The sequence below is a fragment of the Daucus carota genome, chromosome 5, assembly GCF_001625215.2.
Source record: "Daucus carota subsp. sativus chromosome 5, DH1 v3.0, whole genome shotgun sequence".
Classification (NCBI taxonomy): domain Eukaryota; kingdom Viridiplantae; phylum Streptophyta; class Magnoliopsida; order Apiales; family Apiaceae; genus Daucus; species Daucus carota.
Genome location: NC_030385.2, coordinates 36,592,251 through 37,105,134, shown reverse-complemented (window position 1 = coordinate 37,105,134; position 512,884 = coordinate 36,592,251). Strand labels below are relative to the sequence as shown.

General features: G+C 34.4%; 60 protein-coding genes, 4 long non-coding RNA genes, 1 other non-coding gene and 1 pseudogene across 89 annotated transcripts; 39 read left to right on the top strand and 27 right to left on the bottom strand.

Moving 5' to 3' along the window:
- Window positions 1–5,704: 5,704 nt before the first annotated feature.
- On the top strand, window positions 5,705–11,175 carry LOC108220183 (FHA domain-containing protein FHA2). The gene is made up of 3 exons (XM_017393873.2): window positions 5,705–6,373; window positions 7,720–7,877; window positions 10,715–11,175. The coding sequence occupies exons 1-3, from the start codon at window positions 5,839–5,841 to the stop codon at window positions 10,922–10,924; spliced, it is 903 nt and encodes a 300-aa protein (XP_017249362.1). The 5' UTR covers window positions 5,705–5,838; the 3' UTR covers window positions 10,925–11,175.
- A 273-nt stretch (window positions 11,176–11,448) lies between these two features.
- Window positions 11,449–15,164, bottom strand: LOC108222537 (ethylene-responsive transcription factor-like protein At4g13040). 2 transcript variants are annotated; one of them, XM_017396452.2, is made up of 6 exons: window positions 14,931–15,164; window positions 14,614–14,744; window positions 13,562–13,646; window positions 12,813–13,005; window positions 12,280–12,401; window positions 11,449–12,195 (listed from the first exon to the last, which is right to left on the bottom strand). In XM_017396452.2, the coding sequence occupies exons 1-6, from the start codon at window positions 14,971–14,973 to the stop codon at window positions 12,092–12,094; spliced, it is 678 nt and encodes a 225-aa protein (XP_017251941.1). In that variant the 5' UTR covers window positions 14,974–15,164; the 3' UTR covers window positions 11,449–12,091. The 2 variants fall into 2 exon arrangements, with proteins under 2 accessions (XP_017251941.1, XP_063950510.1); XM_064094440.1 differs by having other exon boundaries at window positions 12,813–12,993; window positions 14,931–15,108.
- A 1,533-nt stretch (window positions 15,165–16,697) lies between these two features.
- LOC108222538 (wound-induced basic protein) lies at window positions 16,698–17,893 on the top strand. Its single transcript, XM_017396453.2, has 2 exons — window positions 16,698–16,853; window positions 17,592–17,893. The coding sequence occupies exons 1-2, from the start codon at window positions 16,783–16,785 to the stop codon at window positions 17,662–17,664; spliced, it is 144 nt and encodes a 47-aa protein (XP_017251942.2). The 5' UTR covers window positions 16,698–16,782; the 3' UTR covers window positions 17,665–17,893.
- A 1,178-nt stretch (window positions 17,894–19,071) lies between these two features.
- LOC108223720 (nuclear transport factor 2) lies at window positions 19,072–23,723 on the bottom strand. The gene is made up of 10 exons (XM_017398105.2): window positions 23,567–23,723; window positions 23,396–23,465; window positions 23,169–23,306; window positions 22,373–22,667; window positions 22,045–22,283; window positions 21,576–21,753; window positions 21,289–21,404; window positions 21,143–21,205; window positions 20,502–20,568; window positions 19,072–19,772 (listed from the first exon to the last, which is right to left on the bottom strand). Exons 2-10 carry the CDS (start codon window positions 23,450–23,452, stop codon window positions 19,462–19,464), a joined length of 1,464 nt encoding a protein of 487 aa, XP_017253594.1. The 5' UTR covers window positions 23,453–23,465; window positions 23,567–23,723; the 3' UTR covers window positions 19,072–19,461.
- A 12,454-nt stretch (window positions 23,724–36,177) lies between these two features.
- On the bottom strand, window positions 36,178–38,240 carry LOC108222419 (uncharacterized). The gene is made up of 6 exons (XM_017396342.2): window positions 37,732–38,240; window positions 37,154–37,353; window positions 36,852–36,992; window positions 36,674–36,754; window positions 36,460–36,587; window positions 36,178–36,369 (listed from the first exon to the last, which is right to left on the bottom strand). Exons 1-6 carry the CDS (start codon window positions 37,958–37,960, stop codon window positions 36,327–36,329), a joined length of 822 nt encoding a protein of 273 aa, XP_017251831.1. The 5' UTR covers window positions 37,961–38,240; the 3' UTR covers window positions 36,178–36,326.
- A 2,172-nt stretch (window positions 38,241–40,412) lies between these two features.
- Window positions 40,413–42,370, top strand: LOC108222179 (xanthotoxin 5-hydroxylase CYP82C4-like). Its single transcript, XM_017396083.2, has 2 exons — window positions 40,413–41,463; window positions 41,569–42,370. Exons 1-2 carry the CDS (start codon window positions 40,519–40,521, stop codon window positions 42,193–42,195), a joined length of 1,572 nt encoding a protein of 523 aa, XP_017251572.1. The 5' UTR covers window positions 40,413–40,518; the 3' UTR covers window positions 42,196–42,370.
- A 224-nt stretch (window positions 42,371–42,594) lies between these two features.
- On the bottom strand, window positions 42,595–44,999 carry LOC108222470 (chloroplast envelope quinone oxidoreductase homolog). The gene is made up of 4 exons (XM_017396391.2): window positions 44,570–44,999; window positions 44,217–44,358; window positions 43,747–43,838; window positions 42,595–43,459 (listed from the first exon to the last, which is right to left on the bottom strand). Exons 1-4 carry the CDS (start codon window positions 44,855–44,857, stop codon window positions 42,767–42,769), a joined length of 1,215 nt encoding a protein of 404 aa, XP_017251880.1. The 5' UTR covers window positions 44,858–44,999; the 3' UTR covers window positions 42,595–42,766.
- Window positions 45,000–51,911: 6,912 nt separating this feature from the next.
- Window positions 51,912–52,781, top strand: LOC108222080 (uncharacterized). Its single transcript, XM_017395969.2, has one exon. It carries the CDS (start codon window positions 51,912–51,914, stop codon window positions 52,779–52,781), a length of 870 nt encoding a protein of 289 aa, XP_017251458.1.
- A 6,109-nt stretch (window positions 52,782–58,890) lies between these two features.
- Window positions 58,891–61,069, top strand: LOC108219911 (U-box domain-containing protein 9). The gene is made up of 2 exons (XM_017393504.2): window positions 58,891–59,281; window positions 59,736–61,069. The coding sequence occupies exons 1-2, from the start codon at window positions 58,961–58,963 to the stop codon at window positions 60,819–60,821; spliced, it is 1,407 nt and encodes a 468-aa protein (XP_017248993.1). The 5' UTR covers window positions 58,891–58,960; the 3' UTR covers window positions 60,822–61,069.
- Window positions 61,070–67,574: 6,505 nt separating this feature from the next.
- On the top strand, window positions 67,575–91,991 carry LOC108223109 (uncharacterized). Of its 6 annotated transcripts, XM_064092894.1 has the most exons (8): window positions 67,575–68,708; window positions 70,481–70,674; window positions 71,550–75,076; window positions 76,849–77,042; window positions 77,918–78,085; window positions 79,372–80,533; window positions 80,622–80,879; window positions 81,228–82,312. In XM_064092894.1, the coding sequence occupies exons 6-8, from the start codon at window positions 79,555–79,557 to the stop codon at window positions 82,124–82,126; spliced, it is 2,136 nt and encodes a 711-aa protein (XP_063948964.1). In that variant the 5' UTR covers window positions 67,575–68,708; window positions 70,481–70,674; window positions 71,550–75,076; window positions 76,849–77,042; window positions 77,918–78,085; window positions 79,372–79,554; the 3' UTR covers window positions 82,127–82,312. The 6 variants fall into 6 exon arrangements, 3 of the variants coding, with proteins under 3 accessions (XP_063948964.1, XP_063948965.1, XP_063948966.1); XM_064092895.1 differs by lacking the exon at window positions 70,481–70,674; XM_064092896.1 differs by lacking the exon at window positions 76,849–77,042.
- A 5,886-nt stretch (window positions 91,992–97,877) lies between these two features.
- LOC108220743 (uncharacterized) lies at window positions 97,878–99,652 on the top strand. Its single transcript, XM_017394592.2, has 2 exons — window positions 97,878–98,117; window positions 99,189–99,652. Exons 1-2 carry the CDS (start codon window positions 97,992–97,994, stop codon window positions 99,501–99,503), a joined length of 441 nt encoding a protein of 146 aa, XP_017250081.1. The 5' UTR covers window positions 97,878–97,991; the 3' UTR covers window positions 99,504–99,652.
- Window positions 99,653–100,660: 1,008 nt separating this feature from the next.
- LOC108220528 (uncharacterized) lies at window positions 100,661–104,695 on the top strand. The gene is made up of 5 exons (XM_017394324.2): window positions 100,661–101,035; window positions 102,004–102,164; window positions 102,385–102,412; window positions 103,161–103,263; window positions 104,206–104,695. The coding sequence occupies exons 1-5, from the start codon at window positions 100,733–100,735 to the stop codon at window positions 104,316–104,318; spliced, it is 708 nt and encodes a 235-aa protein (XP_017249813.1). The 5' UTR covers window positions 100,661–100,732; the 3' UTR covers window positions 104,319–104,695.
- A 328-nt stretch (window positions 104,696–105,023) lies between these two features.
- LOC108220402 (AUGMIN subunit 3) lies at window positions 105,024–118,089 on the top strand. Of its 4 annotated transcripts, none has more exons than XM_017394158.2 (18): window positions 105,031–105,338; window positions 105,966–106,002; window positions 106,600–106,703; window positions 109,102–109,297; window positions 110,024–110,090; window positions 111,437–111,540; window positions 112,359–112,443; window positions 113,018–113,075; window positions 113,736–113,867; window positions 114,365–114,434; window positions 114,919–114,976; window positions 115,073–115,128; window positions 115,365–115,517; window positions 115,785–115,896; window positions 116,012–116,153; window positions 116,361–116,436; window positions 117,279–117,374; window positions 117,785–118,089. In XM_017394158.2, exons 1-18 carry the CDS (start codon window positions 105,163–105,165, stop codon window positions 117,914–117,916), a joined length of 1,854 nt encoding a protein of 617 aa, XP_017249647.1. In that variant the 5' UTR covers window positions 105,031–105,162; the 3' UTR covers window positions 117,917–118,089. The 4 variants fall into 4 exon arrangements, 3 of the variants coding, with proteins under 3 accessions (XP_017249647.1, XP_017249648.1, XP_017249649.1); XM_017394159.2 differs by having other exon boundaries at window positions 105,032–105,338; window positions 113,021–113,075; XM_017394160.2 differs by having other exon boundaries at window positions 105,169–105,338; window positions 105,966–106,048.
- A 2,416-nt stretch (window positions 118,090–120,505) lies between these two features.
- On the bottom strand, window positions 120,506–122,212 carry LOC108222005 (uncharacterized). The gene is made up of 4 exons (XM_017395880.2): window positions 122,069–122,212; window positions 121,776–121,976; window positions 121,177–121,377; window positions 120,506–120,794 (listed from the first exon to the last, which is right to left on the bottom strand). The coding sequence occupies exons 1-4, from the start codon at window positions 122,075–122,077 to the stop codon at window positions 120,741–120,743; spliced, it is 465 nt and encodes a 154-aa protein (XP_017251369.1). The 5' UTR covers window positions 122,078–122,212; the 3' UTR covers window positions 120,506–120,740.
- Window positions 122,213–125,708: 3,496 nt separating this feature from the next.
- LOC108220735 (uncharacterized) lies at window positions 125,709–126,817 on the top strand. The gene is made up of 2 exons (XR_010291745.1): window positions 125,709–126,155; window positions 126,632–126,817. It is a non-coding gene; the product is annotated as an uncharacterized LOC108220735 (transcript).
- A 3,291-nt stretch (window positions 126,818–130,108) lies between these two features.
- LOC108220554 (uncharacterized protein At5g48480) lies at window positions 130,109–131,474 on the bottom strand. The gene is made up of 2 exons (XM_017394355.2): window positions 131,089–131,474; window positions 130,109–130,499 (listed from the first exon to the last, which is right to left on the bottom strand). Exons 1-2 carry the CDS (start codon window positions 131,358–131,360, stop codon window positions 130,283–130,285), a joined length of 489 nt encoding a protein of 162 aa, XP_017249844.1. The 5' UTR covers window positions 131,361–131,474; the 3' UTR covers window positions 130,109–130,282.
- A 2,559-nt stretch (window positions 131,475–134,033) lies between these two features.
- Window positions 134,034–135,414, bottom strand: LOC108221696 (uncharacterized). The gene is made up of 4 exons (XM_064094517.1): window positions 134,716–135,414; window positions 134,533–134,635; window positions 134,334–134,455; window positions 134,034–134,220 (listed from the first exon to the last, which is right to left on the bottom strand). The coding sequence occupies exons 1-4, from the start codon at window positions 134,738–134,740 to the stop codon at window positions 134,135–134,137; spliced, it is 336 nt and encodes a 111-aa protein (XP_063950587.1). The 5' UTR covers window positions 134,741–135,414; the 3' UTR covers window positions 134,034–134,134.
- Window positions 135,415–135,549: 135 nt separating this feature from the next.
- LOC108221695 (uncharacterized) lies at window positions 135,550–138,197 on the bottom strand. The gene is made up of 12 exons (XM_064094516.1): window positions 138,042–138,197; window positions 137,799–137,949; window positions 137,430–137,709; window positions 137,268–137,364; window positions 137,067–137,188; window positions 136,918–136,999; window positions 136,728–136,836; window positions 136,501–136,655; window positions 136,284–136,404; window positions 135,995–136,201; window positions 135,744–135,884; window positions 135,550–135,658 (listed from the first exon to the last, which is right to left on the bottom strand). Exons 2-12 carry the CDS (start codon window positions 137,946–137,948, stop codon window positions 135,653–135,655), a joined length of 1,470 nt encoding a protein of 489 aa, XP_063950586.1. The 5' UTR covers window position 137,949; window positions 138,042–138,197; the 3' UTR covers window positions 135,550–135,652.
- Window positions 138,198–144,210: 6,013 nt separating this feature from the next.
- LOC108221694 (uncharacterized) lies at window positions 144,211–150,276 on the bottom strand. The gene is made up of 12 exons (XM_064094026.1): window positions 150,268–150,276; window positions 150,134–150,188; window positions 149,933–150,049; window positions 149,675–149,812; window positions 149,331–149,558; window positions 149,173–149,232; window positions 149,031–149,087; window positions 147,993–148,943; window positions 147,436–147,894; window positions 147,091–147,343; window positions 145,963–146,981; window positions 144,211–145,853 (listed from the first exon to the last, which is right to left on the bottom strand). The coding sequence occupies exons 1-12, from the start codon at window positions 150,274–150,276 to the stop codon at window positions 144,211–144,213; spliced, it is 4,989 nt and encodes a 1,662-aa protein (XP_063950096.1).
- An 8,729-nt stretch (window positions 150,277–159,005) lies between these two features.
- Window positions 159,006–165,449, top strand: LOC108219680 (fimbrin-2). 2 transcript variants are annotated; one of them, XM_017393177.2, is made up of 15 exons: window positions 159,006–159,143; window positions 159,218–159,364; window positions 159,581–159,751; window positions 159,980–160,221; window positions 160,435–160,606; window positions 161,669–161,707; window positions 161,867–161,935; window positions 162,024–162,140; window positions 162,481–162,692; window positions 162,865–163,020; window positions 163,291–163,490; window positions 163,595–163,752; window positions 164,210–164,306; window positions 164,770–164,861; window positions 165,034–165,449. In XM_017393177.2, exons 2-15 carry the CDS (start codon window positions 159,278–159,280, stop codon window positions 165,202–165,204), a joined length of 1,983 nt encoding a protein of 660 aa, XP_017248666.1. In that variant the 5' UTR covers window positions 159,006–159,143; window positions 159,218–159,277; the 3' UTR covers window positions 165,205–165,449. The 2 variants fall into 2 exon arrangements, with proteins under 2 accessions (XP_017248666.1, XP_017248665.1); XM_017393176.2 differs by lacking the exon at window positions 159,006–159,143 and having other exon boundaries at window positions 159,150–159,364.
- A 4,928-nt stretch (window positions 165,450–170,377) lies between these two features.
- Window positions 170,378–172,513, bottom strand: LOC108220176 (uncharacterized). Its single transcript, XM_017393866.2, has 2 exons — window positions 171,773–172,513; window positions 170,378–170,930 (listed from the first exon to the last, which is right to left on the bottom strand). Exons 1-2 carry the CDS (start codon window positions 172,277–172,279, stop codon window positions 170,868–170,870), a joined length of 570 nt encoding a protein of 189 aa, XP_017249355.1. The 5' UTR covers window positions 172,280–172,513; the 3' UTR covers window positions 170,378–170,867.
- Window positions 172,514–175,706: 3,193 nt separating this feature from the next.
- On the top strand, window positions 175,707–178,757 carry LOC108221693 (chloride conductance regulatory protein ICln-like; annotated as a pseudogene).
- A 2,509-nt stretch (window positions 178,758–181,266) lies between these two features.
- On the top strand, window positions 181,267–184,274 carry LOC108220152 (uncharacterized). The gene is made up of 2 exons (XM_017393836.2): window positions 181,267–181,327; window positions 182,141–184,274. Exon 2 carries the CDS (start codon window positions 182,161–182,163, stop codon window positions 184,096–184,098), a length of 1,938 nt encoding a protein of 645 aa, XP_017249325.1. The 5' UTR covers window positions 181,267–181,327; window positions 182,141–182,160; the 3' UTR covers window positions 184,099–184,274.
- Window positions 184,275–185,765: 1,491 nt separating this feature from the next.
- Window positions 185,766–191,040, top strand: LOC108223893 (monocopper oxidase-like protein SKU5). The gene is made up of 9 exons (XM_017398347.2): window positions 185,766–186,154; window positions 187,358–187,467; window positions 187,536–187,806; window positions 187,907–188,045; window positions 188,606–188,969; window positions 189,379–189,744; window positions 189,832–189,910; window positions 190,416–190,615; window positions 190,803–191,040. Exons 1-9 carry the CDS (start codon window positions 185,999–186,001, stop codon window positions 190,906–190,908), a joined length of 1,791 nt encoding a protein of 596 aa, XP_017253836.1. The 5' UTR covers window positions 185,766–185,998; the 3' UTR covers window positions 190,909–191,040.
- A 1,299-nt stretch (window positions 191,041–192,339) lies between these two features.
- On the top strand, window positions 192,340–196,212 carry LOC108223894 (serine carboxypeptidase-like 20). Its single transcript, XM_017398348.2, has 14 exons — window positions 192,340–192,556; window positions 192,651–192,796; window positions 193,009–193,085; window positions 193,380–193,502; window positions 193,615–193,717; window positions 193,803–193,840; window positions 193,915–194,016; window positions 194,357–194,437; window positions 194,528–194,767; window positions 195,204–195,269; window positions 195,346–195,464; window positions 195,590–195,706; window positions 195,806–195,851; window positions 195,949–196,212. The coding sequence occupies exons 1-14, from the start codon at window positions 192,411–192,413 to the stop codon at window positions 196,030–196,032; spliced, it is 1,488 nt and encodes a 495-aa protein (XP_017253837.1). The 5' UTR covers window positions 192,340–192,410; the 3' UTR covers window positions 196,033–196,212.
- A 1,538-nt stretch (window positions 196,213–197,750) lies between these two features.
- LOC108223311 (poly(A)-specific ribonuclease PARN-like) lies at window positions 197,751–203,292 on the top strand. 3 transcript variants are annotated; one of them, XM_017397493.2, is made up of 9 exons: window positions 197,751–198,165; window positions 198,627–198,757; window positions 200,678–200,863; window positions 200,935–201,047; window positions 201,143–201,259; window positions 201,342–201,456; window positions 201,563–201,778; window positions 201,970–202,627; window positions 203,220–203,292. In XM_017397493.2, exons 1-8 carry the CDS (start codon window positions 197,813–197,815, stop codon window positions 202,608–202,610), a joined length of 1,872 nt encoding a protein of 623 aa, XP_017252982.1. In that variant the 5' UTR covers window positions 197,751–197,812; the 3' UTR covers window positions 202,611–202,627; window positions 203,220–203,292. The 3 variants fall into 3 exon arrangements, with proteins under 3 accessions (XP_017252982.1, XP_017252983.1, XP_017252981.1); XM_017397494.2 differs by lacking the exon at window positions 203,220–203,292 and having other exon boundaries at window positions 201,345–201,456; window positions 201,970–202,739; XM_017397492.2 differs by lacking the exon at window positions 203,220–203,292 and having other exon boundaries at window positions 201,970–202,739.
- On the top strand, window positions 203,214–208,540 carry LOC108223312 ((DL)-glycerol-3-phosphatase 2-like). Of its 5 annotated transcripts, none has more exons than XM_064093488.1 (9): window positions 203,214–203,303; window positions 204,662–204,802; window positions 205,057–205,112; window positions 205,593–205,723; window positions 206,058–206,282; window positions 207,154–207,214; window positions 207,330–207,477; window positions 207,595–207,674; window positions 208,135–208,540. In XM_064093488.1, the coding sequence occupies exons 2-9, from the start codon at window positions 204,692–204,694 to the stop codon at window positions 208,274–208,276; spliced, it is 954 nt and encodes a 317-aa protein (XP_063949558.1). In that variant the 5' UTR covers window positions 203,214–203,303; window positions 204,662–204,691; the 3' UTR covers window positions 208,277–208,540. The 5 variants fall into 5 exon arrangements, with proteins under 5 accessions (XP_063949558.1, XP_017252985.1, XP_063949557.1 ...); XM_017397496.2 differs by having other exon boundaries at window positions 205,590–205,723; XM_064093487.1 differs by lacking the exon at window positions 203,214–203,303 and adding an exon at window positions 204,036–204,171 and having other exon boundaries at window positions 205,590–205,723.
- Window positions 208,541–208,889: 349 nt separating this feature from the next.
- Window positions 208,890–209,852, top strand: LOC108222423 (calmodulin-like protein 3). The gene has a single exon (XM_017396345.2). The coding sequence runs from the start codon at window positions 209,126–209,128 to the stop codon at window positions 209,609–209,611; it is 486 nt and encodes a 161-aa protein (XP_017251834.1). The 5' UTR covers window positions 208,890–209,125; the 3' UTR covers window positions 209,612–209,852.
- A 478-nt stretch (window positions 209,853–210,330) lies between these two features.
- On the bottom strand, window positions 210,331–212,425 carry LOC108220374 (uncharacterized). Of its 2 annotated transcripts, XM_017394123.2 has the most exons (3): window positions 212,243–212,393; window positions 211,560–212,132; window positions 210,331–210,596 (listed from the first exon to the last, which is right to left on the bottom strand). In XM_017394123.2, the coding sequence occupies exons 1-2, from the start codon at window positions 212,248–212,250 to the stop codon at window positions 211,562–211,564; spliced, it is 579 nt and encodes a 192-aa protein (XP_017249612.1). In that variant the 5' UTR covers window positions 212,251–212,393; the 3' UTR covers window positions 210,331–210,596; window positions 211,560–211,561. The 2 variants fall into 2 exon arrangements, with proteins under 2 accessions (XP_017249612.1, XP_017249611.1); XM_017394122.2 differs by lacking the exon at window positions 210,331–210,596 and having other exon boundaries at window positions 211,417–212,132; window positions 212,243–212,425.
- Window positions 212,426–218,831: 6,406 nt separating this feature from the next.
- Window positions 218,832–221,048, top strand: LOC108221096 (uncharacterized). The gene is made up of 2 exons (XR_001806876.2): window positions 218,832–219,495; window positions 220,401–221,048. It is a non-coding gene; the product is annotated as an uncharacterized LOC108221096 (long non-coding RNA).
- Window positions 221,049–221,378: 330 nt separating this feature from the next.
- On the bottom strand, window positions 221,379–222,243 carry LOC108221692 (uncharacterized). Its single transcript, XM_017395555.2, has 2 exons — window positions 222,151–222,243; window positions 221,379–222,079 (listed from the first exon to the last, which is right to left on the bottom strand). Exons 1-2 carry the CDS (start codon window positions 222,241–222,243, stop codon window positions 221,456–221,458), a joined length of 717 nt encoding a protein of 238 aa, XP_017251044.1. The 3' UTR covers window positions 221,379–221,455.
- Window positions 222,244–222,262: 19 nt separating this feature from the next.
- LOC108221691 (uncharacterized) lies at window positions 222,263–222,730 on the bottom strand. The gene is made up of 2 exons (XM_017395554.2): window positions 222,323–222,730; window positions 222,263–222,272 (listed from the first exon to the last, which is right to left on the bottom strand). The coding sequence occupies exons 1-2, from the start codon at window positions 222,451–222,453 to the stop codon at window positions 222,263–222,265; spliced, it is 141 nt and encodes a 46-aa protein (XP_017251043.1). The 5' UTR covers window positions 222,454–222,730.
- On the top strand, window positions 222,467–222,988 carry LOC108221690 (uncharacterized). The gene has a single exon (XM_017395552.1). It carries the CDS (start codon window positions 222,467–222,469, stop codon window positions 222,986–222,988), a length of 522 nt encoding a protein of 173 aa, XP_017251041.1.
- A 19,318-nt stretch (window positions 222,989–242,306) lies between these two features.
- Window positions 242,307–243,688, bottom strand: LOC108219969 (photosystem I reaction center subunit XI, chloroplastic). The gene is made up of 2 exons (XM_017393579.2): window positions 243,184–243,688; window positions 242,307–242,907 (listed from the first exon to the last, which is right to left on the bottom strand). The coding sequence occupies exons 1-2, from the start codon at window positions 243,346–243,348 to the stop codon at window positions 242,416–242,418; spliced, it is 657 nt and encodes a 218-aa protein (XP_017249068.1). The 5' UTR covers window positions 243,349–243,688; the 3' UTR covers window positions 242,307–242,415.
- Window positions 243,689–243,917: 229 nt separating this feature from the next.
- LOC108220781 (ubiquitin-like-conjugating enzyme ATG10) lies at window positions 243,918–246,972 on the bottom strand. Of its 2 annotated transcripts, none has more exons than XM_017394637.2 (7): window positions 246,853–246,972; window positions 246,183–246,367; window positions 246,027–246,077; window positions 245,860–245,949; window positions 245,587–245,686; window positions 245,193–245,290; window positions 243,918–244,332 (listed from the first exon to the last, which is right to left on the bottom strand). In XM_017394637.2, exons 2-7 carry the CDS (start codon window positions 246,354–246,356, stop codon window positions 244,141–244,143), a joined length of 705 nt encoding a protein of 234 aa, XP_017250126.1. In that variant the 5' UTR covers window positions 246,357–246,367; window positions 246,853–246,972; the 3' UTR covers window positions 243,918–244,140. The 2 variants fall into 2 exon arrangements, with proteins under 2 accessions (XP_017250126.1, XP_017250129.1); XM_017394640.2 differs by having other exon boundaries at window positions 246,188–246,367.
- A 1,345-nt stretch (window positions 246,973–248,317) lies between these two features.
- LOC108223080 (FRIGIDA-like protein 3) lies at window positions 248,318–256,126 on the bottom strand. 2 transcript variants are annotated; one of them, XM_064093327.1, is made up of 4 exons: window positions 255,929–256,126; window positions 250,531–251,589; window positions 249,714–249,886; window positions 248,318–248,931 (listed from the first exon to the last, which is right to left on the bottom strand). In XM_064093327.1, the coding sequence occupies exons 2-4, from the start codon at window positions 251,576–251,578 to the stop codon at window positions 248,515–248,517; spliced, it is 1,638 nt and encodes a 545-aa protein (XP_063949397.1). In that variant the 5' UTR covers window positions 251,579–251,589; window positions 255,929–256,126; the 3' UTR covers window positions 248,318–248,514. The 2 variants fall into 2 exon arrangements, with proteins under 2 accessions (XP_063949397.1, XP_017252636.1); XM_017397147.2 differs by having other exon boundaries at window positions 250,531–251,598; window positions 255,929–256,125.
- Window positions 256,127–263,823: 7,697 nt separating this feature from the next.
- On the bottom strand, window positions 263,824–267,147 carry LOC108221689 (ACT domain-containing protein ACR6-like). Its single transcript, XM_064094025.1, is given in 8 exon segments — window positions 263,824–264,269; window positions 264,272–264,527; window positions 264,936–265,003; window positions 265,110–265,121; window positions 265,221–265,345; window positions 266,258–266,313; window positions 266,393–266,483; window positions 267,050–267,147. Coding segments are annotated over 8 exon segments (1,068 nt in total). The 3' UTR covers window positions 263,824–263,907.
- A 3,882-nt stretch (window positions 267,148–271,029) lies between these two features.
- Window positions 271,030–274,264, top strand: LOC108223387 (probably inactive leucine-rich repeat receptor-like protein kinase At5g48380). The gene is made up of 3 exons (XM_017397619.2): window positions 271,030–271,258; window positions 271,981–272,902; window positions 273,076–274,264. Exons 2-3 carry the CDS (start codon window positions 272,066–272,068, stop codon window positions 274,090–274,092), a joined length of 1,854 nt encoding a protein of 617 aa, XP_017253108.1. The 5' UTR covers window positions 271,030–271,258; window positions 271,981–272,065; the 3' UTR covers window positions 274,093–274,264.
- Window positions 274,265–275,411: 1,147 nt separating this feature from the next.
- On the bottom strand, window positions 275,412–282,026 carry LOC108220413 (mediator of RNA polymerase II transcription subunit 19a). Its single transcript, XM_017394173.2, has 7 exons — window positions 281,807–282,026; window positions 280,255–280,349; window positions 278,495–278,784; window positions 276,785–276,976; window positions 276,451–276,510; window positions 276,085–276,216; window positions 275,412–275,866 (listed from the first exon to the last, which is right to left on the bottom strand). The coding sequence occupies exons 2-6, from the start codon at window positions 280,283–280,285 to the stop codon at window positions 276,166–276,168; spliced, it is 624 nt and encodes a 207-aa protein (XP_017249662.1). The 5' UTR covers window positions 280,286–280,349; window positions 281,807–282,026; the 3' UTR covers window positions 275,412–275,866; window positions 276,085–276,165.
- A 2,153-nt stretch (window positions 282,027–284,179) lies between these two features.
- LOC135153002 (uncharacterized) lies at window positions 284,180–285,306 on the bottom strand. The gene is made up of 2 exons (XR_010292426.1): window positions 285,176–285,306; window positions 284,180–284,431 (listed from the first exon to the last, which is right to left on the bottom strand). It is a non-coding gene; the product is annotated as an uncharacterized LOC135153002 (long non-coding RNA).
- On the top strand, window positions 285,171–289,106 carry LOC108220079 (ribonuclease 2). Its single transcript, XM_017393730.2, has 9 exons — window positions 285,171–285,468; window positions 285,637–285,665; window positions 285,984–286,057; window positions 286,329–286,430; window positions 286,551–286,554; window positions 286,972–287,063; window positions 287,856–288,017; window positions 288,387–288,492; window positions 288,811–289,106. Exons 1-9 carry the CDS (start codon window positions 285,260–285,262, stop codon window positions 288,864–288,866), a joined length of 834 nt encoding a protein of 277 aa, XP_017249219.1. The 5' UTR covers window positions 285,171–285,259; the 3' UTR covers window positions 288,867–289,106.
- Window positions 289,107–289,963: 857 nt separating this feature from the next.
- Window positions 289,964–296,252, top strand: LOC108220225 (uncharacterized). The gene is made up of 10 exons (XM_017393931.2): window positions 289,964–290,132; window positions 290,572–290,685; window positions 292,014–292,122; window positions 292,212–292,293; window positions 292,429–292,514; window positions 294,109–294,212; window positions 294,709–294,839; window positions 294,934–295,027; window positions 295,672–295,727; window positions 295,919–296,252. The coding sequence occupies exons 2-10, from the start codon at window positions 290,641–290,643 to the stop codon at window positions 296,013–296,015; spliced, it is 804 nt and encodes a 267-aa protein (XP_017249420.1). The 5' UTR covers window positions 289,964–290,132; window positions 290,572–290,640; the 3' UTR covers window positions 296,016–296,252.
- Window positions 296,253–299,308: 3,056 nt separating this feature from the next.
- On the top strand, window positions 299,309–305,632 carry LOC108219865 (uncharacterized). The gene is made up of 7 exons (XM_017393416.2): window positions 299,309–299,698; window positions 300,381–300,480; window positions 301,545–301,610; window positions 301,944–302,061; window positions 302,937–303,019; window positions 304,279–304,340; window positions 305,234–305,632. The coding sequence occupies exons 1-7, from the start codon at window positions 299,475–299,477 to the stop codon at window positions 305,343–305,345; spliced, it is 765 nt and encodes a 254-aa protein (XP_017248905.1). The 5' UTR covers window positions 299,309–299,474; the 3' UTR covers window positions 305,346–305,632.
- A 7,854-nt stretch (window positions 305,633–313,486) lies between these two features.
- Window positions 313,487–322,494, top strand: LOC108223349 (ubiquitin carboxyl-terminal hydrolase 5). Of its 2 annotated transcripts, XM_017397550.2 has the most exons (14): window positions 313,518–313,732; window positions 313,991–314,212; window positions 317,097–317,241; window positions 317,348–317,407; window positions 317,489–317,584; window positions 317,871–317,969; window positions 318,045–318,260; window positions 318,534–318,674; window positions 318,767–318,937; window positions 319,522–319,779; window positions 319,869–320,017; window positions 320,198–320,770; window positions 321,280–321,553; window positions 322,010–322,494. In XM_017397550.2, the coding sequence occupies exons 1-14, from the start codon at window positions 313,608–313,610 to the stop codon at window positions 322,190–322,192; spliced, it is 2,712 nt and encodes a 903-aa protein (XP_017253039.2). In that variant the 5' UTR covers window positions 313,518–313,607; the 3' UTR covers window positions 322,193–322,494. The 2 variants fall into 2 exon arrangements, with proteins under 2 accessions (XP_017253038.2, XP_017253039.2); XM_017397549.2 differs by having other exon boundaries at window positions 313,487–313,732; window positions 317,871–318,260.
- A 5,558-nt stretch (window positions 322,495–328,052) lies between these two features.
- Window positions 328,053–337,201, top strand: LOC108223096 (auxilin-related protein 2). The gene is made up of 8 exons (XM_017397166.2): window positions 328,053–328,870; window positions 332,529–334,179; window positions 334,295–334,436; window positions 334,529–334,626; window positions 334,780–334,845; window positions 335,686–335,775; window positions 335,893–336,069; window positions 336,658–337,201. The coding sequence occupies exons 1-8, from the start codon at window positions 328,311–328,313 to the stop codon at window positions 336,694–336,696; spliced, it is 2,823 nt and encodes a 940-aa protein (XP_017252655.1). The 5' UTR covers window positions 328,053–328,310; the 3' UTR covers window positions 336,697–337,201.
- Window positions 337,202–341,387: 4,186 nt separating this feature from the next.
- Window positions 341,388–344,801, top strand: LOC108220103 (uncharacterized). Its single transcript, XM_017393773.2, has 6 exons — window positions 341,388–341,623; window positions 341,792–341,826; window positions 342,311–342,499; window positions 343,740–343,790; window positions 344,351–344,415; window positions 344,563–344,801. Exons 1-6 carry the CDS (start codon window positions 341,562–341,564, stop codon window positions 344,623–344,625), a joined length of 465 nt encoding a protein of 154 aa, XP_017249262.1. The 5' UTR covers window positions 341,388–341,561; the 3' UTR covers window positions 344,626–344,801.
- Window positions 344,802–345,011: 210 nt separating this feature from the next.
- LOC108220102 (uncharacterized) lies at window positions 345,012–346,384 on the bottom strand. The gene is made up of 5 exons (XM_017393772.2): window positions 346,054–346,384; window positions 345,781–345,865; window positions 345,502–345,674; window positions 345,344–345,416; window positions 345,012–345,245 (listed from the first exon to the last, which is right to left on the bottom strand). Exons 1-5 carry the CDS (start codon window positions 346,150–346,152, stop codon window positions 345,091–345,093), a joined length of 585 nt encoding a protein of 194 aa, XP_017249261.1. The 5' UTR covers window positions 346,153–346,384; the 3' UTR covers window positions 345,012–345,090.
- A 442-nt stretch (window positions 346,385–346,826) lies between these two features.
- Window positions 346,827–352,151, bottom strand: LOC108224057 (MLO-like protein 1). The gene is made up of 14 exons (XM_017398606.2): window positions 351,797–352,151; window positions 351,581–351,638; window positions 351,021–351,238; window positions 350,515–350,631; window positions 350,360–350,420; window positions 350,155–350,249; window positions 349,545–349,619; window positions 349,229–349,317; window positions 349,084–349,133; window positions 348,911–348,951; window positions 348,325–348,534; window positions 348,175–348,242; window positions 347,437–347,497; window positions 346,827–347,339 (listed from the first exon to the last, which is right to left on the bottom strand). The coding sequence occupies exons 1-14, from the start codon at window positions 351,920–351,922 to the stop codon at window positions 347,067–347,069; spliced, it is 1,542 nt and encodes a 513-aa protein (XP_017254095.1). The 5' UTR covers window positions 351,923–352,151; the 3' UTR covers window positions 346,827–347,066.
- Window positions 352,152–361,503: 9,352 nt separating this feature from the next.
- LOC108220581 (oligoribonuclease) lies at window positions 361,504–367,132 on the bottom strand. The gene is made up of 9 exons (XM_017394385.2): window positions 366,992–367,132; window positions 366,550–366,702; window positions 365,761–365,892; window positions 364,479–364,555; window positions 363,743–363,824; window positions 363,470–363,525; window positions 362,742–362,828; window positions 362,037–362,127; window positions 361,504–361,881 (listed from the first exon to the last, which is right to left on the bottom strand). The coding sequence occupies exons 2-9, from the start codon at window positions 366,659–366,661 to the stop codon at window positions 361,763–361,765; spliced, it is 756 nt and encodes a 251-aa protein (XP_017249874.1). The 5' UTR covers window positions 366,662–366,702; window positions 366,992–367,132; the 3' UTR covers window positions 361,504–361,762.
- A 12,089-nt stretch (window positions 367,133–379,221) lies between these two features.
- Window positions 379,222–385,005, top strand: LOC108219751 (mitochondrial import receptor subunit TOM40-1). Its single transcript, XM_017393258.2, has 11 exons — window positions 379,222–379,465; window positions 380,512–380,593; window positions 380,704–380,806; window positions 380,900–380,995; window positions 381,083–381,133; window positions 381,285–381,350; window positions 382,362–382,463; window positions 383,062–383,130; window positions 383,202–383,285; window positions 384,040–384,135; window positions 384,675–385,005. Exons 1-11 carry the CDS (start codon window positions 379,360–379,362, stop codon window positions 384,729–384,731), a joined length of 912 nt encoding a protein of 303 aa, XP_017248747.1. The 5' UTR covers window positions 379,222–379,359; the 3' UTR covers window positions 384,732–385,005.
- Window positions 385,006–387,155: 2,150 nt separating this feature from the next.
- On the top strand, window positions 387,156–390,048 carry LOC108224121 (CBS domain-containing protein CBSX3, mitochondrial). Its single transcript, XM_017398686.2, has 6 exons — window positions 387,156–387,519; window positions 388,192–388,459; window positions 388,598–388,679; window positions 389,283–389,356; window positions 389,502–389,562; window positions 389,716–390,048. The coding sequence occupies exons 2-6, from the start codon at window positions 388,193–388,195 to the stop codon at window positions 389,856–389,858; spliced, it is 627 nt and encodes a 208-aa protein (XP_017254175.1). The 5' UTR covers window positions 387,156–387,519; window position 388,192; the 3' UTR covers window positions 389,859–390,048.
- Window positions 390,049–391,240: 1,192 nt separating this feature from the next.
- On the bottom strand, window positions 391,241–395,503 carry LOC108223944 (ubiquitin carboxyl-terminal hydrolase 2). 2 transcript variants are annotated; one of them, XM_017398422.2, is made up of 6 exons: window positions 395,364–395,503; window positions 394,991–395,037; window positions 394,064–394,110; window positions 393,130–393,176; window positions 392,935–393,037; window positions 391,241–392,180 (listed from the first exon to the last, which is right to left on the bottom strand). In XM_017398422.2, exons 2-6 carry the CDS (start codon window positions 395,019–395,021, stop codon window positions 391,404–391,406), a joined length of 1,005 nt encoding a protein of 334 aa, XP_017253911.1. In that variant the 5' UTR covers window positions 395,022–395,037; window positions 395,364–395,503; the 3' UTR covers window positions 391,241–391,403. The 2 variants fall into 2 exon arrangements, with proteins under 2 accessions (XP_017253911.1, XP_063950694.1); XM_064094624.1 differs by lacking the exon at window positions 395,364–395,503 and adding an exon at window positions 395,165–395,239.
- Window positions 395,504–397,451: 1,948 nt separating this feature from the next.
- Window positions 397,452–401,916, top strand: LOC108220694 (uncharacterized). Its single transcript, XM_017394534.2, has 9 exons — window positions 397,452–397,670; window positions 397,859–398,006; window positions 398,534–398,622; window positions 398,707–398,845; window positions 399,685–399,759; window positions 399,885–400,006; window positions 400,079–400,154; window positions 401,479–401,538; window positions 401,649–401,916. Exons 2-9 carry the CDS (start codon window positions 397,908–397,910, stop codon window positions 401,784–401,786), a joined length of 798 nt encoding a protein of 265 aa, XP_017250023.1. The 5' UTR covers window positions 397,452–397,670; window positions 397,859–397,907; the 3' UTR covers window positions 401,787–401,916.
- Window positions 401,917–404,851: 2,935 nt separating this feature from the next.
- LOC108223253 (calcium uniporter protein 6, mitochondrial) lies at window positions 404,852–407,650 on the top strand. The gene is made up of 2 exons (XM_017397410.2): window positions 404,852–405,545; window positions 406,826–407,650. The coding sequence occupies exons 1-2, from the start codon at window positions 405,078–405,080 to the stop codon at window positions 407,312–407,314; spliced, it is 957 nt and encodes a 318-aa protein (XP_017252899.1). The 5' UTR covers window positions 404,852–405,077; the 3' UTR covers window positions 407,315–407,650.
- A 359-nt stretch (window positions 407,651–408,009) lies between these two features.
- Window positions 408,010–411,458, top strand: LOC108223254 (large ribosomal subunit protein bL17c). The gene is made up of 2 exons (XM_017397411.2): window positions 408,010–408,324; window positions 410,815–411,458. Exons 1-2 carry the CDS (start codon window positions 408,120–408,122, stop codon window positions 411,222–411,224), a joined length of 615 nt encoding a protein of 204 aa, XP_017252900.1. The 5' UTR covers window positions 408,010–408,119; the 3' UTR covers window positions 411,225–411,458.
- Window positions 411,459–412,799: 1,341 nt separating this feature from the next.
- Window positions 412,800–416,769, top strand: LOC108221687 (uncharacterized). Its single transcript, XR_010292435.1, has 2 exons — window positions 412,800–412,912; window positions 415,859–416,769. It is a non-coding gene; the product is annotated as an uncharacterized LOC108221687 (long non-coding RNA).
- Window positions 416,770–421,439: 4,670 nt separating this feature from the next.
- Window positions 421,440–423,741, top strand: LOC108219918 (uncharacterized). Its single transcript, XM_017393513.2, has 3 exons — window positions 421,440–421,810; window positions 422,370–422,608; window positions 423,220–423,741. Exons 1-3 carry the CDS (start codon window positions 421,601–421,603, stop codon window positions 423,410–423,412), a joined length of 642 nt encoding a protein of 213 aa, XP_017249002.1. The 5' UTR covers window positions 421,440–421,600; the 3' UTR covers window positions 423,413–423,741.
- Window positions 423,742–423,879: 138 nt separating this feature from the next.
- LOC108219916 (reticulon-like protein B6) lies at window positions 423,880–425,467 on the bottom strand. Its single transcript, XM_017393512.2, has 5 exons — window positions 424,981–425,467; window positions 424,715–424,895; window positions 424,481–424,622; window positions 424,306–424,375; window positions 423,880–424,193 (listed from the first exon to the last, which is right to left on the bottom strand). The coding sequence occupies exons 1-5, from the start codon at window positions 425,288–425,290 to the stop codon at window positions 424,018–424,020; spliced, it is 879 nt and encodes a 292-aa protein (XP_017249001.1). The 5' UTR covers window positions 425,291–425,467; the 3' UTR covers window positions 423,880–424,017.
- A 1,948-nt stretch (window positions 425,468–427,415) lies between these two features.
- On the top strand, window positions 427,416–439,264 carry LOC108223917 (ABC transporter B family member 25, mitochondrial). Of its 2 annotated transcripts, none has more exons than XM_017398389.2 (20): window positions 427,416–427,786; window positions 427,878–428,105; window positions 428,189–428,375; window positions 428,492–428,553; window positions 428,941–428,984; window positions 429,394–429,496; window positions 429,713–429,820; window positions 430,148–430,231; window positions 430,372–430,432; window positions 431,145–431,290; window positions 431,362–431,478; window positions 431,680–431,765; window positions 434,366–434,454; window positions 434,653–434,708; window positions 436,428–436,508; window positions 436,647–436,712; window positions 436,795–436,887; window positions 437,777–437,841; window positions 438,386–438,521; window positions 438,779–439,168. In XM_017398389.2, exons 1-20 carry the CDS (start codon window positions 427,550–427,552, stop codon window positions 438,923–438,925), a joined length of 2,196 nt encoding a protein of 731 aa, XP_017253878.1. In that variant the 5' UTR covers window positions 427,416–427,549; the 3' UTR covers window positions 438,926–439,168. The 2 variants fall into 2 exon arrangements, with proteins under 2 accessions (XP_017253878.1, XP_017253879.1); XM_017398390.2 differs by having other exon boundaries at window positions 427,417–427,786; window positions 427,881–428,105; window positions 438,779–439,264.
- Window positions 439,265–446,849: 7,585 nt separating this feature from the next.
- LOC108221069 (uncharacterized) lies at window positions 446,850–450,277 on the bottom strand. Of its 3 annotated transcripts, none has more exons than XR_001806864.2 (3): window positions 448,704–450,020; window positions 447,571–448,418; window positions 446,850–447,337 (listed from the first exon to the last, which is right to left on the bottom strand). It is a non-coding gene; the product is annotated as an uncharacterized LOC108221069 (long non-coding RNA). The 3 variants fall into 3 exon arrangements; XR_001806863.2 differs by having other exon boundaries at window positions 447,571–447,922; window positions 448,362–450,016; XR_010291942.1 differs by having other exon boundaries at window positions 447,571–450,277.
- Window positions 450,278–468,838: 18,561 nt separating this feature from the next.
- Window positions 468,839–477,228, top strand: LOC108223442 (uncharacterized). The gene is made up of 6 exons (XM_017397714.2): window positions 468,839–469,288; window positions 469,515–469,670; window positions 471,852–471,974; window positions 473,609–473,812; window positions 474,842–475,006; window positions 476,455–477,228. Exons 1-6 carry the CDS (start codon window positions 469,058–469,060, stop codon window positions 476,770–476,772), a joined length of 1,197 nt encoding a protein of 398 aa, XP_017253203.1. The 5' UTR covers window positions 468,839–469,057; the 3' UTR covers window positions 476,773–477,228.
- Window positions 477,229–478,035: 807 nt separating this feature from the next.
- Window positions 478,036–479,506, top strand: LOC108222150 (uncharacterized). Its single transcript, XM_017396057.2, has one exon. It carries the CDS (start codon window positions 478,427–478,429, stop codon window positions 479,357–479,359), a length of 933 nt encoding a protein of 310 aa, XP_017251546.1. The 5' UTR covers window positions 478,036–478,426; the 3' UTR covers window positions 479,360–479,506.
- Window positions 479,507–482,053: 2,547 nt separating this feature from the next.
- Window positions 482,054–485,684, top strand: LOC108219796 (KH domain-containing protein At3g08620). The gene is made up of 7 exons (XM_017393314.2): window positions 482,054–482,394; window positions 482,529–482,623; window positions 483,356–483,522; window positions 484,358–484,474; window positions 484,598–484,714; window positions 484,828–484,971; window positions 485,103–485,684. Exons 1-7 carry the CDS (start codon window positions 482,069–482,071, stop codon window positions 485,247–485,249), a joined length of 1,113 nt encoding a protein of 370 aa, XP_017248803.2. The 5' UTR covers window positions 482,054–482,068; the 3' UTR covers window positions 485,250–485,684.
- An 842-nt stretch (window positions 485,685–486,526) lies between these two features.
- On the top strand, window positions 486,527–489,067 carry LOC108220451 (cytochrome b-c1 complex subunit 8-2, mitochondrial). The gene is made up of 2 exons (XM_017394226.2): window positions 486,527–486,827; window positions 488,791–489,067. The coding sequence occupies exons 1-2, from the start codon at window positions 486,649–486,651 to the stop codon at window positions 488,837–488,839; spliced, it is 228 nt and encodes a 75-aa protein (XP_017249715.1). The 5' UTR covers window positions 486,527–486,648; the 3' UTR covers window positions 488,840–489,067.
- Window positions 489,068–490,430: 1,363 nt separating this feature from the next.
- On the bottom strand, window positions 490,431–492,493 carry LOC108224104 (large ribosomal subunit protein uL16). The gene is made up of 4 exons (XM_017398658.2): window positions 492,356–492,493; window positions 491,471–491,972; window positions 491,249–491,330; window positions 490,431–490,742 (listed from the first exon to the last, which is right to left on the bottom strand). The coding sequence occupies exons 1-4, from the start codon at window positions 492,363–492,365 to the stop codon at window positions 490,671–490,673; spliced, it is 666 nt and encodes a 221-aa protein (XP_017254147.1). The 5' UTR covers window positions 492,366–492,493; the 3' UTR covers window positions 490,431–490,670.
- A 381-nt stretch (window positions 492,494–492,874) lies between these two features.
- LOC108223514 (probable LRR receptor-like serine/threonine-protein kinase At1g06840) lies at window positions 492,875–501,638 on the bottom strand. The gene is made up of 20 exons (XM_017397815.2): window positions 501,264–501,638; window positions 500,648–500,798; window positions 499,787–499,858; window positions 499,555–499,626; window positions 499,242–499,385; window positions 499,006–499,077; window positions 498,862–498,933; window positions 498,335–498,409; window positions 497,661–497,729; window positions 497,509–497,577; window positions 497,287–497,358; window positions 497,019–497,105; window positions 496,703–496,771; window positions 496,077–496,573; window positions 495,246–495,404; window positions 494,790–495,073; window positions 494,615–494,666; window positions 493,985–494,235; window positions 493,588–493,722; window positions 492,875–493,456 (listed from the first exon to the last, which is right to left on the bottom strand). The coding sequence occupies exons 1-20, from the start codon at window positions 501,388–501,390 to the stop codon at window positions 493,094–493,096; spliced, it is 2,892 nt and encodes a 963-aa protein (XP_017253304.1). The 5' UTR covers window positions 501,391–501,638; the 3' UTR covers window positions 492,875–493,093.
- Window positions 501,639–512,884: the final 11,246 nt, after the last annotated feature.

Genomic DNA, 512,884 nt, shown 5'->3' with positions numbered 1-512,884 from the left:
GACATCCCTGTCCAAGTTCAGAGTTGATCTATATTAGATTTTTAACACTGATATACACCAAAAGAAAGACAAGTTCTGGGAAACAATTTATAACAGTGAGAGTGGCTAACTGGCTACCTGATCTTAAAAGAGTACGTAAATAGCAATAAAGGGATGTAGGCAAATTAACAAAAGAAAGCTTCATCAAGAACTACCAGCACATTTATAAAGGGCTGTAGAGGAAACTCATTTCCTAGAATCAACATAAATACTTCATCGTTTTAAGCTTCAGGGGTCAGGACTAATCAATACTGATCTGGCTCATGTACTTGCGATAACTGTTCTGGGATTCTGATACCTTCCCTAGAAACAACATGCAGAAGGTCTGACGAGACACTTCGCTTGACCCCTGTGTTCTATGAACCTGCACTTTCTGCTTAAGTTTTATCATCTCGCCCATGCAAACATTCAACATATCTGACATTCTCAACAACCTATTGAATATTTATTCTAGTAAATATCTGTATATTTGTATACACTCTTCTGCTGTTGATAGTATTGAATAGCAAGAGGCAATATGGCTATATATAAACAGAGGGAGAGTAAATGGAAGATAATTGAAGGGAGAGAAAACCAGCATGCTTGCAAACAGGTAAGTTGACAAAACAGGGGCATTTCATGCATGAGCCCGAGGATATTTTAGTGGATATTCCAAGCATATATTTTATATGATCGAACAATATACTGTAGTATAGTATAGTTGTATTCTGTTTGCTATGTGTCCACACTTAATATGAGTGGACATTGTTAATTACAGGGGAGTATTACTTATTAGTCAATTTTAACATTTGAACAAAATGAGGATTTGAAGATTAACTCATCAGGATTCATAACTTATAAGGGCATAATAACGGCATTAGAAAGATTATAAATGCAACCAGATATTGACTTTCAGCGGATCATAGCTACATAACCAGATCCCTTAAAACCATATGGAGGACTTGTAGATCCTATCGAATAAAGAATTGCATATGCTTAGCAATTAGCTTGTAAATATTATAATTTTATACTGTTTACAATTTAACTAGAACTCACACCATATCATACACCAAAGTCAGCAAAATAAATATTCCTGAATTTAACATCTCAATCATACAGAGGTCAATTGCCCTGATGTTGGTTTTATACAAATATAACATAAATATATCTGTATATACTTTAACATTACCCAATTTCTTATAAAATTCAAATTCCACCCAAACTAAACATGAGAGAGATTAAAGTAACTATAGCAGAGATATAACAAAATTTGAACTAAATTAATATGGGGTGCATAAAAACAACTCAATAATTGGGCAATTGGCTAAAATTCTATTGATCTCTCCCTTTCCAGTATGAATCATGTCATACTCCCTTAATCTCACAACTAACGATTCAAGCCCATATAAGACCTAAAACTCTTTACCACAAAAGCTCTACAAGTGGTAATACAAGAGTTGCAAGTTTAATGAAGAAAGATATTAAAAAGAAGAAAAAAGATCAGAGTTAGTAGAAGTTCAACCTTTTTAATAGATGTAATCAGATCACTGATGAATCAGATGTAAAAATCAGATCACAATAAGCTTTCCATTCTACAATAAGCTGTTACACATAAAATCAGATGTAAAAATATTTAATAGGGAAAAATTAATTTACCTCACAATAAGCTTTCCATTCTACAAGATCTTCTATCGGTATTACTAGCATCTTCTTTTCTTCGTCCCAATTGAATTTGGTATAATTTCGAATATCAGAAATCACACCATAATGTTTCTTCCAAATCTTAATCCGGTGCTTCACATGTTCCACAGTAACTAACATACTCTTTTCAATCCGCAGCTTATCAACCACAGCCTGGTAAGCTTGACTTTTAAAATTTCCGTCACCCTTATTTCCTTCATTAATTTGATCATACAGTGTTGATGTTAATATGCTGTCCATCTCAGGGGTCCATGCTAAATATCCCCTTTTCTGAGCAGGTACGGTTGGCTGATCAGCTGGTGGAGCCATAGGCTGTTTTCCTTGTCTTCGGGACCTGGAAAAGAAAAGCAGAGACATCTGAGGGATCCAAGAATTAACAAAAATTGCCAAGTTTGTAACTAAAATCAGAGGTTCATAAAATCAGGCTTCATCCCACTAGCAGGAAAGGTATGATACCACACTATGTAGTACCAGGTTAATCAAGGACTTGTAAAGCTCAATTATATATAATCACACGTTATCAATTCTATCATACCTGGTGCGAAGAATTAGACCCTAGGCATATTTTTTGTATTAAACAGTTATTCATATAAGAATTACTCCATTACTATACTTGTATCAATACAATTTCCACCAAGCGAGCTCGTGAGTCATGATCATTGTAATCAGAACAAGAAAGCCACTCATGAGCTAATCACTAACAATAATAGTTACTTAAAAGTTAAAAAGCCTCAGGAACATCATTTTGAAACAACCCAACTGGGCAATGCCCATTGCCCACACACACAAACAAACACATACACAATGTGATTAACAAGTAACAAATTATACCTGGTGTGAAGAATTTTGCACTTGGAAACAACAGACTGGTAAAGCTCAGACCCAGAATGATAAGTAAGATTAACAACACTCCCACCAGAGAAAAGATCTTCAAAGAAATGCAACTCCAAGAAATTGTACAAAAACACAAGAAACACACAATACAATCCGATCACATAGTGACTTATAGGAATAACTGTCAGGGCCTTAAACAGAAGTCTATAGCCACTGATTTGTGACACTTCAATTGATTCAGCACAATCCTCCATTACAAAAACTAAATTCTGGGTTCTTGATGAGAAAGAAAAAGAAAAAGAACCCAGAAAAATCAGAAAAATAATCAGAAAAATAATGATCAATACATTTCTTCTAATTTTCTACCTCAAAGGAACTGTGTAAATTCAAATCGCAAGCACCTTGTAATATATAAAGTAAAGAGGAGAGGAGATGAAAGGGAAAATTTGGAACCCTATTTAGACCAAGGCTCTTGGTTTTTCTGACTTGGGAGCTCACAAATTTTCTACTTAAAAGAACTCGCGTAAAGAGCTTAATCAACTCAGAGAGCTCCTGGAGATGCTCTCAACTGCAATACTTCTAGGGGGTGATCCTTATAGAAACAGATATGGGCCATGGCCCCTCTTACATATATGAAATATTAGCAACCACAAAGTTATCAAAAATTTATTCAAAAAAGATCAGAGATTACCTCTTACATAAATATTTTAAGCAGTAATCAATGACAAGTATAACAGACTAATATTTTAAGCCGGATAATACAGATTAAGATTGAAAACATATACTTTTCGGATCCTTTGTTAAAGCAATATATCTGCTGCATAGTTTCAGAGTCTGTAACAACCTTACATCTGAGACATGCAATACGAACAACATGCATACCACAGTCCAGATGAAAGGTATGATAGAAAAGACCTCAATCACTATTTATTTTAATGTATACTACAGAACATATTGCTGATTAGATAAAACTGATAAAACATTTATATAGCTCTAGTCCGTCCAACATATTCTTCAAACATTTTCTTTGCAAGATCATCTCTAAATTCGTTCCATTCGTTTGTTGATCTAGCGGTGGATATGTAATCATCTTCGTCATCTTCCACATCAATTCCTTCCATCCTATCCAAGTCTCTTTCTACTTCTTGCATAAAGACTCTTTCTTCCATTTTTTCCTCCCTCAAAAAGTTATGGAGAATAAAACATGCATTAATGATTCTAACTTGAATTTTTTTTGGATAAAAGCTAGCATCTCTCAATATAGCCCAACGCTTCTTCAACAATCCAAAAGCCCTCTCAATGGTATTGCGAGCGGACGAGTGTCTCAAGTTGAAAAGCTCTTTGTGATTAGTAGGAGTGTTTCCTCGCCACAAATTCAAATGGTATCGAGTCCCCTTATAAGGAGATAGGAATCCTTCGCTGTTAGTAAAGCCCAAATCCACAAGAAAATACTTTTCTGCATCATGTAAGTTAAGCATTTTAATAATTAAGTGTTGAGAAGTGGTAGACCAAAATTAAAGAATGAGCAAATTCTTACTTCTAGGCACTTTCAAGCCATTAGATCTACGGAGGGCATCACGAAGAACACGAGGATCCGATGCTGATCCTTCCCAACCAGGCAAGACATATGTAAAACACAAGTCTGGATCACACGTGGCTAGAACATTAGTGCTAATATCCCCTTTTCTATCTCTATAGCGAGGCCGATCCTCAACAGGGACAGTCATTTTGATGTGTGTCCCATCAAGGGCTCCAACAGCACCCTAAATATATGTTTAGTTCTTGTTCAATAATATATTTCTTATGATTTTAACTACATAATTAGCAATTGAATTTGAATTTGCTTTTATATTACCTCAAACCATTTCCATTGGTTATCATGGACATAACTAGTGGCATGGTCTACTTTTCTTATGTAATCCTTCCCCAACTTGAGTACTGATCCAAGTACTATATGAAATTGTCGACTCACTGTCTCTCCAGAACGTGCAAACACAGCTTGTATAGTTCTATTTTTCAAATCATGTGCTAGAGTGTGAAGGAACAATGCGACAACTTCTTTCACAGTGACATGTTTCGTAGTTACTAATCCGCCTTTAGTTTCCAAAAGATGACATAACTTCTCGAACCGTCGTATATCAAGACGCAATTGTTCACGACAAATTCTATCAATCTTTAATGTATTCATCCAAGTAGCTCTAATTTGAGAGCGATCATAATTATTCCAAGTCAACCCCTTCGACCTATGATTCTTACCGTAACAAGCTGCCACTACTACGTGAATGAAACCTATAACTAACATTACAAACTCCATTTCCTCATCCTCCCTTGAACGCTTTTGTGAAACATTCGAGACATTTAAATTTCTGTGATTCAGTTGGGGGAAAAATATACAATTATCAACATAATCACTATTAAGTTACGAATTTCTAATTTATACAAAAACAAGAGCAGAATTAAACATCTGTAAATTAATAAACAGTAGTGTTCGGAATTCTTACCCATGAGATGAATGAGCTGAATTACCCCTTGAACTGCAACATAAAACCAACGAAAATGAGAAACTTGCTGATAGGATCTCATATGTGCGAAAGTTTTGAATCAATTGAGTGTTAAACATACCTCATTAGAGTAATCAGAGCGAGAATGGACGAGGAGAGCGATGGGGGATCGAGAGGGAGGAGGAGAGCGAGAGCACGCGAGAGAGACGCGAGAGTCCCAGCAGAGAGACGCGAGAGTCCCAGCGAGAGCAGAGAGACTCGCGAGAGAGAGAGATTTCGAGAGGGTTTCTATGGGCTTTCTGTTATTTCAAATGACACCAGATAAAAAGTTATTTCCAAATGCTATACTGGGCTTGTATTTTAATTAGCTGAGATTTGGGCCAAATCCAAATTCAAATATTTTATTTATCCAAACAAGGTATTTGGTTCAAATTCAGCATTTTAAATGAAATGCTCCTATCCAAACAGGCCATAAATTTATTTGATATATAATTATAAATAAAATTTTATTTTTGTAATATGATTTTCTTGAGTAATAGCGAGATACGATATACTTGATCGGGGAAGTCACGAAATAATAATTGAGAGTTAATTAGATTAGTCGAAGATTAATTGTATAATCAGATTAATTATTGTTACACGTCACACACAGTGCAAGCTCCGCTGTGTATATTGATCTATATGCCAAACAGCCCCTTAACAACCAGACCATAGCTCGTCAATCTCCACCTTCTCAATTCTTCTACAACTTAACAGAATCCCGCGGGACCCATCACCGGCGACCATGGCGAGCGGCGGCGAAGGAAACGACGTCGAAGCAGGCTTCGCAAAGCTCCAAGGCGAAGACTTCGAGTACTATATGCAAACCTACTCCATCATCCTCGGCCGTAACAGCAAGAAATCCACCGTCGACGTCGATCTCTCCTCTCTCGGCGGCGGCATGAACATTTCCCGCCACCACGCCCGCATCTTCTACGACTTCCAACGGCGTCGTTTCGCTCTCGAAGTTTTGGGGAAGAATGGGTGCTCAGTTGAGGGGGTCTTGCATCTGCCGGGGACCCCACCGGTGAAGCTCGATTCCCAAGATTTGCTGCAGATTGGGGATAAGGAGTTTTACTTTCTGTTGCCGGTGAGGAGTATTCTTGGGGGGCCCATTGTGCCACGTGGAGGGAGTGGGGGGTATTTGGGGGCCTCGAAGAAGGGGAGGGGAAGGGGGTACGAGGAGGAGTATGAAGATGATGATGAAGAGGAGGATGGGAATGGGAAGAGGTATGGAGGCTCGGGGTCAAGTGGGAAGGCTGGGATGTCAGGGCAATTCGGTATGTTGTTAGGTGCCCTTTTGTGTTAAAGATTGGAGTTTGATGATTTTTATTGTTTGAATTGTAGCGTATTGATGTCATTCTTGTCGGAACGTGCCATTTATTAGTTTTCATGTTAAAGGTTTTTATTGTTTGAATTGTATTGATTTTTATTGTTTGAATTGTAGCGTATTGATGTCATTCTTGTCGGAACGTGCCATTTATTAGTTTTCATGTTAAAGGTTGAAATTTGATGATTATTGATTTGATTTGTTGCTTGTTGTCATAGATGTCAATATGTTTATATGTATATGTGTGTGTTTGAGAGGGGGGTATGTGTTTATCGGATTTCAATTATGACTGCTATTAGCTTGGGTGTGGATATGTGCTTATGTTTTTTGTATGATTGGTAATTAGGATTCTCCTGTGTGTAGTTATGTTCCTTGCATTCCCTAATCAGTCGTATATAGACTGTATATAAACTAATATAGCAAAAATATAAAAGGGCGCATCTTGCATGATTAACATTTCCTGACAAATCTTCTTTATCTTTACGATGCGGAACTTGGGTTCGACACCTACCCTACAGTCTACAATCTCCCCTCAATCCAATAACCACCAATCTTGTGAGTTGTGACACTTATACCAACACTTATATTCTACTGGAGTTGTTGTGGCTGCTTATGTTCTAGCTTTCTACCCTTCCCACATCCAACGTGGGATAACTTCTAACAATCTCTCTCTTCACACATCGGTCTCGACTCTGCCTCCTAGTGTTTGATGCGGCTCCCTTAGGTCCATACTAGAAGTCTGCCTGGCTATCTAGCTCTACCTAGGCCATACCGGAAGTCCCACCTGCCTTGTCCTTGACTCTTCTAGGCCCATTCGAGAGCTCGTCTGAGATTGGTGGTTCTTGGATTGAGAGGAGATTGTAAAGTGGGTGTCAACCTAAGTCCCATATCATAAAGCTAAAGAAGATTTGTCTTGAATATAAGTAGTCAAACAAGTCTATTAGTATGAGGCCTTTTGGGAGGTGGTCAAACACAAACCTGTGCGGGCTTGGCCATGGTCAAGAGCGGACAATATCATACTAACATGGAGTTAATTGGTGTTGCGCGGCCAACAATCTATATGTTTTAAGATGGATATTTACACTTTTGCTTTAACAGAGCATGTCAGTTTCAGCTTTTTCTTCATATGGCTCATTATCTTTTAAATGTGCTTATGCTTTCAGTTCAATTTAAATTATTCTTTAAATTCATAGGAAAGACATATTTTATACTTTATGTTACAGTTGCTAACGTTAAGTTAGCAATATATGGATTGAGTTGAATATACTCAAGCAAAATTTTCCATTGGTTCTGCAGACAAAAAGGGCGAGGGGCGGTCAAGGATTGACCGTGATACAGACAATCAGCAGCTCATGCAATTGGAAGAAAAGGATGTCGTGTCTTCTGTAGCTACTGTGCTCTCTGATCTTTGTGGCCCTGGAGAGTGGATGCCAATGGAAAAACTTCATGCGGAGGTTTGTGCTACTTCTTAAATAATTTATATTGAATCCCTTAGTTGATTTATTAGTCTTGCTTAGGATGTGGCTTCTTGTTCACTTGTCTGTCCGCATGTATTGTACTGTAATTCTCTATTTCCCACTTCTATCATTAACTTGACTATTTTGATGCCCAGTCGTTTCGTTTATCTATGGACCATACCCGAGACTACATACAAATATATTTCTGCAGGATATAGATTTTCCCAGCACCGTTCACTTGCAAATGATAATAATTCTGTGTATGTTTAATGTTTGTACTTGATAGATGACAATATCTGAATATGGTACCCTGGTGCATAACATAAAACTTCTTCCTCCCAGATTTCATTTAAGCACAGCTGCTGATCTAGGAAGGGGAACAGAACACACCTGGCCCCTATATTTTTTCCACCACTAAATTATTCACAATAACTTGTAAGCGCCACCACAAAATTAAAAAAAATAAAGGTGCCTCTCAAATAATATTTGGTTCCCTCCCTAAAGAAATTAGACTAGGTTCACCCTTCCCCTAGCACCTAAAGGAGCACAGAGTGTCAGAAAATGCAGGTTGGAGTGATATATATAAATGTAGATATGGATGCAGAAATACAGTGAAAAGATCCAGAGAGAACCAGCATAAAAAAAAGTAGGGAGAGAATCACAGTGTATCCATATGTCTATAAAAAGAAAACAGATAGAACGAGTGGTTTGGTGGTAAATTTTACATGGGAGTACTTTCCTCTCATTATATTACTTCCTACTATTTGTGGGAGTGATTATGGTCAATGCTTCTTACCTGATGTCTTCCTCCTACTCCACCTTTGAAATTATTAGGAGGAGTTCGGATGGTTGATCGGTAATGCAGTGAGAATGGAGATAATTAGAATAATGATTTGAAATCCCTAGGGTGTATTCGTAGTGAGTTACCTCATTATTAGGAATGAGTTCCCCATCCTAACCAAGTGAACCTCTCAACAACACACTTAGACATTGGAACAAAATTACATTACGATTCTGATTAATGGGGTTAAAATTTACCATAAACTAATTGGGCTCAAAAGTACTTGAGCTATTTAAAGAAAGATAGGGCACAAGGATTAAAGTTAAAACATGGGCCTGCTTCAGTATTTCTGCCCAAGCAGTTGGTAAAATAGGTGTACAATCTCGGATGTGCGCGTGCGCGCAGAAGAATATTAGAATACTAAGGATTTAGCAACTAGACAGCAATACAAGTACAATTTCACCAATACCCTGAATGGATTCCGCAGGGCTTTGTCATGATTTGAATGAACAAATATAGATAAGGAAAATTTCAGATTAGCAAGTTCGACTGCGGCTATGCTTGTTTTAATTTGAGTGAAATTAAAGCAAGAACAGAAATTGAGTAGCACTGAAGTAGTTTGCCGAAGTTTAATAGAGATTTGAGTGAAGAAAGTCGCAATATTATCATAAAGCCACAAGGACAGAGCATAACTGTCCCCGCAACTTTCTGATGTTGTTAATCAAGTTGTTTAAGATGCCTGAAGTTGACAGGTGCTGCACTGATGTAACTGAGTATTGAACTTGATTTGGGAGGATTTAAGTTTAATATGGACTATTTGGAGTTGCCAGACCGGAGATCAGAGTACGAATCAGTGGATTGTGGATGCACAAATATTTAGAAAACAAGAGAGAGATGCGTAGGAAGTCAAGAGAGAAGTGAGAGTTGACTGATATCTAGAGAGAAGGGAAGCCGGTGTCCTGGCTCCCCTTAGCAACGTTATAAGCATTAGAGAATATATGTTTGAATATATAAATGCCAAATGCCAATATCGCCATATGGACACTGTATTGCCATGATGTCTTGGCTCCCCTTGCCAACACCATATTCCATGGTGCTGTAAGAACAATGGATAAACTTACAGTAATGTACTAATAGTAAACTACTTTCTTCAATGTTCACCCAAAGGCTTAGGCACACGTCAAAGAAAAACATCGTGTATCAGTCTATTTTTTGTTTTGATGCTACTCCACAATTCCAAAGAAACAGCAATTTATCTCTCGGACCAGGCTGTAAATTTGGGTTGTTGGGGCTGTACCAGGAGGGTGGAAATTGCTTTGTATCTTCTGGGTATCAATAATATTCTGCTTATAGTTAGGTAAAGAATAATCTTAAAATAAATTTGTTGCCCTTTGCCCCTAAAGTAGGTACTGTATCTAGGCCGAAAATTTGTGGATTTCTTTTCATCCTCTTGAGGATACCATTGGCTTGGATCGGTAAAGTTACATTTGAAAATTTTATCCAGTGCCTATATTATAAAAAGATATCCACCCACATTTTTACTCTCAAAGCATCATAGAGAGTGGAACTTTTTATTAAACCTGAAGTCTGATTTTAGATCAACAGATCTACATCTGGTATTTAGCTCAGTTCAGTTCTACCTTACAATTGAAGGTTTTTTGGGGGTTCTGTGTCTGGTATATTTGTAGTCACAATTGAAGGTTTTTCCTCCTTGGGTTTTTGTAGTTGATCTAGAGTAGTCAGTTTTCATTGTGCAGATTTTGATAACAGAAAATTAAGTCTATTTCCTCTTCAATTCTACCCTACACCTCGTATTGATGACAGAAAAGAAAGGAACTCAGTAGTTTAAACCTTTTTATCATGGTTCTAGAGCAATTAAAGATTGGTGTGTTCTACAATGCTGGTTATGTTTCCTTACTTTGGTTAATTGAAATAACTACACCATGGATCTCATTCCCGGCATTGCTGTTATTTTTGTTCCTCTCTCTTAGAGACTTTTGCTTTTAGCCCTGGTCTTCTTATGTTAAACCAATACAATAATTTGTTGTTGCAGTTACTGGAACAGTACAGCAGTGTCTGGCATCATAGCCGTGTCAGAAGATACCTGACTTCGGAGGATTATCCCAGTGCTGAAGCCAAGGGCAAACCCTGGTTTGGATTGCTTATGTTACTGAAAAAATATCCTGAACACTTTGTGATCCACACAAGGTCGAAGGGCAGGGTAACATCGGAATTTGTCTCTCTCGTGTCTCTGATCTCTTGAGCATACTTGTGTACATCAGGGAAGTATTCGAAAATATTGGACAAACAACCTCTATGCATGTGTTAGGGAAAGTAGAAGGCACTGTTTATTCTGTTGGTTTAAATTTTAAAACTTGAGTGTTTACTTCAATGGTATGGACCCCGGGTCCTATGTCACCTAAAATATCCAGGTAGTCAGATTGTAATTTGCATTTGGTCTTTACTCATGTAAGCCTGGTTCATTTACAAAAAAGATCGACGGAAATCAAGTAACATGGCTATGTTATAACTGATAATTGTGCAGGGGGGGACTGAGAAAGTTGATTACTCCCTCTGTTTGGATATATTAGCTTCTTGACTTTTTTGCACACACTTTTAAGCGTTTTGACCGCACATCTAAAATTATTATTTTGAATTTTCCTTTTTATGAATAAAAATATTAGTGATATATTTTTATTCACAAAAAAGAAATTTAAAATTAATAATTTTCTGTATGCTGTCAAAGATATTAAAAGAACGTGCAAAAAAAATCAAAGGACTATTAAATTCAAACAGAGGGAGTCGATGCTAGGATAACAATGTAAATGTTCGGCCAAACTTTTTTTTCCAAAATAAGGACTTGTTTCGGGATTTGTTTTTTTACATTTAACTAATATTTTTTGAAATTAAGTATTTTATAGGTATTTAATGTTTTTTATTTGCATTTGTTTTTTTCAAACAATTACGTAATTTTTACACAATTAAGTCAATTATTTCTGAAAATAAGATAGCTGAACATGATCAATTTTAACCTTTAAAAAAAAGAAAGAAAAACCTTCACAGATATGCTGAATTCACAGAATAGTAAGGGTGCTTCTTGTTTAGATAATTAGATGGAAATGTAAGTAGTGCAAAGCAGCCGAAAGCAGTCTTCCAATCAACGATCCAAATCCAATAAATTCAAGACATTGTCACTTCCCACGGCTCCAACCAGAGCGTGAGAACAATTTTAAAGTTTAAAATTGGATTGAGAAATTGGCTGTATATCTGATTGTGATTTAATAAAATACAAAGTCAGCTTACACTTTACTAGTCTAAGAATAGTAGAACATTAGTACTAGGCTTCCAGGGACTGCTCCTGGAGAAAATTGCTAGTCGCAAACTTTAATCTTCTGAGCGAAAACTGCTTCAACAGTTCGAGTTGTAATCTTTAATCTTCTGAGCCTGAAATGCTTCCTTCATCAACGTCACAGTAGCCGCTATCTATAGTGTCAACCTTTCTGCTCGACCGGCCCCTAGTTCTTCGCTCATGTCCTGCATTTACAGGAGCTGACTTTAGAAACAAAAACAGAACACGACACAGCTAAAAGAGATTAAACTTTAGGATTCTTTTCTTACTTTTGCTATTTATTTCAGAACGAGTCATAGCTAAGTATTCCTCCCAGCTCAGCTTCCTAAGTGCTTCTTTATCCTTCTCAGAGAGCTCGAAGTTAGGTTCCCTTCCACACATGAAAGCAGCTCTGCATACACGTATTTGTAGATAATAAATCATGCATACAAAGTGATATATCTTCACTATGGCACTGATGAAATACAGAAAAGCCCTGGATCAACTGTCAAATAATGTGTAAATAATTACACTTAATGTATCTACCTTGCTATTTAGTTATCCAGTCTTCTTATATCCAGTCAATTCTATAAGAAGACATTTTTATTAGCAAGGCAAACAGAGGGCTTATGTATGCTAGACAGTAACCGTGATTTTTTATTTGATGAAAGGTTCAAATATATCATCTATATCAAGATGGAAGTATAACTTGTGTATCAGCTTATCAAAAGCGGTTTATGATTCCGATTATAACAAATGCAGGGATCAAGGCTGATATATAGCCATAATATTAGCTAATACAACTACAAGCAAGTATTAGCACCTGTCATACAACCGAGCAGCCTCTTCTTGTGAGCCAACAGTCCCTAAGTGGATTTGCTTCTTCTCAACTTTAATAGCCGCTTGCCATCTCATATTCTTGTAATAAACACCTCGCATTATGCAAGGTTCTTGGTTTCCAATTTGTTTCCTCCTGTACCGTTTTCTGCGCTTGAATTCTACAACTGTGGAAATGCCTGTTCAAATAAGTATAAATGCACAAGGAAACAAAATCAATAAACATATATATCACTTTCTGGGGTATCAAAATTTATATACACAACATAAACTCTTTTCAAAATTTCAAGGTCAGGTGTTCGACATTCAGCCAAACCAACTAGACTTATTTTTTGCCTTCTCTAACTAAGATTATGTGAAGCTCCTCGCATTTGATATGAACTAAATTGTCATCCAAGTCAAAGCTTACACTCTTCTACATCACAAAGTTGAACAGCCTACTTGTTCTCATATTGTTTTCAGAATTGATTTACTTGATGATTTAAGCTAATAAACACATATTTCACAAACTTTCTCTGGAACTGGCTAGTGAGGCGTAGAACACCTTACCAATATTACAACTTCAGTACTAATTTGAAGAATTGTATTATAATATGTATTTTATAAAATTGGAGCCTTCTTGTACCAAAATAACTTCTTTGGTGGGTGAAAATGTCTATAATAAATATATAATTACTTTCCTACAAAGATAACCAAGTGAAAAATGTCTTTATTCACAGAAATGAAAACACGCACCTGAAAACTTTTTATGATGTTGCTCCTTTGACGAGCTAGGAATGGACACATTTGATGATCCAGAATGTACTTCTGATGCATCATTCTAAAAAACAAAGGTTTAACTAACATGAGCAAACTCATGGGAGGGTGGACAACTTACATCAGATTGTAGACAGCTAATGTAACATATTAAGCACATTAATGCAATGCATATACAGCCAGAAACTATTTGAAATACTAAGTGCTAGAGTCTATGCCTTACTCGATCAAACAAAAAAGATATCTATCAGAGTAATACTAAATGTACAAATGCTAGCATTATAATGAAACAGAAATGAACAATTTGAGTTATTACTATACAGTCACAGTGAACAGGAAAGCATTACTGGGATATTACTATAACTATTAACATGATGCTTCTATTTTACATTTAAGAAAATTTCCGACAAATAAAACTATATTGATCAAGCTACTACTTAGTACTTACTGAACGCAGAACTAGTTATTCTGGTGCAAAACTAGATAGCTCTATTTTTTGTTAGCTTTGTGCTTGGACAAGACAGATCTTAGGACACTAAGCAAAGTCCAATTTAATTCCATTTCTTTTAATTCCTAAACAGTTTGACAGTTCACTTTATGCTGCAAGAGACAAGAGCTAAACAAAAATACAGCAGCACAAGTAGCTGGAATGGACGTGGGTCTTTGTTATAGGCTGGTTGCTTATAATATCCCGACACACGGACCAGGGAATCTATTACTTGCAAAGGTACTGATCCACTGCATGTAATGTAACAAGAAACACACACACACCTCCATAACTTACAGCACCATCGCATAGTATAATCATTGATGAACCACAAGCGCAGTCCTTTCTAACATTTAGTTGACACGTATACAGTTCCAAATGAAATAGAAAGATTCATTAATATAAAATTGTAGCACCTTTATATTTTATAGAGAGTCATGAATAGTTCATCTTAATACTGATAACAGAACTGTATAGTGTTGGTTCATGTGCAAGCAGACTTGAAGCACAGTGCAGAATAACAGTCTCTAGAGTCCGTATTTACCTCCTTTACTTGGTCAATATCAATAAAAGGCACAGGATGCACACTAGACGCCCTTGAATTTTTCATAGGGGTTTCAGGATTGTGCCCATTATCAGATGTTTTAGGTAGTGGATCCTCAATCGAACTTCTCCCTACAAGATATCATGAATACTTTTAAAAGAACACAACAGAAGGACTGCTGATGGTTTTACAGTACTGAGAAGTTATGTCCAGTGACAGACGAAGAAGTGTAATATACGTCAAATTTTATACTAATTAAAAACCTTCAAGTTAAACACAAAGTACCAATGAAGCTAATTTTAGCTTGATGAGCATACCAGAGCTTAGTCCTAGAAGTCTACGTCTTCTAATGCTCACCATGGCTGCTTGCAATATTCCTGTCTATATTGAACCTGTTCGATAGAAAGCCAATAGAATTAGCAAAAGGTAAAACAGGCATATTTGAGACTATTAGTTTATCAAATATACAACAGGTTTTCTTGGCCGCCTTCTGATAAATGCAGATAAATAGCTAAAACTTTTGAACGAAGACATTATAACTGATACCTCTAGAAACCCCGAGCCTGCGAAATGGCTTTGAGAAGATTATCTAAACATTTTACTCTATAGTTATATTATACATAGATATGATATACATTGCCTTTGCCGAAAGCATGGAACCCAGAATGTCATATAAACGATAATATTAGTGGCTCTACATGAAAATATTGCAGCTGAAATTCACAATTCATACGTACATTCCCATATAAGCTCAACTCAGAGAAATAACCAATTAGAAATGATTTAGTTGATGACAAAATTCATAACAAAATACAAGTCATGGACCGCTTAAAAATGTTCAAATTATATCTGATATCAGCACCTAATGTTACAATCATCTTAACCCATCTAAACTTATCAATCAACCAGTAAAGATTGACACTTTCAATGACTAAATTAGGCACATGACCAAGGTGACAACTGTCCTTACACCTAAACGTGCAATCTTTAGTCTTTACAATCGAAAAAAGGTAAACCCCAAAATAATCATTATCAAACCAAACATACCCGATATATCAAACTACACGTAAGATGTCCACAGACTCTACCCCATAATTATAAATTACAATAAACCTACCAAGATTCTAGGAAGCCCCAATATGTGTGGAAAATAAAGTCAAGCTACCACCTTTTGTGGATAAAAGAAAGAATAACAAAACAAAACAAACCCCAGTACAAGATAATCCAAACAACACAAATTAACGAAAACCCACATATCAAAAAAGTAAATGATCAAGATTCAAGTCCATTACTGTTGAGAATCAAGAAAACAAGAACCCACACATTAAAAATAGCACAAAAACAAAAGCACTTATTTATACAACTATAAAAGTAAAATACATGCGTGAAGATACCTTAGGATGATTGAAAGGAGTGATGAAATTGGAGTGAGGGGTTTGGGAAAATGGATGGAATTGAGTTAAGGTGGCGAAGGGGTTTGAGAGATTGAAAAAGTGGTTCATGCATCTACCACCTTTTGTTGTATCACTTTCATCTTCTTGTGTGTTGTTTGGAAAATGTCGTCTTAAATCTTCTTGGCATGGTGGCGGTGCTATATTTAAGATTTAACGCAATGGTTCTCGATACCCTCGACTTCAAATCTATATATTATAACGATTTTTTTAAACATACTGTAGAGCCCTTTTTAGGTTAGAAAATGGATTTTTATAATTATTTAATCTCATTATTTATAAGATAAATATAAGAAATCTCAAGATATATGTAATTTTTTTCAAAAATAATGTGTCAAATTATTATTGTTTCTACTTTGTAATATAATGATTTTTATATGTACTTATTTGCTAATTAAAATATGTCAGGTGCATGAATCATGATGACTCTGATCCAAATAAATTATAATTATTTTGTGTCATAGGCACACAGAGAAAAATCTCTATTATTTATTTAGTACACAAAAAGATTTTAATATTTTATTTAGTTCTCACAAAATTACACTTAAAATATGATCAATTTCTGCTTCTATGTTTCCCGATGGAGAAAATTGTTGATTTAAAGCAAACGAAATTGATCAACCAAACTGACCCGGCCCTATAAAAACTTACCATACAACAAAAGCCAATAGAAATTGTAAACTGAAAAATTGAGGTTCGTCAAATTGTGATATCCAAGATGATCTACGACGTGAATTCTCCTCTCTTCCGATCCTTCCTTAGCCAGAAAGGAGGCTCTTCTGACAAAAGGTTATTCTATATATTACACGTCTTCTGTAAATGTATTAAGAAACAAACATCATTTCGATGGTTAAATTGGGAAATTTTATTCGCAAGATTTAGGTTAAATTGTTATGCACTTGTTACTTGGAAGATATGAAATTTTGTTGTACTAGTGTTGCAGTGATATGATGTGCAATATTTTAATAGATGCATTAGGATATCTTGTTCTTCAGCATCACAAACATTGAGTCAGCATATATATTAGTAATGTTTCGAGTTTAAATTTGTATAGGCTTGGTTGAAATGGTAACGATCAATATGATCATGTTTCGAGTTCGAATGCTTGGTTAAAATGGTAACAATCAATATGACTTGCGGAGCACGGACCCCTGAGTGGCGCGAAAATATAATTTCTTAATTTATTAATGTATTGCGCAAATTGATTGGGATGCGGTGATTCATATGGATTTCTTGCTTGACTGATACTTCCTCAATACTTAATCCTTAAAGTGGAATTTTGGAATATTAGAATTGTTTGATTGTTGTTAAGATTTACGTGGCTTTGATGCCTTCAATTAGAACTCGTACATGTCATGAGCGGTGACTGGTGAGCCTTTCGTCTTAAATCTCAAAATTCAGTGTTGAAACCTCACTGGATTAGACTCTCTTTTGTAGATTATTTGCTTGTTGCTAGTTGTATATTTTTCAAATATTATCTCATTGTGTTTCTTACATAAATGTTTTTTTGTTCTTCAACAACTTTAGGCGAACTGAGGAGCAGAAGCCAAAGGAACACAAGCCTAAAGCAAATGAGAATAAGCCCGTGATGTCAGAATAGGCCAGTGACTGGTGGTCACCAAAATGCTCATGGTTTTTATTACCCAAGTTTCTGTAACAAGTCTATGTTACATGGGCTTGCTTATGCAGGGGCTTTGATTTTTCTTGATGTAACAAAATAATTCTGGATTGTGGTAGGTCCTTGGAATAGATATTTTAGTATTATGAATTTGGATATTTAAAATTTGATTTTCTTATCTATATTTTAGATAAATTGCAATATCAAATCTACAGAAACTGCAAGGCTTGATGACTTTCTTGTTATTGCCTTTGTTCAATGGTGTTTGCGGCTTTACGTGTAAAGATGAGTTAATATTTGAATCAAGTTAAACAGATATCACCTAAGCCAACCAGATTCCTTTCAAGTTGTATATTATAGACTTGTGGAGCTTATAAATATCCCAGGTTTGATCCAACAGAATTTCACGGCAGAGGCGTTTGCAGAGGTAATAGGATGAACTTCTCAGTTCTCAATCTGGATGCTTAGAAGTGCACCGAACTCTACCTCCGCTGCCAGAATCTGATGAGATAAAATTATGTTTCTTCAAAAGAAAAGAGTGGTAGCGAGCAGTTCATCACTTATATCATGATGTAGCAAGTCATATAAGTGGTCTTACAAGTATATATTTTTGAGTTATGATCTTTATGACATCAACACATCATGTTTTTCAAACTTGATGGAAATTTTTATGTTGACATTTGGTGGTGTTATTGTGAAAATTTTAGATAGGTAACCAGCTAAGTTATAGAAAGAAACTGTTAGGCAAACTTTGCTCGTCTCGAGAGTCCAGACTTTGCTATAATACAGGCATAGGCGTTAACCAATTACGAATGCTATTGTAGTGCCCTGTAATTAGCAAAATGAAAAAACAGCCCGATATTTCCATGAATCAGTTTCACCCACTATGGACAAAGTTCGTTGATTATGATCACGAGTCTGTGCAGGCCTACAATTTTGTATCAAAAAATAAAAATTAAAACCCCTCAAAAGTCATGTTCCAAACTCATAATGCTGCAGAGCTTCTCTGCTTATGCCTACAATTTGGTAGTTGTCCATCGAGAATCTATCTCCAGATGACAACATCTCTAGTCTCAAATATGAAATCAAGTATAATTTGAAGTTTTGAACTTGAATCCGATCATAATAATTATTACTTAAAAGCCCATAGATTCTAAATCGCTGTCCCCGTTCCAGTCAAAGTAGACCGTCCCAGCAATTTACTAAATATTGGAGTCCAAATCCAAATCTCTCACTACATATAAGCTGCAAGCAAGTAAACATTGAAGTGCCCTCTAAATAATGAGAGCTACAAACCTCTTTTTAGTACAGTATATCAATATCAATATATCACAATGAGTAAACAACAAATAGTACAAAATAGAGGCATATAGAACTTCAAAAACTCTGTTTTCCTTCCAACAAAAACTGCTATAAATGCCCTGATATATAATATTATTCAAGTCTCAACCAATTTGCAGATACATAGAAAAATCAAGCACAAAAAACACATTTTGATTGAACTCGCACTACATTAATAAAAGCTTAATCTTTCTATCCATCTACTTGTCTATTACCACCCTTAATGGGAAAAGAATGCACCATGAGAAAAGAAATTCCAACCTAAGAACTCAATAGCACCATCTTAAAACTTATGATGAATCAGAGGGTTCTCACCAAATTGACTTCAGCCAGTCTTCTATTTCTTGTGTTTTGCTGGTTGGTCCCAACATTTTTTAGCACTACAAAACTGAAAAAAATAGCTAAATTTTCCATCAACAAATCCTATTCTAGCTTTCATTATGCAGAAGCAGGTACTCTTGGTGCCAAATTTTTGGCATTTCCGTTACCGGACACTCCATTACCACGGTTTACACGACCACCATTGGCAGACTGATTCTCAGTCCGCTGAAACCCATCCCCGCCACGATTAGATGAACCTCCTCGATTGTTGCTCCTGTTATTAAAATCTCCCCGCCCACTAAATTCCCCACGGTTGTATCCCCTGCCACCCCCATAATTACCACGTCCTCTCATACCCTCATTCCTAAATCCACCTTCATTCCTGAAACCAACCCCCCTCCCAGCTGGGAACCTTCCGCGATTGTTTCCTGCAATTAAATGAGTTCATTGAGTTATCGACTGCAATACTACAAAATATAATAACAAGCTAAATTCTATAAGGGACTTATAGTCCAATTATAATAAATCATATACATATAGATTATAGTCCCAGCACTTGCATCTTTAGGATTACTAGTCCTCGAAAAATTATATACCCCAGGTTTGCTTTTTTCATGCAAATGATGGGACTGTTTAATCTACCCCATTCTTTGGGGGGCGGGAGGAGGGGGGGTTATCTACATTAACATGTCAATTTTGTATCATTTTAATCTCTGGAATCTGGACTATAATTTCTAGTAATTGCTTGTTAAAACATTAAAGTGTATCCCGTTTTAGAGCTTTATGAAAGATTCCCGTAGAAAGTTAATCCCCAAACATATATATATATATATATATATATATATATATATATATATATATATATATATATATATATATTTATATTCGACAACAGTACTTGTCCCTACAAAGTTAAGTTGTACATCCAAACCAACTATCTATTGCAAATATATAACATGAAACCATCATCTAATTTTTCAGACACTTTACTCGGTGATATTGATACCTTCACTTTCCTTGAACCTCATAATTATATGTTTTCACTTTTCACTAACACATAAAATTTACCCCCAACTCTCTCAGTTTCGTGAATATGTATGAGACACTAGAATTGTTTTATGTTATGAAATTATTTAAAACAGAAATCAGCACCATACCTCTCGAGTTGGTCGATCGCTTTTCCTCAACAACTGCAGAACGTCCGCCCAGTAAAATTGGTGAAGCCTAAGTACATTATTACAGAAAAGGGAAGCAATTTAATTTTGGCCAACAAAAATCATATAATAAAAGGCTCTATCTAAGAGGATTGTCTAGTTGAGTTTTGTTCTTTTTCAAGTCGGAGAAAGGTCTCCGAAATTAATTGATGGGATCTACCTTAAGCAAGAATAATAAATTCAAAATTCAAGATTGATTTCCATTCATCCATTACTGACGTTATAGTTATCGACGTATTGTGACATTATATACTACTGAAAAATAACTCACACATCTATGGGATGCCAATACAGCTACTCTGTTATTTCAAACATACATACTATGTGACAAAGGGTTTCAAAAAAATATCACTCACTGCATCAGCTAGAAGACGGTAAAAAATGTACTTAAAGGTGCACAATTTTGCAAGGCAAAATAGTTCAACCAATATATTTATTTACTTTATATGTATGCTAATGCATTTAATTATAGTGAAAAACTAAAAACACCACCTTGTTATTAGCTACTTATATTAAACACTGTGAGTCTATCTTAATACATAATTCATCACATTGCTATGTTTCACAAAGACAAATAGTTGTACCTCTATTGCATTTTGCACAGCACTTGCCTCCTCGAATTCGACAAAGCCAAAGCAGAAACCTTGCTGGCATTGTAAAAGATATATGTCACATCATATAAATAATGTTGCAACTCACAAGAAAATGAATCTGGGCAAGCTGGCAATACCTTGCTCCTAACTTGGATGCCACCATTCTTAATGGTGCCAAATTTTTTGAACACATTCTCGAGAAGTGCAGGTGTTGCATCATATGGAAGACCCTTAATGTAAACTGAATAACCATCTGTGCCCAAAAACAAAAGCTTTACATAAATATATACAGTAAAGAAGCTGAGAGCAGAGTAAAGGTAAATATATACAGTAAAGAAGCTGAGAACAGAGTAAAAGTAAATTTAAGGATCTCTTAAAGGGAAAGGGGATGCGAATGCGCACCCATGAAGATTTTACTGCATACCTTCATCATCTTGGCTCTTCACAATTTCAGGGGCACCTACAGTGGAACCTGATACTTCAGTCAATGAGGCTGTGGGTGAAGAAATGTTCACCTGTGGCTCCTGACTCTTTATTGGACTTCTCCGTGTAGCAGGTGCTGGAGATGAGAAAGGAAGGGAATTTCCCTTTAAATCCTTCACCTGAAATACATCACCATATAGACAACTAGCAGCTATTGTTAAAAAATTAATTTAAACTCATCTCTCTTCTCTGAAGATAGACAATATTGATGATACAGCTGAATGGATAAGAATACAGATGGGAACTAAAATCTTTAGCTGAGATCTTCAAACAAAACCCGAGGTGTAAGTAATTATACACATATAAATACATCACAAGTATAGTCCCTGTTGGGCGTTCTCATGTTAAGATCTAAATCAGTAAAGTTAAACCATCAATGAAGCATAATACTACATGGCATGGAAGCTTACAATTGAAGCATACGACTTCTTTGGCATTTCTTCAATCTTGGCTTCAGATTCGACAACCAGCTGTGACACATCAGGCACTTCATTAACAACCTCAGCCACTGGTTCTTCCTCTTCCACAACTTCCATTTCCCCATTCATAGAGAGAATGGGGACTTCTTCCTCATTATTGTCTTCTTCTGACACCATATTGTTTTGCTCAATAACGTAATCATCATGCACAGGTTCATCATTTGGAAGGACTGGAGAAAAATGTAAAAAACACAAGATATTCAGTGAGATAGACACACAATAAAATCCAGAAAAACTCATCACTATAATAATTTGTTACCTTGCTCAGCATTGTATTGGGGTTCAACCTCCCTAGATAAAACCTGGTTTTCTCCTTCAGGTATGTTGGGCTTACCAACATAACGGAACATGTCATTGAGCACAAAATATCCCCCACTCTTTTGGGGGGCAAGGAAGAATGTCTGAGCAAAATTGCGCTCTACTTTGTCCTTTCCAGTCATGTACCCAGTTACAAAGACCTGAACTCCAGAGTCATGTGAATGTTGCGAATCAACAGACTTAATCTCAGCCTTATATTCTTCATACTTAAGAGACATGACCTTTTCGTTTATAGCCTGCACATTTCAGATCAGACAACAAAGAATCAAAGATACAAGATTCCGTACAGCTTATAACCACAAAACTAATTACACTGAAACTCGATAAAAAACGACATATATCAATGAAATAATAGAGCCTGACAAAGCAAAACGCAGATACACATTCTGATAATGCTAACTTGCTAAGACAGATCTGAATATTCAATTGGATAAACTCCATCCGAACAATCAAATATCGCACAACACAACAAATACACACCTTGCAAAAATGACATCATTAAATACAAAAAATTTCTTACAGTTATAACAATGCCAAACGAATAACTTAAATGAAACAGCATACACAAATTGACATAATGTGTACGTACTAATACAGCTACAAAAATCTCTCTTCCGTACGACTAAACCTAAAAACGAAATCTCTCACGCCAATCAAATACACGACAAAGACACAATCAGCACAACAAAAACACATCCTTGTACACACAATATTAACTCGAAAGACGATATATATACCCTCATAGTGGTAGTAACACTCATGGTTCCATCCTCCTCGGGACGACCGAACTTGCTGATATCCTGATAAAAGCGATGAACAAGCGCAGGCGTCTTGTGCTGTATCTGGTAATACTGCGTCACAAAAGCATTGCCAATCTACAAACAAATAAAAAAAAAATTACTTCATTTAAAAAAAAAAAACCCTAACAAACTAAAAGGACTCGATCTTCCATATACAATCGTACCATGTAAGCAGGAACGAGTTCAGGAGCAGGCACAGCTTCCTCCGCCGCCACCGCCATCGCTGATTGAGAACTGATTCAAACAAAACACGATGAAACACAACAATTCATATGATTTATGTGTGTGCGAGAGTGAAGTGAAAAGATCCGAGATTACGTTCGAGTGGAGCTTACCTGGGAGATAATCGGACGGTGTAGATCGATCGGAGAGATGACAAGAAAAGCTTGAGCTTTCCTGTGTGTATCTCTCAGAATATTGTATCTAGGGTTTTTGGTTTGGTGGAGAGGCCGGTAGATCTTTAAACTGGGCTCATCGGAAGGTATAAAGCCCTTTTAATTATGCTCTTCCCGATTCTTATTTTATTAAATTTGATAATTCAATTAATTATCCTTTTTTAAAATTAATGTGTGTTTCAAAAAATATTAATTTTATCATTAATTTCCACCCACGTATGATGAATATTTCGGGGAAAACTGTTTATTAAAATAATATATTTTTTTGATAGTATTAATAAAATATATTTGTCTTAACAAGGGATTCCAATAATAATGAACTAATTCCTGGATTTGGAACAATCTGATTAATTAATTTTTCATTTTTTCAAAAGGAAAATTGTAATATTTATTTTTATATCTTTTTGTTAATAATAGATTTCAATAACCATCCTATAATCAAGTTACATTTTTTATTTCATGATATGTTTATATCTTAGATCCTACAAAAATATATTTACTTCTTTTTTTAACTTTTGAGTTCTTAAATTATACAAGTTAATGTAAGGACTGTTATGAAATAAAGTGATAGATGACTTTTGGCTCTTGGAATTTCCATGACCTTTGGCTTTTAGTTTTCTCCATTAATACTTAAAACTCTTGACTTTTCATTTGTATTCCAAGTCTTATATAAAGAGACTTGTATGTATTGAGAAGAGATAGAAATAACACATTCTCTCATCTTTAGTTTTATAAAATACTTCTCTTATATCATATACACTTCTCTTCTATTATATATACATAACACGTTATCAGCACGATTTGCTTTTTCACTTTGTTCGTATGTTGTACGATCCGTTCTTTTGTTGTGTTCATATATTCATGTACTTTCATCTTCAAGAAGATCATGGTTTGAAAGTTTTGATGGGTTAATCGATGATGACTTATTTCGCAACAAAACGTGAGTTGTTCTTTGGATATTAGAGCTTCATATGAATAGTATGTTCTAAGATTTGTCTTGAGGTAAGGAATCTTTAAACTTAATAGAATTAATCGTCAAATCACAAGATTCTAAGGTACGTCTACCTTCATCATTCTTCTTTTTATATAGTATTTTCTAAATGTTTTTGAGTTACATTAGTTTTGCATCTCTCATTTTAGTTTTCATTAAAATTGAAAGATTTTAGATATTTCGAAAAAATTCCTTGATATTCTACATGCATATATTGATGGCATGATTTTGGAAATGGAAATTTTAAACTAATTTTTATCTAGTTAATTGGTAATTCCATTGCTTAATCTTAATATGCTTGTGTCTCTATGTATTTGTTATTTTTCACTGATTTGATATAAGTATATTAAATTGTATCTTCTTGATATGATTAATAATTTTCATGTGCCAATGTTATATCTTCAGTGATCATGTCTTATATATAATTTTGATACCTCTTTGCTGGTGATGAAATCATCATGCCCTTTGAAAGTTGCATATTACTGATAAACTTGTGATGTTTTGATAATTCGAAATGAAGATGAAGTTGTATTGTATAACAAATAGACGTAAGGAGACCACACAGTTGCCTGCTTTTGGCATTAATAGGGAACTACAGAAAGATAGGTTGTTACCAGTCTATTAACCCCCGTTAACTATCCCTTCTTGTGTGTGCATTTTCCCAGATAACATTATAATTGGCTTGTTATGTGCTTATTATGTGTCTAATTTTTGTAAATTTCATATCCGATTCATTATCCATCGGAATCTATTGAGCTTATACTTGTTGTAAAGGTCTTTTGATCATCTATAATTTCTCTTCTTCGTGTATTTCTAAAATATGCTTATAAGTATGTCAAAATCTACATTTTGTGTAATCTGATTATATGATTCAAGTTGATATGCTGTCACTTCTAAAATTCATTGTAAATTGAATATTTGTCCAAATATTATGAGAAATACCATTCTGAAAACCTCTTTTCGATATCTACATTTTGTCTTTACATTCCATTGCCATATTATGTGATTTCAATGTCTTAAATATCAAAATACTATCATAATCAGGAGCTGATTCTGCATCTGTAGCCCATAAATATTTGTTTTCTGAATTCGTTACTTGTTCGTTTTTAACGAGCCTTACCATTCTGGAAAGGTCTCGGAATATCCTACATTTTTCGTGTTTTATACTTTTCCAGATAAAATGATATTCATAAAGTAAATTGATATTCTTTGAAACTGATCAGATTTGACTTTCTCATAATTCTATGACTTTATCATAGAGTAAATTGATAATTCTTTGATTTATGATATTGGATTAATATGTTTTGAGATTATTTTTGATAATGTATCAAGTATGATGATTCATATTTTTGATCTCCTAATTGTTTTATGTTTGCCAAATAGGATATAAAGCAAGTTTGGATTGTATACTTGTAATCAATTTGATGCAAAATGAATCCAAATTATTAACTCATAACTTACTCTTCAATCTAAGAGTCCTACCTAGTGATCAATAGATAGTAGGTTGTCCTAATTTTCCCCGATAGTGCATAACATCATGTTTTATGATTTAAATTAGATGACTTATATGCACATACACTATTTCATTTATATCTATTTGTCTTGCTCACACATTAGAGTGTGTATTACATACACATGCTCCAAATAAGTGGCATTATAACCTTTATATGATATTATTGGTATCTGATAGAGTTTCAATATCAATATGTGCCTATCACTATGTGCCTTTATATTTGATTTAAAATTAGCGTTGGTAAAAGTGTTTTTAACCACTTAGGTTAAATAATTTTGTTATAATTGACAACTCCCGGTTGATGTTGTTTTTTGGAATAATAGTAAATGATCACAGCCAGAAGTTGTCTCTATATAATAAAATTCTTTTATTATCACTCAATGACGTTGTGTTTAATTTTTATTAAATTTCTAAATGATACTGGTCATATTTTTCATAAATATGATATTGAGCGATGTCTATAGAATAAATGTCCCGCAGATACAATATTATGAAATTGATGAAATATTTGGGTTGTTAAATGCATGAGTTGATATCGTGACTATATGTGGTTTACTAAATTTGAATTATTAATGAAAGGATTATATAGAATGCCTCATTGTAATTATTCTAAATATAAGACTTGGGAAGAGAAAGTATAAAGCTCCGGAAGAGCGTATATAAGGCTCTCGAAGAACATGTATATTTTTTTATTAACTCTCTCAGGTACATTTTACTCTAGAAGAGCATGTATAGTATTGATGCAATTATACTCTCCTAAGAAGATTGAAGAATGAAATTTGATATAATTTACCGAATTGAGATATCAAGTGCCTTTAAATATTGTGTCTATTTCATTGCACTAGAAGTAATTTGGAGAAAGCTTCGCTGTTAGTTTATGATAACCATAATTTGAAGTAAACCAGAAGTTTACTTATAAATTTATAGTTTGGTTTGACTGGCTAAGCCGTCTCAATTTGATAATGATGTGAATAGCAATTGATATTTTATATGGGCTTTTGTTGAAGAACCTGTAAATTCTTCTTTTCAGTGATATATATGTTATTTGCTTATAAGGCAAAATTGATCACCAACAAAGATATAATTGTGGGGATATGAAGATATGAAATGAGATAAAAAAAACTCCCACTATTGAACAGTGAGATATTTTATGAGATATTTGATTGTATATGAAGTTATTATTAACTTGCAGCCTGAAGTTTTCAAGATTTATTATTTAGAATTATGTTTATAATGTTGGTGCATCTCACAATAAGTATTATCTCGTCCATAAAAATTGGTGAGTATTTTGTATCACATATTTATCGATTCATATCAAATAAATCAATTTTCATAGTTTCTCCCAATCATAAACAAATCATTTGGTCATCACAGATTTTCCACCATGTTAGTAAGATGGATTCCTCAATTGAATATATATTCCATATGAGTGTATTTGGAATCATCAATTTATATTTGTTATGACTTGATTTAATGAGTTCGTTTTCCCAAAATCAGGGGGAGAAATAAATAGTCGGTGAACATAGATATATATATATAAGAATGAATTATCATTGCCTCATCTTCATCCTCGAAATAAAGAATATGAACCAGAAGTTCATAAGATAATTCATTTTGATGACCATAAATAGTGATTTCGCCACAAACACCGGCTACATATGCTCCTATGATATTAATGTCGCAGAAGGACAACCTCAAGTTACTACTATGTCTAAAGAACGCCTGAAGCGTGATAGACAAGTTGGTTCCATATCTTATACAAAAAAGGGTGTAAAGGAGCAATAATTGATGATGGCTAGATTGAGAAATCAATAAATTTTTTTATGGATCTCCAGAAGAGATTATATTGAAGGATCTCTGGAAGAGATTATAGACATGAAAGATTAGAGAAAATAAAAGTAATAAAAAATATTGAGATCTCGATATATCATGTCTTGTCTAGAATAAAGTGGAACCATAAATCGAATCGACGTCGATGATATTTATTGAACTTGAGGTTAATAATGATAATGAGGATCATGAAGAAAATTCTATTGGAGAATATAGATAAAATTGGCCAAGAAAAAAAGAAGAAGATATAATTGAGGCAATTATAAAGAAAAATTATTTGGACCAGTAGTCCTGTCACACCTGAAGTTGTGAAAGTAGTGCGCCCTATGAATCATTATCTCTTAAAAATAGAGAAATATATGAAACTGCAGTTAATACACCTAAAGGTGTCAAGTCAGTGGGACATTAATGATTTTTTGTTTGAAAACGAAATGAAGTTTCAAAAATAAAAATTATGAATGTGAAATTTAGATAATTGTATGATGACATTGTATTAGTCATGAAGAGTAATAGTATTTGTGGGGAATTGCGAAATAGTCACGCAATATGTGAAGGTTGAGTTTAAGTTTTATACGACCCACTTGACAATAATCATCCTAGAAGGATCTTAACTGCCAGAAGCAGTATAACAAACTCTCGAGAACTATACCCTCTCAAATGGAAAAGGGATTCGGACCAGCAGTCCAACCCAAAATTATTTTGACAAATACATCATTATGTATCAAATATTGGTGACAACTCATAAAGTTTCTGGCCAGAGCAGATGGAAACTAGAATGTGTTTCTAGGTAACATTGAATTGAGTTGCACCTGATTAAAATACTATATGTTATATTATGTGATAAAGTGTTTTTTGGTGTATATATTGAAAGAAGAATAACCCTTGGATGAATGATATATATATATTGTCATATGTGAATCCCAGAAGGATTATAAATACACGATAGTACACTAACTTTTTGTGAACACTCGAAAGAAATTTTCGATCCTGAAGTACCGTATCTAAGTAAACTACAACATGGTTTATCATACACGTTTTGACAATAATTATTTAAAGCAAGTCTCCACTTTCGGTTAGTGTTCATTGTTAAGGGATCGCTCGCTCTAAGGGCGTGTTAGTCCTGAAGTTACAAAATGATAATTTTATTCAATCTCCACTAACCTATTCTATAAAGTTTTAAGCTAATTTTGCAGGCATAAAGAAGTAGGGGGTCAAAAGTTGAATAAATTATGGTGGAGATTTTCTTTTTCTGTGAATTTAATTGTTGCAGGCAATTTTTATTAAGGAAGAGCAAATGCACGCTGCATTCTTTTTCCCTTATCCATGGGTTTTCCTGGTAAAATTTTTAACGAGGCAGTATCACGTGCAAGGAATGATAATCAAAGGAATCCGACAGATTTCCTCTCAAAGACACTTCTTGGTACACCGGATGAGGATGCGCAGACTTCAAGATATTAGCTGATGTCCTTTTTAATTGTCATATGGTGATGAGAGGGAGACATAAATGATATATTTTTGTTTTGTACAACTCATGTACTCTTTTTCCTTCACTAGGGTTTTTCCCAATGGGTTTTTCCTAGTAAGGTTTTAACGAGGCATGATGTTGATACAAGTCATCCAAGGGGGAGTGTTATGAAATAAAGTGATAGATGACTTTTGGCTCTTGGAATTTCCATGACCTTTGGCTTTTAGTTTTCTCCATTAATACTTAAAACTCTTGACTTTTCATTTGTATTCCAAGTCTTATATAAAGAGACTTGTATGTATTGAGAAGAGATAGAAATAACACATTCTCTCATCTTTAGTTTTATAAAATACTTCTCTTATATCATATACACTTCTCTTCTATTATATATACATAACAAGGACCTATAGTCAAGTTTTTATTATAATACTAAGCATTTATTTCAGCATAAATCGTTATATTTTAAATAATATTTATTCCAATTTACAAAAATTCAAATCTTGTTTAATTACATGTATATCTTATCTTCTATTCCTTTGTCTCTTTTATATGCTTTTTTTATATTTTGCATTTACCTTTTTTCATCACCATGGTTTTTTTTATATAAAGCGAAAAATTCAATAAATTCTGATTATGATGAATTTCTAAGATGTCAATTACAACCTGATTGTGAAAACGAAAAATAGGTGATCTTTTGATTTTAGAACGTTTAACACATAAAATATCTAAATTTCTTAATTTAAAAAGTATTGCAATCATATCTCAAACAATTCAATATGCATGAATTATCAAACATCAAGAGAATTTTCCATACACTACTTTTTAGATCTTATTTACTATATACTACTATCTCTAAATTCTTTCAAATATATTATTTTTTAAATTTTATTTTCAAAAATACCAATCTTCTGTTAAATGAGCAACAAACGAGGGCACAATCGTTATTTCCAAAACCACATTCATTTATCCCAATATGAGTTCAATTTTTTCGATTCATCTTCTCATCCTCTCCGATTCAGCTTTCTGATGAAGCGATCAATCATCTTCGACACCGATAATTTCGCCAATCGAAAAATGAAGAAGATCAAGGTGGACAACAGCGATGACGACTCAGATAAGATTGAATGTGTTTTGTTAGATGAGAATCTTTTGTACGAGGTGCTGAAACACATCGACGCGCGCACGTTAGGCTTGGCGGTGCACTGGAACAAGACCGCGAAAGATTAAATAGAATTTTGAGTTGCTTTGGAGTTGATTTCTAAGTTGTTGTTTTGGTTACTTTTAGGTTGTAATGTTTAGCCCCACAGGGGTTATTATTCTGTCTTGCAACTGGTTGCAATTTATTACTCCCTCCATTCCAAAATAATAGTCGCTTTGACTTTGTGCACGTATTTTGAGGTGTAAAAAAAACATACCTGTACACATTATTTTTGAATTTTTTTTCTGAATAAAAGTTTAACATTTCTATTTCTATTCAGAAAAAGAAAATTTCAAAAATAACATGTAGAAATATATTTTTTTTGCACCTCAAAATACGTGCATAAAGTCAAAGCGATTATTATTTTGGAATGGAGGGAGTATGTAAATAAAAAAAATTCATTTTTTTTAAAGTTGCATTTCTGATTGCACGTTGTTGCTAGCAGTTGCAGATGCGTATTTTTAGAAATATTTTCAGGAATATAGTATTTTTGCAAGAACAAAGGGCTTAATCGGTAAATTAGATGAAAGCTGGACAATAGAAAAATGACGGTTGGAACCTAATTTTGAAAATATACTCTCAAAACCAGGCACCATATATATTTTTGTAAGAAAGTGATTGTCTGCAAGTGATTCAAGCTATTCCGACCTCAGCTGCTACAGATGACCAGATGACATCCTATTTTGGTTCCTTGTGTTTCTTGTCCAGAGCTACTCATTTATGTTATGTTTGGTTGAGGAGAATGAAATAAAATGAGTAAAAATAGTTGAAACTAATAGTGATGGGAAGAAAATTTTGAAAAAAAATTGAGGGAGTGTAAAATTGCTATGATGAGATTTGAGAAGAAATTGAGGATTAGAGAGAATGGAGCATTTCATCTCAAATTGAAAATGTGATATCTAGCACACGAGATAAGGAATGGAATGGACAAAAGAATGAAATTTCTTAAAATTGTCCATAAAATAGTTCATTTTTCATTTCATTACTTCCTGAATCATTAACCCAACCAAACACAACTATTACGTCCCTTCTCAACTTGAATTTGTACTGCAAGCTGAATCGATTTAACCAAAGCTTATTTCTATTAAAAAAAACCTCATATTTTGAGATCCATACATGCCAAACCATCCTTGGTTAATTCTAGATTACTAAAGAAAGCAATGTTAAATTCACGTATGATATTTGATAACTAGGCAAGATGGATGCGCAATATGATAACCCTTAGAGCATCTCCAACCATCTAAAACCCTTAGCTAAAAGGTGAGTTGACATACTTAAAATAACTAACATAAAAGCCCGTGCGAGGCACGGGCCTCTAATTTTTCATGTGTTTTAAATAATATTCATGTGTAATTATATTGTTCTCGTACGGGTCCTGAGTTTGTATAGTGTTTTAAATAATATCCGTGTGTCATCATATTGTTTCGAGCGTAATTATTACGTTTTATTTTTTAACAAAATATGTAAATATGAAAAATGTAATATTTGCAACCTAATAGCATTAACATTAATAATAAGTACTATTCCCTCCGTCCCATTTCATATGACATTTATTCTTTTTTGGGACATCTCTAAAATAATGAACTTATTATACTTACTATTTTTAAACACTACTTTTCACTATCACACCCACCACGTCTCTATTTTATACTCCTTTATATTGAATAAACATTATTACACTCACTACTTACCACCATTATCTCAAATCTATTATTAAATTTTGATATGTTCCACCACTTTACCCACTTTCCAACTAAATTTACTCTTTTTTTGCTACCTTTTTCTTAATCTCCGTGAAAGTCAAATAAGGTCACTTAGAATAGGACGAATGGAGTATATTTCAAAAAAAAAAAAATTATGGATCAAAAACTACATTTGAACTGATATTTCTCCATTAAAATTCGTTAGGATACAGAGACCATTATCATATTATCTATGTTCAAAATTATATTCGAAATTAATACTGAAATTTTAGATTTTAAATATATTATACCTCATTAAAAGTATCTGTAATTTATTGTTGAAATTATTAAATTATTTCAACTAATATACCATGATTTTGATGAAAACTTGTTCATGATATGTGAATTACGATATCCAAAATCATGATTCAATGAAGATGTGTGGTCCGCGTTGTCTTACATTTATTTCTTCTTTTTTGAGCGTACTTTTGCATAATTGTTAAAGTGATACATGATGAAGCAGATTATCAACACATTTTTTATAGTATATGTTGCACACATTTTGTATAAATAGAAATTGAAACATATGTTGTATGTAAAAAGATACATACCTTATTTTATTATAAAAGCCTCAATTGAACTACCAACCGTATAATTGCACCCCAAAAATTTCTAACACCTTTGATGTGTCTTATCCTTCTATTTTTCATATCAATTATATAGTACTTCAACGTAATATATTTATATTGTTAATTTAAAAATATTTTGTATTAAAATTTAATTTTTTATAATTAATTTTTTGAGCTTGTCAATTAAGACTTTTAATGATTTTTCATGTAATCGTTATAAACCAGATCTCAAACAAATGATATTCTGGAATTTCAAATAGCAAAAAGAGAGTAGATATGAGTTAGGCCTCATGAAGTTCATAAAACCATGAAATATTTAGTTCAATTAGTCGTGTAGTTACTTTTTTAGCTTTGTGCAAACTCACATTTTTAAATATTTTGATACTCGTATTTATTAGGAGTGATCAATGTGGCATATCATGTTCAATTGTTAAAGATATATCCCGTTTAATCAGATATTAATTTTCACCGTATCGCCTCATATTATCCTGTTCAGAATTAATTATATTTTATTAGTTTAATTTGCAAATGATTAATTTAATTGTAGTTTGACTCATTTTATTTAGGGGAATTATCTTGTATATTGTTTTTTCAATCTTATTTTCAAAAATACTACCTTATCCAATCTTATTTTCAAATCTCTAAAATATTTTCAAAAATACTACCTTTTTGAAAATATTTTCCAAAAATACGGTGGTTGCATATGCAACCATATATGCAATTACAAATCATGATATATATATATATATCGACTCCAATGATGAGGTCGAAAATGACATTTGAAAACTGGAACTCGAAATCAGGAATTCAGTTGCATATATAGTTGCATATGGTTGTATTCAGTTGATTCTATTGCAATCTAATGGCCCCGCCAGGGGCACACCATACATCCGTTGCAACTTACAGTTTTCAGTTGCATTTAGTTGCATATGAGGTTGCATTCAGTTGACTCTATTGCAATCTAATGGCCCCGCCAGGGGCACCCATACTTCAGTTGGAACTTACAGTTTTCAGTTGCATTTAGTTGCATATGAGGTTGCATTTAGTTGCATATGAGGTTGCATTCAGTTGATTCTATTGCAATCTAATGGCCCGCCAGGGGCACCCATACTTCAGTTGGAACTTACAGTTTTCAGTTGCATTTAGTTGCATATGAGGTTGCATATGAGGTTGCGTGCAACCTCATATGCAACCTCATATGCAACGGAAAACTGTAAGTTGCAACTGATGTATGGGTGCCCCTGGCGGGGGCATTAGATTACAATAGAATCAACTGAATTCAACCTCATATGCAACCATATATGCAACTACAAATCCTGATTTCAAGTTGCAGATTTCAAATGTCATTTTCGACCTCATCGTTGGAGTCGATATATATATATATATATATATATATATATATATATATATATATATATATGGATTCCAAATATGAGGTCGAAAATGACATTTGAAAACTGGAACTTGAAATCAGGAATTCAGTTGCATATATGGTTGCATATGCAACCACAGTATTTTTGAAAATATTTTAGAGAAGGTAGTATTTTTGAAAATAAGATTGGATAAGGTAATATTTTTGGAAATAAGACTGAAAACGTAGTTATGAATAAAAAAAGCCCTTTTATTTAACTGGTATGTTATATATCGAATGATGACATATTAAAAATTATAGTTTTAAGACTTTAATATATATAACTTATTTCTCTGTGTTATTTTATTTAATCAAGTAAAATTTATAATTCAAATCTTTTTAGTAGTTCTTTTAAACGCGTTTTATTATTATATGGTTGATTTTTGATTAACAATATAGGATTTCCTTAAATTCACCTTCATATCACAAGTTATAGTATTTCAAATACATATATCATCAAAATTACATCATTTAGATATATTTTCTGACACCAAATTTGATGTATTGTCACTATTCTTAAATCTATAATTTTTTTAAAAAACGATTTAGTTACACATCAAATTCTGAATTCATAAGTTTAAAATTAAAAAATATTCTAAATAGGAATATTCTTTCCATCACCTTATTTCGTGTTCTCCAAAATATTGTAATCTCTTTATAAATCGCCTTTTATAATAAAAGAAATTAATATGACATAGTCCATGTTGAAAGCCCATCAATTTTTCCTTTCAAAGATGCTCGCTTAAACCTCAGTTTTTGTGCTTATTTCTCACATTCATGACTTAAAATTTCAATAATATTGTATCGGTGCTCGTTTAAACTATTAAGTTAGATTCGAATTCGTTCTTTTTTATTCGAATATAAATTATATCTATTTTTGGAAATCTGAATCATGGCTCGAACCCGATTATTCATATTCTTTTTCAATTTTAAATTTATTTACGTAAATAATTAATTTATAGATATTAATCTATCATGTAAACAATATATGAGACTTAACTGAAATAACAACTTATCTCAAATAAATAAGATATTGAAACGAATATAAATACAAAGTCTTAAAGTATGTGGTTAATGCTTTTGAGTAACAAACTAATTGTTTGTGCAGTTCAAGTGGTTTGAGTGATGTGTTTGTATCGGAGAGGTCCTGAGTTCGAGTCTTATGAATAACATCTTTTTTTATATATATGAGATGAGATTAGGTTCGGAGTTAGGCTCAGGTTCGGAGCTAGGTAATTTATTTGCTCAGGAGGGAGGCTTGACACGAACCTGTTGGGCTACTATATAGATAAGTAGGTAGAAAAGATTTAGCCAACAGCTCCAAAAACACAACTCCAATCATGATTAGCTGTTGTCTATAAATTTAGTCAACCTCCTATGGATGGCTAAAATCTGTTGGAAGATTGTAAATCATTTATTACCATATTGAACTGATATATTTTATTTTAACAATTTAAAATATTAATAACATACTATTTTTAAATTATAGCCAATCAATATAGCCAGTACCATTGTAGCAAAATGTCTTACAGGTTCAGCAAATTTTACATGATGTCTTAGAGATCCAATTTAGCCAACAATTATAACCAACACCGTTGGAGATGCTCTTAACATGTTTATTCCACCTTTATCCATATGATATCACAGCTAAGAAATGCCTCAACATTATCTTTATCAGCATACCAATTATTAATTTGAAGCTCATACTGCTACACGTCTACACTAATCAAACCAACCAGAATTTAATTAATTTCCATTGCCACAATTTTTTAGTTCTCAACTCAATTTGACAATAAATTTATGTCAGCGAACCAATTGTGTAAAACTATGTCAGCAAGAGATAAAAGAAAGTTTAATCATAGAACAAAACAGAAGGCAACCGGTTACTGATACCTTACAAACTTGTAAAGGATTAGTCAAAATTCTGTAATCTAACTAAAATTTGTTACACTGAAAACTGTTAGAAAGGAAAACGAATATATCAAACAGTAGGCAGGCTGACCAGAAGTTGGCCATTCACAGCGCTGACAAAAAACAGAAACCAAAACTCAATCAGTAAGCATATAATACAAAATGCAAGACTATGGTTACTCATACGAAGATTTTAGGCGAACCTTCTGACATAGTAGTAACAGAAATCTGCTAAGATGAAAGTTTGAATTATCTCAGAGAGCAATACTGTTGGCAGCCAAAGCAATCCGCTCCCGAACAAGAACAAATATGTTCCAGAAGTCTCATAAACCTATATACAACAATGTTAAAATTTACCAAGTTGCTCGGATATATCAGTTTGGCGATGTTAACTAGAATAGTATGATAGGAACTCACCGAGATTACCCAATGAGCGCATCCCAAAAATCGAGCAACACCAAGTGCAAACACATAATGGGCCGTAAATGGTTCAATGAGCTGCATCAGGAATAGATTGTTTAGTTATTAATTTGGGTATATGAAATGCACCTAAATCAAATCAGATACTTGTATATTACAAATTGGGGGCACTGACCTTTGCTTTCTGCATCATACGAAGCTGAGGCAACACTGAAATAGATTCTAGGTACACACAGAAGGCCCAAAGCATTCGGGTATATATGGAGTGATTTGTATAGGGGTGTACAAATATGCTTAGGAGAGCACAAGGCACTAGCTGCATACCGAATACATAAATTTGATGTTAAAACTGTAGTAAAATTAGCGGCTTAAAATGACATGTACATCACAAAACATGTCTCAGTACTCAAGAACTAGCAAGGTGTAAAAGATCAATAAGAGCAAGTATTGAAACAGAGCAATGAAAGAGAACTTTACCAGAATATACAAGGGAGTGGTGTCCAGCTCATCCATGTACGTGGCTCTTAGTTTGAACCTTATCATGTAAATAACCCACAACGTGAACACAAGAGTAAGTGAATCAAGCACTGTGTGTATGTCCCCTTCCATATAAAAGCTACAACCCAATCTCAGAGCAGTGAATAAAGCTGTAAGCTCCTGAGTCTTAAGAGAAAGTCCTGCAGAAGTCACAAAACATTCAACATTATCACAACTAAATCACTTAAAATCAGAATCTCATACCAATCGAAACATACTTAGTATATCCCGTTTTTAGATCAGGCCCCGGGTCTGGGATTCATTAGCCAAATTACCAAACAAAACAAACTACATGTGAAACACGATATTTGACAATTAAAACATCTCACTATGCCAACTCAAAGAATATAGATTATTTTTTTTTAATTTCCTTTTATTTAACTAGAAACCGAAAGACCTTAATTAGAATTCACTCCCAAACTCATAAGATCTCATAAAACAACATAATTATAAATCAACACCTTAAAATCGAAAGAAAATAAAATCGATGTGATGAATTGAATAAAAAGATGAATTACCGGAGCAATTTCGCTTGGTGGCGAGCTTAAAAATCAAGACAAGGATGCCAGCAGCATGAATAGCTTCAGAAGCAACAAAGAAGTGATTGTGATCCTTCACGAACATCCTAAGCCCAACCAAGGCCGAAATCACAACCATTATTCCCATCATAACCTTCACCATCATCGATTGCCTTCTCATCCATACCCACAATTTGTTCGACGCAGATGATCCCCTCCTTTTCCCCATCTTAAATCTTATATGGACTCAACAAACACAACTCCAAGACTTTTTTTGTTATGGGTCTGTGTGTCTGTAAAGAACAGATTATTCTTTAGTATTGAAGATTTTAATGTGGGCCCAGAAAGGTAATAAATGCTGTGTAATCTCCTCCTCCGATCCGCCTCTCCAAAATCTCAATAAATGCCAAAGATTTAGAGAGAGATGGGAGGAGAGATAGAGGATGGGGAGAGGATAATTTTCAAGAAAATAATAATTTCTTGCTTGCGTTTGAAACAAATCGGTGTTTAGCTATGAGGTGACGAGAGGGTCTTAAATATGCATGCAAACTCTCCTATATTTAGTACATTTTGTCAGAGCCAGTCGCTTTACGTAACTCAAGTCTCCTTTTTTATGCATGCGATTTTGTCCAATCTTTTTTAAGTCTTTACTTTTTCTACTTTCTTTTCTAATTAGACAATTCTATTTCTTGGATGGTCTATGGATCGGTATTCCAAAGCGATGTAGGTAGATTTATAGATAATAGATTTGTTTCTCTTTTTTGCATCTAAATATCATATCCCTTTCAAAAGATAATAGAGTTTTTAGTTAGAATAAACTGACAAATCATATCTTTTTTCTTTAAATTATACTACAAAATATGGTGATATTCATTAAAGATTTTAAATTATCTTTAAAAATCTAATAATATTTAATTAAGATTATGTAAAATTCATTATAATCCTCTGATATTCAAAAGTTGACGATTTTTTTTTTGAACTTTATAAAATGATGAATTTTGTTTGTGATATTGTTTACTGTATTCTAAAATTTTGAAATCTCATCAAAATCCATGAAATCCGAGGGTATTCGATTGGGATTGTTGGAAATCCATTAAAATCTTGGGATATTCAATTGGGATTTTAAATTATACTACAAAATCTGGTGATATTCAATTAGGATTTTAAATTATACTTCAAAATCCGATGATATTCAATTGAGATCGTTTAAAATCCATCAAAATCTGATTGTATTCAAATGTTGATGGGTTTTTTTGGATTTCATGAAATGATGGATTTTGTGACATTCTTCAATGTATTTTATGTTTTTTGAAATCCCACCAAAATCCATGAGATTTTGAAGCATTGTGCTTAAATCCTATTAAGTCTGCGAAATTTTATCAAGAATCCACATAAAAGCAAATCACATACAATTTATTAAAAATCTATAGATTAAAAACAATCCATCAATATCGCAATCGAAACCCCCCCCCCCCCCCCCCCCCCCGTTAATTCTTAAAAGTTGTATATCAATTTTTCGACATTTTATATAAAATCACCAAAAATTAATCTATTAAAATACATAATCTCTTAATAATCGTACAAGTCTAATAGGATAACAATCATACAAAATATGAGTATACGACAATATCTTGGTAATGAGATGGTTAGCTTTACTTTGGTGAAAAAAGAGTAAATTACAGATTATGTACCTGTAGTTTGTCACATATCTGATATGTGTACCTGTAGTTTCGATATAGCAAATTGTGTACACCGAGTTTGAAAAACTTTACATAGTGTGTACTACCGTTAAAATCTTGTTAACAGCGTTAGTTTGTTTTTGAAAAGGCTGGTGACTAAACTGCAGTTTTACTACATAACGGCTACAAAACAGCGATATAAACAAAACCCATGATCACAGTGGGTCATTTCTTCCCCAAAATTGAAAAACCCTAGACCTAAAATCATAATCCGGAGAGAAATAAATGGACGAATACTGTCGATGTGGTCGACAAGCCGTGCAACGTACAACGTGGACTGAATCGAATGCCGATGGGAGATTTGTTGGTTGTGTTCGAGGGAGGAGCATAAACAGCCGATTGATCACCATCACGCACAAGCCAAGTCATCTCACAAATAATGTCCAGCTGCCGAGTTTAAAGCATAATCAGATTTTTAAGAGTAAAGATGAGATGATGTAATGGAGATTGGCAGCAAATCTAACTGAAGAAGGGAGTAGATTGCTTTATATGGTGTGATTATAAGAAAGCTCACCCTTTACTCTGTTTATTACAAACGGCGATACCAAGGAACTGACGGTAGTACACGTCTCGTACAGAAGCTCAAACTTGGTGTATACAATTTGCTATATCGAAACTACAGGTACACAAATCGAATATATGGCAAACTTCAGGTACATAATCTGTAATTTATTCTTGAAAAAATGTCACACTGATATGACAATCTCTAAAAATGTCACACTAATATGACAATATCTTCACAAGGTGATGCTATTATAATCAAGATGGTTATAGCTTTCCTTTTATTGAAAGAAGGGAATAGACGACAAGAGCCACTTTTTGGCTTGTTAAAATACTAGTAAATCTGTGGTGGAATATCAACATCGGTCATCTTGTCCACCCATTTGGGCCACAAATTAGAACGCTAAAGTAGAAAATCTTACAACCACAATACAATATCTCCAAGTGCAGACATTTTATATTGCAGTGCTCCATTATTGACATCCTGGTGTATTACTTGTGCTATATACTGGTTTGCTAGTAAAGACATATATGCAAAACTTGTGTGATGGAGCCTGTGCTTGTACTACAAATAGTTGGTAGTTTTGTTGCATTACTCTTGTTCTATAGCTTATGGTCATCAAGAACCAAAAATTATGAGAAAATACTGGCCCCAAAACCAGAGGGAGCCTGGCCAATCTTGGGCCACTTCCCGCTACTTGCTGGAACTGATCCTGTTTTCAGGATTTTAGGAGCCATGGCCGATAAATATGGTCCCGTGTTTAGAATCCAGCTCGGCTTGCACCACGCCCTGGTTGTGAGTAGCAAGGAAGCAGTGACCGAGATTTTCACTACTAATGATCTTATTTTCATGACTCGTCCTAAAGCACTTGCTCTGAAATACATGGGTTATAATGGTGCATTGTTTGGATTAGCACCGTATGGTCCTTATTGGCTGAAGATGCGCAAAATTTCCACCTTTGAGGTTCTATCAAACAGCCGCCTGGAGCTACTCAAACCTGTGAGAGCTTCTGAAGTGACTACATGCATCAAGGAGCTCTACTCACTCTGCTGCACCAATGAGGAGGTAGGTTCCGCCACTTTTGACATGGCTAAATGGCTGCAACAGGTGATTAGCAATTTAATGACACAAATGATTGCTAGGAAGCGGTATAACAGTATTGGCCAAGGTGAGAAAGCAATGGAATCAAAGCGCTTCAAAAAAGCTTTTGAAGATTTCTTTTCTTTAGTCGGAGCTTTTGAACTTTCAAACGTGATACCATTTACTGAATGGATGGATTTGCAAGGAAATCGTAGGGCCATGAGAAGGACAGCAAAGGAGTTGGACTTCTTTATGAGTTCTTGGCTCGACGAACATATTGAGGGCAGGGCCAGAAAAGGCAAGTCAAAAGAGGATCGCGACTTCATTGATGTGATGATATCGTTGTTTGAAGAATCAGATGGTTTTATATATGGACACAAAACAGAAGATGTTATAAAGGCCACTGTCATGGTAAGTTTTATTTCATTTTATTTCTTCATTTTCTAGTGCAAAAACTTTACTGCTTAACTTGTTTTCTTATAATAGTCAAGAAAACTAAGATTATCTTTTCTGCAGACAATTATTTTTGCAGGAGCTGATGCCTCTTCAGTTACCTTGACATGGGCAGTTGCATTACTTTTAAAGCATAAGGAAGTGTTACTAAGAGCCCAACAAGAACTTGACACCCATATTGGAAAAGAACGATGGGTAGAAGAATCAGATATCAAGCATCTGGTATACCTCCAAGCCATCATAAAAGAATCATTACGACTCTACCCTGCTGGTCCCCTGTCAGTGCCTCGTGAGACCTTAGAGGATTGCACCATATCAGGTCATTATGTCCCAAAAGGGACTCAACTTTTGGTGAATATCTGGAAACTCCATCGAGACTCAGGAACATGGACTGACCCTTACAAATTTCAACCAGAGAGGTTTCTGACTAGTCACGCAGGAATTGACGTAAGAGGTCAGCAGTTTGAGTTCATTCCATTCAGCTCGGGAAGGAGATCGTGTCCTGGAATGACAGCCAGTATGCAAATGATGCAACTAACACTAGCTCGTCTACTTCAGGGCTTCAATTTGGCTACTCCCATGAATGAACCAGTTGATATGACTGAAGCAGCAGGGATAACTGTGCATAGAAAATATCCATTACAAGTTGTGCTTAGTCCACGCCTCCCAAGTAGGCTTTACCAGGAATAGGTTATACACCATCTGGACTTCATCAGTGGCCATTGTTGATGCATGTGTGTGTTAATAATTACTCTTTTGTACATGTTAAATAAGGGAATTTCCATTAATCTGTTTGATATTTCCTAGTCGTCGTGAAAAAATCAAGAAAATTTTGGTACTATGTTTGTACTGCTTTCAAACACTATGTTTGTCTTTCTTACAAAGCCATTACATATCTAAATACCGCACAATCTGCCTTCATACATAGTCAATTCGACATCCTCAAGAATTACAATTTTCTTGTTATTTGGACATCCACAAGTCTATACTGAAGTGCTCTTCAACATAGTTTTGATCAATCACCAAATATAGCAAAACTGAACTGTCAAGATTATGTGTGCATAAAAAGCATAACCATTCACTCCAGATACTAAGAATTAACATGCATTTCCGTATGAAATCAACATTTGTAACCACATTCTTCAACTTTAGCCACTATCTACAATAAATATAGAAATGGGAGTTTCCATATCAAATGATTCACTAAGTTTTGCAACTACTCTTATCACATTACTCATGAACAGTTATATTAAAACTCTTTTTATTCAAATTCAACGATTATTTTTCCAGTGGCATGACCTTCAGCACTCTTAGCCCAGGCTTCTTCTGTTTTGCTAAAGGGAAATCTTGAGTCAATCACTGTCTTAAGCTTCCCTTCCTTCATCGTCTTAACAAGAAAAGCAAAATGATCAAGTTTGGGAGCGACAAACATTGGCACCAGCTGTTTCTTAGAGAAGGTAACTTTCTTCACAGCATAAGCCCAATATGCCTTGGGTCCAGGAGTCAATTCAATTACCTTCCCGTGAGAAGTCAAATTGGATGCAAAAGTCGACCAGGGAATTGGTGGAGCACACTGGATTATGGCATTGTATTTCTTGCCTGATGGGCTCTTTAAAGCTGCCCCTTCTGGTGTTTTATAATCAAGAACCTCATCTGCGCCTAGACTCTTGACCAATTCTATGTTCCGAGCACCACAAGTAGCTGTCACGTGTATGTTTCCTAGTTTTGCTAACTGAACTGCAAAGAGACCAACACCTCCTGAAGCAGCTGTGACAAGAATATTTGTCTCTGAAGCACTTCCATCGAGCTTGATTCCAGCATGTACAGTCAGTGCCTGGTAAGCTGCAAGTCCTGCAACAGGTAAGCCAGCGGCTTCAGCTGGTGTCATTTCAGGCGGCCTCTGAACTGTCATGCTTTCCTTAGCGACAACATATTCAGCTAGTCCACCTCCAACCTGTCACGTAGTTCATAAATGCTAATAATAAGCATCAAATAGAAAAAAGGGACAGCCTAAAGGTTTTTTTGACAAATATTTATGTAATGTACAACAATTCTGCAGTCCGTTATAACCTATAATATCAGGAGCGCAGATGCTTGGTAGTAATTCTATAGAAGTCACGAATAATAATCAAGCTAAAGAGCTAGGTTCTCGGAAGATCAAGTGAATTATCAAGCCTTGAGTCACAGATTAAGTGAAATGAGATACATATTAACAAAACAAAATACTCGACTAAATCTTACAAAGGCGTTAAGCATTGCCACTACTTTGTCGCCAGCTTTAAAGTTTTTCACCTCAAATCCAACTTCAACAACCTCTCCTGCTATATCACTTGCTGTTGAAAAAAAAAAAAGAGAGTAAATACTTGAATCCCAACCTTTGATGCTTATGGAAAAACACTTTCATGCAAACAGTTCAAATTAAATGGTTACATCACACAAGTCGGGTCATTTACAGCTACAGAAGCACGTCATGAACGTGATCAAATGAAAATTCACCGGTACAGTAAGCAATCTCCAGGTCATTGTCATGACATAGTCAAGAATGTTGGACAGTGAATTAATATTTAGTGATCACTTACCCTTGACAATCACTTGCATCAACTAAAATTGACTGAATTTACACCAATTTAAAGTTCAACATGCCATCTATATATTGATTTTAAATTTTTTTACAAGAAAATGAGTAGAGAGTACAGAAGCGTCATACTTACAAGGTACACAGGGAAATGCCTTTGGGTAAAGTGGCCTAAACAAACCGCTTTGCACTTTCAAATCAACTGGATTGATTGATACTGCAAGTGTTTTTATCAAAACCTCGTCCTTCTTTGGAATAGGGACTGGAATCTCAACATGCTGGAAAGGCATGTCAGTAATCATCATGTTAGTAAATAAACCAATCATATTCAGTGTGGTGACATATACGCGAACCTTAGTAGTACTTAGTAGAGACTGACGTCTTAGAAAATTGTAATAAAATCAAATTCAAGTTATTTGAGTCTTTGAATCTTGAAAACACAATTTCTATCATTGCTACAAAATTATAAATACGCGGATGATTGATTACCTTCAATGCACTTGCACCTCCACCGTATGAACTGTATTGAATTGCTTTCATCTTCTTCTGTTCCTTTTTTGGTTCCTTAGTAGCTTCATTCTTCTTCTCTTCCTCCGCCTTCTTCTCTTCTTCCTTCTCCTTCACTTCCTTCTCTTCCGCCTTCTTCTCTTCTTTCTTTTCCTGATCTTTAGCCTCTTCGGCCACTGCAGCTGCAGTTTCTACCTTTACATGCTCATCCTTCTTAATTTCATTCACAATAGCGTTTATATGTTCTTTTTTCACCTCATCATCAGCCATGATAGTTCGATACGATGATTATGAACAACAATCAATGATAAAACAAAATGTAGGTGAATTGAAGAGAACAGAGAGTGGTACATAGACAAGTTCAGTTTTGAAGTTGAAATATATAATAAAAACCCGTTTTGTGCGGGAATATCTGTGGTGTTGCTCTTGTATCTCTCTCGCAACTCTCGCTACAAACATACACTCTTTCTTCTAAATCTACACTTTGACACTTTCCTTTACTCATTACCCAACCCCTTAACTTTAGGATTCACATAACATCACTCTGATTTTTCACAACATATTTCGCAATTTTTTTTATTTTTTTTTGACAATATTTCGCAATTTATTAAGTGCAATTTTTTTGCCATATTCATTATTTTAACAGCCAAATCTTTTTCTTTATCAGAGAAGCACATTTTTACCTTTTTAAGTGTAAAAGTATATGTACAGGAATTTCTTGTTTCAACAGACCTATTATTTTAAGTTGGAGCTTTAGTGAAAATAAGTGCTTCTTGATCAAAGTAAAAAAGTGAAATAGAAGTTAGAAGCAAATGAATACTTAAGTGATTAAAGTGTTTGGAAAAGAAGTAGAAGTTCCGAGAGAAAAGCTAGTATTTGTAATTCGTGAAAAGTGCTTCTGCTTTTTCACATAAACGAGTCAAGAAAGACAGAAACCAACTTGTTCAGAAAAGAAGTGTTTTTCCTCCGTTGCCAAACAGGCACTAAATTTCTCCTTCATGATCAGACCAAAAAGAAAAATGAGTTTTCCTCTGCTCTTGAGGACACTTATAGGGGCAATACTGAGGGCATGAACTGAGTGTTAAAAGTTTTAATGATATAGTATAAAACTCTCAACTGTCAAGAATTTCTCCTAACACTCTGGGGTTTTAGGAGAGCTAGTGATTCCGCATGGGCGTTTCCTGAACAGATTAGTGGCTGGCTCTGGCGCTGCCTGAAGCAGCTGTGACAAGAACACTATTGATAAGCTGGTTTTGTCGAGCTTCAGTCTAAGCCAACTCATTCTACAGCTTGGACTTCATTTGATTTTATAACAAAATTATTGTTCTTGAGAATCTTATGGAACTTATTTATTAAAATTATCTCCTCGAAAAAACAATTTTAGGCAGGGTTCACTACTAATACACCAAATGGACATGGTCCCATGGAGGACTATATATTTAGGGAACATGTTAAGACTCTGCCGGAGATGCTCTTAAAGGTACCAGTTTAAGCAAATGACTATTTTAATGTAAAACGTTTGTTTGCTTAGAAATAAGAATCCCCTTGATTTTGAGCATGGTTGGATAGCTCAGTGGTGAGAGTTTATCCTCTGTCGTGTCCCAGGTCCTAGGTTCGACCCTGGCTCACCCGAGAGTTTCGTAGAATAGATACTCATTTGTAAGGCTATAAGTCATGTTTGTCCAAAAAAAAATCCCCTTGATTTCAGAAAATTATAATTTGGAAACAAATTATTATTATCTTTGGTTGGTGACAACTTATTTAAAATGGCAAAATTCGGTGGCAGTCAGAATTTTCAAGGTGAAGAAAGCAAAATCTCCGTTTGAAGAAGTGAAAATCAATTTACTACTAAGAAATATGGCAAGGCTGTTACAAGGTTGTTAAATGTTGATGTTTCGGACAAGTAGGCAACGGTTAATTCTAGACTTTGGATTTGCAATAATTAAAAGCATGTTGGTCATGATTAATGAATCCTAATTTTAGGGGTGTATTCAATAGTGATTTTAATATATTTTTTTGAGTAAATAACAAAGTGGTGGCTGTAGTTTCCCAAATTTTACAAAATGTTGGCTGGAGTTCAAAAAATACAAAAGGGGTAAAAACGGATGTAACTCCCGTAACCAATCTGCCACCCACCACCTATACAAACCCACCGTGGATTTAACCTCCCACCACATGAATCTCGACAACAGCAGCACCTCAGGTGTCCTTACCACGACTCTGCACTCCAATTCAAACCTCTAGCCTACAATCTCACCTACAAACCATTAACTTCAACTGCTCAACATCATCCTGTACAATTCATCTTTGCAATTCGAACTCACCACCAGCCATTGATTCTCCCATTACAACTCCCTCCCATATCCCTCGCCGACTGTACAACACCGAACCATTTCCCATCTCGTTACGCACACCTAATCAAGCACTGCCAGACCTTCACTCACCCTCCGTTCAAGCATCATCCGACTTCCTTCAACCACAAACAATCGCAGCCACCTACTAGTCAAGCTCGCTGTTTTCCGGCGAAGCTTCGCTCCCCACCATATCCTATAATGCTGAGCCTCGTCGTGGTGGTCCTGAGCATAGAACAGAGGGATGAGACGATAGGGAGGCAAAAGGAGATTGATGGGTAGTCAAAATAACGTTTTTACCCTTCTTCTTTTTTTTTTTTTATTTAACGACCAGATTTAACGGAACTTAACGGCGGCCACCTTATTAAAAGACGGAGGTAAAGTTCAGCCACCAATCTGTAGTTTTTAAACTCTAGCCAACATTTTGTAAAATTTGAGAAACCACAGCCACCACTTTGTCATTTACTCTATTTTTTTTCATGAATATTATTTAAAATTTTAATGTGTAATAAATCAATCAATATATATATATATAAAGGAGGATGCGGGCGTTTCTAGAATTACTCGATTCAGTCTTCTGATTTTTCTTAAATTTCGGAGAAAAAATATAGTTATAATTCAAAAAATCAGGTTCTAAGAATTCTAAAAGTCATACAATTCTTTTCTTATTGATATTAAATTCTAAATGTCACTCTACAATCTAGAAGAAGGGTTCTTAAATTTTTTATTTAGGAATCATAAAGGTAATATAATTCTTTTTTTTTATACATTAATACTAAGAATTCTAAAAGTCATACAATTCTTTTTTTATTGATATTAAATTCTAAATGTCACTCTACAATCTAGAAGAAGGGTTCTTAATTTTTTTATTTAGGAATCATAAAGGTAATATAATTCTTATTTTTTTATACATTAATATACAAATTATTAAAGAAGTACAATTCCTATTTTCAAAAATCATAAATTTTATAGTTTTATTTTATTAAAGATAATACAATTCTTTTCTTATTTTTATTTTTTTATTTAGGAATCATAAAGGTGATATAATTCTTATTTTTTTATACATTAATATAAAAATTATTAAAGAAGTACAATTCTTATTTTCAAAAATTATAAATTTTATAGTTTTATTTTATTAAAGGTTACAATTCTTATTTTTTAATATATTAATATACATATTATTAAAGAATTACAGTTCTTATATTCAAAAATTATAAAATTTATAGTTTTATTTTATTAAATTTAAAAACAAAAGTTACAGTTTTATTTTATTAATTGTTCCAAATTGATCGCATAAATTTGTATTAAACGTGTATAAAAATTTAATTTTTTACGGGGCTGGCAGCGTGAACTGATCAGGAGGCATAAGTTTCTTTCAGCACCTATTCCTACTCTGCTTCTAATCTCTGGATGGCTATAAATTCTAATCTCTGGATGGCTATAACTTGCTCTGACTTGGGCACCGGAGATATGATTGTCTGCTACAGATTGCTCAACATTACACAACACGCGTAAATTTTCTACTCATTATCTTCTCTATGTTGATTGCAGTGGAGCTATCTATGACGCCTCTGCAAACACTTCGTTTAATTTTTCTATTTTCTTGAGAAAAAATTGGTAACATAACTAAAAAATAATAATCATTATAATTCTAAGAATCTAAGTAGTTAAGAAATAGGAATCTTAAAAGAAAAAAGAGATAATTCTAAACAGTTAAGAAATAAGAGTTTTAAATATCTTCACAAAAAAAAAATAGGAGTCTTAAAAAAATATAATAGCTAAAATATATAAAATTCTAAGTAGTTAAGAAAAATATGATAGCTTTAATCTATGAAATTGAATATATTTTTCCATTTATAATTATAATCTTATCATAATGTAAATGATTCTTGATTAGTATTATGCTTGAGGGGAGGCGGCCCAAATTAATTTTTATCTAAACAATAATAAATTTTCTATTAGCATTATGTTTGACGGGAAAACGGCTAAAACAATTTAAGTTAAAATATTTTTTTTTATTAAAACGGGACATCGGCTTAAAATGATTTTCATCCAATTATAATCTTTCACTTTATCATAATTATAATAATTTTTTATTAGGGTTGTGTGTTGATGCTAAGGCGACTCAAACTAATTTTTATCTATATTATAATGTTTTGTTATTTGTATTGTGTTTGACAAGACAGCGACTCAAACTAATTTTTATCTATATTATTATATTTAATTTTATCATAATTATTGATAATATTGTCTTTGATGGAAGAGCGGTTTTAATAATTTTTTTTATTAGTATTGATGTGTTTGACAGGAGGCCACTTAAACAAATTTTTATATTAATTGTAATATTTTTTTATTAGTGTATATTTTAATGGGAAGATGACTAAAAATAATTTTTATGCAATTGTAATAGTGTTTCGTATTAAAATTTATAAAAAATCCATAACGCCGCCGCGAAGCGCGGCTTTATTCACTAGTTTATTTATTAATAAAGGATTTTAAATTTAAAATTTTGATTTTTTATATATAAATTTAAATTACCAAACACAAGTAAAATTATCCAAACATTTTAATAACTTATAAGTCAAGTTATTTATAATTTAGATATTTTTATTTTAGACAATAGGGGGCCGTTTGGGTGAGTTTTAAAGAATTGACTTCTTGCTTAAAATAAAAAATTGAAGTAGAATGAGAGGAAAGTTAAGATATATAAGTGATTAAACTGTTTGAAAAATAAGTAGAAATTCTCAAATAAAGATAGTATTCTCAGTTTTTATAAATGCTCTTAACTTTTTTATGCAAACGGTACAAATAAACTGCTTCTAACTTATAGTTGAGAAGTTGAGCTTTTAAGCTCGAGTCAAACACCCATAAGCATGGTCGTATCCAGGAATTTAAATTCATGGGAGCAAAGATTAAAGCAGGGAAATTTGTTTTGTTTGTAAAAAGAGATTAAAGCGAGGAAGGCAGGAGCAATGGTTGATGCTTCTGATTCGTAATCGAATTGTGGCCATCTTCAAAATAAACAGCTGCTCTGACCATGAGGGTAAGGTTATCACTTGGAATAAACCTATAATACAATCTCATTATATTAGAAAATCTACTGGGGGCAAGTACCCTCACTGCCCCAGTGTAAATACGTTCCTGCCCATAAGTCATTTCTTTGAAATTAAGTCAAATGATCGGAATTTGTAAGGCATATAAGCCTGCATCGTAAAAAAAAAAAAAAAAAGTCAAATGATCGGAACGGAAAGTAACAAGATAATCGATGAAATGAATTTAGAAGTTGCAAATGGAAGCAGTCAACAAGATACGACTTGCGATTTGATTATGCGTGAAGTATGATGGCATGCAAGTCATGAGTAGTCTCACATGCATGTACCATACGTCTGTTTCTGTCTTAATAAAGCAGCAAGGGGGGGGGGGGGGGGGGGGGGGGGGGGGGTGTCTTTCTCCTTGAATTCTTTGTCGCTCTAGTACAAATTGCACGATTAATGCCTGCTTTTCTCGCTCTCTCTCATCATGCTCATTACCTTTTGCGCTCGCCAAGAGCCATTCCACCTAGGCTAGCTCTGCTCTCCCTTCCAGTCCAGATATCTCTCTCCCATGCTTGTCATTTATTAAAGCAAGCCCGTCCTATATTCTTTAGTTTCCGAGCACACAGTATTTGTATTGGGCATAACACTTTATTAGATATTTTTTGAATGAAAAAATCCTAGCACTCCACACCAAAATTTTACCCAGTTACATTTCCTCATTCTAAAAATTCTCATTAATTCTTTAAATTTTTTTTACTAATTTATTAATTATAATCTGATTTGACTAAAAAATTAATTACCCAGATTTTTTTTTTTATAAATTCCTGATTAATCTTAGATCAATACTCTCTATGTCCCCTCATTTCTTTGCGTTATTTTATGGCACATTTTTCCACACTCATTTAAAGTATAGTTTTATAATATAATTTTGTTAATTTTTTCCTCTGAATAATAATTTGATGGCTAAACTTTTATTTTAAAAAAAATTAAAAAAAAATTATAAAACTATATTTTATAGGAACCTGAACAACCATGAGGACGGGGGCAGGTATTTCCATTTCCGATTTAGGTTAATGTATCAAATTGATTACTGAACTCAAAATGGTATCAAGATGGTCACTGAAGTGGCCATAAATATCAAACAGGTACCTTAAAATATAAATTCAAGCAGTAAAAAAATTATTTATAAAGTTTTACACATTATTTTCGAATGTTACCAAAACCAAGTAAAAGGTTATGACTTCTAATATTTATGATAATATATTTAGATTTTATCGAGTTTATTTATTATTTATTATTAATTAAAACAAAGAAAATAACAATATAATAAATAATAAATAATAAATAAACTTGATAAAATATAAATATATTATTTTAAATACTAGAAGTCATAACCTTATAGTTGGTTGTGGTAACATTTAAAAATAATGTGTAAAATTTTATAAATAATATTTTTACTGCTTGAACTTATATTTCAAGGTACCTGTTTGATATTTATGACCACTTCAGTGACTATCTTAATACCGTTTTGAATTAAGTGACCAATTTGATACATTAAACCCACTTAGTGATCAACTTGATAATTAACCTTCCAATTTATTTATATATTCATGCCTGTTTCCGGTAAAACGTTGATGCTGAGTGGTGACTAGTCACAAAACTTAATATCAATCTCTAACAACCCGACACGTGGCATTCAGCTGTGTCCACGTCACCCCGGACAGCATAATCCGTCGGATATGCCTTGTCCCACACGCGTAAAAACCCAATTACCGTCGTCCAAATAATAATAATGCTCCATATAATGGTTCAATCCGAATATTCTTCCTATCAACTTTCCTCCAACTACTCAACCCTAACTATCAATGTCCTCTGCTGCTATTTAAACACACAATCACTCAAACTCAACAACTCACAAACACAAAACAACACTTGACAATGGCGACCATTGCGAGAACCAAGAAGGTCACTGATCCTCTCGACGATAAAGTCAAAGCCAGAATCTTCGGCTTCAGCAGCGGAAGTGAGCACAGCGCTCACAACGAGGACATCGATGATTCCCCTTGCTTATCCAATCTCCTCTGCGGATTTCTCGACGCACAAGACCACGTCACCATAAAAGACTCACAGCAAAATGAAAACGATTCTGATTCCGAAGATATCATCGATCATCATATTAGCAATGCCGATGTCGAGAATTTGAAACAGGCTAGTAGGAGCGAAAACAGTGATCATTTCAGGAATGTACTTGCGAGTCAAGTTTCGAAAGCAATCGAGATTTTTTGGTTCGTAAATTCGAACGGATCGCTTTTGAGGAGAAATGTTATGGCATTTCTACGAAGCGGCGGTTATAATGCGGGAATTTGTAAGACGAGATGGGAGAGTTGCGGAGGACTCACTGGTGGAAACTACGAGTTTATCGATGTGTTGAAATCAAATGATCCGAGGAGTGATCGGTACTTTATCGATCTTAATTTTTCGGTTGAATTCGAAATTGCGAGGCCGACTCGTGAGTATGAGCTGATGGTGCAGACATTGCCTAAGGTCTTTGTTGGAAAATGTGATCAGCTAAAAACGATTTTGAAAATAATCAGTGACGGAACTAGAAAGTCGATCAGGAGTCGAGGACTGCACCTCCCCCCGTGGCGAAAAAATCGGTTTATGCAGATGAAGTGGTTCGGACAGTACCGTCGGACTGTTAATTTGATCCCAGCGAGTGTTTCTTGTCCGGACAAACAAATGGTGAAATGTAGGTCGGTAGGCTTTGACGCCGTGAATACCCGGACGTTAATTACTCGTACAAGATAGATTATGTTAAGTTAAATTAATATTCAATCGATAAGATAATTTACAGTATTCTATTTGTGTTCATCGTATTTTCCATTTTGGTTTATGGATTAGTTTAATACGGAGTAGCATTATTTTTATCAGTACGCAGCGAATCAACATTTTGCGTGCGTCTTTGACTCTATCCTCTGCTCTAGGGATGGAATCGCCCGTAAACAGTCCTATAAAACATGGACCTTCGGATGATGCTAAATTTGATGATCAGACGGCCAGTATTTATCGATGGGACATGGCAATAACGCATTTTTGTATATTTATTGGAGATGTAAAAAAGTGATGGGGAGTGGGGGAGTGGATAATATAAAGTAAAGCGGTAGAGATAAGGGCAAAAGCAGGGCTTGTCCCTTTGGAGTTTGGAGTGCCCAAGTTTATAATCAGTGGTGGGACAGGGGGCTGTATTTTGGGAAGAGGGAGGGGTCATGTTTTTGGTGGGGTGCCCTTCAAGTAGTGGAATATGCTTTGATACTTTGGGTATTTTCGGGGAATAATGATTAATCTTTCTGATTATGTATGATCGAAAGTGTAATTCCGATATAAGAGCATCTCCAGCAGTGTCTTAGCGTCTTCCTTATAAATATTATAAAATATTGAATCTTAGTGATTTAGGACAAAATTTTGTATTTCAACTCCAACAATGATCCTAATAATTCATTCATTATTATTATTATAATAATAAATTTGGAAAGAGATTGATAAAAGATGGAAGGAAGAGAGAGAAAATAAGTTACAATAAGAGAGAGAAATGATTTTTTTATTAAAGAAATCAAATAAGGCATGGCTAGTGGTGCCTTATTAATAAGGCATGGAAGGAGGATCCTGGTGATTTAAGGAACCTCTAAGACACTGCTGGAGCACTAATTTATGTCATATTCCTTATAATTGAACTTAGGACATGACATAGGGAAGCTGCTGGAGTTGCTCTAAGGACATAAAGTAATGTTTATCCTCGCCCTCTCAGATTTATGAATCTTACATTTTTTTAATATTTGGAATTTTGAGTGTTATATATTTTTGTATTCTGAAACTTGTAATATTAATAAAGTATTTTAAAAATACATACATGTTGGGGTCATTGTTTAAACAATCACACACATAGGATATACCAGCATGTTTGACTTATTTTATTATTTATTATCTACAAATAAAATGATTATCATTTAAGCAGTCCAAGAAAAAGATATATAAATGAGTTTGTATTGTTTTTAATGTTTAGTATTTAAAGATAAAATGTCATTGAAAGTAATGTCTTAAAATAACAAAACTATATAAATAGATTTACAAATTTGAAAATAAATCAAATTTCTCTTCACTCATGCAAATTTTAATTTTATTTTTAAAATTAAAAGATCTCCGTAAAACATTACAAAACATTACAAAACATGTACAAAAATAAATTATAGAACAGGAAAAATAAATTACAGAACCGGCTAATTATAATACTCTGATTTAGAGAAGGAAACATAAAAGAAATTTATGGAAAATAATAATTTTAATAGCGTGACTGGCAGGCAGTTGTTTTGTGTAGACCCGACAATTTCGTACACGACACGATTGAACGACACGAAAAATTCGTGTTTGTGTTTACATTTTAAGTACACGACACGAAAAATACACGAACACGAAAGTACACGACTTAATTTCATGTCGGTTTTGGGTTTACCCATCGGGTACACGACACGACACGAGGTACACGACATAATTAATTAATTATAATAATAAATAATAATTAATAATTAATAATAACATGATTTATCATATATAGTTTAATTGTAATAGTAGTTTTTATAAATAACATAGATATAATATCAAATAATATATAAAATTTAATTAAATATCAATTTTTAAAATATTACAATGTAATTTAATATTCTATATTTTCCATTTCGTGTACTTTTCGTGTACATTTTGTGTCGTGTACTTTTCGTGTATATTTCATTCGTGTACATTTCATATATTTTTCGTGTTCAATTCGTGTCGTGTATTTCCAAAGCACACAAAAAATTTCGTGTACTTCGTATCGTGTCGTGTTATTTTGTTTTTTTTTTCATGTCGTGTTCGTGTTTGGATTTCAGGTACACGAATTCATTTTGTGTCGTGTTCGTGTATGTGTACTAGGTACACGACACGAAAAGTACACAACACGACACGAATTGCCGGGTGTAGTTTTGTGTTCCTGCTTTCATGCGCGCGCCGTGTTCAGTCGTGTTCAGTTCCTTAATCTTCCGTTTTGTTCTGTGTTTACGCACGCACAATTCTAATTTGCACATTCACAAATCTAACGGCCTAGATTCAGTTACTTATGTAAATTAGTTGCTCGAAGAACTTTCATGTATATACTAGAATCTCATTTAAAGCTTGAATTAAATTATATACGTATATCTTACTCTATATTGGATATTAACGAATTGGTATTAAATGATTTATGTTCATATTGGATATTAACGAAAGAAAAATGAATTTTTTTAATTAAATTCATATTTTGTAAATCTTGCAAATTTTATATGATATTTAGGACTAATTTGTCTTCCTTTAAAAAATTTATAAATTTAATCTTATTTTTGCGTCTTATTTTTAATAACATATTTATAAATTAAATTCATTATAATTAAATCAAAATTTAATATTCTAAAAATTCATTATAACAATAAATTTTACATTTGAATTTAAATAAGCACAACTAACAATCAAAATACTTAATACTATCCACATCAACTATTTTTTCTCCTTCTCTCTCTCAAAACCCTAGCCTCCCTAATCTCCGTTGAAGATTTTTGAAGGGGCTTCCATCGGTTTTCACCGGTGGAAAGCCCCAATTCCTTGTTTTCTGTGTTCTTGGTTTGAAATCTTATTTCCTATTCAATAAGTTCCCAATTTATTTGGATTTTGTTTGTCTCTGCTTCTTGTGAGAGTTGGTTTGTTTTGTTTCGGTGTGTTTTGATGTTCTTCATGACCGAGGTTATAGATCGACATGATTTTCATGGGTTTGATTCAGATTTGAAGGTTATTATGGGATCGCATCTATGGTCGATTATTCAGAACACTCAGGTGAAAACCAATCAGATGGAAACAAGTGTGTATATTCAAATCATCTTCAAATCGCTCGGTTGCCTCTCCAAGAAGGAAGGATTCAACAGCGATATTATTCAGCGTCTGTCCAATTTCGATTGTGTTTGTAGATGCCGTATGGCTTTTAATTAATGAATTGATTCTTTTTTATATAAAAAAAAAAACAATCAAAATACTTATCATTTACAAAAAACAAAAATTGCATTTTCTTTTCTTTATTAATCAAATGTAAAATTAAACAAACATAATTTTTAAAAAAAAATATTTTTATAAACTCATGCGGAGCGGACAAATATTTTTATAGGCTCATGCGGAGCGGGCAAATATTTTTTAGCCGTGAATAATGAGAATATATCTGACTGGGCCTGAAAATACCTTTTGAATGTAACCTTTTTAAACCGACGTTGTTGTTGGGCTTTCGGCCTCGAGAATTGAGCCCTGTGAAACATGGAGATGAATACAATATTGGGAGCATTGGTTTAGTGGCTAGATCATCAGAAGAAACGGCTAAACAACTAAGGTTGCGTTCATTCCATGGAATGAACGAGGGCAGAATAAAATGAAAAATTATATAAAAGTTTTAAAAAGAAAAAAAAAATACGAGATAATGGTGATAAAATATGAATATAGTTAATTTTTTTTGTGAGAAAGAATGTGAAGAAACATGATATTGAAATGGAATGAGCATTCCTTCCCAAACATGTGGTTAGAGTTATAGTTAAAATAATAAGGTTGGAATGATTGAAGGAATAAAAATTATATAAATTTTCTTTGATGAACACCATTTTAGAGTACAAAATTCCATTCTCCCTCCATTCCATTCACTCCAAGTGAACACAACCTAAGGGCATTGAGGTTGGATTTCCTCTTAATCTTTGGAGCAGGTTAAGTGAGCTTAAAATAAATGCTTTTTGTTTAAAATAAAAAAAAGTTAAGTAGAAATTAAAAGAAAGTTAAAACTTATAAATGATTAATGATTAATATGTTTGAGAAATAAATAGAAGTTCTGAAATAAAAGCAAGCATTCTCAACTTCTTTTAAGTGCTTCTAATTTTTACACAAACGAATGAAAAAATTAGCTTCTCGGGAAAAGATGTACTTAAAATCAAAAGCCTAACAGGCACTTTGTCAAACCATTTTAACCAAACAACCTCTCTAATTAAAATTAGAAAAAAAATAATATTTTTAGCCTTTTCCGAAAATAATATTTTAAAAATAATGTGTATGAATTTTTTTAATTACTCAAATTACTGTGAGAAAAAATTAAAAATAAATATTTTCCTGAGATGGTAAGAACATGATTTTCTACGTTGGGTTTTTTATTGGCGGCACTCATCTTTTTTCAACTTTTCCTGCTTTTAATCTTTGCAACTACTATCATTCATCTTTCTTTGTACCACCTATCAAGGCCGAAAGTCATAAACTTTGGCTTGGATTCGTATTTCAAAAGCCACCAATGAAGCAATTGTTTTCATCTTTTCCTTATCATCCAAAAGATAATGAATTAACTCATCAAAAATTTAACGTAAATTATTGACTACTACTATTAATATTTCCCACATTTTTAAAAATCTCAATTTCAAAATATGCGTAGTTTTTGCAATTTTTTTTTGTAACTTATCATACTTTTGGTCTAGTATAATATTTTAAATTTTGTTTTTATATTTGTAGTTTCACTATTGACTTAAATATATTATATGGTCGATGAGTTATAAAATGAATTTGGCGAATCACATGATTTTATATTATTATGATGAATTTTTCTACTAAATAAAAAGAAAGTTATTTTTATGAAAAATACGATTGTCTTGTATTTAAAAATAAAACAATCATATAACAGACAAAAAGGAAACAAAATAACTTATTTTTGCTTGATGAATATGGAAATTTGTAAAATGGGCCAACATTTTCAAATACAGGGAGTTCATCTTTTGAATTTAAAATCCAAGACAAGGATGAGATTTGCATTCCAAAATAATAAAAGATAAATGATTAGTATTTTAGCTATATATGTTATGAGAAATGAATTTTGGGAATATCATGACAAGATGTAAAATTTTCTCCATCACCGCGTTAAAACAACATAAAACTGTCATTTCGAATATGTCTCGATCGAAATGCTTAATGCAGCATGTGAACTAGTTCTCCAACATAATTTTATTATATGCCAAATAGATATTATCAATAATTTTCCGAATCGTCCGTGACAATGTAACAAATCGAGAAACTACCTCTTCCCTTGTTCCCATATTAACTTTATTTATCAATTTTTTGATCAAGTATATTGAACAAATTTATTATTATTTTAAAAAAATAAAAATTATGTACTTTATAATGATATAATATTTTTATTTTTAAAATTATAATATATGTCTAAATTTAAATCAAAATTTAGTCAATTTGATAATTTAAAAGTCAAATTGAATAATTAAAATGGGAAGGATGAAGTATTTTATTTTATTTCCCCAAGGATGTGAAAGACGGAGTTAGCAGTGGCTATATACGGCAAGTGTGTATTAATATTAGGAAAATGCTAGGGACCCCAAATATTTATCCCAAAATTTTTTCCCAAATGATGTGGCGAAATTTCATTGGTTGCATTCATTCTCATGCCCCCTGCAGATTCATCAATCACCCGATCAAATTTCGCCACTTGTTATCCACGTCATTTGCTAACAAATTTTGGGGAAAAAATTTGGGGTGTCTAGCATTGCTCTCAATATTATGACATTCAACAACGAGAGATAAAGGTAATTAGATAACAAAAATCTTACTACTCGTAATCTTGTAATAAATTGCAGATCTCACGTATGCATCCAATCTTAACTTGCTCCATAATTTTACCTTAATCTTTAAGCACAACAAATTAATTCCATACTTAAGTTTTAAACTAGTTTTTACTATATGCGCGTAGAAAGTGGCAGCTGTATAGTGTGGACCCGTGATAGCATCTGGACCCCCGCATGACCCCACACCTCTCCACATAAACACTCTCCTCTTCTCTTTCTGTACTCATAAATTTGTGTCTATATGTTTATGCATAGCCAGTTCATGAACGTATTGAACATATTGGTATGGCTAAAACAGGGGTGTTGTTAGAGGTTGATCCAGGAGTAGTAGCCAAGGCAACTGAGTTGAAAAGAGAGATACAGAGGCTTGTGAAGACAATTGTTGAAGAAACTGATGATGAGTTGCTTAGTTTAGGAGCTATTGATCAGACCCATCAGCTGCTTTCTGCATTGAAAGATTTGAAGTTGAGGAAAACATTGTCTTTTAATGTAATGCATCAGAAAGAAGGTGAAAAGATTGAGTCTTTGAGTGATTTTCCTCAGGAATTCAGGTGCCCAATTTCCAAGAAACTCATGTGTGATCCTGTTATTGTGTCTACTGGTCAGGTATGTACTCAATTTCTTGATTTGGGCTTGTTTTGTTTCTTGGGTTTTAAGTTTTTAAGTGTTTACTTTGGTGTTCAATGTTTTTGTTTGGGATTTTTAAGAGTAATTTTCATTACATTATAAGTAGTTGAGGTGTGATTGAATCTGTGTGGTGGTTGGTAGAGCTTAAGCTTTTGTGTTTGTTTTTTAGAGTTACTTTTGAATATTGGTTGTTCTTGTTTTGACTAGGGTAACTACTTTTTTGTTCCTTCCCTTTTATTTTCTGGAGTTTTCTATCTCATAATTGGATGTTCATCTGTTTAATGTTGGTGATGATTCTTAATGTTGTTCCACTTGGTTAATAATGTTATCACTTTTTAGAATTTTGATTAAGATTTGTTGTAGTATTTGGAATTTGATGAAGAGTTTTGATGATTCCGATTTCTGACTCATAGTAGTTTGTTGGATTTTGCAGACGTATGACAGACGTTTTATCCAGAAATGGCTCAACTCAGGTAACAGGACATGCCCTCAAACTCAGCAAGTTCTGAGTCACGCTTTTCTTACACCTAATAGCTTAATTCGGGATATGATATCAAAATGGTGCAAGAGCCATGGAATTCAGTTGCCAGAGTCTAACCAGGACTCCAGTGATGATGGATTAACAAAATCAGACCGGGATCATTTCATCTCTTTGCTTGAGAAGATGTCTTTATCATTGTCAGATCAAAAGAAAGCTGCTAGGGAATTACGATTGTTGACCAAGAGATCGCCTTCATTCCGTGCACTTTTTGGTGAATCTGTTGATGCCATTCCTAAATTACTCCATCCTCTCTCCCAAAACAAGTCAAAAATCGAAGCTCACTTTGATCTCCAAGAAGACTTGATTACTACAGTTTTGAATCTTTCGATCCACGACAACAACAAGAAGCTAGTTGCAGAAACACCAATGGTTATTCCTCTCCTCCTGGATGCATTGAGATCGGGAACAATTGAAACAAGGAGCAATGCAGCTGCTGCTCTTTTTACATTATCAGCTCTCGACTCTAATAAATCACTTATTGGAAAATCCGGTGCTCTAAAACCACTCATCGATCTTTTAGAAGATGGACACCCGTTAGCTATGAGGGATGTTGCATCAGCCATTTTCAACCTCTGCATTCTTCATGAAAATAAAATGAGGGCTGTGAGGGGAGGTGCAGTGAGAGTGATCCTCAATAAACTCTTGAATAGGGTACGTGTGGATGAGTTATTAGCCATTCTTGCCATGCTTTCAACCAATCAAAAGGCTGTGGAAGAATTAGGAGAACTTGAAGCTGTTTCGTGCCTGCTTGGTATTGCTAGAGAGAATTCTTGTGCTCGGAACACTGAAAATTGCGTAGCAATTCTCCATACTATATGTTTTAATGACAGGACCAAATGGAGGGAAATTCGAGAAGAAGAAAATACACATGGTACAATATCTCAGATTGCTCAAAACGGAACCTCTAGGGCCAAGAGGAAGGCTAGTGGCATTCTTGAGAGAGTTAATAGAGCCATGAATATCACACATACTGCATGATAAATTCAGCAGTGTTCTCATCACCAAAATCTGTAATTATACATAGTATGGCTGTTGTCTTCATTGCAATTCCTCCAGGGTATGTTGCAATCACTCTCAACTTAAATTTTGTAAATTATGTTTACTTGAGTTATTTCGGTTACATGTTGATAAAGTTATAGTCACTGTAAATAATTGCCATGGAGAATATAGGCTTCATCTACTGTAAGATTGATACTAATGTATTATATTATCAAATAATTCATGCACATGCCTTTTCTTAATACATTGCTTGATCAGTACTTGACATTATTAATGAATAGATTCAGAAGCAATAGTTATTTATTTAAAAGATTTTCTACTACATTCTGCACATGCATGGCTTGGTACATCACAACTTCAGTTGAAATACCAGAAGGCAATTCCTTAACTTGTTGGCAACCGAACAATCAGATCTTTTCTTACCGTGTTCATGACACCATCTGGCATATTCCCCCACATGGCTTGGATATTTCTTAGAATTTTACCTGTAGTAGAAGAGCTGGCACTGTGATTTGGGTGTTTCTTGCTTAGATATTGGTCCCAGTTGAGAATGAGCCAAAAAATTGTTGTCCACCTTGAATTATTTATTGGTGCTTGTGGGATTGAATGGCTGAGGATTTGGGTGGGAAGGGAATAGGAAAAATGTAGCCTTTTTGAATGGTAATGGTGATGTGGTCCAACCCAATATGTCACCCATCATTTTATTAATCAAGTATTCTCTAAAAACTTTTTTTAAGTAACATTATTCTGTTACCACCATCACCATGGTTCTCCATCTCCATTTTCTTTGGCATTATTTTGGCCGAAAACAATTTGAAGTTTTATGAGTCCGAGAATTAAAAAGTACAGAACACGGGTAGGAAAAGTCGCAGAAGTGCACCTAGTAATCAGGCATGAAATAATTGAGAGGCTTGAGGTGATGTTTACCTAGGAACATAGTGTGAGCGGTTTCAAATCAATGGCATTTTGTGTTTCTTGATTCTTATCCTCAATGCCTTTGGGGTTTAGGACATGGGATTGTCTAAGTCCACACACTTAGACCCCAGGATCTGTTGTTTGTTGGACAGTTGATATGGACCGTAGCAGCTTGCCAGTAAGAGTTCTTAAAATACTTTTTCAGATGTTGAAGTTTTGTCATGATATGTATGTCCAATAATTACATCTTTTCTCCATAATTTAGTATTGGTATCTTATTCTCTGTTCTGCTAGAATCAGTTCTCGATCACCAAATCACTAGTCAGAATAATTTACTCCCAACAATCGGATCACTATATGTGCGAGTGCAATCATATCGAAAAAAGAGTATGATATTGTAGTGTCAATAATTCTAGGGGAATAACAAGCTAGCTTAGTGACCTGAGTGTTTTTCATGAAAAAAGAATGCAGGACTCAGAAACGTAGTTGAGTCCATTACAAGTTTCAGTCCTAGCCAGCTTCCCGGGGTTATATTTCTGACTTTCAACTAAGCATATTTCAGAAAGAGCAAAATCATAATGCTCCAATTTGTTGGAAGGATTAAAAAGTGGCGTCAAACAGAACTGAAAAAAACTAAGCAAAGTTAAAGGTTAAAAATGATTGTAGAGCTGTAGAAGGTTGGTGGGTCGAAGTAGCATGGATGGAATAAAGGAAAGAATGAAAATGACAGCATACTACAAATCTATGTTAGACATTATATTTTTATTAATGTTCTAGGTATTAAGACTTGCTTAAAGCTACTGCTTAAATCAAAACCTGACAAGCTTATGTGGTGAATGTTGGTTCTTTGGTGGATTAGGGGAGCAAAAAGTAAGGTAATTAGTACTAGTAAAGTACTATGACAATACATGTTTACTCACAAAAGAATTTCAGAACATGATTGCAGAATATATCACAGTTGTCACTGAAAATTTCCATTTACTCTGGGGTTTCTGATGGTACTGCTAACTACTAACACTATGCCTGCCTTATAATTATTGCCTTTCTTCATATAGTTATGTCTTACTTAATCCAGCCTACTGCTTCACAGCCGTTGGATTATGTAATCAACTGTCCAGATTTAGAAGAATTTAAATTTAAGCTGTGCCTTGGTTAATAAAGAAGGTTCATGTGGTCTGAATCCATGTTCTCTTTTCTGTTTTTAAAATCCGAGTAACCTGTAGGAATTATGTATTGTGCATATGTTTCAAACTGTATGCGTACATTCTTGATGTAATTGCTTCCGATACAAACTGCATCTTTTGTGAAGCTCGTATTACAAGTGTATTTCTATTCATAACTGTATAATGTATTTCAAATTGCAGCTTGATGCAAGATACAGTTCTCTGATATTCACAAGCAAAAGCATGTACTTTGCAAACAAAAATAAAGCATGTACTTTAAGAAAGTATAGATGCAGTCTGTTGAATTTGATGCAGAATATGGTTGATTCATATGATCTTCACAAGCAAAAGCATGTACTTTAAGAAAGTATAGACACAGTCTGTTGAATCTGATGCAAAATATGGTTTATTCGTGCGAATTTTTATGCAAACCAGGTGCAAAAGTATGTTCTTAACACTCAAATTATTCAGCTTCTCGACAAGCACATACCTCTGTGTTTCACAGACTCTTATTGCTGTAGTTCTTTTTCTAAGATGACAATATAAAAGCCTCGAAGATCTTGTAGTTTCAACTCTGATTTTCTGCAAGCGCGCAGAGCTAGTTTTCTGTTTGTCTCTCAGAGTTGATCACATTATTCATATTCTTAACAGAGACTTGAAGTTTAATCATTTTACGCTTTCCATAGTACTGTTGTTCACATTGACCATATTGTTTCTTGTATGTTATTCGTCTCCACAAATATCTGGCTACAAATTTGTATGAAATCAGAAGGTTCAATTGATTACGAAAAGACTGATCAAAAAGCTTATCCAGAACCAAGTAAGTAAATATGAAAGATGAAGAAACAATAACATCCTATTTTGTTTTTAAGATAATAAATATAGGAAATAGTTTACAAGGGGCTCCTGCTAAACTAACAACTACTTGAATGGAAGATAGCAGATACTTCAAGCTTTGCAAATGACACAACTTTTCTGCAGATTCATTCTAGCATTCTACGTATAATGCCTTAGCAAGCTTGTGGCATACTGCCTTGGCTGTCAAACACGTTAGGTTTGTGCCTCCCTACTCGGATAGAATTTGGGACTTAAACCAGAGTGCCCATAAATGATCTCCAAAATAAGGAGACAATTAAGTTGATATTTTTTGACTCCCTGTGCATAATTTTTCCTCTGTAGCAATGCAGGTCCAAGTAATGAGCCTGCATAACACCACATCAGTACTGAGTTGGATCACTAATAAATTTTAGTGTTCACCAATAGTACTGAGTCAGGTCATGGTAAAGCTTGCAGCTTAAGTAATGCGGGAGTACATGCAAAAGTATAATCAACACTATACTTGTCATAAAAGTCGAGAATCGGAACTAACTCGATAAATCGATAAACTTGTTAAAAAATAATTGGGGAATTTTAGAACTAACGCTGCAGAGACTCACTTAGCAAGATATTTGGGGTTATATTTAAGGGGGAAAAATGTATCTTTCAGTTTCAGACTGATTGGATGATTTGAATCAACAAAGCCCAACAACTGTATATGTAACTCAATGCCGGTACCCACAAACCTTGTAGGCCTGTACTATATGTAACTCAGTATCTATGTTCCTCACACTGCAAGAAAGCAGTCGTTTAAGCAAAACTGAGAAAAATAAATTAGAAGCGGTGGAAATAATTTATACAAGTAGTTAAGTTGTTTATTACTCCGTACCAACTTCAAGAGGTGCATGCAGCATGCGTATACAAATACAATATCCGAGAGTCTCATAATGAGTCTTTTTCAATTGGTCCCTCCTCTTTTGCATTGCATGCTGAGTGCTAACAATAATTCATATGTTATTTTGCTACACAATTTCTGTCTGTTGGACCAATATAAGTATCATGCACTTGCTGTCCCAATCCAATCCCATTTTTGCTACTCCCTCTGTCCCATTTAATTCTATACGTTTCTTTTTCACTGCTCGACACGCACTTCAATGCTCTTATAAAATATAGTTCTATAACTTATTTTTAAAATTTTCTTTTTCTGAATAAAAATATAACATTCAAACTTTTATTCAGAAAAAAAAAATCTTAAAAATAAGTTATAAAACTATATTTTACAGGAGCATTAAAGTCCGTGCCGCGTCCCCGTCCCCCAATGTATATAACTCAGGGGACGGAGGGAGTACATGTTTCCGTATATAAGCATGTTCCAGATTCAACAACTTACAAGTCCAAGGTCAGACATTCAGTAAAACAATTTCAATTCACCTCAAAATTGATCAGATACTTGTTGATGGTAAATAACGATTATGAAGAATCTTCTCCATTTTTTTTTAAAAAAATATATAAATTTAAATTTATTAAAATTGGTTCTTGTTTCCTGAATGACTTTGTAGCCGAAGAGCACCAACACAACTAATTTAGAAGTTAATTGAGTTTCCTATCTAATTAGTGGGGGCAATTATAATTAGGAAAACATAATACATGCAATGATAACATGCATAGCGTGATCATGTCATTTTATTATTGCGTTTGTTAAATTGTCATCTCAAAAATCATATCACACAGTGATAACTCATCCAATAATTTGCTTATTATTTCTCATATATATATGAGGTGGCTTCACGGGAGGGAGCCTTTTTTGAATTATTTATTGTTGATTAAAGTCAAGCCAACGACAGTACACCACTAGTTTCGACTTAATTACTCCCGTTTGTATTTATTATATTTAGTCACTTTTTTTAAAAAATATAATTTCATAATATTTTTTATATTTTTCTAAAAAAAGATATTTAAACTTTATTCGAGATTTTTTTTAAAAAAATACATTATTAAATTATACTTACAGAATCATCGATATTCTTATAAATAATAAATGTATACATCTCAATAGATCCAGTAATAAATAATAAAGTGAGTGGTCATTCCATCGGAATTGCCCATCTCTGCCTGCTTGCCCAAAGTTTTCTTTGCCGGTTTTTGGCTTAACTAATTTGTACGTTCAATTAAAAAGATTTAGGTCAATATATGATTTATAAGTCGAAAAACTGAGAAGTTTAAAAAAATTATTTTTTTAAAATTTTTATTTTATAAAAATGTATATTAATGTTTTAAGAAATATTCTATAAATAATTTTATTATTATATTAATAATTTTTAAACCTAGCTATCAAAAAAAATTATCTATCACATAAATTAAAATTTATTTTCATTTATATATCATATCTCACTTATTAATAATAAATATTTTTCTAACTGTTTTGCCAGCATGCAGGTCGATTTGAATCACTTGGGTTTCAGTCAGTACACCTAGCCTCGGGGTACCTAAATAGCAAAACAATGGCCCATCAAATTATTCATGGCCCCACTGGTTCTTTTCCCTAATTTCTCGAACTTATTTGCTAGTTTTGTGCAAACAAGAAGAAGATAAATTACAAGAAACAACGTATGAAGTAGATTCCTAAAACAACGTAGGCGAGGAAAGTGGGGAAGATCTGCGTCGTTAACAACCGCGTGAGCGTGTCATATCAAATGTACACAGCTTATTACTACACATTATCTAACATCACATCAATTTCGTATATACAGATAGAGCATGTAGTTCCTAGTGCAATAAGGAGGTGGTGACAAATGTTTTTATTATAAGCAACCAAAACTTCTTAATGTACTTGGTTTCCTCATCGGAATCACAATAGTAGCTCAATTTATTGCATGTCGCTTCATACATTGATCTAGCTATGCTCCATGGACTGTTCATGGTACAAATACTTCATTTTGATGTCTGTTGATAGAGGAATTTGGTGAATCAACAAACGTGAGGTTCGTTGACGGACTTAGGTGTTTTTACGGTGATTATATGACGGAGATCCGCCGTGGATGGTGGTTTTAGGTGTTTGAGGGTGGCTGAGATCAAGGGAATATTTTTCTGCTCTCGTTCTCACAACTCTCGATATATCCCCTTGATGTGCCTACGTACCCCTTTATATAGGGGATCAAGCCGTACGTAGTTCTATTGAACCAAGACTCCTAGTTTGATCAGGACTAGGCCTCTTGGGGATAAGACCAACCGTGGGTCGGTGACTTATCACTTAGAATTCTACTCCAGTTAGAAGTAAGCCTTGAGGCAACTACCTTAGAATCCTAGTCCAAGTACATCACGGATACGGCATCATCTCCACTACGAGAGATGACACTAACCGCTACTCTTCGTAGCATGGAGGAGACATCGGATAGAGCCGTGACCACTCCTACGAGGCGTAGGGACGCGTCCTTATCCCCTAGTGAAGGTTCCCACTAAAAGGTAAGACAAATGAGGAGCCAAGTTACACGATCGTCCCAATCCCCCAATGAGGACTAACTCACCAGAATACAGGACCCGGACATATGATCGGCCTTCATGTTACCCCTGAGGGCCTTCTACAATCATGATCACCCCAAGCCCCCGCACGAGGACAACCCGGCAGATAGCAGGATTGGGGATTATAGATCATGCCCGGACGTAACCCGGGAACTACCAGATGAGCCTGATAACTACCAGATGAGCCCGGCACTAGTCTTCATATCCCTCGGAAGGGTTGGTCTTCATATCCCTCGGAAGGGTCGTCATCGAGACTCACTCAACCTCACACATATATCATTTACCTGTGGGCGCGACCACTGAGGGCGCGCCTGTAATGACCCGGATTTTTAAAAATATTTTTATTAGTATTAAAAGTGATTTTCTTCAAAGAAGGGAATAAGATTTAATATTTTATTCCAGTTTAATGAGTTTTCAAAGTTTTATATTTAAACCCCGGGTTATTGTGTTATGGATAAATAATTGTATTTTCAAAACTGATTTTCATATATTGTTTTTGAAAATTCTAGATGAATATTATGTGAATACATATGGTATGTGACTAAGTGTTACTTGTGGTATTGCTCGTTTAATTATTTATGGTGATTTATGATTATTATGTGATTATTATATAATTTTGTGAATTTTGTGTTATCTAGTTTATTGAGCTGAATGCTCGTATGTGTTCGTATTCGCGAGATTTCAATTTGTATATGCTCAGGAGAAAATATAGTTTATTTGGATATTTTCATATCGATTTGTGGATTGCTATGTGATTTTATAATCAATTTACCGATTAAATTGCGTATATTTATATTTATTTATTAATTATTTGATTTACGTAAAACCGTCCACTCGTAACGGTATAGCGATTTTACTTCCCGGAAGTTTCGAGAAAACTCACCTTTAGCCTAATTTGAATATTCCGGACATTTTTCGTGTTTTGACTTTTTCGATCCAGAGTACGGTTTTTCCCGGAGTCGGTCCGGCGGAGTTTTGCGGGTATTTGAATTGTTGATAATTATCCAGTTTGTCTCGATAAGCGTGAAACTAGATATTTTGATTATTATATTAATTCTTATCTTGTAATAATTGCGATAGGACCCGCATACTAATGACTGATTAAAAAGTCCCGTTTTGATGATTATCTCGAAAACCAGTACCGATTGGACCCCGCTTTATTAATATAAAGCTATTAAATACGTATTTTCATGTCATAAACGATCCAAAGGGGTACCAATTATTTGTAAATATAAATAGACTTTCCTATAGCTGATTTTCACCCGTAAAATCATTTCACCAGTTTCCTTTCACAAATACCGAGAGAAACCGAGCAGTGTTCTTCGTGTTCTTCATAATCAAACGAGGATTAGGAGGTGTTATTGGAATCCGATGGAGGTGTACGAATAGTCAAAACGAAGCTATCGACGCGTAGAATCCAGTTTAATCAATCATAACCGTGCAGATTTCACGGGTAATTTCTTATTAATTTTTGAAAATTCGAATTTATATGATTTTAATTTTGAGTTTCTGCAAACGATGTTGTTTGATTGATTTGATGATGCCATGTTGTAGAGCGTGTTTTTCTCGTCGTTTTGGTATATTATATGTTGAATTTGGGGTTCGGAATCATATAGAAACAGTGGTTTGATTTTGAATATTGAGTGTTCTTGGTGTTCTTGAGTTCTTCGCCGGAATATTTGAGTTTTTGACCGGATTTTTGATTCGTTAAGTCTGGGCAGAGGTGGTATATATGGATAGAGAGAGGAGGATGAGGGGAATATGCTGGTGGGCTCGGTTTGTTTGAAGGAGGCGAGATAAACTCGCCGGGTTCCGGAAAAAGAAGCGGTGCCGCCGCTTTCTCTTCCATTTTCCGGCCGATTGGCCATTCCTTTGCACACACTAAGCACACCATTGAGTTTGTGGGGATGTAAGCTTCAAATCTGCACTTTTGTGCAAGATTCTGAGCGACGGAACGCCGACTCCGGCGTAACAGCGGCGAAAGGGGGGTGGCCGCTGCAAAAGTGCAGTTTGGCCCCCCTACTTTTGAAGGTGTTGAAGTTATTGTACCCGGGTTTTGAATCTTACAAATTACCCCCTGTAACTTTTGAAAGTTACACTTTAAACCTTGCGACAAAAGTTTCAAAAGTTTGCAAAATAAACCTTTTGATTTAATTTTCTAAAATTGTTTTATTTAATTATTTTAAATTCCAAAAATAGTTTTTAATTATTTCTTTATTCAAAAATAAATCTAAATTAGTTTGTTAATTGATTTTAATTAGTAATTAATTATTGTAATTAGTCAATTAATTTAAATATTAATTGATTAATTATTTTAATTAATTATTAATTGATTTTAATTGATTAATTAATTGGATTTAATTATCCTTTTTGATTTAAAAATTCCGAAAAATAGTTTCGAGCTTTGAAATATTTTTCTAAATTATTTTCAAGGCTCTATTATTGTTTATGAATGATTTCAAGTCCAATTTCAAGTATTTGGGACTTGATTATTTATCCGAAAAGTGATTCTTTTATCGATTTTAATTCCGAAAAATGTTTAAAAATTCCAGAAAATTCCCGAAAAATCATTTTTAACCCAAGAGTTGATTTGATATCAATCGGGGTGGGAAACCTTATGTGTAATGTGTTGTCTGCTATCTGTTTGATGTGTTATGTGCCGATAGAGGAGTTAGAAAACGGTTTTGACCATATCTTTGGATCCGTAAGTCGGAATCAAGTGAAACGAAAGAGAGACAGAAGCTTATAACATCTATTTTAATATGATGTGATTATATGGCTGAGTCTATAAGGTGAATAATTGTTGATAAGTATGCATAATGTGATAATATGTGATCTAAGTGTTATCAGGTGATGATTATGTGAAGTACGTGTTAGTTTTGATATTGTGAAGTGATAAATGATTCGTATGATTGATATTGGATAAGAATATATGGATTATAGCTATTGGATTTTGTTGGTTGATTAACGATTGGGATAAGATAATAGGTGGATAGTCTTATATATAGACGATACGATGTCGGATTTTCGATAAGGATTTATATGATAATTGATTGGTGATATGTTATGTGAAATATGATTGATTATATGTTAGAGTCAAAGCATGCTTATGTGTTACGTGGTATGTGATAGGTTTAAAGGGGTATATAAGTGGGTATCGATATACGTGATATGTATATGCGATATATTGTTTAGTGACTATAGCATTATCTTATTCTCGTAAAGGATTTGGACGAGACGTGTATGCTCGAAGACGTCAGAAAGTCGGAATGGTATTGCAAAGCGAATAAGGGATGATTGAGTAAGCGAAGCGATGTGGCGAATAGAGTACGGCTAGAGATGGTCTAGAAATTATGATATGGATAGATTGTGAAAGTGGAAAGATGAGATAGAGATATGAGACTGGAGTCAGATTTAAGGCAAGTATCCTAAACCTTTCTCGTGGATATATTGCAAATATTCTGATCCATTCCTTTGGTCTATGTTTCAAGTATTCATACCTTTCTTTTCAATGTTCGAAAATGCGAGTATTCTGACCCATTCTTTCTAATCTTCAAGTTTCTAAAGAATTTCCGTTTTACAAATTAATTCGAAGTTCAGATTGTCATTGAAGCATGTGTTGCTCAGTGATAGTTAGAGCTTTGAATGAATTGGGATCTTCTTGATTATTCAACCCGCCATTGTCATGCTGGTTTAGCAGGCTAAATTCAGTTGCTTAGCCGATAATGGAGGATATTGAATAGTTAGGGATTTCCTGAACGATGATTTATGAAAGAATGGACTGTGACTTATGAAAAGTTTATTATCAAAGTTTGATTTGAAATTATTCAGTTGTTGATGATGATTATGATTATGTTCAGTTAATTTACATTGGTTTCATGAACTGAATTATAGAATTGGATTATTGTTTTTATAAAATTATGTGGACCAAATGAGTGGTCAGACCAGATGAGTGGTCATGTTAGGCCAATGAGTGCCTTGGATCCAGTGACAGAGCATGGCGGGGCCTGCTCGGGGTTAGGTATGACTGATCAGCATCCTAACCTTGGTTTTTAATTAAAATGTGATAGTCCAATTCAATAATTCTCTTGTGAAGGATTGAATTCCTCAGGTTTCTATTGCTGCAAGGTATTGTGATTCTTTTATACAATACCTGAATTTGTGAACTCAGGTTGAATCTTTTTATATCTTGAACTCGAGAATTTCTGTTATATCACTTCAGAACTTTCATTGTTTATTATTACTTGCTGAGCATTGTTGCTCACTCTTGCTATTCCTTTCTTAATCATTTCAGAAAGGATTAAAGATGAATGGCTAGACTATGATTGCGAGTAAGGCTAATGCTAGGCGAGGAGACAGAGTTGAGGATCCAGTGGTCGAGGAGTGTTCAGGAAAGTTGATGAGGTTGGTGCAAGCTGGAATAGTTGACAGTGATTCTTCTTATCGAAGATGATCTGATTTGGTAAGAGATGTTGTGTAATAATAGTGGTAGATTCTAATTTCAATACTGTAACCTGGATGCGATCCTGTTGCTTTTAGGGGGTTTAAATGTTCTCTGGAAATTCTCCTATTATGGCTTTCAAGTTTGAAATTCAGGTTTTGAAATCATTTGATTTATGTTCTCTTTCAAATATTTAAAATTTTATTAAATGATTTTAAGTTTTAAAATTCTTCTCTGATTTTTATTATCTTTAAAAAAAAAAAATTTACAGGTTTTTAAAGTGTTTTAAAAATGAGTTTTGTGTGGTGACGTCAGAATCCAGACCCCCGGATTCCTGGACCGTCACAGTTGGTATCAGAGCAACAGGTTATAAGTATTTGAAATTAGAATATAGATTATAGTTTTAAGTTCTATTGATGAGGAATGTTGTGTAACCTCACATAGAGGTATGGTTTGACTATTTGGAAATAGTCTAGAGATGTGATAGAGGTATAGAATCTGGTTAGACGATCAAGTTGAGTGTATAAGGTTAGAGAGATTTTGATTCTTAAGTTAGACATATGATTTCTAGTATGTTGACTCATTGAGATGTTGAATTGTGAGAAAGGTCAAGATTAGACCTAGATAGAAGAGTTTGATAGTGAATGATTGAGTTGAGAATGGTGAAAATGCAGAGTTCAGAATATTCTGACTATACTGCATAGTTGAAAATGGTCTAGTGTATTGATTTGAAAATGATAAAGATGCATGGTTCATAGTATGTTGACCATGTCAGATATTTGGAAAAGATATATTGTTTTAGTGATATATGAAGAGTTAGTGTAAGATATGAGTTATACTGAATTAGAAGAAGAAATTGGTAGATAGAGGTTGATAGATGAGAAGTGCATGATAGAGAGTATGTGGAGTTGAGTCCAGTTATTAGAGGTGATGTCTGCGAGTGAGTTAGAACGTTAGTCCTCGACAACGACGCTTTAAGTTAAGCGAGACAAGGTGGACCCATAACCCACAGGGTGACGATTCAGAAAATCGATGATATGCTACGCATTGTGCTATGGACTTCAAAGGCAACTGGATGAAACATGAGAACGTGAACTACTTGGGCTAGACTTATTATGAACAATAACGTCTACGATGACATCTTACGAGGCTATTACGAGTCAAATCGATTGATTATCAAGAACGTTGAAAAGAAGACATATATCGAACAATGATTTATTGAGGCGGAACGAAAATCTGAGAAGACCTTGGCAATACCTCTCTTCAACTAAAGGTTCTTTTAATTCTTTTCTCATCAGTGAGATATTATCATGATATCCTTTCGACCAAAGTTTCGATAAATGAGATTTTCAATTTCTCAAATTCTAAGATGATAATGATATTGATTATTGGTGTGAGTTAGTATTGAATCGGTATATGACAAAGGCGTGTTTATGAAGAGACAGTGGAATCCCTTGATATTCTTTCATATTCTTTGATATCCCTTAATATTTGTTGATATTCTTTGACACTCTTTGATATTCCTTGATATCTTTTCAATATTTCTTAATATATTCCTCGATAATCCTTAACATTCTTTGATGCTCCTTGAGATTTCTTGGATTCTTTCCATCTGATTGGGATGAACAACCCTACGTATAGGGGACACAAGGTATACCTGTCTGTGTGATAGGAGTTGGATGGGACGCCATCACTTGTGTGTGTTGTGATTACAAGAAGGTTAGCAACCTTTAGTAGTGTCTAATATAGACACGCAACATTAAGTTCATTTGATCGTATTGATCTCCCAGTCACTCTTGTATTCCAATGTGACCTACTTTGAAAGCATCTTGTTCCTCCAAATTTTCCCAAAGATTGATTCTTGGGAAATGAATTTTGTAATTGTGAAAGTTTGATTTTCCTATTTCTTTGAAGTCAAAGGTATGCCAAGATTGATCAAAAGGCGGATGACGATATGATATTACGAAGTGTGTACGTTTTAGTTTTCTTCGGGGGATTCCGAGGACGGAATCCTTATAAGGGGGGTAGAATGTAATATCCCATATTATTAAATTTAGATGTGATTTTTATAAATCTATTTGTCTAAATATTATTGTTGGCTGTAGTTGAAAAGCGAATTGATTATGTGAATAGTTTTATGTGATTATACTTGTTCTGTGGATTAATATGGATTTTACAGATTATGCGTCCTCCTTCTTTCTCTGATTCCGAGGACGGAATCCCTATAAGGAGGGTAGATTGTAATGACCCGGATTTTTAAAAATATTTTTATTAGTATTAAAAGTGATTTTCTTCAAAGAAGGGAATAAGATTTAATATTTTATTCCAGTTTAATGAGTTTTCAAAGTTTTATATTTAAACCCCGGGTTATTGTGTTATGGATAAATAATTGTATTTTCAAAACTGATTTTCATATATTGTTTTTGAAAATTCTAGATGAATATTATGTGAATACATATGGTATGTGACTAAGTGTTACTTGTGGTATTGCTCGTTTAATTATTTATGGTGATTTATGATTATTATGTGATTATTATATAATTTTGTGAATTTTGTGTTATCTAGTTTATTGAGCTGAATGCTCGTATGTGTTCGTATTCGCGAGATTTCAATTTGTATATGCTCAGGAGAAAATATAGTTTATTTGGATATTTTCATATCGATTTGTGGATTGCTATGTGATTTTATAATCAATTTACCGATTAAATTGCGTATATTTATATTTATTTATTAATTATTTGATTTACGTAAAACCGTCCACTCGTAACGGTATAGCGATTTTACTTCCCGGAAGTTTCGAGAAAACTCACCTTTAGCCTAATTTGAATATTCCGGACATTTTTCGTGTTTTGACTTTTTCGATCCAGAGTACGGTTTTTCCCGGAGTCGGTCCGGCGGAGTTTTGCGGGTATTTGAATTGTTGATAATTATCCAGTTTGTCTCGATAAGCGTGAAACTAGATATTTTGATTATTATATTAATTCTTATCTTGTAATAATTGCGATGGGACCCGCATACTAATGACTGATTAAAAAGTCCCGTTTTGATGATTATCTCGAAAACCAGTACCGATTGGACCCCGCTTTATTAATATAAAGCTATTAAATACGTATTTTCATGTCATAAACGATCCAAAGGGGTACCAATTATTTGTAAATATAAATAGACTTTCCTATAGCTGATTTTCACCCGTAAAATCATTTCACCAGTTTCCTTTCACAAATACCGAGAGAAACCGAGCAGTGTTCTTCGTGTTCTTCATAATCAAACGAGGATTAGGAGGTGTTATTGGAATCCGATGGAGGTGTACGAATAGTCAAAACGAAGCTATCGACGCGTAGAATCCAGTTTAATCAATCATAACCGTGCAGATTTCACGGGTAATTTCTTATTAATTTTTGAAAATTCGAATTTATATGATTTTAATTTTGAGTTTCTGCAAACGATGTTGTTTGATTGATTTGATGATGCCATGTTGTAGAGCGTGTTTTTCTCGTCGTTTTGGTATATTATATGTTGAATTTGGGGTTCGGAATCATATAGAAACAGTGGTTTGATTTTGAATATTGAGTGTTCTTGGTGTTCTTGAGTTCTTCGCCGGAATATTTGAGTTTTTGACCGGATTTTTGATTCGTTAAGTCTGGGCAGAGGTGGTATATATGGATAGAGAGAGGAGGATGAGGGGAATATGCTGGTGGGCTCGGTTTGTTTGAAGGAGGCGAGATAAACTCGCCGGGTTCCGGAAAAAGAAGCGGTGCCGCCGCTTTCTCTTCCATTTTCCGGCCGATTGGCCATTCCTTTGCACACACTAAGCACACCATTGAGTTTGTGGGGATGTAAGCTTCAAATCTGCACTTTTGTGCAAGATTCTGAGCGACGGAACGCCGACTCCGGCGTAACAGCGGCGAAAGGGGGGTGGCCGCTGCAAAAGTGCAGTTTGGCCCCCCTACTTTTGAAGGTGTTGAAGTTATTGTACCCGGGTTTTGAATCTTACAAATTACCCCCTGTAACTTTTGAAAGTTACACTTTAAACCTTGCGACAAAAGTTTCAAAAGTTTGCAAAATAAACCTTTTGATTTAATTTTCTAAAATTGTTTTATTTAATTATTTTAAATTCCAAAAATAGTTTTTAATTATTTCTTTATTCAAAAATAAATCTAAATTAGTTTGTTAATTGATTTTAATTAGTAATTAATTATTGTAATTAGTCAATTAATTTAAATATTAATTGATTAATTATTTTAATTAATTATTAATTGATTTTAATTGATTAATTAATTGGATTTAATTATCCTTTTTGATTTAAAAATTCCGAAAAATAGTTTCGAGCTTTGAAATATTTTTCTAAATTATTTTCAAGGCTCTATTATTGTTTATGAATGATTTCAAGTCCAATTTCAAGTATTTGGGACTTGATTATTTATCCGAAAAGTGATTCTTTTATCGATTTTAATTCCGAAAAATGTTTAAAAATTCCAGAAAATTCCCGAAAAATCATTTTTAACCCAAGAGTTGATTTGATATCAATCGGGGTGGGAAACCTTATGTGTAATGTGTTGTCTGCTATCTGTTTGATGTGTTATGTGCCGATAGAGGAGTTAGAAAACGGTTTTGACCATATCTTTGGATCCGTAAGTCGGAATCAAGTGAAACGAAAGAGAGACAGAAGCTTATAACATCTATTTTAATATGATGTGATTATATGGCTGAGTCTATAAGGTGAATAATTGTTGATAAGTATGCATAATGTGATAATATGTGATCTAAGTGTTATCAGGTGATGATTATGTGAAGTACGTGTTAGTTTTGATATTGTGAAGTGATAAATGATTCGTATGATTGATATTGGATAAGAATATATGGATTATAGCTATTGGATTTTGTTGGTTGATTAACGATTGGGATAAGATAATAGGTGGATAGTCTTATATATAGACGATACGATGTCGGATTTTCGATAAGGATTTATATGATAATTGATTGGTGATATGTTATGTGAAATATGATTGATTATATGTTAGAGTCAAAGCATGCTTATGTGTTACGTGGTATGTGATAGGTTTAAAGGGGTATATAAGTGGGTATCGATATACGTGATATGTATATGCGATATATTGTTTAGTGACTATAGCATTATCTTATTCTCGTAAAGGATTTGGACGAGACGTGTATGCTCGAAGACGTCAGAAAGTCGGAATGGTATTGCAAAGCGAATAAGGGATGATTGAGTAAGCGAAGCGATGTGGCGAATAGAGTACGGCTAGAGATGGTCTAGAAATTATGATATGGATAGATTGTGAAAGTGGAAAGATGAGATAGAGATATGAGACTGGAGTCAGATTTAAGGCAAGTATCCTAAACCTTTCTCGTGGATATATTGCAAATATTCTGATCCATTCCTTTGGTCTATGTTTCAAGTATTCATACCTTTCTTTTCAATGTTCGAAAATGCGAGTATTCTGACCCATTCTTTCTAATCTTCAAGTTTCTAAAGAATTTCCGTTTTACAAATTAATTCGAAGTTCAGATTGTCATTGAAGCATGTGTTGCTCAGTGATAGTTAGAGCTTTGAATGAATTGGGATCTTCTTGATTATTCAACCCGCCATTGTCATGCTGGTTTAGCAGGCTAAATTCAGTTGCTTAGCCGATAATGGAGGATATTGAATAGTTAGGGATTTCCTGAACGATGATTTATGAAAGAATGGACTGTGACTTATGAAAAGTTTATTATCAAAGTTTGATTTGAAATTATTCAGTTGTTGATGATGATTATGATTATGTTCAGTTAATTTACATTGGTTTCATGAACTGAATTATAGAATTGGATTATTGTTTTTATAAAATTATGTGGACCAAATGAGTGGTCAGACCAGATGAGTGGTCATGTTAGGCCAATGAGTGCCTTGGATCCAGTGACAGAGCATGGCGGGGCCTGCTCGGGGTTAGGTATGACTGATCAGCATCCTAACCTTGGTTTTTAATTAAAATGTGATAGTCCAATTCAATAATTCTCTTGTGAAGGATTGAATTCCTCAGGTTTCTATTGCTGCAAGGTATTGTGATTCTTTTATACAATACCTGAATTTGTGAACTCAGGTTGAATCTTTTTATATCTTGAACTCGAGAATTTCTGTTATATCACTTCAGAACTTTCATTGTTTATTATTACTTGCTGAGCATTGTTGCTCACTCTTGCTATTCCTTTCTTAATCATTTCAGAAAGGATTAAAGATGAATGGCTAGACTATGATTGCGAGTAAGGCTAATGCTAGGCGAGGAGACAGAGTTGAGGATCCAGTGGTCGAGGAGTGTTCAGGAAAGTTGATGAGGTTGGTGCAAGCTGGAATAGTTGACAGTGATTCTTCTTATCGAAGATGATCTGATTTGGTAAGAGATGTTGTGTAATAATAGTGGTAGATTCTAATTTCAATACTGTAACCTGGATGCGATCCTGTTGCTTTTAGGGGGTTTAAATGTTCTCTGGAAATTCTCCTATTATGGCTTTCAAGTTTGAAATTCAGGTTTTGAAATCATTTGATTTATGTTCTCTTTCAAATATTTAAAATTTTATTAAATGATTTTAAGTTTTAAAATTCTTCTCTGATTTTTATTATCTTTAAAAAAAAAAAATTTACAGGTTTTTAAAGTGTTTTAAAAATGAGTTTTGTGTGGTGACGTCAGAATCCAGACCCCCGGATTCCTGGACCGTCACAGCGCCCTTCATCTTCATTCTTCAAACATGGTACGCGCGCTTCTGAGACAAAGGGCCGCGCCCCACGGGATCGCTCCGTGGAAGGCGCGCCCTCCTTACTCTTCCATGGCTAAAATCAGCCATAACAAGTACTCCCCAGATTTTGTAGATATTATAAATGTCTATGAAATCTTCTCAGCGCAACCCTGCAACTTCCTTTCTCCAAACCTGCACTCCAAGCAAGGGCGCGCCTTTCGTGTTGGGCGCGACCTTTTCCTTCCACATGAATTCGAAAAGTCACGACCGTTACAAGAGGGACAGCTGTCTTTATTCCATACCCACTATAAATACCTCTTCTTCTTCCTCACTACACCATTTTCGCTCTTCTCTCTCCCCCGACGGCGATTTTCAAGTTTCAACCGGCGATTCACTATTTCTCGGCCACTTTTGACGATTTTCTTCAAGCAAATCAACTCCCTAGACATTAAGGTGCATTTTCATTACCTCCTTACAAGATTCCACCGTGTATTTAGTTAGATCTAACACTTTGTCTCTTCACCTCCCACTGTATTCTTTGTGTTCTTGCAGTTATATATATGTGTATGTATATGTGTATATTGATCCGTTTATGTTTGATCCAAAACCCGTAGCTAGGTCAGAACAAAACTTGTTTGTGCGACAATGCCAAAATATGTGGAAGGCGCGGCCATGACTCAGGGCGCGCCTTTCTTGCTAGTGTATTGCCTCTCCACCCCCATCCTTAATTAGACCAACCATCTTCACCATAGCCTTTACTGATGCCTTCCCACTTTTCTCATGAATACGCAAGGGCGCGCCCTCCTATTAGAGGGCGCGGCTGTACGAACAGTCTTACGGACTACCTTCAAACGATATCAACTTTCATTCTTTTTACTTCATCGCTCATTCTTTTTATTCACCTTCAAAGGCGCGCCCTTACAGCCTTTTTTCTTTTCATTTTCAGCTGGCAGACGAGGGCGCGTCTCCTCCTTTTCACCCATTCCGGGAGTTTTTGAACCGCATCGGAGTTTCTGTTTCCCCTCCTGAGGTCTTTCCCCCTTCTCCCCTACGAAGTCCGCAGAGAGTTCCCCAAGATTTCTTGGATAAGCTTAATAAACAAATTACAGAAGGCACCTTTTGCTCTGATATGGATTCATCTTCCCCTCAACCCGAGGGTACACATAATGCACAACAACCTACAGGGTGGGCGCGCCCTGATGACTATGATTCGGAAATCGAATCCTGGTTTGATGACATCCCTACACGCTCCAAACCTGACGAAACCACCAAGGCCGCGCCTTCCACGACATCAACGGCTGACAAAACACCCGAAGCCGCGCCCTCCAGGCCGGATAAAGGAAAGAGTATTGCGGTCGAAGATTCTCCCTACTCCCCTTCCAATTCTTCAGCCCACGAGGAGAGCTCTTCCGGATCTGAGGGCGCGCCCGAGGAAGGTTTTAGTGAGTTTGTCATTACCTCCCCCGACAGCTCTCCTGAACCCTACGAACATCCAGAAATCAAGTCATGGGAGGAAGACATAGATTGGGCTGCACTTCCTGACAACGAGACCCTATCTCCCAGGGCTGCAGAAGCCATCAAAAGAAGAGCAGGCAAACTGGCCTGTGTAGACCAAGATTCCTTTATCTCCTGGGATGAGCTGGAGTGGCTGCAAGCTTATTATCATATGGAGGGGAAAGCTGTTGTCCACAAGGATGGGATGCGGCCCCATAGATTTGATAAAGAAAACATTCGAATACCAAGAATGGTCACCACCCTTAGACACGTACCCTTGGGTGTGACCGCGCCCTTACCATCATACTATGTCGACCTGTGTGATTGGTTCAAGGTCGCGCCCATACAACTCTCACCCAATTCTTATATGTTGGCCGCTGGACTTTATATTCTTTTCGATAAAGTGGGCTTGGGCGCGCCCTCCATGAGGGAGGTGAGCTATTTCTTCAGGTTGGCTCAAAGTCAACCAGGATACTTTTACCTTGTGGTGCAGCACGAGCACAACAGGAAAGGTTTTTCTGAGGGAAGGGATACACACGTAAAGAAATGGAAAGACACATTCTTCTACATTTACAACACTACCCGGGTCACCACCCAGTTTAACCCAGAACCAGGTATGCTATTCCCTTTCTTGTTCTTATAAGGGCGCGGCCTCTCTTCTTTCTACTCCAAGATCCTTACTTTTCCACATTCTTCCTTCAGTTTTTCACGACAAACCGACTCTTACAAAAGAAAAAGCTGAGCGCGTGGCCAAGGTATTCAACCATCCACTTGCTGAGAGGAACCTTCCCTCTGTGGTTACAGAAAAGAACCTGATCAAGGTTAAGCTACTGCCAGAGGAAGTTGGGACGAAGGTAGGATGGAAGAAATTTATTGACGGGCGCCCTGTGGGCGAGAAATTGAAAGGAACTAAGAGAAAAAGGGCTGAGTCCAGCGACTCCGAAGGTGACAATGAAGACGGTAGGATGACGGCGCGCCCCGTCATAAGGGCGCGCCCTTTATTTTTCCCCTATTCCTTTACGTTATATTCTTATTCATACTCCCCTGATTGCTAGTATGTGCCATGCTTATTTTGCTTTATATTCAAGGTTGCGTCTGACACGCAAGGGCGCGCCCTTGCACATTGCTACTTATCTTTTATTCATCATGCATTTTTCCACTTGCATTATTCTTCCCACATGTCGTTTAAATATGCAATTGTATATTTTTACAGTGAGAGAAGGCGCGCCCTTCCTCTTGGGGTCGTGTCCTTTAATATTAATTGATTTCTCCAAATCCTAACCCTTTTTCTTGGTTTCACTTATGCAGATATGCCTCGTCCAAGCTTCATTGGCAAGAAAGGTGCCGCTGCCCATCAGCCAGACAAGGCCGCGACCTCTGGCTCTAAGCAACTTCCAGAGAAGGGCGCGGCTTCTGCCCAAACTCGGACAATTCCTGACATCCCAGAAGCTCCCTCTACTGAACAACAACCTGCCAAAAGGAAGAGGCAGTTAACTAAGGGCGCGCCCTCTATGAGCAAATCGGCGCGCCACTTTGCCGACATGGGTGATACCTATGTCGATGATAAGGAGCTCGACCAATGGAGGGCCAAACCTCAGGAGGAGAAGGACACTTTTCTGCTAAAGGGCGCGACCGAGTTCCTTGTTCATCTCCACGACAGGGAGGAACGTCGATTGGAGGACGCGGCCTCCCTGAAGAAGGCTGAGGAGAATCTCTCCAAGTTGAGGGAGGATTTTAAATCTCAGAGGGAGGATCTGAGGAAAGCTCAGGAAGGGTGGAAGAGCTGCCAGAGGCTTTTTAAGGAGGAGAGGGCGCGCCTGGATCCTCTTCAGAAGGAGGTGGAGAGCCTGAAGAAATCCAACGAGGACCTAGCTACTGCCAACCAGCAACTCAAGGATAACCGGGCCTCTCTTTCAGCCGCAGAGACCGCGAAAATCGAGGGCGCGGCCTTTGATGATGGGGTCAACAACTATGTGGCCACCTTTATTGCAGGCGCGCCCTCCTTTGACTGGGGCTCCCACTTCGGTTCTGGGATGGCCAAATGGGTGGAAGAGTTCAAGGTTGAGCAGCCAGAGCTTATCGCTGCTAAGAAGACTCTTATCGAGGAGACCTTGGCCAAGGAAGCTTCTGCCAGCCGTGAAATGGAAGAGCAGGCGCGCCCTCAGGATAACACTTCCAAGGACGCAACTGACAACCAGGCCCCCTAATTGTCGTTGTTTATTAATCTTAGACTTGAACGTACAGTGAGGAGCAGGCCCTCTTTTGATGCCTTGCAAGTTGTATTTAAAGATATTTTACTTGTTGCATACTTAACTTATCCGGGGGGCGCGCCCTCCGGTAACTTATCGTCACCCCTTACTTGTTTTATTCCGCATATGCTTTTCTTTGGATTATTACAGTTGTTACTTGTTAGTTATTACTTTAATCTCATAGGCTTGTTGTGCTTAACACATAAGGGCTCTCCAGGGCGCGGCCTCATATGGACAATTTTTTGCACCAAGGGCGCGCCCGTTTGTCATCTTGTGACTGAGCTTTAACTCGGGAATCGCCTTATGTAGATTTGAATAACTTGAACTGTGTTCGTACAGCGAATCCATAACATCTATACCATCTTTCTGGTAAGAAAATCGCCTTATGTGTATTAAGAGCGCGCCTTACCAGTAAGTTGTGGCCTTGTTATCTAGATTTAAGGTGTTAAATGCCGTATCTTTTATAACCCTCGCATGAAGGGCACGACCTTTGTTTGTCTTGAGGGCGTTTTTCAGGGCTTACACCCTTTATTGGGGCGCGGCCTCTGTTTTTCTTAACATAGGGTTTCAGGGTTTATCCCTTTTTATGGAGGGCGCGGCTCCAAAACTTTTTTAGTCATAATGTTCGAGAACAAGCATCCAACACATCTATTTTTATGAAAAATAGAGTGGCTCTAGGCCTTTATTAAGATGGTTGAAACACAATATGGCCTCGGGCCCATACCTAAATACGATAGAAATAATGCGCTCGAGTACGAAACCGCACCCGTCCCAGGGAGCTGTTAACCCCATGGGGACATAAAGAGACTAGCAAAAAACCTTAGCTAGGAGAGAGCATATATGCGCTGCCACTCCCCTAGACTAGGGGTGACATTAATGTCATGGCTAGTCTATGCAGCCTTTGGCTACTGGTAGTATTTCTTTAGGTGCTCCGCGTTCCAGGGACGCGGAACAGGCTTCCCATCTAGGTCTTCCAACCTATAAGTTCCCTTCCATAGTATCACCTTCACTCTGTAGGGGCCTTCCCAGTTAGCACCGAAGACCCCATGCAAGGGGTTCCTGTTGTTGGGCACAACTTTCCGGAGGACGAGGTCCCCTACTTGGAATGGGTGAGCCTTTACTTTGCTGTTGTAATACCTCGCTGTTCTCTGCTGGTATGCAGCTAGTCGTATCTGCGAGGTAGCTCTGATTTCTTCGATCATATCCAAGTAAAGTCTTTGGTTGACGTCGTTGTCTTGCTTTTCAAAGTAATCTCGCCTGAACGATCCAGCTCCAACCTCTATTGGAACCATGGCTTCACATCCGTAGGTCAACACAAATGGCGACTCCCCAGTCGTAGTCCTAGGAGTCGTGTTGTAAGACCATAGCACCATGGGGATTTCCTTTGGCCAGTTTCCCTTGCTATCCTCCAGCTTTGTCTTCAAGGTGTGTTTAATGATTTTGTTCACTGCCTCCGTTTGCCCGTTGCTCTGAGGATGGTACACCGCTGCAAAGTCCTTCTTTATTCCTAGGTCATCACAGAGGCCTCTCAGTTCCTTGCTGTCGAATTGCTTTCCGTTGTCCGAGATCAGCTTGTAAGGGATTCCAAACCTGCAAACAATAGAGTTAAAAACAAAATCCTTAATCTTTTTGGCTGTGATGGTGGCTAAGGGCGCGGCCTCCGCCCACTTGGTAAAGTAATCCACAGCTACTACTGCGTACTTCACACCTCCCTTGGCTTTAGGGAGTTCCCCAATCAAGTCTATCCCCCACATGGCAAAAGGCCAAGGACTGGTCATGCTGGTCAAGGATGTTGCTGGGTTATGGGTGAAGTTGGCAAACCGTTGGCACTTATCACATGCTCTGGCAAAATCGAAGGCGTCACTCCTTAGGGTAGGCCAGTAGTATCCTTGCCTTAGGACCTTCATAGCTAATGAGTTGCCTCCCGAGTGGTTTCCACATATGCCTTCATGGACCTCCCTCAGTACATAGGTGCACTCATCACCGTCTATACACTTCAACAATGGCTGGTTGAAGCCCCTCTTATATAGTTTGCCATCGTACTCGACATACCTGGCTGCCTTATATCTTAGCCTCCGTGCTTCGGCTTTATCTTCGGGTAACTTTCCTTCCTTAATGAAGTCCCATATTGGTGTCATCCATGTTTGATGCTCGACGCCGTCTCCTACCTCCATGACATCTAGTTCTGGGATGCTAGGCACCTCTTGGACCTCCAATCGAATTACCCCCAATAAGGAAGCTTCTTTCTGAGATCCCAATTTTGCCAAGGCATCGGCGTCTCCGTTGAACTCCCTAGGTACCTTGTTTACTTGCACTTCCTCAAATTGGTCTAGCAACCTCTGGACGCATTTGAGGTACATAGCTGTCTTAGGTCCCTTGGCTTGGTACCCCCCTTTTATATGTTCTACCACCAGCATTGAGTCAAGCTTTACCACGAGCCTTCTGACTTTCATCTCGAGGGCTAGCTTTAAGCCTCCCACTAACGCCTCATATTCTGCGTCGTTATTAGATAGTTGGAAGGTGAAGTGGATGGCATTTAAGAGCCTGTGTCCCTCGGGACTTACCAACACTATGCCAGCACCTGCCCCATCACTATTCACTGCTCCGTCGGTGTGCACCGTCCACCATAGTTCGGGGATGTCTTCTTTCGGGGCGTCCAGTTGTGGTGGTAGGTTTGGGTCATATTTGATTAGTAGGCCAGAGTTCTCTCCATCTTCTGGGAATTCTAAAATGAAATCCGCCAGGGCTTGACCTTTGATGGCGGTTCGCGGTCTGTAGTCAATGTCGAATTGTCCTAACTCAATCGCCCACTTCATCATCCTACCTGTTACCTCTGGTTTATGCATGATTTGACGAAGGGGGTACGCGGTCCTTACTTCCACCTTATGTGCCTGGAAGTAGGGTCGTAGCTTTCGGGATGCATGTACCAAAGCGTACACCAACTTTTCCATACTTGTGTAGCGAGTCTCCGCGTCCAACAAACTTTTACTTACATAATAGACTGGGGACTGACCCTCCGCGTCCTCCTTCACCAAAACGGCACTGATGGAGTAGTCTGAGACAGCTAGGTAGAGTACGAGCGTCTCACCTTCATCTGGTTTGGCTAAGAGGGGTGGCTCGCCCAAGTGTTTTTTGATTTTCACGAAAGCGCTTTCACATTCTACCGTCCATTCGAAATCCTTGGATGCACCCTTCACGGCTTTGAAGAACTCTTTGCATTTTTCGGAAGACTTCGACACAAACCTGTTCAAAGCGGCGATCCTCCCGGTTAAGCTTTGGACCTGTTTGATATTGGTTGGAGACTTCATTTCTAACAAAGCTTTGATTTTCGCGGGATTGGCCTCGATACCTCTGTGATTTACCATGAACCCAAGAAACTTCCCTGACTCTACTCCGAAGACACACTTTTGAGGGTTGAGCTTCATCCTATACTTCCTTAGGATTTCGAACATGTCAGATAAGTGAGACACATGATCATTGGCTTTCTTGGATTTGACCAACATGTCATCAACGTACACCTCCATGGTCTTCCCGATTTGATCCTTGAACATCATGTTTACGAGCCTTTGGTAAGTCGCGCCTGCGTTGATGAGTCCAAATGGCATGCCAATATAACAATATAGACCCCTGTCCGTAATGAATGAGGTGTGCTCCTGGTCAGGCTCGTACATGGGGATCTGGTTGTAACCCGAGTATGCATCCATGAAACTAAGAAGAGCGTGGCCGGCCGTTGAATCTACCAGCTGATCGATCCTAGGTAGTGGGAAGCTATCTTTAGGGCACGCCTTGTTGAGGTCTGTGAAGTCTATGCAGGTACGCCACTTCCCGTTGGGTTTTTTCACCAGTACAGGGTTTGCTAGCCATGTTGGGTAGAACGACTCTTTTACTAGTCCCGCTTTCATGAGACGGTCTACCTCTTCCTGGAGGGCCTCAGCTCTTTACCCACTTATTGGTCTACGCTTCTGTCTAATACCTTTTTTGGTGGGGTCGATGTTGAGATGGTGACACATAACAGCCGGATCAATCCCGATCATGTCTTCATGACTCCAAGCGAATACATCAAGGTTGGCCTTTAGGAACTCTGTCAGCTTGATCCTTACCTCAGAACTTAGTTTCGACCCTATTTTGAGGACCTTGTCGTCACTCCCCGGTGTAACCTGTATCTCGACTGTGTCCTCGGCTGGTCCCGTGTTCTGCACGAGCATAGGCAACCTAGGGTCTAGATCAAAATCAAATTGTTGGGGGGTTGCCTTGTGTTCTGGGGATGCATCCTCGGGTGTTCCTTCAACGGGTACGGGATCATCCAGTTCCATCACTACCTCTGCCTTGTCTATCTTCCGGATTTTGGTGGGGGGTGTGACCTCTACCTCCGCGACTTTTTCTCTACACTCTCCCACCTTTGGCTCATGTGCGAGGGGTAGTTTATCCTCGAAGTGGATGTGTTCTTCTGATGGTAGGGGTGAGGGCGCGCCCTCCGTATCACTTTCTGGGTATTCTATGAAGTAGATGGCGTGGACCGAATGGAGTTCTTCGTGGGGTCTCACTCCTCTTTTTTCTTGGAAATTTTTGAGTGATCGGCCATAGCAGTCGCGAGACTCGTACTGAGATCCCTTTACGCACCCAACCCCTCCGGGAGTAGGGAACTTTAAAGTGAGATGATAGATGGAGGTGACTATCCTCATGTCTTTCAACAGGGGGCGCCCCATTAGTGCATTATAAGCTGACGGGTGGTCGATGATTACGAATTCAGATATCTGTGTGGCCGCCCGTGGGGCTTCTCCCAATGTCACGGGTAGGCGGATGGTTCCTTTAGCCTTGATGGCCTCTCTTCCGAAGCCATAGATGTAGAGATTCTCTACTGTCATGTCTTTATCTGGTAGTCCCATCTTCTTGTAGGTGTCGTAGTAGAGGATGTTAACCGAACTTCCATTATCCACGAATACCCGGTGAACGTTCATAGTGGCGATGCGCATGGCGACCACCAGGGCATCGTTGTGGGGATGGTGTACCCATCTAGCGTCGTCCTCTGTGAAAGTGATGTCCATGGTCTCTCCTTTGAAGACTCTCGGGGCCCTGGCTGATAAATGGTTCACGTTGGTAAGAGGGTAGTCCCTTGCCTCCTTGGCGTACCTCTCCATTGCCTTTCGACTGCCTCCACCTATGTAGGGGCCTCCGAATATGCTCCTAATGCTACCTTCCTTCACAAACTGGGTATCGTTCTGCTTCTCATCATCTTTATTTTCGGGTGACCTTCCGCGGGCGCGCCTTTCCGGTGGGTGATCCATTCTGTATTTCTTCACCCATTCCGTTAAGTAGCCTGCCCTGAGTAACTCCTCGATCTCCTCTTTAAGGTGTCTACAGTCCGCGGTGTTGTGTCCAGCTGATTCGTGGAAGTCACAGTACTTCTTCTTGTTTTTGGCAACATTATAGGGAATAGGCTGCGGCTTCCGAAAAGGGGCCTTATCCTTGCTTACCGCATAGATGTGCTCGGCTGACGCCACGAGAGGGGTGTACGTGCCTGGTTGTCTCGGGGGGCTCCAGTTCCTTCTATCGCTAGCCATGTGTACCCTTGCTGGGGAACGTCCACGCCCTTTTGGTTCCGGGCTGGGTGTGTGTTCCTTTCTCTTACCCCGTGACTTAGCGATTTCTTTCTGATTTTCGGCGAGTGACTGCTCTACCTTCTTGAAGGACTCAGCTGCTGCGTATAGCTCTGACAGGTTAGACGGGTCTTTCCCCTGTAGGTGCTTCCAGAAATCAGTACCGACCTTTAAACCGGCGATGAGGAAATTTTTCAAGGTCTCGTCTGACGCTCCCGTAACCCCCATAGATTCCTGGTTGAACCTTTTGAAGTATGCGGTTAAGGATTCGTTATCGCGTTGCTTGACGTTGGCCAAGGTGGTGACTGGTGGGGCGTATTTGGTTGCGGCTTGAAACTGCATCATGAACATTCGCTGCATGTCTACCCAAGAAGAGATCACACCTTCCCCTAATTTCTGAAACCATTGCTGAGCGCTTTCCCTCAGACTTGCCGCGAGGAACCTACACCTGACGAGGTCTGGGATTTGATACAAGTCCATCTCAATGTTGAACCTGATTAAGAATTCCCGAGGGTCCGAATTGCCATGGTATCGAAGGTCTGCATTCACATGTCTGAATCCCGTTGGAAGTTGGGCGTCACGAACTGCAGCGGTAAATGGTGAAGGGATGTTCGGTACCGCGGTGGAGTGTCCAGCTTGTAGGAGGGCAAGCAGTTTCTTAAGGTCTTCTCCATTGATGGCTCCGAGTCCAGGGATAGTTTGCGTAGTCGTTTGGGTAGTAATGGGTGTAACCGTTGTGCCGGTATTATTAGCTAGGGTAGTGATAGGTGTGGTCACAGTATTGGTGTTGCCGCTTGGGGTTTGAATGACTGTCGTAGCAAGGGTCGTTTGCGTACCCGTGGGTGTTTGTTGTTGGGTTGCAGTGGTCTGTTGGTTGGTCGTGATGGGAGTGGTTTGCTGAGGGTTGTGATGACAGGGACAGTTTGTTGAGTATTGGCTTGGGGGTTCGCACCCGTATGACCGTGGGGAGTGGTTTGAGTAGTTACGCCCGTCTGACCATTAGGTGTAGTTTGTTGAGGATTAGTTTGATGGGTTGCGCCCGTCTGATCATTGGGGGGGCGCGACCTTCTCCGACCTAGCTGGTTTGGCGTGTGCTGGCTAGACTCGCTCTGCGAAGGGAGGTATTCAATTATGGGTGGTCCGCGACCTCTTCTTCCGACCGACGTATGGTCTCTGCCTCTACCTCTTACTCCCCGGTAGGTTCTGCCAACACCCGTGTCACGCCTTTGCTCTGAGGGCGCGCCTTGGGTCCCCTGGCGCTCTCGCTGTTCCTCTCCCGCCAAATGCACAATCATGGCTAAGCTGTCTTGTGTGATCCCAAGTCTTTCGGCCAAGGGTCGGGCGTTCGTGTTCAGATTTCCTCTTCCTTGCTCCGACCCTCCTGGCTGAGTTGGTGGTATGGAGACGGTCAAGGGCGCGCCCTGAGTGCCATGAGCCCCGTGGTTGATGGTTGTTCCTTGGGGATGATTAGCGCCGGGAGTTGCATCTCCATACTCCAACATCCGAGGTGGAGGGCGTCTGAAACGTCTGCGTCCCCTCCTGTCATGGCTCCTAGACTGGTGAGGACGTCGAGGTGCGAGTTCTTCTAGGACGGACTCCAGGGTATTCAACCTTGTGTTGTATCTTGCTTGATTTTGTTCCATTCGGTGAAGGGCACTAAGAAGCTCCGTATTACTGACCACAACCGGAGGTGGGTTATTTGGCAAGGTGCGGGGGTCTTGAATGTGCACCGGTGAGTACGGCTCTACTGGTTCGTCTTCAACGTAGTACTCTCCTTCATACAAATCATCGTCGTAATTGGCCATCTCTTCCTCTTTGAGATTTCACCTGGTTCCCCTCCTTCTAGCGCCAATTTGTTGATAGAGGAATTTGGTGAATCAACAAACGTGAGGTTCGTTGACGGACTTAGGTGTTTTTACGGTGATTATATGACGGAGATCCGCCGTGGATGGTGGTTTTAGGTGTTTGAGGGTGGCTGAGATCAAGGGAATATTTTTCTGCTCTCGTTCTCACAACTCTCGATATATCCCCTTGATGTGCCTACGTACCCCTTTATATAGGGGATCAAGCCGTACGTAGTTCTATTGAACCAAGACTCCTAGTTTGATCAGGACTAGGCCTCTTGGGGATAAGACCAACCGTGGGTCGGTGACTTATCACTTAGAATTCTACTCCAGTTAGAAGTAAGCCTTGAGGCAACTACCTTAGAATCCTAGTCCAAGTACATCACGGATACGGCATCATCTCCACTACGAGAGATGACACTAACCGCTACTCTTCGTAGCATGGAGGAGACATCGGATAGAGCCGTGACCACTCCTACGAGGCGTAGGGACGCGTCCTTACCCCCTAGTGAAGGTTCCCACTAAAAGGTAAGACAAATGAGGAGCCAAGTTACACGATCGTCCCAGTCCCCCAATGAGGACTAACTCACCAGAATACAGGACCCGGACATATGATCGGCCTTCATGTTACCCCTGAGGGCCTTCTACAATCATGATCACCCCAAGCCCCCGCACGAGGACAACCCGGCAGATAGCAGGATTGGGGATTATAGATCATGCCCGGACGTAACCCGGGAACTACCAGATGAGCCTGATAACTACCAGATGAGCCCGGCACTAGTCTTCATATCCCTCGGAAGGGTTGGTCTTCATATCCCTCGGAAGGGTCGTCATCGAGACTCACTCAACCTCACACATATATCATTTACCTGTGGGCGCGACCACTGAGGGCGCGCCCTTCATCTTCATTCTTCAGACATGGTACGCGCGCTTCTGAGACAAAGGGCCGCGCCCCACGGGATCGCTCCGTGGAAGGCGCGCCCTCCTTACTCTTCCATGTGCTGAATATTCATAAGTCTTTTATATGACTGATCTTATTGATCGCTTGGTGTTGTTGAAATATCTCGTATCGACTGTCACGGAGTAAAATGTATGGAAAAACAGTCACAGATTTGCATGGTTGAGATATACAAATGCATGTTGCGTGGTAACTTAATTATTGGCTTATATTATAGGCCAATAATTCTGATTGTTCATCTGTGTTTGAGCTGTGAATTGATATAACATGATGAAACTGAAACACTACTTTGTTCGATGAGTTATGTAGCTGAGAGGGGTGCTTCGTCTAAATTTTTTTTTATATAATATAAGTTTATAATTTAAAATTTTTAAATTTTTGATGAAAATATATTTAATTATTTATTTAGAAGGAAAAAAAATTAGAAATAAGTTATAACATTAATGTCAGATTTTTAAAATACATGTTAGATGATGGAAAAAGTTGTTTGAAAAATGAGTGGGACAGAATGAACAAATTCGGAACCAAAATATCCCAAAATAGTTCGTGCTTGACCATATAATTCTGCAGTAGGTAGATCTAAGAACACTTCAAGGTTTCCACAATATTCTAGGACTCTCTATGCCTACTGTATACATCTTTCTCCATACTGTTCGTAGCTCGGGCTGAGTGAGAATCTAGGCCAACTTGTTTGCATGCTTTCAAAATTTTCAAGCTGAAAAACCCAAAACAGCCCTGAAAAATCTCAACAACCAAACTTCATGGACAACTCTACTACAATCATCAAAGGGGCAGTTCTGTAATATGATACTTGTCTGATATGGACCTCGCTTTGGTGTGCTTGTCTCAGGATATGCTGTCTTATATATGGTCACATATACCAGAGTACCCCAAGCACTTCACTTTCTCTCCCTCTATCACTTACTATCTTTGAAACCGCTAATTCTTTTTCCTGCAGGCCAAGAATGGCCAAATTTGAAATACACAACCTGCTTTTCCTCTTCTTCATCTTAATTTGTGCACCACAAATTACACAAGGTCATACTTAATTACATAACCATTTGCAAATTTTGTATTGCTTAGTTTCTAACTGCCTTTGCATAATGTAGCTTATAAGCTGTTTCCCCCCACTTTGTAATGAAAAACACTAAAAATGAAAACTTTGTCTGCATAGATAGAACTTATCTTTCTATTTTGGGAAATGCCATTAAATTAAGCGCGCGTGTGTGTTTCAGTGCCATGGACATAAGCTTCTTAAAATTTATGGCAAAAATTATACTCACTAACATGGCAATGTATTAGCTATAGACATTCAAATCTTGAATATTTCAATTTTTTCCAACAGGTTTCAGTGCTCATGTAGTGAAACTTCATCCTCGAAATGTTCATCAAATTTCAGCTGCAGTGGAAAATGACTTGCAGGTGAGGCGCCCATATGTAACCTTTGTTAAGAAATTCAAGTCCCTTTGCAGTCTGATATTTTCTGAAACTGTAAAAATTATGTGCTTTGCCATTGCTCTCACTTCATGCACAACTTGCTGATTCCTTTTACTGACATAATTGTTCATGTAATATCTCCAACAGGTTCATGGCAAAGAGTGGATCCACAGTAACGCGAGAAGGTTGATGATAGGTTCAGTAGCTCCAACATGCACTTACAATGAGTGCAGAGGATGCAGGTCTAGGTGCAGAGCTGAACAAGTTCCGGTTGAAGGGAACGATCCCATGAACAGCGCGTACCATTACAGATGTATTTGCCATAGGTGATTGCGATGTTATGGTTGCCGAATTCATAGTGTGAGTGTTGTGAAATTAATGTAGCAAAAATTTGTTAGTACTAGTAGATGAATAATTCATCTGTGTCTAAGCTTAGCTTAGCTGAAATATATGTACTCTAAACTTGTTTAATGTGAGATTATGGATTTGTATTATTTTTATCGGCGTCCTTGTTAAATCAACATCTCCGGTCTCAGGATTGGAGGTAAGTTTTACGTACATCTTACCCGCGGAATATACCTCAGTCTCTCACCTATAAGTGTGGAATATACTTGTTATGTTTGATTTAGATTATCATTTCCATCTGCTGCAGAAATCATTGTTAACAGTTTATTCAGAGAGAAAAGTACAGCTTACCAAAAAAGCTTTAGAAAAAGAAGTTTGACTACTGTTAGTAGTAATTAGTGTAGTATTTAACTTTAGCTTGCAAAAACACCATATGAGGAATGGATGAGCATTGGAAAAGAGCAAAGCTGAATGCTGTCTGGGGGGGTTACCTCTGTGCAATTTGTTTCTTCTTTCTAATAAGCCAAAATTGAATTACTGAAAAGTTAAAAAAGAAAGAATATAGTCTGATGATCCTGGCCATTTGAAATGGCATTGCAAGCTGCACATGAGAAAATGGTCCCAAATTTTGTGTATAAGTCAGCAATGGGTCACATGGATAGTTCATTTAAATTCACCATTTGCAGAAAGTGGCAGACTAGATGCATCTTTGAACCAGGAGAGGGCCCAATTTCACATGGTCCATTCAACATAATTTCATCTTGTTTTCTTTTACACAATACACATGCTGAATGTTTTGTTTAGAAATTAAAAATTTGAAAATTATAGTGAAAATGTAGATGGAAGCTAATATTAATGTATGGACTGGAAGGTACTTCACAGGGTTTGGTTTGGGCCTGTGCAATGAATTAGTTAGGTTTTTCTGGATTCCTGGGGTGTCCTTTTAGAACCTGACTAATCCCTCCCTGTTCTGCTACTATATAAGTAACTTAACAAAAAATGGTACACTGACATTCTTTGATCCTTCATTGGAACTGGACATGGGTACATAGTAATCTTACAGGTTCATCAGGTTTTGTTTTCAGGGTTGACAAAAGCCAGTTTCTGCCTGAAAAGCCTGTTTCAGTTTAAGAAGAATGAAAATAAGTATTTAAAGAAAATCTTTTTTACTTGAAAGAGACAATTAAAAAGAAATGAAAGAATAACTCGAATTTGAATTTCATATATCTTAAGACAAATATTGTGCATAAAACTCAGTGGTGGGAGGGATTACCTTACAATTTGTACTGACACACTATTATTAATTTTGAATCCTGTAATATTTGTAACGTCAATATTAAAATGTGTGCATTCAGTTCATAATATTCGTGATCATATATAATTATTATATACTCAGACAGTTTCCCGTTTCAAATTTTTCTGACTCGCAAATATGATCATATCATCTTTTTTTTTTGAGAATATGATCATATCATCCTAATCTACGTGATTGGTTGTTGTATTGTTCTACTTAACTAGCTTCTTAACCCGTGCAAAGCACGGGCTGTTTTAAATTATTTTTTTGATATAGGTTCATCTCTTTTAAATTGAGAGATAATAATAATAATTAAGCCTGAAATACGACTAACCGCTCTAACCGTTCTCTTATTCTTCTCTCCCAATCTTCAAGATTTCGTTCATCTTTTCTTTCGACTTTGTGCGGCACATGTAATCACATGTTTTGGAAATTTGTGGAGTTTAGTCGCATTCACTATGCCATATACATTGCACACTTTTTTCTTGGTGAATGAGTCACTTGTTTTGAATCTTGCAAATTGATGTTGTTTTATGAGGGAGTTTCGAATGTTTAAACAATTCCTAATTGATTTGCTCTCCCGCTCGAGGGCGCTTTCACGGCATTGTCATTTGAGAATTGTTGTGGTGTGTCTGCTATCAAATGGTTACGGTGTAGCGGTTGTTAAAGCGACGCAATCGCCAAAGTTGTCTGAGGGAGTTTCAATGAAGTCATTCAGGTGGAATGCAGTGCGATCAAAGTAGTGAGAGTCCATGGAGTTGTTCTTGGTATATTAGTGAAAATGGGTTTAGAGAGGTCTTCATCGGTGTTAATGTGCAAATCATTGTAAGATTTCAAGATTTTGGGTTCCAATTTGGTTGGCACCCGATCTCTTCTCCCAAGCTTTCAACTTTGCAATCCGTGTAAGTAATGGTTCTTGATTTCTCCGTTTGTTTTCTTCAATGGACTTCACCACTTAAACCGAGAAATTTTTAAGTAAGTGCCATGTGAAGAAGGCTATGGGCTAAGGTATTATAGTTATATTGTATCACACACAATTTTATTTATTATGCACTAAGCCGGGGTCTCACGGAAACAACCTCTCTACTTTAAGGTAGAGGCATGGTGTGCGTATATTTTACCCTCTTCAGACCCTGCTCTAAGCGGGATATACTGAGCACGTTTGGTTTGGTTTGGTTCTTTTAAATTGAGATTATTTATATTATAAAAGTAATTCATATTGTATATTTATTTATATTTTAAGTCATATTATATTGATATCCATATGTACACATATTCTCACTATGATATTTATTAATATATAAATACAAAAAAATATACACAGTTTAAAATTTTATTAAATAATTAAATTACCACCCACCTAAAATTATTGAAAATTTGATAAAAGCAATGAGATTTTTGTTGAATCAGAGCCCTTGTCATATAGTTATATATTATATTTATACTTAGAGTTTATTGCAAAACGCAACCGTCTGGATTTCCGAAAATTCACTTTTAGACATATACTTTATATAATTGCACTTTACACCCTGTTGGTTCGTTAGGCGCGTCACTTTGCACCCCTTCCGTTAATTTTGACTGTTAAGGTTAAAAGTCTCGGGGGTAGTTTGGGGAATTTAAAAAAATTAATTTTAACCAGATTTTATTTTATATTTTTGACCCTCTAAACGATATTTTTTGAAAAATATTAAAAAACGAAAGTTGTGGAGGACAAAAAGATCCTTTTAAAACAATAAAATTCAAAATTATTGAAATATTTTTTATAATTGTTTAATAAATTACGAAAATTGGAGATCTTGTAAAAATTCGTAATAAATTCAATCAATTTCAGATTTCAATGATTTTTGGTGATTCGGAAGCCTCTTTCAGTTGCCTATAACTTTCGTTCATGTTATTTCCTCATATTATGTTTCGAAATATTTTCGAAATAATGTTTACAACTCATTTTTTAGTTTTAAATTCAATTAAAGTAGGTTTTAATTGATTCCAGCTTCGAAATAAAATTTGAAAGTTACAGGTAATTGAAAGTGTTTTCCGAATCATCGAAATCTGAAATTAATTGAATTTATCACGACTTTTTACAAGATATCAAAATTTTGTAATTTATTAAACAATTACAAAAAATATTTCAATAATTTTGAATTTCATTGTTTTAAAAGGATCTTTTCGTTCTCTACAACTTTCGTTCTTTAAGATTTTTCAAAAAATATCGTTTAGAGGGTCAAAAAAATTAAATAAAATCTGGTTAAAATTAATTTTTTTAAATTTCCCAAACTACCCCCGAGACTTTTAACCTTAACAGTCAAAATTAACGGAAGGGGTGCAAAGTGACGCGCCTAACGAACCAACAAGGTGCAAAATGCAATTATATAAAGTATATGTCTAAAAGTGAATTTTCGGAAATCCAGGGGGTTGCGTTTTGCAATAAACTCTTATACTTATTCTAATATATATATATATATATATATATATATATATATATATATATAATTTTTTTTAATCATAATAATTAAATATTCTAAAAACCGGTTGGTTGACTGATTAATCGATAATTAGAAGGATTTTTAATCCGATTTAGTAAAATTCGGTTAAATCGATGATTATTTGGTCAAAACTTGATCAATTCGATGAAAATCAGGTTGAATATTAAATTTTACAAAATTTGTGGGGTAAATTTAAAAATGATTATATATATATATTATATATAATATTAAATTATTTTCAAATAATGATCATGTTAATATTTATACTGAGTAAGGGTAGATTAGTCTCATTGAATTAAATTACTCATTATTGTTGTGTTAGATATATAATAGAATTTGACAAAATTCAGTTAAAATCGATGGCTAATTGGACAAAAATTGGATTAATTGGTTGAAAATCAGGTCGAATATTAGAATTTACAAAATTATTTATTTATTATTAAAACATAAATATAAATATATAATACATATATATATATTGGAGTTTTAAATATGAAGTAATTATTATTAAAACATAAATACAAATATATAATACATACGCCCTCCGTCCCACTAGGACTGTTTGCACGCATTTTGAGGCTCTTATAAAGTATAGTTCAATAATGTTTTTTTTAATTTTTTTTTTGAATAAAAGTTTAAACGTTAAAACTTTTTTCAGGATTTTTTTCAAAAATATATATATGATGTAAGTATACTTTATAAGAGTCTTAAAATGCGTGCCAAAAAGTAACGTAAAGAACCTGTTGGGACGGAAGGAGTATATATATTGGAGTTTTAAATGTGAAGTAATTTAATGTATATTAATGGTTAGATATTAATGTCTAATAAATACATTAGTGTTAAAAGTCAATAATGACCTTTATATAAAAAAAAATATGTATTTTGAGCAAGGGGTAGTATAGTCACTTTGAATAAAATTACTCAAGGTTGTTGTATTATATATATAATAGATTTTCTATCTCGGTGAGTTTATTCTTCTAAGTATTTGATTTTTTTTTCCAAAATTAAAAATTCAATCAAAATACATCATTTACAATCACACGATTCCAGAAACAAATTATCTGCAAAGTATTATTTAACTAATTGTGATTGGCTTCTTCTTTTGCGGATTGCTTTTTTGATCGTTAATCATCATCACTCAATATAGAATATTATTACTTTATTACATTAAAAATTAGCAAATTGCTAAACAATATTATCAGAGACTAAAGAATAAGGAAAATGCTAGAGACCCCAAAAAATTGTCCCAAATAATTTTCCCAAATGATGTGTCCAAATCTGATTGACTGAATTCACTCCCATAATAATGAGACCCCCTGTAGATTCATCAATCACCCAATCATAACTAGCCACTTGTTTGCCACATCATTTGGTAAAGATTTTTGAGAATTTTTTTTGGAATCTCTAGCATTGCCTAAAGAATAAAGATAAAGATAGTCAAATGAACACAACTTTCTTTTTCTTCCTAGTCAACTAAAATATATAAATCTAATCTAACCATAACCAGGGCTTTCTAACGATATTTTTTAAGTGCAAAAAAATCATAAATAAAATAAAATAAAATATATTCCCTAAATCACTTCCAAATCACAATAGTACTAATCAAATCGAATAAGCATCACATGTGACGAGAACAGCCTCCCTATCAAATTCCAGTTCTCCCAGATTACGGGGAATCCTCGTTGTCGACCGACACGTGTCAATTTCCATACTAGAATACATCATTCTTATCGAATGTTAAATACTACCACAAATCCACAATACGACGAGCACGCAAGTCATAACACAAAGTAGAAGAAAAGAGACATTTATTGTTTTCTGCTCTGCTCTGAGTCTCTCTGCAATTTCTTACAGTTGTGGATAATATGAGTGAAGTTGCAGAAGGTGAAGGAAGTGTGACACTTGATCTCCTCAAGAAGAAAATGGCTGACTTTGCCAAGGAGAGAGACTGGGAACCATATCACAGTCCAAGAAACCTTCTGTTAGCTATGGTAATCTTGCATCTTTCTGCTCATCTAATTTTCATTGTTTTTTAGATGCATAATTTTATAGTATGCTTTAGCCTCGTGTCTGGATCGGAATTAATCAAATATGTGACAACCCCTCTGTGCTTACAAGATCGGGTACTTTCTTTGATCAAATTCATCAAGTTTTGATTTTTATGACACTGTTAAATTAAATGATGCAGATGGTTATGAATTATGTAGGAACCAGGGTACTTATTAGCAGGGGAGGAATTAGGGCAGTAAGTTAGCTTGAATCCTCGCCTCAACTCGTAAAATAAAGTCAATATTTAATAGGAATAGTTTTTCTTTTGCGTGTCTTGTATAAAATTTAGTGTAAATTTTAGATTTGTGCGTCTCAGAGCATCTCCGATGGCAAACATGCCGTCTAGATGGCATTTCTAGCCCTCCAACACTCTATCTACTTAGCAAAACAAATAGACAACCGTCGAAGTAGATATCAAAACACTTGGCTAAACTTTTACATGAATATGATAGTCAACCATTATAGTCAAACATTTTGGATTTAGGCTCAAGTTAGGGTAAAAAAAAGATTTCTCCAATGTGATACGGTGAAGTTATGAATGATCTTCTCTGTTATTCCTAAATTTGTAGATCAATTGTCAAACTTTACTGTATGGAAAAAGAGAACTATGTTTTGTCATTGTCATACAACTGTTTTCACAAAACTTCTACCTACCGTCTTGTTTTTGCTTTTCTGTCAACTTCTACACCACGTTTATCCTCAAAAGGAGACCCAAAGGCCCCTGTATTGGTTTTTTTTTTTTTTTTTTAACATGTTAATTTTCTGACAGCCAATTGCGCTGACATACTTGCTGATATATTAAGCGCGCTTAATAACTGGGGTAAGTATGTTGCAGCAGTCTTAAGTTCTGGACCCGAACCGAACTTTATAACAGAGGATGATATCGCTAGAGCAAACCCCAGAAGAGGAATATTCAAGCTGTGAGGCCATAGCCCGCGGATAACCAAAATTTAGGCTTTTAGAATTTTGTTGAACTGTTATTAATTTTATATGGACGTTTTTTTATAATGCAGATAGGGGAAGTGGGAGAGTTGTCTGAGATATTTCAGTGGAAAGGGGAGGTTCCGAGAGGACTACCGGGTTGGGAAGAAAGGGAGAAGGAACATCTTGGTGAAGAACTTTCAGATGTATTGCTATATCTAGTCAGGTTATCTGATATCTGCGGGATTGATCTTGGGCAAGCTGCTCTTCGAAAGGTGAAGCTCAATGCCATTAAATACCCCATTAAGCTCTCCGACCAGAACGGTAAAAATGACGCTAACACCAGCAAAAATAAAGATGAAGATGCTTGTCCTGACAACTCTTCATCTGTTCAACACAGTGCTTGAACTTTTAAGTAGTTATAGCCTCTAAGAATTATTATCAGAGTGCATTAATTTGTTTGCAAGATGTTAAAGTATTAGAACTTGTGATTTATTTCACTTTTCTTTTGAGGTCTTGAAATATGTTGGTCTTGCGAAGGGTTTTTGTTGTTGCATGTGATTGTTGTTCTGAAATTTCACGTTGTTCTCATCCAAAATATGACCGAACGTCGCTAGGAATTATTCATATAAAGTTGCAGCAATGTGAATCTCATAAAATAATCTGGCGGAATGTGGGAAATAGTTTAAAGGGGAACAGCGAGTTAAAAACATCAGCATTAAAAAAGAAACATGGAGGGAGCATCCGAACATGCAACATGACTGCTTTATTGTGATGGGGATGCTCAAGCTCAAGCCAACTTGTGTCGGTGTTTATGAACCCAGGTCATATACTGGGGGCATATTATCTTCTTGTCGAAGCATTTATATTCTTTTTTGTGTGATCCACGTCCTTACTCCTTCGCTTTTGCCAGGGCCTCATTCGAGTATTCCACCCAGTTGTTTTTTTCTCAAGTACAAAACAGACAGAATAAAAGAGCGTCTGGATGGTAGGTGAGAATAAGATAACAAAATTATTAATTCAAATACTAACACATGAGTATGAGTTTGAGGTTCCATTTCTCATTAACCGGCTCGTTAGTCGTGAACTAAACGTCCCTGGGTGTCCGGCAAGCTCACGGAAAAAATGCATACAACAGGTTACCATCTGTCTCACTGGTGCTCTGAAGGTGTACAGGGAAAATCAAAGCAATTCATCATTAATCAAAGCAATTAAAATTGAATCTAATATTTTTTTTGTCACAAAAATTGAATCTATTATTAAAATGCCTGATATTCTTTTTCTTTTTAAAAGACTCTGTCATATCAAGATTATTAAGTACATAGTATATACTATCATAAAAGCTCGATTAAAATTTTATGCAAATCGATAAACAAATATCTCATCACTTCTCCAGCTCAAATACTTTTATTTGTTTTTCAGTCTTGTCTGGACAAATGTTTTTATATATATATATAACTGAAAATAATACATATCTGAATTCCACACTCCCCCAGACAAAAGAACAATTTATCTATTTTTCCCCATTTTGCAATCTATTTATCGTATTAAAAATTAAAAATTAACATCAAAATTTTAATTAATTATACATTACCGCCCCCAATTTCCAACCGTAAATTTTTCACTCAACTCTGCAATGCTTTCCATGGCGAACCGCCTCCACAAGTCTCTCTTCCAAACCGCTCGTCACTTCCGAACCGCCGCCGGTTCATCACCATCACCTCCTTCGCGACGTCGGCCGAAGCACGCGGTGGCGACGATGAAAAAGACCGAAGATAAGTCGGAATGGTGGGTAATCGACGGCGAAATGCACGAAATCGGAGAGAACGTGCCGCCGCGAGAGAGATTCGTGATTCCTAGAGATAATATTCCTAATAAGCGTCGTAAGCAGCTCCGTGAACAGTTTATGCGCCGCACTCGTCTCGTTCTAAAAGAATCGGTTCGTTCTCTCTAGGGTTTATTATTTCGGATTTTGATTAATTAGTACTCGATAAGTTAATAATCTCAATGCATATATGCACATAACACAAATGATGTTAGAAGTAGTGTTAAATGATGTGTTTCTGTGTTTGATTACTCTGTCGAAATTACATTGTGTTTTGTTTACAACTGAATGTTTATTTACGTCTTGCTTTTAGGTAATCAATTAACGGTTTTTCTAGTGTGTGCCCATGGGCACATGTTAAGCACCAACTCTCATGAAAATGGTTTAATTTGATTGGTGGAATTGGTGTGAATGCAGGGGGGCCATCGACATTTAATATCCATTCACCAATCAAAAGTTAATATTCTCAAGAGAGTCCGTGATTATTGTGTGTCTATGGGCACACCATAGAAAATTCGATTAACTAATTATGAGATTGTAAGTTTTTAGGTTAACTAGTTTTTGAAGAATAGGCTGAAGCTGAATTTGTCTGGCCATTGTTAAATGATTTTTGAGTAAACTTCAAAGTTGTGGCCAAAGTTTACACCAATTTTCAAAAAGTTGGTCAGAGTTCCAAATTCTCAGAAAGGTGGCCCAATTTTGCCTCCGCTTTTTAAAAGTGTGGCTCCTGTAAATGTCATTAATGGGAGTAACGGGCAGAGGGGTAAAAATGAGTTCCAAATTCTCAGAAAGGTGGCCAAATTTTGGCTCCGCTTTCGAAAAGTGTGACTACCGTTAAATGTCACTAACGGGAGCCACACTTCTAAAAAGTGGAGCCACAGTTTGGCCATCTTTCTGAGAATTTGGAACCCTGACCAACTTTTTGAGAATTGGTGTAAACTTTGGCCACAACTCTGAAGTTTACTCATGATTTTTTAATTGAAGTGTTTCCGGTTTGAGTTTTGGCTTTGTGTTTTATGTGAAAGTTTGTTTTGGTCTTTTTGACGATGAGTGTGTATTGTTATGAATTTGTTTTTCCATAGGAGCATGAGCCATGGTGCAGAAGGTACATGGAACTGTATCAGGAGCTTAGAGAGAATTGGGAGAGGTTGTACTGGGACGAAGGTTATTCTAAGAAACTTGGTCAGGATCATGCCAAATACGATTCTGCTGAAGATGACGATCAGGATTTTTCACCATACAGGTTCCTCTCTTTTGAGAATAACCCAGTACTTTTTTTCTTCTGAACTAAATTTACAGCATATTATTGTTAGCAATTATCAGAATTTGTCTAGAAGATTATAGTTTGCAAGTCAATGATTGGTTTACTTTAGCTAGTAAAATCAAAATCTGTTTTAATGCATGTTCTTTGTGTTTATTGCAACTATGTATTGAAAGTTTTGCTTTCTTTTATGTGCTTTCAGGAATAGAGCGCCACATGCTGAAATGAAGGTAGCTTCGGATACTCATATTGTTTTATATTTATCAATCTTTTAAAAAATGGGTTTTAGCTGGTGCTTTATAATATTCTTGCCTCTGGCCATAACTTATTTGTTTCTGTCTGATATGCTTAATCAGACCATGTTTTCCGACTGACAAGATAACGCAATGTAACCTTGGCAAACCTAATTTTGTAATCCAGGGTTTACTGTCATTTATGTTCAATGCACTTCTTGAGTTCTTGTTAATAGGGCTTGTGTAAGAGTTTACTTAATTTGTACCTACGATGTGTTAATATATGCTTTTATAAATCACTTAATTGTTTTAAACTGACATGGCAATGTATATCAAAACTTGATAAGGATAGAAGGATTGCAGATTTTGGCTAATCATTACAGTAAAATGTTATTCAGCTGTCTGGGAAATGAGAATGTAAATCTTTGTTATAATGTTATCTTATAGCGGGTGGGGAATGTTTGCTAATATTATAGTTTGTCCTGTGCAATAGAATTGGGTCATTGTAAAGGTACTTAATGGAAGAGAAATGGACTTATGCACTGAGGTTCTTATATACTCCGTCTATGCTTTGTGACTTTTTTGTTTTTCCATGTTCTCTCATCTTGTCTAAATCTGTCTTTTGTAAACCAATGAGTGGTACTAGATAAACGTGTTATTGTTTTTATCTGCATTCTATACAGTCTAAGATATTAATACACAGATGATATGATGAATACGTTTGCTGTTGATTTTTGTGATGCAGAATCAAACATTTGAGAGGAATAGGCAAGATGATGTGTGGCAAAAGGCTAGCCAAATCAGAGATAAGTTTGAATTTGATAGAGAGAGAAGAATGAGGGAAAAGGGTTGGTACATTTACCTTATATATATAGTTAAAATGTTTTATATACACCTTAATAATCTTATATTGTTATGTTCTGATGTCTTTGGCAATCAAAATGCTAGAAGAATGTTGAGGCTGAAGCCTAAAGTTTTGGATTTTGCCAACAGGAATAGATTTTTCACAGCAAAGCATGGTCATAGTTGATTAAGTTGTTATGTATCAGAATTTTGCTTTAGACTCCAGTTGCCTAGGCATTATAAGTAAATTTTGACATTGTTGAAAATTGAACATGAGTGTTCTGACATTTGGCGTATATGGAATTAGTTAAATTTGAATGGGGTTAATTATCTAATTGGTCACTGAAGTGGGCTTGATGTATCAAATTGGTCACTGAACTCAAAACGGTGTCAAGATGGTCACTGAAGTGGCCATAAATATCAAACAGGTACCTTGAAATATAAGTTTAAGCAGTAAAAATATTATTTATAAAGTTTTACACATTATTTTTGAATGTTACCAAAACCAAGTAAAAGGTTATGACTTCTAATATTTATGATAATATATTTAGATTTTATCAATTTTATTTATCATTTATTTTTAATTAAAACAAAAAAATAACTATATAATAAAATAGAAATAATAAATAAACTTGATAAAATATAAATATATTATTTTAATTATTAGAAGTCATAACTTTTTAGTTGGTTGTGGTAACATTTAAAAATAATGTGTAAAACTTCATAAATAATATTTTTACTGTTTGAACTCATATTTCAAGGTACTTGTTTGATATTTATGGTGACTTTAGTGACCATCTTGATACCGTTTTGAGTTCAGTGACCAACTTGATATATTGAGCCCACTTCAGTGACCAACTTGATAATTAACCCAATTTGAATGTCCTTATTATCAACAGTCCACTTTGTTGAGTTGTTTAATCTTGGTCGTTTACTCTATTGTGCAGCCTTTGCACCTATGAATTATGGAGGAGGTGGTTTCGTAAGAGATGATACACCATCAAGAAATCAGCCATTAGATGCACAAAGATACTTCTCGGAGCCTGACAGCAGTGACTGAGTGTACCTCAGTTTACCAAGAAAAACCTTCCTGAATATACATTTAGATGCTCGCCTTGATCTTGAAGAGAGTTGTAGCAAGAGTTCTACTGAGAAGGTGATGGTATATTAAGGCCATCAAAGTCTTAACTGGTTCAGGCCTATTAGCAGCTTGCCTCGTTCAAGTTCTCATCCTCAAACAGAGGAGATGACCGAGTCTCAGTGACTTTGAAGTTGTACTGGCTAGACATTCTGTGAACACAATTTAGACCTATTATCAGAATATATGGTTGTGTAATTTGCTGTATCCTTATTTATCTCTTTTAGATGCGAGTTGCTAAACAATGTACAGAAAAAAATCCCATCATATGCATGAGATTTTGAATTTTCCTTTGTGAAGTCAAGCAGAGCAGCAAACCCACATTAAAAATATATTCAAAATTAGAAAATGTCTGTTTAGCAATTTTTTGTCAATGCTGTTTAATATTTTGCGTGTAATTGTAATTAACTAAAAGAAAATTGCAACAGAACTACATTTTGGCAGGCAGACTCGATGTGAATAACTATTTTCTCAAAGAAAAATTCTCAAAAACATTAATCCGTAAAAAAAAATTAGTTTTAAGATAAAAAAATGTTCCAACTATCATAAAATTTTTGTTAGAAGTACGAGAATAGATCAAATATAACTGAGTATAAATTATTAATTTTAGATTTAAGAAAAAAACCTGTAATATATTAGAGGGCTCTGCAGTACTAACGAGTAACGACTAGTAGTTGTTTTACCCGGAGTAAAATCCAACGATACCCATAAATTGAAAATCGAGGAGCGGCAAACCAACCCCACTTGTGAAGGGGATTGATCTTTGATGATGAGTGGAGCGGAATTGTGTGAATTATTGACCGAATTGGGTTACGAAGAAAGCGCAGTGGACCCTGATAGTTTGGAATGGCCATTCCAGTACGAAGAATCTCGCCCCATTCTGAATTGGCTCTGTTCTACCCTCCGTCCTTCCAATGTTCTTTCCCCTTCCGAGCTTAATCAGTTAATTTTCCTATCCCCTAACTCTCGAAAACTCTATTCCGTGTTTCTATTTTTTCGATTATATGTTAATTAATTTGTTGATCATATAATGCATTCTTCTGTTATGATTTTGTGTTTTTTTAATTTAGTTTTGGTTGTTTAATTTTGGAGAATTGTAGCGTAAGTTGTAAAATTGCTATGTATTATAGACAAGCACCACGATGGATAAGGAGAATGTTATCGGAAACTAAATAGATTACTGAATTCTCATTAGTTATAGCCATAGAGGGGTAGCATTTTCGATGAATGTTTTTCTTCCTAAATGTATATGATGTCGATACATGTATGAAATGCACTTAGTATTTATTGTAATTTGTTCGTTAATCTCATCACTGGATGTGTTTGTGTAGACTAATACACTTAAATGTAAAAGATTCTGTATACCTAGAGCTCTTACATGTTGAGTACCCTTTGCAGTCAAATACAAAAATCAACCATTGAAGCATATTAAGTGCTATATTTTATTCCTTAGCATATCATTACTTTGTTTTAGTCTGCAATGCATGTCCCTTTCTTTCTCTTTGACATTTTAATTAAGCAAATTCTGTTCATCTCCTTGTTAATAGCTTTCTCTTCTTTGCTTTCCAGATATGAGCAATTTTTACAACAGGGACAACTGTTGGAGGTATTATTTACATGCGGCTTTCACACGCAAATACATAAAGCAAATTGTGAGCATTTTTGTGGGGGAGAGGGAATTACACTTTTTGCATCTTTCTTGTTTTCTTAGAAATACCTTTATAACTTTTATTTTAACCTCCGAAGCCAACATATCTGAAAGAAATTATAATAAATATTAAAATGTCCATGCATTTGTTTAAAGCCCATATTATATACAAATTACTAATGCACTGTATATAAAGCCCATGTGGCACTTAGTAGTGACCAACGTATTAACATATTATCTTTAGTTCGCATTTAATATAATAGAACATATATATTATTCTTTAACATGTAATGAAAGCATATAGAACAAGGTTTTAGTTGTCCAAAGAATCAGGTTTTTTTCTGTATTCAATTTTTCAAATTCTTGATTCATTTTGTTGGTGGAAATTGGAATCCATTATTTTAGGTTGCATCTAATAATAAAATTCAATTGCATATCCAGTTTCTTTGTTCAAAACATTTATTCCTTTCTTTAATTTGGCCATTTATATCCTCTTTCCTTTTAATTACACTTTGTGGAGATATTTACTTATTCTTGGACGTATTCAAGTAACAGGGCGAAGACTTGGACTTTGCTTATGAAAGCATTTCAGCATTTTCAACAAGGAGAGACAATCAGGAGGCGGTGTTCGGAACTGAGGAAGGTGTGAAAGACATAAGGTAATTCGTCAATCTTGACAACTTGTGTTTTTATGCTTGTCCATTATATTATTATATGCTTGGGAGGTGAAATCGATTCTTAAGTAATTGAACTAATCCAATGGCTAATTATGTTTTGTGTTCTGTCTCGCCCACGACCATTAATCTGAACTTAACAGTTAACACTAATAATGCAGGTGAGTTAAATATTAAACTGGTCACCAAAGTGTGGACTGGATATCACTTTGTATATCGATCTTAACTAATAGTCAAGCATGTACGCTCAAATAGGGTTAAGTATCAAGTTGGTCACTGAGGTGAATGCCATATATCACTTCTTTCATTGATTGTTTTAGAGGTATCATTTTGATCACTAAAGTCGTATAAAATATCAAATCGATACCTCTAAATATGTGTCGAGAAGGTAAATATTTTTTTTGTTAAGTTATACACATTTTTCTTCAATGCTACTATAACCAAATGAAAAGTGGTGAATTCTAGTATTTTAGATAATATATCTAGATTTTTAAAAACATATCTACAATATGCTTTTATTTAAATAAGATTAAATAATTGTAAAATTTAAAATAAATAATAAATATTTTTTAAAAATCTAGATATATTATCTAAAATACTAAAATTCATCACTTTTCATTTGACTATAGTAGCGTTGAATAAAAATGTGTATATCTTAACAAAAAAAATATTTACTTTCTCGACACATATTTAGAGGTATCCATTTGATATTTTATACGACTTTAGTGATCCAAATGATACCTCTAAAAGATCAATGAAGAAAATGATATATGGTCACTTCAGTGACCAGCTTGATACTTAACCCCGCTCAAATATGTGTTTAAGAAGTGGTAGTCCTTATGAGTTTTCCATATCTTTTTAGTATGCTATTAGCCTACCACAAACAATGAAAATTGTGAAATCTAGTATTTAAAATAATATATTCAGATTCAAAACAAAATTATTTACTAAATGTTTTTAATTTTATAGCTAATTTTGTTTGATTTAATCTCAAAAAATATCAAAACTGACAAAAATTTGTTTGACTATTTATTATTTTCCTACTCCCTCCGTCTCAACAGATAGTTTACGTTCACTGTTTGCACGCATTTTGAGGCTTCTATAAAGTATAGTTCCATAACTTTTTTTAATTATTATTTTTTTGAATAAAAGTTTAAACGTCAAACTTTTATTCAAGGAAAAAATAAAATAAAAAATATTATGGAACTATACTTTATAGGAGCCTCAAAATGCTTGCCAAAAAGTAACGTAAAGAACTTGCTAGGACAGAGGGAGTAGATTTTAAAATTTTAGGTGCAATTGTACTAATTTTTTGAACTTTAAACTTGCTAGAGTGATATTAATATCAACTTATGTAATTGAATTGACACACCGTTGAGATTGATGAACAAAGGGATAACTGGTCTCCCTATAGCGACCATTTCGATATTTATTCCTAATGCAGGTCATCAGAATAAAGGATATTTAGATAACAATTTTTTTATAATTTTTGTGTCTAGCAATAATTATTAATTATTGATCAAAGTTCGCTTAGTTTGACTTTCAAATTTTAAGAACGCCCGTTTTTGTTGGACAGAGGGAATATAATATATAAATATATACAATTTCTGTTTAAATTGTAATGTTTTTTACTATTATAAAAGAAAATAGATTAGTGTACTAGTACACTAGTAGAATTGTAATGAATCTATACTATAGTGGGAAAATATACAAAATAATTTAGATGAATGAAACAATTATAATAACATACAATAGTTTAAAATCAAATCTAGCAAAAACATAAGTGATAATTAAAATTTGGTACTAGTGTGCCGGTGAAAAGAGCTTTTGAAATGAATAAATACTATAATATATTAATATTTAATATATACATAATTTCTGTTAAATTTGTAATGTTTTTAGCTATTGTAAAGAGCTTAGATTAGTGTAGTAGTAAAATCCTAATGGATATGAACTTATAGGGTAAATATAAATATTAAGTTTAGATGGATGCAATAACTATAGTACCATAGTATATTTCAAATTAAAAATTATTAAGAAAATAAGTAATTACCAATTATTGGTACTACTGCATTCCAATGAAAAAGGGTTTCGACTTTTACGAGATTCGCTTATATACACTTATCCTTTCGTTTTGATTTACCTTTTTAAAAGAGTTGACCACTCAGTTAAAAAAAACTTCTTAACTCTATGCAGTTCTTACTAAGCATTTCATAACATAGCATTCTGTCTGGCATATCCAATCCCTTTACCGTGTCTAAGAATCTAAATTAGGCTTATATTATACAAAAATGTTCAGCATTTCTCTTTATGTATAGATAATGCATCTAAGTCATAATCAGACACAACCGATGTGATTATTAATAATATATGCACGGTTCAGGGATGCTACATCTGCACTCAAAGCTGAAGCATTGGGATTGCAGAGACAACTGAAGCATCTGCAGTCTCATTATGATATGCTCACTGGGCAGACCTCAGCTATTATACAAGGAAGAAGATCACGGGTTGCAGCTACATCCACTGTGAATGGACAACTAACTAGCATTGATGATAGCCTTTCAGCAAGAAATTTAGAGGTAGCATGTTGCTAGAATATACTCTGTAATTGTAAGTCATCTTATTTATAACTTTTGTGCTACATGTACCTCTACTATTGCTGTTCTTCAAACTGGTAAAGGGACATCAGAGGTTTAATATATCATATATGAGGACTATATATCATATATGAGGACTATCTCTGCTTCTTAGCTATATTATGTTAGGCAAAAACTGATGGTGATACTACACAAAACTTCACGTTGCCACTGATAGAAATGCGCAAACTTCACTTGCATGATCTATTCATTGAATGATGTAATATGCAATTCGTAATACCATAGTTTGGAAGGTAACATATCTTGTTAATTTAAAAACTGCAATCATATACAATACATCAAAAATAAAATAAAATTATGTTGCTCAGGTGATCTATTGCATGCATTCTTTGAATTTATTTTACCCCTTTATATATTGATAACTTCGTATCCCTATTTTCTGTATCATTCCCAGTTTCCACAAATCTTTACTAATATCTCATTACTATTTACTATTTCATCTCCTTTCCTTTATTCACTCAAATTAAATAAGCTGGTAGTTACCAAAAAAATTGTGTTATTTTTCAAACATATCAACATAATTAATACTTAACTTACCATATTTATTAAATGTGGACAATGGTTTTGGGACAAGCGAAATAAGAATTGAGAACAAGATGATTAGGACGGAGGGAACAAAATACCAACATTTATAATGCATTTCGACAGATGAATGCAGTCCTTGAAAGTATTGCTTCCACAGCTGAAGAGTTGACTCACTATCATTCAGGAGAAGGTATATAATTCCTTCATTAGTCTAGATATGCTTTTAGTTTCGTACATATTCCTTAAGAAAGTATGATGTATTTGAACTTTTAATAGGTGTAGATACTCAACATATATCGTCTGACTTTCTGCGAGTGATATGAATTACCAATTCAGTGTTCTAAATCGGCGATTAATCGTTGTTTGGATGGGTTCCTTCTCGATTAAGCGTTAATCGGGTCAAATGAAAAAAACTGGACAAACTGGTATAAATCGGTCAATTATAAAAAAACATTTAAAAATATTAAAAAAAAAAGAGCATTAAAAAAAATTCTTAGAAAAACGAAAGTTACAAAAGGTTTAGTGTTTTAGAATGAAGAATTGACCATCAAGTAACAGATATAATATAACTATGCATGATATATAGTTTTTCTAGATTAACACTATTTTGTTAGTGATATTTGCCATATATATAACTATAAGGGATACTTTTTTTGGGGTATATAAGCCTTTGATATTTTAGTTCTATAATACTAAAATCTATACTATATCATATAATTTATAAAAAATAATATCAAATTGATTCTGATTAATTTGATCGTTCTGATTAATCCCTTATTATTTTATTAATCTGGATGGTGCCTTCACCGACTAAGTCTGATTCCCGCTTTTTATAACACATAAATTATTACATTATATGTTTTCTATTCAGAAGCTCTGTTCCATATACAACCATTGAGTCACATTGACAGTATTTTCGGGTAAAACGTATTGTGTATCACAAATTAAATCAGTGGCGGGTGACTGTTCAAGTCTTAGGATAAAAATAACATAACGTACTACATTTTATTTTCTGAAGATTCAAACTGATGCATCCGAATGGAATCTCAATTTCAGGAGGAAGATTGCTTTATAATGAACTTTGGTGAAGCATGGTTGTTGAATATCAAATTCAGTATAAACTTTAAAATTTATGCAGCAATACATGTTAATGTTATAACTATTGTTAATTGAAGGGCTAATTGCTAATGCTAACTGCCTAGTTATAGGCTTCAGTATACATTAAAGACTACCTGTAGTCTGTACATGAACAAAAATATAGTTGAAGTAGGCACTTGGATCCCATTAAGATTAATACAAAAAATAAAGTGTTAAAGAAGCATTAGTAAGTCATAAGTAACTTGCTTCCATAATCAATTGGGCCCGAAGCCAGATGTCATATGTGGGATTGGTTGTTCTGGACATGGAATAGTAGATCCAAAGCTTTATAAATAAACTCCTTTAAGAATTTTTCTGATTCATTTTTTAACTTGAATTGGGTTTTTTAGTTATGCTATAATTGTGTCCGTATAATAGGTGTTTGCATCTTTTGTGCAGAAAATGGTGTATACTTATCTTATTCTGACTTTCATCCGTACTTGCTTGTGGATGCATCATATATGGGAGATCTGAATGAGTGGTTTTCTAAGAAACTAGACACGGTAAATGGCTGCTGTACCCTTGTTTTCTTCTACTGAAAACGTTGATTGTTGTGCAATCATGTCTGAACTTCTTAGTTTTTAAAAGGTAAGTGGTGTAGGATTTGCATATTTGCTCAACAATAACCTTTGCTTCCTCATTTTTCATTTATTAAGAAATTGAAGTTGTGAATGTTAATTGTGACACTTGAAGTTTCTCAGGAACGAGATGCAACTTTCTGTACTGAAAAATGGCAAGTTCTTTGCTGTCAATAACTCAAACTCTTCTAATGATTAATCCACCATCGAGCTATTTGGTGTTTCAATTTTTTTTTTTTACTTCTCACTTGTAAGTCCTTGGAGAATTAGAGGACAACTTTTCTTCGGTCTTCCTTTTTCATAAACTCTCTCTTATTTGAAAGAAAGTTCTATTCTTCTTTTGGCATTCTCCGCCCACCCAGAAGTGTGCATGTGTAGTTTGTATTTGAATTTAAAAGGTCTCATGGGTGATAGTTCCAGCCTTCCGAGTTCTAAGTTGTGTTTGACTTTGGACTTCTTTCAGTTTTGTGACGTTTCTGCGTTTAGTAAAGGCAAAATAAACTTTTGAATTCTTAAAACTCGTTGAACACAACTCACATATTACTTAGCATGAAGCCTCCTACAGTGAGCTACTGCTTTCATGTAATTATATGCATGTGCACTTGTTAAATTACTTTCTTTATACCCAAGCTTACATGTATTTTCCTTGCAATCAGTAGTAGTTTTCTATATATGTATATGTGTGTGAGTGTCTATGTGTGTTTCTGTGCATGTATTTCTGAGTTTGGTCCAATATGATTCAGGGCCCTTTTCGGTTAGTGGCGGAAGAGGGTAAATCTGAATGTTCTTGGGTGAGTCTTGATGACATATCAGATACTTTAATACAAGGTATCTTTTCTGGCAATGCCATAATATATTTCTTGTACTCTTCTATAGCTACTTCATGTTTCTATCAGTTTTTATAAATATAAAGCAATTTAAATATGGGATGACAAACACGTTTCATTTTTATGCGAACTTTTGCTGAGAAGATGAATTTCCTGTAATAGAATGCAGCAGTTTCCGATAGCTACTCTGTTTTTCGTTATTTCGGTGCCGTAGTTTGAATAATAATTTACGCAATATTCTCCCAAATTACTTGATGAAAAAAATTATTCTCCCAAATTCATTCTGGTCAGGGGAGTAGCAACCTTTATGACTGGGAGCTATTGACCCCACAGACTTGCAGTTCTGCCTTGTAGCTAGTTTTTTCATTACATAGTGTCTTAGGTTCAAAATCTGTTCTTGAAATATTCATTCGGGTCAGGAGCCTAGCAACCCTTGCGACAGTGACCTATTGACCCCAGTCTTAAATATCTATTTTAAAATGGAGGTTCGAAATTCAAAACGAGCTATTAAGTTTATATATGTATATTGAATGAGAATAACTATGTGACTTGCATTATTGTGCTAATTGATGCAGCAGATAAGGAAAAATCACATCATCAGCGTGTATCTGAATTGCAAAGGCTTCGGTCCATGTACGTGAAATTTTCATCTATAATGGACTTCATCTTATAGTCATTAACATCCATATTATGTCGACATCCAACAAATTTCTTTGCTACTGACTGGGAATATTATAAAGTATGTTCTTTCAAGAAAATGACACAATATCATTATTCAGCTGGATACCTTATTATAATACAAAGGTAGATAAGCTTATATGTGTTACATGGTTGTTTCTAGAACTTGGGATGCGCATTGGTAGAATTCCTTGCTAAAGAAACATCTTTTGTTTGCGCTCATGTTATGGAACCAGCTTCCATTCCATTCCACCTACATATGTAAAGTAAAGCTCAAATCCCGCCATGTTAGAAATTAATTGTCATGCCTTCTTCCTACATTTCCTTCAATTATCTTAGCATTAAAAATTTACACCTATTGTCTTCTCTCTTACATCCATCTCTTCCATGGTTCCACCTCTTGTTTCTACACATGTTTCATTTATGGCTCCATCCCGTTCAGAAAATAAAATTGTTATTGAAATATAAGGGGACTCGGTCATATAAGCTTAGGTTAAAGAACTGCTGGAGAACTTCTTGGTTTCACTGAAGTTGCCTATGGATGGCACATGTTACTGAATATTCTTATTTGTGGTTTGATTTGTTATTGGCTTTTTTTAATTATCTATATAACAGTTTTGGAACGAGTGAAAGACAATGGGTGGAAGCTCAAGTTTATAATGCCAAGCAGCAAGCTATCCTGTTGGCTCTTAAAGCTCAAGTAACATCGGATGAGGCCCACGTTCATCATGATATACATTCTCTTAGGTATCCAATATTCTTTCTATTATGATTACTTTTCTAAGCATTTATTAATTGATTGTTTACTAATACTGCTGTATGTGTATGCTGAAGATGGCATTCTATGTGTAAAGCATATACATGAAGGCATGTCACGCTGACTGTTGGAAAGTATAGGAGATTGGTGTATCTTAAATACATTGGTGTCACGATACTATTATTATGTTACCATCATCAATGATTTGAATACCTCATATAGTATTTTAGAAGACAGTGACCTCTAAGTTAAGGCAAATGAGCCAACAAGGTGTTGGTGCGGTGGTTGAGCTCTTTTACCCCCTCGCGGGAGGTCAGGAGTTCGACACCCGGGTGTGCGTGCGTATCAATTCGCAAAAAAAAAAAGGCAAATGCATGCAACTCTCTACCATGTCTGAGCTATATAATATTGAGTTCTTATTTGTTCTTTCTACTTTGTAGGAGAGCTATATAATATTGAAGTCTTATTTATTCTTTCTACTTTGTAGGAGAAGGCATGTAGAATTGTCCGGAGAACTTACAAACCTTTATCATAAAGAAGAGAAGTTGTTGTCCGAGGTTCGTACCTGCAGCTAGTGATGACTTTACTCCCTCCATATCTCTCGGGCCTATTTATTTATTGATATTTTGATGGGATTAATTATTAAAAACTTATTTAACATGCCCACTAAAGATATATCAACCTAAACAGTCTATTTATCATTTAAGACCTATTTTAATTAAAAGATGCATATTATTCTAACATAAACGTATCTTTGAAACAAAATTTTGATGTTAAAACATATATACAATTAAAGAACAAATATTATAAGTCACCCGTGCATCGTAGGGCTATAAGCTAGTATTTATAGTAGCCATTAGTTCATTTAATGTAATGGAATTGAACATGATTTTTTGGCCATGCACAATATAAATTGGTCGGAGGGAGTATGTTTCAGCACTGTGATAGGTCTTTTAAGTTGCATCTTTCTTGTTTTGGTCATAGTTTGTGCTCCATATCAGTTTGCTTAATCTAATAGTCTCTGATACTTCCTTTTCCCAGACAATCCCTGATCTTTGTTGGGAACTAGCTCAGCTGCAAGATACATATATTCTGCAAGGTAGAAAATTGTTTCTTATGGTTTAAACTTTAAAGTAGATGACCATGACATGTATAATAGTCAATGGTAATATCATTTCACTTTTTGAGCATTCAGGGGATTACGATTTGAAGGTCATGCGCCAGGAACACTACATTTATTGGCAAAAAGTGGTATGTATTGCTCCCATATTGGTACATATACGCTGACAGAATCCGAAAAAATTTCAGTTCAGAACTGACATTAAGCTAAATGCTCAATAGCGAATGTAATATGCATATAATATATGTTGTATATTAAGTGCAATGATGAGCAAAAGTTTGTCCCTATAAGTTAACTGCGTGCAAACAATCTACCCTCTTTGGCTCTTTTAGGTCATTGCATCTAATTTCTTAATGTAACTGTGCAGTTCATCGGGCATCTAATTAATCAGCTTGCCAGACATCAGTTTCTAAAGATAGCATGTCAGATGGAGAAGAAGAACATGCTTGAGGCGTATTCACTCCTTAAAGTTATTGAGTTGGAGATGCAAGGATATCTATCAGCAACAGCAGGCAGAGTGGTAAAGAAATACTTAATAACTTTTACCAAATAGAAATAATGCTGCCTCTTCCTTACTCCAATATTACAGTGCTTTTTTCCTTGTCCATTTTTACTGTTTTGTTATTAAACTATTATTTCATTTACCAAGCCATTGTCTTGTTAGACAGGAACTGATAGATTCTCTTTCACCACAAATTGAAATTTAAATTTCTTAAGTTATTTAATAGTAGGAAGATGGCTTCTGCATTTTTTCTTTCCTTTATACATGCCAACAAGAATCATACAGGATCGTTGCATGGCATTAATTCAAGCAGCCTCTGATGTACAAGAACAAGGGGCTGTGGATGATCGAGATACGTTTTTGCATTCTGTGAGAGATCTTCTCAGTATGCATTCAAGTAATGACCATTTGTACTTGAGCTAGTACATATGCTTCTTTGGTTTATTAAAACTAATTTTTACAATTATCAAAAAAAAAAAACAACTAATTTTTACAAGTCACTGTATCCTCAGATACGCAAGCAAATCTATCAACATATGTATCGGCTCCCGGCATTGCTCAACAGATCTCTGGCCTTCATTCAGACCAGATGATTTTGCAGTCTGACCTAGAACAAGCTCTTCCTGAAGACAGAAATAGATGTATAAATGAGCTGTAAGTCATCCTTTTGAGCAGGACATTTTTGCTAGAGTTTCTCTTCCGCAGACCAGGATGAACCATCTTTTATAGATGTATGATTTCAGTAGATATTTTCTTTCAGTTGCCCACAATTGTAATTGTTATCTTCGCCAAGACTGTTCTGACTGAATTTATGCTGCTATCTTATGTAAAATTTTCATTTTTCTTTGGTTGAATTTGTAGATGCACCCTTATTCAAAGTTTGCAGCAATTACTGTTTGCATCGTCAACAACTGCGCAACCAAATTTATCGCCTCGGGTAAATTCCTTTGTTATTCCAGTAGTTCATCCCTGTACATAATGTACTGTAAGTATTCCTTTTGATAAACATTGTTCTCTTGTTTATACATATTTTATATCTTTTGGCTTTTCTTAGTTTCTGCATCTGTTTACTTCTTTATTTTTCTTTCTTTTTTTTATCAATCTAGTTTCATACTATGGCAGCCATAGTCTCCTCTTCATTAGTATCAATGTCATCTTTGCTGAAAAATTTAAACTTTCTCCCCGTTATGGGTTTTTAAAATAGCATATATTTCTTTGGTGTGGGCAATTATTAAAGTTTAAATATGCATACGTCCGTGCCTCCCGCGAAGCTTTAATTCTCAATCTCTTGTTACTAAAAGTTATAAGATGTGTGTGTGTGTGTGTGTGCGCGCGCGCACTGTGTGGGGGGGAGTTCCAATACAAACCTTTTGAACCTTATTTATTTCAATTGCTATTTATGTAAATAATTTAAAAATGATTACTACACTATTAGAAAACATATTTGTGACATTTTTTATGAATAATTGATTTTTTTTTGTAATGAGTGTTCATATATAATAATATAACTCGAGTTCAATATCATTTGTTAAACAACAGTTAAACTTATGTTGAACCAAACATGAACTATTTATACAGTGGTAGGCAGCTATATTCTTCTCTTCATTAGTATCAAGCCATCTTTGCTGAAAATTTTGAGTTTTCTCCCCGTTTTGGGTTTTTTAAAATTATGCATAGCCCCATGCCTTGGGGGAGTCATGAATCCTCAACCTCCAATGCTAAGGATTTCCAGAATAGCACTATCTAATCACTGATCCTGTAACAATGATTTTTATTTAGATACTAATGAAGGAGATGGATGAGATGGAAAAGGCAAACGCGGAACTAGCTGCTGCAATAGAGACAGTGTCATTTGAGCATCGCAAAAAGAATGAGGTACAAATCATAGTGATTTCAGTATTCAACCTTTCATATTAATTATTCTGGTGTTGGTATATTGACAGTATAGAATGTTAATTATGTTACTCCATGTCTCATGTTATATAACCTGATAAAGTATTGACAATGTGATTTTTTTTATCTGGCTTAGTATAATTTTATATATCGTAAGCAGATTAGGGTGAATGTAGTTATGTCTGGCAACCTAAATGCATCAATGATGCTGTGACCACTAAATAAGATTGATGGAATCTATAGCATATTGTCATCTGTTTAGAATTTAAAACAAATCACACTAAACTATTACTGTTTCCTTTGAGCCTGTGGTAGTGAAGATGGTAGTCTTATTACTTTTGTTATTGAATGTTCATTTGTTTTTACATGTTTTCTATGTTCTATATATCTAGATTGTGAAGCATCATTCTCAAGAAATAGCACTTCAGAGGCAGGTTTTTGTTGATTTCTTCTGCAATCCTGACCGTCTGAGGGACCAAGTACGAGATCTTACTGCACGAGTCAGAGCATTGCAAGGATCTTAATTATCCACTCCATTAGTTTTTAAGTGCAGGTTTTTCTAGGGTCGAAAAAGAATAAAACTTGGATCTTGCACTTATTCAGTATATAAACAGCAAAGGAATGAAATTATTCTGTTGTTAGTGTAAAATACAGTTTAAAATATCTTACAGAAATGGAAAGTCCAATCTCTTGTCTATATGAAGCATGTAAGGGAGAAGTGTACAGATATATCTACAATTCCCCCTTTTGTTGTCATGCTTAATATGTGTAGTTTATTCAACAGGCTTTTATCGTCTTTAGATTGCCCGAGTCTTGAAAATGCATGAACTCCAGAATGTGGCACATTCAACACTCATATTGTATGAACACGCAGAAAGGCACTGCTGTCTTAATTAGACACAAAGATGTGTGTATGTGAGCAATGCCCATTTTAGATTTTAAGAACACAGGACTTATAGTTATTACATGTCTAAGCCTCTTTCGTCGAAATATCTTAGATGTCCACCATACGGCGGAACCAAGGGGTTCCTTCCCGGCTTAACCGTCCCTTGCCTGATCACATATTATGCAGATTAGGATTTGTACATTAGTTGGAGCTGTAAATCTACCCCATTTCTCTGGTATCTTTTGAGCAGACTACAAGGGCCTTCTTAGATTAAATTTTCATTACACCTTTCGAGTTAAAATGTAGGTGCTATAATTCCTAGAGTATTTTCCAGTCTGTTTAATTGTATCCAACATACTGTAATTACTGTCATCTGGTACTGAAAATAAAGAACACCAGTTAGATGCTGTTTCGTGCCTTTCCCATGCAGCACCAGTAGTATTTCTTGAGAATACACAACCATGGCCTATGCATCAACTACCCACAATAAAGGAGACGTCAACATGCATGCATAAAGCCTGTAGAATGTTAATATGCGGTTGAGACTTGCAGAGGAAAGAAAGTTAAAGTAACATGAACAGTATCGGATCCGATAACAGCGTCTGGTATCAGAAAATCGAAATTGACCAAGCACCCGATTTTTTTGATTTTTTTTTTTATAATACGGTGTCTAGACCAGCTTTCACGCATCTTAACTAATCTAGAAAACTGCTAGCACACTCACACTCGTACCCACAAGCACCTGATTTCTCTTGTTGTTTACTAGTACCAGTTCTCTACAAATAATTTCATAGAAAGCTGGATTATCATAATAAATTAACTCTGCAAATTTATCCTACACTCTACAGTGTAATGCATCTGAATGCAAGATGTAGATTGCTCACTGCTCAGGACACAAGTTAATGTAAAACTGTATATACGAGTCTGACCATTTGTTGACAGGCATACATGTAAGCTTTGTTGATTGAAATGCTACATGCAAAAAAGTTAAAGGGAGAATGGAGTATTCTAAAATCTAAAATGATGACTGCCATTGCTGGAAAAACTTTTGAATTTTGTTGTCTTCTGCTTTCTATCGTTCTCTTATCTTTTACTCTTTCTGGATGTGATTAATGGAAAAATTAAAGATGTCTCAGGCTCTGCTATACAATCTTTACCAAAGCAATCTCTATATTTCCCAAACCAAGTTACTACTATTAGACAGTAGTATCTCTATAGGATATGGTGGCTTGAGGAAGGAGTGAATAAGCTAAGCTAAATTTTGAAGCTCAAAACTTGGTTCCACAAATTCTTGAAATGTAAAGTCTGAGTATATGAAATTTAAAGTAATCTGATGTGGCTACAAAATGAAGCAAGCTCTCATATTGAAGGGGAGAGCAGTTGGATTCTGAAAGAAATGCATGCGCAGCAAGCTACATTGACCCAACTCACCTCAAATTCCACTCTTCCTTCCTTTTCTTTCTTTTATTTTTCTTTTTCCACCACCTTTTCTGCTGTAATTTTATAGTCATCCTTGTCCCCCTAGCCTTTTCGTGAAAACTACACATTATAATTAAGTATTTATAAAGAAAACATAAATTTATAAAAGCTCCATGCTCTATTTCTTTATCATCATCGTGCTCTATGCATCATAATTAGTGGAAACAACTTTATAGAAGAAAATTAATAAAAATGGAGGAGGCTGCCTGCTGCTTTATCGCGTTTTCTACCCGTGGGTGGGGCTGCTATTATTATTTTCTTTAATTTTATATAATTCTCAATTAATTTATATTATTTTGATTAACCTTCACATCTGCCATGATTATAACATAAGAAAAACTGGGCCTCTTCTTTGATGAGACTTTTGCAACTACACTGCTCCATTTGTGGATCTCAATTCTCAATTCCCAACACAACTGATCCCACTCTGCTTTGGAAATTTACACAATAATACTCCCTCCATCCTATTTTAAGTGTCCTGTTTTGACTTTAAGAACAAATTTATTATTATTTTAAAAAACTAATAATTACATTTTACAATATATTATATGTACTTTATAATGACATAATTTTTTATATTTTTAAAATTTATATTATATGTGTAAATCTCAGTCAAAATTTGGTCAGTTTGAACATTCAAAAGCCAAACAGGACACTTAAAATGGGATGGAGGGAGTAGTACCATCTGAATCAAGATAAATAAATTAATAGAAATAAAAATTTCAAAAACCCTACCAAAAGATTGACATGATAACAATAATAATATTTCACTAAATAAAAAAATACCACTACAAGATTATGTTTTGATGTCAAACAGTTCACTACTAGGTAGCCACACAAAAGTAGACCAACATTTTCCACTGCATATATGTACTACTAATATAATATATTATATTATATATCAGCTCTGTCATCATTCTTCTCCATGTTGGCATATAATGCATCTCAGCAAGTCTTGTGAGTTCTCACTGGTTTCTCACAAGTCACAAGTCACAGGATGGCCTCAAGCAGCAAGAGAACAACCCAAATCCCCTCTTCTGCAAACAAACAATTATAATTTAATAATTAGGGAATTATCAACATGTTGGTTTTTGTTATTTATGACACAAGTGACAAAAAGTCTACTTTGCTCAATTTAAAAAACAGCTTTTCTGGGTTTTGCTACACTATGCTCCAAGGAAAATCTTGAAGAAATCAGTGAAATGTAAGCCTCAAAAGTCTGAATTTTGTTTAGTTATGACCTCAAAACACTCAATTTACATAAACAAAAGAAATAATACATGGATAACAGTGACCAACTATATATAATTATTGCTGAAGCCTCACTCTTTTCTAAATAACTAAAATAAATATTTTAAAGATTTCATCTTTGAAAGCAAAGAGTTGATGAGAAGAGTGGAGATGAGAATGTAGACATACCCTTTTGGAACTGGCATAGAGAAGGTCTGGAGAGATTTTGTAGAGATCTTCATCCACAGCCTTGGGTGCCTTTCTTGGTGGAGGAGCATTAGGCACAGGGCTTGGTGGCTCTTTCACATCATGCTCATACTCATATTCACACTCACAAACCACCCACCCTTCCTTTTTGCCTTCTTTCACATGTGGGTAGCCTCCTTTTGCCTGTTCCCCATGTTATTTTTTAACATTATGTCAAGATAGTTTAACCAAAATTTTGAAAGCAAAAAAAATGGCATTTATCAAGAAGATCCATGATTCACTCTTCTTGACAAGTACCCACATGCAACCAGTCGAAAAATGGGCATACCAAAAATTTGGAGGTGCAACTTATTGGCTCTTAAACAAAAAGCATTTTCAGCCGTTTCTTGAAAAATATGACAATACTCACATGCTATATGAATTTTAGTTTACTTGCAAACTGGACATGACTAATCGATAAAAGAGTCTAAAATTGCAAAACAAGAAAGTGACTTTCTTGATAATTCACACTTTTAAGTATTGCGAGGTTTTAGAAGAACCGGTAACTTTGCGGAAATGAATTAAGAGTTTGGAAGACTTACCCTGCGGCGGGGAACAACAATCATGGCCGGAGTGACCACATCATTTTGGTACAAGTCACCAGTGACATAGAGATCACGATCTTGAGAGTAGCTGTACCGCAGGAGCCCAGCTTGTCTTGCAGACTCAAAGCACTGTGTGAACGGAAGATCATCATTGCAATCCCAGCTCCCAAATGCTGGAACATGGCTTTTCTTGAATTCCTGCAATTTTTTCTCAATCAAAATCTACACTAACTACAACAAAATTTATTAAAAAATAAGATATATGTAAATACAAGGAAAAAGAAACTTACAAGATCCATGTTTGAGTATGAGAACTGAGAAGTGTGTTCTTGGAGAGTGATTTATGGGGGCTGGGGAGTGTTGTAGTTGTAGACTTTCTTTTCTTGCTTTCTTCTTTTGCTTGTTTATGGGCGTGGGTGCCTTTTTATAAGGGAATTGCATTGCATGGCGGAGTTGGAGGGTTTTATTTTTTATTTATTTTTTGTTGGTTTATTGTGGATAAATAGAGTGGCTTTAATTCTTTGTTAATCTCTTTTTATTGGTGGGGTTTAAAAGGAATTTAAAGGAGGTGTAGGGTTAAAGAAAAAGCCTAAGAATCTTAAAAATTAAAAGATGCAAATTCCAAAGAGGCTCATTATTTCAGAACAGTTTTTTTAAAGTTGAATATACAGTGAATCTTAATTTGCCTGGTGCTGTGTAAAGTCATGACACCAATAAATTACAAAAAATTGTTATTGTGATTAATAAAACTTCATTCTTAGCCTAACCAATCTTGAGATTTGTTTGCAAGATGCAAATTTCTTGTAATTGAAATGTAAAAAAATAAACGTACATATTTTATAAATTTTAAATTTGTAAACAGATTAAAAGGGTTCGATTTGGTTTATCTTGAAATCAAGTATAAGAGCAAGCCCAATGCAATTCCCTATTTTCAACCCCTAAAATATTATATATTAATGGATATCTAAAATATTGGGGATCAAAAAGCTATTTTGCTCCAATGTGTTCCCTATTTGATTCCCTATATTTTAAATCTATATATTTGATTCCCTATATTTTAAATCTATATATACAACTCAAGAAGAGAGAAAGATTGCACTAATAAATAACATAAAAATAAGAGAAGATATGAGCTGGTGATGACATGGAGCATATAGGGTGTTGCTTTTTTATCCCTCAAATAAGGGTTTGAACTTTCTCTCACCTAAAATTAATAGGGGATAGGGAGTTGCGTTGGAGGAGCTCTTTTTGTTCTCAATCCTCAAATCATGTCCATGTAGATCAAATATAGTTAAGGAATGGGTGCATTGGAGTTGCTCTAATCCGAACTTTAACCAATATTTCAACTTGATTATATTCTAAATTATAACATTTTTAATTTAAGTAATGCTACCTGCTTCAAATCTTGTTCAAATATTTTTTCATAAATAACGTGACAAGTAAATTAATTTTAAATTGGGATGAATTATGATCTATAAAATGTTAATGAAATCAATCAAACATCATCAAGTATTTGTCAAAAGAATTTACCAAATCATAAAACATTGATCAGGTAATATCCCGGATTGTTTGACTGATTGCTTTTACTTCTCACGATATTCATGTATGAGTGTAACTTACCAAATCAAATGTGGTTGTGGACTAGAGTTATGGACTTGTACATGCATATGAATTGATTCACCTGCATGCAGGCAGAAATAAGAAGGGAGGAGCCGTATATCCAAGGCTTTACAGAAGCAAACAGAGAGGAGAAGAATGACTTTTACTTTATTTGGGGGATTTCTTTATGACTTTTATCAGGGGCTCTATTTATCTATACCCCTTTTCCTTGTTTGTCTCTGACCCTCCTCTGTCTTTGTATATTCCAATGTTAAATTAATCAGAATCTCCTTTATTTTTCTCTTTTTTACCTCTGCTGTTTCTGCACTTACCTTCCCGTTTGTACACTGCCATTGTTTATATTTAAATGTGATGGGGAAAAGTTGGAAAGGTAAATTTGGCTTTTTAACCCTACATCAGGACCTGGTGCTTTGTGCTGCTGCTAACACAACTACTCACTCTATTTACTCCCTGCAATAGTTCTGGCATTGGATCTGGCCAACACAAATTTGGTCCAGCTCCATAAATAATTTGGTTTTTTTTGCTGCAGTAGAATGTTGGGTTTCAAGTTTCAACTCATGGATACATAATTTTATCATAATTTACTGCATTATTGTAATTATTTTTGTGGTGGAGAAATCATATGAAAACGTGACTGTAGCAGATGTCAAACAGTTGTGTTGTGTTCAATCATATTTCACTTATTAGTAACAATAACGTACGTTTGTCGAAAACCGAAACTGCTGAGAGACATACGTTTGTCGAGAACCGGAACAACTTAAGAAAGATCATGCATGTGCGAGGGCAGGTGGAGGGGTGCAGATTCATGTAGATAAAGGAAGATGATGGAGTAGAATATTGATCTACATGGCATTTGGCAAGCAAGAGATTGAAGCAATTCAACTCAACGGAGTTTGTCCCCCCAACCCAACCACCTGTCTCAGTAGCTAGCTACTCCTTTCCATGACATACAGAGATTTACGTAGACTCATAGTCTTCGTACACAAGATTTGACTATGGGTAACATATGTTGCCAGCGTTTCAGATTTGACTCGCCTTATTTTATCATATCGTATCGTCTTGTTCATGTTACTACAACTCTTGCCACCGATACTTGAGATTTATATTGCCCGTTCAATAATTCCAACACCAGCATCACTGGCCTCCATATTTCCATGATATACTCTGATTTTTCATGATATATAAGAAGCAATAATTTTATTATTATCAACAAATTGTCAAAGGTGTCAGAGGATTCCTCTGAGAATTCACTTATCTTATGTGGGTTTGAATGTCTGATACGATTCGGTTCAAACAAGGTCACAACTGTGGGACACTAGAATCCAATCTTCTTCTAAATGCATTTGTTTAAAGTCGGAAATTCGCACAGGAGAAACATTAAATAAGCTGGCACATGCAGTTTGCGTAGCGTCAAATGCGCCACAAGTCGACATGAAGAGTAAAAAACAAGGTTGACTGATGTGGACAATGGCCTATATGGAAAAAGATACCTACACCACACTACACACCACTTTATATTCAAACACCAAGCCTACTGCCGGTTAGTCAAATTCATCGGAAATCGTGCTTCTGCTATTTCCTCTCTTGCATCAAGTCTTTGGGTCTAGTTGCTTTTCGTAGGAACCAGGATTCTCTATCATCTACCCTTAAGGCTCAGGCCCAATTAGGCTCTAAATTTGGGCCATGTTATTGGGCTCATTCAGGTCAAGAGTTTACTGGAATCACAAAATGAGGTGATCATTAAAGCCCAATCTCTGGGTCCCGCCTACTTTATTAAAAAAACCTATTGGCTGGCATATATTTTAAAATCTATGTAATTTATTTTTTAAAAGTTTTGTTTTAATAAAAAATAAAATAATAAATTTTTAAAATTAAAATAATTTATGAAACTATATTTTATAAAAATATTAAAATAATGTCCCAGCGTTTCTTCTCATATACAAAATCTCGGAGCAGCATACATGCATAATGCATAATGGATAAGAACATGAAGCAATCAATTTGTAAACTACAGTGATGGAACCCACAATCTGTGGCACAACAAAACATGTACTCTACTAAATTTCATGGAGCAGAAATATTCCTTGACCAAATTTCTTTGATTGTGGCTCTCGAACAAAACCGAAAATTTAAATTAAAGAACACCACAAGGGCCCCAGGCCTCCAGACCAAACTAATGGCTGGTAAAATGTCTACCATAGATATATGAGTTTAACACCACCCGTGACCTGAATATTTCGATATTTCCAATTCCAACTCACGGGATTCCAATATGCTTTTCTTAGTTTTGTCATCTTTCACTCAATCATTAACCTTCAATCAAATTATATAAACAAGTATAATCGTATAAAAATGCTCACATTTTTCTATATATAAGTGAACTTCACTTCAATCTACTTATTGCATTAACATTTAGCTAGCTAGCAACATTGTAAACACACTCATAAATTTAGATGAAGATGGGGAACTTGATCAAGGTGGTTTGGTTGGTGATGGTGGTGGCGATGGTCGTAAAAATGGAGGCTATTGACTTGTGTAACATGAGTGAGGACGGTTTAATGGCGTGCAAACCGGCAGTGACAGCACCAGAACCGGCTGATCCCACAGCAGAATGTTGCCAGGCTCTTTCTGGAGCAGACTTGTCATGTTTGTGTTCTTACAGGAACTCTTTTGTGCTGCCTTCTCTTGGTATAGATCCTGATCTTGCTTTGGCACTTCCATCCAAGTGCAATCTCACCCCTCCTGCTAATTGTTAAGGTCTTACTTCTCTTCCTGTCTCATGCAAGCCATGTTATATTTTCTATTTATTCTGCTACATTTTCTTACAAGTTCGACAAATGTATTATCAGTTTACATATTACATATAAGGGTCGCGGTGATTGCTCGTGAGGGACGTGTTATACAGCCTACTAATTTTATGGTTGTTGGATAAATACCTGGCGAATATGAATATAACAAAATTTTAACACGTTAAGCGATTTTTAATTGCGGGACGAAAAAATTGACCTCGTTCAACGCTAAAAGCGCAGGTCCACTTCTTGTCTAACGATTAAAAAACACTAGACATATTAAAAAAATATTATAATCATGATCACTGAATATTCATTCAACGACCCAAAATATATATAAGTGTTCAACACGTCCCTGGCTATCACATGCCAAGAACGACTGAGCACCCTACATATAATACCGTTGATCACATATATGTGTGTAAAATGCTCAAATTCTTGCAGATCTGAAGGCGTTGAGCCACCAGAACGTGAAGCATCCAATGATCTGCTGAAGGCCCTTTCCAATATCTAAACCATACTGTGAAATTTGTGTAATATATTATCAGTTTATTGAGCTTAAGGAAACCTAAACTTTGTTGTATCTTTTTGGCAAATAAAAATATGTGGTGTGATCGAATGTGAATTAAATTGATTGCCTCAACCTAAACACGGGACTTAAACTGTCATCACATTTTTCATAGACTAATTTACACTAATTAAACGATACTCCATCTCCTTTTTCCCCTCTTCTGTAGCTAAAAGGTCTTTTATATTACAATATGTGTGAATTATTTTCCCGTGATCCTTTGGATTTCAATCTCTCAATAAGCCTTGTAGCATAATTCTAAACAATATTTCTACGGCCTATTTGAGTTTAAAATTGTGATTGAAAGCTAGTTTTGTGTGAGTATATGATAAGTGGGAAATTTAAAATGACTTTTTGAATAATTTGACTTATTAATTATTTATGAATTATTAAAAATGAATGTGATTTATGGATAATTTATTATATTTTTTATTAAAAAAAGAAGTTTACAAAAATTAAGTCACTTCAAATAATTATGCCAACTTCAGGTCTTAAAATCGAAGATGGCTCAAAATCCAGTTCTAAACCGAGACAAACGGGCTCCTAACTAACATACATAAAATACATATATTTTAAAAAAAATTCTTATGTTGTGTTTCGTTGGAGTGAATGAATATGGAAGGAATGAAATGAAATTTATACTATATTATCGACAAATGTTTATAAATTTCATTTTTTCTTCCATTCCATTCCTTAGGTAGAGATCACACTTCCAATTTGAAAAGAAATGCTCAATTTCTTTCTATTCTCATTTTCTTTTCAAATTTCATCATAAAAATTTTGCACTTACTCAATTTTTTTTTCAAAATTTTCCTCTTACCTCTACTATTTTCATTTATTTTAATCATTTCATTCTATTTTATTTTATTCTCCCCGACCAAATACAACATTATACCTAAACATGGAAGCCCATTTTAAAGAGAACATTCTTTCTTTTATTATCATTTTTATCGACAGAAACACTTACGAGGGTGTATTCGATTGGGATTTTAATGCATTGTTTTTAGTTTATGGATTTTAATGGATTGTATGAGATTTTGATTTTGTGCGGATTCTTGATGAAATGTCGTAGAGTTGATAGGATTTAGGTACAATGCTTCAAAATCCCATTGAATTTGGTGGGATTTCAAAAAACTTAAAATACACTGAAGAATGCCACAAAATCCATCATTTTATGAAATGAAAAAAAATCCATCAGCATTTGAATACCATCAGATTTTAATGGATTTTAAACAATCCCAATTGAATACCATCGGATTTTAAAGCATAATTTAAAATCTCAATTGAATACCACCAGATTTTGTGGCATAATTTAAAATCCCAATTGAATACGTCAAGATTTTAATGGATTTCAAACAATCCCAATCGAATACCCTCGGATTTCATGAATGCAAAAAAATCCTTTAAAATCTCAATCCAATACACCCCTCTTATTTTCACTCCGAATATATCATATTTAAGTCCAAGTATCTATGACTGAGAGGATGGCCCGGCCCCAAAGGTTTGGTGTACTGGCCCGAATCTTTAAAATAGAACCCTGGTTGTAGGAAATTACACGTTTTCACATCAAAATCAAAATAAACAATTTCATTCCTAATTATTTGAACCAGAAATATAACTCACCAAGGAAGGCTCGTTTCAATTTTTGGTGATGTTACATAAATGATTTAGACTCACTCTTATGTAGTTACTAATTTCTCGTACATTCTTTTTTCTCCACAAATTTTATTTATAATTTTTCATTTCATTGTCTCCTTATCTCATTTTTTTATAGTGGACAAAACCTAATATCTTTTTTTCAAGTGAACACAGTCTAATATCATTTCTCATTGACATGTTATCTTTTTCATAGAAGAAAAGTACGTATGAAATATATCAATCGAGAATGAAATAAAAAGTACTTTTCAAATGCTTCATTAGCCTGACTTGTTACTTCTAGCTTTAGAGAAGTACACAATATTTTGAACCAACTAATTAAATAATAATAGTTAAAACAATTTTATGGATCTTACACTGGCACGTAACCTTTTAAGAATGAAACATGAGATTGTGAGAACACGGATCCAAAAATGAATTGAATAAAATATTTTAAGAATTCTGCGTTATCCAGGATTTTTGTTCCCTTCTAATCATTGCAAGAATTAATCATAATCTTAAGGGAATCCAAAATTAATAAACATAGATTATGCTTCCAATTTTACCAATTATAACCTCCCTTCATCACAAGTGACAAGACCATACATCCATTCGTAAACCATCAGCATATTTGCTTTTGAGCCTAATGTTTATACTTCATAGAAACATCACATTATATTGGCTCACCTCTCATTATTTTTTTAGTAATAATAATGATCATCATACATGAACAAAAATGTTCATCATTAAAAATCTTCTGCCTAAGAAACTGTCAAGTTGAACCATTAAAATATTCATCATTAAAAATCTTCTGCCTGAAAAACTCTCAAGTTGAACCATACAAAAGTTGAGATAGCTTTTCATGCATCCTGTAAAACGCCAGTCGAAAAGATAGAAAGGGTACTATATGAAAACCCCCATGCCCAAGCCACAGCCCGCAGAGCAACCCTGTCCGGCTGTCCATTGCCTGAAAATTTAGTGGGTTTTTGGCTAACTAACTTCAAGGCTTTTTCTATGTAAAAGTGAGCTTCTGTTTAATTGGAACAGTTTGGCACATCAACAGAAGTGCTTATATTGAGGCTCAAGAAGCCTAAAAAAATGAGAAAAGCAAGTAATAAATCATTTCTTTTAAATTTAACCAGCCACACAGGCTTAAAACAACTTGATGAGGTAGGAACAAACTCTACTTACACTTTAACGCTCTGCCCCACCAGTTTTAGTTGCATCCTCCCTTCCTTTACTGTCTTGTTAAATCCAACATCAAATCACAACTTCCAATAAGTATTTTAAAGTACAACAAAATCGACTGCACTATCTTCTGACAGCGACAGCATATACAAAACATTTGATTATAATAATCATGCTAGCTATTCATTATTCCCTTTCAGAGAGAAAAAAAAATCTAATCAAGCAAAACACAGAATAATCCCAGTAAAACACTCAAGCAACATAACAAAGCAATATACAAATATATCCACAAAATTACCCCTACTCCCACACACATTAGCATACTTGCACGAGCAACGCTAGTTCTAAACAAAAGCCAGTAAAGAAGGCGAGTATTGTGGACAAACGTGAAAGGAGATTCAAACCACCACCTGCACATAAGACAATCAAAATCCTTCCAGGCGTACCATTTCACAAGCCCAATAAGTTTCAAGCAATTGCATGGAACAATAAAGCAAATACAGCAGTAGTATAAGACTGACGGTAAGAAATTAAGAATAAAGATCAAAGTACTTAAAATTTATGGCAAAAGCATAAACCACCAGCTGTCTACCAAGTTCAACTTCAACCATCCATTTAAACACCAAAATACTTAACTTTACCACTAGCCTACGCCTGCATACTAGAACAGTAAAAGCTAGCCAACAGAACACATCCGACGATGCTCACGCCTCCACATCAGCCTTTGCGGCAGCAGGAGAGCTCAACACCCAGAGATTGCCGTAGGGATCCTTCACCTTCCCCACGCGCCCACCGTCGAACGCGCCATCAGCTTCAGCTACTTCACCTTCTTTCACCGCACCGGCCTTGACAGCTTTCTCCAACGCAGCCTCAAGGTCCTGGGTCTCCAAAATGAACACGCTTCCAGTACCACCCTTTACTCTACACATACAACAAACAGAAGCATTAAACCTTAATTGCATACAACAATGAGAACATAACAATTAATCTCAAAGTGTATGTGCGTTCATAAGCAACAATAAAACAACACAGTAAAAACTGGAGACAAAAAAACAAATATTTATATACACAAACATAAGCACGTGTGAGTACCAAATGCATCCACAATAAACAGTTAATAGCTAAACGAGGGTTTTACAGGACTGATAAAATATTCAAACGGTGACGTTTAAGGAAACACAATAAAATAGGTCCAAAATAGATACAGAGCGGTCAATTTTTCCGTTAAATAAATGCGAAAAAACCGAAACGCCCGCAAAAACAACTTAAAAAACGCAACAATCAAACCGATATACAGATCCACAACAAAATTTACACTAAATCATCATTAAAAAACATTAATACACAAATTGACGGACACAGGAGACGACTATAACAGCGATTCAACAAAAAATCTACCATATATACACACAAACATATACAGAAAAGCATAAAATCAACATCACACACGCAGATCTAGAGAAAAAACAACGCGAAAAAACAAAAAAAACAAAGAGATGAGTGAGCTCACGGAGCGGGGGTGTCATCGGAGAGGTCCTTGACGATGAAAGTACTTCCAGCCACCTTAATCTCCGCGGACACAACAACAGGGAGCTCCTGATCGGCCTTCCTCTTTGGCTGCGACACTCGATTGACCTCTTCTGCCCCAAACGCCGTCTTGTAAAAAAGAACGGCGTCGTTCGCCTTCTGTGCCTCGACGTAGACCATCGGTTTCAGCGACGAAAATGCCACCTGAGTGTTTGCTTTTGTTGTGGTTCCATTCTTCACATCCTCTGCAGCCATTGAAGGGATTTGAGGAGAGAATTTTTAAAACCCTAGAGAGAGATGAAAGGAGAGAAATGAAAATAAAAATGAGAATGCAGAGATGTGATGAGTGGGGGAAGATAGTGTGGGGGTATTAATAGAAATCGAGAATCGTAACCGTCCGGGGGTTTCTGGGATATAACTGATATTTCAGGGGTATAACTGGTATTTGCTCAGGCGTACTGGACAAGCTAGCCCTTTTGTTTGTGTTTTATTCCAGAGATGCCACGGGATGGGGATAAAATGGTAATTTTGATTAATGATAAATTAACAAAACCATCACCACGGCACCACCCACAGGATCTGTGTTTTGGAATAGTTAATCAAATTGTATTTGAATATTTACATATTTATTTTAAAATTTTATTTGATATTCAAATATCATTTACCAATTCATAATAACGTGTTGAAGATAACAATTAACATTACAAATCAAGATTATTGGATTAAGTAATTTTAAACTGACCATTGTCTCCTAAAATTTCAAATATTTCTATTATATTTTTATAATTATCTAATTAAATATAGATATATTAACTTCTTTTCCGAAGTAAATTAGAATTTCAAATCTGTCATTCTAGTTGCCACTTGCCGCACTAAAGTGTGTACATGGAAATATTTTAAGTCTGTTTAACAGATAGGGCACAGCGGGTTCTTTGAATAAAGAATATAGGGCACAAGGCCAGTAGTCGACAAAGCATGCATGACCGGTCGCCCTAGAATTTTCGGCGCCTCATTGCTTAAATATAGCCCTAAAAATATAGCCCCATATTTTCTTTAGTTTAGTATATAATTAAAAATAATGTTGTGTAGTGTAATTTAGGGATATCAAAAAATTTAATTTTAAGATTTATATATTATTTGATATTGTATCTATGTTATTTATAAACAATATTATTAAAATTTTATATATACTATAAATCATATTATTACAATATATTATTTATTGTTTATTATTTTATTTAATTAATTATAACGTGTACTTTGTGTTGTGTTATGTAGCTGATAGGTAAACTCAAAATCGACACGAAATTAAGATAGTATAGTTTCGTGCTTGTATACCTTCGTGTCGTGTACTAAAAACGTAAATACAAACATGAAATTTTGTATCGTTCATTTGTGTCGTGTACAGAATTGTCAGGTCTACCTGAGACCATCTGATTTGGAGACACCGTTAAAAACTCGCTAAAGGGATATCACAGAAAATCTAAGAAAACTAAACATTATAAAGTCGATTAAAGGGGCTGTTTGGCAACGGTTTAAAAGCCAGTTTCTGGATTTATAAGTTAGAAACACTTATTTTGTACCATTTGCATAAAAAGTCAAGAAGTACTTATAAAAAGCTAGGAATGCTAACTTTTGTTTCCGGACTTCTACTTATTTCCCAAACATTTTAATCACTTACAAGTCTTAACTTGCTTCTTACTTCTATTTCACTTTTTTATTTTAACAAGAAGCACTTATTTTAACCTTAACCAAACAGTCCCAAAAAAAAATTGTGAAGCTTGGCTGAATAAATGTTTTGATAAAGCTTGGGTTAGTTTAATATTGATCGAAAGAGAAAGTGTACTTGCATAGTTTAATCCACCAAAGACTTTAAATTCATAACCCATCTTAAGATTCTGTAAACATTTTTACTAGTATTTGTGCCCGCGTTGCTTGGGTTTTGGAGTTAATAAGATTTGCCATAGACAAAATGAATTTAAGACGATTAGATATTGTGATGCATACTTAGTCGACTACATGAGTTACAGAGAAAAAGTTCGAATATTGTCATAGTTTATGCATTACATATTCCGAGAATGAAAATTTATTAAGCTTGAAGCCTAATTGGTTACTGCTGATGAATTGCAGTTCAGGTCAGACATTCCTGGTAGATGTGCTGTTGATGTAGTGGCTTGTGTGTTGATGCTTTGGCTTTGTGGTTGTTGTTCCATTTCTGTGTCCATCTCCTCCAACTTGAATCCATGGCATATATTTGTAGCCCAGTAGAGATTTGATTGTTTCAAGACATTTGCTGCATGGATCTCCATTTTTATTGTAAAAGTTTGTGTTGCAAGCATTTTGAAACTTTCTGGGAAGTACTCTTCAGTTGCTTCCTGTGGTAATATTAGAATTGAAACAAATTTTGATTTTAATTATTTTCTTCACTACCAATTAATTTTTTACCTGTGGAATTAACTGCCTTGCTCTTTTCCCAAGCAAACTTCTAACCTCTCTGTCTTCCAATAAGATTTGAAGAGAACCGGTAGCATCCAAAGCAATGACAACCAATCTAAATCTATTTAACAGAAACCGTTTAGAGATATGACATAAAATACAATCTTTACATATGATTTTGTTTACCTTATTTCTGGATATGGTACTATTCTTTGGCATCTTGCGCAACTGTAGAATTCATTCACAAAATCGACTTCAAAATCGCATGATGTGCAAATTTTGAAGAACCATTTCTGTTGGTCGTCGACGTGCATGATGGTTACATGTGCCATAACTTCTGCCTGCCATTTACACATATAAGTATCTTAAAAATGAGGAATTTTATATAAGCTAGTAATTTTTTTAACCTCAACCGAATCTTTGTCCAATGATTTTATGGCTTCAACAGTAAGCAGCTCAGCTTTCTTCTTCTTCTCCATTGCCATTACTTTCTTTGAGAAATCAGGTATAGCTAACCTACATATGGAATTGGATAATTATTTTTCAATTTTTTGACTGATAATGTCTGCATCAGCTGTGACTCAAACTGTTTCTTACATCCTCCTCAGCTGGTTGACACTGTGATGGTTAAGATTTAAGTAGAATGTTGTTGGTGCAACATGTGTGACATTTGGAGCATCTGCAAGTTGAACACAGAAATAATGAGTGAGTTAGTCCATAGACTGAATGTTGGAAAGCAGATATATTAATATAGAATGATTAGTCCGAAAGAGGATTCTAAATGTTTCATACTGCTCCACATTTGCACTCTGCATCCTGCAAGAATAATAATGACTGGAGTCTCCATTTTTTTCCAAATAGCTTCCACAAAAACTTGTGCATATTTATCCCAAAACGTTACATTCACATTTGTTCTGTTTAACATTACAAAGAAATGTCAATCATTATAAATAGCATAACCACTTTTTTTAGCTTCAGGATTTACACTAACCTTCCATCAGATATAACAAACTTAGCTTGTTCCTGTTGAATTCCATGCCTATTCGTAATTTGTTCAAGAAGAATCTTATGATCCTTAATAACACCGACAACATCTGTAATTTAAGATTTATATAATCAGTGTTCCCAGTTTAATAAGTAGGTCTGTAATATTTTAAATCTAAAGCTTTCTTACCAATGACATAAGTTGTTTCAGTCATGTAGTTCTTAAGTTCACTGAGATCATAAAAGTCAAAGATCTCAGTTGCAATTTGTGCTGCAGTTTCTTCGATTTGCTGGATCTTTGTGTCTGTTGTGAAAATAAGCTGATTATCCCTCCGCACAACCCTAAACTTGTCTGTTTTTTTGTAGTCCTGTACAATAAAACCTGTAATAATATTGATGCTTCCAACTATGATCTGCCTTTCCAAGTCATAGGCACAGGTTGTTGGTACGAAAGCATGTATTGTATTGTTCTGCAAAATATGCAATTTAGTAGTAATCTGTTCTGGTACTTAGAGCACAACTTCATTTGTTAAATCATACAAATTTAATTGCAGTTTGATTGTACTAACCTTGTTGTCTAGCAGCAGGATGTTGAAGTTTTTGAATTCTTCTCCAGCTTTCGTCGCTCCTCTCCATTTGCGTATGACTCGAACTTTTATCTTGTAGTTATCAACTCCTGTTTTGAGGTTTGCAAGAGCTGCATAGCGTGAAGACATTTTGCCTTTGGATGCAGTTGATGTGTTTTGGTATATTTTTCACAGTTTATTGCATGTGGTATATATAGAGATAACCTAATCTGTGAAATTTCATCTGATGCAATTAAAGTTCATATTAAATACCTCAACTTACTACTCCTGTGCAAGATTAAATACTGATGTGGTAGGAAGCAGCTATATAGGTATGCAATTATATAAAACAATAGTCCGAGTAGATTAAATAGTTAGGTTCCTGGACGCCAAAAAATAGTACAAACATATTCACCACAGTTTAGAATATTTAAACAGACAGAGTCATAGATTCAGAGAGATTATAACAAAAGTCTTGGAAACTCTGAATTGTATCAGAGACCGAAGTTTCAAATTCTTCTTCATTGGCAAAAGTAGTGGTTGACGTCCAGTACAAAGCAGTTACTCCTGAAATTGGATGACAGAGGTAAGGAATTAAATGACAGAAGTTACTACTGAAGTAGACTGCACTAAAAATATTGGGCATAAAGACCTTTTTCTTCTTATCCTTTTTGTTGAGCTTGGCTGGTGTATCTTCTTTTGGATCAAATGCCACCGGCTCAATATCAACCCTTGGCCTTGTTTTTGTAGAAGAAATTCCAGTTGTTGGTGTGCTGAGGTCGTCATCTTTCAGCTGTTGAATATTTAATTAAAAAGCGTAAAATTTCGGGCTTGAATAATTATTTATTGAAGACCTCAGCCTTGAATAATTATTTTTATATGATCTGTAAAACTTCAACTTACGTCTACAGTTGCTGCCTCAACCATTTGAGTATCTGTGTTTGTCGATGGATCAAAGTTTGCACTGCTTTCAATTTTGTCAAAAATCTCATCCGCCTCATACACCATTGATCCTTTTTTGAGATTGTTCTCTGTAATGTTTAGAGTGATGGTATAAACTTTCTTCTCAAATGTCTTGAGAACTGCTGGAAATTTCCCCTCGGTATTTTCCTTTAAAGAAGATGGTTAGTGACTGCTTTGAAGTTAGTGAGCACTTTTGCTTATGATATTACAAACTTTAATACATGCAAACCTGAATAGCATCCACTTCTATATCAAACACAGTTTTCTCGATAATCCGAGTAACTTCTTGGTCCAGGAAAATTACTGCAATGCTACCTGTGTTGTCGCTGCATAATGTGCATATACGGAATCTGCAATATACATATATATAAATAAACTAATACAAAAGATATTTTCTTTCAAATCTGTATTTTCTAGTTTATGTATAATAGTAATGATATTCTAACCTTTTGTCAGGGTATGGAATAATTCTGTTACAGTCCTCGCATTTAAAAACCCCATCGACTCGTGATATTTCTTTTGGACATTTTGTGCATACAGCATAAAACCAAGATGACTGCTCTTCGACCTTAGTTACTTTAAGTTGGCACTTAACTCTGCACTGTTGATTGGAAAAAAGACAGAGCATTATTCATTTTTGTCTCCTGTTAATAGAAAGTGCAAAACATATTACCTCTGTGGAATCTGGAGTCATTGCTTTAATATCTTTGATAGTAAGAGTTTTTAACTCTGTAATTTCCTGCGGTGGTGATGAAACCGTTTCTTCAATTGTTTCCAACATTCTGCATAGTCATTTGAACCAATTAATTTCTTGGTAAATTGAAAAATTTAGACTTTATTCATAAAAGGTAGTAATTTTTTACTTGGCTTTAAGCTCTCCGATGCTGTAGTGTGTAGGATTGATGTAAATTCTTGTTGCCGGATAATTTGTTAGATTAGCTATACCTGTTTAAAATTTCTCTAACAGTTAAATTTTGTAATGCTAATAGCAAGTGACTATAAAATATCTTACCCTCATAGAGGCCAACTTTTGCAGCAGCAATGATAATATAAATCTCTGTTTGTTTACAATCTTCCAGCTCTTCTGCAAACTGAACTCCAAAATCATCAAATAGAGTCACAGGAACAGTGTACCTACACAAATCATTTCAGAATAACATTAATGCTAAACTAAATTTATTTGTTATTAAATGGTCAGTAGATTTGAACATACCTTCCATCAGTGAGGTCAAACTTTGTAATAACCTTCTCGACATCATTTTTGATTGACTTGATGTTCGTTCGAACATTTTGTATCCTTCCTACCATATCTTTAAATTTTTTTGGTTAAATTAGCTCCCATTTAAAATTAAAAACAAATATACAGTTATTATACCTATTAAGAAACGGTTGTCCTCAGCTAGTTTTTTAATTTCTCCCATGTAGAACAGGTCCACAGCAAACTTCTCAATTTTCAAACCAACACCCGAATCTGTCTCTATTTTTGTGTGTGTTGTGAAGTAGATATGCTTTCTGTTTCGAACCGGACGGTAGGTTTCGTCGCCAACATAATCCTTAACTTTGAAATTTGTGAGAATATAAATATTTCCTTCCTTCAATTGTTCGAAAAGTCCTTTACAGTATTTAGAACTTGCAAATCCATGAATCCTGTGGTTCTATAAAAAACGACATATTTACTAAATTTATTAAACTGTGCTGTCTAAAAAGAAAACAGTTTGAAGCTGAAAGTTTTAAAGTAATTAACCGAATCATCGATGAGTGTCATATTGATGCCCCAGAACTCTTTTGTTTCTCTGTTTAGTCCTTTCCACATCGACTGTAATCGAAGTCTACACTTCCAGTCGAAGCGCTCTGTGTTCAACTTCTTGATTGATTCGAACTTGTTAAGCTCCATTCTGAAAAGATTCGAACAAAGAAATAACTCAATTAATATACCACATTGATGGTTGAAATCATAATTGAAAGATTAGGTGCGTCATTTACTCACCTGAATTGAAGGCGGGTGAGTTTGCAGATTAGTATCTGTGTTGAAAGGTAGGGCGTAATGAAAGTTATATGTTTTCTGAGATTTGTAATAATGGACTGTGTTCTGATCAAGTATTTTGTAAGATATGATGTTTACAGCTGTATGTTAATTTGGGCATAGATTTACTTTAGTGTGCTGAGTACGCGGCTCCATTATGTTAACTGTAGTAGCTGATCTAGTTTGGATTTGATTACAGTTGAACTATGTGTACAGCATCCGGTTGTAGCCCTTACATTTTGTCAGTGGCGGCACCTGCTATTCTTCAGTAAGTTATGTTTTTTGTTATTTAAAATTAATTTATGAAGACAGGTTAGCATTCATTCTTTTGTCTGAATACCTTTAAAATTTTTAATTTGTATATTAAATTATATGGTTTAAAATAATTGTTATATTAATAGGAATTTTAATTTGTATCGTACATAATATGGTTTAATTTAATTTTGACATGTAATAGTGAAGATTTGTAAAAATTTCATTTAAGATCAACGTATTGTAATCAGTTGGTGGCATAAATTTGTTGGTAAATTTTATTGATATTGTATTTGGAGGGAATAGCTAAGAATTTAGCCAAAATTTTGTATAATCTTTATCGTTAGATTTAAAAAGTTTTAAATATGAATTGTTAGAGTTAAAATTTTTTAAATTTGTATCGTGAAAAATACAGTATAATTTATTTTAGAGTTGTAATGGTGAATGCCTGTACAAATTACATTTTAGATGAACGTAATTTAGTCACTCAGACGCATAAAGTGTTGGTTGGTAAGCTAAGGTATATAATTTTATACATTAACATTTGAATCTGTTGATGTAAAATAAAATTTAGGGAAAAAATAGTGTTTTTCTTAATTAAATCAATATTATTTTATAAAATATTTTGTTTCATAAATTTAGGGTGAAAAATGTGTTTCATAAATAATATTACACAGTTTATAGTTCACATTTAAGGTGTGTGTCGTTCATCTAACTTTTAAAAGAGTATATTGTTGAGCTATAAATATTTATGATACTTTTTTGAACAGAATAAATGTTGGTTGTCGGTATAATTTTACATATAGTTCTAATATCATTAATTTTTTTTTGGTCTCAGTTGTTGTACTTAAAAAAATGAACTTGAAACTTTTAGAGTTGTTTAGTATTTGTTACAGGTGTACCCATATTTGAAAGTAACCTTACATTTAATAAATGACGTTGTTTACTTGTAATATATGAAGACAGGTAAGCATTTAGTCTTTTGTCCAACACTATTTAAAAAATTAATTTTTATATTAAATTATATGGTTTAAAATAATTGTTATAGTAATAGGAATCCAGTCTATTCATGGTTCTTCGTCACGGGTCTTCTTTGTCATTGTTATAGTAATAGGAATTTGTATAGTAAATAATATGGTTTAATTTTATTTTGACATGTAATAGTGAAGGTTTGTAAAAATTTCATTTAAGATCAACGTATTTTAGTCAGTTGGTGGCATAAATTTGTTTGTAAATGTTATTAATACTATATTTGCACGGATTAGCTGAGAATTTAGATTAAATTTAGTTTAGTTTTTATTAAAAAAAACTATGGTTTAAAATAATCGTTTTAGTTAAAAAAATTTCAATTTGTATTGTAAAAAATACAGTTGAATTTAATTTAGAGTTTTAATGGTGAATTTCTGTACAAATTACAATATACATGAACGTAATTTAGTCACTCAGTGGCATAAATTGTGGGTTGGTAAGCTAAGGTATATAAACACTATATTAACATTTATATTTGTACAATGTCAAATAAACTTTTCAATATAGAAAAGTGTATGTACTCCATCTGAAATTTAGGAATAATAGTGTTTTTCTTAATTAGATCTTTTTTATTTTATAAAATATTTTGTTTTTTTCCAATACTTTGGGATATTAAAAAATAATATATTTACTGTAACTGTGATTACTGTGATCAACCACGGTTAATTTTACGTATAGTTCTAATATCTTTAAAAAAAATTTGTCTCAGTTGTTGTACTTAAAAAAATAAACTTGAAACTTTTAGAGTTGTTTAGTACTTGTTACAGGTGTAGCCATATTTGAAACTAACCTTACATTTAATAAATGACGTTGTTTATTTGTAATATATGAAGACATGTAAGCATTTATTCTTTTGTCCAACACTATTTCAAATATTAATTTGTATATTAAATTATATGGTTTAAAATAATTGTTATAGTAATAGGAATTCAGTCTATTCATGGTTCTTCGTCACGGGTCTTCTTTGTCATTGTTATAGTAATAGGAATTTGTATAGTAAATAATATGGTTTAATTTTATTTTGACATGTAATAGTGAAGGTTTGTAAAAATTTCATTTAAGATCAACGTATTTTAGTCAGTTGGTGGCATAAATTTGTTTGTAAATGTTACTAATACTATATTTGCACGGATTAGCTGAGAATTTAGATTAAATTTAGTTTAGTTTTTATTAAAAAAAAACTATGGTTTAAAATAATCGTTTTAGTTAAAAAGTTTTCAATTTGTATTGTAAAAAATACAGTTTAATTTAATTTAGAGTTGTAATGGTGAATTTCTGTAGAAATTACAATATACATGAACGTAATTTAGTCACTCAGTGGCATAAATTGTGGGTTGGTAAGCTAAGATATATAAACACTATATTAACATTAGAAAATAATATATTTACTGTAACTGTGATTACTGTGATCAACCACGGTTACTTTGTATCGAGCCACAACCCAATTGATTTGACTTGTTTTTGTCTACTGCAGGTACATAGTCATAATTGCCTTGGTAATAAAACTCTTCAGTTTCTACTTATCTTGCACCTTGATTTGTACTGGCAGTTACTATTTGCAAGCTCTGCATGGCGTGTTCTTCTTCGAGGTTTGTGCTCTGTGTTCTAAGTCTGAAATCCAGTTTGTACATTGGTTACATACCATATTTAACTTTCTTTTTGTTCTGTTCTTCAGGTCTTTGATCAAAAGCAGCCAAGGTATGTTTCTTTAATTCATAGTTTGCTATGCATGAGTTGTGGTCGATTATTTCTTAAGACGGAAAACTATCTGGGATTGTTTATGTAGTAAATTTTAATATGAAATGGGGCGAAAGAGGAAGTACATTTGTGTGTCCAAACTTTGGTTCAGACTACATTGCTGGGATACTGGTTAGAATCATTCTTTTATGTTTTATTAGTAATATCGAGTGATAGTTATAATCTGAACTTATTTAAGTAATTTATTGTTCTTTAGATTTTACCGAAAGAGTTTCCTATTGAAAATAGTGGGCCTATTCCAGAGAGGCTTTTGTTGCATGTGGCTCCAGGAGTGGTGTGGAATGGTAAATATAGTGTTGAAAGGAACTGGATCGAGGGCTTAGAAAAGATGATGCTTTATTATTGTATTAAGCCTTATTATTTGATTGCTATGGAGTATATTGGTGGACCGAGTTTCAATTTACAAATTTACAATCCTTATGGTGTGGAGGTTAATTACACTGTGACTGATAAATCTGAGACTCTTTCTTCCATGGATAGAAGTTTTTTCAATTTCTCAGACATTGAAGTGGACAAACTATGTGGCACTATGTTCTCTAACGTCTATAACAGTGGTCTCCATGTTTATGATCTTCTTATAAGTAGTAGTCATCTCCTTAAGAAGGATCACACTAAGGTAAGGTTAATTTTATAATTTTCAATGTTTAAATTGTTACAGAAGAGCTGTGAGTTCACTTAATTTTTTTTTCTTTATTAACAGATTCTAAATAGGTATGCTTGTAAGCAGCTAGGTCTTTTAGAGGAAATGAAATCTGTGACTCTTTTTTTCAAAAACATGAGTTGGGTTGTGAATTTGAAATGGGATAATGGAAAGGCCTATATGGACAGAACATGGTATGATTTTGCGAGGGCCAGCAGGTTGAAGGAAGGTGACATTTGCGCATTCATGTTAAGCGGGCCACCTGGAAAATTCAGGGTCTGTGTTTATGAACCTGATTTACTAACTAAGTGTAATGAAAAAGGTAAAAAATTGTCAATGTCTTTTCCAGACTTTATCAATGTATTTAACACTGGCCCGTTGTAAAGTTTATTAACATTGCACTTATCAGGTATTGGACATGCAAGCAAGGTGACGAACTGGTTTAAAATAGTTAACGATGTTGTTCTTTACGCTGGTCAAATGGTATACCTTCTGATTTTATGTTTTATATTTAATTGTTTGTATTATTTTGGTGAAACCTAAACAGTACCAAAATGTGTAGGAAATCCCCCGGGTTTTCATGGAGATGAACGGTGGAGTTTTGGAGGAAACTGTGAATCTCATAATGGGGGATGGTCGTTCTGTAGCTGTCAATTTTTCTCGTTCCCAGAGTTTCCTTCATGGGTTAAAGACATTGGTTGACACCTATAGTATTAAGCTGAATGATGTGATGGTATTTCATTTCTTGAGTGATTCAACCTTTGCTGTGTCATTGTTCAAAGCAACTGGTATGGAATACAAATTGAACTCCAGGCATGATGCGGCTACTAAAAAAACTGGAGGAATTCGTGAAGAAGAAATAATTATTTTGTCTGACAGCAGTGGTGAAGGTAGTCTTTGAGAATGAATTTCAATTTATTTTAATATAATTCCATAAATACTTCCACATGACTATAATACATTTTGATTCTTTTGTTTTAGAAGGTGAGCCAGACTTGGCAATGGATATTGATGGAGGTATTGCAGGTAATTTCGAATTTACTTGCTTGGATGAATTTACATGTTTGTGCTGAATTTAACAAATCTGATATTGTTTGGTACATCAGATGCTCAGAACTTGGAACTTGGCGATGATGGTAACAATGAAGGTAAAATCATGTTACTGCAGCTGTATAATATTTAACTTTCTCTCTAATTTTTTTTTTGGCAATTTAATTTTGCCTTAATGTATAATACAGGAAATGAATTTGGAGATGGAAATCCACAGAACATGTCTTTTCGTGTCACCATGAAAAAATCTCATGTGGACAAAAGAGATCATGGAGCGGTAAGTTCCTTATATATGTTTAGTATTAAATGGACTAATTAAGCATTTCTGAAGTTATATAATATTGCTGAATTTTTATGCAGTATTGTCCTCGTATCTTGTACTCCATATATAAGAACTGGACCAAAACGACAGCAATCAGGCTAATATCTGAGGCACGCACTTGCTATGTATGTGTTCTGCGCAGAGGAAACATTTGCCGGTTTGGGAAAGGCTGGAGTTATTTTACCAAAGCAAATGAATTTGTGGGTGGAGAAACAATTGAGTTTCATTATGTTGGTGAAAACACTTTTCAAGTTGATGTGGTAGCTTAGTATATCTCTGCGGCCTAAACATCAGTTTTAAAGTTTAGCATTTTGGTCTGCGGTTTATGGAAAAGAACCATTTGGTTTGAAGTAGTATTTCTGTTGATTTATCCTAAGCTTTAATCTAAAAGCATTGCTCTGTAATGACCTATGTTTATTACTATTATATTTTGGGATGCACCATGTGTGGTCTGACTGTAGTAGACAATTTGTAATTTGCCACATTGCTCTGTAATGACCTATGTTTATCAGTATAGAAAATGTGAAGGCCAGTTTTTCAGTTGTTAACAAAGTAAATTTTGTTGATTTGTACTTGAAAATTGAATAGGTATGTTGTACATGTCCAAAGAAAGTTGTGAACACTTATATGATGAAAAGATCTGTTTCGTTTTGGTATTGACATAACTTATATTACACTAAGCTGCATAACTTATATAGGTATTTTAAAATTTACAGCCTGTGGTGTGTACATATATAACAAAGCAGCTGATATCTCACTGGCATTCCATCAACTTACTACTCATGTGCAAGAGTAAACAAAAGGAGGCAGAGTAAATTAATAGTCAGAGTACAAACTAATTACATAAATTAATAGTCAGAGTAGATTAAATAGGTAGCCAAATGACAATACAAACATATTCAGTACAGTTGATAATATTTAAACAGACAGAGTCATAGCTGCTTTGAAATTATAACAAAAAACTTGGCTGCTCTGAAGTGTATCAAAGACAGCATAAGCAGCTAGAGTGGAGTATTTCATTTTCCAAAAGAACTGATATCACCATCAGTTGTAGCAGTGTTCTGAAACTATGCCTTCCTCCTCTAGGTCTTTGGTAAAGAGTAGAAAATTTCTTGGTACACCACATTCTGCGTGACGTTAGTAGGCTGTCCACTATCATCATCAATGAAAATTCGTAATCCATGTGGAGATGTAACTCGGCTAATTGCAACATAAAATTGGCCATGCGTAAAAACTGCTTTGGGAAGGAACAATCCAACAGTCTCAAGTGACTGACCTTGTGCTTTGTTGATAGTCATCGCATAGCATATTTGTAACGGCATCTGCTTTCTAATCAACTTGTAAGGCATGCGAGTATCACTGGGACATAATTCCATTCTTGGAATAAAATGTCGTGTCCCGGCGAATGAACCACAAATTACTTCACACTCCACACAGAATTTAAGACATTTTGTGATGATCATTCTTGTTCCATTACATAAACCAAGTGTTTGGTTTAAATTCCTCATCAACATAACTACAACTCCGACCTTTAACTTCAAATCATGTGGTGGCATTCCAGGAAGGTTGATAGAATTTAGATATTCAATCGGGAAAGCTGAGTTGAAATCATCTTCGGTACCGCCAAACTCTTCAACAGTGTCAACGCTATAGTATGAAACAGAATCGCCTGGCATTTTGTCTACGATCAGTGAATTAAGATGACTTACAGTTTGATTTGTAGGAGTTAATATGGCTCTTTCGCTCAAGTACTTTGGATCTTTGCAGTTGGTGCTAAAATCTGGGAAAGTAGCTGAGATCATGTTCTCAACCGAATTGCCTATACTAAGATCACAGAACTGAGCTGGTATGACAATATCATTTTCTTTTGCATTTGGGAATTCAGTCGGGTCTGCTGGTGGAAGCTTGCCATCACCAGCATCTAAAATCCACTTTGCAAACCGACGTAATTCTTCAACTTCTTCTGCACTGTTTCCTTGGTTAAGCCGCATATTCCTGGTTAGCAAAAAAATTTTACAAATTGACCACAGCCTGGATCTAGTAATGCAGGCAGACACAATCTCACCTCTTTCTCCTTGCGTGATCACAGGTAAAATTTGCCTGAAATCTCCACCTAGGAGGACTGTAATTCCTCCAAACGGCAGATTTGCTCTTGAAGGATCAACAGATTTCATAATATCTCTAAGCGAGCGATCCAAACATTCAAAAGCGTACCTATGTTGCATAGGCGCTTCGTCCCAAATGATGAGTTTCGTGACCTTAATAAGCTCAGCTATATCTGAATTGTGTCCAATGTTGCAAAGAGAGAATTCATCCAGAACTATGGGTATCTTGAACCGCGAATGAGCTGTCCGGCCACCGGGGAGAAGAGTAGCTGCAATCCCAGAGGAGGCCACCGGCAAAACAATCTGACCCTCAGACCGTAATTTGGCGATCAAAGTCCTCCATACATAGGTTTTCCCACAACCACCACTCCCATAAAGGAAAAATAATCCACCTTGATTACCCTGAACAGAATCTAACACAGCTCTATAAACATTAATTTGCTCTTCGTTGCAGTTTGCAATTAGTTTTTCGTGCTCAGCTTTCATTTCAGCAAGGTTGTAGCTAGTTTCTTCAATAATCAAGTTATTGGTCCCCTGATGGAGATAGCTTGCTGGTGGTTGTGGCAACTGAGAGTAATTCTTGAGACTCTTTCCAATAGCTCTTAGCAAATCATCTATTTCTGCACAGTGAGGTGAAATTAATAAATTTTGTACTTCATGTAATTTGACACAAATATTAACCAAAGAAAATACATAAATTGGACTAACAAAATAAATTACAATTTTTACCTGCAAGGGCATAGAACTGTAGCTGGAAATCATTAAGGATGAGATTCTGATTCTCACTTAGCAGACGCCTCTTCAACAAAATGTCATCCACCATTTGTTTCCAGTGATTATTCCACAAACTTGCAATGTCGGTGACCTTGCAATTAACTATAATGTGGACAAACAGTTGGCGAATCTGAGGAGGCAATCCGCCAGCTGCACACTGGTCTAGCACATCATGCCACTCTTTGTCATCATCCAACAATCCATATTCCTTACATGCATCACGGAAAGAATGGCAGAGCACTCCATTGACAGTTCTTAAACTTTCAAATGATGTAGGACCTTGAACTTTGGTGAGTAGCATACGCAAGTACCAAACCTCACCACTGCTATGATGTGTATAAGATAAGCGACCTATTTGGTTGCCTCTCTTCCTTGGAGTCCATTTTCTTTGAGTGTCATTCCAAACATAGTGCTGGGGTATTTGGTCATAGGTGTAACATCTAGCCTTCACATCAACCTGGTTCAACATGAAAAAAGCTTCCAACTTACTAAGCCTTTCCTTCTCGCGCTCCACCACTTTCTCGAGAGATTCGTTGGCACGAAAAGTGCAGTTCTTCTGACCTGGCAAATGGAATGGCAAGCGTTCCACAGACAATGTTCTGTGATGTATAGGAAAGCCAAAAATTCTGTACGCCGCCTCAGCACCACAAACATACCGGCCGTCAAAGTATGCTTGAATCTCATCTACAGGCTGGTCAGTGCTCTCATTTTGTTTTCGCTTCCGTCGGCCAGTAATTTCCACAGTTGCAGTGTCATGTCCCTTGAGACAGTATTTGAAGAGGTACTTTATACTCCGAGCATGGCAGCAAATCTCAATGTTCATATGACACTGGTATTTCACTAATAGATCCCGATTGAACGGGACCACCCACTGATTATCCAGATCAACTTTGTGGACATGGACTTTAACATTTTGCTTGCGCCGCATATACAGTGGGAAGCCACTGTCATCGAATACTGTTCTTGCGCAATACCTGTTTGCAGAAAGTTGAAAATTTAATCAATTACCAATCAAAGTAATATAGTACATGTAGTTTGTAATTCACAGAAATGTGGGCGGTGAAGTGATTTAGAGAAGCTTACTTTTTCGGAAAATGGCGTATACATTTAAAATTCTTCATGCAAGGAGATTTTGGATTTTGTAAGCCGCATGGACCATGCATCATATAAGCTTTGACAGCAGCGTATCCATCAGGATCAACTTCAGGATCTGGAATCTCTGCTGAAACAAACTTGTCTACATTTTCTTTTAAGAATTTCTTAGAAGGACCATCAAGCCAAATTAACATATGAACGTGGGGTAGGCCGCGCTTTTGAAACTCCACCACATACATAACTGCAATAAAATGAATAACTTGGTGAGTAATGTTCATTTCATTACTGGTATATAATTACTATATCAAACATAAAAAATGCAAATTGGATTACCTCCAACGCATCTCCCAAAATGTGACTTTTTTTTAATATCATTTGTTAGCTGTTCCAGCTTCAACCGGAACACTCTGGATATTATATCGGGGCTGTTTGCAGAAAGACAGCCAGGTAGATAAGCCATCATCCTCTGAATCTCATCCCACATGGAATTGCAAGTCATGGTCAAAAAAATATCAGGATGTCCAATGTGACGACAGACAGCCAGTGCATCCTGAAAATTCTGTTGCATGTAACGCTTGGAACCTACATATCCAGCTGGCAAAATGACTCCTTTACCTACATTGGATGAGTTCCCATCTCCATTCCTAACAGAATCACAGATATGGGTGTACAATTCATTTCGGAGGATGGTTTGGTGTGTACGAAACCACCACAACCGAGTCTGCTCCATAGTAGAGAATGCATCGACCATATACTGTTGAAAAAGCCGCCCTCCTAATCTAGGAGTTATTCCTGTCCAAAAAAACATAAATGAATATATTAATAAGTAAATCCAAATATGTACTATATTTGTAGTGTGCATAAATTATTACAGATAATGTGATGATCACCTTCATTCTGTCTCACTTGGAATTTGTAGGAGTAATAATCCTTCATTGATATCATGTCACGTTCTTTGTCTGAATCTTTATCTGCGCTCTGAAACCGTATCCTATTGTGATAACCATCCTCACCGTCGGGAAAAAGTAGGGGGTATTGGAGAGCCATGAGTTTAGGGTGAATATATGATATTCTTTTCAAGCCACCAAATTTCTGCTCAACTATTATATCGCGGTCAGCAATAGTACAGTCACTGCTACCAACCATTATACCCGCTACCTCGTCAGAAGAGGAAATATGATTCTCTCTACCACTTTGTGCTCTGCATACTTTGAGCTCTACCTTCAAATCAACCAAGTCTGAATTTTCAAATCGATCACGTGCCATCCGAAACTTGGCCACCAATTCATTGGTCTGATCCAACATTTGTATCAATCCATGAACCACATCTGTATCAACTGCTTGCTGGTCAGCAACACTAACCCAACGGAGGCGATTATTCACTTCATTAGCTGTATCGTAAATGTATAGCTGACAGTACTTGGGAGCTTGTCCATCATCGGGTATTAACTGTCCAAATACATGGTGGTTCTGGCCATTGAGTCTGTAAACATATGGTCCACGGCCATTGTTGATAGAGTGATCAACATTGCCACCACTCGAAGTAAATGCAAACATGGCATTGTAGAGCCTTATGTTTCGTTGAAATTCAGCTGCTGTATCTTTGTTAGTGTACAAATACTTTAAGTAGGCAGGAGTTTGAGGAGAAGGTGGAAGCTTTACATCACCCTTCTTGCAGCAAATTGAGAAAACTGGAGCACCTTTTGTAACATTTTTGTTGGTCCGTTCCTCTTTCCATAGACGTGAATTGCATTTTGAACATATTGATTCAGGACTACCAAGGCTCGCATAATCATTTGGTATGACTCTTGAAGTTTTAAAAGCTGTATTCTGTTCTGCATCTGGAAAATTGTACACATTCTATACATAGTCAATGTATATAGATTGTACTGACTACATTTGTCTATAAAATTTGAAAATGCACTCACCACTTTCAGATTGTGGTTCCATTCCAAAAGGATAGTCATCATCACTACTGGATTCTCCTGGATAATCAATGTATGGTCAGAAAGTGTACCAAGCCTGAAAAAATTGAAAGTATATTTTGTATGACAGTAATTTAATATTTACCACATGAGAAATCACTGTCCGAATCATCCGATAAAACAGGGTGCTGAACTGTTGAACACTCTGAGGGTAGGCAACAAAAAATAACATCAGCAAACAATGGAAACACAAAGCTGAACAAAATTCCTGTAATATTATTTTTGGTTTAGTAAAAAATGTACCAATTTCATCATCTGCAAAGTATTTGGTGCTTGGTTCTTGATTAGCAAAGCTATCATCAAACAAATTCCTTGTTGTACTTTCAAGATTATTTTTAGAAGCTCTTGAGAGCCATTTTCTGCGTTGAACGAAAGGGCTCTCCTTTTCATTAGTTATGTTAGACAGTGGAATTCTTGTAAGAGACACATCTTCCGGTGGTTGGCTATTTAAACTACTCGTCTCTGCAGGAGCTTATGTTGAACAATTTGGTATTGTTAGATAACACAAACACATACATATCTATGTATAAATTTGAAAGCGAAGAATAGTATAGGAAACTATTGTAAACATTATAAAGAAATCATACCAAGATTAGTATGATTAGATCGTGAATCTAGTTTTCTGCGTTGAACAAAATGTCTCTCCTTTTCATTAGTTATGTTAGACAATGGATTTCTTGTAAGAGAGACATCTTCCAGTGGTTTGCTATTTAAACTACTACTCTCTGCATGAGCATAGAAGCACAATTTGGTATTGTTAAATAACACAAACACAACCATCTATAGAAATTATTTTCTTACCAAGTTTATAAAGAAATCATAGCAACATTATAAAGAAATCATACCAAGATTAGTAGGTGACAAAGCAGATAGAGGATATGTAAATCTTCTTGCGGAGTTTCCAGATATGTTTTCTTTCTCTGCTGAATTTTTTCGCTTTCGTGCACTTTTAGGTTTGTATCCTAAGAAACATATGTTGCATCATGAACAATACAAAAAACCACAAACAGAACTAAAGTCTACATCTTCGGACATCAAGAACAAACCTTGGATCATGTCTTCGGAGCTAAAAAGGCGCCATGATTTGGGAGTGTTCTCATCCTAATAAGAAAATTTAACACAAACGTTAAGTCCACATCTCCGAACAACAAAATTAACTCATAAATTGTTTGAAGCATACATTTGACATCGTCGATCAAGCAAGCAAGCAATCGCCAGTGGAAATTTTTTTGGCCTCAAAAGTGTAAGAAATTTAGGATCACTTCATCTGTGGTTTAAAGCTTCTTTCGTACTCATCTTAAAGCTTAATTTCAAAATTCAATTGTAAAGTGTAGGTGTATTAAAAAATTTGCAGGCGTACAGCAGCTAATTGTACTTGCTGGGTTTTGAAATGAAGCTTCTTGAGGAAGCCTCAAGCCTGGTCTTGCAGTTTCTCTGTATAATAGAACTGAATATTTTGTTTAAATGAATTAAATAAACAAAGTTTTATCTATGAGTATATAGTATGTACGACGTATCTATCTTTTTATTGTTTTACGTGCACATGGTTCCAGCTTTTGCAACATTAAGCCGCCAAACATCATGCAGCTGTGGTTTGGCATGGGGCAGCCACATGTCACACTGCTGTCCAAGTAAATCAATGGCATGCTTGTAATAAAGTCCATGATGAATGGTAGTTCTATAAGGGGCAGAAACTACTGTTGGAATAACGCAACAGAAACTATAATATACATTGAAGTCGACAAAAATATATCTAGTCACCTACATCTTGGCTCTCACCACTAAAAGTCTGTAACCGTGTATTTCTTCTGTAAAATTTTTGTCCACCACGCCTGTGGAGAGAAGCAATTGACTTTTGAATCTAGTGTTTTTTTGTGATTTTACTCGATAACAAGCAAAAGGATGGTATGAGGATTTGATAATCAAATAATTTTTGTTTGTTACTTGTTCTCAAATTTTAAATGATTAAATTATCTCGTTTTAAGAATTTTTAAATAAAAAGGGAAATAGAAATAAAGAAAAAAAGAAACGAAGGGAGGAAGGGCAAAGTGGGAAGAAATGAGACAAAATAGTCTAAGTAGAGTATTAAAAAAAAAAAAGAGGAATTAAATAGAAAAAGACTCTTCTACCCCGAGACTCAACTGTCCACCTATAAATACCCCACATTCTCTTGTATCCTTCACCTTTTCATTTACCTCAGTCTATACAATTGCTTATAATTTTTTTTTTGTTGATAGCCTTTTAGATATAATTTATAACTCTCATCTCAAAATTGTAAATAGTAAACTGATAGAATTTTTATTTTACTCTCATATTACCCATTAAATCTACTTTCTCAAATCTAGTAACGAGCTCTTTAAATTTTCATTTTCACGGTGTAAGATCTGTATATTTGCGGTTGCAATTATGTCTTGTATTAGTGAATTTAGTATTTGAATAATGTTAGTGAAACAGATCATGATTTATAGTTAATTTTAATTGATGGATATGGATTGTCAAATATGATTGTAAATTTGTAATTGTATTACTGAAACAGATCTTGATTTATAGTTGGTTTAAGTGATGGATATGGATTGTCAAATATGATTGTAATTGTATTACTGAAACATATCTTGATTTATAGTTGGTGTTGATTTGTGAATATGGATTGTCAAATATGATTGTAATTGTATTTGGTGTTCGGTTGTTTTGATAGATCACGACCAAATTTAATATTAACTTGTGTTCGTTTTAACTTATTTAGAATACTATTTGTTGATCCAAATGTGTAATTCATGTTTGAAGTCTATTTAGATTTTAGATATATCCAATTAGGACTGTCGGATCGGATATCCGGCACGACCCATGAACTAATCGATCACATATGGATCAACAAAAAAAATCCCATAAGAAAAATTTTTATCCGACTTATATGTGTGTGTATAATACAGATACATATATATCATATATTTAATAATGATATTCATTTATCGAGTAATTTCTATCTTTCGTTTGTTTTATAATTTGCACAAGTCATTATCAATTTCAAGATATCATGCTTCTGCAACTTCAAAAATTTGGCATCATCGTGTTAGATCTCTTTTTTCCCGAATGCTATTATATCGTATCTTTTCAATATAAATGTGTCTTAGATGTGTGTGCTTCTTATAAAATCATGGTATTATCAGAATAAAGTGCAAGCCTCTTAAAAATAAATAGAATAGGACTATATAGTAATTAACAATAAATAATCATATCATTTTTTCAAAAGAAAACAATTAAATGATAAGGCAGATGGTTGTACATGCTAAACATAAGCGATTTTTTTATAAATATAATCAGATCGGGGTTTCATCCGAAATTCCGTGATTCTACGGATCTGGATATGGATCCAGTCATAAAAATCCGACTGAAGTCCGATCCGAATATGAATCTTATAAAATTAAGTGGATCATCGATCCAAATAAGATCTACTGACAATCCTATTCTAACGATAATTGATTTTTCTAAAATGTTAATTTTTAACGATGTTTGAGTTTTTTCAACACCCTCGTAAATTCCGACGTGCGATTCTTTCTTTTCGCTTATGTTCGCATTTACATTACAATTTGCTAATATTTCAATTATCGGTTGGATTGAACGTTAAATTTTTGTTATGGGCTCGTCATTTTGATTCCAAAAGTTGCTTACTGCTTATCGTTTATATTCGTATTATTGCGTACTGCAATCGCAAATTCGCTCTATACCATATTATTTGTGGATAACTTTTATCAAAATAATAATAATTATTGAAAAAATACCTCAAACTAATTTGTGACTTAAATTAGTTTTTGAATTAGAATTTAAATACTTATTTCTGACTTTAAGTTAAAATTTATTAAACAAACAAATATTTTTTAATGTAAAGTTATAAGCTGTTTTAAGTACCGGCTTAAACCGGACACAAACAGACTCTAAACACAGAACCGGCTCTAAGCCTCGATCACGATGAATTCACCGTGAGTTTGTTTGGCTGATTTTATGATTTATGACTTAACATGACTTATGTGATAAGTTGGGATTATAAAATATCTGTTTGGTAATTTTGATTTATTAATAACTTATGAGTGATTAAAGGTGTAATAATAAAAATGAAATGATTTATAGTTAATTTATGTTTTATTAGTATTTTTATATAATATAAGATTTTAAAAATTAACTTCTGATTTTAAATCAATTTCAAACTTATCTCTAATTTTAAGTCGGATTCCAATTTATAACGCAAGCAAACATTTTTCAGATTAGAGTTAAAAACAATTTAAAACCCCATTTTTGGACGACCCGAACAGGCTCTTTGTCATCCTTCAGATAGAAAGTGTATTCAATTTTGTGTTGTGAGAGCGAGTAGATTATTATTTTCCGGTAGCATCAATATAATTGTTCGACCTGAATATATCTTTCACAAGCCCATTAAGCAGAAAGAGGACATCGGACTTCAAAATATATTTGCAAACCCACTGATTATACTCGCAATTCTGCATTCATAGACACTGTTTCTACAATCATCACTTATTCGATTAATTATTATAAAATCCTCAGCTGATTAACTTTTTATAATTTAATTATTATTACATGGAAACCGATATAATAATTTAATAGTTAATGTATATTATTTTAAATATCTGTTTAATATTTCCATTAATCCCTCGTCATCCAGACTTGTGGTTTTAAGGACACCATGCCTGGTGCGTCGGTGAAGCAGAAAGAAATTAGAATTCTTTTTAACGAACTTTGCGACCTGGCTGCACATTATAAATACAGCATTTGTTGGTTTGGTACAGAATTATATTTTCATGTAATAGAGCTTTTAGTACAACAGTTCTATCGAAAACCAAACTTGGTCCTACATACGTGAATTCCATCTTTCCACCGGAATCGCAGTGAAAAAACATTAACACTTCCGTGATTGTGTTAGTGAAAGCTTTAATGTTTGTTTGAAATTTTTGTAAGGAGCTTGAGCTGAAGATGTTTTCTACTATTATGTTAAAAAACATCATCGTAGTTCGTAGACCAGCATACACCATAAGATGTTTTTTTTTAAGTGCTATTCAAATTCATATTTCAAAGTTCTTTTACCTCTAAAATGCTCCGCCATTCCGTATGACATTTTTCAATTCTTTCCGATACAAATTCTTCTTGTATATGAATTTTTTCAAGTATCAGTGGTACCTGAGACATGTTTTTTCAAATAATAAGATGATTTATATCGAGTATACTCAAGAAATATGTATGTGCTTGTCTTAAATTATTTAAACAAGAATTATATAGAAATTGAAAGTAGTTTTACAGACAGATATATGACAATTAAAATAATAAAATAAAGAATAAATATACCAAAAGAAGACAAAATTGATGCAGTCGATGTTGTTTAGTAAGCATTCCGGGAAGTACCCACGAAAGTAAGTTCAACAATATCATAGCAAATACGCTATAAATATATTAAAAATAGTGTAATGCAGTTTACGATAATATTTTAATATATGAATTCAACAATAAGTTTTATAATTATATGTTATTATTAGAACAAAAATACGTTTGAAATAGTATTAAAGGGAAGGGGAGAGACGAGATGAGACATGTGTTGAAATGTAGAAAACTAACTTTCTTTTATAAATATATAATTTAGAATATGCAAGTGATGCCTTAATAAAAGACACATATGAGATGGGGTTAATTATAAAATTGGTCACTGGAGTGGGTTTAATATATCAAGTTGGTCACTGAAATGAAAATGGTATCAATATGGTCACTAGCTAAAGTCATCATAAATATCAAACTAAGTATCTTTTTTTTTTTTTTGAAAATGAGAATAAATCTCACAAATAAGAATCGGCAATTCACTGTGATAATTCTTTCATTCAAGAAAGCTTATTATCTAACCGTCGGACATGCAAGATGACCGGGGGAATTTAGACAATAAAATTTTAATGTCCGAAAAGAAAAACCGGTCTTCTTCCAAGAATCCTGAAAATAAAACAAAGGAAACAAGAAAAATATGAGATGAATTAGACGATATGTATTAGATTACATAGATTATAAAAATAAAAAAATATCCAATAATTCATAATTAATAAAATGCATGTGCTGATCAAAATATATACACAATTATGATAACTCATAATTGAGACAATTAAACTCTTAATTAAGGCACAATTAATAAAATATTAACGTCCTTAATTAAGACACATTAAAACCCTTTAAACAAGGCACAATTAACATCCTCAATTATTAGGCACGATTTACGCCCTCACTTATGAGGCCCAAATAACGCCCTCACTTATCAGACACAAATAACGCCTTCAATTAAAGCACAATTAACGCTTTCCCTTCTGAAGGTGGATCCCTAGACCTGCCGCCACAACCCTCAGCCACCGCCACCACTGCTACGACATCTCTCTCGCACACGACCGCAAAATCATAAACTCATATTATCAACCGATTACTCAGCAAGGCACAAATCAAACAAAAAATTTAATTAAAATCAAACAAATCACTATAATCAACAGCAATTAATCATAATATAATCAAACAAAAAAATTCATTCAACTGGAAAATAAATGAACGCAAAACGCATACGTTTCATCTTTGACGGCGAGATTGAGAAGCGCGAGAATCGCGGACTGAGCGGACTCGACCGAGTCAGAACGGAGCCTGATAAATTGGGTGCGTTGACAAGGGATTAACAAGGGGTGATTGTTGAGAGTGAGATTGTAGATGATGATCCGATTTTGATCATCTTTGATTGCTTGTGAGACTGATGTTTGATCTTTGATGGAGAGATGGAGTGTAAAGATCTTTGTAAAGAACCCACGAGTCCAAGCAGAGCACGTATTATGAGGCGACAAACTAAGTATCTTGAAATATGAATTTAAGCAGTAAAAAAATTATTTATAGAATTTTACACATTATTTTTGAATGTTACCACAACCAAGTAAAAGATTATGATTTCTTATATTTATGATAATATATTTAGATTTTATCAAGTTTAGTTATTATTTATTATAAATCTAAATATATTATTATAAATACTAGAAATCGTAACTTTTTAGTTGGTTGTGGCAACATTTAAAAATAATGAGTAAAACTCTATAAATAATATTTTTCATGCTTGAACTCATATTTCAAGGTACTTGTTTGATATTTATGGTGACTTTAGTGACCAGCGTTTTCAGTTCAGTGGGCTTAATAGGGACCAACTTGATATATTAAGTTCACCTCAGTGACCAATTAGATAATTAAACCATATGACATCTATTGAGTAAATTATCTAATTAAATAATTAGATGTCATGAGTAGGACAATCTATTGAGAAAGATCCATAAAAATTACTAGGGTGTTTTATCTCAGTCAAACAATTTTCCCTATCCTATTAATCATCTAAACTTGTACAATATTCGATTAATAAGTAACTTAGTGCTTGTTTGGTTGACATCTAGATATGTGGGGAGTAGAAGTTCCTAGGAAGTAGTATTTGATGAAACTGTTTGGTTGACATCAATTGGGGAAGTGTAAGTTCCTTGGAATTTTAAATACCTACAAAATATACGAAGTTATTGACCTAGACCCCCTTGGTAACTTGCACTTACTGTAGGAAGTTAAAACCTATCTATCAACCAAACACAAATTTTAACTTCCCATTTATTATAATTTCCATAGTAATTTCAAATTACATAGCATTTAACTTCCTTTTGGAAACCAAACAGGCACTTGTATGTCATAAATATTACAAGAAATATGAGTAAATTGAATCATAAGCAGATATAAATGGATTTTTCTTACATAGCTGATAGCTGTCTTAAATATTACTCCCTCCGTCCCAAAATACTTGTCATATTTCTATTTTTGTTGGTCAAATTGACTAAGTTTTGACCAATGATTATAAGTCAATCATTCATTATTTTAAAAAACTGAAAATTACATATTAAAGTAGATTAAAAATTATTTCCGGTGACATATTTTTTTTATTTTGTTAATTGATAAAATATTAATAAATTTTAATCAAACTTTAGTCAATTTGACCGGCACAAAACCAAATGTGACAACTATTTTGGGACGGAGGGAGTAGTTGAATCATGCCTTTTGCCCATGTCCAATCACTAGGCACTTGTAACAGTAATGATGAAAATTGGAACAAAATTAGGACAAGATCAAGAAATGGAAGTCCCCTTCCATGTGTAGCTTGGTCCCTACTTCTTTATTTGATAGAACTTGAACTGTTAACATTAGTCACAAGCTAGCTCATGGCTAATCATAATTGATAATCAATCATAATGCTGGGAAATTAGTTTTCAGATCAGCAAAGATATCCGAATATGTCATATAATCGAGATTAAAAACAGTTTCAAAAATGGGTTTCCATATTTCAATTTCTAACAGTATTCGAGACGGTTTCGGAGATGTTTAAATAAAAATCCAAATATTTAACAAGGAGAAATTTCAGGCCTAAATTTGATTAAACAGTGAAACAGGCTCATTAGGCACCTGATTACACTTGGAAAAGCTACAGCCTAGAGATTAAAGGCCACCATATCTTCAAGTTGGGCCAGTGACCAGCACAATTGCACCGTCTAACTTTTCGATTGTCTCCCCCCACTATCATTTTTTTAGGCCTTTTAAGCTTCTGACCACGTGAGGCTATGGTTTGATTTGTAAAATGAATCAAACGACACTTAAAACTCTTTCCCAGTGAGTGAGAAAAGTGACCCCACCGAAACCTAAAATACACGCATCTTCATTCAAATTCCAGTACAAACTGTGAAACTCTGGATTGAGTTTTCAAGTTACGTTGCATATGCACTTCACTCAAACACATCATGATACATATACGCTTGTCTTTAGAGTATATTGCAAAGAATTATAATACAATCGTGTTTTCAACATCAAGTAATGCAAATGTTCGACTTATTTTACAATAGAAAGGTCACGACCTCGTATAAAATGTGTTTATTATTAAATTAAAATTTTAGATGCATTATGCTTAGTTTTAACTTTTAAACATCTCAAATTCAGGTTTCAAAAAAAAAAAATTATCTCAAATTCATTGTTGACAATCAGATCAAATTCAGGCGATCTAATGATAAAATATAAGATTTATCGAATAAATTCGCAGCAACTCTATAAGCAATAAACAAAATTAATAATCAGTCAGGTCACTTGCTTCGTTTCGCTAATTTTTGGTGTATTTTGCACTGCTCACTTGAATGTTCATTACATGCTCATAATTTTTTTTTTCGAAAATAGGCTGAAATAAACACTTTTATAAAATAATATAACATGAATTGATTGAGACTTGCCGTGAAGTTGTACAAAAATAATGTGATGATAAAATAATAAAAACTGAAAATTATTTCAGAGAAATTTACAAACATAGAAGCTGAATTCATTTGAAAAATGAAGATTAGTATATATATTTAGTTAGAAAAAGTGAAATACTTAAAATATGAGCATTCTTATTTTGAAAAAGCCAACTTTTTCATTTTTAAATATTTTAATTAAGTAATTCAAACGAGATAAAATTTTATGAACATCATTCTATATTTGAGCGAGAAAGCGATTTATTTAATAATTAATCCTGAGACAAGCTCAATGGTTATGCAATTTGCTAGAAGGCATGCCCAATGCCCGAATGAGATTCCTTCCCCATTATTATCTTCAAAATTATAGTAGTAGTAATAAAGATTCGTAAATTAGTTACCGTGAAGTTGCACGGACTGCCATTGAAGTTTCACGTCATAAATAGGAGTAAAAACTTAAAATAAAACCCTCCCTATTTTATTGATGATATTGATTTAAAAATACATGAGAAGCCTGATCAATTAAATGAAGTCACGACATGGCAACAGTAGAAAAAGGAAGGCATTTAAAATACTCCGAAATTACCGTTAGCTTTATCTTCATTGAATTCAAAAAAACAGCAGCGGTTGGAGAGGAGGGAAGAGAGGGGACACAATGGTCATATTTTGAATTCACAAGCATTAATAATAATCATATTCTGTATCTGAAAAAGCTACTCTTTGACAGCTCTCTTCCGTCCCCATTGTATGTTACTCTTCTTCCCTTTCTATCTACATCTCCAATCTCAACAACTCAACTCACTCCTCTGTGTTTTGCAGTTCTCATCTCTCTAGAGAGTCCTCATCTTTCTAGTGAGAGAAACACTCGCCGGAGCTCACATGGCCGGTTATTTCGGAGTCCTTGTTTCCGATCCATGGCTCCAGAATCAGTTCACTCAGGTCGAGCTTCGAAGTCTAAGAACTTACGTAAGTCTTTTTTTCTTTTTAATATATGTACACATTTTTTTAATTATATATTAACTCGTGCTCAAATAAGAACTAGAGAACATGCCAGCTACACAAATCAGTAGCTAGATATGTGTTTTTGTTGATTGATCGTAGTTTGAAAATCGATTGATCGCGATCTGGTGTGTAATTAGCCTCACTGACGAAGTAATTGTATTCATTTGTTGTATGTAAAAGTTTTCGACGTTGAAGAGAGAAAGTGGAGGCCTAACACTTGCGGATTTGCCATCGAAGATGTCGAGAATGAAACAAATCGGAGAGAATTTGACGGAAGAAGATATCGCTCTGTTTCTGAACCAGTCGTATAAGAGCTTGCAGGATAACGTTGATTTTGAACTCTTTCTTCGGGTAATCAAACACTTTTTTCTCTTGATATATTGACATGTTTCTGATATTAATCTTGCGGAAATTTTAATTTAATTTTTTTGATATAAATAGCTTCATTAATATTTGCAATTGATTTTAATTTAGCTGAGCAGATTGTTGATCTATCTAGATATGTAGGCTTTATCAATTTTGTAAATGTCGATTTGATCATTCATGTAGAAGTCTGCTTATATGGTTCTGTTATGACAGGTTTATTTGAACCTCCAATCACATGCAGCTACGAAAACAGGAGTTGGAGCAAAAAATTCATCAGCATTCCTAAAATCCCCGACTTCTACCCTGCTTCACACCATTAGTGAATCTGAAAAATCGTCTTATGTTGCACATATCAATCATTACCTTGGCGAAGATGAGTTTCTAAAGAAGTACCTGCCATTAAATCCTTCGACTAATGACATTTTTGAGCTTGCCAAGGATGGAGTTCTCATTTGGTGAGAGTTTTTTATTAGCTAAAATTTTGGAATTGATAAGAATTAATATGTTATTAATTTCTAAACTAGGTAAAAATCATCATAATTGTTAAAAGAATGGGTCTGTGTAGCATATTCAGACATCAATGCTCACATCAATTTTACATTCTAGAAGTTGCAAACTAATATTTATTTGGGTGAGTGATCTGAAACATTTTATTTCGTTGGATACAGCAAGCTTATAAATGTGGCTGTTCCGGGCACAATTGATGAAAGGGCAATTAACACAAAAAGAACCCTCAATCCATGGGAAAGAAATGAAAATCACACTCTTTGCCTCAACTCGGCGAAGGCAATCGGTTGTACTCTAGTCAACATTGGGACTCAAGACTTCATTGAAGGAAGGGTATGACATATGCTATAAATTAACATGACATAAATCAAGATACTCTGCAACTTTGTTGTAATGCTATCTCTGCCATGTTGCGTGGATTTTATTGAAAGTCAGTATTGATAACCAATGTTTACTCGTGAATAGTGCCTAGCTCATAAATCTGATATGCTTACCTGGTGGTCAGCACCTGATGGCTCGTAGTGTCTGCATCTTTAAGCAGTTTGCTAAACAATTTATTATAATGATACTATGCAAGTTCTACTTTGTTGCCGCTATTCCTTCTTGACAATAGACTTTAAATACTTCTGAGTTTAATATCTCTTACTACACATATTATTAGGTTTTTCAAGGTAAAAGATGTGTTATCGAAGGGGGCACCTGTGCAGTTTGCGCTTTCAACTGCTCCAACAACTTGGATCAAATATATGATTCAATTTACTTAAAAAAATTTAATCAGTTGGTCAGCCTTGAATGTTGTAAAGCATACATCCATTCTGTTAGGCAGTGTGCTGTGTGTTGCACCTTTTTTTAATGTTAAGCGTATGGGGTCTGCTTTCTGAACTAAATAAGTTCAACTTCTAGTTTTTGTGGCATACATTCCCTTCTTAAAAGTTAACTAGAATATAGGTATCAGTCTAAGACCTCTAACTATGTTTATTTCTGAAGGCATGTTCATGAATAGTTCAAACTTTTGTCTTCATGTCCAATCTAATGCTCCTGACAAGTTGGGTTGATCAGCTTACATTTCTTAGAATTATCTGCAGCCACCTCTGAAAGCTTAAATCATTTCCTTGTTATTATGCTGTCATACATTATAGCTTTAGTACAACCGACTGAATTGTAAAGGCAAGACTAAGAAACTATCCCTTAATAAATAACTGTAGGTTGAGAGTGAAAGTTAAGCCAACCCAATTCTCTGTTGTCCCTCATTCATATGCTTCTTGTCTTTAACATTGATTATATTTAGTTACATGATATCAACCTATGACCTTTTCTTATCGAATAATGATTGCAGTAGCTTTTAAATACTTTTATCCGCATCTTTCTAAAAATTCTGCTTTTTCTTATTCACAGAGGCATCTTGTGCTAGGAGTTATATCTCAAATTATCAAGGTTATTACAGAAGGCACTGCTACAATATTTTCTTTTCTTATAAGTATATATAATTCACAATTTTAGCTAGAACATTGTGGATGTTGGATTTATCCACCTGATTAGATTGCTGAAATTTATTGTAACTGTAAACTTAGATTTATTCATTTTCTACTCCAGATACAATTATTAGCGGACCTCAATCTAAAGAAAACACCTCAATTGGTGGAGTTGGTTGATGATAGCAAGGTAAAAATACATTCTACCTCAGAGGCTTTACTTTCTACTTCCCAAAAAAACATTTGCTAATAATATTGTGTTAAATTTGAGTTAACAGGATATGGAGGAGCTAATGAGCCTGGCACCGGAAAAGATTTTGCTTAGGTGGATGAATTTTCAGCTAAAAAAAGCAGCATACATGAAAACAGTGACAAACTTTTCTTCTGATGTCAAGGTGAAAAGTTATTTTGCTTTAGTAGAATGATCCCATTGTTAATGCATTTAAAATTTATTTTTGTGGACGTGACCAAAAAAAATAATTATTTGGGTAGTCAAATTTTTTTGGCAAATGCTAATGTGCTACTGTACAAGAGCTCAAGGTTTAAAGATATCCAGGCAAGACTGGACTCTTTCTTCTTCTAGCAAGACTGTATCCCGAGTATAAATTTTAGCATAGCATATGCTCCCAAATGAGTAACAATTATAGTTTTCTCTATTTACTTGGCTCTAGTTAGGCTTTCAGATTTAATGGTTCAGATAACTGACCTTGGAAAGTTGTTCTCTATCCTTTGCAGGATGGTGTTGCCTATGCTCACTTATTAAATGTTCTTGCTCCTGAGCACAGTAATCCATCAGCATTGAATGCCAAAGATCCTTTACAAAGAGCAAAGTTAGTTCTTGAGCATGCTGACAGAATGGGTTGCAAAAGATATTTAACAGCTAAAGATATTGTCGAAGGTTCTCCTAATCTCAACCTTGCATTTGTGGCACATATATTCCAGCACAGGTGATGACCGGCAACTTATATCGAAATTAGTGCAAGTTTTTGTAATGTCAATAACCTTCTATTGTTGCATCCTTAGTTACTGCAAGTGCTTTCTGATAATATTCACCAGTTTGGTGTAAAAGTTGTTATGTGGTTACACTAAAAGAAGAATAACATATGACTTGTGTTACAGGAATGGACTCTCAACTCAAACAAAACAAATATCATTCCTTGAGGTTTCACCAGATGACGCCCAGATATCTAGAGAAGAGAGTGCATTTCGCTTCTGGATAAATAGTTTTGGGCATTCAACCTATATCAACAATGTCTTTGAAGACCTTAGAAATGGGTGAGTATTATCTATACTGAATTATGTTGTACTACTGATAGAAAACTTACCTTGAGGCTTTCTGTAGTTCATATGATACTGGAATTTGCAATTATGAGTAATAATGTAATAGTTAGCTACCTGTGCAAAATTAGAAGACCGTGCAAATAATATATAATTGAAAGTCAAATTATTTTGACAAATTTTAAGCTAAGTTTAATGGATACCGAAATTTTAATTTGCTAAGTTTTCCTAGTCTATGTGAATTGATTTGTTTCTATTATTCTGCAGGTGGGTACTCCTTGAAACCCTTGATAAGGTGTCACCAGGGATAGTTAATTGGAAGATGGCAACTAAGCCCCCTATCAAGCTGCCATTCAGAAAAGTAGAAAATTGTAACCAAGTAGTCAAAATCGGAAAACAGTTGAAGTTTTCACTGGTTAATATTGCTGGAAATGATATTGTGCAGGGAAATAAGAAATTGATACTGGGTAAGTTCTGTCACGTGTTTTTCTTGATGTCATTGGAAAAGGGAGCCTGTCAATATTAGTTGTATGCTTCTCGGAGTAAAGACATTATTACTCTTCTTTTTCAGCTTACATGTGGCAGCTTATGCGATGTAACATGCTTCAACTTCTGAAGAACTTAAGATTTCATTCAAACGGAAAGGAAATCAATGATGTGGACATTTTAAATTGGGCTAATACCACAGTGAGAAATTCAGGAACCCAGAGTTCTATGAAGAATTTCAAGGTATTATATATTTATATCTTCGCCGGTCAATATTTTTAAGAAGTGAAGGGCAACTATGGGATCAAGAGATAAGTTTGATAATTCAGACTAGTAGTGAAGCTTATGACGATCCCTAGTTGTCTACTACAAGTGATACTGACTACCTACTGCTTGCATTAGGTGTTTTCTTCACACCTATTTTGCTAGCCTTATTGGTCGCCGGTCGGAACCTTACCTTGCTCACAACAGGGGATTAGTTATATGGTTCAGTGGTTTTTATATTCAGTGGCTTTTATATCTGAACACCCTCTGTCTAAATGGTTGAAGTTTATCTAGCTAACGTGTCAAGCCATAATGAAAAACACGTTACTTGCGAGCAATGTTAAATCATTGATGTCCGTGACCTACTTTTTTTAGTTGGCTTACTTTACCTGTTGCTTCTTTGGGTCTTGCTTGATAAATGATTTCATTGTTACAGGACAAAAGTCTATCAGACGGCATTTTCTTCCTTGAACTCCTTAGTGCTGTACAGCCTCGAGTAGTTAACTGGAGTCTTGTTACGAAAGGAGAAACAGGTATGCTTCCCTATGCTATCAATCAAGTTCAGTCAAAAAAAATTGTTAATATATATCTGTGCATCATGCTATGTCGATAATGGTTACATTAGTTAGAAATGTAGAACTTTTGCTACCAAAATTCACTCGTAAAGGAACTGAAATATACTCACTGGAGCTATAACCATAAAGATATTCTGGATTTGATTAAATGACATATTTGATTTAAAAAATAAAGTTGGATTTGAATTTCATTTGAAATCTAGGACATTCAAATACTAGTATAAAGCTGAGAATTTGAAATGACACCTCAAATCATGTCATTTGGAATCCAAAATTTGAAAGAAATTCATGTTTCCAAACACAGTGTAAATGTATTCATAAATGCTCGTCAGTCGTCACGGTATTGCTTTTCCATCTATGATTTCTTTGCCAAGAAGATGGACATGAACCTTCTATCATATCAAATTTTGATTTCTTGTAGAGGAGGAGAAGAAGATGAATGCAACCTACATCATTAGTATTGCAAGGAAGCTTGGATGTTCTATATTTTTGCTTCCTGAAGACATTATTGAGGTAATGTTGTAACATTTCTCACTTTGCCACTATACATTCTGTATCATTCAAATTTAGAGTTTTATTCATTTTACATGTCAAGCTCTGCTGTATAACTTTGTAAAAATCAACACTTGATTACTATTATTTCGTACTGACAATTTCAGTTTAAACTTCATAATATATATGCCAGGTGAATCAAAAGATGATCCTTACGCTTACAGCAAGCATTATGTATTGGTTCCTGAACCAATCAACCGAAGAAAGACCATGTGTATCATCTGATAGTGAGACCGGAAGCCTATCGGAGACTATCTCAAATTCGACAATGGATGATACCGCTTCCGAGTCATCTACAGATTAGTACTATATTGCAATATACAAGGAAAAAGAAAATGGGATTTTGTTTATTTTGTGGAATTGTCATGGTTCTATAAATTCTAAATCTATTCATTTTTCGTAGTGAATATAGCCTACTAGTACTTTGTATCATCAAATGGAATCCATTTGTTCCTAAATGCAGCTTTTGGTAAAGTAAATGTATATGTGAATAATTGAGAGATGTAATTTGTACTTAATTTGATCCAAATGCATGTCTTTTTGTTTGTACTCTTGCTTCAACATTTTCACATACGGTTTTGCCGCTTGGAATTTGCTCCTGATTACGGACTATTTGGTGTCTCGGCTCATATCCGACTCGAAAATATGATACATCTCTCATATCCGTTTTGAAAACGATTCAAATCTGGCAGAAAAATTAAACCCGGGATACTGGATCATAAATACGATATTGGATCATATTCGGTTCAGATTCGAATCTCAGATACCCGGGATCCGTTTATATCCGAATAAAACCATCCCGAACCCAAATCTGGACAAACTAAAAATAATATAATCCGGTACTTGAGCAGAGGGGTATCCGGGATCACCCGGATATTTTACAGCCCTACCTACTACTGTGCACTGGCCAAAAGAACCACAAAGCACTCACATATCACAGTAGGTGCTTTTTATTGTGTCACATGATTTTAATGGATTAGAAGGGGTTCCAAGATTTTGTTGGTTTTGCAAAACCCATATCTTGATTTTGTGTTTTAAGGGGTTTTAAGCAAATGGGTTGTGCAACCAGAAAGGCGTCCCCTGTGTTCCTGATTTTTCGAGCTCCCGGATCCTGGTGGCGTCAAAAAGTGAACTTCATGTAGACGGTGATTAGAATCTATCCATACAAAACATCTGTATATAAATCGCAGATGTTGTGAACGAGTGAGAATCAGCTATATGTGGAGACGGCTCAACGATTCATCACTAAATGCTCAAATCATTGGCTCATCTATATTCAAAATTTCAACTTTCAAAATAAAGAAGATGAGATAGTTGGTGAGTTTCAGTCAAACTTATTTTGTATATTATGTGTAAGATATGTTGTTTTTTAACAATTTATTCAGAGTCGCAAGTTCGTTTGCAATTGTGTTTTGAGCTTGTAGGAGTTAGAGTGTATATCGTTATTGTAATGACTATGACGAGATTATGGTTATTTCCATGTCGGTGATGAGATGATTATATCATTTGGTGTGATTTTGAAAATAGAATATTATTGATAATTTCTTGCATGATTATAGGTTTTTTCTTGTAAAATTAGTAAGTTTCTTGCCATCTTTATTTTATTAAATTGACTTTATTAGTAGTAAATGTTGATTTAATTTTGGCTATTTTAAATAGCTAGTTGACTTTGCTTGATTGTTACTAACTTTCGAATTTTGTTTTTCTGAGTTATTGCTAATTAATATATGCTCTAAATGCTTTATTCCTCATTGATTAGAGTTTTATGCAATTTGTTAACTGATGTATAATTACTTGCAAGTCTTGATTATGGCTTTTATTTGTACCATTTATGGGTGGCCATGATTGGTGGCGTAGATTATTGGCCTCGTATACGACAATTTGGTGCCATTTTGTTGGCTCGTTTTTTATATTTAAGTTTTAAAATTTTAGATATATTTTTGAAAATTAGAGTTTTATATTTTAGCTTTTATATTTTAATTCTTATATTACTAATTATATTCTTAGTATTTATTTAGTTTGTTATATATCTAGCCAAAGGGTCTCCCTTTGGTTAGATATATATTTTCTGTTTTAGTATTTATTTTATTTATCACCTTTTTTTTTACAAATTATTTTATTTATCTTTCTTTGACTTTACCATCTTTTGATAAACTATTTTATATTTTATTGGGTATTTACCAAATATACCTCTTTTTAACATTTTAATTGCAATAATACAATTTTCTCCCAAAAATTGCATATTTACTTTCTTTTCTAAAAATCTACAAACTATTTGCAATTATACGGTTCATCTCCCTCTCTCTCATTCAACCCACTTCCTTTCTCAACAGTAGCTCCTTTCTCAACAGTCGCTGTCAAACTAGTACTCACTCTCGATTGACCATCACGTCTCTTTCAACAGCCATCAGCCTCACAACCACCTCCGCCGATTGAGTTCCTCCATTACCAATTTTCTTCGACCACCACCACCACCCGACGAAGCCTTCGTATATCACTGGGGGACTTCTCCATCATCGACGGTTCAAATCGGGTCAGGGTGTGGCCGCCTGTGGGTGATTCAATTAATTAGCGAGCTGACTCAGTAATTAAGACACTCAGATCAGGGATTATGAAGGTTAATTTTGAGTTGATTTCTAGTTTGTTGTTTTAGTTGTTTTTTAGGTTGCAATATTGATATTAGAATAGGCCCCGCAGAGGTGCGCAACCAGTTGCAATTTATTATGCAAACAAATATAATTTTTGAATTTTTTTCCCAAAGTTGCATTTCTGATTGCTTAAGGTTGCTTCTAGTTGCAAATATGGTTGCATATGCAACCTCCGTATTTTTGCAAGTATTTTTTGAAGTATAATATTTTTGCAATTTGTTTTAAAAATTGAAAGTCTGACTTGGGTATTTATGAAAAAAGCCCTAATTAAATTTATAATTTTCTTGTTATTAATAAATTGTATTATTTCAGGGATGAGGTGGAAGTAGCGTGGATTTGGAGCTTGGGACGTTTTATTTCAGACATTAAGTTTTATTGTCTAAACTTCCGGAGACATTTTCTTGTCTTTCGGTTAGATAATAAGTTTTTTGAGTGAAAGAAACTCCTCGGAATATTGGCGTATTCTCGATACGAGCAAGTGCATTTCTGTCAAAAAATAAATAAAAAATTAACGTGTTCATCGACAAAAACTTTCCTTCCCTTTTTATAGCTGAAATCACAACAGTGCTCTAACATTCACATACAAAATCAGATTTTTATGTTTTTCATTTATAAGAAATCGTAATACAACAATCATAACAACAATTGCTTCGCCCTCCGCGAAAACAACAAATTCCCGTGCGAAAACCGTTTATATAATTTAATACTCCCGATCCCAAATTACATATTCTTTTGGATTTGCGGTACCAGAGACGTAACCAGTGAAGGGCTTACCTGGGCTTAAGCCCGGGGTATTTTTTGAAAAAAAATAAAATAATAGTTATATATATTATGCAATTTTTATGTTAAGTCAATCCAAGCCTACTATCAACTAGATCCAGCCTATCAATATGATCAACTAAATATAGAAAATAGAATAGAGAATACTGAATAACTAGGTGGAGTTCTATTTTTTTCGGTCCCTAGTATAGTGCAACGAGTATATTTTTTTTAGATCTCTGCACATGAGGTCTTTCGACCTCATAAACATATCAGGGGTATATTTTTGTTCGTTATTGACTTGTCAAGCCCACCCCAATCCAAATTCCTGGTTCCGTCCCTGATGAACAGTGATGAATTTTACTGTTCTTACATCCCAGTAGTGTACGTGAGATAAAATAAAAACATTGATAACATGTTTATGTAAACTTGTTGAAGTCCAGTTTTTCCGTTGCTACTGAAATGCAGGACTAGTTAGGTGACTATTGATTGGCTGATATATTACTACCACTATGCAAGTCGCATTCATTTAATTCCAACTTCCCTTGGCCCGGAGTTAAATATGGGCCTGCCCTGGGACCTACCTTCACCAATCGCAAATACGACCGCATGTGACCCGGCCCAGAACCAAAAAGTTGCTACAAATAATTGCAGTTCCAGCAGTTTCTGAACCCCTTTGCCCCTTTCGACAAAAAAACATGATTTTTGAAGTGACGCATTAATTTAAAATCAATATTCATGTTGTTCATACTAGTAGAGTTCGAGGGTGAGGTTTACACACACACCACAAAAAATCTATGTAAAATATTTACAATTTTCTCCCCAAAAGCTGTTGTACCGTGATCGTAAAAATCGTGAATCATAACTGATCAGTTGACCTACCAATTTAGGATTTACGAGAGATCTTCCCAAATCTGAATTTTTTTAGTTAAATTGGAGTGCGATCATTAAATTGGTAAAATATTTTTTTTAATTAATAATTTTTTTTAATATATCATGGATATTTATAATACCGGTCCTAACCATAAAATTTTAGGGCATGCATTTTGTTAAATAAGAAAATACTGTAAACAAGTAGAGGACCCAGATAGCCCTTCTTCTACTTGACGTACAATATTATCATCACAATTGTACAAAAAAAGGCATCTTCTTGTGAATGAAAAGTTGTAAAAGGACCGCATAAAAGGCATATTGCTTTTCTACCACTTCAGTTTATCTTGTCTTGTTTGTTTGTTAAAGTTTGATGCACATTGCAGATGTGTTGAAAAAGAGATGATCATGCTCTTATAACTAACACTAGTACTTGAAGAAAAGAAAATTAAAGTATCAATATTTCATATTTACTGAATTGGATAGAACTTTTGTGACTCTCTGGTCTCCACACACCAATCACCCAGTAGTACTGAACTAGTTGGTAAAGCTACCAATTCAAATCATCCCCAGATTCCTTTTCATCTTCAAAGAATGTGATATCTCATATCAGAGTGATTCTCCCATTGTTTGACCACTGTAATGTAATTTATACTTGATCCGCGACTATACGGGTGATTTGTAGTATTAGTAAGACGATGGAACTAGTTTACAGAAGGTTGATTTGTAGTATTACTAATAACGGCATGACTAATTTTTACACCAAATTTAGGACTATAATACTATGAGTCCGATGACACAGTTAATGCAAAAATTTGTATGTCAAAATCTGTGTTTGTAGTTGAACATGACCGTACAAACATCCATGCATAGCTGGATATACAGCATCATACATGTATTTCTTTATCAAATTGGAACAGGCTGTCTAAGCAATAACAACTAACAACCACTATCATCCAGCAACTTAGCTGAGAAATCTTTATCTATAGTAGGTTTTTGCATGTTGGTATTCAAATAATATTGTTGTAGCTGTCCAATAATTGAAATCAAGCCGTATGAAGAGGTTTACATCCAAGTATGAATATAACATTATACCTGTCAGAGACAGCAACAAATACAGCTCTAATAGCAAAAATTCCACTCATTACACTAATAATGACAGAAATTCTATCAGGGAGGGCCCAAGAAAATACAGATATCTCAGCAGGAAAAAATAATATAATTTTTATTGATTCGAAAGGCAAAGAATAAATTCCATTTATTGATTCTCCCACAAGGGAATTATGCAGTATGTCAAGTGAATCTGAACTTGTACTACAAAAAGATACATGACTCAACCAGATGTGTCTATATCCATGATGATTTCAACAATGGAAACAAACTTCAGCAGGTTTATCACCTGATGATGATCCCACCTATGTTTTTTGCAGTCTTTAAGATGTTGTAAGACGACCAAGATTCTTGTATGTTGCATCATGAAATCACCAGTAATTGTTGAAAGTAATGGGAGTTTGTGCGACTAGTTTGCAGACTCTGCACTATACAAAAAACCACAAGCAAGCACACACTAGAATGAAGCGTAGGACCTGCTAAACCGGACTCTTTGGAGAAATGTACAGAAAAGAATCGGAATACCCCATTACTTGATTGAGCTATAGTGCCAGAACCATGTTTCAGTCCGATCAACTTTTCATAATGTAGCCATTGGCAAATCTCTGTAACCAAGCTGGTATCTGAAATTTCCAAATGAAGTCTGCACATATAACAAACAGTAAATAAATCATCCAAAAGCTTACAATTTGATATAAAACCGTCAAAATTTGAGTAAGCTAACAAAGCCAAAGCCATAACTCATTAGCCCATGCCAAAATATTATTAGTTCAGCACAAACTCAAAGTACCTTGTTTTTTTACATTTCCGAACAAGTCGAATGCTAAAGTTAAGATGACTATAATCATTACTACTGCTTCGGTGCTTAGTTCTAATATAAAACCAACTACATTCAAATCTTACTAACTTTTCATCATACTCTTTTAACTTCTGTTTATTGGAGATGTGGCAAGAATGGCTATAGCTATCTTTAGTCCTAAATATAAGACCAAGAGTCCATTTATGCATTTATAGGACTAAGTATACCTATGCATCGGAGTGGTAAATTTGCAAACTTAGTTCTATATCATAACTATGCAACCAATGATAGGGCATTGGACTTGCTCTAACCTTGAAAATTACTTACCAACAAATTCAACAACAGTCATACGGAATTATACAATTTTGCTTGAATGAAACTTAAATCACAATCCTAATATCATAATTCTGGAAATTCTGTTTTTTTAGCTATATTGTACTCATGCATAGCAAGATCACAGGAACAAAATTTACTGAATACTATGATCCCTACATTTAGGAGCATGAAACTAGTATCAGAGTCCAAATAATCCCAAAAACAGCACTAGTTCCCTGCTCCCAAACACACAGCCTAACACCAAGTCATCAAATTCAATAAACACAAAATTAACTCTTTTTAGTAAAATCACAGACCATGTGTTGACACACACACACACACACACACACACACACACACACAGAGAGAACCTTATTATAAGCAGGTTGTGTAGGTAAGGTGCTGTCAGAGTACAGCTGCAGATCCACTGACTGAACAGCCAAACAATCTCTCGGAGTTTCAAAAGAGGACAAGGAGAATTGCTTAGAAACAAAACCGACATCAAAGTAAATCAGTCCAGAGCTTGGAACATCCACTCTAATTTCTTTAACATCAAACCACAAAAACAAATCCTGGGCTGAAATACCAGACAGTCCATTGATCTCACCATAACTCAAATTCCCAGAAATATTTTGATCATAATGTAACTCATTCTCAAACTTAGCATTGCAAGCTTCATCTAAATGAACTTCAAACCTCCCAGAATCATCAAAGCTGAAATCTTTAACACCTTTTGGCAGTAACCCTTTGGGCAATCCATGTGATTTAAGTACATCATATATTGTTGACTCTGAATTTGCACATCTTGATGATATTAAGATCGAAGAAACCAAAATTATGAAAAACAGAGTGTTGTTTATGTTGAGTTGATGGGTCATTTTAAAGGAATCGTGGGGTGGTTTTGGAGCAAGAAAAAATATGGGTTTTTGAGATTAGAGGGAATAAATAAGTGGGTGGGTTTTAGAAAGGGGAGAGATTGAGGGTTTAAGAAGAAAATGAGGGAGGGAGAGAGAGAGCGAGAGACGAAGAAGAAGAAGATTAGTAGGAGAAGGAGACAGAGTTGCCAGCAAGAATTTAGAAGGGATGCGAATTAGGAGGATTATCAATTATTGGTACTCAAAGGTGGGACCTTGTTTTCTATATATATATATACACACAATTATATATTACACGTTTGTATTTTATAAATTACATTATAACAATATAATTGTTATAATATTATTAATTTTGTTTGTTCTCAATAATTTTCCACTTCACAAGTAGATCTCATAAATAAATTAAACTTAGTTAAATTTTAAAAAAATGATAAATATTTATATATTAATCATTTAAATATTTAATTAAGATCAGTCATATGTGTATTATTATTTATCGTATTATTTTAAAAAGATTGAAATAAAATTTAAAATACGTAGAAATTAGACGTTTCTCTCCAAAATCATGAGATCATTGTGTACATGTGGTTCTGTTTTGCAATAAAGATCCTGCGCTACTTTCGTTGTTTGTTAGACCCTCGGGGATTAAATACACATGGTCTTTTATTTGTATATCTATTTATATTTATTGTAATTGTAATTATGTCACAATAATAATTGCTTTAATGGGGTTTTTAATTCCTTTTTTCTTACTATTTTTGTTTACGTGTGTATGCATCACAAAGAGAGGAGACCCAAATGCCATAAGATATTTGCAGAGGGCCGTTTGATTTCTTACTTATTCTGACGTTACAGGATGCAACTTTTATTCAATTTAGAATTATCCAAATTATGATAAGTGTCAAGGAAAGTAGTTTAGGGGTTTATCTAAACATTATTATCTAGTTTAAAAAAATAAAATATGGGACACACTATTATGTATATGATCCTACTTTAATAAAATAAGAATGAGATCTGTTTGGACTTTGGAGTCTTAATAAGACTTTATTAAATTTATGATGAATTAAGTGAGGTCGGGAAGAGTTTCGGGTTGGTTATATAAACATATATGTTATGGTCATATCATATATATGGTGACAGACGTCATTAAAGATTTAGATTGAGTTTTGAAATCGAACATATAATTTTTTAATAGTTGTTCAAACTTTAGTTTTAATTTGATATGTTACAGAAAAAAGAAGAATTGGGAGAAAATATAAATATTATTGATCTACTCGGCTTAGCTAAAACTCCATATAAATTTGGTAATAAATTCGAACTTATCAATTGCAAATGAATTCAAATCTTGAAAACAATTAATCACTAAATTAATTCAATTTAACTCGACCCGATAACATATTTTTTAACTCTAACTCCGTAAAATTCGACAGGTTATAATTGGAGGATGAGTGATGACTATATCAGATTGTTAATATAGAGAGATCCTTATTATCGGAGACCTAATATATCAAAACATATATATTTTCAATATGTGTTCACAATTATTTTTTATTGAGAAAATTTTATTTGAGAACTCTTTGTACATAAACAAAAATTAACGGTACACAATTTTTATAGCCTTTCAATTTTTAAACCAAGTTCCAAGCTTATTGCATTTTCAATTTATAAAAACTCAAGTAACGGTACACAAAAAGTGCACAATACACATTTACTCCCTCTGTCCCATTTTAACTGATGTTTGACTTTTTAACACGTATATTGAGGTGTAAAAAAACAATATCTACACTCAATAAAAAATTTCAATTCTTATATCAAATAAAAGTTTAGACTTTAAACTTTTATTTGATATAAATTTTATAAAAAATAATCATGTTTAGATGTAATTTTTTTAACATCTTAAAATACGTGTAAAAAAGTCAAAAGCAGTTAAAATGGGACGGAGGGAGTATAAATGATATATGTGCGTTGGTGTGCGAGACGGTGAAATTATACTAGATGAGGGAAAGGCATGTGAATATGAGGCTGGCTTGATGATACTCCCTCCGTCCCTTTTTATCTGTCCATTTTGGAAAAAAAAACACATACCAAGGAATAATTGATTGCATGAACTTTTTCATTAAATACCTCTAATTAATATCTTGAAAATGGTGGAATACCCCTACTTTATGTCTTGAAAACATGAATTCAACCAAGTTTTAAATAAGTCAAGCCTTGAAAATTGAAATTATGGAGATATATTTGAAAAACTATCATTAAATTAGTTTTGAAAGTATAAATGGACAGATAAATAGGGACAAATTTTTACTTCCAAAATGGACAGATAAATAGGGACGGAGGGAGTACTTATAAATTTTGGCTTTGACATCTACCCTGCCTATAATTTTTTAGCATGTTTGAATGTTTTGTATCTGGGGCCTATGCGTATATAATTATTCCGATAGTTTTTGTATGTTTAGACACTCCAAGTGTATTGTTTGTCAATATCAGCCAACTAGACCATGTTAATCTGTCCTGTCATTATATACACACAGTTATACTATACCAGGACATGACCTGTAACACTTCACACACCTCCTATATTCACATTGTTGGTGATTGTACTATAGTAATGTTAACTACTCAGTCCAATTTATCATACATTTTTATATTATTTAATATATATTTAAAAATTTTTAAAATATAATTTAATAAGTTATTTTTAAATTTTTTATTTTTGAAAAAAATATAAATACCAACTTTTATTTAGAAGAAAAGATTAAAATAATTTATGAAAATATATTTAATAAAAGTCTTTGAGAATATATTGAACTCACGGTCCCATACATATACAATTAAAAGATACAGATAGAATACATAAATGTTTTCAAAAAATTTAGCATGCCAACAAATAATATTTTAATCTGATGATAGTTCTCGGTTAAGAATATTTTGATCGGATGGTATCTTAATCTTTTGTTTTAAAAATAACTTCGGATTTTGTAGTCTGATAGGATGTTTTCCAAAGAAATAATGGCAACAATATCTTGGTAATAATGTACTACGTGATACACACATGTATACATGGTCTCACAGAGTCACAGGCCAGTGACCACTTTTGCCTGCTAGTCGCCCAACCACAATGAAGAGAGGGTAGTATCAAGTCCTTTAGTCCAAAGCTTCAGCTGGGTATCACTTATGAGCTAGTTGGAGAGAAGCGGAGATGTAGAATACATTGATTACGGTTTCAGTTGTGCTAAACATGCAACGTGCGTTAAGAATACACTTTGGTGTGTTGGAGTGTGGGTGGTTATCCAGGCATGCTTAAGCCATGAATATTGATTAACTTACAATTCATCCCCCATTAACCCTATCATATCATAAAATATACTCCTGCTTCTCGTCCTTTTTGTCTGCTTCCTTTCAAATACATTCATAAGTAATTAGCACAAGCATGGTTGTGATATCGAACAAAGCTGGTTTAAAGCTTACTAGGTAATCTCTGAACCATGAATGTTAAATTTATAAAAAGGTTTGAGTTACTTATAAATACAAATCGATAATTAATATAGTATCAATTTGCTAACAATCTACTTCTATATATTAAAGGAGAACCAAGGGCAAAATGAGCAAAGAAAATGCCTGTGAAATTACGTATATACCCCTCAGTTTTCACATAATTTCTGCAGTGCCCTCAACTCTTCATTTTCTTTGTACTCTCGGACAGTTTCTTTTATGTGTATATTACCCGGCTGCTTTTGATTTGCCTCAGCTATCCTCTCCGACCAACAATTACAAAGTCCCACTCTGTATCTGAATTAAACAACCTCCTGGGTTATATTGCCGGCCACCGTCTAAAGCATTATGGCTGAGAAGGCGGACGTGGAGACCGAAGCATACAGACACATAAACGCACTAACACAGTTGGTGACGAAATTGGATCTTGCGACCTAGGGTATCCATCATCGCCATTCGGAACTCCATTTAGTCGAGAAATATGGCATCATCTAATAATGAACGGAGGATTTGTTTCATGATAAAAAGCTTGTGAAGTATGAAGTATCCCTTCGTCCCTGTTGGTTTCTCTTTCCCTCTTTATTCTTTTCTGCCCTTATTTGTGGGTAAAATTGATGGTGGAAGAGATGGGTTATGAAGAACTCTAATAATACATATATAACCATTTTTTGAACGCGGAAATTCAATTAATCGTACCTGCATATTCTCTATAGCCTACTGTGTTAAAGCCCCATGAGTAACACATCTCAAACTGTCGATTTGTTTTCGAACTTAACTTTTTACTTTTAAGACTGATACAATTTCTGAAAACAGTGTTTCAAATGAGACCGAAAATTTGAGAGTGCTCTGGATGATATATCAGTGTGAAGTGAGTGCCCAATTTGATAATTAACCCATAAGTATTAATATATAAAGGGACGCTTATGCAAGGAAGATACTAATCTATCAAGAACAAATATGCAATTCTGGGAGAAACTAGGTTGTGGTGTTCATTGTGTTTTTTTGTATTCTAATGAAATATCTCTCTTTGATCTGCAACTGGTATATAAAATTTTTGAGCTGAACACATTTTTGATCATTCACAGAGTAGTGTTTTAACTAAAACTTTAATATCATGCAGTTTGCAGACTTGGATTGCTGGTCTCTAGGTCTTATTATGCTTTATGATCTGGAGAACCAACATTTAGCCATGATGAGGAATGGAATTATGTACAGCCTTCTGTCTCCATTGCCCTTGGCAATCATTCCCTTGAGGCCCCAGGCACTCTCTACATGACCTCCAAGAACTGTCTCTCTCCTTCTTTCTCTCTCACGAACACCCCGACTTACGTAACTGATTTGTGAACAATGGTTTTATCAGGCAAGTGATTTGGTTGAGTGATTCGGACAAGTCTAAAGGTTATGCAGTTGATATTTTATTCGGTGTCACTTCATGCTGTGTCCAGAGATCAAGAGGCTTACCCTTCCCCTTGTATTTATGCCCAGGTTTGAAGTTTTTATTTGCCTCTATTTTACAATCTTTACAAGTGTTTTGGGTTTAGGTCTTAGTTATCACGAATACCCAATTTAAGAAGTTGACGCGTGTATTGAGTTGACCTCTTGCATTTCAAAAAAGCAGGTCTAAAGTTCCAGTTAGAGATTTGAGATTTGAGCAGAGTCTATGGTCCAGGAATCTGGATTATATGGTTCAGAATATTCTCCTTCATTTTTCCATGAATGCAGAGGGCTGATTTTATTAATTTGTTAGAAATGTTGCATTTTTCAGTCTAATATATGACAAAGTCCCTGCAGTTTTGGTCACTTTTGGCTAAACGTATTTCTTAGTTCTTACAACACTTTTTTCCCTCCATAATATTTTTCTTGATAGAACTTTGTCATTTGTAATATTCTTTGTCTGTTAGAAATGTTGCAATTTTACGTCGTATATGACGAGTTCCAGCAGTATTAGACTATTAGCCAACTTTATTGTTTTCAACCCTTCTTTTTCCCATTTTATATTGCTTGGTAAACTTTTTCCATTTGCAATATCTTCTTGAAGATTGATACCAGAGGCGCCGATGAAGAATCTGACAGCTCGGAAGAATCTGACAGCTCGGACTCAGAATCTAATGATGTCTTAGACTCAAGTAAGATTCTGAATTGAGGCTTGTGCCGGAAGATCATAGTCAATATATGTATGTACTCAATGTTTTCCCACTAGATTTCAAAGTCTTTTATTTTCTTGCTAGATTAAATTTGATTGGTTATATTTATTAAATCATTTTTGGCTTCTGCTTCTCAGTGGACATACTTTTTGGTGTATTCTGCGAATGTGCTGAGTTGAATCCAGATCCTATTGAGAGTGAAGGTTTGATTTTACTCTTGTAGATTGGGAATCAGATGTTGTCATTGTGTTATGCTTATATTGTGTTGGCTATTTAAAGCATATACGCATGTCTATTTTTTATTCAGAAGAAGAAGAGCATAATTGGATTTTTAGTGCTGAGCAGGTGGTTACTGATGGTGCAGGTTCAATCATCTCATTTGGTCATCTTGTATAAATTTCATTCTATTATCATGTTGTTACTAACAGTATTGTTTCTAACTTTCGGATATTAATAGAGGTGGATGACTCGGAATGGAATGACGTCTTGGCTCCAACCAGCTCAATTGGCTATTCTAATGGAGACAACGACTTGGCCCATACCGTGCTTCAGGTTGTATTTCTGTCGCTATTTCTTTTTAATTGGCTTGTAAAATTCTTAGACTACTGCTGGTTGCTCCTGTTATAATAATCTTTTTTATTCCTCCTTCCTATTAAGTCGTAATACTAAATTCTAGAGTCTTTTTAGGTTGACCTGTGCTATTGGGGCCTGTCATTTAGGATTGATGTGATCATGTTAATAATAAATTGTATCGGGTTTGAATTTAGTATGACTGGAATGAGAAGGATCATTCGAGCTCATTTAGAAGCCAAAAGGTTCCGTTCTCCTGCTTTCACGGGAAGTAAACGCTAATAAAATTACTTTTAGAAGTTACGAATAAAATTATACAAATAGAGAGAGTACAATCTACTTCTTTCTTATAACTATGGATGTAGATATTTATTCACCGGAAGTACTGAAAGTGACTCTACTTGCTCATCTTTTATGTTACATATATAAACTTTTAATTTGAGATATGAATTTGATTGTTAGTTGATTTGTTTTGCTAGATATGATGTAACATGGAACTGCACTGTTATTTACATTGTGTACAGATTTTAGGACACTAACTATAACTAGCATAATGAATAGTAGACAATAGGATTTTCATGTGAAGAGCTCCTGACCACGAAGTTGGTATATGGTGAGTTGCAGATCGTTTGTTTCATAAATTGAAAGCACAGGTACAGGTAACGACTTGGTTTAAGACTTGAATAAAATAAAGTAGCTTAAGTGGCGTCGGAGTCGAACCCAGGCCTGGGACAATAGAGAATAAACCCTTAGCCACTTGAGCTATTAAATCGTGCTCTAGATTATAATTATTAGTATCAAGGATTTGATGAGTTGGATAAAAGTCAGGTGACTATTGTTATGTTTTCACAAGTTAGTTAATTATCGCAATATTATATTTTTGCTTAGCAAGTTTAATTTTTTTTATCGTGTTTAGTATGGTAAGGTCTTAAATTTCTTAAACATGGAGCTGTCACATTTTGTGAAAAAATCTCAGAATTGGTATACCATGTTTCTTAATAATCATAAAGCCAAGCAAATGGACCTGAGAGATCTCTTTTAACTATGAATTGCCATTTTCTACTGAGATAGAAGGATTTAGCTTAGAGCCCCATGTTTAGATTTTATGAGACAAATTTTAGCGCGAGTAAATCTTGTCTTGCAATTAGTTGTATATTTTGGTATGTCCAGCAAACGGTATATCTGAAAATTCTTCTCTACTATAGGAACTTTCAACACATCGGGTTTTATGTGTTGTTAACAGCAACAAACTGAAGAGGTTAAGAAGGAGCTCACAACTACAAATTATAATATCTCACTTTCAAAGCATAGAGGCCAAGTATGTGTCCAACCTCTCCAATTACTTCCAAGCTCTCCAATTACTTCCAATCAATGTAAATATATTATGTCTTATGGCTCATCAGTCACTACACTTTTAAATAAATTAATCTTTTACTATTTTTTTATTTTATTCTTGACTCTAATAATAATTGTTTCTGTCCCACAGCATCCTCTCAGAAAATTGTACCATGAAAGTCGCGGAGCTTATATGTATTCTATACATATCACTTGTGATCCCAGGAGGACCTTGAAGCCAACCCCCACCAACTTACAACTTTTTTTTTGGACATTTCATACGTATTTCAGACTATTATAACATGTCAGATTTAAGTATGATTAAGGACGAGAATTTTGTGGCTAATAAATTTGTGTTTTTATGCTTACTCTTGAGATATGGGTCGTCTTATGTGGATTTATTTTTTCTAAACTTGGGGTCTAGCATTGTTTTAAGGTCAATACATAAGGGTTTGGAACGAAGATCATCTAAAATCTAACTATCTTACTTGAACAACGCTTTAAAGAGACAAATCATGCAGAACACTTTCAAGACTTGGGTGGATGATATGTGTTACAGAATGTATGCATGTACCTAATTTGATGCTAATCTTTTTATAGTTATCTACAATTATCGAGAATGGGACCTCTACAAGGATCGGCATTATGGTCTTGCTCGATGCACCCTCTTCGTGGATAGAAATTCATATAAGAGATCGGCATACGATTACTATACAACCCAAATCAACAAAACCAGCGAAACACCTTTTTTAATCAGGAACATATTCAGTTATGTAACGATGCCCGTGCTTTGCACGGGCTGTTACGCTAGTTCTAGACTAATTTATAACGGACAGTTGCACCAGTTATAAAATTAATGGTTCTTTATTATTATTTTCCAAATTTGTTGGTATACATTCTTCAAAATTGTCCCCCTCCATTTCAGTTTACTAATTATTCATGACTATCTTTTATCATAGAGAATATAATTGAAGAAATAAAGAATATCGCAGAAGCAACATATTAATTATTTGAGTTTTTATAATTAGAAAATTACTCTTATAAAATATTTTACACAATTATATAGAATGTGATCAGATATATCCTACCAAGCAAACAGAAAAAATGTTAAAGAGCAGACCCAAACACTACGAAGGGAATGGAGTGCGTGGTAATGAAAATGACCATCCATTGGCATGAGCCCTCATTTTCTATATATGCATATGCCCACTAGTCTCGCTACATTCCCGGGATCCTTTTTCACGTTTCCCACATATATAAAGACAACTACTATCATCCAAGCAGTTGATAAAATAAATAAAATTCGTATTTTTTGAACCTTTGAATTCACACACACACTCGTCTCTGCGAATTAAAAAGGTCCATCAATAAATGGTTAAGGCCCAATCGGCCCATTTGAAGAATTGACCCAATATCATCTCACATAAAATATAAGCCCAGCGTTAAGAAATTCATTTCGTCCATCGCTCTCCTCTCTCTCACTCACTCGCGCCTGCATAACGAGCTCAAGGTCTATCTCTCTATTTGTTGCTTTAATTCAATTTCTGTAGTTATAATTTGTTAGTTATCTATGTCAATTAGCCTGTTTAACAACAATTATTGCTGGCTTTTTTTCCCCCAAGTATAGTCATGTATATGTATAGATGTGTGTGTTTTGCTGATTCTAGTACAAATTTGAGGGTAGAAATGGTTTTATTGTGAATGTTCAATTATTTTTGTTAGAATTATGTTTTGAAAATTTTGGGATAAAGTATTTTATGGAAATTTGTATTTGAAATTTCATCTCTCTCGAACACAAGAGTTGTAACTGAATATGGGGATTTTGATTCCTGAAATTGAATTTCAGTGTTTGAAATGAATTCATTAATCTAAACACAGTCTAAATGGTCTGACAAATGCATGAGCTAGTCCAAGAGATGCCTTATATGATGTCTTAGGTTAAAATTTAGGGCATTTGATAAAAAAGTTGATTCAACAATGTCCTAGTGATGCCTTATTTTACTAGGAGTCTAGGACAACAACCGACGACCTCTTCAATCCTTATTTTTAAGGCACCTCTCTCAATGCCCTATCTTATATTCTATAATAAATTATTATACAAACTCTCTTTCTCTCTCTACTTTATATTGTCCTTTAATGATGAAAGAACACCTTTGATGATAAAATATTAAATATATAATGAGGATAAGGCACATTGTTGGAGTTGAAGTTAGTTAAATATGTCCTAAATCACTAGGACATAAATTTTTATATTATATATAAGGCTTGAACTAGGACATTGTTGGACTTGCTCTAATGCTTTTTTTTTTCCTGATCAAATTAGGCCTACATCCAAGACGGTGAATGGATCTTCAGCCAAAGAATGAAAAGAAATTGAGAATCACTACTGAATATAAAGGCGAAGACAGGATTAGCGTATTGACAGATGATGTAATTCATCAGATTCTCAAGTTTGTAGACACTAAATTGGCAGTTCAAACCTGCATTCTCTCAAAACGATGGAAGCTTGTATGGACTACTCTTCCTTACTTGAACTTCAAATGGGATGAACAGGGTTCAGCTAAAAGCACAACTAACTTTACCCGTCATGTGTTGAATCACCGAAACCATCAATCCCAGATTTCTAGTTTGGAGCTCAAGCATCTTCCTGCAGGCTTAAATGATAAGTTTATTGAGTATGCTATTTTGCATCATGTTCAGCACTTAAGTGTTCATTTTCGACGCAAACATAAACCTTACAAGTTATATAACTTCAGCTCTAGTTCAATTCGAAGTCTTGAATTGAGAATGAGGCTAGAAGATCTTGCGTCCGAATCAGATTGTTGGGATTTACCCTCTCTAACTACTCTAAACTTGAGGCATCTACATACTGGTCATGTATATCAGATTTTACCCGTGCGATGTTTGACCTCTTTGCCTGCCTTGAGAACTCTGCATCTTTCATTTTGGAATTTTCGAGAATCAGCTATATATTTAAGTTTGCCTGACTTGACAGCTCTCTATCTGGACACGTGCAAAATGCCCGATAAAGTTTGGAATCTTCCTGCTCTTAAAACTTTAAGACTCGAAGATGTAAAATTTCCTGGAAATACGAGTGACACACTTGCTGCATTTGTTAGTCTACAAAATCTCACACTAGACATGGCGTATGCGCATGAAGATTTTTTCATAACTTGTCCTGAATTGGTAAACCTGGAGATCAGGACTAGTCTGAGCTACTGTGATACTGATACCATTGAGGGTAACATTATGGTTTTGTCACCAAAGCTCAGCAATTTCACTTCTGTTGGTTTCTTTCCAATCACATTTGGAGCTTCTAATTTGGACAATGTATATCTGAAATTACGGGGTTGGCTGAACTATACCAACTCCTCGAGGAATAAATTGAAAGTGTACTTTAGACGGATTACACATATGTTATCAGGCCTTGGTAGTGCAAAGATTCTTCATCTAGAGTTGGAAACCATAAGAGCACTTTCTTTGATTGCCGACATTCTTGCAAGTTCTCCTTCTCCATTCTGTAACTTGAAGTGTGTGATGCTACCACATGGATTTAAAGAAGAAAATTTATCTGGTTCTCTACGAAGCTACTTATTTGGTGGCTCTCCAACTGCCACCATTTTGACGACAACACGCCAGAATATGATTCCTTGTACACCGGCAGCTTCTATGACAGCTGTGGACAATGACATGGTTGTAAATGATGGTATTCCTGTTGAAGGGACGCACAATGATCAGGTTAGCTCTTCCAGGGAGAATATTCATTTGTGGTTATGGCAAGGCAATGAAATCGACTCCAAGTTTGAAGGTCTACTCAATCAGATTATGAATAAGTACCCGGAAACCTTTGAACACCTTGCCACCAAAAACAAGAAGTTTTGTACAATGAAGTTGAATATGTTGTGCACCGCTGTAAATGACTTTATCAAAATCCCTGTGACTGAGGTTGATCCTGAGATAATTGGAGAGTACAGGGACGTATTTGCTGACTTGCAGAAGTTGGGATTCAATGTAAGTTGGCTTGTAACCCGTCTGATTAACATAGAACAGCTCCGGTTTTCACAGTCCCCACTCCCCAAGCTTCACGCAGTTGACTGTCATAATGATGACGGCCAAAGTCAATTACAAGATTTGCAAATCCGTATTGATGATGCCAAAATTAAATTGCAAGGTCTACAAACTCTCCGTGCTAAGAAGATGCAACAGCTTCAGAAGGCTTTTGAAACTATGGATGCAAATCCTGCTGTTGGATATGTTGGAGATAATCTATTTGATCCCTAAACTTCACCTAATTTGTTGTGTGTTTTAAAATAGTCAGTTTCGAACCCTTAGTATCTTGTCTGTTGTTTGGTAATCGATCTGCTACTTCTGTACTATCATGCTCATTAACATTGTATTAGAGCGTCTGTGTTTTGTTCCTACTGACTTTGTATCAAAATGTTGTACTGTTGTTGGTATTTTATTTCCTCCACCTAAAACTCATTGTCCCTTTGTTGAGCATGGATCAATACAAATTGGGCAGCAAACAAATTTTCTGTTGTGAAAATTACTTGCACATTTGCGAAATATAGCTTCAGAATTCTCATGAGCTGTTTGATCGTGTTACTCTACTACCGGAAAAAGTACTTTCTGAGGAAAAAAGTTTTGGAAAATACAGTAAAAGCTACTCCCTCTGTCCCAGTCAATTGTATACGTTTCATTTTCATTGCGCGACACGCTTTTTAAGGCTCTTATAAAACATAGTTCTACAACTTATTTTTAGGATTTTCTTTTTTTTGTATAAAAATATAAATGTTATACTTTTATACAAAAAAAGAAAATCTTAAAAATAATTTACATAACTATACTATGTGGGTGTTTGGCTCCCCTTTTGAGCCCGACTTCTCGACTTATAAGTTAGAAGCACTTATTTCGTACCGTTTGTGTAAGAAGTCAAGAAGCACTTAAAAAAAGTTAGGAATGCTAGCTTTTGTTTCAGGGCTTCTACTTATTTCCCAAACACTTTAATCACTTATAAGTCTTATCTTGCTTCTAACTTCTACTCCACTTATTTATTTTAAGCAATAAGCACTTATTTTAAGCTCACCCAAACGGCCTCTATATTGAAGCATTAAAGTCCGTGCCGCACCCTCGTCCCCCAATCTATACTATTGACTGGGACTGAGGGAGTACAAAATTGGAACATTTTTGGAAGCTGCTAGATTAAAAAGAAGCAGCTTTTTTGGTGTTTTGCAGTTTGTATACTCCCTCCGTCCCAGTCAGTTATATACACTGGGATTGGACACGAAGACCAAGAAAAAGGGTAAGAAATTAGTAAAGTTAAATAGAAAATGGGTAAAATGGCGGGACCCATATATTTTTTAATAATAGATTTGAGATAGTGGAGGAAGGTAGTGGGTGTAATAGTGTTTTTATTATTATGAAATGGAGATAGTGGGAGAATGTAGTGGGTGTAGTAGTGTTTTATATTATAAAAAATTGCTATTTTGGGAATGTATAAAAATGATGGGACATCCCAAAAAGGAAACCGTATAGAATTGATTGGGACGGAGGGAGTAATTTCATCATAATTGAATCTTCTTTTTAAGTACTCCCTCCGTCCCCCTGAGTAGTATACATTGGGGGACGAGGACGCGGCACGGACTTTAATGCTCCTGTAAAGTGTAGTTGTGTAATTTATTTTTAAAATTTTCTTCTTCTGAATTAAAGTTTGGATGTTATATTTTTATACAGAAAAAGAAAATCTCAAAAATAAGTTACGGAACTATATTTTATAAGAGCATTGACATGCGTGTCGAGCAGTTAAAAAGAAACGTATACAATTAAATGGGACAGAGGGAGTAATAAATTACTGTCCAAATCTCATCTACAGTGTACTGATTTACATAACAGTAGTTATGCAGTAATGTCAGAAAAGATTTCAGAAAAGGCCCCAAAACAGAGACACTACGGGCATCACTCTGTTCAATTTCTTACCAGCACCATGTGATTTTCTTTACAGCAAGTCAGCAATCAAACCCATTTCACACTACACTTGAAGTAATCAGTAAGCACCCAAGTCAAAATCAAAGATCTCAATGCTCATTCTCTTTCTAATTCATTGCTGACAGTGACTTACTTTATACATATATGAATAAATAAGCACTTTTGAGCTTGCAAGTCAGCAAGTGTGTCTTCAAGGATGTGGGTTTTTGGTGGTTTACCAGATTCTTGGTTTCTTTTGTACTTAAATTTGGTTGCTGGGTTAGTAATAAGTGCTTTTGGAGGAGACCCATATGTGTTTTATGACTGGGATGTCTCTTATTCTACAGCTTCACCTCTTGGCGTTAAACAAAAGGTACGTCTTCCAATTTTTAGTTAGATCTTCATTGAGGTTATAGAGCTTTTAGTTATTGAATGATTGTGTAGTGTTTGATTTGTTTATAAGGTTGTGTATGGTACTATATGAGATTTCTAGTTGGGTATTTTTTGTAATTGCTTTTCGTATCGAACTCAACTTCAGCTTTCTGGAAGACCGTGAAAAGATCTAAATGAGTGTCTCAATCATTCTTAGGTACTATGAGTTTAGTAGCGGATAAAAGCGCAGCTTGGTATTTCGTGTACAATGCTTAATTGATGTCGCTGTATTCTTGCTGGATGTATGTTAAGATTTGGACTTTAACTAGTGTCATTGAGATTTTCTTGAATATATCTTGTGACTGTAATTTTGTAATTTGCTTGCAATTAACGAGTGACTTGATATTAAGTTCTTGACTTAGTACATTTGTTTCCGTGCTTCTAGCCTTCTAAGGATATGATACTACTGGATCATCTATAAAATGTATATGAAGAACTGTATTGATGCCAATGCAGGCTTAACTATTGATAGGAAATCCATTAAATGTATCTTATACTTTTAATCAATCATTAGACTTTGTGGCAATTTTCAATCTTGGATTTACCTGATCTGATCTCTAGATCAGGTTAGATGGCCAATTGTCTCAAAATCTTAAGGTGTTGGGGTAATCCACTAAATAGATCTTATACTTCAAACAAGATGAGTTGAGATGGTGCATAGGGTTTATACTTTAATCTTCACGTTCTTGCCAAGTCAAATAGGAAAGAGTTAATGTTGACTAAAAGAAGTCTAGGCGGTATTGCGTTGGAGAAAACGAGAAGACATTTTTTGGTCACAGAATCATTGTTATATGTTGTCGTAGACTTCTACATAAGTGATAAGACACAAATGTTGAGAACGACAAAGAATTGTTTGTTGGGCAAAATCAATTTATATGCATAACTATTAAGAATTTTGGTTTTGTGATAGACCTTAACTAACATTACCACCAGTCAACCAAATTGAAACAGGTAAATATATATGTGTGTGTGTATAATCCTCGACTGTCTTCTTTCATACCTACATATTCATCTTTAGCATAACCTAATAAGTCTCGCAAATCTTAATTGGTTTATTTTCCCCCAGAATACTGGTGTATCATTGGATCTAGTATCATATGGTCTTAAAATGTTGTTTGACTGATGAATTGTAAATATGAATCAGGTGATTGCAATTGATGGAAATTTTCCAGGACCTATTCTCGAAGTCACAACAAACTGGAATGTTGTTGTTAATGTCAAAAACAATCTTGACGAGCCTCTGCTTCTCACATGGTATGTACATGTACTAGACATAAGATACACTTGTAGTACTACTTGTAATAATTCTAACGTATATGCAGGAATGGAATTCAGCACAGAAGAAACTCATGGCAAGATGGTGTGCCAGGGACAAATTGTCCTATTCCTTCTGGTTGGAATTGGACATATGTTTTTCAGGTTAAAGATCAGATAGGCAGTTTCTTTTACTTCCCTTCCCTGAATTTCCAGAGAGCTGTTGGTGGATATGGAGGAATCATCATAAATAACAGAGATGTAATTCCAGTTCCCTTTGCACCACCAGATGGAGATATCACACTGTTAATTAGTGACTGGTATATAAAGAGTCACAAGGTTGGTTTAACTTTTCTATTCCCCAGTCTTTGCAGTTATCAGGTGGATAAGTTTGTATTCTGATAAATCATCAGTCATTGACATAATTAATGGCTAACAGGATCGAAGGAAAGATATTGAGAATGGGATTGGCCTTGGTGCTCCTGATGGGATCTTATTCAATGGACGAGGTCCTTACCGTTATGATACTTCACTCGTTCCAGATAGTATTGATTATCTGACATTAAATGTGGAACCAGGTAATGCATATTATTGAATAATATATGATGCATTTTGCTATGATAAACAGACTTCAGATTGTGTGTATGCGCGTGCCCTTGCATTTTCGGTGTGAATGTACTGTATTTTTTGGATGTCATTTGGTTGGGCAGTGTAATAATTTTTCTCAAGCTGATAATACAAGACGAGTGATGACAATTTTAAAATAGCAAAGAAGAGGTCTCCTCTCACCACAGTATGAGAGATGCAATGGCTTATTTCCGAATTATTTTTGTGACAAAGCTGTCATACGATTGTAGACTCTATTCAAGTTAAGGTTACAAATATGATTGAATTGGATACACAATTATAGCCGCCTTTGGATATCATAAATTCTTCTGTGGCTGCAATTGCCTCTCAATATTTATTAGACATTAGTATAACCACTAATATAAAAGTTTACCAACACAAAAGCTTGCCGATTTCAAACATATTCGATGTTATATTATGTAAATTCGTTTTGTTTCTTACTTTCTGGTATATTTGTTTGCTGCCATATATTTCAAATCATGAAGGATAATCGGTGGATCCTTTTTGACAGGAAAGACATATCGCCTTCGAGTGCACAACGTTGGTATCTCTACTAGTGTGAATTTTAGAATTCAAAATCATAACCTGCTACTTGTAGAGACCGAAGGGTCTTACACAGTGCAGCAAAACTACACAAACATGGATATACATGTTGGCCAGTCATATTCCTTTCTCATTACAATGGATCAAAATGCTAGCAGTGATTACTACATTGTGGCTAGTTCTCGGTTTGTGAATTCCTCAGCTTGGGCTAGAGCTAAAGGAGTTGCCATCTTGCACTACTCAAATTCTCAGGGGCCTGCTTCAGGTCCTCTTCCAGACCCCCCTAATGAATATGACACCTTTTTCTCAATGAATCAGGCAAAATCCATAAGGTTGTAGTTAGCCCATGTATTTTCTGCATTAGTGCTAGACATCTTGTTTAAGTTTCCTCCCTTTGGTTTGCTGCAACATGGCATATTGACGTATCATTCCTCAAAAGTAACTTCAACTCTCCTAACCATCTTGAGATTGTTCTCTCACAAAAATTGATAAAACTGTTGAATGTTGGGTAACTCTCCCTCTTGATGTTAATTTGGGAGGCAAATGATTCCACTAGATAGAAGGTTTCTATTATATGCCATTTTCTCGTACACTTCTACTTTGTTACAATGATTTTTTCTCCATGTTTATTGATTTGATAAAGATCATTAATCACTAATCCGTTTGTGGTGTACGATTCGGAAGCCATTTTTGTTGATAGTTAAAATTTGTAAACGTGCATGCTCCTCCTATCTTATGCAGATGGAATGTTTCTGCTGGTGCTGCTCGTCCGAATCCTCAAGGATCTTTCAGATATGGTGATATTACTGTGACAGATTTCTATGTCATTCTTAATAGACCTCCTGAGCTTATAGATGGAAGATATCGTACTACTCTTAATGGAATATCACACTTGGCACCTCAAACTCCACTGAAGCTTGCTCAGCAATTTAAGATTCCTGGGGTTTTTAAGCTTGATTTTCCCAATAGACTGATGAACAGACCTGCAAAAATTGACACTTCTTTAATTAATGGCACATACAGAGGATTTATGGAAATCATATTACAGAACAATGATACTACTGTTCAGAGCTACCACTTGGATGGTTATGCTTTCTTTGTCGTAGGGTAAGCTTAGGTTGTGAATTTCTGATAGCCCTTGGTTTTTTGTGAATCAGTTAGAATATCAGTTCTTCATCATTTTATATAATGCAGGATGGACTATGGGGTGTGGACAGATAATAGTAGAGGCATTTACAACAAATGGGATGGAGTTGCTCGCTCTACTACTCAGGTAATATTAGCTCTTCATAATGTTATCTGGAAGTTTGTGAAGAAGAAAACTTGTGCAAATGATAAATAACCCAGAATTGTGGTGTCTACATTTAATAGCTTAAAAACAGAAAATTTTGGCAGCCTAATTTTCTCACCTTATGGCATTTAGTTTACATCGGTTGTTTCCTTGCTCTGAATTTTTTTCTTATGTTACCAATAATCAATGGTTCTGGACCGACACCCTTGGTTAATTTACCCAAAACAAAGACAGTCACAGATGTTGCATAAGTATCAAATAAACTCCATTTATGTAATGCTAATGCCACATAATATGATAATGGTGGTGAACACAAACATGCTTACTACAGGAATGAAGGTGTGAAACAAAATGTATATCGTAATTTAATGTAGGATATACCCTTTCCAGTACATTGCTGATAACATTTATCAGCGTATGGCTCATCTATTAAGGTATTTTTGGAAACATTGATAATTATGCTCAACCTTAAATGTGGTGCTTGCAGGTGTTTCCTGGAGCCTGGACGGCAATTTTAGTTTCACTTGACAATGTTGGAATTTGGAATCTACGGGCAGAGAATCTTGACTCTTGGTATCTCGGGCAAGAAGTTTACATTAGTGTGGTTAATCCAGAAATCACCGAGAAAACGGAGCTTCCTTTGCCAGACAATGTTATCTATTGTGGTTTACTTTCCTCCTTGCAAAAGTAAAACCTTTGTTAACCCTTAGCTTTCTGTAGTACGTTAAATTATATACAACATATCAATATTCGGCTACCTGATTAAACATTAGCAACATTATTTTGAAGAGGACAGTGCAAGTAGTTGCATGCAAGAAAATTTATCATCGTCAGTATCTTTCATGTTATTAATCTTTCTTTCTTTCTCATATAGGGATCAAGCTCAAAGAGTTAAGTTTTCCGATGCACCACCCACTCTCAAGGGAATGAGGATTATTTGGGCTGCATCAGTAATTCTTTTTTCTGTATTTAAGTCGTAAGCTTTCTACAAGATATACATGCTTTACACAGTAGATTAGTCCTAGCTGAAGCAAAGGAGTTCAGAAAGAAGCATTGTATTCTGGTGCTGTTATGTTACATTGTAAGAGATGATATAACAGCTTTTACGCACATTGATTCCTAGGCATGTTAGTCCTGAATTCCTATTGTTCATCAGTATTTCAGACATGAGGTGTTTTGTTGTTGTAGTTTATAGATATGTAAAATTAGTTAATCCAAAAGAATGTGATTTTTGAAGGGATCCAAAAGATCTACTCTAGTTGATACTACTTCTTTTATAAACTAATTTTGTAATGCACACAGCATCTGACATAGGACAGCAGATTTGCTGATGTACACAACAGAAGAGAGGTTACTGAAATACTTCCTTTTGACAAATCATATTGTGCTCAGTATCGGCTCAAATTTTATTTTTTAAAATTTAAAATATAGTATAATTCAAAATAAAATTTCAAATCATTATTATTAAAACTATTTTACATGTTAGTATGTGATTATTAAGATATCAATTTGATTTGAATGCAACTAGTAAGAGCATCTAAAATAGTTTATTAAAATAATAAAAAATTATAATTATGTAAAATTTGTTGATATTGTAACGTGTTTTAATAGAGTTACTATATTGATTTTTTTTTTTAAAGATAACATGGTATGATTATTTTAAGTTGTAATCATGATATATTATTTTCACGATGAGAAGTTTCGCTGCACTTGCGTTCGACAAATATAACAAACAAGATATCGACTAAAATTTAATTTCGAGAGAAATGTCTCATAAGCAATTTTTTAATAATATTTTCTACAGCTTTTATTTATGGCATATTTTAAATATATAAGCATTTTTTCTCTTTGGAGATTCTATAAATCATGTTTACGAATTAGATTCGGTTAAACAAAAAATATATATGAATTATTTATTCGCAACACAACTATGTTTGAACTTGGTCCGATTCAAATAGTCCGCGAGTAAACTCGTGTTCGTCTCGTTTATTATTGAGTCAATGTACAACGTCATTTTTTATTTTATTAAAAATTTCTTATCATCTCAACTCATTTTTCTAAAAAAGATTAAATTCAAACCTGTACAGATACATAAACAGATTTAGATATTGATCATCAGTTAAAAAACTCATCTGTAAATAACAATAGGTAACATTTTCATAGAATATTTCTATAATATTTTAATTAAGATGAATGTATCTGGTATAAATAGAAACACTGCTATACTTTGTAGCTTAAAATTTTAAAATGATGTTGAGAGCAGTACTGCAGTAGGTATTCTATAACATTCATTGATGTTAACAACTGTTATAAAATGCTAAACATATGTCTTTGTCACTGGAAGCCAATATGCACCAACTTCAGGTATCACACTGTGACAGAGTTGCTTCATTATTATTTTAAGTAAGTACCATTTGGTAAATAGTTTGTGTTAAACAAGGCTCACATTTCTCTACCTCTAGACAGAGTAAGCTCACTGATCATGGGAAATAATGCTCCTTTATTCATTACAACCCTGTCGATTTATGTTTTGCTCAGACTTGCTTTGACAATATCGGCCCCTGAAGGTGCCTTGATCGAACAGCTTCCTGGATTAAATGCCACTCTTCCTTCCAAACACTACTCTGGGTACTAAAATTCTATTTTATATCATTAAATTTCTGTTATTTTGTTCTTGATTTTTGGCTAATAAGTTCTTATCTATTGAAATGTGGCTTTGCAGGTATGTGTCTGTTTCTGGAACTAATGGAAAGAAATTATTTTACTACTTTGTTGTTTCTGAGAGAAATCCGTCAGAGGATCCGGTTGTTCTCTTCCTTGAAGGCGGACAGGGATGCTCTGGCATGGCAGCATTTATATATCAGCACGGTATGAACTATGTACTATTGTTATATATCTTGTGATGTGAGTTCACTTGTGTTATTTGAGCTACAAATCAGTCCTGCTCCATGGTTATTTTTGAAGGAAAAAAAAGTTCGACTCCACTTTGTCCCTGTCATTAGTAAGGATGATCTTCATTCCCATTTTGGACAATAAAAAACTGTAGCGAGGATATTAAGGGGTTTGGACTAATTTTGCAGGCCCCGTCAATTTTAAGAAGGTAAAGCCAAGGGGAAGCATGCCTAAACTTCATCTCAACAAATACAGCTGGTCTAAGGTTATATATCATTCATGAGTTTGATGTGATTATTTTCTTGCAATAAAAAGGAGATGCAAAATGTTCAAAATATTTCTATTTCTACAAGTATTACCAAAGCTTCTTACTTATCAAGGGATGCTGGCATGCTGCAATTTCTTGTTTTCTTATTTTCATATCTTAACTCTTTTTCCATTTAATGGTTAAACCCTGAAAGTCTAACAACTTGTTTTATGGATCTACTTAACAATTTCTACTATTGCTTTATTTTGATTTCTTGATAAAGATCAATTGCTGATGACTTTTGCTTTTCAGGTTTCTAACATTATATATCTAGACTCTCCTGCTGGTGCTGGATATTCGTACTCAGGAAATGAATCCGACTACAGCACTGGAGATAGACAGACTGCCCTGGACACATACATATTTCTCTTTGAGGTACATTTAAACGTTACAAGGAAATAGCATCAAGATTGAAGCGGAATGTTTAATTTTGTACGATTTTATGTTCTTGTGTATGTTTCTCCCCGCACACTGTTCTTGTGGTTAGTGGTTTAAGCTTTATCCAGAGTTCCTTAAAAACCCGTTTTATATTGCTGGAGAGTCGTATGGTGGAGTTTATGTACCAACTCTAGCTTCCGAAGTGGTGAAAGGTATATTTCTGAGAAAATCGGAACTGCCTGACTACTTGAATTTTCGTTTCTTTTATGTCAATATTAATTTTTAGTTCTTATACAGGAATTGGTTCAAACGTAAAGCCCATGATTAATTTTAAGGTATGTCATGTGCAACAGTCACTTAAACAGACACCTCTAAGTTTTGTACTGGAATCTGATTTTATCTCATACAGGGGTACATGGTGGGAAATGGTATAACAAACACAAAATTTGATCACAGTTCTGTTATGTCATTTGCCCATGGCATGGGTCTCATCTCAGATGATCTCTATCAGGTTGGTTAATCATCTAATGATCATGACCTTGAAGACATAAGTCAGCACAAACTAGAATTAAGCTTGCCATCAGTATTTATTTTTGGTACCATATACTTTTAAGCATACAGGAGGGGCGGTAAAATTTAAAATCTAGACCGCTTGTAACACCACAAGCACCTTTGCCGTCACTAGGTTACTCCCTGATTTTAAATCTTCAAGATCTAAGAACACACATGCAGCAGTTGTAAAGCTTAACAAAAATATCTAAATTCTGCTAAAATTTCAGAAGTTTCAGCCTTCTTTACATTAACAATTTTTCTTTATGGACTAGTTTAGTTTTCAATTTTCTCTAATGCAGGAAATTGTTGCTGAGTGTAACGGAACCTATTTTAATACGTTCAAATCCACATGTAAAAGCAAAGTCGAGAAAGCTAACCTTGTAAGCTAATAAGTATTAAAATTATCACTACAATTAAATTCTGGAAGGTAAATGCATCTCTTTCTTATTTTGAAGTTTAACAATATCCAGGTTCTTGAGGATTTAAACAGATTTAACATTTTAGAACCCTGCAATCCTGGACCAGAAGACAGCATTAAAATTAGTACTGCACTAGTACCAGAAAGCCTCAGAAAATCTGAAAAAACAGAACGAGCTTTGCCTGTCAGAGACAGTAGGCTTGGTCGCGCATGGCCTTTGAGATCTCGAGGAAGAAACAGAATCGTCCATACTTGGCCACAACTCCTTCAAAGTGGGCTTATCAAGTGCATAGTAAGTTCTCAAGTTAAATTTTGACAAGAAATAACATGTTTTTCATTATTTTTTTTGCCTCTCAAGTTCCTTCTTGTTCTTTATTTTTTAAATGGAGTTAAGTTTCTTATTTGAGTCTTCATAATGAATAAAATACAATCACTGCTGCAAATTTTGATGGTCTGGAATCCCAAATGGCCACCTGGGCACTATATCTGCAGCATTAGATTTAAATCTTGAAAGAATCTAATGTGCATCAAATACAAATATTTAGTTGTCAACTAGACTGCAAAGTTCAACCTGAAGGATGACGAAGTTGAATTATACAATGTTTACCATAAAAGAGTACAATTTTTTTTTCCATTGCACCTGGGCACTATATCTGCAGCATTAGATTTAAATCTTGAATAGTTGAATTATTAAATAAAACATATCACAACTAATGTTCAACCTCAAGGATGATGAAGTTGCAACGACATGGTTAAACAATGAAGCAGTCAGGAAAGCACTTCATGCTGAAAATGTAAGATTTACCATCCTCAACTTGGAAATTTTGAATGAACTGAGCCTTAATTTACTGAATCTTAAACAAACATCAGGAAAGTGTTGCCGGTGAATGGGTCCTATGCAGTGCACTCCACTATGTTTCAGATTCTGGAAGCATGATCAGATATCATAAGCAGCTCACTTATCTTGGTATTCGGGCACTCATATACAGGTAACTCAGAATCTACAGCTTTTCAAGTTATGTGATGCCCTCTGGTCTTGTTTTACTGTGTTGGTTCAATTTCACAACTGCATTCTTGAACAAAATTACTCATTTGTTATTTGTAATACTGGCAGCGGGGATCATGATATGGTTGTTCCTTTTACTGGAACTCAAGCATGGACACGAGCTATAGGGTATAAGATTGTGGATGAGTGGAGGCCTTGGTATGCAGATGAACATCAAGTTGCCGGGTATGAAAAACATAGGACTTAAAAAAAAGCAGATCATATTTGTTCTTCTTTTGCCTTAGAGATTCTGAACTGTAAATAAATTTTAATGAGTTGTTACAGGTACAATCAAGGCTATGACAACAATTTGACATTTCTCACCATTAAGGTTTCCTTCTCATTCTCTTCGTCTTCTATGATGATATCTGCTACTATGCTTACTAGAAAAGAGGATATAACTGTTGTTATAACGTCGGGTTTTGCAGGGAGCTGGTCATACTGTTGCGGCAGATAAGCCAAAGGAGGCCTTAGAATTTTATAGCCGTTGGCTGGAGGGCAAAAGGATATGAAAGTCTGTTGTAATGAGTAGTTTACTAATGGATTGTGTGACAGAAATTGCCTCCCTGCTAAATAAGATTTGTTTATATATAATCTTCAAATAAAAAAAGATTTGTTTATATAATTTAAATTTACTCAGGAGTACTACTATGATAATGTACATAATAATGGCTTGTTCAGTTTTCCCTTCAGGTCTGTATAAGATCTTCTTTGCATGCGCGGAGAATATTAAACTCATCTAACAGTTGTTCTTTTGCAGCAATCTATTCACGGTAGAAAGAGATTAATATTAAATATTTATCATATAAATATCGTTAATAACTAGGGCTGAGCAAACGGTCGGTTCAGTCAGAAACCGAACCGAACCGAAATAACCGAAAACTGAAGTTTCATTTTTCTGAAAACCGAACCGAACCGAATTTATGTTTCTAACCGAACCGAACCGAACCGAAAAACTTCGGTTTGTTCGGTTAAAAAAAAAACCGAAGTTTGTTCAATGCTGCTAGCCTGCTACCAGATCAGATTCAATTTCTCACTGGATAAGCTTGTTGCATATAAATGAATAGAATAGTAGCACTATATATACCAACTGACCACAATTTATAAACAACAAGATAGTAGCCGCATCAATTAGGCCAAATTTCTTTACTTAAAATAAAAGCATTAACTGACTAAATTCCAGAATGGTTCCTGGTTCCAGAATGGACGCGAAACAGTACACAACACTCAATTACCTGCTGTTGACACTTGAGCTGTGAGCCTGTAACTAACAGGGTCTGATCAAATTCAATCAAAGCACTCAATCACAGAGTGACAGAAATTCAATTACAGAAAATTATTTATAGAGATAGCAGATATATAGATGGGAGGCGGTTTCTAATAGCAGATAGATAGAGATAGGGGTTGTATTTGATTAGCCGATTAGGTCATAAGAGTTCAGACCATAAATTATTTGTAATGTACTAATGTATATGAATATTATTTATATTAAATATAATTTAAAAAAATATATATATATAAAACTTCGGTTATTTCGGTTAAACTGAAGTTTTGTTTTTCAGAACCGGACCGAACCGAATTTTTAGTTCGGTTATAACCGAAAACCGAACTAACCGGAGTTTTGCAAAAATTCCAAACCAAACCGAAACGAATTTGTACGGTTCGGTTCGATTTTGCTCACCCCTATTAATAACAATCATTTGTCATATCATTTTCTTAAATATGATTCACCAAAATATATACTTATATCTTAAATGATTTATAAAAACAAAAATATACAAGTATCTAAACTCATTTAAGTTTAAACTCTTAAATATATATCTTAAATTAACACATACTTAAATATGATTCATCAAAATAATATTTAATTCAAGTTCTTTTGAAAATTAAATGTATGTGTCGTATAAACTCCGTTTTCAAAAAATAAAATTATTGAAATACTTACCTTTAGAAATGAATTTTCTTTTACAAGTAATTCTTTTTTTTATTTAGATTGTGTCCATCGTACATATTCTAATACATGGGGATAAAACTATCATTGAACTATCTAATTATGTTTGAAAATAATTAGTGTGTTTTCAGTCATTAATTATGATATACACTAATTTGGTGATAGAAAATAGATGAGATAAAACGTAAAAACAAATTTTATATCTTGCTTAAATGAAAAAAAATATGAGAAAGCCCGGGCCTAAACATGAAAATAAATAAAATAAAAGTCCAGTCCCTCAATAAAAAAATGGAAAACCCGAATGTTAAACCCCAACCAAACAGCAGCAGACCACCCAAGAAATGTCCAGTCGTCGGCCGCCATGGTTGTTGCAACGGCGCTTCATCACCACCAACACACACACAAAACCCACATCAAACCCGACCCATAATCCAAAATGGTGTGTCAAACAAGTCTCAAAATCCAATTTTTCAGAGACCCTCGAAAATATAAAAGATCAAATCTTGAAATCTGATTATATAGCCGTGTCTTTAAAGAAAACTGGCTCGCACTCAGCGCCGTGGCACCGAACATTGCCTATAGACACAGCCCAGACAGCTTATTTGAAAGCTAAGTATGCTGCTGAAAGGTTTCAGCTTTTTCAGTTTGCTGTTTGCCCTTTCTCTATTAGGGATTCCAAGCTCATTGCGTATCCGTGAGTCCGTTGTCTTCGAATACAGACTGTTTAGCCTAAAACTGTATTCTGCCTGATTTTAGTGAATTTTGTTCCGTAGTTTTATTGTTGGTGAATTTTGTCTTGAAGTGAATTTTGTTTGTGGTTTGGTGAATTTTTGTGTAAATTATGTTTCTCATTCGATGATCATGTTTGTGGATGTATATACGAGTGGTTTTTCGAGTTTGCAGGCTGACGACTATGGATATGGCTGTATATGTATTATTTTTGTCCCATTAAAATGTATAATGTTGTGACTTTGAAAGTTTAAATTTTAAATGACGTGGAGGTGTACGTGAGTGAAGTTTTTAGGTTAATATTTTGTATGAGGAATAAGAAAAATTTAAAAATTCTATAAATGAGATAGCCAAGTAACTGAAGAGGGAAATACTTTGTTGTTTGGCATTTTGATGGGTGACTGTTTCCTTTTACTACTGGTGCAGTTATAACTTTCATTTGTTTCCTCGGGATGGTTTGAAACTAGGAATGCCTTGTTACAGTTTTATGTGCCAATCTTCATATCTGACCTCCATGGCTAATGAAGGGTTTGATTTTAATGCCTGCATAAATGATGGTAAGTCCTTCCGTGAGTTGTATCTTTGGTTATGTTGTTTACATTTCTTGTATTTTATTTTTTGGTGAATTACATTAATTAAAAGGTGTATAATAATCTAGTTTCATGATCTTGATTGAATTTTGAAAGGAAGCGAACTTATTGGTTATGTATTACTCTTTTTCTGAAGTTAAAATTTGTATTGGAGTATGATTTCACAAAAGGTGAACTCATTGCTCACAAAGAAAATATAGATGGAAGTCCAATGTTATACCAACTCTGGTAGTCACATACTGAAGATGGGGGTAATAGTTTCACGATCGTGATTAAATTGTGGAAGGAAGTAAATTTTTTGCTTACAAAGAAAATATATGGAAATCCAGTATTATTACTAAACTCAAGATGTCACATACTGAAGATGGTTAGTATTTTGCCAAAATGACCCGGAATCATCACACGGAGTAGCGCTATTCTAGAATTACACTTAGATTAATGACATGAGGCAATTTTAAAGGGTCAGAAGCATAATTGAAATGAGTATTGCCCGTATGGAAAATAAGCCAACTGATGTTTCAAATCTTCACTCGATCCAAATACATACCGAACCTTTAAAAGCTTTTGTTAGCATTGAGCCTCTAGGTTTGTAGATAAAAATCAAACTCTCACATAGGGTATCTTAGGTAAAAAGTTAAATTTAATAAACAATACTATAAACCTCCTCTTTATCCCTATCTCTCTTCTTCCAAATACTGTAAAAGAAGTTGTTGAGGTTGAAATGTGCATATAAATTATTAAGAATGTTCATTAAGCCACAAATAAAATTCTCCACATGGATGGTTTATGTCAGGGATTATTGATCAATGACCAGAAGTGTTATACATTGTTCCAGTGAGTGATTCATATGCTCAAGTAGAGTTCAACTAGTAGCATATTCCCCAGGCTCCATTTGAGTTCTAGAGGGAGGGACGAAACCAAATAAAAAATAAAAAAGTACTGAACTTAGTTCGAGTTCCAAAAAGGGAGAAAAAAGTAAAATGGTTTTCTGGAGGAAAAAAAAGATGAAAAGAGATTGATATGCAGGATTCCTAGACTTCTTCCGTAGCTAACATTTAGAAGGAATCATCGGCTTAGGGAAGAAAAAAGCTACACACTGTGTTTATCTAGGATTAGACGGTAATGTGTGACTTAATAGTGTTTGTTTGCAACATCCAATCTGGCCAAATTACAGGATATTTTTTTTTGTTGAAACAACAGATAAAACTGTTTCTCTTAGTGCCATGTCTGACGTCACCTATTTTATCAACTCTGCTGTCAGACCACCATTATCATCCCTAGATCTATCTAGATATGGATATAAGATTAAATACATACATATTGAAATAAGAAAAGAAGGAATCTGTCAAGTTTAATGTGTCACATCCCTCTTCTTGCTAAGTACTAGTAGAAATCCATACATCGAAGATTTGTGTTGATAAAAGCTTGCTTTAGGGTGTTATGTGTATCTTGACTGAAACTTGGACATTGTGTTATGGAAGATATGATGTCACAGTCGCACAGATGATGGTTGTTTCTTTATGCTCTCACTATAAGCTGACATCGCAAACATAAACAGGTGTTGCTGTGTTCTTCGCATTAAACTATCACCCAAGTATGTGAATTTTGCGTAGATTGTGCACACAGATATATATCACACCTAAAGAGGGGAACATATGATGATGTTAAGACTATATATATACAACCATATAGTGCCTAGTTCAAATTTAGAAACAGCCTGACATTTGCTTTAAACCAATCTATCCCCTTTAAATTGATTCGAATCACATGCATTAGTTTCCTGCATAAACCCGACTGTCATTTGTGTTATCACTTTACTCTAAATATTACGTTTTACACTGGTAGGGGTAGTTATAGGTTCTGAGCCATCACTGTTCCTTCTGACAGGTATATCATACTTATCCAGAGCACAAGAATTGATTGCAAGAAATAGAAGAGGGAATCCAGTGATTAGTAATTTGGAACAATCTTCTTCGCCTCATTCAGTGGCTGATTCTTTGTTTTTAGGAAGAATTCAGTCTCGGGTGAAAAGCTGGTTAAAAGCATGTAAAGAATCAAAAACAGGAAGTGAAGGTGAGCGATTGTTGTTTTAATTTTTGTTATCATAGTTTCCCTCTTAAGTTTTAGTCTCGTCACTTGCACAGATGCTTTGATTAGATCTCTAAGAAAGCTCATGGTTGGAAGTGAAGAGTATGGATCCAGGCCATGCTTGAGGATAGATGTGTGCAGCGAGCGGCATGTGCAGCTTGCACTTGAGGTATATGCCATATCATTGCCAAAATGATAATTGAAGTTCTTCTCTCTCATTAGTGAGAATAAGTTATATGGTTTAATGTTACTTATGGAATATAGGTGTTAAAGGAGTTTGCTGATGATGTTGTACCTATGGTGATCCGAGCAAAGGGAGGTGGGATTCAGGCTGTTCAAGTTGTTTTGACAAGTTCAAAAGAAGACAAGGATATCTTTGAGGTACTTAGTAAACAATTGCTAATAAGTAACAATAATCTTGTGGTTTATTTCACTCTCTATTAATTTGTACTTGGGGATTCAGAAGGAACAACAATGCAAGGAAGAGGATCAAAACAAGCTTGTGCGTGGTTTTCGCGAGGTGATCGATTTGATTTCAGCTTCTCAGAAACCTCTTGTTGCCCAGAACTCACTTAATGGTCATTGCTGCGAAAAGAACTTCTTTTGTATTAGATTCTCCTTGGCTATCATATTGTACTGTGTTTTAACTTTTGTAGCTTATATTGTTGCTCCTGCTTCCTGCAGATTTCACGATTATTCATTCAAAATTCCTAGGTCCACTCCCTCCTTCAATGGATGAGTTCAGGACGTCTCTACATTTGGCCGTTCCCCATGTTCTTGACATAAGTCATCTGATGGACGAAATTAGTCCTTTAAAAAAGCTGAATAGTGTATCTGCAGCTACTTCTTATATGAAACGACGTTTCTTTGCTCCTATAGATGCGGAAATTCCTCAAAAAGGCAAGTTGTCTGTGGCAATTTTATTTCACACAATAAACAAATTCTCTTTTGTAAAACTGGTACTTCAGTGACCCACTACAGTAATCCCTAAAACTAAGGTGAAGTTGCAACCTGTTTACTCTTGGGTATTTGCACGAGCTATCCCTTGCATTGAAAATATTCTTGACCTAATTTGCATTTGTCTATTCCAGTTGAGGCTGATGAAAGCAAGAGTCATGGCTATGATGTTCTCAGGATAAGCCAGTTATTTGCCAAGATATGCTCTGTACTGAAAATAAGTTCAGAAACCGATAAACACTCATCTTCAGCTCTCAAAGGATATGCAAATATCTTCAACCCATATTCTGCTAGCTCTGACAACCATATGGAGGAGGATGTTAGACTTTCAACAGACCATCCACAGAAAATTAGCACCGAGAATATAGTATTCGTATGGGGATTTACCTTAGGAACGTCAGCAAAAATGCTGAGAAACCAACTTCTGACTTCTTCTGAAGTGTTGTCAGACGAGTTTGATGTTCGGATATTGGACAAGAGTTGTGCAGTCATTGCATTTTCGAAGCCTGATTCATCAACAAAGTTTCTGGAGGCAATGGAGTCTGGAGGGAATAACTGTGATTCTTTAAGCAACCTGATCTCGGAAGGCCTAAGAGCTGCAGATTACGAGACTTATAAAAGAGTGTGTAGTCTAGGTTTATGGGAAGTGAAGTTAGCAGATTCATTGGACAAGGCTTTGGAAACAGATTTTGATGGTCACACAGAAGATTCACAGAAAGAATCAACAGAGGTGTACTGGAGGAATAGTGACCTGATTAACTTGGATGAATTATAAATTTCGAAACTAATCCAGTAAGGCATATTATTTTCTCCTTGTAATCCACAGTTAACCTTCTTGCTGTAAATTGTTGTATACTAATGTCTCTGCTGCTTTTTAAATATAATTAGAATGTGTTCCAAATTATAGTATGACGAATTTTAATTTCAAATTGTAGTAGTAATTACCATCTACGTCTCATTTATTATAATCACATTTTCCAACTTTGTTGATCACGAATTTATTATATATATTTGTGGAGAATTAGTGCACTCGATATTTATTAAATAAAAATGAAAATATAATATATTTCACTCTTTTTGGTTGGTAGTTTCAGTCATTCTCTTTTTCCTTTCTGAAAAAAGCTTAGAAAAGATTTCCAAATATTGTGGGCAAATAGACTACTTGTTATTAAGTTATTACTATAAATAAGATCATATTTCTATCAACATTGTTAAAATGAGCTAGGAGCACACGTGAAAGATTAGTTTAAATAAAAATATTTTTTTCCCCAATTTATCAAATATATGTATACGTGTGATTTAAACTTTTTATATTTATATTCGACCTTGCATGAATGATTTTGTCACAAAATTTCTCCAATTTAATTCAGCCGTTCATTTGCAGCCTGTTGATTATCTGGACGGGAAAAAAATATAAACGATAAAGATATGAATCTACACTTCAGGGCTGCACTTTGGTCCATTAACGGTACTCACTCACATCATTTCTTGCTCTTGTTGCTCTATTAATGGGCTGTTGGGTTTCTACACTTTAAATGTTTTATGTGCATAAGAATGTGTTTTTATAACATGACCCACTTTTTTATTTCTGTTTTTGATGTATATGCTGTGAAGATTACATTGAATTCTTGGTCCTAAGTTGTCTGATGACTTGTGTTCTTGCAGCATCAATTGTTACATGTGTATGTAAATGTGCAAGTTATGGAGTTCTGTATGACTTGTTACTTTATTGGTTCAGACCTTTTTAGACTTTAGAGAGATTTAGCATTCAGGCTATGTTGTCTAAAGCTTTTAGTCCAAGGATTGTAATATTATCCAGGGAACTAATAGAGCATTTCGAGATCTTAATTGATTAATTAGAGTTCCGACACGATTAGTCATTCGATTATTAATCGTTTTTATTGTCTAAACCCATGTTGTTTTGGTTACAATTGGGAAAAGGAGTATATGAAATACTTTTATAGTACTATTTTGTAGGATGTACTTCCTTGTTTTGTGTCACAAGTCATTTTTTGTGCTTTCTAATTTTTGGACTATAATCCCAAGTAACTTACGGAACATATATGAGATTTTTTTATTTTTTTTTGAGATATTGATTATCCGATCTGTACTTAGTTCCCTAAAACAAAGATAACCTTAGTTCGCCGCTAAATGCAAATCAAGCCGAATAACTACCCTTTTATGAATAGTATACTGCTTTGTGAGTTCTGTAGTTCAATATTTCTATGATATGTATAGCTGATATATCTTCTGGAAGGTTATATTTGTCTTCTAGATTTCTAATAGCCCAAGAAGATTGAAATTCTGAACTTAATACCGGAATTGGAACAGACAGGGTATGTTATACATGAGGTTCAGTATTTGAATTGTGAACTATTTTACTTTGTCATGATATTGATCATGTACAAGTGAGCCATACAATTTTGGAAACATCAAAAGACATGGTTTAATCTTCTAGCTTAACGTGACTTCTGAAGCCAATTTCGGACTGCATTAGCTTAGTGAAGATTAGTAATCCGAAAATTTGTTAGCCATGAACAACTAATGTTAAAAATAGCATAACTTCCCTCATTGACATGCAGACAAAGACACAAGCTTTTCAATTTGCAAATATTAAAACATCCTCAAGACCTGTACAAGATTCGAATTTATATGTTAATTAAAATGCTAGGTCAAGAGATAGAAAACTAGAGGACTTGAGTTTCTGTAGAATGAGAATCTTAGTAGTAAGCTACTTTCAAGCATCATATTTAACGTGTCCGATTTCATATCTAAATTGAAACAAAGTCCTTCGGAAATTATCTTTAAATGGCTTAAACATTGTAGCTAGCCCAGAATACAAATAACAGATAAGAAATGCTGCATAGCTTGAAGGATTCCATTGTCTGCCGATTGAGGAACTATGAGGATTCTTTCTGTTATAGGTCAGGAAATGACAATTTCTGTTGCAAGCAATGGGAAGATCAGGTGATTATGGTCTATGTGGTTGCTTTTAATTAATATATATTCATTTCTTTGGTATATTCTATTGATCTTAAAAAAAAAAAATGGTGGAGATCTATATACTTTTATATTGATAAAAAATTATGTCCTTGACTTCATATTCAAGATCTGATATCATTCTAGATTGCATGAATTCTATATTAGCTCATTGGTTTGCTCTATTGTAGCCTACTGGGTACCTGATATCTCACACGTGCGAATACTTGTGTATTTTTCAGGTGAACAGGTGTTGGCGAAATTTGAGGTTCCCGAGAAAATCAATACATGCTCCTAGGTAGTTGTCCCACTTGTGTTCTGCTGTCTAGAATACCCATATAGATTGTAATAGCTTACATGTTTAACTTTAGTCCCTCAATGTTTTTATATCTTCGTGTTATTATCATATCACAATTGTAATATATAATATATATATTCTTATATAATATAAAGTATACGTTAAGATGGATCCATTGTTTGTGGTTTATGTCAATGATTTAAATGCTCCAATCTATATTAGTGTCACCTTATAACTAATAGTATCAAACAGATATATTTATGATTCATTTATATAAAGAAAGGCATTTTATTATAAAACCAGTAAAAGTATAGAAAAGAGTATTTTTTTAAATTTACTTAAAGCATTATCAATGAATTACTAGCTTAGTTTATAATACTTTTACATATTGTCTATGAAATATATAGTTCATCATTAGTATTAGTAATCAGTAGATATATTTGTTTGTGTTTTAACCCTCACCTTTTACAATGTCAGCAGCCAAATCCATATAGGCGACCCACACCACCAAAAAACTACCAGATGCATTTCGCCATTGAACACAATTGCGGATAATTCTGCTACCCAGTCCATCACTCATGTCATATTCGACATGGACGGCCTGTTACTTGGTAAATTTTCTACTGCCATTTGTTATAGGTTTGAATTTATACCAACTCTTAATAAGTTTCACTATGAATGATGTGACTAAAATGAAAATTTTTGAACAAACTTTGTGTTAGATATGTGCAAATGAATTATTAGCTGGCCACCAAGATGTAGGCTGCCGCATACTGCTTAGTGAGACATGGAAACATAACAAGTAGTGAGATATTGGGAGTTTGCTAATTTGTTTTACTTTTTTATTGTTTTTAAACCTTATCTGTCACACAGAATATTATAGGTTTCATGTTTAACTCTTTATTATTCAATAGAACTGAAAAGTTGCTGATTAATTTGTTGTAGACACGGAGAAATTTTATAATGAAGTTCAAGGAATGGTACTAGCTAGATACAATAAAACTTTTGACTGGTCTGTGAGAGCAAAAATGATGGGGATGAAACCTATAGAATCTGCTAGGGTCTTTGTTGAAGAAACTGGAATAAGTGACTTCCTCAGTGCAGAGGAGTTTCTTATCGAAAGAGAAGAAACGCTGCGGAAATTGTTCCCGACAACTGATCTAATGCCTGGTACTAAAATATAGAATGGTGTTACTTGTCTTTAATTAGATGTAATTTTGCATTTGCAATATCTCAGCATCTATATTTTGGGAGCCTTCCCTCTCTTAATCAGTTTGCATTCATTATTTATTTCTCAGTCTGTTCCTGTGACACTGCAGCGGGATTAGGGAGTTTTTAACTGGATATGTCAAACATATGATTTTCTTTCCTGTTCTTAAAACCCATAGAAATTCATCATCCTTAATAGTTTAATAACTTTACTAAAGGAAACAGTGAAATTAAATATTATATATACTCCAAAAAATTTCCAACTATAATCTACTTATACCCTAAGGCATGTGACCTACATATTGAATATTTGAATGTAACAATTTTTTGGGTATGCAAAAGTAACTTAGTTATGTGCTTAGTTCAAAGGATCCACCTGTAATTTCTCTGGTTCTGCACATGCTCTGGTATCTGTGTAGTTATAGATTTTTCTCATGTCTATTGAATTATAATTAAAAGTCTACAAAATGTGATTCAGTAAATGGCTCAACAAGCTTGTCCCACATATCCCAAAATCTATATGTGGGAACTTGGCTGCGGCCGTAGGGACATGCTTAATATGTACTTTCTGTCAATATTAGCCAAAATTTCATATAATAGGGATTTATTATCTTCCCGTGTATATTGGAAAGGAAATACAGTGTTCCAGATTTAATAGAGGATGTTGTTTGGTATTGACTTTGGAGATTCAGTTAGAGTCTTTTTTCTATTTAATGTTGATTTCAGTTGCAGAATGTATTTTTCTAAAGAATTTTAGGGATATAATAGACTTGCAATTAAGTTTCAGAAGAGTGGTATATTTGTTGATTTCTCTATTATCTACTATTGTTAGGGGCTAGTCGTCTGATCAGGCATCTACGTGCAAACAATGTACCAATATGTGTGGCGACAGGGTATGTTACACAATAATAAATTCTCTCACTTGAGTTATTTCCTTGTATCCTTAGAGCGATTAAGTACTAAATTTCTATAATCTCTGTGGATACATATCCAATCTCTGTCTTCCAGTTCTAGCAAACACCATGTTAAATTAAAAACACAAAGACACCGGGAACTGTTCTCTTTGATGCATCATATTGTCAGTGGTGATGATTTAGAAGTTAAACAAGGCAAACCAGCACCAGATATTTTCCTTACAGCTGCCAAAAGATTTGAGGTGATTCTTCTCATGCACTATTTTAATATCTCAGAGACATGCACGTTAATAATGATTCAGATGAACCTGAATATTCCATGTTTCTTGGCTGACATAATGGTATATATGAAACAACAGGGTGGGCCAGCAGATCCAACAAAAATTCTCGTTTTTGAGGATGCGCCTCTTGGAGTCCTTGCAGCCAAGAATGCAGGAATGTAAGTTTATAGCTTAACAATTGATCTATATTGTTCTGGTTAGATTCTTCTATATTCAGCTTGTCTTGTGATTTTAAACAATTAAATTTAGTGTGTTCCGAACTCTATGTATTGCATGTTCAATGTGCCACAAAAACCCCCCTACCCCTACTACTCCCAATAATTCTATAGTTGGCTCTGCTTTTATTTGCTGAGGAATAATTTCAGCTTGTCCTGTATGTCAATTTTGGGAAATGTTAATGATTGAGAACCCACAAGGTCTATAAATCAATCACTTACAGTTGCCGTATATTCTGTATATTACCAGTTGCAAACCTAAAAGCTTATCGGAATTTAGTACATTATAATACCAATAACTGAATAGGGTGCTGCATACTTTGGGATTTGTTTGGTGCATATATATATTTATAAACGTGCTTGCATATTTTAAAAATGCTCAAGGGCTGTGAATGGAATGCAGGTCTGTGGTTATGGTTCCAGATCCAAGGCTAGATAGCTCTTATCTTAATACTGCAGACAAAGTTCTGAAGTCTCTGTTGGATTTTCAACCAGCTGACTGGGGTCTTCCTCATTTTGTAGATGGAATAGCCAAAATAGCCTAATTAGTCATAAGATACTAATGTGGTTGGCTCTTTGATCTGAGAGACTAGCATGTATTAGAAGGCCTGGAGGCCTTCATGATGTGTTTGGTTAGCGATGAAGGAATAAAAATGATTTGTAATCATATTTATACAGCATATAGTATATAAAAATTGTCAATGCACCTCAGAATTCAAGTAATTTGGTTTTTCATTATAGTGTAACTGTACCGATGAAAATTTTGTATCGATACAAGTTTTTATCATATTGAAAATGGTGAAATATCACGTTCATAAAGATACTATTATTTACATTTTCAAATGATACACATTTATCATAATTATATACATTATACATATTCAGCCATGACTGCTCTGTAAGTGAACTGATCACCCAAATTTGGTTCAGGGCCTCCTTGTGTACTTGCAATTGTGGATGCTCTTAACTACTAATGATAGTTTCCTATTTTGCAAAAACATTTTAAATCATATTCTAAGGGAAGGCTTTAAATTTGATTGATTATATTAATTTCTTTTAGTATATCTAATAATATATATAATTTAAAATGCTTGTGCCTAAAAATAGCTAATAAATTTTACCCATGCAAATTGAATGGGTGTTAATTGTCCTCTTATCTTGACGTTCTTCGACCATTCTTCACTCAAGCACACAATTGGTTTTAATTTAATTGATTTTTCGCATTCCAATAGGCTAATCTTCATAATTTTTTAAGACAAACCTGGCCTCTGTATTCTCATTCATGTACTGATTGTCATATGGCATTCTCCTAATTTCTATCCACCTAAACATACACATATCGAAAAGTCTCATTATCTTGTTTTTCCATAAGTATCAGAACACCTAACTAAATTATGGCTAATCAGGAGGAGGCTGAAAAGATGGATCCAGCTGAGCTGCGTCGTGTATTTCATATGTTTGATCGAAATGGAGATGGGAAGATTACAAAGAAAGAGCTCAGCGATTCATTACACAACTTAGGAATGTTCATAACGGATGACGAACTTGTCCAGATGATTGATAAGATCGATGTAAATGGAGACGGGTACGTGGACATGGAAGAATTCGGGGCATTGTATAAAACAATAATGCATGAGAAAGATGAGGAAGAAGACATAAGAGAAGCGTTTAATGTTTTTGACCAAAATCGAGACGGGTACATCACAGTTGATGAGTTGCGGTCAGTGTTGGCTTCCTTGGGACTGAAGCAAGGGAGGACCGTAGAAGATTGCAGGTTGATGATAAAGAAGGCGGATGTGGATGGGGATGGGAAGGTGAATTTCATTGAGTTTAAACAGATGATGAAAGGTGGTGGATTTGCTGCATTGGAAACAAATTAAATGGTTTAAAAGGCATGAGTTAATAATATGTAAGTTATGATTTGGGTTTTTAGAGGAGGGGAGACGATAGAAGAGATCATCTCTTGTTTTGATATGCATTTCCTCATCTTTGAACATGTTTGTGGTTTTTTAGATTTTGCAAAACTTTCTGATTTCTATGTTATATTGTACACATTATCTATGTTACTACTATCATATATGTATGTAAATTTTTTTTTTAAAATAAATTCCACGATTAGTGTCTTCATTCTTTTTGTGTAAGATGATTAATTGGACACAATTGACAGAATTTCATAATTCTAAGATTGCAAGAAAAAAATTTGGAGAATTTCATAATTCTAAGATTGTAAGAAAAAAAATTTGGGGGGGGGGGGGGGGGGGGGGGGGGGGTCAAGACTGGAATAATAACTTGATTATACTTGATTTTGAGTGTATCTTCTTCTGTTTTTTACAAACTTGTTCTCCTGATTTGATGTGCAAGATCTTTGATGTTAAAAATCTAGAGGATCCAAGGCATTAGCTTAATTACTTCTCTTTCTGTGAAGATTTCATACAAGTACCTTCTCAACTTCTTGGTTCTATACTTCGAGTCCTCGACCAGCACAGCTATGGTGGAAAGTGTTTATTGGGCATATAAGAATCACCAAAGTTAAATTCTTTGTTTTCTTTCTTAGTACAACATGGAGAAACAATCCATTCACTATATTTTAGCCCAAAAATAAAAAAAGAAAATAAGGATTTCCCAGCATAGTCCAGACTTCAGAATGTCTGCGGATTTACAAACGTGAATGGATCATGGATGTAACAACTTATCAGGGAGGTTAAAGATTACAGTCTGATCATCATGTAACTTTAGAAATCAGGTGACACGGTTTAGTTGAGGAGAGACTGTATTCCATGATGTCAAACAAGTTGGGTAGAGAAGGCGTGTGAAGAAGATGATTACATTTCAAATCCACAGCATTCTCCCTGGATACAGATTCTCCTGCAAACAATAAAACTTATGAAAGCATATTTTAATAAAGAATAAATTGAACGAAACAAATTACAATGACATGAATTGGACAAATTGGTGGAAGCTGAATATAAGCCTCTAGTCTAGAGTTCATAGGCTTTAGCCTTTCTGTAACATATAGTAGCACGTAGCGTCATCTAATATCTAACACATCCAATTCAATGACCAAAAGATTGAATAGATGAAAGATCAAGACAGGAGAGGTGAAGCTTTTAAGGTCAATATGAACTAAATTGTTATGCAGATGTGTACCTAGATATACACTTATTAAACTGTATTTCATAGACCTGCATGCGACTAAGGTTCACTACCAATCATCAGATTTTCAGCGGATACTTTCAATATATAGGAACAAAAGTACTGAGATTTGAAAATATATAAACAGCAGTAGCATATAACTGGGAAAAGAGTGAAGTGAACTCCACAGCTTGCATAGTCAAAGCTGAAAGAACTATGATAGAAATCAGAACATTAGACTAGTTCATCCATATAATGATCGGCAAATTTCACCAGCAAATATGTCATTCATTCACCAAGTAAAGAGTAAACTATGGCGAAATTTATGTGTATATAGATAAATTTATGGTTCCGAGCAACACAATTCCAACAACAATGTGAACTGTATCAGATTTTATATATTACAATGCTTTTAAGCAACAAAAATGTAACCAATAATGCTTCTCAAGTATCAACATTAAGCTACCATTCCCTACAAAGCAATTCATAAGCTTAAGCATCAAAAATATCTAATGACTAATAATACAGCAAATTTCATTAAAAGTCAGGACTATTAAAATTAATTAACTTAAAGAACGGCTTCTGATTAATTCCAAAAGTTAAGTACATTCAATATCATAAACAAGCAAATTGTATCAAAGATAAAAGAAAATCGACCCCAGTTGCACAAAGTTACAAGCCTTAATCAAGATTCACCTCTAATGTAAAAACGCATAAACAGCCGTAGATATATAAACCACAAGCGCAGAAGTGACCAAAACAACCAAGGCAGTGACCGAATGCACCGTCTGTTTACTCCCACAAGACAACATTCCTAACCGTATCTGAATCACATTAATCATAGACAACATCAAGAACAAGCACCCCATGACCGACCCAACCGCGGAACCCAACATTCCAAATCTCAGAACTTTAAGACTAATGTGAGCTCTAAAAGCCTCATCAACATCTTTACTATTCAAAAGATTGATAGCCAATTTAAGCCCTTGTGCCACTAATGAAGAAAACAGAAAGAAACTAAAGGAAACGACTTCGAATACGAGCAATTTCTTGGCGATATCATTGCCTGCATCACAAGCTGATCGGTTTTCAAGTGATCTTTGATTAGGGGTTGTGAGAGAAAGGCCCACAAAGACAGCAATGGTGAAGAGGGAGTTGACATTGACAAGCCCATCAAGAGCTGTGACATGGACACTTGTTGTTGAGGTTGTTGAGGATGAGTGGGATCTTCTTGGTTCAGGGTAGTCCTCTTTTGGGTGTGTTTCAGATCTGCGAGAGAAAGAAAGATGAATAAGACGTCAAATAAAGAAAGAGAAACAATTATGCATATATAAATGGAGAGAGAGAGAGAGAGAGAGAGAGAGAGATTTTCTACTTACTCGCTCATTGTGGTGTTGAAAATAGGGGGAAGATGTTGTGAATGAAGATGGTGGTCAAGTGATGATTGCTTGGGGTTGTGAGAAAGGAGGTTTCTTTTGAGTGAAGGGGAAAGGGAAAGTGTTGTGTAGAATACTTTCTTTTTCTTGGTTTTGGAGTGTTGGCATTTTGGGACTAATCGGGAGTGAAAAGGTTTCGATTTTCAAACAGACAACTTCACAAAATTGATTAGCGTCATAAATTGTGGATTCGGGTTGGTTCCCGAATGTGCCGAACAAGTATTAACGTGTTTGTGAGCAAATTTATTAAGGTCTTGGGATGGGTGAAAGCCCATAATATCTCTTTTCTAGAGTTACGTGACCAATATTAACCAAAGTTAGTTAGCTTGCCCAAAATACCGAATTACATACGCATCTTCTGTATGCGTGGCTTGTATGTTCATTCTTACATGATTTAAATAACTGTAGATACGCATATTGGTTATACGTGTATGATCTATACGCATATTGATTATGCGTGGATGAACTATACGCATATATGCTTTGCGTGTATGCAAGAAAGAGAGAGATAGAAGTGAGAGCAGGGAGAACGATATTAGAGGGAAAGAGTCCTGGTAAGAGATTAAAACAGAGAGGGGTGAGGACACAGAAATAATGGATGGGAGAAAGGACGGGTGGGATCCATGCTAGCATCCAGCTAGTGCATAATGCATGTACGCGTTTAAGCAATGTGTGGTTGATCAGATAAAAAGGGCATTCGTTCATAGTATTGACATTTTGGGCAAGCGTTGTTTAAAAACATGTTAATTAGGTCATTTTCTCTCTTGGGATTGCAGTTACAAATTATTGTGATATCAGAAAAAATGTCGTTAAAAAAATGTTGTAGAAATTAAATAATTATTTGGTAATTTTTTGATATTCTTTTGAGTTATAATATAAAAAAGTAATGTTTTTATTGAGGTTTGGTAGTAAAATCTGTAACTGCTTCCTGCTAAAGCTGAAAACAATTTTTTTCTAAAAGCATGTGAATACATGTTTTTTCTAAAAGAGCTTTTCAGCTAAAAATTGTTGTTCAGAAAAATTATAAATAAAATATAATACTATTTAAATTAAATTTAAAATTTATAAATAAAATATTAGTTATAACATATCGGGGGAGTTTGGCCAAGAATTAAAAGTCCAATTTCTGGGACTATAAATCAGAAGCACTTATTTGTATCGTTTGAGTAAGAAGTCAAGAATTACTTAAAAGAAGTTAAGAATGCTAGTTTTTGTTTCACGACTTCTACTTCTTTCCCAAACATTTTAATCACTTATAAGTCCTGACTTTAAGTTCGGGTTTTATATCAAACTGGCCACCTGTTACGTCAAAATATCTCATTTGACCCACCCATCTCATCGGCGACTCATTTAAGTCGCTGTAAAGCAAATATATATCATTTTACCCGCATCACTATTCATGCCTCTTTACTTTATCATTTATCAAAAATTAACCGTTTAACTTTTTACTACAAAACCACTTCGAGTATTTTCATAATTGTCTCTAGTATTTATCAAAATGATTTGGAAATTTATAAAGTAACATAGCTAGGGTGATCACATAAATATATATATTTACAACCATATTTTTTTAACTACATAGCTATGTTGCTCTAGCAATTCCCAAATTATTATGATATATACTAGAGACAATTATATATGTAGTCGAAGTGGTTTTGCAGTAAAAAGTTAAACGGTTATTTTTTGATAAATGATTAAGTAAAGAGGTGTGAATAGTGATGTGGGTAAAACGATATATATTTGGTTTATAGTGGTTTAAATGAGTCGCCGATGAGATAGATGGGTTAATTGAGATATTTTGACGCAAAAGGTGGCCAGTTTGATATAAAACCCTTTAAGTTCCCATAATCTGTGTGGTATAGCCAATATACTAAAACAAGAGGATTTAGAGGGGTGTATTGGATTGGGATTTTAAAGCAATTTTTTGCATTTATGAAATCCGAGGGTATTCGATTGGAATTGTTTGAAATCCATTAAAATCTTGAGGTATTCAATTGGGATTTCAAATTATGCTACAAAATCTGGTGGTATTCAATTGGGATTTTAAATTATGCTTTAAAATCCGATGGTATTCAATTGGGATTGTTTAAAATCCATTAAAATCTGATGGTATTCAAATGCTGATGGATTTTTTTGCATTTCATAAAATGATGGATTTTGTGGCATTCTTCAGTGTATTTTAAGTTTTTTGAAGTCCCATCAAAATCAATGGGATTTTGAAGCATTGTGCTTAAATCCTATCAATTCTGCGACATTTTATCAAGAATCCGCACAAAATCAAAATCAAACACAATCCATTAAAATCCATAGACTAGAAACAATCCATTAAAATCCCAATCGAATACACCCCTCTTAATTACGATTAAAGTCGTAATTGTCCGGATGCTCTATGGCAGCGAAATCGTCGAGATCACAAGCCCAAACAAGTCAATAGTCATGATCGCTGAATATGTTACGGTTTGTTGAGTTAACATCCCATACCTGTTTTGTCAATGAAAGACGGTACCTTTCTATTCGCCAGATGAATACTGAAATTATAATTCTACTTGTTTTCATCCATTCCCCACAAATTTACTTAACTTATCAAAAATAGTCATGTTAGAGAATCTGCTAGCCTTGTGATGTTGGTGTAAGAAAAAAATCTGCCAAACCTTAGTCTATAAATAGATGTTTGGAAGCTGCTATTCAAAAACGGGACAGATAATAAAGCAATCAATATTGTGAAGATTGTTTCTGAGAATGGCTATAAATTCAAAACCGAGTGAATTGATTGTTTCTCTCAAAGTAAAAGAATGCCAGTACTGATGAATTTCCTGGGAAAGGATCAAATTGTTGATTTGGATACATATAATAATTTGAGCCCAATGTGTTTTTGAATATACTTCAAAATTAGGGTTCATAATTTTTGTAATTTACTGTAATTAGTCATTGCAGTAGTGAAAGACGCATTTACCTTGACAAGGTTAACGAAGGTAGTAGTACTGCCGTAGTACTTTAACGGAACCGTGAGTAAATTTGACATTTAGCTCGACATGTGTTAGTTTTCGAGATCGAGTATCCCATATGATCTGACATAAAAAATACATTACAAAATAGGGATGTAAATCGATACGAACTATACGGTGTCTCGGTTCATATTCGACTTGAAAATATGATACATGTCTCATATCCGTTTTGAAAACGATCTAAATCTGGTGGAAAAATTAAGCCCGTATAATATATGATCCTGGATACGGGCACACCTATACCCACTCAGATTCAGTCACCAAACATCTTGTGTTGATAAGCCCCAACAGAATGGAAGCGCAGAAAGGAAGCATAGGAACATACTTGAAATGGCAAGAGCCTTAAGGTTCCAAACAGGTCTGCCACTACAATTCTGGGGTGATTGTGTACTTGCAGCAACACGTATCACAAATAGACTACCTAGTGTTGTGCTTAAAGGAAAAACTCCATATGAGCTCCTTCACAAAAAGCAACCAGAATATTGGCACCTGAAAATATTTGGTTGCTTAGCATTTGCATACAATCCAAGTAGAACCAAGGACAAATTCCAACCAAGAGGAGTACCATGTGTATTTATAGGTTACTCCCCATCTCAGAAAGGATATAGATTGCATAACTTGCTCACTAGAGTTACTTTTGTATCCAGAGATGTCAAGTTCTATGAAGCAATATTTCCCTATCACATTGTTCAAGATTCTGCAGATAAAAATAGGGAAGACACAGGTGTTACTCAAGATACATGGATTGATTTGGGTCCAGAGAACACAACAACAATAGAACAAAGTGAGTTAGGCACTCAAGAGGAGAATAAAACTGCTGTGGATTCTAATGTAAGAAGATCTAACAGAGAGCACAGGGCACCAACATGGCATAATGATTATCATGTTAGTGCTAATTGTGTGACAAAGGTGACTGAGGCTCAAGTTAGTTCTCAGTTCTCATGCTTTATGAATACTGTGGGAAAGGTTCCAGACCCTAAACATTTTAAGGAAGCAGCTAGGCACAGTCACTGGCTCCAAGCTATGAATGAAGAACTTGATGCTTTAGAAAGTAACAATACATGGGAGGTCACTGATTTGCCAGCAGGAAAGACAGCCATAGGATGTAAATGGCTGTATACTACCAAATATGATCCCCAGAGAAAGAGTACAAGGTATAAGTCCAGACTGGTAATTTTAGGAAATAGGCAGAAGTATGGTGTTGACTTTGATCAAACATTTGCTCCTGTAGCCAAATTAACCACAGTGAGGTCCTTATTAGCTGTTGCAGCTATTAAAGAGTGGTATACTCACCAGATGGATGTAAAAAATGCTTTTTTACATGAGAAATTGGAAGATGTGGTGTACATGAAATTCCCACCAGGCTATGAAGGAGTTGGTTTCAGATTTAACACTGAATTTCAGGGGGAGCATCACGATTTGTCAAGGTTTCAGAATAAGGTACTCAGGCTTCTCAAAACCTTATATGGCCTTAGGCAGTCACCAAGATTGTGGTTTGAAAAGTTAAGCTTGGCTCTGAAGTCAGATGGATTCAAGCAGTCCAAAGCTGATTCTACATTGTTCACTAAACAAGAAGGCAGCAACTTCACAGCAGTATTGGCTTATGTTGATGACCTTTTGATTACTGGAAACTATATGCCTGCTATTGATGAAACAAAACAATTCCTAAACTCACAGTTTAAGACGAAGGATCTAGGTGAGTTAAGGTATTTTTTTGGAATAGAGGTGGATAGGAATGATCAAGGAATATTTCTATCACAAAAGAAATATATCTGTGATATTCTGGATGAGTACAAGATGACACAGTGCAAGCCTCTGAAATTACCTATGGATACTCATGTGAAGCTGATTTCAACTGCAGGTGAGCCACTTTCTCATCCTGAGGAATATCAGAAATTGGTTGGAAAATTAATTTACCTGACTATTACAAGGCCAGATATTGCTTTTACAGTTCATGTATTAAGCCAATTCATGCACAATCCTACTTCTGCTCATTTCCAAGCTGCTAAAAGAGTTCTCAGATATCTATCAGGATCCAAAGATCAAGGCATCTTACTAGCTTCTAGCTCAGCTGCAGAATTACAAGCCTATTGTGACAGTGATTGGGCTGGATGCCCAAATACAAGGAGATCTACTACAGGTTATTGCATTGTGCTTGGTAAATCTCCTATTGCATGGAAGTCAAAGAAACAATCTGTAGTGGCAAGGTCCACAGCTGAAACAGAATACAGGTCTCTAGCAATGACTGTTTGTGAGGTTCTTTGGGTGAAACAACTGCTTAAAGACTTGGGACTTACTCATCTTGGTTCAACAACTATTTTCTGTGATAACAAATCTGCATTGGCTATTGCAGCAAATCCAGTTCATCATGAAAAAATCAAACATGTGGAAATTGATTGCCACTTTATCAGGGAACAAGCTGTTGAAGGCAATATTAATCCCACTTATGTTCCAACTACAGAACAGGTGGCAGATGTGTTTACCAAAATCCTAACTGTAGGACAACACCAGATTTTATTAAACAAGCTGGGAGTTAATGTTCCAAACTCTCAGCTTGAGAGGGAGTAATGAAGCCAAAGGTCTTTATGGAAGTCAAAGGACCATCTGTCCAGAAGAAATTCAGTAGCATGCATGAGTCCAGAAAGGGCCAGAGTCCGTTATGGTTAATTGTCTGGTCTAGCAGTATTAGTTATAATTTTTGTCTGCATGTTTATGGCAGTAGGATAGTGGTCTTGTCCAATGTTTTGGATGCATTCTGTAGACTTCCTTTATGTAGAGAATGAATTCTCATATTGTAATCAGTTTTTAAGATGAATGAAAATGGAGAACTGGTTTAAACAGAATAGTTTCAAATGTTTTCAAGTCTCATATAATTTTTCATAATATGATCCTACCCGAATAACCGAATATGATCCATAGTTCATATTCGATTCAAACTCATATGCATATTATATTTTAACACTATCATATTTGCAAGTAAATAGTCATCATTTTATAAAATTGTAATATCTTATTTAAATTTATATCTTCAATAAAATATGATTTATTTAATGTGATTATGCTTATTATCTTCATATATATTTAATAAATGATATATACCAACATATAACAATAAATTTTAATTTAAAATTATTATACTTTATAATATTATGTTTACTTAGACTAAATGATAATTATTTGAACAACTGAAATAATAATGATATTTGATGTTAGTGGATCATATTCGGATCATATTCGATGGATCATAAACTACCCGGTTAAAAAATAAAAAATACGATACTGGATCATATCCGGTTCAGATCCAAATCTCAAATACCCGGGATTGGTTTATATCCGAATAAAACGATCCCGGACCCAAATCTGGACAAGCTAAAAATAATATGATCCGCTACTTGAGCAAAGGGGTACCCGGGATCACCCAAATATTTTACAGCCCTAGTACAAAATACACAAAATTATATTTTACTCAAAAACGAATGAATATATAGGAGAGTTTTCGAGGAAAAATATTGGGTGTTTCCGTGATCCTGTCAAACTCAGAGGAAATCACCTTTTCAAAAGACTCTGTGTTGTTTCAAAATAAATGAGCCAGGGCTTGGTCTTCCCTTTGAACTCATCCAAAGTAATTAAGACGGAAAATTACACAACTTGAATCTGGGGTTATTTAGCCGTCAAGTTTGTGGACCATATCGTAGAATCGGTCGTTACCAAATTTTTTCCTTTAAGAATCACGACTTGTGTATTTTTTCCTTGTTGCCCAAGTTCATACAAACCCCTATAAATAATAGGAATATCGTCTCACGTCTCAATACCATTCATTCAACAATTCACTCCTTAAAATCAAGCTCACTTTCTCTCAAAAACCTTAAACAATACTGCAGTCGTTTGAAACACATAAAAATGTTGTCAATGAATCATGGCTTAGCGGAAGCTTATGTAATGAGGAAGCATCTGCAGGAGAAGATGAAGAAGCTGAATTCTACATCAAAAAATGGAGAGGAGAAAGAAGGTTCGGCTGATAACAAGGACGGAGGGTGCTTTCCGATGCTAAAGAAGAAGATACATCCTAATAGCACTACCTCCTCGGATTCGCAGTGATCACTCTTTTTTTACTCCTTCATGTCCTCTCCTGGAGTGAATCAAATTCAAATTAGTTGTTCGTAGTTACTCCTTCTGTCCAATTTATGTGAGGTACTTGTCTTTTTCTTTTCTTTTTTTTTAATTTTAAGAAACTTTATGCAACCCGACTGGCCATTGGCTGTGTTTACGATGAAATTGTTACCGAATTTTGGGGATTAATTTATAATAATCTTCACATCTTGTTACTCGCTTAAGGTAGCAGAAGGAGGTTTTTTTTTTCTTTTTTCAAATTATCAATATTTTCTTCCTTCGCTGAGTATAGCTGTATAGTCCGACGTTGGTACAAAATTAGAAGAACTCGTGGTAGATAAATGAGCATACAATGAAAAATGACCAATTATAATTCAGCTATATAATCTACAGATATATTATATTTATATTTTATTTTTGTAAAGAAACAAAATAAAAATAAAAAATGTTGCCTCACGTAATTATACAACACGTCACAGGTGACACACCTCTGTAAGCCTCCATTTTTATTAATGTTAGTGCTTAGCATGTGCCCATGGGCATAATAAAAGGTCCAAGTATTTGATGAATATCGGCATGCACACATCGTAGATTTGTAGTCCATACTTCCATAATGATCATCTCCATTTTTCAGCCACGCGCTTTCTAAAGAAGGACGCTTTTTAAAGAAAGGTGTTAATGCAAAATAAAATTACTCAAAATAAAATTTCATAGGCACACGGGAATATTATCCTGCGGGCAAAAGTAATATATTTTTATTATATCACACTATTCTATTTAATATAAACTAAGGAGGAGTCTTTATGAAAACAGAGTCTCTACGAACATGATCATCTTCTTCTGACCGTGTTCTAAGCGGTTATGGAGAATATGTTTGGTTTGATTACAATTTACAGGTGACTAGGCAGCTTGAACGTATTGAAACTTTTCGAACTTTTCACATAGGATAAAAGAAAACCAACGACCTTTTTATGTGGAAAAATCAGGTGTGGCTTCGTCTCCACGCGAAAATTAAATTTCCAAACGGACCAAGAAAGAAAGAAAGACGCCACTGAAGTTGGGAACAGTTAGGCACCATGCTCGTGGACCACATCGTTCCAAAAGTCGTCACGATGTAAAAATAATCACGGATTGCGTCATATTTTCTCGTTGCTCAACTCTGTGAACCCCTATATAACATTCATGCACTTGTATTCTTTCTTTCCATACCATTCATTCACTCATCTTCCTCGATTTTCAACTAAAAAGCTTGCGATAATGTCGACAATGAGCTACGGTTTAGCTGAAGTTTATGTGATGAGGAAGTTGCAAAAAGACAAGATGAGCAAAACGGGAGCGCGAGTTAAGAAGGAGCTTACAAGAGAAGATGCGGTTGATTATAAGAAGAAGAATGTCGATTCTGGCTGCTTTTCAATGGTGTTAAAGAAGATACATCCTAACATTAATTCTTCGTCGGAATAATGGCAGATTATTTTTTCCGATTGATTAATTTGAAGCTTCCGGCAGAGTATATGTAATTCAGATTAGTTGTTTGTAATTTGTATAGTCTGCTTCAAGTATATTTATTGTGTTCAATACTTGTTCAAAAATTCTTTGGTTTTGTATGACTCAGATTTCTGGTGTTTCTCCGAAAACTCATTTTCATACAACCTCCTCTCGTGCTTGTCGAGGGCATATTTCATATTTGGATAATAAAATTCAAATTTATGTAATTTATTTTTCAACTTCGTGCTAGAAATTCGAGGGGTTGAACTTTTAATTATTAAAATTAAACTAAGAGTCATATAATAATTTTTAAAATAGAGTAGAGGGAAAAACTCTTAGGGCATCTCCAACCATGACTTCAAACTTTATATTTCTTCACTTTAAACTTTATATATAGAGTAATCAATCTCCAACCATTCATTACTTTATCTTTATATATAAAGTTGTGTACTATTTTACTCTATATTTGAAGTTAACTATAAAGATAAAGCAAAAGTTTTTCTCACCAAAACACCATTCATAAATATGGATTTAAACATACATGTGCCATACATTTTTAATACTCAGGAAGATCATCATGGAATCCATGCGGAGCTGCTTGATCGTGAGTGGATCTCTTCTGTAGAATCTTAAGCTGCTCGTTCCGAAAATGCTCGCGTAGAATCGGATCATCTATGGAATTTAAATCTTTAATCAAGATTTTATTTTCAGCAAGATATGGAGCCATATCCAACTTCCTTTTCTCATTTTGAGCACGTAGCATCTGAATTTCATAATTTTGTTGTCGATCTGCACTATTTTTTTTAAGAATCTCAATGACTTGGCGTTGTTCTTCTTTGATTGTGTCGATAATAGCAGAAGTATGTTCTTCTACTTTTCTTTTTTCTTTTGCTTTTTTAACACCTATAGGCCGTTGACTAGAAGAACCATCAACACTTAAATCATTTATATCAGGGGAGAATGATGATAGTCCAGGAGATGCTGATGTTGGAGACTCTGTGGCAGGTGAATTTGCTTGTGATGACACAAAGTTGCTTGTTTGTGTTTGACGGTATGGAGTAGCGTTGCTATGATCGTCTCCAAATTTCTCTGAATCTTTAAGAATTTCCCAAACATGATCAAATTTGAAACCTTTGTCATATTTTTTATCTTGTTCTAACAACACTTTAACTCGATTTAGCTACAAAAAACGAATTAATATCAAAAATAAATTATGAAATCAATATAACAACTATAATGGCATGTACTTACGATATCTATTTGTGAAGCACCGCTGGGATTTTGATTTTCGATTTGCCGCACACATCCTCTTAGCTTTCCTATGGCGCTTAGAATGATCTGCATTCGACATTGCAGTGACTTTTTAGCTCGATCTTGAGTGATTGTAACCGGCTTTGAGCTATTATATTCAGCCTCAATGTGCGACCAAAATTGATCTCGAGATTGATTTATACTGATAATAGGATTCTGTGAGATATCAAGATATACATGACACAAGTGTTTATCTTCTTCATGTGAGTATGAGGTACTCCTGTGCCTTGCAGTTGCAGCCATTTACTCTACACAAATGCAAGCCAATCTTGCTTCAGGTGTTGCTCCTACCGCACACTATGTTATCCAGGGAAAGGAATATCAAATGGGTTATTATTTAGCTGATGGGATATATCCCAAATGGTCTACTCTTGTGCAAAGTATACATGATCCACGTGGTCCTAAAAAGAAATATTTTGCCATGAAGCAAGAATCATGTAGAAAAGATGTGGAGCGTGCATTTGGAGTTCTTCAGTCACGTTTTGCAATTATAGGCGGACCATCTCGTTTTTGGAACAAACATGTGCTACATGATATAATGACCGCGTGTATTATTATGCATAACATGATAATCGAAGATGAGCGTGATGTTAGTGGAACATTTTGTGATTCAACTCAAGCATCGATTCCAAGTGTTGAGATGGTGGAAGATGAGAATGTAAGATTTCAAGATTTTCTTAGGCGACACAAGCAAATCAAGGATAAAGAGGCTCACATTGCACTTCGTAATGCACTTATTGATCATTTATGGGAAGAATATACTAGTTTAGAAAATTAGTGTATTGATTTGAAATTTGTTAAGAATGTAATCAAAGTTTGTAAGTTTGAAGAAATATATAAAGTAATATTTGAAGTAATGATTGGAGATGGAATCAAGATATAAAGTCAAAAAGGTGAAAAATGAAGTTAAAGTTGCTTTATATACTAGCTTATAGCCCGTGCAAGGCACGGGAGCTTTTTAATTATTTATAAATTTTTAAAATATATTTTAAATGATGTGAAAAAATTTAATTTATAAATAATAAATTAAAATTGTGTGTATTACGCCAAAGTATTAAATTCTTTCTATCAAATTTTAAATTATTTTAAGTAGAATATGTGATGCCAACTCCTATTAGATTATATTTATAAATATATTTTATATTAGAATTATTATAATGTGATTTAAATATTTTTCTAAAAATTTTTATGGTTCGAGATTAAAATAGACACAATTTGTTTTGAATTAAGAAGATGAATCACAAACATGTAATAAGATGGTAGAATTTGTTTTGGATTAAGAAAAAGTGTTTGTATTCGTTCCTCACATAAATCGGTCTTATTAATTTTAAAATATATTAGATAAAAATAATTTTGTGACGGTGCGATTTATATGATTTTACAAATAAAATTGGTAGAAAATATTTATTTTGGATTAAAAAAAATCATAAACACGTGAAATACAAAATTTATTTGGATTCAGAAGAAGAATTATAAACATGCAAGTAGATATCAGTTGTCTTATGTGTTAGGTCCAATCAGACGTAGAAGGGGGGGGTTGAATACGTCGTACCAATTTCTTCGATTTAATTTAATTGCGGATAATCTTTTGTTTCAGTCCATGTTAAATCAATCGTAAATAAATAACTCCAGCAAGTCGGGGAATATTCTTGTATTAGAAATAATCCTCGGGTGCTACAAATTCCAACACAAGTGTCGGCTGCAGAGACTACAATCACTCTATTACAAACTCTCGATAAATACGATCTTCTAATTTAACTCTCGAGAATGTGTATAGTGTGTGCACTTACAAAGTGTGTAGTTATTTTCAAATGAAAACACAAAGCTCTATTTATAGGCTTTACAAAATCTAACCATGGTTAACGAGTTCGTCCTGGACGACTTGAGTTCGTCCTGGACGGATTCGTTTTATAAAAATAAAACTAAGTCATATCATTACTTCAAGTGGCGCCAATTCATAATACATATATAAATATATGTATATGTATCACAAGGTTGCGCTTGGTGAGGGTGAGGTCAAACATGGCGCCAGGGAAGTCAAACCTTGCGCTTGCACTGTGTCCTTGACTTAGAGAATTTCTGAACTCCATGAACTTGCGCTAGAAACCCAATTTGGAGTCGCAACCTTTGACCAAGTCAAAGGTTGCGCTTCACTCTCCAACTGTCTTCACTGTAATGACTTAGCAACAATTTGAGTGAAGTTGCGCCTGGGACAAGATTTAGGGTCGCAACCTTTGACCTGGTCAAAGGTTGCGCTCCATCAGTGTTCACACATATATAGTGACTTAGAAACTTCTTACAGACTTATACTGTGAAGAGGAGAAGCGCAGGTTTTGACTATGGTCAAACCTTGCGCCTCAACTCTTACACAGTGCAATGACTTAGAGAATTTTCTCAAGTCATTCCATTTTGCACGAATTAAATATATACATATATATATATTTAATTAATTGTGATAAATTAATTACTTGAATTATTTAAATTCAAATAATTCACAATTAATATATATATATATATACATATATATCTAATTAATATGTCTTTTGGCAATAAATCCAGGAGCAGCTCGATTGACTTGATCAATTAATCCGTTGATCGAATCCACTGAATACTTTCGTACGTCCTGACGTCCTGTGCACTGGTCTGGTTCACGAACGACTCGAACTGAAATGATTCTTTGAATCCTTTGCTTGATAACATACTTGATCAGTTATTCCGGGTTAGATGTTGCTTCGATAAGTTTGATTATAAATAATCAAATTAAATATACTGGAATCTTCTGGTCTTTGATACTTGATCTTCAGGCAATCTTGATAGCAGAAACATATTGAACTTTATTCTTCACTGAGGCTTGAACATGTTAATGAACTTCTTCCAGTGGACGGATGCTCGTCTCAGATATCTTGATTGTCTTTGTCTGTTCGTATCGAATCTCCAACCTGTAGATTCCTGTATAATACTTACGTATTGTTTCCTGTCTTTTGTTGTGTTGAGTTATCGTAATTACATTTACGTTACATTATGCTTTACAATCTCCCCCTATTTGATTGTTAGAGTTCGACAAGCAAATCCTTTAAGAGGATAACTCAACTGACACAATGAAAAAGCATACTAATTTAAACAGGAAAGAATACTAAGTACAGTCTGGATTATATCTTACAATTTCCAGAATTCAAAAGTAAATACAAGTAGCCATTTGTTCCTCTAGCCTGAACTAATCTGTCCTTGGTTTCTTGGCTCTTGCATTCAGCAGCTTCTGCTCAGCTTTCCTTTTTGCAGCTTCCTCTACTCTCTTCTGAGTAAGCTTGTTTTCAATCTCTTCAATCCTTGCTGTAATGGTACTCAGTGCCACTTGCTCCAGTGTATTCTCAGGTGGAGGTTGCTCTAGATTTTTCTTCATCTTCTCTAAAGTCTGCAGGTGAACCATCTTCTTCAACTTCTTGAAAGTGACATTCATCTCCATTCCTTCAATTTTCATAATGATCCTTGATGGATGAGCACGAACTCTAGAAGTGTTGTGGACAGTCTCTACAGCTTTTCTTATCTCCAGAAGATCAACCAAATCTTTGAGCACACTCTTGTCTTCTTTTACCACTGACCACTTAACAGCTGCAACTGCACGAGTGATTCTTTTGGAATTGAGTTTTCCAATCTCTGTGAGTGGTATAGCAGTGACTTCAGAGTCTTTCTTCTTCTTGAATAGTACAGATGTAGGATTGTAAGTAACAACAGGTGCATTTGGATTTTCAGGAATTTCAGGGTTGAGTGGAGGCAGTGGATATGGTGGTTGACGATTGATGGCTGATAAGTCTAAGTCTCTCAGAGCAGCAAAGTTCAGACGATAGGCATATAGCAGTTCAGCAGTTAGTCTTCCCTTGCTAGTCCTTGAGCACTTCTCCCTGACTTGAGCTTCCAGATATTTCAGTATACGAGGATTGTATGTTGATAGTGCTTCATCAGTGAGTCCAATACTCTGAATCATACCATCCTTGAAGTACTTAATAACTGAGGGCTTGTCATGAATTTCAACTCCAATATCAGTGATCCATTCTTCCACCATATCTCTGAATACTTCATTATGCTTTCTGCCGGTAGAGATGATCTTGTTTCTTACCACAAACAGCTCAGTTAAAGATAGATCTCTGAGAAACTGACTTGACACATGCTTGAGTCCATGACCTTCTCTTTGTAGCTCAAATGATATGTTAACCATCCATCCTCTTCTGGGAAGAACAGCAACAGACACAGTAGAAATGATATCATTCAACACCTCGTGATAATCATGTAAATCTTTGTAGTTGTTCCTGAAGGAGTCAAAGATATCTTTTACTTCGTCATCATCATTATCTTGAGTGACCTCTGGAAAGTCAAACACAGATCTAGCAGCATCCCATTCAGCTCCATCTTTATGTAAGTTGGCAAGTCTCCTTTCCCTTCGAATCCGTCTTTGGTTTTCTAACTTCTCCCTTGCTCTCCTTTGCTCAGCATAATCCCTAGCAACATCAGCAATGTCTTGTGGATTTGCAATTTCAAACTCTTCAGCAGGAAAGATGTCATTGTGATATGCAAGTTCATCAGCAAAGACTTCAGCATCTGGGATTTCTCCTTCTTCAAGATCTTCATTCTCAGCACCAACCATCCTAATCACCCTGTCATCAACAAACTCAGGGATGTATTCATCATGACTGTAACTGAATTGATGTTTAAGAGCAGAATCAATCAGTTCTTCAGACACCCCTGTGATCACCCTTTTCCCTTTTGCTTTTTCTGCTGCTCTCTCCCCCTCAGTTGAGTAATCCTCTCTGGAAGTTTGAGATGCCAGCAACTTAGCCTCCAGGGCAGCTAACCTTTGTTCCATTGTTGATTTGATTTCTACTAACTCCTCCCGTAGAACAAGATTCTCAGCTTCTAGATGTTGAACTTTGAACTTTAGAGCTTCAAATTCTGTCACAGATACAGTTGGAATAGCAGATTCAATTGTAGGTTGGGCTGTAGGGTTCTCACTTGTTCGTTCTGTAGGTGTTTCTCTCTTTTCACTCAAAGCTAGAACACTCAGTGGGTTAGAGGGTTTCTGTATAGCAAGTTCTGTTGGTGTTTCCCTCTCACTCAAAGACTTTCCAGCATCCTGAGATGTACCTGCAGAAGAAATCTTCTTAGCCTCTTCTAGAGAGGTCACAGAAGGTGCAATGAAGGTTCGTGAGCCTTCGTCCTCAGTTTCCTCGTCAGGTGAATCTGAGTCATAAGAAACAAGTTGCCAACTACTCGAAGGTAGTGAGTCCTTAGTTGGATCCTGAGTTGGAATCTCAGGGTGGGTAGACACAGGGCTCGAAGGATGTGATCCTTGAATTGGCGAAGCACCCTGGTTTCCCACAACTGCCTTTGACGGCGAATGACTTTGTGACAAGTCCTCAGTAACTGGCACACTTCCTGATATGAAGGGCTCAGAAACAGATTGCCGTTCACCTTCGAGAGGTGAAGAGTCCTTTGAAGGATCTGGGAATGTTCCTCCCAGGGGGGTAGACAAGGATGTAGAAAGTGGCATTTCATCCAAGTTTCCCCCAGAAGCCTGTGAAGGCACTTGACCCTGAACAGGATCAGAAACAACAGTGTCTATCCCTGACATGGACGACAAAGTGTTCGCAACCGTCAATTCTTCAACTGTGTGTGCAACCTCACTGTGCATTGGAATAGTATGTGGCTGAGGTGGTGAAGAAATAGACATATCTGCAGTTGTCTCAGGTTCTATTCTCCTTTCCTGACTAGGAGACAGAGCTGCAGTTTCAGAAACAGACTCCTTGTGTGGTGCACTTAAGGCACTTTCTCCCTCTCTCTCAGAAATAAGACTTGGTTGGCTGAGGGGTAGAGTAGTTTCTGCTTCAATTGGTTGTGAAGTGGTGCCTTGGTTATGAACTTTGGGGATTTCAAATTCATTGGCACTTGTGAGAGGTGGTGAAAGCTGATTGGAATCCAAAAGATTCTGAACCCAATCAGGTGCATCAAAGGACAAGTTGTCAGAGTCAGAAGGAATACCTGACTGTAGCAGTGGATTGTAAGTGTTAGAGAAAAGTTCATCAACATCCACCATTACATCAGCTGCATTGGTTTGAACCGGAGTATTCACTTCATCTTCAGAATCAGTGGAGTTGTCTTGCAGTGAATCCTCTCCTTCAGATTGAACATTGTCATCTGAGGATGTCTGTGCATCTTCCACTATCACCTCTTCTATTTGAGAAGTTTGAGTCTCAGGGATATCAGCTTGATGAGATGACTCAGTGACTTCTTCAGCTTGTGTTTCAGGGGCCTCCTCTTCCTGAACCACAGGATCAGCAACATTTTGAATGTGTGGTGGAGGCAAGTTCTGGTTGTTTAAGAAATCTTGCATTGCCTCCGGAAGAACCACATCCTCATTGTTAGTGTAGTTCTGGTGACTCTCCAGCATAGATATCACCCTTGTGGTCATGAAGGAGCATATGACATTGTCTATATTTGGATAGACAGCTCTCTCAGCAGGAGTCAGCATTTGATTCAGAACAATTTGAAAGAATCGAGGGTAGAGAAGTACATTTCTGTTCTTTCTTAGAGAATCCTGAAAAGCTCCCATTATCAGATGCCCCAGATTGATTCTTGTGTTCTGAGCTATTGCAATTCCAATTTCTTGGTTGAAGATGGTAATCCCATGGAACCCTCCAGTTTTTGGTGCAAATACATGAGAGATGGAATTAAAGAAGAAATTCCATTCTCGAGGTAAGTGCTTCACGTACATTTTCCCTGGAAGATCACCATTCTCCCTCTGGCAGTGAATAGCAAAGAAAAAGTTCGTTCTTTCAGCCCTATCTGGAACAGCTTCAAAGTCCTCTGTTGGAAGTTGCAGAGCAGTGTTCAGGGTATTTTCAGTAATTGATAGTGTTCGTCCCTGAATTTGACAAGTAATACCAAGTACCTGTCCTGCATTCACAACAGAAATAGAAGACAAGAAATCTCGTAGAAGAGATTTGTTAAGATATACTGACTCTGTCATAGCAAATCTAGCAAATGAATATTCTGACATATATCTAACCCAACGTCGATAATTCGCTTGCGTAATTAAATTATTATTCTCAACAATTGTGAAATTTGTTTTCGGAATCTCAAAATTTGCAGCCATTTTTAATTAAAATTAAAAATGATTATAAATTTCGTTTCACGAATAAACACGAACAAATATTCACTTTATGTCACGAAAATAATTAATTAATAACGCTCCGAAAAACCCTAAATTCAAGAATTTCAGATTTTGATGAAATTACAGTATGTTATTCTCCTTGAAATTCTAAGAATTATGGTATCGGCTTCGCAAAGTATTGATGCAAAAATCACGTACAAATCTGTCCTAGAAGTTCTAAAGTCTTGAAAAAGCCCTTACGAAAAATCACGACGGATCGTGATGAAACTGGTATCAATAAAAAGCTGTTGATTCAAGGATTCCAGAACTAGTCTCAGATCAGAGAATGGACAAGGATTAGAGGGTGTAAAGTCTGATTCAAAAACTCGACTTCGAGAGTTTGAAATATGGTGGAGAGGTTTTGGCAGCGTGTGTGTATATGTGTATGTATGACTGGAAATATGAATAAAACGCACAAGTGAGGTATATATGTCAACACAGGTACACATGTATGGGGGTGGCGCAAGTTGGTTAATGACCAAATTGCCCCCCATACATCACACATACACTACAGGCGCAAGTTCCATGACTTGGCCGCAAAAAAAAATACTTATACAGTATACACTGATGAGGCGCCAGTTGTGAAAAGTCACAAAAGCCCCTCATAGTATTCACTGTACAGGCCTTGGCGCAGCAAATGAAATGACAGAATTGCCCCCTATACACCCCACTGTATAGGCGCAACTCTGTACTTAGAGAATTCTCCGAATTCTCTTATACACTCTTATCAATTCTATCAAGTGAAATTCGATTAAATTCAAAATCATTTGACAAATTGAAAAAGAAGTATCATAATTAAAGTAAATCAAGTTTTAACTAAATCAAATTTGGTCAAACAAAATTTAATTAATTATGCAGCAAAATTTTAATTAAAATCTAATTAATGGATAACTTAACATAAATTGAATCGCTTCAAATCCATTAATCAAATATAATTAAAATGAGAATTAAATAACCACTAATATTCATTACTTGAATATAAGCACTTAATTAGTTCAAGAAAATTAATTCTAAATATCTACCACTTGGCAATTAATCACATAATCACACAAGGTCATGCAGATCATATAAATCATGGCAAATAATTAAAACTAATTATCAGAAAATTATGTAAAATACTGGATGCTCTTTGTAAATGCACAAGTCCTGAAAATATGTACATTTTAAAACTTGTGAACTTACGAACAAATTGCAGTTATTTCTTGTCTAATTAATTAGACATATTTAACATCCCAAGTTCACCAACCAGTCTAGAGAAAGTGGATTCGTCTAGTGGTTTAGTGAAGATGTCTGCAATTTGTTGATCAGTAGGTACAAAGTGTAACTCTACTGTTCCATTCATGACATGCTCGCGAAGGAAATGATACCTGATATCAATATGCTTTGTCCTGGAGTGTTGAACAGGATTGTTGGCAATGGCAATGGCACTCGTGTTATCACACAGAATCGGAATTTTATCCAACATGAGTCCATAATCTTGTAGTTGATTCCTCATCCACAAGATTTGAGCACAGCAACTTCCAGCAGCTATATATTCAGCTTCCGCTGTAGACGTAGACACGGAGTGTTGCTTCTTGCTATACCATGACACCAATCTTCGTCCAAGAAACTGACAGCTTCCTGAAGTACTTTTCCTATCAATCTTACATCCTGCAAAGTCAGAATCTGTATAGCCAACTAGATTAAAACCTGTATCTTTAGGGTACCAAATCCCTAGATTGGGGGTTCCCTTAAGATACCTAAAAATACGCTTAACAGCTATAAGATGTGACTCTTTAGGATCAGCCTGGAATCTAGCACATAAACAAGTTGCGAACATGATATCTGGTCTACTAGCAGTTAAGTATAAAAGAGAGCCAATCATACCTCGATACTTCGTGATGTCAACTGACTTACCAGATTTGTCCTGATCAACTTTGACAGCAGTTGGCATAGGGGTTTTGGCAGGAGATGCTTCTTCCATTCCATATTTCTTCAGAAGATCCTTGATGTATTTAGATTGGCAGATAAAAATACCGTCAGGCTTCTGAATGACTTGAAGTCCTAGGAGAAAGGACAGTTCTCCCATCATGCTCATCTCATACTTGCTCTGCATTAACTTAGCAAATCTTTCGCACAAAAGATCATTAGTAGAACCAAATATAATGTCATCGACATATACTTGTACAAGAATTATATCATCCTTATGCTTTTTATGGAAAAGAGTTTTATCGATGATACCTCTGGTGAAACCATTTTCAAGTAAGAACTTGGAAAGAGTGTCATACCAGGTTCGAGGGGCTTGCTTCAGGCCATAGAGTGCTTTGAAGAGAAAGTATACGAAGTCTTCAAATTCTTTGTCTTCAAACCCAGGGGGTTGTTCAACATAGACTTCCTCTTCCAGATCACCATTCAGGAATGCACTTTTCACATCCATCTGATATACTTTGAAGTTGGAGTGTGCAGCAAATGCTAAGAACATCCTGATTGCTTCAAGCCTAGCAACTGGAGCGTAGGTTTCATCATAATCAATTCCTTCTTCTTGTGAATAACCCTTTGCAACCAGTCTTGCCTTATTCCTCGTAACAATACCATCTTCATCCAGTTTGTTTCTAAAAACCCATCTAGTGCCAACTATTGATTTTCCTTTAGGTCTTGGCACTAGCTTCCAAACTTTCTGCCTTTCGAATTGATTGAGTTCTTCCTGCATTGCAGATACCCAATCTGGATCACTTAGAGCCTCTTCAACTTTCTTTGGTTCTGTCTGAGACAAGAATCCAGCAAAGTTGCATTCATTCTGAGTTGCTCTTCTAGTCTGCACTCCTGTGTCTGGATCACCAATGATCTGTTCAACAGGATGGTCTCTACTCCATACCCTTTGTCTTGGCAGATTCAATCTTGATGATTCACCAAAATCATAGTTGTGTTGAGTGTGATGACTAGTGGATCCACTTTGACTTACTCCCCCTGAGCTGATGTAGATTCTATTTGTTGATCCTCCACTTTGACCACTGTGATCATGATGATCATTTGTATTGTTGCCAATACTTCCTCCAGATGGTTCAGGATCAGCATTTCCTTCATTTGTATTAGGTTCCCTTATATCAGCTTCAGGTTGATCTTCTCCTAAATAAATGTCTTCTAAATTCTCAAACTCCAGAGAATCAGATTCATTTTCTTTTTGGAGACTTGGGAGTTTGGTATCATCAAATCTTACATTGATGCTTTCAATCAGTTTGTCGTCATTGATCAGATAAACCCTGTAGGCCTTAGACTCCAAAGAATAACCCAGAAATATGCCTTCTTCAGCTTTGGCATCAAACTTTCCCAAATGCTCTTCTTTTAACACAAAGCATTTTGCACCAAACACATGAAAGTAACTCAGTGATGGTTTTCTGTTGGCCATTACTTCATAAGGAGTCTTATCCAAATCTTTGTTAATCAGGGTACGATTTTGAGTGTAGCAAGCAGTGCTTACAGCTTCAGCCCAGAAATAGATTGGAAGTCTTGATTGACTAATCATAGTCCTTGCTGCTTCAATCAAGGTTCTGTTCTTCCTTTCTACGACACCATTTTGTTGTGGAGTCCTTGGAGCTGAATACTGACGAGAGATGCCCTTATCAGTACAGAAGTCATTAAGAACAGCATTACGAAATTCTGTTCCATTATCTGATCTGATTGCCCTTACTGGCAGATCTGCTTCCTTTTCAATCTTCTTGATATGATCAATGATGACGAGTGCTGCTTCATCCTTTGAATGTAAGAATAATACCCATGTGTATTTTGAGTAGTCATCGACGATCACAAGAGCATATCTTTTTCTTGATATAGAAGGAATGTTGACTGGTCCAAACAGATCCATATGAATCAGTTGAAGGGGTGAACCAATGTCAGTCATGCCTTTGCTCCTGTGTGATGCTTTCTTTGACTTCCCTTTTTCACATGCATCACAGAGTCCTTCTTGACAGAATTCTTTCTGTGGCAATCCTCTCACAAGTTCTCTTTTGACTAAAGAGTTCATAGTCTTAAAGTTCAAATGTGAGAGCTTCCGATGCCATAACCAACTATCATCAGCAGAGGCCTTGGTGTAGAAACACTTGACCTCCCCCTTACTTGCTGAGTCTATGTCGGCTATAAACAAACTTGATTTTCTTACACCACGAAGTGTAAGATCCTTGTTCTTCCGGTTCTGGATTAAGCAAACTTCCTTCTGAAAGATTACGTCGTATCCTTTGTCACAGAACTGACTGATACTCAGTAAATTGTGCTTGAGTCCTTCCACCAGAGAGATGTCTTCAATTATGACATTTCCAACTTTCAGCTTACCATATCCCGTTGTAAAACCTTTGCTGTCATCTCCAAAGATTACAATTGGGCCGGTTCTCATCACCACATCTGTGAGCAGGGACTTTTCTCCAGTCATGTGTCTTGAACAACCACTATCAAGAACCCACACAACTTTTCTCTTCTTTCCTGTGCCCTGCATTCACAAATGGATTAAACTTTCTTTGGTACCCAGACATTCTTGGGTCCAGGTGGTTTAGTAGAAACAGGATTATCAACAGGAACTTGTCTAACATGTGCTTGTTCAGGGGTGACTGGACTCTTCTCCTTTTTAGTCTTAGCAGAAGTGCTTTTAGACTTGGAGTTGGGAGTTTCCTTCTTCTTAGAAGGACTAGCAGTCTTTGCCACAGGGGCAACAGAAGGTGCAGGCATATTCATATTCATGGCAGATGGTGCAGAAAAAGATGCATTCAACATGGTAAAGCATGCAGACATCATATTCATAGCACATTGCATGCAACCTACTCTACCACATGACAAATGAACAGCATTCATGTTAACAAAGTTTGGCATGCTAGAGACAGAATTATCTACTTTAATCACTTTACATGCATGAGTAAGATGATTAGTAGAATTGCAGTTATTACAAACCTTCCTAGCATTAGAATTCCTAGAGTTGGTGTTCTTAGGATCTAACTTGCCATTCCTGTTGTTCTTCTTTTTGTTGGAACTAGTACTTCCTAATCCAGTTTTATCTGAGTCATCTCTGACTTGGGAATTAGAAGGTACATCTTGTGATTCCTGTTTTACTTGAGGCTTAACAACTTCCTCATTTTTCAACTCTTCCTTGATGACAAGGTCTTCTTCTATCAGAGGTTCTGTTTGTGCCATTCTAAAGATAGGGGTCTTGGTGTTCTTCAGAATTTTAGGTATATTTGTTCCTTCAGGAGCATTCTCAGTTCCTGCTGAAACAAATATGCCTTCATTCTCTTTTCTTTTCTTTCTTTTGGCACTTTCCAAAGAACTATAGTCAAGGCCAATAGCAACCTTCTTATCAACCCTTTGACTATCCAAGATCTCTTTCTGTAGAAAGGCAGAATTCTGATAGGCCCTAAGCTTAGTTTCTAGGTCAGCAATCTGAGACCTAAGGGACTCCTCAATTTCTGCACTACACTTCTCCTTATTCTCTAGATATTCAATTCTATCTTTAAGGTTAGTGTTTATGAGTTTCTCTAAAGCTAATTCATCTACTCTTTCTTCAAGTTTAGCTATCTTTAGAGAAAGACTACTGTTATCTGATTCTGAAGCTAATAAACTAGTGTGCAAGTTATACATCTCTTGACCTAGTTCATTTATAGTCTTTTTATAATCAGCAGTAGTTATGTCATCAACAGAAATTTCAGGAGATACCTGAGATGGAGATTCCTCGACAGTGTCAGCCATTAATGCAAAAGCATAATTGCTCTGGACAGGTTCATCATCAGAATCTGTGTCATCCCAGCTTTTTCCCTCAGCAATGTAAGCCCTTCCTTTGTGCTTGGCCACCATTGCTTCCAACTTAGCTTTTAGCTTCTCATTTTCTTTCTTCAGATCCTCATAAGAATTCTTCTTATCATATGAGTTGCTTCTGACAGGAGCTGCTTTGGGTTTCCTGCACTCTGTAGCAAAGTGCCCCAAGTCATTGCAGTTGTAGCATCTGACCTTGCTCTTGTCATACATGTTTGGTTTGAAACTGCCAGTATTCTTTGACCCTGAGCCTGAGTATCCTCCTTTACCTTGAAACTTGTTCCCTGAAGCTTTCTTGTACCGGGGGTTCTTTCTGAACTTGATATGCTTAAACCTTGCAGCCATATAAGCCATTGACTTATCTTCCAGCTGCTCCAGCTCTTCTTGAGTGTAGAACTCATCCTCCGGTTCTTCAGAAACTTCATCAACTTCAGCTTCTACAATCTCAGTAATGGTAGAAGGATAGTCAGCTTTGATGGATGAACAATCACTCTGAGCAACAGTGTGATCATTGATACCATATTCAACTAATTGTTGATAACCAAAGTATGGTTGATCAGCAATCAGTGCAGTGGTCTTCTGTAAGGCCATACTCTTGGATTCTGTTGATCCACCACCATATATAATCTTTCTCTGTTCAAGTTCCATCTCAAACGTCTTCAGTTTTCCAAACAGCTTTTCCAAAGTCATAGTCCTGAAGTCGCTTCTTTCCCGGATGGTCTCTGTCTTTACAACTAGATGGGGTGGCATCACAAATGAGAACTTTCTGTTAATCTCTTTCTGTGGATAAGTCTTTCCATGCAGGGTGAGTTCATTCAATAACAACATGAACCTCTCGTAGATTTGAGAAATGTTCTCTCCAGGTATTGCCTGAAATGCTTCATATCTGGCAATTAGCATATCGTATCTGTTTTCCCTGACTTCTTCAGATCCCTCCATCAATGCCTCAATAGTGTCCCACATCTGCTTTGAAGTTTTCAGACTTAGTATCAGATGTGTCATTGTCTTGGTCATTGATTCAACAATTATGAGTTGCAGATTATGATCTTGTGCAACATATTCCTTATCAGTGTCAGTGTATTCACTTTTCTCTTTGGGAACAGACTTCTGTGGAATACGAACACCATTTTCAACAGATTCAGGAATAATCTTCATAGGCACAAATGGACCATTTTCCAGAATCCCAATGAACATGGGATTAGCAACTCTGATGTACAGCAACATCTTCATCTTCCAGTTGTTGTAGTCATCCTTGTCAAATGGAGGTACTTTGATTCCTAACTTGTGTGTCGACATTGTTATCAGATAAAATTACGATTGTACGGACAGCTAGCTTTTCAGATTGGTTACGGATCTCAGATCTGTATATCGATCAACCTGGCTCTGATACCAATTGTTAGGTCCAATCAGACGTAGAAGGGGGGGTTGAATACGTCGTACCAATTTCTTCGATTTAATTTAATTGCGGATAATCTTTTGTTTCAGTCCATGTTAAATCAATCGTAAATAAATAACTCTAGCAAGTCGGGGAATATTCTTGTATTAGAAATAATCCTCGGGTGCTACAAATTCCAACACAAGTGTCGGCTGCAGAGACTACAATCACTCTATTACAAACTCTCGATAAATACGATCTTCTAATTTAACTCTCGAGAATGTGTATAGTGTGTGCACTTACAAAGTGTGTAGTTATTTTCAAATGAAAACACAAAGCTCTATTTATAGGCTTTACAAAATCTAACCATGGTTAACGAGTTCGTCCTGAACGACTTGAGTTCGTCCTGGACGGATTCGTTTTATAAAAATAAAACTAAGTCATATCATTACTTCAAGTGGCGCCAATTCATAATACATATATAAATATATGTATATGTATCACAAGGTTGCGCTTGGTGAGGGTGAGGTCAAACATGGCGCCAGGGAAGTCAAACCTTGCGCTTGCACTGTGTCCTTGACTTAGAGAATTTCTGAACTCCATGAACTTGCGCTAGAAACCCAATTTGGAGTCGCAACCTTTGACCAAGTCAAAGGTTGCGCTTCACTCTCCAACTGTCTTCACTGTAATGACTTAGCAACAATTTGAGTGAAGTTGCGCCTGGGACAAGATTTAGGGTCGCAACCTTTGACCTGGTCAAAGGTTGCGCTCCATCAGTGTTCACACATATATAGTGACTTAGAAACTTCTTACAGACTTATACTGTGAAGAGGAGAAGCGCAGGTTTTGACTTTGGTCAAACCTTGCGCCTCAACTCTTACACAGTGCAATGACTTAGAGAATTTTCTCAAGTCATTCCATTTTGCACGAATTAAATATATACATATATATATATTTAATTAATTGTGATAAATTAATTACTTGAATTATTTAAATTCAAATAATTCACAATTAATATATATATATACATATATATCTAATTAATATGTCTTTTGGCAATAAATCCAGGAGCAGCTCGATTGACTTGATCAATTAATCCGTTGATCGAATCCACTGAATACTTTCGTACGTCCTGACGTCCTGTGCACTGGTCTGGTTCACGAACGACTCGAACTGAAATGATTCTTTGAATCCTTTGCTTGATAACATACTTGATCAGTTATTCCGGGTTAGATGTTGCTTCGATAAGTTTGATTATAAATAATCAAATTAAATATACTGGAATCTTCTGGTCTTTGATACTTGATCTTCAGGCAATCTTGATAGCAGAAACATATTGAACTTTATTCTTCACTGAGGCTTGAACATGTTAATGAACTTCTTCCAGTGGACGGATGCTCGTCTCAGATATCTTGATTGTCTTTGTCTGTTCGTATCGAATCTCCAACCTGTAGATTCCTGTATAATACTTACGTATTGTTTCCTGTCTTTTGTTGTGTTGAGTTATCGTAATTACATTTACGTTACATTATGCTTTACATTATGGAACAGAAGTTGATTTTTTTCTAATCTAACGGTACTTATTTGTTCAATATACGATCCGATGGATAAAAATAATTTTGTGACGGTGCGATTTATACGATTCTACAATTAAAATTTGTAAGAAATATTTATTTTGGATTAAAAAAAACCAAAAACACATGAAAGACAGAATTTGTTTAGGATTCAGAGAAGGAATTATAAACATGCAAGTAGATGTCAGTTTTCTTATAGAACAAAATTTAATTTTGTTCTAATCTAACGGTGCTTATTTGTTCAATATACGATCCAACGAATGATAAGCTTTTGGACCGTAAGACCATGCGACCAAATTATCTCCCTTACGCTTATTATATATAAGTATATAATAGCTTATACCCCGTGCAAGGCACGGGAACTTTTTAATTATTCATAAACTTTTTAAATATATTGTAAGTGGTGTGAAAGAATTTAATTTATAAATAATAAATTAAAATTTTCATTTAAATAAAATTTGAAATTATGATTTGTTTGTAAGTCAGAACTATTGTAAAAATATATGGGTTCTACTTGTTTCTGTAAAAAAAAATTGGTTACACATGTTGGATCATCCGACGATGCGGTATAAAATACACCGTCACACTCATTAATGGCTTTAAGTAAAATATTGTAATCAAGCCATAACTTTTCTCTTATGTATCATGCGAAGGTATTATATTTTTTCTATCAAATTTTAATATATATTGAGAAGAATATGTGACATCAACTTCCATTAGATTATATTTATAAATGTATTTTATATAAGAATTATTATAATATGATTTAAATTTGGCTTACTAATTTTAAAATATATTTGATAAAATAATTTTGTGACAGTGCGATTTATATGATTCTACAATTAAAACTGGTAGGAAATATTTATTTTGAATTAAAATATCCAGCTTATTAATTTTAAAATATATTAGATAAAAATAATTTTGTGACGGTGCAATTTATACTCCCTCCGTCCCACTCATTTCTATACAGTTTCCTTTTTGGGACGTCCCATCATTTCTATACATTCTAAATATAGTAACTTTTTATAATATAAAACACTACTACACCCACTACATTCTTCCACTATCTCCATTCTATAATAATATAAACACTATTACACCCACTATTTTCCTCCACTATCTCAAATCTATCATTAAATATAAATGGGTCCCACCACTTTACTCACTTTTCATCTCAATTTACTCATTTTTTACACTTTTTCTTGGTCTCCGTGTCCAAACCAAACGTATATAATCTACCGGGACGGAGGGAGTATGATTCTACAATTAAAGCTGATAGGAAATATTTATCTTGGATTAAAAAAAATCATAAACATGTGAAACACAGAATTTGTTTTGGATTAAGAAAAGGAATTATAAACATGCATATCAGTTAGCCTAGAAGTTAATTTTGTTCTAATCTAACGGTACTTATTTGTTCGATCCAACGGATGATAAGCTTTTGGACCATGTGACCATGCGACCAAATTATCTTCCTTACGCTTATTATATATAAGTATATAATAAAGTTGTGATTGGAGATGGTCTTAAACTTTCTTTAAATATTTCTTCAAACTCTATTTATAATCATATCTTTTATATTTTCTTTAAAGAACTCATCTATAATTTGTCGCACATGATCTCGGTTTATGCTTCCATCTGCATATCCATCTAGTCGCATTCAATGTACTGTAACATATTGTTATCAAGCGTAAACACCGTATCGGAGAAATAACCACAAACCCTTCCGTCTCATTTTAATAGTTTTTAATTTTTTTTACACGTATTTTAAAATGTTAAAATAATCACATTTAAACATAATTATTCTTTATAGAATTTATATAAAATAAAAGTTTAAAAATTTAAACTTTTATTTGATATAAGAATTGAAATTTTTTTCATTGAGTGTAGATATCGTTGCACCTCAATATACGTGTCAAAAAGTCAAACGCCAGTTAAAATGGGATGTATTATTAAGAAGTTCATGTATAATTATATTTTTCTATTATTTTGCTTAGACAAATATTACAATACCTAATTTAAATTTTAAACTATATTACAAATAAACTTTTGACATTTTGATGGATTGTAATCCTACTCAGAGAATAAATTCTCGGTATTATTCTGTTCCTTTCCGCTAGAAATTTGAGAGTAAAGAGACCAACACAAGACATGAATATTGACCACCGGATAGTAGAAACAGAGACAGGATACAGCAAAATGAGGTTTGGTCTCTACTAGAATAAATTAAAAGTGAGAAGGAAAAAAAGAAAGACGACAATGAATATTGAGTAGGCATCAAGCTTATGGGCCACAAATATAATAAAGGTTACTCATTGCTTCATTTTCCTTGCTGCTCAAGTCCATTTAAAACTCTATATATGCTATCCCAGATTCCCAGTTATGCATCTCAACACCATTCCCTACTATCATTTTCTTCACCAACTTTACTCTCTTCTGCAAATTTTTCTCACTACATTTAAACATTATTGATTATGTCGACAATGAGTTACGATTTGGCTGAAGTTTATGTGATGAAAAAGTATCACAACAAGAAGATGCAGTCCGCAACAAACAAGGGACAGTATAACCAAGATATAAAGGATCATCAGCAGACGCTGAAGAAGAAGAAAAATATTTCTGATGGTGCCTGCTTTTCAATGATGTTCAAGAAGATTTATCCCCATGGAAATGCTTCTTCTTAGCTCCGATTTTTCATGCCATGTGTAGCAGATTGTGTGAAATTCCGACCATTAGTTTATAAATGTTTTAGTACTGTGCGTGTTGTTGTGCAAGACTGGTTCTTTAAATTCAGATCAGTTGTTCAAAAATCTGTATACATTGCTGTAATTTACCCTTATGTTTATCAGTAAATCTCTTCACTTTTCTTAGCTTAATGTTGGATATTAATTAAATTAGTACGTGTTGCATGTGGAACTCATCTTGCATATAAGCAGAATGAACCCAAACTTAAATAAGTGAGATATATAGATATTGAGACAAATAAAATAGTTCAAGACTTTAAGAGCATACTGTGTAATCCGGACTCACTAATAATGAAAATATCGTATAGAAACACTTCATGCATAATTTGGGGATTCATTAGTATGTAGTTTTATTAAAGGGCATGCATGTATGAAAAATTAATGCTCCATGTTATGTCACAAGTTATCTTGAAATCTTAAGGTATCAGGACCATATCATATTTTTCTAACATCTTCTCCCTCGAAAGCTTTTTTATGGGTTGGAGAGTGAATCACTTGGTTTCGTCCTTTTTTGGACCGTATCCAGTCAACTTTACTTGCTAGGTGGGCAGCTCGCTCCATTAGCGGCCTATCATATTACATAATTTTAAATAATAATTAATGAGGATATAGTTTGATATGATGTTAAATTACTTGTTCTCGTAAAATCTTAAAATATTATAAGTTATCGAGATCGTATCATATATATTTTCTTAACACTCATGTAGCCCTATGTAGTACGAGATAATGAGGAGGAGAGCAAGATGACAGTAAATATTGAGTAGGCACCAGGCTTATGGACCACGGCGGAGAAAAACTGGTAACAAACATCGAAAGTCACGGATTTCTTCATTCTTCTTGCTGCCCAAGTCCATCAATTCCCTATATATACAATCACAATTCAGCCTTTCAACAACATTATTCCAATATTTGTCTTGACGAAGTTTACAGTGTTCTGTAAAACCTTCGACAGTACTTCACTTCCTTTTACCTTAATACTGCACTTCTTTAACAGAGTTAAATTACATAGAGACAATGAGTTTGGCTGAAGTTTATGTGATGAAAAAGATTCACAAAGAGAAAATGGAATCTGCAACAGAGAAGGGTAATCAGAAAGCAGATTCAACAGATTATACGAAGACGTTGTTAAAGAAGAAGAAAATCTCCAATGGTGGCTGTTTTCCAATGGTATTCAAGAAGATCCATCCTAACGGAATTGCCTCCTAGCTCGGATTCTTCATACCATGTCAAGCTGAAAACATGAGTCCAAACCAGTTGCTTAAATTTTCTTAAACCTGCGGTCTATCGTGTTCAAGGCCAGTTCTCTATATTCAGACCAGTGGTTCAGGAATCTGTATACATTGGAGCAATTTATCCTTATATTCAATATATATGTTCATTTTTTTTAGTGTTATATCGGATAAAAAATTAGTACATATTAGAAAAAGGTATCATACACCATAATAATCCTTTGTGATCACTACTTGAAATATACAACTTCATCATATCTCAATTTAATTGCACAAGATTGACCACCAGCTCGAATAAAAGGCAAGAACTTGTCTATTTTACAAAGTAAGGAAGGTCGAGAACGTAGAGAAGGAAATAAGCCCAGGTGACACCAGAGATTCCTCCGAAGAAGAATCCTCCAGTAAACTTGGCCCATCCATCAGCAGTTTGAAGCTGATCAGGCTGCTTCTTCCTCCCTGTCAGAGTCAATGCTGGTGCAATTGACGGCTCTCCTTCTTTGAATGATGCAATCCCGTACATTGTCAAGCAAATGCTAAGAATTGTCACCAGCCCGCCTGCTGCTAGAGATCCAGCTGCACCTGCAAATTCTGTGTTCCTCAATGGCCCTGCCTTTACAAATGGACCAACCAGAAGGAGGCCGTGGGCAAGACCAACCTCCACTCCTCGGAGAAGTGGGTTCACAGCTGTCCTGTAGGCTGGAAGGTTGGAAAGGTACCATGCGATCAATGGGCTCGATGTCACTGGAGTCTCTAAGCTACCAATGAATGGGTCACCATTGATAGGCTGGATGACTTGATATGTTGGCTGCACAAAATCAGACCATTTAATCACTTAATCACTAATGAACAAGTTCTCAGCTTCATAGCATATCCTTCTACATACAAATTCTTCTCCTAATTGTTCTTCCACATAAGCAGAATCAACTCAAACTTAAATTACTTGACAATAAATAAAATTTGCATAGTGTAACAAATTATTTATACGGCTCAAGCTTGTATAAGAGCATATCAGAATCAAAACATCATACTGAAACACACATCATTTAAGAATGAACTAATACTAAAATCAGTTTGTTCTAACCTTGTCAGCTTGAACAGCTTTGATGGTGAAACCAGTGTTTCTCCTGGAAGGCAAGACTCTGAGTGGAGCTCCAGAGATGCCTTTGGGACTCACAAGTCCTCTAGTTAATGATGAAGTGAAACTGCTCTTGAGTTGGCTAGCCATGGTTGAGGCAGCAGCAGCCATTGCTTATAGTTGTAATAATATGTAGATAATCTTGTCTTTAGAGTACAAACTTGAACATAAGAAACTGTATGTACAAGTTATAACTGAGTGAGGGATGAGACAGAAGAAATGGATCTGCTGACTGGGCAAAGAAAATCTGTTACTTCGAAAATTGTGGTTGTCATGGCAGATGTTTGATGCACATGGATAATTCTTATTGGACTACATTTTGCTTCTGAGCCTTATCCCTTATCTGGTTTACCATCAAGGATGGGTGGATATCTGCTTATTAGTCAAAATTGTACAATATTCTACTCTGATCATAAACGGAGTTTACTTGCAACCAACTTTTTTATACCGCAAAAACAGTTCCCAAATAAGCAACGACAATGTTTAATTGATTCCACTCACATTAATAATAATGAGCCCCCTTATGCACATATTAACCATCCAATTAAAAATTTGGAACAAGATTTGAGGTAGTAGCATTCCTCAACTTAATTACCTCCCACATTAAATTTTCATTTAATTGCCATTTGCAAATATCCTTCCTTTCCAAAACTACGGCTCCCTCTCCCTTTACAACACAATTTGTCAAAATTATACATTTCAAAAAAATTACTATATAAGGTATGTTTGGTACAGAGGCGTTCACAGAACTTGCATTACAGAACTACTTGCAGAATACCAGATTACTGGAGACTATACCCTTACAATAAAAATATGTATATACGACATCTGAACTTGTCAAAAGAGATAATTCACATATTAAAATTCAGCTTCTTTCTACATTGAAGACATATTATCAACACTTCAACTTCGCATCATCTCTAAGGGAGTTCTAAGACCAATCACCTGCCCCACCACTGAAAACCATGAGATTATATATTGATCTACTGGCACTCCTTTAACCATGGGAGCCTTGTTGGCGTAAAGCAACTTCATCCACTCACAGGTGCCACAAGGATGTAATGTATACCAGGGTCTGTTCAAATATGGGTGCTCCTGCAGTTATTATTAGCCAAATTAACTTTCGCGATCAATATTCTCAAAGGCCTAGAAACTACTGTAATACGGTATATACATACTCTCATTTTCTTCATATTAAAACTAAAAAGATAAACATACATAAATTTCAAAGAGTGTAAATGTACAGTAATGGAGCTACAAACAAATACAAATATGGAAACTAAAATTAAATGAGAGTGTTGAAGGGAAATCTAAGCTGAATATAACCGATTTATAATCTTGCTAGAAGATGGTTGTGTTTTGGTGAAAAACAAACTGAGAATGAACTTTGCAACTTATTTCATGGTCAACAGACCAAGTCTCTAGGCAAACTTAAGAACTCATAATTTTACAGCATGTAGACCAGATAAGGGAAACTACATATACTGATGGTGAGAACCTGTTCCATTGAATGCTTTTGGAGCTTTGTTATCTTAGACAAGGCCAAAGCATTGTTATCTTAGAAAAGGCCTATAATATAATAAGCAGGTAATGCGAGCAACACTGATTGGGTTCTATTGGTATCCAATATAATATGGCATAATACAATAAGAAAAAAGTGAAGTTTCTTTCAGTATATTTTGACGCAAAATCTCTACACGGAAATAGGTAGAGTGCCTGAAAATCTCTTTTAAAACATCAACTTATTTCCATGCTAAGGTACCAGAGACATAAGTATCCCAATTTCTGGTGTTGAGGACGAGTAGAAGGATGGCCATAAGCCTCGCTGCACCCTACTTCATAATAGATAATCAAAGAGTAGTAACCAATTATATTTTAACAGGGAATACATGTGCATAGGAGTATGTTCCTGTGGAAATCCAGATAAATTAAAGCATAACACAAAAGAATGTTACCTCTTGAGTGATGAAAGTCCACTTTGATTCTGTTAAAATCTTGGAAGAGTTAGCTGGGAGATCTTTCTCAATGTCATCCAACACAAGAGGTTGTCCATCTGTATATATCATATATGGCAATAACATGCTTATAATCGACTTGGTTCAAACCACAACTGATATTATTATATGCATGACATTATTTTCTTTCTGTGCTGATCGAATCAGAAAAACAAAATAATGCGATTAATTTTTTTATATCGAATTGGACAAGATGTGCATGTGACCTTCCTCTGGAAATCAACAAATAACAAAATGATAGGTCTTAGATATTTCAAAAGCTGATATTGTATAAATATTATGTTGACTGCAACTTTATGCATGAATCAATAGTTGTATGAAGAGATCGACATACCAATGCAGTATCCGCGGAAATATAGCACCGGAACCCTATATGAATTGCTGTACACTATATGGAAGTCATAGTAATGTGCTTCACCATCACTGCTTTGGACCTTGCAGAAATAGAATTTTTTTGAGTAAACTTGACAAAATAATAATTGATAAGAATCTGAATATATTAGTCAACTATAGTATTTCAATGTGCACATAAAAGGAATGAATCCCTACTTAGCAATGTAATCGCGTATAGTTCAAACTTTATAAAGACTAACATACAAGATCATACCAAAGTAGCATTATCAATTGGATCATCCTCGCCATCAAAACAGGGCTCCTCTTTGCTGTTGTTAGCACTAGCTTCATCACAACAATTGTCCTGTGTAAAGATAGTACATTGGCTCCTGACAAAATATAAACAGAAGTTACCTGCTCATAAGAATATTAAGAGCTAACCTGAGTGCCTCTAGGAATTAGGATATTTTGAAGACATAGATATCCCTCTACCTGAAAGAGGATAGGAGCTTATATCAGAAACAAAAACAAAATATCCAGCATACAAAGTTTCCTAAAGCTCGAATACATAACACAATTTTGGGTAAAAATACTAACTTTACCAGCTGCAAAACCAAGCCTCTTGGGACAAACCCAAGACCACTGAACAAAAGAAGAGTTGCATCTCTCCCACCTTTCAGCAAAAGATAATGCAGCAACACGAAATTCATCCAGGGAAATGCTTCCAACCCAAGATGATGAGCTGGTAAGAGTTCCACTTTCTAATACCATTGCTAGAAAACCTGAAATACGACACGCGTATAAGAATGAGCAAACATTACAAGAACCAGACAGACAACCAGAAATTGCAATTTGCTCGTACACAATAACAGACCCCTACTAAAAATTGAGCTAAATTAGAAACAAGACCTAACACAACCCAAAACCCGACTAGATTAACTTAAAACACTTGTTTGTTACGTTCAAGTTATCGATTTTTTTATTTATTAAATTAGGGTAAGTTTCAGAACCACATTAAATTGACGCGCACTTGCACCCCAAACAAACACTCCTCGGCTGATCTTCACTTAATCATAGGGTTAATGCACAATTTAAAACAATTCACCTACAAACATAACCTAATATGATCTGAAACGAAAAGGGTCGTCGTCAAATCCATCAATATATACATTCGACATTAAAAATCAACGAGGAATATACATAAACAGAAAAGTAATAGTAAAGTGTACAACATATACATACATACAAAGTTTATAGATACACAGACCTACGAATTTTGTAATGGAAGTAAACTGAACAACGACCAGCAAGAGTTCGTCCCAGTTTTGAAACAACGCTGTTTTAGATTGAACTGCTTGTTTTAGTTTCTACTATTAATTCAGGTTTTATAAACGCCGAGAAATAAATTACTATCCAGATACTATTAAATGTTAGTTGTTTTTAATATTTATAAAATGAAAAAAAAAATGTTAAATATCCCAAAAAAAATTCCTAAAATTTTTTAAATGATAGATTTTCGGTATGTAAACTTTGTTCCGACTGTAATTATACATGAAATTTTTACTTAAATTGAATATTTAAAAATCTTATATGAAAAAAAGAATCAAAACTTTGTTCCGACGGTAATTATACATGAAATTTTTACTTAAATTGAATATTAAAAAATCTTATATGAAAAAAGAATCAAAGTACGAGCATAAACAAAAAAAATTGGACACTTTACTTTTTAGGCTACTCTCAACTTTGCAAGGAAGGTAAGGGCATGATAAGCAAAGGTCAAACATCCTAACTAAATTGTGATCATGTAGTTCATACTGTTTGGTCCCAATATTTCAATCATTAGCCAGCCAAATTGCATGACTTGTCCTTGCTTTTGAGGGCTATAAATACAAGGCAGATGTTCAATCAAATGGCAACAAAACATACATTTTAGTTTAGGTTTGTGGCAGTGTAAACTCATACGTGAGGATCGGTGGAAACTAAACATACAAGTATTACTTGTGATACTTCATGCTTAGTTTTCTCCGATATCTCATTTGTGACTTTCACTTGGAGGTTCAACACGAATCAGAAAGGTGCAGTGTCGAATGTGAGGATTGGAGAATATTAAACAGAAAAGCATATCATCTTGTTTCTTTCATCTGTTTAATTTTCTCCAATATCTCATTTCCGGCATTTACTCATAAGCATGAAGTCGTTCGTCTCTGCTCAGTGCATGGTCAGACGTGAGAATTGGATGAAACTAAACAGAAAGGCAGCTGGGGTTTGCTCCTGTTTAATTTTCTCCAGTATCTCATCTCTGACTCTTACTCTCACAGAATGATAGGGCCAAAGCAAGTACCTGTTCTCCCTCTATATTCATCTGATCATATAATGTACACCTGGGAATGTCAGATGTGAGAATTGGATGAAACCAAACAAGAGAGCATTTGATTTTTCGTGCATTATGTTTAGTTTTCTCCAATTTCTCATCTCCGTCCATTCCTCTGAAAAATAGAAAGCAGTATAACTTCTCCTCAAATTAGCATCTGATCCTCCAGATAGAGGGGACACGCATCGAAAGATAGAGAATATGGCTAAATCCAAGTAACTATATGCATTTCACAGTGCGGTCATACAAAATATAGCACAGGCAGCATAGTTGCGCGAATACTTGTGCATATTGAGCAGCATATGCACCTTTTAATATATATATATATAAACATTAAAGAATAAATAGAGCAAGACTAAAATAAATACAGAAACAGAAACAGTGCATAGATTAGGTCGTCAAAGTATTAGTGTATACAACAAATTAATAAACAACAGGATAAGTTGTTTTTTCCTGCCATTTCGTGCTAAACTGAATCATAGAGAGCAGTATCCATTAATGCAAGAGTTAACACTAACAGTTAACAAGATTTTAATCAGTGTTACCATGCCTAATAAACTAGTGAAGATAAGGAGCTGGGTACTGGTAGGCATTCCCAAAGTAATTTCCATGAGCAGGAGATAGGTGGTAAGTAGCAGTACCCATATGTGAGGGAACATGGTTCTCAGTTGGTGCAGGATATGCATATGATCTGTTATATATGTATTGCGTATACCTATCAGTCATTCTAGGATAGAAGATCTTCTCAGCAGCAACATTAGCTACTCGTGGTACACACCCAATACCACTTGCTCGGGGTCTTTTAGGTTGAGGTTTTGAAACTTCTGACACCCTTTTCTTGTCTGCTTTTGCTTTCTCTAGCTGGGCAACCTGCTTCTGGAGAGGATCTAGTGGGTACTGCTCTTGAAGCTTGTGTTCCTCAATGCACTTGATAACAGCCTTAAGTGCAGTCAATTCCCTTTCATTAACCTCAATCTGAAACACACAACATTTAACATATGATTCTGATTGTATCTGCTAAAATGACTATTATATGCACAACAGTTCGAGAAAGCATCGAGTAATTACAATCTTATGAAATGGCAGGAGTATAGTGTGCTGAAGGCAGTGTTGCACAAAGATAATATCTAAGAGTTAGCTATTACAGGTACTTAAACTTCTGTATGTGAAAACACATCTTGACATTTAAAATTGCTGTTGGCTTGTTAAGAACTTGTAACTATCTCCTTTTTTTTTTTGACAGAAAGAACTTGAAACTATCTATATAGATTATTTATAAGAACTACCAAAAACTATTCTATATAATATATGACTATAACCTTATCCAGCAGCTCTAGTGAGTAGTAAAGATCAGGTTTCCTACAGCCACAACAATTTGCTTAAATGACCACTAAGCCCACACTAGTGACGGTTTACCAAAACAATATTTGCTATCTCCTAATTTCCATTAAGATGGCAAAAGGCTTGAATATAAAACTTTCTAAGGCTGTTGAACTTCTACTAGCTACACATTTCTTTTTCTGCTAAGCATACTAGCTGTACATTTCTTACAAATGCTTGTGATAATTATCAAGGAGACTCCTGCTTAGGTTCTCCAAAAAACACAAGGATGCTTTCACAGAAAATATCAAAGCAGGGTCCAGCATTAGGTATAAAATTTATCAAATTCCTAATTTTAAAATCTATGGAAACAGCAATTGAAAACTTCATTCGTCATCTCAAATACATTTAGAACTGTTTAAGAAAACGTAAAAAACCTGAACAGTAAGAGTGGAATTCGGAGATTTGACAGGTGAGGAGACTCTCGCTGCATTTGCCAAGTATGATTTTAGTAGTGAAACTGGAGAGTATGTCTCCGTAAGCTCAAAGGCAAATGCTAGATTAACAGCATCAATCTGTCTTCCGTTACTCACTAACACATCAATAACACCTGCACAGTCCAATAATATAAATAAGTAACACAGCTCTTTTAAACAAATATAAACTAACAAATGAAAAAAGATACAAACTAATAGCATTACCAATTACTTTGCTTATTGCTTATCTGATTAGGCTGCGATACCACTACAGTAACCTTTTGTAAGTTCTCAAGTTCAGCATTCTTTGATTACCAAAATTTATGGCATGCATCAAAAAAATGTACAAACATAAAAAGTAAAATTAAAGAACTTGGCACGAATATATATGAAACGCTTGTAAAATTTAGAGGAAGATGCAAGACCCTTGAAAGGGAGAAATTGGTGCTTGTACGAGGTGGGGAGGGTGGTAAATAGAAGAAGTTTTAGAAAAAGTAGTTTTTTTATTATTTTATTATTTTTTTTGCCTTCTTTTGGTTTCTGCGGGGCAACAAAGTTCATGTATCAAGTAACTCCGTAAATTGGGGACGTAGTGCACTTACCAGTAACAAACATCATTTGTTCTATGAGAAAAAGATCTGAACAAGTGCTTTAGCTACATGGTTTAAATGTTTCCAGGGGGAAAGTAGTTGAGTATTTGCCATGACCTCCCATTTTCCATCAAAATTATGAACACAAGGAAGTTAACATGATCATCAACACATACAAGAAGACCAACCTGGCATTTTATCAGACAATCCAAGGGAGCGACACAATTCTGCTGTTTGGTGGCGACGAGAGACCATTGGTATCAGCTTTGATAAAATTTCCTGATCAAAATCTGAATTGATACCAAAAGTAGCAAGAAGTTGTAAGAATGCATGAGCTTCCAGTGAGTTCCCATTGCTGGCATCCACATCTAGATCATTTAGTTTTGGCTTCCACTCTTCAGCAATAGCCTTGGCTCTGTTTTTTACATTGTCAGAGATTACATATGAAACAGACTCCAGGCTAAGGTTTACTATTAGAAGGCTAAGACACTCCATCAACATGATACAGGTTCGACGTATGCCCAGAAGATTTGAATCCTTTTTCCCATCCAAATTTGCCAATTTTATGTTGTAGAAACCCTGGAGGGAATCCAGTACTAGACTGGCTGGATCAACAGCAGCTTGAAAAGCAATCGGGATCTCCTCTTTTATGGCTGCCAGGTTCTTGCGATTATCTGATATGAACTTGTGTAGCCCTGCTGAATCATTCTCTTTGCATAGGTGTACGAGCTGAGGAAATGACTTCACCTCCACATTTTTGTTCTGGCAAAACTTTTTGAGGTCATCTAGTTTTTTAGGGGGGGCTACTATATCAGGTGGTCTCCCGTCATCAAATTGACCCATTCCTTGATCATCACTGGTGAAGACAAAAGGTTCGACACGTGCCTTTTTACGTTTTGTGACAACATTCGCAACAGCAAAGACAGCGGCATCTCTCTTCTTCTGAAGCCTTTCCAATAGAGCTTTTTCTTTAGCCATAACATCTGCTTCACGCTTCACCAGTATCTCTTGGGCTTTAATTGTTTTTTCTTCATACTCCTTTTCTTGGTCTTTCAGCTCATTGAAACGATTTTTTAGGGACTTCTCAAGCCCATGGAAGTGCTCTTCAAGTTGTTTCCATTTCATGTTAAGTGTTACTGCTCGGTGACTCTCAAGCTCTGCAAACGCTTTCTGAAGCTGCTGAATTTTAGAAGTAGTTGCCTCTAACAGTGTAGCAACTGATTGAGTGTCTTCCATCGCAAAATTTACTGCAAAAGCTAAACAATTTGATAATGTAAACACTAGCATAGTACATGCTCTAAGAGGGAAGAGTGCATAATATAAAATGTAAGATTTCCATGATGGAGCATTCACAGAAAGTACAAATTGGTTAAAAATGGAATGAAAATATATACCTGAAAAATATTACAAATTTCATTTCATTAACCCCAACCAAACACAATACAAGTATAAAGACCTATTCAAAATGAACTGGCTCAACAAACTGTTAAGTGTTGAGCTTTATTATAACTAAATCATTGCATGTCTTGTTTCATTGTATTATCATCTGGAAACAGAGACAGGAATGCTTAAAAGGTAGGGATAATGCTAGTCAATAGTTCTTTGAGTTATTACCCACTTCAATATGCTAATTTAGGTCAAATTCTATAAAGATGCAGAAGCACCCGAATCAACAAAATACTAACAGAAAACTTTTAACCTTGTGACGGTTAACTCCCAGGTATCTACAAAATAGCTCATCAGATACACAAATTAAACCAAAGATCCCAATATGAAGTAGGATTTGGGGAGGGTTAGATGTACATAGATCTCACCCTTACTTCCTGGGGACTAGGGTAGAGGCTGTATTCATAAAAGATCCCACTTCTGAGAATTTTTTTGGAAGAGAACCTTATATTCTAGGTTGAATATGTTAAGTTCTGACTTTGGTATCAGTTATACTGGTCTCTGAACTTCATACAGCTAACACAACTAGTTTGTTGGTAAGGGAATATGCATGATGGACATACATATCATTTTTGGGGTATCTACCAGAAGGTCAGAATTAGGGGTGGCAAAATCAGACACGACCCGAAACCCGACACGAACCCGACTCGAAAAAATACGAATTAGGGTCGGGGTTTTTACATTTCGGGTCGGGTTCGGGTCGGGTAATTTTTTACCCGAAAAACTCGGGTCGGGTTCGGGTTGACCCAGTGTACCCGAACCCGACCCGAAATATTTATATATAAATATATTATATTAATTATATATATTTATATTTTAAAATTACATATATTTATGATATATTTATATAATATTAAGAATATTTTTGTCACATATAATCTTATTAAATTATTATTAATATATTTTTAATATATTATAATTAAATATAATTAAAATAAATAATTTTTAATAAATTTCGGGTCAAAATGGGTCATTTTCGGGTCAATCGGGTACTGAACAGGTCGGGTTCGGGTTGAGATTTTCGACCCATTTCGGGTTCGGGTCGGGTTCGGGTTGACCCAAAAACTGGACCAGGTAAGACAACCCGACACGAACCCGACCCATTACCCGAAATTGCCACCCCTAGTCAGAATACTCAAAAGCAAAATGAATAAAAAATATGACCCGGACAATGTAATCTTATATCTAAGCCTACAAAATGAAGGCTCACATTGCAGCCATAAAATATTGAGGTTTAAGGGCCAAAACAGGGCAAACCCATTGTTGTCATGGCGCTTGACTAGTCAGATTCAGAGGGTCGACTCAGAGATGTCGACTTGCATTGTTGGAAAGTCGGTTGACTTCAGCAGCTAGTGGTCAATTGGTCTGGTCAACTTGTTGACTAATTGGTCTACTGGCGAAAACCCCGTTCAAATTGAATAGAACCAAAAAAAAAACTTATTTCTTTATATCCTAATTCACTGCAACTAGAGAAAAGTACACCTGTGAACTGAAACTGATATATATAGACTGTTTAAATCTGGTATATTTGCATGTGTGTGTTGTGTATACATTTAGGATGGATGAATACTAAGATGTTTGTAACTGATATATTTGGGAATTTTGTTGTCAGAAATTATAATTTATTGATATATACACATATATTATATAATTAATTATTATCAATTGTCGTCGACTAGTTGCGGAGCTGGACCTCCATCGACTTGACTCGACTTACAGCCATGACAACCATGGTAAGAACAGATTTTCTTCTATCTAACTCTCAGCCTACAAAATGACATCTCACAGCCACCATTAAATGTGACACACACACACACGCACATATATATACTGAAAAGGATACAAAATATCCTAAAAGGAGACTAGAAATTAATTATAAACCACACTGGTATTCAGTATGCAGAGCACTAATATCCTCCCAACAATAAATCAATAAGCCAACAGTAACTTGTATAAAAAATTAATGAAGGGTGTTGATAAGAAGGGGTTATGCGGATAACATAGAGCAGTGAAGTTAGTAAAGTAATTATTGACTGCCACATCATTTTGTAAACATTACTGAATCCTCCTCTCCTCTCTGTCTATAGCCTCTGAGCATTACTCTTATGGTAATTAAGTGGAACGTTTATGCCGAAATTGAAGTATATCTAAACCATCCCACAATGGTTTTCCAGCAATCTAAAATCCAAAATGCTCACGCCTGCACTAAGTGGACTTGAAATCTCAACTCTTGTTGTTATATATAGACACGAAGCTAGTATTGTTTATCGAATCATACGAAGACATAAATAAATAGCACAAAAATAAACAGTAGCCCCATAGCAGTAGAAAGAGAGAAATAAGTAACTCTAAAGATCCAAATGAAACAAAACAAAAAAGAACATTCAATATCCACAAAATTGCGATAACAAAGAAAACATAAATTAGTGAACAAGTATGTGCAATACACGTAGCTACCAACTTTACAAATATAACATAGAGATTAGTAGTTGAAATTTAAAAGTTGACCTACAAATATTCGTACAGAGATAAGCTGAAGTAGTTACTGGATCGGAGAAGTAAGAGATGGGTCGGCAGCAAAAAACACAGGAATTCAAAGTAAATCGGAGGAGGGAGGAAACAGAAGATATAGAAAAAGAGAAGAGTGGGAATATGCTAGAACATGAAAGTATGCTTATCACGTGCAACTTGCAACACACAGATACAACTGTCTATCTTGCTTCTTTGCGTTTTCTCACACAACACACACACATTACACATATATCTACTAACACTTGAAGTTTGTAGGTAAACGAATATACATGATGCACATGCCGCTTCATCTGTGGGGCAACTACTAAAAACTTGGTCAGATTGTATGTGTCTAAATTTATCAAGCATTTTAATTACTTTGTGCTAAAGTTAAAAAGCATATTTGCATCCAACTATTCTACAAACCAACTCAAATGCATATTAACTAAAAATGATTATATCCAAACCAACAAAATGTAACTCACATTCATGTAAGGCCAAAACAGGTCAAGACACATAATCTTATATCTGAGCCTACAAAGTGACAGCTCAAAACCACTATCGAATGTGATGTATATATAATATATAAAATATCCCAAATTGAGAAGAGAGGTTATTTGACTATTTCTAAACCATAAACTTGTATGAAGAGCACTAATCTCCTCCATCGAATAAACTAGTAACCCTACGATAACATGTATAAGAAATTAATGAAGAGTGTTAATATAATGGGGTTATGCGATAACATCTATCAATGTAGTTGCTAAAACCGACTATTGACTGCTGACCTCGTTTAGTAAACATTTCTATATCTTTCTCCATGGGCTTATAATTATAGATATTACTCATATGACAGCTGAATGTAAACCTTTTTGCCCTACATTAAATCAATCTAAACCAAATCCCACGCCTCCACTGACTGAACTCACACTCAACCTCTTGCTTACTATCCAGTTACTCCCCCCGTCCCCCTGAGTTATATACATTGGGGGACGGGGACGCGGCACGGACTCTAATGCTCCCGTAAAGTATAGTTTTATAACTTATATTTAAGATTTTTCTTTTCCGTATAAAAGTTTGAATGTTATATTTTTATTCAGGAAAAAAAAATTAAAAATAAGTTATAGAACTATATTTTATAAGAGCATTGAACTGCGTGTCGGATAATGAAAAGGAAACGTATAGAATTAAATGGGACAGAGGGAGTATAATTTAAATTTTAAAACACTAGGCTAGGTTGCTAGGGATAAAGTTGGATATTACATATCTTGCTCAAACATGTTCCCAAATCATACTCCCCCATAACACAGAGCAAATAATTTCAAAGTCTGTACCAATATTTTACCGGGAAAAAATAGCGCATACTCAAATGGTAGCTGTAGAAATTGACAATTAATTAATTAAGTAGCTTTCAAGATCCAAATGAAACAAAACAAAGAAACACCAACCAACATCCATAAAATGCAATAATCAAGAAACCATAAATTACTGCATAATCACACACACATATTAACCCACTTGGCATAAATTTAAAAAAAAAACAGACAACTAGTTAAAGTTAAGTTACATGTGTAGAGTTTTGCTTGATCTACAAGAGTAAAGAGAAGACAGGAGATGAGCAGGAGTTACCGGATCGGAAAAGAGAGGGCGGCGAGAACGCCGGGAAAGTCAAACCATGACGGCGGAAGGAGGAGATAGAAAGAGGAAAGTGGGAAATGGGAATAGGATGTAAGAACGTGAAAGTATAGTTATCCCACGCACCTTCCGACACAGACACAACTGTCTATCTTGCTTTTTTGCTTTTTCTTGACCATTCCTTTCCTTTTTCTTGTTTCTTTCTTTTTTTGCTTTTTTTATTGTATTTGTTTGGGTTGCTCGTTTTGGTTGCCATGGGTTTTGTATTGGGTTGCCCACTTGATTGGATCGCGTTGCAATATCTTGGATGGTATTTGGGCTGGGCTGAAAATGCAATTGCTGAGCACGGCCTGTCCCGGTCAATCTCCTCGCACCATGTGTTCCAAATTCCATCCTGATCCAATTCATGTCCCGTTTAGGTTGAGTAACAAAAATAATTCGAATATAAAACAGGGATGAGGGATGAGTAATAAAAGTTTAATAAAACATTCTGCAGAAAGGACATATTCGGAGATTTAATATGATGTTTTATTAAATTGAATAGAAAATATGAAAATTTCCGATTTTCATATTTGATTTAATATAATACTTATAATAATATCATATTAAATATCAGTAATAAATATATAGACTCATGGTCAAATAGAAACCACTATTAAAATAAAAACTAGAAATCAGTTTCTCTACCACTGTTTATAACTACGGGTATCACTAGTTTATACTGCACTAATCATTATTTTTATACAGTATGTAAACAGCGATTTTTATCAAAATTGAGAAAATCTACTTATCTAAACTATTGATAATCGATTATAGATGATCAATTTAATCCGTAGGAAGGTTCTTGGCGGTTGGAAGCCGCAGAAGAAGTTGTATGATGATGGTGCGTAGTCGTTAGTTTTGTAAGTTAGGATGGAAAGTGGATGTGACTATTGGTGAAAGTGGATGTGACTATTGGTGATGATAAACAATGGTGGCAAGTCATGGAAACGTCTGGTAATGGTGGTAAGAGCTCCATTATTACGATTTGGATGAAGATGATAATCATATATATATATATATATATATATATATATATATATATATGAGTTGGGCTCAATGGAGACCAAAAATTTTGGAGTCATTAGAGACTGCAATATCTACCGTTAAATAATATGGCAATTAATAGACATGATTAAATATTCTTTGTCCTGCATTTCTTGTCCTGCATTTCTAGTTTTGTAATATTAATAATTTACATTATTTCTGTCCTGCATTTCTAGTAATGTAATATTAATAATTTGTCCCGTATATTTGTGATATATCTAAGTGTTATTTTGTCGTGCAACAAATTCAATTCGTTGCAGGACAATGACAATGAGTTCAGTGCCAATCATAGCAGTGTCCAACTACATCTTTGTTTTGTATGCAATTATTATTTTTATTTGTTAGGATTTCGGTGATTGAACACCAATATTATGGAATTATTATTTTATGTTATGCAAGATTTAGAAGTACTGCTTGTTGTTCATCGATTTAAAAGTGCAGGACAGGATAGGGAGAGAAAACAAACGTGCAGGACAATATATATGCAGCCGTTGGATGTTTAATGATTGGATGGCCAGGATTAGGTCTCTACAGTCTCCAAATAATCCAGTCTCCATAGAACTTTCTTTTATATATATATATATATATATATATATATATATATATATTATATTCGTGAAATATGCTATATATAAATTAGTGATATGTTATGTACAAATTAGTGATTTATGTAATTAAAAATAGTGATAAAAAATTGTCCAGAAACTGGTTTTTAGTTTTTAGGCTAATTTGGTTTCTGTTGGAGTGGTACTATATATATATATATATATATATATATATATATATATATATATATATATAGAGAGAGAGAGAGAGAGAGAGAGTAAGGTTCAAGGAAGAACTTTATTATCAAGAGAACTGAGAGATCTAATAGTAACCGTAGATATATTGTAATTGTATTCAAAACTAAAACTGATATATTTAATGGTATTGATGTAATAATCTTCAGTACATTGGGCATGTTGCTTAGAAATTTAAATGTGATCATCAAAGAATCTACTAAACATGGAAGTTTTTGATTACATCTGATTTCATACAAATCAATCAGAATAAACTTTAAAATGGAAATATTAATCAAATTTCTGATTATCAATATATATACAAACACATACAAGAGATACTCTTCTTTTTCATAATCACAGAAGCAAAATAAGAGAGATACAGAAGTTGACAATGGAGAACAGGGAGAAAATTACAAGGTTTGAGGTCTTTCCTATCATTGTTCAAGGATATTTTAAACGATTCTTGTAACTAATCCTTTAGCTAACAACACCTATAATACTAAATCCGATTTTTCGTTTTATTCTGCAGAGTATTTGTTAACTTTTTTTAAGGAGTTCTTCAGAGTATTCTTGAACAAGTCTTACACAGAGTTATTATCCAAGAGAGGAAGGAATATGTTGCACTTTTAGTTGGTTTTTAGTATTTGCGTCTTTGATTGTAAGAATTTTTATCGTAGTAGTTAAATTAAATTTGTATTGTTGCTTTTAGAACGGTGCTTCTTGATGTTGATTATTATGATCAGTAAAGAAAAAAAATTCTTGTTATATTTTTAGTGACGACAGAGTTCTAACTCAAGAGGCATCCAAGATGCTTAAGAGTATCTTGTGGAATATTTCTATATCTCTCTGGTAATACAATATTCAATGTGGAAGAACACAACTTTCCAGATGTCTACGCTAATAACGTTTTTGGTGAAGCGGTCCCATATATCTTCTTTGTAGCATATAAAAATAAATCAGCAGTTGAGTTGTGGAATCCAATTACTAACAAATTATTCATTACTAAAATGAAATATAATAAATTAAGGTTTTCATTTATTTAAAACACTTAAGAGAATCTTCTGACAAATAATATTTCCTAAATCAATATTTGTGTATTAGATTTCTTTTAAAAACACTCTTGAAATAATATAATAATAATGTATGTAAAAGATTCTATTAAGCATTTGTCATTGAAATATACTGATTACTTAATAATTCTTTTATAATAATAGAAATTGAGATTCTAAAAAATGTTCGGTGCAATACAGTAGAATAATGTATAATAAGATACATCTCAATATTTAGTAGAATTACTACATATTATAATATGCTGATATTCTAATATATGTACATTTAAAGATTCTTGTAAGAGTTCGGTAGAACAGATACTTATTTGCAAGGTTATAAGCCATATTTGTCAAAAAAAAGATTCTTGTAAAAAATTTATATTTTATTACCCTTTTAATTATAGAAATACATTTAATAATAGATTCTAGTATATATTATAAAATATAATCGGGTTATCAGTTTGCTAAGGATATATTTTGATATGAATTCTATCAATATGAAATTGAGATTCTTTAAAATGTTCGCTCAAATATCGTAATGATATATAGTAGAATTTTTAAATATTTTTTATAAAATTAACATAAAATATCTGTTATAAGTAATATAAAAAGTATTAATACAATGAACTATATTTAAGTAATTTTTTTTTAAAGAATCTCATAATTCTATTATTGAAATAGGATACTAACTTAATTATATTTTAATGAGCACTTTATAGAATTCCTAATAAAGAAAAACATATAAGTGAATATATTAAACAATCTTCATTTTGATTCTAATATATCTTAATATTTAGTTGCATAACTCCATATTATAATATGCTGAGATTCTAATATATGTACATTTAAAGATTCTTGTAAAATTTATATATTTTATTTTTTATATTTTACTTTTAATTATAAAAATAACATTTAGTAATAGATTCTAGTATATATTATAAAATATAATTGGGTTATCAGTTTGCTAAGGATATATTTTGATGTGGATTTTATCGATATGACATTGAGATTCTTTAAAATGTTCGCTCAAATATCGTAGAATGATATATAGCAAATTTTTAAATCTTTTTAATAAAATTGACATAAAATATCTATTATAAGTAATATAAAAAAATATTAATACAATAAACTATATTTAAGTAATTGTTTTTAAGAATCTCACAATTCTATTATTGAAGTAGAATACTAACTTAATTTATATTCAAAGAGCACTTTATGAAACTCCTAATAAGAAAAACATATGATTGAATATATTAAACAATCTTCATTTTGATTCAGTAGATTTTGCAAGTTAGTCTTGTAACTAAATATCTATACAACATTTTAAAAAATCTTTATTAGAAAACTAAATATTTATACAATTTTTAAAAGAATCTTTAATAAAAAATAAAGTATAGATTTAGCAAACATGACATTGTTGTATTTTTTTTAAAGTTAAATCATGTTATAATCTTATCTTAAATTAAATTTTTTATTTAAAAATGTATTTTAAAGAATCTCAACTTCAATTATTATAATAAAATTCTCAAATAATTTGATATTTCAACAATATTATGTAGAATCGTAGAATAGAAATTTATTTAAATATTTAAAAAAATTCAATTTTTATTTCAAATTTTATAGTAAATTTCTCATGCTAATTATGTGAATAAAAATTTTCATAATATTTTAAAGAATATCTGATGATTAAATATTTTCATCATGGTGAATCTTTTGAAAATTTGAAATTTGAAATTCAAATTTTAATATACATTAAATGCTCTAGTTGATTGATTCAGATATGGAGAATATAAAAAAGGAAAATAATTGATTGTATATCTTATTATTTATGTTAACAAAATCATGTGTATATATGATCATAAATGAATATTTCCCCAAAAGATTTATTATCATATGTGTCCGATTATGCCCTTTGTTGAATTGCTAATAAATATTTACTAAATCTCCTAATTATACTAGCCATTGGATTAGAATGACTGATCTACGGTAGATAGCTAGTTCTCTCGGTTCTCTCGATAAAAAAGTTCTCTTAGGATCTTACTCCTATATATATGATAAAAAAGTTCTCTTAGGATCTTACTCCTATATATATATATAGAGTCTTACTCCAATAGAAACCTTCTTATCCTAAAAACTAAAAACCAAGCTGGAATATCACTAAATTCTAAAGCAAATATCACTAAATTCTTAAACAACCCCATCTCGACTTCCATCTTCACCAACTCCACCTCCATCTTCACCAATCCCACCTCCACATCCGCCGCTGCCACCACCTCTGTCGTCGCCTCCTCCACAATCACCACCACCTCTATGCCGCCCACCCCCTCCATAACCACCACCTCCATCTCCACCTCCATAACAACACAATCTCGACCTCCATCTTCACTAGCCCCATCTTGGTCGTTGCTTCAACCTCCTTCAGCTCCGTTCATACTTCGTTCTTCACCACGGCTCCACTTCAAAACGCGGCGGAGCCGCCACTATTCCGGCAACGCTCCATCCCCTTACTTCAAGCAGCCCAAACCTCCGCTATAATCATCCTTCCTCCATCTCCACCTTCACCTCCACCATCTCCACCACCGTCACCACCATATGAATCGAAAATGTGAACAGATCTGGAGATTTTGAACAGTTTCTGGAACATATCTAGAAATTCTGGGCGGTTTCTGCCTGTTTTCACTAATTCCTGCAACACATATCACTAAATCCTAAAGAGAACATCACTAAATTGTACTGAGAATATCACTAACTTATATTGGTTTCTAGTTTTTATTTTAAGAGTGGTTTCTATTTGATCATGAGCCTATATATATACTAGTATTTAAGCCCGCGTTGCTGGGCCTTAAAGTTCGTAAATTCTCTATAAAAATAAATTATTATCTTATATTTGGATGATAATTTTAATAAAGCTAAATAATTAATTTGTATATGTAATTTTTTTTGTGTAGTTTTACTATATAAGAAATTATTTTTTATTAAATTTCTCCGGCTATACCGAGCGGCGGCCCCTCACACTTTAATCGAATATTTTATGATCAAAATAATTTATATTTAAATAATTTATAATCAATAATGATTTATATATATTTGTAGTTCAAGAAGACAATAACCGTAATAGAAGTCCATTGAAAACACAAGTCAAATTCAACAAAAATTATTGTATAATTTGAATATTTATAAAGGTCGGTTCTTAAATAAAATTCATTTGTGTTCAAAATTATATAATTATCTTTTAGTATATAAAAATCCTTTTTATCAAAAACTCATCGACCTCGCCGAGCGGCGACATCTCACACTTTAGTCGATTATTTTAAAATGAAAATATATAATGCAATAATTTATTAATATATAAAGTATAATCTCTTTTTAGTATATAAAAAGCCTTTATTTCAAGTACTCCTCGGCGTCGCCGAGCGGTGACGCCTCGTATTTTAGTCAAATAATTTAAATTTAAAAAAACTTGTAAGTAATAATAAATTATATATTCGTAGTTTCAAGGAAAAGGTATAATGTAATAAATTTTTTTTGATAAAATAAAAATCACATTCAGAAAAAATTATTGTGTAATTTCAATATTTGTAAACTTTGATTCTTAAATAAAATTCATTCAATTTTGACAATTGCATAATATCATTTAATATATAAAAATTTATTTTCATCAAGTACTCATCGCCGTCGCCGAACGGTGAGCCTCACACTTTAATCGAATATTTTATAATCAAAATAATATACATTGTTGATCGACACATCACATTTTAATGAAATATTGATATTTTAAAATTTTATAATCAATAATCATTTACATACAGTTCATATTTCCAAGAAACAATATAATGTAATAAAAATCTCTGGTAAAATAAAAATAAAAATCAACAAAAAAATATTGTATAATTTAAATATTTATAAAAGTTGGTGATTGAATCAAATTCATTTATGTTCAAGAAGTAAATAATATCTTTTAGTATATAAAAGGTCATTTTTTATCGAGTTTTCTCGCCGCCGCCGCCCTCGCACTTTGATCGAATATTTTTATGATCAAAATGATTTATATAGCTAAGCAACGCCTGCTACTTCGGTCAAATAATTTATATTTAAAAATTTATAATCAATAACGATTCACATATATTTTGTAATTTCAAGAAAACAATAATGTAAAAGATCAAAATCAACAAAATATATATTGTATATTGTATAATATTAGAAAGTATAATGTAATAATTTATATTTTAGTATATAAAATATAATATCGTTTAGTATATAAAAAGCCTTTTTATCAAGTACTCCTCGTATTTTAGTCAAATAATTTATATTTCAAAATTTTATAAAAATAATAATTTATGTATATATCGTAGTTCAAGAAAAAAGTATATTGTAATATCAGTTCATTGATAAAAACAAAAATTATTGTATAGTCTGAATATTTTAAAGTTTGATTTTTTAATAAAATTCATTTATGTATGATAATTACATAATATCTTTTAATTTGTAAAAATTAATTTTTTTTATCAAAGACTGATCGTTGTCGCCGAGTGACGCCTCACACTTGAATACTCGGTTAAACTTTTTTTTTTTACAAAAAAGAATCCATTCATTAATCAAAAGTCATACAACATCTATAAATAATCGAAATTAGACGGACGCTGAATTATATTGCTGTTTTATACTATTAAAAGTCAAAACCCACCGCTAAAGAGGGAGAGAGTATTTATTTTTATAAACTCGTGTTCGTTTAATATATTCTATTAGGTTTATATTTTCTTCAAATTTCAATTTTATATTATATAATATGTACAAAAACAAAATTAAAGTAATAGATTTACTTCTGAAAAATCCATGCTTTCATTGATTTGTTGGTATCTTAAGGCCTCCGCAACAAACCTTCAAACCTTCAAAGCAAGACAATATTTTTTTTCTATTTGCCTCAACTTGTCAAGTGAACTCATTAAGCAGGTATTAAAGTACATGAAAACACTTGAATGACAAAATATTAAAAATCCCAAGTCCTTGCCTAAAGTCCAACGAACTTGTCTATATCTTACATCTTCAGAATATATTTTTACCTGGTAAAGTTCCAACCTCCCAGTGTGATTGTGTGAACCACACCATGAAAGACTACATACTGCATGTCAGTTAGAGTGCAAAGTTTATCAAATAGAAGCTTAGGTCGGTCCTTTGACCTCATAGTTATCACAGTGTAGTCCTTCTCAATGCAATTACCAATAGTCACATGTGGTCTTGAACTCTTCTCAACATTTTTACCATCTCTAGAACTTTCAGTTATTTCGTAGTCCCGATCAGCAAACATAATTTGATGTAGTCTTCTCTCCCTGTGCGTGACACCAGGTGGTGAAAGGGTCATCTTTGCCATCTTCAAGTCACTACTTCCTTTAAGAACATTTCAAAGGAGCTCCTTGATTTTGAGAGCCTTTTTGGGTCTTCAATAGTACATCCAGTTGAGTCATCAGTGACATGAACCACATCTGCAGCTCTAGCATTGTGCGTCCATATCACGGCATTCACCACATTACAGTGAAGGTCAGTTAGAAATGCACACACTTCAGACAGTAGAGCAGGTCTGTCCATTCCAGCTAATTCAATTGCGGTGTGATTTTGAGAAGGCATCAATCCCACCGACCCTCTTAAATGAGACACGAAAAAAGTGTCACTTTCAAGTGTCTGCAGAAATCATAGCACCAAACTATTCAATAATTTGTAACGGAACTACTAATGAAGCACAGGATAAGAAAAGGCAACAAATAATTGTTAGCCTAGGTCACTGATATTGGGTTTCCACTTAACAGTATGTTGTTATGCTTGCTAATTTTATATAAAGCCCAAGATGCTTAAAAATTCCAACATTAATTTCCAGTAATGTGATCTTATAAATCGCAACTCCAAAAGTTTTATTAATAATTATTATTAAGAGTCCCCTGCTAATAGGAGGAGGTAGTTAAGATATTTCAATACACTCAACTACTTCTTAGCTATTAAACCATACTTCATCATGTTTCGGGTTAAACAAAAAAATCAAATAAGCAATTACTTGAGTAAAATGAAAATACAATCAACAAAGGGATTGTTTACCTCTTGAATATATCTGATGACTTCTAGGTCTTTAATCTTATAGCTGTCCCGATCAATCACATGAAACACTGTAACATATAATAAATTCCGTAAGACTCGAGAGAAAAGCAATTCATTTCCCTACTAAATTATTACAATAATTATTTAAATTTGAAAAGTTCAGCAAGCTGATACCATCCATAAACCATCCAAATCATGTGATCCGCAGTCACAAAATCAAAATTCTCCGCAAGCTGAAAGGTTCTGCGCAGTCACAAAATCAAAATCATGAACAGCATAGCTTACATTCGTCAGCAGGAAGACTTGCAGCAAAGTCATCATAACTTAAAGCTGGATCGCCCACCTTTTCAAAAACAACTTGCTTTTGTTTCTCTTCAATCGAAAACAACAAATCTGAAGGTTCTCTTCGCCTTCAGATCCAGGAACCTTAGTTTGCAGTCATCATGCACAGCCATCCCAGAAGCAGCGTTGGCTTGTGAAATGGACCATAATACTCATTAAACAGTATGAGTATTATTTTACAGCCTGCAATAAATTTAAAAAATGCTATTTAAGATTTCTAATTAACTAAATTTCGGCAAAAGCATTTAGATTCAAATGACAAACTTAGTAAGCAAACATGGAAGATGAGTATATTTTATCTATGTTTAAGTATGACCACCCCTACCACCTCGAGACTCAACAAATAAAATTTTTGAAGCTGTAATGGACTAAAAAATGTAGAATTTGAGAAATAACATCAACGCTATCCGTAAAACTCATTAGCTTTATCTTTGCTAAAAAAAATTACAAATGCAATGATTTGTACAATTTGGTAACTAATATTTTAACTAAAACACATCAAGAAGTATACCTGGAAAAAAATTTTACTTAGCTTTTTCTGTGAGACAGATCCTCAAAAGCTTTTTCGGCAAACTTCTAACTGCAAAATAAGTTCGAATTAATAGATAATTGGTAATGCTACATATAAAACTAATAAAATGAAAATGCTAGGAATATAAATCAGAGATGCATGATACACAAAATAAATAATGAGAGGGCTAAGAAGAGGAGATAAAACTCATGTATAAACCCTAACTTGAATTCTTGGATTATGTGTATTCTTGGGTTTTGATATTCAATTTCAAAAGCAGAGTAAGTAAGCATCGGACAGAAGCTATATAGATATACAGTAGTTATAGTTTGGGGATTCAAATTCAAAATTAAGCTTAAAAAGAAAGCTTCCTATATAATATTGAAGCTTCCTAGTGGAATTATTCAAGAGCTAGGGAAGAGATACCCAATATAGTTTTTAATCCTGTTTCGGCAATAGCACATAATACTCTGGCATCTCCTCTTTAATATTAGTGAAATTCAAATTCTCACCAGCATCAGCAGTCTAGCAAATAGCTCCAGGAACAGCAGGAATAGCAGCTTGAACCCCTGTTCCAATAAGCATCAGGAATTTGGCTACTCACCTGATTAGTTCCGCCAAGAGCAGGAGTGGAGTATTCTGCATAATCAGCTAATGCCGCTTCCTCTTCTTCTTCCTTTGCCTCTTCAAGTTTTCTGTAGGAAAAAAAAGTCAACCTGCAAGATGCAAGATAGATGGTTTGGGTGAGTTTTCACTTGCAACAACCTTCACAAAAAAATGGCTAAGATCCAAGGATCTTTTACAAACTACATACAATCTATGCTCTCGATAAAACCATCCTTGCTAAAATCCAGAAGAGACAACCGATGACACCACGCATCTGTAAGACCATCCTTGCTAAAATCCAGAAGAGACAATCAATGTTGTGTTTCCCTTTGTTATTTGCAGATACCAATGTCTACATATCACATAAGTGAATCAATGTCACAAAAGGCAACACAAAATCCCTAAACAAAATAGGCAAATATATTTAAGCGCCGCTTCTTTGATGGGCTGTAGACAGTTTACCATCATTGGGAAAGAAAATAGGCAAATATATTTAAAAGAGCAATCAAGTAAAATCAATAAAAAAATTGTACATATATATAAAGCCAAAACAAATTCTTAAACAAAATAAAGAGCAAGCTCAGCGATTAAATGCTAACTAACGTAATGATCAATTCTTGGATCGGTCAAAATGAGGAGACGGGGCTCACTAAACGATGTCTGCAACTGATTAGTAAAAGTATCAGGAATGTGAAGTCCAGCAATAGCATTGACACCCGTGTACCGAGCAATAACAATGACTCTGGCTGCCATCTGAAGCTTCTCCCATGTCTTCCCAAATTGATAATATAAATACCAACTAACTGAAATACACTTAATCAAGCCAACACGATAAACTATCTAATCACTCTATATCCTACTAAGATCAACACAGATATACAACACATTTAATCAATATCAACACAGATATACAACTCTTGCAAAGAAAATGTTTCAGCAATAAATTAAAAACTCCCATGCTATCTTTACTCAAGTATACATATATGAGGGATATAATTGCCGGTCAGATGTCAAAAAATCTTCATTCTATGGTTTATCTTATTGGTGTTGAGGTTTCAACACAGCAAGGTTTCAGTTTTTAGTAATAAAAGTTAGTTTCTTTCTCAGGCAAACACAAACCAACCAAATCAAAAGTTATGAAAACAAAATGAACTACGTAGTGCATACCACCATGTAAATTTCTACTGATAATCATACGAAGTACTGTACCTTGCAAAATGAATAAACTTTTACAGGGCATATAAGAAACTTGTTCAGGATTAGTCCAGTTCTCCAGAATGGCCGGTTTGCCATGTTTCCCATGCACCTTATTGTCTGTAAACACCAGGTGTAGCATTAGTTTGTTCCAAATACAAAGAAGTGTCATCTTATCAAAGGTCTGCAGATTTTCAGTAAAAACAGACTAAAATAATGAACATGCACCATTTGACTTTGTATCTGCTACAGATTTTTACATGGCTGAATCAGATTCATCTTAAAGAAATATATGTGCACTTAATGAGGTTGATCTTTCTTTATTATAATTTAAGCATCTGATTTTCCAAGTAAATGTATAACCAATAGTGCATTATCTCCTAATAGTGCAGCAGCAAAAGCTGTCTCTCGTCCAGCACCAACAATAATTAAATTGTTTACCAATCCTGTAGTATAAATTAACGATCAAGTCACTGATCCAAATCAACAATCACAAACTTGCGGCACAAACTAATCTTAAAACATCACGCGCACTGATTACTTTATTAAGGATATTTTTACTTACATTGTAATCCACATCTTTTATATTGGCATACATTTTTCATCAATGCATTATTTTTTAATAGTGCAGCTGCAAATGCTGCCTCTCGTCCAGCACCAACAATTAAATTGTTTAACAATCCTGTAGTGTAGATTAACGATCAAGTCACTCATCCATCATAAATAAGTCCAACTCCTTGAACCAATTACAAAATAAGATCCCTGAGACATAAATATATATAAGCATATACAATATAATCAACTTGCTAATCAATACCCACATATTCAGATACAAAAGTTACCTGAATAGTGATATATTCATCGATCTTGTTCTTTTGGACAACTCATCAAACAGTTTCCGGACAAAATTCAACTGCAATAAATAGATAAAAATTGAATGATAAAACAATATAAGTTTTAAATGGATATCTGCCAAAGTAACATTTCAGAAATAGTGTAATATTTTCATACCCTGAATCATAGAAGCCAAGAATCGTCATTACCTGAAATCTGGAAAGAGACGATGTAATCAGAAACAAAAGTACCCTGTAGTAACATACATAAAAGTAAAAGTCCATCACATCGATTATTATATAAAAGGAATAATTGAAGATAGCCAATCAATGAATCAAACAAAATGGATGATAAACTAAATCATGTAGTAACAAACATAAAATGATACATACAGAAGGATAAAATTATCAAACCTTTCCTCTGAGACAAATCATCGAGCACTTTATCTGCCAGCAACCTATGCCAGAATTTAATAAACCGTTAATCATTTGTTAAAAATAGAAGTGGATATAGCCTAAGAATGTAGGTTACGATTTTCATGATCAGTATACAAAATCTCACGAATTAAAGCCTAAAAAGAGGAGAAGAAACACCAGGATTGTATTGATCGTCTCCCTGTAAACCAAAATGAATACACAGTCATACAAAGTTTACAAAAGAGAACAAAGCAGCCTGAATTAATAGTGAACATTATCTACGGACGGCCAAAGATAGAGTAATGGGAAGAGAAATAGAAAGTGTACCTGGAAGTAGCTTTGAAAAATTGAAAATAGATATTTGAAATCAAAGCTTCTCGCAGAAGTTTGGTAAGAGGAGAGGAGTATCAGCTTGTGGACACTTGACCCAGCGTAAACGAAGCGGTGGCATTTTTGTAATAAGGTGGAACTTTGAGGTGAAAGAATTAGGCCATGTGTCACTGTACTAAACACGCAACAGACACTATAATATAAAGATATATATATATATATATATATATATATATATATATATATATATTACACACACACATATACATACACGTGTGTGTGGATTTGAATGGATGTAGTGGCATATTGGGATTATATTTTCTATTTCTAAGATTTACAAAAAAATTAATTAATAAAACTTTTCTTACATTCTTATATTTTTCGTATTTTATTGTGCAACCGCAGTTATGGATGAATTTTTTTTGAGAAAATGCATGAAGTTTTTTTTTTTGAAAGCAAAATAAGACATTAATATAACTCCGAGTTTAACACATCGATGAGAAACAAAGTTAATCTGTTGTTAATCACAATCTCAAAAGATAAACAAAGTGATGAAAGCATCCTCAAAATAAATATACATCTAATCCCACTTGTATAAAACAACTCAATGATGTGATCTTAAAAGAAAAAATAAAGGCATATGTCCCTTTTATTTCTTATCAAATGAATTAGACATGGAGATTAAGAAATATGTATAAAATAATAGAAAAGGAAAGAAAAAGAGGTGAAGTGATGAGACCCATTGATTTTTAATGTATAAAAAGAAGACATTTAATGTATAAAAAGAAGACAGTGGAGTAAAAATTGTGTGAAAAGGAGAGTAAAATGGAAAAGTGATTGATCCATTAACTATTTTTAGTAAGTTTTGAAATGTAAAGATTTGGATGAGTCACCCTAAAAAGGAAGTGTGAAGAAAAATGGGTCTGACAGGGGGAGTATAAGAATGGGTCAAATCACTAACACTGCAGCAAATAGACCGGCAAATTTTCATACGACATGAAAACGACACGAAAATTTGGTGTTTGTGTTTGTACTAGTACACGAACATGACGTACGCGAATGAGATGTAATGTCGGTTTGGTGTTTACTCTTCAGGTACCTGACACGACACGAGGTACACAAAATAAATATAATTTTATAATTTAAATATTATAAAAATGTATGTTTATAATATATTATATATATATTCTTTCAACATAATGCATACTTTATAATATTGTAAATATAAATGGTTTAATTTTATATATTTCATATAATTTTGTAAAAAATTTATCTAGGAATTTAATATTTACATTAATTTATATATTTATTTATATTTACACAAAACATGCACGAAAACGATATTAAATACGCATAAAAACGACACAAAGCATGCACAAGAATGACACGAAAGTGCGTAAACCCTAAACACTAAATACAATAAATTGATCTTGTATTTGATTTTTAAGAGCAAGTCCAACAGTGTCCTAGTTGAAGCCCTAAATATAATATAAAAAATTATGTCCTAGTAGTTTAGGACATATTCAACCAACTTCAACTCCAACAATGTGCCTTATTTTCTCTATTCGTTTAATATTTTATTATTAAAAGTTCACTTTCATCATTAAAACATCATAGAAAGTAGAGAGAGAAAGAGAGTATAGATAGAAATTTATTATAAAATATGGGATAGGGCAAGGAGAGAGAGTGCCTCAAAAATAGGGCTTGAAGGAGTTGTCCTAGTGATATAAGGCATCACTAGGACATTGTTGGAGCAGCTTTCTTTATCAAATGCCCTAAATTTTAACTTAGGACAACAATTTGAGGCACTCTTGGACTTGCTCTAAGTACATGACACGACACGAGAGAGATACTGTACGAACGAAATGGTCAACAAAACAAAGTGATAGAAAAGTCATGTGTTCAAAACATCAAATTAGTTAATTGCTTGCTTGCTTCCTCTGGGTCAAGGCAAGGCCGTTCAGTCCTCTCCTTTAAGTCCAGTCGTCGCTGAGGCCTCATCAACAAACCCCTCTTCACTTTTTCTCCATTTCTCCATTTCACTCCTTTGCTTCTCCACTCAGCTGCTCAAAAGATCCCAGTTTTACACAGTAATTTTCTCCACCTACCTTTTTTTTTATCTACTTTATTGCTATGTATTTTGTTATGCTTTTTGTTATTGGTATGGCTTCTTTTTGTTGATTCAAGACTACCCTTTTGTGGATACATGATTTCTGAGGTGGGTTTTTAGCTTCTTGAAAAAGTTGAGATTTTTATCATGTGGGTTATGTGGACTTCTGTTGTTGAGGTGAAAGATCTAGTGAATTTTATATGATTGGGGTTGTTTTGGGTGTTATTTAGATCATCTCTGGTGTTATTTTGCTTATAATTTCTTGTGTTTGCGGTTTTGGATGTTAAATTGTGTGAATTTGACTGAATAATTTGATGATCTGGTTAATGTATATGTATGTATGCACTATAATTGTTTAGATTAGAGGAAAATTAAGGCTTTCCACTACTAAGGATGTTTTGAGGTGTGATTAAAATATTCTTTGTACTTCTTTAGTTGTTGACTGTTGAGTGAACTTGTTGCAGTTTGTATGATCTCTTAGTTACCGTTCCAGCTTTTTTGCTTTCTAGGTAAAATGAAATTGAGATGTGTCATGTGTGGCCTGTATGATGAACTTCTTTTCTTTCGTTGGAAACTACTTGTATATAGTAAACATATTAGACGCATGTCTTTAGTAGAAAATTTTGTTCTTCATAGGTTCCTAATATGTTTTAAATCTGAGTTTTCTGGAATGAGAATTTAAATTGCTTTTTCTGGTTACAGTGTTTGCCATATGCAGCTCATATCAGAAGCAACAACTAAAGTTCGTGTTTCATCAGTAGATATTTGAAGTAAGATTTTCTGCTTTATGAAGATGGGCTTGAGTAGCAGAAACATTGTTGTTCTTATTGGTATTTCCACCTGGCTGTTTTTGGTTATCGATTTTACCTATGGTGGTCAGAGTGATGTTAACTGCTTAAGATCTTTAAAAAATTCTATGAAAGACCCCTTAAATAGCTTGTACAATTGGAACTTCAATAATAACACTGAAGGCTTCATCTGTAGATTTAATGGGATTGAGTGTTGGCATGAAAATGAGAACAGGGTTTTAAATATAAAGCTTTCAGATATGGGACTGAAAGGCGAGTTCCCACGTGGTATTGTAGATTGTTCGTCAGTGACAGGAGTAGATCTTTCAAGTAATGAGCTCAGTGGAAGTATTCCATCAGATATCTCTAAAATCCTTGGGTTTGTGACCAATCTTGATCTCTCCTCCAACTTATTAGCTGGAACAATCCCAACAAACCTTGCAAATTGTACATATCTAAATATTCTTAGGTTGGACAAAAACCAGTTGTCAGGTCAGATTCCTCCTGAATTTGCTAATCTCAACCGAATAAAGACATTTACTGTGACAGGCAATCGCTTGACTGGACCAGTTCCGCCGTTCAGGGTTAGCATTACAGCTGATAGTTATTCAGGTAATCCAGGGCTCTGCGGGAAACCTTTGGCCGATTGTAAAGGCTCTTCAAAGAAAAATAATACTGGAGTCATTGCTGCAGCAGCTGTTGGTGGAGTGGTTTTTGCAGCATTACTAGTTGGTGTAAGTTTGTTATTCTTTTGCCGGAGGGTGGTTAGAAAGAAGGATGATGATCCAGATGGAAATAAATGGACAAAGAGTCTCAAAGGTGCAAAACGAATCCAGGTAATCTTATTAAGATCTTTAACGTAATTTTATTCCGAGTGAATTTGATTTATTTTCATTCTGTATTTGAGTGCTTAGTATAAAGAGATAAGGTATTTGTATGTGTGTGTGTTTATTTCTTTTAAGCACTTGATCATATTTTCATTGAGTTATTTATATTTTCTAATTTTCAGCTTTCTATGTTCGAGAAGTCTGTTTCAAAAATGAGATTGAGTGATCTCATGAAGGCTACTAACAGCTTCAACAAGGATAATATAATTGGGACAGGAAGAACAGGGACTGTATACAAAGCATTGCTTGAAGATGGCACTTCACTGATGGTGAAAAGGTTGCAAGATACTCAACACTCAGAGAAAGAATTCGAGGCAGAGATGGCAACTCTGGGAAAAGTAAAACACCGCAACTTGGTTCCACTTCTAGGTTTTTGCATGGCTAAGAAGGAAAGGCTACTGATTTATAAATACATGCCAAACGGTACTTTATATGATAAGTTGCATCTTGTCGGTGATGGTGATACAGTTTTAGACTGGCCTCTAAGGCTCAGAATTGGTATTCAGGCAGCTAAAGGCTTTGCATGGCTCCATCATACTTGCAATCCCCGCATCATACACCGAAACATAAGCTCTAAATGCATCTTGCTAGATGTTGATTACGAGCCTAAAATTACCGATTTTGGTCTAGCGAGGCTCATGAATCCAGTTGACACCCATTTGAGTACTTTTGTGAATGGTGAGTTTGGGGATCTGGGTTATGTTGCTCCTGAGTATGCCCGGACCCTGGTGGCGACGCTAAAAGGTGACATCTACAGTTTTGGAGTAGTGCTTCTGGAATTGGTAACTGGTGAGAGATCCACTTATATTGCTAAAGCCCCTGAAAGCTTCAAGGGAAGCTTGGTGGAATGGGTTACAGAATTATCTAAAGAATCCAAGCTTCAAGATGCCATTGACAAGCCCTTGCTTGGAAAAGGTTGTGATGGTGAGCTTTTCCAATTTCTTAAGGTTGCATGTAATTGTGTGATTCCAGGTCCAAAAGAGAGGCCAACTATGTTTGAAGTGTACCAGCTTCTTCGAGCTATTGGGCAGAAATACAATTTTACATCAGAAGATGATATAATGCTGCTATCAGATTCTGGTGGTGATGCTGACTTAGAGGAACTTATTGTTTCCAGAGAAGTCAGAGGAAAACAATAGGTAAGAGTAAAGGAGAGATAGCATAAGAGTCTCCACCTAATTTGTGTAATTATGTGTTACTTCTGTTTCTTTTATCAATGTTTATATTAGTGCGTAATATAACCATTTTATGTGGTGTATCATATCTATTTTGTATTGGCTGAACTACTGGTGAAGCAACTATTTTGGCTCAGTTTGTTGTTATGCAGTTTTTTGCATGGTTTTACCTAACTTGCAATCACGTAATTGATTGATTACCACCAATGTGCCCATCATCAAGTTTGATTTCTTATTCATATGTGAAATGTTAGTAGTAATTTCAAAGTAATGTGGGGCATTTTTTGGTTGCAAAACCTGATTCATACATCTTGGTTGCAGCAAGACAAGCTCCTCTTTTCCTTTCTTACTCTGGCACTCTCTCTCACTGCCCCCCTTCATCACTTTAGCCTCTACCTCTAGGAATGCCTGAGATCTTGAAAACACTTACGCAAGTCCGTGGTGAGGTCGCATATGTGCCACCAAAAGATCTCTCTTCGCGTCAATGAATCAAACTTGTGTCACCCACAGATGTTCTCACCTTAATTTTCCCCTGCGCTACCATTTCCTTACTGGAATTTTGTACACTTCTTTCCTATAAGAGCGCTTTGCATTATACCTAAGAGTTTGCTTTGCTTTGTATATTTCTATGGTGATATTAGCAACTTGCAAGTGCCCGGTTTTTGTTTTTTTCTCTCTTTGAGTGTTTTTCTATATCTCCCGTTTTGGTTTTTCTCTCTCGTGAGTGTTTTTTTATTTCTCAATTATGGGTGATAATAATGTTTTCGACTCTAATAATATTAATAATACTTAATAAAAAAAGTATATATACTCCGTCCGAGTAGTATACATCTACAGGGACGATGCACACACTTTAATGTTTCTGTAATGTATAATTTTGTAATTGTTTTTAAGAAAAATACTAATGAAATTTTAACAAAGCCAATTAGAATTCCATTATAATTTTATGTTAAATATTTTTCAAAATTTAACATAGTATCATATATAGTGATTCTCATGACTAAAATGTCATTATAATTTTACGTTAATTTTTTTTAAAGATTTAACATAATATTATATAATTTAATATCCCAATTACAAAGCAAACATCCAAAATTTTGACATCCACATACTTCAAGTAAATCTACATTTAACAACAAAGATTAGTGATTACCCGTACCATGCATCTGTGTATACTATAGAGTATAGAATATAGTAAATTGATTTATTTAAAGTAACTGTTACTATATAAGAGCCGCGGACTCTGATTCATCTAATGTTGCTTTGCAACATGGCAAAACATGGGTCAAATTTTCCTGCTTCAGATTAAGTTATAAGGGACCGTTCCACTTTCTACTGCTAGTATATACAAAAAAAAGTCTAGAAAGAAAAAACGTCACGATTAAATTACACAGTTATTTGGGCCTAGACTTTGATATCTTCCCCTAACCTGGAAGCCATTAACTAGGCACTCTATCTATAATAAACTTTGGCAAAAGTTCTAAAAATACGAAGGACTGGATAATAGTGACATTATACATAAAAAGCACTGTGAAAAATAAAAGAAAGGGTAATTGTCTATGACTCTATGACGCTGTGATATATATTGGAGCCCTTTTAATCATGCAGAAAGTTCATTTCAGCGAGTTGTTCCTCGCATCAACCTAAGTTATTGTCAGCAGATTGTTCCTCGCATCGACCTTGACTTCTACTGGTGAATTCACCTCCTTGATAATATTTGGTTGGTTCAGGACTGGTTCTGCACATATGGAAGAAGGCAAGCATAATGAATGTACAAAATCACCATGATGTGACAATAGATCTGTGCTAAAACTCTGGGATTCAGAATTTGATATGGCACCCTTAATAGAGGATAAAAAATACAGTGCCTCATATACTACATGTCATTGATCTCAAACTGGCAATAGGCATGTCAGATAGCAAGATAAAATAAATAGTACAACATATACTACATACCTCATGTAGTTTTTCAAGTAAGGGCTCTAAATACTCAACAGCGACATTTTGAGGACAATAACTAAAGATCCGAAAAACTTCTTAGCTTGCTACCCTTATTGCACCCATCTCATCAATCTTTGAGCTCTTATGCTACAATGTCAACAAACATTACAATTGTATTAGAGTAGATTACATAAAAGTAATAAAGATATGACTGACAATAACAATATAATTATTTTATCATTTTGGGACATTGATACAACAAGCTGTTAAAGCTAAGTACTCTGGATTTAAACTTGCAGTTCATAATAAGTAAAAAGATCAACTGTAGGGAAAAATGGCAAATTCAATATTACCAATTAGCAAACATATAATCAACATTACCTTGCTTTTCTTGTGCTTGTGGACATCATTAATATCTTCATCTCCATCATGCTTCCTTTTCTGCGAAAGAAGTATAAGCTTTGTGATTTTATTAAACTGATAATGTGAAAAGCTGGATTGAGACTATCGCCACAACCCAGGTTTTAAAGACAGATAGTGTAGCTTATAAACAGCCCAGTATCCTATCAAAAGCATGTTTATAAACATCCAGAGAAGTATATCTACATTGAGCCGAATAATGGAGCTAATAGTGCTTATCAATATGCTCATCCATAAAGCTGTTTATATTAATTCATGTATAATATCAAAAATGCAATTAAAAATATATCATAACCTTTTCATGATGGAGACCACTTTTATCCTTTTTCTTCTCCTTGTCCTTACTTCGATCTTTGTGGCGATGTTTGTGCTTCTTATGCTCTTTATCCTTCTCCCTATCCTTATCCTTGTGCTTTTTATGTTTTCTCTCTTTGTCCTTAGACTCACTTCTGGATTTTCCCGCTACAGTAGGAGTTCCCTTTTCGGACTACAAAATTATAAGATGCATATGATTGAGTACCTCAAGAAAACAGGGTGTCAGTTGTTCTGACACAATTTTATAGCTAAAATGCCTAAAGTAACACGTGAGGTATAGTTGGTCCATTACAACACCCTCATACAACTAGTAAGACTAAGAGCAAGTCCAATGCAATGTTATTGCTATATTATAGCACCAAATGTAAGAAAACTCAACTCCAAAGGAATTTTATATTTGGACGCAAAGATGCATATATGCATCCTTGGTTCTATATTTGAAACCAAGGATGGATCCATCCACCCTTGGCGCACCAATAATAAATATAAATTGAGTAGATAAATAACATAATTATTGTATTACACATCACCAAAACCAAAACCATATTAAATTAGGTGAAAGGTTAGGTCAATTCAAAACTAAATATGAAAATAGCATTGGAGTGCAAGTCCTATTTTAACACCAAAATGTACTTTTTGGTGCTATTTTGTAGCAACAGATATTTAGCGTCTACCATTGGACTGCTTTAAGTAATTGCTAATTATATATTGCTATTGCTATAGTAAGCTTTAAAAAGTGTCTATTGATGCTAAAATAAAAGTTGCACTCCGCTGCTAGTAGTTCCATAACCAATTTAAAAATTGGTCTAACTTTTCAACTTTTACCCAAGTCAATATGTTTTTTATATTTGCCAATGTACAATGCAATAATTGTTTAACATTTACCCTCTCTTTGTAGTTATTGATGATGCGTCCGGGGTGGATGGATTCATCCTTGATTTCAAATTTAGAACCAAGTATGCATGGATGCATCCAAATATAGAACCCCTCTAGAGTTGAGTTTTTTTCTTCATTTGGTGCTATAGGCCCTGTTTGTTTAAGAGAAGCAGAAGCTGCTTCTGACTTCTACTTCTCTTGACCTGTTTGTGTAAAGAAGTAGAAGCACTTTTAAGAAGCTGAGAATGCTAGCTTCTCTCTCACAGCTTCTGCTTCTTTTCCAAACACTTTATTAACTTATCTACTTCTCACTTCTGCTCCACTTCTCTAGTTTAAGCAAGAAATCACTTCTTTTAAGCTTGCCCAAACGGCCCCATAATATAGCAATAAAACCAAGTATTGTATTGCTACTATTGCATTTGACTTGCTCTAACATGAGTAACACTTTCAATGCATTTATATGCATTTTTCTTACTTTTGAAAGCTAAATGCATGCATTACATAAAACATTATGCATGTAATTCATTCACTACATGTGTTTCATATTGCAACACATTTTAAAAAGTGTTCTTAAAAATCAAACTCAAAAAAATAAAAAGAAATACAATATGAAGGTCAGCAGGTGCTAAAATGGACCAACTTTTCCAGGGGTGGCATTCTGGGCACTTGCCCCTATTTTTGGTAATTTTCCCACAAAAGGACATTATACAGTCAAAACATCATGATTTAAAAGGCAAGTCATGATGGTAACATGATTAGGCAAGAACAAAATAATTCAATAATTTAACAAGACTCCTGGAAGTAGATTTCTTACAGTAGGCAGATAAACTGAACCAGTTTCCTTCAGTTGAAAGGCTTCTCCAAGGACATCTATGTCAAATGGCTGGATGCGTACATTTGACTCTCTTGGATAGGATGTACTTTGAACGAGCTGATCCAATTGCATTCCCTCTCCCTTCCTAATTTCTGCATCTCCCACCACATTGTGAAGATAGTGTGTGTCTGAAATTGACAAAGGAAGTGACCTCTTGCAGAAGAACTCGTGATGAGGCAGTAATTTGTATTGATTGATAAGATCCACAGCCCCTGTACGTTCTCTTGGCCCTGGATCCCTCAAAAGATAAGTTAACCACAACTGAGAAACTGATATAAAAAGTTGCCCAGGAAAACTTACAACAGAGAAGCAAGCCTTTAATTCTTGAAGTATGCTTCTTAACAATTATACTACTTTGTAATGTTTAACCTTCATATTAACTAATAATTTGAGCTTGCACATGGAATGGCCGAGAAAAGAAGTAATAAGAAAATTATTTTGCAAGAAGTTAATCTTAAAGGTTAAGAGTATACTATAAAGGCTTAGAATGACAAGTTTCAACATTCCAAATTATTTATTTCTTCTCTGTTTATAAGTTCATTACAATTAGCTTTAGCGTTGCTTAAAACTTCAGATTCTCTCAACTCTCCTCACTGTTATGTCAAATTCACTTGTAGGTGTAGCCGTGTAGGCAAGGGGCACCTCAATACACACAAGTTTCTCTTCTCTAATACTCGACATTATCATTACCCGTGAGACATTTTAAAAAATAAAAATTACATCGAAAGCTCATAACTCAAAACTGGATCAGCCAGCAGCATTGTAAATTTGTAATGTCCACTTGCACTTACGAAAATGTCAGTTGTTTGTCCTTAAAGGAATTTTGGAAGGATGGAACACCCTCGTATAATAAAACCTGATTAACTTAACTTTACTGCACTTGAACAAACTAATGCAAGACCATGGCGCCAAGACGGCCCAATTGAGCATATAGAAAAATATAAAAGGCTTTGGAGGCTATTATTCAGCATATTATTTATTACTCTCTCCGTCCCATAACTCCTGTTAATATTGGCCTCATCTCCTCATTTATATGTCCCAAAAATATTTGTCGACATTGTAGTTAATATGGTAAATTACATGTTAAATTTGTTTTTTTATATATTATACACATTATCTGATAACTTGTAGTTTATTTATTAAATTTGAATAAAAGGTGGATTTCTGATATTAACAATTACAATTTGAGTTTGATCAGGAGAGTAGTTTAATACATATCGGACTTTATTATTGTAATTCATTAGAGTTCTATCGTCAAGAAATATATAGAGTTGTTTCTTTATTGTTCTCTTGCGAAAGATTTTCGCATAAACCCTAATTATCCCAAAATCAGCCCCCATACTCCATCACAAACCTTGAATGAATCAGGTTCTCGTATAATTCTACAGCTCCCATCTGGCTTGTACAATATTGGTTGGAACATATTTATAGGTCCATATAAGAGTCATGCATTCAGTAAATTAGGTTGATCACATGGAGTACACGAAACATTTCCCCAGATAAGTGTACCAGCTTTATTACACCATACATATTTAGTAAGTATAGTAATTACTAAGTTTGCGATCAACATAACTTGAAACAAAGCACAAAGCAATTATATACAGAAATGGTTACAAAGTTGGCTGCACTTATCTATATGCAATAAACAAACAGGTACAGAGTATACTGCCAAGTGCAACCTACTAATTAGATAGCCTCACCTCTTCCAAAGTTCTTGCTCTCGTGATCCATCAGTCAGTGAATTATAGAGGGATAGACCATTATCGCCTGATTATGGGTATATAATATTCAATACCTGCAAGACAGCACAATGTAAGATACGGATACACAATGTTATATACAAAATACTAGGAACTTTTTGCTTTACATTTTTACACAAATTTTAATTAAAGTCCAACTATAAGAACATGCTTGCACAATCACAAGAGAACACATTGAAGTCCTCAGCACTAAGATAGCCAAGGAAGAGATTTTTTAATCTATTTGCATTGCTTTATGTAATTTTATATTTTTGGATAAGAAAATAATAATTGCAAATTCGTGCATTAGTTAATTTCATATCTAAGGATAGCCATGTAAGCTTAATTCTTACGAAATATTAAACTTAAGATTGTTCTCTCTAGTATTGGTTGCCATCAATATGTTTTATTTGGGGGTCGATAACTCCCTGGGATAGAAAGTCTTTTATGTTAATTCACCTAGGCCTGTTTATATATTTGTTCTCATATTTTATTTTACTTTTACTCTTAAATAGTTATAGGTCCTACATTTGTTTGATTTTAGTATCTACAGAATAGTCACTTACTTAATTATGGTGGAGTTTCAACTTTGTACAATTTAATCTCCAAAAAGCTCAATTTGAGCCCAGATAAGCTTATTTTAAATTGTGAAAGATTAAGTTCATTCTGTTGAGTGTATGAGTAAATTTGGAAAAGTATACACTACATATTTGAATTACACATTTATAGAAAAGCAAATTCAATTTGGGACAGCCCTTAAATACGAAAGGGTCACAGCTTGTTCATCTGTGACCTATAAATTAATGGATAAGACAATAACGTAATCAGGATCTAGGCCTAAAGTTACAAAAAAAAAAAAGAATTGACTTCAATCACAAGGGCAGTGAAATATAAAGCAGCTTTAAAGATTGGACATGGATAAAATACCATAAACGACAATAAAATCTTACAAAGTAATTAACAAGCCGGCACTCGGCAAACTATAATTAGTAACTACAAAAACATTTCCATGCAAAAGTGTAACGTAAACACTTGAAAGTCATGACCTCAAAAAAAATTCAAGATTGTGGATCCGACAAAAAATTGTACACTACAAACTTACAAAGACAATTTAATTGCAGTCTTTCGGTCCCTTAACATACTCCTTAATTTCCTTTCAATTTAATAAATAATGTTTGTCGTCTTTGCGTCACCCCCACTCCCTTTCCCGGCTCCAGAATCTCATGCTTTGTCGTATATCAACAATCCTATATCTACCGGTCTCAATTCTCCTAGTCAATATGACTACATAGCAATTTTTACAAATAACCGTCTAGTTACAGTCATTAATCGTATTTCTCTACTTGAATTTAGCAGATAATTTATAATTAGACAACAATCTTGCAATTAACACACACAAACACGTATCTACCCACTTAAAACTTGTGAATACAGCAATGAAGAGATGTAATTTTACGGTACGTGTAGGCATAATTTGATTGAAATTGAAGTGATCTGAACACGAATGACTTACCAGATCGGAGAGAATTTGAGAGAATTGTCGCCGAATTGGATAAATTTGAGTGAAAAACAGTGAATAAAGTGTAACTAGGGTTTATAAATTGGCAGAGGATACGTCGTCGCCTTTGGTCTTTGTTTGTGAAATAAACCCTAATATTGGTCGGAGGGAGAGCTCAAGTTTTCGAACCGGAAGCTCCACGGGGAACTGGCTTTGCTTTCTTTGATGTTTTTTCACCGCGTGATTAAATAAGTAAACTACAATTTTGTGCTTTTTTATTTTTTTTTCACAAAATTTTCCGAGCCAATAAATTGTACAGAATTTTCCAGCTATCTATCTAGATTTTCCGATAATCTATTCTTTTTTAAAAAAATTAGTTAGCATGATTTATAGCTCTTCCAAATCTCCATTCAAAAATTACTTTGCATGTTTTTAGTATTTTTCACAAAATTAATATTTTTACTTTTGTTGTAATTATGAATGTTTTCCAGAATTTATTTTATATTTTTGTTCATGTTAAAGAGGAAGACATTTCAAGTTGAAGCATTTTTTTACAGATGCGACTTTCAATAAAAATATTCTTTTACAAATAACTGTGAAATTTTATATGTATCAGCATGTATGAAAATAATAATCTATTAACTAGTTTTAGCAATTTCATACCATAATCTAATTATCATCAATACAATCGAGTGTCATTTTACTGGCTAGTATGAAATTATATCAACAATTTCATATCGAGATTTACAATTGATTGAAAGATAACTATTAATTATTAATGATCACTTTATCAAGATTTTAATAACTTTAATAAAATCTTCCGGTAATTATTTGAATTATTACAAAAACATGTGTTTTACTAGATCATGTAAAAAAAAAGCGAAGCTGTTTTATCAAACAACATTTAACAAGTAAATAACATAAAAATATGAAATTTCACATTTAAATTCAGCCATACGAATGTACATTGACTTTTTATCCTGAAAATTTTTAGTATGATGAGTAAAATTTCCTTATGCTCCCCCTTATTTTTGAAATAATCAATATATCACTAATGCACATCATTACATAATTATTTATTAAATTGTAAAGATATAACACATCAAATTATATATCTCATTAATGTATTCGTTAATTTGAAAACCATCACGTGAAACTCGTAATGATCGTATTTTGCGTAAAACACTGTCTTGAGAATATTTCTATCGCCTGTTATAACTAGTAAGTAGTAATTTGAGACAATATCAAAAAAAAATACAATTCCGGTACGTGATCATCATATATTCAATCAAGTTTATTCTTATTTATATTTTATAATAAACAAATTCCAGAAATTTGTCATTGTAAATATATTATGTTCGAAAAAATATTAACTTTTGTCGTATATGAAAATACATAAATTCATCACACAAGTGAGGGCAAACTTTTAACTATCAAGGAGGGTTTGAAAACTCATAACAATTTCATTTTAAAACATGAATACTCTCGTTTCTGGCCTTGATAGAGAGTTTTGATCAATACCACGATTACGACACTTATCTCTTTGATATTGAATATATATAAAAATAAATTATTGAATTTTATAAAACACAATTTTATAAATTGTTTAACACTTTTATAAAACACAATTTTATAAATTATTTTAAAAGAAATTTTAGTGCTACAATTTATTTAGAAATAAATAAATTTAAAAGTAAATTATAGATTTGTATTTTATAAGAGTTTTATATAAGTCAAGGGAGCGATATTTATGATTATGACTCCTCCGCTTAAGTGCGGTTTATCTTGGTTCACGTGGTTTGCAGTCACCCAGTGCGCACCCAAAGATAGTTTCCTAGGTTAAACTAGTTGAGAAGCCGCGCGTTGCGGCGGTCTATAAAAATTATATTAACGATTTAATATTAGTAGTGTAGAACAAAATAATTTTGTGACTGTCTGTAAAAAATATATTAATGTTACCAAATTAATATTTGTAGGACAAAATAAATTTTATATTATAAAAATCTTGATTTAATACCAATACTAATATATAAAATTGCAATATTGGAATATAATCCATGGTGGAAAAATGAAAATAAATTTATACAAGTAATTAACAATTTAAAGCACGACGAATCTTAATTTTATTTGTGTTTTTTTTAAAAGTAATCATGTTCTTCATTGTCACCTTACTCCAATTTTTTTGGATTAATTTTGTACAAAAACATCTAACTCAAATCCGTGAGATAGCGGTCTATAACTACCCTTGCTTGTAACAACTTTTATATCTTAATACTATATAAACAATCTTCACTTAAAAATTGCTTGAACGGAGCAAACAGATTATGCATGAATAATTTTTTTTCCTGTATACAATGTAAATTATAAAAAAAATAACAACAACAAACATGTCCGAAGAACAAAACAAATATTATAAAATAATAACCAACAAACATACATCACTAACATTTAATTTATTGATATAATCCATGAATATCATGTCAAGACAATATTCTTTTCCTGTGTTTGGATTTGTCGACTCCAACATAGCGGTCTATAGCTACCTTTACTTGCAACAACCTTTATTTCTTTTTAATACTGTATAAACCGCCTTCACTTATCGTTGCAGAAGAACGACACCACCGAGTTAGAAATCGAGCACTGAAACAAAATCAAATTAAAACTTTCAAACTACTATATTCCATAAACAATCTGAAAAAAAATCAGATTCTGATACTTGCTTCTAATATACCCGAAACTAAAAAAGGTAGTTCTAATTTTTGATATTTTTCATGGTGGGGTTGTGGACTTGTGGTATTGAGAGAGAGGAGGTTGTGTTTAAATGATCCAAAACCATACATTCTACAGGGGTATTTATAGCTGCAGAGAGACTTGTGTGCTACTCTTTTTTATAATTAAATAATCTGAAACAAAATCAGATTAAAACTTTCAAGTTACTATATTCCATAAATAATCTGAAACAAAATCAGATTATGAAACTTGCTTCTAATATATACGAAACTAAAAAAGGTAGTTCTAATTATTGATATTTTTTATCCAAAAATTCCAGAAAATTAGAAAAATAAAACGGAGCGATGTGAGAGGCGCCACCTACACGCCCCTCGCTTCTCCTTTATATAAGTATATTGATTTATTATATATATAATACTCAAATTTTTTAAAAATATATATCAAATAATAAAAAATTCAAAATAAAAATAAAAATCACGCTCCCCTGAAAAAAGGGAAAATCCTAATATGTATCCAAACAATAGAGACAAATGCATATCTGCAATAAGTCGTCATAAATACGCATCCGAATTTACTGACTTCAGTTTGAAGTTATAATTACCTTTAACCGCTACCTCTGTTCTGTAAAAAACACAAGTAACGACAAGTGCTAACCTCATTAAACACAAACAATCTCTGTTAGGCTCTGTTTGGACCAGTACAAAATAAACAAGCTCAAGAACAACAGAGCCATCAGCCATGGCTTCTCTCTTCACCACATCGATTCTCTCTGCAAGCCTCTTGATTGTGCTTATTGGGTCGTTCTTTATCGAACCCATCAACGCGGGTGGATTTAATATAGTCAAGGAGCAGAGAGAATTTGATTATTTTAAGCTCTCTCTCCAATGGCCTGGCACTGTTTGTCGAAACACTCGACATTGTTGCGCTTCTAATGGCTGCTGTCGAGGGTATTCCCTATTTTCTCGTATCATTGTGTGTGTGTTGAATTGTTGTGGAAAAAGTGTTGAATTACTGTAGGATTTGATGTTTTAGTCAAGATTGACCTTTTTATATAAATTTAATTGAAAAACTTGTTTTTTTGGAGCAGGAATTAATTATGATGTTTTTATTTGCAGATCGAACTCTCCCACAGAATTCACTATTCGTGAGTGAAGACTTCGTTTTTTTTGCCATCATATATGGTTTCGAGTTGGTGGTGTCTTTCGAAGTTGTAAATTTGTTGGCCTTTTAATATCTTAGCTGTGATTTCTACTTACAATTACAAAAGCTTAAAATGCACACTGCATTCCCTTGAAAATCTAGGTCTTATTGTTGACTTTGACAGTTAGTGTATTTTTGAGCCTGTATGTTTTTTTTCCTTTCTTAGACAACCTGACATTTTCGTTTTTGTAATAAAATGTTTGATAATCCAAGTAGTGTGGCAATATATTTATTGACCATATACCGCATGTTTGCACTGCAGATGGACTTTGGCCAGACTACAATGATGGCACATGGCCTGCGTGTTGCACCAAATCAGGTTTTGATGTGAAAGAGGTACTCCCTTCCCGCAGCTTGTATTAATGTTTCGAGTGTTCAAAGAAGGTTACTGTTATGTTCTATGTATATTTGAATCTGGTTGGCGTCATACCTAATCATTGCTGTAATGTGGTATTTTTCCTCTTTTGAGGTAACTACAACATATCTGTAGCACTACAGTCATCAACTCTCGGTTCTACTGGTAGCCGTACATCTATTTGAGTCTTTAAGATTCTTAATTAATCCAGGCATTGAGTTCCTGACACCATCTGCTTAATGCAATTTCTAGATCTCAACTTTAAAAGATGCTTTAGAGAAGTACTGGCCATCCTACAGTTGCAGTAAAGCATCGACTTGCAGTGGCAAGAAAGGTTTATTTTGGGCGCATGAGGTAATTAATTAGTGTGATACCAATACTTTTTTAAGTCAATAATATCTTTATATGGAACTAACCTTTCTTCTCTGTATATTATCATGGCTTAACGGGGGCATTTTGCTTGGCACTTGGCAGTGGGGTAATCATCTTTCTTACGCTACATTAAATCAATTCAAATATATAATTTTAGTTTCTTTATTATAATTGTTTATATAAGCTACAAGATGCATATTTTTTATGATAGTCTTTTATATCAGTAGCTCTTTCTTGCATTGCTTGGCAAAAGGGTTGTTGGTGCCATATTCTGTTAAAGCTTATAATAATGATCACACTGCATGCAAGGCCTGCCTCAGCATTAATTTTCTCGACCTTCTTTCTCTGTTAAGAATCTATATGGTTGGGCAGCCAGCAACATTTATGCGCAACATATAATTATTTTCTGTTTACACATACTGACATATACACATACCTAGACATCAGTAGGGTGCTTCCTTAAGTGATAAAATATTTTTATTTTCATGTGTCATACTATTAATCATCTGCATCTTCTTGGCAGAGAAACATGGAACTTGCTCCTCTCCTGTTGTTAAAGATGAATACAGTTATTTTATAACAACCCTCAACGTGTATTTCAAATTTAATGTCACGGTAAGGCTTTTAGTTGCGTATGGTATTTCACATGAAATGCTTATTCACTATAAAAATGAAACCGTGGTTTATGCCATTGTTTGTGCACAAAAAATTCATTGTTAGCATGTTTTACATCATTTGGATGCCGAAGTACTTAACTGTACTTCAAGATTGTTGAAGTTTGGATTAAAAATCTTTAGAAACAACAATTATACTCCGTGAACTTTTGACTATCATGTTGTAATATTTGAATATTGTACAGTCATTTCGTGCGACCAATTTATGAAGGAAAAAACCTTTGCTGTCTATGCCTCCAAACAAAATATTCCTATACTATGTCAGAAAATGTTTTAACACTTTACCACTCATGATACGCATGTCATAAAATTTTTTGTCATCTGCCATTGTCATTTGTGATTTGATGCAGTTCAAGGGTTACTTAATTTGAGCTAATTCAATAATTTATCTTCTTGATCTGTTGTTTTATTTTGTAAAAGCACGCCCCTATCATGCCGGTAAAGCTTTTTAGTAGTACTTGCAAGGAATAATGGGTTTTGCAGCTGTTCGTCTTTTTTAGCCTGGTATATTATAATGTATTTATAGTTGCCAACTTGATGATTGTCTTAGGAAGAATTGATCCCTAAAATATCATAGCGGAGAAAATATATAAAAAGATTGTTGAGTATATCCACAAATGTAGGACAGCCCTACTTTTGCTGTTAATCCCTTTTATTTTTTAATTAACAAAGTGCATTTAAATTGGATAATTGTGCACACAAAAGCCTGACCGGTAAGTGGTAACACAACCAGGAAGTATTGTATGAAGCTGGATATGTCCCTTCAAATTCTGAAAAGTATCCAATGGGTGGCATCATCTCCGCTATTCAAAATGCTTTCCATGCAACTCCGGAGATTACTTGCTCACAAGGTGCTGTAGAGGAACTCCGACTGTGCTTCTATAAGGATTTTAAGGTTCGAATCTTCCTCCCCTTCTATTATATAGTCAACAAGATTTTATGCATATGCCTCAAACAGCAGTTTGTATTCCGTTTCTTGGTTATACCTAAGAGCCAAGTCTTGAGATCAGCTTGTTGAGTTGCCTGCTTATCTTGATCGAGTAGACCCTCATAAACACTTATTTCTATTTGAAAGAGTAGACCCTCATAAACACTTATTCAAATAGAAAGGTCCTGCTTACCTTAGACTTTCAAATAGAAAGATCCTGACCAAATCCTTAAATTTTATCTCTTCATTTCAAACAACCTAAGCTACCACTAAATGTCTGTTCTGATTGGTAGATATTGGCATTTCCACTACTTTATAATAACTTAATTGTTGCAGCCCCGAGACTGTGCAATTGGACTTGGCAGCAGTCATCATAATGGCTTGTCTTCTTCGAAAAGCTCTTGCCCAAAATATGTGAGCTTGCCGGAGCGTGTATCATTAGGTAAGCTTGTTATGACAGATTTAAGCATTTTCCTTACATATATATAAATCGTGTTTGATCTGGTACCTCATGGAGCCAAAGATTGAAACTGAAGGGTACCTTTCTTAGTTTCTTGCAAGAAATGAAGGGGATACAGGGTATAGTCCTTACTCTTTCCCACCCATCCACAAGTTAATCTGTTCCGTTAATGATCACCGCGAAGCAGTGTGTTTTACCGAATCGTTCTGCATTTCTTCTTCGACTTGTCCCCCATTCAAAGCCTGGAGTTATATTTTTATACACACGCTAATTTTTCCACTTTCTTCTAATCATTTGAAGCTCTAAAAACTGGCGAGGGAGCAGGTTTAAGGCTAACACAGAGCAAAGCCTACTGAGTTGCATGGCCTGACTGGTGTGTATTTCATGATTTGCTCAGTGGACTATGGATGCTATACAAGACCATTCAATAAAATTTCTTCTGTATTTGTTTGGAAGAATCATGTTTTTTCACTTTCTTAACTTGTGAAATTTGGACATGAAATACAAGATACAGTACAGGGACATGCATATACATATTTGCACTTCTGACTTGTAATATAGATTGTGAACCAAAAGGCTATTAGCTTATTGTTTTACTTCGAGCTATCAATTTACTATATGTAATATGTTTAAACTTTATACTAATCAATGACAATTATTAAATTACTGCCATCATGGTCGTTCGTTGAGAACACGGGCAGATCTAAAAACGAAATCTTAGGGATACCAAGCAAATTTTTGGAAAATATTTATGTAATTTTAAATTTTGGAGTGACACTTCTATAAATTTGTAAGATTTAATAAGATAGAAATATAAAGAAATTAGATAGAAAATTATTTTTATATTATACTAAGAAAAAATCAAATTTTTGTCACTATTTCCCACTTTAACAATATTTTTAATTTAATAATATAAAATCATAACAATTTAATATAATATACTCTACCAGACATATGATATGTGAAGGATGGGCAAAACGGTGCAGGGAATAAAAAAAACTCCATGTCATGTTTCATTGCGGTACTTATATACGGACATGTGTGGACGTGTATATCCACAATGTTTCATTGCGGGGTTGTAATGTTTCATTGTGGTGAGTCTTTTTTTCAGACTATGATGGCTGTAAACCGGTACTTATTCACCCGTAGCTGTAGACTGGTTTCCTACATATATATATTAAAACTTTTGCTATCTAATTTTTATTGAGCATAATATCAAATTTTAAGAATTATATATATTTATCTTCTAGTCCATGGATTTGAAGTATATAAATATAAGTGATATATGATAAATTTTATATGGAAGAAATAATTATATAAAAATAACCAGGTTAAACAAAAAATTGATAATTACACAATGAGTATATATTTTAAACATAAATTATAAGATAAATAGATAAATTATAAGAAGATTGTTATTTTTAACTGATAGAGCAACTCTGCGTACAAGTGCAAGGTCAAAAGATTCTAAGTACGCTGCAATACACATAAAAAATAATTTAATTGAAGAGAGGCAGAGAGGGTCGAGACTCAAGCCTTGGAGCTCGTACACAAGAAACACAAAGTCTCTCAAGGACAGGAAGCCCTTTAGGAGTCGGCGATCCTCTTCCATAGCTGTAATTGTAAGAATTCAATAATATGTATACATATCGTCTATATTCTAATAAGCACACTTGAATTTTTCTGGGTTTTGTTTCTGTATGAATTATAATGATTAGTACAAAAGGGTTTTGTGAGTTGTAAGATTTATTGTAATGGGTTTTGTTTAGTTTGTGTTTATGTATAATCAAATCCCAAAAAAGTTAGAGAAAGGGACTTGGTCGAAAAATATCTCGAAAATTTGTGTAAAACCCTTGTAGAATTACAAAGAGATTAAGGTAAAACCGGGTTCTAATATTTGAATGATGTTGGGCACTGTCAAGTTTCATACCAGTAATCAGGGGGTTGGGGGTAAGATTGTAAGAATGTAGTGTTTCACGTTGAGGGTAACATAATAAGAATTTAGTGTTTTTTTATGGCTGTGTCTGGTGCCTAATTTATGTTTGGTTTTTGTTATTGCAGTATTTGATATATTCTGTTGCATTTGTGGTCTCGAGGAAGGAAGAGTAAGTCTAAAGGGAAGTAGCTATAATGGGTTATGCACAGCTAGTTATAGGTCCTGCTGGCAGCGGAAAGGTGAACTATCTGAAAATTTTCCATACATCTCGTTTTGATTTTTATACATATAATATCCGAGAAGTCTACTTGGTATAACTTGCAACTGCAGGGCGCAAGCAGACATTTTTACCAGACTCGACTCTAGTGACTTAAGTTCCTTTACATAAGCATTATCTGTTTATTTGGGGTTCCATGTTTGTTTCATGGGATTAGATAAGGGATAGGATTATAATCCTGTAAAAATTTTAATCCCATGTTTGTTTTGTAAAAACGTTTTTCGGATTAGTTGAAGGATTATAGTCCTTTAAAAAATAATTATACCATGTTTGTTTTGCTGGATAAGGGATATGACTATAATCCTCTCTGATACTTGGTTGGAGGAGGTATTATTTAATCTCCTCAAACAAGTTTTTTAAAGGATTATAATCCTTTCACTATGTAAACAAACATGGGATTAGCACATTTAAAGGATAATAGTCTAATCCTATATGTTATCCCTCAAAACAAACATAATATCAACATTTAAAGAATAATATCCAATCCTATTTTTAATCCTCGTAAACAAACATAAGATTGGATAATTTAAAGGATTGCACACTGAACATTTCTAACATAAAATATTTGTTCATGAATATTTTGCATTTACTGCAAACCTAAGTTATGCCTAATAAATCAGAGGGACAGGTTACAGGTAAATCATAAAGTATTGAGTAACACACGTCCATTCTGTTGCAATATTTGATATAAATTTTCACTTTAAAAGCACATGCGCTATATGCTCATTGCACCTCATTTTCTTGGTAATGTAAACACGGTGCTTACTTTATAAATATAGTAACCGTATCCTATACTACCTAGTACCTCCGTCAACTTTTAGTAGTCCCTTTGACTTTTGGCACACAAAAAGAGTTGTATAAAACAAAAATGTTTGATGTCAATATGTAACTCTTAAATCAAATGATATACTGCTTCAATTTATTTATTATAATAGTTAACATTTTATTTAAATGTCAAAATATTTTTAATACACCTCAAAATGTGTGCAAAAGCCAGAGGAACTACTAAAAGAGGACAGAGAGGGTATAAAACAAGACCTGATGATCGTATGCCAAGTACAAGTAATTGGAAATAAGTTTGTGCAACAACCTGACGATTAGATTGGCTATAATGGTGAAGTATTAGCCTTATCTATTTGAATACATAGATTATTTTTTGCAACTTGTAAGTTTTGTTATGAGGTCAGCTAATAATATCGGTTGACAAAACTCTAGTCTTTCACTCTTTCTGAAAAACTTGTTTTGTATCAAATATCTGATATATCAAAGTTTTCTTCTTTCAAAATGCAGTCTACATATTGTGCCAGTTTGCATCAACATTGTGAAACTATAGGACGAGCAGTTCATATTGTAAATTTGGATCCTGCAGCAGAAAATTTTGACTATCCAGTGGCTATGGGTAACTCAACTATTCTGTTGCTGGTTCTCTTCATTGTCAAATACCTACTTGCATTTGCTTTATGATTGATGGATGATATGTTAAAACAGACATCAAGGAACTTATATCCCTGGATGATGTAATGGAAGAACTTGGATTGGGGCCAAATGGTGCTCTTATCTACTGCATGGAGTATCCTTGTTACTTAAAATCCTTATGTTTCCTTTGGTTGTGTAGTCAATCATATAGTAATAGCATCATATCAATAATTACTATGCGTACATGCATATTTGGACAACTAGTATACCCTTGACTCTTCATGTTTAGACATCTAGAAGAAAGTTTGGATGATTGGTTGGAAGAAGAGCTGGAGAATTTTGCAGAAGATGACTATATCGTTTTTGATTGCCCAGGTAGATCTGTACCCTCAGCTTGCATCTTATAATTTATTGCAAAATTGCAAACTAATTTTGTTTACTTCACATAATTAAAACTCACACTATTAATTATAATAATTCAAATCTCATTTTTTTAGTGATCTGATGGCTCAACTGTCTGAATTAAGTAAGCCAATAAAGCATGAAAACATTCTGAAACTCATTCCCACATGGAAGGGTGAAACTCTAAACTATTTTTTAGTAGAAATGACAAAAGATGAGTTGTTTGTATGTTTTTTTGTTTATTATAGCTTCAGGATAAGGTCGGGCTCATTTTGCTTTCTTTTCTTTTTTGTCAAGGTGGGATTTTTTTTTGTATCATATCCAAATACAGTATTGGACACCTACTTCTGAACAACTTATACAGAAACTTTTAGATCATTCAAGTCTCTTCTCTTTTGTACTAATTAGTAGGATTTTAAGAACAAGCTGTTAGATACCACTCTATATGTTCAATTATTCATCGTGATTGAACAGTCCAGTTAATTTTGCAAGATAGAAGTGTTTCTTCCTATTACCGGAGAACATAGAATCCTATCAATTTACCCTCTACTTGAATGAAATGGTCGTGGCTCTTTTGTAAAATCTGAAGTTCCGACTGATTTTTGCAATGTCCTATCAGCCTTTTTGTTCCTTGCTTATATTTTCTGAAGAAATAAAACATATACCCAGACATACTGTTTCTTAGACATGAATACAGACCACTTCTTTGCACCTTCATAATAAATCAGATCCCTAAAGTAGAGATATCACTGTATATTAATATCTTGGCCCGGTCATGTTTAACATAGCAAACACTGTTCACATGGTCTAAATAAGAAGAAATGTATAAATTATACAGATTCAACGTGTCGGGAACTAGGATTTCTATGTTAAGGAATGAGAAATTAGAGATTAAGATGCCGAAGGCACATGAAAAGAATGATAATAGGCTGAGAATCTAGGCAGTGAAATAACTATAGAGGCAATAGTCAGTTTACAGATAGAAAGAGGTTTTGGTGCTAGTTCTTATCACTTCTCAAGTGTATATCTGTTATTCATGACATAATGGAGGATTACAAGTGATGCAGGTCAGATTTACAAAGATGGGAATATAAAATAAAACAAGAATAAAGATAGATTAGGTTGGATTAACCCCAGAAAATACACTAGCCTAAAGGTTTAGGAGACGTTACGATGGATAACATAACCTAATTGACTAACCTTTATATTTAATAACTCTTAACCTCACGAATGGAACATGTAAATAAAGAAAAAGATTCACTATTTCCCTCTACGCAATATATGATTCATCTAATTAATAACCTATTAAAAAATTCTTCTTTTGTGTTCACTTCTGTTCCCCATCAAGAAGTCTACAATAACATATAGCAGTTTAGGTATTTAAACTTTGATTTGACGTCTTGACCTTGACTCATAATATGATGCACGTCTTGCACATCACTGTTATATGATAGGCTACTTGTTTTCTACTACTCTCAGCAAGGTCCAATCTCCAATGGTTGGGATGTTACAGGATTTGCTTCGATAAGCTAATTATATGTGCAATGTTGAAACAAAATTATTCCAGGACAAATCGAACTTTACTCTCATGTCCCTGTGTTCAAGAACTTTGTGGAGCATTTGAAGCGCAAGAATATCAATGTTTGTGTCGTTTACTTGCTTGATTCTCAGGTTTGTTCCAGTTTCTCTGTCAGGAACTCAAGGTCCTGAGTGTGTATTTTTGTATATATATATTATATATACATGGTATTTTCTAATACTTTAAAAGTAGAGTCACCAGAACAACAAGATAAATAGCAAGGTTTAATAGAGATGGAGAGAGATTCAGAGAGATACAGAGAGGAATATAGTGAGAAACAGAAATATAGATATAGATTTGGGCAGAAATGTAGAGACATATTAGAGAATTCAGAGAGAAGAGATATAGAATGCAGAACAAGAGGGAGAATTGGATTCCATTTTCATGTCAAGCCTAAACTGAAATTATAAGACTCGTCAACTATTTATAGATTCAGATATTGACAAACTAAGAATTGAACTATCCCTGTACTAGTACTATAATATACTATAAATGCACAACAGTTCCTGAGTCCTGACATTCTTCGATTTTGTTGTTTATTTATTAAAGAATTTTACTCAACCTGAACAAGTTCTCTTTGGATATTAGTTCATGACAGATGTTGCGAAATTTATTAGTGGCTGCATGGCTTCACTATCTGCAATGATTCAGCTTGAACTGCCTCATGTTAACATTCTTTCCAAGATGGACCTTGTGAGGAATAAAAAGGACATTGAAGAGTATGCCTGTCCACATTTTGTGTAGTATATCTTTTATTGTAATTTCTCTTTTGCTTTTTAATATCCTAATAATTTTGCTTTTTATGGCTCTCAGCTACCTGAATCCAGAGTCCCAATTTTTACTTTCAGAATTGAACCAACGAATGGCTCCTCGGTTTGGGAAGTTGAATAAAGCTTTAATTGAACTGGTAAACTTTTGAAATCTATAATTCTAAAAGCTATATAATTTGGGTGTTGTATTCTAGAAGGCACTTAGTTGAACCTCTTGGTTAGAATCTTCAGATTTGACCACGGACTACGGAGTCATTCCTTTTGTTAGGGTTATGTCTAGATTGAGGCCCTCGTTTGGTTCTCTAGTTTTCTGGTCTTTTTGTCTGTGGTAACTGGTAAAGAAGAGAGAATTCAGCTGTAATTGTTTGTATTGCTATATTTTATATGCTTGTATTAATGTACATACAATACATGCATAGACACCTAAACATAGCAGGAGAAACGACTTTTTAATATTTTATTGTACTTTTTCCTGTTCTACTGAAATGTTTCGTTGGTCTGTTCCTAAAATTATACGTTCATGGCCCAGTAGCAAGTACAACTAGGTTAAGAAAAGAAACTAAACAATAAACAAAAGAGATCTATAACCACAACATGCTTTTATGTATTAATTTTGTGTTAAACATCACGATGTAATAAATGTCATATAGTTATGTGGTTGTAGCAAATTAGTGAGTTTTAATATATATACTGTATGTTCAAATGAGTGAGTTTTCCGGCCCTTTTGCACTTCTCAATTATGTTATGTAATGTCAAGTAACCTTCATTTTTGTTATACCAGGTGGATCAGTATAACATGGTAAGCTTTGTGCCTCTTGATTTGCGGAAAAAGGGGAGGTAATACTTCTATGTGCACTACTTCATATATGTACCTTGTACCAATTGTGTCTTCCTCAAAGAGGATTTTATGGTCAAAAGCTTCACATTGACATCGAGCACTATTAATTTGTGGGCAACATAAAATATGGATCTTCAATTTCAAAGAACCTTTTATCATGTATTTAAAACATTTGTCTTCTTATATGCAGCATACAATACATCTTGTCACAAATTGATATGTGCATTCAGTACGGTGAAGACGCTGATGTGAAGATTAGAGACTTTGATCCAGAGGATGATGACTAGAAGCAACTTTCTGTAGGGACGATAACTAAAAGCATCAACATGTTGGCTTTACTGTGTACTTGTAGATGTTGCAACCTTCAATTCCCTAAAACTACTTAAACTTAGTAGGAAGATTCCTGATTGCAAATATTCGGAGTGTGGAAAATTCTTTTGGCAACGTATTTGTGTGGAGATTTGAATGTTTAATCTCAGACTGATTTTTTGAGTGATAAATTAGATAAATCTCAGCTTCCTCCACATAGATTTGTGCTTTTAGCTTTTTTTGGGAAGTCATTGTAGCCTAAGCATGCTACACACCAAAAAAGATCTCTACTAAAACTCAGGAGAAGTGGAGACTGGCTCTTATGAAAGCTTTTAGGACACTCGTCCTCAGTTTGTCTCTAGAATTTGAGATGTTAAATTTGGATTTGTCTTGAAAAAAATGGTAGATATGAATCAGGATTATAAATTATATTTTAAAAACTGGTAGTATTTAATTGAGGTAATTTAAAATTTATTAACATTTGGTGATGTTGATGGATTTTCTTGAACTTTGTAAAAAAATGAAATTTCTAAAATTATTTGGTCTAATTTATATTTATAGAATTCTTTCCATACTACCCAAGATTTCAAAGGTTTATCCGAGAAATTTATATCTCAAATTCCGCTAGACACACCATAGTTTATATTATTATTGTATTTGACCCATAAATCTCAATTCATATTACGAATAGTACATAGATCGGCTAGTTAAATTTCGAGCCTTCAAAAAACTTTGTCATTCGTATGAGTTTCAGCTTGCAAGACTGCAAAATCACAATATGTTAAAATAATGTCGAAATCATAAATAATGTCAGAAAACAGTGAAGCGGTATGATGTGAAATATAGTTTTGTGATAATGGTGTATAAATAAAATCATTCAGATCATGTATGGAAGTTAAAGTTTTCGGGCAAAATTAAAGGTTTAAAGTGTTATAAAGATTTGATCACAAGAATTTGCTAATCGGTATTTGGTAGTTAACAGATTGAAATAGGGATTTAAATTTAAAAAACTACTTTAAAAAGTTTTTTGGGTTAGAAATTTTGGTTTGTGTTTGAAAAAACTAATCAATTAATTATGGGAAAATAGATTTTTTTACCACCCAACTTATTATTTGTTTAGAAACCTACCACTGAACTATAATTTTTTTCTTTTTTGTCACTAATGTTAGGTTCGGACTTTTTTTTGTCGCTGACGTTAGGTTCGGATTTAATTATTAACACTATGTTATTTTTTTAGTATTAATAAAATATAGTGTTGGTATGCAATATAATGGTTATCTGATATGTGTCTATATCTTTATACAGTGTCCTAGGTAGTTTACCTTGAAGGACGAGAGTTGGACACGCATTTTGAGACTCCAAAAAATTTCAAAAATTATTTTATTTTATTTTTTCTGAATAAAATTTAATGTTGTTTTTTTTTCCTTAAAAAAACGTTGGATTTTTTTTGTCACTAACGTTATGTTTTGATTTGATTATTAACAATATGTTATTTTTTTAGCATTATAAAAATATAGTGGTAGTCTGCAATATTATGGTGATATGATATGTGTCTATAACATTATATACGGTCATCTATATGTCCCTTAGCTAGTTTACCTTGAAGTATGAGAGTTTAACAGACATTTTAAGAACCTAAAAAATTTAGTTTTATGAGTTATTTTAAGACTCCAAAAATATATAGTATCACTTGATTTTATAGTTCTTTACCACTACTTGTCACGTATTTTAAGGTTTCCACTTTTTATAAATATAGTTCCATAAGTTAATTTTGAGATTTCCTTTCTGAGTAAAAAAATCCGTACTCTCGTCCTCTAAGATAAACCACCTGGGACACATATGGAGTACTACATATAAAGATATAGACACAGATCACTATTATATTGCAGACTACCGAAAAATAGATTTCCGAAAAATATCGTTTAGATGGTCGGAAAATTTAAATAAAGGTCTGGTTTTAATTAAATATAATTAAATTTCCCAAAATGCCCCTTCAAAAATTAACGATAACGGCAGAAGATAATGGAAATGGTGCAAAATGTCTACGGGTTAAAAGTAAGGGGCTGCATAGTATTTATTCCAAAACTATTAGGTGCAATGTGCAACATGCTGAAATCAAAGGGTAGCTAAATGCAATTAACTCTAAAAAGAATAACATAGTGTTAATAATCAAATCCGAACCTAACGTTAGTGACAAAAAAAAAATCCGAACCTAACATTAGTGGCAAAAAAGAAAAAAAATTATAGTCCAGTGGTAGGTTTCTAAACAAATAATAAGTTAGGTGGCAAAAAAATCTATTTTCCCATTAATTATTCGTCAAACAGTTTTGCGAGAAACCGTTAATTCAAACCGTTAGTCAAAACATCACTTCAATCAATCAGTTAAAATATCTAATACAAGAACTTAAAATAGGGAAAAAAAAATAAAATCTGCCCACACAATGATTTTCTTTTCAAACTCTTATTGCTCCTGCTTGGATTTAAAATCTAGTATAGTTTCAATATTTTATTATTATCTGTAAATATTATAAAATACGTCAAAAATAATTTTCAACATTCTGTGATATAAAATATGGGTTAATTATCTGATTGAGCACTCACTTCACACCAATATATCATCCGGGGCACTCTGGAATTTTCGGTCTCATTTGAAACACTGTTTTCAGAAATTGTATCAGTCTTAAACGTAAAAAGTTAAATTCAAAAACAAATCGACAGTTTAAAAAGTGTTACTCATGGGGATTTAACACAGTAGGCTATAGAGATTATGTAGGTACGATTAATTGAATTTTTGAGTCAAAAAATGGCTATATATGAATTATTAGGGTTCTTCATAACACATCTCTTCCAATATCAATTTTACCCATTTTTTTGGACGCGAAAACTCAATTAATTGTACCTACATAATCTCTATAGCCTACTGTGTTAAATCCCTATGAGTAACACTTCTTAAACTGTCGATTTGTCTTCGAATTTAACGTTTTAATTTTAAGACTGATTCAATTTCTGAAAACGGTGTTTTAAATGAAACCAAAAATTCGAGAGTGCCCCGGATGATATATTGGTGTAAAGTGAGTGCCCAATTAGATAATTAACCCTATAAAATATTTTTATGCATTCTCCTATTAGTTTTGATATCCGATTTTTGATAACACCGACTTTATAAAAAGGATATTGATTTCTTAATAATACTGATTTAATAAAACATTTAATTTATTTAATATTAAAAGAAAAAGGGAAGAAAAAAGAAAGAGAAAAGATAATATCGGATAGAGCGTTATGTATCGAGCGAGCTGACTATCTTTATTTACCAGTTCCGTGCTCATCATTCTGGCACATAAATACAAACTGGAAACTCTACCATCTTCTTCTTTTCTACTCCACCTCTCCTTTTTTATAATTCAAATAATCAAACTGGGTCTCGTTCTTCTTAATTGATGGCTGCCAGTGCAAACCCATCTGGGGATAACAACAATCAGAACGACGGCGGCGGCGGTGGTGGTGGAGGCGTTAGCAATGGGAATGGCCCCACCTGCAACTCTATTCCGGTGCCTGATAATTCTGCTGTGGGCCCCACCCAAGCTGCTCTCAAGCATAATCCCGGTCTTTCTGTTGAGTGGAGCCCCGATGAGCAAACCCTTTTGCACGATTTGCTTACCAAGTATCCTCTCTCTCTCTCTCCCCCCCCCCTCTCCCTCTCTCTCTCTCTCTCTCCCGCGTATAATTTATCAAGTTATGTGTGTAATTGTGTATGTCTATGTACTTGCTTAGATTTGATTGTGTGTGTTATTGTGTATGTATTAAGCTGTGTATATGTGTGTTTTTTGTTATTTTACTTGGTAATTTGGTTTTGGTTTTGGATTTTGTAATATATATGTTGTCGGTGAATCTTGATTGTTTTTACTTGTTACTGCTACAGTAAGATTAAAATCCAAATCTTTATTGATAATTCTTGTTTAAATCCGAGTACTAGAATGGTTTGGTTAAAGGGATATGATTGTTAATTCCTTTTTGGTTAGATTGTGTGGTTGTATACTTTGTTGATAAGGTTAAGGCTTACCTTTTGTTCTCTAGTGATCTTACTTTTCATATAGAAGCTTTTTCATGATGCTGTTTATCACCATTTTGATATTTTATGGGGCTTCTTTAAATTTATCACAAAATAAACAAGTAGGGATGTAGTGATGTACATCTCGATAGAAATTTGCGTTGTGTTTCCTAAGTACTTCATTACATGTTTTAGTGTTTATCTCTTTTATTATGGCTTCTTTACTTTGTTTAAGTACTGAATTGTTCTTCGTGTATGTATCTGGTCATTAATATATTTGGGTTTTTATTTTCAGGTATGCAGCGGAATCTGCCGTCACCAAATATGCTAAAATAGCTATGCAGTTAAAAGATAAGACAGTAAGGGATGTTGCCCTGCGTTGTAGATGGATAAATGTAAGTGTGGGATCTTTAATTGTTTATCAACTGATATGCTCAGTGTTTTTAAAGTTGTTATTAATTGCAGTTCGCACTATGTATAAAGTGCAGTAAAAAGCACAAAAACCACACTATGTATAAAAACACTGAAATTCCCTCAACTTAAAAAGCCCTAGTTGTCTTTAAAACCCCTAATTTTGAACATCATCTGTAAATACTACTTTTTATGTGTTGGGTTCTGCCTAAATATATAGACCGATAATTTGATACATTTATGTGATATTTTTGTTATCTTTACAACTATTCTAGTTACCATTGTAGTGTTGAATATTGGAACAAATATTTTTAAAGTACATATGTATAAATATAGATATTTATATATATAATTTAATTTTTGGCAAAAATTCGTTTGCGCTTCAAAATCTGCGCCTGATCTGCTAATTGCACAACACTGGATATGCTTTAGTTCTTTTTCGCCTAGGGTTGATACTATTATGTTATAGATATACAAATTGCTAAGGCTAATTCCTGTCATATTACACACACAACGAAAGAAAATGACCAAGTCTCATGTTTAATACTTTGTGTAGTCTTGTTGTATATGTATATGAATAGTACACATTTCTATTACAAAGTGCACCAACAGTTTGTGGATCTCTTTGGCCGCTTTTGGTGGGCTGGTAGAACCTTTTATGTTAATTTTTTAATTTTTTAAATTTGGTACACTGTGCCTATTCCCATATTTTGTACTCGTGAATCGTGATACCTAATGGCTAAATTGCACAGTTATACCTTATGTTGGGATCCCCTTTTACTCTGTCCGAACTTTTAAGTGGCCCAAGAATGACTTACAATCTTACATACCCAATTGAAGTTATAATTTTCTAACCAAGCCAGTGGATTTTCAAATGCAAACAAGAGATGCAACACAGAGAAACACATTGAGAAAATATCGGATCTCAGTTACATGTTATGTAGTGTGATTATAAGCAATCGAGCATCGAGCACAACTTAAGTGATGGGGTGGTGTCAGTTTAATCGTCTTTGTTAATGCAGTACCAATTGTAAGCCTGTTTTTTCAGAAAAAGGAGAATGGAAAGCGGAGGAAAGATGACCACAATTCATCGAGGAAAAACAAAGACAAAAAGGTATGGTCTTCCATATGGCAATGTAGGTATGATACCTGATACAGTACAAGTATATTGAGAGTGAGAGACAGAGAGTTCATGCATTCCTTTGTTGCCTGAGTTGCCCCCCCCCCCCCCCCCCCCCCCCCCCCCCCCCCACACACACACACACATGTATATATGTCAACAGTCTCATATGTAACTGGCCAATGCGGAACCTTTTGTGCAAAGGAACTGTGTTCTCTAATAATGTGCCACCTTTTCTCAGTCATTTGCTGAGATGTGAAGAGCCAAAAGGTAGTTGCTCTAATTTCCTTAATGCTTACACTATCTACTACATTTTCTTCCTTTCAGGAAAAAGTTGCAGATCCTTCAGCTAAATCATCGTCTCATCTTACTAACCGTTCCAATGGCCCTCCTTATGCCCAAACAGTGGTCTCTATGGACAGTGATGATGGCATCTCATACAAAGGTTTCTGCTCCCTCTCTCTTGTTCTATAGACATTGACTTGGTAGATTTTTTTTGCAGTTAAGTGCACTGCACAAAGCCATGAGGAAGAAGCTACTTAATCTTATAGTACATGTAATAATATAAAAACCATGTAGGACAGTCCTGTCAAATTCATGAGGGTGTGATCTTAATCCAATGTTAATTCATCATATCCATCAACATTAACTGCCAAACTTTCTGTATTCAGTCCCAACTTCTTAAGGTGGCAATATCAATTCTTTATCTTCATCCCCAGGAATCAGTTTTTAGATAATAATTTGAGTTAGGCTATGGGGTCGATGTTAGTAGGGAAGTCTATTATTTGTTGGTTTAGACTCTCCTATATATACTCCTACTTAATCCGGATTCAATAAACTTGCTTTGAAAATATTACCCTTATTCCAACCACTTATGTCCAATGAGGTAATTTCTGATGGATGTTAAGAAAGCATATGGAAGGTGGCTATATGGTTGTACTCCAAAAGATTGGACTAGCAGCCAAAAGTCATGTGTTCCTTTTTCTGCTGTTACTGTTTACAAGCATATTAGCTGTTCAAAAAATGTATTAAATACTGGACAACCTAATCAATAATAAGAATTAACTTTTAGTTGTAAGTGCAACACAAATTAAAAAATGTACGCTAAAAAATGTAACATGCTTAATAAGATCCTATTAATAGTTATAATTTTTTTGGGCATAAGATAGAATGATTCAAGGACCTTCTAAGTTCTAGCCAATAAAGATTTCAGAAAAACAGGCTCCTGTTTATTCTAGTTCTGCTAGCGTAGTAAGTAACAGATGTGTCATCGTATTTCAATCATATGATGTTGTGGAATGATTATATTGTCTTTTTCAGCCATTGGTGGTGCAACTGGGCAGCTTCTTGAACAAAATGCTCAAGCCTTGGATCAGATTTCTGCAAACTTCAATGGATTCAAGGTTAAGTTCGTTAGTTTTCTTACAATTATGAAATGGAAATGTATATCCTTTACCTTGAAAGCTTTGTATTATACATATATTTTATTTGGAGACTCGGAGACCAAATAACTACCGTTAGATTAATATAAATGGTTCAGATCTTGCTATACTTCCACCTCTTCATTACATGTATAAATGTAAAACCTTATAAATACTTATAAATGTTTTTATACGCACAAATATTTGTCATTACATATAATATTACATGTGTTAATTTGAATCTGAAACAATTTTAAATGAAAATAAGATTTCTAATTACTTATCATGATATGTGATTGTTAATAGTTAGAAGAACGTGAAAATATTGCTATGTACTATAGCTGAACATACTTGTTCTGCACTCATTTTTCGGCAACTCCACAGATTTTTGTCTTGTATTTGAATACTACTTTATTCTGCAGTTGAAAATATTACATGTTCTGCATGCAGAACAGTATCCTATTTTACAATTACACACATTTTAAAGCTAGCAATATATTTTCAAATCTCAAAATTGATTTTTAATAATACGATTTTGAAGAATTATCGCATTTGCATGAAATATGGGAAATTAATAGTCATCGGAAAATACTTTTAGCAGCTGACCTCTAATTAACAAATATGCAATACATTTTTAATGAGATTATTTTAATATTAATACTGTAATAAATATAGATACGCCTCATATTAATAGTGATAATAAATCATCGATTGTGTTATATTGAAAAAAGGCGGGTCTTAGGGTCTCAAATATATATTAGTCTCCATATAACCCAACCCTAGTAATTTTGTCATTTTTCTGTATCTGTATCGTCTTGGTCATGAATGAGCTGTCAATATCTCAATACACTAAATTAACATATTTATTTGGACACTTGAGATGCATGGTCTTTAAAATTTAAGTACATGCTGGTCAATACTTGAACCTTTTTTCTATACACTATAAATATTGTTACCTCAGCAATACCAATGATCAATGGTGTGGATCAATTGAAGAAGATTGCCACCCTGGTATTTTTTGCCGAAATGATAGTCATTAATTTTCCATATAAAAGATGTCGTCACAGTTGGATGATTTCATGTTCCACTGACCCAGTTAACATGATGCATGTTGTAATGAGAACCAACCTCTGGTTCATTTGCTTCATTTGCAGATTACCTGTTTGCATCACTACTTATTGTTGAATGTGGACTTCTAATAAATGTCCTGATTTGCTTTCTCTTTTCTTTTTACTTTGCAGTATCATGATAACATTAATCTCTTTCGCCAGGCTCGGAACAACATCCTATCAATCTTAAATGAGTACGTTTCTAATTTGTTCTAAGCATGTTTTTTTTACCTGTCCCGAGGCACTAATTTTTTTGGTAACTGAATATATCTGAGTCAATGACTCTCTTCAGCCTAAGGCGCTAATTTTTTTTGGTAACTGAATATATCTGACTCAATGACTCTCTTCAGCCTAGTATGGTGTCCGCATGTTCATAATCAACTATACAAGTTTCAACTTCGTGTGTATACAGTAGGTTAATGTTTTTTTAGTTTCATGGTCAAACCTTATGAGTACTAACAGAATCACACTTCCTAGCAGCAGGTAGTTTCTCTCTGCCCTCCCTGCCCCAATACATGTATAACTATGGTTCTTTATACATTCATAATATAGTTGAAGTGGTAAAATTGTTTTATATACTCTTGTCTCTTGGAGTGCTTTTGTACAAGCATTTGATGCTCAAGTTTGCTAATTTGTGAAGAGTGCCCAAGTTGGACTCTTCCAGTTGGACATTTTAATATGGATAATCTATTGGAACATTCCTGTCCATAGGATATCCACTGCCTTGAGTACGTTGTGTCCATAAATTATTTGAGCAAACCATAGTAGATAGACGAAGCGGAAGGTATACATGGGCCATTGACTCATTACCCTGGTCATGCTTAGTTATACAGCTTTCCTCCATACCAGTTTTTGTTACCGAAATTGTTGATCTTTTAGTTAGTCCCGACTTTCCCTCAAAGGGGTTACAAAATCATGACAAGTATTATTGGAGACATAATCATAGATTCAGTAGTACATTATAAAGATATTGATGTGCCCTCACATGTCGGAACATACTATTGTTGGTTTAGGGATTTTGAACATGTGGACTAGTGAACAGTTAAGTTTGCAGCTGTTGAATAACAAAACAATATGTATTTTGCAGCTTAAATGATTTGCCAGAGATTATGAAGCAGATGCCGCCCATCCCTGTGAAGCTTAACGAAGAGCTTGCTGTCTCCGTCCTTCGTCTTCCACCCTTGCACAAGACATCATGATTTAAGTCGCTTTCTTTAGATGCTTCAGAAACCCCTCTGGAGTTCTGATCCTTAATTTAATATCTGAAGGCAGAAAATACCTGCCCCTGCAGTTTGTTTTCCCATTCGAAATAAAAAAGTTGATGCATTTAGTTTCTAGTATTTATAATCATAGCGACCTCATTAAATTAACATTTCTCTCTTTTCTTTTCGACAGTGATAGTAGTAGTTTGTGCAATATATGTAAATATCTCCTGCTGTGTAGGAATGGATATTGACTGTAAAGTTTGAAGCATTACATTTTGTTCCGCAGCTGTTCTATTTGCTTTTAGGGTTAATTATCAAGTTGGTCACTGAAGTGGACTTAATGTATCAAGTTGGTCACTGAACTCAAAACGGTATCAAGATGGTCACTGAAATCATCATAAATATCAAACAAGTACCTTGAAATATGAGTTCTAAGTAGTAAAAATATTATTTATAAAGTTTTACACATTATTTTTAAATGTTACCACGACCAACTAAAAAGTTATGATTTCTAGTAATTAAAATAATATATTTAGATTTTATCAAGTTTATTTATTATTTATATTTTATTGTATAGTTATTTTTTTGTTTTAATTAAAAATAAATAATAAATAAACTTGATAAAATTTAAATATATTATCATAAATATTAGAAGTCATAACCTTTTACTTGGTTTTGGTAACATTCAAAAATAATGTGTAAAATTTTATAAATAATATTTTTACTGCTTGAACTTATATTTCAAGGTACCTGTTTGATATTTATGGCCACTTCAGTGACCATCTTGATATTGTTTTGAGTTCAGTGATCAATTTGATACATAAAGCCCATTTCAGTGACCAACTAGATAACTAACATTTTGCTTTTATAGCTATTAATACTCGTATAGAAAACAATGTTCAAATTACTACTCTTTTTTTTTAAAAAACAAAATCTTCCTTTTAAACGGCACAAACTATCAATTTACACGACACAAATCACGTTTTTACATGCTACGGTCACAACTATTTTCTTCGAATTACAACTAGTTCCCAATTTAAGAGCAAAAATTCTGTTCCGTCAAAAAGAAAAGTAAAAATTTTGGATTTGTTTTGGGGTAACTTGTAAGTTACCGGGCATTTATGCAATATACTAATTTTTTTATAAAAACTTTTATAATTTTTGCGGCCTAAAATTTTTTAACAGAATATAACAAAATAACTTTCCTGTATTTGAATGAACATGTATGGAACCCGGGCCCCGAATCAAACCCGTCTTCTCTAAACCTGTTTTATGGGGGATTTCATAATAAAGTGGAACCACAGGTTGCACTTTATTATGGAATCTCCTCTCGTACTTCAATCCTCAGTTCGATCATATTCGGCACCTATAGCCACTTCGTTACTTTTTTCCTCTTTTTCATTTTTATTGTGACTCCTAATGTTATCTGAAAGGATGAGCGAGAAATGCTCTGACTACTTTGTTTGTGATAACCTTCGATTTGAAATCATTTATTTCTACTTTAGAATTTTAATTTTAATTGGTCATATTTGTATATTATATTTGATTCTAACAAAATATGATGTAATATATACAAATTTAAGTAAGAATATTGACTTTGTTATAGAATCAAGTAAAAATATTAATTTTTGAATTTGGTTTTGTTGTAGGACATTTGACGTTCTGTTGCATATCACTTTAGATATTATAATTAATTTAACATTTATTTGTAAAAATTAATATGTGTACTATTCTTCGTGATTAATCACTAACCCAAACTGAAACATAAATATTGATCTATATATAGTGATACAAAGTGAAACTAAGTTATAATATTTGAATTTTTATAGTCTGTGTGTGTATGTATATATAAAATAAAAATAATTGAGCGATATGAGTATTATGTGATCAGATTGTATATTATGGCAGTAATATTGGATGACTATTTAGCATAAATTATTTGATTAATGTTAGATAATGAGATTGTTTGGTTAATATTATTTTTTAAAAATAAAATCTTATTTTTAGAAAAAAAAAATAAGAAACTTTACCTTTTACTGAATGAAGTCATTATTGTTCGTCAGATAATAAATATGAAATCAATATTTATAGTTAATATCTACGGAAATTATAAAATATAGTGACTTATTTTTTAAATAAACTGGTTGCCAAACACCCCAATAATGTCCATGACAATGATACTAACTACTAAATTTAGATGATAATTGTAAATATCAAATTTAAAACAATAACTTATTGCTAATATTTAGCAATATTAAATAAATAAAAATTTAAAATAATTATTGAGTGATTATTTAGCATAAATTATTTGATAAAGATGATGTCAAATAATGATGTCCACTAACTATTAAATTTAGATGATAATTGTGATATCAAACTTAAAATAAAACATATTACTAATATTTATTGAATAAAAATTTATACTGTTTAATATTTTAAATTTCGTAAGAAGTTATTAAATGATAATAGTTTATTTTTAGATTGAGAAATACTCCCTCCGTCCCATTTTAGTTGTCACACTTCTATTTTGGTTGGTCAAATTGATCAAGTTTTGACTAATAATTATAAATCACTCATTCTTTATTTTGAAAAATCAAAAATTACATCTTAAAATACAGTAAAAATTATTTTCGATGATATATATTCTTTATTTTATTAATTGATAAAATATTAAGGGATCTTTTTAAAAATACCCATCTGTAAAATTAGTTTTTTAAAAATACTACCATCTTTTTCATTGTTTTTAAAAATACCTTTTCATAAATTTTTTTTTTCAAAAATACGATTTGCAACTTTTGCAACCTCATTTGCAACCTTGGGCGGCGCAGCCGTAAAAGTTGCAAATGAGGTTGCAAAAGTTGCAAATGAGGTTGCAAAAGTTGCAAATAAAAATGGAAAGTTGCAACTGTTGCAACTGTTGCAACCTTGGGCGGCGCAGCCGTAAAAGTTGCAAATGAGGTTGCAAAAGTTGCAAATGAGGTTGCAAAAGTTGCAAATAAAAATGGAAAGTTGCAACCGTTGCAACTGCAATTGCAACTAGTTCAACTGAAAACTGTAAGTTGCAAATGAGGTTGCAAAAGTTGCAAATGAAGTTGCAAATGAGGTTGCAAAAGTTGCAAATAAAAATGAAAAGTTGCAACCGTTGCAACTGTTGCAACTGCAATTGCAACTAGTTCAACTGAAAACTGTAAGTTGCAAATGAGGTTGCAAAAGTTGCAAATGAGGTTGCAAATGAAGTTGCAACTGCAGTTGCAACTTCATTTGCAACCTCAGTTGCAACTAAATGCAACTGAAAACTATATATAGTTGCAAATGAGGTTGCAAAAGTTGCAACTGCAGTTGCAACTTTTGCAACCTCAGTTGCAACTAAATGCAACTGAAAACTGTAAGTAACAACAGATGTATGGTGTGCCCCTGGCGGGGCCATTAGATTACAATAGAATCAACTGAATGCAACCATATGCAACTGAATACAACCATATGCAACCATATATATATATATATATATATATATATCGATTCCGAAAATGAGGTCGAAAACGACATTTGAAAACTGGAACTTGAAATCAGGAATTCGGTTGCATATGAAGTTGCAAAAGAGGTTGCAACACGGTTGGCGCCGCCTGGAGTTGCAGATGAGGTTGCAAAAGTTGCAAACAGTATTTTTGAAAAAAAGATTTTATGAAAAGGTATTTTTAAAAAGAATTCTGGAAGGTAGTATTTTTTTTTTTTTTTTTTTTTTGAAACAAACAGAATTGTATTAAGCAGAAGAGTCATACAGCAGGGTCTCCACAAGAACATCAGGAGGAGACATAAAAAAGCTTTGGCTTTCTAGCAAACAAGGTAACTTAGCCATCAAGTGGGCTGCTTTGTTTGCTTGCCGTTTAGCAAAATAAACTGAAAAACAGGGTCTTGACTTAAGGATAGAGCGACACTCATCTAGCACAAACCCAACTTCGAGCAGAATGTCATCAGCTTGCTTCAAAGCTTGAACTGCAAGAAGTGAGTCTGATTCAATCTCGACATGTTGATAATGTAATGTTAACAGCCACTGAAGCCCTTCATGAATCGCAGCCGTCTCAGCTTCAAACACAGAATGTACCATACCCACCTTCTTTACTTGGCCAGCGACGAAAGTACCCAGGTGATCTCGTATGATTAAACCTACAGAACATGAATCATCTCCTGGTTTAAAAGCAGCGTCCGTATTCAACTTGTAAAAACCAGGAGCCGGAGGTTTCCATTTGTGACTAGTTGGCGGCCTAGCATGGCTTAGAACAGCTGCAGTTGCAGTTCTGCTACTTCTGGCAATTTCCCAATCCACGAGGTACCGAGTACTCCAATCCATGGCTGTAACATTATTGACTGTTTTATTTTCCCATACTTTTTTGTTCCGAAAGAACCAAATACCCCAGAGGACCTTTGCAATTACCACTAACTCTTCTTCACTTGCAGAGCTGAGTTTTTGAATTAACCATTCCGGAGCACTTTCCACCATACTCATATCATAAAAAACTCCCACATAATCCCAGCAGCTAGCGGCAAAAACGCAGTCAAAGAAGACATGGAGTTGGTGTTCAATGTCTGACACGCACATTGGGCATGTGATAGGAACCAAAACACCCTTCGAACGCAGCCTGTATCTCACTGGAAGATTATTTCGACAGAAACGCCAGAGAAAAACTTTAAGCTTATGAGGAATATTTAATCTCCACAACCTACTCCATCCATTTGCTTGAGGAACAGTTCTACCGACCAAATTATTGTCACACCAGTGTTGATAGCCAGTTTTAACAGAATACTGGCCATTTACAGACTTGGACCATATTACACGGTCGTTAACATCGCGCTGAGGAATGCGAGATCCCAAGATCAAGGCCGCATCGTCTTGAGAGAAGAACTGGACAACCTTGGGAGTATTCCACTCTTTAGTTAGAGGATTGATAAATTCAGAAACTAGAATGTTACTAGTACCGTAATCTCGAGTTTGATCAATCCGAAAACCTGCTTTGTTCTTCAGCCACATATCATGTACAGCATTGATAGACCTTCCATTTTCTAGAACCCATCTGAACCCTTCATGAAGAGAATTCCACGCCTTCATTAGACCATTCCAGATAAAACTTGATCCCTGATGAGTCTTTGCCTGCATAAAGCTGCATGTAGGATAGTAGCGGGCTTTGAATACGCGTGCCAGTAAAGAGTTAGGCTCCTTAATAAATTTCCAACATTGTTTACCAAGCAGCGCAATATTAAAACCGTATAAACTACGGAAACCGAGCCCACCTTTGTGTTTTGACATACTCATATCTCCCCAGGGAAGCCAGTTTATGCCCCTGCTTCGGTTGGAATTTGAGTTCCACCAGTATGAGTTCATAATCCTCTCAATCTCCTGGCACAGTGACTGCGGAAGTAAAAAACACGACATGCAATACGACGGAATGGACTGGGCTCCATTTTTTATTAAAACTACTTTACCTGCTTGAGAGATGGGTTTTGCCTTCCAGCTTTGTACTCTTTTCCATACTTTGTCTTTAACAAAGCTAAAAACTCTCTTCTTTGAACGACCAACCAGAGAAGGAAGACCCAGATAATGGCTGTTTTGCAAATTATTGGTGACTCCCAACACTGCAGAAAGCTCGAGTCTCTGATGCTCTTTTACATTCGAACTGAAGAAAATTCCAGATTTCATAAAATTGACTGCCTGGCCAGATGACTTCTCATACTGATTAAGCAAAGACTTGATAGCTTCAGTCTCTGTGCGGTTAGCTCGAAAGAACAAATAACTATCATCCGCAAATAGCAAATGAGTGATTATAGGGGCAGTTGGACTTATTTGGGAGCCATGAATAGTACCTGAAGATGCTGCATTGAACAGAGCGTCGGAGAGACCTTCAACACAGAAAAGAAATAGATATGGGGATAAGGGATCCCCCTGACGAAGACCTCTAGTAGGCTGAATAGGACCAACCATCGAGCCATTGAAGCAGAATTCATAGGAGACCGTAGTTACACACAACATTACCCACTGAATCCATTTGTGGCTAAAGCCCATACACTGCAACCTGGATTTCAAATAACTCCAGTCAACCCTATCGTAAGCTTTACTGATGTCAAGCTTCAGCGCTATTTCACCCTCTTTGCCTCCTCGTTTCCTGTTCATATGATGAATAATCTCAAAGGCAACCAACACATTATCTGTAATATTTCTTCCAGGAACAAAAGCAGATTGGTTTTCAGAGATTAGAGTTGGAAGGATCTTCTTCAGTCTATTCGCTAGAACCTTCGCTAAGATTTTGTAAAGAATATTACAAAGAGCTATTGGTCTAAGATCTTTCATGCATCTAGCATTTTCCTTCTTTGGAATCAAAACGACATTTGTGTCATTTAGATTTGCTGGAAACGAGCAAGAATTCAGCCACTCCATACAACATTCAAAGACTTCCTTGCCTAACATAGCCCAGAACTGCTGGAAGAACGCTGGATTCAATCCATCAGGACCCGAAGCTTTGTCTGGGTGCATCTCTTTCACCGCTGCTGTAAATTCTTCAAACGTTAACTGAGCCACCAAGTCCGCATTTTGAGAATCCGTAACATGACTCCGTGATGTCAGTTCTCGTGCCTCAATTCCGGGGCTGTTACCAGTAAAGACATCTGTAAAGTACTCTTGCACCATTCGACACATAGCATCATGATCAGCTATTTGTTCACTTTGATCATCTTCCAAGAAAGGTAGATGATTAGTTCTCTTTCTGGCTGATGCAGTAGCGTGAAAGAACTTGGTATTTGCATCTCCCTCTGCTAGCCAATAAGTTTTTGCTCTTTGTTTCCAATAAATTTCCTCCTGCATAAGAAGCTCATAGAGTTTCTCCTTTTCAATAAAATATTGTTGCACCCCTTCCAAATCAGTTCGTTCCGCTAGATTTGTTAAAACCTCTTTTTGGATCCTTACTTTATCCCTGAATTTATGAAAGAAATTTCGACCCCAACGAGCCATGAAGCTAGACACAGATATGAGCTTAGGCAAAATATTAATAGCAGGCATAGCCAACCAGAACTCTGAGACTTCTTTGCGAAAATTAGTCTCACGGAGCCAAGTGTTTTCAAATCTGAATCTAAAAATTTTCTTCGGAAAAGAAACATTTAGCAGGTCTAGTAAGATAGGGTCGTGATCAGAAACTGGAACATGATGAACAGATAACTTACAGAGCGGGAAGAGATTCCACCATTCTTGAGTAGCAAAACATCTGTCGAGTCTTTCTTTAACCCATTCTGGCTTTCCTCGACTTTTCTCCCAGGTGAAATTACCTCCTTGTAACTCAGCCTCAACTAAGAAACTATCATCAATAGCCTTCCTGAACCCCTCCATTAGATGCCTGGGATGAGGGTGCTTTCCCCATTTGTCCGACTCCTCCAGGAGATCGTTAAAGTCTCCCATGATACACCAGGGAAGATCAGATTTTGATGCTAGGAGACGAATAAAGTCCCAAGAGTTCTTCCGCCTCTCACGTTCAGGAAATCCATAAAAACAAGATAGTCGCCAAATAGCAACGTTATTCTGCATAAAATTAATATCTACATGATTCCGAGAGTAGCCCTTGATTTCACAGGCTGCATTATTCCTCCAAAAAATTCCAAGACCTCCACTATGACCTACACAATCTACTGAAAAACAATGTGCAAAACCAAACTTTACTCTAAGTTGCTCTAGCTTAGCAGCTTTTGAAAACGTCTCAGACAGGAAAAGAACATCGGGTTTATGTGATTTAATTAAATCACCAAGAACTTGAACTGTTCGGGAGATCCCCAACCCCCGACAGTTCCAACTTAGCACATTCATTTCGAATGGCTAGCTTGCATCGCAAGCTTAGCCAATAAAACTGGTGAGGAAACTGTGCAATCAGCATTAGAAAGAACAGCTTCAGTGTTGAGAAGCCCATGACCACCTTCATAATCCATGGACTCACTTATTTCAGGCCCACGTCTTCGTTTTCGCTCATCCATATTAAGCCCAGCTAATTCTTCGTTAGAGGGCCCATCAGAAGATTTCCCAAAAGAAAAGGTAGGTAGTTTTGTAGATTTCCCAAATATTAATAAATTTGAATCAAATTTTAATCAATTTTACCACACAGGCCAACTGGTAAATGGCGATAGAGGAAAGCTAAAAAAAGGAGTAAAACCCAATCCCCTTTCTTCACTTCAGTTGCCTGGTGAAAAAAGACTGTCAAGTCCAGAGAGAGAGAGGGGGGGAGAGAGATGAAGAAGAGTACGATTACGTCTAATTTATCGCCGGAGAAAGAAAGGCTTGCTATCAGAGACATCTCTATCGCCACCGAGTCTCTCACCAAAGAAGGCGATTTGTTTTATCTTCTCACTCACAGGTCAATTCTTCACACAAACGCACACGCGCTCATTTCTCTTTCTGTTTATACATCGGAAAATGTATCTGTATATCTGAATTTTGAATTTGACATGGTTTTATGCCTTGCCTAGGGTTTTCGAGAGGGTTTCTGTTTAATTGCCTTTTTTTGACATTTTCAATTGTGTTATTTATGTAAATATAGAGTTTGTTTAAGGTGTAGTTGGTTTTAGTGCTGATGAATGTGAATTTCGTGTTTGGTGTTATTGTAATGTAATAGATGGTGGCATAACTGGCTCGACTATGTGGACGGGCTCGAGGTAGCTGCGGACAATAATGGATTTACAGATTTTAAAAGACCCTCGGGTATTAATAATTATGATTTAATTAATCGCGTAACTACAAAAGGTTCGGATGTGTGTGCTGAGCTCCGTGACGGGTTAGTAGAAGGGACTGATTATATATTGCTTCCAAAAGCAGTTTGGAATCAGTTACATGCATGGTGAGTTTAATTGTTAAGTTATTAGTGTTGTTATTGTTTTAATATCCCTAATTTCTTTGTGATACTGTGCTTGATTGTTACTTGAAAGGTTTTGCATTGTATATAGGCTTGTGAACTTTACGCTTACTTTAATCTCAAACTTGTGATTACTGACATGTTTAATATGTTCTACCTTGACTTAATATCGGTTCTTTCATATTCATGATTACTCTTAACTGATTGTAATCATGTAACATTCTAGCAAGATGCACATCATGGATAAGTATCAAGGGGAGACTGTTGAAAAATAAAATTGAGTGCAAGATGGTAATATTAAAACAGATAAATAGATAGGAAAAAATTTTTACATATGAACTTGTAAATTATTGAGTTTTTGATACCTCATGCAATCTACCAGTATTACTTGATGCAATTAATATACAAATATTAAACAAAAAATTTGTAACTGTCCAGATCATTAATATTTGCTTATTTGGAATAAAGTATATTCCAAAGTAACATGTAGCTTGCCCTTGCATAGACTGAACAATTGTAAATATTAATCTCTTTGACCTTTTCTGAAGTCTTATCATGAAAGCATCGCAGATCTTTCCTAAACTGTTAACCGGTTAGTTGGGTTCAGACTTCAGATCTATTGACACAACCATTAAGTTTGTGTGCTTTTGAACCATATGGACCAAAATGAGGCTAATTTGTGCTCGTTTTTGAAGTCGAAAAGTATGGCCTGAGGCGGGAGTAAGTACTGGATAGAATATAATGTGTTTATGGCACTTGAAACTACTACTTTTTGGGAATGTTTAGGGAAATGTGGATATTGATATTAGGTTCATTTTCTTATAAAGTTACAAGACTAAACGTTGTCTTAGAAAGACTAGAGAGAGATTTCATATAAGCAACATCTCTACTAGCATTTAAAGTATGCACTGTGATTATCGTGATCAAGCATTGATTTGACATATGGGGGTAAGTAACTGTCCTAATTTAACCTAATTAGAGGCAGCAGAATATGGCCTTGGGTTGCATATAGAGTAGCAGTAATACTTTCCGAGGTCTATATGCGCTAGGGTGTTCACATATAAAGAATCACCTAGAAATTTACATATTGCAATGTGTAGTACTGTATATACTAACCAGCAATTAAATATGCAAGGATTAGCCAGAAATAAAATGTGAGCATTAACTATTAATAAAATATGCTTTGTAATGAACTATGTTACCCGGACTCTCCATTTTTGTGCTTATACCTGTGTACACAGGCATGACATGGGTGTGGGTACGGGCTTTGATTCGGGTCCTTCTTATTACAACCAGACACTTCGCCTTGTAGCATCCCAGGTCAAAATGAAAATTTAGGTCTTTTTACAACTTGTTTATAGAGATCAAGATCCGAAAATGACTTGTTTCTCTGTTATTTCATAAATTTTATGCTACAATTTAACATACATAATTACTTTATGTAATTTATTTGCAGTAGACACTAATTTTATGAATGTACATTTGTACAACAAATCAGACTATATAAAGTTTTCCCTGCGTGGAGCTTAAGTACCAAGCCCCCATACCTGCGTATTATTTTGGATCCATATCCAAGATCTTAATTATCCTAAAACTACGAAATTGACTCTTGGATCCGTACCTGTGTCCGACACCCATACCCGAGACCTGTAACATAGGTAATGAAAGCATCAATAATAGTCTTATAGACTAATAGTGAAGTAAATTTGGGAAACTAACAGTGCATGACTTTAAGGTGAGCTGTATGGCTTATCATTTAAGTATTTAACTATTTAAGCACCACATTAATACCAAATGGTGGAAGCATAGCAACCTAGTGTGATGTCTGCGGTGGCATCTGTGTAAAGCATGTGGTATCTATTTGTAAGATTGTACTTATAAAGTTATATGTAAGATACTTAGATCTATGTTACCTGGACTCGGGTATGGATATGTATCTAAAAGTAAGATTCTTAGTTATGAACTATTTAGGATTAGATATGGACCCGCACTTGGACGTGGGTGGCAGGACTTTGGCAAGTAAGCTTAATACAAATAGAACTTTTTATGGACTACTGTACATCAACATTATGTCTACTACACATTCACCATATAACATAATTGTGTACATTAAATTGTAGCATAAGGTCAAAAGGATAATACAGAAGGGGGATACTTTTTGTTCCATTTCTGCAAGTTGTAGTGTCCAGTATTAATAATAAGGATGCAACTCAGATCCAATAGCCATACCCATGGTGTGTCCGGTGGACACTGGTATGAAGATTGAAATGGAGAGTCCGGGTAACAGAGTGTTAGATATCTCAGATGTGGGTGCAGTTGTATGTAAGGAGCAAAAATATGTTAAACACCAAGGAGAGAAAGAGTTGCATTGTTTTTAGCGGATTAGTGGAACACAGCTCCCTTCGTTATGCTAATAGAAGTACGATCCGTCTTTCTTTTGTAGATTAATTACCAAATTAGTGTGGAAATATATTTGATGTATATATGATTTATCATTTTGTCCCAGAGAATTCTTGTAGGACGTGTTTTAACAAAAGAGTTAAATAACTCCCAATTATGTAAAGATGAATAAACAGGTGTATATAAAAGTTAGCCTATAAATATTCCAAAAATAGCTATACTAATGGAAAAAGAGCAGCTTTCAAAAATTCATACCTTATAGAATTATTTAAATTATTATGTAATAGTAGATGTGATTGTTATATGTTTGTTTTATGAGTATAATGTGATATGTTTTTTAATAGATATTATGTGGTACCTGTAGAATGTAGGAGAACCCTATACTATAAGATGCTAAACAACTTCTTAGTCGATGTTGTATGATATATTTATTATTTGTGAATGCCAAGTATCTCTGCTTTTGATTCAGGTATGGAGGGGGTCCTGCGCTGGCTCGTAAAGTCATAAGTTCCGGTATCTCTCAAACAGAATTGTCAGTGGAGGTATATCCTCTACGATTGCAATTACATTTGATTCCGAAAGGAGATCAGTCTTCCATCAGAATAAGCAAAAAGGTGTGATTAACTTTATAATTATCTATATTGGTTTTTCGTCATTTTCTTCCCAATCCCATCTATGTATACTGAACTGATCCCATGTTGCGTACAATTTTCTGATCAGGAAACCGTTGGTGAGCTTCACAAAAAAGCGTGTGAGATATATGGTCTTACGACTGAGCAGGTAAAGCTTGGATAAGTTTCTTTTTTCTTCTTGCTTCCATTAGGCTTATGTTTACCTTTGCTCATGTCTTTGTTTTTCCAGACTTGCATTTGGGATTACTTTGGCCATCGTAAGCAATCTTTAATGAATGACTTGGACAAATCTCTTGATGATGTCAACATTCAAATGAATCAGGATGTAAGTTACAATCACGTCAGTAGTTCTGCTACATATACATACATATGTGTGTGTGTGTGTTGGGGGGAGGGGGGGTAAGTTACAATCATATCAGTTCTGTTACACATATATGTGTGTGTTTGTGCGTGATGTCAATTTTCTGGATCCTTTCTGTGGTAATGCTAGTCTGTATGCTCAGTCTCTGAGTGTTATTGCCCACCATTCGCTATTAGTTACTCTTCAATTCCGGCACAGCAATCAGGTTTTAACTAATTTTTTTATTTTTGTGTGCACTTTTTGCCAACAGATTCTAGTTGAGGTCATTGACAGTAGTGGTTGCACAAAACCTGTTCACGAAAATGGATCTGGGAGTAATGAATTAACTGTGTTTGTGGACCCTTCTAAAGCAAGTTTGTCAATTACTGGAGGTTTGAGCAAGGGTCACTCTAGGAACTCTAATTCAGCTTTATCACAATTTCAGAATCATACTACAACTAGAGAAGTGGAGAAGACACATGGGCAGACTGGTGTTAGTACAAGGGGCTCTTCGGGGGGCCTTACTGGGTTGCATAATCTTGGAAATACATGCTTTATGAATAGTGCAATACAGTGCCTTGTTCACACACCAGAGTTTGCTACATACTTTCTGGATGATTACCATCAAGAAATAAACTGGCATAATCCTCTAGGCATGGTTGTAAGTTCAAATCTTAATGATGAAGAAATTCTTTAATTATATTTGTATATATTTGCCTCCACTTATTATAACAGCTTAGTTTCCTTGCAAATAGTTGATATATGCTCACTGCAAGACAGTTTTTCTAAATTATGGCATCGCTTAAAGAGCTGAGTTTATTTGGAAATCTATTATAGCTTTTATGACTTTTTGTGATTATATGCGGGTTCAACTCCTGATTGTCAGTACTTGACTGTAGCACTGATCTGTATAGTGTTATTTGTTAATATGCAGGGTGAACTTGCTGTAGCTTTTGGTGACTTACTTCGGAAATTGTGGGCACCAGGACGAAATTCAGTCGCTCCTCGTCCATTTAAGGCAAAGCTTGCTCGCTTTGCCCCCCAATTTAGTGGATATAATCAGCATGATTCTCAGGTAGGCCGTGTTACATAAAGTTCATGTCTTCATGATGACTGTTCCATAATGGTTTGAATGCAACTGATAATGTTTCGTATTCTAACCACCAGGAACTCCTTGCTTTTCTTTTGGATGGGCTTCATGAAGATCTGAACCGTGTAAAACACAAACCTTACCTCAATTCTAGAGATGCAGATGGTAGACCTGATGAAGAAGTTGCTGATGAGTATTGGTCAAATCACATTGCTCGTAATAATTCCATAATTGTGGATGTGTGCCAAGTTAGTATCTATATTTTTTTAGAGTAAATGATGTTAATAGTAGAGATTAGTGATTATCTTTTGTTGCAAGTATATGCTTAATTTAGGAAACTTAGATTGTATAGTTTACATTTACATGTTCTAAGCTGTCGTGTTAAGGACAATGGAGTGTGAATGCTTCAGCGGCCAACTATATGCTGGCTGCAGCTTTTTTAATTTGTTTTTATATAATGTTTTTATATATAGATTTCTTTTGGTTCAGAAGTGCCAAGTTTTACCCCCCCCCCCCCCCCCCCCTCTTAATTAGATTATCATTGTTGTGAATTTTGATATTCCTAATCTTAGCTTATCTTACCTAAGTTCTGCTAGTAGATATTATAATTTGTATTTTGTATATGTTGTATTGTTTTTGACATTTATTAAACCCTACTCAAGAAAGAGATCAATTTTTTAGCTGTCTAAGATGTTTATTAGACTATAGTACTTGATGTTATCTCCAGTCATATCAGTAATTTGTTTTTTTTAATGTGTCGTATTTCCCTATATTTGGTAACTATAAAAAGGTCTGTTCATTGAACCCACGAACAAATGTTTATGACTTGCAGGGCCAATACAAGTCAACGTTAGTTTGTCCTGTATGTGATAAAATGTCTGTTACTTTTGATCCCTTTATGTATCTTTCTCTGCCTCTCCAATCTACCTCAACACGAACAATGACGGTGACAGTTTTCACTTGTGACGGAAGTGCACTACCAGCTGCTTGCACTATTAATGTTCCAAAGCAGGGTCGCTGCAGGGACCTAATCCAGGCACTTAGCAATGCCTGTTCCTTAAAACATAATGAGAAGCTTTTACTTGCAGAGGTGAGGAACATTAATACCTTGGTGGCTTTATGTGTGTGTAATGAGGGTATGATGGTTTATTGATATGTTAACTTGAGTGTTATTAACAGATACGGAACCACCTGATTAATCGCTTCTTGGAGGAGCCTTTAATGTCATTGTCTTCCATCAGGGACGATGACCATCTTGCAGCTTACAAATTCCCGAAGTTCGTGAAAAACTTCAAATTTCTTCAACTGATCCACCGTCGGGAAGAACAGTAAGTGCATTGGGAAATCTGCTCTCAACTTTTTACTTAGACTAAGTATGGCCAGTTTTCCTTTACTTGTACTTTTGGGATGCCCAAGTACTCCCGGCAGCCAACATTTTACGTTTTGAGAATTAATAATAAACTCAGGTCACTGGGTATTATTTATTTATTTTTATTCGTTTGCTGTAGGGATTCTGGTAGCTCCCAGCAAAAGGAGTGGAAACCTTATGGAACACCACTTGTTTCACCGATCTCTTGCGAGGATACTGTAACAAGTGGTGATATACAGTCAGCAGTTCAAACTTTGCTGTCTCCTATGCTTAAAGTAAAAACCGAGAATGTGCGACATTCTGATATCTCGAACGTATCAGCACCAGCATCAGATCCACCTCCAGCTGTCAACAATTCTACTGGAGCTACAAATGATTGCATCTTGGCTGATTTGAAACAGGAATGTGGCAATATTAAGGTGATCACTTCACAAAGACTTCCTTTACAACTGGTTGATGAGAACAACGCATGCATTGATCTATCAATTGGAGAAGAGAAAGCCTTTAAAATCCCCTCATCCTCTAGAGCAATACTTGTTTTTATTGATTGGTCTCACAAGCTTTTGGATAACTATGAGAGCACTTGCCTAGAAAACTTGCCAGATGTCAAGAATGGTGCTGTAACTAAAAAAACTCGCAATGAGCCTCTTTCCCTGTATACTTGTCTGGAAGCTTTTCTGCGTGAAGAGCCTCTGGTACCTGAAGACATGTGGTTAGTACTTTCATATTTTCTGCACTGCTTTCCTGCAGTAGTCTTCATGTTGTCTATGCTCTGGTGACATCCTTCAGTTATAGATTCAATGTCAAAGTGAGGTTGATTCTGTAGATTAAAAATTCATACCTAGCATTTTAATCTTTTAACCTTTATAAAACATTTGTTTCTTAAGATTGCACAATAGTGCTGTATGAGCCGTCCATACACTTTGATGTACCAACCATTTGTTTCTTAACATTGGACAGTAGTGCTGTATGAGTCTTCCATACACTTCGATGTTGAGCCTCTATAGAAAATATTTCGTTTAAGTTTACTCTGTAAATAGATTGATATTGATCTAGGAATTCATCCCACTAAACAGCTGGGTGAATGGGTAGTGGCTTGTGCAAAAGATAAGGGCAATAAATAAATAAATAATAAGAAGATAATTGTTTTAAATGGTTATTATAGTATCTGGCATGTTCCATTAATTTTAAAATTTTAATTTGCTTAACATGGTGGCCCAGGTACTGTCCTCAGTGCAAGGAACGTAGGCAAGCAAGTAAGAAACTTGATCTTTGGAGGCTTCCTGAAGTCCTTGTTATCCATCTTAAGAGATTTTCATATAGTAGATCAATGAAACATAAGCTGGAGACCTTTGTCAACTTCCCCATATATGACTTTGACTTGACAAATTATGTTGCCAACAAAAGGAATTCTAGACAACAACTGTATGAACTATATGCCTTAACCAATCACTATGGTGGCATGGGGAGTGGTCACTATACTGCGTATATCAAGGTGAGCTGAAATCTTCACATTTGAATTTTTAAATGTTAAAGGTATATTTAGCTTAATTAGAACATGGTTTGTGCCATTCTTCTTGCTTTATACCTTGTCCAGAGTAAATGTTAACTTGTCCTCTATCTGTTTCACTTGTTATTATTACAAGCACTTCTGCGGACAATCAAATGACAGTAATGTTTATTTCTAGATTAGTTATTCCTGTAAGAGAAGCATCATGAATTTGTAAAAGTGAAAGAATGTTTTTCTTTCTGCCTCTTTTCTATTTTTTTTTTTTTTTTTTTGTGTTTGTGTGTGTGTGTGTTGGGGGGGGGGGGGGGGGGGGGGGGGGGGGGGGGTTCACATGGGCATGTGGGAGTTCCATCATCTGTTCTGTTCTTTAAATATGACTTGTTATATTCATGATTGACCTCTTCTACTTCATAAAAAAGGTGACATGTTTTTGCTGTGCAGCTCCTTGATGAAAATAGGTGGTACAACTTTGATGATACCCACATATCACCAATTAATGAGGACGAAGTACGGTCAGGCGCAGCATATGTCCTTTTTTACAGGAGGGTGAAGACTGACACTGCATCTGCAAGCAGTGGAGCACCAGTTTCCGCAGGTCACAACAACTTATCTTCTCAAAAATAGTTTGTGGGCAAACTGTTATATTACCGGGAAAAAAAGAAGTTTTGTAAAATGTTATACATGCGCCCATGAAATGTTTAGAAGTAGTCTTCGTTGGCAATGTTATACATACGCCGATGAAGTGTTTAGAAGTAGTCTTTATTGGCTGTTTACTCCTATGTCATGACTCTGTTAATAGGTTATAGAATAGGTTAAGTATGCAAAAGTCGTACTACTTGAATCTGCATCTGTGGGAAGGTGTGTCTTCATCATATGATTTTCTTTAGTCCATAGTATATTTTAAGAATGTTCTGCCTTTGTAGTTCTGTATTTTTTCTTTTGTTGATTTTCAAATGTGTCAATAGTCCTGTGAAAGTCACTAGTCATCTGAAGATTTTGTCATTGCAATATCGAAATTTCTCTTTTTCAGAAATGTAGAGTAAGTAAATAACAGGTCGCTGCTTATCATTGTTTTAGATATTACCTAATACACAGTATAGCCTCCCAGATTGTTGTTACATTAGATTATTGTCTATAAAAGTGAGCTAGCAGATTTTCATTTTTGCATCAGGATTAGCAAAAAACTCTACTTTTTCCTCATCTTTTTTGTTTCTTATTTATCAGCAAGAATCCAAATCCATTTCTAAGCTGAAATTACAGATTCATCTGCCTGTAATTTTGACCCGGAGTGGTTCTTCCTTGTGAGGCTACTTATCATATATGCAGCTTTGTTTGGGACATCCACTCTTTCATTGTCATTAGCAAGAACGATATCTATGTTTGAAACAAAATTATGCGGTCTCGGCCTAAAACCGGTATTATCATACTATTATGGAGTTGTGGATTTGGCTTATAGTGGACAATAATATTATTGTGGAGTGTTCTCGCCTGCCCAACCACTGAATTCGGCTTATAGTAGACAAAATAATATTACTGTGGAGTTGTGCTTGCCTAGCAGGCCCAACAAGTGGTATGAGAATGAAGGAGTTGTATATTCGGCTTATAATGGACAATAATATTATTGTGGAGTTGTGCTCGCCTGCCCAACCACTGGATTTGACTTACAGCGGACAACAATATAATATTATTGTGGAGTTGTGCTCGCCTAGCAGGCCCAACAAGTGGTATCTGAATGAAGGACTTCAAATTGGACCAGGGCAAATGGATTACAAAGGATGCCTTTAAGGATAAGGCAATAGTGTGAGTCTAGGGAGAGCCAGATAATTTGATAACTTTATGGACTTCTAATATGTACAAGGAGAGCCAGAGCACACACCACGAGCTGGCTCACCCACCGGGAGGCAGTATTCGTCATGTGTCGTGCCTATGTGTCGTGCCTTAATTGTGAAGGGAAGACTATTAACGATGGTCGCACATCAACCATGAGGTCGCACATCAATCGTGAAAGGGGCAAATTGTAAACAACTAGAAAAACTCTAATAGTATAAGGTCTTTTAGGAGATGCCCAAAAAGAAATTCTACGAGCTCGGTCCGAAACGGACAATATCGTACTAATATAGAGTTAGTCTCATTTAGCAGGCCCAACAAGCATGATTACAAGTGTCATGCATCCGGTGAATACTAAATTACCAATACTTTAATTAATAAAGTAAGATAAAACTACAACACTTGGTTGGGAATCATAAGTCTACTAAAATAATTAAATTTTTATTAGATTTATACCATTAGGGTTAAGTAAACCCTGTATGATTTCCTTGGTAAGCTGCTTTGGGCATATTTGACTTTGAAGTACTCCCTCCGTCCCCTTTTACATGTTCATTTTGATTTTTGAGGAGTCAAATTGATCATTTTTTGACTAAGTATTACAAATAATCTATTTATTATTTTTAAAATCTGAAAGTTGCATATTAAAATAGACTAAAAATACTTTCTAATGATAGAATTTTTATCATTTTTCTCAATTATTTGTTACATATAAATTTCAATCAAAATATAGTCAATTTGACTAGTCAACAGTCAAAATGGACATGTAAAAGGGGACGGAGGGAGTAATATATATTTTTAAAATTTGTTCATTAATTAGTGGATATTAGTATAGATAACAAGACTCTGTAGTGGTGCTTTCATTAGTTTAACATAGTATCTAATTATATTATAAAAATTATATGTTACATTGGTTGATGATACAATAATAAGATATCACAAAATCTATGAGAAAATTAACGATCTAAATCATTTTATGGTAGATGCAAATGGATATAAAGAATAAAAAAGATAGTAAAGACAAAGAAGCCATAATGATTGGTTTTCCTAATAAAATACTCCCTCCGTCCCTCCCATTTCTTATCGAATGGGTTGGGCACGGAGGTTAAAAAATATGAATAAAGTAGTGAAAAAAAGAAAGAAAAGTGGATGAAGTGGTGGGACCCATTGATTTTTAATGTATAAAAAGAAGATAATGGAGTATAAAGTAGTGTGGAAAGGAAAGAAAATTAGAGAAGTGGTGGGACCCATTGACTATACTTGGTTAGTTTTGAAATGTAAAGAATTGAATGGGACACCCAAAAAAAGAAAGTGTAAAGAAATGAAAGAGATAGAGGGAGTAATCGGTAAAAGAGGTTAAAACACGGAAATTGACAGTGAGAAGGATTGAAATGATGATGAATGAAGGTAGAGACATTCAAGCTTCATAAACTACACTAAAAACTCTATAAATTAATATTGTCAGGACCGGAGAAATTTATTAGTTTAGAGAGTTATTAATTTATCGATAAATTAATAATTATTAATTTAAAGAGTTTTTAACTGATTATACCGTACATACCAAACAAAATGGCATACTGTATATAAATTAATATACCAAACAAAACGGCAAATTAGTCCATGCCTCTTAGGATTACATTCCATGGGATTCATTGTAAAATAGTAATTACTGTGTTCATATGTATTGGAAATCAGTAATGACATTTGAGATACAATACATTAAATGTAAATAAGAGGTTCAATGTATACTTGAGCAAGTTTGGTATATATAAATTACATGAATATGTTAGAGTATTCAAAACATATTTCACAATATGGTTTCTCATCTAAAGAGTGTTGCGAAATCTAAAACGAGAACAAATAACTACTGAATCATATTTCAATAGAGTGTAATATATTTTTTCATTTCTATAAATTATTAATTTATGATTTTCTTGGGACAGAAAATTATATTGGGATCTCCCAGAAAATTATTATCTTATTGTTTTATCGAGTTTTTCAATTTTTTACATTTACCCAAGTCGGGACCGGACAAATTTATTATTTTAGAGAGCTTATTAATTTACCGAGTATTAATTTATAGAGTTTCTACTTGTAGTCACTTGAAAAATATTGGTAATGACAAATAAATATTAGATAATGAAATGGAGTTTGACGAAGATGCATACACAGATGAGGATGCTGATGTGCTAGAGAACATGTCAAGAATTATTTTCACATACGAATGAATCTTCCATTGAATTCACAACTTTTTTTATCTGTGTCAAATTAAAAGTATGGCTCATGACTAATGGATGTCTACCGATAGAATTACATTGATAGAAGATAAAAAGTTTAAGTATGGCACATGACTAATGGATGTCTACCGATTGAATTGCATTGATAGAAGATAAAAGTTCAAGGCTCACAACTCAAAAGTCCATTAAGTGAAGAATTATCCAAGAATGGAGTTATCTTGTTTATATGAATCAGTTTAAGTTAGAATTATGTAACTTATCAAGTATGTGTAAGAGTTATCATATTTTAATTCTGTGACTTATGTGAGACTTGATTCTATTTAATTATGTGACTAATTTTTAACTTCAGATATTTAATTAAGTATCATTGTCCTTCATTATTATTATTTTGACCAGAAAAACCACATAGCATTAATACTCAAAGGATTCATACATGATTGTCTCTAACACAAAAAGTGGATAAGTCTAAAAAATATTGTAGCTTTTAAGCGAACATGGAACTCGGGCCATTGAACGCTGCCTTGTTTACTAGCTTTCTAAAATGGGACACTCTAATTTTATTTTTATTTGAAAGAGTGTCCAGATAAGCTTCCAGAATTGAGCCAACCTCAAGTTGATATCTTCAACTTGTCTATAGAGCCGATACCATCAAGAGAGAATCCGTCTCTACGGTAAGAGGCTGTGAAATAGTCGACACCACCTCATGCAAAGTTTCATAGACTCCCACTACTTCAGCTTCAAACAATGTACATTCACGGGAATTTTATCGCTTTACCCTTAAAAAATGAACCGTTATGGTCACATAATATCATGTCAATGAAGAACGAATTAGAACATGCATATATTGAAGCATCCACATTGAGTTTCAGACGTCCTGTATATGGATGTTTCCACTTGATTTTCTTTGTTTTAATTGATTCTCATCCAACATTCGATACAAAATATATGTGCTTTCAATCCCTCAATCTACTTAGCCTACTGCATCTATTTCAAAAACATGATAAAAGTCACACAAATTAAATTAAATTATTTGGACATATAATTTTGAATTCAGACCACTTTGATATTTTATAAAAACAAATATGATTATTATTGATATATATGCTAAAATATCAAATATATAAAACGAAGCTGATTATAAATCTATTAAAATTTATTGAATAATTATAATTTTCAACTAATCAATTTAGTGATTAAGATGTATGTTATATTTTTCCCTAAATAATAGAGCATATAACACTAATATTATACTAATAACTTGTTAATGCAATTGAATTTTTGACATCCTTAAATATATGATTTTTGCATGTTATCTCATAAAAATATCAATCGTATTACGTGAAATATTAACACAAGAGTCTTGAACATGTAACACAGACGATCCCCATTAATTTTAAATATTTCCATTCGAGTAAAGTTTATGTATAAATTTAATTTTATTTTGTTGGCATTCAAGAAATAAAAGAGAATAACAAAAATACATTTCATACATTTGTAGTGGTTAATAAATTACTAATTAACTTTAAATTGGAAACAAATTTATTTGTATATTTAATTAAAATTACATCTTATAAATTATTTTTTGAGATGAGATATATCATAAAAATTTCAAATAACACAATGACAATGTTCTTTATATTATTGAAAATGTCTTGTCATTATTTTAACACTGTGATAATAATAACAAAATTGAACCCGATCGATTTATTAAAACTAAAAGCCCGTTTCGCTGAAATTATAACTTATGAGTTAACGTTAGTTTTGACTTAACGTGACTTATCTTATAAGAGTTTAAAATATTTATTTGGTTAATTTTGACTTATTAATGACTTATGAGTTATTACAAATGTAATAATAAAAATAATTTATGAGTAATTTATTATCTAAGAGTAATTTTTATCAAAAAAAATTCAAAAAATATTAGTCACCGAAAAAAGTACCTCAAACTAACTTCTGGCTTTAAGTCAGTTTCTGACTTATTTTTAACTTTAACCAGCTTTCGACTTATTACACGAACATACATTTTTAGCTTAAAGTCAGAGATGACTTAGTGGGTGTTTGTTTGCAACTTAAAAGCCCGGCTTCTGAATTTATAAGTTAGAAGCACTTATTCGTACCGTTTGTGTAAAAAGTCAAGAAGCACTTATAAAAATCTAGGAATGCTAGCTTTTGTTTCAGGGCTTCTACTTTTTTTCCAAACACTTTAATCACTTATAAGTCTTAATTTGCTTTTAACTTCTACTACACTTTTTTATTTTACGGAAGAAACACTTATTTTAAACTCACCTAAACGGTCCTTAAAATCCGGACTTCAAGCTGAGGATAAAATGTTGTCTTTAAAAAATTATAAAAAAAACATGATTTTTTTTACCTGCGATGCATAAAAAAATATTTAACCAAACTTTAAAAGTCAAATTGCAAAAATAACAAAAGAGAATAAAAATCAAACTCAAAATAACAATAATGGACAAACAATGAAAAAATAGAGGAAGAAGACGACGAAGACGAACGAGGGAAGACATCGTCCGCCGTTTGCATCCTCTAATTTAATTATACACACCTATACATACACAGACATACATCTATATTCTTAATTATACACACACAAATCAAATCAATTGAGTTGAGTTGGGTCAATTGAGATCCATCGAGGTCAGATCTGATCTAATTGAGATCAATCAATGGATGATTTCGGTATCTTTGCTCGCGATTTAGGTTACAAACCGCAAGGCAAATCGGCGCCGATGAAATCGGCTGGAATCGGGTCGGATCGTCCCTCGTCCGCCCCGTTTTCCGATGATCAGTTCGGCGATGTGTTCGGTGGGCCTCCGAAGTACTCGTCGAGCAATTCGAATGCCAAGGCTGCTGCTTCTTCGATGTCGGATTTCGATTACGATTCGATTTTTAAGGCCTCGAGAAATGAGGCGAAGAGTAAATGGGATTCGGCTCCGTCGTCTGATCCGGTTTACGATAAGCCGGTGTATGATGACGATATATTTGATGGATTGCCTGGTTTGAAGAGTAAGACGGTGTCGTCTAGTAGTAGGTTTGAGGAGAATGTGTTTGCAGATATTGCTAGTTCGCCTCGCAAGGGGAGTAGTGGTCGGGATCATTTTGAGGATCTTTTGGGGAATTTGACTAAGAAGGAGAAGGTGGAGCCGAAGAAAAAGAGTATTAGCAGGACTGCCAGTGATTTTGATGATTTGTTGCCTGGATTCGGGAGCAGTAGTCCGAGTAACAGGTATTGTTGCACTCGCATTGTGTCTTTTGTGAACATGTGGTTATGATTAAATTTATCGGGTAGCTGCTGTTTGTTTAGCTTACTGAATTTATGTGATTTTTTACATATAATTGATGAATTATTACCTGCACAAATCTATATAAGAGTTTTGAATTTGCGGGACGGCTACTACTTTAGATCTATGTTACCTGGTCCCACAAGATGTCTCCGTAATGGAATTGTGTTCGAGTGTTAAAATCTAATGTTTGGAAATTTTGAATATTTTTGCGGCGAAACAAGTGGTGAGCGAAATAAAGTGACGTCATATCCATCTCCAGCATGGGTATTTTAGCTAAATTAAATATTAGGGTAAACATAGCTGTAGATGGGGTGGGTTACTTAATGTTGAAAGTATATTTATACTATGTTGATTGTAGAAGTGCTGTTGTGATAGGAAGTTGAATATGATTTGTTTGCAAATATGCTTGTGGCTTTATGCTTCCTGTCCTGTTTCCATTTTTCATCTGCTTTATGCTTCTTGTTTATGTTTCATGTTTTCTTTGACTATTATAGCGAATAATAGGTAGAGAAGAAAGCGTTTATTTAGTAACTTCAGTTGGCAGTTACTTAATTCTTGTAAGCGCGAGGCTAGGCGCTCACCTAAGCTACCGTTAGGCGGACTATATGGTTCCATTATTTTCTTAATATGCATGCATTTATATGTTATAACAAAACAGATTACCTACATATATGTGTAGTTACACACACACACACATATATTATATGTGGTTATATATATATTATATATATATATATTATGTAGTTATATATGCTGTGTATGTAACTATGTATTTTTATACAATTATATATGCGTGTATAATAATTGGAAAAACATAAATATATGCTTGTATGTATAGTATATGTTTATATGCTTGTATAGCTCTGGGAAGAAAACTTTAGAAAAAAATATTGATTCTGAAGCTCATCGTTTGGGAGATGTGGTGTGCCTCCAGTGCTGTGCTCGCTTTTATGTGCCTCGAGTGCTTATGTGCAGTTCAAAAAGCGCAAGATAAGTGCGCTTTTGTAAAGATGGGACATTTTCAAAGGAAATGGGTAAAAAACGTACGGACAACTGACACTAATAGATACAAACCATATATACATACAAGAATGATAGATATCGAACGGGAGACGAAGATTAAACTCATCTTTTTATATGATTCTTGCATATAGATACACATATGTTGTATATACTGATTTATTTATACATACAATTGTTGTATACACACATATGACTTGAGGATAATGAAGAAGACTTTGTTGAAAATCCGAATTATATTAGTGAAGATGATGATCTTGTGGATATTAATGATGAAGACGAAGAATGGACTAATTATGCAATTCTTTGTTACTTTGACTTCAAATTATTCTACTTTGGATCTATATCATGATGCATTTTATTTTTTCATCAATTAAATGTCTTCTTATCTATAAATCAACAATATTCTACTTAAATATCGATTATATATGTATATTTATTTGTATTCAATAAATCTGCGCATTTCGCATTGCGCGTTGCGCTTATGCTCCAGGGGGCCTCTGCGCTTCTATGCACGTATCACGTTTAATAACACTGGATGGGCCGGAAATAACCAGAATTATGCAGATTTAGGCGTTGCCTACTCATCTAGTAGCTGTCTAAGTACATAAAAATACAGGCAGGGCAGACGCCGTCCTTATTCCACCGCCTTCTCGCCCAGATGACGCCTTGATAACTATGAGTTCCCGTGAATAAATATGTTATATTATCATGCATACTATCATTATTACACGTGCAGGTTGGATTTGTAGTCCTGAATGAGTTTTCTGAATCTTTTTGTAGTTTCTTATAGGTTTATCTAGTAAGAGCAGCACATATATTGAAGATAGCAGGTAGATTTATAGATAAACAGGGAGGACAAGAGAGATTAGACCAGAATTGCAGAGTTAGAAGACAGAAAACTAGAGAGATTCACTAGAGAGGTCGAGAATAGTTGTGAGAGATAGGCTAACATGACCAGAAAGTTAGTTGTAGAGAGAGAAAATGACTAGCAAACTAGAGAGAGAAAGATTGTGGAAAATATTTATTTTTCTTCATATTCAAATCATAATCTGAAAACCATTACAACTTCTACTTATAGACTCTTATAAGTAACTAACTCTGAAAAGACTACAATACCCCTAGATGTCATACTACTACTTTACTGTAGTACTAACAAGTCATGACTATTGTACTAATGAGGTTCGTTGTTCCAATAGGTTCTTCCTTCAAGATGGTAGGCTGGTAGTTCTAGACCGAGAGAATTGGCCAAGGTTTTAAATTCTTATAAAAAACGAATATAACCAAACATGTATTTCTTACTTGGAAGTAGGGTCTAGTAACGTTTGGATGTAAGTAGGCCTTACCGATGGCTCTACCCAAGCAGTATAGTGTACTTGCCTCGTGGTTTTTTGAGATTTTTTTGGAAAGTTTTGAAATTTTAAATCTTCTGCTGTAGGAAATGAGGTTTTTCTTTAAATGGTTCATAAGTTGATAGCCTTGTATCTCAGGCTTAGCATTTTGATGTATACATTGCGCATTTAGTATAACTGGATTTCTTAATGATCTTTATATTGATTATAGAGTATTTCTTTATTAGATTAAAATCAATTACAAATAAGAATCATAATACCGAAGCACATTAATCTCCTTGAAATTGGGTTTTCAGTAGTGTGAAATGAAGTTTAAGAGGTTTTTTTTGTTCTGATTGTAAGTTCATACTGATAGGGTCAAAGATATCCAATCATCACAAATTGAATCGCAGTGCTAAATATGTTATAACCTCTAATCATGCCAGTGCACATGCTACTAGTATGTGTCATTTTAGGTAAAAGATATTTGGATCAAGTAGATAGCATTCCTCTATCTCGTTACTAGCAGTTGAAAGAAATAAATCTTCAAGCTCAACAATGATGGGAAAGCAGCTGCCTTTTTATTCACTCAAAATTATTTTGGTATCGAGTTAATTTTAATGAGTAAGACAATAAATTTTTATCATGACCTTTATGCAAGCTTTTGTGTCTGATTTAATAATTCCACATTTTTCATGCAGCGATAAACACAAATTTTTGTTTTACATTGCTGCTTTTATTTCTATTTTAATGATGAAGATAGGTGACAGAATTTGAACTGTTGAAAATATTTTCGTAATGGGAAAAGATCATTTATCGAGCAAGCTTTCCTTATTGTTTGAGATCATTTTCCTGATACTCTCTATGCTCCGAAGAAAGAATTGTTACAAATATATGAAAATTTGTATTTGTGATTGAAATGTTTTCAACACTGTTATATGTTGCATGTGGTTCTCATTGCAGATATTTTCCCCTACATGCAAACAAGTCAAATGTTTGTACCTAAATATGTAAACTTACCTTTGGGCATATGTCTAACTTAAATGCATTTTTTAAGTTATGTTTATGCAAGCCGTCTGATGAAACTAAAGCATTTACCATGGTACATATTAACATGTATGGTCACAAAATCTTTTTAAATAATCTCTCTTGCCATTTATTTATTTGACATGCCTGTAACTTTTGTGGACTCTGCACATCATTGAGAAGTAGTTCATTAACTTCATATTCGTGTTGTTTGTTTGTGCAGGCCTATACCCGAGTCCAATCAAACTTCGAGACCACCTGCTAATTCAAATCAGACATCCAAGGTGATAGATGACCCTTTTGTGGTACTAGAATCAACTTCAACTCCAGGGGTGTCTTTTATAAGTGATCCTCTAGAAGAGATCAGCAAGCTTAGTAAACCTGGAAATACAGAGGAAAACAATTCATCTGCGAGTGCAGGAGTATTTAATGATTTGGACCCCCTTGGCGATTTTGTTAAATCTGTGCCTGCACATTCATCTGGAATTAAAAACTCTGGGAAAGATGGGAGCCCAGCTAGGGCAAGATCAAGCATGAAGAGGACAGACGAATCTGCTAGTACTGAAGCTTTTGGAATACCAGCTTTTAATACTTATACAGAGAGAAGCTCTCAGAAGAAGGTGCCTGTTGATGATTATCATGAATCTCATCAAACCTTATTTGAAATGCCTGCTGGCCCAATTGGGTCTCAAAAACCAACTGGGCAACGAGCTTCTTCTCCTTCATATAGTGTCGATGTCAGTGAGTCAAATTCCCAGTCTGATCAGTCTTATAGAACGGAAGAACATTCACAATCATCTGAAGAAGTATGGCTCACTGTATCCGAAATTCCTCTCTTTACACAACCCACCAGAGCTCCACCACCTTCAAGACCCCCTCCTCCAATACCCAGACACACATCAAAATCTGAAAAAGCCTTCTCGACTTCAAACAGTAGACAAAAAGGCAATGATTTTTCTCCACCATCTTCTGCTCAGTACCCTCAGAGTCACAATCCTTTCCGTTCTGCACCAAAGAATACCATGGATTCTTCGATAGATGAACTAGAAGAATTTGCTATGGCTAGAAATTACAATAATTTCAATGAAAATTTTGAAATCAGTTCCGGGCACAACAGCAGCACAAACTCTGCTGCTGCTGCATCTGCTGCTGCCATGAAAGATGCTGTGGATCGTGCTGAGGCAAAGTTGAAGAATGCTAAGGAGATAAGAGAAAGAGAGAATGCAAAGGCTGCTAGAAGTAAAGAATCTGTGCAGCGCGAAAAAGATGAGCAAGATGTACTGGACGAGGAAATCGTAGAAAATCAGGAGAGATTGAATCGCGAGAGGCAACAGAGGGAAGAGGAAGAAAGAGAACAGAGGAGACTAGAGAGAGAAAGAGCCAGGGAGATCGAAAGAGAAAAGGCTAGACAAGCTGTCGAAAGGGCTACAAGGGAAGCTCGTGAAAGAGCAGCTGCAGAGGCCCGTGAAAGAGCCGCTGCAGATGCTCGTCTAAAAAGTGAGAGAGCTGCGGTTCAGAGAGCACAAGCTGAAGCACGTAGTAGAGCAGCAGCCGAGGCAAGAGAAAGAGCAGAAAGGGCTGCTGCAGAAGCTAGGGAAAGGGCAAATGCTGAAGCAAGAGAAAAGGAAGCCAAGGAAAAAGCTGCCAGGGCTGATGCAGAAGCACGCCGCAGGGCTGAACGAGCTGCTGTGGATCGGGTTGCTGCTGCAGCTAGAGAAAGAGCAGCTGCAGAAGCACGAGATAGGCAAGCTGCAGCTGCTGCAGCAGCAGCAGCAGCAAGAACAAGCCAACAAAAGAATGATAATGACCTAGAATCGTTCTTCAACATGAGTTCTCGACCAAACAGTGCACCAAGGCCAAGGGCGAGCTCTTCGGTAAGAAGCATAGTGGTTTATATGTACCATGAATTTTTGCTCATCTCACTGCATAGGAAGTTAAAGAGTATATGTTTATTTTGTAATTGTACACATGCTGTGTCCCAATTACCAGGACCCTTCGTTGGATCCACATTCTCAAAATAGGGGAGGGGCTGATGGCACTAGGAGGTCATCTCAAAGTGGAGTCACGTCAAACATGAAGAAGGCATCTTCGACCACTAACATCGTAGATGATCTCAGCTCAATTTTTGGAGGTATCTCATCAATGTTTTATTTATTGTATACGTTTACACTCTTTTACCACTTTTCTGATGTGTTACTTGGTAAATGTTTTCAATTGCAAAAGGTCCTCCATCAAGTGGAGATTTCCAGGATGTTGAAGGGGAGACCGAAGAAAGGAGAAAAGCTAGATTAGAACGCCATCAACGCACTCAGGAGCGTGCGGTATGACTTTCTTTACCTAATGATAACTTAAATCGACTTTAATTGATAAACATCCCCCCCCCCCCCCCCCCCCCCACCCCCCACCCACCCACCCACCCACAAACCCCGTCCCGCAACGTAGTTTACTTCTAATGTTTTGGTTTTTATTTTCAGGCTAAAGCAGTGGCTGAAAAGAATCAACGTGACCTTCAGCTACAAAGAGATCAGGAAGAAAGAAGTGTAAGTAGTTGTAGCATCTCGTATTAGATGTTTTCATAAATTTGGTCAAGTTCATGGGTATGGTAGCTGGTCTTTGATTGTCATCATAATAGTTTAGACACAAGATTTAGAATATACTCCCTCCATCCCAATTTAGATGATCCTTTTGGAAAAGAAATTTATCACAAATTAGGTGAGCCTCGCTGTTTTCAATGTACAAATATCAATAATCTTCCAAATTTACCCTTTCTTATTTGTCATTTTCAATGTACCATCAGCACAATAAATATTGGTAGAGATGGAAAAAAGCACAATCATTTAATACTTCTTAATATGTGTGAAATTAGCAAAAGGGTCATCTGAATTGGGATGGAGGGAGTATTTTTCACCTGTAAATATTCGGCCCACGGTCAAACTTCACATTATCGTTAGGGCTTTTTTTGAGTATCTTGCTTGCCTTTATTATGTTAGACCTTAAAATAAATTAACAATTATGATACAGAGTCACAGACTCGTTCCCCTCGCCTGAACATGCATGTGTAAATTTTAAAAAGAAGTAAATGCATGGAGTCGCATAATGTGAAACTATGGCTTAAAAATTCCTTAACTATGTGGAGCACGTATAGTTAGGACTGTACAGAACTATCTTGTCCTGCTAAGATATTTACTTGTATCATGTTCTTATGAAATCAATTAACATTCTGTAGCCATCTTCTTTATAAAGTTGAGATACTCTACTTGTGTCAAAAGAACAAGGAAACAAGAAACACGGAATGAATATTCTCAAAGACTTAAGGCTGAAGGATATTTTTCTGCCCTCTGTTGGTTAACTTGCCTAACTTAAATCTTTATATATTTCAGAGATTTGCTGAAACATTAGATTTTGAGATCAAGCGTTGGGCAGCTGGGAAAGAGGGAAACTTGCGTGCACTGCTATCAACATTGCAATATGTGTGTATTTTTCATCTTTATCTTTAATCTAACCTGAGTTTTTGAAAGAAAAATTCTCCTGCAAAAACAATTCGGTTTGGTAGAGAACCCATCTTTACACTTTTAAATAATATTTAGGTGCTTTGGCCTGAATGCGGGTGGCAGCCTGTTTCATTGACTGATCTGATTACGGGTGCTTCAGTTAAGAAAGTTTATAGGAAAGCAACCTTGTGCATACATCCTGATAAGGTACAACAAAAGGGTGCAAATATTCAACAGAAGTATATTGCTGAGAAGGTGTTCGACTTGCTTAAGGTATCTTCTATATGTACAATATTCCTTCTGATTGATATATCGACTGCTTGACATAATCTTTATGCTATGCTACCCCGAATCTTCATTTTGTTGGGTATTAGACGCTTATTTTAGGCCAAAAACATGTTAAATTTACAAGATATTGCCAAGTCTGATACTCGAACAAGTATCCATTTTGGACACTTTTAGCGGAGTCCAATTAGCATAGTCTTATGTGAACGAAGTTCTCTTTTGAGACATTCCAACATGTTTAGAATGTATCTAATGTATGCATATATTGTACTGAGAAGGTAAATCCCATATTATGCTCTTTTATTTTTGCTAAGTTTAATTTTTTTGCTAAGTATATTATGCTATTTAACTTCAAGCGGTTATATTTGGGGACTATTTTCTCTGTATTATTGTTTCTAGAGAAAAGGCTTTAGACTCTGAAGTGCCCGAATAGTCTTGAAGTTTGTATATATTTCTTGCTATATATGGGTTTTTTTTCAATTTCGAAGAATATTCTTTTGACTACATTCGACTCATTCCTGATCGTGCTTCACTCTTCTTCTTTTCTTATATATTTATCCTTTTTGTGTATAATAGGAGGCCTGGAACAAGTTCAATTCAGAGGAGCTTTTTTAATTTGTTTTGATGAACTTTGAAGCTGCTTCATATAGGAGTACACAATTTTGCAAGAGAACCACAACATCTGGTTTTTTATATGTCCTGTACATCCTCTGCTGCTCTACCTTGTGTACTTGCTTCATAGTCTGAGTTTTGGAATAGAGCTTGCAGTAATTTATGATGATGAAATCAAGTCTGCAAGTGTAGCTGTAAATTGATTTGGATGCGAGCAGACGGAAGATATCATTTTGGGTTGCTGTAATAGTGTAATGAGCCCTTGCCACCCATGATTATATGCATATTTTGCCTTTCTCGGTCATACAGAAACAGTGTGTATCAGATGGTTTCGTCTTGTCGGATGTTTTCTCTTTTATCTGTGCAAATTTATTTCTTTTGTAATAGTGTTTCGTTATTCTTGTGGTTTTGTTGATTTATGATATATATCAGGTTAGGGGATTATTCACTGTTTCTGGTTTACTTGGAACCATGTTGTCATCATAAAGTAAATTTTCATTTTCTTAAATCTAGATTCTATATACTTCCCTTCAATCATGTGGCTTGATATGTTTGTTTTTTGTTTGTTGGTTTCCTTGATTAAGATTTAAGCCTTCTCCTTGTGGAGCAATGTAAGGAATTCTGCATTTGCGGACACTGTTCTGTAATGGTATAGCCCTGTCCTGAGATAGGATGTTATGATGCGTCAATGCGAAAAGAGTTAGTTGATTTGTTACACTATAGCCAGTGTAACGACTTCAGGCATGGCCATCTCCCATGGCATGTCCTGAGATGTTATAGTAAATCCGATTTCACGAGTGTAACATGGACAATATCCCTACAAATTAGTACCTGCAAATCTATTATAATTCTAATAGACCAACTATGAGTAATTTAAATCGAAATGACTAAACTACCCTTGCTCATTATACATAATTAAATTCAAAAAGACTAGACTACCCTTACTCATTATTAATATTTAATTTTAATACCAACCTATTTATTAGACATTAATGTCTCTTCATTAATATGCATTAATTACTTTATAATTAAAACTCTAATACATATAAGTATATAACATTTATAGTTTAATAAATAAATAAATATCCAGTATTATAAAAAACGAGAATAAAAATATCGACGATTAATCGAAATGGTTAACATGGTCATTATTTGATTAATTTAATATTATATATGTAAAAATAATATATATAATCATTTTTAAAATTTTAATTTCTCTTCACAAATTTTGTAAATTTTTATATTTTGCATGATTTTCGACCCATTATTCAAATTTCTGACCAATTAGACATCGATTAAACGGATTTTACCAAATCGGATCAAAATCCGTCCGACTATTGATTAATAGGTTAACTCGGCCAATTTTTAGAATGTTTAATTATTATTATTTAATAAAATTATATACATATGTATTAGAATAACTATAAATAATATATATAACTATATGACAAAACTCTAATTCGGCAAGAATCTCACTTTTCGTATTAAATTTTCAATAATTTTAGGTGAGTGGTAATTTAATTATATAATTTTATATACTGTACTATATTTTTTGTATTTATATTTTAATAAATATCATAATAGTGAGGATATGTGTACATATATACATCAATATAGAGTGTATATGGGTAAATCTTATGAAAAGTGACTTCCTTCTTAAAATAAAAAAAGTGTACTATTTGTGAGAAGTGAGTCAATACTTATAAGTGATTAAAGTGTTTGAAAAAAAATTGAAGTCCTCAAAAAAAGTTAGAATTTCAAGTTCCTATGCGTGCTTGTGATTTTTTACACAAACAGGTCAAAAAAAAACATATGCGACTATTTTAGAAAAAAAAGCCGGAAGCAAGGACAGATACACACATAATATAACTTAAAATATAAATAAATATTAAATTGAAATTAAATTTACAAATAATCTCAATTTAAAAAAGATGAACAACAAAATATGAGATACGTTTCTCAAAAAAAAATATGAGATACATTAATTTAATTCAAAACGACCAATTTACCCTTTGCTCATTATACAATATTTATATATATAAAGGTTATTATTGACTTTTAACACTAATGTATTTATTAGACATTAATGTCTAATCATTGTAAATTAATTCGATTACCCTTCTCTTAATACACATATTTTAATATATATAAAAGTTATTATTGACTTTTAATACTAACGCATTTATTATACATTAATGTCGAAGCAATGTATTTATTATACATTAATGTCTAAGCATTTATATACATTAATTATAACATGATCATTATTTGAAATTATTTTAATATTATACATATAAATAATATATATCTAATTATTTTTAAAATTTTAAATTTTCTCCACAAATTTTGTAAATTTTAATATTCTACCTGATTTTTGGCTGATTAATCCAATTTTGACCAATTAATCATCGATTTAATCGAATGTTACCAAATCGTATTGAAAATTCGTCTGTTATCGATTATTCGGTTAATCGGCCGATTTTTAGAATATTTAATTATTGTGATTTAATAAAATTATATATATGATTTAATAAAATCATATATATGATTTTTTAACTATACGACAAAGACTCTGATTCGACAAGAATCTTATTTGTTTTTATCAAATTTTCAATAATTTTAGGTGAATGATAATTTAATTATAGAATAAAATTTTAAATAGTGTATATTTTTTATATTTACATTATAATAAATATCATCATAGTAAGGATATATGTACATTTAGACATCAAGATAATAAGACTTAAAATACAAGTAAATATAAATTTAAATTATATCTAGGGAAATTCTTGATGGTACCCTCGTAGAAGTGGTTTTTTTCAATGGTACCATCGCATTTTTGACTTCTACCGATGGTACGTTCGTACTTTTAATTTACTCTCTATGGTACACCCGTGTACTTTTTATTTACTCTCTGTTGATTACAAACTTAAAACAAATTGTATATTTGAAATCCTTGCGAAAAGTTACATAAAATAGACCCTTAAATCATGTAAAACTGAGTCAAAATGATGATATTCTTTCTGAGCAGTTTAATGTTCGATCGTAGATGAAGGTATACTCTTTTGTCATAGTCAAAACTCTAAGCTGACGATTGCTGCGCGGCTGCTGACATAATGAGATGTTATATTTCCAATTGTGTTTAAACATCATGTAATATATACTGTAGTTGATGATAAAAGAAGCAGTTTGGCTGCTGACATAATGAGATGTTATATTTCCAATTGTGTTTAAACATCATGTAATATATACTGTAGTTGATGATAAAAGAAGCAGTTTGGCTGCTGACATAATGAGATTTTATATTTCCAATTGTGTTTAAACATCATGTAATATATACCGTAGTTGATGATAAAAGAAGCAGTTTGGCCAAGCATCCCGGTACAGGGGCTAATGACCAGAAGCCTGAAACAGTGATTAGCCAGTAACTATTTTTTTTTATTCTATATATCTAAGTATCTGACACATACTTGTAGCAGTAAAATCGAATCTTGATCAATTTAATCCAAAATGACTAAACTATCCTTTACTCAAAATACATTCAATTTGTTCGACTCGATCATTGGTGTAGATGCCGTATGACTTTCTATTATTAGATTAACACCTTTGTTTCAAAAAAAAGAAGAAAATATTTTTCATTCACAAAATTTGAACGTACGTCTATAAAAAAAAATGGGGAAAATAAAAAATTTTAAAAATGATTAGATATATATTATTTATATGTATAATATTAAATTAATTCCAAAATCATGTTATAATTAATGTATATTAATGATTGGACATTAATGTCTAATAAAATACGTTAGTTTTAAAAGTCAATAATGACCTCTCTATATATAAAAATATGTATTTTAATATTGCAGTCAATGGACTGGCTTGATGTATAATGTAGGAATTAAGTATCTATGGGGCTATGTTTGGCTACGAAAGTTAAGCCTTAATGTTTATTTGTTTTTATAAAAATGTATATTTTATAATTTTTTGGATATATCATATATAATTATGATTTAATAATAAATAAATAAATATTTAGTGTTGTAAAAAGCGGGAATCAGAAAATCAACGATTAATCAGAATGATTAATAGGATCATTATTCAGAATTAATTTAATATTATATATGTAAAAATAATATATATATATATATATATATATATATATATATATAATCATTTTTAAAATTTCAAATTTTCCCCAAAATTTTTGTAAATTTTTAATATTCTACCTGATTTTCGACCCTATTAATCCAATTTTCGACCAATTAGTCATCGATTTAATCGAATTTTAATATATTTTTTGTATTTATATTTTTAATAAATATCATAAAAGTGAGGATATGTGTATATACAGACATCAACATACTATGATTTAAAATACAAATAAATATAAAAAAAGATAAATAAAGAGATATAACATATATTTATATATTGAAGAAAGTGATTTAAAGCAACCCGTGCTTTGCACGGGTTAAGAAGCTAGTTATACTATTAAAAGAGGGTGCAGAATCAGTATATTCATTAAAAATTGCTTGTAAATAGCTACATTGGTTGACAGAACACTGATATTAAAATAAATCAATTTTACAAATATTATATATTTAGTAATTGGATTTTAAAAATTAAATCGACTGATGTATATTTATTAATCAATTAATCAATTAAATAAATAATTTGTAAGAGCATGATTGTTACACACGCGCACACTCTGTGTCTATAGGCTAGGGCTGGGTCAAAATAAAAGAAAGGGGCGAAGGGTTTGAATTTGAAGGTCCGGGGATGCTCTTCTTCCTCTAACTCTACCGATAGACACACACACCAGTTCTTACACACTCTCGTATCGGCGGCGCTGGTGGTGTTAGAGAGAGGAAGATATGCTGGAGAAGCCTGCCGGCGATTCATCCAATGTCAAGCGTTATGCTCCTCCTAATCAAAGGTCTCTCTCTCTCTCTCTCTCTCTCTCTCTCTCTCTCTCTCTTTCTCTTCTTTCTCTCTCTCTCTCTCTCCCTCCCCCCCCCCCTCCTCCTCTCTCTCTCTCCCCCCCCCTTGTATGTATTAGATGGATTGGATTGATTGAAATTGGAGAGTGGATTGCAATTTGCAGGAACCGTTTAGGGAGGCGAAAATCTGCCGGAGGAGGTAACAATCCAACACTTGTTTGTATATATTGTGTTTAGGCATATCTGTATAATCCACAAGTATGCTATTATCTATCTCTCATGTATTCAACATTTGTTTTTCATGATATTTTGGCGGAGTTTGTGATTTTAGCTTCAATGGTGTGAGCTGAGGACATATTAATGTGATATATAATATTGAATTTGTTTCTTTTTGCCTTTCAAGTTAGGTTTTAGTTAATTGTGATTGTAATGTTCAACATAACATGTTATATGTGAAATCAGAAAACAGACATCTGAATATAACCTTTTCCGAATTTAAGCTTTTAAGAACTAGTACTTTCACTAATAAGTATACGGTGTTATGTGATAAGCTTTTAAGAACATCTTAACTGGGTTTGATTGATAATAAATTTCCCCATGCGTGTTTGGTTGTTCTTTTAATTCTAGTTAATATGTTGATTAATTAGTTTTTAGTGTTGAATAGACTTCCAACTTTGGTGCAGAAAAACTAGAGCGTGCCAGCAGTTATGGAAGTGAAGGAGACAAGGCTCAGGTTGCTGCATCAAGGAACTTTCCTGCTGCAGACCGCAAGGATGCAAGCAGCAGCATGCTTGTGAATGAAAATGCTCCTGCGAGATTAATATCTTTACATGGATGTTGTGAAAGTGAAGCTTTTCAGCTTTTAAATGACCGTAAGTCTACATGATTGTAGTTCAATGTGAAAGTTCAGTACAGCTTTTAAAAGACCGTAAGTCTACATGATTGTAGCTTATAACCGACTTATAACATTTTTCATTATTGTATATGTTTTAATATTTAATTTTATTTTTAAAATAGATTTTTTTTGCTAAACTATTTTAAAAATAGATTTTTTTTGCTAAACTATTTTAAAAATAGATTTACATTATAATAATGTGTTTTTTAATTCAAATAGATTTTTACACAACTAATAAACTTGTTTGAGTATATATAATTTTGTTAGGTATTTTAAATAAGTATTTTACTGGGTACGTTAAATAAGCTTCTAATAAGTAAGCTCATTAAAAGCCTTGCAAATAAATAGGTCCGAAGAATATTTTTTAATGAGGATGTTTAAATGTTTTTTAGTTATAATAAAAAAAGATTCATTAAAACATGTTATAATTGAAAAAGACCCGGGAATTGGCCAAATACCGATCCACCGACCCAAACTTTTATGTTTCAATTTAATAGGAAGTTAAGCTCGTCAAAAGTCTTATATATAAATATGCCCAAAAGATATACTGTTATGAGGATGTTTAAATGTGTTTTAGTTATAATTATACATACCTACTAAAACAAATTATAATTTAAAAAGGCCCAAAAATAGGGTCAAATACCGACCGACCAAAACTTGGAATGTTTTGGCTTTAGTAGTATAATATAGATATGTGCTTCCTTCTGGTCATGGTATGAATATATTGACAGCTGAATGCTGATATTTGTGCTCCATTCCAGTCATAATATGAATATCTTGACCACTGATGCTGACCTACATTAACAGTAGTATATGGCAATGGCATTCCTTAATGTGCTATTTGTGTTATTGGTTCATATTCTTGTGTCTGGATGTTTAAAGTCTTTAAACTTATCAGCTAGTTTATGAACCTGTTTACACTATATATCTATTGTACGGATCAGCTTCATTTATGTGGGAAAATCCATAATTTTTCATTGTGATCAATGTCTTAATATCTAATCTGATTAAAGAGGTTGCAGGGCTGTTTCTCTGTTATATTTTTGGGGTATAGGAACCATGGAGGCTTTAGTTACCAGTTACTAAATAATGATGGAACATCTTTCTCTCTGTCAAAATTGAATAATCAAATAATCATTACCTAAGCTGTGTAATGTGATTTTGCATTGCCAATAATGTTCTCACCCATTTATCATCACTCATATTCCTTCTTGCAGGTTGGGCAGCTGCTATGGATGCATACAACAGTCCATCAATAGATGTAGGCGGTGAGTAATGTCCTACAAAAGTTACAATGCTTGTTTGTATGACCTCTTTATGTTTTACTTCAGCATTCTTATTTAAAAATGCTCATAAATGTCTGAAATATATCCTCTGCTTTCCGGTACTGTGTGCGCATATATTATAAAGAAAATGGTTTGTATTTCCTTCATTGTGGAACTTTATTTGGTGCTCAAGACTTGTATTAGATTAAATGCATATTCATCCATAAAGTCACTCTCCTGGTAAAATACCAATTCCAATCTTCCTTGTTCCATTTGAGAGATTATTTTTTTAAATAAAATTATATAGTAAGAATACAGATAAGTTAGTTGTGATTGATCAATTGCTTTTGGTTAAAATGAAGGAATATAAAGTAGGACCAATAGTAATATAGTATTAATGTAGCTGTCCTTTTTATCAGTGCGACTTCCGTGCATAGTTTAGAATTTTTTATTTTTTTTTGACAGGAACATAGTTTAGAATTGAAACTATACTTTCTGCTCAGTTATCAAGTGTAGCCCGACTGTTTTTTAATCAGTTGCTCTTCTTTTTTTGGGTTCCCCAGAAAGGCCAATAATGTATTCTGGAAACGGTGCATCAGCATGGGGTCATTTCAGACTTCCTCACCAGGTAAACTACAGTAGTTCTCTGCCCAGTTCATACATACAGCTTCTTTTTTTTTAACTTCGCCTATTGTTGTTCCATATATATGTATGTGCTTATATGTCATACCTTAATATGATTTTAACCTGCCAGTGTATGAACTTTGGTTTACAGATGGACTTCTTAAACGAACTCAAGCGTGCAATGTGGAAGGCAAATGGCAGTTCTAATACCTAACTAGCTGACAATCATGAGTCGGGGGGTGCACTCGAAGTATCTGTTTGTTGTAACTCGTAGTATTAAAACAGCTTGACTGAAGGATATGTTGCATCTTTCATATTCCCAATATGATGAGAACACACAAGTGTTATGTTGTGTATCAAAAATATATAATACTTTTTGTCATTTGTTTAGATGTTTAAGCAGTGAAGCTTTTACCGCCTCTTGTCAATAAGATAGAGAACTACTATCCAATAAACAAAGGACGAGTATATTGACGATTTAACATTGGTTGAAATTGTGCTGTTAAAAGCTAAATGGTGTTCTAGGATATGAATAGAGAGAAGCTGAGGTACTTGAGCTAATGCGGAGGGATGAGATCACAGATATTTTCCTCTGCATCATTGTTGGAAGATGTTATATTATTAACCATAACCAGAAAGTTTGATACATATGTGCTATGAATTTTACAGAGATGGGCATTCATTCACGCCAAACAGGAATTATTCCTTGAGCTGCCAAACGCTTTTCAACCCAGAAGACTATATGTTTTGCTGTGATCTTCTTCTCGTCAATGAGGAATGGCTCAAGTGTGCTTACTTCGGACCCGTAAGAGGATAAAGAAAACCCTTTTGGACCTGGACAAGTATACATGACATACCGGTACCAAAAACAATATTATTATTATAATCAAGTCTACTTTACTAAAACTAAAACAGGTTACAAGGAAGCTTACCAGTGAGAACTCCATCAGGAAAGAATGCCCAAAATGAATACCTAATGTTCTTCTTCACGAAAGAACCATATAGCTGTATTGATTTCGAAAGAAAATTATGAGTTATTGGGACTAAAATTCATAATCTTTGTGAAGACAGATGGAAGTTGAGAACTAACCCTGTTGTCTTCGAAAGAGAGCTCTATTTCAGAGATGTCTTCTTGAGTTTCAAGAATTGATTTAAGCGGAGGGATCACATCTTCCTCCATCATTTGAGGTAATGGCTTTGCTGGAGCTTTTGCTGGAGGCTTTGCCTTAGGCTTTGGCTTCTCCTTTACATCAGCAGTAGACACTAGTGTAACAAATGCATAAACAGATTAGAGCAGACAACTATGGTAATAATTAAGAAATTATTATAGAGCAAAATTAGCTAATATGGCAAGAGAACACAAAATTACCAGTGGATGCTGATGCTGATGCTGATGATTCTTGCACAGCAGAACATGCAATACTCCGGTGGGAAGCCACTGCCGTATTAACCATCTGCGACGCACGAACACGGGCGTTTCATCAATTGCAAATCAGAATGAGAAACAATGAAAACAGAAACAAACAGAACAAATCTGAGGAAACTAAACTAAACTAAACTGCATGAGTGCTCTAAATTGCACTTCATATTGTGCATGTTGAAAAGCAACAGGATGTTGTAACTACAAGTAAAGTGAAAGTACCATGGAGACAGAAGATGTGTATCTAGGTTTACAGCTCAAGCATGAAGAGGAGGGGAAGCTAACACTGGCTACTGCAGTAGACCTTCCTGTTGTTGCCATTATAATGATAAAAAAGGAAACTCTTCTTGTTTTGAGGACTAGACAAGAATTAATTTGTTTCACTAGGAAAAAAGAGAGAAGAAGATAGTTTAGTACTTTAGTTTAGGCTGGTAAGGAAGAAGTAAGAAAATGAAGCAAGAGGAGGGAGAGGTGAAGAAGAAGGGACAGCAGCTGCATCAGCTTTCTCATTTTCTCATCCACACACTTATTTCGAGTTTCGAATAATACTTGCCACTGATTTTTTAACCTCGAGACTTTCTGTATATTGTTTTATTCTGTTCTTTTTTTATAAAAATATTTATAGAGGCCAATATGCGTTTGTTCTTTACTAGCCATAGAGGTTTAGATACGTAATTCAATCTGCGGACCCATACAAGAAATTTTATTCAGTTTTATGAGAAGATTGACATATTTTATGAAAAATAAAGAATTTTATTTCAGTTTTATGAGAAGATTGGCATATTATATGGAGAAATAGATTCAGATACTTGAAATCATCTGTACCTTTTCTTTTGTAGAAAATTATATTTTATTGATGCACAGCGACATATTTTCTTCATGTAACAAAATTTGCAAGTTGAATCTTGCGGAGAAAAGTGGAAATAACAGAATAGTGCACGTCGTATAACAAAATTTACAAGTTGAATACAGTGGACAAAAATGGTAAAAACATATAAAACATAAAACATTCAATGCATCTCCATATAACCAAGTTGCTAAACACGCATAAATCTTTTATATAGTCACCTAGTATAACTAGGTCATAACTTCTTTGTAAACATACTACTTCCCGTTAATTTACGAAATTAAGATCATATGTAAATATGTATATTTGTCTCTCAATACATCTTGTCAATGTCAGCTGCCATAGCTGCTATACTCAACTAATTTTCACTTCACTAACCGATCATGGTCTAAACATTATTTGAGGCTTCAGCGTTGTTGGAAGGTTGGGAACCATTTGTGGGCTGATTTTCCCCTGGATTTAATTGGTTTTTCACAGCTTTTGCAAGTTGAATTCCCATAGGACCCTTGCTACTTGTACTCTGACCCTTGTTACTTGTACTCTCTTGGCCAGCGTTGGCTGCCGTTTTCAACAAATTCTTCTTCTTCGCCTTCTGAGCCCAGCCAACAAGTCCGACTTGTATATGCTCATCAAATATTGACTTCTTAAAATTTGTTCCCATCTTCATTTTGTAGCCCGACATGAAAAAGAAATGGGTAAAAAATTATTACTCGGACATCGATGGACCCATCAGAGATATACAAGAACTGCTAAATTACCTGTGTTACTAAAGCATAAAGTGGCAGAGTACTATAACTGCAGAGTACCTGAATGAATACCCTGTGACACCAAAAACACAAAAAATGTGTTTAATACTCATCTTAATAAATAATAATGGTTGGGAAAGCAAAAAAATGCCCACGATAACATATACTCCCTCTGGTCCTTATTATAAGGCACCAAGACTTTTTGCACACAATTCTAGGTGCTTTGACCACCTACTTAAAATTATTTTTTTTTAAATTTTTTTTTGTGAATTAAAATGTATATCACATATTTTAATTCAGAAAAAGAAAATCTTAAAAAAAGTAATTTTAAGTAGGTGGTCAAAGCACCTAGAATTGTGTGTAAAAAGTCTTGGTGCCTTATAATAAGGACCGGGGGGAGTAGTAATACTCCCTTGGTCTCAATATATAAGTCCCTTTTGACTTTTGACTAGTCAAATTGACTATACTTTCACTGAAATTTATAGATATTTTATAATTAAAAAAATTTAAAAAAAATCTCATCAAAAGGTAAATTAAGTCTATTTTAATATGTAACTTTTTATTTTCTAGAACAACAAATAAATATTTTTTAATAGTTGGTCAAAAATTAGTCAATTTGACTCTTGGAAAAGCAAAAGAGACTTATAAATTGAGACGGAGAGAGTACTAAGCATAACTGAAACATTACCTTACAGTACACAGTATTATCTGTACTGCCTGCATTTAGTAAAACTTTATTAAATGACTTACCCTATAACAAGTCTTGGAACTATAAATCTGACTTGTCCCATAATGCAGGAGGTAAAGCCATATTGAACCTACAGGTGTGTTTACAGTTTTCAGCTTCAAAATTTCAAGAAATACAAATTAATGAAAGGTCTCTTTTAAAGATCAGCTTACCCATATCCAGAAGAAAAATGCTATCTCAAAAGCATTCTGGAATAGTATAAAGTGTATTAAGAAAAGAATAATTTTCGGCCGATTGAACCAAAAGTGATCATCTGATGGATGCACCACCAATTCCCCCTCAATAGCTACATGTTTCTCAGCAACTTCATGAGCCAACTGTGATATTATGTGCTCTAGCTTAGTGCCCACAGCTAGCAGTAGCTGAAAGAAGTAACAGGAAAAAAGAACAAACAATTAGTTTATGAGCTCACTGCACCAAACAAATCCTCTACAGACTGTACAAACTTTATAAAAAAACATTACTTGCTTGAAAATATACAAATACATGTGTGTCTGCGTGTCTGTGTGTGCAAATGAAAGATGCTTAATAATTTATATCAATAATCATTATCCACAGAAGAAATTAAGACCTAGCACAGTTTTGTTGAAGGTGGTTGACTGTACTACAGTAACAAAATAATTATTACAGGTTCATACCAATTACAGCTTTAAATTAAAGTGAAGAACTATCTCTACAATATGTATGCATTCAGATATGCATACATATGCACACCAAGTTTTTACAGGAGCCACTTACAACAAATGGAACGAAGGCAATCCAAAAATATGTATGCCAACCTATAAACAAAAGAAGACAACATTATGTGATCTTCACGCACAAGGGCCAAAAACCAAGTGTGATACTCAATATATAAGAGAGAACAAAAAATCTGCAAAACCATATCCTCTTTTTAGAGGAAAGCGGCATACCATTAACATTGAGCAATAAAAATACAACCACAAAAACCCACAAGTACCAACTGCAGCAGAAAAAATCATATGTTAACCCCTGGTAGATGCAATATTGGGAAAAAAAAAAACTGATGAAACATCATGCTAGTAAAACGTTACTCACCTAATGCCAACAACTTTCTTGAAATCATCTTCGAGTGCTCGTATCATGTATTTGTGAAAATTAAATTTTGGGTTTCCCTTGCAATGAGACTGTGCCAGAGATGTGAAGCGACGCAGGAATGAAACAGAAACCACAAAAGTATAAGAGAAAGGAGACATGCTATTATAAGACAACATATTTTGTTAACACACTTTTAGCTAATAATGGTTGAAGCTTAATATAATAATGACATCAACCGTACTACACAGACTATTATATTGCTTCTTTGAGAATAATAATGAAAAAGAAAAAAAAGCAGGCCCTTTGGAATACTTACAGTGATGAAACCAAGTCGAAGTGCTACATAATCTGATTTGGTAACAGATCCATAGAATTGCTTGAAAAAGGAATGCTAAAATGTTCAAAAAAGGATTAATTAGACATCCAAGAAAAAAAAATAGCCTTCAGGCATCGTTGATAATAATTGTTAGACACCCAACTTTCCCGTATGCAGACTCATATGCTTGTGAGTTGTGAACTTTGAATTATTACATGTTTATTTATAAAGCAACTTACTTTCCGATCTGAAGACAATACACAACACATACCGGATAAGACTTTAGTTACCACTTAGCACTAACAAAGATCATTCAAAATGCACAACAAAAACTACGTATATGATAAGTTGCTAAATAGGATATATTTATTGTCATGTTTCCTTGTGTTTTGATAGATTAATGTGTTTACACTTAACAGTGCTCAATTAAATTGTGTTTCGTGTTTTATGCCATAAGTTGATGGATTTAAGAAAAGTGTAGCAACAACAGTCGATGTTTAACTAGGAGAATACATCCTCGTTCCTTGAAATCCTAACATTTCGAAAATATTTAACTTTTGGATTATTATTTTATAAAGTTAGCATGTGTGGACAAAACAAGAGAGCTTACCAACCAACCCTTAAAAATTGAGCGTTTGCCAATGCCCAGGAAACGCCCCCTGATAAAATCATGTTGATGGACATGAGTAACCTTTGGTCGTAAAACTGCACAAATTTCTTGTTTGCTTAGAAGTTGCAGGTAAAGATGAAAACTCCTAAAGTTAGATCATTTGTTATCAAATGAACAATATCCTAATAAAATATCAGTTCTTTACCTTTATTGGGGTCAAAACTCTCTTGTGAAATGGCATCCTCCCAGGCCTTCCATTGACGAATCTTCATCATTGTAAAGAAAGTAGGAGTAGAATAATTAATATCACAAGTAGTTTATCTCTCTGGAAAACAACTTGATTGTATCAATTAAAACTACCTTTGCACCTCCAAATACAACAGTCAGAACAGAAAATGTGACATGCACAATGGCCAGCACAAAGATAAAGATATGCAGATGATGCAGACCTTCGAGGGGCAGCAATGGAACTTTATCCTGTATACAGGAGAAATGAAAATTAAACAGAGGAACATATGATCATAGTAGGAAGACGCGAAATTGTAATCATATTGAAATTTCAGTCAATACAAAGTAATAACATATAATTAATTCCATCAATATTATACATGTATATAGGATAGGGCTCAAATAAGAACTAGTTCCCTGGGGAACTAGTATGTTCTGTACCTCACATTTACATGTTATGTAAATATTTTTTTCACTATTTTTTGCTTCAATTATAGAAAACAGCCTCAAAGTTACTTTTTTGTTTGTATAACACATCAAAACTTGATGAATAATAAAAGATATGATAAAGTTTGTGAAATAATATAAGTGTTCTCAGGAGTTCTCCAATTAAAAAATTCTCCATATATTGAAGTTACCTTTGCAGCACAGTAACCTTCATTTGCTGATTCCTCGAGCAAGCGCCTTAAATGAGAAGTTGTTTCTGGCTTGGAATGAGATGACTTCTCTTCACCAGGTTTACCAGATAATGGGCAGGGAAGGAGGTGTTCTGTTAAACTTCGTGACACACAGATCTTGACGATAGTGCCTTGGAATACAGTAAGAAGCAGTGAAATAAACCCCAACAGCATCAATTCTGCAGAAGCCCTTAAATTCATCAGCAAAAGTAAATATATTTCTTTCGAAATACTAAAAACCAATAATCATTTATTAAACCATAAATTCGTTGCAAGGATAGTTAAATATGAAGCCGCACACATTTAACAAATTTAAGAAATGAGCAATTGCTAATAGCCTAGTGACAAGTCCTCCCCCACCCTCGTATTCAAATCCTCAATTACCTTCCACCCATACTTAAAATCTATTTATACATTCGAACACACAAAACCACCTAGAAGAAGAGTCAAGTACTCCGCTACCAAGCAACAACAACAGAATTTACACTCACAAGCACACAATAAATATATGAAAAAGATACCTTCTTTAATTTTCTGCAGTGCTTCAAAGAGAGGCTTCTGGTTTTTCTTCTTTAGATACTACACATAGCAAAATCAGCAAATTAAATACTTTTAATTCCCATTGATCTATCAGCAATCAAGAAAACATAAAACCAACATTCACTCCAAAATGACAAATAATATCATCCAGAAAAGTAGGGGGAGAGGAAGAGGGGGAGAGAGAGAGAGGGTGTAACCTTCCCGGCGTAATGAAGAAGTCTCTCAACGGCAAGAGAGATGCCGACGATGACAGTACAAACAGCGGCCACAACCCATGTGGGGGTATACTCTAATGTCCCTTCATTCTCTCCCCCTCCTGTCATCTCTCTCTCTCTGAATCTCTCTGGATTAATCAGTTGTTTTGGTGCTTAAACTAATATATATATGCAACCTAACCCCAGCACAGTTTAGATATGAGTGTGTGATCACAACTGTTAATCTCCCTTTCTGTCTGTTTATGTGAATGGAATAATGGATTTATAAATGTTTGCAGAAATGATGCAAAAAGGTTTCAAAAGAGTTTCTAAGACACTAGTCTCACTTTGGGTTTCTGCTTTGTCTCACTGTCTCCGCGTGTTTATAGGGGTGAGCAAAACCGAACCGAAACCGAAAAACCGGACCGAACCATGTAAATTCGGTTCGGTTCGGTCCTAATTTTCTGAAAGTTCGGTCCATTCGGTCCGGACCGAATAGACCGAAATAAAGTTCGGTCCGGTCCGGTCCGTAAAAAATTATTTCGGTCCGGACCGAATAGACCGAATTGTCCAAAATATATATAATTTTAATTTATATTTATATTATATATGTATCTTATATGTTATAATTATAATATCTAGTTTGTAAATTTAATTATATGTATCTTTAATGAATTGGGGGTGATTAATTAATATGAAAATTTTAAAATAAATCATGAATTTTAGTTAAAAAATATTATATTTTTTTATTTTTAAAATAATTTCGGTTCCTTCGGTCCGGACCGGACCGAACCGAATTATTTCGGTTCGGTCCGGTTCGGTCCATTATAAAACTTCGGTCCGGTTCGGTCCGAAAAAAATCTAAACTTCGGTTCTCGGTCTATTCGGTTCGGTCCGGTTTTGGACCGAACCGACCGAATGCTCACCCCTACGTGTTTATGTTAGAAATCCCAACATCCCCACTCACTCGTTAAACGGACGAAATAATTTACTGGTACTGGTATTTTAATACTCCCTCCGTCCCCTTTTACTTGTCCCTTTTGAAAAAATAACGCATCTTAAGAAAATGTTAGTTGGATATCTTGTTTTCATACATATCCTTAATAAATGTAATGAATTAGATAGAGTTGTGTATATATATATGCTAGTCAAACATTGGAAGTTGTTACTTTTTGAAAAAACATACAAAAAGTTGCTTTGAAAAGAGAAGTGGACAAGTAATTTGGGACAATTTTTTTTTTCAAAGTGGACATGTAAAAGGGGACGGAGGGAGTACTATTACTAGTTGAGAAGCCGCGTATAAAAACGGTAGGGATGTGCATGGTGCGGTTCCAGACATTAACCGTAATCAAACCGTTAAATGCGGTTCGGTTCGGTTAATTATCATTAACCGTAACCACACCAATTAAAACGGTTTTTCGGTTGCGGTTAACTATTAGTCGGTTGCAGTTTTTTTCGATTTTTCTATTTTTGTCCATAATTATTTTTTTAAAAATATATATAAAATTTTCATAAACATGTACAGTATGTTCGATTACTAATGTTTCCATATATAAGGATATAGGAAACATTACATACTTTCATCTAAAAAAACTTAATACACAATAAAAACTAAAACATACATATTTCAACAAGAAATTAGATGATGTCAAGTCGATATAATATATTAATATATATATATATTAATAATATATATATATATATATATATATTTATAATATATATATATATATATATATTATTACTATTATTAATATATATATATATATATATATATTATATATATATTTCGGTTCGGTTAATTTCGGTGCGGTTTTAGCATAAAACCGAAAATAAAACTGCACCATTAATTTCGGTTTTTTATTTTGGTTATTTTCGGTTTTATTTTCGGTTTGGTTTATCTCGGTGTGGTTTTTCGGTTTTTTCAGGGTTTTTTTGCGATTTTGGTTTTTTTTGCGATTTCGGTTTTTTCTGCTCACCCCTAAAAAACGGCATCAACACCCGCGAACAAGGTTGTGGTACTGAGAGAGTGGATTGTGTTTAAATGATCCAAAACCCTACAACCTGGGGTATTTGTAGGTGCATAGAGACTTGTCTGCTACTCTTCTCCATAATTAGATAATTTGAAACGGAATCATATTAAAAAACTCGCAAGCTACTATATTTCATAAATAAATAGAATCAAATTAATATATGTCAAGATATATATCACATCAATTAATCTGAAACAAAAAAAGATAATTTTTATTTTTGATATATTTCATCTAAAAATTCTAAAAAATTAGAAAAATAGAACAGAGTTTTTTAAGAGGCGCCACCTACACGCCTCTAAAATTTCGGAAAATTAGAAAAATAGAACAGAGCTATCTGAGAGGCGCCAACTACACGTCCCTCGCTTATCATTTATATAAGTATACAAATGATTATAATTAAAAATATATTTTCTATTTTATTTGTTTTTTTGTTTGCTTATCCACCGTTAGGATAGATCAAGACTGTCTTAGCGGAAAATGATGAAACGTACACATGGGGTGGGCATTTAATGAAATTAATCAAAAACTATTATTTTATTTCGATATTTGTAAATTAGTGGATTAAAAATTAGGTGGGAATTGATACTTGGGCTGTGGCCCTCTACAGACAAACAAGTGGACAAAAATTGCATGTGAAAAAGATGATTAGAACAATTCAAGGTCTCACAACGTCACGTCGGAGAGTTTGCCAATTGCTGTCCTGATTTCCAAATATTAAACCATGATATTCATATATTCGATAATAATATAAACATTATCATAATAATAACGCGCGTTAAAATGTTAATGATAATAACGCGGTCTTTTAGTATAATAATGACTAGCTTATAACCCGTGCAATGCACGGGCGGTTAACATATTCGTTATTTTATTATATATATTTTAAAGTTACCTAATTTTATTGTAAAAATAAAATTATGATAGAATAACATGGTTTAATAAATTTTTTACTTAACAGTTGGATAAATTCTTCATAGTTAAGTCCGTCAAATGGCTAATTGAAAATTAGGTCGAACATATATATTTTAATGAGAGACTTTTGGCACACATCTTTACGTATAAATATGTCGCCCATGTCCGTATTAATTGTAAAAGATTAATTTTTTAGTTGGAAAATTTATAAAAAGATAATATATTTTAGTTAGAAAAGTAATTACCATGTTTCTCAATGTTATTTTAGAAGATTGAGTTTTTTAGTCAAAAATATAAAAAAGTAATATATTTCAATTAAAAAGATTATCTGGTTATATAAATAGGCCCGTACTATGGCCCAAATTAAAAAGAATAATTGGTTATATAGATAGACCCAGAATAATTGGTTATATAGATGGGCCCGTATTTTGACCCAAGTACTGACCTACCAACTTTTAATGTTTCAGTTTTAAAAGAATTATTCTTAATTGGTTATATAGATAGGCCCGTACTTTGACCCAAATTAAAAAGAATAATTATTTATATAAATTGGCCCAGAATAATTGGTTATATAGATAGGCCCGTATTTTGGCCCAAGTACCGACCGACCGACCAAACTTTTAATGTTTCGGCTTTAATAGTATAGTATAGATTTGTCCGAGAAATGACAGATGGTCATGATATAACGGTTAGCGAGAAATGACAGATGGTCATGATATAACGGTTAGCATGATTATACAACGGATGGATATAAAATATAAATTTTTTAAGGAGTCGTTACGTTATTACGTACATATTATATACTTATATATAATAAGCGTAAGGCAAATAATTTGGTCGCATGGTCTTATGATTCAAAAGCTTATCATCCGTTGGATCGTATATTGAACAAATAAGCACCGTTAGATTAAGACAAAATTAAATTATGTTCTATAAGGAAACTGATATCTACTTGCATGTTTATAATTCTTTTTCTAAATCCAAAACAAATTCTGTCTTTCATGTCTTTTTGATTTTTTTAATCCAAAATAAATGTTTCCTACCAATTTTAATTGTAGAATCGTATAAATCGCACCGTCACAAAATTATTTTTATCTAATATATTTTAAAATTAATATGCCCGATTTATGTGAGGAACAAATACTAAAACGTTTTCTTAATCCAAAACAAATTCTACTATCTTATTGCATGTTTATGATTCATCTTTTTAGTTCAAAATAAATTGTGTTTATCAATTTTAATCTCGAACCATAAAAATTTTTAGAAAAATATTTAAATCACAGTATAATAATTCTAATATAAAATATATTTATAAATATAATCTAATAGGAGTTGGCGTCACATATTCTACTTAAAAATTTTTAAAATTTGATAGAAAGAATTTAATACTTTGGCATGATACATATAATGTTAATTTATTATTTATAAATTTAATTTTTCACACCATTTAAAATATATTTTAAAAATTTATAAATAATTAAAAAGCTTCCGTGCCTTGCACGGGCTATAAGCTAGTATAAAATAAATAAAACTAGACATGCAGGGAAGTTCCATGTGGTGCAGTGGTTTATCTTTAATCGTCTCAATCAATTTCGTCACATTATTAATGGCCGATTTAAATTGGTTTGGACCGATCCAAAATAAAAAGAGGTTGTTCCATCAGCAAAACCGGTATATAGCGGAGTCAAAGGATCCCGTTCAATATTAATTCATAATCTCATGTGCACACAAGAATATTTTATTATTAATATGAATGGAATCGATCAAACATTCTCGCATATGATTTAAGAAGTTAGATTTGAAATTATTTTGGATACTTAATATTTTTTAATATTTATATTATATTTTATGCAATGGTACTCCCTCCGTCTCTTAATACTTTTCCTATTTACGTTTTATCACATTCGTCAACATACATTTTTTATCGTTAATATTTTTTTATTTCACCGTATCAAAGTACTCATAAATACGAATTCAACAAGATCACTCAGGACATATTTAGTCTTATAAATTAGACGTATATATACTATACTATAATAAGCCAACATGGGTATAATTTGTAGTCCAAGGTTTTAGTTATATTTTTTGGTTTGGTACTCTCCTTTTGGTACTACAAATCTACAAATGTGGAGTCTATTAGTATTATATTATTAAACAATTTCAAATACTAAAAACACTCATAACAATTCATTATCATATAATATTTTATTAAAAAATTATAATAATGTTATAAATAAAATTATAAATATACAATTTTGAATATCTTTTTTTAATAAGACCGTTCATATAACTCTTTTTTAACTTTAACGTGTTATATTTCAATATAAACACGAATCATTACATAACTCTTTTTAATTCTAATCTAAAAGTTATTGTTATCAAACAAACTAAGATTACAAAATTACGTTGAAATTCGATTGATTAGATCACTGAATCTTTCAAATGTATTACACGATCGGCTATGTTTGGAAAAGATTTAATTTTTCTGATTTTTTTATTTTTAAATCTACGTGTACTAAATTCGGATTAAATGTACTAAAATCCTGACACACACATATATATTTATTAGGGTTTGTCCATTTTCAAGTAATCGGGAGAAAATATAGTCAGTTGAATAATATACTAATAAAATGATGATAAAATTTAAATTATAAATAATGCTTCGCACGGGTTAATAAGCCAACATGGGTATAATTTGTAATCCAATGTTTTAGTTATATTTTTTGGTTTGGTACTCTCCTTTTGGTACTACAAGTCTACAAATGTGGAGTCTATTAGTATTATAAACAGTTTCAAATACTAAAAACACTCATAACAATACATTATCATATAATATTTCATTAAAAAAATTATAATGATGTTATAAATAAAATTATAAATATACAATTTTGAATATTTTTTTTATCAAAACCTTCATATAACTCAAACCAAGATTACAAAATTACGTTGAAATTCGATTGATTAGATTACTGAATCTTTCAAACGTATTACACGATCGGCTATGTTTGGAAAAGATTAGAATTTTCCGATTTTTTTATTTTTAAATCTACGTGTACTAAATTCGGATTAAATGAACTAAAATCCTAATATATATATATATATATATATATATATAGAGTCCTACTCTAATAGAAACCAAATTAGCCTAAAAACTAAAAACCAGTTTCTGGGCAGTTTTTTATCACTATTTTTAACTACAGAAATCACTAATTTGTACATAACATATCACTAATTTATATATAACATATCTCGCGGATATAAATATATACACACACATATATGCAACGTATATGACCACCATCTTCACCCAAATCGTAACAATGGACCACTTACCACCATTACCAGACGTTTCTATGACTTGCCACCATTGTCTATCATCACCAATAGTCACATACACTTTTCATCATAACTTACAAAACTAACGACTACTTACCATCGTCATACAACTTCTTTTGCGGCTTCCTACCGCCAAGAACCTTCATACTAATGAAATTGATCATCTATAATCGATTATCAATAGTTTAGATTAATAGATTTTCTCAATTTTGATAATAAAAATCGTTGTTTACATACTGATAAAAGTAGTGATTAGTGCAGTATAAATTAGTGATACCTGTAGTTATAAATAGTGGTAGAGAAACTGGTTTCTAGTTTTTATTTTAAGAGTGGTTTCTATTTGATCATGAGCCTATATATATATATATATATATATATATATATATATATATATATGGGTAGCACTCCATAGCATACCCTCTTATATGGAGTTACGTAGCACACCATTATAAATATACACATAATATATATTCTATTATATTTTTTATGAAATATAATTGCAAATTTTGATTATTAAACCGGAAATGAAGATATACAATTTTTTTATTCCAAAGATCATCTAAAATTATGCAACATCTCAACATGATTCTGTAACAGAATAATAATCATCCAGAATTATTCTGTTGTAGAATCAGTTTCGGAAATATACTTTTTTTCATCAAATTTTAAGTTTTAAATTACTTAAAATAGATATATTTTATAGTATTCTATATTAGAATCACGTTTTATATGTATTTTATAACAGAATTTATAATAAAATTGATGATTTATAGTGGCGCACTATGTAACCCCATAAGGAGTCCCTCTCTTGAATGTTGGCCTATATATATATTCTCCATTTTTAAGTAATCGGGAGAAATTATAATCAGTTGAATAATATAATTTAATTAAAATTCAATCTATTAATACTAAAATACTAATAAAATGATGTTAACATTTAAATTATAAATAATAAATTACGAATTATATATCCGCCCGTTCTTCGCACGGGTTAAAGGCTAGTATTAGTAATTTGTATCATTTTACGAACAGTTCCGACATATCAAAGAAGCAAGTAAACAGACGGAGGGAGGATATAATTATTAGTCGCGCTCAATAGTTTAGTCACCGTGACCGTATAGTCATTCCATTTGCACGTATGAACCGGCTGCGTGATTGGAGGGCATCATTCATCAACCGTGTTCTCCTTCTCTCACACGTCTACCTATATACAACACAGTCATGGACGCCTCTCCGATTCCAGCCAAAACATGTTGTTCAAAATTATGATTCTATTTTTGATTATTCGGGGTTTATTATTTTCTTTTTAATTTTTAGCGCTTTGCTCTGAACTACCAGTAGTTCCAACTTGTATCTGACATATAAACATTATTCTATGTCATCGTAGTTCCTAGATATATATTTCATATATAAAGATTTGATATATATTTCATCATATAATACATAAAGAATGTATATATTTCATTATATATAAATGTATTTTTTATCAAATACTTTATTTAAATTTAATTGTTACATTTATATTAAATGTACACGGAAAGTACACAACACGTTTCAAAACGGGTATGGATTTGAGATTAGGTTCACGAATCCGAAACGGGTCGGGTATGAATTTCACCTTCAAGTACACAACACGACACGATTGCCAGGTCTACTTACAAGCGAGGTTGTTATTAACGGGCCTCTGATTCAGCTAAATTTGAATCAATTTGGCTGAATATTTATCAGCTTCACGCGTTTTGTATTCTTTGCAGTCTGGTGATCAGAAGACAAAAAATAAACTTTTTTAAGTGTCTTAATGTAACACCCCAGTCCCACATCGAGAAGTGTGTGGACTTTAGTTCAGTTTATAAGCATAAGTACTACTACCAATTGTACCAACAAATCATGATCTTTTGGGGGCCTGTGGTGGGCTTGTGGATTACCCAAGTTGTTGCAGTTGGGCCAGTATATTTAGGCTTATTTTCGGATTCGGATTTCGGGACTTGACCCGATTTTCGAAAAAGGCTCTGGATTTGACCCGGGTTGTCACATATGGTATCAGAGCGAGGTTCTCGAAAGCTTGATTCGTCAAGTTGCCGGAGGTGGGGACACGAAGGCTGGTGGTATTATCCCGCAATGGACAGATATCCGGAGGCGGGGACACGAAGCCAGCCGGTATTATCCCACAATGGCTAGGGAGGTTCGATCTGGGCCTATGGGCTATCCGTTTCGGCCTGACGAGGACGTCAGGAATTTAAGTGGGAGAGTGGGCCTATGGGCTATCCGTTTCGGCCTGACGAGGACGTCAGGAATTTAAGTGGGAGAGTTTGTAACACCCCAGTCCCACATCGAGAAGTGTGTGGACTTTAGTTCAGTTTATAAGCATAAGTACTACTACCAATTGTACCAACAAATCATGATCTTTTGGGGGCCTGTGGTGGGCTTGTGGATTACCCAAGTTGTTGCAGTTGGGCCAGTATATTTAGGCTTATTTTCGGATTCGGATTTCGGGACTTGACCCGATTTTCGAAAAAGGCTCGGGATTTGACCCGGGTTGTCACATATGGTATTCAGAGCAGGCTCTCAAAAGCTTGATTCGTCAAGTTGCCGGAGGTGGGGACACGAAGGCTGGTGGTATTATCCCGCAATGGACAGAGATCCGGAGGCGGGGACACGAAGCCAGCCGGTATTATCCCACAATGGCTAGGGAGGTTCGATCTGGGCCTATGGGCTATCCGTTTCGGCCTGACGAGGACGTCAGGAATTTAAGTGGGGGAGTTTGTAACACCCCAGTCCCACATCGAGTCGTGTGGAGACTTTAGTTCAGTTTATAAGCATAAGTACTACTACCAATTGCACCAACAAATCATGATCTTTTGGGGGCCTGTGGTGGGCTTGTGGATTACCCAAGTTGTTGCAGTTGGGCCGGTATATTTGAGCTTATTTTCGGATTCGGATTTCGGGACTTGACCCGATTTTCGGAAAAGACTCGGGATTTGACCCGGGTTGTCACACTTAATTACCTGCAAATAATGTATATCAAGAAAATTTTGCAATATTATCAATCTAGAAGCTGCCTGAATAACCATGATCAGTGTGAATTGCTGATAGAAAGTAGATCTGAATTACACGGTTTCTATAAGCCATGTTTGTCCAAAAAAAAATAAGAAGAAGCATTATTTGGCAAATATAATAATAAGGCTTCTGGTAAACACCGGTTTGAATCAGTTGCCTATATTTTAATTGAAAACCCCTCCCAGTAGCTTTTTCAAACTTTTTCTGAATAGAGTGGATTACATTTCTCTGCTCCCAGGAGTTCTGAAAAAGTGATACAGGACATGATCTACTTGTATCTAGAGAAATCCGTTTAATGTAATCTGTGGTTTTAACTTGTTCAATTCAGTAGCGAATAAAGATCAAGGCCAAGATTACGCGCTTGCAAACCAGTTCAACACAACACAGAAAGCTTGATATATAGGAAAGTTTTCACTTGGCAATGAAAAGTATGTTTAAGATCAACGCAGAGCAAAGGGAGGTGCTAACTCGTGGTACAATGTTGATAGTCACTCACTTCCCAGAAGTCCATGTACTTTAACTTAAAGTCATTCTGGACCACTACAAAAAAATGAAACTCTAGGACCTAGCGCCAGTAATAGTCAAAGCCAGGTATTTGAGTGAACTAGGGAAGTCCTGCGGAATCCATCTCTCATTTCTTTGACCTCGATTTGAATATGTTGTCCTTGTAGAATTTAAGTTCTGCTATGCTCTCCTTGATGTCATCCATGGCTCTGTGCTTATTTGTCTTCTGAGGCGCTTTTTTGTTGTCTAATAGAGAAAGGTTGACAGTGTACGGTGTCAGTTTTTAGGAAGTTCTATAAACAGGTGAATATAAATTCAAGAAGATATTGTTCATCACCAATATGATCCTGAATATCCTATAAGGATGAGAAGTATTTTAAGAACTATAGTAAAATTGTCACCTCTTGGATACCAACGGATGCATAAAGCCTTAAGACTGCTAACATCCACTAGCACATGAGAAAAAAGACTAGCCAATTTTGGCATATACTTCTGCACAAGGATAATAAGGAGTTGCTGTGAAATGGATCAAGGCAATGGGAAAAGGAAATAACATCGGTTTTTAGCTGTAAAAAATGACACACACACAGAGACCAGATATATACACAATATTAATCTATACTATCTATTAATTCAGTTGTTCTTTATTTTTAGGACGAGATACAAAGAAAACTACAAAAAAAATATACGATCACCAATAAGTATATAAAAAAAGATACAATCACCATATCGCAAAGTTCCCTTCAGTACCAGGGTGATAAAAAAAATACAAGTTTAACTGTTTACAGACCACTTATCACTTGAATTATGCTAACAGGACATTCAGTCATCAACATATTATGTAGTTATAATCGAATAACAAATAGTCTGTTGCTGATTGCTGTTATATTAACTTAAAAACTGACTTTGCTTAGAATACTTTTTATAGCTTTGCCTGAAGTCAGTCGAATGCAAGTGTTCAATTATCAAGATAATTACATTAGTAGTTGATTTCTAGATTGCCGATCATAATAGGTTCAGGGAATATAAGGGCCAATCAAGATCAACAGAATAATATTTCAACAATTATTCGAGCAACTTAACATATGTGGGAGTGTTCTTCATACCTTCAGGAATAAAAGATCCATATAAACTGAATTTCCAGCAAGAAGAGGCGTATATGAGCCCACATATTTCTTCACAAATTTCGCAACCTACAAGTGTTCAAAACATGATAAGTTATATGATCATAGAAAAACAAATTCAGGATTCACAGAAAAGGCCAGTATCATAATGCTGGAGTAATTTATAACTCCACTGCTATAGTATAAGAATCAAAAGAGTGAATATATTTTATTGCCACATTCATAAGGAAGAGGATCGTGTTGCCTGGATATTACGTACAAACTTCTAAATACTTTCCTTCCTTTTTGCTATATAATATCAAGATACCTCCTAAAATGTCTTATGCTGTGTTCCCGAGTTCAAGAAAGAAAAGAAAGGAACGAAAAATTGGTTGTTTTCTTCTCTCCAAGTCGATCCAAAAGTGGGGAAAATTTTTTTGAACGAATATAGAAGGGATTTCTTTCCATATCTTTAAGGGATTTTTTCTTTCTTTCTCAAAATATCACTAAAAGGAACCCATTAAAGAAATTAAATCTTTCTGTTTCTTTTCTTTTTCGTAAAAAAAAAAAAAAAAAAACTCTGGAACACAGCATTAATGATAAAAGCTATGGTTGATATATAACAGTCAAATAAAAAAACCAAATGATGCACACATATTCTTAACGCGAATACAGCATGAAACATTCATATACATGCATATTAAATTTTGAGAAAAACATTGCTCAATCACCTTTTCTTCAGCTTCCTCTTCACTGAGCTTGCTTTGGAGCACCCTCTTTGTCAAACCTGAAATTGGTAATGGAGTTAAGACACTGAAGAAATGGTTTATATATACACGCATCCAGGTGAGGAAAGTGACGCTCATAAATGATATTAAAACTTTTTAACACATGTTTAATGTACAGAATTATGCAAGAATCACAGAGTTTACAATGTATAGACTGATTGTATATACATTTTAATATACTACGAAACAGATGCATCAATAAAAAAGCCACCTTACCGCTTTCTCCATGATGACTCTGACACCATTCTCCCATTTTGTCTAGACATTCCTCAGTTTGATGGATTACTAAATCAGGCCCCTATATATACAGAAACCATTTATCAATGCAGAACAAGGAATAAACTTGAAAAAAACAAATAGAAGGTATAAATTAGCAAGCATTAAATCAGTCGAGTGGAGCAGTAATAAATATTGAAGCTTTAACCTCCTACAGCAAGGACCAGTTGATATATTTTTAAGATCCCAAACCATAATAGAACTGGCCATTAGTGGTATAACAACTAATATGTAGGGCACATTAATCAATGTGCAGCTATATCTTTTCAACCCCCTCAACGTTCTTCCATCTTTATTTCCCTCTTAGACTATAAAACAAACTTAAAAAATGTAAAGACTCCTACAAGTTGTAATCCACTGATATTACTCTTTAGGTAAGAAACAGTTAACAATATATTTATGGATCTATTTGAATAAATAAATTAACTTAAAACATCAAAGCAGTTTCCAGGCCCCAGTGGGGACAAATAGGTAAATGAGTATAAAAAGGGGCTTCGAATCTGATCTACATAATGCTTAGAATTTGTAGAATATAGTATAAAGTTTAAATAAGCACATTGATGTACATAGATGGAGAACTGGAGATAGTAATATAGTACATAATAACAAAGGGTTAAAAATTAATTAAGGAAAACGCAAGTTCTGAAATCAATTTTGTACTGGAAAGTAAAATTACCTCAATTAATTTGGTCAACTTTCCATCAGTAATTATACAAGCGATCTCCAGTATTCTATCAACTTCTACATTTAGACCTACATTAATAACACAGTGAAGAAATAATATTAAACACTACACCAGAGTTCAGGTAATATATGCAGCTACATCAACCTCATCTAACTCTCTTCTTTAATGTTATAACAAGAAAGAAACTACACTTATAACCATGCATAAGATTAAAAAGAGGAAGATGCTCTCACAAAAATTTACGTTTAGGTTATACAGTTACTGGTGTTAGCTAACAGCACAAGGAGATGATGAGGATGTCAGGCTGAAATGCTATAAGTCTTATAATGCATATGAGACTGAGATGAAACTTAAAGGATGATCTTGATCGAACGCAAACAAAAATGAGACTGGTAAGCATAGTGTAACTAGATATATCACCTCAACTCTCAAGTAAAGAACAGATTAAGCCACAACTTTTCTGATTATTGTTATATGAACAACTCTCCAAAACTGGAAGGTCAAAGGTGTTGGAGAAAACTACCAAATGAATCTTATATCTTTAAGGCTAACATTTCGCCCACTTGAAAGCCCATTCTGGGATTCAAATCATATATCTGGTTTTCAGATAATTGCAGGTATGGGACTTGTACTCACAATTACTTGAAATACCTAAAATTTGATACCATGTTGGATGACCAACTCTCATAAATGGTGTTGACAAAAGCCATTAAATAGATCTTGAATCTGTTCTACAATTAAAACGATGGATTATATGTGCTAGTGCTGAGATGAGAAATGCAGTACAAAGACTCAACAAACACACAAAGAGAATAGAGGCACAAAGCCTAGGGGACAACGAACCTTGGGAAGACATTATAAATGGATCACTGATGCACATCAGATGAACCACATAGTTGCTTATCAAAACAAATATTACTGAGGTGTCAAAGTATTAACTGCTTCTCTGGAACTTAGGAAATAGTTGAGATCTAAATTCTTGTCATTGACCAATTATCTACTAGCTAGGTCTATTGGCTTGCTTATCAACAAAAAAGCCTAATCGTTACATGCGCTAGGAAGAGATAAAACACAAGATGAATAACAGATTAGCAGTATATCTCTTTGTGCACGAACATGTATACCAACTTTCATCAATAATATAACACACGGTAAATGGAATATGAAACAGGGGTCTAGAAACAGAGAATGAAGTGATTCTAAACGATTTGAACCAAAAGGACTATAGAGACCAAAGATTCATCTGCAATTAAAATTCAATAATATTAACTACCTGTCATTTCCAAGTCTATCCAAACAAGAGGTAGTCTGTAGTCTTCATAAGAATCTTCAACAGTCTGATCACTGTTGTTTTCATCACTTGTTAGGGTGCCTTCAGGGTTTTCACTACTATTTTTACCCTTGCCTGCATCATAGAAGCATTATTCTTTGAATCATAGATCGCACAATTTCATTTAACAGTAATGATGTCTCTCGGACTCTTCTTTTGTCTTCTTCTTTTTTTTTTTTTTTTTGGGGGGGGGGGGGGGGGGGGGGGGGGCGGGGAGGGATCAGTAATTATTGACACACCTGACGAACGTGTTTAATTTTTATCTTTTTCATAGAACCGGACAATGTTTAAAATGTCTTTTAGAAATTTAGCAACTGTCTATGCACTGAATCTCCTATGCTTGAGATCATAGTTGACGAGGCATAATCCAAACAAGGCAGAATGGCGAAGCCTAGCCCTCATCTATTTATCCATTAGGCGAATTAGGCACTCAGCTACATATAAGCATATAAAGAATGCATAAAAAAATTTGTTGATCTGTATAATTAATAAGCAAAGTCTGATTTTTTTTTTGGAAAAATAATCAATACCTAAGAGTTGAACACCCAACTCGCCAAACGGGCACCTAAAATGTAGCTCCTACAATCCACAAGGCGTCAAGTATCGCATTAAAATCAAGGCGCAATAGAATCCTACCCTTAATAAACACTTTCGCGCATAGGAAACGCCTTAAACTAAAATCAAAACATTACAGAATTTGCTCATCATTAATCAAAGCAACCAAAAAAAAACCTTTTGTTCCTTTGGAATTCACTCCATTGGTAGCAGCAGCAATTGCTTTGAAATCTTCTTCATCAGCAACATCAACTTCTAATAAAGAGAATGCATTCGACAAATCACTCATCTTCGTTATATATACTTTGCAAATCTTGTATCATAAAGCTCCTGATTCAAAAAACTTGTTCAAGTTAGGCTTAAAAGGGTTTTAAAAAAAACAAGATCACAAAATAAAAACAAGATTGTCATGCAGACAATAATCTGCGCAAACTAGAATACTAAACTGTGAAAGCAGACCAAAAAGAAACCGAAAAAGAACAATTGTCCGGAAAGCCCAGGACCCAATAGCATATATATGTTGAGAAACATAATTCAAAGCCCAAATAGCAAGTGAATCATAGAATTGGAATTTAAATTAAGCGGCAAATAGAAGGGGGTTTTATTAGTATGCACATACCTTTGTGCCAAGCAGTCAGAGCTGAATCAGCTTTGGGGATATTTTCTTCGACTGCGAAAAGCAGCGATTTATACTGGGCACCAAGTAAATGGGTCGGTGGGCCTTGCTAAATGCTCCAGGCTGACTTCAGTCCACTTTGTATTTTGGGCGTTAAAGTAGTGTTATTGGTTTGTTTCTTAGGCCTCGTTTGTTAATAAGTGAATGAGAGGATATGAAATGAACCAGAGGCTTTTCAGCGTTCATATCGTTTGTTTCATATTTACAAAATCTGGACGACAAAATAAAACTTCTGGACGACTGCTGCTTGAAATGTCAGCTGAATGGTTCCGTCCTGTTACCCACCGCATATATGGGTGATACGCACTTTAATTCTATTTTTTCTAAAACAAATTTATTGTGAAAGATATATTCTAGTCAAAATTTTAATATATTAATATATATTATTTGATAAAATATAAATATGTAAAATTGGTTTTGTATGAATATATAAGTTAATTTTATGATATTAAGTCGTGTTATAAATTTGTTCTTGGTAATTTAATGAGTTATTAATTAAAATATTTTTATTTTTAAAAAATTCAATAATTTTGTAATTATATTGTTCAAAAAATTTAATCATTCAAAAAATCGATTCAAATTAATATTTAACAAATAAATCACAATTCAATCATTCAAAACATTAATCATCCAGAATTTCCGTTCATTCAGAAAATTTGATTCAAATTTAACAAATAAATCACAATCCAGTCATTCAGGATATTAATCCTCCAGAATTCTCGTTCATCCAGAAAATTTGATTCAGATTTAACAAATGACCCCTTACTCCCCTTGTTATAAGTCATTAAGATTTTTTCCACACAATTCTAGGTATTTTGATCACACGCATAAATTATTTTTTTTAATTTTTTTTCCTGAATTAAAATATATATCACATAATTTAATTCAAAAAAAAAATTAATAATGTAACTTTAAATAGGTGGTCAAAGCACATAGGAATGTGTGCAAAAAGTCTTGATGTCTTATAATAAGGACCAGGGGAGTATCTAAAATCTGGGAGGAAAAGTAAATTAAATGCAGGGGAGCTGTGAAATCAAAATATTTGAAAAAATTGATACGAAATCTTAAATTCATTATAATAATTTTACGAAATCTTAAAAATTGAATGCAATGAGCGATTCAAATTAGGGTGGTGCTAAGTACCAAATTTCGCTCCCAATGTGACGAATATAGGCTAGGGTCCCTTGTTTGTGTGAGTTAAATGAATCATGCATTATCATTCAAATTTGGAAAAATATAGAAAACATTTTTTAAGATATCTAACATTTTTCTTTAATTTATTTTTTTCACAAATAATTATAGATGGGGATTCTATCACAATCTAAAGAAAGATAAAATTTTCTTTTTTCCAAGAATAATAGGCACCTATTCAAGATGAAATTAAACATCCACGGAGTAAGGTTTTTAAACAAAATAAATGGTCCGTTGAGCCATGAGATAACTTTTTATATTTTCTCGAGATAATAGGTGATGAATTCAATCATATTTATTGGGATAAATATCGATTAGAGAAATTAATAAATTGGTTTTTTGTGAGTGTTTGTTTCACGTTTGCTTTTATGAATTTCAATATATTTCACGAAAACGAATCAAACGACCATTTAATTTTAGCATAGCCTGGTTTACAAAATAATTCTAGAAATTTAAGGAAACTTATTCATGTTTCTTAAAACAAGAATAAACCGCTTCACATCAATTATATATCATAATGTTTAAAATTCCGCATGAGCACAAGAAAATTATCTTTTGAGATGTTTTTTTATCACTCTAAATGGATTCTCCGAAACACTTTTTCTGAATCGGCATGAAATATTCTTTTTTTTCAAAGAAGGATTCACGTCAAAAAAATTTGAGAAAAATCATGTGTTTTATCATGTTTATCTTATCTAACGAGACTAGTTGCTATCAACGAATACTTACTCTTAACTCTTAAGCTTGTTTATCAACCATTCATTATGATAATCGGCCGCTTATATTTTATTTAGACGTTAAAATAATTTTTCAATCATTTGTCGGTTTATCTTCATTTGATAATTTGTTGAATTTATCGATGATGATCATTTCATCTTTATGAATTTAATGACATTTTTTTTTTGAAACCATGAATTTAATAACTTAATATATTTGTATTTTATCATTTTACTCCGTGATAGATAAAACATCTAACATGTTGATTTTGGATAAAATATTACGATTTTGAAATTTAATTTATTACTCCCTCCGTCCCAATCATTTATATACAAATGGTTTGGACACGGAGACCAAGAAAAAGTGTAAAAAGTGAGTAAAGTTAGAGGAAAAGTGGGTAAAGTGGTGGGACCCATTTATATTTAATGATAGATTTGAGATAGTGGAGGAAAGTAGTGGGTGTAATAGTGTTTATATTATTATAGAATGAAGATAGTTGAAGAAAGTAGTAGGTGTAATAGTGTTTTATATTATTAAAAGTTACTATTTTTGGAATGTATAGAAATGATGGGACGTCCCAAAAAGGAAACTGTATAGAATTGACTGGGACGGAGGGAGTAGATATCATCGACAAAGCCTATCATAAGCTATAGGGGCATGACCTTGATATACCAATAATCTGAATAAATCGAGAATGAGTGGAAAATGAATTAAGTAAAAGACTTTTTGCTATAATATTCCCTGGTCTCATCTCTTGATGAGTTTCTGCCGTCTCATCATTTGGTGAGTATTTTTCAGTTTTCAAATTATCTGTAGATCAGATCTCTCTTTTCATGGCGAGCTCATCACGTGAGAGGAATCTGGATGAGGCGTATGCAAATCTTTCCTTGAACAGTGATGAAGAGGATGGGCTTATTCTGGAAGACATTCCTGGTAATGAGGGACAGGAAGGGATGGAGAGATGTTTGGTGGGGAAGTTTGTATCTACTAGGAAAGTGAATTTCATGGCCATGCAAGACACTTTATCGTCGATTTGGAGACCAGTTAAAGGAGTTTTTATGGAGGAAACTGACCAGACCAACATGTTTTTATTTAAATTTTTTCACGACCGGGATATGCAAAGGGTGTTAGATGACGGTCCATGGACCTTTAATCAGCAAGTTCTGGTTATTAAGAAGTTCAATGCAGAGGAACAGTTGAAGGACATTATCCTCTCAGAGTTATTCATGTGGGTTCAAGTTTATGATGTGCCTATCGGTTTCAAATCAGAGTTTGTTTTGAAATCCATTGGTAATTTTGTGGGGAGATATATGGAGTCAGACCCAAAGAACTTTCAAGGGTTGTTCCGGGATTACCTAAGGGTAAGGGTTGCTATCGATATCTCTCGACCACTAAAGAGCCAGATGCGCATCAAAAAGCCTGGAGGGGAATGGTTGTGGATTCATTTTAAATATGAACGTCTCCCTTCTTTCTGTTTCTATTGTGGGAAGATTGGTCACTCTGAGAAATTCTGTGAGGAGTTATTCGACAATCCTCAGGCTCAGGGAGTGAGGAAGTACGATAGTTCTTTACGTGCATCTCCAAGAAATCAAGCTTCTCATAAAGGAAATCAATGGATTAGGGGGGCGGATGGGACAGTGCCGATAGCAGCAAAAAAGCACGATACAGAGAGGAATGCTGAATCAATGGAGATTCACAGAGAGGAGAGTAGCGGGAAACACGCACAGGATGATCGTAATCCCAAAAAATCAGGGGATGTCGATAAGTCAGGCGCGCATAGCGGAGGTAATGTGTATAAGGTGGTTAATGTTGAGGAGCCAAAAAACTCTGATATTTTGAATGATAGGCGGGAGAAAGAGTTTGTGGAAATAGAGACAGCTGGCTTATCAATACTGGACCCTAAAAGACGTAGAGTGGATGATCCAATAACGGAGAAGCCCAATATCAACTTCAGCACTGAAGATGATATTATGACAGAATCTCGGATTGATGGTAAAAACGACCCAAAAAACGTGGAGAAGGCGGGCTCTGTAACAGGGGCTCGCCTAGCATTATGAGTACTTTAAGTTGGAATTGCCATGGGCTTGGGACCCCATGGGCCGTTCAATTCCTAAAGGAGTCTATAATCCAAAAGAATCCCAATTATGTGTTTTTAAGCGAGACATTATGTAAGAAAGATCGAACGGAAAAGGTTAGAGATATGATTGGTTTCGAAGGAATGTGCACAGTAGAAGCACAAGGACACAGTGGAGGTTTAGTTTTGTTTTGGAAAAACAAGGATGAGATTACAGTTCAATCTTACAGCAAGAACCACATAGATGTTGTAGTGGAAGTTAAAGGGAAGAACAAATACAGATTGACAGGATTTTATGGGGAACCAGACAGAGCAAAAAGGAACGCAACCTGGGATCTCATTCGTAGACTGCACACTCAATCATCTTTGCCCTGGTGCCTTATAGGCGATATGAACAATATCTTAAAGCAAGAGGACAAGCGTGGTGGGCGCCCGTACCCATCTTGGTTGATTCAAGGATTCCAACAGGTTATAGAAGAATGTGATCTGAATGATTTGGAAATTGCAGGCTATCCATATACATGGGAGAGAGGTCATGGAACGGCAGAGTGGATAGAAATAAGACTGGATAGAGCTCTTGTTTCGAATAGTTTCATGCATCAATTTGCAGGTGTCAAGCTGATAAATTTGGAAATTTCCACATCTGATCACAGCCCTATTCTTCTCGAGCCTTTTGATATTTCTCATACAATATCAGTAAAAAAGATGCGTTTTGAAAATGCTTGGTTGAGGGATCCCATGTGTCGTAAGATCGTAGAAGATTCCTGGAAGATGGCTGAGGGCAAATCCTTTCAGGAGAAAATTGAATGGTGTTTGTCAGTGTTGGTTAAGTGGGGAAAAGAAATTACGGGTAGTTTCAAGACTCGTATTAATCAGTGCAAAAAGAAGATGAGAGTTTTGAAGGGGAAGAAGGATCTAAAATCTATTCAGCTATATAGAGAGGCGGCCAAGAGATTAACAGAAATCTATAACGAGCAAGAGGTTTTTTGGAGACAAAGATGCAAACAACTATGGCTTCGTGAGGGCGATTCTAATAGCAAGTTCTTTCATGCTGCTACTAAGGCGCGTCGTAAATTTAATAAGATCAGCACGTTGAATAATAAAGAAGGTGTTCAGGTGGGGTGGGACGAAGGTCTTCAGGAGGTAATGATTGACTATTTTTCTGAGCTTTTTGCAGCAACCGATACGGAATGGACAGAGGTAGTGAGCTGTGTTAATAGTCAAATTTCTAACAACCAGAATGAGGATCTTTTAGCACCAATCGAGCCAAGTGAAGTGAAGAATGCGCTGTTTAATATGCATCCAGACAAATCTCCGGGTCCAGACGGGATGAGTCCCGGTTTTTATCAGAAATATTGGAGTATAGTGGGTGGCGATTTAATCCATCTAGTGCAGCAATTCTTTATGACAGGCAAGTTTGACAAATGCATCACTGATACTAATCTAGTTTTGATTCCGAAGAAGCAAGAACCCTCTAATATGACTGAACTTCGTCCAATATCTCTTTGTAATGTGTCATATAAAATTGCTTCAAAAGTGTTGGCTAACAGGTTTAAAAGAATTCTTGATGGAGTGATTTCTGAAACTCAGAGCGCTTTCATTCCCGGGCGATTAATCTCTGATAATACCATGATAGCCTATGAGGTTATGCATTATATGAAAAGAAAAGTCGGAGGTAGAGCAGGGTGGATGGCTCTAAAGTTGGACATGAGCAAAGCTTATGATAGGGTGGAGTGGAACTTCTTGCGCGCAATGCTTGTAAAGTTAGGTTTTGACAGAAGATTGGTCAATTTGCTACTAGAATGTGTAACTTCAGCCAGATATAGAATTAATCATGCAGGAAAGGAGTTTGGTTTAATCGTGCCAGAAAGAGGAATTAGGCAAGGAGACCCGCTTTCTTCTTATATTTTCCTTATCTGTATGGAGGGACTCACAGCTTTAATTCAGGAGAATGTAAGGAGGAAAAATATCAAAGGCATAAAGGTTGCTAGAGGTGCTCCGGTTTTATCTCATTTGTTTTTTGCTGATGACAGCTACATCTATTGTCAGGCAAATAGCGAGGCAGCAAATAAGGTGATCAGCATGTTACAAGTGTACGAAAAAGCTTCGGGTCAGAAATTAAATGCTACAAAATCTTCGAGTTTCTTTAGCTGTAATGTTGGTCAGGAGGTGAGGGCTGAGATTTGTAACATATTGCAGTTCCAAGAAGCAGGAGCAAACACAACTTATTTGGGTCTTCCTAGTATTATAGGGAGAAATAAGAAAGCTGTTCTTGGTTATCTAAAAGAGCGAATGCAGACAAGGATTGAAGGATATGACAAGAAACTTCTTTCGAAGGGGGGAAAGGAAATTCTTCTGAAAACAGTGGTGCAGGCATTACCAAGTTATGCTATGAGTATGTTCTTGATACCGAAGAATTTATGTAGTGAAATGGAGAATCTTATGTGCAAATTCTGGTGGCGAAACTCTTCTAGGAAGGCAAAAGGTATTTCTTGGATGTGTTGGGATCGAATGAGCATATAAAAATCAAAAGGTGGTTTAGGCTTTCGTCGATTGCATGATTTTAATATAGCTCTACTGGGTAGGCAAGGGTGGAGGTTGATTACGCGGCCAGACTGTTTAATGAGTAAAATTTACAAAGCTCGGTACTATGCAGGTGGTTCTTTTCTCACTGCTTCTCTTGGATGTAACCCGAGTTTTGTTTGGCGCAGTGTTCTTGAAACTCAGGAGATGTTAAAGAAGGATACAGGTCGTCGTGTGGGGTCTGGGAATTCTATAGATGTGGTACAGGATCCTTGGTTACCATGTGTGGATGATCCTTATATCCATACAATCCAGGAAGCTCTTGTTGGCAAGAAGGTAAGTTCGTTGATGGAGACTGACCAAAGCAGGTGGAATATGGAGTTAATCAGCGACATCTTCATTGAACGTGACGCAAATTTAATTCTATCAATACCTCTTCAACGCTCTGTGGAGGATTCTTGGTATTGGAGAAGAGAAAAGATGGGTCAGTACTCGGTTAAAAGCGCCTATGCAACTCTAAGTGAAATACGGGATGTGAATCATTCCAGTGATAACTCTGGCTTCTGGAGGAGAATTTGGAATCTAAAAATCCCTTTGAAAGTCAAGCATTTCTTATGGAGAGCTATTACGGGATGTTTGCCTACAAAGGAGCAGCTCATTGCTAGAAGAGTTGAGGTTATTGTACAGTGCCCAGTCTGCAATTTAGAGCCAGAATCGGTGGCCCATGTTTTGACATCCTGTCCTTTTGCAAAGCTTTGCTGGAATAATTTTGGTTGTAAGATTGCGACGCATACCAATCAGAGTTTTCAGGAATGGATGTCTATAGCACTACAGGAGTATAGGGGGGAGGCACTATTAAATCTTTGTATGATCTGTTGGTCTCTCTGGAAAAACAGAAATGATATAGTTTGGAATCAAAAAGGCGCAGAGTTTGTAGAGGTGGTAGCATCAGCTATCCAAGTCCTTGATCACTGGAAGAATGCACAAGATAGGTCTTATGACTCCTCCTTCGGGTTTATGAATCCAACAGATGGGGATGTGCATTGGAAACAACCACAGGAAGGCACGATCAAGGTTAATACAGATGCTGCATTATTTGAAGATTCTAACTGCTATTCCTATGCTATGGTAGCTCGCGACCATGAGGGGAAGTTGATCGAGGCTCTTTCGAGTTGCAAGCAGGGTAGGACAGCTCCGGAACTCGCAGAGGTTATCGGGATAAGGGAAGCTCTTAGTTGGATTAAAGACAAAGCTTGGATAAATGTAATTCTGGAAACTGATTGTCTGACTGCAACTCAGGCAATTCGCTGCTCTTCAGTCAATCTTTCATACCTTGGAAGAGTGATAGATGAGTGCAAGAATCTTCTCTCTGAATTAGATAACCGTAAGGTGATTCTAAAATTTGTTAAACGATCCGCGAACAACGTGGCTCACTTCATAGCGAGACATAGTAGTTCAATAGCTGATCGTAGTTGGAATGGGGAAAATGTCCCCTCTGAATTTATTCATGTACTCTTGAACGATTTGAAAGTTTGAATGCAAGTTTAACTTTTTCGGCAAAAAAAAAATAATCTGAATAAATCTGATGAATATATGCTTATCTCTGTTTAAAATGATATTGTTTTGATTTTTGACCTCTAACTAGTAAATTTATCATATATAAGAATTGATTCATTTTTATTTGTTAAGTATTGATATTATAATAAATAGATTTCGGGATTTAAAAGAACACAATTTCCTGTTTTGATTTCGCTAAGATAAAAAAAGGTCCTATTTTAATTTAAATATAAGTTATTTTATATTTTCATTTTGTATGATATGTCATAATATTTTTTTAAAATTAGTCTTCATTATATTTGAGGTATTGTTTCATCCTTATTGCATATGACAAGATGTCAACACTCTTATCAAATCAAGATCCATTATTGTGTTGCAGATAACATCAATAAATTTTTGCCAAAAAATATGTTAACATCTGTATGATAATTTTAAAAACAGTTTTTAACTCAAAAGTTATTTTTACAAATCGGATATAAATGTAACTATCGACAAAACCCTGCATATTTTTTAATAAATTTATCGCAATAAAATCAAAATTCAACAAAAACCGAATTCAGAAAACACAAATTTGTTGAAGCAAGACCCAAGAGTCCAAGACCCGACCCGTTAGAGCTACCTACCCTAGGGGTTTTTGAGTGGTTTGGGGAAGGGTTTTTCTTTTTTCTGTTCTCTGTCCCCCGTTTATTTTTTTTTTTGAAAATGAGAATGAATCTCAACAATATGAAACAGCAGTTCACCGTGATAATTCTTTCATTCAAGAAAGCTTATTATCTAACCGTCGGACATGCAAGATGACCGGGGAAATTTAGACAATAAAACTTTAATGTCCGAAAAGAAAAACCCGTCTTCTTCCAAGAATCCTGAGAATAGAAGAAAGAAAACAAGAATAATATAAGTCGACATATATAACACATTATGTATATTATAAAAATAAAAGATAATATATCCAATAATTAATTAATATTAAAATCAGAGCGCTTTCATTCCCGGGCGATTAATCTCTGATAATACCATGATAGCCTATGAGGTTATGCATTATATGAAAAGAAAAGTCGGAGGTAGAGCAGGGTGGATGGCTCTAAAGTTGGACATGAGCAAAGCTTATGATAGGGTGGAGTGGAACTTCTTGCGCGCAATGCTTGTAAAGTTAGGTTTTGACAGAAGATTGGTCAATTTGCTACTAGAATGTGTAACTTCAGCCAGATATAGAATTAATCATGCAGGAAAGGAGTTTGGTTTAATCGTGCCAGAAAGAGGAATTAGGCAAGGAGACCCGCTTTCTTCTTATATTTTCCTTATCTGTATGGAGGGACTCACAGCTTTAATTCAGGAGAATGTAAGGAGGAAAAATATCAAAGGCATAAAGGTTGCTAGAGGTGCTCCGGTTTTATCTCATTTGTTTTTTGCTGATGACAGCTACATCTATTGTCAGGCAAATAGCGAGGCAGCAAATAAGGTGATCAGCATGTTACAAGTGTACGAAAAAGCTTCGGGTCAGAAATTAAATGCTACAAAATCTTCGAGTTTCTTTAGCTGTAATGTTGGTCAGGAGGTGAGGGCTGAGATTTGTAACATATTGCAGTTCCAAGAAGCAGGAGCAAACACAACTTATTTGGGTCTTCCTAGTATTATAGGGAGAAATAAGAAAGCTGTTCTTGGTTATCTAAAAGAGCGAATGCAGACAAGGATTGAAGGATATGACAAGAAACTTCTTTCGAAGGGGGGAAAGGAAATTCTTCTGAAAACAGTGGTGCAGGCATTACCAAGTTATGCTATGAGTATGTTCTTGATACCGAAGAATTTATGTAGTGAAATGGAGAATCTTATGTGCAAATTCTGGTGGCGAAACTCTTCTAGGAAGGCAAAAGGTATTTCTTGGATGTGTTGGGATCGAATGAGCATATAAAAATCAAAAGGTGGTTTAGGCTTTCGTCGATTGCATGATTTTAATATAGCTCTACTGGGTAGGCAAGGGTGGAGGTTGATTACGCGGCCAGACTGTTTAATGAGTAAAATTTACAAAGCTCGGTACTATGCAGGTGGTTCTTTTCTCACTGCTTCTCTTGGATGTAACCCGAGTTTTGTTTGGCGCAGTGTTCTTGAAACTCAGGAGATGTTAAAGAAGGATACAGGTCGTCGTGTGGGGTCTGGGAATTCTATAGATGTGGTACAGGATCCTTGGTTACCATGTGTGGATGATCCTTATATCCATACAATCCAGGAAGCTCTTGTTGGCAAGAAGGTAAGTTCGTTGATGGAGACTGACCAAAGCAGGTGGAATATGGAGTTAATCAGCGACATCTTCATTGAACGTGACGCAAATTTAATTCTATCAATACCTCTTCAACGCTCTGTGGAGGATTCTTGGTATTGGAGAAGAGAAAAGATGGGTCAGTACTCGGTTAAAAGCGCCTATGCAACTCTAAGTGAAATACGGGATGTGAATCATTCCAGTGATAACTCTGGCTTCTGGAGGAGAATTTGGAATCTAAAAATCCCTTTGAAAGTCAAGCATTTCTTATGGAGAGCTATTACGGGATGTTTGCCTACAAAGGAGCAGCTCATTGCTAGAAGAGTTGAGGTTATTGTACAGTGCCCAGTCTGCAATTTAGAGCCAGAATCGGTGGCCCATGTTTTGACATCCTGTCCTTTTGCAAAGCTTTGCTGGAATAATTTTGGTTGTAAGATTGCGACGCATACCAATCAGAGTTTTCAGGAATGGATGTCTATAGCACTACAGGAGTATAGGGGGGAGGCACTATTAAATCTTTGTATGATCTGTTGGTCTCTCTGGAAAAACAGAAATGATATAGTTTGGAATCAAAAAGGCGCAGAGTTTGTAGAGGTGGTAGCATCAGCTATCCAAGTCCTTGATCACTGGAAGAATGCACAAGATAGGTCTTATGACTCCTCCTTCGGGTTTATGAATCCAACAGATGGGGATGTGCATTGGAAACAACCACAGGAAGGCACGATCAAGGTTAATACAGATGCTGCATTATTTGAAGATTCTAACTGCTATTCCTATGCTATGGTAGCTCGCGACCATGAGGGGAAGTTGATCGAGGCTCTTTCGAGTTGCAAGCAGGGTAGGACAGCTCCGGAACTCGCAGAGGTTATCGGGATAAGGGAAGCTCTTAGTTGGATTAAAGACAAAGCTTGGATAAATGTAATTCTGGAAACTGATTGTCTGACTGCAACTCAGGCAATTCGCTGCTCTTCAGTCAATCTTTCATACCTTGGAAGAGTGATAGATGAGTGCAAGAATCTTCTCTCTGAATTAGATAACCGTAAGGTGATTCTAAAATTTGTTAAACGATCCGCGAACAACGTGGCTCACTTCATAGCGAGACATAGTAGTTCAATAGCTGATCGTAGTTGGAATGGGGAAAATGTCCCCTCTGAATTTATTCATGTACTCTTGAACGATTTGAAAGTTTGAATGCAAGTTTAACTTTTTCGGCAAAAAAAAAATAATCTGAATAAATCTGATGAATATATGCTTATCTCTGTTTAAAATGATATTGTTTTGATTTTTGACCTCTAACTAGTAAATTTATCATATATAAGAATTGATTCATTTTTATTTGTTAAGTATTGATATTATAATAAATAGATTTCGGGATTTAAAAGAACACAATTTCCTGTTTTGATTTCGCTAAGATAAAAAAAGGTCCTATTTTAATTTAAATATAAGTTATTTTATATTTTCATTTTGTATGATATGTCATAATATTTTTTTAAAATTAGTCTTCATTATATTTGAGGTATTGTTTCATCCTTATTGCATATGACAAGATGTCAACACTCTTATCAAATCAAGATCCATTATTGTGTTGCAGATAACATCAATAAATTTTTGCCAAAAAATATGTTAACATCTGTATGATAATTTTAAAAACAGTTTTTAACTCAAAAGTTATTTTTACAAATCGGATATAAATGTAACTATCGACAAAACCCTGCATATTTTTTAATAAATTTATCGCAATAAAATCAAAATTCAACAAAAACCGAATTCAGAAAACACAAATTTGTTGAAGCAAGACCCAAGAGTCCAAGACCCGACCCGTTAGAGCTACCTACCCTAGGGGTTTTTGAGTGGTTTGGGGAAGGGTTTTTCTTTTTTCTGTTCTCTGTCCCCCGTTTATTAGTAACACTTCATTAGTTCATTTTCTTCTCAATACAAACCCTCACTCCCTAGCCGCACCGGGGAAGCAAGTTCAATTCGACCTCGATTATCGCAATGGCATCTCTGGTACCTCCGCCCACCCCAAAGCCGGCCGAGAAAGTCGATTACATGAACTTGCCTTGTCCCATTCCTTACGAAGAGATTCATCGCGAGGCTCTCAGTTAGTTTCTTTATTAATCAATCCAATTCGATGTTATTTGTTGATTTCGATGTTTGATTTGGTGTTTTGTATCTGGTTGATGATTTGTGTGTATTTATGCTCAATGCTGACGGGGTTTGTCAAGTTTGTGGTGTTATGTTTACTTGATTTGTGTTGGGCGATTTTGATTGGGGATTTGTGTTGAGGGTTTGGTGAGATGATTGAGTTTGTAGATCTGTGACTGTTACGATAGTGTAATTATGTTAAGGCGGTATTTTTTTACTTAAATGATAACTGGATAAGTAATTAAACCCAGCATTTTTAATGAATACGCAAAGCAAGATATTGTGGTTTTGAATTAAACAGGTGCCATGAACTGTGGTACTGAGTTTGTGGTGATTATGGGCTAGGGTAGAGGGGTGGTAGTATGATTTTAGAACCGCTGGGATTATGCTTGGAGGTTCCGGGTTGGTCGGCATTTCTGCTCTGTATAATGTATTCCTGAAAGTGTGATGTCAGCTTACTTAGTGCGGGTGCTGATTGAATCTACACCGGTGGCAGTTCTAAGCTCTAGCTGCCTCAATAATATTTTACAAACCATCTTACTTAGAATAGTTGCATTATTTTTTTTGTGAAAAAATATCAATAATTTTCAACACTGTGTGTGACTTAACATTTTTTTCATGATTTCACAAGGGTTCGAATATATTACTTTCAGAGGGTCTTAACACTTAGCAGGTTAGAGACCCCTTTGTGTAGTGATGAGATGTGCGTATCTTTTGCCTTCTAATGCTCTACCTTTGAGGAAGACATGTATATGTTTGGTTTTTTCGCATGCCAACCAAATCTAGCTCTGAGGTTATATGGTTCGTAAACTTTGTTTTGAAAGCACATGTTCATATCTAATTGTGACATTATCTGTGTTTTTACAATTCATTTGATATATGCTAGTAAAGAATATGGCTAATGGGCTAATGGCATCATTATTGCATACTTGGTTTGTTTTGTTTGTACTAACCTTTGCGTTCATTTTCTAATCTCTTTCCTCTTTTAAACTTTATTTGCAGTGTCCTTAAAGCCAGAAGTTTTTGAGGGATTCCGTTTTGATTTCAATAAAGGATTGAACCAAAACTTCTCGCTCAGTCACAGGTACTTGCACACCCAATTGATCTTCTCAAGTTCGCTCAAAATTGCCCTTCCCATCTTGTCAGATTGTCACTGCTCTTGTTAATAATAGCCTTCTTAATCTTATTCACTAGCGTGTTCATGGGACCTACTGAAGTCCCTTCTCAAAGTAACGACACAGTAATTAAAGTTCCTACCTCTCACTACGAGTTTGGTGCCAACTTTATAGACCCAAAAGTATGTATTCACTACTGATTTCATTGTATCATTTTTTCTTGTAAGCAAAGTTTAACTGTTACTGCATCCATCGTTGTGTTACTTGTGTAACAGTTAATGCTTATCGGGAGGGTGTTGACAGACGGGAGGGTCAATGCAAGATTGAAGTGTGATTTGTCTGAGAATCTCACGTTGAAGGGAAATGCTCAAGTATAAGTTTGTAAATTTCTGTGTTTTGCTGACTGCAGATTTCAACTTAAGTGAGAAACTTGAATAATTACTTTTCTTTCCTTCCAGCTTACAAGGGAGCCACACATGTCACATGGGATGGCGACTTTTGATTACAAGGTGCATATATATGTTTATTAGTTCCTCAGTACATTTTTCACAAGATGGTTGTTGGTAACTGCTGATGAAGTTGTTTACTTGTTTATACAGTTTATATAATCGTTTTAACTTTATGCAAGTCCTATATCTTCACATTTTCTTGTTTATACAGGGTCGTGACTTCAGGAGTCAGTTTCAACTCGGAAATGGTACTCTGCTTGGAGCCAGTTACATTCAGGTAAATGACAGTGCCTCTTCCTTACAAATATGGAGTTACATAATACATATTTATTTTGATTTACTTAACTTTTTTAAACCTTTTTTTTTTGCTGTACTTTGCTCTTGATAAATTTTCATTTATGGATATATTGGAAGACTATCATCTGCGCACGGGTTAATAGGCAAAAAGATCATTGAACTCATTGTCAACTTGCAATTGGGTCACTGAACTCAAAAAGCTTGCAAATGGATCACAGAACTAGATTTAACTTGCATTCAACTCACTCAACTAATAAAAACTTGCATTTAGGTCATTGCGCCATTAAGTATCCGTTGACTTTAACGGAATCCTTTAAAAAAATTTAAAATATTTAAGAACTTTGAAAAAAAAAACTTTGATTTTTTTTTTATGGTTTTTAAAAAATTACTCCCTCTGTCCCATTTAATTCTATACGTTTATTTTTCACTACTCGACACGCACTTCAATGCTCATATAAAATATAGTTTTATAACTTATTTTTAAAATTTTCGTTTCCTGAATAAAAATATAACATTCAAACTTTTATTTAGGAAAAAAAATCTTAAAAATAAGTTATAGAACTATACTTTACAGGAGCATTAAAGTCCGTGCCGCGTCCCCGTCCCCCAATGTATACAACTCAGGGGGACGGAGGAAGTACATATCTTTAAAGTTTTTTCAAAATTTTCAGATTTTTTTTAAGTTTTCAGAAATTTTTAAAAAAAACAAAATTTTACTTTTTTCCGATTTTTTTTTAACGGATTCCGTTAAAGTCAACTGAAAATCTGATACTTAACGGTGCAGTGACCTAAATGCAAGTTTTTATTAGTTCAGTGAGTTGACTGCAAGTTAAATCTAGTTCTTTGATCCATTTGCAAGTTTTTTAAGTTCAGTGACCCAATTGCAAGTTGGCCATGAGTTCAATGATCTTTTTGCCTATTAACCCCATCTGCACGCATCACTCATTTTTATCTTCTTTTCAGCTAACCATGTTAATGCTCTCATGTGCAGAGCTTGACTCCTCATTTGTCAATGGGTGGTGAAGTATTCTGGGCCGGTCAGGCTCGCAAGTCTGGGGTTGGTTATGCTGCACGATATAACACAGATAAGATGGTACATGTTTTTCCAACATTACATTACAGTTTTGTGTGTAGTACCTGTTTCAGGCAGTTATGAACTTTTGGTTAAGGGTCAACTATTTAAAATCTTGCTGCTTTTTGCTGATTGAAGCCTTGTTGAGGTTCGAAAACCTCGTTGTTTTACTGGCCCCAGCTATTGTGTATTCACAGTGTTTCTCAAATGAATGTTGACATATCTTATGTAATCTTAAATGTTGATTAATAAACATCACTTTTGTAACTTGCTGGGGCTGAAATCCGGGCCGGTCCAGCCATTTTGGAGGCCTCAAGAAAAATTTATATTGAGGGCTTTTTTTAATCATTCACCACTTAAATTTGTATGGTTTTTAAACCATATTCCCTCACATCTTTTTATTCAATACTATCATGATGGGTACAAAAGATTAGAAGGTTTTTTGAATTTTTTTATACTAAAATCATAATCATTATAAATATGAAATGATTGATTTTGGGGCTTTCTAAAAGGGGTCCTCAAGCCATTGCTTAACTGGCTTAATGGATGGACCAACCCTGGCTGAAGTGGACAGTCATTTATGGTGAAGGAAGATTTCAGTGTCTTCTATTATGTGCAGGTTGCCACAGCGCAAGTTGCCAGTACTGGGATGGTTGCTTTGAGCTATGTTCAAAAACTATCTGAAAAGGTATGTTTCTAGCTTTTATAAATTGAATTGTAAGTATCAATGTTGCTGTTTATATCTGTTTTTTTATGCAGGTTTCTCTAGCAACAGACTTCATGTACAACTACATGTCTAGAGACGTCACTGCAAGTTTTGGTTATGATTATATTCTCCGTCAGGTGATTTCTTATTGTTTGTTATCGCATGGCTGTGCATGTTTAGGGAATCATTCGTTCTGGGGACATTTGAAATATATGACATTGCAGTACATATTACATTGTAATGTTTATATATAATGTGTATAACATGTTATGTGTGTAGCCTCAGATGACTATATTTATATCCATAACTTTGTAATTTATCATGTCTCATATTTACAGACAATATTTATGTGGTCTGGCTGTAACATGAGTTTGGTTATCCATGGTTGACTGTCTTTGAGTGGTGTTCATTCAATGTTTTTAGTCTCCATCTCATGCAAGAAACTTGTGGTGCTCTAGTTTACTATATATCTATATCTGAATGTGTATCTATGTATCCCATTGAGCACATTTTTCTGTTAGTGAATCTGTGAATGCATCAATGGCCAACTCTGGCCATAAAATTCCTCTGTAAATAGACAGATCATTTGTCAAGTACGTGACTCTTAATGTACAAATGAGAAGTTACTTGCACTATCCATACAAATTTAGAGTAATATCAATCCAGCTTCTTCCTGGCATACATAGCAACCCTAGTGGGTCTAACATAAATGATGTCATAATTGCTTGCTCATTATTGAAATTAACTTACAAATACATATTTTGTTTCTTATTAGTTTTCAAAGAGTATTACGGTATAAACAATTATAAAATTATTTCTATATACCACCCTCATTTTCTTGGTATGATTTTTTGTTCATCATTTTAACTTTGTTCCTTGTCTCTATGACAGTGTCGTCTTAGAGGGAAGATCGACTCCAATGGTTGTGCATCTGCTTTTCTGGAAGAACGTTTAAATATGGGTCTTAATTTTATACTTTCAGCAGAGGTTAGTGTTGGTATTTCGGTTGATGTCTTTTAATTTTTATCGATTAATAAAATCCAGTTTGGGGTCCATTTTGCAATCCCAGAAACAGTTTCGATGTATTTAACCATGTTGGGAGAGCATAAGTGGAGGTTTGAAGAAAAGATGAGAAGTTTATAGCCACTTTTTCTATAGTGTGTTCTAACTTTTAGTAGATAAAACTGTGCATTGGAGGTAGTATGAGCAATTGGGTAATATCAGAAAGATCCCGCAGAACTTACAACTGATCCCTGTAAAAGCTGCATGTTTGGTGCTGTTATTTTGTTCTATGTAGTTGTGACTTGTGAGGACATAGGAAAATACTATATATTATGACATGACCCTGTCTTTGTTGTTAAGAGTGTCCTTGACAAGCATTTGAAGTTCATGTTCCCGGAGGGAGTAATTAAAAGATGTCAGAATGCATATGTGTTTCTTGCTCCGTATCTATTTATTTATTTATTTATTGTCATTATGTGATGTTTGATGTCAATTTTAACTAGTTTCCATTGTATGCCTTGCAGTTAGATCACATGAAGAAAGACTACAAGTTTGGTTTTGGTTTAACTGTAGGAGAATAGACATCCTGTTATATTCTTTAGGTCAGCTTCAAGCTTTGTTGCTACAAGCAGCTCAGCCGGCGTCGGAGTTGATTTTGATTTATGATTTTATCTACTAGAGGAAGGTTGAAGGGTTTTTCTTGTACTCATTATGTGACAATATTTTTGTGGAGTGAGTTCAGTTACTGACCATAGTCTTCGCATCCTTCATGGTTTTACTTTTCAAATATGGAGCTTCCGTTGCCATATAAAGTTGTAGAGTTTTTTTATAATGGAAACCTAAAAATTACTGCGACCACATTTGTTACAAATAAATTACCATGTATGTGAGACCGACCTTCTGTGTGCTGAAGAGCTCCAGATTCTTGTTTTGGCCTCATCTTTTGACAGCTTAATGATTTAATCGTGTTTGTTCTATATTATGTGAAATTGGCAACATGATACCTGGCTGAAGGACTTACCAGACATGGAATATTTTGGTTGAGAATAAATTACTATATGCTATACTAGCATATATTCATGTGGCAAAAAGTGTAAGATGCTTTGGCGTATTGATGTGTTATTGAAGAATGTATCGGTCATCAAATTGTATAAGCTCTGCGTGCTTGGAAATTGGAATATGGTAGAAGCAGAATTGGTATATGAATTTATTTTCTTCAATTCTGAATTTCTTGATATATTCACATAATTTGTCGAAATTCTGGGTGTATCTGCATATTGGCATGCATGAGCATATTATAAAAATCACCAACTACTTTAAAGAATTCATCAATTTATTGATTATATTCTGATTTGACTAAAAATATTATAAATCATGAATTAGCAAGGCATGCCATTGAATTAGTTCTGATATTTACGGTCATGCCTGTATCTGTGAATTGGGAGGATAATTTCTTTGATTATTAATCGAAGGGGGCAGTCTACTTGTCTGTGAGACTGTGACATAAATAGACAATTGAAACTGCTGTGAATGTGATCACATCAGTGGGAGAATTAAGTGTATCTGGCTCAACTAATATAATACTCCCTTCGTCCCACTGAGTTATATATATCGGAGGACGGGGACGCGGCACGGACTTTATTGCTCCTGTAAAGTATAGTAATATAATTTATTTTTAAGATTTTTTTATTCTGAATAAAAGTTTGAATATTATATTTTTATTCAGAAAAAAAAATTTTAAAACTAAACTATAGAACTATATATTATCAGAGTGTTGAAGTAGTGAAAAAGAAACGTATAGAATTAAACGAGACAGAAAGAGCACGAAAAAGAGAGTTGGGTAACGGAGAGGCATCAATGATGCATGCCCAGTGACAAATGATGGGCCCCGCTAAAATTGTCATAACTGTTATTTATCTCATAAATTATGATGGTGTGGCAGAATAATAAATTCACAGGATAATGGGTGAACGGTAGACTTTTGTATGAGTAATGGGATATGTATGAGAGTGGAAGATGAGTCATCATCGTTAACTACAACTTGTCCTTTTTTAAGTATTTTCTTGTAAATTACTACTCCCTCTGTCCCAGTCAATTGTATACGTTTCTTTTTCACTGCTCGACACGCTTTTTAAGGCTCTTATAAAACATAGTTCCACAACTTATTTTTAATGTTTTCTTTTTTTGTATAAAAATATAAATGTTATACTTTTATACAAAAAAAGAAAATCTTAAAAATAATTTACAGAACTATACTATATTGAAGCATTAAAGTCCGTGCCGCGTCCCCGTCCCCCAATGTATACTATTGACTGGGACGGAGGGAGTAGTAAAGTTCACAGGATTCCTGCTCCTTTTAGACCGACTTCGTAGATCTCACTCTACCTTATCCACAACTCACCCTCTCTCTCGAGCTCCTACCATGTTACTCTTTGTATTAGGCAAATGTATTTCATAACTATTGTCATTAATAGTGATGCTTATATATATGAATGAATAAAGTATTCACTAGAAAATACAACTATGCTCAAAATATTATATAATCAATTGAATATCAATTATCCATTTAGTTGATTAAATATAACTTTTTATGTCTAAAATAATTGCACATTTATCAATAAATTAAAAATAAAATATTTGTTATTGGTCGTGATCATTTCCAAGTTTGTACCGGTGTAGCTTAAATATAAGATAAATTCATAAATTTATTGTTAAAAGAAGCTACACTTCTTTTTATTATAAAAACATCAATCGTATAGGATGGCTGATTATAAATTAAAAATGATGATAATTTTATTTAGTAATATTTTTTCAGTATCTAGTCGCTAATTTAGGCCGTTACAAAAATTTAAAATATATATAATATTTACGATGAATTTTATATCATAAACCGTGAGCACTGTTCTTATCTAAATTAATAATGCCATTCCCAATTTGAAGCGCCTGCATCAGCTGACAGGGCTTACTGGCTTTATAAAATGAAATAGTATTAAAGTGGCAGCATCAATTGATGTTAGCATGAAAATCCTCAAAATTCAGAAAAATATTCTTTTCTTTTGTATTAATTAAATTATTTTTTTTTTTTGTCTTTCCTCCGTGTTAGCTAGATTAAAGAAAATCTTACAAATTATTATTTCCTACGTATTTGTGCTGGGAGAGCGTAATCAGCGCCTAATACAAGTACTTTGAGTATATTTTGTTTAGTATATTGGAACAGAAAGTGTAAGTATACATTTGGCTTAGCTTCTCACTTATTGGCGATAAAACTTGAAACTCAACTGGTTGGCCACCTTGTTTTTCTTTAAGCTCTCTCTGTCTGCAACAAGTGTGGGTGCGCGCGCGACTTCTTTCACTCAGATCTCTCATCAGGTAATCTAGCTTATCCCCTTTCTGCTTTCTTCATTTTTGTATATTCACTATGCTTGTGTGTGAGAGAGGGAGAGGGAGAGAGAGAGTGGAGGGAGAGGGAGAGAGAGAGAGATCATATTATAAAGAAAAAGGGTAATTTTTGTTCATAGTTTTTGGCATACTAGAGAAGTATCTGAGACTGAGAATCATTAGTTGTTGATGTTAATTTTATTTTTTTTAAAGAAGAAGGGTAATTACCAATTACACTCACTCACGTATGCTAGTTAAGTAGTAAAGTAATGTTTTAGTTACCAGATTAGATTGTGACTAACTTCACAAGGAGTGATCTTGATGTATTTTTGCACTGAACCTTATTTTCTTGCCTCCTTGACTCAGCAAGTACAGATCTTTGACTTGGATTGTTAGCTTATCATTTGTTTTCTTTTTGATAGTTTTCACTTTTAATTGTTATCTGGTAGTCTGAGTTTGTTTATTTGTTATGTAGGATTATATATTTCATGACTACTTTAATATTACAGATCTCTGAGGAAAATTGCATTGGGTTGTCCTTTAATTTTTTGTTTAAAAAATGATTGTATTTTGAGGATATGTAGCTTAATTTTTCTCGAGCAATATCCATTAGGTGAAATAGGCAGCAATTGTATTCTATACACTGATTAGATCTTGTTTCAGAATGGCTGCAATGCGAGGAGGTTTCCGATCAATCTTATCAAATGGAAGTATCCTCAAGAATGCAGTTCTGCAACGTGTCCGTTTGGGAAATCCAGTTCTGCGACCTCTTCTGTTTTCACGACACGAGTCAGTGTCATCTGCCCGTATAGAAGAGCATGGTTTTGAGAGCACCACGATTTCAGACATTTTGAAAAATAAGGGCAAAAGTAATGATGGCTCCTGGCTTTGGTGCACCACCGATGACTCTGTATATGATGCTGTGAAGTCGGTATGTATCTTTGTGCTTCACTTATTCAGTTGCTGCAGCTTAGTTGGGCACAAAGTTTGTGGTCATTTTTATCCTAATTTCGTAATGGGCAGTAATATGATAGCTTGATTAATTGTCAATATATAATGTCGTTTGCAGATGACTCAGCACAATGTTGGAGCCTTGGTAGTCGTACGACCTGGGGAGCAAAATGCAGTTGCTGGAATCATCACAGAAAGAGGTACCAGAAGACACAAGCTTATGTTTCTTATACCCCTTTATGCCGCTTTATCTAATCACGTACTTTCAATTAAAACATACTGCTGTTTTTTAGCAACAAAAAAGAAAAGACTGCTGTATTTCTGGTTTAGGCATTGATATGTGCATGTATGCCAAGGCAGCACAAGGACATGTTATTTCTGGATGCACCTTACTCTGCAGCATTTTTGTTTTACCGTCATCATATACATAAATTATGTAAATAAAAGTTTGCTTTCTCTATCCAACGCTAATTTAAGAATAGAAGCCTTTGTAGGATGATGCAGTGATTGCTTAGAGGTTAGATTGCTATAGTTTCTGTCTTTGCTATTTCAGTAATATCTTATGGAAGCCCCAATATTTGATACTCCGTATATTATTTGAGTTTTATCTCCTGTGATGTTGTTGAGCACTCTAAATATCACCCGAGCTGTTTGTATCATTCACCCAAAACTCTTATCGTAATGCTGCTCCAGTGAGATCATTACAAATTACCCAGCTGATTGCATATGTGTCTCACTCTCACATATAAGCCTTCATTTGCAGTTTACTGATTGTATTACATTCTTTAATGTTATTGTTTCAGATTATCTGAGGAAAATTATAGTTCAGGGAAGATCATCCAAGTCCACCAAGGTTGGGGATATTATGACTGAAGAGGTATTTATTAGTTGTGTCTAATTGCAAATAACAATATTATAAATTAAGTCTCAAACTTTAATATGAGTTTCTATCATGTTGTGGCTGTAGTCATCCCGAGTAATTGCTAATTCATAACTATACTTGCCTTGCTTGGTTATTGCAGAACAAGCTTATCACTGTCACCCCTTCCACCAAAGTCCTGAAGGCAATGCAACTGATGACAGGTATAAGATCTTGCACTTTCGTACTAAAAATAGAATGAAGTAATAACTCATGTGTATACATTATCAAAATCGGTATCAGAATTGGTAGTTTAAAACGCTTCCCTTGAGAAGTAAAAGGCACTGTTATACTTAAGATACTTTTATCATTGGCAGATAACCGCATCAGGCACATCCCAGTAGTTGATGACAAAGGAATGATCGGAATGGTATCCATTGGAGACGTGGTTCGTGCTGTGGTGAGCGAGCATCGGGATGAGCTGAACCGCTTGAATGCGTTTATTCATGGAGGTTACTAGATGATGACGACAATGATGATGTTGACCAAGTTGCTCGAGTAGTACTTACTGTTTGGAAGCAGTAATCCCTGTAAATATTGTTTGTTGCAATGTTGCACTTTTCACTTTGGGATGTCATTTCATGACTGTTCTAGAAACCTGGACTCCCAATGGCTAATAATGAGCACTCTGATGCTGTTTGAACTGCTCACTTTCACTTGTTTGTTGCATGTTTACTTCTGTTCTTACCAGATGTTCTCCCTGTCCGATCCCAGGGAATTGGGAACTTTTGCTGGTAAGGAACGGTTTTTAAAAATTATAGAAAAATTTACATTGGCTAGCCTCCATTGTGGAAACAACTATTATGAGGTGAAAATGAATTCGAACAGCTCCAACTCTTAATAATGAGACTTGAGAACTTTAATTTAGATCTATTCTTTTGATATAATACATTACAGCATCTAGCGTTGGCTATAATCGTTGGCTAAATTGGATCTGTAAGACATTATGTAAAATTTGCTGAACCTGTAAGACATTTTGCTTCAATGGTGCTGGCTATATTGGTTGGCTATAATTTAAAAATAGTATGTTATTAATATTTTAAATTGTTAAAATAGATTATATATCAGTTCAATATGGTAATAAATGATGTACAATTTTCCTACAGATTTTCTTACAGACCTGTAGAGGTTCGACAAATTTAGCTATCCATAGGAGGTTGGCTAAATTTATAGACAACGGGTGAGCATGGTTGGAGTTGAGTTTTTGGAACTGTTAGGCTAAATTTTTTTATTTTAAATATGCCAACTCACCTTTTAGTCAAGGGGTTTAGATGGTTGTAGATGCTCTTAGTAGAGGATCTTTTAATATAGATAAAAATAAATTTTTTAAAAAAATATATATATCTCTTTAGACAAAAAGTAATTACTTTGTCTCAGTAATTTCTTTACACTTTCATTTTTTGGATGTGTCATACGATTCAAAACTCACCAAAAATAGTCGATCAAATCCCAATGCTTCCCTGCTTTTCTTTACATTTCACGCAAATTTTACTGTACTACTATCTGTCGTTTATACCTTTGTAAACAATCATTTATTATAAACTTTTATAAACACAGGATTTGGCAAATTTTACTAATTATAATTTCAAACGAGTTCATGTTCAGTGCATAAACCAATGCTTGTCCAGCAAAAGAATAATATAAATATACATATTTTATAAGAATAATTTTTTGTTATATGATATTCTTATATTCAAACATATTGTACATTTTAACACGCAACTGCTCTCACTTTTAACCTATAAAAAGGAAGAACTTTCAATTTTTATCCATGACACTGATTTCAGTTCTTTCTTCCGTTTTAAAGCATTAATCGAAAGCGCAACGCAAGTTGTGAGCACATTACATCAAATTCCAGACTATATCCCTAGGGATAATCTGCCATAAACCAGAATCCTAAGATGAAATGAAAGCAATCATGCAAATCATGTATCTAGTACATAAGTCTGAAGTTTACAGGCAACAAAAAACGTAAAAGCTTTTTGAGCTGGGTAGGAAATTTTCTTCATTTAGGAGCATTTGCTTTCTGCTTAGCTTTTTCAATGAGAGGTCTCAGCTGCTTCTTTTCAGCCAGAATCTTGAGAAAGTTGAACAAAAATGGAATGTAGTTATGTTTTCGGCGAATGTTTTCAGTTCTCCACTTGTTAAATTTCTCCTCCTCTATCAAGATCTTCTCTGTGGCATTCTCAATCCCAGTATTTACTTCAGAGAGCGATTTGTTCAGCGCTTCTACATTGCTGCTATCAACCAGTCTCTCAGACTGTAGTGTAGCCAACTGCTGGAGAAGTCGCTCCCTCTTCCTTTGAAGCTCTTTAAGTTCAACAGTATACATCTCTTTCCTGTTCTTTATCACAGCAAGAAGATTGAATCTAATCTCGTTTTGGGAATACCGCTCAATGCGTTCCTGAATTATGGGTTGCACCATCTTCAACCAATCAATATTACCTTGCCCACCAGAGCACTGCCCCAGACTAATAGGTCCCTCTTTTAAACCATCAAGCTCGTATAACACACCATCTACTGGAATATAGCTTATAAAATGATACACGTCGTCATCTTTGCTAGCAACTTTCTGCTCGTCCGGAACAAAAGGCTCAGGTCTTGCAAAACTATTGTGAGCTGTACGAATTGGTTCACTATTATTGATAGCCAAACCTTTTAGCTCAGGTGGAAAGTTTTTTGTGAATTCTTTTAACTTGGTCAATTCTGGGCCAATATCAACATCTGGGCAGTTCATTAGGATAGAAAGAATAGCTTGGGTTGCGCAGGCATTATTAATAACCTGCACAATTTTCGGAAAACATTAGACGAGTTCACTTTGTTAATTTGCTGTCCTTCAATCAGTGTTATTAAATGCGATATGCACAGAAGCGCAAAGGCCCCCTGAAGCATAAGCGCAACGCGCAATGAGAGATGCGTGGATGCATCGAAGACATATAAATATACATATATAAATGATATATAAGTAGAATATTGTTAATTTATAGATAAGAAGACATTTAATTGATAAAGCAACCAAATTCATCATCATTTAGATACAAAGTAGAACAATTTAAAGTCAGAGTAGCAAAGAGTTCCAAAGTTAGTCCATTGTTCTTCTTCTTCGTCATTAATATTCACAAAATCATCATCTTCGCTAATATAATTCGGATCCTCAAAAACTTCTTCTTCATCAACCTCAAGTCATGTGTATATAAAACATTTGTATGTATAAATATAAGTGTATACAAGATATGTGTATCTTATATATGTGTATCTATATACAAGAATCATAAACGAAGATGAGTTTAATCTTTGTCTCTTATTCAATATCTCTCGTTTTTGTATGTATATCTGCTTTGTATTTATTAGTGTCACACGCTTATCTTGCGCTTTTGAACTATGCCTAAGAGCTCGATGCGCATAAAAGCGAGCGAATCACTGAAGGCAAAGCGATGCGTTTCAGGTGCGCATCGCATCGCATCTCGCATAACGTGCACATATGCGCGCTTTTAGTAACACTGCCCTTCAATGGTATTCATATAAATAAAACTGACCTGGCTAGCAAAGAAGAGGTTGGGATTTGGATCCTTAATTACAAGACGATCATCCTTCTCGCCCGCACGCCATTTGAAAAGGAATATCAGTCCATAAACTGGCCTGTATATAATAGTCAGTTTAGTTTCAGATGTACCCTGTGCTACATGTAAACTTGTGTACTCATCAAGGTATATTTTAGGTGAAGACCTTACCTTAAAGAATTCAGAGAATCGATATCCAGTGAATACAATTCCTCAACCTGCTCAAGCATTAAACATTATATACGTGAAGGAAGAAGAACGTATTTGTACAAAGTGGCAACAGAAGATAAGAGGAACAATCTATATTACAATTTCCAATAAAGTTATAATACAATATGATGATGATGTGAATCCAGTCAATTATGATTCATGAAATGGACAATGCATCAAAACTAGCTAGTGTGCCCTTCATCAGATTCATTAGTGAAGTTAATAGTATAAAGAGGATGTGAATTATACTGACAATGCTACATTCAAAAAAGGATAGCAAGTTAAGTCAGCAAATCACACAGCTTGACAAGACTTTTTTAGTAACAATCAAGTGCAATTATAATAGGTGTAAATTGGTTTACCTTAGCTTACTGCCACGGAATACAAATATGCAGATAGTTCTAACTTATAAGTTTGGTTGGTTTTTCTAATTTTACTTTATAAGAGGCAGTTTGAATATAAAGAAAAAAAATTTGATTATTTTTTCCCAACAAAGATAACATCGAGGAAAAAAAGATAAGAAACTAGGCCTTTGTAAGCCAACAAACCGTTACTAGACGGCCAAGATAATAAAATTGAGACAATATATGTTCTGTCCTAAATTTTGCAAGATCCCCACTTGTTATCAAAAATTTTAAAGCACATCCAGATCTAAATAATCAGTTCACTAATAATTGATCTGTTTCAGTACAATCTAACTGAACACCCGGAAGTCAGAATTTCAGAATGTCTACAATTAGTACCAACACGTTTCTGTTAGGTATTAACATGTCAGTCTTAGGAGGATACAAGTCTCACCTCAACAAAGTTAAAAAATTTCACATGGCATACTATGGCAATGCCACTGATCTCACCAAAAGAAACATAATTTTATAAGCAAATTATTAGCCAATACCTGCACTCCTTTGACTTGCATCTGTTGTATAAGTTCAGTAAACACACCTGGAATGCAAGCCACCCATCTCCGTTAAGATAAGACACAACCCCAAAACAAATAACACATGTAACATATAACAGCTAATATGCAGAATATGAGCTTTATAGTTCTGGAGGAGAATATGATAATCTTCTCTCTGACACACAGAGAAGCTGAGCAATTAGATGGAAATATAGTTAAAGAGATGTCTGCCGAAACATTGTATATAAGCAATATCAATTTTTAAGACTGGTAAATTAGTCAAAGAAGACAGTCCATCCACTCTGCGGCATTAAATTTCTTTGTTTATCTTGCACAATGTAAATAGAAGTTCATCGAAAATGTCCCCCAAGAAATGGGAAGATTTAGCATTCAAAGGTCCCAATAGAGCTCTGACACAAAGTAAATCAAATCAGTGATCTCTAATGCAGATGAAAAATACCAAAACATATCCTAACAAAGGCTTAACTACATAAATTTTAACAAACCATCATTCATTATAGGAATGGGGCTGAAACATTAGCTTGTTTCATTAGACGTGCAAAAAGATAAGGTTTTGTTTCTTAAGAGTAAATATCTTTAACTGAATGCTAATCAAATTCCTAATTAAACAATGCTATATTCTAGTCCATGTAATACAATAAGTTTAAGTGGCATCATATCCTTTTTCATTCCCTTTCCTTAGATGCTCATAACCCCAAAAATTATGATACCCAGACAGCCAGAAAAAAAAACATGTGCACGAGTTACCGGAGTGCTAATTGTGACATCATCTAATGGCAATTTGGAGACGAGGTGCATATCAATTAAACGAGAGCTATTAACTGTCTAATTAACTTCGAAAAACTCTATTTAAAATGTCTTTAGAATTATACTATCTTGGCAACAAGATTAGGAATAGCATACCTGGATCGGACTCAATAGTACACCAAGACATGATGATAATTTAAGTGCTGCAACCAAATAAATAAATTCATATTAAGTACATAAGCTAAACAATTGAGCTTTACAGATAACGACTAACTGTATAATAAAGATAATTTAAGAGCTCAAACATATTAATAAAAATCAATACTTTACACCAGAAATCAAAATCAGTGATGCACGGTTCGCGGTTCGCCTTATGGGTCCGCGAACCAGATTGGATTCGGGTCGAGGTCGACCCGATTCCCTGTGGTTCGCGCTCCGGCTCGGCAAATCCGGCGAACCGGTGCAATTCCGACGAACAATGTGAAAATATTATCAAGAAGAGAAAATTAAGTGGTGTAGACGAACTGACCAAGTGAAGACGATGAAGAAACAGCCCCTTTTGCTCTGTATTCTACCCGCTTGCTTGCTTCGATTTCTAACCTAACGTAAATCTTGTATGGGCTGATTTTATATGACAGAAAGAGAAAGAGAAATGGGCCTGGGAGGAGGAACTTGATGGGCTTAAGTCTTAACCAGGAGAGTCCCAACTAAAAATGTTTCACAACCAAAAAAGCTATTATTTCTAATAAAGATTTTGCAGCATCCTCCACTTTAATAACAGCAAGCTTCCGTCAATAATGAATTTTCTAAGTAATCTTCGAATATTTCTGAGTGTTGGGAGATTTTATAAGCAGAAAAGGATGCAGAGATTTGTTCTCGAATCCATAATACTAGATAGCTTCCGTAACGCTATTATGTAACACTATTATGAGTGTTCTTGAGTTCACTGTCAAAAAAACTCATTAACTTTTGTTAATTAACCAAAAACGTTTTTTACTAACAAATTTAACCAACAAACTTTTCAAAATAATGCAAAAAAAGAGGTTAATTGACTAATCATGACTAATGACAACTGATGTGGCAAACCAAGATAATCCATGTGGCACGGAAGATTAATTAAACTAGCTAATTTGTCAAAATAACCAATAAACAACCTGATATTGTCAAAAAAAAATCTATCCAATTTTTTTCATTCAAAATAACTGAGTACGAGCATAATTACAATACAACAAATTCTATTGCATGCTATATATTCATAAAATAAAATTAATAAGACAAAATTCATAAATTTTTTGAATCATCGAGACATAAAAATCATAAATTCATTTCAATCATTTGAACATAAAATCCACAAATTCCTTCAAATCATTCAGATTTGAATCAAAAATTTATCATTAGGACAATTTTTTTATCTTTAGATATAAAGATAAAAATGTGATGTTTCAGGTGATAATCAACAAATCAAACATTCTACTAATTGGGCTGTGAAGCTGGAGGACCATCTTCCGATGAAATTGGCAGAATTCGAAATTTGAGCTTGAACTTCTCCGACATTAGTTTCTCTACTTGGTGTCAAATAGCCCTGTTAGAATAACAAGTGAAAGAATACATTACATGTCTAGAAACTATGCAAGACACATAGACACAAATAAAGGCAGATTGCAGACAAAAAAAAAAGGCAACAAACTCATAATCAAATAGGTTTTTTCCAGTCCATGGATCAATGTACAAGCCAGCTTCCATGTTTGTAAACTTTCGTTCTTGTTTTTTCTTGGGAGCAACAAATGTTGTAGGCTTCTCCACCCTTGGGGGTTCACCACTTTAGGTGGATTTTTACATTTTTCTTTGTTGTGTCTAGGGAATCCACAGTGACTGCATGTCATTTGTAGATATTTTTTTTTGCTGACTTTAAGTGTAGCTGTACTTGGTTTGGCACTGCTTTTTCCATCTTCATCGAATTTCTTTTTTCCAGCTTTCTTTGGTCTGCCTGGCGGTCTTCTCTCCACAGGTGGAAGCACAGATTGTATGCTACTTTCAGGCCACATGTTGGAGCCTTCCATTATTGATTTTATTGTTATTTTTTTAAAATTTACACGTGACAAGTAGGTGTAGTAGTGATGTGGCAAACATGAGCCATGTGATTTTGAATTAACTATAATTAAAATTTACTTAATTTAAAAAAGATTGTTGGTCTAACTTGTTAATAAAAAACGTTGTTTGTTAATTAACAAAATAGTGAAAAAAAGTAATGGGTTTTTTCGAATCCATAATGCTAGATGGCTTCCATAAAGTTATTATGATAGTTCTTAAAAATCCGACTTGTTTTACTTATTGAAAATGCGTATTATATATTATAAAAAAATGCTTGTTATATACTTATACTTATATATTAACCGATCCATATTAACCTATGACAAAATTTGTACTCTTGTACTTTGGCCAAAAAAATTAAAAATCGGTATAAATCAATTCAAAGTCATAAAATCATCCAACTATCTCTCCATAAATTCGCTTACAAAGTTGTCTCCCGTTGAAATATAATTACCTTCCCGACATGGACGCGCCAGTCTCCTCCACTCCGTACAAATGACCCGTCCAATCCATCTCCATCTCGATCATCCTTGAAATATATATACGTATTTAATATTCATACAACGTCCCCTTTTTCTTGCTTCTTCCATGATAACTTCTCGACCATTCTAAATTAAACTTACCCTTTTTTTGTTCTCTTCTTCAAACCAACCATCCACTCTCTCTCTCTCCTTTCTTAAAACAAGGGCTGCTACCAAATCTTTGTTCTCGTTTGTCATCTTCTCATACCTTTAACAAACTTCAGGTAAATTTTCCCCTTTTTATGTTGTATGTTTCTGCATGACACGTAGTTTCTTGGCGGCCCTTTGTTTTGTTAAAGCTGTGTTCTTGATTGCAGCAATATGATGTTTTTGATGTAATTTGTGTTTGAGAAGATGGGGTTTTGATTAGAGGGTTTTCTTGGTGTTTAATTGCTTTGTGTGTTGTGTATAGGGATATTTTTATTGCAGTTTGGGTTTGAGAAGAGAGCTTTCTGGAGGACATGAATTTCTCACTTGGGTTTATAACAACCGCTGAGATTCCTAGCAAAGAGTTTGGTTGGATCCTTTCTGTTCTTGCTAGCATTCTGATCTGCATAATTGTGAGTTTCATTATTTAATGATTTGTGTGCATTGTTGCATCTCTTTGTGTAATTATGTTGGGTTGTTTTATGAATGGTTGCTGCCTCATCAAGTCTTAGGCTTTGATAATAAGTTAGGTTCATCAATTTCAGTTAAAATTGATTGCTTTTGTAGCGGGGTGGGGAGAAATTTGTGAAGAGTTGATCAAACAGATATGTTTTGTGAAGTAAGAACCTTTGTAGTATGGTTGCAAAGCAATTGCATACCATAGCTTACCGAACCATCTTAATAATGTAGCAAGGCAATTGCATACTATAGCTTACCAAGTTTAAGTACAGGCTTGGGTTGCGCTTTAATTTTGGTTTCTTCACTTTTTATACATATATCTTGTTGCCTGCCTAAGAAATCGAATGCAAAACTGTCAGAATTTGTGAACCTTATCTTAGTGTTGCCTCTATTATTCCTTTATATCTTGCAGTTCAAGTGCAGGTCAGAGTAGCTATTTACGATTTTTTATTGAGAAAGAATGTTTGTTTTGTTTATAAAGGTTTATGAAGTGACAGGAGTGGTTAGCTCTATACTGTATAAGGGATATGCTAAACTTGACAGTGCACATAAACTTGAATGGAACAACAGGTGATTGTTTCTTCGTTTGTGTTATACCTTTTTAGTTTTCACAACCGACTTGCAGTGCCTTATTATGGTAGCTTTGCTCTCCAGGGGTATCTCTACTTTCCATGCCTTATTTGTGGCCGTTGCTTCCGTTTATATCTTGATTGTATCAGATCTTTTCAAAGAAGGTTCAAAGAATGATCTGATCACATATAGGAGATCTATTTTGTCTGATACGGCACTAGGGGTACGTTCTTGAATACTATTATGTAATCTGTGGTTATTTTGTTACTGCATACGGCTAATGCTTGTTCATCTAAACGTGCTTATTTATCAAATGAACAATGTCTTTTTCTGACGAGTAAATTATAAGTTAAAACCTTATGCATTACAAACATTACATAAGCAAAAGATTCTATCAATACAGAGGAAAGTCAATATTTAGAAATATGAGAATGACATCTATTTTTCACAAGTTGCTGTATAATCTCAGTTTAATAATCAGTGTAACCACAGTGGATATTGTTAAGAATGGCAGATCATTTTTCTCTCCTATCTATTACTACTTGTCAAAACCCTTCTTCGATATTTTTTTTTTTTGTAATTTATCTACTTTTGAATATACAATATAGCGATATCAATAATCAGCTAAGTTCATATATACCTTCTAAATATTGCCCACATTCCCCTAAAAAGAGGATCAATGAATGTTACTGTATGTGTTCTGAGAGGGTATCGACTGGAGCCAGTTGCTTTGGCTAATCAATTATATATTGTATATTATTTGTATCTTAATGAAGGTTACAATATGTGTTAATGAACATAATAGAGTGTGAAAATTATATATAATCTTATTTTGGAAATGACAATTCAATTCCCTGTATCTTATTGTTCCTAATTTCCTAGTCTGTTTGAATTATTCTGACGCACAAGATCTAATAGACGGCATCTATATTGTCCTTTTTTTTATTCTACAACACGAGTAAAAAGTTGGGTTGGCTTACTGAGCATCGTTATTATATATTGATCCTCTAACCACACCATAGTGTTCTCAAAGGTTTTTAATGTCTCATTTCTCTGATACAGATATCACTTGGTTATTTTGTGTCAGACTTGGCAATGATTCTTTGGAAATTTCCAGCTTTAGGTGGTATGGAGTATGTAAGTATAATGACACAGACTAAATAAAGTGATCATACACTATATGTATGACTTGTCTTTTTTAGGCTTCATTGTCCAAAACCATGCAGTCTAGTAAATAATTTGTTCATTTCAATTAAATATAGGTTTTGCATCACGGGCTCTCCATGTTTTCGATCATTCAGTCCCTTGTAATTGGCCAAGCACAATTTTACGTACTAATGGTTCTCTTTACTGAGACCACAACTCCGTTTGTGAACTTAAGATGGTAAAAACATCTAAACCTTTATACTTTAGTTTAGGTGGTTAACTTGTCTGATTCCTATTTATTTGTGTGCAGGTATCTGGACATTGCTGGTCAGAAGAAGTCTAAAATGTATACCTGCAATGGTATTGCATTGTTCCTAGGGTGGCTGGTACAATCTACTTCCTTTTCTTTTTCCTTGCTTTTTAATTTCTTTCTGTCCGGTTGGCTGCGATTACTTGGGTGCAGCAAAAAGTGAAGTATGGGGGGTGGGTGGGGGGTGGGTTTTAGGCAGAGCTACAAATGAAAAAAAGAAAAGAAAAAGAGTGAAGTGCAAATTGGTGGCCGAACTTTAGCCGTTTTTGCATTTTAGTGACCGAAATTCCAAATTTGGAATAGTGCGACTAGATATTGTTTTAATTTATCAAAAAGGTGGCTAAGGGTCACTTTTTTGAGGAAAAAATTAGTTTTTTTTTCTTCAAAAAAGTGGCCCGTGGCCATTTTTTTGAAACATCAAAACAATGTCCAGCCACCCTATTGTACAATTGAAATTACGGCCACTAGAGTGCAAAAACAGATAAATTCCAGCCACCGCTTTGCGTTTTACTCGAATAATAATAATGAAGTATAACCATTTTACCTGGAAACTCATCTAGAGAAAATTTGTATGCATTCAAAACTACTACAAATTGCTAAACGCTTAAAAGACATTTGTATACTTTAGTTACATGTGGGTAATAATGTGTGATGGCATAGTCATTTGCTATTTTTGTGTTATAGCGCATGTGGTAATGAATGAGGGTGGTAAAGGAAGTCCACTATGGGTATAGTTGGTGTAAAATACAAGGAAAGTGAATGGGGTCTGATAAAGAGTAAAATATGGTAGTTGAGAAATAATCCGACAAATGAACGTAATATGGGAATAGCAAACTTAAATGAAGGTAAACAATGAATGAATTCATATAATAATTAAAATCTTCAATTCAACATTTTGTGACGCTAATGACCAGATTTAAGACTGCTAAATATTAGTTTGGTTTACAGCTCTTGCTTGTTTTTACCATTCTAGTGTGTAATATCATCACCAGATTAGATTTATAACATTCACTCTCACCGTCCCGTAACTTTATGCCTAATACGAAAGGAAATATTTTGATATCGTCTGATATTTCTGGTATAATATCTAAGCTAAAATGTGTATTTCTTCTTGACAAACAACCGTAAGCATCCTGCACTGAAGGTTGATTAAAGTGAATCTATTTAGTTATTATCTACCATCCAAATCTATTGTGTCAAATATTATTAGCACGTGTTTGTGAGTTTGCGGAATTCTTTTATTGTGACACTCGAATGCTCGGCAGTTTAAGTGGCAACCTTTATTTCCTCATAGTTATGAATCTTTTGATCAAGAGTGCTTCTGCTAAATCCATTTGAAGCGAATGCTTCACAAAATATGAATTGATTTCCTGACCTGTTAACCCGTCTGATGCCTTCAGGCTGCAAGGATTCTTTGGTTTGTCTTCTTCTTCCACCACTTGTTTAGCCATTTTGATCAGGTGAGCAGATCAGCAATATGTTGCATGCTCTAAAAGCACTTCCCGTGTTAAAATTGTGGAGTATCTAATTTTTTGGTGGCATAATATTATTGTATCGCACAAATTTTCAGGTTCAAAAGATGCATCCCTTGTGCTTCTACAGCATCCTTATCATACCTCCCGTGTTGACAGTGATGAATGTGTTTTGGTTTTGGAAAATTACCAAAGGAATCATAAAGACTCTTACTAAGGCAAAACACAGTGCGTAGACTGTAGTCGTTCTTTTTCCTTTGTGAATGATGACTGTTCCTTGTAGCTTAAATTAGCACTGTACATTTCGCACATATGATCTGTATATACTGTAATCAGCTATTCTAGATATCAAAAAAATGTTTATCAGATTGGATTTTATTTAATTTGACACCGGCTCCAAGCTAACTTGTTTAAACCTCGTTAAAATCACCAAAAGTTGGTTCATACATTATTTCACTACTCAGTGTAAATAAAACACAAACTTCTCTCATTGAAATTTTTAGACTCTGAACTTTTTATGTTTTCGAATTTGAACTAGTTGATTCTTGATGAGCTGAAGAAACTGCAAGAGGAAAAAGATGAGCTTGATACAATGGCTCGCAAGCAGGCCAAAAGCCTCGTCCTCTGCAGTGGGTTTGGCTTCTTAATGTGTCCGGTTTTCTTCTTCTATTGGCTCAAGTACTGGAAGTTGTCACCAGTTGTTATGGAGCCAATTGGATATCGGCTGTTCCTGAAGAGGCAAGTGAAGCTGATGAAGAAACATAGGTTTGGCATTGTCAGGTTCATGGAGTTGCAAAGACAATGCAATGTGGGTGTGAAAAGCTGGACGTTTAAGCCCAAAGCCTAGCTAAGCATTGAGCTTGACCCTTTCCTTCTAAAAGGGGCACCCACTTTCTCTTAGCACATCTGTTAGTTTCTGTCGAAGATATAAGGAGGCTGGTTTTAACTTTTAGTACCTTCGTCCTCTCATTCATCTGTATACGATTTCTGGAACGTCCCGTTCAATTGTATACATAGCAAAAATAGTAAATTTTTATAATATATAAATTTAACTACACCCACAACTTTCTTCCACTGCTTTCTTCCACCCCTCCCCTTTATACATTAACTATTAGTTGGTCTACCACTTTACTCACACAAAACCTACATTAAATATTAACGAGTCTCACCACTTCACCCACTTTTCTTACCTTTCTTTCCTAAATTACACATTTTTTTGACCTTGTGCCACCCCCATATGTATACTAATCAATGGGACGGAGGGAGTAATTGTTTAGGATCATTATAATATTGTTAGTACTGTATGTATATATTGAAATATTATGAATTATTAAGTATGTAGAATTTATATTCATTTCATTGCATTTTTTGTAATTATTGTGCATTAAGTAATCAAAATATAATAAAAATATAAATGATAAGTCGAATGATTGTAAAAAGTTAAATTAGCATGTTTTACGTGTTTATTGTATTAAATGAAACATGTGGTGCCCCCATTTTATATTTGTATATTTTTAAAAAAGCAATCATCACATTTTTTGTAGGTATATAATTTTTAATATAATGGACCCGAAATATAATGGATCAGGTCTATCTATCATGGAACCCGACCCGTTGCCATCTCTAATCAAAATGCATAATTATCAATTTTTTTTCATATATATTTATAAGCAGGGATGGATTCAGGGAGGGCAGTTGGTATTTGCCCCTACTGAATCCTGTATACCTTCTATTATTTTGGAAATGATGGTTTTTACTCAATGATAAATGATCTGAAATTGATACGAAGAGAGCGTTTTAATTCTTGTCGGTGTTTCTTCATGAAAATAATTATATTTTGTTTACCTCAATTTTTTCTTATATTATGTTTAAACTGATATAAAATCTCATCAATTATTAAGTTTTAATTTTAATTTTTTTGCCCCTACAACTATCAATTTTTACATCAGTCCCCGATTACAGGAGCGGAACTAGTAATCTATACGAGGGATTAAAATGAATAAAGTAAAAAATATCAATTTATTTGAAACATGCTTGTCTTTTTTGATTAAATAAACTGAATAATTGGTCTTCTCAACAGAAGTACGAAAGCTTATGTTAGAGTATCAGAATTTTTTTATTCTAAAATTTCATATTTAAAATGTGAAATTATGGCACAGCTGATTCTCTGGTTTAACTCTTATTCTTTGACACTGTTGCTGTATCGTTTGATAAATTGCAACAGTAATGACTTGGTGCTTTTCTGATGGAGTAGTTGATTGTTACGTTAAATCTACTGCACTAATCTTATTCTTATTTCTTAGACACGGACACACGGTTGATACACAATAAGGCGTAGGGAAAGAATCATACACGCGCCGACAAAATTATTTTCCCCTTAATTTGTTTATCTGATCGTGTATTTTATTCTTCCGTTTGTTTATCACACAAAATCAAATGAAAAAGCTACTTTAATCAATATATTTAGCTCCTGGCATAGAATTAATACAATTAATTATAAAACTAGTTCAAATATTTTTAATGATATATGACTATGGTCAGTTATTTCATATTCAACCCGGATTAATGTAATGCCAAATATAATTTGAATCTGAAAAATCGAATTCGCAGTCACATGGAGACCAATTTCGTTTACAAGTGTACCGATTCTTTTAAAACATGGAAAGTCGGACCTTTCACGTTGAAATTATAGTAATATAATAAATTTATGTAAGTCTATCATCACTTTCTAAGATATTCGCACAAGGCCGGCGGAAAGATTACAATACACTTTCTATTTCAGCGCTTTGTTTACAAGGTTAAGTGTTTCGCCACTATTGTTAAAGGCAATAACAAGTCGCACACTGACCCAAAATATACTCCCTCCGTCCCCCTCAATTGTTTACATTGGAGGGGGACACGGAAACTAAGACAATGTATGAAAAATGAGTAAAGTTAGATGAAAAGTGGGTAAAGTGGTGGGACCCATCAATATTTAATAATAGATTTGAGATAGTGGAGGAAAGTAGTGGGTGTAATAGTAGTTTTTATTGTTAAATATGAGATAGTGGGGGGAGATAGTGAGTGTAATGATGAAAAAAACTTACTATATATGGTAATGTAAAGAAATGAGAGAGACATCCCAAAATAGTAACTGTAAAGAAAAGAAATGAGAGGGACAGAGGGAATAACAAATAAACAACAAATCGTATCTCCAATTGGACTTTACCAAGTGGGTCAAGAAAACAAGCCTAGGCGTGTCCGTTGGGTACGTACACCCACACGACACCGTTTAACACGTCCTTCCCCCCTTCCTACGCCTATCCCACCTCAATCTCATTTCCACTACTTTTACCATATCCATTGCACACACTCACATACACCTATACATACAACATTAAATATATAAACATATAACACCCCCTTTTATTCTCCCTCTTGTCTCTGTTTCTTGCTACCTTCCGCTTTTAAACGTTACATTCAATGTCATAACTGCTACTGGGAGAGATTTCAGAGAGATCGAGATTGAGAGAGAGATATCGAGAGAGATGTGGAGATCTTCGTATAATCTGCTGAAACAAATCAGAGTTAACACAAGACCTAGATTAATTAACAATCCAAACAAGTACACTAACTGTTTGATTAACAGACCTAATTACGCTAATTTCTTCCCCTCGTTTTGCACGGGTGCTGAATCGAAACGGAAGGAGAATAATAATGACAATGAGAGTGCTAATACGACCGCTGCGTGTTCGGAAGCTCGGAAGACGAAAGAGAGCGGTACGATAACGGCGGCGGAAGCTCGGAAGCTGATGAGATTGGTGGATGTAGAGGCGCTGAAGGTAAAACTGGGCACGGAGGGTAAAGAGGTGATTTCGTACAGGGATTTGCTTCAGGCTTGCCGTGGTTACGGTGTGGCGAAATCGGATGAGGAGGCGACTGTGTTTGCTAGGGTTCTGGATGATGCTGGCGTCGTTTTGTTGTTTAGAGATAAGGTTTATCTGCATCCTGATAAGGTATATAGTTTTGCGGTTTTTGCGATTTTGGAAATTTATCCATGTTTTTTGCATTTTTCGTAGTGTGATTGTTAACATGTGTTTTTATGTAGTTTGTTGCATTAGTAATTAAGTTGTTGCGATGTGATATTGAGTTGTCTAACTTATCGATGTTCTTCGGTTGTTGATATTGATTTGATTGTAAAACCTCAAATAGCTGATTGAAGCAAGTATACTGAGGGAATAGCGCATGTCTAGGGGATAGTGAGATGTACGCAGATGTCCTAATTTAGGTAGACAAGTATAGCTCAGTCAGAAGTATATTATGAGGTGGAAGGATAAGATGAAGATAATGGAATGGAATGGAATTGAATGACTGAATATAAATGAAGATAATAGATGTAGAAGAGAAGGTTTGAAAAGAATTGAGTGAGTGCAAAATTGTCATGATGAGATTTGAAAAGAAATTGAGTATAGGAGGGAATAGAGCATTTCTTCTCAAATTGGGGTATGATCTCTAGTATAGGGTGTACTGAATGGAATGGAGGAAGGAATGAAATTTATAAACAATTGTCCATAACATAGTTCGAATTTCATTTTAGTATTTCTTCCAAATTCATTCACCCCAACCAAACACAACATAATAAGAACAAATGGGGTAATTTGTCAAAGGTAGTATGTGAGAATGATGTAGGTATGTTAAGAAGTTGCTAATGTCCAGTACACTTTTTACACTATGTTCTTTAAGCGACAAAAACTGTCATCCAAAGTGAAGGATGGAGGCTGTGGTATGTTGTATGGTCTTATAACTCTTATAAATTAAAAATGCTTGCTTCTTTAATTGTAGTGGCGACTCTTATGTTCTGGTGTGAATGCTCTTGCTGGTACAAGTTAAAGGACTTGATCCTGATTTTTTATTATGCAGTATGGAAAGGCTGTTGTTTTTAGGTTCCCCAATTTCTGCTCTTTACATTGATTTAAAGCATGTATGTCATATTTATACCTATCAGTTATAACTTATAAGTTTACTAAATATGCGGAAGTTTCTGTTTCTGCCGGTGCTCCCTAGATTTTTAGCATCCTTGATTATGATTTTTTTTATTTATCATGTTTACATTGAGGTCTTGCCAACCTCTTGTTTCAGGATCAGCCAGACCAGATATAACCTGGCAGGGCAGTAGGAGTGTGAGACATGTAGTTTCTCTAGATATCCAGTGCAGTTGTTTATAATATTTTATTCAAATTTCGTGTTTCTGTTCTGTTGTATTTATCTTGGTCAACAACATATTCTGTATGTCCAGGTTGTGGATTTGGTTAGGAGGGCAATGCCCCTTGCTCTGTTACCTGATGATGACCCCAAGCTGGAAGAGCTGAAGAAGCTGCAGGAGAGAAAAGCTGAGCTTGATGTAATGGCTAATAAGCAGGTCAGGCACATCCTCTGGGGTGGGTTGGGGTCCTTTCTGTTAGGGGTCGGGCTCTTCTTCCGACTCACATTCTGGGAGTTCTCATGGGACGTAATGGAGCCAATTGCATTTTTCACCACAACATTTGGCGCCGGTATAGGTTATGCGTACTTCTTGTTCACTTCGAGAGACCCGACATATCAAGATCTGTTGAAGAGGCTGTTTCTGAGGAGACGGAACAAACTGATCAAGAAGCATGGTTTTGATGTTGCCAGGTATATGGAGTTACAAAGACAGTGCAAGTCATCACTAGATGCCCATCCTGATGCAAAACATCGGATAGTAGGTGGGGTGGAATTGGAGACGCGGGATCTGTTTTATCGCTAATTACTCACTTTGGACTACAGATATATTTGAGCTTACCTTACCTTAACTAATTACCAACCAAGCCCCTGTCCTATTTTGTTAAAAGGTAGGGGTAGTTACTGTTAAAGCTCTCATTTTGGTCTTGGGGGAGGAAGTATTCATTGGTGATTCCTCTACTCCGATTTATAACACAACAAGCAGTTGTAGCTATATACTGTTTTCATTCAGCAGAAATGTTGGTGTCGAGACTGACTTTAATTCCCCATCTTGTTTGCTTGATGCTGGCCAATTTGTTTGTTTCTCTTGGAGGGTGAAGTTACTCTTCCAGCCTTAAATGGTGCAAATAATTTTTTACCATCTGTGGAGTAGAAATTTTTACTGCTTATTCAAACCTTCACTTTGGAAGTTGCGTATTTGTGTTTCCAAAGTATCGGAAAATAACACCAAGTGCCAAATAACTCAAACTTTTTTTTAAGATATACTAAAATGTTGTTTCAAAAATAAAAAATGTCAAATGTTAGGGAAAATAGAAATCAGAAAATATAGTTTGTTGTAAGTTTCCAATATTCAAAATAAAACAAACACTCTTTCTCTCTCGAAAAAAAGGGCATCCAAGAAATAAGAATACACAGTAGTACCAGGGACAGGGAGGTCAGAAAAAAAAAGAAGAAAATTACGAATTACTGTTATTATAGCATTATTTTTATTTTTATTTTTTAAAAAGAAAGGGAAGCATTATCCGACCACAAAGTGGGAAAGCCCAAGAGCGCGTCTGAGGATAAAACCCCCAAGCAAGAAGAACACAAGTGATAAGATTGAGAGAGCAATGGCGAGTGTGAGCAGTCTGGCCACAACAACAGCAACAACATGGAACATGTCTTGTCTGAAAGCAGCTCTGCCCCCCATTTACAACACTTCAGCTCGCCTTCCTGTTGTCTCATCTCCTTGTGTTAAAATCTCTCTGAAGCCCAATCCCATCTCTCTCCGCTCTTTCCACGGTCTCGCTCCTCTCCATCCTCTTCTCTCTCGAGGTACCTCTTTCCCCTTTCCTCGCCTTTCTTTTTCTATTTCTCATTTTTGTATATATCAATGTGCGCATTTTACATGTTTAGTCAATTCCCCTTGTTCTCTTGGTCTTTATATTTTGTCAAGGCTCCATAGATACTGAAATCAGCCTGAAATACCGTGCTCGTATGTTTTAATCGTAACTAGGGTCGATATGCCATATGATGGTAGTTACGGAAGAGTGAACTAGATAAGGTTATCAGGGCTCTTCTGAGATGGTGATGTGTATATTGGACCAATTTTAATTAATTTGTGACCACTGCATTTCTAGTAAGACTTGGAACCCTCGAACTCAGACCACTGGGATCCCTACCCATCTTTGCTATAGGAAGATTTGTGCCCCGCATCGGCAATGCGTAGATTTCTGTTTCTGTTTACTAATTGAAACGTCAAGTGCTAACTACAAATTTCTGGATGCAACGTTCTGACAATCTTGATGGATGCAGAAATGAGAACTTGAAGTGGCATTATAAAAGTATTTGCTTAATTGATTGTTAGCATCTGCAATCAGTATCTATGGTTATTTTTTTGTATTGGGATCTGAAATTATACTCATATCAATGGTAGGAAAGAGAGAGAGATTGGTGTTGCTTAGAAAGGAGGAATGTATAAGTACCATGTCACAACTTTTTTTGGTTTAAAATCATGTTAAAAGCATGTGCAACCCTTTTTGTTACTTTACATCCCGATTGTTTAATCCATGTTTGCACATGAAACACGGACACATGAACAATGTTATTCAAACAAGGCACGAAGAAGGCATAACCACTGATGTTGTGTTGCAGAAAAAAATGAAACAAAAAACATCATTATCTGATGAAGGAACAAGCCATTTTATGTTAACATCACGAACCTGGATTTCATTATTCATCTGGAAGAATTGTCTAGGATATTATGTTTAGATGTACGGTACAATAGGAGGTTTGAAGAAGGCTGGACAAGTCTTGACTTCTTCGAGGTACTAAAGTTGTGTCTTCATAAGTCAATGTTTCTAATGTAAGGTTCTTTCTTGTCATTAGTAAGATCAGGGGGGATTATTACATTACTGGTTCATGACCCATAGTTTTGCTCTGTGCTACTGCTAGTAACAAATGATGCATAATTCAGTTTAAATATTAATCTTATGATATTGTTTAGCCAAGGCATATATTGGGTGATTGTTGGTCACAAGTTTGACATGTTAATCTTATCCTCATCTTTAATGTTGTGATCAAGGAGTTCTATATCTTGGTGATCAAGCAGTATGTCTTTGGAATGTAAGCAAAACAATATGTTGCTTACCTTGATCAGCTAAAATAGGGCTGCTTCCGCCTTTAATAATAAATGGAAACTGTACTTCCATCAAATGAATTTGCCTAGTCTGTTCTTTATTTGGAATGCAAGTGCTTGGTTTATTGTAATGTTGTTAATTAAATTGAGTTTGTTTGTGAGCACATATGAGCTCCAACATGTTCAATCCAGTTCGGCTTAGCAAAATACTGTCAGTATGGGTTCTCTCATTTTTATGATTTTGTTTAGTCATATTGGAGCAAAGTAAAACCTACAGTGGAAGTTTTGTTGATAATATTTGGGTCTTTTGGTTGAGAATGAATCTAAAAATGAACTTATTAGTAGAACAGGTTCAGATGCAGTGCTAAGTGATACAAATGAAATTGGCAAGCAGAAACTAACTGTATAGATACTATTCTCTGTACATTTGAGAAAATTGTGCCGAGTAATACAAGTTGCAAAAAGGCTATTTTGCAACACTAAATTTGCAAAAACGTAATATTCTGGTAGTAGATTACAATGCTTGCTAGTGTGTCTGTGTGTGGCTATTACATCATAATTCGCTGAATTCTAGGTAAAGGTTATTGCTGTGACTTTAATAATGCTAGCTTATCATACTTGGTGATATTCAAAATGCATGTAATAATTGGTTTCTTTTTTTGCTTCTTATTGGTTTATAAGACTTTTTGTGGCGGCATTTGATTCCCTATACAGAAAAGTTAATTCAGTGATCACTTTTGCAAATTATGCTAAAAAATTCGCATGCAGTGAAATTCTTTGAATCTTAATTTATCTTTGATTCAAGGATGTACTTTAGGGAGTTTAGAGGATTGAAGAACAGTTGATGCTAAAAAAAACTTGATCATGTCCAATCCTGATGTATGCAGAAAGGAAAAGGTGCACTATGATTATAAAAACAATTGCATGATTATTGTTAATATCTACATATAATGTCTTTAAGATTCAGTCAATGCTGGCATGTGTATTATCTTTGATCATTATTGTTGCATTGATTCTTGTGTAATGTATCTTTTCCGCTGCCTTGTGGTGCTAGTCATGTAATCTGTTGTAATGTAGCAAGTTATATCGCTAATACACATAATCGTAATATTTATTCTGCTTAGCCTGTTATCTTTATATTTCCTGGAACTTGCTTGACTTTTTGGCATTTATCTGCTTTCTTTTAGAGGGCAACAGCTTTGACCAGTGCTTCACAATAATTGACAATGGTGGTCGTATCTCCATGATGAGACACGGGAGGCGTGTCCCTAAACTAAATAGGCCCCCAGATCAGCGCAAGGCTCTTTTGAGAGGCCTAACAACCCAGCTGCTAAAGTATGGACGAATAAAGACCACAAGAGCAAGGGCCAGTGCCATGAGGAAGCATGTTGATAAGATGATCACAATGGCTAAAGATGGATCTCTTCATAAAAGGAGACAAGCCCTTGGATATATATATGAGAAGCAGATAGTGCATGCCTTGTTTGCAGAGGTTCCCGAAAGATATGGGGAGAGGAATGGAGGATATACAAGAATAATCAGAACTCTCCCTAGGCGAGGAGACAATGCACCAATGGCCTATATTGAGCTAGTCTAATTAAGGCCACGCTTTGTATTGCTTATGTCTTACTTCACTAGCTATCTGAAAACTGTTGAGAACATTTTTTCTGTTTGTTCATTGTATGCTGCAGACCTTGTGAATCTGTCATGTACATTTACTAACGAAGCTTCTATGTAATCGTTGGTAACTAAAGGATAATGGATGCTTTTTGGTGGTAACAAGTGGTTACAAAGTATAGGACATAGCTAATGAAATTTTAAGTTTTTAGCATTGAGCTCTTGTATAATCAGGTATTGATGCTCTTGTATATTCAGGAAGTAGTCAATGAATCGGAAGAAGGTAGGATCATCAACTTCTGTCTTTTGCTTTGAGAGCGCAAAATAAGTGCCAACCCAGCTGCTAAAGTATGGACGGATAAAGACTGCGAGAGCAAGGCGCAGTACCATGAGAAAGCATATATGTTGACAAGTATATACACGAGGAGCAGATAGTGCATTTCTTGTTTGCAGACCTATATTGAGCTAGTCAGCAAACTTTGTATGAGACAGAAGCTGAAGATTTGGCTGAATTCTTTTGTATAGCCGTAACATCATGGCTTAGTGTGTTGTACAAAGATCCATTGATGCTTAAACTGTGTGGTTCATTTGTAATCTATCACGTTAGAAGCGGATCACTGCAATGCGATTATTAACACAATATGGTTAGAGAGATATTAATGTTGACCATACAGAAATTATAAAGACAAATAGCTCAAGTGCAATTAGCAATGCAGTATTGAATAATGGGTCGTAGCAGTCTGATAGTCACTGGTCAGGGACTCAGGGATCAATTAACCACCAAGCAGCTCCTCATCTGTTGGATGAAGCTACGGACAGTGACGATTAAAACAAAATTTTCAACCCTTTTAGTTTACAGAAAGTTCATGCGTCCCAAATTAACCTTCTAGTGGCATCAGCCAATTATAAATAAATCAGTTTTTAGGATGTTTGGGTTTTCCGTCATTAATTAGCACGAAAATGTCAATTCAAAAATACACGACAAAAAATAATCTATTTGGAGATAAAAAATGAAAAAGTTAAATTTTTATTTTAACCCTCGTCGTGACTCCGGTTCACAAATCTGCGAAAAATGACGTAACAAAAAATAATCTATTTGGAGATAGAGAATGAACAAGTTTAAATTTTTATTTTGAACATGTGCTCGTGACTCCGTTCACAAATCACTTGTCGACAGATCAGGATCTCTATGATATTACAATATTAATTTTAATTATTGTCACGCCCAATCCGACACTAAAAAATTATTTATATTTAAATATTTTTATAAAAGCACATCTTTCAAAACTATTTAATATATATAATAAACATATATTAGTTCAAATATAATTTATTAGTTATTTTAAAAATATTAACTATAAAACACATATAATTTTACATAAATATATATTTGAAACAAGATTAGATATTTAAATATATAATAAAAAATAAATATGACAATCCATTCATACATTACACAAATTATAAATTAGTATATTTATATAAAATAAAAATTAATGAAATTAAACTAAAAGCTATTTCTTCTTCTTCTTCTTCTTTAAAAAAAACTAAGCTATTTCAATATAAAACAGTTATTTTTCATAAAAGAAAATATAATTTTGATTAATTTACCTACGACTTTGGTTCCGCTCTTTCCATTCCATGATCTCGCTCCTCTCCTCTCTCCAGGTACCCCTTTCCTTACCTAGCTTAACGGTTCGAAATTTTCCTTGTTTTCTTTCTATCATAATCTCTGTTAATGTTGCTATGTGTGTCTGTGTTCTTGCATCCTTAGCCTGATGCACCTGTATTTCTTGTTATATATGTTCCATGTAATGCTTGAAGCTTGTTTGCTATCATTTTAGATCCCATATTATTGTCAATTGCTTTACGTCACTGAAAATGGGGGGTTTTGTAGCTTAATTTACTCAGTCTAGACTAGGCCATTACACAAGTAGGAAGCATATGATGGAGGCTAATGTATTTGTGCCTAGCATATGATGGAAGTTGTTGTGTTTGTGGCTGCTTTGGACTGTTGTTGTATGAATTTGGTAGACGTAGAAAGAGGTTTTAGATCAGTCCAGTTTTACCCAAATCTGAACTACAGTGGTGAGAGAGTGATTAGAGTCGAACCTAGGGGGCGTTTGGATAGTAGATTGGAATGGGAATCGGGAATTGGAATGAGGGGTACGGGAATGGAGGTGGAGGGTATGGGAACCCGAGTGGTATTAAAGGAATTATTTACCCACTAACTGGGAATTGGGTTCCCATTCCACACAACAAAATTGCTAATCCAAACACCAACACATGGATATGAGGTTCCGATTCTTGTTAACTGGGCTCATTAACAATGAAACAGACGCCCCCTAGTTGTTTTTTTGGTAACAAGTTTTAAATTACAAAAGAGCTTGAACATGGTTCCAAGTGCAGCTTGCCCAACCAATTGGTCGTTGTCAAGGCGAGCTGAATCGGTTCAATCACTTTCAGGCCAAGCTATATATTAAAAATGAATCTGACTTGGGTTTTATCTTATTAAAATGTACTCAACCGAATAATGACCCAGAATTGTCTAACTGTTCGCATAGGCATAGGATGATATAAAAACCGATAATAGTAAATAAACAAGTTCTATTTAGACAATTCCAGCAGGTTTCGGTATACTTGAGCTCAGTCGAGTTTGAGTCCAAATTAGTTGCAAAAACCGTTTAGGGAAAAAAAGAATGTGAGACGAAACTTGTAGTTCATAATTTCTATCATCTGTTTATCGAAGAGGGATGAAACCCTTATTCTTTGAAGCCAAGACCAAACATCTTCAGTTTATCCGAGCTTAAGTTACTGTCTAGTGATAGTGCAGTATATTGTCACACCAAACAACATTAACCCAAAGTCTATAAAACGTCACAGACCAGCACTGCCCTTTCCAGAATTTACTAACCAGTCCTCCAGCTGCTCTGAAATTACATATCAGTCCATGCAGTTTTCTAAAACTCAAAAGAGTCCCTGAGTTTTTACAAATTTACAACAGACCCTGGACTTCTGAATTTTAAGGTTCTGCCCCAGCCCCCAACAGAATGAATTGTGAATGCTGCTGAGGTGAATGCAATACTTAAAGAACATATCCGAGAAATATAAAAGAAAATTGCGAAGTTGACTGTTAATACATGAAATAAAGAGGAGATGGCTATTGTAATTATGCAACAAACGATCATACAGATCAGTATAGTTCAATTACTTGGTCATCGTGAATCAGAAAAAGAGCCACCTAATTCCGAAGATCAAGTTAGAGGCTTCATGAGTTTAATTGATATACTTGTGGAGATGCGTTACTTGGTTGGGTACATAGTTTGGGGAGTTTCTTCTAGTGGCATTAATGTACGAGGAAAACATATTTTGCTAAGGCTACACAGCATGAGGATACACAACAAGATACAGCTCGCATTTGGTGGAATACAAAAAAGGATAACACTTGTAATGATGGTTGAGAGAATTATTGTTGTGGGATGCGACGAGAGCTTCAATGCGAGGTCGTTATAGCCATCTATATACAAGCATTGAAATCATATTAGGCTAATCCTGTTAAGGCAAAACAATCTCCGTGTGGTTAATTATAATTTTAATTTCACTTGTCCCCTTTTCAAAATTTTAATATAGCACCATCTAACGGAAAAAAATTGGTGATAGTTTGCCCTGACATTCATATGCCAGGGATCCGGACCCGCACCCATTATAAATAAGGATTGTTTAATGGTTATTGTAATAAAATCATATTAATATTATTGATAGTATGTCAGGACCCGGACCCATTATAAATAAAGATTGGTTAATGGTTATTGTAATAAAATCATATTAATATTATTGATATTGAAAATACAATACTTGTGTGTCTATCTCTGCATGTAATCCTTGTTTGAAACCTTAGCCTCCATCACTACCCCAAGAACTTAGCTCAATATCGATATATTATTTATCCATTAAATATCAAATTAACTAGCTAGCAAGAACAATATCCTGACATGATGTATATAGACGGAAATAATAGTAAAGCCTAATAAAGTAGAGCCCAAAATAAATGGGCTACAAAAAAATATAAAAAGGCGCAATTTAGAGCTAAATTAGTAAATGAAAAGGGTTGTGTCAAACCAAAATCACTTTTTTTTAGTTTAATTGGATTGACACAATTCAAAATGGATTTTTGCTCATCACCTCGGGTGATACTTCAAATAAAATAAAGAATTCTCTCGAAATAAAATTGCCACAAATTGTATTTTAAAGTCTCTCCTTGTATGCTACATAAGGTCTTAAGAGTAAATTCAAGGCCCAAGATAACCCTACATTAGATCTTAAAACTACTCGACAGCGCCGCATAACCAAAATCAGAGATAACCCTAAATTAGATCTTAAAACTACTTGACAGCGCCGCATAACCAAAATCAGTCCGATATTTTTTTCTTTTCATTGACATGGATGTGCAAGGAAATGAATTTAAAGATTTTGCGAGCAAGGATTTGTTTCCTCAACTTACTGATGATCTCTTGCTTTTGATTTTGTCGATGCTGAATTGTGACCTCAAATTCCTGTGCCAATGTATGCTTATCTCAAAGCGATTTGCATTGTTAATTCCTCTCATTTCTTCAGGAACTCTGTCTATCCCCGGACCGCAAGTTAGATCCTTTTTCCTGGGCCAAGTTACCTATGCCTTCCGAGCCCTTAAAAGTTTCCCTAGGATTCGATCCCTCCACCTTATTTTCATTGAAGAGGAAGACCAAAAATTTGATCTTAAGTGGAAGGCCGTGTTCAGATCTAATACTTGTTCATGTGCGTGTCTTGTATACAATTCGATTGCTAAACTTTCTTCTGTGAGTGGGAGTGTTAGTGCTACTACTACAGCTGCTGATAGTGATACAATAACTTCTACGGCTTTCAGGTACATCGTGACCCCAAATTTGTGGCGTAAGCTTTTGGAGGTTCGTTATCCTTTGGTTGATAGTGTTGTAATTACTGATTCTAAAAGGCAAGGGAAGGTCTGTTATAGAAACTTAGAGCCTCGTGATGCCAGAACATATAGCACTGTTTTGGATATATGGAACAATAGTTTTGGGGAAGGTCAAACAAGTTTTAAGTTTATTGAGACACCAGAGTTGCGTCTTCCCAAGTCAGGGTTTATAATGAAGGGGGTCTATCTTGCCATTTGTAAGGTCGGGGAGAATTCAACTGAAGACGATGATATTCTGAGCTGTAGTTTTGGAGAGGAAGAGATTGTGTTTGGCGAAGCTTTAACCTTGGTTTTGGGAACCCCCAAGGACAAAATGAGGGTTTCTCGTCGGTATATAAATGGATTCCATGTTTCGAATATCAATATAATTTGAGAGTTATTTATCTACATTTGAACTATGTGTCTACCTTTAAAATTTCCTGAATCATTTTGCTTCAACTCTAAGTTGAGCTATTACTAGCTCATGTGCTTGTAGCAGATAATGCAATTCAGTTATTATGTTTGATGAGGCTGAACCTGGTTTTAAAGATATTGTATGGCATATTTTGGTTCATTGTTGTTTACTAGTCAGTCGTGTTATACTCATCCCAATTGTTGTTTACTAGTCCTATATAAATTTTTAAATTAGGTCGGTTAACAACTAAAAAATAACTTGGTATCAAGGTCTAATATCTAAAACTAACAATTAGAGTTATTATTCTTTCAAAAGAATAACAATTAGAATTATTATGTAATATTTGTTATTTGGTTATTAGATGCGAATTTAGTAAAATATGATATCATTTTTCTAATATTAGCTTTACTGCCACCCATTTACAACAATCATCCCTGTTCAGTTTAACTTCTGCAATCTCCTTCTGCAAAATCTCAAGGAAGACCAATATTATAAATCCCATATCCATGGCCTCGCTCTCTCCTTCCTCTTCTCTCTTTAGGTACCTGCCCAACTTGCTCTTCCCTCCCCCCCTCCTTTCATTGTCTTGGTCTTCCATCATTACTAAACTCTCTTCTGCTACTGCTATTGCTGCTAATAATTAAGCAGTTATAGTGAAATTAAATGGCCTGATGCGCTGATGCATAGTTTACCCAAATTCATGGTATAAGCTTCTAATAGTTACGCGACTGATGGTTAAGAGCATTGTAATTACTGATTGAAAGAAACAGAGGAAGTTTGCCAATGACCACTTGGTCTAATGGTATCTCCTGTCCTCTTTACGGGATGTCGAGGGTTTGTTTCTGAAATTCAGAGTTTTTTGGTACCAGAACATGTACCGGTATCTGAAATATATGGGATAATAGTTTTGAGGAAAGGTCGAATATGTCTCATGTTGTTCAACGTATCAGAGTTGCATCTCCCCAAAGGGTGTGCGCTTACCTTTATCAATATCTCTGAATTCTCATGTGTTAACTTTTCTAAGTTGAGCCATGTATGGTATTACTGGCTCATCTTTTGGCTTTGCGCTTGTAGCAGATTTACATGTTATGTTACCATTAAGCTAAACCAGGTTGTTAAGGTCTTGTTTAGCTAAAACAAAAATTGTTTATTAATCTGTCCAGCGAAACTTGTGCCAAGCTCTATTTTTGTGAGCAAGAAGTATTTCTTTGACATTTATGCAAACAATTTTAATGGCTACCTTCATGAGCAAAGTAGTATTGTTTTGTCTCCAATCATAAATGAAAAAGGTCGACCCTCTCTACAATATTGTTTGGAGCTTATTGCATCTATATTTGCTTAGAGTCCATCGTTCTATCTAACAATTTACAAAAAATAAAGTGGCCACAATGGGCTGTCTATATTTCTGCAATTCTGCATATTTTGTCCTATATTCGGAATTCAAATACTTGCTTTAATAGTTTGATGTAATGTTGGTGAGCCGGTTTGAGAATTGCAAGCACAGTAGAGCGGTTCAGCTCAGATTAGCTCGCCAATGGAACTGTTACCAAGGGACTTCCGGTTTTTTATAAAAAAAATAGTTGTATTGAGGTATTTAATAGTAGATTCTAGAGGAAGTTGTTTGGTTGTTAATATTTGGGTCTTTTCTTAAGCTTAAGCCGAAATTCTCTTAAGAAAGACCTTAATAGAACACGGTTCTCGATTCAATGCCTACTGATACAAAAAAATTTGCTTAAAAGGCATTTGAAAGATACTATTCTTTGATAAATTTGAGAGAAATGTGGCTGGTAATTCAGAATGCAACAACTCTACTTTGTAACACTAGATTTTTGAACACATAATATCTTGGTAGTAGACTATAAGGCAATTACACCACTCCCCATATATAAATACTCGCCTGTGCTTGTGGCCATGTAAGACATGTCTTGTGTACTTATGTTGGTGCTAGAGCCTTGAGCCCATACATAGCATTTAAACTATAAATCAATTGAAGTTCTCAGTAAAGGTTGTTATTGTGACTTTAAATGAACATAGCTTACTATTGTTGGCGAGATTCACGGGACATTTCAATTAGAAATGAATGTATAAGCGGTGATGTATATATTTTGCTGGATGACGGTTTATTAGACTTTGGGAGGCATGTGACCCCTTAAACTGCAAAGATTGGTTCAGTGACCACTCTTTGCACACTTAGGTAATAGATTCAGCATGCATCTAGATATTATGAATCATAATTCGTCTTAACGTATGGGGAGGGAGTTGAGTGCATTGTGGAACAGATAATGCTAGAAGGATATCAGGCAATAGGGATATTATGCGGAACGGCAAAGATGTGCTATGATCATAGTATTATTTTTGTTTGCGTGGTTTTTGTTAATATCTACTGATAATGTCTACAGTTAATGCTAGGTTGTGTAATATCTGGAATTCTATATACTATATAGACTTTTGCGTGATAGCTCTTTTTTTGTGGTCTTGTGGGGTTGAATTAATGCCATCTGATTTTGTATAAGCTGTATTAGTGAGTTTCATTGCTGATATACACGTTATTGGCATTTGGGGTTGAAACTCTTACTAATCAGCATTACACATTTTTCTTATAATTGCGGTTAAGGGATTATAGAAGTCGAGGCGCTAGAATAATATGGTGCAATCCCAGAACCCATCTCCATGCCAACAAAGAAAAAGAGGCTAAAGTCCGGAGGTACTAAAGTAGGAACAAGATCATAGGGCTAATCTCTACGATAAGGCACATGAGATGTTTGGGAGGCCTAGCAAATTCATCTGGTAAAGTTTGTACGAATGAAAACTACGAGAGCAAGGACTCTTGCTTATACTTGACCTTCACTGGCAATCTAAAAACTGTTTCAGAGCATTTTCCCTGTTTCTCCAATTTATGGTCACAAACACTTGACAGTGCTACCTGATCCCAAGCACTTTGGTTAATCTCGTCTTCCATCCTCCCCACTGATAGTGTGAATCCTTATCCCCTGGGTAGAAAACGGGAGTAGCTGTTGTCGTGTTGACACCTAATGATCGGCTTAGATACTTGTTTCTAAAAATAATGGCCCATTCTTGTGGACTTTCCAGAATAAGAAACCTACCCCATTCTAGGGGGTTTATCCTCAAATGCTTTGCTTCCTATAAGACACATTATTTGTGGATAAGTCACCTCATTCAATCTTGTGACTAATCCTCAACCCCAATACAATAACAACCCCTTATTTACCATGATCTTACACTGATCGCCCCTCCCCCAATTTGTTTTCACCAAATTTATCTGTTAACATATATATATAAATACAGTAAGCATAAACAACAAAAGACTAAATGGCATTTTTTGGCTTGTAGTTAAAATAGGATACGTTCCATGCATTTCATCACGTGCAATCTAGTCTTAGTACACATATAAAGTGTGTAAATAGCATTGTCGCAACATAAGAATCAGGCAATGCTAGCTTGTTTAGTGCCTTGTATTATTTTTTATTGCATAGATTCTTGTGTGATATCTCTTTTCTGTGGTCTTAAGGTGCCAGATTCATGTCATCTGTAGTTATATCAGTGAGTTCAGTCGTTTATATACACATCATTAAAAAAATGTAGTTTGCTTGGTCTGTTATTTTCTATGGAACGTGCTCTGACTCTTTCGCCATTTACTTGGTTCCTTTCAGAAGCAACAGTTTTGACCATTGTTTCCCAAAAACTGACAAAATATGGTGGTCAAATCTCTATGATGAAGCAGAGGAGGTGCTTAAAGTAAATAGGCCTCCAGATCAGCGCAAGGCTCTACTGCGAGGCCTACCCAGCTGTTATACGAGGAAGCATATTGAGAAACAGAACCACTCACAATGACTAAAGATGGATCTCTCCATATGGAAGGAGACAAAGCCTTGGTTCCATTTTTCTCCTCTTTGTCCAAATTTTGGTATGGAACCACGTCAATTTGTCTTCTGTAATTAATCAAAGATAACTGAAGGTGAATAGATGGGATTAGGTAGTTCTTCCCGAATCTATGTTACCGCAAACAAGTCAGTCAATCTTAACGGCAATTGAAACTGCTTCCCATTGACATGCAGAAGCTAACTTGTTTCTTAACGCCAATCTTGTCGATATTATAGCATGTTGCATGGGTTAAGTAGCAGAATTGTATGAGAGACGAGAAGAAACGAAGCTGGAGATTTAATTCTGCATTGTACTCGTCTTGTCAAAGCTCAGCCTCGACTCGAGTAGTTGAGGGTTAATGGTGGTAATTCTGGAGGTAACTGTATGGTTTACAGAAATATGCAAAAAAAAATTAAAATGAGGAGATATCATATAGAAAGAATTCCAAACATATGTAAAGAAGTGTATACGGTGTTTTTGAAAACAGGTACTTATTTTATTCAAAAACAAATGTGAAACCACCTTCTTGGTCGGATCTATCTTAGAAAAAAAAAGTTATATAATAAATTTTAACTTAAAATATTTAATAAGTATTCATCATATCTTATTTACTGAATTTTCAGAAAAAATATATTTATATTTTTTTCAAAAATAAATAATTTATTTTTGAAAAATAAAATAAGTCAAACGAGCTCATTCATAATTTTGTTAAATACATCAATATGAATAGCGTACTCGGCTTGCATTAATTTTCAGAAACAAATGCTTATTTTCAAAAAAGTAAATAAATATATATTATTTTGAAATAATTATTTATAATAATCAAATAATGAATATGAATAATTTTTTATATTTATTTTTAGACAGAAATATGAAAATACATACTTTTTATCCGAAAATAAAACGGCCTCAAAATTTGATCAAACGTCAATAGTTATTTCCGGTATGACTTATTTGCTAAGGTAAAAAAGGAAACGAAAGCCAGGGATAAGGAGATCGAGGGGGGATAAGGTTGTGTTGGCACTTTATTACACTCGTCTTCTACCACTGCTGAGTGCTGATATCCTGTGTTCTTGTATTTCAACTTCATTTGCTGCTCCCACACACAATGGCAATGAATCTTGCCGCTGCTTCATTCACCTCATGGGCTGTTTGTAACTCCCGGAGCTCCACTCACCACCGTCTTTACAGCCACTACCACACCCACAAGCCCACTAGCTCACTCCTCCCCCACCACCACTCTTTTCTTTCTCTGCCCCATCGCACCACCACCAGGACAGCTGTTGCGGCCGTTGATTCATCTGTTCCTCTTCAAAAGGTTCTTTTTTTTTCTTTGGTAGTCGTTATTTTTGATTTCTTGAAACCCCATTTGATATGCTTGGCAATTTCCTTAGTATGTTTCATTTTCTTGATTTATTGAAGATTGTATCTTTATGTACCTAATCCCATTAAGTTAAGTCTAGATGATTCGGGTCTTTGGTGCGGAGCATTGTCGGGTTATATAGAGCTAAATATTAGTAATTCGAGTGTAGGGCGTGACTGCAGAAGGTCGAGTTTGGTGTAATGAGCAAGTGTGCAGACTACTCAGAAATAGGCTTATTATTTTGTCAATGAATGTGTACAGTGGGGATCATCTGGGTGCGATAATCTTGCCTCTAGGTGTGTCAACTACAGAAATTTAAATACTTACACATTTGTCTCAACTTTTGACATCTTATTAGGAAGATAAGAGGTGTATTTACTAGGCTACGATGCTAGGGAGATTGAACTCTCTTAGTGTGTAGTATATCAGAGGTTTAGATTCACTCGTTTTTTTTTAAATTAAGCACTTGTGCAGTTTATATTTCTCTATATTAACTTGTTATCTGCTTTTGCAGGAACAACCAACTAGTAAGAAATACTTCTTTCTTGTTGCCAACGCCAAATTTATGCTGGATGAAGAGGAGCATTTTCAGGAACAATTGGCTGAGCGTGTCCGCCTCTTTGAAGAACGTAACATGGAGCAAGATTTTTGGCTTGTCATTGAACCCAAGTTCTTGGATAAGTTTCCTAAAATTACTAGTAGATTGAAAAGACCAGCTGTGGCTCTTGTTTCTACCAATGGCCCCTGGATTACGTAAGACCACTCTTTATTTAACTTTCTCTGTTTTTGTACAAGCTTGTACTAACTTATGTAATTAGGTAAATTTACATTTTGCTATGTGCATAAATTAAAAATTTATATTAAAGTAAGTATAGTGGTAGCTAAATTGCCTGTTGTATTCTTTGCCTAAATTGCTCATGGTGAACCATGATATTTGAAGCTGCTGCTAGACTAAGAGTATATTACCCAAGCAACAATATTTTGAGTCGGGGAAAGATATGTTGGTCTATGCAGCCACGAAGTCGGGGGCACAGCCTGGTTACATGGAAACAGGAATTTGTTCATAGATCAGAATAACTATTTTCCAAACATTTCAAAAATCTTGGAAAGTCTGCTAATTTGATTTGTTGAGCTGAAGACCAAAGTTTGAGGGTCAAGGGACCTGTCAGGACTTAATTAATTGATTTAGGTTTTCCTCTGTCAGACTTCTGATATTACTTCTCATTTTAGTGTAGTGTTCATGTTGTTGTGCCCTAAGAGTACAATTTTGGACTGGAGCTGAATTAGTAATCTAGTATTCTATTGACTTGTTTTTTAATATTATCTTCCCTAATCCATATTGAAATTCTTCATGTATTTGCCAGGTTCATGAAGCTGAGGTTGGACCGTGTTTTATGTGACAGCTTTGAAGCTGACAGTGTCGAAGAAGCACTGCTATCTAATCCTGCCAAATTAGAGTTTGAGAAACCAGAGAACTGGGTGGCACCATACCCGAAATATGAGTCTGGGTGGTGGGAATCCTTTTTGTATGCTAATTCTGAGAAGCAAAAGGTATGAGATCTTTGGCCTTTTGCCGCGAATGGGATGTATAAGCAAGCATGCTAGAGTGAGTTGAGCAGATTGTTTTGTGTATCCAATCTATAAATCCAAGTAGTTAGAGGTGTAGAGCTTGTTGAGTCAAATTTAAGTTTTGTTTTGTGAAGATATGTATCAAGTTATAGAACATTTAACAGTGTGTTCAGTGATTAAGTAAAGCGTTTACATCTGTGCTGTTACTGTCATCCAGTGTCCACTGTGTTGTGGATATTGTCATATTCAGGGCTCCCTTGCTCCTGTGGTGCGGTGTAGCTGTGTAACCAATACGGATTAATTTTCTGTTTTCTTAACTTTGTTTCGTGTTTAGAGTTTGTTCAATGTAGGGTATGCAGAACACATGAGATGCTAAACATCGTCTGACAAGCACTCAAGTAGCATCTAGACATACACGGCAGAGTTAGGAGTAGTTACTGGAGAATATGAATTAGCTTGCCTATAAACTGCAATATCTAATACAAACTCCCTACCATTAAAACTGCATTACCTTGTAGTCATCCTAAAAAATAATGCTCTGAAAGAAAATTGATAAAGATGGAGCTTCTGCTGCACTCAAGAACTAATGAACATCAGTCCTGCTTCTTGTCCTTCCTAAAAGAAGGAATTTTTGGAAGTTTCCGGAGAACCTTATCATCCAATGCATCGTACTGCCTCTTGAGTTTGCCTGTTGCCTTCTTAGCATAGTCATCCACTGTATCTTCATTCTTTTCATATAACCAGGGTACTGTGAGCACCACTACAGAAACTATCACATCAAAGTCACCAATATATAGTTTAGTCAGCCTCTGATTGGTTCAAAGACGAAAACTCTAGGATTCGAGTTCAAATTATATAAGAGTGTGATCTAACAGACTTACTTATGTACACAAGCGTCAGAAAGTGGAACCAGCTACCAACGACAGAGACAACCCATAAACCCAGAATAGCCTGAATGTCATGTTATACGACCAATTTCAGTTAATCATTTCCGGTGCTGTCAATGAGAGTGTGTAATGAAGTCGGAGAAAGAGAGTAGAAATAGGAGATACATACATATAGGAACTTCTTCACATCTCTTTTTGAAGCTACATCCCAGAATAGCTGAAGTACTGTGTTTATATAGGACCTCAGCCGGAGAGCTACTCTCATGGTTACATCCTCGGGCAATGAGAGTTCAGGAAAGACTGGAGGAGACCTGTAATGGTGGGGGAAACCAGGGATCTCATCTTGTTATTAGATTGTACAGTTATAAAGTGAAGAAGCAACATACATATTCTGTAAACTCACTTGTTAAGAAAGGAGGAAAGATTGGACCAAAGGAACAAAGCTGCCAAGGTCAGTATCAGAGAGTTACAAACAAAACTGAGGACATGATAGCCCACATGCTCGAAAAGAAGCCATATCACAGTTGAAGCCGCAAGCATGCTTGCTGAGAGTTGCTTGTTTCTCCACAGAATAACATCAGCAGCTGATCATCAATATAAGTTTCAGGTTAGCTAATAAGAACCGAACATGAGATTATTTTAGGAACTTGAAAAGTATGAGATCCTTACATCTGCCACCTCCGAGGACAGTGTGAACAGGCTTCTGACGGCCAAATAGGCGATTCTTCTTCAGGCTACGGCTATGGCTGACAGACGTGTCGAAAGAGACATGACGATCGTGTCCTGTTCCAGATTCTTCTCGGTTATGTCCAGGTGCATCCATAGTAGTAGTTGATGAATTGCTTGCATTGTCATTCTCTTGATTTTTTTCGACTAGGTCTTCGGATTCACGATCATGGACCAATGCCATTTCATCCTTAGGTACCGAACCTAATGATTTTTCTCCCACATCTACATCATCAGGTTGATTCTCTGCCATATTTGAAGCTAGCAACAGAAGCAAAAGGATGAAAAAATGACAGAGAAAGGATGAAGAAAAAGAAGAAACTGAAATGTTCAAAAGTGTGCCCTCAAGTTACGCCTGGAGACTATGTATGTAGTTGCCTGTTTCTTCGCATGTATCCCTCTATCCCTTTATCCCTGCCGTTTGTTTACATTTGCAGTTACTCCCAAGCTTGATATATCCGGGATAGTACAAGCCATATAAAATTTTGAAAATAAATAAGTGTTTATTGAAATTTTAATCCAATTTTCACCTTTATTCAATCATTGGGTTTGGGCACGGAGTCTAAAAAATGTGTATTAAGTAGCGAAAAGAGAAGAATAAGTGGGTGAAGTGGTGAGACCCATTGATTTTTAATATTATTAAAGTAAAAGTAGTGTGAGAAGGTAGAAGAAAATGGAAAAGTGGTGAGACTCATTAACTACTTTAGAAAAGTTTTGTAATGTAAAGAAATAAGTAGTACTTCCAACATTAAAGAATCCGGTGACACGGAGGGAGTATAATTTTTATGGAATTCACAGATTGTACCAAAATACAATACTCGTGAAAGCAGAATTTTATATTTAAGAAGGTTGATGTCAAAAGATCCTCAATTTACTCGAAAATACCCAACTAGTTCTTGTAAAATATTTTAATGATTCACTGATTATATTCGGATTTGATCAAATCAAAAATCTCTTATTGATCCTTGTTAAATCCTAACTTCATAAGTGAACATATTGTTTTCCATTGTCAAATTTTATGATTTTGAAAAAAAAATTATTATCTACTCGAAGGACCTAAAAAGATAAATGTGGATATATATGAAGGTAGAACCAATGCTATTTTGAGAATCACCTAAAATTAGTGTCGGAATAATTGCATCGAACTATTATAATAATTTAAAATCTGCTGAAATAAAATTATATAATACAATTACTCTCTCTGTATTATGAGTTGTAATATATATTATAAAATTTTTCTTTTCTCAATAAAAATTTTAACATTTTAAGTTTTTATTTAGGTAAAAAAATAAAAATAAATTATAGGATTATATTTTTATAGAAACTTAAAAGTGTGCCTAGTGGTAAAAAAAACATATAGAAATGAGGAAACGAAGGGAATAATACATATAAAATAAAATAAAATAAAATAAATATTTTAAAGAAATACTCCTCGTGTCCCCTCATTTGTTTATAGTTTCCATTTTGGGTCGTGACTCTCATTTCTTTACCTTACCTAAAATAACAACTTCTTAATATTATGAAAGTCTTTGTGTCCCCACAATTCTGTCATGGACAGGTTATTTACCCATACTTTCTTTGCTTTCTGTATTTTGAATCTGCCGTGCTAGTGTGATGGACGGGTTATTTACCCCTACTTTCTTTGTTTTATGTGCTTTGAATCTGCATGCTAGTGTGATGTACGGGTTATTTACCCCTACTTTCTTTGCTTTCTGTGCTTTGAATCTGCGGTGTTAGTGTCAAACAGATTATTAAAACCAAGGCATTGGTTTCCGTATCTCTCTCATGTGTAAACTACTGAAAGGGACAAAGAGAGTAATCAAATAACGTATTATCTAAAACATCATCATCAACATGAAAAGAAAAATAATTATTTATTTAATTTTTTATACCATGATTAATATAATATTTGTAAAAAAAATATCCATGTTCATTAATTTATGTATTCAAATTATTATCCTAAACATGTTTCCAAAAGTAAATAATTAATTGAAAGGCACTTTTGGAATATTTTTTGGACGGTTAGCATTTTCCTAAAAAAAAACGTGATAATAATTTGTTTATTACAAGCACTCAACTCTGGGCGTATGATCTACTCCCTCCGTCCCTTTTTAGTTGTTACATTTGGCTTTGTGCCGGTCAAATTGACCAAAGTTTGACTGAAATTTATTAATATTTTATCAAATAAAAAAATAAAAAAAAATATGTCACCGGAAATAACTTTTAATCTAGTTTAAGATGTAATTTTCAGTTTTTTAAAATAATGAAAGAGTGACTTATAATCTTGGGTCAAAACTTAGTCAATTTGACCAACAAAAATAGAAATGTGACAACTAAAAAGGGACGGAGTAAGTAATATCTAAAGTATAATTTACCTTAAGATTCTTTCAATTTCCGTTTATAGATAGCAGAAACATGACTCAACTACTACTGTTCAATTAGCACCTTGCAATTCAACTCAACTCAACTCAACTCTATATTGTTTATACCGTCTCTGTATGTTGAAACGAAAATGCAATCGTCAACGATTGCTTCAAGGTGCATCAGAGCTCGAAAACTCATCTTCCACCCACAAAAATCAATCATGAATATGTCCCCCTCTTCTCCTTTTAAACATCCCCAGTTAAAAAATCATACTTTTTTCACAGAATTTTCGACTATCCAGATTCCATGGCAACGACCAAGAACAAACCCATCTTTCTTTAAGCCCCACAATGCTTTCCTTGCAACCCCATCTTCCTCAAAACGTGTAAGGAGTTTTTATTTTATTTTTTTTGGTTTTTTTTTCTCTGTTTATGCCTGTGCACTCCACTTGTTTGATGAATTGTCTGTGTGAAAAGCAGGGGTTTATGCTTAATGCGGTTGCATTGGTGTCGACTTCAAGTGGAAGTGAAAATACGAGTGGTTCGAAAAACACTGTTTTAACTAAAGGTAAAGGGGAAGATTCTGAGGAGCAAATTAGTAATAGTAGAATTCTTGCTACTCTTGCGAAGTCTTTGTGGATGAAAGATAATGTGGACTTTCGGATGAGGGTGATTGCAGCGTTGGCTTTGTTAATTGGTGCCAAGGTGAACATGGGTTTGTGTGTTCTTATGTGTTCTCGTTTTTGTGTCTTTTTTATGTATGATCTTATTGGCTTTTTCTTGTTTAGGTATTGAATGTTCAGGTACCGTTTCTTTTCAAGCTTGCTGTTGATTGGTTAACAACTGCATCAGGGAATGCTAGTGGTCTTGCTGCATTTGCAACTGCTAATCCTACTTCTGTAGCTGTTTTTGCAACACCAGCAGCTGTTTTGATCGGTTATGGGATAGCTCGCACAGGGGCTTCTGCTTTCAATGGTACTTCATTATAAAGTAATTGCTAATACTTGTCTTGGGAGCTGTACATATGTTTTTTTTGTTAAATGTCATGGTTTATTGTATCTTATGATATTTGTGTTGAATATAATTTCCAGAGCTGAGAACTGCAGTGTTTTCAAAGGTCACATTGCGGACAATCCGTTCTGTTTCAAGAAAGGTTTGTGCTTGTCTGTTTGTTAATCAAGTGATTTTGCATGAGAGTTACTTGCTATTTAGTAAACCTTCTCGACTGATATCAAGTGAGTTCTGTTAGGAAGTCCGAAAATTATAATTGCTTACTATTTATTTAAATTACAAACCATTTTAAACTTGTATGAGCTTAATATTTAAACCCAAGCAAGAATGCAGCTCAACCTCTATTTATAACAAATTGTTAATACATCATAATTGCATGCGTATTTTACTTGATTGGTCTCTTGGTTTTGAGCTTGCTTCTAATTCTTTTGTGTGTGTGTAGGTTTGGTTTTTTCCTCAACACTTAAACGATATACTTTATCAATGATTGCGATACCTCATACCTGTGTTAAAGAACTTCTAACTGCAGGTATTTACACATTTGCATGAACTCGACCTCAGCTACCACCTGAGGTAATTCCTGTCAATTCATTCTGTGTAATTAGTTTTTAATGGTAAAATTGTACCTAGAGTTAAGCTCAGGAAATTTGAGAGAGAATAGGCAAAAAATTATGCTATTTTGCTCATTTTGTACAGAAATGACACTGTTTTAAAGGCATTTATATATATATATATATATATATACATGGTGCTTAATGAATTTATTATAATACTACGTGTGAAACAATTTATGTGTTCAATGACTCGAAGATAAATATCAATGTCAAGTTCAGGAGATATATTTTCTTGTCCCTAGGAATGGCAGCCTTTGTTTATTGTATCTGATAAAATCCCTAGAAATTCCATTCAAAATGTGTACTTCATTTTGTAGTTTGAGTAGATTAGTTAAACTTATTTCTCTTATTTGTTGTTCTGCATACAGTCGAGAAACAGGTGCCTTAAATCGAATTGTAGATCGTGGTAGCCGTGCTATAAATTTTATTCTCTCATCCATGGTATTAAATGTTCTACCGACCATCTTAGAGGTATAACTCTATTCCCTTGATATTTCTTTTCCTTCTCCATGTGAGCAGCAAAAAGATAGGCCCGATGTCTCTAACAATACATAAATGCTACAATTTTGTGGTAACTTTCAGTTGCCAGATCACTGCAGTATACTATAATCATGTTCTATTTGTATCCTTCAAATGAGTTGTCACACACATATATAATAGTGACATATTTGATACATTCTCTTTCAGATTTCCATGGTATCATGTATAGTAGCCTACAAATTCGGAGCACCATTTGCATGGATCACTTCCTTATCAGTCACAGCATATGTCATTTTCACTTTGACAGTCACACAGGTACGTTACCTGTCACAAGGCCCCCCCGCCTCTTTTTTTAAATATCATTCTTTGTAGAGTAGTTATTCAGATGGAATGATTCTTGAAATCTCATGGTTGCTTGGCACTTTGCAGGTTGGATAATAATATGCTAGAAATAAAAAAGAACAACATCATACCACTTTGATTTTAGGCTTTTCTTTTGCCACAGATGTTCACACACACACACACACCCATCTCTTCTCGAGGTGTACTTTCAGTGTGCAGAGAACCTGTGAGGAGATATATTTTTGGTCAAGACTATTTCACAATTTTGCCTAATGCATCTATTATTCCGTTTGTCTGTAGTGGAGGACTAAATTTAGGAAAGCTATGAACAAAGCTGACAACGACGCTAGTACAAGGGCAATTGATTCTCTAATTAATTATGAGGCAAGCTCTTATGTATTTTGTGAATTTTTTTATGAATTCGATATGAATGTCTTGCATATTTATGGAACTCCTTTATTATGTGTTGATTGTTTTGTCATAATATATATTTAATTTTTCTCATTTTGTATGCATGTTTTTAGACTGTCAAGTACTTCAACAATGAGCATTATGAAGTCGAGAAATATGATGAGTTTTTGAAGAGTAAGTTTTTATGATTTTATGACTTGGGTCCTTTGATTGTTTAAGATTTGACTAAATTTGAAAGGTTCACCACCTAATGCGATCATGTAGCTTATATCATTCAGTTCGATATTTGGACAAGTATCTTTGCATGATTGACATTAATTATTGACTTGGTTGCTTAAGGTCATTTTTAATGTTACTCGGACTCAAGTAAAAGTGTCCGACAGGGATACATGTCCATGTGTCGGACTCGGTAATATTTTGAAAAATGTACATGTTTTTGGCCTAAAATAAGTATCCTAGTCCAAGTGTCCATGTCCGAGTGTCGAGTGTCCGACACAGGTATCGAGACAAAATGAAGTTTCCTAATATAGGTCATTTTTGTTGGTTTACCGGTTTTGCAAAAGTAACAGACATGTTTTAATCTTATAATGTACTGGAGTATGAAAAAAATTACAAATTTTGTTGCAAGTTTGACAGTTTGGGTTTCTTCAGGAACTTTAGCTAACATCTTCATAACATTAAAGTTATGCTATTTATAAAATGTAAGTTGTTGCTTCCTTCTTTATTGAATTATTGTAATTGTAGACAATTGTATTGTATCATCTGCATTTCTTCTTTTATGTTTCTCATATTCTTTTTCCCTTCCTTTTCCTCTAAGTGCATAAAAAGAGGAATGTGTTGAACAATATAGGTTCACTTAATTGATAATGATTGTGTCATATTCCAGGATATGAAGATGCTGCATTGGAAACCCAACGGAGTCTTGCCTTTTTGAATTTTGGACAAAATGTTATATTTAGTGTGGCTCTTTCAGCAGCCATGGTTTTGTGTTCAACTAAGATTTTGAGTGGAGAAATGACAGTTGGAGATTTGGTAAGGTTTTCTTTTTTAAATTCGCACTTCTTTGATTTCAGGACCATAAAAAGCTATCCTGTAATGTTCAGGTTATGGTAAATGGGCTTCTTTTCCAGCTCTCTCTTCCGCTCAATTTCCTTGGAGGTGTATATCGTGAGACCCTACAAGGTCTAGTCGACATGAAATCAATGTTTCAGTTGCTAGAGGTATATTTGAATTTACAGTAAGAACTAAGAGTATATCAGTTATCAAGATTAAGGGAATCAGCTATATTGGAATGTGTATTGTTTATTGTATTGCTGATGTTCTGCCTTTGTCTTCTAAAATAACAAAGAGAAATAGATAGGCAGTTTTTGTGCTGCTTCACGCAAGCATAAAAATTTATATATTTTTTATCGTTGTTGCAGGAGAGGCCTGCCATTAAAGATGTAGTTGATGCAAAGCCTTTGAAGCTAGATGGGGGTTGCATAGAATTTGATAATGTTCACTTCAGGTGGGCCTTGCCTGTTTTCGTATTAATTTTACTGTGAATTGGAGCATTTGTTCTTGATAATATGCAACAACAGTCTTATTATTATACAAAATTGTCAGAGTATATGTCACAGTTGCTCAAGGTCTTTATGAGAGAAAAGTTCCAGAGGCACTAACAATTGGTTATGAATCATTGTACTAAAATATTGCTACTATTCACTTTTTGTATGCCAGTGAACTTTTTATATGCTTTTATGCTTATGCACCTTTATATACTCTCTTTTACTCTGTGGTCACCTACAAAGAAGGGTTTCACCATTCAAATTATATCTTGTGGGTGTGACTCTGTAGTCTGTAGATGAGGAATATTCGTCATAATTATATTGTTGATGGCATGTTCCCATATTATGTTTTTCTTACCTTCTTCTCTTATCTGTTGAATCTGTTCTTTGTGCTATGCAATTATATTCATATAATAAAATTTGACTTCAAAAACTTATAGACTTCTTGTATAGTGAAACATAATTGATGTGCTGATATTACTTTGTTGCAAGTTGCTTCAAATATACAAACAATATATTGAAGCTTATACTTTAGCTTAGTTCATCTGTTTCCATCTCCCTTGCTAGTTTTGTGGGATTGACGATATAGTGTGCTTGAAAATATATATCATTTTAGTTGTATACATTGTTGTAACATCCCACATTATCGATTGGATAAAGAGTATTTGAGGCTTTTTATTAGCATGAGCAAACAACTATATATTTGGTTGAGTCTATACCAATTTGATAGCACTTCTGGACTAACATATGGTAGGTTGTTGAGTCCGGTAATGCATTTGGTTAAGGGCTTGATGTAATAAATGATATCACAGCTTGACCTGGTCCACATGTACTACCTGGGTTCAGCAATTTTGTTCCTGGGCTCGACGATGTTGTCGACCAATAAAGTGGGTGTTCGTTACATCCCACATCGGGTTCAGTAAGTTTGTTCGTGGGCTGTACGAGGATGTCGATAATAAGGTAATGTAAAGTGTTTGTAACATCGTACATAGGCAATGTTCAGGTTGTGGGCCTGGATGTTATAAATGATATCACAGCCTAACCCGCTTAGAAGTGCCTGGGTTTTGTAAGTTTGTTCTTGGGCTGCATGAGGACGTCAACCAATATATGTTTGTAACATCCACATTGGTTAGATAGAGTACCTAATTTTGTTTGTGTGTTATACGAGGACGTCGACCCAACAAGGTGAGGTGGGGTGTTTGTAACATCTCACATCGGTTAGATAGAGTATTTGATGTCTTTATAAGCACAAACAAACAACTAATGTATACTCCCTCCGTCCCCCTGAGTTGTATACATTGGGGGACGGGGATGCGGCACGGACTTTAATGCTCCTGTAAAATGTAGTTGTGGAATTTATTTTTAAATTTTTTTTTTCTGAATTAAAGTTTGGATGTTATATATTTATTCAGAAAAAGAAAATTTCAAAAATAAGTTACGGAACTAGGTTTTATAAGAGCATTGAAATACGTGTCGAGCAGTTAAAAAGAAACGTATACAATTAAATGGGACAGAGGGAGTACCAATTTGCTAGTAAGTTTGCACAAGCAAATAAATAATGTATACCAATTTGCTAGCACTTTTGGATTGGCCTGGTTGTTGGGGTTGTTGGGCCCCGTATGCATTGGGTTATGAGCTCGGATTTATAATTGTACATTAAATATCTATACTATACTATGATATTATAACAGAACATAAGTACCTGATTTAGGCTGCTACTCGGGTCGTAAACAAATTATTAACCAAATTATATACCTTACAATTTTACGCACACATATATAGTCAATGGAGACCACTATTTGGAGACCATTTTTCTAGCGATTTTTGATGAATGATATGTTTTGCGATGTTGCAAAACATATATGGTCTCCACTCTCTAATCCCGGGTCTCTGATTTAACTAATAGTGGCCTTCATATAACTCAACCCTGTAATCCTATAGTTTTAAAAATACGACATACATTTATATTCAAATACTACATTCATCAATACTAATATAGTAATATATTAAAATTGAATTAATTAATCCAACCAATTTTACCATATTAACTAATAAATATGACTAATGGTTTAATAATATTTGCATACATGATACTAAATATTAATTAAAAAATTATTAAAATATATATATATATATATATATATATATATATATATATATATATATGTGATTATCAAAACATAACTTAGAGAACTATAAAATATTGAAGTGAACCCGTGCATCGCACGGGTTATAAGCTAGTATAAATATATTTGAGATTCGTATTAAGTGGAATTATCTTGGAAATCAGAGAATATTTGTACCATATTAGAGTGTGGGCTGTGTACCATATTAGAGTGTGGGCTGTGTATTCATGTTTCTAATTTCAACAATGTTGTATGAGTGATATGTGACCTATATATTCGCTGGTTGTACCTGTTTACATCGTAAGTTACATTAAAAAACTTGGCAGGAAGGTGCTGCTTAGTGCTTAGTTAATTATACTTAAATCATGAAATGTGTTTGTGATAGATATTCGATGAATGATACGCTAATACACTGTTTGTTCTACTTCACATAGTTATCTTCCAGAACGGAAGATTCTTGATGGAATATCTTTTGACGTACCAGCTGGGAAAAGCGTGGCTATTGTTGGAACTAGTGGCAGTGGTAAGATTTTAGTGCAGTATGGTAGCGACTCAGGGCTCTTAGCATATCCGCTTTATTTTATGATAGAACCCTTTTGATTATCCTTCTTGTAGCGCAGAATCTAGACATGTTTCTTGTTGTGGCCTTTTAAATATGTTTTTATACTTTATGTGTTTAATTTAATCAAAGTAACAGTTATTTACATCATACTAAATGCAGGTAAATCAACCATTCTTAGAATGCTCTTTAGGTTTTTCAACACTCATTCTGGAACAGTAAGAATCTATACTCATGAGGTTTTAAGATTTATCATTGTGTTTTCTTCTTTAGATACTAAGAAATTTTACATATGTTCACCATTATATTTCTAATCCTCTATATTTGATCCCCTATGTTTTTATGCAATCCCTATCTATATATTTGGGGTCAGCCATTGTAAAATACTGTTGAGCGGTAAAGATTATAACGTCAATCTTGTTTTTGGATTGGCATATCTGATTTTAAAATATGATGTTGGGAAAGATTTTGAATCCTATTCTTCTTGGCAGTGTATTGAGCTAGACGAGATAGACTGGTTGCTTAGAATCTTCAAGTTGTTTGTAAATTTTAAAGGCACACACTCACACTCACACACACACCATAGCAGAGCCTCCTCTCAAGAGGCATTTAGGTTTGCAAGTTGCATGAGGTGAAATTGTAATAGCCTGAGTTTTTAAACTATTATCTTTTAGTCTAATATTGAAACTAAACTTTTAAATTTCATATATTTTCAATTAAAATCCACATGTACCTTTTGAATCCTATAAACCTGAGAGTGAGAAAAGAACTCAAAGTCTAATTCATAAAGATACAGCTTCTCCAATGAAAAACTAGGAACTAAAGCCATTACTCAGAATAACTCGTCCATCTCCCATTAACATCCAAAGCTAAATCAGCATTGAACAACTCAAATTTGCAAGTATTGAGTGCACAGACCAATTATAAATTCAACTAACATACTAGCAGGATCACGTTTGATACAACTCACTTCATATATATTCCAAATTGGATAATAAGATAAAACGAGTTCAAATTCAGTCAATTAAAATCTATCCTTTGAAAGTTTTCCAATTATGTATGATCACATTAGCTGGTGACACGTCCCAAAATTCAATTGCTAATAAATGCTGCACCCTTACTAAGGCCCATAATAATACACAATCCTTGGAGGGCCTAAAAAAAGTGCTTCCTTGTGACATCCCAACTTTAGTTTCGGAACTAAGGCCTATAATAGTTCATCCAGGAGAACTATTTTGTGCATATTTGAGATGTAGTCTTGAGCCTGCTTTTCTTTCGTGTAATGAGATTTTCGAGGTCTTACAATTGGCACAATGAGGTATAAAGAGGCCCACCTGAAAACTTTATCTAGTCCTTGAAGAAACTTCTTAAGGTGAGGTGAAGTAGTTTGATTCTATGTTATGCAACTTTCTCCTGCATTTTTGTCTTTTCCCAAATGCTCAACACGTTAGTAACTCTACTGAACTTCACTTGGGGATCAAAACGTTCATCTGTCGTGGTCCAACGGGCGCTAAACAACAAATGTAACTGTTTTGATAAACAAGTTGAGCCATTGAGGTCAATATTAAACAGTAAAGGCCAAGCTGTGTGTCAACAATGACAGCCACGTTTTATGAATAATGTTGACGAGTTGGGTTATCGAGACTTGGGTTGAATATCTTGTTTTTGTTTATTTTTTCTACAGCTGTAGTGTTACAGCTTTATTTATAATTATTTATTTTAATAGTCATGTTATACTAGTCAGTAATGTAGTCTTTTGTATACGGTCCATAACTTGTGAAATTGCGTGTTTTTATGTAGACTATTAATCTTACACATGGTAAAATACTGCCTTACTAGATCTGCTTATTAGACTTGTCAGTATTTTATTAATGTGTGTCGGTTCTTTCTCACCTTACATCCATTAATTGCTAGAAACATTTCATTTTGATTGGCAGATAAGGATAGATGGCCAAGATGTACGGGAGGTGACCCTTGAAAGTCTCCGTAAGTCTATTGGTGTTGTTCCTCAGGATACTGTGAGTTGGCCTTAATTTTTAATAATAAAGTTCAGTTCGACTACTTCTTCTTTTAACTTTTGAAATAACCTAGTTAGTGTTTTGCCAGCTTTCTAGTTCTATTTAGGGCACAAGAGCTTACTTGGACTTTGTGTGCAGGTACTGTTCAATGATACTATATTTCACAATATTCATTATGGTCGTCTTTCAGCAACACATGAGGAGGTTTGTACTAAAATTAGTGTCAATTATGCAATTCACCTCCACGATGGGATTATAAATGGTCTTCTTTGTTTGATCCTCTTAGGTGTATGATGCTGCTAGAAATGCTGCTATTCATGAAACGATAATGAACTTCCCTGAGAAGTACTCTACAGTTGTTGGAGAGAGAGGGCTTAAGGTATGTGATTATTCTCTACAGAAAAGAAATTTGCTCTTGCGTCAGAGAATAAAAATGCAAAGTCAAGTCTATCAGGAAATCAGTTATTGTTCCAAAAATTACTGTCCCTGTCAAGAGGAAGTAGACCTGGCAATCATTTTGTGTCGTTAAATTTCATGTACTTGAATGTGCAACCCGTATCAGATCCATTATGAATTCGTATACGTAATTTGAAACCCATATACAATCCGAAACATGTCGTGTACTTTTCGTGTAGTGTTTGTGTACATTAAATAAATTTTTTAATAAATTAAATTTTTTTAAAAAAATATTTTTAGGTATAATTTTATGAAATATATATTATATATTCATATTTCCATACAATTCTATAAAATTTGTAAATGTACATATAATTTATATATATAAATATATATATATATTTATTTATTTATTTATTTATTCCGTGTACTTCTGTGTGCAATGTGAAAACCGATAGCCGACACTAAACCTAACATGTTCATGTACTTCCGTGTACCAAAATCAAAACTCAAAAATAATTTCCGTGTCATTTACCATATTGCCGAGTCTAAGGGGAAGGAGCATATGTAGAGAGGATATAGGTCTACACATTTCCATGCCTTCGTCTTTCTATTATCATGGATTAGTGGGTGACATGATATACTTTTCCTCACACTTGAAGCCGCAGGATCCTTCTTTTAATGTGTGGTGTTGATTCTTATTTTGGTTTGTAATTTAGGTTGTAGCATGTTCTATTTAATTTGTTTTCGAGAATATCTATTGGTGAAAGGTGTATCAGTTTAACTTCCCTAAACAACAGTAACCTAATTGTTACACACACACACACACATATTATACTTTGGCATAAGGCGATTCTTTGATTTTCCTGCAGTTGAGTGGTGGTGAGAAGCAACGTTTGGCACTAGCTCGAGCATTTCTGAAAGCACCTGCCATTCTGTAAATATACTTTTCATCAACTTTTATGCTGGGATCCTAAATTAATATTTGCATTCCCTGTCCAAGTTCTGCCTATACATTATGACATGTAGAATCCATGTGTAGCTTATTAGTTACCCAACTATCTTCGTAAGGCAAAGAATGCTCAATTGCTTCTTTTTTCTAAAGTCATACAGAATAACAAATATTTATGATTTTTGCTTTGGAAAATTGTAAGTATCTTTGCGTTAGTGAGCATAATGTAGTCTTTACTTTCTGACACACCTAGCTTGGAGATCCACCGGTCAATAGCTGGCAGCTTTGTCCTTGTGTAAATAAGGTTGCCAGAAGTTAATTAAGTTGTCTGTTGTGCATAAACAATGAAGTGTCTTCATGGAGTATGAGATGAGAAATTTAGATAAACACGTAGTTTATTCGCCGTCCAATCCCACAAGGGGAAGGGGAAAGAAAAGGGAATAGAAACCAACCTTTTGCCTCTTATTCTTTTTGTCTACGTTTTCCTTCATGGATTGTTCCAAGAGATTAATATATTTTGTTTCCTCAGGCTCTGTGATGAAGCAACAAGTGCTCTTGATAGTTCAACAGAAGCTGAAATTTTAAATGCATTGAAGTTCCTGTCGAATAACAGAACTTCAATTTTTATTGCTCATAGACTGACAACTGCTATGCAATGCGATAAGGTAAGCATGATATGTACAAAAAGTGTTGCCGACTCTAGATGTCACAAGTGATATTTTTGCTGTCTTAATTATTCCGATGTGTTCATGTGTACAATATTCACACTCTCCAATACCATGTTCTATTTAGTAAAAGACCCTATATCACTTTTTTGTTGAGAGCTGTGCATAGCGGTGATTATTATAAACTTTTGTAGGGGTTATTGCTTTTTAAAATCCCATCACCCTAAATTTTGAGTTGTGATATATTTGTTTAACAGATTATAGTCCTGGAAAATGGAAAAGTAGTGGAGCAGGGTCACCATGACATTCTGTTATCGAAGGCAGGAAGATATGCACAGCTCTGGGCACAACAGAGCAATACTGTTGATGGAGCTGCTGATATAGCCGTCAAACTGACAATATGATCCTCAAATTTGGTTTGTTACTTTGCAGAGTTTAAAATGCATACATGTATTATTATGTTTTTCTTCCCGTAAATTTCAAATTTATCATTTGATGAGCAGTTGAGCTGTTAACATTTATTGGTTGTATACTTGTAAGCTGTAACCAATTTCAAAGACGCTAGAATCTGTCGTAGGTAGTCATTCATATAGATAACAAATTGATTACCAGATTAAAAGTGTGAATAAATTTGTAGTTGCACTTCAGACTTGAGAATAGGATTTCGGCTTGCATGTCTGGAAGACCTGTACTTAGAAATTGGAAGAGTTTTGTACACTGAGTATAAATTTGTTATTTACGAATTTGTAGTCATCCTTTCAGAGCGGGAGCTCTATACTCCGAATTCACAATTGATGCATATATGGTTCCCTCTCTAATCAATACTCGAGTGAATTAGCAAAACAAAAAAAAAAAAATACTCAAGAGTAGATGTGCTGCGAGAGTTACTGATTGTTGCACACATTCCATATATCTAAATATATGTATTGCTTTTCGTCAGGAAAAAAACGTATGTATTGCTGAGCTAGAAAATCCTTAGAAAAAATATTGTCGCCATGAATACAAACTATGGATAATGTTAAATAAAAATGTGCATTTCAGTGATCAGATTCTTAGTCCAATTATTTCATACAGGTTATAAATACAGGTCTATTTGCTGGAGGAATTAAGTCAAATCATGTCATATCATTTATATTTGGACAAACCGTAGGTATAGAAAATTTCACATCATCTATTATCAAAAAAAATTATTTATAATAATTTGAAACAATACTCCCTCCGTCCCACCAGTTTCTTTACAGTTTCCTTTTTTGGACGTCCCACCCAATTCTTTACATTACAAAACTTTCCCAAAATAGTTAATGGGTCCCACCACTTTATCACTTTTTCTCCCCTTTCACACTACTTTTACTCCACTATCTCTCTTTAATATATTAAAAATCAATGGGTCCCACCGTTTCATCCACTTTTCTTCCTTTTTTCCACTACTTTATACATATTTCTTAACCTCCGTGCCCAAATCCAATGTAAACAACTCGGTGGGACGGAGGGAGTAATAACATATCAATTTAAAACAAGATTTTAGCACGATATTTTAAATATTCGACAAATTGTATGTAATTAATATTTTATAGCAATCGTCCTTTATATAGGTAATTTGATTTTTTACCCGCAATTTTAGAAATTTTGACCACATATCTAAAATTATTTTTTTAAATTTTTTTTCTGAATAAAAATATTTATATTATACTTTTATTTATAAAAATAAAATTATGAAAATATTAATTTTTACTATATAATCAAAATATCTAAAATTAAATACATAATATTAAAAATCTCACACAAAGGACCAAAGTAATACAATACTATTTAGCCAACAGTGACAGGGATGCTCCGGCCAAGTCGGCAAAGCATACTATAGAGCAGTGTTCTAAAAATCGTCGAGTCGGTCGAGTACTCATTCCGAGTACTCGTTTTTAACCACTCGTCCGATCCGAATTCCGAGTAATCGGGTTCAAAACCGATTTATTAAAAAATCGGTCAAAACTCGGTTTGACTCCGAGTACTCGAGGTCAAATCTAAGTTTGACTTATCAATTTTTTTATTATTTTATTTGAAAATTATTTCAAAAGAGACTAAACGTAAATTTATGTATGTTTTGGTCTTTTTTGTTGCAAAGTATTGACATTAATTAGAAAGTATATGTGTTTTATCATTAAAACTTGTGAGTGATTATTATGTCAAAAACTATCAAACAAGTAACTTTTATTTGAATTTCATTATTTCAAGTGTGTTATTAAAATATTAATATTATTAGATAAATTATTATTAAGCAGTATATAACTATATATGAGGGAAAAAATTAATTAAAAAAAATACCCGATTAGTTATCCGATAACTCATTCCGAGTACTCTTCCGAGTACTCATTTTTCCGGAACCAAACCGAGTTAGACCGAGTTCCGATTTTTACAACCTTGCTATAGAGTGTAGGCGTATCAATATAGCTGTTGAATATAGACGTGATATTCTGGGCTGCCATTCCTGCCAACATATGCTGGGTTGCCGAGTCCAACATATTGTCAAGAAGCCCAGGCAGATTGCACATCCATTAACAAGTGTCAGGCCATCGAGGTTAAGCCTGACTTGCCCTGCCTATGTTTCGAATTATAGAGTTTGAGGTGAACCTCAGTCGACTCCACTACGTAAATTACAGAGCTATGGTGATCCAGCAGCACTAGGACAGGGGTTCCAACAGACCTTGCATAATTCACACATTCAGTTGAGAAACAACTGGGGGATCAGAGGACATGTTTGAGGCAGGTACACGAAGCTCAAACTATGCATAAGACCATCAAACCAAACCCAAACTCGGAACTGCAGCTCACAACTCAGCCTTCTCCTGACAAAGCTAGCCAGACGTCGAGACTTGTCAGGACTCAGGAGACTTCCGCACTTGCCAGGCTTCCTTTCAAGAGCTCTAATTATGTTGTCGTATCAGAATCACAGTTCCACAATAACCAAGTCCTGTTATACTTTTCGCATATCCACTCCTTGATGCCATTAATATGCATAATTTCCGCGCACATAGTAATAGTACAAGACCAGGCATAGAATCTTAGGATCCATCTATTCCTCAGGTCCATGACAAATCAGCACTTACATAACTAGGTACCCACATCAGCAAACGACATTCCACTTGGATGTCTTGTACACTAACTAAGCTAATCACACTTAACTTCTTGGTTTCACAAAAATAACAAGAGCAATTAAATATCATTCCAGCTGACCACAATGATCCACACATTCTGACACTACATCTCTTGTAATTACCGAACACCTCTCCACATAAATCAAGCAACCGCACAATTATTAATCAATAAATGCTACATCATCACAACATCGTTTACTTTACCACCTAGTATTTCTTTTCATCGCTATGGGAAACTCCCAGTCCTGCACCCTCTGCAGTCCCTCGAAAGACAATGTGATTGTCATGACAGAAGACGGCGAAGCCATAGAATTCAAACAAGGCACTAAGGTATACGAAGTCCTGGCTTCTCATCCGTTTCACAAAATCATACGATGCTGCTCTGACAGGACGGTCCTGTCGGAGAATTCTTTTCTGCACTACAAGTCCTTGTACTTTTTGTTGCCTGAAGGATTGTCGATAACGGATGCAACATACAGGAGCCTGGTGAACTCTGCCATATCGAAACAGTTGATTGTTCAGAAAGGTGTGAGGCCAGGATATGAATCTGATGATGCTGGGACAAATGTACGTGCTTCAAATGCTATGGAGCAGGAGAATTTCTCGAAGATTTTGAGAGGTGACAGTGAAATAAATGAGGAGTATGTGAGCCAGAAGTTTGCAGCGTGGAAGCCAGGTCTGAAGCCTATACCGGAGCTCATATCTCCCTCGCCGCCGCAACCTCCACCTACAGTGAATTCAGAGCAAGCTAGGTAGCTTTGTGTATTTTCACGGTGCATCTACTATGAACAACGGCACAATGTACGAATTGTATTCTCAAGTATAAACATTTTATTCCGTGGCCTCTGGATATATGTGTTTATTTGTTATTTTTTACACTGGAATGTACTTTTTTTTTTTTGGAGAAAGAAGATAAATTGACTTAATATTTCATAAATATGGGCTTTTATAAATTGTGTATAAAAAACAAAATGTTTCATAAATATAGATTAAAAACTATAATCTGGATATACGGATTTTAACTTTGTATTTAAAATGATGGTCCAAGAGGCCATCTAACGAAAACTTTGAACAGCCACATTGAATAACTTTTACTTCATATATGTGTGTGAAAATGCACTTTCGAATAATATTTTGGATATGTGGATTATCAACTTACAATATTCGGGTCAGTGTATTTTAATTGATTTATTTTTTGATTCGAAATTTCCGATTTGATCCAATTTTAAGGAAAAATCAAAATTTGACCTGTTCTATCATATACTCTGTTCTGAAAGTCGGTGATTAATCACGATTAGTCATCGATTAATCCTTATTCCATAACTCATCGAACTGATTAATTCTCCGATTAATCACCGATCAATCCGATTAATCTCCGATCTATTTAATTACTCCCCGATTAATCCTTGTTCCGTGACTTCACCGATTAAGTCCGATTTCCGCTTTTTACAACACTGATCATATATGGTATTGAATGTAATGGAACAAAAGGTAATAAATGAAAAAAATAAAAAAAAATAATAGAGGATATGAGGGACGAGTGGATGCGAAATTTGTATTATAAAATTTGCATGTGTGAGGAAATAAATATGACATGAATGGAACATTCATTCATAAAAATTGAGGGTTTGAGCTTTGGTTGATGATATTATTAGGGATAAAAAACGAGATTCAACTTCTAATGCAAAGCGCACACACAACAATATATTTGACGTGGAAAACCGACGTCCCAACTTGTATTATTAATCAAAACCATTATCAATAATACAATCAAACCAATTTGGATACTCAAGCCTACAACTCAAGCATCCGCCCGCAAGCGATACCTAAGTCTACATCTTGAGCACAGCTATCAAACATAATATGATTATGTATATATAGCCATCTCAAACTAGACAAATCAGAATCTAATTCTAAAACAGTTACACATACCCAACAATCCACTTTTAACTTTCTGACCAAAACATACCTTTTATAATAATTGTCTAAACATATACTCCCTCTGTCCCACAATACATGTCACTTTGACTTTTTTCACGTGTAAATAAAACATATGTCTATATATTATTTTTCAATTTTTTTTTTCTGAATAAAAATATGGATGTTATATTTTTATTCAGAAAAAGAAGATTTGAAAAATAATGTATAGAAGTATGTTTTATTTGCACATCAAATTACGTGCAAAAAGTCAAAGCGACGTGTATTTTGGGACGGAGGGAGTAATTATTAACTTCATATATTTTGGATCACCAAAGTCCATGCTACCATTGTAATGGGTTGATACCTAACAATCCTCCCCTTCAGCCCAATACAATCAACAATCACGATCAAGACAACGACATCCATCTGCCAATGCCTCTCTTCGAACTAGAATCTTCCATTCTCTTTCTTCCAAACTTTATGCATCAACAAAATCACGTGCATCAACCATGAGTGCCCTTCCATGTCACCCGATCCTTGCTTTCACAATCCTCCGGCCTCTAAAAGAACAATCCAATCTTCTTCCATCTTGAATCCATCATGATTGATCCACGGTGCAAGTCAACCATCATACTGCACGTAACTTCGTCTCTTCCTACTAACAAAATTCACTATACTCTACATTCTCAATTGAATCCCGAATTTTCCTTCAACCTCATCAATCACGATCCTAACCTGGCTCTGATACCACTTCTAACTTTCTGACCAAAACATACCTAACGAATATTGTAATGGACTGATACCTAACAGATATTATGAAATGATGAGAAGCTTGAAATTTTTAGACACTCAATTAAATTTGTCATAAAAATTGAGGGTTTGAGTTTTAGTTGATGATAATATGAATAGAATGATGATAAGCTCGAAATTGTTAAACACTCAATTAAACTCATTTGGTGCAATCAAACAAAACATCAATATCTAAATTACAAGCAAACAAAAAATTCTAGAATATAATTATCACATTCTTATATATCTAATAATTTTCTTAAAATTTAATTTTCAAACACAACTAACTAAACCACTACAAGAAAAATCACTAAAAGCGACAACCTAAATGCAGTTGCTTTTAGCTAAAAGCGACCGTAAGAGGTCGCTTTTGATTAAAAACCATCTAAATAAAATGGTAATGATTCCTTAGTATTTCAAATAAAATCAAAAAAGTTATTATCAAAACAGGAAGAAATGAGATTTTACGTCTATACAACAAAAATTATTATCAAACCAGGAAGAAATGAGATTTTACGTCCATACAACAAAATTGACATTCTTAAAAATGACAAGGGGGTGGCGGCCTAGACACACACTCCTTTCCACAATTGTTTAGTACAAGCCAGGTCCTGAGGGTAGGCCAGAGAGGCAGTGGCCTGGGGCCAGACCAGGAGAGGCCCCAAAATTTTTAAGTTATTTAATAATAATATTTTTTTATCAAAAAAATTATTATTTTCATTTATGTTATTATTTTTAAGGTAGAAAATATTAAAATTATTTTTGTCAAAATAATTATTATTTTTAAGTTATTTAATTATATTATTATTAGTAAGATATAAAATATTAAAATTGATTGACAAAATAATTAAATTAATAAATAAGAAAAAATTGAAAGGCAAGCGATGTCGATAAGAAAAATTAAAAGTGATATACAAAAAATAATATAACATATCCATAATACATTACACACCCAAATACCCAACTCTATTTCAGGTCTAGTCTTTCCTTCTCCCATCATCTCCATCCCTTCTGTCTCCATTAAATCTGAATACCTCCCACCAAAAACAAGCCGTTGTAACCATTAAATCTCTTGCAATCTTCATCTATTCTTTTAACAGTTCCAGTGACCGTGACATCAGTTTTTTGAAGTTAAATTTAATAAAAACCTACTTGAGGTCTTCAATGTCAGTATACGTCACAAGAACGGCTGAATGGTCTTGCTATTTTATCAATCAAAAAGGAACTTCTCTGATATTATCAGCAATGATTTTGCATCTCGGAAAGCTCATAGAACTCATTTTTTATGAATTGTTGAATTGTGTATTATATCATTACTTATAAATTGTTTAGAACTTTTTTTGTAATATATTTTAGTAAAAATTTGATGGTTTGAATATTTTCAAATTTTTAAAAAAGGGCCCAATTTATTTTTTGGCCTCGGGGCTGGTACAAGCGAGCATAATATCGCTTTTAGCTGTTTTTCAGTACACAGTATTAAGTCTTTTCTCTATTAAACGAGTGTAGTTTATAAATATGTAATTCTAATAATCTTATAATGATGTTAGAAGACTCATTTTTTGGACATCTAAAAAAGAAAATGGTTCAAATAAAATCAGATGGAGGAGTATTAATCGATAATATGCAGAGATTCGATACATATGCATACAGCGGATAGCACATGTATTCTGCAAAAATGGTGAAAGTTAATACAATTACTAGGGTTTGCAACATCAACTAGCAAACAACGGCGCATTAACCTGGGCATTTCTCATTTGACACTCACTTTTTTTTATACGATTCAAACACGTACAGCAAGCAGATTGTTTGGATCTAGAAGCATACAGTGCTTACTACTCCCTCCGTCCCGGTCATTTCTATACAGTTTCTTTTTTGGAACGTACCATCATTTCTATACATTCCTAAAATAGCAACTTTTAATAATGTAAAACATTATTACACCAACTACTTTCTTCCACTATCTTCATTTTATAATAATACTATAAACACATCTATAATTAAATATAAATGGGTCCCGCCATTTTACTCATCTTACATTTAACTTTACTCATTTTTTCTATACCAAATGTATACTCCCTCCGTCCCACCGAGTTGTTTACATTGGATTTGGGCACGGAGGTTAAGAAATATGTATAAAGTAGTGGAAAAAAGGAAGAAAAGTGGATGAAACGGTGGGACCCATTGATTTTTAATATATTAAAGAGAGATAGTGGAGTAAAAGTAGTGTGAAAGGCGAGAAAAAGTGATAAAGTGATGGGACCCATTAACTATTTTGGGAAAGTTTTGTAATGTAAAGAATTGGGTGGGACGTCCAAAAAAAGAAACTGTAAAGAACCTGGTGGGACGGAGGGAGTACTACCTGTTGGGACGGAGGGAGTACTAATAAGGAAAGCATGCACGCCAAAGATGACATATTGCATAGATTTATTTAATGAGACTACTGGAGATTTGGCACAGCCCCTGGAAAAAGTTAAAAAAGAGAATAATATTGATCAGAGATTAGACAAGTGCATAAACAATACACATGCCTCAATCTGGGGAAGATAAAATTTTGTACTTTCATTTCTTGGTCCACACATTGAACTCCCATTTTCTACAGTTTTTTACACACTTAACTCACAGTTCTAAAGACTATACTACTTAAAAAGCACAAAAAACACCAGATCACCTCCCCCATCTTACACTACTTTAATGATACCAAAGTGAGCAGCTCGAGGTTTGAGACTGCTACTCCAGAGTGTTTGCTTACGATGGCCGGCTCAGTCCCACTATAAAATTCCCTGCACAGCTGGGGCGGCAAATCAATGCCAATGGCAACATTATCACACACCGTCTGACTCAGATCTGATTCGGCACCCGATTTACCGAGATAAAACCCGAAAATGATATGAAATTGTGAAACGTCTGCGTGTTATAGCACAATCTGATCCGATTCGTCGTACGATTTACAGATAAAACCTGAAAATGATATGAAACTGTGAAACATCTGAATATCATAGCACAATACACATTTATAGTGTTTTTTTTAAGGACTCTTAACAGGTATATAGTTTAAATTGGCTTGATCTACTAATTTGTTTGAAAATTTCGGATCATAATTAGATACAAAGAATTAACATGATTTCTTTTTGATAAATCAGAACATCAGTTTTAATTTGATTAAGCTGAGTTAAATTAAACTGAGTAATCACCTTTGAATTCAATTTTGGAACGAGGCGATGTGTTTCACTGACCGTTGGATGAGGGAGGGCCATGATATCACATGGCTTGATCTGTGGCGGTGGTGGGTGCCTGTAAAACTGCTTAAAGTGGTGATAATAAAAGAATAAACATCACGAATGCCAATAAATTACAGTACTACTACTACTACTGTACTAGTCCATTCTGCTACTACTCTACTCTGCTTAAAATAAGCTAGTTTAGCTTCAAGTTCCAAGAGCACCAAAACCTACCCTATTCCTACTCAGAAAGCAGCTTTCTCAAGCCTAGTATAGCTGCATAATACGACTACTAATCCTGGGCTCCTTCCCTGTTATTCAAAACCTGGAATGGACATGTAATTTGAGATGGACGTAGTAAACAGAACTACTTATGCGGTGGAACCCGAACACACGGACATTTGTAATGGCAGATTGGCAGCAGAGAGCTAGTAGCGTAATTACTACTTGTATTTATAGTATGCCAATCGCGATTTTGAATACTTTCCCCAATCTCTATTAATAATTTTACAAGGTCAGAATTATTGTAGCCGGGAGCATAATAACCTCCTAGCTAGTTCAGCCGCGGTCTAATAGTCAAGAAAATAAAATTTGAGATTCATAACATTTGAATTTGACGCAACACTGAACATTAAGCGTATAGTAACATCAAACATGAATAATCATCTTAAAAAACATTATATCTAAGCTCACATTATATAGTGACGAGGAGACATTAAAGGAATATATGAGCTCATTCGCAGTAATTTACTTAAAAATTCTACCTTTACTTAAAAAGGTGAGCAGTAAAGGATCTCTGTAGCTGGTATCCCGGAAAATGCCTGCATAAATTTAGAAATGTAACACATATCAAGTGAGCTAAAGTAAGCGAAATTATCAAGTGATGAGTAAATAGAAAAGGGAGCTCCCTTCAGTCCAAGCAAAGAGAAGAAAAGGAGTTATATTAATCTCCCGCATCATTCACACATTCACAGCAGCCCAGTAGCGTGTTTCTACTGTGTTTGAGTGAATGAGTCGGCAGCTAATTCAATCCTTTGCCCTGCCCATGAGTGGACTGAAGGAAGCTCCTTTTTCAGTTTTAGGAGAAAACTTATAATTTAACATACTTGATAACACCCTGAGTTTCAGGAGAACTTATAACTTAATATATTTGATAACACCTTGAGGTTCTAGAAGAACTGATAACTTAACATATACTTGGGTGCTGCTTCTTCTATTAAAATTTGAAACATACAAAACATATGCAACTTCTCAAACCCTCCGAAGCATCTGCATATATATATTAATAGATATTACTACAATGCAAGCCCAATTAGCTTCACTTTGTATATGTTTTGGTTCTTGCATAAACCCTAACCCTAATTACTAGAAAAAGCAAGCATCATGGTATATAGAATATTGCTAAAATAACAAACTATATATTAATTTGAAATAAATGGAAACAACATAAGATATAACAACTAAGAAAACAATCTTGCATCAATTAAAGGAAATCAATAGAAATACTAACTAAATTCATTCGTTCATTTATCACCTATTTCTGGGTTCTTCTAATTATATACAAGAATATGAGCTCTTCTTGAAATTAAGAAAACCCAGGTAGCTGCACCAAATGTTGCTGTATATTTGTGTTCAATCATCATATATGCTGCAGTAAAGAATTTAATACAGCTCGCTAAACTTCACTTACTTGTAAACACTAACCTCAGCTCTCTGTGTATATATAATAGCTAGCCTGCTAATTAATTAAATACAATACTTATAAACAAATAGTGTAATATCTTAACATTTTGGGAGGGGGGGTTAATCTAACAAGTAACATGGTACAAGGGGAAATCGATCTTACATTAATCCAGCAATTTCGACTTCAGATAATGTGGCATTACTCTAGCTAATTAAGACACATTAATTTGTAGATCCACCAGCAGGATAATGTGGCATTACTCTAGCTAATTAGCTACTAACTAAGCAATGCTAATACATGAGACATGAGAGAGTCTCAAAAGAGAATTAAATTTATCGACAGAAAGGAAGATCTGCATTTATAAATCTGGAAACAGGAAGCAAAGTGAGCAAAAGAGAGAAGAATATACAGAAAAGAGTAGTAGTGTGGTAAAGTAAATTATCTCAAGCTTTCCTTTCTCAGGACCCTTTTCAGTGAGAGATGATAGTGCTGCTTTACCTTAGGAGAATGTGTATGCCTCAACTGTAGTACAACTGTAGATACATCATGCATACTATATATTTCTAAAATTAAATAAAAAAATAAAATTACTCCATATAAAATAATACTACTACTACTATTAGTGTTGGTAGGAGACTAGCTAGTACAGTGTGCAAGTATAGATGAAGATTAGGTTGAGAGAGACAGAAATATATATAGGCAACTGGTGTTCATGTACTCAACAGCTCATGCTGGGCTCTCTGGGCCGTGCCAGGCAGCTCAAATTATTCCATTCAAGGGTGGACACACAGCATGTGGTATATGTCAATATTGTCATCGTGGATACCACCACCAGATTTCTTACAATCTTTTTTTTTTTTTTTTAGATAATCTTTTTTTTCCTTTTGTTATTTCTTTTATGTAATTTACAGTGGTTCTTTTTAGGCGCTTATCATTACTATATACTTTTGCGCTTTTTTTTATTTATAACCAAGTTTTCAATCTTATTTTCAAAAATATTACCTTCTCCAATTGATATATATATATATATATATATATATATATATATATATATAGGCAAACATTCAAGAGAGGGACTCCTTATATGGAGTTACATAGCGCGCCACTATAAATCATCAATTTTATTATAAATTCTGTTATAGAATACATATAAAACGTGATTCTAATATAAAATACTATAAAATAAATCTATTTTAAGTAATTTAACACTTAAAATTTGATTAAAAAAGTATATTTTCGAAACTGATTCTACAACAGAATAATTCTGGATGATTATTATTCTGTTATAGAATCATGTTGAGATATTGCATAATTTTAGATGATCTTTGGAATAAAAAAATTGTATAACTTCGTTTTCGGTTTAATAATCAAAATTTGCAATTATATTTCATAAAAAAATATAATAGAATATATATTATGTATATATTTATAATGATGTGCTACGTAACTCCATACAAGAGTGTATGCTATGGAGTGCTACCCTATATATATATATATATACATATAGGGGGAGGTTCAAAAAAGACCGGATACTAGCGAGAGACCTGAGAGACCTGAATCTAACCATTGATGAAAATTTGATCCTGTGGTCCAGATAAATCAAATATTAACTTCTATTTATTCTCATTTAATACAGCAAGGGTAGTATAGTGAAACCAAAAGTATACGTATTGTTTTGTATACAATTTATGTATCCAATCAGTATATTTCCTTTTTTGATAAGATTTGTAATGATTTCAAAGATTCACCAGCTCAAGCAATCGCTTGCATATATCAGGCTTCCCATATATCAGCTATATTCATTAATGTCATTAATTACTTACCTTATAATTTGTTTCAGTTATTTTTTCTAATAAATTGATGATGCTACATGACTAAGATAAAATGCTCAATTAAGTGATCGTGTTCTTAAAGTGATTAATGAATCCAAAATATGACTCTGCAAATCACACGAGTGACAGGATTTAGTGTTCTTATTAATGTTCTTCGTTGAGTTCATAAGTACACCCAGAATTGTACTATTTTAAATATTTTATAGTCTTAAGAGAATTTTTATTTTAAATAAATAATACGCTTTATATTTATAAGATAATAAATATTGAATCTTATACTATAATATCTAAATGAATTTTTATAGTTGAACACCAAAATAAGTCTTTATAAGATGAGTGAAAATGCATAAAACTTAAAAATCAAAATATTTATTGAAAAACACATTAAATTTTATATCACAATAATTAATGTAACATTTATTCATAGAACCCGTATTACAATTTTAATAATATTATTAAAAATTTGTCATTACATAGAAAGTTTAATGTCTCACTTAGTAGAATCTTTAACAATGAATCACTAAATTATTTAAAATTAAATTCAACTTTAATTGAAAAGAACACATTACAAAATTAAATATTATATATGACCGATTTTCGGAACATCTAATAAATTTTTTAGTAGAATATTAAATATAGTTAAAAAATAATATAATAATAATTAATATAGCATAAATATTTTTAATGTTAAAAAATTTGAAACATAATATATTAGTGAAACACTTAATTTATATGGAGATTCCATAACGTGTTCGTGAAAGTGATAATAATAATTATATTTTAATATTAAAATCAAAAAATAAAAATTATCACGATATCAATAAGGTTCTATTTGTAGTGTCCGCAAAATCTCCTGTATTTATTATTATTTTAATATTAAAATTCACAAGATTTTTTAAGGTGTTCCTTACACGCAGGATAAAAACTTCAATACCAAATATCTTGTTTTAATAAAAGTTCGATGACAAAGTATAAATATTTTAAACTATTTCAATAAGAATTATATTAATCAATGAGTTATTCACCAATATAACACAACTTATTGAATAATTTATATTTTCAAATTTATTTTTTTTCTTTTTGATTATATATATAGATATTCAACAACATTTTTTTTAAAAGTAAAAATTTATACCGGAGATTCCATAACGTGTTCATGAAGGTGATATTTACATATTAATATTTAAAGAAAATTAATATTACAATAATATCAAAAAAGTTTTACTAGTAATATCTGCAAAACCTCTTGTTTTACAAGATTCTTTAAAGTGTTGCTTAGACATAGGATAATAAGTTCACTTCAAATATCTTGTTTTATTAAAATTTTAGATGATTAGATATAATTTTTTTAAAATAATTTCAATAATATTTAAATAATCCATGAGTTTTTCACCAATGTAACATATTTTATTGAATAATTTATATGTTTAATTTTTTTCTTTCTTACTAATTTTAAGATGTTACTTACACATACGTTAAAAATTGCACCGTTGTGTTTTATTTAATATTAGATGGTAAAATTAAAAAAATAAATTATTTCATTAAATGTCCTGCGTGCTGCGATATCTTTATAAATTATTTTACATAATAATTTAAAATTTTGAAGTATTAATTCAATATTTTCTTTTGTAAAGATTCTTTAAGGTGTTACGGTAGCCACATAATAAAAATACATAGTTGTGTATTAAAAAAAAAAATAATAGAGTGTATTATTTTTATTAATATGGAGATTCATTAAGGTGTTCTCAGATATTAAGGTTCTAATGAGAGATCTAAAAATATTATTTTTCCTCATAATATTTATACGGAGATTCAGTAGCGTGTTCATGAAGGTGATAAGAACAATTAAATATTAATATTTGAAAAAGATTAAAATTGCAATAATATCAACAAAGTTCAACTACTAATATCTGCAAAACCTCTTGTATTTATTAATATTATGGTTTAAAGAAGAGAATCTCATCATTTCGTTAACGTAATAATATTTTTATTGACAAAATTATAATTTTTGAATATTAAATTACTAATTTATTTTCACAAGATTTTATAAAGTGATCATTAGAAACTCACAGGAAAAAAAATTCTTATAATTAATATCAATAAAGTTCTACTTGTAGCATCCGCAAAATCTCCTGTATTTATTGCTATTATGATTTAATTAGAAAATCTCATTCGTTCGAACCGTTATATATAGTATATTTTACTAACTAATTTATACTTTTTTATTAACTTATATTGACAAGATTCCTTAAGGTGTTCTTAGACACATGATAAAAATTTCACGTTCAAAAATCTTGTTCTAGTAAGGTGGTTGAAGGTGGCAAATTATGATCGGGAGATTCCTTAAGGTGTTCGCCAAGGAAGTGTAAACTGTGACATCGAAATCGTTCTTAGAGGTGTTCAATTAAGAATTCAAGACTTAATATTAAATATATGTGGAACATGTTTTGTAAGTCTAAATGTAAAGACAACCCTATCTGTTACATAGGGATGATAACTCAACAATAGAACAGGACAAGTAAATAACACTACGCCTGCACCGGAATCGGAAGATACGAAGACAAAGGTTGAAGAAGCCATCTACAGTCTTGAAGGAATAAGTTCACTGGAAGAAGTTCATTAATATGTTCATGCCTCGGTGAAGAATAAGGATTGAAGTATTCAAGATTGTGGAAGCAATGAAGATGTTGTCCAAGTACTCGAAAGATTTCAGTGCAACCCCTGAAGCAAGATATTTCTATATATCTTGGTTGGTTATTTATAATCAACAAACTGAAGCATAAACTAACCCGGAATGACTGATCAAGTTTATTATCAAGCAAAGGATTCAAAGAATTATTTCAGTTCGAGTCGTTCGTGAACCAGACCAGTGCACAGGACGTCAGGACGTACGAAAGTATTCAGTGAATTCGACCAACGAATTAATTGATCAAGTCAATCGAGCTGCTCCAGGATATATTGCCAAAAGGATCTTATTAATTAGATATATATATATATATATTAATTGTGAATTATTTGAATTTAAATAATTCAAGTAATTAAGTTAACACAATTATTTATATATATATGTATATTTAATTAGTATACAAAACAAGAAGCAAGATCAAAACATGGAATTTGTCTAAGGCATTTCACAGGAGCACCCAGCGCAAGGTTTGACCAAGAGTCAAAGCGCAAACTTTGACTCAGGTCAACCCCAGCAAAACTCCTTGGTTTTAATTCTAAGTACCACACACTGCATATGATGTACAAGCGCAACTTGGGGCGCAAACTTTGACTGGTCAAAGTTTGCGACTCCAAGTCACAATGACACAGAAAATTCACTTAGAATTTCTTCTAAGTCACATGTACTGATGTCACAATGGTAAGGCGCAATGTTTGACCAAGAAGGGCGCAAACTTTGACTCCTGCACTCTACTACTTCCTGGCGCAACCATTGACCATGTAAGGCGCCATGTTTGACCTCTCAAGTTAGCACAACTTAGAATTTATTCTAAGTATTACAAATCATATACTATGATGAAGTCAAAGCGCAAGGTTTGACTACCACTGGTCAGTGGCGCAACTTTGGTATGCACTTGGAGTTAGTTTTATTTTTATAAAACGAATCCGTCCAGGACGAACTCAAGTCGTCCAGGACGAACTCGTTAACCATGGTTAGTTTATGAAAAGCCTATAAATACCCATGGATTTTGTTATCATTTGTAACACTCTCCACCACCTTTATGGTGGAATGGCTTTGTGCCTTGCACACTACTACACACAAATAAACTCTAGCTTAGTTTTGTATTATATATATATTTAGAAGCTAGGGTTTGTGAGTGTAAGTAGTAGTAGCCATTGTAGCCAACCTTCGGGTTTGGATTTATAGCACCCTTCGAGGTATTTATCAATATACAGATATACCTTGGAAAATATTGTGTGTTGGTTTAATATTTTCATATCCTCAGAAACCGACCCAATAAATATCCGGAACACGAAACCCATTACAGAACTGCAATTTGTTTATCCGCAAGATTCGAAAGAATTTTAAATTGTAGTGAGTATCGTATTCAACCCCCCCTTCTACGATACTTTGGACCTAACAATTGGTATCAGAGCGAGGTTGATTGATATACAAATCAGGATCCTTATCGTACGGAAAATCAAGAACCTAGCTTTTGATATTTGATTAAGGGAAATGTTCTTCCGGTTTGTGTTGCTGAATTTGTCTGTAGGCCTAAGCAAGGATTATCCGTCGGATACTGAACTTTGGACCAGGACTTATAAATTTATACTTTAAATTTTAATAAGTTTATTTTATAAATTTGACTTAATTTATTTTAAACTTATTAATTGAGTTTATTATGAATTAATTAAATTTATTTTATAAACCTAATTAAATTTACTTTATAAACTTTACCAAATTCAATTATTAAATTTGTTTAAATTTATTTTAGACTTGTAAAGTTTACTCTTAGACTTTACCAAGCTTATCATAAATTTTTATAAATTTATTATCTAAATTTGTATAGTTTATGATTTAAATTTAAGTTAAAATCTAGAATATAAATTTAAGAGGATTTAACTGATTATGGATATAAGTTCAAGTTCAAGGGTTCAATTTAGTTTGTTCTGGAAGCTATGATTTAATTGGAGACGAGACACTTGAATATTTTCAAAAATTAAATTTATACAATAAATTTTAATATATTTACTAAATGAATTTGAAATAAATTTATTCTAAACTTTTCAGTTTATTATGAATTTATTTGAATTTATTTTTTAAATATAATTAAATTTATTTTATAGATTTGACTAAGCTTATTTTATACTTTATTTTCTTTCATCTTTTAAAACTTTTTTTAAATTTATTTTCTCTATAATTTAAACTTAGTTTAAATAATCAAGTGTCCCGTAACCTTTTTAATTATTCTACTCCAAGACAAATCAGATTGACATTTAGTTGAGACAGATCAGGCTGACAGATTACAAGACAAACACCGGGTTTTCAAATACCAGATTCTCAGAACCGGTAATGGAAGTACATTGATGACCCAATCCAATTGATTACTCAAAGGATTATTAGAAGCAGTTTTCTATGTTCGACAAAGATGATTGTGATTCGAAGAAGATTCTATTGAAGACTAATTTGGTACTACTAATAGTGGATTTTGAAGAAGGTACTTCAGGCCTTGATCTGAGTAATTACTCCTACTTGATTATCAGATCACCAGATCAGGATGGGAACTTGCTTTATGAGTGCATCTTCCCAGGGCTCGGAATGTCAACTTTGAATGGCACCACTAGTAGTAGGAAAAAGAGAAGTTTTTGCAGAAGAATCTTCAAGGGATTTCAATCTAACTCAGTGATTCAGGGATATACAATTACCTAGTGAATTGTATCAATGCTAAATCCATCCAGAATCAACTGAACAAAAGACAGAGAACTGTGGAGGTTTAAGGATATAATTATTGAGTTACTACCGCACCAAATCAGTTTCGTGCATTTATGTCAGAACCTTAGGATTGAACAGAAGAGTTTGTAACTACTGAATTTGAGGAAGCTCACGTCGACGAAAGTTAACACTTTTGAAGAATGTGAGGACAGAACTTCAAGGATTAGCATAACATTGTCTGAGAGGTTTAGTCATGTCAGATTCAGATGGAATCCATTGGTTTCAAGTGGAGACTCTTCAGGGTTCAATTCAACAGGCTGTTTGAAAACTGAGTTGGTCAGCGCACACAATATTTTTGGTATCTTTAGCAAAAGAGGGTTGCTATATATATTTGAAGCCTCGACAAACAAGGATGATAGGGCTTGTCTGAAATTCAAGTGGATGTTTTGAAAGAAACATCACAACAAGTTCTTATGCTATTTTAGGAAAGGTGTGAGATGGATCAATTGCTAATGAGAAGGATGATTATGGTTATCTGGCTATCCTAGCATTCTCTGAAGATGACTCAACTCGCACATCTCAGGTATGAATTCTTTCTAACTATGCAATACATATTCCTTTATATTCAAAGCATGTTATAAATCTCTGAGTAGAATTGTTTAACACACAAGTACAAGCATGATAGCATCACAGTAGAAAATGTTAAACTGGTATGCTAGATGACTGTTCTAGTTACTAGGCTTGATGATAATCTTGTGCATGTGTCTTTAGCAGATTCTTAACATGTGTATGAATATTTAGGATTTGATTATTTGCTATGGTGAGATTAGAAGCTTTCCTTTGGAAAACAACTCTTAGTTTTAGGGGTTATGTTCCTAGCATATATAACTTTGTTAAAACATTTACTTTCAGATTCCCTAGTACAATTAGATTTGCTTATCTAATCTGAATTGTTTGTTAAGGAATTTATTTGTTCTATGATGGAATGTCTACCTTGTGTCAGTAGAACTTTTAGAACTTCATGTTAGATCTAAAACTGACTTAGGTAATAGAGATAGTATAATGCCATATAACAATAGAGTGGGATTAGTATGAATTGATAATGTGATTATTGATTTGTCTATGATCATTATGCTTTTAGGAGATTATTGAATATCTGTAATTCTACTTGCTACCTGTTGCACTTGTGTTAATTGGTTTAAGTAGAGAGTACTGAATCTTCTGAATTGCATAACTGCCTGTCTTGCTCTTGTCTTATCTTTGATTGTTTGCCATGTGTATTCAACATCATGTCTGCTTATTTTCATGTCATGAATGCATGTCTTTGTACTTGCATTGATTTTAGAAAAGCATGTTTGAGAATCACATTAGGGCAATGTCTAGATAAGAATTAGCATGTTAAGGTTGCTTTTGTTGTTACCATTGTTAAAGAAAAATCTCTAATCCATCCGGACCCAGTTATGATTGGGGACCATAGAACTCTTTCCATTTGTGATTGCAGGTTACATATGTTCCATATGATTTTTGGTGCACTCTGTTTGCTGAGTAGCTGAAATCATATATTCACCAAAAGTAACCTATTAGCAAATGTGATCATGTGAGCAGTTCCGTCAATAATCTTTGAAAGATGACAACAAAGATTCTCTTACGGGACATGCCTGTTTTCCTGGAATGTCATCATGGAAGCATATCTTTCTTGCAAGGAGTCAAAACACACATTCCTAGTATCAGACGGTTCTCTGACAAAGGACATTATGTCAGTTCATGGAATAGTGTTTTATCTTAAATCAGGAAGGATGTGAATTTGCTCGTGGCTAATATGGAACTTCAACTGAAGATGGAGTGAGCTGTTTTGATAGTGAAGCCTCATCAGATGAGTATTAGCTATGGCACTTGAAGCTCTCAAACTTGTATGTCAAAACAAGTAGCTCTTTTTATTAGTAAGAAGAGAATTGATGAGAGGACTACCTCATCTGGAATTCAATATGGATGAAGATTATGAGGTATGTCAATAGGGAAGTCGAAGGAGCATCGCACAGAAGCAAAGATATGACTAACATTACTGAGCCGCTTCAGATGATACGTATGGATTTCTACGGATCAGTTGATGTCATGTCTAAAACAAGCCAAATATCTTTTTGCGATGATCATTGACTACTCTAGATTCTTTCGTGTTGTTCGTATGTGTTCGAAGGACAAGACGTCACAAATGAAGGTTGATCAAGATGAACCCTGATCATTGATAAATCCAGAAAGACACCATTCTTGTCAGTAGCCAATCAGAAGCAAACACTAACTTTTGGTATGTGTTTGGAGGAAAATGCCTCTTTGAAAGTCTTGCATTTGAAGATCAAAGAATACTTTCCTCGGCTACTCTATGGAGTCTACAGTCTACAGGGTGATTGTGATTAATCAACAGAAGGTGATTGTAAGTCTAGACAGGACATTGAACGACACTTTGCTCCAAGCTGTTAAAGGTGATATTATTGGTATAATAATGATTCAGATCCAAGCAGAATCTCTTTGCAAGGATAAGGATTATTAAGGAGATCCCAGCAACAGCTTAGGGGGAGCATTTGGTGGATCCACTAGTCAAACTCAACACCACATTGAAGATGAACAGGACATATCAAGAACGTATCTGCTTAGACAAAGGGTTTGGAGTCAATATCATTCCCGGGTTCTAGTTCTTAAATGTTCCGAACGGTGAAGTGAAGACTAGGAGAGCTATTGTAAAAAGATGTTATTTCTTTGAGTTTCAATATGAAGTGAAACTAGAGGAAGATTTAGAAGCTCTTAAAGGGATCCAGATTGAGTGATTGCACAGCAAGATGATCTCAATCAGTTTGAAAGCAGATTGTGCGGATTCTGATACCCTGACCTAAAGACAATTCTATACCTAGTACTTGTCGGGTATTCAGATTCCAACTGGATGTTTTTGGCTCTGTTACGAGGGACAAGCCAATTTGGTTGCTTAGGGTTATTACAAATGAGAAGGTTATGAAGATTATGGAAACAGAATCTTCAAGTTCAGGACTCTACATCTTAAGGGACTCAACGACCTTCATGATTGAACTAAAGCACCATTGACGAGACTCGGGTTCAGGATATTACAGTGAGCTAGAAGATGAAGCTTCATGCAACATTTCAAGGACTTTGCAGTTGCAGATCCAACGGAATTTGTATGCTCTTTCTTCACCAGCTCTCTATGAGTTGTTATCCAAGACTTGATGATGGTCACGGACATGGTATGACTTCTGACTAGCATATTATTTTAATATCTGTTTGCTAGAGTTATATTTGGTATCCAAATTATTACCTCTCATGATACAAGGCACAAACATATGACTATATGTGCTGTGATACCATGATTATATTATATGTGGACTAATGTCACTTGTGCAAGATAATTGCTAAGTGAATGCAGATTAGTGATATGATGAGTTTGTTGGAAAGTTGCAATTCTTTATGGTCTACCAGCTAGCCTAAAGAATGATGGCAATAAAAGGAAGTCAAGGATCTTTTGAATATGCGCAATTTGGAAGATTCTAGATCTGCCAAGACTTATGCCAGCAACCACTGGACTTGATCAGTACAAGAAAGATACATCAACTGAAATGTCAAGTCTCAGAGGTATTCAACTTATCACTTTACTTAACTGCAAGTAGATCACATACTATATTTTACATAAGGTATTACTTCATTAATGAGAATGTCTATCGTATTTCTTGAATGAATTCATGAGTATTAAAATGTCTATACATAGGACTTGTGAATTTATTTAAAATCCAATACCTCGTGCTTTTTGCTATTCTATGTGATTGCCATGTTTATTGCTTTGCATGCTTAGATGGTGATTATATGTTTTAGCATGAGTGTTTGTTATCTCAATTATTTAAATTGTGTTGCATGACAATTAAGTGACTTATTTGTTCATGATTTAAATGATTAGGGATGACATGAAGCATGACTTAATTATGTTATTTTTCTTGATCTATACCTCTTTAACAATTGGTATCTAGTAGAGAAACTTTGTCATAATCTAGTCGTGATGTATCTGTATTTGTGAACATACTTAGGATTATTTTCTAGGTTGAATTCATTTTTATAGGTATAAAATCTGAAGCATGACTTATTTGTTTCTAGACTTGTGACTTGTATCAGTAATTGGTATGTGGTTAGAATCTAGTTAGAATTTAGTCATGATATACTAGTATTTGTAGAGTTACTTAGATTCTCTCTAGGCTGAATCCATTTATATTAGTTTATATATACGAAGCATAGCTATTTGTGTTAGATATTTGATGATTTATTTCATGTCTAACTGCATATAGTTGTGATACTTTTAGTGTTAGTGATATTTTGGATGCTTATATGTAGATCACTAATATTAATTGTTAATTTTTTCTGCGAGGAGTTGTGTGAGTTCACTTGTGTTTAATGATTATCTGTATAAGACTCGTGAACTTTTCTTCAACTTTCCCTCGGGCTTGCGAATATCTTTGTATGATTGTCATGATTTTAGTTGTTATATGCTGATCTGATAATTATATGATATTGCGTAGGTAATTATTATTTTATCTTAGTTAAATTGTGATCCACAATTATATGCCTATTTGTTTCATGATTGACTTTGATAGAATAATAGAAGCATGATTAATTCATTTTTGAAATATTTAATTGGTATCTATTTCTGATGCTTTATTGATGTTTTATTTGTGAATTGATTGTGATGTATTGGCACTGGTGAAATATTGTTGCATATTTCTTAAAACCACTAGTGCTAATATATTTTAGGTGTTTAATATTCTGAGTACAAGGGAGACAACAAAATCTTTATTCTGTCTCGTATTTATGTTCTGGAGTGGTGAGTTTCTGTCAAGAAATTTCTTTATCAATTGATTTCAACAATTGGTATCCACTACTCTATTTCATAAATATTTCTTAGAATATTTTGCATCTATACATGTAGCGTCATAGGACGAGACATTGATTATCTTGTATTTGTGTACTTGGTGATCTTTGTCACTTGCAGCGTCTGTTTTGACGATGTGCTACTATGAGGCCTTTTCACTAATTAGTGTGGCGAGTGCTTTATACACTGTAGCGCATAAATTTTCTTGTTTCCTTTTCAAATTGTAGTGAGAAACAGGAGTCTGTGTCTTTTTCAAAGACAAGTTCATTTAAACCTTTTATGCATAGATTCAGACTCTCGTACTCAAACTAGTTTTTAAAGGAAAACTTTATTTCTTTCATCGGTTGTGATTGTCATTCTTTATGTAAATCATTTTATAGTCACAACTGATTCATTTTTCCTCAAAAGATTAAATGCAATTGCTCTCATTCAAAATCATAGATTTTCTAAAATGCATTTATATCTCCTTCTGTTCTTCGGAACTTAATCAGCCTCTTGGCTTTCCTAGATAGTCATAAGGTTGAAAACCAACAATCTTTATCCCAGACTATAAAACCAAATTCAGAACACATCCCAACTTTCCCCCTGGAGTAATAAGGAACTTTTCAAACAAAAAGTCAATGAGGGAGAAACTGTACTCGTTGCAGCAAATAAGGATGTGAGGGATAGTGTACCCACAGCTCTACCTCTCAAGGAGAAAAGGTGTTTTTGAACTTGAGGTAACTGTTGCTCATCTGTATTTTCTCAAAAGAATATAGAGCTGAAAAGGCAATAAAACAGTCTCTGGAATCATTCTCTCAACAGGATGAGTCCATTGAAATTCGCTCGTCAGCCAGAGCATCTTGTATTGAGTCAAGCACATCATCAGTAATCACTCTGATGAAGAGCCTAAACAGAAAATCTTATGGACACAATACAAGAGAGTGCACAGTAAGGTTAAAGGTTTTGTTCCAGAAGCAACTTCTTCATTTACCATTTTACGGTAGATAAGATGGTTGATGCCTTTACAGGTGTAAGGAGGAAACGAGGATCTCAATTGCCAAATCTTCAGGATTCTCGTCTCCCTCCCCAGATAAGAACAGATCTGGATCCAATCGGAATGGATTTCCTATTTATAGGAGATCGGCAACTCTCTGACTATGAGTCAATTTATTGATAAGTCGGTTGAGGATCGGGGATTTACGAAACCCCATTGCACCGCCAGTGACCTCTCTTGAAGGGGCTATGGTGATTTTCTCATGCAGGTACAGAAGACCATACTTTGAGTGCTGAGAGAAACACTGTGAGCCAAACATTGAGAGTTAAACACTTGGTGAGATTCTGAGAAGAACCAGTGAGATATCAGAATGAAAAATATGTGAGCATGAGTGAGTGCAAACACATAGGAAATTGAGAAGAGTGAAACACTTGTGAGGTACATATTATAATATTTAGTATCGAAAACTCACATGTTGTTGAAAGAATTGACGGAAGCAACTACGGTTCATTCCATTTCACGTTGTGAACTTATGGTTGATGATTCTCTTGAATCAAGTGTCTTCACAGACATTGAGGAGGACTTAGGCCTTTGCCATAATTAAGCCTTTGTCTAACCTCCCAGAGCAAACAACTCTGGATCCTTAATTGGATAAGCCACTTAGTGGTTGGCAACTTGTGGACCATGATTCGGATTTATCTGATGAGTCTACAGGGACTGGGAATTACGAACTCCCATTGCACCACCGGTGACCCCCTTTAAGGGTGGCTAAGGTGATTTTATTGCAGGTACTCAGCATTTTGGAAGCTTAGTATTTGTGTGGAGGGATACACTTACAGAACTCGTGAGTGACACCCTTACCCAGAAACCGAGAGAAAATTGAGTGTCGAGTGATACACCTGCAGAACATTTAGTGAGATAACCACTGATTACCAAATTTATACCTAAAGGCAAAGTGGATACTTTCACTGAAATGTTCGACTGACTGCCGTTGGAGCCATGTTGAAGATGTTATCGAAACCTTACCAGGGATCTAACAATTGGTATTGCGACCTAACAATATCGGGAAGCTTTAGCATTTGGTAACACCAAAGGGACACGATTGTCAGATTTTACTCATTACTTTTCCGTTTGGAACCTATTCTTTCAGCATAGGGACCAACCCAATCAAAGTAAACCCTTCTTCTGAACTCTTTCTTCGACCCCAGCTTTAGCGTTGTGTAGTTCTCTATGGGGAGATTATCTTTTGGTACAGGAAGTATTGTACACATTCCTTGACCATATTTGATACCACATATCCTCGGAGGATTCCACAACTAAGGGGGAGAATATATTTAGGGGGAGAATATATGAAAGGGGGAAGAAAAAGTAAGTTAGCTTTCTTCTGTTGTCTACAACTAAGGGGGAGTAAACTACTCTTTAGCTGTGTAATACGGAGGAGGAGATTCATCTTTCAACTAAGGAGGAGGATTCATCTTTCATCTAAGGGGAGATAGCTACTTATCACCAAGGGGTACTTGATCAAGGTAATGGGAGGAGAAGTAATAAAAACTCATGTACACCTCACCACTGTATTGCATTCTTATTCAGGTGGTACGTGGTATGATTCCTAGGAAGTAGTGGTATTAGTTCACCACTATCTCTAACAGAGGGAGAAGCATAAGCAAAGACTTGTTTCTTTACTTTTGAGGGATCACGGTGATACATTTATTCTTCAGTAAGTGGTAGACAGGAACTTATTCATCACCACTGAAGAATTTAAAGAAGCTGCTGATTGTTCTTTGCATAATGGAATGTTTTGAATTCTCTTCAAGACAAACTATGAGGATGATCTGGCAGGTAAGCAAGAACCAGAGAAATAAAGGTGATATGCACATTTGTTATTTCTATTCATGAAATCTGGAAATGTATTATATGATCCAGAAACTTTGTAGCATTATTTACTAGTCCAGGATTTTACTTTTTCTAGTGTTAGTTGAGTTATCCTCCAGAGGATTTGCTTGTTATGATTAACAAACAAATAGGGGGAGATTGTAAGTCTAAATGTAAAGACAACCCTATCTGTTACATAGGGATGATAACTCAACAATAGAACAGGACAAGTAAATAACACTACGCCTGCACCGGAATCGGAAGATACGAAGACAAAGGTTGAAGAAGCCATCTACAGTCTTGAAGGAATAAGTTCACTGGAAGAAGTTCATTAATATGTTCATGCCTCGGTGAAGAATAAGGATTGAAGTATTCAAGATTGTGGAAGCAATGAAGATGTTGTCCAAGTACTCGAAAGATTTCAGTGCAACCCCTGAAGCAAGATATTTCTATATATCTTGGTTGGTTATTTATAATCAACAAACTGAAGCATAAACTAACCCGGAATGACTGATCAAGTTTATTATCAAGCAAAGGATTCAAAGAATTATTTCAGTTCGAGTCGTTCGTGAACCAGACCAGTGCACAGGACGTCAGGACGTACGAAAGTATTCAGTGAATTCGACCAACGAATTAATTGATCAAGTCAATCGAGCTGCTCCAGGATATATTGCCAAAAGGATCTTATTAATTAGATATATATATATATATATTAATTGTGAATTATTTGAATTTAAATAATTCAAGTAATTAAGTTAACACAATTATTTATATATATATGTATATTTAATTAGTATACAAAACAAGAAGCAAGATCAAAACATGGAATTTGTCTAAGGCATTTCACAGGAGCACCCAGCGCAAGGTTTGACCAAGAGTCAAAGCGCAAACTTTGACTCAGGTCAACCCCAGCAAAACTCCTTGGTTTTAATTCTAAGTACCACACACTGCATATGATGTACAAGCGCAACTTGGGGCGCAAACTTTGACTGGTCAAAGTTTGCGACTCCAAGTCACAATGACACAGAAAATTCACTTAGAATTTCTTCTAAGTCACATGTACTGATGTCACAATGGTAAGGCGCAATGTTTGACCAAGAAGGGCGCAAACTTTGACTCCTGCACTCTACTACTTCCTGGCGCAACCATTGACCATGTAAGGCGCCATGTTTGACCTCTCAAGTTAGCACAACTTAGAATTTATTCTAAGTATTACAAATCATATACTATGATGAAGTCAAAGCGCAAGGTTTGACTACCACTGGTCAGTGGCGCAACTTTGGTATGCACTTGGAGTTAGTTTTATTTTTATAAAACGAATCCGTCCAGGACGAACTCAAGTCGTCCAGGACGAACTCGTTAACCATGGTTAGTTTATGAAAAGCCTATAAATACCCATGGATTTTGTTATCATTTGTAACACTCTCCACCACCTTTATGGTGGAATGGCTTTGTGCCTTGCACACTACTACACACAAATAAACTCTAGCTTAGTTTTGTATTATATATATATTTAGAAGCTAGGGTTTGTGAGTGTAAGTAGTAGTAGCCATTGTAGCCAACCTTCGGGTTTGGATTTATAGCACCCTTCGAGGTATTTATCAATATACAGATATACCTTGGAAAATATTGTGTGTTGGTTTAATATTTTCATATCCTCAGAAACCGACCCAATAAATATCCGGAACACGAAACCCATTACAGAACTGCAATTTGTTTATCCGCAAGATTCGAAAGAATTTTAAATTGTAGTGAGTATCGTATTCAACCCCCCCTTCTACGATACTTTGGACCTAACATGTTTGAAGAATCCAAAACAGAAATTTAAGCACGTATAGATTAAAGAATACTGGACAAAAAATATGTAGTCATTCAGAGCTTGACCCATATGAAAACCTTTCTGAAATTCCTTAAACTCCTGAGTTTCACAAGCGTTGTCAAGAACACAAAGTTGAGCCCTTACATCATTGAGTTATTGATAACCAAACTAGTTGTATCAAACCTACCCACCGCTCGAGTTTGTGAAAACAAACAATATAAAAAAAATAGTTGTTTAACTCTGATGATTTCCCACGCTTAAACAAGCGACTCACATTGATAAGTTATAAAGTCAAAAATATCATCATAGTTCTTGAACATCAGATAACACCTCTAACGTTCATTATCTCTTGTACCTGCCTCTGTATAAGACTACTAATACTGAATTCTTCAACCCATTCAATTCCGAACCATCAGAGTTTGCTGATTTTTTAGCTTTACAATCTGGAACACAAGAAATAAAAAATGTGGAGAGGAAACAATTAGTAGCCTACACAAAAGAAGAGCCACATAATAAAACACCAAGTATATATTGATTAAACACGATCAAACTTCTATCCACCATATCAAATCATCTCAGTGTTCCATGTGAGTCTCTTAAATAATAAACATCTGAGTTACAAACATAACCTGTTTTTAACAAAACACCATACTTGCGATCTAAAAATCATTATACAAGTGAGAAGAGGGTTCTTATGTGTGTTCTTCGATAACTATACCAGTTATATACCATATACATAATGAATAACAATACAAAATACACCTTGCAATACAACTGGTACAATTATCTGCTTCTATACTCTTGTGTGTTCCTCGAGCTCTGTACAACTGGTACCAGTCATGACTCTATACTCTTGTGTGTTCCTCGAGCTCCTTATCAGTATCGTACCACATATATAATAAATAAAAATACAAAACAAATCTTGAAGGAACAATGACGTTACTTAGGAAGAAGAATTGATGTAGTTTTATTACATAGAAGAAAGTAGCTGTGAAGACATACGGGAGGATGATTGATATACATATAACTAAAGTATGGAAGTGATATGTTATTTCCATATAACAGTTCCCTAAAATCATGCATGCTGCCAGATTTCAGCGTTTATTTGTTTAGAGTTATATGTGTATTATAGCATTAATTGACATCACTGCCCTTATATTTACGTATAAAAATACAGATCAATGTACTGTGTGATGGACTGTGATGGACGGTCTAAGATGTGGTCTCTCGGTTCTCTCGTATAGCATGGTCTCCCTAGAACCCAACCCATATATATATCTATATATATTTTTGAAAATATTTTAGAGAAGGTAGTACTTTTGAAAATAAGATTGGAGAAAGTAGTATTTTTGAAAAGTAAGATTGAAAATATATATATATTTTTTTGAAAATATTTTAGAGAAGGTAGTACTTTTGAAAATAAGATTGGAGAAGGTAGTATTTTTGAAAAGTAAGATTGAAAAAACAGTATACAAGATAATTCTCCTCTACTTTTCGAAAAACATATTTTTCAAAAAACACAAAAGTATATATATTATTGATATCATAACAAATCCTGCCAAGCCAAAGAAAAAATATACAACACATAGATTATCGATGTCCGCATGTATCTTTGTATCATAAATCATATTTTCCGGTAGTGGCTTAATTATTGGTTTTTGATTAATATTTCAAAGTTTTAATTAAAATATTGTATAAATATGCTTATTTAAATAAAAAATATTAAAAACTGTTTAGTTGTGGAAGAGTATTTTCAACAATATTATATTTAAAATATAAATTATATGAAATTTGTCGAACATGATATTATTGGTATTGGGTGTATAAACGATTAAAGAATAAAAAAACCTATAATTCTTTTTGCTCTTTAAATAACAGTCTTTATTATCGGGTTTCACGTGTGGGAAGTCTCAATCATGGGTTTTTTTTTATTTTTTATTAATCTTTTATTTTTCTTCAATAAAATTTCAATTTATTTGATTTTTGTTTGGTCTCTTCTCGTGAGAGTTTGATTTTGTTTGGGTTTTTTATTGTTCATGTCCGGAATTACTGTGTAGATTTTCATGGTGTTGATTCAAATAAAAATTGGTATGATAATGTGTTAATGATCTATTGTTCAAAACAATAATGAGACTATTATAACATATACATATCTATTAAAAAAAAAATTCATTGAATTGCCTATTTAAAAATGAAGGAGTCAAAAACAATATGACTGCATTTGTTTAACTTCGATTATATGTGTAGATGTCGTTTGACTTTTCATCATTATATTATTATTTTTTCTCTAAAAATAAAATAAAATTATAATTGATTGATTATATTTTGAAATCGTTATATAATGATTACTAGTTATTTTTTCAAATTGTTGTAATTAAAATATATAATTTAATATATTAACAGATGATAGAGAATCTTTCTACATGTCGTACATGTCTTTAAAGGTTGACCAAGTGTATTCAAAGTTTGACTATAATTATAAATAAAAAAATATCCATTTGAATTGATTTTTTTAATATTTTTTATTTATAATATATATTGATATTTTAATTTTTAATTTTAGTTGAAAAAGAGATGCTCATGAAAAAATAAAAGGTCAAGCATAACCGAAGGATTATTGATTGACTTGGGCTAAAAAATAAAAGAAGCTGTATTGTATTATTTAGCCTCTCACTTTTTGTTGGGCCTCCGTAGAAACACAGCAAATAACGCGTACAACGTATTCAAGAAGAAAACAGCGAGAACTGGAAAGGCCCAAAATCAAACGAAAGTAAAAGTATTCACGCAACAGAGCATCTGTAATAAGACGAGACGAGAGCAAGTACTAAAAAAAATAAAGACACGAGATCCCAAACACAGCACATCTAGCGAGAGACAGAGAGACCGCATCTAGCGAGAGACAGAGGAGAGAGATCGGAGAATCCTTATTCCGGCGGCGGTTGGGCGGTGGGGATTTGGGTTTGCAAATAACGGATTTTGAAGAGAATGGCTTATAGAAGAAGGCAAGGACAGGGATTAGGAAGGGATTGGAAACCGACGTCGTTTAAAGAAGAAAATAATGAAACTTCTTCATCTTCAACACCCACATCTCCATCTCTTGTAGCCAAAGCCATTAGAGCATCTTCTTCTTATAAAGACTCTTCTCTCTCCTCTGCTTATTACCCTTCTCTCTCTTCCCCTGTTTCTCATTCCCCTGCTTCTCCACCTGTTATTAAGGTATTTTTAATTGTATTTGTGTAAATTTGAGCTTCAATTTTGTTTGAAGTTGTTTGCTTTAACGCTTCTTACTTGACCCTTTTGGCTGTATATGTGATTTTTGTGTTTATTAGCTTGAATTTGTCTTAAAGTTGGTTGCTTTATTGCTTATAAGTTGACCGTTTTTTGTTTTTGCTAGTGTTTTGTGTGTAAATATTTATGAGATTTTATGCTTGTTCGTTTTTAGGATTCTCCTACATATCAATCTTCTTCTTCAAAGCAATCATTTTGGGGGGTTCTTGCTCGTAAAGCAAAAGGGATTATTGATGATAACGATGGAGGTGGAGGTGGAATTAATTCACCAAGAGCTCCCTTATCCGAGTCAACTACTCCCAAAGCTCAGGTAATTTCTATCATTTTCTTATAGATATAATGTACATATAAATCAATATACTTATATAAAGAAGAAGCGAGGGGCGCATCGCTCCATTCTATTTTTCTAATTTTCTGGAATTTTTGGATGAAAAATATCAAAAATTAGAACTATCATTTTTAGTTTATGATATATTAGAAGCAAGTTTCAGAATCTGATTTTGTTTCAAATTATTTATATAGTGGCTTGAAAGTTTTAATCTGATTTTGTTTCAAATTATTTAATTATGAGAAAGAGTAGCACACAAGTCTCTCTGCACCTATAAATACCCCTACAGATTGTAGGGTTTTGGATCATCTAAACAAACCACCTCTCTCTCAATACCACAACCCTACCTCTCTCTGGTGATCGTTCTCTATCTTGATTTCTAACTCGGTGGCGCCGTTTTTCTGCAACGGTAAGTGAAGGTTGTTTGTACAATATTAAAAATATAAAGGAGAAGCGAGGGGCATGTAGCTGGCGCCTCTCACATCGCTCCGTTCTATTTTTCTAATTTTCTGGAATTTTTGGATGAAAAATATCAAAAATTAGAACTACCTTTTTTAGTTTCGGTTATGTTAGAAGCAAATTTCAGAATCTGATTATGTTTCAGATTATTTAATTATGGGAAAGAGTAGCACACAAGTCTCTCTACACCTATAGATTGTAGAGTTTTGGATCATCTAAACACAACCAACTCTCTCTCAATACCACAACCCCACCTCTCTGGTGGTAGTTCTCTATCTTGATTTTTAACTCGGTGGCGCCGTGCTTCTGCAACGATAAGTGAAGGCTGTTTATACAGTTTAGAAAAAAAAAAAAGTTGTTGCAAGCAAAGGTAGTTATAGACCGCTATGTTGGAGTAGACAAATCCAAACATGAGAAAGGAATATAGTCTTGACATGGTATTGATGGATGATATCAGTAAATTAACAATTAGTGATGTATGTTTGTTGGTTATTTTTTTATAATATTTATTTTGTTCATCGGACATGTTTGTTGTTGTTAATTTTTATATGAATTACTTTGTATATAGGAAAAAATTATTCATGCATTATCTGTTAATTTGCTTCGTTCAAGCAACTTTTAAGTGGGGTTGTTTATACAATATTAAAAAATAAAGGTTGTTACAAGTAAATGTAGTTATAGACCGCTATCTCACAGATTTAAGTTAGATGTTTTAGTGCACAATTAATCCAAAAAAATTGGTGGAAGGTGACAATGTAAGAACATAATTACTTTAAAAAAAACACAAATAAAATTAAGATTCGTCATGTTTTAAATTGTTAATTACATGTATAAATTTATTTTCATTTTTTCACCATGAACTATAGTCTGATTTTATAATTTTATATATTAGTATTGGTATTACATCACGATTTTTATAATATAAATTTATTTTATCCTACAAATATTTATTTTGAAATATTAATATACTTTTTATAGACAGCCACCAAATTATTTATTCAACAAACATTAATATTAAATCATTAATATAATCTTTACAGACCGCCACAACGCGCGGTTTATCAACTAGTTTTTAATATACTAGGGGGTGGGAGTGGTGATTGGAATCAATGAGGTTTTTATGGATAAAACAGAGTGTAATTGTCATCGCTTGACCTCTTTCTGACAAAAAAGGTTCAAGCTTGATAAAAAAAAAAGATCACAATTTTCAAATTCATATTGAGCCATAAATTTGAAGCTCGTAGCTCAACAGAGTACACTTGAACTCAGAACTAAGTTTGTTGATGGCAATTAAGTCAGAAGTCTAATCTAGCAAGATCGATCCGATCAAACACATCAAATATAAATTAATTCCAAATATTTATTTAGTAAATAGTAAAAATAAGAACATATTTAGGTCAGAGATGAAATAGTTAGATACTCCAGTGTATACTAATCAAGTTCTAGGTCAACTTCATTATTACCTAGTGAACTTTGTATACTTACGAGTTAAGTTCAAATGGTTCTGACTTGTGCCAGTTTACTCCAATGGGCTCAGGAACTATATCCTAAATCCTCAACTGGTATTAAATTTAACTTGTTTAAGTGTCATTCCTCATTCAGTCTTACTTTTTCAAACCCTGTGCATTGGTGCTACAGTCTGTTATGAAGTGTGCTGCCTGTTTGCCTGTGCTCTCTTTATGTTTTTCTTGTTTATATATGCAGTATTATCATACAACTGAAGCTCAGACTCGTCGGAAACCTGACAATCCTTCTATACAGAAGGGCCTAGATGCAATTACTTCATCCCTCAATTATCTTGGGGGCACTATAGGCAATGCTTTTGAGGTAATTCTACACAAAGTATATTGTTTTTATCATTTTGTCATTCTACCAAGGCTCATAGACTTCAAAACCAAATTGAATGTTATGTATGCATGTGGAGGTTGGATAGGAATGCTGATTCAGCTTTGACAGATCACACTTGTCGCTCAACTATTACAATGTGTCACATTTTAAGTATTTGAGTAATATAACAAATTCTCGCTTTTGGTTTTCCACCCACACTTCTTACATTTTTGTATGTGGTTCACACATTGCCTCTTGTCACAAGTGATCTCGGCCTTAAATGTCACAGGCTGGACATTGTGGCTCTTTTCCGCCAGATAGAACATTGCTGACTGCATCAGTGCAATCACACTGATTTAATTGATAATGTCTGTCTTTCTCATCTAGTAGTGCACACAGATTTGCACACAATGCACTAGTACTAGTGATGGAAAGCAATGATTTTTTTTTTCGGACTTGAAAATGAATATGAAAGCAAAGATCTTGCACACAAATTAATACAGATGATTAATAGAGGAGAAAGGTTGAGTGGAATCTGATAAAATGAACATGGCAGAGCAGCCAAAGAGTCTAGTCAGCCATAATATAACCAGTAAAGCCCCTAATAAGCCAAAACTAGAAGTAAGACATCAATGCCAATTTACATCTTATTACTGTGGTCCATAGCCCAGCTGCCCAACATTCTGCACCAACAGCTAATAATACCTGCAAATCACAAGATAAATAATCCATGACACGACAGTCTAATTTTATTTCTCCACACCTGCTGATGCATTTAAACTTGCAAATGGTGCTAAAGCTATAAAACCACTTTACAATCAGTTTTACAAGAATACACATAACACATATTATGTTAACAACTATCTGAGCCTGAAATTCACTGTAACATCGATTGTAGCTCCGTTTGGCATTTACTCCTTGTCCTAATATTTTGATTTAAGTTCTTTTTTCAATAGAGTACTAAAACATTATTAATATTTAGGAAGACTAGATCATTATTGGTTAATTGCTCTTTTGATTTGTTAAATTCATAAATTAACATATATCGATGTTTTTTTATCATTAATTTTGTCTTTAATTATACAAATGTACTCCCTTTGTTAGAATATGTTTGTCTCTTGACTTTTTTGCACGTACTTCTAAGTTCTTTGACCACTTACCTAAAAATATTATTTTTAAAATTTTCTGTTTGTGAATAAAAGTATTAGTGTAATATATTTATTCACAAAAAGAAAATTTTAAAAATAATATTTTAGGTGTACTGTTAAAACTCAAAACTCTTAAAAGTACGTGAAAAAAGTCAAGAGACTAACATATCCAAACAAAGGGAGTACTTAACTAAGAATTAAAACAATCATACTAGTTGCTTAAAAAAATTGGACCCCCTCTAGAAACTTCTTGCCTTTGTCACTGATTATATGTGATAATAAAACCCTATTGAGTCCCAAGCATATGAATATCTATACATACATATATATATGTATGTATGTATGTATGACATAAATGAATGTATAGGTGGTACTCATGAATGCATGAAACTACTAAATTCTCAAGATTAAGCAGGCCCGTAGTGATTTATATTCCAAAAGTCCACAGCATAATTTGGATGATGTGTTTTACTTCTCTTCTTACAGGAAGGGCTTACAATGGTTGAAAATCGAACAGCAGATATCATTCAGGAGACTCGAAAGATTCAAATAAAGAAAAAGGATCGCAATTTTGATGTCCAAAATCAGAATTCAAATATTTATGGTCAGCGGCAACAACTCTCTGTGCAGACTCATACGCAGCCACAGACGCCTGCAGATCTAGAAATACAACTGAAGGCATCCCGAGACGTAAGGTGGCATTTTTGTGGGTTTAAAATATATGAAACTCTCTGACATGCAAAGACTCAATTGTTTTAGTATTTTAATCTGATTAGAAGTGGGATTTTTGGCCTTTGCTCTGTTAATTTATATGAGCCTTTCAGTTTACTGGTATAGAATTGTCCACTACTCTGATGCTCACTTAAAACGCTACTTGTGTTCCTCATACATTCTGGAGATCTAGTCTCTTCTTTAGCTGAAGAATATATTGAGTAGAGAAGAAAGGATGTTCCCATCTACCTAAACATTATTTCTGTGCTACTATGATAGTTCAGTAATTCGAGGAAATGATGAGTTGAGCATAGTATATTACCAGAATTATGTTTTGGTGGACACTTCCGTCTTCTCTTGAATATACAAGGATGCAAGTGATCTGAGATAGATATGTTTGGTAGTTGATGATCAGAGGTGAAGTCAAGATATGTTGATAGTGGGAGCAATAAAATTTTTAATAGGAAAGCAGTGTTAACTAAATATGGGAAATCAATACCAATAATTTGGCATAGCTTGTCTAATTGGATGAATGGAGTGGTAGATAATATTACCATTGATTTTTCATAAGTGCTTAGAAATCGTAAGGACAATTCATGCTCACTCACATGCTTGTTATTCATAAATTACAAGGTTTCACATAGTTTGAATTTTATATCTGATGCCTTTCAGTTTTTACAGATGGGTCTTGGAAAGAGATAGTTTATTACTAATATATATGTTTATATATCATTTGATTTTTGATTCTCTGGCACCTTTGAATTCAGTTGATCAGCGTTATATGCAGCCAGCTTATTGACCTGTGTTACGAGGAAATTACTTTCTATATTTTCTGAATCTTCTTTATGTAATAGTGCAATGGTGGAAAAAGGATTTTACATGGAAACTAAATGGCACCAAAAATGTCAAGATCTGCAAAGAAACTTACAAATATTTGGCTATGGTAACAACTTGTATACATTGGTTTTTGGTGAGATGCATGATGTTCTTCCGTGTTTTTGATCACAGGTTGCGATGGCAATGGCTGCTAAAGCAAAGCTTCTTCTTCGGGAGCTGAAAACGGTCAAAGCAGATTTAGCGTTTGCAAAAGAACGGTGTGGTCAGCTGGAAGAGGAAAATAGAGTTATCAGAGAGAGTAGCGCAAAAGGAGGTGGCCCCGAAGATGATGATTTGGTATGTATCTCTACACCCCAGTTACAAGTTTATACTCTGTTATTATTTATCTTTTTAGTTCTGCATACTACTAGCTCAACTTCTTATGTGTATGAAATTTCCAGAAACAATATATTTCTTTTTGTGTTTATACATGTTGAATGGATTGTTGGATGCTATAGATATTTCAAGTTGAATTGTTTATGAATCATCTACTGCAAGTTTTCATCTGGTGCCATTTAGTCTGATTCTGATTTTAATTATATGCTTGAGTTCGTTTCTTTGAATGTCTGAAGATAGTAGAAGCTTTTTTAGTTTGCCACTATTTAGGCGTTCCAAAAAGATGTCAAAGGTGATACGTGGCATCGGCACATGAATATGTAGACTGCGCTATTACTTTTGTGACTGAACCTTAGATCATATCTGTTAATTCGCCAGTCCCCCATTGAGCATCATGTTTTGTCCAAACATGAATATGAAACATATGATCAATTTCTTCTACAGTAAACATTATTATTTAATGCTTAAATTCTCTTTGCAAGCCATTTGTAGTTAAAGTATCAAATCCTAGATCGCTAACCTTTGCAAATACTGATGCTTAAATTCTTTGTACAAACACATAGCCAGCCATTTATGTAGTTAAATTATGGAATCCTAGACGTCTAAACCATTGCAAATACTACAGATAAAAGTGAGGTTATTTTTGTAGTTCCTAAGTACCGAAACCTAGCCCTTTCTTAGTTTAGAGGTGATGACTTTCGACCAAGGATCCATCTCATGCTTACTATATATGGGACATTCTTATGCATGCATATGTACCTTGCTTTCTTAGTTTCATGTAAAAAATTTCAGTGTCAAGGAGAAACTTATCAGTGAGGTCATTTAAAGTATAGGTCACTAGTGTAAGTATAAATTTTACTTGGCAAGAAAGAGGATACATATGTGAAAAGAATAAGAGGTAGTTTGGGATATCACATTTAATGTCTCTTTAAGGTCATTTGGTGTGCTTTAACCGTACAAAAAAACTATTTGCACACAAACTTATTTTCAGTAAAATCAAAAAATAATTAATCTACTCCAGACATACATTTTTATCCATATTTTGCTTTTGATATTTAACTTTTCAACTTTGCTACAATTTTATTAAAATTTGTGTGAGCAACTTAAAATTAACAAAAACTACTGCTTTCAGTTTTCCGAAAAAAAAGAAGAGAGATATAGAAAGGCTTCTTCTGTCTACTGAAACGATCTTTTACAAAACCTTTTTCTCTCTGAAGATATTCTTGTGTGTATCTATGAACATGCAACCAAGAGTAAAAGAAATTGGGATGCTTCAGTCTGGAAGAAATCACCTTCATGAGCAGTTAATCTGTTTACATTCAGCAAAATATGGAGAGAAATTTAAATTATTACGATGCATGTAACTTAACCAATCGTTACTGAATGTGATGGCTACATGTGTACACCAGATACGGCTTCAACTTGAGACACTTCTAGCTGAGAAAGCTCGGTTGGCACAGGAGAACTCGGTCTTTGCACGAGAAAACCGTTTTCTCAGGGAAATTGTGGAGTACCACCAGTTAACGATGCAGGATGTTGTATATTTGGATGAGAACAACGAAGAGGTAACTGAGGTTTACCCCATTAAAGTTCCATCAGTACTTAATGCGCAAACATCCAGCACAACAGCGACTTCACTCCCCTCCCCAACTCCACCACCTGCTGCTCAGCTTACTGCTAGTCCACAAGCATCAAAAGAAGTTTCTCCTTTTCAAGTACCACCATGAAATTACGTAATTTGTCATACGAAGATCTACCATATCCTCATATTTATGGTAATCCATTGTTGTTCTAGGATGGAGCCCTTTTTGGCAATTGTTTATTGTACTTCACGTGGTTTGCAGATTTTTTATGTAGCGTCAACACTTTGAAAGTTAGCCTACAGGAAGTGTAAAGAAGAAATTACATCCTTCTGCTGGTCTTTGTGAAAGTTCATCCGAGGTCCATTCTGGTGTGTACATTATTAATGCGAGCTTATTGTATACAAAATCGAACTGGGTGGTTTGGTCCTGTTGAAGTGCTGTAGACAAAAATAATAAATCTATGTATATTTTGAATTTCGCACTTGTGGGCAAGATTAGTGACTCCTGAACACCATTTCGTTCTGATGGTTGTGAATGAACGGGTGACAGTGAAATGAAATTTGTACTATTTTATTGGTAAAATCTTCATAATTTGTTTTATTTGTTTTAGCTAAGCAGACCGTATGAGTTTTGACTTGTGTTTTTGCTTATTATATGACCGAAGATCATTTCTGTTCCAAATTTCAGTACCAAAGCTTTACACCGCACGTAGGGTCATCTAATGACCCCAGTGATTGAGACCATTTTTATTCTCTTTTACGAAAGTTATAAAAGTAAAAACTCACCAACTACTGCTTTAACATTAAACCAAAATTTTCTACAAAAAAGAGCTACTCCTACAAATTTACTGATGCCAGCCACATACAGCTGCTACTTGCCAGTCTGTTAGAGAAGGGGTCACAATCTTAACAAATCATGTACGCAACACGGTTAAATTTGACCGGAACTCGACTCGATAATTAATACTATGAACAAATGAACGAAACCCAGAAATGATTTGGGATAAAAATAAAATTGACTTGTTAATATGAATAAATGAACGAAACCCAGAAATGATTTGGGATAAAATAAAATCTGACTTATTTACGAAACAGAAGGACAATTAAATTCTTCTGTCAAAAAAAAAAGGACAATTAAATTCTACATGCCTTGCCTTGATGGTCAATAACATACTACTGCCTGCCTCCCTCTCCTATCCTAGGCTGAACACATACACCTCGAATATTAAATATCAACTCATTTTTATTGTTTAGATCGATGCCCCACTATTAATGTAAATATATTTTCATTAAAGTAATACTATTAAGAAAAGTTTTCAGTCACTCTCAATATCTGGGACCAATAAAGCAAGGAAATGAAGTAGTAAATGATTAAAAGATAATGTGACCATCTAATCAACATGCATCACATCTGTATTCTTACATGCACAGTCATCTCCTGTGCTTAATAGTTCTTGATATGCTACAAAATGAGTTTGAAAATTTTAAGCTCTTTGTTTAAACTAAACTCCAAAGGGCAGTGTTGTTAACCAAGAATTAGAGTAGTGATTATTACTCTAACCATCTTCTTGGGAAAGTAGTCATAAATGCACTAGCGGTTGTGCTTCTCTCTCATCCTTAAATACAAAATACACCCTCATCATCTTCCTCAGTTATGATCCAACTGTGTAGCAGCCTCTTTTATTCTTCCACTTCATGATCTTCTGCTAATTTTTATTTTTTTTTAATAAATTTTTATTTTCTGATGTTACTACACTGCTGAATACAAGTGTTTAGAAGTTTTTGTGATTTACTATCTCATGCTTATGTTTACATGTTTGTTTGTTATTCTGTGCTTGCCAATGCTGATGGCTGAGTCACCAACTAAGCTTTCAGCGCGCTTACTGGACTCAATTCTTCAAGATTATGCTTTCAGAGCACTGGATCATAGGCCGAGGACCGGCATTGTGGTGGATGGCAATGTGCCATCAAATTTGAATGGAATTCAAGTGGCTGCCTTGAGGTTGAGAAGTGGTAGCCTCAGAAAAAGAGGCTTCTCATTTTACAAGGAGTTTGAAATTCCAGCTGGTGTGATTGAGCAGCCTTTTGTGGAGAGGCTTGCTCTGGTTTACCATGATTTGGGAAATTTTTCTTCCTTGTATTCTTTGCCAGGGTACACTTTTTTAGCACCTGTGGTGGGTCTACTGGCTTATGATGCCTCCAATTTGTCAGCTACCAATTTGTCTGAGCTGGATATACGAGCTTCCGGGGAGCCTATGTTGGTGAAGTTTATGGATTTACAAGCTTCAAATTATGGGGTGTCGCCAATGTGTGTGTTTTTTGATCTTTATGGTTCAGTGGAATTTGACAATGTGGTGAGAGGTAATGAGTGTCGAGCTACTGAACAAGGCCATTTTTCAATTGTCATCGAGTTCACAGCTCCTGCGCCTGCTCCTTCAGCAGAGACTCATCCGCTCCTGAGTGGTGACAATGCTGGAAGAAGAACTAAACGCGAGAGATTTATTATAATTGTGGGATCTGTGGTGGCTGGGGGTTTTCTTGTGATGCTATTGGCTGTGTGGTTAAGGAAGTGCAGACGTCGTGACAGGATACAGAAACTAGAAGAGGCAGCACAATCAGGCGTCCCGTTGTCAACGACTACTGTTGGGACTATGAAAGTGTCTGTGGCAGATGTTACTAGAACAAGACCAAAACTAGAAAATGATTATATACTTGATACTGATTTTTTGTAAGTACAACATTGTCAATTTTTCTGCTATTATCTGCTTCACAAAGAGCATTCATTTCATAACAATTTGGTGTATTCATTTTCTGCTGTTATTTACTTCATATTTCTGAGAATAATAAAGATTGGCAGATATGACATCTGGGAAGTTGGTGACTAGTTTAATTGTTCGGTTTGGAGTATAATGTACTCATGTCAGGGGACTTGGCCTCGAGCCCTCGACATTCATTTAAAAAGAAAAGACGCGAATCTGTGCTTTTATGCTTTGTCTAATTCAACTTACTCGACATAATAAGCTGCCATTGCAGCTTCAGCCAACGGATCTTTGAACATGTTATTGCGAAACATTATGGGACTTCATCTTAATAAGTAGTAATTAGAAGGGTCCTGATTCCCTTCTTGCTATAATGAATACAAGCTACTCATCTTAAGCTGGTCTGCTGGTGAGTTGTTCATTTGCTAAAGAAACAGACTGGTGAGTCTTACAAACAAGTCCATTTTGGAAAACCACTTATGCAGCCCATCTGTGTACATTTATAAATAAGTAACTACATATGGAGCAATGAGCATATATTATGAACTCCAGCACTCAGCATTTGCCAGATTCTTGATCTGTATCGAATTTGCAGAGCATAATAACTACACGTGAAAGCCAGGAAAGCTCATAATTTTGCTTCTTGCAAAACTAATCATGAAATGCTATTTACCCAAGTCACCTCAGCCAAACGACCAAATCTATATAAAGTCGATGACATGAGGTGAAAACAATAAAATTGCCAAATCCAGAAAGAGGACGACGTCGTAAAAAGGATAAAATCAATCAAATATAGGAAGATGCACAGAGCACATCAGATTCAGAATAGTTCCAAACACCTAAAAATATCATGTGACAATCCCAGCCAATTTGTGATTTTTATACATTGTGATTCTGAATACATTGAAAAGGCTTTTACAATGGTCCCATGCGCTGCTGTCTTGCTGGTAAATTCTAGCAACATCTATGAGTTGGTCATAAATTTTGTTAAATGACAGGATTTCACTTGCCCTTTTTTTCTGTTTCGGCTGAGAAATGTCTGTTATTTCAATTAAATTCTTATCTGATAGGCGAAATCAGCTTTTTGCTTGGAATATGTTGGTTAGCTTAACATATAACTGATAATTTATAAGTGAGAATGTAGGTATGCATATGTAAAATGACAGGAGGATCATTCTCTGTGGAATTTATATAATTGAAGCAGCCTAATGGCTTGTTGTGATCCACATATTGTTGTCTCGGCCCTAACATGCATTGCCATATACTTTTTAAACACACCTCTCAGGAATCCTATGCAATAACAGCTAGCTACCCCCTTGTTGCATTATGTATGCATCTTTTGAGTCATGTATTGGTGTCCTTTTTCATCTATTTTCCTCATGAAACATGCGTTCTGAATTGCTATAGTACTCGTTTATTTTGTACGTTCTTGTGAGCCAAGGCTTCGTCGTTTCAGCTTCACATTCGGTTCTGCTTTCAACTTGGAAACAATTGCACAAATTTAAATGATAGTCGAATTCTTGTTATATTTGTGAATGTGGGTCAAATTGATTTAAGTTGGTGGAAACAATACAGAATCATATCTATGATTAAACTTCATCTGCTGGCATGCAAAGGACTAGTACTGGATAAAAAATAATTAGTTGTTTAATGAAAAGAGTTACTGAGGTAGGAATAAATTAAAGAAGGGGGTTGGGTTTACAACTGTGATTAGGAAAGCTGTCTGATTGGTGTGTGGGAATATTTAGGTAGGTGGGTGGGGTGGGAGTGAGGGCTGGACAGTGATGAAGTGAGGTCAGAGAGCCAAGTGGTTGGTATAGTCATGACAATGTTAATAAATTCTAAGGGGCGCCATTTTTACAGATGCATCATTCTCCTCCATACTCGGTACTTGATGATACTACCCGAATGGTAAATTTCATATTCGGCTTGCATTCGTGTCGTTTTGCATCTGTTTGGCTGGTAAGCCATGGTATCTGGTGGAGTAGTGTGCTAAGCTGGGAAGATAATGAAACTGCTAATACATAAACTCTGATTAACATGTTTTGTGCTCTCGGATTAATATGTTGATTTCGACTTATAAGCTATATTCAAGGGATGATGGTTGGTGATAATTTTGTTAAGTAGTACATGGGCAGTGCCAGTAGCATGCCTTTATTGAACTTGTGGCAACTTACTTATCATTCATGAGTTAAGTCCAGTATTAAACAATTCAAAGCATGACTGTAATTTGTGTTACTTCCTCGTTGGATACTCTGACCTCACTATATAAACATTTGATGCCAATATTCGAATCAAGACACACCAGAAGAAGCAACTCCATGGGTAACCCAAGTCTGACACATTGTGTCGATGAGATTTTTAAGCTTAGAGTATCTCGCCATAAAATTATAAAAATCAGCAAGATGCCCTTAAACACTGTCTACGAGTATCAAATTACTCTGGAAATTAAAAAACGGTCTGAAAACAATATTTCCCTATTTCTAAAAAATAGACCGATGGCATAAAGACTTAAAGAGTGTCTTGTGAGAATATTATTGGAGAATTTAAACCCACCCCGCGTTTTTAGTAAAAAATAAACACAATTAGGAGATGTTTAATGATGATATATGCAATAAAATTGTAGGTGAATAGGTGAGATTGACAGTGCAGGTAAGGTAAAAAATGGTGTAGTGAACAGAAATGGAGGAGAGTAATATGGAAATGTTATTACAGCAGCAAACAGATAGATACTACACGAACAACACAAGCTTGGTTATAAAAAAGAAAAGAAACAAGAGACAAACGTATCTGTCTCCAAAGACCCCACGTAGTATATTTTCTTCTTTCCAGGGTTCATTGCCTCCTCCTTTCTCAACTCCTTTTTTCTTCTCTACCCAATCTCTCTTCATATATGTTCATGTTCTTCACTTGATATCAGGGATGTCCAGTTTTTACAATCAGAACTTGAATTTCTCGCCTGCAAGAACTGCTTCACCTCATATTACAGCTAATCCAGATGCTGACAGGTGCTTCTTGGTTCCTTAATCTTTGCTTAATCTGTTCATGACCCGTGTTTTTCTCCGATGTTTTTGTTAAATTTTGTGATGGTTTGATGCTTGTTATGTGGTGCTCAAGTATACATGTGTTCTTGATTTTTTAGTACTCAGCAGTACCTGTCAGAGCTATTGCAAGAGCGTCAAAAGCTGGTGCCTTTTATGCAAGTCCTTCCGATATGCACCCAACTTTTGAATCAAGGTCTTGATTTTACTCTTATCAGCTCTTTTTGGATCTGCTTATCACTTCATATAAATGGGGGAAATTAAGTACTTATCACAACCATTCATTATTGATAATCCAGTGGTTCCGATGATATGTGCTGTCATGACCGATGATTTGTAGCGTTGTAGCTTGTGAGTTGGTCTCCGGTTTCTTCGATAGTTTTAGTTTGACATGAGTACATATATGTAATAATTCTTGTTCTTGTGCCTTTAATGCTTTGAATCTACAGGTTCTGGTTACTGGTTATTGAGTGGTTGCCAAAGAGATTGGATTAGGGTTTTACTACTATGTTATGTATGTTGGGGACCTTTTTGCGTTGCTAGCTGTTTACCAATAGGGCTTTCAAGAGACTTCAATCCCTCAGTTTAGTATATGAGTTAACAATGAAATTATATCTTAAGGGTAATCTAATTACTACGAGAACACATTTCAATCCATTTTCTCATCTTCAGGATATTCACACTCTAACAGAAAAAGGTTGTTAAAATGATCTGTACTTGTTTCACATTATGAAGTTTTAGTGTTCACGAGTCTCGACTCCAGTGATCAGTCTGTTATAAATCATCCCATCATTCATAAAGCATATACTACATGATATACAAAGGACTTCATTACTACTTCCGGCTTGTGTCTGAGCCATTTTTGATTCATATGCATATATCTGTCATCTTGTTATGTTCTAAACTTTACTTTGTTCAATATTCACAGAAATTTTGAAGCTTTCCAGATTGATCCCCAACCAAAGTTTTAGTGACTATGACCTAATGCAGCGTGGAAGCCCAAATCCATCAAATTCATTGGAGTTACTTCCTTACATTGGAGGAAAAGGATTGAACATTTGGAATGGAAATAGTTGGAAAGGACTTCAACGTGAGGTGTGTATCAATTATGCTCAACTTCAAAAGCATCTCATATCTCCTCGGTTTTTTTATATATTGTGCTTTATGCAGTTTCCTTCTGTATCTTGTTAGATTTGGTAATCTTTTATTGAATTTGCCTAAAGCAGAAGACATGATGCACAGTTAGCAAATATAGTACAGTTGCATACTGGTAACATTTTACACTTACATTGAAGAGAAGATATTAGCAACCTTGCAATCTCAATTCCTCTAGTTATAGTATCTAGTTATCTAACTATTGTCAGGAAAAAAACTGAATTAACAAGAATCCTCTTTAGTGGCATTCGGTTTCTTACTACTTATGGGAGGAAAGTCAATCAGTTACTTGTTTATTGATCATGCTATCAAGAACTCTCAATATGTAGGTGTTTAGGCGTGTGAGCATTTTTATCATTAATCAACCGAGAGCCAGTGTTTTCTGTTAAGCATCTAAACGCTGCTCCATCACTCTTCAACGTCCCTACAGTTTTGGCCTTGAGTTGTCCCTTTGGACAATACAAACGTCAGAATGTCTTTCTGAAGTCAAGGTATCTGTCTAGAACTTTTAGCAAAGAATTAAGCATATACTTATTTTCTCTTTCTAATCAGCATTCTAAAGTTAATATGTTTACTTCTATAAGTGGATCAACAAGGACTTAATTGCTTATAGATTTTCTTTTCTCAAGTACAAGAATCCTGTTTTGTGATATACTCAGACTTGTTTTGCTCATTGTAATCCACCTGTTCTGCAATTTTCCCTTCTCTGTTTTCGTAAGTTTTGTCTGTAGCAGAGTGACTGGTGATGCTAAGATATTGATTTATATTATTTCAGAGAGTAGGTGGACCGCTGGGATTGACAAATGACTGGCAGGCAGCTCCAGGAAGCCCAAGTTCCTTTATCGTGAAGAGGATTTTGCGCTTGGATATACCAGTTGGTAATTATCCAAATGTAAGCTATGTGCAGTTTTGAGTACTGTGAATTTATTACCTGCCTGCCTTTCATTTCAATAGAAATCCTTCCTACTTACTGAATTTTCAAGTAATAATTATGACAAAAAATGTGGTTTATTAGTTCAATTTTGTTGGGAGGCTACTGGGTCCCCGAGGAAATTCCTTAAAGCGGGTGGAAGCTTCAACAGGATGTCGTGTTTTTATCAGGGGAAAGGGTTCAATTAAAGATCCTGATAAGGTACTTTCTTCCCGGATCATATTCAGAAACAACTTTATTATGTCAAAATTAGTTGAGCTATATGACATATGAACTAACTAATGTCATCGACATGGTGCTATTTTTTCCATAAGGAGGAGAGTCTGAGGGGCAGGCCAGGCTATGAACACCTCAATGAACAACTACACATCTTGATTGAGGCAGAGCTACCTGTCAATATCGTCGATGTAAGGTTAAGACAGGCACAGGATATCATAGAAGAGCTGCTTAAACCTGTGGTATAATATTTATCCTTTTCTTCCAATTCCTTCTTTAAATAACTATTTAAAGAACTTGCTATGCTAAATTCAGACTCTTCATTACTTTGTTAGTATTTTTTACCAAGTCTTTTGTAAATATTTTGCTGCAGGATGAGTCTCATGATCTGTATAAAAGGCAACAACTGAGAGAACTTGCTATGCTAAATTCTAATTTCCGCGAGGAAAGCCCTCAGCCGAGGGCCAGCGTCTCTCCATTCAATTCAAGCGGAATGAAGCGTGCCAAAACTGGCTGGTAAAAGTGTCATAGCTACTGGCCTGAGGTTGATGACATTGCAGAGGTGTCAATATAGTACCCCCATAATCTACAGAGATGCATAGACTGTGCAACATTTGCTGGTTGATAACAGTTCTATGGAGCCAGCTAAGAAGTTAAATTGGATGAATGTTGAGCTTGGATGCAAGAGTGCCCAGTGACAGATGAATGGGAGAGAGATGGGATCACCAGTTATAACTGCTTTCTGATTTGTGACTGTAGGTGCTTGCTGCTTCTGAAGTAGATCATTATTATTGGATTTATTTGTTCTATCACCTTATATTATTGACTTAGTGTTGTGAAAGTTCTGCAATAATGCACACGCAAAAAACTCTAAACGTATTTTGCTGCTTGTTCTTCATGTTTTGTTTATTGAAATATTATGCGCGAGAAATTATGAATTACACCTTTTGTATGAGATGTCCGTCTTCATATTCTGCGTTTCATTTTTTTTATGATTACTTTTTGGTGATAATTTATATCGGAAATCTGTCGAATTGAATCGAACAGAAATTGTTCCATGTTTATTAAATTATGTATGAATTTTTTCCCAACCTCATCTGCTTGTCTCAGCATATTTGATAAGTTGAACTCGATTCGAATTAGATAGGTCAGAGATAAATTGCATTAACTTATTTTAAAATTAATAAATTTGACTCGAATTCGATTCAATTAAATATATATAATTCATTTGAATGTTAAATAATTTTATAATATATATCATATTTTTGTATTTGTGAACATTATTTTAAATATTGATTATTTTACCTAAAATTTTATGTCTAATTATAATAATATTAATATTTGATTTTATATATAATAATATGTCTAATTTACCTCTTTTTAAAATTTTGCTGAAAATATTTAAAAATATAATAAGTAATTGAATGTAACTAAAATTGTTTTTGAATAATATTTATAAAACTAGATCTCACGTGAATATGAAGAAGACAAAATTATTTCATTTGTATTTTAAATTGATTCCAAATTTACTTATAATAAAAATTGTACTTTGGAAAAAACACTATAACATTAGAAAAGTAATAAGTAAAGTTATGATGTTAAAAGAATTTATATAAATTTTTTTACCACGATAAAATCTTATATCGCTACATTGTAAATTGTACAACAATAGTATATATTACTAAATTGTCTGTCAAGAAAAAGCACTAAAAATAGAAAAGGAAAAACAAATTGAAACCGTTACATTACATATCCCGCATAAAACTGATAACAGGGCAGGCCCAAAAGAATCGGGTCCAAAACCAGTCCAAGCTATACATTTATACACGAGAGCTGTACGTATAGATTGAGGTCCTGAAAAGTCTAAGAGCAAAAGCAGAAAGCAAACCCTAGAAAATCGAGAGATCTGTTCGAGCAAGATGGGAGTGGGAGGAGGATCATCAGCCAAGGTGAAGTCGGTGGTGTACGCACTGTCGCCGTATCAGCAGCAGACGATGCCTGGTCTCTGGAAGGATTTCACCAGTAAGATCTACAAGAGGACTCTTGGTGATTGGGTCAGCATCTCTCTCGTTGCCGTCCCTGTCATCGGAACTTACTTGTATGTATTTCCCCCTATGTTTCTATTTGTTTGTTTGTTATGTTTTGTTGTCTTGCAATGCGGATTTTTGTTAGTCTTGTATGCTTGTTCGATTCCGTAATTGAGTTGGCGGTGAGTAGTGAGTAGTTTTGTGTGTGCTTGTTCGATACTGTAATTGAGTTTGCGGTGAGTAGGTTTGTGATTTGAGAGTCTCATTTCTGGATTCACTTGTGTATAAAAAACTGTAGGCGGTATTTATTAGTATGCGGTATGCTTGTATGTTGTTATATTTATAATACATTGTGTAATTTCTGGGATTAGTCTATACTATACCTTGTTTTTACTTCACGAAGATTTTTGCGATCCTATGTAATTCTGCCTAAACAATCCTGGTTTAAGTTATTTCTCATATGGTACAACATTGAACCACGGCTATTTAATCATATCAAATGAGTATCATTAATACAGTTAAAAGGCGTGATAGACAGAAAGCTGTAGTGATGTTGCTCTGTTTGATAGAATATATATGGGTTGCTCTGCACATACACACAATATGTTGGTTGAATGTGTTACTGTCTCCATCTTATACTCTTTGCGAAGATTAAGTTTTCTTGCTTGGGATTTCTCAGAATGGGTTCTCGTGATTGCTCCTGGTTGCCTGAACTCTGAGGTTTAGAGCATTAAGTAAATGTTATATGTTAAAATTTAAATGTGAATGGTTATAGTCGGAAATTAATGTTAGCCACCATAATAATACGTGAGACATGAACTCCATTGTCTCAACTTTTTTCTTTACAGCAGTTCTCAGCATAGCATACTTGTTTAGCTGGTAACATTTACTTGATTCTAATATGTGGGCTCGTAAAATTATCTTTATGTGGAGCTTGCTTTTGTTGTAAATGTTGGTGCCTAGTCAGTTAGGTCTCCCCCACCCCGCCCGCCCTATGTATGTACCCCCCCCCCCCTCCTCCCCTCCCTCCCTATGTATGTATGTATGTATGTATGTATGTATGTATCTATCTATATAATTGAAATTTGTGGTTTTGCATTTACACCCATATTGTGATCTTCAAAAAAAAATGTATAAACCAATATCTGTGTGTTTATGTATTGTACTAAAGCTGTGGGAGCCTCTTGCACTGTTGTTGATTTTGGTTTGGCTCAAACCTGAATGGAAAATTCATTGGTTAAGAAATTTGAGGCAGAACACCATTAGTTTTGTATTTGGCCCAACACAGCCTGAATGATACCCATGAATATGGATTATTGTTTTCGTAATGATCGGTGCTTTACAACCCCAATACTCTCTAGTACAATATGATGCACTTAGAGAATAAGAACTATGAGTTGCTGTAGTACATGAGAAAGGGTAGGGGGGTCTTGAAAATGACATGATTTTTTTGGGTCACAAACTGAAAATTGAAATTTACCCACACCCTAATATCTGGACCTTAATTGTTATTTTGTGTTGAATCTTGCCACCCTTAGTTGAGAGTATTTTACTGGATGGGGTCATACGTGATATATACAACTGTTGCATTATAGGGCTTGTGCAAATAATGTTGAACACCGCATCTTAATTTTATCATTGCCAAATGAAATTCTATGTACACTACGAATAAGTTGCCCTCCGTATTCATCAAATGTCAACATGTAATTGGATTGGCATTACGGTAATGACGTCTGTGTTAAGTACTTACGTCGCCACTTAAACAATATTTGTGTGTGAATAACTGATTTATAAACTCTGGTTTCCTTATAGAAGGGGCATGTTCAGTTAATTGTTGGATCTCAAATAATTGGTTATCTTCACAACGTAGAAAATGGGTACTTGTATAAACAGATTAATATTGTGTAAATGTTGCTTGTTTACTTAAAAATTGTAACAAAGGCATTGCAATATATTTGGAATTAGATTGGTGAAATATGTGGATAACTGTTCTTTAGAAGTGTTTTGAGTTCTAAGCTTTCTGATGTCGTGCAGATATGCTAATGACTACAAGGAGAAGGAGAAGTTGTCACATAGATACTGAAGTTGGGTGTGACGTGAGGTGCTTTATATACTAATGAAATTGAACTTTCTCCATTTCCGTTTAGAGATTCTTATGTTTTCTGTTGTAATGCAAATAAAGGGAGTGTACGTCTAGATGCTGCACTTATTGCAACTTTTGTACTATAATATGCCATGATGGTTGGTTTGTTTGCATTAAAAATGTTTGAAGATCTCACATCTCCATCAATATGATTTTTTTAGACATGAATGCCCATTTTACTTGTTACTTAGTTTGTGGATGGTATCTTGTGCTTAAATGCCTGAAATATTGAAAGGTTGAGTTTATTATTGGTTTATATCTCCGGACTGGAGCAAACTTATTATGATTTTTCAAAATATAGCAGTAATTATTTTCTGCAATCAGTAATTAGGCATAGAGTAATTGATTATATTCGGGCTATCTCCTAGCCTGTGAATGGTTTCAACTTTCAATTGTTGCATTTACTCATTACTTTTCTGGACATTGATTCACTTTTCTTAAATTTTGAATTCTTATTATAATCAGCTGTTTTAAATTTCTTTAGTTACTGACTATTAGAAGAATAGAAGGATGACTAGTGTGATTAATGATTGTTTGTTGAAAGTAAAAAGGTGACGGCTGTGAATAATGAGAGGTCAATGTTTTGTCTACTATTTGGCTTACAAGTTGGGATCAGATTGATTTATAATTTTAACAAGTTTCAAACGTATATGGGAGGTCAAGGACCAAAGAAGGATCAAGCTAGTTGTATTAATTTGCGAATTGATTTTAAGAATGGGTCTTTCTAACGTGTGCTCATGGACATTAGCAACTTTTAATTTAAGTGGAGAAATTTGGTTGCAAAACCTAACTAAAGAGTGGTTAGTCAATGAACATACAATAAAAAATCTGTTCAAGAACTATAAAAAATTCTAAACGAAAATGGAAGTCGAAGGATCAGGCCTATGGACTATGAATAATGTCATAATGAGGAATGAGTAAAAAAAATCGTGTAGAGGTGGGTTCGCACTATTTTCCATGTATAAGCAGAAAAAAAATCCATCAAACTATCCCCAAGATGGATGGCCTTACAAACCTAGAAAAAAGAAACTTAGAAGCTAAAGGCAGCCTTCAGTGCAACTGTGCAAGACAGCAAGAGCCGAAAGATCTGTTTTGCAGAATTAGATGAGGGGGGAAAAGAAGTTAATCATGTAAGTTGCCGAGAAAAAAAAATACTCAATTAAAATCATTAATTTTTAAAAAATAGTTTGATAAATATATATGACTAATATTGTAATTTAGAAAAGGAAAATTACAAGAATTTCAAAACGTGAGTAACAGGAAGCCGAACTAAAGACTTTTTTATTTTAAATGACTTGTACTATTAACAATTCCCAATCCATAAACTTGAGTTATACTAACTTTTGTACATACAAAATGATAAAACATTTAATTTATTAGTGTTAAAAGTGTACTAAAAATCATTTTCTTCCAATTATAATAAGCATGAATTGGCAAACATGATTCGAAACAAGTAGGCTGAAAAAACAACAGAACATTAGGGCAGCTGGGCAGGACCATTTCAAGAGCAAAATGTAGCAACATCGCAATAGAAGGCATCAAAATTCATATCCATTAGTATTTTAAAGGAACAAAAGCATGAAGACAATAGAAGCCAGGTAAATAGTAACTCCAACATACTAGCTCTTTTATATAGAGTTCTCAACACAAATTCTAGCCAAAAAGGCAATAAACTAGAAAAACAAATATGATCCAATTTCCCAGCAAATGTATGACATCCAACATGGGCAAATTGGCTCATTCTCATAACATCGATATGGGACATGATTCTCTAGGCAGTGACGGCATCAATAAATGCTCTCCCGGGCTGACGTCTTGCAAGAGGTCCATGACAACCAAGAAGCTGCATAAATTATAGCAATGGTGAGAAACCCATGATATTATTTTCAGATATGTAGCAATGCATATTATACAAATAAAGATATGAAGCAATAAAAATAATGAAGATTAAGAATACCAACCATATAGGAAACAATACAAAGCCATATAAGCAATACTCATAATACAGACCACAATCACAGCAAGTATACACAAAACTTATGTTTACAGACTTGTATCTTTAGGCCAACTCGATACATGAAGTAACAACAGTTATTTAATTCGACTCCCCAGTCCAAGAAATTAAAAATAGCTTGAATTCTATAGCCAATCAGCTACTTTAGAAGTTATAATTATTCAATGGCAAAACAAATCAGATTGAAACAACTAGAAGACAACACTTATAATTTGGTCAATGAAAATGTTGCTAAATTCATTGAGTCCAAAGAATGCTCTTAACAAATTGAAAACGCACAATCTAGGAGATGAGAATAAATTTCAGCTAAAGTTTAAATTCTGGAAAACACAAACCTTGGCGTTGACACCATCAGGAAGAATGCGGTTCTCTGCCTTCCACTTAACGTAATCAGTCCGGCTAAACTTGGTGAATCCCCTGAACATCAAAAAGAAAATAACACATTAACAATACTATCAGGACTGCTACTACAACAAGTGGATGACAGAAACAAGATAAGAAATAAACATAAATATCAAATCAAAAATTCAAACATATACAGATTTTCTAAGCCATACCATTTCCTGCTAACAATGATCTTTTGACGTCCAGGAAACTTGAACTTAGCACGACGCAAAGCCTCCTGAGCATGTGGGCTGTTGTTGTCTTTGCAGCGTACAGAGAGGAGAACCTGCCCAATACTGACACGTGCACAAGTTCCCAATGGCTTTCCAAAAGCACCCCTCATACCAGTTTGGAGCCTATCAGCCCCAGCACACGACAACATCTTATTGATACGAAGGACATGGAAAGGATGAACCCTGACCCTTAGATGGAAAGCATCTTTCCCAGCAAACTTGGTCATGTACTTGTTGCAAGCAATACGAGCAGCCTCCAATGCCTCACTCGAGACATTCTCCTTCTCCCACGAAACCAAATGGACACAGAACGGGAACTCATCGACTCCCTTCTTCTTCATGCCAACATCATAGATCCTAATCTTAGGATCGGGCACACCACGGCAGTACCTAGATTTGGGGTACGGCTTGTTCTTAATCTGACGATAACATCTTGCAGGTCCTAAACATAAAAAATAAAAAAATTAAACATTTTAACGAAGTGTATTAATTCATTTACACATATATTATAAACACAGTGTTAATCTATTTTAATTTAGGGGTGTTCAGCTAATCTTAATTCTCAAATAAAAGCAATTATTTCAAAGAAAAAATATCATATAATTCATTTTCAACAAATAAGCTTAGCAAAAAATCAACATAACAATTTCATATCTTAATCAAAGCCTCAGCTTCAACCACAAGCTTAAATCAACAGAAATCAAATTATCATTTGAATCCACACATATAACATCTAAACAAGATTCGAGAATACAAAAGACGTAGGTTAATACATAGACAAGAGCTTGTAAGTAGATGTAAGTATAGAAAGAGAGATGAACATACTTCTTCCCATGGCGAATTGTTCTGTGCTGCGGCTTGAAAAACTAGGGTTAGACAATGAGAAAGATGAGACGCTTATATATATAAGCACACAGGGTTGGGTTTATTGTAGGCCGAGTTTTATGGTTACACGCTTTCGGCCCAGTCCATATACGTATAGGCTTGCGTCATGTTAACTTGGGCTATTTGTGTTTTAACAAAGCCCGTCTGGATCCTTCGGTTAAGTGTGGTCCCACGTCCCAGTCGAAAGCTTTCAATAAAATTGTCAATTTGCCAATTTAGGGAGGCTGAGGATTTATTTTTTATCAAAAAATTTATATTTATATCTTATTGAAATATATATTAAGATGGTAGGTTATATTCGTTTTCAATTAAAATAAAAATTAATTTTCAGAAGAAGAAAGTAGATTCACATCTACTTCTTTTCAAAAATAAGGACATTTTGAAGAATATATGAAAAGCCAAACACCCTTGACATATTTTTGTTAATAAATTATTGTATCAAAATGTATTATTTCTATGTCAACAAAAAATACCTACATATCTGTTATACAGCTCCATACACAAGCCAAGCTGCACATAGATCAAATGATATATATTCTGTATATTTTTGGCCACAAGCTGAGTCTAGTGAGCAGACATATCACATCTATAACACTTCTACGTATCACCACTGTGTACTAACCATACATAATTACATGACTGACCATTGTATGAACCAAAAAGATTATGGTCATTTTATTATCTAGGTGCAATGGTAGGAACAGCTCCACTCACAAGGTCACTCCCAGATATTTCTGATGAGTAGTAATTATTTGTCATTGACGGATTTGTTATCCCAACCGACGAAGAAGACTCTGAAGACATACCCTTCCCAGGGTCGGACACTGATGAATGTGTTATTCTAGTATCAGACTCGGGTATCATAAGCCACAGGAGTTCAAGTTCGCGGACCACTTCAGCCATATTAGGCCTGCTATCTGTATTTTCTTGGCAACACTTGAGCGCTAAGTTCACAAACCTTTCCACGCACTCAGAAGGATATGATCCCATTCTTTTGTCAATGACTGAGAACATCATGCCAGATCGAAATGCATTATTCACCTGATGCAGATGCAAAATTAGGATTTAAACATATATTAGTCGCGGTGTAATTACCAGTGAACTATTTTAGGAACATTATATATGATGTTTAATAGGCGACAAATATCATAAAAGGGTGGGGGGAAACTTGCCTCTCGAACAATGTTTTTGCCATGCATAATTGGATGCATACCAGTCAAAAGCTCTAAAAGTACCACACCAAAACTATAAACATCACTTTTGTCGGTCAGCTTATGAGTAAGAAAGTATTCTGGATCAAGATACCCCTGCAAAGATGGTACATAAAGCCATGCTTGACTAAGTTAACTTCAATTATATTGCAATACAATAAAACAAGTTCCTGGTGTTAGATAAAGTGAAGACCAAAAAATCTAATATGGACTTGTAGATCTAGAAAACATCCTTGTTTCTGATTTGCTGTAAAGATTTGAGCCTGTAAAGCAGTATAGATCTTGGTGGTTGCTGAACACTACATTTTGCTAAACTATAACGAGGTCTTATCTAATTAAGTATGGTATTGAATCTTACCGGAGTACCCTTAACAACTGTAGATACATGAGCAGGCACGAAGCCTTCTAAATCAGGAACTGGAGCAAGTCGTGATAGTCCGAAATCAGCAACTTTTGCAATGTAATTTGAGTCCAGTAATATGTTAGTGGCCTTAATATCTCGATGAAATATAGGAGGATCAGCTTCCGAATGTAAGTACAGGATTCCCTTGGCTGAACCCAATGCAATCCTTGTTCTCATAGCAAAACTCATAGGCTCTTTTGAAGTAACTGTTACACACACAGAAAGAAAACAGCTTGTTGAGTTATTCAGTTACAACTTGTTCCTTTAAAAGGCCTTATAAGAGATAATTAATATTCATTCTTTTTTAACTAACTCTCGCTCTTCTCAGATACAGAAAAACTAATAATACAACAGATATTTTACACAAAGGGATCCGACTCCCAACTTTCGGATTTTCCTAAATCTGGACAGTTTGCAGGAATCAGAGGTTGCAACTTTAAGATCCCCACAAAAAGAGGTCATACTTTTCATGATTAGAATTGCGATTTTAAATGATATAAGGATATTATACACCATCACATCTGCCACAGACATTAAAATGATAGAAATAATAAGGTCAAACTCGACTAAGATCAAAATCTTTACCAGATAGGTGATCCCGTAGGGTGCCATTGGGCATGAACTCATAAACTAACATCTGCAGACAATGATCATAATCACATTAAAATTACAAAGTTCCACATTCAAGACAAAATTGGAACATTGTTTGACTTGGGAACATATAATACATCACACATTTTTACTGAAAATAGAAATATACCTGTTCACTTTCCTCATCACAATATCCAAGTAGTGACACTAGATTTCTATGATGTAACCTAGATAACAATTCTATTTCATTGAGGAACTCCTTTTCACCCTGCAATGATCCCTCTTGTGCGCGTTTTATGGCCACCACTGTGCCATCAGCCAGGATACCTTTGTAGACCTTTCCATAGCCTCCTTGTCCAACTTGACTGGAACTACTAAAGTTATCTGTTGCTAATGCCATCTCGGCATATGTAAAATCTTTTACTCCGTCAATTTTAATTGAAACCCGGGACTCTGCATCACAAATGGTATAATTTCATATATGAACCAGTTGTCTCATGTCTCCAAGTTATTGATTAACTGACTGCTAATTTACTCTTTGTGGTAGGACCAGCACAATAGTTAAGAGAAACACTTAAGTGTAAGAAACATGATTTCAGTTACATCAGTAAATAAATATACTTACGTTGTCGTCTTTTTGAAGTGAAATGCTGCTTCCTCGTTTGCGATCTCAAAATAATTAGTGTCACAATCGCAGATAATGTCACTGAACCTGCAATTGCACCAAGTACTATGCCTGCTATTGCACCCTTGCTTAGACTGGTAGATGATTTGGCGGAAATAACTGCAAGAGGTACCCAAGAAAGAATTCTGCTGTGATCATATGTATTCTTCATGTAATATGGCAAACTCTAGAAGATTGACCATAACCTTGCAGTATTACAAGTATTCACTACATATATGCGAGGAGCAGCACAGGACATGTCAGCCTCTGCAGTGGCGACCACATAAATACTGGAGCATATTGTAAAAGTTTATTGTGTGCAATGGAATAACTTTCGTATTGCCTATAACAGTATTAATTATGTAATGACCAATGCCTCTCAGAAATTAATAGGCGTGCGCAGGACTTCCCCTAGCATAGACAGATTATAAAAAAAAAATACACAGTACACTCAAGAAGGTACTTTTCAGATAGCGGGATGGATTCGAGAAATGGAAAGGCAAACACATCCTATACTTGAAGGTTGATATCAAACATATTACCAAAATGACTGGGTCACACCAAAACTCCACTCATTATAAGTTTATAACAAGAAGTAGTTCTAAGGTCAAAGATAGTCACATGAAGGAACTAGGTCTACTATTAGATGAAGTTTATCTGCAGTACTTTAACTTAAGATGGGACCATGAAATGTTATATACCGTGCTCTTAACATGCTGCAAGCTTTAAAAAAAATTATATCGACATAAAGAAATTCAGCAAGGGCTTTCAGTAGGAGTTCAGAAAACAAACCATCTTTGTACGGTTCCAATAATGTGAAGTAGATAAGTTCATAAGGTCCAAAAATATCGCTATCAGGTATATTCCATCTTGTAAACATGTCAAGGATCCGAGAGACCTCACTCCTATTGAAGGTGTTAGAGTTGTTACCAGTGTACACTGGATATATCTTTAAGGACATCCCCAGTCGAGGGCCTTTTTGCCATTCATAAGATTCAACATTGAGCTGAAATGATTTTATTTGGAGACCAGAGGTCAAGTACTCCCCAAATGGATTAAAATACGGCTGAAAATCAATGAATCCAGGACTCTTCAATCGATAACCAAAAATCAGAGGCGCAGCGCAGAAGCAACGTACAGGAGATCCCTGGGCATATTCATAAGGACTGGGGCATCCAGGACAATCATCAGGTATGATCCCTGGGCTTTGGAAAGAAGTATCATTTGCAATAAAAGATGTACAGGAGTCAGACAGACTGGAATTCGGGCATACAGGATTTCCTTCAAGCCTGAACAGTTTTAAAAGGACATGCTTATTGTATTTGCCATATTTACAGGGAAAATTTACAAACTTCGTAAATTTCTGTTCCCAACACATAAATGTATTAACTAGATTGGAGAATAGAAATATAGCGCACCGTAGAGTGACATTAGGAGGGAGAGCAGGACTGCCTGAGATGCTTGAAAGGAAGTTGTTCTGTAAGTTCCTGCAGTATACAAGGTCAATTATGGTTGTCTAAAAGATAATAAACAATTTTAAACATAATATTGAAAATTTATTATCTACTTGAGATGGAAACTTATTAGATCCTGTAAAAAGCATGGAAAGAAATTGAATCTTCAGATACTTAATAAAGTGGCAATTGCTTAAGAATTTGTGGCTGTGCCCAGGAGACAGGTAAATGAGCACACACATTAATACAAAGAAAGCAAAACTTATGTTTGAGCTCTTACAAGATAAGTGTCTCTGTTGCATTGAGTTTTCGATTTGTCCAGATAGTACTTGCAACTGAACCACTCAGTGAATTGTTTTCAAGAGATCTGTAACAGGGATATGATTCAAATTTAATATGTACACATCATGATATAAAAAGATATGGAGAAAAAGGAACTTTGCAAAGGCTAAAGTTATAGAGAAACAAACTCGATAAGTATTATACGTGGAAATTGAGATGGTATAAATAAATAAATTAAAGTGAAGCTGAAGCTGAAGGATGCTTACAATCGCTGAAGACGAGGAAGCCTCGAGAAGTTGGCAGGAATAGTTCCAGTAAGATTATTATTTGATAAATCACTGCATGGTTAGTGGTCGAAAATCAACAGTATCAGTCAAAAAAGGAATGTCACACAACAGATTAAACAAATCGTGCAGTGATCCTCAAAAGGTATTGAAAAAATCTTGGTTAGGGGTACACAATAAGTAATAAAGATTGACTGTTCTTACATGGTTGTTATAGCCTCAGAAAGCTTATTTGATGGTATGGATCCTTGAAGTTCATTTGAACTGAGGTCACTGAAGTAAAGAATACATGTTTGAGTGAATATAGACACTAACAAGAGTACTCAGTAGTGGCCATTAAATACGCTTGAACTTACATATAAGCAAGGTTTGGTATCGGGCTTAAGTCAGGTATTGGTCCTTGCAAACTGCAGTTCCTTAGACTCCTGACACAGAAAATGAAACTAAAACATTAGGTAAACTTTCTTCCCAAATATTAATCCTTTATTATATAGTTTGACTTGAAAAAGTGTAGGCAACCTGCATCTCATGGATTCTCTATACTGAAAACTACAAGTGAATAAGCGAAAATAAACTACAAGTGAGACATATATACTAGAATCACTTTAAAGATTATATACTTGGAACATGTGAAGTTTATTGAAGAAATAAATTGTTCATGTGTAACAAAGTCGAGGTAAATGCACCTCTGATGATTATATTATAGATTTAAAAAAAAAAAAAAAACTTCGGATCACTTCTTCAACAAAAACCATGAAGTTTGACAAATTTAATGCTCGACATAAACAACATGTTTGTCTGACTCAACACATGCTTCCCTGTTTTGTACTACCTCTATAACAAATGTGTGTGTGACTGTGTGTATGCGTACAAGCAATTATGTGTATATTAATTGCATTTTAAAAATGTTAAAGCAGTAATAACAAATGTTCATCCCAAAGCTCGTATCTCAATGAAGAAAAAGACCAGAGCCTCGCATCAGGGAAAACTATTTAACCAAAATTAAGATGAAGTAACTGTACCCACTCACAGCTTCAACAATTTAGACATGTTTTTAAATGATGCAGGTATCTCCTTCCCAGCAAAGTTGTTGTTGTCAAGTTGACTGCCAAAAAAGTTAAAATAAGAATTTATAAGATAGATAATAGAAAGGTTGGACAAAAATGTTTCAATGGCATTAGATACTAGTGTATTATTGCATCTTTCATTAGAGGAGAATGTTGCAAGTGATATGTTGTTTGCATTAATCTGTTGCGGATACATAAACCAAATAAAACATCTACATGATTAATTTTGTAAATGGATCTTGGTGGTGAACAAATAGCCACTCTAAATAATTACTTCACTGAGCAGAAAGATAAAGATTTTGCTCCTAAATAAGTAAACATATTCCTTCAAAGATTCTTCAAGAACTGCCTAGACAGGGACTTAACATTTTGGTTCATGGAAACAAGGGCTTGCATTTAAGTTAACAATCAACGTTTAACATGCTTTTCTAGTGTTTTTGTGCAGAGGTTTCTGAACACATATATATACTGAGAAAGAGAAAGCCCGTACAGGATAAGTAGATTTGGAATTTCGGCAAGCTCTGGTGGCAAATACCCTGTTAAGTTGTTATTATCAAGAAGCCTGCATAAAAGAAAGATTAATACGAAACTTGTTCCTGTGCACTATAAAATTAAGTATTATTAAACCACTTACATGTGAACAAGACTTCCCAGTTTAGACAGCTCGGGAGGGATCTGGCCACTAATTGAATTATTGTTCATATGGCTGTTCAGAGATCATTACAACAACAGTTAATTTCATACCCATCAAAAAGACATAACAGAGTGAACTGCAGGATGTGATAACAAACTAAGATACCAGGTACTAACCTTTTTCCCCAAAAAGTAAAATAAAAATTGACCAACACATACAAGAAGGATATTACTTACAAGTGCTTTGTCTTGTTTAAGTTTGCAAATGACTTTGGTATTGGTCCTGATATATGATTCTGGTCAATTTGAATTCTGTCCAAGTTGGGAAGATTACCCATTTCCTCGGGCAAGGGCCCTGTTAGTTGATTTCCATTCAGCAGCCTGAATGCGATAAGAGCATCAGTAGAATAGAATTGAACAACAAAACTACCAGTCTTTCAAGGTTAAAGAAACAATGGCCATTAAATAGCTCAAAGAGTCGAGACCTATGCATATATTATTTTATCATCTAATACATGATTAAAGCGCGATATATAATCCTTGAACTTACAGTAGCTCCAAAGACTTGATGTTGCCTACTTCAACCGGTATACTTCCACTTATCTTGTTCCACATGAAGTCCCTGATTGAACAAAGATGAAGAATTATTTGGATTCCAAGGTTAGATTAAGCAATGTGAACTTGACATCACAAAGCTCAATATTTTTAATAGAGCAATCGATACAATTGAATTATACCAGAGCAAACATAACAAAACAATTATATAAAGAATATGCACTCACATGATTTTCATATATGATAATCTTCCTAGTGCCGGCGATAACTCCCCTGATAGATTCATATTCAGTAGTTGTCTGCCATGAAGAAATAGGAGAGGACTAATCGTAAAGAGACAAAAAACGAAAATCGCATTCACATCTTGTAACAATATATTTGTTCTAACTTTAGATTTCATATCTGTGAAAAAACTGACATCAGAAAGAAGCCAATGGTAAAGCTGATGAGCATTCATGTGTCAATTTCAATACATTGATTCAAGACCATATTTCATACATTTGATAATGGAAGCTGGAACATAGTGTGCCAGCAGCTATGATTTCATCATCATTGAAGTGTACACAAATTCAAAGCAATGGTATAGGCTATTCTTCAACTATAAAAAAATCAGAGACGGCCACAAAAGTATGCACATATTCCTTCTGTATGTGCAATTGGGAAGTGGACTTTCTATCAGGCTTTGTTAGCTCTGACCTTGTCATTAGAACAAACATATTTCCATTTCAATAAATAATTCTGCTTTTGATCATTAGATATCAGCATCATATAGGCTTGCAATCTTGCATATATCCAATAAACTTCTACAACTTAACAATTGAAATCACAGCCCGTCCTGTCAAACTGAAGTAAATCAGCACTACTCATTTACTTTCCGGAAATTAGTTTGGGAACCATTGAAAGCTTTTCTACCTCTATAAAGTATCGCTAACATGTAGCATTACATAACCAGTTTTAAGGCCTAACTACACATATGAAATCCAAATAAAACAAAAATAAGCAACAGACATTTCAAAGATGACTAAAAAATTCATTCTGAATAAATATGCTCTGGATCAGATCAGATTAAATGAGAATTATTGACATACAACTCCCTGACATGCAGATAGTTATCGTCCATCGTTTTATTAAAGCATAAAACTCCAGTCCAATTCGATGTGCACGGATCACCGCGATTCCAGTTACTAAGATTTCGGTTTGGATCAACCAAACTTTTCTTGATTTCCCGCAATGCTGAAACTGCATGTTAAAACCATAAACCAAATTACAAACATCTTCTCATCTGGTGGATATAACGTACAAGGCAAACCTTAAAATCTTTGCGAACTGTAAAACGACTTCACCAAACTCTATTTGCAAACCCTAATTGCATAATACTACCAAGAATCTTTTAGCACCAAAGAGTAATTGAATAAGCTCCTAGCCCCCAAAGCTCGAAAACTTTGAAATCCAACAGTGGATTACTTCGAAGTTCAAATTAAATCCTCATTAAATTTTAAACAACCGAAAGTAATTTTGTTAAGCGACCAATTCTCCCAGAACATCAAGGTAGCCTAGTTTGATACGTGATCAATCCTCCTAAAATCTCCGAGTGTTGAGAGGACGACTTACCGGGATCATATTATATACTAACAATTTTTTCTAGCACAAAACAAAAACAAAAATAAAAAAATATGAAACATGGGAGCTAGAACAGAGAGATACCTTCTTGAGGATGAGTTTTTGGATTCTGTGAGTTAGCTCCAAGAAGCAACAAAAACCAACAAAACAACATAACCAAAACCAAACGAGTTCTTGATGGTTCAGACATCCTACCAAATCTATCAATCATTTCTCTAAATCAAAATGTATAGTGTATGTTTTGTATGTTCTAAAGATTAAAAGAGAACTTGTACAACAAGGAACAAATAAGTGCATATATTAAAGCAGATGTTCTGCAGATGTGTTGTATTTTTAAACAAGGTTGTGTAGCTTCTTGGAACAAAAGGAAGATAGATAAACAAGGTCCAAGTCGCAGTGGTAAAAGAATTGACTGAGTCGACATTTTATAAGAAAAACAGTGTGGCTTATACCTAGCCTAATTTGATTTGCTGCTGCGATCAGGTGAGAAAATAAAAATATGAAGGACTAGTGGGTGATGTGATGAAAGAAAGGAGCAGCTAACAATGTTTCTGTTTTGAATTAATTAATGTAGGTGGACATGAACATGGATATTATTGTGCCTGTTTTGACTTTTGCTAGAGTTTTGTACTCCCTCCGTCTCTTTATTGATATTAACGATTAAAAATGTGTGTTGGCAAACGTGAAAAGTACAAACAGGAAAAGTATTTAGAGACGGAGGGAGTAGCAGTTGTGTGTCAATGAGTGTTATATTATTCAAATGCAGCCTATCAATCATGGTGAACCAACATTTAAGACAATAGGACTTGTTTATGTTTATCTCTTTTGCTGGTCAATTTATGTATCATTGTTTTCTTGGTGGTCTATTTGGACCAAATTGGCACTTGTTAGAAAGGTAAATTAATTTAATTGGTTTTATTTAGTATTTTATAACTACTATAGTTTTATAGATTATAGTAAAAAATATTTATTTTTGAATAAAAATTTAATAATCAATTATTTAAAACAAAAGAATTTATGAAACTACATATTGAGGCCGTTTGGGTTAGCTTAAAAGAGGTGACTTCTTACTTAAATTAAAGAAGTGGAGCAGAAGCGAGTAGATTACACAAACGGACAAGAAAAACATAAGTCAGAAGCAGCTGCTTCTGTGAAACAAACGGACACATTTAAGTGGAAGGGATTCAAAGAAGAAAATTATTAAATATAATTAATATCATGTTTTCACATTTACCAATTAAATTATTACAAAACACATCATCAATATTACATTTTTTGAGAATAATTTTTCTATACTTAATAGGTTTTCTAATTTTATTGTCATATATAAGGAACTATTAAAATATGGTTATTCATCTGATTTATTTCATTTACAGAATATACATGTGTATGTATATTTGTCGTATGATAAGATTATAAATATTATTTTATTTTATACAACATTACTCCGTCTGTTCCAACTATTTCTTTACATTTTTCTTTTTGGTTGTCCCGTCCAATTCTTTACATTTCAAAACTTACTATAAATAGTCAATGAGTCCCATCACTTCTCCAATTTCTTCCATTTTCACAATATTTTTACTCCACTATCTTTTTTTTATACATTAAAAATCAACGAGTCCCACTGTTTCACCCAAATTTCTTTTTATTTTTCACTACTTTATACATATTTATTGTTTCACCCATTTTTTTTTCCACTACTTTATACATATTTATTAACTTTCGTGTCCAACCCCAACCCGTTTGATAAAAAATAGAAGGGAGGGAGAGGTATCCTTTTCACTTGGTAAAAAATGGCAGGTAAAATCATTTGATTAGGTCCATTCGTCTATCCCATCTCCCCTAGCTTGGTACTTGCTCCAACTTTGGACCAAAACAACACTACAAATAAGTTAAAGTTTGAGCTTAGTATGGACACATTTCTTCTAGAATTGCTTAACTTTACAATTACAATGAAACAAGATAACTTATCAGGGTTGAAATGAATATTTTAAACAAATTGGCTATAAATATCACTGTATGTGATGCAATTTTGAGAATACCAAGTAGGCAAGTACAATAATCTCAGCAACTCAACAACTATGCACTCATGGTCAACAAATAACTTGACCATGGTTTCTGGTCTTTTATACTGCATGTGAATACTTTTTTACATTGATTTACTTAATTGAATACTCATTCAATATACATGTGGCATCCGACTGGTTGTTGGAAGGCCATTGACTTTTAAGGTTCTCCCGGTCCCGGTCCCGGTCCCCCCATTTTTCTTTACCCATTTTTAACTAGATATTATATACTATTTATTTATTATTTTTAAAATCTCAAAGTTTCATATTAGAAAAGACAAAAAATACTTTCTAATATGACAATATTTCACATTATCACATATTATCACATGTGGCAATATTTGATGAAGAAAATAGAAACTAAACATTCTAAAGAATCACATGGAAACCCCAGAACTGATGTTCGATTTTACATTCTTCACATTGAAATATAACGCTTATATTAAAGAGTTAGATGGAAATTCTAAAATCGATGTTTGATTTTACATTCTTCGCATTGAAATATAACACTTATATTATTATAAAATTTTGAAAAATGATTATTTCGATTATGCGGATAATATTCTTTAAATTATGCGGCAAAAAGTTCAACTTAATTACTAAAAGATAAAAAAAAGCATAATACAAAAATTAGTCTCATTCATTACTTTCATGTACTTTTAGATTTATGTATTATATATGGATAATTTTCGCCATCTTAATTCTTCTTTTTTTTCCCCTCACTTTCTATACAGTTATTTTAATATACATACACAACTCAAACATATATATATTTTCTCAGTTTCAAGTTTTTGTATACGTTTGGGACAAAAAATTCCGTATCTATTTTAAATTTCTTATAAAATATAGTTTCATAGTTTTTTAATTATTTTAATCTGATTAAAAATTTGACATTTAAATTTTATTAAAACCTTTATTCATAAACTAAATTTATTAAAAATAAATTATAAAAACATAATCTATAAAAATCTTAAACTATGAGTTAATGGAAAAATCGTATGTAAATGAGTTACACGGCAGGACGGTGGGAGTAAAGGGGAGGATGCAGCAGGCCTCGGCCCACCCTGGAATTTTAGGATAATTAGGTATTTTACTGATATTCTGCTCAGTTTGATGTATAGTCCAACGGTTTAGTGGTGCAATTCTGACAAGAAATACCTTGGTTTGAACCTGGTCAATAACATTTAACTTCTTTTTACCTCATCTTTATCCATTTTGCCACAAAATTTTCTTTTTCCTACGTCATTTTTATGTTTTGATACATTTACGTATCTTGTAGTTAAGTTGGCCGATCCTGATTTTTTATGCTAGCTCCGCCACTGGCTGGTTCATTCTCATTCAGCCTGATTTCGCACTTCTTTAAACTCACAAGCCACATCTACCATAACAAAAATTTGGAGCTGTTTGGGTGAGTTTAAAATAAGTGATTCTTGCTTAAAATAAAAAAGTGGAGTAGAAGTTAGAAGCAAGTTAAGACTTATGTTTAGGAAATAAGCAGAAACCCTTAAACAAAAGCTAACATTCATAGCTTTTTATAAATGCTTTTTGAATTATTACACAAACGGTACGAAATAAGTGCTTCTAACTTATAAACCAGAAGCCCGGCTTAAAAGCGGAAAACAAACACCTACTTTACATTTTATCAGTCCCAAACTAATATTAGAGAAAAAGATATATCAGATTAATCTGATATAAGTAGTGTGCATATATGAGGTTAAACAACAAGGTGTATTTGTTTTAAATGCATCTGATTGTTATTTCATGAGAAACCTATTACTCCACCCACAATTCCTTCTTTTTTTAAGAAATGAAAGAGACAAAATTATATACATCTGTCGTATAATTGTGTAATCAAGAGGTTTTATATGTCATCATATCAGTGGCGGAGCTACACTGGGCCGAGCATAGGTCTCGGCCCACCCTGAAATTTTAAGATAATTACGTTCTTTACTCATTTGTTGTTCAATTTCATGTATGGTCTAATGGTTTGATAGTTGAATATTGGTGAGAAATGTCATGGTTCGAACCTTGGCTGTAACACTTTCTCTTCTTTGCCACCGCATCATATTACACACATGCGTCCACAATTGCCACTGCATCATATTACACACATGCGTCCACAAAATATAGCAACAGCAATATGGATAGTTTTATGAGTTTACGTCATATAAACAGCATCAGGTTAATCTGATATTACTTTTACTCATAATATCATAGTTAAATTTACAAGGACCGGAGCTGATTTAAATAATTTTGTAACAACCCTCCGCTCCGGCTTTAAAATTATCAATACACAAGTTGTAGCTCTGAGTGTTGAGACAACCCGAGACAGGCCCGTCCACTGCTAAGGTTGCAAGAAGAGCATATAATACCGGTGCAGCTGTCAGTCCATTTCATGGCGCAAAACGATGTTTAGACGATTTCGTCGAATACAAATCAATGCAATCGTAGAACTGCCCAAAAAAAAAAAAAAAATTCTCGGTCTCCTTTAAGAATCATTTGGTTCATGGGTTTCTCGAATCATATACTGATGTTTGGTTGGTAAAAACAAAATCAGAAACTCATACCTTAGAGCATCTCCAGCAGCATCTTAACTCATTCCTTAAATATAATATAAAATATTGGATCCTAGTGACTTAAGATAATAATAGCTATTCTCACCTCCAACAATATTCCTTATATTCATTCATTATATATTATTTTATTATTAAAAGTTACCATTATTGCAATAGGTGAAGAGAGAGAACATGTTTGTATTCAAAATTTATTATAAAATAAGAGTTAGGAGAGGAGAGAGGTTACCTAAAGATAAGGCATGGCTAGTGGATCTTAGTGATTTAGGGAATCACTAGGATACTGTTGGAGTGGATTATTTTCCCATATTCCTCATATTTTGGTTTAAAACTCCAAATAGGGAAGCTGTTGGAGTTGCTCTTAGAGCAAGCCCAATGTAATTCCCTATTTTCAACCCTTAAAATATTATATATTAATGGTTACTTAAAATATTAAAATAGTGGGGATCAAAAAGCTATTTTGCTCCGACGGTGTTCCCTATTTGATTCTCTATATTTTAAATTTATATATACAACTCAAGTAGAGAGAAAGATTGCACTAATAAATAACTGAAAAATAAGAGGATACATGAGCTGGTGATGACGTGTAGTATATAGGGGGTTGCTTTTTCATCCCTCAAATAAGGGGTTGAACTTTCTCTCACCTAAAATTAATAGGGGATAGAGAGTTGCATTGGAGAAGCTCTTTTTGTTCTCAATCCTCAAATCTTGTATTCTTGTCCATGTATATCAATTATAGGTAAGGAATGGGTGCATTGGAGTTGCTCTTAAACCCCAACATATGGGATGTTGATACCCAATTGGGAAGGTGAGTATGAGATGCGTTTATTTTTTATTTTATTTTTTTTCCTATTTAAGTAATGAAATATTAATATTTGATACAAAATTAAATCAATGATGCAAAAATATATGATAATAATAATTTTATTTATATTTTTAGTTAATATAAATGAATAACTTATTTTTTACGAAAATTGTATATATTGATTCTAATTTCCAGCACTCTACCAAACACATAATATCAGATATGATACCTCAAACCCATACCAGCTTAACCCGATTCCTCATTCCAACCCAATACCACTCCGCGAATCAAACGATTCCTTAATTATCACTTTGACTTTTTGCACGTAATTAAAATATATATTTTCATTTCTTATTTTTAACTTTTTTATGAATAAAATAAACTATAATTTTAGTTCAGTTTTTTCTGAAAAATGTCAAAATAACAACTAAGGAAGGGAGGGAGTATTGTAGTAGTATCCAAGATCGGTCTTTCTGATGTGTGCCCAAGAACACACAATAAATACTAAATTCTATAAAAATGGCTTATTTTGATTAGTGGAATTTAGGTGAATGTAGGGGGCCACTGGCATTTACTCCCTCCGTCCCTTTTTAGTTGTCACATTTGGTCTTGTGCCGGTCAAATTGACCAAAATTTGACTAAAATTTATTAATATTTTATCAATTGAAAAAATAAAAAAAAATATGTCACCGGAAATAACTTTAAATCTATTTTAAGATGTAATTTTCAGTTTTTTAAAATAATGAAAGAGTGACTTATAATCCTTGGTAAAAAATTAGTCAATTTAATCAACAAAAATAAAAATGTGACAACTAAAACAGGACGGAGGGAGTATTAGTCATCCATCAATCAAAACGACCTATTTTTATTGGAGTTGGAAACTATTATGTGCACTTAGGCACACCATAGAAAATCTCCATCCTACATTACTACTATAGCAAAAAACAGAAAAATTGATAAAATAAATGACATTGAGAAACTGTCAATGTGCGAATAAAACATGACGCTAAATTTAAGGACTCGCTTGAATTTTCAAGAATTATTAATTGTCATTATAGAGGACATTAATTGTGTCAGTTTCATGACAAAAGCCTATGAACAAGATATGTTGAACGAGCAATTAGGTTCATGAATCACTCCGGTTTATAAATTCAGTGTCCTTAAAGCTATTGCAGATTTGCAGGTAGTTCAGTCATACATATAGTGGCGGCGATAAGGGTCGAAGTTGCAGCAGATGTGTGTTTATACTTTATCTCGCAGGCAAATTTTACAGCAACTCCAAATAGTATATCCTTTCCCTTTTCGATTCTCGACTGACCAAACGTAAAAAATGCACGATTGCACTAAAATCTCGCTCCCTTGTCCGAATTTGTCCTTTCGAATTCTACTGAGGTGTGTCCATGCATGATTATGATAGTATGCGATTTTCATCCAAGGTAAAATCGTTCTCAGCTTATACTGAAAAATATATAATATTTATATTAAAAATAAATATGAAACTAATTTAAAATTGGAAAATGATAGTATATATTTTCTATTGACTTATTTTACTTGTAAAGTCAATTTCCATGCTAAAATAAATAACTTATCAAAATTAGTTTTATCAAATTTATTGTATGCAGAACATTTTTCACATTAAATCACAAAAGCTGGTACTTGTATATGTATTATATATATATTTTTCAAAATATCGTTATCCTGTCTTTTTATGAGAACATGAGATTGCAATTTACTGTTTGTTCGACCCGATCATTGGTGTAGATATCGTATGATTTTTTATTATTAGATTAATACCTTTGTTTCAAAAAAAATCATAATAAATTATAAATTATTATTTTAATATTGTAGGAGCGGGGTCGAGGCGTTTGATAAACAAGGACACTACTCTAAAGAATTAGAAAAATACTAGTCTTGAACCCGTGAAAATATAATTCAAAATTTCATGTTTGTAATTTATTTTTTAAATATTAAAATAATTTTATACATGAATTCTATGATAATGAATTAAAAATTTATTATATTTTTTAATGTATAATAAATAGATTATTAAACTAATATATACTTTTATTATCTACACATTCGATATTTCGATTTGAGTTAGTATAAATCAATAGCTCTTTTCATTCGTAATCGCTTTGTATTTTAAGGTGAAAAAGAATTAGTAAGCAAATTATGAAGTTAGGATCAACCATATCATGCTTCTTTCTAATCTATTCCTGATAATCAAGTTTTTGGTTTGAAAAATCATACCTATGCTGAGTACTGGTCTGGTGTACCATTGGTCCATTGAGTGTGTTGAATGGAAAATAATTTTGCGAGCTCCCAACTACTCGTTGAAGTCCATGAGTAGTGCTTTCCCGGCCCTACGAATAAAGCAGGCATACTTAACTCCCAACTACCTACAATTTAATGAAATGGGCCAGCCAAGATACTTCACAATTATAGATCCGATAGGCCCTTACCATAGAAAACAGACCAATATCAGTTTCCAAATATTGTACTCGGCCAGATGCGTGGCGTACTCTGAAATTATTACAACAATTTTTTCAATTATTAATCTTTATTTATTTTTTATAATTTCTTAATATTAACTAAATAGCAATTTCAGTCTACAGCAGATTTTTCTTTTTTCCATTCTTGTTGGACCTTGGACAATATGATCCGAAAAACCGATCTGAAATTAATATTATAGTAGCGAGCTAATCTAGATGTTTTTATAATTTTACTTCTCATTTATTAATGGGCTAGGAAGGGGTGGCCTGATGGGCTGGGGAAAAATAAAATAAATCAAACTGATACTGGGCCTCTTTTGCAGTAAGGTTTTGAAGCATTTGGAGTTTCGGGCCTCTTTTGCAGTAAGGTTTTGAAGTATTTGGAGACCGGACTTGCTATACTATTCAATTATGAGAGTATCAACACTGTTTAACAGTACTACTACTAAAAACCAAATTCTGATCAATAGAAATGTTATGTGTGTCGCTCGATTTCCTTAAATGGAAGTAATATATATATCAGCCACACATAATTTGATCTAAATCTAGTAGTTGCATGGAGTTCCAAAACCTGGAAAAGGTTAAATTACTGGATTCATCATTCCTATCAATATGTCATTTCATTATTTTGGTAAATTTTTCTCTCTGTTTCTATTTATAGAATTTAATTTTTTTAAGTCAGTTATCGGGTTTTATATCAAACTGGCCACCCATTTCGTCAAAAAATCTCACTTGACCCACCCAAAAAATTTCGGACTCACTTAAACCACTATAAACAAAATATATATCATTTTATCCACATCACCATCATAGCTCTTTACTTAATCATTTATGAAAAATCAACCGTTTGTTGTTTTACTGCAAAACCACTTCGAGTACTTTGATAATAGTCTCTAGTATTTATCAAAATAATTTGTGAATTACTAAACCAACACAGATAGGATGATCATCTAACTATATATTTATAAACATATATTTTTTTAACTACATGGCTATGTTGCTTTAGGAATTCCCAAATTATTTTAATAAATACTAGGGACTATTATGAAAGTACTCGAAATGTTTTTGTAGTAAAAAAATAAACGGTTAATTTTATATAAATAATTAAGTAAAGAGATATGAATAATGATGTGGGTAAAATGATATATATTTGGTTTATAGTGGCTTAAATGAGTCCGAAATTTTTTTGATGAGTCAAGTGAGATTTTTTGACAAAATAAGTGGCCAGTTTGATATAAAACCCGTCAGTTATCTATTGAATTTATGGTTATTGACGCTTTAATCCTTTTCTTGTTAAACTTTTATGCATGTTCGGTGCTTGGTAAAAAAAGATAAATTGATTAAATTATAATTCAAAATAACTCATAATTTTAGCAAGAGCTATTAACCAAAAAACCCAACTAACTTGTCATTTTTTTGCCAAAAAACCTATGAACCTTTTTTTCACCAATAACCCCAATAAACTTTATTAAATCTTTGAAAAACATTTAACTAGAATTACTTATAGCTGTTGTGGACTAACCATGATCATCACATATCCTATGTGGTAAATTGATTACAATTAATCAAAGAAAATAACCGAAAAATCAGCACACACTAAAATAAGTTTTAAGATGGTTGATCGGCTGCTCATTAAGACAGGGAAGTAATAGGCTCTCATTCAGACAATGAACAGACTTGAGAACTGCTTTCCCACCATAGTTATTGCGATTGAAGGCTCTGAGGCATCTCATCCACCTCGTTTCTACGTGGTTGATTTTCTATGTAGAAAAAATCTATCTTATGGTGTATATTAATGTGTGAAATCCCTGCTTAGCTACTCGAGCATAAACAGTTAACCAAGTTTCAGGTGCAGCCGCGCAACACATCAAGCAGCAGAATAGGAACTCCCAATTGAGTAAGACATATTTTAACCACTTAGTACAAACAATCTACCAAAATACAAACAAATTACTCAACTATATACTCTGTCCAATCAATAGTCCCGAGCAACTCTTAACAAACACCCCTTAAAACTTTATAAAAATTAGTCGTGTGAGACACCCCAACAAAACCTGTGAACTCAGGAAAACATAAAAAAGCCGTTCTATCTCCTGAATTTTGTATTGAATGGAGTCAGAAATAACACCCCATCTGGTAATCTTTTCGCATACCATCTGATTACGTCAAAATGATAACCGCATGAATTTATTTCGAACATCAACTCAGCCTTTATAATAATCTGCCAATATCACACATCTTCACTTGTTTTCATTTTAATTTATAAATTTAAACCTACAAATATCATATTATAAATTATTCCTGTAAATGACTAGGCGCTATGTGGCACACACGTGTATCAAAAGATACAAATCAAGGAAAGATAAATGACAAGTCACATTGATAGATTCAACCATGGTTTATTTTGTATTTATTTTTATATTTTTAATAAAGTTTATTGGGGTTGTTAAAGAAAGCAGAAGTTTAAAGGTTTTTTAGCAAAAATTTGACAAGTTGATTGGGTTTTTTGGTTAATAACTCTTTTAGTAAAAGGGTATATATTTTATAACTAAAACATCCGCAAAAATTGTATGAACTATTATCATGAGACCAAAGAATATGATTCGTGCACGAATCATTGTTTAAGGTTGCACCTGATACATACCATCACTAGTCGGCTTCAAGAATTTCAGAAAAAACACTCAGATTTTTAACAATTATTGAAAAACAAATACAAAAAACTCAGAATTTCAGGGGATGAACAACCTAGGAATGCAGAATGCATCTTATGTTATCGTTTTTGAAGTCCAAAATCATGAAACTCTGGAACTTTAGTATCTGCAAGGTCCATAGCTTTTCATCCATTTTGTACGTTGTACTAATCATAATGCATGGACCAGAACTGCAGAACATGAATACATAGAATATCAATTATGCAGACCGCAGAGAATAAACTGTGGTGGAATAATACGGAGAGTACAGATAATGCACGTCAGCGTATATTCTGTACAAAGAGAATACAGAGAATGCAACGTGTCAGCTTGTGATTGGTAACAAACAGATACTGTAATGGCCCGCACCAGCATTATCCTCATCTTATATTACACGAGTCGTACGTATGCGTGGAAGGGTCGTAGAAAAACAAGCTACAAGGCGGCCCAACATCGGAACATGTCAAAAGACGATACGTGGGGCCCGGATGAGTTGGAGAAATGGGAGGGTTTATGACTAGATTGCGAGTTGAGACATTTTTCTGTGGTTGGAGTTGGTGGAGAAATAGGCACCACTTGTTTGAGTGGCTGAGACGGACTCGCCCAGATCATTCCAATTTGGAGCCCGCTTTGTTGCCTGCTTGTTCACGATCGTGTTTGGCATCGAGTGGAGGATGCAGCTAATGTGATTAGGTTGCACTCATTTCTTAATCATTTTATCTGCGGGCGGATATTACTCATTCTCGAAATACGTGTGTTTGAGTATTTAAATTTCCGTAATAACAACGGGTTAATGACTCGGCTGCCGTTTGTATGTGCATCTTGCTTGGAGTTGGACGCTGTTTTCTATTGGCTGGAGAAGAGCGCAATTAATCTCTTTTGTTGTGTTCTCTTGCACTCTCCATCAAGTTACTATGACCAACAGAAACTCGCATGCCACATAAATCAAGTAGAAACTCAAAGTGCAGAATTTATCCCCTAAAATTTCAATTTTCAGTAACCGATAAATTACATAGATGAAAAAATCTGTACGAAAAGATTATTCCGCATCGATTAGGTTAAACGAGATATAAGCGGGA

Bases quoted from the DNA above. Each gene is read 5' to 3' on its own strand.
- LOC108224104 (XM_017398658.2), bottom strand. The intron at 491,331-491,470 runs GTATGGCTTAGA...TTTGATGTTCAG, and splicing joins ATCATTGTTAGCAGGAAATG to GGGATTCACCAAGTTTAGCC. The intron at 490,743-491,248 runs GTTTGTGTTTTC...TAATTTATGCAG, and splicing joins CTGATGGTGTCAACGCCAAG to CTTCTTGGTTGTCATGGACC.
- LOC108223253 (XM_017397410.2), top strand. From the start codon at position 405,078: ATGTGGAGATCTTCGTATAATCTGCTGAAACAAATCAGAGTTAACACA. The intron at 405,546-406,825 runs GTATATAGTTTT...CTGTATGTCCAG, and splicing joins TTTATCTGCATCCTGATAAG to GTTGTGGATTTGGTTAGGAG.
- LOC108219911 (XM_017393504.2), top strand. From the start codon at position 58,961: ATGGCTAAAACAGGGGTGTTGTTAGAGGTTGATCCAGGAGTAGTAGCC. The intron at 59,282-59,735 runs GTATGTACTCAA...TGGATTTTGCAG, and splicing joins TTATTGTGTCTACTGGTCAG to ACGTATGACAGACGTTTTAT.
- LOC108220451 (XM_017394226.2), top strand. From the start codon at position 486,649: ATGGGAGTGGGAGGAGGATCATCAGCCAAGGTGAAGTCGGTGGTGTAC. The intron at 486,828-488,790 runs GTATGTATTTCC...GATGTCGTGCAG, and splicing joins CCTGTCATCGGAACTTACTT to ATATGCTAATGACTACAAGG.
- LOC108223096 (XM_017397166.2), top strand. From the start codon at position 328,311: ATGGATGATTTCGGTATCTTTGCTCGCGATTTAGGTTACAAACCGCAA. The intron at 328,871-332,528 runs GTATTGTTGCAC...TTGTTTGTGCAG, and splicing joins AGCAGTAGTCCGAGTAACAG to GCCTATACCCGAGTCCAATC. The intron at 334,627-334,779 runs GTATGACTTTCT...TTTTATTTTCAG, and splicing joins AACGCACTCAGGAGCGTGCG to GCTAAAGCAGTGGCTGAAAA.
- LOC108219969 (XM_017393579.2), bottom strand. From the start codon at position 243,348: ATGGCTGCTGCTGCCTCAACCATGGCTAGCCAACTCAAGAGCAGTTTC. The intron at 242,908-243,183 runs GTTAGAACAAAC...GATTTTGTGCAG, and splicing joins AAGCTGTTCAAGCTGACAAG to CCAACATATCAAGTCATCCA.
- LOC108223387 (XM_017397619.2), top strand. From the start codon at position 272,066: ATGAAGATGGGCTTGAGTAGCAGAAACATTGTTGTTCTTATTGGTATT. The intron at 272,903-273,075 runs GTAATCTTATTA...TCTAATTTTCAG, and splicing joins AAGGTGCAAAACGAATCCAG to CTTTCTATGTTCGAGAAGTC.
- LOC108223720 (XM_017398105.2), bottom strand. From the start codon at position 23,452: ATGGCGGTGGCGGCGGAGGAAGCTGTGCCTGCTCCTGAACTCGTTCCT. The intron at 22,668-23,168 runs GTATATATATCG...TGAAATGTGCAG, and splicing joins GTGTTACTACCACTATGAGG to GCTATAAACGAAAAGGTCAT. The intron at 22,284-22,372 runs GTAACAAATTAT...ATTTTTCTCCAG, and splicing joins CCAATACAATGCTGAGCAAG to TCCTTCCAAATGATGAACCT.
- LOC108223917 (XM_017398389.2), top strand. From the start codon at position 427,550: ATGCAATCGTCAACGATTGCTTCAAGGTGCATCAGAGCTCGAAAACTC. The intron at 431,766-434,365 runs GTGGGCCTTGCC...TACTTCACATAG, and splicing joins TTTGATAATGTTCACTTCAG to TTATCTTCCAGAACGGAAGA. The intron at 438,522-438,778 runs GTAAGCATGATA...TTTGTTTAACAG, and splicing joins CTGCTATGCAATGCGATAAG to ATTATAGTCCTGGAAAATGG.
- LOC108223514 (XM_017397815.2), bottom strand. From the start codon at position 501,390: ATGATTGATAGATTTGGTAGGATGTCTGAACCATCAAGAACTCGTTTG. The intron at 496,574-496,702 runs GTGCGCTATATT...AAAACTGTTCAG, and splicing joins CCTCCTAATGTCACTCTACG to GCTTGAAGGAAATCCTGTAT. The intron at 495,074-495,245 runs GTAAGTATATTT...TTTGTGATGCAG, and splicing joins CACTTCAAAAAGACGACAAC to AGTCCCGGGTTTCAATTAAA.
- LOC108220102 (XM_017393772.2), bottom strand. From the start codon at position 346,152: ATGGCAACAACAGGAAGGTCTACTGCAGTAGCCAGTGTTAGCTTCCCC. The intron at 345,675-345,780 runs GTAATTTTGTGT...TTGTTACACTAG, and splicing joins ATCAGCATCAGCATCCACTG to TGTCTACTGCTGATGTAAAG. The intron at 345,417-345,501 runs GTTAGTTCTCAA...AAATCAATACAG, and splicing joins TCTCTTTCGAAGACAACAGG to CTATATGGTTCTTTCGTGAA.
- LOC108220183 (XM_017393873.2), top strand. From the start codon at position 5,839: ATGGCGAGCGGCGGCGAAGGAAACGACGTCGAAGCAGGCTTCGCAAAG. The intron at 6,374-7,719 runs GTATGTTGTTAG...TTGGTTCTGCAG, and splicing joins TGGGATGTCAGGGCAATTCG to ACAAAAAGGGCGAGGGGCGG. The intron at 7,878-10,714 runs GTTTGTGCTACT...TTGTTGTTGCAG, and splicing joins TGGAAAAACTTCATGCGGAG to TTACTGGAACAGTACAGCAG.
- LOC108221692 (XM_017395555.2), bottom strand. From the start codon at position 222,243: ATGCAGATCATTCTAAGCGCCATAGGAAAGCTAAGAGGATGTGTGCGG. The intron at 222,080-222,150 runs GTAAGTACATGC...CGTTTTTTGTAG, and splicing joins GTGCTTCACAAATAGATATC to CTAAATCGAGTTAAAGTGTT.
- LOC108220079 (XM_017393730.2), top strand. From the start codon at position 285,260: ATGGCTTCTCTCTTCACCACATCGATTCTCTCTGCAAGCCTCTTGATT. The intron at 285,469-285,636 runs GTATTCCCTATT...TTTTATTTGCAG, and splicing joins TCTAATGGCTGCTGTCGAGG to ATCGAACTCTCCCACAGAAT. The intron at 285,666-285,983 runs GTGAGTGAAGAC...TTTGCACTGCAG, and splicing joins TCCCACAGAATTCACTATTC to ATGGACTTTGGCCAGACTAC.
- LOC108222179 (XM_017396083.2), top strand. From the start codon at position 40,519: ATGGAGCCTGTGCTTGTACTACAAATAGTTGGTAGTTTTGTTGCATTA. The intron at 41,464-41,568 runs GTAAGTTTTATT...TCTTTTCTGCAG, and splicing joins TTATAAAGGCCACTGTCATG to ACAATTATTTTTGCAGGAGC.
- LOC108221694 (XM_064094026.1), bottom strand. The intron at 150,050-150,133 runs GTTTGTTCTTGA...TATGTTTCTTAG, and splicing joins CTCCGAAGACATGATCCAAG to GATACAAACCTAAAAGTGCA. The intron at 149,088-149,172 runs GTAAATATTAAA...TTGATTATCCAG, and splicing joins GGACAGTGATTTCTCATGTG to GAGAATCCAGTAGTGATGAT.
- LOC108224057 (XM_017398606.2), bottom strand. From the start codon at position 351,922: ATGACAGGAGGGGGAGAGAATGAAGGGACATTAGAGTATACCCCCACA. The intron at 349,134-349,228 runs GTGAGTAACGTT...TTTCTGCTGCAG, and splicing joins AAGAAAGTTGTTGGCATTAG to TTGGTACTTGTGGGTTTTTG. The intron at 348,952-349,083 runs GTATGCCGCTTT...TTTTGTTTATAG, and splicing joins TTTATTGCTCAATGTTAATG to GTTGGCATACATATTTTTGG.
- LOC108223311 (XM_017397493.2), top strand. From the start codon at position 197,813: ATGTCCAGTCGTCGGCCGCCATGGTTGTTGCAACGGCGCTTCATCACC. The intron at 198,166-198,626 runs GTGAGTCCGTTG...CTACTGGTGCAG, and splicing joins TCCAAGCTCATTGCGTATCC to TTATAACTTTCATTTGTTTC. The intron at 198,758-200,677 runs GTAAGTCCTTCC...TCCTTCTGACAG, and splicing joins TAATGCCTGCATAAATGATG to GTATATCATACTTATCCAGA.
- LOC108219916 (XM_017393512.2), bottom strand. From the start codon at position 425,290: ATGGCAGAGAATCAACCTGATGATGTAGATGTGGGAGAAAAATCATTA. The intron at 424,896-424,980 runs GTAAGGATCTCA...ATTGATGATCAG, and splicing joins TGTCCTCGGAGGTGGCAGAT to CTGCTGATGTTATTCTGTGG. The intron at 424,194-424,305 runs GTAAGTCTGTTA...TTGATGTGATAG, and splicing joins TCTGACGCTTGTGTACATAA to TTTCTGTAGTGGTGCTCACA.
- LOC108224121 (XM_017398686.2), top strand. From the start codon at position 388,193: ATGGCTGCAATGCGAGGAGGTTTCCGATCAATCTTATCAAATGGAAGT. The intron at 388,680-389,282 runs GTACCAGAAGAC...TTATTGTTTCAG, and splicing joins TGGAATCATCACAGAAAGAG to ATTATCTGAGGAAAATTATA. The intron at 389,357-389,501 runs GTATTTATTAGT...TGGTTATTGCAG, and splicing joins GGGATATTATGACTGAAGAG to AACAAGCTTATCACTGTCAC.
- LOC108220225 (XM_017393931.2), top strand. From the start codon at position 290,641: ATGGGTTATGCACAGCTAGTTATAGGTCCTGCTGGCAGCGGAAAG. The intron at 290,686-292,013 runs GTGAACTATCTG...TTCAAAATGCAG, and splicing joins GTCCTGCTGGCAGCGGAAAG to TCTACATATTGTGCCAGTTT. The intron at 295,728-295,918 runs GTAATACTTCTA...TCTTATATGCAG, and splicing joins GATTTGCGGAAAAAGGGGAG to CATACAATACATCTTGTCAC.
- LOC108222537 (XM_017396452.2), bottom strand. From the start codon at position 14,973: ATGGTGAGCATTAGAAGACGTAGACTTCTAGGACTAAGCTCTG. The intron at 13,647-14,613 runs GTAAATACGGAC...TTTGTTTTTTAG, and splicing joins ATATTGACCAAGTAAAGGAG to AATGATGCATCAGAAGTACA. The intron at 12,196-12,279 runs GTAAGAAAAGAA...CTGTAAATGCAG, and splicing joins TTCTGAAATAAATAGCAAAA to GACATGAGCGAAGAACTAGG.
- LOC108222470 (XM_017396391.2), bottom strand. From the start codon at position 44,857: ATGGCTGATGATGAGGTGAAAAAAGAACATATAAACGCTATTGTGAAT. The intron at 44,359-44,569 runs GTAATCAATCAT...ATGCCTTTCCAG, and splicing joins GAGGTGCAAGTGCATTGAAG to CATGTTGAGATTCCAGTCCC. The intron at 43,839-44,216 runs GTAAGTATGACG...TTTTTTCAACAG, and splicing joins GGCATTTCCCTGTGTACCTT to CAAGTGATATAGCAGGAGAG.
- LOC108220554 (XM_017394355.2), bottom strand. From the start codon at position 131,360: ATGGCTGCAGAGGATGTGAAGAATGGAACCACAACAAAAGCAAACACT. The intron at 130,500-131,088 runs GTGAGCTCACTC...TTGTATGTGTAG, and splicing joins TCCGATGACACCCCCGCTCC to AGTAAAGGGTGGTACTGGAA.
- LOC108219796 (XM_017393314.2), top strand. From the start codon at position 482,069: ATGGAGGAGAGTAATATGGAAATGTTATTACAGCAGCAAACAGATAGA. The intron at 482,395-482,528 runs GTGCTTCTTGGT...TTGATTTTTTAG, and splicing joins GCTAATCCAGATGCTGACAG to TACTCAGCAGTACCTGTCAG. The intron at 483,523-484,357 runs GTGTGTATCAAT...ATATTATTTCAG, and splicing joins GGAAAGGACTTCAACGTGAG to AGAGTAGGTGGACCGCTGGG.
- LOC108219865 (XM_017393416.2), top strand. From the start codon at position 299,475: ATGGCTGCCAGTGCAAACCCATCTGGGGATAACAACAATCAGAACGAC. The intron at 301,611-301,943 runs GTATGGTCTTCC...TCTTCCTTTCAG, and splicing joins GGAAAAACAAAGACAAAAAG to GAAAAAGTTGCAGATCCTTC. The intron at 302,062-302,936 runs GTTTCTGCTCCC...TGTCTTTTTCAG, and splicing joins TGATGGCATCTCATACAAAG to CCATTGGTGGTGCAACTGGG.
- LOC108222005 (XM_017395880.2), bottom strand. The intron at 121,378-121,775 runs GTAAGTCTTCCA...CATGGGGAACAG, and splicing joins TTGTTGTTCCCCGCCGCAGG to GCAAAAGGAGGCTACCCACA. The intron at 120,795-121,176 runs GTATGTCTACAT...GTTTGTTTGCAG, and splicing joins TCTATGCCAGTTCCAAAAGG to AAGAGGGGATTTGGGTTGTT.
- LOC108220581 (XM_017394385.2), bottom strand. From the start codon at position 366,661: ATGAGTGATTTGTCGAATGCATTCTCTTTATTAGAAGTTGATGTTGCT. The intron at 363,526-363,742 runs GTAAGGTGGCTT...TACCAATTTCAG, and splicing joins GAGTCATCATGGAGAAAGCG to GTTTGACAAAGAGGGTGCTC. The intron at 362,128-362,741 runs GTATGAAGAACA...ATCCTTGTGCAG, and splicing joins TGGATCTTTTATTCCTGAAG to AAGTATATGCCAAAATTGGC.
- LOC108223442 (XM_017397714.2), top strand. From the start codon at position 469,058: ATGGCTTATAGAAGAAGGCAAGGACAGGGATTAGGAAGGGATTGGAAA. The intron at 469,671-471,851 runs GTAATTTCTATC...TTATATATGCAG, and splicing joins CAACTACTCCCAAAGCTCAG to TATTATCATACAACTGAAGC. The intron at 475,007-476,454 runs GTATGTATCTCT...TGTGTACACCAG, and splicing joins GCCCCGAAGATGATGATTTG to ATACGGCTTCAACTTGAGAC.
- LOC108222150 (XM_017396057.2), top strand. From the start codon at position 478,427: ATGCTTATGTTTACATGTTTGTTTGTTATTCTGTGCTTGCCAATGCTG.
- LOC108222538 (XM_017396453.2), top strand. From the start codon at position 16,783: ATGATCTACGACGTGAATTCTCCTCTCTTCCGATCCTTCCTTAGCCAG. The intron at 16,854-17,591 runs GTTATTCTATAT...CAACAACTTTAG, and splicing joins GGAGGCTCTTCTGACAAAAG to GCGAACTGAGGAGCAGAAGC.
- LOC108222419 (XM_017396342.2), bottom strand. From the start codon at position 37,960: ATGGGGAAAAGGAGGGGATCATCTGCGTCGAACAAATTGTGGGTATGG. The intron at 36,755-36,851 runs GTCAGTGCCCCC...TTCCTGATGCAG, and splicing joins GTATGATGCAGAAAGCAAAG to CTCATTGAACCATTTACGGC. The intron at 36,588-36,673 runs GTGAGTTCCTAT...TGTTGTATATAG, and splicing joins GCGCTCATTGGGTAATCTCG to GTTTATGAGACTTCTGGAAC.
- LOC108220152 (XM_017393836.2), top strand. From the start codon at position 182,161: ATGGATCTTCAGCCAAAGAATGAAAAGAAATTGAGAATCACTACTGAA.
- LOC108223254 (XM_017397411.2), top strand. From the start codon at position 408,120: ATGGCGAGTGTGAGCAGTCTGGCCACAACAACAGCAACAACATGGAAC. The intron at 408,325-410,814 runs GTACCTCTTTCC...GCTTTCTTTTAG, and splicing joins CCATCCTCTTCTCTCTCGAG to AGGGCAACAGCTTTGACCAG.
- LOC108223080 (XM_064093327.1), bottom strand. From the start codon at position 251,578: ATGGAAGACACTCAATCAGTTGCTACACTGTTAGAGGCAACTACTTCT. The intron at 249,887-250,530 runs GTTGGTCTTCTT...TGGACTGTGCAG, and splicing joins ATTGTCTGATAAAATGCCAG to GTGTTATTGATGTGTTAGTG. The intron at 248,932-249,713 runs GTTTTTTACGTT...TGTGTGTTTCAG, and splicing joins ATTCCACTCTTACTGTTCAG to ATTGAGGTTAATGAAAGGGA.
- LOC108221695 (XM_064094516.1), bottom strand. From the start codon at position 137,948: ATGGAGCTTAACAAGTTCGAATCAATCAAGAAGTTGAACACAGAGCGC. The intron at 136,837-136,917 runs GTAAAAAATTAC...ATGACTATGCAG, and splicing joins ATCGGAGAGCTTAAAGCCAA to AATGTTGGAAACAATTGAAG. The intron at 135,885-135,994 runs GTAAGTTGAAGT...AATATTCAACAG, and splicing joins TTGAGGCAGCAACTGTAGAC to CTGAAAGATGACGACCTCAG.
- LOC108222080 (XM_017395969.2), top strand. From the start codon at position 51,912: ATGGCGACCATTGCGAGAACCAAGAAGGTCACTGATCCTCTCGACGAT.
- LOC108221690 (XM_017395552.1), top strand. From the start codon at position 222,467: ATGCAAGCCAATCTTGCTTCAGGTGTTGCTCCTACCGCACACTATGTT.
- LOC108220743 (XM_017394592.2), top strand. From the start codon at position 97,992: ATGAGTGAAGTTGCAGAAGGTGAAGGAAGTGTGACACTTGATCTCCTC. The intron at 98,118-99,188 runs GTAATCTTGCAT...TTTATAATGCAG, and splicing joins GAAACCTTCTGTTAGCTATG to ATAGGGGAAGTGGGAGAGTT.
- LOC108223893 (XM_017398347.2), top strand. From the start codon at position 185,999: ATGTGGGTTTTTGGTGGTTTACCAGATTCTTGGTTTCTTTTGTACTTA. The intron at 187,807-187,906 runs GTTGGTTTAACT...AATGGCTAACAG, and splicing joins GGTATATAAAGAGTCACAAG to GATCGAAGGAAAGATATTGA. The intron at 189,745-189,831 runs GTAAGCTTAGGT...TATATAATGCAG, and splicing joins TATGCTTTCTTTGTCGTAGG to GATGGACTATGGGGTGTGGA.
- LOC108223312 (XM_017397496.2), top strand. From the start codon at position 204,692: ATGCTGCATAGCTTGAAGGATTCCATTGTCTGCCGATTGAGGAACTAT. The intron at 206,283-207,153 runs GTACTAAAATAT...TACTATTGTTAG, and splicing joins GACAACTGATCTAATGCCTG to GGGCTAGTCGTCTGATCAGG. The intron at 207,478-207,594 runs GTGATTCTTCTC...ATGAAACAACAG, and splicing joins CAGCTGCCAAAAGATTTGAG to GGTGGGCCAGCAGATCCAAC.
- LOC108223349 (XM_017397549.2), top strand. From the start codon at position 313,608: ATGAAGAAGAGTACGATTACGTCTAATTTATCGCCGGAGAAAGAAAGG. The intron at 317,408-317,488 runs GTAAAGCTTGGA...TTGTTTTTCCAG, and splicing joins ATGGTCTTACGACTGAGCAG to ACTTGCATTTGGGATTACTT. The intron at 319,780-319,868 runs GTGAGGAACATT...TGTTATTAACAG, and splicing joins AGAAGCTTTTACTTGCAGAG to ATACGGAACCACCTGATTAA.
- LOC108221691 (XM_017395554.2), bottom strand. From the start codon at position 222,453: ATGGCTGCAACTGCAAGGCACAGGAGTACCTCATACTCACATGAAGAA.
- LOC108223109 (XM_064092895.1), top strand. From the start codon at position 79,555: ATGGATTCATCTTCCCCTCAACCCGAGGGTACACATAATGCACAACAA. The intron at 80,534-80,621 runs GTATGCTATTCC...TTCTTCCTTCAG, and splicing joins CCAGTTTAACCCAGAACCAG to TTTTTCACGACAAACCGACT. The intron at 80,880-81,227 runs GTAGGATGACGG...TCACTTATGCAG, and splicing joins CGAAGGTGACAATGAAGACG to ATATGCCTCGTCCAAGCTTC.
- LOC108220103 (XM_017393773.2), top strand. From the start codon at position 341,562: ATGCTGGAGAAGCCTGCCGGCGATTCATCCAATGTCAAGCGTTATGCT. The intron at 342,500-343,739 runs GTAAGTCTACAT...TCCTTCTTGCAG, and splicing joins TTTTCAGCTTTTAAATGACC to GTTGGGCAGCTGCTATGGAT. The intron at 343,791-344,350 runs GTGAGTAATGTC...TGGGTTCCCCAG, and splicing joins TCCATCAATAGATGTAGGCG to AAAGGCCAATAATGTATTCT.
- LOC108219680 (XM_017393177.2), top strand. From the start codon at position 159,278: ATGGCCGGTTATTTCGGAGTCCTTGTTTCCGATCCATGGCTCCAGAAT. The intron at 159,752-159,979 runs GTAATCAAACAC...CTGTTATGACAG, and splicing joins ATTTTGAACTCTTTCTTCGG to GTTTATTTGAACCTCCAATC. The intron at 163,491-163,594 runs GTAAGTTCTGTC...CTTCTTTTTCAG, and splicing joins AAATAAGAAATTGATACTGG to CTTACATGTGGCAGCTTATG.
- LOC108222423 (XM_017396345.2), top strand. From the start codon at position 209,126: ATGGCTAATCAGGAGGAGGCTGAAAAGATGGATCCAGCTGAGCTGCGT.
- LOC108220413 (XM_017394173.2), bottom strand. From the start codon at position 280,285: ATGGATCACGAGAGCAAGAACTTTGGAAGAG. The intron at 278,785-280,254 runs GTGAGGCTATCT...TGAGGGATCCAG, and splicing joins GAGCAAGAACTTTGGAAGAG to GGCCAAGAGAACGTACAGGG. The intron at 276,977-278,494 runs GTAAGAAATCTA...ATAATTTTGTAG, and splicing joins GTTCAGTTTATCTGCCTACT to TCCGAAAAGGGAACTCCTAC.
- LOC108221696 (XM_064094517.1), bottom strand. From the start codon at position 134,740: ATGACTGAAACAACTTATGTCATTG. The intron at 134,636-134,715 runs GTAAGAAAGCTT...CTTAAATTACAG, and splicing joins TGAAACAACTTATGTCATTG to ATGTTGTCGGTGTTATTAAG. The intron at 134,456-134,532 runs GTTAGTGTAAAT...AATGTTAAACAG, and splicing joins TTTGTTATATCTGATGGAAG to AACAAATGTGAATGTAACGT.
- LOC108219918 (XM_017393513.2), top strand. From the start codon at position 421,601: ATGGCAATGAATCTTGCCGCTGCTTCATTCACCTCATGGGCTGTTTGT. The intron at 421,811-422,369 runs GTTCTTTTTTTT...CTGCTTTTGCAG, and splicing joins CATCTGTTCCTCTTCAAAAG to GAACAACCAACTAGTAAGAA. The intron at 422,609-423,219 runs GTAAGACCACTC...TGTATTTGCCAG, and splicing joins ACCAATGGCCCCTGGATTAC to GTTCATGAAGCTGAGGTTGG.
- LOC108220694 (XM_017394534.2), top strand. From the start codon at position 397,908: ATGAATTTCTCACTTGGGTTTATAACAACCGCTGAGATTCCTAGCAAA. The intron at 398,007-398,533 runs GTGAGTTTCATT...TTGTTTATAAAG, and splicing joins GCATTCTGATCTGCATAATT to GTTTATGAAGTGACAGGAGT. The intron at 398,846-399,684 runs GTACGTTCTTGA...TCTCTGATACAG, and splicing joins TGTCTGATACGGCACTAGGG to ATATCACTTGGTTATTTTGT.
- LOC108219751 (XM_017393258.2), top strand. From the start codon at position 379,360: ATGGCATCTCTGGTACCTCCGCCCACCCCAAAGCCGGCCGAGAAAGTC. The intron at 380,807-380,899 runs GTATGTATTCAC...CTTGTGTAACAG, and splicing joins CCAACTTTATAGACCCAAAA to TTAATGCTTATCGGGAGGGT. The intron at 382,464-383,061 runs GTACATGTTTTT...TATTATGTGCAG, and splicing joins GATATAACACAGATAAGATG to GTTGCCACAGCGCAAGTTGC.
- LOC108220176 (XM_017393866.2), bottom strand. From the start codon at position 172,279: ATGACCCATCAACTCAACATAAACAACACTCTGTTTTTCATAATTTTG. The intron at 170,931-171,772 runs GTTCTCTCTGTG...TTATATGTGCAG, and splicing joins CACAACCTGCTTATAATAAG to ACTTCATTTGGAAATTTCAG.
- LOC108223944 (XM_017398422.2), bottom strand. From the start codon at position 395,021: ATGTCTTGGTGTACTATTGAGTCCGATCCAG. The intron at 394,111-394,990 runs GTATGCTATTCC...CTTGCATTCCAG, and splicing joins TACTATTGAGTCCGATCCAG to GTGTGTTTACTGAACTTATA. The intron at 393,177-394,063 runs GTATTGGCTAAT...ATGCTTGAGCAG, and splicing joins TGCAAGTCAAAGGAGTGCAG to GTTGAGGAATTGTATTCACT.
- LOC108220402 (XM_017394158.2), top strand. From the start codon at position 105,163: ATGATGAGTGGAGCGGAATTGTGTGAATTATTGACCGAATTGGGTTAC. The intron at 110,091-111,436 runs GTATATAATTCC...TCTTTTGTGCAG, and splicing joins TCACTATCATTCAGGAGAAG to AAAATGGTGTATACTTATCT. The intron at 115,897-116,011 runs GTAATGACCATT...CTGTATCCTCAG, and splicing joins TCTTCTCAGTATGCATTCAA to ATACGCAAGCAAATCTATCA.
- LOC108220781 (XM_017394637.2), bottom strand. From the start codon at position 246,356: ATGGTATTAGAAAGTGGAACTCTTACCAGCTCATCATCTTGGGTTGGA. The intron at 245,687-245,859 runs GTATGATCTTGT...TATTTCTGCAAG, and splicing joins CAATTGATAATGCTACTTTG to GTCCAAAGCAGTGATGGTGA. The intron at 245,291-245,586 runs GTATGTCGATCT...TGATATATACAG, and splicing joins TTTCCGCGGATACTGCATTG to ATGGACAACCTCTTGTGTTG.
- LOC108223894 (XM_017398348.2), top strand. From the start codon at position 192,411: ATGGGAAATAATGCTCCTTTATTCATTACAACCCTGTCGATTTATGTT. The intron at 195,465-195,589 runs GTAACTCAGAAT...TAATACTGGCAG, and splicing joins ATTCGGGCACTCATATACAG to CGGGGATCATGATATGGTTG. The intron at 195,707-195,805 runs GTATGAAAAACA...GAGTTGTTACAG, and splicing joins GATGAACATCAAGTTGCCGG to GTACAATCAAGGCTATGACA.
- LOC108220528 (XM_017394324.2), top strand. From the start codon at position 100,733: ATGCTTTCCATGGCGAACCGCCTCCACAAGTCTCTCTTCCAAACCGCT. The intron at 101,036-102,003 runs GTTCGTTCTCTC...GTTTTTCCATAG, and splicing joins GTCTCGTTCTAAAAGAATCG to GAGCATGAGCCATGGTGCAG. The intron at 102,165-102,384 runs GTTCCTCTCTTT...ATGTGCTTTCAG, and splicing joins CAGGATTTTTCACCATACAG to GAATAGAGCGCCACATGCTG.